The sequence below is a fragment of the Pseudopipra pipra genome, chromosome 5 (assembly GCF_036250125.1).
Source record: "Pseudopipra pipra isolate bDixPip1 chromosome 5, bDixPip1.hap1, whole genome shotgun sequence".
NCBI lineage: Eukaryota > Metazoa > Chordata > Aves > Passeriformes > Pipridae > Pseudopipra > Pseudopipra pipra.
The window spans coordinates 53526179-54089629 of NC_087553.1; the positions used below are offsets into that span (position 1 = coordinate 53526179).

Genomic DNA, 563451 nt, shown 5'->3' on the forward strand with positions numbered 1-563451 from the left:
CCTTTTGTTTTCCAGGTAAGGACTGAACAATTCAGGAGGAACAGCTTCAGACAGCATTTAATATACCTTTTGGACTGCATAATAAAAATGTGACATCCAGAAACAATGGATAGAAACTGTGGTCTATCTAATTAAATGGTTGATTCTAAATGTCTTTCCGGTGTATCATTCTACTATGACATGGATCAAGATCAGAAAAGTTAGAATTTTTCTCATGTGACAAATGTAATTTTGTCAAAATGATATTTTTGGGGTTTTTATCTACTAATTGAACATACACAGTCATAACAAAATGTTCCAGAAGAAAGAATAAATATGTTGTTATTACCATTTCTTACAATTTTACCATTGCTCTTTTACTATTTCCTAGTTCTTTATAGCATTTAGTAACTCACTCCACATTCAGATTGTCCAGTGAGAAAATCCAGTGTCTTTATTAATTGCAGAATAATACAGCATACTGTGAAGGTTTTTGGGTTTCTGGAATCACTGAGATGACCATAACATTCTCAGACTTAAATAGTACATTAGCACAGTACTTCTAGTGACTTTATATAATATTATTTTTCTTTCTTTGTATGAACTTCATAACTACTCCAAAGATACCTGGAAAAGGCGAGGTGCTATGAAAATTACCTTATCTCTGTTAAGATGCTGTCTGCACTGGCACATAGTAGGTTCTGAACTTGAAAAGTTGCATTCATTGCCATAACACCAAGTTTAATTTTGTGATCAGTTTGGACAAGATGAATCTTGCTCCATCAGCTGTCCATGGTTAAAACAAATAGGAGTCAGTGTTACTCAACATAACTCTTACAAGCATAAGACAACATTAGAGGGAAGCTGGGCCTTCATCTGCCCATTCTCCTTTGTGATACCACATCTGAACAAAGTGATGTATTTTTAAAAGATTCTCAAGACCATTTAGTTAGTGACTTTCTAGCTTTATTAGTTCTGTACATTTCTGGATTATTTACAGTTCAGCCTTTTTAAGATGTAGCATCATCATGACATACTCACTGAAGAGACTGTAGAGACACCAGTATTTTCAATATATAGTTTCCCATCAAATAAGTTATTTATCCTTCACAATTATCTCTGTCATGATATCCTTTCTTTGCCAATAATAGTTAATCTGAAGGCAATTTTTAATGATCTTTCTAATAGCCAGAGAGAGTAACAACCTCTACAACCTCACTTCAGAACCTTAACACAGATAGCTGTTAACAAATGATGGCAATAAAAAGTAGATTTATTATTGTTTCCAAGCATAGGGATCATTTTTATATGTAGTTTAATTATCTCTTTCTGCTATGATATCTTTTTAGGTTACACATATTATGAAGTAGAAAGGTTATAAAAATCATAAATATCAGACTGGGAAAAGCCACGGCACCATTGAGTCAGTCCATGGTTATTCTGACTGAGGAACTGACAGAGCCGGACCTTTGGGATCATCGAATCTGCTGTTTGTTGTAAGCTGCATGATCATATGGATTCCGTAAGTCAAGATCCACAGTAAAATTACAGATGTTACCAGGCCCATCCAGATTACAGGGGTGAAGAAACCTGTACAGTCACTTGCATAGGAAAACTGGTTGTTTTCAATGTTGAAGCCTTGAATCTGAAAATGAAAAAGCTAGATTAATGAGTGCAATTAAGCTTGGAGTGTAGTCCCTACTTTCAGGAAGTATGTGGTAATTACAAAACCCCACACCTTTTACTTACCAATCATACCCTGCCCATTAAAAAGAGTGCAAACAAAATCCTCCGCGTAACAATTTTCCAGGTCTCCTTTTCACCCAGGAAATCAAAGATGCAGAATCCATCTCTTTGACAAGAAATAGGTTTCCCGCTTCAGAAACTTAAGTCCCAAAGGGGAAATGTGATCAGTATTCTGCATTCATTGTAGTCAAATCAGTATTCTGTATCCATGTGATCAGTATATCAGTATTTGTTGATCATCAGCTCAATGACCACTTCAGAACCAGGAAACTCAAAGCAATCAAACTCATGAGAGTTAAGGCCTCCTCAGATCATGAGATTTGTTGAAATACCCTGAGAGATTTAATTAATAGCTCCTTCACCAACAAAACTCCTGGAACCTACTTTAAAACACACCTAATGAAGATGACCTTTTATGGTTGAGTTTTAGTGAAAGTTCAAGGAGAAAACAGTTGTGAAACCTTTCTTCCTCCCTTCTTTGACATCAAAGACTCAAAATGGGAGGGAGGACTTGCTTTATTGAGGTATGGGATATGTGTTATCTACTAATATGAAACAAGCTTTTGGGCTGGATAACTGCTTGCACTGCTTTAGGGAATGCAGGTGATGGCAAAAGCCTTTGCTTGTTAAGCCACAGCTTCCAACACAAATGAGAATGTGAACAGGAGTCATGAAATGTAACCTGCAAGACTTATTTACAATAAAAACAGAAAGCAGGTGATGATTTATGTCATTTGTGTTCAAAAAATGGATTGAAATTCTGGAAAACAATACACACTTCTTATCACATTGACAAGGAATCTCTGAATCTCTTACCAGGTATAACTGGTTAAGAAAGGCTTTGCCACTTCAGATTTAGTCAGAAACACTTAATTTTATTATTTAAATCCTATTGTTTTTGTTTGTTTGGGGTTTTTTTGGTTGTTTTTTTTTTTTTTTTTTTTTGTCTGGATTGTGCTTATTGAACCTTTGAGGTGAAAGATTAAATTGTACATTCTTAAAAAGCTATGTCTACTTTTAGACAGGAGATTAAGAAAATGCAGGATTATTTTATTGTTTTTCTGAAGCTTCATCATTTCTGCGGGGGTGCTAGATCACAGGTGGGAGGTAAAAATGTGACTCTGAGCAGCATTTCTACCTATAGAAAAGCTAAAAATATATACATGGGGTTCTGTAAATTTTATGAATGTAAAATCTCTTGGATACAGGCCCCTGTACTGCAGAAGTTTCAAATTTAGTGTTTGGTCTAGCATTATTTGCCTTGGTTATACAAGTCTTTATTTACTGTTAGTTTTAAAAATATTTTTGAATAGAGTTTTCTCATCATTTGACCCTTGAAAAAGCCTTCAAGTAAAATATGTTGTTTTCATGGCTCTTAAGTGTACACTGAACATCTAATTTTTGAACTTAGAAATATTTTAGCCACAAACAATCCTAATATTCTTGATTTTTAATTTTTGGTAGTTTTTCTTGGGTACCAGGTGCTTCTAAACTGCTGTGACACATAGTACAGAAAAACAGTGCTTTTGGTAGCAGAGTCCTCTTTAACTTCATTGACAATTCTGAGAATCCTCAAAAGCCTGTGGTAGAACAGCCAATAAAAACCGAACCAAACCCAGAGAAGTTTTGGTGCTGTGAACAGCTATGAGTGGTGACATCCTAGGCTATGAGAATGCCTAGACAGCATCCCACAGAGGTTCTTTAGATAGAAGTGAATGAGCTAGCTCCAGAACTTAAATGAAAGGCTGCATCAGTTCAGCCTTGCCTTGGAACAAGCTATGCAAGGCTTCCCTGTGCAGCTGCCATGGCTCTCTGTTACTGTGATACTGTTTTCAGGACCCAGCACTGCAAAGTGCTGGGTACCAATTTGATTGGCATTGGATCCTTGTTTCTAATTCATTGCATAACACTGACATGAAAATCATGTTCCTCAGTTTCAGCAACAAGATTTTGTGCTGGCTGCAACCACTGAGCACATCCCACATGCTTTTTTCACCATGCAACAGAGTTTGGGGGTTTCTAAACCTCATTCCAGAACAAACTCTGATATTGAGATCACATTTCACTATGTATCAGGGGAAAATATCTAGAAAAGTATAATCTAGTTCAGACAGAACTTGAAAATGTGCACAGATTGGTGACTTTCTGTTTTCTCACACAACAATAAAAATTAGAACAAGACTTTTCAGATTTTGTTCCATGCTTAGGATTTGGTCAGAGAAAAAGCACTTTCTCAAGAGGAACTGTGAGTTCTGTTGTCTGAACAGTGGAAGCAGCTGCTCCTTCAAATCAATAAGGAAGGTGGGAAACCTACTACTTCTGGTATTGATTAAGACCACAATGAAAGGATGCTTACTAAGGATGGAGTAAGGCCTCTAAGATTTAAGAAGGCATTAGTTTCAAAGCATATAGAAATTCAAGGAAAAGATAAGTGTAAGAGAACACTTGTATTTTCATTGTTCATGTACTTTTATATCCCAGTGATGGAAAAGTCTAACTCCAAAGAGTTGACTAGGCAAAGCAGAGTTGCATGAACTTCGGTATTTTCAGACCTTTCCATAAAACATAACATCAGAAGGAACCTTCATAACAATGGTGTGTAGTGGTACATTTTTTCTCAAAAAATTGTGAGACTTGATATTGGAATTGGTGGAAATCTCAGCACCAACTATGTTCCTTTGAGATTTCCATTATTTAAGCAGAAATGTCAAGTCTGGAGCCAGATTATTGAGATTTGGTTTGTTATCAAAATCATAAATACAATTATATCAGTATTTGAATCTAGTTATCACAGGGTTAGCTCATGTTTGACAAATAGACTACAGTTTCAAATTATTCCTATCTCTTTCATCAGAGATCCCTTAGTGCAATATTGTTTTAAGATATAAACGTTGATATGCTTCTCCTAACTCAAGAACAAAGCTCAAAATAAAACAGATGTAATCATCTACATCTCACATATGTAGTCTGTACTACTGTACTAAATGCACAGAAAACCTATGTCTCATTCAAAAAAAGCCACTTGCTTTCCTTCTCGGCCATGCAGGATCTGGTATTGCTCTTAATTGAAGTCCATGGAAAACTTTCCATTAAATCTAATTGCACTGGGCTTTGTTTCTATCTGTAGGAGTACAGACAGTCTATGTCACTGGAAACAGCAACCACACTAAGCTGTACTTTCCTGGGTAAACGAAGTGCCAAGAAATCAAATATAAACAAAGTAAGCAGCATAAAGCCACCCACCTAAGAGGCCCCTGTTTCCAAGAGCAGCCCAATTCATTAAACAGGCGTAGGGACTTAGTCATTCTTTGCCTGATTAAGTACATTAGGTTAAGTTGGTTTTTCTTTTCTGTGGACAACTTCATAGTTTTGTTTTTCAAAGCTGTGCTTTCATGTTCTCCTTGTTCAGCAGCTGGTGTCTTTTTTACCCTTACTGAAAAGCTCACATAGGGGAACAGCTCTTTTTTTATATTTTCCCTCAGGCTGAAATGAAAGTAAGTGCATTATGAATGTGTGTCATTCAGCATCTACAATAGCAAGTAATAGTTCTTGGAGTTATCTCTGAGATGGCAATGCATACTCACCTGCAACCTGGAAATGAAAACATCCCAATTTTTTGCCTCATTATTGGCTGGAACCAGCCTTGCAGGATAGAGATTGTTTGTTCCCACCAGCTGACAATGAAATGAATACTCTGCAGGAGCAGAGATGACAGAAACATTAAATTTAGCAAACTTTTCTCCATCTTGTATGATCTCCACTGAATCTAAAGTGGACCATTGTCTAGCCGAACCTTCATAGAACTTGTTGGTCATTAAAAACCTAGAAAGACAACAGAAAAAAAGTCAAAAGGTTAGAAGGAAAAAGTTAATATCCACTTGACAAAGTACTAGTGGCAGATAAAAGTTCACTATTGCTGGCTGCAAACATCACAGCTGATGATGACATGGCCGATCACATCATTGGGATTGATTCTGTGAATGTATTTACTACATCTTAGAGTTTCATCTCACAAGCACAGCTTTCCATAGGTGTGGCAAGCAAGGAGCAAATGCAATTTCATTTTTTAAGGGCCTCTGCCAGTGCTGTATTTCATAAGTTACCAACAGTTTATAATCAGTAGAGGAGAAGCTGAGAGACTGTAAGAAAGCCTGCAGTGGCTCTGAATAAACATTTTATGGGATTTTTTTGAAAATTGCTTTTATGATAGGTACAGGCATGATAGCCATTCTAATTTATCAGTGCAATTCGTTCTTGGCTCAAATGGCTAAATGGCATTTTCCTTTGCAAAGGTCTGAGTTTGACATAGAAGACAGTGTTTTCTCTCACTGGAGGGTGGTGAGGGTTTTGTCAGCTCTAGTTTCACAATTTGTAGTAGGTTAGGCACAAATAAATATTCCTCATTTTGAAAACATCTGTGTATGTGTGGTATTGCAGCAGTTTCCAGTAGTTTATAATGATGGAATTTATATGTATGTTATTACCAATACTGTCTGAACAGCTCTCAAATGTTCTGAAACAGAAATAATTGCGAACATCCAGAAGTACATCCTGATCCTTTACAGATCAGGACTATGTCCCAGTCTTTACCACTTTTTATCCAGTTCTAGGCATTCAAGCTATCTCATAAGGAAATGATAAACCTTTCTTCTTATTGTATGTTGCTTAATACTTTATCCCTACTTGGCCTACACATGTATTCCCCTATACAGTTTGCCAATGATTTGTTTTGACTATTGGTAAGCACAAAGGATTTAAAAAAGGAATCTTTTTAGCAATAAATGATACCTGTTACTAAATGAAATATTCTAATATGTCTATCCTCCATGGGTAACATTGTATATTGACTTTTAAATTTCAGGTAATACCCTAGATGCAATAATGATAGGTTTGAAAAAACAAGCATTCATCTATAAAAGGGGCACAATGTAGGCTATTTTATATTGTATAGGGCATCTGCATATATAGGGTATATGTATATACAGAAAGAATATTCTCCATTGTAGAATGTTACTTGTTTGTTCAAATTAATTACTTTCAGTATCATATCATCCACAAAACACAGAGTCTAAACAAAAATCTTGTCAGGTTGGGTTACTACAGTAATTGAACCCTTTCTTTTTTTTTTTTTTTTTTTTATTTTTATTTTATTAATAATCTGTGGCTTTTGATTCATGTAACTTCAAAAATCTCAAGAGTTTCAAAATGCTCAGAAGGAATCCTAGAACTCAAAGTGACATTAAACCGAGAAAAAAATGTTTTTTCTTATGGCATTCCTTACTTTTTAAGTCTAAACAGGTCTATCCAGGCAACACTCAGCTGCAAGCATCAGTGAAAAAGAAAAAAAATTCATCTAGCACACATTCACAAATATTTATGGACAAAATTCTATTGTTATAGAGTTACAAAATTAAAACATGTGTTAGACTTGATATTAATTGCTAGAAGAAAGGAATCTTTTTTTGATATACAGTACAATCTGAACAGAATTTCCATGGTGTCCCTGTAGCAATGCTACAGCACTAGCTGAAAGCCAGTTATAAACACAGTTATAACCTTAAATGTTTATGCTAACCACAGATGCTGGATGTGGTCTGTGCTTTTGCTGAGAGGATGAGAAAAGTGGTAAACAAGGCAATTGCTTATAAACTTACCATATGAACAAACGAGTTTTGTAAGGCCATGCATTCTCCAAGAGAACACTGTCTTCACATTGCATCAAAGACTAAGATGTTATGTTAACTTGCAGATTTATGAGAATTAACATTCTATTTCATAAACTAGTTGAACATGGTTGACTTACTAATACAGGCTTTTATCCTCAGCATTTTTTCAAACAACTGGTAGTGAACAGCCTCCAACAAGCATGCACTTAACTGATAACTGATGTAACTATGAGTCATTAAATTAAAAAAAAAAAGACAAGCAACAAAAATCTATAGATTTGCTTCATTTAGTTTAATATTTTCTCAGATGAGCAGATAACAAATAGTAAGAGCACATTACAGCAAATGAATGACAAGAAAGGGAGAGAGAACAAAGGCTTTATCTTCAGAACTGAAAATACCTTGGCTTTTATAGGATGTTATGTTTGCATTAAACATTAGAGACAATTATGTATATTAGAGACATCATGTACTTTATGTACGGTGGCACAAAATTTCCTGGTCATGGGCCAGGCTCCCTTTGTGCCAGATAACTCTATGAACTCTGCCACCACCTGTTACTGATCACATCTCATATGGCTAATCATTACAAGCAGAGATATTTCTGAAAAGGAAGATAGCTAGAATTACTACTGTTTTAAAGATTCAGAAAGAAACACAACTGTTAGGTAAAAGACTTTAAAATGTGTGGTTTTCATCAATTCTATTCTTTACGTGCTATGAACAAAAATAACAGTCAAGTATGTATCAATGTAAGTGTGGAAAATACTAATGCTCTGCACTTCCATCCACTTCAACACTTTTTTCCGAGAGAAAATGACAGATAAATGATTGAACAGCTGGATATCAGTTTATGAGAGAGCTGAGATGATGCTTCTTCCAGCAAAAAACCTACAGCTCCCACTCCTGCTGCAGCAATAGTTTACTTTTCTAACACTATCATGACACTCTACAACCGCTCCCTAACAGCTCACCTCTCAGTGGCAAGTGCAGGAGGATGAGTGGGACTGTAGTTCTTGCTAAAGAGAGGGAGAGGGAGGTGACAGCTGTTTGCACAGGATGAAGCAGCTATTGCAGCTGCTAGGAGGAGGTAGGATGTGACCAGCTGCTCAGTACATGGGGGTAGGCTGGTGTTGGTAATGGGGGCAGATTCTGGATCTGGCTCATGCTGATGAAGTTAGAGCCTCTTTTATTGAAGAATAAATTGAGCTACTTGAACATGATCCTCTCTGGAGTCACTTTCTGTCTTCAAGGGATGCTCTCCTACACCTAAAAAAATGGCCTTTATAAGTTGAAAAAATGTAGTTATGGCTCTAAGCTCTGTTCCTTTCCACCTCTTTGCCCTGCTTGTGTCCTGTTTATTAAGGCAGACCATAATCTTACTAAGGTATAATCTTGAACAACAAATGTAATCAAAGTTTACCAGAAGGGGAAAGCAGAGGTTGTACAGTATCTCTGTAGATTTTAGAAGCCCTTGACAAGAGACATGCTAAACATGATACACAGAGTGAATAAAGTGTTACTGAATCATGAAAAAAAAATCAATGGCTTGCTTTGGTTCTGTTGAGTATATCTTATTATTCGCATTATATAGCATACAATAGTGTATTATGGTAGCCAATAGAGGCCTAAAATGACACCATTGTCTCATAAATCAAGTGAAAATCCAACAGAAAGCAGCACAAATAGCCAGGTGAGTCTTTAGTACTATTTTTAATTTATAAAGGCTTCTGAGGTGCTGTAGGTTGAGACCAGCCAGTAGTCAAGCACCCATATAGCTTTTCCCTTACTTCTCATCCTCAACTGGATGGTGAGGGGAGATTAGAAACAGCAAAACTGAGGAAATTTGTGGGTAAAGACAAGGACAGCTCAATAAGTTAAGGAAAGAGGGGGAAAAAAACAGTAAAGAAACAATCACATGCAGGTCAATGCACGCTGAATGTCCAAGCAATGGCTACTCTGGAAACTGCTCCAGGAGCAATCCCCTACATTCTTTCTCTATTCCATTTTTTATTGCTAAGCACCTGTGTCACCCATAAAAAATTGTGTCTAAATCCCCTGAGGGCCTATTAAAAACCTGGATCACACATGACTGCATGGAATAAATCAAAATCTTCTGCAAAACTCAGCCAGCCTACGCTAATATTACTTGCTGGGCATGACAACACTCAGGACTTTACCTGAGCTCTCTTTTCAAGTCCTCACCTATTGTGGAGCCTGAATTTTTTATTCCAGTTTCAAGGGCTGTTTTTGCATTTCGGTATGTTCAAGTAGAAGCAAAGGTCAAGAGAAACTTTGTGAGTATTTCACCTTTACTAAAACAGGCTCAAAGAATATAAAAAACGTTCCTCAAAAAGAGAGAAAACATGACTCATTCAGCTTTTGTACTGATATTCTCATTTAAATTACAGTACGTCTGTTTGCAGAATTGCTTTAAATTTCTTCTCTTCTGATACACCTCAGATTCATGACCACATTAAAGTTTTTGTCCAATAATTAATTAAAATTATAAGCTTTTATAATGATGACTAAACATAAATCTGAATAACCCTCATTAAGTCCATATATGTGCACTAACATCACATTTGATCTTCTTACGCCTGCTTCAGAAAACAAAGTCTAAGATAAATGTTTTGACTGCCAAAAGATTCTGGTCTGTAGTACTATTGACTACTTTAAAGAAGACAACACCTTTAAGATCTAGCAGTTAACTAGTTTTGAAGCACAGGGTCATGCTCCATAGGATGCTTTATGATTCATATTATTTTCTTGGAACTGTAATTTTACTGGAAAGCATGATATTATGCTGAGGATGTCACATTCAGGAGAAATGTAGAAAACAACCACATTCATTCATACAGAAATAGATTTTAGGAGAGCAGCTAAGACCTGTACTAGGATGAGCAAAGATGCAGAATGAAAATACAGAGCACTGTTTTGGAGGGTCTGGCTCTATGAGAGTGGGACAGGAACAGCAACGAATAGACAGAAATGCACCAGGGCAGCATCAGAGAGGGTGATATTTTGAGACTTACAGTAAAAGGAAAAATACAACTTGCACAGAGACTTGGGTTTAGAACAGTATTTTTGGAATGAGACCCAAGGAAAATATTTACTTAACTCCCCGGGGTGTTTATGGAAATACATGTCCCTTTGAAAATCTACAGTAGAAGATCTACACCATCACCAAGGACAGTTCTCAAGAATCCTATACGCAGCTAACTACAACAGTCAAAAAAGTAAAAAAAATACTATACTAACAGCAGTCTTATCTGTACACTATGTTCTTTCACAAGGCTGCAGATGCTTGAAGGAGAGATGTTAAATAACAATGCATGTCTGCCATGGTCTCTGATAATGACTATAAGTGTCTCTATGCACTCCAAATACAACTTGAAACAAATCACTGACTCTCCTCAACACAAGTTCTGGAGATTCTTTTACCTAAAGATAGAATGTCCTTCTGTCTCAGTGTAAATAATGGTATTTATTCATTCAATCTTATAATTTTAATGTCATGTGCCTCTTTGGCTCTTTTACCAATACGTTGTTCAAGGTTTTGTTATCTCTCTCATTATTACTTTATTTTCCTCTCTTTGGTTTCCTTGGATTTCAATTTCCCTTATTCAAAATGTGAAAAGCGTTTTAGATGGCAAAAGTCATGTGTCTTGCTGCCCAAGCAAACATCCAGTTCATAATCTGATATACAGAAATTTAATTCAGTGCAAGTTCCCTAGCCAAATCCTTCCCAAATAATTTTAAGCAACTAACTGAGGTACCAAAATGAAAAGAGCAGGCCACATTATCTTTGCCAGAGCTTAAGAAAGTAATCCTTTACGGCTGTTCCTGCTGCTGAGGAAAGAATTTCTTTACCAGCAGCTGAATGACAGCATGCAAACACTAGCAGATGCTTTCCTCATCCATAGAATCCACTAGTGAGAACAACATCTGTGAATTCTCAGAGTGGCGGTGAATGAAGTTAAATCCAGCTGGCAGGCAGTCACAGCTAGTGTTCCCCAGGGCTCAGTGTTGGGGCAAGTTCTGCTTAATATCTTTATCAGTTATTTGGACAAGGGGACTGAGGGCACCCTTAGTAAGATTGCAGATGACACTAAGTTGGGTGGGAGTGTTGATCTGCTGGAGGGTAGGAAGGCTCTGCAGAGGGATCTGGACAGGTTGGATCCATTGGATCCACTGGATGAGTGGATCAGTATGAGGTTCAGTGAGGCCAAGTGCCATGTCCAGCACTTGAGTCACAACAACCCCATGCAGAGCTACAGGCTGGGGACAGAGCACCTGGAAAGCTGCCCAGTGGAAAAGGACTTGGGGGTGCTGGTTGACAGTCAGCTGAACATGAGTCAGCAGAATGTCCAGGTGGCCAAGCAGGCCAAAGGCATCCTGGCTTGTATCAGAAATAGTGTGGCCAGCAGGACCAGGGCAGTGATTGTCCTCCTGTACTCGGCATTGATGAGTTCACATCTCAAATCCACTGTTCAGTTTTGGGCCCCTCACTACAAGAAAGACACTGAGGTGCTGGAGTGAGTCCAGAGAAGGGCAATGAGGTTGGTGAAGGGGCTGGAGCACAAGTCTTTTAAGGAAGGGCTGAGGGAGCCGAGTTGTTTAGCCTGGAGAAAAGGAGGCTGAAGGGAGGCATTATCGCTCTCTACAGTTACCTGACAGGAGGTTGTAGTGAGGTGGGAGTCAGTTTATTTTCCCAAGTAAGCCACAGGACAAGAGGAAATGGCCTCAAATTGCACCAGGGAGGTTTAGGTTGGATATTAGGAAAAATTTTTTCAGCGAAAGGGTTGTCAAGCCTTGGAACAGGTTACCCGGGGAAGTGGCTGAGTCAACATGCCGGGAGGTGTTTAAAATCCGTGTAGATCTGGCACTTAGGGACATGGTTTAGTCGTGGACTTGGCAGCACTGGGTTAAACATTGAACTCAATGATCCTAAAGGTATTTTTCAACCTAAATGATTCTATGATTCTCCCTTTGATTTTTCTTCACAAGTTTTCCCATTCCCTCGCTTTTCTTCCCTCTTCTCATGGTAGGAGAAACATTGTCTTGTGATCACCCATGGAGCAGAAAAATTAAGATTTTTTGCACCTTCATTAACCACAAACTAGCACTAATAGAGTGCACTGGCAATCCACATTAGGACTAAATACAGCCCTGGACATGCAAGTAGACTTCACTCTCTAGAATATTTTACAAATCACAGTTAGATTTATCTGAGACAGGATTATGGACTGATCCTATTAGTAAAACAGGATGCTGCATATACCAGTAACATACAGTATGGATTTTTGCCTACAATATTTTTTCAGAACTTTATCTGAGCATATTAATATATTTTCTATATAAAGACTACAATATTGTTCTCCTGCACCCTAACTCCTCAGAAGAGAAAACAATAAATTCAAAACCATTTTTGTTTAACTCCTCCTCTTTTTTTGCTCCTAATTTACAAACAGGTGTTGTAAAGATCTATTTAAAAAAAATCATAAGTTACCTTATCTCTAGGCTGCTGATTCCATTCACTGGCTTTGTGTATTTTAATGACAGTCTAAGAAAAAGAAACAGATTTTTAATGTTAGAGTAGTCAGCTTTAATTAGATCATTGTGACATTTCAATTGGAGGGAATATTCTAAATCAGTAGGCAATTACAAAAGTCATATAGCAAAGGTTCAGTACACAGAAAAATATGACTAAATATTTCTAGGGTTTCGTTTACCCAAATTTTCAAAGTAAAGGAAAACTGAGATCACGTTTCATTAATGTACTTCCAGCTGAATTACTAACTAGTAACTGGCAATACTCCCCTTCAAGGGAATGAAATTATGATTTCATTAATGCAAGTAGATTTCTGTGATTGTGAGATCAGACACAGGGAAACCTGTTTGGACCAAATATAAACAAGCAAGGAAGTAAGGAGCATAAGAGGGAAAAAATGTGAAAATAATAGGCTGCATCTGAGCAATTTTTGTGGTCTTGATTTATTTCTTTTCTTTTAAGAATATCCACAATTTTTTTAAAATTTTGAATGCTGTAGAAGAAGAAAATTAAACTAGCACTAATTTGACATTGCATTATTTCTGGTTAGTTTTCAGAATCACATGTATTATGAAATTTCTTGTGCTACTCACGTTGTGTTGCTGTCTGAGCACTCAGAGGCAGAAATATCCACATTCTGTGTTACAAATGTTGCATTTGTCAAATCTACAAAAACTGAACTGTTGGCTTTGAGGCTGAAATTACCAGCATAAAAAAGGATGCATGTATTATTTCCAGTGGTCATATTCAGAGGAGGATATGATAAATCATCTTCTTCCTCAGTGGCCATTAATTGACGTCTCAATTCTGCCACCACATTGGTCCTTCTAGAAATCTGGAATAACAGCACATTAACAATTCATCTCCTTTGTAAGAGTTAATACCAGCTGAACACTGATCTTCACCATTCTGTACCATGAGCACCCATTCTTCTTAAATCCTCAGTTAAGACACTGTTTGTTATTGTCTATTTAACTGGCGGTGTGGAGGCTAATGAGGCAGTATTAACCTAGGTTCCCATGGCCAGGTGTCCACATGTGAAAACAACCGCCACTGATACCAGGCAAATGAATGTAAAACCATGCTGGAAGTGTTGTCTTAAGATAGTAGTATGCATTAGTGCTAACAGGTAAAAGAATTAATTTTCCCCCAGAAGGATATACTAAAAGAAATGAATGTTTTTTTCTGCACTAAAATCACAAGAAAATTTCAGCTTACCAGTTCAGAGACCATCACCCCTTAACTACAGTAATAGTTTTTGCACTCCTTATTTTAACAGGCATGAAAGCAGACTACTTCACTACAGCATGATTTTTTTTAGACTCTTCTGATGGTTTCTGGAAAAAGAAGACCTATACCTATTTGGCTGATGTGGTGAACTCCTGCAAGAGACACGTTGGCTTTTAGGAGATTTCCAGGAATTCCTTTTAGTAGGTAATGTTTTAAAAAATGTACCCAGAGCATCCTTGGTAAAACAGCCCCACTGATATCAACAGTTAAAACTAGCTGACCTTATTAGACAATAACTTTATCCTGTTCATGTCATACTCCTTACTTTTTACTCTGTTCATATCTAGGGTATTCCACATATTTTTAAGTCCCATGTCAGCTTTACACCTTTGTATGCTACAAGTGGTCTCTTACCCTTGTATAACTTTGGGGTACAAGAAATGAAAGGCATCACAGGAATTACTAGAACAATAATTACATAGAGCTATTGCCTGGAACTACTTTTAATGGGTTTAGAGACAGTCAAGGACCATTTTCCAAGTCTGGGTATAATATCACTTTATAACCTGCCTGTGGAAAGGAGCCCCAAAAGATTTTGTCACCTTAACCGCTGCTCTGTAAATGCTCTTGGCCATCTGTTATTTGTAACATGTCTTTGCAGATACCTCATTCTATGAATGAAACAGAATAGGCTACATTAAAACCCTTTGACTAAATGCCCCAGTGAAGAGAGCAATCTTCCTCTCCCTTACATGCATACTTTATGAATTTCTTTTTAATTCAGAGTAGTCTCTTTTCAAATACATCAGAACATGCATTATTTTAAATTAATACCATTTTCTTTTAAAAAGAGAGTACAACAAAAGAAAATATTCAAGTTTTGATATAAAACTTTTAATCTTTCCTTAGGCTTTCCTGAAATGTAATCATTTTATTTCAAACTGAGGGGAGAAGCTGAAGTCTAAATTATATCCTGTCTAACTATTGACTTCACTATGTGGGCCCCGTCTATTGCCTAAAGAGGGCTTAAAAAAACACCTACTAGTAGCTGAAAATAATGCTACATTGGATACTGTCATTAGGAGAACTTGGGAGATGAGGTTTAAGTACCTTAAAATAAAAAGAAAGCTATTAAAATACAGTCATAAGACTACGGCTTTATTTCTGTTGCTCTCCTGCCAGTACTTTGTCATGAGGTTCTCACATAGAGATTCCCTTCCGGCTCTGAAAAAGCATATGAACCAAAAGAGTGTTTGTCCAGGAAGAAGGCGTTTCAGGGACAAAGAAATCCACTAGCTTTCCATTATTAAATCTGTTTTAACGAATTTGCCCACGCTGAAGAAGGGAGGCAACACAGCTTCCCAAAAACACTCCTAAAAAGGTTTTTGTTTCCTTCATATTTGTGAATGACAGTATAGGCATCCATGGACTGTGCAGCCCAGAGAGTCTTTACTTGCACAGCTATAGGTGGGTAGGATCACTACACTAAACAGGAGCCCGAAATTATCAGCTCTCTGAAGAAATGTCCCCCAAACACTCACTGGCCTGTATATTCACCCCTTTAGCCTGGAGATGCATTTCACTAACATACCTGTGGGTGAGGTAATTCTTACACTGAGTTATTGTACATCAAATTAGATTATTTAGGAACAATCCACAGTGGAAGTGTTGCTGATCATTAAACCATACTTAATTCTGTTGTTTAGTGTGCCCTACACCTTTACCTAATCTGAGCTGTGGGATGTGTGAGTCACCGTCTTGTTCTCTGGATTTATCAACAGCATTTTTGATCTCAGATGTGCAGTCAACAACCACAAGAACTGATTAAATAAGATACAGAAAAGAAAGGGTGTCATTTACATTTTCCTAAACCAGAACTGAATGCTGTAATTACTTAGCTGAACCTGCAGTAGAGGCAGCTGAACAAAATTCTTCCTTTTGACATGTTTTGTAAGCCTTCTAATTCAGATTAATCTCTCTAGGAAAGGAGAAAGGAAGCTGATCTGGCAACATCCTGATGCACAAACACACACAAACAGACCTTACATCCAAAATTATTCACTTGTTTTGTTGCTGTTGCCACAGTTTTGTTGGCTGTTCCAACATAGGATGGTTAGAGACAAGAAAAAAAGATTTGGGGCCATTTCATGTAATTGAAATTACAATTGAAAACAAATATAAATCCAGTGGTTGTAAACATATAGGAGAAAAATACAAAATGCTGTGAAAATGAAACTTTCATTCACTGAAATGATGAATAGTAACGAACAGCAGGAAAAAGCCACATTTCACATGAATTTTAACATAGGATTTAGTGCAGTATAAGAATGAGATATTGCTTAATAGCACTAATTTTCACAAATGAAGAAAAGAACCTGGAAATATTTCAGGAATGTATGTATAGGCCAAAGCTCAAAATACATCGTGAAAGAGGGGGCCAAAGAATCCTTTTGGGCCACTTGTGATGGTCTGAATCCCGAGGTGAAAGTTCCCACAGGAGAGGGCAGGCACTGCAACTGCTATCACAGCACCTCAAATACCTGTCATCTGAACTGGATTTTGGGTTTAGCAGCTGGAACTGCATCTACATATCATGTACCAACTGCAATTCTATTGACAGGATACCAAATTGACTGTATGCTTGCATTTGCTGTTAAAGCAATTTTTTATAAATTGCTTTAACAGGGACCATTAAAATCTTTTTTTTGCAAGGTATCCTTTAAAAAATGTCACTAGGAAGCTGTTAAGTGCTCAGTACAGGGATACTGCAGAATGGTAGATCATGCTGCTTGCTGGGGTTTGGCTGTGCCACATCAGAAGCCACTCAGCATTCACATCCCAGCCAAGTATCAGCACATTACAAATGCTTTTCCCAAAATTACCATTTCAGATTTCTTCCCACACAAATCGGACAGTTTTCCTCCGTGTTTTCTAACTGATGTAGCATCATGGCCTCACTATGGGTGGTATCACCATGCCCTCTCCTAACATATCCATTTTTCTGAAGGATAGTAGTGTACTAGATATCTGTAGTACAGGCAATGGCTGGTTGTATCTCACTGCTAAAGGTCAACAATTTGAAAGTCAAATATTAGAATTTGGTATAACTGGAAAAATGTTCTTTGCAGTGTCAAGTTTATAAAATCATGCACACAGCAAGTAGAAAGAATGTATTTGATTGCACTTATTTCATTCATCTGTCAGTGCAAGACTGTAGCATAACAGTACTTTAAGCTGTCAAAATCTAGAACATTAAGCAAAGAGTTACCAATTATCTCTATTTTTGAAAGTTTGAACTGTTTACATTTTTATGATTTCTAATCTTTTAGGGGTTTTGGTTTTTAATTCTCCTCTAGGTTGACTTGTGGCTGCTGCATTCTTGGAAGTGTTCAAGCCCAGGTTGGACAGGGTTTAGAGCAACCTGGTCTAGTGGAAAGCGTCCCTGCTCCAGGCATGGGGATTGGAACTGGATGATCTTTAGAGTCCCTTCCAGCCTTATTTCACATATTTGTACAGCAACTGTAAGCCTAACCAAGATATCAGAATAAATGTCAATAGCAGGACATTTTGACCAGAAGAATTCTTCATGTCTATTTTCCATCTTTATTAATATTTTGGTAAAGCAGGAGAAAAAGAATACACAGAAATGAGGTACATCACATCAATAGCAATCATTTACTAACAATGATTAACATCATTTTAGTGCCTTGTATGATATATGACCAACCTTACTATCTCACATTATTATCTGATGTCCTGTCAGACATCATATGCCCTGTCCAAGCACACATACTTCTACCAGAAAGCCAAATGGCTTGGGCACTGTGACACTCAGCTTGTACCTGGTGTTCTGCATCTCCCTGGGTTTTTCAGAAAAGCAAGGCTGGGACATGAATGTTAAAGTCAGAATGTATGCTTTACAGTAAGTGATAATGATCTCACTGTAAAATAAAATATTTTCTTATACTTGATAGAACTTTTATGACTTGTGGAGAGTACCCAAGTCATGACCAAATGCTTCAGGAACTTCTTTTAGAAGGGACAATAAAGCTGCAATATTTTTTATGCTGCTCAGTTCAGCCATGGCGTGCATAAACACGATCTAAAGTGTCAGCTCACATGCTTAGGGGCCAGATGGGCTTCTTCACATGCCTGTCCTTTAGCAGCACTGAGCTATACAAAAGATCTCTTGACTGTGATTTACAGAAAATGTGAGTACTCTGTGACACAAACATTTTGCAGAGACAAGTGAGTTAGCAGTGACCATGAAAGCAACAGAATCCACTGCAGAGGAAGGTGGTGTGATGCAGCACTTGTGAAACCAATCTTCTTAAAAGGCCTTAAAATAAGGCAAGGAATTTTTGCATGTATGGCACAAACATGCACATCCATAAATGCCAGAGTAGTCCCAATTTTCTAAAGAAAATTACATTTCCTGTTATTTTCTTGCTACAATTTTTAGTGGATTTTTATATGAAACTTCTTCATCTAACTTCAGAAAGAGCAGGAGTTAGTCTATAAAAATATCCTGAGTTTAGAAAGTAAAACAGACTGTGTATAAGTGGAGTAGCACTTAATTCTCCAGCATAAATTTAATTTAGGAGAAATAAACCAAACACAATTATTCCAATGAAAACAATGTCTTGGTCATCTTCAAGAGTGTTAAAACTCATTTACACCTTTTTAGTAAATCTGATTTTGCAATGCAATATACAAAAGAGAAAAAAATGTATTAGGAGCTGCACTGTAAAACAGAATTAATTCTGAAAGGAATCTACCAGATGTATGATTCAAGGAATATTTACTGATGCCAATCTCCCCAGTTTTAGCATTAGATTTCTGGTGCTGTTTCAGGCAATTCTGCCATGGAGATTAAAGAAGCTACAGATTTTGCATAATTTTAGACTGCCAGGGGAATACCCACTTCCAACTGGTTGTTTTCCCCACTTTCTTATGTCCATATGTGGAATTCAAGTTGCCATGGGAGATGTGAAAAAGGATGGAGGAGTGTCTGCTGCAATAAAAGGAAACAGATACTTAATGAGAGTTGGACTGAGGTTATATGGGGTCTGATGGGTTACCTAATTGAAAAATGAAGATAGGAGCCAAAATGTGTTACTCACAGTGCTGGGAGAGTTGCCAGCACTGTTTATCTCAGATGTAGGCTAGTCACAGCAAATTAAAAATCTGAAGACCCCTAAAATTCTTCCTTCCTCTACTTCGTATTCTGATCCTGCAGCACTTTGGAGGACTAATCTGCAAAACTGGGGAGCCTGTCTCCCTTTTTTGCTAACTTGAAGAGAGATGTGTGGACAAGAAAATAAAATTACATATTACCTTCAAATTTTTATTGATAATTCAAGGAATTTACTTTTACATCTTTTACTTTAAAAAATTACACTTAATTCCTCCAGTTCCTCAGGTCTGTCCCTAATAAATTAGCTGCATATTTTTCAGATTCTCCCTGTAAAAATACTGTGTCCAGTGTGACACCACCTTTCTTTGCTTTCTGCATCTCTGTGTGTGACAACTCTTTTGGAGAAAACAGAAAAAGACAGACCTACCACTGCAGCAACTTGCCAGGGGAGTCTAGCTCTCTCTTCTGAGTTTTACTGAATCAAAAGGTAAAGACCAATAAATCTAGAAAGATGGATCTTTTTCACAGAAAATCTATAAAGAGGTGCTTCTACTCTGCTTTCTTGTACTCAATCTCCACCTAATTTTTCTGACAGTAGTGTGTGTAAGATAGAAGGTATCCATATAAGTAAAATCCACACCAGAAAGTCTAGACAAAGATAATCTTGGACATAATATCCATGCTTTTTTGAAGGATATTACCATGCTTTCATTTCTCTTGATAAGCCTTTCATTTCTTCCAAGTTTGTCTCAAAATAGATGTGTTTCCACCAACCTAGGGGAAAAGTCTAGTTAAAACTTCCAGTTAACGGCTCTCAACCAATGTCAGCAATCTCAGTTTCATAATTCCCTTCATCTCTACCAGTTTCTCGCCCAACAACCAAACCAAGGCCAAAGCATGCAATCTTTGCCAGCAGTTACATGGAACTGTCACCTCTGTGGCTGCCAGCTACTGATCCTTGCCACGATGCTTTGATATGAGACTTTGGTAAATTGAAATTTATAAGGTGAGGCATTTTAGAAAACAAATACCAACTTTCTTCCTGCATTTCTGTGGGACTGGTTTAGCAACTTGATGCCCATTGCTGTTCCTACACCATAGCCAAGCTTCTACACCACGTAATGGCAAGCCTGGTTGGGAATTTGGCTCAACCACAGTCAGTTGCTCCTGATGGAAGTTTAGATCCTAAGAAAAGCTGTGGATCAGGACCAAGGAATATTGTTACGGTCATAATTACATTTCCTACAAAGGGAAGGAAGACAAGAAGTACTGCAGGTAGATATTTAGGGCAAGGCTGCTCTGACCACATGCAGAAGCTTCCTAGCTGCGCAGCCACACATCTCTCAGCTCCTGGCTTTTCAGCCCTAGGGATGTCTTTGGAGGATACACATACACTGTGATTCTCTGGGTAGATGTGATCATTTCCCATTTCTAACCCTTTGCTTCCCCAAAGTGCCCAAAATGGCAACATATGTCTGCCTCTGAAAAAGATCGTGCCTATGGGCTTTGGTGACTGGAGATGGCACTGAAGACACAAGTCTCTCTGCTCACCATAACAATGAATGGCGAAAAGATTCAGAGGTCCCCCAGGCAATTTGCAGATGCTTAATCACAAGGATCTTGAGAATCCAGCCGGTTTCACTTAAAGTAGGGAAGACTGCATCAAGCTTGAGCTGCCACCTACCCAATTTCCAGCTGACAGTCACTTTTCATTATAGATTTCCTGATTGCCAGCAGAACAATGATTTATGTGCAGCAGGTTTGTTTTTTTTTTTTTGGTATGATGTGGCAATTATTTTCATTTTCAAAGGTGGAAATTCTACGACAACCTAACAGGTGAGCATGAGGAGGAAAGTCCGTGAGATTCTTTAGAATCTCTGTGAGATTCTAAGCTTTGCTTAGTCTGTTGGCTGCCTCTTCCGGCTCTTTGCCTTTAGTTAAATAAGTTACATATTACTTTTCACAGTCCTGTCCCAGAGAAATGCTATGTCAATATCCCAAACTTCCACTGCCAAGACATGAGAACAGCTAAACTGTATGAGAACAAAGGTCCACCTAGCTCACAGCCGGTGATCCTGATTGTAACTGGCAGCTAAAATAAGATAAGGGTAAATACAAAGAATACTTGTCCTGGGATGCCCTCTTTGATTTCTGTAATCTCTGGGTTAGAAACCTTCAGAGCTGAAGGCTGCATTCAAATGAACACATGTATTAGGATCTTCTTTCCATCCATCCTTCCTATTTTTCTTCCATTAGTTTATCTAGTTACTGAAAGCTATGTGCTTTTGTCATCCAAAACTAGTTTACTTTGTTTCTTTAAAGGAACTTGGTGCCTCTGAATTCCTGTGTTATGATCTGTGAGTGATGACAGTCATGAATACTGTCCAGAGACAGTGAGTAATTATTTCATGTTCAGCCCATCCATGGTATTGGTGGTTTTATTATTTTCCTCTTGAATTGTCACTTTTCCTGCCTAAAATATTTTAATCTCATAGCTTTATTGTAACCTTTGGACATGGGAGTCCAGAACCACATGCACTGTTCCACTGGCAGACTTGGACTCACTAAGGGCTTAGTGAATTAATTGATGATTGCTGCTTTGCTCTTCTCCTTTCCAAATGATGGGTAACGCTCTGCTTGCTATTCATCCAACTGCTGACTGCAGGGGTGTTCCAAGAGATCTACCCACATTTGCACTGTGATCCCTCTTCTGAGAAATAGCAGCCACTCACTACAGTGTAATATGAATATTTAAGGTTTTCCTTATGTGTTACTTTTTTTTCAGACAGGATTGCATCTGTATTTTTATCACTCAGTAATGCAGTGCTGTGAGTGGTTTCTACAACTTGTCAGTACATCAGCAAACTCTGGCACCTTTGTATTTCATCCCCCTTTCAATACTAATGACTCTGTTGAACAGCACAGGCATCAGCATCAATCCTCATAGAATCCCACTGGCAAATACTCCCCACTGTGAACATTAATCCTTTATTTTTACCCTTTGTTTCCTACCTTTAATGTTTTTTACTTCGTCTCCAAAATAATTCTACTTTTTTATCTTTTTTACTCTAGCAACACAATTACTTCTACCTGTACATTTTATGCCTCTCAGAGAACACTGAATCCATATTGTATTTTCTTTATATATCCACATATTTATGACTTCAGTTTCAATTAATTTTGTCAGTATGTAAGGTAGGCTTTCTGGTTGTATTTCTCCAGAGATATGGAGCCTCTTTCCAAACGCCATGTCACACTTGAAAATTCCTCATCCTCTGAGATGAAGGCCGAACTATTTCATAATTTTCATATATATTATACGAATTATAATTTAAAAGTTGTACATTAGAAATCACAATGACAGTTTGGCAGTTTCCTATTTTAGTTTAAACTTAGGTGAAAAATATACAACCTTGATGATATGACACTATTAATTTTATTGATTTATTCTGAAATCTCTTCTATTGCCACCTCAGTAGCAGAAAAAGCTCTTGATGCTCAATGATTTTTGAAAAAAGTCTCTGAACTGAGAACTTGTCTATGTTCTACTATAGCAATAATCAACACACAGGTCATTTGGCTTTGCATTGTAACTCATTTTTCTGAGTTCCTCTTTTTTATTAGATCCAGTACTCTCTGAAAGAATTCCTGTCTAATGTGTTTTTATGAATAGTTTTTATGTCTTGTGCATATCATTCCTCTGAATCTCTTTAGGCCTGTCATATAATATGGTACTAAATTTGCAAGAATTTATATTCCTTTTAATTTTCCTTATGCATACAGGAGTGTGCTTTTTGAAGCATGGCTTTATTACTTCTATCTCACTCTGCTAATTATGGCACGGTTTGGTATATTTCCATGTGAGGAGGAGGGTGAGGGGAAAAATGCTTTTTTACATATATTTTGACCTTTTAATATGTTGTGTTAAAACTGTTTTTATTCTAGATAGAAACAGTGTCAGTCAACACAATTAGTAGAGACTACTGGACAATTCATCAAATCACAGATAGATGGATTATTTAGATCTTTAGGTTAAAGTCATATCACTTGGATGCTGTGTTCAGCCTTTGTCTTCAAAGACTGTTCTCAGAATAGGACTCTAGAATTCTCAGAATATTTATCTTTGTCTCCTTGAATCCTAACTTCTTTTAAGATACAACAGCAGTCCTTTACATATCTATTCTCTCACTCTAATACTTTTTTAACCTTGGAATTTTCCTTCCTGAAAGTTTTTAGCATGCCTACCAACATTTCATATCAATATGCTTGTTTACAGTTACACACTCCACATATTCTATCCTATTTTAGCCTTATACTTTAATTTTATTCTAAATTATTAGTTTATGACCTCTGCTCATATATGAATATATGTATGTATCTTTTAGAGTATTCATTGAATTTTTTATACCTGCATTTTACAAATTCCTTTTTTTCTTGGGAGATAATTCATCCTCACCTGTGTCCTTCTCCACCATCCCTCCTCCACTTCAGTTTTCCCAGTCCTTAGTTTTAAATGTAAAATAAACACAAGTTGCTAATTTGATCTGTATGGAACATTTGTACAGGCTTCATCTATGCCTTAAAAAGTTAACAGCAGAAAATAACAAAATGTTCTGATCAGATAAGAATAATATCTTACTTCCATGCTGCCCTTCATTTAGCAGTGAAGTCAATGAGCATATATATATATATATATATATATACATAATGTAAAATGTAAGCTAAAGTTGTAAAAATGTTTAAAGGAAGTGAACTAACTCACCTTAGTGCAAAGTCTAGAGTTAAAGGTTTTCAGTTAAAAGTTTTCAGTTACTTCTCTGAATTCCCCACTAACACATGGCATGAATCATACAGAATTGCTAACAAGCATGTCTCACATCTGTGTCATTCAATTTCAAAGCTAATTTTGCTAAATGTTTTCCTCTTTCTTTCCCCCCCCCAGCATGACAACTAACTGGCTACAACCAGCCTTAAATGATTCTTTGTAATTATTTAAAAATACTCTACTGTATTAGAAAAATATACTCAAAACTGAGTTCTACCTGTATAAGAAAAGAATTCTCAAAACTGAGTTAAATAGGAAATAATCAAGTGTACATTCTTCATCTACAAGTCAAAGCTTATTTTTAATTATAATGGCATTCTTTAAGTGGGGAGAGGAGAGGACTAAAGGATGAGGAAATCCTCTGGTTTCTTCTTTTAGGCTGGAAACATTGATGCTTTATTATACTATGTTAAACAATAATTGCTCAAATGTAAAAATACAACAATAAATGAATAAGGCAATTCCTGTATTCAAGGATGAATGAGGATATTAAACCTTCACCCCTGCAACTCCTGCAAATGGCATTATAAGCATTTTTCTAATGCTTCATTCATGGGAAAGCTCATTTTATATAGTGTTTAAGTATAGTAAATGGTCAAAAGCATTCCATTAACCAGAAGCTGTGAAGTCAATGGGGTGGCTGTTGCAGCATTTAGTCTCCTCAGAGTGGTAAAAGGAATAGTCAACAAAACAGAGAGGAGCTGGATGTAAGTGGAAGATGAAGCAGAGCAAAATGTGATGCATTTTAAAAAATATGTTAGGTAGAAGGTAGAAACAAAGAAAACGTAAGCACAAGAACACTTCTTGCCAAAGAACATAAAAACTTTTCATACTCTTTTCAGCTGGGGTGCACATCAATAGCACCTCAGGATACTATCAAGAGATGTTTTTTAAGAGTCAAAAGCAACCACTTGTGCTGCAGAGTCAAAAGCAACCACTCGTGCTGGAATCTGTGCTGCAGATTCCAATGTTACTTTTGGCTGAATAAAGTTTCTATAACTCATATTGCTTGGATCTGAGTGGAATCAAAGACTTAGCACACAGAAACACCAACTAGAGCAGAAAGCTTGTAAAATGAAGCAGCCCAAAGCTGATGGTAGCTGAAGCTCTCTGAAAATGTGGAGGCAGCAGAGAAGGTTTGCAGTGCATTTCACAGTGCATCTGTAACAAGCGAAATCAACAAAATGAATATCAGCTGGGACATAGCCATAAATCCCCTTCTAGCAATTTGTAGTCCCTTAGCATTCAGTCTAACTGGAAAAAGATGACAACTATAAAACTCTCTTGCAGCTTCAGAAGAAAACTAGTCAAAATGTTACATGGACACCATGAGAATCTGAAGGATGGGAAACATGATGAGATTTATTATTTGAAGCATTAACTTTAAATCACTGCAGCCTTTTTAACCTCTCCAATTACAACAGCAGAGTAAAATTATGCATTACAACCACAAGCAAAAAAACATAACTAGCAGCAAGCACGAGTAGAAGGGTGACCTTGATCAAAGACCCCAAGAACACAGAAATTTATATATTCACGAGAACTACTGACACAAGAGTGGAACAAGGACTGCAGAGGCATTTGGTTCTCCAGAAGAAAAATTAGCAATCAAATGAGTTTTGAAGGAAAGAAAGGTCTTGGCAGGAGACTCCTCAATTCTTGGGACAAGTTTCTGTTTTTTAATGGAAAAAAAATATGAGAAATGTTGAGTGAGAGTTGTCTGACTAAACATATATCAAGATCTGACCTAAGCATGAGGACTGCCTTTATGGTTGTCAGAGACAAAGGAGATTATCATTCTGCAGCAGTCCCCTACAAAACAATCAGAAGGATTATACCCTAGAAGTCCTTGATTGTAAAGAGAACCTTGTTTGATAACTTCAGATGTAGACCTATACACTTCACTTGCTCAGAATTAGGTGTTACAAGTCATTCTCTCAGTGTCACCCCAACTCAGCCACACCTAGAAGGCAAAGCATTTCAGAACAAGAGTCATAAGACTTAGCACTTGCTTTGTTGGAGGAAGGCGGCTCTTTTGTGAGATGATGGGAGGAATCATGAACTGCTTGGTGAAACCGTTTCAAGCAGGTCACAAAGTAGTTTCTCTTTCAGAGTCTTAATTCTGCCTTCCAGCTTCAAATCATAGAATAGCTTGGGTTGAAAGATACCTTAAAGATCATGTAGTTCCAATCCCCTGCTGTGGGCAGGGACACCTTCCACTAGACCAGGTTTCTCAGAGCCCCATCCAACCTGGCCTTGAACACTTCCAGGGATGGGGCATCCATAACTTCTTTGGGCAACCTCTTAAAGTGCCTTACTACCCTCACAGTAAAGAATTTCTTCCTAATATCTAATCTAAACACACCCTCAGTTTAAAGCCATTGTCCTTTGTCCTATCACTACATGCCCTTGTAAAAAGTCCCTCTCCAGATTTCTTTTAGGCTCCCTTCAGGTACTGAAAGGCTGCAATTATTTCACCCTGAAGCTTTCCCTTCTCCAGGCTGAACAATCCCAACTCACTCAGCCTTTCCTCATAGAAGTGGTGCTCTAGTCCTCCGATCATGCTGAAATTGGAACAGAACGAGAGCCAGCCTGAACAAATCTCCATCATGCGCTGGGGTAATGAACTGATAATTATGATAGCCCAAAGGCATCTCTGTCTGCACTGACTAAACCAAGCAGCTCTTTCTCATCAAATCAGAAAAGAGGCTCAATCATAGGGGAGTTTTGCTTCCTGTCTCATTAATTCCCTTTCTGTGAAGCCAATATCAGTCTGGAACCTTTTCCAACATATGCATTTCTCACGTTTGTTTTTCTCTGCTTGAGCCAATGGAAGAACAAATGAATGTAATGTGATGATGCTTTTAAGCCATTAACTGCCCAACAGCAAGGAGGTAGAGCTTCTGGGAGAGAAGCATCTCAAAAATGCCCATTTTTGCGAGCTTCATTATATAAAATTAATTTAAGTGACTAGAAGGAGTTGTCCTTTTATTTTTTTCAAGTGCAATACCTAAAGCTGATCTCCTTAATCACTGAGAATAAGGCAACTTAGTAAATGCAAATCTCTCATACTGAATGACTGCTCTTGATTTACAAATGCACTAAGTAATGTAAACTCTTTCTCAATATGATTAAAGCCTTTTACTTCTCATATGTATTGATTTTGGCTATCACTGGGGAGCTTCTAGATCGTACAATAGAAACTTTATAGATTAAGTTAAGGGAGTTAAGTACTTTTGCTTATGGTTATGAAACAGTTCTTATCTTTCATGGTTCAAGTACAGCCAAAGACATGCAATACATGCTAAGAAGAGTTTACATGCAAATATACAGACTGATGAAGTCTCAAAGGTACATTATGCTGCCTTTTCTAGCTCTGTACAGAAGTACCTTGAGTGCAGTAAAATAACTTAAAGTTGTCATGAGGGGAAAAAAATGTTTCAAATGGCATCTATAAATTCAATATAGCATTGAATTGTATAAATTGTATAAATTCTTAATTGTATAAATTATGAAAAGTTTAAATTGCTAATTTTTAAAAAATGTAGAATATCTTAAAAGACATTGATTTAATTATTTAGAAGTGCTTCAGTTGCTTGAACTGTTACTTTAATTTAGAAAGCCTTTGAAATATGCAGATTTAAAATTCAACAAACTTTTAAAATTGATCAAAAATTCCTTCTCTTAACTCTATTCTTTAATTAATTAAAAATATTTTTCATTCCAGTTGTTCTAAATGCAATTTTCAGCTAAGAATGCCCATGTGCCTTTGGTTTCAAACCGTAAAGAGCCACAATAATTAATTTTTATTTTTATTTTGGATCTTTTTTAAAGAAAAAAAGCAAAACAAACTCAGAGAAAAAACAGTTCACAGCCTTTGCAAGAACAAGCAGGCAACTCAGAAAGAGTACAAGGATGTCATTAGGTCACATAGAGAGAAAACTAGAAAGGCAAAAACTCAGCTAGAACTCAATCTGGCAACTGCTGTGAAAGATAATAAAAAGTGTTTTTATAAATATATTAACAACAAAAGGAATGCCAAGGAAAATCTCTATCCTTTATTGGATGCAGGGGAAAGGGGGGAATGTTGTAACCAAGGATGAGGAAAAGACTGAGGTACTTAATGCCTTCTTTGCCTCAGTCTTTAACAGAAAGACCAGTTATCCTCAGGGCAACCTGCCCCCTGAACTCGTAGACAGGAACTGGGAACAGAATAGAATGCCTGTAATCCAAGAGGTAGTGACCTACTGTGTCACTTAGACACTCACAAGTCTATGGTATCAGATGGGATTCACCTGAGGGTACTGAGGGAGCTGGTGGAAGAACTTGCCAAGCCACTTTCCATCATTTACCAGCAGTCCTGGCAACCCGGGGAGGTCCCAGATGATTGGAGGTTGGCCAGTGTCACATCCATCTAGAAGGGTCAGCAGCAGTATCAAGGGAACTATAGGTCTGTCAGCCTGACCTCAGTGCCAGGGAAGGTTATGGACACAGATTATCTTGAGTGCAGTCACACGGCACGTACAGGACCACAAAGGGGATCAGGCCCAGCCAGCACAGGTTTAGGAAAAGCAGGTCCTGCTTGACCAACCTGATCTCCTTTTATGACCGAGTGACCCACATAGCAGATGAGGGAAAGGTTGTGGATGTTGTCTACCTGGACTTCAGTAAAGCCTTTGATACTGTCTGCCACAGCATTCTCTTGGAGAACCTGACAGCCCATGGCTTGGAGAGGAGCAGTCTTCACTGGCTCAAAACCTGGCTGGACAGCTGGGCCCAGAGAGTCGTGGTGAATGGTGCTACATCTATTGGGGTTCCCCAGGGCTCAGTGTTGGGCCAGTCCTGTTTAACTTCTTTATCAATTATGTGGATGAGGAAATTGACAGCACCATCAGTAAGTTTGCAGGTAGCACCAAGCTGGGCCAGAATGTTGATCTGCTGGAGGGTAGGAAGGGTCTGCAGGTGGATGGGGACAGGCTGGATCGATGGGCCGAGGCCAATTGTAGGAGATTCAACAAGGCAAAGTGCTGAATCCTGCACCTGAGTCAAAACAACCCCACGCACCACTACAGGCTTGGAGCAGAGTGGTTGGAAAGTGGTCCAGCAGAAGAGGACCTCAGAGTGCTGGTTGACAGTCAGAATGAACATGAGCCCAGGTGGCCAAGAAGGCCAAAAGCATCCAGGGCTGTATCAGAAATAGTGTGGCCAGCAGGACCAGGGCAGTGATCGTTCCCCTGTACTCAGCACTATTGAGGTCACACCTCGAGTGCTGTGTCCAGTTCTGGGTCCCTCATGACAAGAAAGACATTGAGGTACTGGAACGAGTCTAGAGAAGGGCAACAAAGCTGGTGAAGGGTCTAGAGAGCAATTCATATGAGAAGCAGATGGGGTTGTTCAGCCTGGAGAGGAGACTTGGGGGAGACTTTATTGCTCTCTAGAACTACCCGAAAGGAGGTTGTGGCCAGGTGGGTGTTGACCTCTTCTCCTTGGCAACTAGTGACAGGATGACAGGAAATGGTCTCAAGCTGCACCAGGGGAGGTTCAGGTTGGACATCAGGAAGAATTTCTTCACTGAAAGGATTGTCAAACACTGAAACAGGCTGCCCAGGGAGGTGGTGGAATCATCATCCCTGGAAGTGTGGAAGAAACTGGATGTGGCGCTTAGTGCTATATAGTTGACATGATGGTGTTCAGTCAAAGGTGATCGGTCAAATGATCTTAGAAATCCTTTCCAACCCTAATGATTCTATGATTGTGTTACCATATCAGGAACTCAGATGTGTTACCACTGGAACAGGTAGACGTGTTTCTTTCAAAGTTGCATTTTTTAGGATTCAGCCCATCTATCCTATGTTTCTCTTTATAATGGCAACTGGATTCTGTTTTCCTCAAGGCAGGACTCTCTTTCATTTAATCACATTAAAATTAAAAATTGAATATTTTTGATTGCAACCTGAATGTCATACAAAAAGATAACTCTTCATAAATAACTATTCTGCATTGCTATTTACTGTTAACATGATATGATGTGATCTATAAATGATGTTCTGATTATTAGCAGACTTTACCTTCCAGCTGTAAATACTAAGTACTGACTAAAAGGAATGAAACCAATTAATTTAAAAATGGATACATTACTAGCCTTCAATTAATTAATAACACTGTTTTTACTGACCAGCCACTCCAGGAAGCTTGATAAGGTTCCATGCAGAACTCACTATGAAACCATTGGACTTAAATGGAGAAAAAATCCATAATTTACAGTTCCTAAAAACAACAATAAGTTCTAAAGACAATGGCAGATTTATGGTCTCCTAAAACAGTAAAACTTCTATAGTTATGTGATATAGCTATCGTACATGAAAATTCGTGTAATATTTTCTGGTCAAAACCTCATATAATACAGACTGCTTTCCTGTGCAATCTTTAAAATCATCTACAGCATTTCTCTGTAAACATTAAGTTGTTGAATGATAAAAATCTGACAGTTCTAGGCACCAAAGATTACTCACCCTTGAAGGTCTCACTGCAGTAAAAATTACTGAAAAATGGATCCCTCGTTCCTGCAGATCCATGGTCACTTTTCTGATTATTTTGTCTGTAAATAGAAATATGTATAATTTAACAAACTCTGTAAGATTAGAAAGCTAAAATCCTACAGTAGTTGGAGAAGTAATGAGCTAGATGTTTAAGCTTATTTGCTCTATTTAAGCAATTTAAGCGCTCATACCATTTATAGGTCAATAGGTAAAAATGGGATGACATGTTCAGTGTCTCGACAAATGCAAAATTTCAGTAAAATAATACCAAAAAAATACATTACAACAGTGCAGAAAAAGGAGTGATTTTGAAACTGAAAGGTAAGTATCATAGAAACAGTACCCAAAAGTTTGAACTTTGGGCAATTGAAAACAAGAGCAGAAGAAATCACTTAAGAGATGAGAGCAGGATGCATATACTGTTAGTCAAGAGACCAATTAATAAATAAATAATAAAGTTTAAGAAGTATTATTCTGTGAATTACAAAGTATACAGAACCTATCACTGAGAAACAATACTCAAAACACAGTGCTTATTGTGGAGTATAATATGCATAATATTGGCAACAATATTTCTTTTGGCTTCAGTGCATTTAAAGCCTGATTCTGCACCCTCAGTGGGATACAGAAAATTTTGCTGTTGACTACAGTGGAGGCCAAAGGAGAAATATGGTGGAATATTTCTGGAAAAGGAAGGAGAAGCCTAGTAAGGAAGAGAGGACCTTTCAAAGAAGTCAATTATGCCTCTACAGAAGATCCTCCTTCAGTTCTGAAACCACAGGCAGTTGCAACAAATACTTAAAACAGATAAGTATTTTCAAGATCTATGCAGAAATATTAACATCTGCTTATAATAAGGAGCATAATAGTTGTGAATCATGAACATTATTAGTCTTGTTATTTGGACTGCTAGAGAAACAAGCAAGCAGACTCACATTTACTGTTTCAGTGCCTTCCCACTTCTCATCCATGTACCAGACTCGTGAATGGATATTTTATAGCCTGGACACACAGATTTCTCAGGTTTTGAGGTTATATTTTACAGAAATTGTGTTTTATTTTCATGTACTGGAAATGGAGCTTTTATTATTATCCTCTTTAATCTCTTCTATTTACCCTAATTATGGTCTCCTGGCTGAGTAAAATGTTTAGCTTCTGTAAGAATGCAAATGCATTGGTTTTTCTGCAGGTTTTAACCAAACTGATTGCCTCATACCAGTCAAGAGTCATAGCTATTTAAATTTTCCTTCTAAAAATTATTGTTAAAAGGATCTCCTATAAGAAATATACTTATTAGTCAGAAAAACAACTGCTTAACTACTACTACTGTAATTATATTGGTTATGGAGATCTAAGGCATTACATAACATAGATTCATAAATTTTGGAAATTTTCATCAGATTCATAGATTTTGGAAATTCTCATCAGTCTCAGCTAAAATTTGCAGAAGAAAAAAATAATACTTATAAAAATGCATAGATTGACTTTGGTTTTTTCTTTCATTAAAGAAATCAATAGCTTTCTGAAATAACATGTTATTTGCATTTCACTTCAGAAAGGAGCTACACGTAACTATAGTTACCAGTAGCATCTATAACTCTTGCCTTTGGGAAGATTCTAGGGGCAATTCCTTCATTCAGAGAAGCTTTTGTGAACAGAGTTGATATAGATTTTTGTCTGTGATCAGAACTCTACCTTGCTCATGAAGTATTTTCAAATTCTCCAAGGAAAAGGGCCCAGGTTGTCCACCATACTTTAAAGGCCCTAAATTATATGCCTACATGAGAGCAGTAGTGCAGATTTTGCACTTGGCCATGCAAAGTGGCACATCTTCCCTGATCCACACATCTTTTTCCCAATTAACAGCTAGCTGACACTAACCCAAGAATTGGCATAGCCTGATCTTCTGTCCTCCCACAGGTCACCCATTAACTTTGCTTTTCCAAAACAAAGTGGCCTGAGACAACAGTGGCCTGAGTAGACAGTGTGCCCTGGCCTCCAAAAGGGCCAGCTGTGTCCTGAGTGCATCAGGCAAAGCATTGCCAGCTAGTTGAGAGAGGTGATTGTCCTGCTCTGCTCTGCACTGAGGTGCCCTCACCTTGAATATTGTGTGCAGTTAAGCTAGACATTAAGCTATTAGAGAGTGTCCAAAAGAGGGCAATGAAGATGGTGAAGGGCCTTGAGCGGAAGCCGCTTGAGAAGTGGCTGAGGGCACTTGGTTTGTTCAGCCTGGAGAAGATGAGACTGCAATCTTCAACATCCTCACGAGGAGAAGTGGAGGGGCAGGCACTGATCTCTTCACTCTTGTGACCAGTGACAGGACTGGAGGAAATGGCATGAAACTGAACCAGGGAAGGTTTAGTTTGGATATCAGGAAAAGGTTTTTCACCCAGAGGGTGGTTGGGTACTTGAACAGGCTCCCCAGGAAAGTTGGTCACAGCACCAAGCCTGACAGAGTTCAAGAAGAGTTTGGACAATGCTTTCAGGCACATGGGGCTGTCCTGTGCAGGGCCGGCAGCTGGACTCAATGATCCTTGTGGGTCCCTTCCAACTCAGCATATTCTATGATTCTATGGTTTGGGAAGCTTATTCTACAGTCTGTGCAGCTGTCCCATAAAGAAAAAGCCAATGTTTAGCCAAGGCCAACATTAAGCCAAGGCTTAATGCTCTGGGGACAAGAAAAGAGAACAAAATAACTCCTCTGCCATTCAGAGATGGAAATTCAACCACTTGAGTATAAAACCCATTCATTTTGGAGTACTGCAAAAACATAGAAAAGGACTCACTAATGATTTCAGTACTAAGGTACTTTTTTCTTAATTTCAAAACTCCTTCTGATTTTACACCCCCAGCTCTGAACAGAAACAGTCATTGGCACTAATAAAACTGTTTAATTATTAGCCCACTACACTACACTGTATACCCCCAAAACTACCACGTCAGTGATTTGCAGACCTTATAACTCAATCCCTAATCTAGAGTTGTAAGTGAAAGCCCTGCAAAAAAATGAGATGCCTCTCAGTGCCTATTTGGTGTATGGCACCTCTTTTTCAACCAGACGTTAGGGAAGAAAAAGGTTTTTTTATAGTGTCATATGGAAAGATTCAACTCTAACAAGTAGTCCTTAATAACCACAATCCCAATAAAAGACTTTGATATCAAAGGCAATGAATTGTTTTACAAAGATTAGAAAAACATTTCCTATTCATGTAGACACCCTCTGTTGAGATCAAGGCCTTGGAATGGCTGGATGAGCCTGGAACCTTCAGCCCCCAGTGTACAAGGTGAGAAACAAGGAGGCAGTCCAAGCTGCATGGAGACACAGGGTTCATACTTGGAGCACGAACAAAGACCCATGCCTGAAGCAGAGATGAATTATCACTACATTTCAGGTCACAGAGCCGTATCCAGTTTGGTGGATTTTGAATCAGACAGTCAGTATTTCAACACTATGATAATCGTCTGCTTATAAGTACTACAGATGGGAGGGAGTAAAATCTTTAAATAGTAAAAAGCAAAGACCAAGAACTAGACTACACAATCAGCTCCAGTGACAACAGAGACTTAAATGATGAAATGTTGCTTATCTTGGTCATATTACTTACCATTTTCAGCAATTGCTTCTAGGGTGGAAATCTCTTTTAAACCACTACAGAAAGAGTGGAAGAAAAATAATTAAAAATTTTTTCTAGGAAAAACAATGAGAACCACAAACGTATGAAGATACTGACTAGTAAAAGCATTACTGTCAGTGTCAGTCCCTCTATCATTCTCTCACCTCCTCCTAATGACCCTTTTCTTCTGCAAAGCCACTAAAAGTACAAGGACCATATCTTCAGCTGATTCCTTAAACCCCTCAAACTTCCTAGGCTACTGATGTTATTTCGATCAATCTTTGGGCAGCTTTCTTTTCATTTGGCATTGGCCCCTTGTCTACCATTAGTACATGAGCTCCTTAAGACAAGTATCAGGCCTCTTTTTGTGCAGTTATGTGACAGCTAGAATTGCACTTCTTTCAGACACAGATATACGCACCTTACATTGACATGCATGTCATGATGTCCAAATGCCCAAGTAAAAGGCTGGGAAGAAGAAAGAGCAGGAGCAGCTGAGCAACTATAACTTATATTTTCTAAATATACATTCACCTGAAGGAACAGTCTCACTCTACCTCTGTTAAATCACAGTCCTCATAGGGCTGGAAACATGAAGAATTATAGCCCACCTCTTCCTTCCAGAGTGATGAAAATCAGTCTCTTTATTCATATTAGCTTCAGGTTTGTCTGTATGATTAGTTGCTTGCTTATTTATTCTGCCAGGTTTTTTTGACCCCTGGTATGCCTTCTAGCAATTAATTCTGCAGGTTAATCATGTGTTGAGTAAAATAATTGAGCCCTTCTGCTAAAAGTGTGTTGCCATTTAGTTTTATCAGCTGTCCCTTTGTTCTCATATAATGAGTCAGACAAAATAGACATGCCCGACTGCCTTGCTCAACGTAATTCATCTATTATACCTGGTAAGCTCATCAGGGGGCTTTGAAAAACACTGAATTCACCCTTGTAAGAGCCCTGTAAGCTTCTATTCTGTTTTTTGAATTTCCTGAATACAACCGATGTTTGCAAAAGCTCTAAAATTCATGCACACATTTGGGTCAGTTCTGTTTGTGATAAGCTCCTACCTGACAAGTGGTTGTAGTTGAACCACCAGTAAGTTTCCTTCGGATGCATTCACTTCCAGCTGAGACACATCGAGATCAGTTACATTTGTTAACTTCCAATCTCCTGACTCCTGAAGAAAGCTCAGAAGATACCTGGTAGCCTCAGAGTCAACAGCTGGCAAAACTAAAGATGAAGGAGAAGACTGAAGAATTTCCTGTAATAAATTTATGAACAGTTTATTTACTTGCTTAATATTTAGTTGCTTAATAATTACACACAAACCTTCTTTTTTTTTTTTTTTTAAGTATCCTTAATTTAATATTCAAGGTGAGGAACCACCATGATAAACATGTGAATTCTCACCAGCCTGATGCTGGCTGCAGCCTGCTTCTGGAAAGGGGCAGTGGAGAGACACTTGTGCTGCTCTTATTCCTGAACATTCTTGCAGCAAGCTTAAAGCGCTCAGTTACACCATCTTCTTACTTGTCCTTTCCACACGTGTGGTGTAAGAGGAGAGACAGATGATGTAGAAGTTCTCAAGCTAAGAGTGTACTGGAGATGAGCACTGCCAAAACCAAAGCTCACACAACCCTCTAACTAGATGCCCTTGTGAGTGACAAGGAACAATGTCAAACACCTCCAGTTCCAGCAGCTTCAGTAAAGAGTCATATTTTGCATCATAAACACTTTGTACATCCTGGTGGTACAGCACATGGTACAGACAAGTGTCTAATTTGTAACTGCTAATTAACAAAAGCTACATATTTCAGGATGTACAGAGCCTCCAGACACAAAAACAAACAAAGCTTATGTCACGTACTTTCTACTTGAAGTAGAAAAGTAGCTTTGTTTGTTTATAAAGCTCAGGCTGAATTGGTTCAGATGATAAAGCATCAGGGTATCCATCAGCTTATTTACAATTCTCATAACTGAGTTTCTGATAAAAATACTTGAGTGAAATGAATTGAAAAACATTCTCATTCTTTAAATTTTAAACCCTCATAGTCAAAAAACATCTTTCCAAAGATTTTTTCTTGATAATAAAATTAAATATTTGGGGAAACGAAATACAAGATGAAGACTTTGAAAATTATCAAAATTAATGTACCCCAACTTTAATGTTGTGGTAGGTTGACTCTGGCCTGATGCCAGCTTTGTCACTGCTCTCTTCAACTATACAAGGAAGAGAAAATAAAACAAAAGGCTCATGGGTCAGGAAGAGGTCACTCACTAACTACTGTCACAAGAAAAACAGACTTGACTTGGAGAAATTAATTACAACTTGTTAACATTGCTTTCCCATTTTCTACATTTAAGTCTAGACTAAGTCTGTCACTTAATCCAACATTCAGATATTCAGGTTGTTACAGACTCTTTCTCTCCCTCTGATGCAAGTGTTAAAGTGTTGCTAACACTTTCCTCCTACTGTTCTTTTTTCCTTTTTGTCTCTGGCTGCCTACCACTTTTTTGACCTGCTTTGGTTCTTTCTAATTGTTCATGTTTTCCTTCCTAGGCAAGGGCTAGTTATTTTCACATTTCTATAGATGCTTATAAGGAAGGATTATGCAGTATTGTCTGACTTGGCAGACTGATAAATAAAAAACTGCAGAAACTGAAATAGAGTAGAAAGCACTGATCTTGTTCACAGGTCTTTGAGTAGCAATTTTAGCACCACCTGGAAGGAAAAGATAAATTTTGTTTTGTTTACAGATGAATTTAGAGCTGAAATTCTGAGCATTTCAATGATTTTGTTTTATTTTCAATATTTTAATCCCTTGTCCCATAGTAGCAGCCAGAATGACAGCAGTCACTTTTTCCAAGGATATATATTAAGTAGATTACTCATATATTGTAGAATAAGATATAAAATGCATCATTACTGAGTAATATCTGAATTGTGCCTCTGCTCCTAACCAATCCTACACTGCCACCTGTCTTAGCATCCAGCCATTGGTATTCAGCTGTTTTCCATCTGAAGAGTAGAAACAGCTGGATATCAATTCCTTAGCCTCAGTCATTCTAATCACACACATCTTGTTAGTCCATCTTGACATTTGGCAACAGTGCACTTTTCTCTTCAATACCTCTATGTTGCTTTACACATTTTAGGATTTCAGTTACTACGCTTGTTCAAAATATGCTAACTCCAAAAGAGGGTGGAGAATGAAGAGGACTATTGAGAAACACCTGATTTTTCATCAAGTTAAAGAAAAGAGGTACAACCACACAGTAGCTAGGAACGGGAGAGGGAGGGGGAGACGGAGAGGGAGAGAGAGAGAGGGGGGAAAAGGAAAGGGAAACGGAAAGGGAAAGGGAAAAGGAAAGGGAAAGGGAAAGGGAAAGGGAAGAAAACCTCCTATTGAACTGTTAGATTGACAGCAGAATTTCCTGCACTAAATGCACTATCTATAACCTGTTTATGGGCAGCTCACTCTGATTATGAGCACGTTTACTTTCTTTAGTGTCCCTTCCAGCAATCTCCCTGGTGAAATAGACAAGAAACCTCATTCTTGGATGCCATGTACCACTGGTCAGAGTTTTTTGAAGGTAGGTTTGGGATGACTGTCCACATTTCTAGCCATCCTGAAGTAGCTGCATTAGGATAAATCTGTGCCCAGACTTACTTGTCCTTACTTCAGTGTTATAACTGCATTGATATTACACCTAAGCCATTTGAAGCTTGAATGGAGTAAATTTAGGTCTATCACTAAAAACTTATTGTTAAAATCTTTGTTAAAAACTTATGCATTTGCCTGTAAAAGATCATGTAGGCCTACTCATGGTTCTGAATTAGTTCATTTGGCATCAAAGTTGATAGACAGTGCTATAATAAAAAATATTAGTTGGGGAAAAGATTCCTGTTTGAGCTGCAGAAATATCTGGAAACCTATGTTTGAAGCAGGCAGGCTCTTCCATGTAAAAGAAATAATTTGATTATTTTTTTTTAACTGTATGCCATTTAAAATGTTAAAGTATTGTATTTATGTTCTACAGCATTGGCCAATGGGTTATCTGTAAAAAAGAAAAATCTATTTAAACAGATTATGAAGGACATCTGTTTCTACACACAGTGATAACTGCAAAGAAAGTTATAATTGTTTAATTTTAACTTTCCAATTACTATCTATCTTATAAACTCTTACACTATAGGTGTATCCTTCAAATGTATGCATAAAGCTACACATTATGATTTTAATGAAAACTGATCTGATGTTCTTCTGCTAATAAAGTGTATTGCAAATACAGGAAGTACTGTTGAACAAACCTCCATACTATTATGCTGTATAGTGGGAAACATGACACGAGATTTTTTTTTTTCCAAGGGTTACAGAACAATCCAAAGAACTAGAGAGAAGAAAACCTGAAGTCCAAGAAAGGGAGGAAGTATTCCAAAGAATTAAATACAGACTATAACAACAAGGAAGGATTATACTGGGGAAAAGCTTGACATGGCTTTTGCGAAAAGTTTTGCCTCACAATTCTGCTGAAAATCTCCAAAGGAGTCAATAGTCATGCACACTAGGAAGCTCTACCTGGTACCGTCCACTTGGATCCACAAAAGGCAATGACTGCTAAAGAAATGAAGCTGCTTTGGTGAGAGAGAGGCAGTCTTCACAGGAATGTAGGTAAAGGATAAGTAAAGATACAGCAAGCAAGGGGTAGAAAAAATATATGTTGCTGCACTCGAGTCTGTTCTGTTCCATACATTCATAAACTATCTGGTAAAATGATATAAATATTGAGCTAATGAAATCTACTCATTATGCTGAATTATTCAAGGTAAGGGCTGACTGATGAATTACAGAAGCAACTTATGGTACAACCTCTTGGGCAACAGAATGATTCATAAGATTCAACGTAAATTGATTTTAGCGGAGCGCAGGGTGAGAAGAAAACAAACCTAATTTTATCTACACAATAGTAGGTAACAGAACTGTTACCCTTCAATAATGAAACCTTGAGAGCTACAACAGCCCTTTGAAAATGGAAATTCAGAGGCTGATAGTGATCCGAATTGGAAAAATAAAATATTAGTAGTGTTTTAGAACAGGCTAGAGAACCAAATATCATGTCACTGAATAAATCTATGATGAATTTTATGTTGATTATTATGCAGTTCTGCATGTTTCCCTGTCAAAAAATAATGTAATAAAACTAAAAGAAATGAAATAAAGAAAATCAAAACTATACTAGGACCTCTGTATCACATGTGACTAAATAGTACTCCTCAGTCTATGACCACTGAGTGAGGATAAGATGGAGTTATAGGACCACGAATGGCAATTACTTACAATCATAATTATGCTGTTGCACAGCTGGCCACTAATTGGAGTTTGTTACCATACATTGCAGTTCTAAGGAGCTGAGCATTGTCTAGGGAAAACCAAAGCTAATATTAAAGAAAAACAGTTTGTAGGGTAGGTGACTGCTTGACAAAGAAATTCCCCAAATGCTAATCTTTGTATTTTATTATTTAATTTAAAAGTTGTTTGGAAGTTCAAGAGAAATGATCTACCTGTAAGATTCCTTTTGTATTAACTGGAAATAGAATTCTCTTATAGCATACAAACCCACTGATACCAAAAACTCAAAACAGCTGCTAATGTAGCTGAACAAATCTAATATCTGAAAATGTCTCTGAGGTTTACAGGCTTATATCTCTTTTACAAATAACACTTTCTTATTGTAGTACACATGCTGCTACATACACATATACATTCTAAGCGAAATCTCCAGTTTAGGTTTATGAATAAATTTAGGTTTATGAATAAATTTTGTAGTTTGAAAGGAGAATACTTGAGAGACATGGAACTTTTGTTGTAGCTTAACAGATCACTTGTATAATATAGACTGTGAAGGTAAAAAAAATTGTGATTATGCAGCATCAAAGATTCTAATTTCCCCAATGAGAAAATTCAAACTCAACCTTCACTTTGTCCTGTGTTGTGTGAATATTATAACAATTTTTCATAGCAAGATTAAGAATGGATTTCTTAGCCAAAGTATCTCAAATGAAGTCCAATTAATACGATAGCAACTGAGCAAATTTTTGTAAATTATGTTACATCCAATATGGAACTGGATGATTATAAAGATCCTTTTCTGGACCTAAAAACTAAACCCTATGCAATAAAAACTAAACTCTATGCAATAGATACTGACAAAACTCTCTGTATGGGCACCTATGTGAAAAAGAAATATGCAATTTATAAATCTCATTTTCTTTCACTCATGTTACAGCACCTCACCTCCCCCAGACTATGCTAGAAAAGCATCAAGATTGCAAAGTCCAACAGAACAAATCTAGGAAGTGCTGGAGTTAAGGTGAGCAATTTGTTGAAAAAAAACTTTACCATTTTAAAGAATGAGAAAAAATTTCTTAGCTCCAAGACAGAGAGGGGACAGAGGCAAGGTTAGAAAGCAAACATTGGCTAACATTTATTCAGACTGTTAAAAATTTGAGTTTAAATCTTTGCTCTGCCAGAGACAGACCAAAGATTTACTTCAACATGACCTTTTGTTTATCTGGGGACCTCCTCACCAGCCCTCAGTAAGTCTCCAATCCACCCAGCATACTGCCTGATTTCTAAACTGTTAGTCTCTGGACTCACCTCTAGCCTTTAGAGCCTCTAATCTCTACAGTACTGATGGAGTCCTGATTACGAGGCAAAAGAAGGAAGTTTTATATACTTTGATACCCCTTCTCTTAAACATCCAAGGCCTACTTAAATAAGACCACCACATCATTAGGAACTTGCAATGCCACGCATTGCAATGCATTTCACACAGCTGCTGAAATTAAACCAGTTTTGCAGTCAGACAGCAACAAAAATTTGCTTCTGACACAGCCTTGCAGAGATGTTAAACCCAGAGAAAATAAGGCATACCAGAGAAGTACCAGTGCATCTGCCTGCAGACACAACCACTGATCCTTACATTGCAACTGATTATGACTCCCATTCATTCCTCAGAAAACCCATGTATGTACTCTGAATAGTTGTTTTTTGTTCCAGCATCAGTGCTAAAATGCTGTTATGTGGCAAAGAGATAAAGATCTCCAGTTTCAGCCATGCAAGGAAGATGTGAGATTCTTAATATAGATGTAGAGATAGGTAATGTGTGAATATTTATGTATTTAATTACACATAGTGCTTGCTGTGTAATGCTTGGGAATTTACACTTCTTTGTGTGCTCTGATATCATTTACATTAGCTCTGTTCATCCTGCACTGCCTCCAGGAATATCTTTATCACTTCCATGTGTGAACATTTTGTCTAATTACACTTTGATAAACTGTCATATGAGTACAATCATAGATGCTGTGCCCAAAATCTGTAAACCTTCTCAGTGAGGACAGAAGTTGAAGTTGCTGACTGACTCAGGAGCACTCCATTTTAAATTCTGTGCCTGCAGTTTATTTAAAATTAATCAAGTAGCATTGTATTTATTATAGTATTTATTGATATCTTAATTCAAATATGAAACAGTTAATTCCCTGCATGAGCTTCAATTGCTATGAAAATAAAATAGGTATTAAATTCTGAAAGGAATAAACAATTGATTCCTATAACTTCTTTTCCTCCTGTGGCTTCAAAATAGAATTCTGGGGTCTCAGTCTTGAAGTTTATATTGTTTTTTTCAATAGAAAATTGCAGCATGTTTAAGAACAATTTTGTCAGTTATGATGAATTCTGGAAACTTTAGAAATAAAAGAGCTACAAAGCACACATCTTTAAACTCAGTTGATTTCCTTTAATATATCTGCTTAAACTGCAAAAATCTCAATAAATAATTTAAATAGAAAAACTTCTGCAATTCAGTACCATTTTCCCAATTATTGTCTGTTTGCATCTTTCTCACTTGTTTTTTTCTTTTAATTTTAAATACTGCATATAAAGAAATAAAAGAGATAAATGCTTGCCTGAACATTTTGAAACGGATTCTTGTTGCCATAGGATTCACTGAGGTATGTGAAATCATCTACACTAAGCTGAAAAACAAAGAAAGTAGGTTGGTGAGAAGGAGCCATGGCATTTCATTTAGGTAGACTTGTACTCAGCATTGGTGAGAGAAAGGAATTGATGTCACATACCCTATCTTGCAGAAACAAGACGAGGTTTCTGGAGTTCTGGGTAAAAAGAGATTGCAAGAGTACTGTCAGCTCCTGTGCTGAGACAACATGCCCTTCATGAATATCAGTGTCTGGATTCCACTGTGATCTGCAAAAGAATAATTTTTTTTCTGTAAAATTTCCTACCAATGATGATACCTCTTCTTTCTTTAAATATGCAGCAGTAGATAACGATATACTCATTTTTAGATTAAGTTTACAGTTCAGTTTACTTTCATTCTACTCAACAGAAAAATAACTTGCCCATTTATTCCTGTATCTAACTGATTGTGTTAAAGCAGGAATGAATTTCATCCAACAGGGTAATGTCTTTCTCTTGTGTGCAACAGCACAGTTGCATCTTTCCAAAAAAAGTTAGTTGCTAAGTGAAATGAAGAAGAACATGTTGAAAACCTTCAGAGAGAATTCTCAGAGGCAATCTGAACTCACAAAACACTTGCCAGCAGGTATGTTGCTGGTCAAGAGGAGTAGAACTCAGACTAGACCATAAGTTGTCATAAACTAGTACTTTTTAATAAAAGCTTTTGTTATGTAGAAATGTCTCTTCAGTGTTATTGTAAACATGTTCTCTCCTAAGGTTGTCATGATGAAGGAACCATTCTGCAGAAGCTGCTCAGAAAAGCCACCTTTCCACCAGCAGAAGCTCTTCTGAACGGAATGGTTCAAGACACCAAGAAAAGCTCACAATCCTTTTGCCACTTTGCTAGTTGGGAAAAGAGACCAACCTCCACCTGCCTACAACCTCCTTTCAGGTAGTTGTAGAGAGCAATAAGGTCTCTCATCAGCCCCCTTTTCTCCAGAATAAACAACCCCAGCTCTGTCAGCCAGTCTTCGTAAGACTTGTGCTCCAGCCTCTTCACCGTTTTTGTTGCCCAGTCAGTATGTTTTCCTGGCTGATTTACTGTGAATTGCAGGGTGAAACGGAGATATGTGACTGCCACGGATTGTGGATACACTGATGGTGTGCCTTACTGAATGCAATCAACCAGTCCATCTCTTTGAACTCTTCACCTCAAGCGATCAGCAAGAGATCAGTAAGCAACGACATGGGGTGAAACGGGCAGTTGGCCAACACACATATCGATTGCTATTATTGATTGCTCACACAAAATTTTATGTCCCAATATACAACAGCCTTGTGCAGTCACCCACATGGCAGGTGCATCAGACTCACCACCACAGAACCATCCAGGGGTCCTCAGCCGTGGAGGCTCACAATGACAAGCATCTTTGCTAATGTATGTGCTTTCCTGCACATAAGTTTAAGGAAACTTAAAACAAAGCATTAATTTTTCTATATAAGCATAGCATAAATGAAGGCAGTAATATATTTTCAATTACTATAGGCAAAAATCATTCCCAAAACAAACACATGAGGGCGCAATTGCAAGACCTAATTTTAATGAATTTATTTCCTCAAACTCCTCCTCTTATCTATGGAGGGAGAGAAATTCTTTTGAATATTGGTTCAAAATGGCTAAATCGAATTTCTTCTGTCTATCATATGCAATAAGAATTTCTCAATCTCTCCTGCTTTGAAAAGCAACCGGGGAATATTAGTTTAAAGGCCAATGTTAGATAAAGGAAAATTTTTCATGCCAAAGTTATTTGGAGAATATCCAGTGATATATTAGTATTTCTTTGTGAAAAGTACAACATTGTGACCTACTGAGTTATTCCCAAGTTGAATGGAGAAAGATTGTTGTTTTTTAAAAATCACTTTTCTCCAAGTAGAGATCTTCATTTTTCTTTATAGAGGAAAGAGGTATTTGATTTACTAATGTCTCTGTAAGGACTGATATCACACTTCCCTTATGCTTTGTGCACTACATGTGTTTGTCAGCTGCAGGTTTCATCCCTAACATTATCTTTAATAACATGATTATAGTACAATAATAATGCATAAGACAGACTTTGAAGTGTTACATTTCATAATACAGCTGGGATATGGCTTTAAAAACTCTGACTATTTCTAAATAAGAACAAAATGTAGTATTCTTCAACTATTCAATATCAAATCCTAACAGATAACGTGGCAAAGGGTGATGGAATAGATCAGTGAATCTTAACTTCTATTGATCAATGAAGCACTAAGCTTTTAAACTGGTGGGACATGTTCCTACAAAGTAAATAGAAATCCACTGATAATTGCTGCACTTCTGTAGTTAACTTTCCTAAAATTCTTAATAGTGGTTTCCAGATTTCGTGGGCCTGTAGATCATGCACTGTAAACCTTGCATCACTGCAAAGTACCAAGATGTAAAGCACAGAGTCAAGGGTTAGCAAACAAAAGTTGCTGTTAGAGTTAATTTATTTTAGAAATAAATAAATATATAAACCTTCTTTTCAGTTGCTTCATTGACCTTCACTAGAACTAATTTCAGCTCCACAAGAACTTCTCCTTTCAAAATGCAAATGTCGTGTCAGGAGGAAGATTTCTTCCAGAAAATTTTCTATTTCTGAAAACATGAAACTGGCTTAACCAGTCCACTATCCTGATTTTCTTACTCTAGATTTGTATAAACCAGAACAATCTGCAGTAGAACAAGCCCATAATTGCATCTTGATGGAAAGTCTGCTTTTATGACCATGAGAGATTAACTGATAAGACTTTTTGTTTATATTGACAATAGGTGTGTTGCTTATATAAACTGGAAAGTAGGACAAAGGAAGCACTGATCTTTTCTTAGATGCTTAGGATCACTTTTATGCTAAGAACAGCTCTTTCCAATACTTACTTGGTTTTTAAATACAAAGGTTTATTACTCGTACATATGCCCATCTTATATAGGGGTGAATCACTAAGTATTTTGAATATCAAAAAACCCCTTGATTTTGAGATATCCATTTATTTTCTTCAGGAAAAAAAAAAGTCAAAGCTACCAAATCAAACTTTTTCAAAATTTTTAGATTTCTATATGCAGTGGTCCCCATAGAGAACAGAGTTTCAGGTTTTGGAAATGCATAATAGATGAGTATACATATGTCAAAGGCAGTAAATAAGTGGCCCATAGTCTTCTGACAACTTTACATATCCAGTATTGACCTGAACTTGCCCAAGTTGCCATATTTCTGGAAATCCCTAGAAATCACACAAAATCCTTAAAGTCTGCATGAATAAAATTCCTGGTTGGAAAAAGAGGGTTCTATATCTGGTTCTTTTAAGACAGGTTCAGTCTTATTTCATAAATTATACACAAACCCCTGAATTTCATGTGTCTCTTTGGATCTGTCAAGACTCTGCAGTTGTTTCTAACAACCGGTACATATACGTTCAGCAGTGTATTTAAAAACCTGTATTAAAGAACATTGAAGTGAAAAGTCAGGGTTCAGGAGTTAGGAAATGCAAGGACTAAGGTTGCCTACACAGTTTTTGGTCAGCTCCTTTTTGTGACACTGCCTTATGGTGTGACTTTGAGTCACGATGTCTCCAACAGTCATGAGACAGACATCTCAAGGATGCCTTAGGGTGAATAAAGCACATCTACTTCAGATTTTTAGACTATGGATTTTATTTACTTCTTTCTGCCTGGTTCAGAACACTAAAATTATAAATAAAAAATGGGTAAAATGATCTATTGGGTTGTTTGATGGCCAAAAGGCAGATTTATTTATTGGAAAATTTTATTGCCATGAGCTCATTTACCAGAATCGATGCTACACAATATATAATTCTGCGCGCACACACACAGAGCAATAGCATAAGCGGGAATACATTCTATTAGATTTCTTACCTCTGAGTTGACCAAAGCAGCATCGGCACATGGTCCACTGACAGAGACATTTTGAACAGCATAGCAAGGGTGCACAGCAGTGGGGCTGGAGCAGTAGAGTAGAGTTGTGCCATGGCTCCAGGCGAGTGCACACGGAACTGGCCAGCCACAAAAGAAAAGTCCGAGCGTGTGCACAGCTGCACTTCCCGGTTGGGTTGCTGTTATCCAGATTCAGCCAGGCTGCTGGGTGACGCAGCTCTCTAACAGCAGGGGGAATTTTCAAAACATGAACTTCCTTCACTTGAACTTGGGAGTTACACATATTTTTAATACTCTTGGGTTTGGGATTTAAGCAGCTCATAAAACTCTCTGCAGTAAAAGCATAGACTGTTTCCTCTAGTGCAAGGGAGAGTCATGAAGTCCAAACTCCTGTCCTACACAGGCTGATAAGAGAGTTGTGCAACTTCAAAATGGAGTTTATAGAAAGTTTTCTCCACTGCACAGAATGTATCCTGCAGAACTTCCATCTTCTTCCCCTGTTACATATTATCATGTCTCTCAGCTTAGTTCTTTCACATGTATTGAGAGCTGGTGTCACACGTTCGGGTGTTGACAGGTTTGAAATCTGCAACAAATCTACCCATTGCAGATTCCAGCAAGAAGCAGGAGAGAGAGAAAATGTTCAGAGTGTATCCACTTAAATATGGAATTGTTAAGCTATCTTTTGCATGGAGGATGCTATCCCAGAAATCAAAAATATCTAAGGGGCAAATTATAATCACTTCAGAAACTGACATGACTTCAGCATTTCACAAGTCTCATGCATGATCAAAATAGTCACGGAGAATTCCTTCATGCCAGGAAGCAAATTCCTCTGGCACACATTTTTGTGCCTGCCAAACACTGAGCTGTTTCTACACCCCGTGACTAGATTAGGCAGCAGCAGTCTTGACACATGTTAGGCACTGGGCACTTCACCATCAGAACAGGATGTTAGAGACCATACACAAAAGAAATTGTGAGGTTTGTTAAAACAAGTTGTGATAAAGGAAAAATATAGAACCACAGTGAAAATTGTACAAGAACTCACAAACAGGTATCAGAAGATATGCACGTCTGGATCTGAGCACACATAACTGGATCACTTAAATCCACTTACCTTAGCCCAAAGCATACTGTTATAGTAAGGTTGTTTAATATAAGGCAATTTGTTCATCAATTCAATCTGAAATCAAATTTCTGGGACAAAAATAAAAATTTTGAGGGAAGCAATAAACCAAACTTCTACATGTTCCTTTTCTTTTCCATATTGATAACATAAAATTTAGCTCTTTAACTGCACTTTTCCCTATTTTTCCTCCTCCGAGATACATTAGAAATCCTACCTCTTCCCTTTAACAAGCTAGTGTTTGTTCCCCAAGAGTCACACCATGTGACTGAGAGTATCATCTAAACAATTCTTGAACTCTGTCAGGCTTTGTACTATGACTACTTCCTTCCACTAGGAGCCTGTTCCAGTACCCAATCACCCTCTGGGGGAAGAACCTCTTTCTAATATCCAACCTAAACCTCCCCTGTCACAACTTCAGGCCACTCCCTCAGGTCCTGTCACTGGTGACCACGGAGAAGAGATCAGTGTCTGCCCCTCCTCCTCCCCTCACAAGGAAGTTGTAACTGCAATGAGGTCTCCCCTCGATCTCCTCCAGGCTGAACAGACCAAGTGACCTCACCCACTCCTCACACGGCTTCCCCTCAAGGCCCTTCGCCATCTTCGTTGCTCTCCTTTGGACACTCTCTAATAGCTTAATATCTTTCTTATACTGCAGAGACCAAAACTGTGAACTGGGTTTGTACAAAACATTTCTGGACAACAAATAGAAGAACAAGACCATGTGGTTTCTACCCTGCTTCCTGTTCCTCCCCAATACCATGGCAACACAAACCACAGGACCTCCATCCAATTTCTGTATATGCTCTAATCATTGTGTGCCTCATCATCACACACTGAACTTTGGATTTTCTTCACTGTTTTATTCTTTCAACATGCACAGTTGGTGGGTATACTTTCCATATTCTACCTTATAAAAACAGTCTTAAAACTTGTTGAAACAAAACTAGATTGTTTACTCTCAGATTACCACATTACTTACGAACAAACTTTTAACCAAAAACAAACTGACTTCCTTTTTAGTATTTCTCCACAAACCACAGTTTAAGAACAACTGAAGTGAATAAAGCTTTGAAAAAAAAACAATGAAGAGTAGGATTTTAATTCGCCTCCCTTGGTAAATTTAGCTCACAAGTGTATCTGCTTATATTTTCTCCTTTTTTTTTCACTCCTAAAGGGTTTTTTTGGCTAAACAATAAGAAAAAATATACCTACTGCAAAGATATTTTAAAAAATATTACTTTCATCCATTTAATTGTAATTAGATGAGATCACAGTGGTTCTTTTATCTGTGAGCAGGAAACTAAACCCACTTTTGATTACTGTAAAAAATCTGGACTCAAAAAGAAGCGTGAATGATGAAGGTAAATCCTGTAAGCCAGACTACTAGGGGTGACTGTAGTAACAAGAACAATTGACAGTACAAGATAAGCCAGGAGAACTGTGCATACACAGGTGACAAAAGTAAGTCCCATCCATTTTGCATGCAAATTTGATCCTTAAGCAATAGATTTGGGGGCTAACATGATACTGCAGTAGCATATTAAAGAACTTCTGGTGAGGTCCCATCTGGAGTACTGTGTCCAGTTCTGGGCCCCTCAGTTCAGGAAGGATATTGAGGCACTGGAGCAGGTCCAGAGAAGAGCAACGAGGCTGGTGAAGGGACTGGAGCACAAGTCCTGTGAGGAGAGGCTGAGGGAGCTGGGACTGTTCAGCCTGGAGAACAGGAGGCTCAGTGGAGACCTCATCACCCTCTACAACTCCCTGAAAGGAGGTTGTAGCCAAGTGGGGGTTGGTCTCTTCTCCCAGGCAACCATCAGTAAGACAAGAGGGCATGGTCTTAAGCTCTGCCAGGGGAGGTTTAGGTTAGATATTAGAAAGAAATTCTTTACAGAGAGAGTAATCAGGCATTGGAATGGGCTGCCCAGGGAAGTGGTGGATTCTCCATCTCTGGAGGTTTTTAAGATGAGACTGGATATGGCACTTGGTGCCATGGTCGAGTAACCATGGCAGTGTTGGATCAAGGGTTGGACTTGATGATCTCAGAGGTCCCTTCCAACCCAGTTGATTCTATGATTCTTCTCTCAGCTCAGATAACACACATATTCAAATTTAGGCTCTTTAAAAAATAAATAATATTTAAAAGAATTCAAGATTTGGATGATTTTTTGTTTTTAATCTTAGTTACTATTAGTATAATTTCCTATTGAAAAAGTATTTTCTATATGCCAAATAGAAGTCGGTAACTTTGTGTTACCCTGACATATTTAATTTATAATCCTGCTTTATCACTGTTTACAATAATTTTATTATCTAAGAAGGCAACTAATATTTTGTTCATTAGGATGTCTTTTTAGGGCAAGGAGCTGGGGGAAACAATTACTCTGAATTCTTCTTCTTTTGAGACATAAATAGAGAGATTTACATCCTGGAAAAAGCATGGATTTTCCTCTTGGAGTGGGAAGGCAAAATGCATGTGTTTCCTTGCAAATTACCATATTACTCACTTGTGCATGTGGGAAGACAGCTAGAATTTTTCCCTCTGAAAATCAGTTGCCAGTGGTGTTGGAGGTGGGTTGAAGGCAAATTTTGCTCCATGTTCCAAAACTCTTGCTCGCAAGAGTCCTGTGAGGAAAGCAGTAGGTGTTGATGGGCCTCATGTCTCTGCTAGTGCAGAAGGAGCAATACAGGCCTTATGGACCAATCCCCTTTACCTGGGAGTGAGAGTCTTTGTCCGGGAAAGAACTGAATCAAACACAGCATCTCTCACCAGCCTTTCAGGAGGGTTTCAGGAGTGTGAATTCCTCCTGAGCTTAACCTCTGAGCTGTGATTTAAGAGACTTAATAAGCTTATCACTTCAGCCACTTATCAGAAGTGAATGAGAAGGTTAGAATTTCACCTCACAGTCTATTCTCCTTTGAAGAGGCACTGACACTTTACAGTCATTTGTTCTCATTATCCTGGAAGTATCTATGCTCCAGAGCAGAGGCCTTATTACCAGCAGATCCTAAAACCATCTTGTGAGTAACTCCCTGAAAATCAAGCAAAGATGATCAGCTGTGCTTGTAAAGAATTTAATCAGTTCTATTAGAAATTGTCAGGTCTGACCTTTTATCTGAATAGTTTTGTTTTCTTGATAAAATGCAATGACTACTCCTAAAAGTCTAGTATCTTTACTCTTCCTCTGATCTTTTCAGTCAGTTTTCCCAGTATTCTCCATTGTCTGATACAGAGAACACTAATTCTTCATACTTCTCCAGTACCATTTTAATATCATATATAAGCTACATAAACGGGGGAAGCAATTCAGTAACTATGAGAGAAAAGTTTTAAATTAATTCCTTTTCAAATGCAATACAATTATAAATGCTATGGACAAAAAGTGGTAAAAAAATCATTGGTTTTAAATACAGTAACAATATCAATAAAGCATTTATAATGATTCAAATTAACAATTAAAGACAACTAACATGAAAGATTTTATAGTGATTTCAAGTATGATACATTTTTTAAAAATAAAAATTACAAATTAAAAATATTGTAATTATGTTGGCTTTACTTGGCTTTGCCCTAGCAAGAGAACTCAGATATCCGAAGTATTGAAAATACTTTTCCATTTTGCAACAGCTCTCTTTCTATACATTGTATCCTCCAAAACTTTCAATTTCTATGCTTTCAAAAGGCATTTTTTGAAACTGATTTGTAGGACGTTAGTATTCACTTTATACAGGCAAACACTTATTTTGCGGACAGCCATGTCCCAAATATTAGTCAAGTATCCAATTCACTATAATTACAAACAAATTTTAACTATTTACACAAGAGCTTTTACAGTGTGATTAAATGGCACTGCCACTGTTAGGAACTACCAAATGCTGGTGATGAATGGAGTTACATCCACTCGGTGGACAGTCACAAGTGCTGCTTCCCAAGCCTCAGCACTGTGGCCAGTCCTGTTTAATGTCTTTACTGATGATCTGGACAAGGAACTGAGGGCACCCTCAGTCAGTTTGCAGACAACATCAAGTTGGATGGGAGTGTTGTTCTGCTGGAGGGTAGGAGCACTCTGAAGACAGATTTGGACAGACTGGATCAATGGGCCAAGGCCAACTGCAGGAGAATTAACAAGACGTAGTGCCAGGTCCTGCACTTGGGTCACAACAACCCCCATGCAAAGCTACAGGCTTGGGGAAGAGTGGCTGGAAAGAAGCCCAGTGGAAAAAGACCTGACAGTTGACAGTGGACTAAACATGAGCCAGCAGTGTGCCCAGGTGGCCAAGGCCAAAGCCATCCTGGCTTGTATCAGAAACAGTGCGGCCAGCAGGACCAGGGCAGTGATCGTTCACCTGTACTTGGCACTGATGAATGTTTCTCAGTATTAAACTGCACCTCAAATACGGTTCTGGGCCTCTGTAGAGGGTTTCTGTGGCTGGGCTTTGGTAGAGGGGGGAGTATGGTGCTACAGGGGTGGCTTCTGTTAAAAGCTGCTAGAAGCTTCCTTTGTCCCATGGAACCAATGCCAGCCGGCTCCAAGACAGACTTCCTGCTGCTGGCCAAGGCCGAGCCAATTAGGAGTGATAGTAACACCTCTGTGATAACATATTTAAGAACAGAAGGTTGTTGCACAGAATAAATTCCAGCCAGGGAAGAGTGGAGTGAGAACATGGGAATAACAACGTAGACACCAAGGTTAGTGCAGAAGGAGGGCAGGAGGTGCTCCAGGTGCCAGAGCTGTGGCCCCTGCAGCCTGTGGTGCAGCCCATGGTGGAGCAGCTGTGCCCCTGCAGCCCATGGAGGACCATCGGGGTGCAGAGACCCACCTGCAGCCCATGGAGGAGCCCATGCTGGAGCAGGTGGATGCATGAAGGAGGCTGTGACCCTGTAAGAGGCCCAGGATGGAGCATGGTTCTGCTGGAGACTTGCAGCCCATGGAGAGGGAAGGCCATGCTGGAGCAGGTTTTTCCCAGGTAGGACCTCTGGCCCCTGTGGGGGACCCATGCCAGTACAGCTCATTCATGAAGGACTGCACCCCATGGAGGAGTGACCCACAGGACAGCAGTTTGGGAAGAACTGCTGCCCGAGGGATGGACTCACGCTGGAGAGGTCCATCAAGGACTATCTCCCGTGGGAGGGACCCCCTGGGAGCAGGAGAAGGACTCCTCTCCCTGAGCAGCATCAGAAACAACAACTGACCGTAATCCCCATTCCCCATCCCCCTGCACCACTGGAGGGGAGGAGGGAGAACATGGAAGGAAGGAGGGGTGGGGGGAAGGTGTTTTTAAGACTGTTTCATTTCTCACTCTTTGGCTCTTATCCTGTTAGTAATAAATATAAGTACTATACTTTGAATGTGTTTTGCCCCTGAAGGTAATCAGTCACTGACCTCTCCCAGCTCTCATCTCTACTCATGAATTCTTAGTTGGCTTTTTTTTCTCTCCTCTGTCCAGTTGCAGAGCCACTACAGCCCCTCACTGCAAGAAAGGGATTGAGGTGATGGAGCTTGTCCAGAGAAGGACAACAAAGCTAGTGAAAGGTGTGGGGGGACAAAAGGAAATGGCCTCAAGTTGCACCAGAGGATAGGTCGGATAATAAGAAAAATTTCTTCACCAAAAGAATTGTCAAGCATTGGAACAGGTTGCCCAGGGAAGTGGTGGAGTCACGATCCCTGAAGATATTTAAAATATGTATAGATGCAGACCTTGGAGACATGGTTTAGTGGTGGACTTGGCAGTGTTAAGTTAATGGTTAAACTTGGTCTTAAAGGTCCTTGCAACCTAAATGATTCCAAAAAACTCCACCACCACATTGCATTGAAATCAATGGACTACTGGCTTTTCGCATTTGTTGGAACTATTTCCTTACTGTTTATTTAAATCATCCTGCTGGGTTTGCAAAGTACATTTTTTATAATCTGTTTGATAAGAAAGGTAACAAATTTACAAAGAGGCAGATTACTATCTATGAGATTCATGTTTTCTTTACTGCCATTCAACCATAATTTACTTCAAAATTCTTTTTATCACTCTGGAGGAAACTCAGTATTAGCAGCCATTCCTATATTAAGGCTCAGATCTTGGAAAGCACACAAGTCCACTGTAATGATCATGTGCTCCAATTCTACAACTAGTGCAGTACTAAACTAAAATTCAGAATCTGAATTTAATAGTAAAATCAATGGAAAGGCTCCACTGATGTTAAAATTCACAGTCAGACCAGTACTGGTTCTACAGTTCATATTCTTTTGAGGGAGTCAATACAGTTTTCAGCTGTTTGCTGCCAAATAATGCTTATATCTGTTTTCAAATGTTACTGCTTTTTCCTAAACACTTTCATTTGTCAGAGCAAAAGACTGGGTCAAAACAATCTCTACAATAGAGGTTTCAAGCAGAACCTTGCAACTTTCTGTAGGACTTTTTGAATTTACAGCATATTATGTTTTTCTCTGTAACTATAATCAAACATACACATAAACTTTTACTTACAGAGGGAATTTAGTTCTGCAAATAACACAAGCTCCTCAAAAATAAGCATGTTCCAGACAGTTTGCATTGTGCACTTCAAATTATAAGTATGATTAACAATCATTTCAAGATCTTGCATAATATAATTACATGCTGGCGGTTCCACTATGACCATCCAGATGAGCTAAAAAATTAAACTTTTCTTTTGCACAAATGTTTGCCAGGCAAAGCAGCTACATTTGCACGAGTATATCTATTCTGTTCTCATGCTGGAATTCAGGGTTCAAGGGGTTTTCTGCCTTACATACTTAAGATGAGAAAAATAAATTTAATACAGTGCTACAGTATTATTTTTCTAATTAAAGGGTGACAAAGAACTAACAGAATTCACCCAACAGGTATATTACACTATAGACAGAATGTTCCAAGCAACGCAAGCACATACAGAAAAAGAATCATTGCTCTAAAAATTTAGAATTTACAAAGCTCATTATAAACATTTCATTTCTTAAATAATGAGGTTACAAAACTTGAAATGCAGTTATATTAACTGATCTAGATCAAATTATTTTATCCTCAAAAGTTTATTTTGATCATTGTAGTATATTTTTTAAGTATTGATGAAAATGTGTATTTCTTTAAAACCTAAGAAATGGTATTAATAATTTAGTGAACTTCTTTAACTTCAGTAGACTTCATCGAAGAATTATGGGTTTTGTAGGAACTTGCATTAGCCTGATTGTCACTCCTTTGCAAGAATGATGACATCGCTGGAATCTGAGCAAAGTAGTTTTTTGCCCGGATATGCTTCTGTTTTATTCTGAAAATAAATGCAGCTTCATAAGCCTGAAAGGAAAAATAAATTCAAATCTCATCAAATACAATTAAAATATCTAGAAATCTGTATGTTGCTTCACATTTTAGACAGTATAAATAGTGATCCTTTAATAAACTAAACCCGATAATTTATTTGTATATGATAAATAATGAATTATTTTGTAGTTCTATACTGCTATCTTATGGCCTAATAGTGACAATTACTAACCACTCCTTGTGCAATATTAGTCACCTTTTAAAACCAGAACAACTTTTTTTATCAATTCAAGATAAAATTCATTTATTTCTCTTTTTCAGGTAAGAACATTTGCACTTACATTTGAAAATTAAATAAGGCAATGCTTAAATATCAACATTTGCAAGGTGATGAGTATAGGGAAACTCTCTGATAAGAATCAAAGTCATTATCCACAAATAATCATGGCAGCAAGCATTTTGTAGCATTTCAGTCAGCGTCTGCATGCAGTGGTGACATTTTCCCAAATTTCTAGTGATTAGCAGTACATCATTTGGACGATGTAATAAATCCAGAATATTTAGTTGAAAAAACTCTTTGCTATTGCAAAAGTCATCATTATCAATAACTGCTATTAATGAAAGTGCTTGAGAGGCCTAAATTTTTGTTTCAGTGAATGAGAAACAATGGTTTGACTTACAGCACTCTAACTTTGCTTCAATTTCCTTATTTCACACTCTGTTGTTTTGGGTTTTATTTGAAACAAAGATTTGGTCATTACCAGTGAAGAAAGCTGCCTCCTCACTATAGCTGGCACGCTTCTGTTTTTGTAACAAGAGCTAAAGAAAATACCTTACGATTTTTAGGTAAGGTTTTGTACCTTACCTGCTGCTGTTCTGTTTTGTACCTTACCTGCACTAAGCTCTGGAACTAATCAAGTTAATGGCATCTCTTTGATTATGATATTCAGACTTGTGGCATTAAACTAGCTAAGTGCTTAATCAGCATCTCTGCCTGCCATAATGCTAGTAACAGAAATTTATGGATGCTGAGGAACATTGATAGATTCAAACTGTCTGAACAGCCTTATTGTCTCAAAGTGAGACAGAGGAGGTAATAAAGGAATTTTCAGCTTCAAATTGGTTTTACCTTCTAAAGCTAAAGCTCACATAAATGTGTCTGCTTGAAGACACAAGTTGGGCACACACACACTCAAAATACCATGGCAGAATTCCCTTTACCTTTAGAATTCCCTAACTGATATATTTCATCCATAAAGCAACTCATTAAGAGAGCAATTGACTTGCTCTGCCAGTTTAGTTATCACATCCTCTTAAGACTTCCAAAAAGAAGGGCAATGCATAACAGCTGAAGCTGCATTTCTGATGCACACATACTGCGTTAGAAATTGAAGAATACCCTGAACAAAAGGACACTAGGCAACAATGACCCCAGATCTCTACATACATAAATCAATAATCTAGAGGTGAAAGCCTTAATAATCCATTGCTAACTGCAGGACAAACACAGCTCACAGGATTCTCCCGTGCCTTATAAAACTAAATACTCTTAACATATATTTTCAATGGAGTGAGATACTTAACGGACTACCATGTTCAGACATGGAATTTGCTGTAAAAATACAGTTTTGATGATGACTAACACATTCTAACACATTGAGTTTTTTTAACTCAAAAGAGAAACTATGCTTTTATTGCCTAATTGCAAACTGTAAGATTGCATTGTCAGGGGTACTGAAGTGACATCTATGTAAGAAAGTAAACTGAGATCAATTTTATGACGACAAATGGTTAAGTTCTAGAAAAAGAGCCATTCTGCTATTTGATGAGAAACTTATAAGGCCAGAAACTAAAGAGGCCACAGCATGTGCAAGAGCTCAGGCACACAACTGTCATAGTATTTATGGTTAGTCTTTATGCTTTTCATCCAGGCCAGCTGTTGTCTGATCTCATCTGAGGAAAGAGCATATGCATGGCACTGTCCTCAGCAGGCAGCATGGATGAAACCACTTCTTGCATTACAGGAGAGAGAATCAGGGCAAGACAGAGTTCATGTGCATGGAGTGAGTGGTACATGCCAGACGCCTTCTGGATTGATGTCCATTTTGTTTAATAGTACAGATGTAATCACTTAAATAGTCACAATAAGCCAATCTAAACATGGACAACTGTAATTACTAAATTTGGTCCAATTAATTAGTCACAAGATTCTATTAAAACATAACATAAATAACATAAAAAATCAAGCCCATCAAGTTTACCTCCTGAAGATTACACAGCTTAAGATGTGCATCTGCCTCTTCTTTAGTGAGGAGAATAGTGTTCCATGGAGACCACTCATGCTGCTTATCCCATCTGACCATAACCAAATCATACAGTTCACCCCAGGCACTGAGAGCTGACTGACAGTTCCATATATTCTCAATCATGTACTGCAGATCTGTAAGCTGAAATGAAAAAGAGGGTTAAGAAGGAAGAAGCCTGTTTCATCTACACATACACATCTACTTTTAGAATGGTGTAGCAACTAACAACTGCATTTTTCTTGTATCATCTCTAAATGATGCTGCACTGCAAAATGAATGAAGCAGTCTCAGCTGCTGCAAAAGAGTTTTAGCTGTGCCCAATTCATTTCTAGGTGCCCCAGAGCTGTTCTGGATATAAGTGCAGAAGGGGATGGGGTTGTTGGGAGGGGAAGGGGAAAAAAGTCAAGTAGCTCAGATGAAAATCTAATAATTTAAGAAAATGTTAGGAAAAAACCTAGGAAATCAGTGATTTCAGTTACAAACCTCTGTTGTTTAGATACTTACAATTCTAGAGAAAATAAGTTAATTTGGAAGAAAATTACACAGTATCTAGAGATGTTGCAATGGTACAGTCACAAATGGAACTGCAAGTGAGGGCTTATGGTCTCAGCAGTTAAGAAGCAGTCATGTTTCAGTGCATCAGTACCCACCAGCCATCACAAGTGACATGAGAGATTTTGAAGGATGTTTACATATTAAGATGAACTAAATTAGACAGAGACAAAAAACTCTTCAGCTTTGGTGAAAACCAGTATGGACGAACAACATCTACGAAATCCATGTTTTTTTGAGACTATTTCTTAACTCAGGCATGATAATTAAGAAATTCCAAGCTTCCTTCTGGCAGCACATTGGCAAAGTGCTAAACCACAGCATGACTTTTTTTGGTAGCAATGGGATATTGATGACTGGCTTTTGATTGCTTGGTTGTTCTTTTGAACATACTGAAAATATAGTTCAAAGATTATTCTATGGATGTTGATACTGTAGAGATTTTTATTGCTAAATCTCAGAAAGTTCAAATAAATCTTGGCTGTTCAATATTTTTAATACTTTGCAAATATCTAATGTTCAAAACTTTCTCAGTGCATATTGGATGTCAAATTCATTTGCTGACCTAATAACAACTAAAATAGAGATTTTGCTGAAGATAGATGCAAGAATTTTTTTTTAAATGGACCTGTTCCAGTAATGATTATTACATATTGAAAGATATTACAGAAGATGGTAAAAAATGCAGAAAATTAAAATATTTACTGAAGCCATCCCCTAATGAAAGCACACAGCAAAACTTCCAGCTACACAGATATTCTACTGACAAAGAACAGGAATGTAAAAAACCTAAGTTCCTTTACTTTTTTTTCCAACAATTCAGTTGTGTTACTAAAACAAACCAAATAATTGGGTTCAGGAGGTGCAATTCAGCTTTCAACTATGCTTCAAGAGCTTAAGGGCTGCTTCTTTATGGTATGGAACATCCCATACCACAGGAAGAAGTTGTAGCTTTTAGCCTATTTCTCAAACTGTCAACAACATACACCAAATAAAGGACAAATAGTCAAAGCCACTGTTTTCCATTATTAGCAATGCTCTTTCCAACAGTACCTGAACTAAGAAAACAATTTGACTATCATCCTGATAATCAGCTTCAGACTTCCTGAGATTTTCTAGAATAAGTCTGTACTTCAAATATGATTCTCTTCGCCGAGCCTCATTATCAAGACTGTAACACAAGCGACATCTGCCAATGGTGTGGGAATTAGCAGGAATAAGAAACTCAGTAGATGGTAAGTAATTTTCACAGCTATGACAGAAGTACACATTTTTATAAAGCTTTAAAGGATCTTGCGGAACCTAAAAATTAAAAAAAAAAAAAAAAGTTAATTTACCACAAAGTATCTTTGTATTACTTGTGTGTCACAGTCTGTCAGAATACACTTTGCATATCTTCATGCAAGTATTCTAATATGTAGCAGCTAGTAATATTTAGTTTTGACAATACCCAACAAGGTGTTGTGATTTTTTCTTAGATAGGATACCAAAAGCCACTGTGTTTTCTTATTGTACATGTTAAAATCGGTTATATAAATCAGTCAATTCATTTTTCAGCTATATGAAGATCCTAAACATCATGCTCCAGTGTTCTTGCTGGCGCTTTTATGTATGCAGATTGCCAGCCATTCTGGAAAGATGACAACACAGAAAAACAGAAACTACATTTTCTGCATTTAATTTTTCATGTACAATCTGCCTTTTATGTCAAAGATAAAACCCTGAGATTATGGGCGTATTAATATTTTTGCATAAGAATACAAAATCATCAGAGCCACATGTCCTAAAACAACATAGGGGAAGATAATAAACTAAGCTTGTTAGTGACCTCCTCATTGTCATATTCCTTCATGGGTTCTGGAAAGAATAATAGTAGTCCGTGAAGAGGGACCAAGCCTGTAACTGGACAGTCTAAGTAGTCTGATAATCTTCAGTCTCTGCTATCACACACGTAGATAGCCCTGCTAATAAACCTAGCATAAAAATAACTGTTAGTTGGTTCTAAATTCTGACTAACGTTTACTGACAGATTCTATGCTCCTAAGATACCATCAACCCCTGCATAAAGAATCCTCTTCTGATAGGTGCAGAACAAGTGTTGCTACATAAAGCAGCAACATATGATAGTGAACCATATTTTTTATTGTAATCTGCAGTCAGAAAAGAAAAACAATCACACAAATCTAGTTACATCTTCTCACACAGTAGCAACTGATTGTACAACAGAAGCCCGCAAGAGTTCTTGCTTAGGTGCAAGTCATTAGATGTCACTTTGATGATGGCTATGTTCCTCCCTCCTGGAAGCATGGTCTGATGCCCCTTGACCAGTGGAAGAAACATGAATTGCTCTATCTATTGGTACCCCTTTGATATTACATTTTACCCATACCATCCCATAACATCTACCATTCATAACTTTCAAGTTTGTTATTTCAGACACAAGAGTTCCTGAGCCTTCCCAGTAGTAGCAGCCACTTGTCAGGTTCTTGTCCATGCCCCATGCTTCCCGTATGACTATTTAAGCTTATTTGTGTGAAGCTTATGTACTTGCTATATCTTAGTTCTTGAGGAATTCCTCCACCAATTCCACAGCAAAATGTGAAATAAAAAAGCTTTTGATGTTTTCCATTCCCCTTCTCCTTATTTCAATGGCCACTATGTCAGACTGCAAAATAGGGATAATACCTTAAGTAACCCAGCAACTTTAGGGTTAACCTTTGGAATTTTAATATACTGAAGAAATAATGTACAAATTCTTTTCCTCAGTCCTTCTAAGTTGCATTCTTTCACCTCTCTTGATATAAGATCAATTTCCCTGTCAATTAGTTCCACTATTTCCTGTGTTAATTTACATTCATGTTCCTGAAAAAAAAAAAAAAACACAAAAAGGAAAACAAATTTCACAATAATAAAGAAGCAAGCAAACAAACAAAATAATTCAATGCATATATGAAAGCAAACTGTGGATTCTATGCCCATTACTATTCATACCTCTGTATGTTCATGCAAGAACATGTTCACAGAAGAACCCATTCATGTCTCAGGGAAACAATCTCCAATCAAACTAATATGAAGAACTACAAAAGCAAGAATGCTTACAGATGCTGTTTTAAGAGGCCTGTATATATATACCAAAGCTGTAAGGAACTGTAAGCATGGAGGCACTAAAAAATGCTTAGCAGAGATATACAATACATGCAAAATTTTTAGTCTCCAAAAGCCCAAAGAAGTATCTCCCTAAGAAGGTTTTTTTATGTGCTTGGAGGTGTAATGAAGATGGTTTAAAAAAAAAAAAAAGCCACAGGAAAAAAAAATCCACCACACGAACGGCATGGAGGACTTTGAGAGGATGCCTGGAAATTAGTTATTTTAATATTTCAAATGCTTGTCAGGAGATTCTTCAGAGAGAGATAAGAGGTAAATGAGTTCAATTTTTCTCAGGTAGAAGAAAGTGCTAATTTACAGAAATTCACTTGTTCACTACAGCAATATTGACTTGTATTAAGATGGGCAAGGGTTCATAAACCAGCAGTGCTCCCAATGCCATATTGACTTTAGATTAAATACTGGCACTACTAAAGCAAACAGCAAGATGTTTGCTTGTTTTAATAAGACCAGGAAGCAGCATTCTATTCTAGTCTGCTGTCAATGGTATCATCCTAAAAGGACCTTAAAACTCATTCTCTTTGTATGTGAATAAATGAATAAAACAAATATGAAAGATTACAAGAAATGCAATCAACTTCTAATTCATTTGGAACGCTGGCAGCACCAGTGAGGGTGGGGGACAAGGGGCAAAGAGAAAAAGACAAAAATCAGTATTTGCCACCCCTAAAACTGATAATTCAAACCAACGGAGAGAAGGTTCTAAACAGACATTTCAAAAAACTTAGAAAAAATAAATGGCAATAGCCACATACATTTCTGCCACGATTCTCATAAGGTTGCTATAAACAATTAAACTAAACTTTGTACTAAAATTGTATTATGGATTAATATACCAAAAAGTCTAAAACCACAGGGTTAAAATTCTAACAGACTTGAAGAAAAATGTGCACATAACAAAGTGAAATATAAATTCTGAGTATATCTGGAATGTAAATTATGCTCTCATGCCAGACAGTACACTAGGGTCTCTTGCTGCCAGCTAATCATCATGGCACCCTTGTGCAGCAACATAATTAAGTGACAGTATCCTTGGGAAGCACAGCTTCAAGCTAAACATAAACAGAAAAATAAAACATACCTTCACTGTACATCTGAGTGTTAACAGCACATCTGTTCTCTCATCTGTTGGGATGTCCTTCGTGCTAATGCTGCGGTAGATTTCAAGTAGTTCTCTGGCACGAAGCGTGTCCTGTGTATCCATTTCAGTGATTTTTCCATCATATGCTTTCCATCTCTTAGGTTGTGCACACTTCAGAAACAATTAGTAGAATACTGAGCTATTACAATCTGACCACCAGGTGAACAAGTGCATTATGTTACATCAAGTTTCATCAGAGCAAATAGGACTTAACCTTAATGCTTGATTAGTGCAAAAGGCTAATTCTAGTGTCGATACTGATACAGTACCTCTGCCACCAGAGCAAGCATTCAATTGCACACTTTATTTGAAGCTGCAGGCCATGAAAATTTCGACTTACAGTATATTAGAAGTAAATAATATTCTTCTACAGGGATATGCTCTACCTCTTTAAAATGAATTTATTGACGGTAGTGTTAGAATGTGTTTGCTCTTATACTTCACCTGGCAGTTATGAATCCCTCCAAACTATCAGTAAAAATCAATGGGTCGGTTGACTGTGTAAAGACTACAAATTTAAGACCTTAGAGTCTACTGCAGTACAAAATATCTCCAGGGAACTGTTCTATTTATGCTAGTTGCAGAGACAGATAGAAGACATAGACTTTGTTAAAGCTAAGACAAGGTATGAGTTTACAGCTTATCAGACACTTCACCTAGCTTCTTGTTTCTGAATGTAACCACATGCCATACACCTTATGCTTCCATTACCTCTTTGCACATCTTTAACTTTTAGAGACAGTGAGAAGTTACATGATGTCAGCTGCCTCAATTTGTTTGAAAAGTCCAACCATTCTCCTCTTTCCAGAAGACTGGGTTTGGTTGCAAATCACACTGTATCCATACTGTATGGAGACAGGTATCCAATTCCAACAGAAAAAGAGTTCTCAAAACCCTCGCCCCATCATTACCTAATTCCATTTCTTTTCCTTAATTGGGACAGGTATTTGAAACCTCATTCTGTGTATTAATTATTCTCTTTCACTATATTTGGAACTTGAATGTTCACAAACACTCATGAACTTCACCTTGCAGTCTCAGTGTGAGTTAACAACAGCAACACTTCATGAAGCATTCACATGACTAGTAGTTTTCTGGATATGACCCCAGCATTGATGTAATCATTATTTTGATCACACAGGCTTGCTATGGTGCTAAATCATAAAAACACCATAAATATTAGATAGTTAGAACAGATATGATTAGTCATCACCACAATCAAAATAGACTTTTCCTCATTTTGAAATAAATAAATTATAAAGTTAGGTAAGCAAATGAAAGACAAAATAATTGAAAAAAGGATTTAACACTGAATAACTGACAAATAATTATTTTATCAGTGGGAGTAGAACTCTAGTTAAAGGGGGTATTGCTAATCAGAGGTCACAATCTAGAGCCAAAACTGACTAAGAAATGCAATAGCAAAACCAGACATTAAAAAGAAAAAACAAAGCAACTCTTAATTCCTTAATGAAATCTTTGAATTTCTGCAAAACTAGAGAGATGCGATTTTCTCTCTGTCATAAGTAGGGAGCATTCTACTGTAACTTCATTACTTTGTTTCACTATCTTTGTGCAGTGCTAGAAATTCTTTAAAAGAAAAAACCCATCCCACACATAGCCAAGCAAACAAGAAAACTCCAACCAACGTAGGTCTATCATGCTGTCACTCCTTTGTATGCTAGACTGGGAAAAAACACTGCTTTCCACATAGCACTTAATTCAGTACCTACATTTAAACCTCTTCAATGAAATCACTTATAGTAAGAGAAAAAGGTCATTTCCTTATGTTAGGGACAATCTAGGGTAGTGTTTACCCTAGAAAATAGTTCCTAAAACTAGATTCTTCTGATAAATTTGCAAGCCCAAATATATGTAAGCAGTCTTGGTCTCCCACTCTGCAAATGATCTTTAACACAGACCAATTATATTATGATAATTAATTCTTCGAAGATATATCTGTAACTTCTGTAATTTTTCTTACTATTTCATTATAGCTGGGTATTATATAAAATAAAATCTATAAAAAAATATGCAGGTTTTTACTGAAAAAAAACTCCAGAGGTCTCATTAATATGAAGATTTCCTATGTTTCAGAAAGAATCACAAGGTCTCTGATCTCAGGACTATTTTTCTGTACTAAGAGTGATGCAAGAAAAACTAAAACTTTGAGATCTGCCAGCTTTTTCTTGTCTTTTAGTCTGCTGGCAGTGCTGTGAAATTTGCAATAATTCTGTTATCCGTATTACTTTAGAAAGCAAGGCTACTATAACTGTACTCTGCTGCCAATGCATGAAAGCAGAAGAAGTGCCTGAGGAGAGAAACACACCACCAGAGACAAAGAGAGAAATAGGTAAGTAAAATAAAAAGAATCCACAGAATGTGTGCAGAAACAGCACAAAACATGAAGGGTATGAACTGAGCGATAGTTAATAATTACACAAATCCCTTTAAGGAAATATGATTGCTGTACAAAAGCTTAATCAAATACTTTCTCTTCAAAGTACAAATCCTGAAGCAGAACGAGCTCAGCATAAAAGCGAAGCCCCTAGAATGTAGTGCACACACAACCAGTAGCAATCTTTGTAAAAGCACACATGCCTGCAGAGATACATGCTTAAAGGAGCAAAGAAGGGAACAAAGGTTTCCATGGAGAAGCAAGTTTCATATCACCTTGGCTATTGCAGCTTGCAGTCTTCAGATGTGAAAGGTGTTATTTCAGTTTTAAACTGGCAAGTGTCCAGATTAACATTATCAGCAAAAAATCAAAGAAATAACTGAATAGTCCACAGTCTAGCACTCCAACAATAAACTTCATACTGCAATTTAAAGTGCTTCAATTGTACTTTCACAGACATAGCAAATGAGCCATTTAATTTTGAGATTTCCAAAACTGTATTTTTTTTTCAAAGCATAAATTATTTTTTCTACTTCTGAGTTAGGCTGCTATCTAGCAGTTTAGAACAACACTGTCATCCTATAGCCGACATGATAAAAAAACATGAAAAGTTGTAGTAGTTCAGAAGCTCATTAGATTTTCAAAATAAAAAAAAATACAGTCTCTTTAATGAAAAACATAATTTTTAAATTTTAAATATGAATAAATAAATTAGTAGTGCTTCAGAAATACGTCCATTGTTTGGAAAGAGGGAGCATCTCTTGTCTCTGAGAATCTGTGTCTCCTGAATCTCCAAACATCAACTGTCACTAAGGATTCTGGTACTGAAAAACATTTTGATTCTGATTCTAGATGTGAGAAAACTGTACAACTTGTCAGAATATATACTAGAAGTAAACTGTATATGGTAGGACATTGGAAAGCAGTCCTTAAGGGAAAAATAATGACAGAGAGTCAGTTAAGAGAAAAACGTATTTGCTTTGACTGTTTCAGGCTTCTTTTTCTTTGAAGAAAACAGAATATATTGTAAGTAGTAGAAACAAGGTTTTGATATCATTCCTAACTATTTAGTTTTCTGGGTTTTTTTGCATTCTTGAAAGCAGTAATACAGAATACAATCACACCACAGCAATAAACTTGGTAACATCCCATCAACTTTTCAGATAAGCAATTTGTTCATAATTAAAAATGTAACAGATTTTATCACATCACTTTTTACAGTACGGTTCCCTGGCATCAGTAATGAAAAGAATGAAAAAAGTTTATTTGGATAAAATTATTACTTTCACTTTTGGTCACTAAATAGTCAAAATTTAAAAAAAAAAAATCAGATAAAACCCATTTCAGCTGCAGTATTTATTTTCATAATCACGTCACAATACTATGGAAACAGATAGAAAATAAACTATTTTTTTTCTGAGGAGATGGATTGCTGAACATCTACCTAAAAAGGACTGGGTTTTTTGTATTTTACATTAAGGTGCCATTGAATCTAATGCCATACTAAACCACTTTGTGACTAAAGGAATTCCTATATTTGTTTTATAGAGTAAAGCCTGAAGAACACTTGCCTCAAATATCATCCCCAAGATAATATAAGAACAAAATCTCAAGTTCTAATGGAACAGAAACTAGTGAATTAATAACTGAGTTCAATATAAGAATTAGTCAAAGTTGTTCTTTGTACATGAAAACAGAATAAATGTTTTCTTTAAAGGCAGACATCATGACCAGAGGCCTGTGTTCAATTGGGAAATTAATGGCAAATTTACTTCCTGAGGGATAAAATTTCCAAGGGAAGAAGAAAAAAAAATATATTAATCCATTTTGCAGGGTTAAAATTTAATTTTACAAGTACTTACTTAAACATTTGCATTTAATTTTAAATGAAATAGCAAACTTTTCATTATAGAGAGCAATGAACAGAACACATCAGTGAGAAAAATACTTGGTCATTACTTTTGATTAGTGAAACTGAATATTTTTGAAAGAGAAGCTGATAGGTTTCCTTCTGCACTATAATGCACACAGTACAGAATATTGAATGGTATGCAAGATCCTGATGGTTTTTAACTTCAAATTAACCATGCTGAATTGTTAGGCTTTGAGCCTTTAATGCTGTTAGCAGTACCATCAGAATCATGTTCTTTATGCAGAATAGTTACATAATATAAAATCCACCCATTCAGGGCTATAGTTTTATATTTATTATTTACATTTTTATAGGTAACAGTTTTAATGATGCACTGTTAATCCCTCAATTAGTCAAAGAGCTACAAAATTCTCAGCTTGGAAAAAGAAATTTACTGAATTGTACTGACATGAATAATTTGGATATTTGTAACATTAGCATTCACATGATTAACCATCAAAACCTACAAAATTTACTTTTGGTGCTTTGCAGTTGTATTTTCTGTTCTTGTACTTTGGTATTCTTTATGTTCAGCCTAAAATTATCAGCCTAATGACAGACCTTATCCAGAAGGTGCAGTATTGCTTTGTGTTGATTCTCCTCATTGGCATTTAGTTTGTGTCTCCCAAAGCAAGCAATGAGCTGTGCCTCTTGTTCCAGAAGTGCACAAAGTGCTGCCTTTCTTTCAGCTCCAGTAAGAGTTCTGTTAATCCGCTCAGTCTCCTCCTGCATCCATACTGCAGACACAAATATTCTAGGTATTTGTTACAAGATACTTTCCAGCGAAACTTCAGCTTTCACATTTAAGAAATAACATAACTGATTTTTTTTTAATATTCACTAAAAGCCAGTTTCTATGCTAGGTAATTGATTCTTATGCATACTTTCAATATATGTAAAATGGCCCAGAAATGAATGTAAATTATACAGATGTTCTATGAGAGTATGTGTACATCAATTCCAGACTGCCAATTCCAAACTCAAGGACGGGTAGGAGAAAAAGAAGCTCTATGTGAGAAAAGGAATTTAGCTCCTGTGGAAATCTGTGATGTAATAATTGCTTCAGATTTTGCATCTAAAAAATAACTGTTTAAGACTCAAACAGCTCCAAAAGGTATGAGCAATATGAACTTTTTAAAAAATTTCTCATCAAAATCACAAGTAAAGGTACTATGGAGATCTCAACAAATTAAAGACTGTATCTTGCTGTGGCACCACTAGTACTCAGTGCCGAGAATATTCCTACTTCTCCCTGCATAAATGAGTAAAATCTAAAGAAGCTTAAAGTCCTTCAAAACTGAGATAAAACTTGACTGACAGTCACATTTAGCACTCCAGGTCTTACACTGAATATTGCAGTGGTATCACCTTTTGCCATCCAATGGATGCGCAATAATTATTAGACAGTCATGGCTTTACTCTCCCTTTCCTCTTCTACAACATAACCCTTCAAGTGTGGCGAGAAGTGGCATGGGAGCCACAGGATGGTCATGACAGCAGCACACGGATCAGTACGTGCTATATAAGAATCTGGCCTTCTGACACTTATGCTGCTGATACACAGACAACACGGCCTTAGAGAAATCTGTTAGTAAAACCAAACCGTGTTTACTGTTCTTGGCTTCTCTGAAGAGCCTGATCCTGTTCAAATATCTCTGGAGTTTTGTGAGGAATTTTCTAAAATCTAAAACATCAACATTTCTGAACAATATCTCAAAGTGTCGCTATCATCCCAGAACAGTTATGCAAAAGCAAAACGTGGCGTGAAACGAAACAAACCAACATGTGGTGCACTGAAGAAGCCTACAACATCCTGGATCGGGTAAGATCAGAGGCAGGATGAGGGAAAGGAGGAAGGCTTATTTTCCGCCTGTGCCTTTCTTGTCTACAATACCTTACATTTTCCAATTTTAAATATTTCAAATCATTTCCTTTAGGCTCTCCAAGTTGTGGTATTAATATGACAGCTGTCTGACAAGTTCTGAGAATGCAAAAATATATTTTTAAATAAAGCCATTTGAGCAAGCAAAAGCATTATATAGAATTAATTTACATGAAGCTTTTTATGCCTGAAGGGGGCAGAAACCTCTAAGGTAGAGGTAATAATACAGTAAGCAATTTTATACTTTCAGAAATGAAGGAGCTCTCAGTTATCATCGATACTCAGCTCGTGATTCCACACATACATGCAACCAAGTTAAAATATTCCTCTTAGATTACGTGTTCTACAGGTAGAGATTTTACTCATTACATTTTACTTATTATTCCAGTTTTTATAAACCAAAGTAGTTCATACTTTTAAAATAATGAATGCCCATATGCAGACAAACTGAATATATAGGTACATCTCATTTGCACCATACAGTCTTCAGGCAACTTTTTGTACCACCAGGAATTGCTTGTACTGGCTGACCCTGTAATAGTACACCTGTTGTGATCAGCGGCAATAACCTTCACAGATCCCCGGAGGACAACAGTCTCATTCTATTACCGTCACAATGATCTAGCTTGTGTAGACCGTTGGCACTATAAGAACATAAAAGCAGTTTCAAATGCAGGTAGGAAAAAAATCCCAACTTCCTAGAACCATTAAGCTCTATTAAAATGAAGAGCATGACTGCAAATCTCCATGTAGAGAAGCAACTAGTCAATGCCAGTAAACAAAAACAAAACAATAAGATTGATACCGGACCATTACTTTTAACAAAATGTTAAAAAGACATTTCAAATACTGGAGTTTGCTCTGTTCTGTTTTGAAGTGGGACATGTTTTTTTCAGGTTGCCTAGATATGAAAATCCTGAGTATGCATTGGTGAAAGTTTTATTATTTGAGAATCCAAAGGCATTACATTAAGCAAGAGACACTTATATAACCATAAGTTTCAAATCTAAAAATTTTGTGAGTATTAGCACTCTTCCATAACTTTAAATCAGCTTTGCTGTTTTTATTACAAATAAAACACTTCACACTTAAAAAAAAAAAAAAAAAGTGGATCATACATCTGATAGCACATTAGCTACAAAGTAGCTTTTCAAAGAAAATATTACAGGAAATTAGATGCCAAATATTAAGTCTTGGTATAAGTGGTACGAAAAAGACTATTATTTGAGTAACTTGTCTTTTGACTATCTAGTCAGTCACACCTTTAAAAGGGCATGATTCTTGTGAAGTGAAAAGCTAACTATCTACAAAGAAAAAGGAGGGGGGGGAACAACCCCAAACAAGACACAAATCTCATTCCTACAATTCTAAAGTTCAAGACAAGCAGTAACTTTTACATTTGTCACAAACAGTGATATTTATAAGTCATTTATTCATTCAGACAAAGCAATTTGTTCAATGCCACACAAAGTATGACAGCATTAAAAGATTAGTGTATAACTTGGGAATTCTTGGATCGTGATCTTAAGCTCTATGAATAACACACGCCATCAAATTTATGCTCAGTGTAACACTGAAGAAATAGCTGAGATGGTTTAAGGTAGGGCAGGTGGCTTTGCAACGAAGTAGGTAATCAGTTCTGCTACAGGGACAACAGTAACCAAACTGTCAAAGAGCTAGAACATAAGCAAGCACTGTAGCCTAGATAATATAAGAGTTGTTACAAGTCACAGTGCAAGACTCTTGCTTTATAAGAGACATTGTAAAAAACAAAAATTTTGCCATTTCATTATAGATTGGTACAAGTCTACTGCTTTAGATTGTTTTTATTTTTCCAAAAGGAGATACTCTCAGTTTTTTGTTCCATTTGCAACACTAGTTTCCTGTAAGGTTTTTATATCAATTATCTGCAGCATTCACATTATTTTTTTCTGGAAAAGTTTAGAGGTACTTGCCTGTATTAGACATCTACTACAGGAACAGGAAAAATATGACTTTTAGGATGTCCTGTAGGACTCCTAAGAGATTTTTAAAATTTTGACAACACAGTTTTGAGAAATGTGGAATGAATTAGAGAGGAGAAAAAGCATCAGTAGAAGATGACTAGGACAAAAGGAATAACTTCTGACATATGTTGTAAAATTCTGTGCAAAAATTCAATCCATTATAAAAACTGTCTATATCAAATGATGAATTATGGACCTTAATACTAATTTCTTCATGGAATTGTTTTTAGCATCTTAAACGTAGAGTAAAAGACCAATGATCTAAAAAAAACAACTTCTGTTCCTCCAGCTGACCTTAGCATTAGACATAAATTAAAAAAAAATTCATAAAACTGCCAAATAGCACTATTCTACAAGCTGATTATTTCCTAAAAAGTTGTACTGGTTTTGGCTGGAATAGAGTTAATTTTCTTCATAGTAGCTTGTAAGGTGCTATGCTCTGGTTGTTAATAACACAAGGATGTTTAGTTATTGCTGAACAGTGCTTACACAGCATCAAGGCCTTTTTTATGTTTCTAGTAAAATATGAAAATAAAATAATTATTTTAAAATTAAAGAAATTTCACTTTAAGTGGAAAAAACATCAAGGAAATATCTATAGAACATGTAAAAACATAAGTTTGCTGTAAACAAACTGTACTATTTTGCTGATTTAACGGTATCTCTTTAAGATAACTTACATTCCAAGTCATGGTACAGTAGCTCAAAGTCTTCCTTTGTTTTAGGGTTCAGTTTTCGCTCGTACTCCCTTCTAAATTTTTCTTCTTTCTCATTTTTTTTCCGTAATTCTTCCTGTGCCTCCCACAGCAGCCTTAACCTCTTCTGTTCCCTCAGATTTTGTACTACATTTATAGCATGCCAACGACGGAAATATTTCTGTAATACTATTACCTGTATGTGATACAATACCAAAGAATCGTGAATTTAAAACAAAACAGCATAGCATTTTGCTCTTAACTGTTCTTTTTTTTGTAGATGCCTAACTATATTTTCTAAGATTTGTCTTGTACTGAAACTAATACAAATGTAACTAAATCAGTCATGTACTACTAGTTTAAGCACCAGCATGCTTATTCATTTAGGTAACTGCCAGAGTTTAACCAGTGAATACAGTGGATAAACTAGGTTCATAAAATCAAGTCAAAATATAAACTACATTTAAATATCCATTTTTCTTTTTCAAATCTTCCCTTAAAAAATGTCTTTTGTCATGTATTGCTTTTATTTTTTTCTCTTCCTCATCTTACTATCAATTTACATAGTGGGAATGTAGACACATATTTGCAAAGTTTCTTTTAGATTCCTAGATACAAAAATCAACACACACACAAATAAAATCAACTGCATTTTATTTGTAAACAAATAATGAAAGTGAAATTACTAATGCTGTTATGACAAAACTTAAGAAAGAAAATTAAATCATCTACCTTCCCAAGCTGTGGGTATTGAAGACTAGGGAAATGTCTACACTATGTCAAGGGAGGATAATGCACAAGCCTCACCCTCTGCCAGCTGAGTTAGCACTTGCACTACAGTCAGTTTAGTCAGATCAATACCATGAGCTATAGCATGAAAGCTAACACGCACAAAATTATACTAATGCAGTTACACTGTCTCTAGTGATATCTTAACCTAACACTTCTCTTGAATATGTCTTCAGATTTGAAAATGGACCTACATTGCACTGTGCAAATCCATCAACTTGAACCAACACCAAGTTGATGTCTCTCTACTGAGCATTATAAATCACTTGAGAGATACATTCCAGATTTCAGTAAGTGTCACTTAAGATCATAGTAAGACATATTGGCAGTCCTGAGGAAATGGTTACCTATTTGAGTTCTACAAGATGCTTATTTGCCATCAGCTGATGCTGACTGATTCAAGAAGTTCTTACAGAAAACTTCTACCCAGAATATTTCAAAGATCTTGTTCAATACAATTATCAATACAACTATCCTACTTAGACACTTGGGGAATCAACTGTTAGTCCATTCAGTTAGATTCAGACTGCCTATTTTAAGCAATCAAATAAATAACTAGAGCATTTACAAAGCAGTGTCACACCTAGCACAATTTAGAGCGTACCTGAGTTACATGTGCAGTCACTGAACACATGGTTTCCAAAAAGCAATTCAGAATGCCTAAATGGCATCCTCTGCACAATGAATATACAGAATCTGTAATCAGAATCACCTGCACGAGGCACCTCAGCACACTAGAAAACCCCATAGACCCACTGCATGTATTTGAACAGCCCAGTTCTACCTTAATGTCAAAGAAGGGACCTTGAACAGAATCCAAAATGGATCAGTTTGCCCAAGGTAACCTACCAAGACTGTTAAACAAACAAACAAAGAAACAAACAGAGGACACAAACCCCAAAATCTGGATGCTGATCTCGTAAATCCTAACCCAATACTCCATCCATTTCAGGCCATACATTAAGCAAGTACCTTAGGTTCTTCCAAAGAGATCGTGAGAATATTGTAGAGATATGCCTGTTTAATCCCTAATATTCTACATGGAAACTTAACTGTCAGTGTAATACAGAAAACAATAAATTCAGAATTCTTAATATTTAAGAAGTGACAAGGTGTCAAATGTCACTAAAACCACTGAGCAAACACAGGCTTTCCCCATACCTAAAATATTTCAAAACATGAAGATGAGACATTTTACAGTTGACTTCACAATCTTTGAACACTCTAAATACTCTTTAAATATTCAGATAACCTTTGTAATACATTGCTTTACAGATAGTTTCAAACAGATAAGGACTTACTGCTTCAAGTCTACGTTTATGATATTCTTCCGCTGTAAAATACTTTCCAGGACTTATTAGTTTGTCAGTCATGTTCGACACATAAAGGCCAATTTTAGTCATCTGTGTTGATGTTGTATTTCTCGTTTGTTGTGGCTTATTTTTTTCCCAAACCGTCTGGGGAAAAAATGCATGTCAGATTATAAGAAAATACACAGAGATTTTTTGCCTCATTACAAAAAGTGGCAAAATTAGCTTTTTTAATAGGAATCACAACACTAATATTTATCCACTAAATACTTCCATTTGCATGCTTATTTCTGATCTGCTTCCTCTTTCCTATCAGAAATAGTGTCAAAACCAACATTCTAAAAAGAAAATACAAAACCATTACCTGTGTTTCCCTACAAAATGACTGAGTTCCTTTGTTAGGTCGTTTTTTGCATCTTGTTTGTGATCCTGCGTTATGAAATTCCACTCCTGTTCTCATGTTCCTAAATCCACCCAGAAAAGGTTTATTATAGGTAGGTCTTTCAATTTTTACAACTACTTCTTGGAATGAATCCGAATCTGTTAAAACGGAAGTTCCAAAATAGAAATACTGTTTCTTTTAGTAACACATTGAGATTAGAGCAGAATTTATACATCAATACATGTGCAAAACCAGCATTTACCTGTTTGTACTCTGACAGTTATGACATCAGGCATGTGGTAATTCTGTTGAACGACTTTCCCAGGAAAATGTTCCTGATTCTCAGACTGCATAGTTTTCTCAAAGTTAGGCCCAGTCCTTCTAATTGTTTCATTATCCTCAGTCATGCTTTCTAAAAACAAAAACCAAAATTAATTCCTGATCAGCTTCTCAAAACAAACACGTAAAATCACTCCTAGTTTACCCCAGGATGATTTTATTGAAACACCACAACACAGAATAATCATAGTTTTTTGAGCTGGAAAGACAGTCTACTTGAAAGCTGAAGCAGTATTATCATACAATTTTAAAAGAGATAAATAATGTAATGCTATCACCACATAAAGTCATTCCAAGCCAACTATTCAGAATGACAGCATCTGAATGGAGCCCAGACAAGAAGAAGACAGTCAACAGGCCCATACTCCGCAAGATTATTCACTGTGCTCACCTGCTGAACGGAATGTGCTGCCTTCTGCTCTGAAGAACTAAGAAAATGGGGTGCTGAATTGGGAAGAGGAAGTGACAAAAGACATCCAGAACACAGAGGAACAGGTGCAGGAAATGACAGAGCATTTAGGGGACTGCAGAAGAAAGGCATGGATAACAGAAGAGTGGCAGGTAAGTTACAGAGGAATCTGAGAGGTAAAATAGTAAGTGATTGCTATGATCTAGTTTAAACTGTTTAAATGCATGTACAAAACATGTAAACACATACACGTTTCTGGAAATAAGGATCATTCTATAAAATGCCATCTATAAATTGCTACTGTAGCTTGATATAAAGAGTACATTCCTTACCTTTGGAGTATGTTTTATATGAGAATTTAAAAAGTCACTTCAGGGCCAAAACCCAGCAAATATGAACAGAATGAGGGTAGGGGGGTGCAAGAAGCCGTAATCAAATTGAAGAAAAAATATCTCTTTAAAGCCCTAATGTCCAACATTTTAATAACTTCTTTACCTGTTACTGTCCCACTTGCTGTATTCTCTGGTAGCGCTGAGTTTTGAGAAGTTTGTTCTTCCCTCTGCACTTCTTCAGGTTGTTCCCACTGTGCTAAACTTGACTGCTCCTGAGGAGACATCTGATCGCAGCCCTCCTCTGACTGTACAGGGCCTGAAGATTCTGGAAGCAGAGGCTTCTCTGCTGCATCCCCATTCTCGGCCTCTCTGACTGCGTTTCCCTGTGAGGATGCAGGTGGTTGCTCTGCACCTGAGCCTTCTGGTGGAACTTCAAAGCAACTATCACTCGCATCTTCCATTTCCTAAAGAATTGGTTGCACAGTTTAACCTTTCTGCAAGAATAATCACAGGATCTATTAAAAATTAGATACTAGCCCATTTCTACTACCAGGTTTACGGGTAACTTAATATCCTGAAAAACTTTTCCTTTATGTATTCCCAAAGAGCCTATTGAGAACAGCATTATGTCTTTGCTTCCACCAAACAGAAAGTGCTTCTGGCAGGTGTTTATCAAACGTAATACTCCGAGGCAGGACATAATACTCCGAACAGCACAGTTCGTTGTGTTTATCTCTCGCTCTCTACCTATATAACAGGACTGTCCAGGGGGGCATTACCCAGAGACAGCACACCTCTAAGGTTTTCCGAGCTGCCACTGAAATGACACAGGCTGGAAGAATCCTAAACCCATATTCTTGAAAAACAAAACCAAAACCAAAACCAAAAAAAACCCAACCAAAAAAACCCCGGCACCAACGGGGACGCAGCTCCCGGCAGGAGATCACCATCGGGTGATGCCCAACCAACCGCCCGGGCGGCCCTTGGCCCGGGGCTCTCGGGGCAGGGGCTGCGGCCGCTGCTCGGCGCACGGGTGGGACTCCCACAAACCCTCCCGACCCCGCTGCCGCCACCGCCCCCCGGCCTCGCAGGACATCCCGCGGCCCCGCAGCACCTCCAGCCCCGGCGGCGCCCCGGGCGGGCGCGGCTCCCGCGGCGGCGGCGCGGTATCCACAGCAACCCGCGCACCGGAGCCTGCGCACAGCGGGGCGGGCCCGGCCCGTGCTGATCGCACACGGCCCGGGACGAGGGTGCCGGAAAGAGAGGGAAAGGGAAGCGGGGCCCGGCGGCCCCGCAGCACCTGCGGCAGCCCTCGCTGGGGGCTGGGAGCGGCTCCAGTGCCGACACACCCACACAGGGGCCCGTGGCTGCGCTGTGACCGAGGGAGGGCAGGGTGGTGATGAGCCTTACCAGCCTATAGCAGCATTAATGTTTGAAAACACGCTTTTTCCTTGCAGCTTATACTGTAGATAGTAGCAGAAGTTGTACTGACCCCCAGAACTGTTTCCTGGATATCATGAAAGGTTGTATTTGAATGTTGCCAGCCCTTCCACTACACCATCGCTTCCCAGCAGCGTGTGGCAGCACCTACACTGTGAGATGGGTTCAGCCTAGGAGTGGTGTTCTATCCTGGAAGGTCTGTGGTGTGAGGACTAAGGCTCTTAACTGGAAATTAAAGACACTTAAAACAGAATCAAAACAATATGAAACTGAATTTCCTAGTGTTTGAGGTGCCATTTCTGACACAACTCTTGCAAATGTTTCAGCATGCTACAGGAAAACTGAGGGGACACAGTCACTTCACACAACTGTTTCAGAGGTGAAATATACAGTTCTGTGTTGCAATTCTGGGAGAATCCTGAAAAAAAGTATTTCAGCAGGCATTGATGTTATATCCATACTCAATACCATGATCACTGTTACCTTGTTTCACATTGTTAGGCACCTGAACATGGGCCTGCTTCCCATCAAAAGGACTACTGAGATCCCATTACTACTGCCTAATTGTCTTTTTTCTAAAACTTGAACTTGAACTCAGGCTAGAATAGGATTAGCATTAATCCTATAGAAAGATACTGTCATTTCTGTCACTTTTTCCCTATTAAATAGTCGACTGCGTTAAACATTCAACCTCATTTTCAAGCTGCAATGATTTTTCATTTTTTCTAATGAAGTATCATGTAAGCTGTAAATAATAAAATAAGCTGTAAATAATAAAATAAACTTTTAAAAAAGCAGCTTTTACTCATCTTCCTTTGAACATTGTCAGAAATTATGCCAAAGATTGGTGTCACGTTCAGAACACAGCCGCTCAGGATAGGTTAAGCAGCACAGATGGCAGGTTAGGAATCACAGAAACCTCAGTACTGCTGCTACCTAGCAGTGGGAAAGTTGTTTTTCTGGTTTAACAGGCTCTGTCTCTATTAGGTCCGATCCTTGGATATAAGGTGATTTTTCACTCACATGACGACTTCAATTAGATGATCTCAAAGTGTTTTAAAGATCTAAAGTTTGTTAACTCTAGAGCTTGCAGTCATTTACCTTACCACATTACAACAGATAATGATAAAATCTTTTGCATCATCGTGTATTTCCAACAGTTAAAGGAGAAAAATCAAGCAAAATCATTAGTCAGTCTTCAAATTATGCCTTGCTAGCATATTCATCTTGGAATAAATCAGGGTCCGTATTGAGGACGTATACGTGCACTTGTGAAAAGGAGAAGATGAGAGAGCACCTTTAGCAGTAAAACTGTTTTAAAAGACCAGATATCAAATTTCAGCAGCAGTGGGCCATGAAGAAAACTTCCTGAAGCAGAATTCATGAGCTTACAGGAGAGCTGTTTTAAGTCACGTGACAAGTATGTCTTTAGAAGTAGAGAAAATAACTGAGCAAGAAAAAACTTCAGCGAATGTCTGAGTTGTGAAAGAGTAAACAAAATTCCAGAAGTTGTCACCATATTTGGGCAACTTTCCTTCCTCCCCACCTCCATCATTTCATGACAATATCATTCATACCAGGCTTCCGGGTTTTTTTTTATTTTGATTCCTCTCAGGTCAGCTCAATACTTATTACCTAAACCCATGTAATTTTCATTACTCATGTGACACCGTTCGCCCTCATTCAAGTCTGTAATCTTTTAATATTTCTCATGTGAAAATTGTGTTTGTTAACCTTAGCAAAGTCCTCTTCTGGAATGCCATCTAGTGGTTTTATCTGGAAGAGACCAACTTCTACCTCTGTCAAGACTGAAAAAGCCTTCAAAATCAATGAAGCAAAAAAAAGTATTTTCCACTTTTTCAATTTTATAAATCTAAAAATTTCTGTAATTATAGTAATAATAGTTGGGGGAAAAAACCAATAATAAAGAATGCGGTGAAAATAGTTGCTGCAGTCAGTACCCTAGGAACACTATTTTTCTCTTCTACTGACCTACTTCCCCAATACCAATTGCATAAAATCCTATATAAATATGTAATTAACCATTTATAATAATGATGTCAGGTAAAATTATAGGCCTAATGACTACGATAAAACTGCTATGATTAAATGCATTGTGTAAGTATTGCATATATATTTAATAAACTGCAGATTTTTATCATATCGCTATATTCTTATTTTTAAACTTGCAGGAACTTTACTAATGGTCCTTAAAAAAGACATGGCTAAAGGCAAACCTGCACAGTACCCTTAGCTCTAGTTTGCATATTTCAATTGGAGCTTATAAGCTTAAATCTCTAAACAAAAGCTTTCCAAAGAATCATAAAATATCCTGTGTTGAAAGGGACCCACAAGGATCACTAAAGTCCAACTCTAGGCAATCCCAAAGAACACACAGAAGTGGGGAAGCAAAAACCCTGAATTTTGATATAAACTGTATCAATCACGCTGCTTCAGTTACAGATTGGAGGTAGTGCATGTTTTATTAAAGGACAGGGTTTCAGGGAGAACTCAATGGTATTCTGAAACTCATTGTGAGAAGTTTGCTTACCAGTTATGGAAAAGAGGAGCTCAACAGCAGGACAAAGGAATTATAAAGAAAAATTTGTCCAGAATATGACAGAACGACAGCATCACAGACTGTGCTGAATTGGAAGGGACTCACAAGGATCATCGAGTCCAACTCCAGGTCCTGCACGGGACCATCCCCAAGAGTCACACCAGGTGCCTGAGAGTGTTGTCCAAACACTTCTTGAACTCTGTCATGGTTGGTGCTGTGACCGCTTCCCTGGGGAGCCTGTTCCAGTGCCCAGAACCTTCCAGTGTTCCAGAACCTCTTTCTAATATCCAACCTAAACCTCCCCTGACACAACTTCAGGCCATTGCTTCGGGTCCCGTTACTGGTCACCACAGAGAAGAAATCAGCACCTGTCCCTCCTCCTCCCCTCATAAGGAAAGTGTGACTGCAATGAGGTCTCCCCTCGATCTCCTCCAGACTGAACAGACCAAGTGCCCTTAGCTGCTCCTCACAAGGCTTCCCCTCAAGGCCCTTCATCATCTTCAATGCCTTCCTTTGGACACTAACAGCTTAATAGCTTTTTTAGAAAGTTACAACACAGTTATTATAAAGAATTACTCCCTATGCAAAACTCACCCTTTAAATTAGCAACTAGGCATAAGAATAAGACTTAATAGGACAATTGGATCTTCAAATGAACATCATGTTCATCTCTACCAATTATTTAACCTGTCTTTTCACTGCTCTTTTTCTCCCATTGTCTCTATATCAACCCCCTTAAAATAAGTTCTCTATTTTGTATCAATGTTTTTTTGCTTTATTAAGTGATCACCCCAGCTGAGAACCACCGGGTAACGGATCCGCCTTTACAGACGCCGCTCCAGGGACGGGCTCCCTCCAGCGCGCACACCCGCGCACGCGCACTGTTCCGGCCCCGCCCACCGGGGCCGCTCCGGCGCGTGCGCAGCCCCGCGCCCTCCGCCGCGTCCTCTGAGGGCCATGGCGGGGGCGCTGCGGAAGGTGAGGCCGTACGGGGGCCTCGGCCGCGTCCTGCCCCGGCTCCAGCGCGGGGTCTTCCTTTCTGGCGGGAGGGCAGGGGGTGCCCGAGCGGCGGGGTGAGAGCGAGCGGGGCACCCCGCGAGGGAAGGGCCGAGAGCAGCGCAGGGCCCGGATGCCGGCGGGCCCGCGGTGTGGGGCGGCGGTGGCGCTGCCCCGGCAGCCGCTTGGTGAGGCGAGCTAGTCCCGCTCGGCACTCGCCCTCCCCGACCCTGGGGTCGCAGGACGCCCGGCTGGTGCCTCGGAATGGCCCCAGTCAGGTGTATGTGGAGTCAAAACAAAATGATCAGCGTGGAAATGGATGCTTAGGTATGCTAAGTATGTTTATGCTCTCTGTGCAGACCACTGGACTTGTAGGATTGGCTGTAGTTGAAAACCCTCATGAGGTATGTCACGCATCTTGTTCTGTCGCTAATGGAAGCTGTCAGTGAGATCTAAGGTTTTTGTAGTGTGTTTTGTAGGTATGCTTTGTACCTTAAACTGACGCCAACTTAATGAAACAGTAAAAATTTTCCACAGCGATAATGGAAGAAGATTAATTCTTAAAAATTTAATGCATATTATTATAAGTTATTTTACACATCTACTTTTAGTGGCATGTGCTGATTTCAGAAACCTCCTTTATGTAACTACTTTTATCAATCAGTATTTGATTTCTTTCATCTGCAATGCCAGAACAGCTCTTTAAATTCAGTTCTTCATAAGTCTTACGTGATAGAGGGTGCAAAGCCACATCAAGGCCCTGTGATGGCAAGCGCTGTTGAGACTGGAATACTTCAGTGGTTCTTGGGAACTGCATTAGGTGGTTTTTGTAGCAATTTGATGCTTGCTTTTTATTTTCTCAGGCTCAATGATGGAAATATCTTTGCCTCATCATGCTTATTCAGGAGGCATGAGCTTTGAGAGAACTTCAGTAGTTCTTTCAGTTCTCCACTTTGAAATTTCTTATTATACAAAAATTTTATTTCAGAAATGCCTTTGGCACCAATATGTAAGAACACTGTTAAAAAGAACCATTGAAAAAATCACTTCTGTTCTACAGAATTGATTCTACTTTAGTCTACAGCCTTGTCAGACACCTTTTAGGTGAACTTACTACATTTTAGTGTTTTCAGCAACTTGAAAGCCAAGAGTAAAGAACTGGACAATGCTTTAGTTGAAGTATAGATTTGGTGCCAGTCTCCTTTTTGTTTCCTGGTTTTTTTCTTTGTATTTTTTCGTATTTTGCTTCTATTTCTTACTGTTCTGTAGGAAATCCATTCCTCATCAATTAGATATAGTTATCCAGTCCAAAAGCTGCAGTTTCTTCACCCCAGTGTGTCCTTTATCCCTGCATTTAAATCCAACAATAAAAGTTTCTGGTTTAATTTAAATCTATTTGTAACTCAGAACTTTCAGAGTATTTAGTATTAGAAACACAGCTTTTATTGTTTCCATTTTGCATCAAGTGTACTTCAGATTGCAACTTTCTTTGTTTTTTCCTTTTTTTCCTTTTTTTCCTTTGAGGAATGTGACCGTGGTAACTTTTCAGTCCTGATAAATCCCAGTTTTACCCAAGATAGAGTTCAGTGGCTCAGACTTAGTTATTAGTTAACCCTACACTTCTGGATTGAATACCATAATGTTCTGTATTTTGTGTATAGATATTAAGTTAATAGGTTAAGTAAGACAAGAAGTTAAATAATTGTAGTTGTGTATTTTAACCATGTTTTGTGATCATTTCAGCGCCTGCGAATTCTGTACTCAAAAATACTTGGTGTCCTGCAAAACATTCCCGAAGATGCAGCATATAGGAAATATACTGAGCAGATCATAAATGAGCGATTTGATTTGGTGAAAAAGGTAAGTACGGTGCTGTTTCATTAATGTTGCACATGAAGAAATTTGTAGGATGAGAAGAATGATTGTCAAAAGGCCTGGCTGTTTTTCAGAAGCACACGTAACTTTCAGGTATTAGTTCAGAAATAACTGAAGTATCAAGGTTTTATTTTTGTGATATTTTTATGACATATTAAAAGCAATTGTTAATTTTCTACTAGTGTTCTGTGAAAATTAGAAGAAAACGTAGGTTTTTTTAAGATTTGTAGAAAAGTGGTAATTTTTACACTTTTGCACTGAAAAATTCATGTGCTCTTACCAGTGTAGTATCTTAGTACAATCGTTGCCTTCAATATTTTAAAACACTTTTTGATACATTAAACTATGCAATACTGGTGTATTTAAGGTGGTAGTTGAAAGTTTGCATATAATTCTATAAAACTCTAAGAACAAGACTTTTTTTTGAGGTGTATACTAAAGCCCTTACCTGCTAATACTTCTTTGGGTGTCACTAAATAGTATTGATTCTTTGTATTTACCATCTAGAGTTTGATGTTTGTTTTTCAATAACAAATGAGTGTGACATTTCTTTGATAATGTAAAATGATAGAAGCCAGTTAATTTGATGGTAGCTCTGAGGAAGAGTGGAAGACTGCTTAAACTACTGTTTTCATGCTTCATATAGGCTTTCTGCTTCTGAGTAAAACATTTGTTTATGTGTATGTTTCTATGTATTTGAATACACAGGAGAGTGATGTGCAGAAACTACAGGACAAACTGAATAGTGGTCGCATAGAAGAAGTCATTGTACAGGTAAAACAGGGAATCTTAAGATGAAGTACAAAGGGAGAAGTGGTTTTCAGTGTTCCTTTGGCTGAATTTCTGTTTAGGAAATTGGCAGTTTTGCATATCTTCCTTTGCTGCAAAACAATCAAACAGAAAAAGAAATTGAAAACGAATTGTCATGTGGTGATTGGGATGACTGTGCTAAAGCCTAACACAGTTAACAGTTGTTTCTTGTATATGCTTACAGGCATACATGTATACCTACATTGCTTCTTGCAGAGTCTAAATCAGTGGAAAGGGCAGAAGAGGATTGATAATATTGGGGCATAATTTAAATAGACTGGAAAATATCATGAAGTCGTCATTGGGAATGTCTAGGTGAACAGACTGTCTGTTTGGGTATTGGGGGGGATTCAATTTTTTTTAAAAAACAAACTCCCAAAACATACAGTTTCTTTTGATATTTATAGGTGAAATTTGTGGTAGTCTATGATCATGATAGATAGTGACATCACTGAGACAATGAACTGAAATGGAGCTAATTTAATACTTTGTCAATTGTATAGAATTTAAGAATTTGTTTATGGTGTTTATTAACAGGCTGAAAATGAGCTTTCCCTGGCAAGAAAAATGATGCAGTGGAAACCGTGGGAGCCTCTAGTTGAAGAACCTCCTTCTGACCAGTGGAGATGGCCAATATAATTTTCAAAATGGTGTAACTTCTGTAAAAACAAAGCTTAATTATTGATCTATTGTTACTGACAGTTGTCTTTAAATTAAAGATAATCACTTCATTAAAATATATTTTGTCCTAAAGTCCACTTTTATTTAGCAGTCTAAACACTGCTTCCAATTTCTTGCAAATACAGTTTTAAGAAAATTCTTTTGGCAGTTCTGCAACCTTTGGTTTATTTACTTTTTTTAGTTTATATTAACAGAGTATTTCTGCCTCGCTCTTGAGTTATTTTTATAATTCCTGTCCTGAACTGGCTGATTTTGCTGCCTACATAGCTAAACACTATTTCTGACTTCTGGGAAGTGCTGGAAAGAACCAAGATTGGAGAGGTGAGGGGGAGAAAGAAGATGACTCCGCGCAGCAACAGGTTTCTTGGCTAGCAGGTAGGTTACCATACTTGGCATAACACCTGTGGCATAAGCTTTAGTATTGGAATCTTACAACGGCTTTGTGCAGACATGTATATTTGTATTTTATTGATTCAGATCTTGAGTGTTAAGTGTTAGAGTAAATGGGGAAACATGAGGCTGGCGACGTGTCACTAGTGGGGTTCTGCAGGGCTCTGTCTTAGGCCCTGTGCTCTTCAACATCTTCATGAATGACTTGGATAGAGGATTTGAAGGGATACTAAGTAAGTTTGCCGATGATGCTAAATTGGAAGGATCTGTTGACTCCCTCGAAGGCAGGGAGGCCCTGCAGAGAGACCTCGACAAATTAGAGGACTGGGCAACCACCAACCGTATGAAATTCAACAAGGAAAAGTGCTGGATTCTGCACCTGGGATGGGGCAACCTTGGATGTACATACAGACTGGGGAATGAGATGCTGGAAAGCAGTGTCAGGAAAGGGACCCAGGGATCCTGGTAAATGGCAAGTTGAATATGAGTCAGCAGTGCCCTGGCAGCCAGGAGGGCCAATCATGTCCTGGGGAACATCAGGCAAAGCATCGCCAGCTGGTCGAGGGAGGGGATTGTCCTGCTCTGCTCTGCACTGGTGAGGCCTCATCTTGAATATTGTGTGCAGTTTTGGGCACAGCAATGTAAGAAAGATATTAAGGTATTAGAGAGTGTCCAAAGGAGGGTAACAAAGATGGTGAAGGAAAGGCCTTGAGGGGAAGCCATATGAGGAGCAGCTAAGGTCACTTGGTCTGTTCAGTCTGGAGAAGAGGAGACTGAGGGGAGACCTCATTGCAGTTACAACTTCCTTGTGAGGGAAGGAGGGGCAGACACTGCTCTCTTTGTGGTGACCAGTGACAGGACCCGAAGCAATGGCCTGAAGTTGTGTCAGGGGAGGTTTAGGTTTGACATTAGAAAGAGGTTCTGGAACACAGGAAGGTTCTGGGCACTGGAACAGGCTCCCCAGGGAAGTGGTCACAGCACCAACCATGACAGAGTTCAAGAAGTGTTTGGACGACACTCTCAGGCACCTGGTGTGACTCTTGGGGATGATCCCGTGCAGGACCTGGAGTTGGACTCGATGATCCTTGTGAGTCCCTTCCAATTCAGCACAGTCTGTGATGCTGTCGTTCTGTCATATTCTGGACAAATTTTTCTTTATAATTCCTTTGTCCTGCTGTTGAGCTCCTCTTTTCCATAACTGGTAAGCAAACTGCTCACACTGAGTTTCAGAATACCTTTGAGTTCTCCCTGAAACCTTTAATAAAACATGCACTACTGCCAATCTGTAACTAAAGCAAAGTGATTGATACAGTTTATGTCAAAATTCAGGGTTTTTGCTTCCCCACTTCTGTGTGTTCTTTGGGATTACATCAGAAAGACCTGGGGTTTCTTTCCAAGGCACAGAGACTATTATCAAAATGATGGTTTTTGAAAGTTTCTGCATTTTTTTTATTAGATAATTCCTGCATTTCCCCCCTTTCTCTGATGGTCCAACCAGATGATCTCTCTTCTGATTACACTAGTCAACCACAGCACAAATTTTTCCATGTCAGGCAATATTTTAGCTCAGTTACTATAGTTCAAACAATAGTTCTGATTATCTGTTTAAACAGGCCAAGCATTGGGTATCCTTGCCACATCCTAATATAAAGAGTATAAAAGAGTAGGCATTGTTGATGAATATGTTCATAAAATCATTCCTGAAGTGATACTGTAGGAAGTTCCTGGAATTGTCAAACCCTGTTTCAATGCATAATTTATTTTAAAATATAACGAAGCCAAGAACTAAGAAGTATTATCAGTGTACATTCAATAAGTACATGGTTTTGAAAACAAACCAAAAAAACCCCCAAACCACCCACATGGCGTTTCACGGTTTATTTGTTATCTGTTTAAGACTGGGGACTCTGTTAAAACAGTATTAACAGAGTGTGTTAATATACAGTATGTAGGCGCTCTAAGAAGGCCTTGCTATTGCTGTGACTCCTTATCCCTTGTTTGTCTTACCAATGAGTTTATCTCACAGTGAAGCCTTACAAATTACCAAATGATTTGGTATCTGGAAAAAGTTTGGTGATGTGTTATGGTGGAATCTGCAACTAGTTAAAGGCTAAATTGTCTCAGATTTGTTGTGATTTATGTAAATATGCTGCCGGATTTCGTTAACGTAGCCCTTGAGAATAATTGGCAAATAATTTATTTTCTTAATGGGAGTTGTTTAACCAATGGGAACACAGATAATCTTCTTATACCCCCCAGACCTCGTGTTACATTTGATGAGATTTTAGAGAAGTCATGTGTAATACTTTCCTGTGGGTCGAGTCAGCTTATGTTACAGTTGTACAAGGTCAGACCTTAATTTATCTAGCAACTGTGTATTTAATTTTAGAAGTATCACAGGACACCTCAGCTTGCAGGGCACCATTCCTGGCTGTTCAAAATGCAAGCCTCAGAGTAACAGTGGGAAGATAATGGTTTGAAAAGGTGAGAATATGGTATGCTCGCCAATTAGACTAACAGAGGAATAGTTTATAACTGTAATATTTAATTCACTGAGTCCAAATTTAGATTGCTATTAATTATTTTATTGCTGTGAATAACCTCTTTGCATGCCTAAAGGCCTTCTATTTATAGAGCGAAGCTAAGGTTGTCTAGTTTATTTTAAGGATAAGAAATTAGAATAACATTAACTCTCACAAAACTTCACGTGTTTAAAGGAATGAACACTTGATACACTTCTTTCCAAGGAAGGATGCAACTTCCATGATTAGCAAGTAGTTAATATTTTTTCCAATGAAAAAACAGTAATTTAGAGAGCAACATCAAGAAGTTATATCTAGTTTTTCAGTCATGAATGTAAAAAAAAATGAGAAAAATATCAGGCTACTCAAAATTTTGTTTAAGGAAAATATTCTTGGTAATACAAAAAGTAAAACTCCTTTAGAGTAAGCATTTGCAGTTGTTTCCAGTGATCTATTGTATGGGTCTAGCAATTGATAAACAGACAATGGAAGAAAATTTTGCTGCTACTTGGCCTTTTCATTGCCATGTAGCGTAGCAGGGATGTCTCTGCTGCTGCTCAGTGTACCAGCCATGCTGTTATGTTCCCCTGTGATCCATGCAGAACATCCACACTTCAGTCAGACCGTGTCACCTCAACACAGTGTATTATCAGCAATGATATAGCAAATCAGGCTCTCGAAGCGCGTATAGACCCCTGACAATGTGTCCAGCACTTGTGCTGTGCTGCGCTGTTTGACTTTCACTCTACCCTGTCACAGTCACTTGCTGCCTTACTGACTTTCTCATTTTATAATATGTTTGTGGGATAAGATAATTTGAAAACAGTACACACAACTATTCTGAAACACTGCTCGTCTGAGACCTTACTGGTTAAATCTGTGTTCAAGAAGATCTTTGTGTTGCCCGTGACATAATCAGTCAGAGGGGTATAGCAAAGCAGGAGATAGCTGCCACATGGGTATGGAAATTATATGACCAGAGAAAAGTTTCTGTGATGGCCTCTAAACTAATTTATTCCTCTTATCTTTTGGAGAGAAAGGGGTGATAGAAAGGCAATACATTTTTTCTGAAAATAAATGGATTTTATCACTAGACAACTATAATGCTCAGTGCTCTTAACTGTTCTTGGAATCATGGATGTTGGAGGGTATTGATCATCTCACAGGACTAAACCATATGCGAACAGTGTTATAGGGATACTGTAATATACTAAAACAGACTTATTTTCAGAGAGTTTGCAATGTGAGGCTCTGATCTAAGGCCTGTATAAGTCTTCAGGAGCCTTTTTGCTTCAGGCTCTAGGGTAAATGTAATGTTACAATTTTTTCCTTAATAAATTATCCTAGTAATAATAACCATTATCTTTTTAATAAATTAACTGTTCGTTTTCATTAGGAGCACCTCTTAGCTGCCAATGAAATGTTAATGAATTCTAAAATATACTTTCCTTTTAGTTGATGGGAGGCTGAGGTTGTAGGTATGTTTATTGAGATATACTTCTAAAACTGCTAGTCCAAGAGAGATTTTTATCTTTGCTGTCTAAAGGGTTTGTGAGTCTTCAGAACAGTGTGTATTTGTGGATTAAATGATGGAAGCTTTCAAGTATCATCACAATTAGAAAAGTGCCTATGAAAATGAGAGGATAAATACATAAAAAAACCTTGACTCAGAATTCTCCTGCCTGTCAATAGAGCACATAGCCCACGAGAGATGAGGGAGAGCGGTATGAATGTCCACGTTGGGATGGCCAGTTCGTCAGTCTAACTTACATGTTAAATCTTTTGGACTGTTATGCTGCAGCCTTGATTAGAGACACAATAGGAAGGAAAAGAGAACCTTTCAGAAAAGCATTGTCTCTTATGAATAATATAAATCTCTGTTCTTCTAAGTCCCAAATGAAAATGCTTCTGTGAACATCCCTTTGTTCATGGACTCTTTTTTTGTGTTCGGAGATGACACTCAAGACCAAAGGTGTATATTTTTTCCTTCAGAGAAAATGGGATTGAAGTGCACTTTTTTTTCTACTTTCCTTCAGATTTCCTTCCTTGCAGTTAAAAATCAGACCATGGTTCCAGTACATATTGAAAGAGGTGGGAAACCGTATTATGTGGGAATCGGAATCCAAGAGTTTCTGAGTCAATCTGACTGTAAGCCCTTACTAATTTAATTTTGGTTTGCAAGCTTTATTATAATATACTAAGTAATAAAGTATTTGTGAATGGGATTAAAATACTGGCTGTGGTACTTTGATTGACTTACTGCTTACGAGAGCAATGTAGAAATTAATCTAAAAGCTGATTAATACTTTCCCTTGAGAATAATTTTCAGAAAATGTCCTCCAAATAACTTTTCCAATGTTCCTTCTCTCTTTGCAGAATGACTAGAATGCACTATGATGATTGTTCTGTGAAAAACATGCAACAGCTGCTTAGTATAATTGTTCAGTATTTGTGCAACACTCTAATGAGAATTGTTCAGTGTGGTAGATACAGCACATGACTGCACAAACTGTGGGAGTAGTAGTTTAAAATTAAAAAATAAAAAAATATTCAACATCTGGTGTCCTCAGTCTGATTAAAGGACAAATGTGTTAAGCCACTAAGATTGAATCAAACAGAGAAACTGTCAAAACCCAAAGCTCACTTGGAAAAACCTAGGTAGGTACAGCTAGACATATATTAACTTAAGGGTTTTTTCCTTAAGTGTCTTTTACCATAGATAAAGACTACATTTTACACTTCAAAAACCTAGAAGGTTTTGTAGAGAGCAACATTCCTGACCTTCCAGTTAGAGTCAGAATTTGCTAGCAAGATGGTCAGTTGATGTGATATCACTAGTAAAAAGCATAGTGAACATAAGCCATGGTTAAAGTTGGTGATATGAGCAGACTGAATTTAAGTTGATGACTATAGTTAAAAGGTTTGATGTACTCTGTTACTAATCCACTGAGTGTTCCAATGAGTCTCACACCTTGAAAATAATAGCTGGCATGGCTTGACCATCGCCCGAGCTTTTGTACCCAGTACCTGTGAATGTCCTTTGAACTGCATGACTGCAGAAGCAGTGCAGAGACTGCAAAGTTCTTCATGTTTTTTGATAGGCCATGCCTTGGAAGTATAAAGATAAAGCTATATTTGTGAGTGTTTGTGGTTTGTTCAGGGGTATTTTTTTACATATTAAGGATCATTAAAAGTGATAATTAATGACACACGATGAGACCATTTTAGTGTACCACCTCGTGAGGAAAATAGGAAAATTGTAATGTTCATGAAGCAAGGTAAAACCCCTGAAATAAAATAGTCCTTTTGCAAATATGAGCTTTCAGTATATTATTTTTTCTACTACATTTTGTTTATGTGTTGGAATTTTTAAGGTCAAGTGTTTGAGCTTCAAGAACCTGTGAACCTGACATGTGCTTTGGAGGAAACTGATCACAGAGGGTGGTTTCCACTGCACAAGGCTGCAGCTTGGCCAATTCCACAGATACTTGTAGTCATTTTAGATGGCAAGTAAGGTAAAAATATCCCACAAGGTAAGGAGAGTAGCAAAGAAACATAGAGCAATAAACACAACAAGAGGCTAGAACTGTTTACTAAAAAAAGTATGATCAAGTCCTCCAAGGAGCATCTTGCTTATGTTATTTAAACGTTCAGGCAAATTTTCTGGTTTTGGAAAAGCTGCATCAATTTACACCAGCAAATAAGTTGGACCATTTTTAACGTTTTGTTCAGAAACCAACAAAAAACACAAAAATTACTATGTAATATTCAGTGTGTTTGGCAATACTTGCTAGGTTAACATAATTACAGGTGCTTTTCATAGACTTAGTGTTTAAGGATTTCTGATTTATCTGTGTTAACAGCCTTGTGCTTTAATTTTGTCTTATTTTTTTTCCCTTTATTACCTCTTATGAAACAATGTTGGAATACAAAACATGCAATGGAGAAACAGCATTAAGCTTGACAGCAAAAGCTGGCTTTGTGGAAAATGTGTGAATGTTACTGGAAAACAGTGTTTATCCCAATACCTCAAATTACAAAGGAGAAGCTCCACTTCTTATTGGTAATTGCCTCCTCTCTCTGGGTTTAAGCAACGTGAATGGCAGCGCTTCCTCTTTGTTACGTACTCATCCCAGTACTCCCCTTGGCTTGCATGGTTTAGATGCTGGTCATCTTTTTAGATGAAACTAAGTGCCCAGCACCTGGTGAAATGTACCCAGTGTTCAGTTCAGCACTCATCATACTTTAGGTGATCACCAGGCTGATCTTAAACATGCTTCTTCTGTTTTAGGTGATTGCTGAACTGCTGAGAAAACGGGACCTATTTTTTGTTTAAGGTGCTTTCTCTGTATCTTCAGATGCTATAAGACCTTTACCAACATGGTCCTATTTAACCATCTTAAGGTACAAGAACAGTACAAGAATAAGCCATTGTTTTAACTGGAGTATACTTTTTTTGCAGATCTGATGGTCAGTGGAGATCTTTAGTTTTATCAGATGATTTGTTCAGGAGTAGGCAGATAGTTTTAAAAACGTCTCATCTCATTTCCCTCCCCTCTTGTGCTGAAAACAAGCTTCAACTGCATTTCTAAGTAATACCACAATCTAAAGAAAGATGATTCCTTTGGAAGATATTATGCTATTGGTAGACTTAAATGAGCTTTACTATTCATGAATAATTTAGCTATACTAACTTCCAGTTTCTGTTAAATGTCAAAGCATCTTCATGCTTCTAAAGAGAATCAATCTGTGAAATTAATATGAGAAAATACAATATATAATAGAATTATCAGTATTAATATATTCAGTTATCTGAATTTTTATTAACTCTCATCAGATGCTGTTACCATATTACCATTCTGAGGTGCTGAGACATTTGTAAGGGGTTCTTCTGCAATACCCTGCTTTTTGTTGCTTCAGTTCTTTTTGATGACTGTAGGTCTGTGAAACTTCAGCTATTTTTCAGCCATTGCTTTTAATGAATCCTGTGAAGAGTTAACTAGTGCTGACGAAAAAGGTCTTTCCCATTATAATGACAATTTAGTTTCCTAAATATTTCTGTATACAAACTCCTGAAAGTGAGGTCTGTCAGGTATGTATTGTTTCTGTGATGCTTTTTATTTTTTATGTTTTTCTGTCACTTAGCGCTGACAGTTGGATGTAGACAGCTGTGCATCATACATTTCAATCTTAGTTTCAGTGAAATAGAGGATCGGGTGCTTAACACCACTTAGTAGATTATTCTTATGACTTATTTGCTCCTTTTAATTTTAAAACTGATTGGAGGTCTCTGTAGTAGAAAGGTAAATGCTGAAGACGTATTTATCTAGTGGGATGATCTGGGCTTTCAGGTACATTTGGTAATACTGTACTTCAAAGCAATTGTGGATAATTATGAAGACTGTTGACTCTTAAAAACCTTCTTGTGTAATGGGACATTCACAAAAGTTAAATTTGCTAACTCTATGATGCTTATCTCCCTCAACTGCCCCACCAGTCCATGGAGGTATCTTCTATTTCAGAGGATAGTTTAAAAGTAAAATTAGATTCTTACTTAGCATCAATCTTTTACATGTAAATAGTATGAAGGTGTAGTTATCCATTAAAACCATGGAACCTCAAAACTATGGAACATGGCCTTTAAGTATGACAGATGTCAGCTGTACTTTGGTTGACAACCACCACTGTGTAGACACTAGGATTAGAGCTACCAGGTGGAAAAGAAAGTCAGAGGTGGAATTTTCCAGGGACACTGTAATGTTTGCAACAACTTTAGACACAATTTTAATATTGTGTTATTTTAATTGTTCTTTTCCTTGTGATACACTTGCTTCTGTTTTCTCAGAATCAAAGTATTGCTGCTTTTGCCTTCCACGCCCCAAACTGACAGTTTTGAACTTGCGTTCATGTACCTTGATTTCCGAAGCAGCCGAAATATTTATTTATTTTCCAAATATTGGATTCCCAGATTTCTAGGACTGGAAATATTTTAAAATTCTTTATATTGGAACACAGAGGAAAACTTTTCTAAACTTATTAGATGTCTTTAACTTTCAAGACAATACTTGAAAATGTAATTATATTTTTAACTACAAGAAGGGGCTCTTTTGAAATGGTATCCACTCTGATTAAATACAACTGTACTATCTACCAGCTGTGCATGAAATGTTGGTCAGGAATGCATGAAGATGCCAAACAGAGATGCAAAGACATTGTTGATCTTCTGAAGAATGGTGGAAATGTGAACATAAAGGGTGAATATTGAGTAACACCATTAGATGTTGCTGATGAATATGGTCAATGTGATGTGCTGGAGCATCTTAATTGTAAAGGTATGTAGTCAGGAAAAGAGAAATACACCTCTGCCTGGCTGCTCAGGTGTTTCAGGGTGATCATGGAAAAGGGAAGAGTGATAAATGAGAAGATTTGGTTTCTTAGAAGGAAAGGAAGCACAGATGAGCATTCCTGCTAGACTGGGGTGATGCTTACAAGTTTCCATAGTGCATGTGAAAAGAGTGACTCAGTCAAGGAGAGACTTACTGCTATATATGCCCTTTTTGCCCTTCTATATTTCTCTTTACTCCCTTCCCTCCCTCCTTCCCTTCCTTCTTCCCTCCTTCTGTCTCTCCCTGCCTTCTATCTTTCCTTCCACGAATAGAATTATATTGGTATTAATTAATGAAATGAATTATTTTTGAAATATGCCAGTTTGAAAGTCCTCAGTTATAACACTTAGAGTCAAAGCAGACCACAGTCAGGTGAGCACTTGAGCTTGTATCTGTACACCTCTTGTTTTGCCTTTGAGTTTTAAATTTACCACAAGAAATATTTCTTGTTTTAGTAAAGTTTTAACTTAAATACACCTGCAAATGAAGAGGAAAGTACTCTGGGTTTGCTTTTATGATGATCTACAAATCACTTTGGATATAGGTTCTGTATCCTCCTTCAGTGTGGAGATGTCCAGGCCTTAGCAGATGATCATGCATCAGTACTGTTTAAAGTAGCTGGAGGAGGTCATCCAGACTGCATAGCCCTTCTTTTGGAATATGGAGGAAGGGGTAATGTGCATAATGAGGCCAGACTGCTTCCCATACACAAAGTGGCTTATTAGAGATTTAGCAAGGAAGTTTTAAGAAATCATGAGGCAGGATTCTGGAATTTCTCTTTCTTTCCTAACTAATGGAGTAGATATGTTTCCAGAGAAATATCTCTACTGAACAAAACAGTGACAAAAATTGCAGCAATATTTTAATTTTTATTTTTTTTCGTTCAGGCCTGTTTGCATAAATTAAGTGTTCACAAAGATTACAAGTCAAAGAAAATGGCTTTTAAAGTAACATTCCTAGGCATCATTTTATGACTGTTGAAGGTCACTGCTAAAACTTTGTTTAAATTATCTTGTCTAATTGCTTTGAAATGTATTATTTTGGCATTTTTCTGCACAGATTTTGAAATTACGACTTGATATGTTGTCTCTTTCAGTTCTGTTAGTCTATTGTTGTTCCTTGATTGAAACATTTAGCAGAAAAAGTGGTTTGTGTTTTTATAGATTACATGGATTATGTTCCTTCATGCGTAAGAATGAAGTTTTTTCTAGAAACACGGGAAGAAGGGACAGAGATACATCCGATTGGGTAAATGTCTAACTTCCTGTTAATAATGTTATGATTAATTATAGGAAACTTAAATTGCTTATGTCAGCTCACATTCATCCAAAGTGTTTTAGCAGTCCAAATATGTAGTAGCTAAGAACCAGGTTGTGCCTGTCATCCAGTCCTTAGATTGAGATGATCTTTGCCTATTACCACTGGTCGTAAATTAGTTAATTGGACTGCAATATGGCAAATGTGCACCTGGTGCATATTAATCTTGTAAGGAATTTAGGGTCATGATTTAGTGGTAGACTTGTCAGTGTTATGTTAATGGTGGGACTTGATCTTAAAGGTCTTTTCCAACCTAAATGATTCTATGAGTCTATGAATGTCACTGTTGTATGGGAAGCCTTTTTAGTTAAGCAGGGCCACTGAGGTACTTATCAAACTCCTTATTAACTGACATAACACTACTCATTGCACAGCTACAGGGCACAAAGTTTTTTTATTGAGGAATATTGCTCCCACTTCCATCCTTCTTTTTGCTCTTTTGATCTCTCAAGTCTGTTAATTGTTCAAGGATTATCATAAGGCATGTTTTAGATCCCTTATGTTCAAGGTGGTACATGGTGTGCAATCACCATGTGTAGCATAATTTCCTTACTTTGATTTACACAGTAGACAATCTAGAGTTGCCATTATTAATACTATAATTGACTATTTCTACTGGGTGCTTTAATTTTGAATCGTCTACCATTGGTTGCATCAGAGATAGATTTCACCAAACTTAACTTAAAAAAATAAGTTGGGGAATGTACTAAATGTTCTCTTTACACACATCGATTTTATTTGACTTTTAAAATAATTTTAAATAGAACTTGATTTAACATCAGCTGTTAAAAAGCATATTTAGGTTCAAAACTGGTACTCTGTATTTAGTTTTTGCTTCAGTATTTTTCATTGGCATGCCAAGGAACTGTTTTTTGTCAGTGTCACAGGAACATCCAAAGAATTTGGTACTCTTCACTGCTGATATTTCAAGTATGGTGCAAGTTTTTTTGACATTCAGGAAGGCTAAGTTAAATGAAATCTTTGACTGATATCAGTAGCAGAAGTATTTGTTCAGCATACTCAGCAGGCCCAAGGATGGTAAGGTCTGGTCCTGCTGCCTTATTGATACAGCAGAAGTAGAAAATGCTGTGGCTGTCCTCAACATGCAACTTTTAAAAGGTGCATCTAGGGAAAGGAGAGATTGTTCATCAGTGTCCATATATCCAAAAGGGAGACAATAATGTTGAGCAGATATCTGACAGATGTTTGATTAATATGGGCATTGTGTGTCACCACAATTCTGAAGTTGAGTGGTATTTTATTCAGAAGTAACAAAATAATAATGCCTCAAGGTAATAGATTTTTATGTTAATTTTATTAGAGCATATTTTGAGATTGTGAGCTAGCTTACAATCATTGTCAATGGCATTGATTTTTCCACCATTTTTCTCTGACTTCTTTAGATAATCCTTTCTTTTTGAAACATCCGTGTCGTCTGAAAATATGTAAACTCATGGGGTTAAAGAGACTCCAGAAACTGTCATCCATGAAGAAATTTCCACTTCCACCAGTTCTCAAGAACGTAATTCTATATAAAAAAATATGATCTGTATGGAGAAGGGATGTATTTAGAATAGTTTTTAAAAATAACTATATATAGTCTGTAATTTGACTAATTTCTTCATTTTTTTTATGAACTGAAGAACGGTTTGATGTTTCATATACCTTCCCAACATTCTGATTTTTTTGTTAGTTGTTCTTTTATGGGAACAAATTTCTTTTCAAAATTAAAATGTTAAAAGTCGTGTTTTAACACAATATTGTTCTATCCAAATATAGGCTAAATCAGAATATAGGTATTGTAGTAATTATGTATAACAGTATATTCTAAATGGGAATTCAGATGAATAAATGATAAAAGAAAAATTTTCATGATGGACTTCCAAATGAAGATGAGAAATATGGTTGCTGCTCTCCGTTAGTGGCATTCATTTATCTGTAACAGAAAATAAATGTCTAATTTAGCTTGGCAAAAAAAAAAATCACTACATGCACATTTCTGTCGTGTAATTGGCCTGAAATATAGCACATTTTGTACTTTGAAGATCATAGTCCTGTAAAAAATTCATTAAACACTTAAAAGGTCTTTTTGCCAAGTGTTAGCTCCTGGCTACAACTGCTGTGTGTGCATGATTCAAGGCTTGGCAAAATTTGAAGAACTTTAAGTAGGCTCTTTTAAAGAAAAAGTAGATTTTGATGGGCAATTGAACCAGGAAATCAAGTAGCATATCCCCTTGGTTGAGAAATACTGTAACTTTAATAATGTTTCCTTCAGAGTTTTGGCAGATCACTTCTTTATTGACCACACTAAACAACACTCTCAGTGATGCTGTGGTACACTTCAAAGTATTCTTCTGCACATTAGAAAAAAATCTAATAGAATAAATTTAAAGAATATTTAATTAAAAATTGATTGCAGTTACTCCCTTTGTTCTACCACCCCTTTCATCTTGGGGAAAGGAAAAAGAATCCAAACCCTCTAAACTAAGAAAATATTACAGTTGGCAGATGTTAAGATTACATAGAACATAGTCACTTTAGCTAAACACAGCATCAAGTGTTTTGGTTGGAAGGGACCTTAAGGATTATCTAGTTCCAACCACCCTACCATGGCCAGAGACACCTTTCACTAGACCAGCTTTCTCAAAGCCCTGTCTAACCTGGCCTTGAACACTTCCAGGGATGGGGCAGCCATAATTTCTCTGGGCAACCTGTTGCTTAAGAGATATGCTGGTTATCACACACATACATACATTCGCACAACCCAAAGGTCAGCTTCAGTATGCTTCTGCCCTGCTCCCTACACTGGCTCTCCCTGTTCTTCAGAACTTGTCCCTGTTTGCTGGATGTCATTGTCATATAAAACTTATTAACTTCTGAGTCAGAGATGTAAATTCCATTTCCAAAGGCAGCTATATCAGTCCTTTGTGTGTCTGTCCCTCCTCACAACAGATTTACTGGACCAGATGGAAGGAGTGAAAATTACTGGTCTAGAACATGTAGGAGTTTGAACAGAAATCTTAATTCCTCCTTGTGCTCTCAGAAGGGCTACTATTCAGCTGGCTTTCGAAGTCATATCCTCTGGTTTTTTGCCAGAAATTTTGACCAGGATGAAAAAGAATAACTTGGTCATTTGTGAAAAACTTCTAGGTATCTGGAGTGTGGGCCCAGCCTCTGACAGGAGGATGCCCCGGGTGACTGGTGACTGCAGGCATAGCCTGAGCATAGAGAGCCCAGTGGACCCAACACGGCTGGCTCCAAGTCAAGGATCGACTGACCAATACATCCTGGACATACCAGGCTAAATGTGTGTGTGCTTCATAACCTATGAACTGATATTTCTGTGTGGGAACTTCTAAACAGAAATATGGGCTTAATGACAATTGTGGTCATTTTAATGAATACAGTGACCACAGTGCAAGAGTCTGGGTAATTGCCTATTTGATATAGTGTACTGCAACCAGCAAAGGAAACATGATCAAATAGGGCTTTAGACAGGAGATTTTAAACCCTTTCTGTGACTAGAGCCAAATTCCACTAGTAATTTTAGTCCACAGGCAAAGGTTTATATTTAGGACTTTATACACACCTCAGGCCCTAGTTACATTGCCTGCAGCATCAAAGCATTCAGATCTAGGACTGAACATTACCCTAAGTGTTTAAAATACCATGAACTAGTCTTTTGAATATCATTAGGTAAGGTAAAAAGACGTGGTATTGTTGTGTTTATCTTTTTATCAATACATCTGGGCCCTTTTTGTTATTTAGGAGCCTGATATAGAAGGTGGCCTAATCCTGGTTTAGAGCTTCTCTGTCATTCACAGTTGAAGCTCTGTCATTCAAAGTTGAAAACTATTCTAAATACATCCCTTCTCCATACAGATCATATTTTTTATATAGGATTAAGTTCTTGAGAACTGGTGGAAGTGGAAATTTCTTCATGGATGACAGTTTCTGGAGTCTCTTTAACCCCAGGAGTTTACATATTTTCAGACGACACAGATATTGAAGTTAAGTTGAAGCTTAATTTATTGAAAACTTCCCCCAGCCCTCCCTCCCCTCACCCCAGATGCTAAAGGAATTACAGCATTATGAGAAAGTGTCTTTCGTGTTTTCGAGGCATCTGTGAACTCACATGTTATCAAGGCATCTGTGAATGGAGGTAGGAGAAGCAAGACTTTGTTTTAAGTGGCATATGAGGTGAGAAAGTCATGGAAAGGGAGCTGTTTTCCCCAGGTCGTGTTTATGGTACAGCTAGGAATTGAACACGGGTCTTTTGACTCCCATATTTTTCAGCCAGACCACTGAATAATACTTTTATGTACTTGAGTATGTGGTGGTAGGAGCAAGAAATGTAACTGGACCAGAACTGGTGATTGTGCAAAAAGAGGCAAAGGCATCAGCCCCAGCTGGAAGAATAAATTGGTAGGAAAAAACTACTTTTTATTTACCCTGCTTAGACTGTGATTGAACCCTTGCAACACTGGAATTTAATTTTCTCTGCTATTTGGGTGTGTCTCACAGGGTGTTCCACGGCAACCCAATTCCATGGCATGCCCCCCCCCCGGGTGATGTTGTCTAGAAGTAATTAAATGCTCTGGCACCGATTCAGGCGTGCTCAGGGGCAGGGACTCCTATGGATTTGAGGACAATGTTTGAAATCAGAGGTATCATTTGGTCTCTGTTTCTCATAAAATCTGACACAAGCAGCTGCAGGAGACAGATGAGCTCTCCAAGAAGCCAGACATTCAACAGTGGTTACATCAGCCTTTGCAGCACCCATGGGATGGACTTTGTAGCTGTCAGTGTTTTCATAGCTCTGTGAAGGAAGAACCAAACCATAGCCATGAGTCCTGTATATGACCAGCTGTTCACTGTAGGGGCCATAATGTCTTGCAGGTTATCCATAAAACTCCATGCACTGGCTAACCATCAAATTTTGGCATCTGGCATGGCAGAGCCTGTTCTGGGTATCAAGGTGGTGGGAGTATGGTGAAGGGGTGGGCAGCAATTTTACTGTTTAGCTGCAGCAGTCTGTGTTCTGGCACAGGCTCTTAGTGCCTGAGCTGCACTTTCTCAGACTATTGCCATTAGTACAAGAGTCACACATGAAAGAACAGTCACAAAGTCACAAACTCTTTTGTGTCTTCTGTGAGGTAGAGCAAAGGGATTTTTTCTGACCCTTACTTGGGATAGAAAAAAAAACCTTCTAAAATATCCAGCTGTTTGGCTATGATTTGCAAGGAGAAAAGTGACATAAATTCATGATCATTTATCTCTTGTAGAATAAATCTTATCTCTTACTTTCCTTTCACTCCCAGGGGCTAGAGCACAAGTCTTATGAGGAGCAGCTGAGGGAGCTGGGGTTGTTTAGCCTGGACAAAAGGAGGCTCAAGGAAGGCCTTAATGCTCTCTACAGCTGTCTAGAAGGAGGTTGTAGCAAAGTGGGGGTTGGCCTCTTCTCGCAGGTAACAAGTGACAGGACAAGAGGAAATGGCCTCAAGTTGTCCTGGAGGAGGTTTAGATTGGGTATGATGAAAAAATTTTTCATAGAAGGCATTGTAAAGCTTTGGAACAGGCTGCCCAGGGAAGTGGTGGAGTTACCATCCCTGGAAGTGTTCAAAAAACATGTAGATATGGCACATGAGGACATGGTTTAATGGTGAACATGATAGTGGTGCTCGGCTGATGGTTGGACTTGATGATCTTAAAGGTCTTTTCCAACCTTAACAAGTCTATGGTTCTGTAATTTAATATGCATCTAATCAACAGCTTCTTACCCTCACCTGTGTCTTCTGTGGAACCAGCTTTGCCTGTCTGGTATACTCTTCCACTGCTATCATCTCCTGCTAAATCAGTCCTTTTAAAGCCTTCCCCCTACTTTTTTATTTCATGTTAGCCTTAGGACCTCTGCTCAGGAAAATCGTATCAAGAAAATTAATTTCAGACAAAGATTCAGATTTTAAGCCTTAATGGTGCTATTATGCTTTTTTTCCCCCTGTCCTTTCTACTGGAAGTTGTTTGTTTAGGCTGCAGTAATTAAAAATGGCACCTTGCCACTCAAGATGTCTGTCCTTCAGCGTCCACTTCTGTGCTCTACAGATAAAGATCTTAGCTCAAAAATACACCATCTGTTTCTAAATGCATGGAGCAACTTCAAAGAAATCCAACCCTACTCATTACCAGGACAAAAGCTGCATCTGGAAGAAGTGCATGGGAAAATGCACAAAATTGCTGTATAAATATTTAAAGATATATATTGCAATGGGAATAATTTTCTGTCCCTTAAGTGTCACTCACACCAGCAAAAGAGGTACTTGGATCAGGAGAAATATTCCTCAAGGAACTCGTGTTTTGTGGTTCTGAAAAGCTATAAAAATATATTAATGAATGTTTAGTAATCATAGGACTGCTATAACAGTGTAGCTCTGGTGACATGTACAATGTGTTTACATTTAATTTTAAAAATTAAAATTTTTTGTAGAAATCTTTACATTTGATTGGGCAAACCCATTGCCTTTTGCCCACATATTCTGTATATGGTAGATATAGTGCCCAGAACTCCCACTGTCATTAATATGGACTAATAATAAAAAAAAAAGACATAATTAAAGACAGTAAAGTAGAGAATTTACCTGGTTAGTACTGCTTCTTGTATTTAATTCCCTATGAAGTACATCACTTGTTTCTATTACTGGCATCTCCTTTTAAAAGAAAATCTTCATAAACACATACACAAGGAAATGTTAAATATGGAAGTAAGTAACTGTCTTGCTCTCTGTGTATAAACGAACAGAGTGATTTTTTAATCTGAGTGACAAACCATGGGTTTGGCTAAGCTACATGGGAGAACTGTCTGGGACTAAGACATTAACAAAGGATGAAATCCATGTGCTTTTTATAATCACTTATAGTTTAATAATTACCTGACCTGCACATGCAAATTACAGTGTATTTGCAAATACCACTGCAAATAATATAGTGGTTACATTGGCATATGCTTTTTTTTTGAAAGAACAGGCTAACTGCAGATGCCAAAAGAGAATCCCATTGCAATTGCACTTCCAAAACTCACGTGTTTTGTGCACAGAGCAGTTCCTCTACTACTTTCTTTGCAATACAGCAGCTTCTACTTCCTGTCTGAACCTGTTGAGCAATATCACGATGTAATTCCAAACAGCTGCTGTGGTCACCCTATGTCTGTACATCAGTAGCGAGTGAAATGATTTCTATATATAGTTTGTAAATCTGTTGGCAGCGTTTGTAAAGCACACTGAGATTCTTCCTGAGGAATAAGAGCAGCTATATGAAAGCAAGAGCATTAAGACCATTATTGCGTACAAAGCAATTTTATCTTTCTGGTGTGGCAGAAATGAGGAAATGGCCAGTCTGCAGAGATGTGGAGAAGCACTTGCTTTGGGCAAAACCCTGGCAGGAATACTTTGTGCTGTCAAAGATAAGCAGGTTCATCTCACGCTGTTATTACAGAACTTGACATTGTACTGACACAAGATGATTAAAAAGTATTGGCTCTGTAGGAAGGAAAGAAAACTGGGAATGGAAATGACATCTATTCAATAAGATTTATTTGTCCCCCTTGCCTTCCCAATTTTAGTGTTCTTCAGGTACACGAAAGGAGCAATAAATCCCAACTCTACTGCACCTTTGGCACCCAGCTGCATGACTCTTTGTATAATAAAATAAACCTTCAGGATCCATGCACAAAGGACACTAGGTACCTTTGCAATGTGAGCAGTGAGTTTTCCTTCTTTTAATTAAAGGCTGAGGAATTTTTTAGTCCAGAAATGTTCTTAGTTTCACCTAGAGTAATTTTTCCCTCCAGTGCTTCCCTGCAGGCAGGTTGACCTCTTCATTCCCCTTCCAAGATACATCCTTACTCTCTTCTCATCAACAGCACTAAAAGAGCCCATTCACTTCTTCACTTGCCATGACTTTTCTATGTTGCTAAGTAAGGCAACCCAAATACACCCGTCAGCGAAATACATCAGATTAGTGGTTGCCCCATGGCTTGTTGGTATATAGTGTATATTTATGCCCCCAGCAACTGTTGAGAAAGCTGTTTTCAAAACTAATCTGAGCAATAGGGCAGCCCACATGCACATGTTTTTGAGTGAAAGCTGATCACTGTTTGTGATGGTCTGAGTTGTTAAACTGCAATCTAGACCTGGAATCTTTCCTCCTGGTAGCCTGGGGTGTATTGTAGGGGATCTGTGGGAAAAATTCATATTTGAACTAGCATGCTGGGTCTGATTTCCAATCAAAGAATGGTTTTGATTCAGGGTCATCTTTACACTTACCCCACTTTTTATTTCTCCAACAGGGATGAAAAGAAAGATCTTTTTCTTCTGTGTGACTTCATGTTTACAGCATCACCAGGAATCACTGGACAACGGAATCATCTGGCATAGAGAAAAGCAGCTGAAAAATTGTTCCTTCAAATGCCTTCAGTGCATGCTTCATCCCATTTGCTCTGCTGATACCACTGTTAAATGGAGGTGATGACACATCCTTTTCAGGCACAGTACTGTGTGCACAATTTTGACAAGTTATGTGAGTCTCCCAGGGGAAAGAGAAGCAGCTTGTCCCATCAGTCTGCCTTGCGGTCCTGTGTACTTGCCAGGCCGCCTGACCCTGTGTCTCTCCAGGATGGTTTGAATGATGCATTCAACCTGGGCCTATACAAGCAGCATACAGAAATTGAGACCTGGGGATAGATAGATAGATAGATAGATAGATAGATAGATACATAGATACATACATAGATACATACATAGATACATACATAGATACATAGATATAAATTGCTATCGAGGGGAGGGGGAGGGCAGGGAATGAGGAACACAGGGTCAGGACAGAGGGGACACGCAAGAAGGGGAAGGAAGGACAGGTCAGCAAACAGGCTGTGGAAGTGGGTGAGAACAGCAAGGGGCTATTCATGGAGGGCAGACAAGGATGGCCTGCAGGGCCAGGTACAGAGAAGGCAGTGTAGCAGCACAAGGCACAAGAGGGGGAGGTGGGAGAGCTTGAGGGCTGGTGCCTCAGCGTCTGCATGAGTGGACAGCAGGAGTGAAGGAGCTGTTCAGTGCAATGAGGGATGCAAAAGCTGCAGGGGGAGGTGGGAGCAAGCAGCACTGGAGAAGGACAGCAGGAGAGATGGGGAAAGCCCAGCCGTGCTCTGATGCATTGTTTTTAATGTGCTCTATGGCAATTGGACCTGTTCCTGCAGCGTGGGACTGAGCTCTGTATGAGCCAATGCATCTGTCTGACAAGCTGTTCTCAGGAGCCATGACTGAAATAGCCACCGTCCCATGCCTGAGGACAAGGTTGTGCAGCCCTCTTTTTGCTTGTCTGTAGTTTTGCCTGCAACTCATCCAAGTGGAAATAAACGTTAAACTATGAGCTTTGTCCTGCAGGGGAGCAAGCACCACCTGCCACGGTTTGCTCATGTCCTTTCAGCAATTGTGACAGTGTGCCCCAAGTGCGGAAATGTGAGAAGCAGAACAAAGTCCTCTAGGCTGCTACTTGAAATAGTTAATTGCTTGGAAAGGCAAAAAGGACGCTTAGAAGAGTTTCCTCTTTTCAAACCAAGAAAATAGGCCTCCCAAGTTAGGGAAGATTGAAAGTCTTGTCTGCAATCTAGCTGCTGCTGAGTAGGCTCTATCCCTCTCAAAGCCAGGAACCTGGGTGCCAAGATATACAATGACAGAGTGAATCCTGCTCCTATGAAATGGGCACTTCCAGTTCTCATTTTCTCTCATTACCCCAGATCCTGATTGAGTGATGAGATTTCATGGCCTATTGGTGAAATAGTTTATTTCCTGCATACAGGATTTCAGCAGGGCTTTAGGGAAGAGAGTTTGGGTCTTCTGTTAGAAGGTGCCAGAGCATGTCAGCAAGTCGTGGGATCATAGAATAATTTAGGTTGGAAAAGACCTCTTAGATCATCAAGTCCAAATGTTAACCTAACACTGCCAAGACCACAACTAAATCATGTCCCTAAGTGCCATATCTACCTATCTTTTAAATACCTCCAGGGATGGTGACTCAACCACTTCCCTGGGCTGCCTGTTTCAATATTTGACAACCCCTTCCATGAAGAAAGATTTCCTAATATCCAATTGGAAGATTCATCCTAAACAGCGGGGAACAAAGTCAGTGTAAACCTGCCCTCCTGCACTACATATGGTTCACGCTCTACTCTCCTGCCTTCTGTGATGGAAGGATGTCCACTGTGCCACCTTGCTAGCACAAGGTCTCTTCCTAAGCTGTTTATAGTGGTGTTCTTGAGAACATAGCCTGGGGCATATAACAGGATGCTCAGACTCCTATTTTTTTTTTCATTTTTTTTAAAGAGAACGTTACAGAAATCTGAACGTGTAAAGTGCCTGAGAAAGGGGACTGTGGAATGGGAACTAAATGTTTCAGGCAAGAATGCTAATAACAGGAAAACACAATCACTCCTGTCTTTGCTGCAACAGTTCCTTTTGGCAGTTGAAACCTGTGGTCTGAAAAGTTGCTGTGGTGGGAAGCTTCAGCTGTGGCTAATGGACCACAGGAACTGAGCCCTGACCAGTTGAAGTGCTTACATAATGCAAAATACTGCCAGAAAGGGAATTCGAAACTCCAAATTAGTGAATACTTTCAGCCTTAAGGTGTCTGTACCTCTGTTCTTTTTCCTCACAAAGGTAGTCAGAACTTCATTTCAGTCCCCTGAAATGGCCACTGGATAATTAAAGACATTGATAGTCTTATTATGCTGAAGAACAGGGGCAAAACAAAATGTTGAAAGGCTGTTAAATGTGTATGATGTCTCCCATGCACTGAAAGAGTAAAGGTTCTGGGTGCTTATGGGTCTAGGATCAAAGTATATGACTACAGAACCATGGAATTAAGGACTGTGTTTCAGTGCTCATCAGCAGGAAAGAACAAATACTATTCCCACATTTTCTGATCTGTGAGTACTTAGCTTAGTCTTAGCATCTTCTTTGTGTGTGTAATTGGCCATGTGCTACAGCCTTATTGCTTTTATTAAAATTGTCCTAGAGAGGGATTATGGGTCTTCACCCTTGGCCATTCCCTTGTAAAGAATGAGTACTAAATTACCATGAGTGGCGTATAAGATCAAGAAAGGACATCAACCACTCATAACCTCACCTAATTGTGCCAGTTTCCCCCCTACTTCAGGGGACACATGTACAAGAAAATACCTAATCCATGTTTAGTAACATCTTTAAATTATGTCATGGCTAAAATGGACATCACTGACATTTTATGTGTAGAAAAACAGCACCACCAGCTCAGTGTTGTATCCTTGCCTCAGCAAGGAGAAGCATTGAAAGTAATATTCATGCTGTTAAATCTTCCTTTGGAATATTATTTTAGAAGTGAGCAATGCATGTTGCTTCTTCAAGTTCCTTTGAGTTTGGAAAATTTGATTTATACGTAGAAAATTTCACATAGATAATTCAGATATCAGTACATTTGTACTTTGTATTACAGACTCTTAGCCCAGGAAAATTCGGAGACTTACAGATTTTGTTGTATCTGAGAAAACAGAAAAAGCAGAAAGCTCAGAATTTTTTGTGAAACACTGTATTTCAATAAATTTCATTTTTAACATAATCTTTTTGCTTTTAATATTGTACATGTCAGTGTTGTACATATCAATATTGAACTAATAAAATATAGTGTATTTCTAAAAGCATTTTGGTTTCAATCAGGATTTTCCTACAGAAAACCTGCCAAGTGCAAATTTCCTAACCACCTCCATCAAAAAATGTGTACAACAAAATGTTGTCTGCAAAAACACACCCCAGAAAGATAGTTTTGTTGTGCTGCTTCTCTGGCTAACTCCAATGAAAACGATGTGAACCTTTGTCCTAGACATACTGAAGAAATAAAAATGCTTGGAGTGCTGTTATATACAATATCAGCTCTATCTAAAAACACTGGTGATGCAACGCTAAAATTAAAAAGGTACTTATTTTTTCTGCTCTTTCATGCTTTACAGAATTTGGCCCAGGCTTCATTCTGCAGGTGCAGATGAAAGAGCAAGCAGAACTTCTACTGACCCACTGACTTGTCTATACACAGTTGGTGCGTCATTGTATCTTATACTGTCAAGGTAACTCTCTTAGCTCAGTAAGCCAAGCATCTTCCTCCTTTTTATTTAATCCAAAGATTTGGCTAATATAAATGACCTGCAAATATTTATTTGTTTCAAGATGTACAATATTCCTCAATCTGCTTAATTAATGTATTTTGTGTGTTAGAGAAGACCAAGCTTATGAGCTTTCATCCCAATTCTTGAGCAAGATAACTGCATGATATTCATACAGACAGATAATCAAAGGAAAAATATAATTTCTTTCTCAAATCTATGTGAAAACCAAGCTTTATCTCCTTTCTCCATTGTCAGTAAAGCAGTATGCACAATAATAAAGCTAAGTAAGCAGTTTGGCTAAACATCATACATCAGTTCACGTGTCCAATCCATATTAATCAAAAAAAGATGATGGACAAGAGCAGTACTTAAATTATTTTCAGTTACATTTTCATTAAATATTGGTTTGACTGTCTAGAATGCAGTGTGTAATCATTTAAGAAGGTTGATATATGTTGTTATAAATGCGTTCCTACTTCTCTGTACCAAAACCAACTTTCTCTCTGTCCTTCTCCCTTCTCTCTTTCTCTCAACATGGGTTTGCAGATATTGCTGACCTTCATATTTCAGAAAACTTTTCTAGTTCGCCATCATTCACTGATAATAGAGAAAAATCAGAAACAGTGCAAAGTTTAACCTTTTTTTCTGTAGTTTCTTACACAAGAACACACCTGTCTATAAAACTAATATAATCATAATATATCATGTGTTAACAGAAATGATAATGTGATAGAAATGTAGAATAAAGAAATGAAGGGCACACTCCAGCTGGACACCAGTCAGTGACAGCAGGCAATAGCCATTAATAGAATAACCACTAGAGGCCTTCAGTTGCTTGGGCTGTCAGAAATGATGAAGGCAGAGCCCTGCTGCCCACCCAGGGCTTGTTCCCCCTAAAGTTCTGGGGGACTCTGCTCACTCCTCCCAGCAGAGTGCAATTTTCTGCATGAAAAAAAATTTCACAGGAGCTCCAAATGGGCAAACCAAGCTGATTCTCCCTCTGATCATCCTAGAAAAAAATAAGGGAATTAATAAATAATCCAGTGATTTGTTACAGGCACAATGTGACATTATGGGAACAGTGCTCCCCACAGGTGCTGGCAGGCCGACCTCCTCCCCTCGGCTGCCTCTCCAACGATCCCAACCGCCTGCAAACACCTTGGCGAGATAACAGCATGGTTCCACTAGAAAACCGTGAAAGCAAGAGGAAGTCTGCTGAACAATGGCAAGGGTGTTTTACTTCCAGCCCCTGGGACAGCTCAGGATTAAATGGATTTTCATTGTTCTTTCCCTCCTGCAATTTGGACACAACATTGGTGTAAGTGCACCCGGGGTTTTATTTGCTGCTGCCCCCCCGTCTGCGAGGTTGGTATTCTCCCACTAGCTGCCTGCTCTAAATATGGCCATGGCCAGTGTGTCAATAATCCCCCTCTTTAAGGGACCCGCAAACACTAGTGTTGGGACATTCTTGCTGTTCAGATGTCTAGCTGACGTCTGATGCTTAAAACAGAGCATGCTTTCATCCCTTCGTGCATTGTCGTAAGCCCCTGATGATTACTCTTAAAAGGGTGCCTCTGCTATGCAGGGAAACAGTTGCTGACCACATGAGACACAGCTTGCTCACTTGCTTCAGCCTTCTTGAATGCCTGGTCACTTCAACTTTGTACCAGCCTGACCAAGCAGGACCATGTCTACCTTTGGCTACAGAAGAGAGCTCAGTAAATATGAAGACATTGATGAAGATGAGCTCCTTGCTTCTCTCACTGAAGAGGAGCTGAAGGAGCTGGAGCGGGAGCTAGAGGACATAGAGCCCGACCGTAACCTTCCAGTGGGGCAACGACAGAAAAGCCTGACGGAGAAAACACCGACAGGGACTTTCAGCAGGGAAGCACTGATGGCCTATTGGGAGAGGGAGACCAAGAAACTCTTAGAAAAAGAGAGGTTGGGTGCATGCGACAAGGTAAGATGCCAAGGCATTTGCTGTTTCCTATAAATATTTGGGGTTATTCTTCATTGGCATGATCTTGCTGACTGATTTAATTTCCTTTCAGTCTCTTGTAGCATTTTTAAGAACACTGTTAGCCATACTTCTGTGCCTGCTAAATCTCTGTGTAGTTGCTTAGACAGTTTTTGCTCTTTCTGGAGGTACCTTAAATGCTCTGTTCAGAACAGAAGAAAGTGCCATAAAAACTATCATTAGTGATAAAAATAGGAAAAAAATTAAAGGGCATGTTAAAAATTATCAATAGGTAGCAATATGGGCTTTGGATAGCATTTGATTTTTTAAAAAAACTACAGAAAGTGCCTTTTCCTTTTCTTAAAAAACAATCAGTACTGGCTGTGCAGAAGCACATCAGGAAGATAATTTTGAATACATGTTATGTCAGAAGTTTAGTAAGTGGACACCAGACTTTGTGCTCACTGGAAGGAAGCTGCGTTGCAGTCAGGAGCTTGTATTGCTTTGTCCCTGCTGAGGAGCCTTGGCACAGCTTGGGAGTCTTCTAGCAACTGTTGTCGGAGGGTTACATTATTTTAAAAGTGGCCTGATCAGCTGAACCATTTAACTGTATTCCCAAAAAAACTGCCAATAGTGTTTGTTAGGCAACTCATTCCCCAAAATAAAAAAGTTAATAATAAAACCCGGTCCCTGAACTAGAAAGGAACATTACAGCTGCTCAGGAGTGAAGGGCTCAGTCTTGGCAAGCAACAAGCACTCTGTCTCAGCTAATGTCCATATTGGCACCACCGGGTCCTTGCTAAAAGTATTTGTGAGACTGAGCTCAGTCAAAAAGCAACTTCTGTTTTCACAATGGCTCTGTGTGGGGACATGGGAATTTTTAAGTGCTGCTTCATACCAAGGTCTGACTCTGTTTATAGGGACATGTTTTCTTATGTTTAAATAGAAAATAATGCAACAAAGGCAAAGTCAGCAAAAGCGGACTCAGAACCTCTAACAGCCCTATTCAGGAGTTTGGTTCATTTGCAAGGAAATAATTGCAGTCCATACCTTAGCTAAAATATCCTTCTAGAGAAATGTCAGGTGGATTAAAATACCCTGCAGTATCCAGGACGTTTTTACATATGTTTTCTCCTGCTTGTGAATGGTGGTATAATGTCTTTGCAGGCAAGCGCACAGACCAGTAGCTGTCATCAGACCATTAGTGTCAGCTTGCAGTCGTTGACTTCACTCCCTGTTTGTCAAGTCCTAGGGAGGCAATGGCAAGATTAATGTTTATTTCCAGCTAAGCCTGGAACTCGAAACCTGGGCACTTCCCAAAAACCTTCTGAACAGGTCTAGTTCTGTGTCTTATATAACGGCAGGATCTTTCTTTCCCCCCTCCCCCATATTTATACAGCATTAACGATGGGTTATGGCTAAACCTTGAAGTGCTGGCAAGCACGTCTATACTTTTTGATCTAAGAAGAAACTTCCTAAATGCATCCTTAAATAAGAAAATGTTGACATGCTAAAATAGAGGGCACAAAGGGTCTCTTCACTGAAGGCAGTAAGAAAGCTCCTTGAAAGCAATTTTCTTCTTGCTTTCAACTGCCTGGAAGTTAGACACCTTATCTAAGATGGTTATTTGTGCCCCTTCTATAGTTAGTGGTGAGAGATCAGCTGCTCCAGAAAGCAAACAAGCTGCAGATAGCCTTTTAGGGGGAATAACTTGTCCTCCAGAGATATTTACCTCTGCATTGACTATCTTAGCCCTAAATTTTCATCGAATTATTACTACAATATAAGGTGAAGCCCTGCAGGCTGCCTGCAGCAGTCCTGTACTGCAAGGCTGCCATAGTAACAGAGTACATCTCTGTGGATCTGCAAAGAGAAGAATATTCGATTTTAAAATTATTGTGCAGATTGCTGTGACACCAGACAATGTGTGTGACAGGAAACTAAACTGCTCCTTTGGCCCCAGAAATGCCAGTCAAAAAAAGCCCAAAAAATCAAACCCAAGTATTTTTTTATTAGTCTAGTGACATCAAACATATTAACAGTGCATTTAGAGGCACCACCTTCTGCTCATCTGCAGCTGTGTTGAAGGCTGTAGTATATATTCCTAGAGAGAGAAAAGCAAAGCCATGAAGATAGATTCCTGGATACCTGGTGTTTTCAGGTTTTAAAACTCTACACATATATAGAAGCTACAGATATAAATCTTAGTCCCAATAATAAACCTATAGGTAGCACAGTATGTCTCAGTCTCTCTGCATAAGGGACCTTCCTGGAAAAGGAGGCCCCTTCTCCACAGGAGAAGTAATGGGGCTGGATCCTGAAGAACTCAATGTGCAGGTCAATGTGATGGGACCCTGCAAGCCCCCCAGGTGCTGAATGCTCAGCTCAGGAACATCAGGTGGGAATAACTCAATGTCCTGTTTCATTAAGAGTCACAGTTCTACGAACATTACAATTAACATCTGTTTTACATGTGTCCCAACACAGAATTCTGCTTAAGACTGTGAAACAGTACAATGCAATCTGTCACTACTGTTATTTTAACCTTTCCCCGTATTTTCAGAGCTAGATAATTAAGCAAACCTAAAACTACACAGGTTGTCTAAAAATAGGCTGTCCTGTTGGTAACACTTCTGTTTTTCAGAAACTGAATTGGTGTTTCTCTGCAGAGTATATTTACTTTGGAAAATACCCTCTAGTATTTTACAAACATTAAAAACCCCATTAAATCCCATGAACATTGCTGCCGTAATGCATACCGAACAATTATATTCCATCCAAAATTTTATAAACATTTACAATGGTAAATAAAAAGGCATAAGCTATGGCTTGTCCAGTAGACAAAATATGACATGGGAGATCTTTTAGGGCAAAAGGTGAGTGGTACACAGATCAGTCTACAGCACATAGATCAGTCATGGCCCATAGATCCCTGCTGCACTATTCGAGTCTTCCAGGTGGAGAGTGAGGCTTTCCTGGAGCAAAGACTTTTCCCCGTTCCTGTGCAGAGAATTCTCTTTTGCCACCATAACTGCTAAGGGCACCAGGCAGAGCTTTAAGACATGGTTCCAAGTCTGCCTTCCTGGTACCCACCAAACACACTAAAATAACTTTACATTTCAGAAAAAAATCCATTTACTGTAGACAATGAATTATAATGATTCACAGTATGGCAGCTGGCCTGCAACAGCTGTTGGTGAGCACAGACTTAGCTCTTGGCAAACATGAAGAAATTTGGGGCTTCTTGACATGTTACCTTACATTCCTTATTTTCTGTGGAAATGCATCTGAATCCTTTCTTCGCAAATAGTTTCTAAGTACGTACAGTCCATGCAGTGCATCCAGAGTCTTTTTGACATGACTCCTGTAATTCTGAATTGTTTTGCATGCTGGTATACATGATTACACATGCAGACACTATTTATATATTAAATCATGGCAATCTTTAACTTTTTTAGATGTACTAACATATGCAAGGGAGTCTGAGCATTGACAGAGATGTCTAATCCTCATGAAATGAAGAAGCTTGTTACTCATATCCATTCTGAAATTGTTGTCTTGTGTTTCTGCTGGCAAGGGTACAAATTATATCTCCTTGCAGACATGCCAACACAGAAAATGTGAAGTATGTCCACGTTGTAATATCTTGTATCAAGTTTTCTCTTGGTAGAAATTACTGCCATTGGTTAAATGGTTGCAATTTATGCTGAACATTTTCTAAAGAATATGAAAGAAGTAATGTTAAAAAGGTCTTAGGCGCTGCAGCATTTTCTGTTCTCCTAACTGTATCCGTTTCTGGGGATTTATTTTTAGGTTTCAATATTAACATATAGTCTCAATATAATTGTTATTATGCTGAAAGGCAGTAGCTATGTTATTTCAATCATGTTTAAGACTCATACCTACATTCCTGTTCAGGATTCTGAGCAAGAAGAAGACAATTCAGAAGAGCTGCAAGAAGAATGTTTCACAGAAAGCAATAGTGAAGTGTCTGAGGAAGCATATACTGAAGAGGATGATGAAGAAGAAGATGATGAGAAGGAAGATGAAGATGAGAGTGATGATGAGAATGAGCAAGAGCAAAATGCTGCAGGTGGTGAAAGACCTGAGAATGGCAGGAGTTCTGACCACATCAGGCGCAAAAAGTGTAATGGCGCAAAAGACAATGAAAACTTACTCAATGGCCATGATGGAAAAGATGATAGTCAGAGCTTAAAAAGCAGTGCCATTCACCCTTGTGGAAATCCAACAGTTATTGAGGATGCTTTGGAAAAAGTTAGGAGCAATGACCCTGACACCACAGAGGTCAATCTGAACAACATTGAAAACATCACTTCACAGATGCTTATACAATTTTCTCAAGCCCTGAGGGACAACACAGTGGTTAAGTCATTCAGCTTGGCTAACACCCATGCTGATGACAACGTGGCAATAGCTATTGCTGGTATGTTAAAGGTAAATCAGCATATAACTAGTTTGAATATCGAGTCAAATTTTATCACAGGCAAAGGCGTGCTGGCCATCATGAGAGCTTTGCAGAGTAACAAAGTTCTAACAGAACTGCGGTTCCACAATCAAAGGCACATCATGGGCAGCCAGGTGGAAATGGACATAGTTAAACTGTTGAAAGAGAACACCACTCTGGTCAAGCTGGGGTACCACTTTGACCTTGCTGGCCCAAGAATGAGCATGACAAGTATCCTGACAAGAAATATGGATAAACAAAGGCAAAAGCGTATGCAGGAGCAGAGGCAACAAGAGTCAGGTTGTGATGGAGCCATCAATCCAAAGACCAAAGTCTTGCAGAAGGGAACACCTCGATCCTCACCTTATGTGTCACCTAAGAGCTCACCATGGTCTTCTCCAAAGCTCCCTAAGAAAGCACCTCCAGTGAAAAGTCAGCCTCCAGCTCCTGCACCTCCCCCTCCCCCACCCCCCCCACCCCCACCGCCTCCTCCCCCAGTTATTCCAGAGAAGAAGGCACCAACCAGGAATATAGCTGAAGTCATCAAACAGCAAGAAAGCGCAAAAAAAGACTTACATAATGGACAGAAAAAGAAAAAAGGCAAAAAAAGTAGAAAACATGAGAACAACATATTGAAAGAAATTAAAGATTCTCTAAAATCCATCTCAGACAGAAAATCAGAGGAAGGTTCACAACCCTCCACCCGTCCATCCACCCCACAAAGGTCTCTCCATGACAACCTTATGGAAGCAATTCGGGCAAGCAGCATAAAGCAATTAAGGAGGGTAAGTGAGAGATCCTTGTTCAGTAACTGATTGTGGCCCAAAAATAGCACAAGCTCAGGTAATTTTAGTACATATATTTAATAAATGAAAATTCTTAGAAATGTGAGCATAATAAAGCACTTGAGAGGAGGCTTTCCCCTGATCAGGCTTTTCTCAGCACACTGATTTCTCTCCAACTGTGAAAGTGGGGCACTTTCCCAGGTTCTGTCTTGTTATGGGGGAGGGTGGATAGCACACGGATCTTGGGAGTGTATGTCTGGTAGGAATGTTGCCATCCAGACTGTACAACAAATGTAGTGAACACCCTTCCCATCCCTGTTTCATAGGTGGAGGTACCAGAAGCCCTTCGGTGAAAGACTGGATGACAGAAGAAGTAGAACCCTACAGTGACTGAGGGGAGGCTTCTTGTCCTTTCATTGGCGGTAACATAGACTGTCTAGCAAGCTGCTTCCAAAGTGCACTCTTAGATTCAAGCCATTTCCCTTTTATTTCAAAGAAATAAAACCGCTAAATACAAAATAATGCTTTAAGGATCCATTTACCTTGTAATCTGTAAATATGGAAATAATTTTCTTTTTTATTTAATGAGATTTCTACTGAGAAATTGCTTCTTATTTAGATATTCTTGTCAATATCTGATTGCACATCACTTGGCAAGTTCTTCACACTGAGATGTAATAGTTTAACAGCCTGTGGTTTCTTCTGGTTTTTCCATGAATTTACAATAAATGTGGTTTGAAGCTTTCAAGCAGACACATAGTCCTTTATTTCTGTGAGTTAAAACCCACCAGACATTTGCATCACATTCATAAGCATTCAGGAAGTCTCCTGGGAAAGAACCTGAGATCCTTCTCCGCTGCACCTGTGCCTGTGTGGAGTATAGTACCTGAGCCCACATATTAGTGCAATCCCATACTGACATGGGAAAAAATGATTCATAAGGCTATGTACAACTAAAACTAAGATATGGGCTGTGTCAGGTCATTGGTGTTGCATTATGGGTCCTAAACCTTGGTCTAAGAGAAGAAGTGGGAGATGAATAGATCCGTGGTTCGTGTTGACTTATGGGTTAAATATTAATGCCGATATTTTATGGTTGCAGAAGAATTATTCAATTGAGATCCATTCAGTCCAAGTGCTGTATTTAGGCAGAACTAACCTCAGCTGAGATATCCAGTCAGACAGAGAAACTTGAAAAGCAGTCTGCCATTCAGGTGGAAAAAGGCTTTCCTATGGTATCAGTTGAACAACAAGCAGGGTGTGAACTGTCAATATGATACAGTGGAAGCAGAGCCAACATCATTTGGAGATGCATGGCTGGAGGTATCACATCACAGGCAATGGCATGAATAGCCCTTCCTCATGTAGCACTAGACATCTCCCTGGTCAGATTAGTTATGGTTCTGGGTGCTTCAGCTAGTGTGAAGGTAGTGATAACATGAAGAAAACTGAGTAGTGGCCAAAATGTTGAAAGGTGAGAGAAGAGATATGTTCAGAAGCACTACTAAGTATTAATTAGTTTGCTCATTGCAACTATAAAAAACAGAATTAGTATTTCTTTTACATAATACCACATCAATGAAAGTAATTACTTAAAGTTACTCAACACTGCAAAAAACAGTGGTACTGAAAAAAACACATGTAAGCTTGCTCCTAGAAATATTAATTAGACAGATTTCCCCAGAAATAGGAACAAATTGCTGGAGGAAAATGAAGCATAAGGGAGAGGGGATCCTTTAATGAATTGTCAGGAATGCAACTGTCATAGCAAGAAAATGGTGAAAATACCTTTTTGCATTTGTATTTATTGACTAAAACATACCAAAAGCAATATATAACTAACTGAAACACATTCCAACATTTTTTTTCTTGCCTCAGGATCACAACAACTCATGAGTATTTCTAGACCCAGTGTCACAGGAAATATGGTACGTACAATTAGTCTTTAGCTACCTTTATAATTGGATAGGCTCCCATAGCATAAAAATCAACCTATGGTCAGTTATCCATGACCAAATGGAAGCTGGGGCTTGGGATCTTCTGAGGATGGAAGCAATACTGGAATGCAGACAACAGTCAGGAGTAGACCTGTGGGCCCAGACCTTGTCTCCAGAAACTTTGTGAAGGATGAGAAACATCCTGGATGTTTAATCGAATGGCAAAAGCGGATAAGCAAGGGAAAATAAAAGATAGGGAGGGAAAGCAGGAAAAGCAAAATGGAGAGGATTTAATGGAACACAAGAAAATGTTTTTAAAAACTGAAATCATACTTTTAAGGAAAAAGGGAGAGTGAGAAGTGAGGAAACTATCTGTATGGGAGGTGAAAAATTATATAGAAAAAGAAGATAGAAAAGAAAATGAATGCTGAAAAGTGACAGATGAGAGAAGAGAAAAATGTGGAAGAAGAAAAAAGCCTAGAAAAAAGGAAAAGGGAAGGTAGAATTCATCTTTCAGGTTGGTAAGAGTTACTCTTTTGCAGAAGGGGAGGCTGATGGGCAGAGTCCTTAAGAAAATTTGGCCAGAGCTCCTGACTGTGGAGGCTGTGAAGTGGCCATCAGCCCTCTCAGGTGGGAGCCCTGCTCTGATGTATTGTAAAGCAATGGAGATGGTGACCACGTGTGGATACTGAAGCTCCTGGAGCACACTTGCTCAGGAAGGGTCAGTCCTGTGCCTTAGCAATGCACAGCCAGTGCTATGCCCCCATCAGAATTGGACACAGGAGCCCCAGGATGCAGGTATGCTCCTCATTTGGACTTGTAAGGCTCTGGCAGTGGGTGGCCATCCATTTTCCCTCAATCAGAGAAACAAACACACCAAAATCTGTCATCCATGCCGTGTAAAATGGAACAACCTGGCACCTCGAATCCTCTGCCCTTCACTACAAGAAGGATATTGACATGCTGGAGCATGTCCAAGGAAGGACAACACAGCTGGTGAAAAGTCTGGAGCAAAAGTCCTCTTAGGAACGGCTGAGCGAGCTGGGGTTGTTTAGCCTGGAGACATGGAGGCTGAGTGGAGACCTTATTGCTCTTTACAACTGGCTAACAGGAGGTTGTAGCAAGGCGGGGTTGGTGTCTTCTCCCAGGTAGCAAGTGATAGAACAAGAAGAAATGGCCTCAAGTTGCACCAGGGGAGGAAAGAAAACTTTCTTCACCAAAAGGGTGGTCAAGCATTGAAATAGGCTGCCTAGGGAAGTGGCAGAGTACCATCCCTGGAAGTGTTCAAAAAATGTGTAGATATGGTGCTTAGAGACATGGTTTAGAGGTGGACCTGGCAGTGCTGGGTAAAGGGTTAGACTCAATGATCTTAGAGGCCTTTTCCAACCTTAATCATTCTGTGATTCCATAAAAGAGCTGACCTACCAAGCACCAGAAATATCAGAGCCTGACTGCTACCTGTAATTCCAGTATGTGGCCCTTTAATTCGTGCCTCATCACCTAGGGAAGTATCCAAGTATATAGAAAGAAAAGGAGCTCATGAAAGTCCAAGAAATTTTGTTTCCACATCTTCTGGAAGTTTCCTGCCTCCTGCTGAGTCCCCTGTTGATGTTCTGGATAGTGACCCACTTTGCTGGTATTTAGCTGAGGGCAGAGGCACGGGTCTGACTGCCCTGCAGATGTGCTTCCTTCCCACCAAACAGGGCAGGTGGCCCTGGAGGCTCCTGCCAGGTGAAGCCACATCCATTTCTGGAGGCTGAGTCTGGGAGAGCCTGAGAGCTGGTCCAGGACAGCCCCTCCATGGTATGATGGGAGAATGGATATCCTGGGAAGCTCCAGGCAGAGGGAAGCAGGAAGGTATGGCTAAGGCCTCTCCTTTGCCCACATGCTAGGACAACACAGTTACAACCCTTACACAACAGAGCAGAAGCTCTGAGTATTCCAGACTTCCACACCACCACTCATGTTTTCCTCAGAAGTCCATCAGGTCTATGGAAGTAATGATTAAGGCAGAGCAGCCTCACAGCCCAAATAGAGAGGACTTGTCTGTAGGTTGTTTTGAGAGTGACATATAACTACCACAAGTTAGCCATGAAGAGGGGATTTGCAATGCCTGGATGTAAGGCAAGGGGTAGCTCCAAACACTATTCCCAGGTGCAGGCCCAAGTGAAACAGCACCGGGAAGAGTGTGTATAATTCCAGTAACTGACAGCCAGGAAAAATTGTTTTCAATTGGAAGAGGGACAGAAAATGGCTAGGATAATTGGGGAACTGGAGAAGCTGTCCTGTAAGAGAGATGAGAACAGGTGGTGGGATCAGTCTAGCCAAACAAAGGCTCAAAGGGATTTCAGCTCGTGTCTATAAATACAGCAAAGGAGAAAGAGCTACAGGACACAGTTAGCAGTAGGGAAAAAAAAAAAAGAAACCGTGCGTGACTGAGTTTTGATCAGAAATTAGAAGATGTCCTAGCTCTCAGAGCAAGAAGGTTCTTGGAGCAGCCTTCTCATTTAGAAAGAATGGGCAAATTCGTAAACTTATTGTTAAAAGAATGCCAGAAGCTTATGAAAAGGATAGTATGGTGTGGTGCTTTCTGCAGCAGAATTCTTAAACCAGTAACACAGAAGCTCTGCCATTATTAAATTAATGTTCTTAGATGTGATAACTACACAGGATCTGGAACCACCCAAAGCAAATGGGTGACTGGTGCAGATTAGCTACAGTGGGGACCTCCCAGCATGCACTGACTGTTTCCCCCAGGTCTACACTACTCCCTGCCTTGCCAGGGCTGTCCTGTGAGACCGGGATGGGTTGAAGGTCTGTCGCAGTTTTGGGTTTGCTGGGTGGATGCAACTTTGTGCTGAAACTGGAAGGTGAAGGAGCAAACTGCAGCTCATGCACAGCACTAAGCAGGGGCTTTACTTTCTTTCTGTGTAGATAATGGAAAAATAGAGCAATTGTCACACGCTGGCTGTGGGGTAGATGGTGCACTATCAGACCCAGATGCAACTGTTCTGTGTGAAAAGGTTGGATCAGTCCAAAAGAAAAATGGAGATATGAAAAAAATTGTTGAAAGCAGGGCTGTTGCCTGTCTGCCAGGTGTATTTATTTCTGTCTCTAATCTTTGACTATTTTCAGGTTCAAATGAATATGAATTTTATAAAGCCTTGAATTATTGAATTATTTGCTACAGAACTATAACACAAGGAAAGATTTTTTTCTTTCCTTTAAATATAGTCATGGTAAAAATTCTCATTGGGTGTCTGGTAAGAGCCCAAACATGTATCTCAAAGCCAAGACTAAGGGTTATGTCCTGGGCTGTGCTGCTGCTATTTATGCACTCTGCGGTGTATTGCTTAATTTCTTGTGCCTCCATTTTGCCTTGTAGAGATCAATACTGATCCATTTCACAGTAGTGCAAGACTATGTTCACACAGACTCAAATGTGCTCCAAGATCCTCAAATATCAAGGACTATTGGATGCATTATTATTTTATTTTTATTTTTATTTTTGCTAACAGGAATGCTTTGACTTGATGAATATTAGTGAATATGATGATTGTCAGTGTATTTCTGAGTGTAAGAGAAGCACAGCCCATGATCCAGTGCAGGAAATTTTGTAAATGCAGATGAGGCAAGCCATGAGGATGGGAATCCCAAGGCTGACTTGGCCATGAAAAAATGTCATTGAAAGGGAGACATGCCATTTCTGTCATTTTGTCACCTAAGAAACAAGCATATGAAGAACTGAAAGGACAGTCAGAAATGCTTATGCACCCTGTGGAGGATAAATTGGGTCTGATTCCCAGGACTGGCCTAGGAGACATTTCACCAGACTACCCAAGTATAGCCTCTATGCATGAGACTATTTTCTTGTGTGGGAGATACTTGAAGTTTAAATTCCATAGATAAGAAATCAATTCCTTCTGTAACCTGTCATGCCTTTCTGCTGAGAGCATTAGGTCAATCCACCCATAAAGGAATATGTATTTCCTTGGCTTTTCTTTCCAGGTTTTTTTTTTCTGAGAAACATTTGAAGCTATAGCTGTATTTTTTAATTAACATAGTCATGAATGTTCTTGAAGGCTGTCAATCAGCTACAGTTAAAGCAGTAAATTTTGCAGGCACCTGAAGGAAGTGTTTATGTATACACAGAGAGGGGTCACCCCTGTTGCTCAGTCTCAGCTTACTGCTCTCTAAATCTGTGACACATGCATGTGTTGCTGTGTTTCACAAACAAGTTGGAAGGCAACGGTGCTCAGGTTTCATGTGCTCTTGAACACTTCTGCCAAATTCCAGCTCTTTGTTTTCCCATGCACCAAGCATGCCCTGAGCGTGGCAGTTGTGTAGGGTGGGCAGGTACAGGCAAACTCTGCCTGCACTGCGAGAGGTGACACACGCACCAGCACCAGCCCAGAAAGTGTATGACTGCACAGGAAGCACTCAGACAGGGCAGATATTCCTGTCTTTCATCCCACTTTAGCATGGGTTTGGGTGTGCCACTAGCCCTTGTTACAAGACTTATGTCATCCCATGCCAGGATTATCTTCTGTCTAGCCAGTCATGAGCTAAACTTTTCAGTCTCTGCTACAGTTTAAAGTGACCAAAAACAGTTTTAGAACTGATCACTCCAAAGATCCCAATAGCTGGATTTTAGGTGCAGCTGTAGGACAAATTTGCAGCTCTGAATGAGCACTGCTGTGGTCCCAGTTGCCCCTTCATGTCTGCCTGTCCGTGCCTTGCCTGCCTCCTCTCTCACGCCACATCTGCATTCAGTCAGTTCAGGGAGGTAGCACCCAAAAAAGAGAAAAGAAAAAGAAAACCAACCAAAAAAAGGGAAGATTGTTCTGGTTTGCTTCCCTAGACCTCCTACTGCAGGTTTCAGAGCTATGTTGCTGGTGCAAAGGAGAGGGTGGGAACCTCTGGCCAGGAACAGAGGGAGGACAGCATTAGACAGCATGGCTTTAGCTTAGTTTAAATTATTCTGGATTGGTACCCTAAAATCTTTGTGACAACAGAACCACAGATGTTGATATTGACAGCCCAGCACAGCTGAGCAGCCTGCAAAACCCCACCATGCCACTGGCTCCCACTCTCAAATTCCCACTGCAAAGAATCCCACAGGTCACATGGAGAACTAAGCTCACAGCTGGGTGTCAGACAATCCTGAGCTCTAATCCTGCTCTGCCAGCTCCATGCTATGAGACATCCTGTTACCTCAAGGGCACTGAGCAAGTTTTGTCAGCTTCCTATCTCTGTAGAGCATAAAAATTAGTTATAGAAAGCTCCTCTTATTTGGTGCTCTGTCATCTTCTCATGTGAAAAGTAAGGCCATTACTTTTTCTATCAACCATGCCGGATGCGGAGGACCATTCATGCTGGATTCTCATCATTTGGCTACATCAGAGTGGCAATGCATGGCCTTATCTCTGGATGACTGCACACCATGTCAATATTACAGTCATCCATTGGAAAGCTAATAGGGCCCTCAGCTCCTTGTCCACGTTAGCTGGCTGTGATCCCACCAATCCCATGATTAATTCTGAAGCAGTCAACTATCCCCCCTGCAGTGTGCTGCTCTGCAGCTCCCCAGCTATATTCCCCACCAGAGGAGACACAGTGGTGAGTAACAGAGAGCATAGGATCCTTACCACATTTGGGGGTCTGCAAGATTGCCTATTGGTTTTCTGATACTATCTCACAGTTATGTTGACACTAGCAGTGCCAGCTGGGATAAAGTGGCAATGGGGTGATGGGTGCAGAGGTTCTTTCATCAGAGATGGGTCAATTACTCACTTCCAGGGTGGAATTTCTGTGTCTCCAGTGCTACTGTTGTGGTGGGACTCATGTGCCTGAGATGGCTCAAAGCAAAGACCCAAACTTCACTCTGTCATATTTCAATGAACATTTAAATACCTGCTTTCCAAATCAGCCTCTTTCCAAGCTGCTCCAAATGGAGCAGTGGTCGTTTCAATAGATTTTCAATTTGACTACAGTTTTCTTTATAAGCTATTTTCTTCTTTGAAATTCAAGGTTAATGCATCTCTTGGGCAGATTCATTTGCTTTTCATTAAGAAGTCTGGAGAGTTCATTACTTCTGGGGCAAATAGTGAAACCGTTCAGTTCTTTAACAAGCCATGGGATGGAAAACCTCTGTAGGGCCATTCAGTTCTGTTGCTGGAGCTGGGAGAGCTGCAATGATCTGTGAAAAGAAAGATTCAAATGTATCCACCTTGTTCCAGTCTTTGTCAGCAAAAGATGCTGCCTGCTGCCCTGATGTCACCGGAGGTCTCCAGGGCCATTGCTGGCATTTAAAAGCAAGCAGTGGCCTTAAGTCGTTATTTATGACACAGAATATCATACTTTAAAAGCAGCACATATGTTTTAGTTGAAATCAGCTGGGAATGACCTGAAGGCAGATCAGGAGTTAGCTTTTAAGTGAAATCAGGGATCTAGTCTGGAAATGCTGTTGAAGCTGTAGTTCTGCTCTGATCTCCTGCCTCTTGCACCAGATATACTATAATTCTTCAAAATGCAAATGCTGAGCTAACCAGTGCAGGCACAATTTCTTTTACAGTACCTATATGGCTTCTTTTGAGCAGGACCCACACTATGGTGCAGAGGGGAAGGATGCATTAAAATATATGGGGAATATATGCTACACCCCAGCACAGGAAGGACATCTACCTTGTAGTGAGTCCAGAGGAGGACCACCAAGTTGATTAGAGGGATGGAACACCTCTCCTATGAGAAAAGTTTCTCTCCTATGAGAATTGCCACGGTCTGAAGGGGGATGGGGCCGTGACACAGCATGGATGGGTCCAGAGACAAGGGAGAGGTGCAGATGGAATACTTTATTGAGGTGTCCAGAGGTTTTATGGGTTTAGGTGGGGAAAGAACACGGGGTGGAGCATGAGACAGACAAACGGGGGAACAAATTGGGGTAGGAACACAGGCAAAGGGGGAGGAACGTGGGAGGAACCGGGAAAGGAGAGGGCGAATGGTAACTGTCTCCCCTCTGCAGCTTCTGCAGCCTATCAGAGAGGGGAGCGGGGAAGCAGGGAGCAGGCAAACTCATGGCAAGCCCGAGCGTGCCCAGGCCGTGCACTGTGTAGTGCGGATACAATGAAACCACATAATAACAGTAAAGTCCATACAATAACTGTAAGGTCCATATAATAAAGTCTTGTCAATTGCTGTATGTTTTTCTCCACGCCTGGAACCTCTCCCATCCTGAATCTTGTTCCTTCACAGAGAATTGTGATTATTCAGCCTGGAAAAGGTTTTGGGGTGACCTAATTGCAGCCTTCTGGTACCTGAAGGGAGCCTACAAGAAGGTTGGAGAGGGACTTTTGTAGAGCATGTAGTGACAGGACAAGGGAGAATTGGCTTCAAACTGAAAGAGAGGAGGTTTAGGTTAGATATTAGGAAGAGATTCTTTACTGTGAGGGTAGTAAGGCACTGGAACAGGTTGTCCAGAGAAGCTGTGGACACCTCCATCCCTGGAAGTGTTTAAGGCCAGGTTGGATGGGACTCTGAGCAACCTTCTCGTGGAAGGTGTCCCTGTCCATGGTAGAAGGGCTGAGATTAGGTGATTTTTAAGGTTCTTTCCAACTCAGGCCATTTTATGAGTATGTGATTCCATTTGCCTTTCCACCAAGCTGTGTGTGAGGATCACCTTGCTGTGAGATGGAGGTGAGCACCATGCTGCCAGTGAGCAGACCTCTCACTTGAAGGGCTTTTTCACCAGCTTGGCCTCCACGCTGCACAGCACCAAGAAAAGCTTAACTATGATCAGGTTTTCATTTTTCTTTCCATATTTCTTCCCATTCCTCCAATGACCACTTCCAAAATTATGGAGGAAGCATGCTCCATCACTTCCATTTTCTCTTTCCTTCATTTCAGTGTTCTGCATAGAAGAGGCTTGCTTTTTTCCATGTTTGCTTTGAGACATTTATTTGTTTAGTAACTCTCTCAGAGGAATAATCAGTATGATCCAAGTGTTATCAGCTTGGGCTCAGGGAGATTTCATCAGTGTCAATCCTTTCCTCACATGTCTCTCTCTGCTGGGGTCCAAGTTGGTACGTCAAAAGACACCCTGTAACCTTTTCTTTCTTCTTTAATCCTCATCTGGCATTGCTCAGGTAATGGGAGATGTAAGTACAGGAGGTAAGGAAAAGCCAAGCCTAACCCATGAAGACAGTCTAAATCAAAGCTTTATCAAGCTGCTTTTTCTTTCCCACTGGTTCTGAACCAAAACAAAGAATAAGACATCTTTTCATCTTATGTTTCAATACTGATGAAGAATGTACACTTCTAGAAGACATCACATAGGTTTTTAAATCCCTCAAAGTGTTTCAGGTAAAGAGTCCTGTCCTGGTGGTTGTGATATCAAGCCCCTCAGGATCTGAGCCCCTCAAGATTTCAATAAACTTTGCATTTTTTTTGTTGTTAATCAGTAAGTATAGCTGGACAGTTATGATTTAGTGATTGCATTGTGAACATTTTAGGCTTGGCTTATCTTTTGTTTTAAGGAAAAGGGAAAACAATCCCAAGATGAATGGGCAGTCTGGGTGACAGCCACCAGGAGTGAAGTCAGCAGGACTGAGCAGTAACTGGGGGAAAGGTAATTCTGACAGTGGGAGATTGTGACCACTGACTTACTGACCACCTACTCAAAACGGACCCCAGACACAGAGGGAAGAGCTGCACACGTGGCCTATTTAGCATGAGGAGCAAGAGATATAAGTAGCAAATAGGGGTTTGAGTACTAGTTAATGGAAAAGTTATGTCATCTATAACCAATGAATGCTGATGCCTTTAATAAAATGTATAAATAGTGTCAAGTTTTGATGATGGAGAGCTTTTTGTGGGTTACCAGCTGGCTCCCTACTTTGCACAAACTAGAATAAAAAATAGAAATATCTGGCCTTGGTGTGTGAATTGGTGCTGCACACCGGGTAAGGAGCCCATGGTCTGGACAGCAGTTGGAAATGTGATCAACATAAAAGAGAGGGTCTTTGATACACAAAGGTAAAACTGAAACTTCCATTATGAATCTAAATAAATGTTCTTCAGCATTAATTTCTCAAAAGCAAAAAATCCAGAAAGTATTTTTAATATAGATTTGCTGCTGTTCTGTATTCTAAAAATCTTTTAAACACATTTTATAGGAAGGAAGTTACATAATCACCTGCACCGCATATAAAATATGTAATTGCAACTTGGAGGAGAAAATAGGTTTGTTCTGGTATTAAAAATTCTCTGTCAGAAGAATTTGATAAATACAGTGCAGTATACAGAATCAGCCTCTTTTTTTAAATGCCTTTATGCAGTACCACAAGGGTATGTCCTTTATGCAGATCCAGCCTCTGCTCAGCCAAACAATGACCCCCATTAAAAAAGCCAAATGTTTTGCCAGTTTGCAAGAATCACCAAAACTGTAAAATGAATCTGTAGATCTCTTGATATAACCTTGTACAAACGGATATATTTCTGTGTCATGGGGCACTGCATCAGAGAGCCTAACACATCCCTTCTGAACTCTGTAATTCCATCTTTGTTTCTGCTCTGTGAATTCTGCCAAACCCTCATGTGCTCCAGAGAGAGAAGGGGGCTTCGATTGTACATACTGTGCAGATTGTTTCAGATGTTCCCATCTGCTGTGTAACCTTATATTTTGTATATCAGCTACGTGCTTCTCTGAACTAGAATACACTTCTGAGTAAACAGTGATAAAATGCAGAGACGACCTCATGGCCCATGTCCCCAGCAGGTAGCTGTGGTACACGAGAGCTGCTCAGTGATCATTATGAAAACTAATCATACAGGGACTCACTCTCTACAAACCAATAACTCTGTTCCTGTGGATGAAGTGTCATACCGATTAAGTACATACTCTTCTCTAGGACTGAGACTATTGCTAGTGAAGTACCCCTTTTACTTCTGCACTTGCTGCTGCAGAGCTCCCATCCCATGTTTTCAGAACATCCCAACAGCATGGACATGCATGCAGAGAACAGCCAATATTTGAGTGAAAAAAATTGGGGTTAGTACATCTATGAGCTTCTGCTCAGCAAGACCTTAAGAAGTTGCGTGGGGCAGAAACATTTTGCCAGTTTCAATCAAATTAGCAACACAAACCACAAAGGTTTTCTTTCTTTTTTCCTTTAATGCAACAAAATAGATGCTGCTAAATAAGCACCCAACTGTCTTCCTAGCAATAAAACAGGAGGTCAGATTTAAAGTGCTACACTTGCCCTTGTGTTTCTTGGAAGACCTCTAAGCTGACAGTGCAGCTGTTCAATGAAAATTATGCAGAAATATTAATAAAATCTTAGTCGGATCTTAAAATATACAGCGAGTCCAACAGTTTTTTAGGTAAGCATGGATCGCATCATTCAGACGAAACAGCTGACACATTTTTGGCCTGTTGCTGGAGTATTTATCAAGTTCAAATAGTAAAAAGAGAAATTTATTAGAGGTTTAAAGTAAATCAACCTGATTTCAGCCACATCCAATCACAAGTTATCCTAATGTCCCATGATGATCCAAGAAGCTGGGGAATATACTGTGACTGTCATCCAGCAGCAAAAATATTATCACACGCTTCAAAGATATTGGCTGCCTTTCCTCTGACAAAGTCAGAGCTCTAATGTGCACTCTGATGAAAACAGGATGGCCCCTTTCAAACTGAGATGATAGAGACAGATGAGGCAGTAAGATGAAACCAGCAGGAGCCAGCACACACAGAGCTGCAGTAAATCCAAGCCATAAACAGAATGCCTCCTGTACTCAAAACCTTCCACGGCCCCTGCGCTTTCTGAAAGTGTGGCAGCAGCACTGCTGCGCCTTTGGCCTTGCAGACCTACAGGGCATCAGAGAAGCAGCAATTTCAGCAATTTTATAATGACTTACACCCATGAAACAAATGTTCTTTATATATGTTCAGGGAGGACTGCGTGACTGCAGTGGGCAGCCAGCGAGGCAGCCGGTACCTCGAACAGGCCATTCGATAGGGCCGCCCACACGTGGCTGCTGCCCCTCGTCCCAACACTGCTGCAGTGACCAGCACTGGGGCTCTGGACAGGACTCCCTGTTCAGGATCAGTTAAGCTTCTGACAACATCAAACACAGCGCAGTGCTCCTGATGGGCACTGTCATGAGAAGCTGTGCTGCAAACCTGGCATGTAAACCAGGGGATTAGGAACTACTCAGTAGGTCCCAAAACTCATGTCTTTCACATAGTGTATTAAAACATTTTTAGTTTATTAAAGCTAAATCCATGGGGAACTAAATGCTGTGTCTGGGTTTCCAGAGTTCTGATCACACAGGAGATATTAAATCCAAAATCACAGTTTAAGGCACACTAGAGCATGACCCAGTATTTTCACACACAGGTAATTAAATGCTCAGATTAGCTCTGCTCTTCAGATAGGTTTCAAGTGTTGTTTTCTTTTTTGAGAGCTTAAAAATGATTCTAAAAACCAGGCCTAGGAGAAATAAAGAAGCCTTCCCTAGTGGTTTTTTTCTGAGAACTAAGGTAACTAAATCTGAACAAGGAAAATGGCATTTAAAAGTTTTTTAAGTGTCACATGTCTAGACTGCAGTACCATGGACTAGATGTATTTATATGCATTACTTTTGATGTGCTGTTACCACCATTACAAAAATGAGCAACTGAGACACAAGGCAATACAGATTTGGTTTCAGTTAAAACACCTGCATCTAAGTGTCTGAAGTGTAGATGGCAACTGCTCAGTGTCTACACTCTCATTACAGCCAATGGAGATAAATAGGGGTCTGAAGAACAACTGAGTTGGACAAATGTAGGATCCTACTTTGTGCTGCATTCCTCCCTGATTGCTCAGTAACACTTCATCTGTTCCTGAGAGAGAACACAACTAAATCTCTTGAATGCTGACCTATGGGGCCTGTTGCACAGGACATGATCCCCACAATGTTCTCTACTGGTTTCTGTACACACTGCCATGATACCCCCTGCTGACAATCTGCCCTGATTGTCACCTCCATAAGAGCACCAAGAGATAATCTGCTTCAGGTTAGACAAGATGCTTCTGTCACACACAGCAGCAGCTTCATTCAGGGCTCTCTCCTCCTGCTAACAAACTGAATTCATTTTATGGCAAAGAATGGACAAGATGGTAAATGTTCAAAGAGCTTGATTTTTTACTGTCTTTTAGAAGGCACTAGTTCTGTCAAGGCAGAGAGGGAACATCTGAAGAATGGGCCAGAGGTAAGAGGCTTAGTGCTGAAAATGGCTTGGGGAAGGACAGAAGGAAATATATAACCTAGTTTTGTTGCAAAATCAGGAACCATGAAGATCTGTAATGATTTCATATTGCATCACACTTCTGGAGGATTTCAGACCAAGAGAAAGGCTGTTCTGACAGTGAAAACACAAGGAATGCAGGTAACAACTTCAACTACCACAGTACTTGATTTCAATCAGGAGGTTGCAACTACAGCCTTTCAAGAAACAGAGACACCTTGTGTCTACAGGTAACAGAGCGTGACAATTAATTTCTACTTGGCAGAATACACAGGTCTCACTCAATTCCCAACATGGCAGTGTAGCTGATGGTAACTCAGTTAGAAGCTAGCATCCACAGCAAAAGTACAAGGAATGCTGCTCTAAACTCATTCCAGGTATCCTCTCCAGACTGCACAGGCAGCTTGACTGAATACGCATATTCTGTATTTAAAATGTTGGGATGATGATGATCAGCCTGACTGGTCACTGTCCCTGGTGTGCATGATTTCCTGAGGTCCACAGCCATGATGATCCAGGCAATGTGCCAAGCAGCAAAGAAAGATTCCAGTCTTTTTTGTTTCCTATGCCCGCAGTGATCAATGCTGGGTTGATTCCTTGAAGAATGCATCTAGGATTACAGCTACCATTTGACCAACCAGCCCACCTCTCACATTGCTCATGAGAGCAACCAGCAGTTTTCTCTACTGGTCATTTGGTATCTCCAGGTGTTCTTCAGCTTAGTATGCAAGCAAGACCATTTTTTTCTTTAAAGAGGAATCCACATCAGGATGACTTCTGTTCCCTTTGAAATGTCTCATATGCTACACAACAGCTGCTTGCTGTCAGCTGCTGAAGGTTATTTGTTATGCAATTGTGCTAACTGTATTTCTATCATGAGGTTTGGAGAGCTGTCCAGAATTGGGACATTGTTAGTGAAGACCAGAATGGCTTAGTAAGGGCTGAGATTTGGTAATGTATCTGTGAGAAAGTCAGTTATCTGGGCAGGATACTAGTTTAGTATGATTCAGAAGATTATCCCAGCTCCTGTAAAGCAAGCACAAAGGATGTCACAGCTCTAAAGGGACCCTTTAAACATTACAGAATCATTTCATACTCTTTTTCTTTTACCAGTTGCAGGCCTGAGCACTGTGCTTGCTCTCCAAATCACTACTCTTCTTACCGGTCTTGGAGGCAGCAGGTGAGTTTCAGTAACATATTCTCTAAAGATTAGGTACTGAAAGCTACTACATCTGAAAACTTGTAATTCCTGATGTCCTTGAAAAAGAATACTACTGGCTAGCAGATTTCAGCTTTAGCCACGGGCCTTTCTCATTCACACACATTACCCTCAGGAGACAAACCACAGAAAACATGTTTTGCGTTAACTGGGTCTAGACTGGTTTTTCCGTTTCATTTTAAAAATAAACCAAATTATCTGCTGACAGTTGAACAGGCATAACGCTGAAGGACTATATGCTGAGGATTTCTTCTCTTGATTATTAAATAAGCACTGTTTTGGTCCAAAAGACTATCCAAACCATAAAATTCCTGCAGTACTATCTAGAAAAAAAAAACAAACGTGCAAGCTTCTCAAGTTTGTCAGTCTGTGTTCCTTATATCCTGAGCATCTGGGAAAGACCTATACACCAATAAAGCCCTCCAAATCCAGCTCAGCTGCTCCAGCACTTGCCTCGTTTTTGGCATCAACACCCAGAAGAGCCAATTTCCAATTCTGTGTGCCTGCCCATGTCATTTAAGCAAATATTCAGTGTCGGATACATGATACAAGAATTATAAAATTTCTTAAGCTTTAAACATGAGATTTCATTGTGTTCCCCAAGTGGTACATACAAAAATATAATGCTGGTGATAGCTGTGTTTTAAGCTAACCTTGGACTCCCTCATCTAGTCCTCAAGCAACAAATTTAAAATTCATACTGCTCAAGTCACCACACTCAGAAAAGATGATTAAGCTTCAGGGAGGAAGAAACACACACATGAAGTAATGGCTCAAGAATTTCACTCCAGAGTGACTCCAAAAACCCTTCAGAGCACAAGAAAAAGGCCTTTAAATACCTTTGTCGATACCAATAGATTAAAAAAACCACAACAGGTGTAACATATCAAGCTTCCTAATTCCAGGTGTGTATTAAGTTGCTTATAGATGGGTAAGTCTGCAGTTATTACCCAAAACTATATTAGAGAAAAAATTTGAGTAACTGATAACTCATTTTAGCAAGTTACTTCTGCAAATACCGCAAAATTCAGCATGAAATAAAATTTGTCAGAAAAAAATCCCACTGATTATATTTGGACAATGATTCTACTTCTCAACGTTTATCTGAATTATTTTCAAATCTGTAATTTCAAACTTCTAATGCTTTATTTTTTCCAAATGCAAAATAGCAGACATATCAAAGCAGTTTGGCAATTAAAAAAACTAAAAAGACTCCTTCACAACTGTATAAACATCCTCAAATTTTTTGAGTATCATAAAGAGAAATGTCAGGCTAGAGTCACTGACAAGCCAGTTAAAACATGGGCATTAAACCTCCCCAAGCTCACATTCTAGTTCATACTATCCCATCCTTTCCATCTTCTCACTCACAAGAAAACTCCAGGCAGTAAACAAATACATAGCAACAGGAGTCCTTACTGCAGTGCTAGAGGATAACACGGGTCTTTTGAGAGACAAAGGTTAGTATCTTCTAAGCTTCCCTAAACCATTTTCACTTTTCTATAAATAAAGCTGCTTATCACTGTACTTAAGCTTCAGGAACTTTAATTAGACCAAGAATTCCTCTAATGATTAGATAAAGGCTATTGCAGCTAACAATCTTAAAAATGGTCTTAAAACCAAAAGGATCTTTCCTCCTTTTTCCTCTTTTCATACATCTTACTTGGGAAAATAACCACTGCCAAATGAAAAAAAAAAAAAAAAAAAAAAAAAAAGGCATCCTTTTAAAAGCATTTTTAACATTCTGCTTACTAAGTGGATAGGAAATAATTATACACCTCAGCTCATCCTGTAAGTAACAACTTTGCCTTGTAGTTAAGGCCTAAAAATCAGATAAGCACTAAACTTCAAAAGAAAATGTATACCAGATAACAGTTTGAAATGCTGGACTCTCCAGATGCTTTAGAGGAGAGAAGCAGACTTCTGAAGTGTCCTGAGCTCAAACTCTACCACGTGCAAGACAAAGATTTACATCTGTAAAAACCTGGAAAGTTAGAGCATTCACTGACAAGAGTTAACTACTTGGTACTCCTAGAATGTTTATTAATGAACTCATGTTTGTTTGACCTTGAAATGTTGGTAGTTTATTGCACTTGCCCAGAGCAGTAGCTGTTTCCAAGGAAGCTGCTCAGCAGCCACGAGATCTGCCAGGAGGACCGGGTGTCACATTCTTACTCATTGTGTTTACTCAATAGCACAGTCCAACTTTCCAGCGACACGAAACTACTGTGATTCAACAGCAACCATTTACTGCTTTGTGAACTTGGCCAGGTGACCAAAGTTACTTTTAAAGTGTGTAATCAATCTGCACATCTATTTAAAACCTGTGCCACAATTAGCACTTAAAAACCACACAGTTTTACGCTATTTGGGTCAAATTAATTTTATTATGCTCCATGATGAATTGCCACCAGTGCAACATCCTATTCACTGTACATTTCAAAAATTCACATACTAAAAATTTCATTTTGATAAATGGAAAATTGAATGATTGAGAAATTCTTACGGATTTCATACGTACAAGTGGCTAGCTGATATTGTCTATGCACACAGAGTGTTGAGATACAAAAGCCTCATGCTAGTTCATTAATTGCTAAGGCTATCTGGACAGTCATTTAACCAGAATATATAAGAGGCCTTCATTACAATGTTTAGCAACAATGCACCAGTATCATGAAATGCTATCTTCTGCTTGGAGTGCAAGTGGCAGAGTGCTGAAGCATGCAGTTATGACTAACTTAACTGCCATCGCAGTCTTTATGCCTGAAATTTATCATGAACAAACACTACTTTAAAGTAAATATTAACCTGGTCACCACAGATCGTGAGTGTACTTTTTGTATGAAGAAGCAGAAAAACCAAAAACTTTCTTTGGTCAGTATCTACAAAACAAAGTTTTATTCAATAATGTAACTTCAGAGCTCCCAAAACCTGGAATAGAAGTTTGATTAATGAATTGTGATGCTTAATTATTAACTATATTACAGAAATTCCAATTCTGGGAACATAACAGCTAAACATATCTAGTAAGTAGCATGTTAGGAAAACCTCTAGGTCTCATCTGCTTCATTTTAAAATGCCCTATATGCAATAAAAATAAGGGAGCAGTGCCAGAAGTTATATGAAAGCCATACAAATATTTTCCTTATACACAAGTTGTTAACTCCACTGCCATTAGCTATCCCAGGCTGCACTTGCACTTGATACAAAGCTCAAGCCATTACAACAGCAAAGCTAGCAGGAAGTGTTTCCAGCAGCAGAGGCCAATGAGAAAGTTACCGCAAGAAAGTGAGACCACTTGGCAATTTTTTTCCTCAAGTTATGTGCTTAAATTACTCTTCGAAGGAAGTTAGCATCCTCTGAATAATTTAACTACAACCTTACCTCTCCCACTACTTTTCAGCAACTTTCTTTTCTTCTCATACGACTAAATTAATTTGCTAAAGACTAGGATATAACTGGGTTAGAAATCCAAGCCGTATCATGCAGGTCCAGCCTGTCAAGATCAGGTCAACACTGGGTTTCAGTCAACACAATTCTGATAACTTAAATTTCCTTTGACACTCTGACTACAGTCAAAGACCCAGGACGCTATGCATTAACTACACTCCAAATATGACTTAACTAAACGTTCTGTGTCAGATAACGTGGTTTTTAAAAAGATTTTCTACCTGAAAATTACAGTAAGTACAGTAATTAACTCTGCAGATATTAAATACCCACGTAGCATAGATTAGTATTTCGTAATAGGCAGATGTGCCAATGTTTACTGCACTACAAAGTACACATTATATAAATGTGCAAGCTGTGAAATGAAAATCCCATTTTCTGTCCACTTATTCAAATACTATTCTTGTGAATCAGGTTCTTGATCTTCATCACAACCCTTGGTCTTAAAGCCAACATATGAAGACAGAATACTGCCATAAAATTCAGTACTTATTCGAAGTGTATAATTCTGAGTTAATGACTTTCCAACCTAAAGAATGTAGGACTGGTGCTTCAGCATCTGTTGTGTACCATAATGCAAAGACTGCAAAGTAATACCACTTGTGTTTATTAGTACACCAATGTCCTACAAATTTTACGAAGTAATTAAACACTATTGAAGCAAGCCTTAAATGCAGCCCTTCAGTCTGAAAACCATAAAAAAACTGATTTTAAAAATATATCAAACTGTAGCGATTGCCAGCCTCCAGTACAGCCCCCAGTAATTTAGATGTCTTCATTCTGAAAGTAAGAGCTGGGAAGGAAGAAAAAAAAATAAAAACCAACCAAAAAAAACCCCAAATCCCCAAACAAACAAAAAAAAACCCCAAACCAAAACCAAAACCACCCTCCCCCAAAAAAACCCAAAGAAAAGATGGAACTTCTCTGCATTCAAAGTTGTCTTTACTGCTATGACAATGTAAAGCCACCCTGTTTAACTTCAGATACAGGTCCCTAATTGAAGAATTTAATTACTCCTGCTATTCAACAGCAGTCAGTACTGTTACAGTTAGGGCAAGGTAATTTTCACAACTAGCTGTGCATTTCTGAAGTGCTTTTGTGTTATGTAAAGCATACTGCTAAGATTTGAACTGCAATGTTGTGATGTATTTGAAACCATGCAATAGTATAAACCAGCCTCAACATTCATATAGCATTGCATTTGAAATGAAGGGGCTAAATAAACTAAGAGCTGCATCACTTAAAGAACATAGTGCTATACTAGGTTTTAATAAGAAAATTTAGATACAGAAAAAGTAGGGTATGAAAATAGTGTTTTCCTTCTTGCATTATAACTAAATTACATTAAGGTTTTTGTCAGTCTCACATATTACATTTAAACTCCCTTATTGATGGAATGGAAAGTATTCACATGTACATGATCATCCAGGTGTAAACTTGCACACATTAACAGGGAGTAGCTTTGTCGAGGATTATGACAAACCTTTACAGATTAAATGAGGTATTGCACAGATTAATAAAAAAGCAAAAGGCAACAAAAATATACAGCAAATTGGTAGAACATTTACATGATAATTTTACAGAATCCATAGACAGAAAGTAGTGTTTAGTATATCATTCACCTTAAAAAATATATATATAATAATATATGATCAATCATCCCATTCGTCATCATCCTCAAAGTCTTCTTCATCATCTTCATCCTCATCTTCATCTGTAAGACAAGAAAAGCGAGTCACTTGAATGCACAGAATTACCACGACAAAAGTGTTACTGACTTCTCTCACAACTTTCTGAAAACAGAACAATCAGTTCAAGGTTGTCATGACAATCCATTTGGTAATACTCTATTTTAAGATTGCTAGACATGACATTCAGTTTAGATAGTTACTAGCTGGAAGTTAAATCTAATTTGTTTCTCTTCTCACTTCTTCCCCCAGGTGGGAAAAATGTATCTTGTTTTGTGCTAGGAGAAAAAGAATCAGAAACTCTCGATTAACAGTTACTACTTATTACTCTTTCTTAGAGTAATGTGGCCAGCTTGTTTCAGACTGCACTTTAAACTTCAAGGACAGATTAATTTCTGAAATGTAAGAACTGCCTCCCCAGGTTTTCTACGTAATGGAATTTCTGTTTACTTTACAACAGATTAAAAAAAAATGTTGTGAGCTAAACATCATTGTGGATACTGGAATAACTGGAATATTCTAAGCTGTGTAATACACATCAACTTCAAAATCAATGTTTAACTTTATTCACCCTTCTATTTTTTTATATACATCATACAGTTAAAAAACTGTAGCCTGCTTAACTTAAACTACTTATTTGTTAGGCAAAAGCATTTTCTTTCCCAGGAAAACACTGCATTTAGCTCCCTTCTGGTATTTAATTTATGTAAAGTACCAAGACTGAAGATTATTACATAGGGCAGCAAATCAACAAACTGTACTGCACTTGGTCAAATGCTCTGTAGACTGCATACTCAGTTCTGGTATCAAGGGAAGCTATGGAAGAAGAATATATCAAAGCCTCGATGGAAGAGATGTACCCAGACAGCTGCATTGCAGCTACAGAACTACATTTATTACAAGCTGGTATTTGAGAAATGCAAATCCTCTTGCAGCCCTAATTTTTCCAAGCACTCAAGTTGATTCAGTACTGGTAGGGGACTAGTCAACTAACACTAGATATCCAATCCTTATCCAGTAGGTGGCAGCCAAAGCCCACTGGGAGCTACAGCACAATAGCTGAATCTCTGCCTTCAAGAAACAAAGTGCTAAAAACCTTCCTTCCAAAATATTTTGACAACTTATTTCATCAGACAGCTAGTGGATAAAAATAAGTCAGTTGTAAAAGAAAAAAGAAATCTTTCTTGTAAAAGAAAAAAGAAATATTAACCTAATATTACCTAACGGTAACTTTTAATCCAGGATTCCTGCAAATTACTACACTCCAGTAATTCAAAGCATGAAGGAACCATTCAGAAGCCCCTCCCCAAGGGTATGCTGAGAGCATTCTGTACTGGACTGTATGCTGAAATCCCTGCTTTTCTCCAACAGTATTTTATGATGAATAGAAATGGTAATGCTTGAAAACCTGACACCGTGAGGTCAGAAAAATGCCATCAGACGCACCTGAAGAATGAATGGCTTTGCTCCTTTTCTGCATAACTTCCATTAATGCACCCACAATTCCTGAGGTGGGTGCAGGTGTAGGTGGTGCACTCTCCTGACCATCAGATACCTTGGAAAAAAGGTTAGAATAGAAAGATGCAATTAGCAGAGAGAAACCTCCTTATAAGATTAATGAGTTTATTTTCTGCCAGAAGAAAGTGTAAAACAGCTTGTTCCTTTAGCTCTAACTTCAAAGTCTTTATTTATAAAAAAACCCCAACTTTTTCTTTTTTACCATATAACACAACTATAGTTAGCCATGCTCAAGGTTTAATATCTCAGCTCTGACTATCACAAAGTGAGTGCTCATCTTAAACTCATCCCCTGCAGCTGTTTAGATGACTGTACTGAAGTATTCAGAAGAGCAGCTATCGTTCATAATTCTTGCAAAAGTTCTGTACAGCTGTGATACTGTGGCATCACTGTTTTAGAATTTATGTTTGAAGCTTTACACAAAAGTGAGAAATGAGTTTGAAACAAGGATAACTTCATGTACTAATGCTCATCTACAGGAACTGTGAGTTCTCTGCATTTTGTCAGTACTCCTGCTTAAGTCATCATTTCAGAAACTCTACAATGTACAATCCACCTCAAAGCAGAACCACAATTTACTGTTTACACTGCAGTACTGCAGCCATTTGCAAGTCCCAAAGGGACCTGGATGATAAACAGTTTTTACTCACAGATTTCAGCTGTATACCCTGTCGTATCTGGTCTAGCAGTGCATCTCTTCCTGAGCAGGACACTGGTCGACTGTTCTGTTCTACCTTCTTTAACTGAGCTCCTTCTCTGATTTGATCCAAGAGTGCTGCTTTGTTTCCTGCAGGAACTGGAAGCTGGTGATCAACCTCTGAAGGAAGGCCTGGTGGTGGTGGAGGGCCGGGAGGGGGAGGAGGAGGCGGAGGGGGTGGAGGAACAGATGACCCACTTGCTGGTGGTGGCGGTGGAGGAGGAGGGCCAGACGGTGCAGATGATGAATGCACTGGCGGTGGTGGAGGATACATCCGGTTTGGAGGAGGTGGGGGCACTGTTGCACCAGGTCTAGATGGAGGCGGAGGTGGAGGTGCTGCTGTGGGAGCTCTTGAAGGAGGTGGAGGTGGTGCCCCTCTGCCCCTGGCAGGGGGAGGAGGAGGGCCGGAGCTATGGGGAGGTGGTGGTGGAGGTGGAGGGGGTCCTCCTCTGCACGGTGGTGGTGGAGGTGGAGCTGAAATGAAACAAAGCAACTTCAAATTACCTGCTACTCAAGACCCATGAGTCTTTCAGAGACTAGCAGAAAAAGAAAACAGGCTGTGCCTTGCCTTTTGCAAGGATCTCTGTGCCTGTGCAAATTTCACCAATTCTGGATTAAACTGAATACAGCTGAATAAAAGATATGCCTCTATGGCAAACCAAGCTGTATATAGTTTCTAGGTCTGCTGTGAATTTTGTAAGAGTCAAACACTGCAGGAAGCAAGTCTAATACATAAAAAGACTGATTAAAATTCAAAAGAAACCTGTAAAGTTTTGTTCAGCTAGAAGAGAATGAAAAAGGTTTTAGACAATAAAGTAAAAGACACAATTTCCACTTTATAATCTATCCATTATTTTATTAGGTAGCTACAAAAGCAAATATTTTTTGAAGCAGTATCTTCTAGTAACAAAAAAACCCCTACTAATGCATTTCAATGCAGCATAAGCTGAGTCTTAGTCCCTTTTACTGAAAATTACTTCCAACAATATCTTTATGGCAGGGACTATAGAAAGGAAACAACTTCAGAGCTACACATAGGATCATTTCTCTGTGAAGTGGCCTTGAAATGTACTTGCTTTGATAATGGTATTTTAAATAGCACTGTTTCATTTCCTCTTTCATTAGGCATCTAATGACTTATGGTACTTTAGGTCATGTGGTTGTTACATGTAACTACTTAATAATCCAGGTGCTGTCATATAACTAAGAAAATTCACATTTTATATCATATGCTTTTATAACAGAAAGGGTGTTACACTGAAGAAGATACTTTTTTACTCTTCTATTATCCCCTTCATTTTACTTGCAGAGAAAGCAGGCTGGCTACACTGGAATAGAGAGGGAACATCCCTAAAAATGGGATTTTGAGGAAGCAGGAGACACTAGCACCTCAGTGCCTCCATCCCTGCTCATCTTTAAAGAAAGATATTGCTTCTAAAATCACGTGCTATGTTCTAAAGTTCCACAAACTGCTCTGTTTTTTTCTATCCCTTCATAAGAAGAATCATCTCCTTATTCACAAGGAGAATCATCTCAAACTTCATCTATTTTCCAAGAGACATACTGCCAACATTCTTGATTTTAAAAACTCCCACCACTTTTTGGCTGGCATGGCTGTAGTTTCCTTTCCGGCCACTGGAGGCCGGTATTATCAAATGTAACAACTCGGCAAGCGCTACAGACAGTTGGGTTTTTTGCATTACTGAGAAGATATTCAATACTGTCGTGCCCCAAAGTCTGTACTGTCTGTAGATTTTAAAAACAAAGCTTAAGTTTTCCTGCGGGGAAGGGGTTTATTTGCATCATATCTAGAGAGATATTCCACGTCCAATCCATGGAAACAGAGTTCAGCCTGTCTGCACTCAACTGAAGTGCAATGAAGGAGGAGCAGCAGAGGAAGGGAGCATCATTACCTCATCCTCTCTCCCTTCCCCCTCAAACAGATGGTACAAGCAAAGCAAGCAAATAATTTGGTTTTTTATAAATGCACATTAATCTGTGCAGTATATTAACAAAAAAGTTTGTACAATCTTTTATTGATAGTACTGTCACCAAAAAAAACCAACCACCAGTACCAGAACTAGGGAAAGGGTAGGGGAAACAGGATCTCAGAAGAATGACTTGCCTGCAACTCTCTAGTCAGCAGCCTAGCAGAAATGTAAGCACAGAAATTCTTGCAATAAACACAAAAATATGTTTCAGTTGAGAAAGAACACTTCAAACAGCAGTCAAGCCTACACATTAAATAACATAATTGTGGATAAGTGCACTGAAATACTGCAGTATTTTATCTACCTCTATCAAAAAGCGCAGAGGTAGATTATCATCATGCATGTCAAAGAAGAGGCAGTTTTCCTTTTAATTGCATACATGCAAGTGGCCATAATGTGAAGTTAACACATATGAAATAGAAAAATAGGCATTTTTTAAAGATTTTAAGCTAGTCATAAGACTCCAAGGCAAGTATTCTCAATCCAATTTTATGGTTAGCAGTCTGGGATCAACAACTCTGTAAACATTTATAGAGTTAATATTATATAAAGAAGCTGAGAGATTTACTACGGAGAAAAAAATCAAAATTGAAGTTTTGTTTGCAATTCAACTAAGAAGTTTGACTGCAATACTAAAAATTATAGTCAAACAGATGCAGACTAAGGTTTCTCATCTAGGAAAGAAATCACACAACAGCATGAATACTTTGAAGCATATGCTTAGATGCCAGCTCAAATACATACCGCTCCACCGTGGGGGACCTAAGGAATAAATGTAACAAGTCATTGTATCCTGAATCTGTATCTCTTCAGTCTATTGAGCAATTTACTCACTGGTTTCAAACTGCTATAATTTCAATGGTATCTACATTAGATTTCTCTTGAGAAGTATTCTAAGCAAATTTTTGAAAGTTTGACACTAGCAGTGTAACGTAACACTGACTTGCTGTGTTCCACTAGATAATGCATTGGCTGAGATCATATTTAAAGGTTAGGCAGGCAACAGCTTATTTGAGAATTTTCCTGCAGCAAAAGCATGCTCAAAACTAGTATTTTTAACTTTAAATTAGGAAAAAAAAACCCTTTAAAAAATAATACAGGATTTTCAAGTCTGAACTGTTGCAAGGCCCACTACATAGTCCTGCCAGGGTAAATGGGCACCACACATACAACCTGCCAGCCAGGTAACTACTGCTATAGCTGACAACAGCATTATGGTGTCCAAGATTTTAATTTATTTGTAAGATTGAAATTACAAATAAATATGTAACATATACATTCTGAAAAATCTATATCAAACATACTGTGTAGCTTTGCAGTCAGACTAAGTGCTACGAGAAATTACTTAACTGACATAAATACCCTTATTCCTGAGGGACAAGTACTCTCATGGGTGATGCATGAACATTTTTACATAGTGTATAGTGTAAGGAAACATGAAATCCAGTGCAACTGCAGTGACATGAAGTCCAGAGAAGAGGATCAAAAACTGCTCACCATCAACAGTTTCTACTTTAATCCATAAGGCAAAAAATGCCCTGCTAATTTTTATGTGGAAATAAGAGGAATCCCACCTTGTCTGCGCAGTTCATTTTTAACAGCTTCCACACCTCCTGTTTTTTCAATGAAATCATATATGACCTTTGAAGTTTCTTTGTCTTTTAGTTGAGCCTCTGAAATTCCACATAGATCAAACAGATTTTTCAGTTCTGGGTCTAAGTTGTTCACCTGCAAGTCAGATACATTAGTTTTAAGTAACTTGAAATGTGAGGATATTTTTAAAATATCATTTGTATTGGGGGGGGAAAAAAACCCACAAACCACAGAGCTGAATAGCAAAGCCAAGTACATGCCTCTGGGTTTTTGACTTTTCAAGTCAAAAAGTACTATTGTAGGAGACGTAAGTACCCTGCACAAAAACCAAAGTTTTGTATCTTTTCCCTCTTAGTCCCAGATCCCTCCTACTCCCTTCTACTTGAACATCTGTTTACATCGCATTATAAATCACAATTTATAACTACTTTGATGTACAGTTAACTGTTGATTTAATGCCAATCTTTATAATTTACATTAAAAATCTCTAAAGTTTAATCACTCAGTGTCTTGAATAAACTTATTCAATTACTTACATCAAAACCTGTGTTTGGATCCCAACCAACATGTCCAATGTGTCTAAAAAAGCAGAAAAGCCCATTTAATCAGCATAAAAAGGACCTTGTTAGCCAAAATAACAGGAAACCAAGATAACTGGAGATTACTACCAGCTTCTACCTCCAGTCTCATTGAGACATTAAGCAATTCTTACTCCTTAATGCCTCACTTGAGAATGGAATAGTAAAACATCCTTTACTCCTGCTTTTTGTCTTGTGTCCAGAAGACCAAGGGGAGAATTCATTTCTCCCCTTAGGTTATGGTCTGTAGCAAAACATGAAGGCTCCATGCACCCTGTGATGCATACAGACAATGATGGAAGGACTGCACAGAGATCAATGATAAGTTTAGCCTTTATACAGCAACTGGACTTTGAGCTACTGTCAGTCTTCAGTGCTATGTAGCTGGAAAATCTCCTCCTCCCTGTCATCACTGTATGTTCTCTTATCACCTTTCTCCCACTCACTTCTTTCAAAGAGAAGTCTGGACTGTTTTCAATTGCCATGTTGTGTGGCAAATAAGGTATTACTTTATGTGATGCTATAATCAACTAAAAAGGCAGACCAGTTTTGTGCCCCTCCAAGTTACTTCATGCTACTGCTACTGGAAGACAGAAACATAATGTTACCAGAACTCCACATTTTGTGTTTCTTTTTGTCTACGGTTCTGTGTAACCGAAGGCATTAAATATCAATCAATAGATAAAATTTTTAATCTATTGATAAACAGTGACTGTTGGTCTTCACCAGCATCACAGCCCAAGTTATATACCAGTTATAAGTTATCCTACTGGCATATTTGCCTAACAATAGCAAATGCCAGTTTCCGTATGTCTGTACAAACCCAGCAATTACAGTATCTTACATAGTAAGATGACACAGTCGCACTCATCAGGAAAATTAAGTAGACCTTTAACCAAACAAAACAAAGTTTTAATAGACTTCTTTTGGAAAGGTTCACTATTTCCAGCTTAACATTACATTTAATGATATCGGAACCTATCTTTTGTTTGAACTTCATTAAATATTTTATCACCTTACTCTCAGCTTTTCTACATCAGAACCTGATAGACATCATAAACAAAGCCTCAAAGTCATTTTATATCTATGCTGCTGCACAACTCCCTCCACAAATTCCTAACAGAGGTATGACACACCAATGCAAATTTTGGCCATGAATGCTGAAGTCGGCATCAGTAGAGCCACAAGAGTGACCAGCTACCAAGCACTCCTCACTCTTTGTTTCACTTTTCTTTCTTTTTCTGTATTTTTCAGTTTAAGTGACACTAACAGATGCAGCACTTCACTGATACTCAGATCAGTAGCAACAAGGTTGATGCCTGAATTGTCCAAGCACAGTCTGGATGGAGAAGTGTTTTAGCCTGCCTCCTGTTCTGTCCTTCTGTCCACTATCCCATTCTACAGAGCACTCTCTCAAAACACTGTGCAGTAACATTACTGTAACTGTAATGTCAGCATTACTTCTACAAAGTTTTATTCTGGGAAAGTACATCAGTCCAAGTGATGCAATATAATGGTTCAAAAGAACAAGACATAGACTTGGCATGTAAACCTCACACTGGTTTTCTAATGCTTCACAGAAACCAATCTTTCCTGTAATTAACTCAAGCTCTTTAAATTGCTGTTGCTTTAGCAAATAAAGTACGCTTATTTTAAAAGGCAGAAGATTATGACATCAATTATTTTTCAGGAATACAACAATTAGTTCAGTAAAGTGACCAAAACCAAGTTTCATGAAAGTGAAGTTTAAAATGATATATCATTACTCCAAAAGATTAAAGATACATATGAAATGACATTAGGAAAAATCCAACCCATTCCTCAAAGATGTATACATGCATGCTGTACTTCCATCACAAGATACGGGTCCTAGACCACACATCAGAATAAGCTTGTAAACCGAAAGCCAAAGATAAAAATATGGCAAGTTATTTCTGCTGTTATGACAAGTCAGGATCTGCATGTGCATTCTGCATGACAAAACACAGCTAAAGCAAGCACAGCTGTAAGAATAACAGTGTTAGAGTTGACCATTGAGGCTGAATATGAGTCTCCACTGAGCTGACAACTTCAATATGGCATCTCTATGCAGCTAAATTGTTTCCTAAATTAATTTTGGATAGCAAGTTACTTTTTGTTTACAGCTGCAGTAAACTCCTCACCTGGGTATAAGCTAACCTGCTTTTAAACACCACTCCAGCTAGCATTCGCTGCAGTTCAGGTTACGCAGAACAGTCACGCATTCAAGCCTTGAGCATTTGCAATGTAATTGACACCAAAAAAAAACAAGACCAAAAGCCAAAACTCCCCTAAAGAAGAAAAAATCCATCAATCAAAAACCCAACTCAAACTCAGAGAAGTACTTACTGAAAATTAGATGGTGTTCCAATATCTGCCTTTGTCAATCTTCTCTTTTTAGTTTTTCCTTTCTTCTTTTCTTTGGTATATGAAATATTGTTGACTTGTGGAGTATAAAATCTGTTAGTTGTAATTTCTGGGTTTTTGATATCAACAGTTGCCATTGGTAGATTTGGGCCTGTGAAGGTAAAGTACAGGATTTTTACTATTGTGTTTCAACAAAGCCATATTTAATCTACAAACTTTGGGAGGTTTTTCTAAGCTGTAGAGTACTTGAAATGGAGTCATAGATCTACAAACATGCATCCAGCTGTTTTCAAGATGTCAGATGCAGAAACTAAGTTATCTGATGAAGAAAAGTGTTGCTAGAATAGAGCAACAGAAAAATTTTCTAAACTAGAATTTTTTTTTTTGCCATCTGCACAGAATACATGAAATGAGACACACTAAGATACAACACAGCTACAATCCTAGACAAGATCAAAGAAGTGACTTGCATAATCAGTAACATTGAAACACCCAGACAGCCATTACCTGGGCAGCACACTAACCTGACCCTAAAGGAGACAGAACCTTCGCTTAATAAGCCCCAAGTGAAAGTGCCTTCTGCCATCACATACAGAAACTGAACATCACAACAGCTTCAGAATGCTGCGCTGGACACAGTACTGCCTTCAAATATAGGCCAATATCTACAGAACTATTTAGGATTTCTTATGTCTTACTCTTTGACAGGTTTTCAAAATAATGAAGTCCCAGAAAAGAAACAGCTTGAAGAGATAGTAAAAAAAGCACCAGAAATACAATTCATAATCAGCATGCTTAATTTATGTTCCCAAACCTTGTTCATTATAAACAATTCTGAATTATTACTCTAGTTATTTAAGATGCATATGAATGATACTCCTGCCAATTTCAGCATTTTAATATTACGTTATTTATGCAGTACTAGCAAATAAACATACCTAGCACATGTTCCACTCAGGTTTTTTAGCTTTGACAGAAGATAACTCTTAACATAAGCAACTAAAAGCAGTATTTAAATACTAAGAGATAATTATGCATTTATCATATACATTGAGGGCAGAGCAGAATCACAGAATATTCAGAGTTGGAAGGAACCCACAAGGATCATTGAGTCCAACTCTTAAATATGTATATGTACACATAGGCATATTTTTAAAGAAATCTGCAAAAAGGGTAAGTAATTTCAGTTTTGGAAGAATGAGATTAAACAGTTAATTTAAGACTAGTTTGGCCAGAAATAGTTTGAAAATGTTCTCTACTTTCCTGTAAGTTAAGACCCAGTGGTTTGAAAATTAACTAAATTAAGACTCATGCATCCAGTCTTATTGGGAAGATGATAAAAAAAGTCTAATTAGACTTCAATAAATCTGAACCTTATTTTGACACTATTTTTTCATAACTGCATTTTGTATGGATAATTCAAAAGCTCTCTAAGCATTTTGAAAGGACCAACAAGCCTTATGATCACAGTCTAAAGTAAAAATCAGAAAGGAGAAGTAAACAATACAATGGATAACATATTTGTAGTTAAATACCTCAGTGGAAAGCATCTACTACTAGCCAGGACAAGAAACATAAACACGACATTGGGCTAGACAAAACTCATCTAAAACATATGACAACTCCTTCATCCCTGTAGGAGTCTTAAGGGACAAGATTTAAAACTGCATTGAAACTGCAGAAAAAAGAATTTCTAAAATGTTTTCTGCTAAGCACAAATGCTTTGATCTAGAAATGTTATGATATAGAAAACTGTCCTTTGAGAATACCACAACATAAACTGACCCCATATCATTATGCAAAACAATTTGCATTGTTAAAATTAGTACTGAATTGACTAATCATCAAATATTATTAAATCAACAAATGAAGTTCAGTAAAATCTTCAGGATGAGTTGAAAACTATAGTTGTAATTTCATTAGGTACAAAACTAAAAACAGTAGGAGTTAATTTTCACTTTAATCACCTATTATATTTTCTCTGTTATATGTTCTGTTTTCACCTATTATATTGATATTTACAGTTTCAATAGCTGTACTTACATTCAAAAAGAAACCGGTACCTTTACAATGCTAGTAAATTTGTCATATTCTTACATGCAAAAAGGTGCATTTTTAAAATCCTGAACTAACCACACATGGTTTTAACCATGTAAAGCAGCAGCCATCTGCAAACTGATGTTTTAATCAGTGGAGCTCAAATCAAGGATTAATAGCCTGATTCCTTGATACTGATAATATTCATACAAGAGGTCACAGTAAACTTAAGGATGAAAATTTTTCTTACCGTCAGGCTTAGACCTTAGATGTCCACGAGGGATAAAAGAATCTTGCAAAGAATTGCACTCTTCTAGAACTGCCATATTTATATCCAGTAAAATTTTTCCCATCATAAGACATGCACCTTCCCCATCAGGTGCAGACAGCTCAATAAGTGAAGATGAGAGAGGCATATAGAGCTCATCATTAGGAAGCACCTGACAGTACAGTGGCGTTAAGCATCCACTGTTATCAACATCTGTGACATCTTCAGAAGGGGCTCCAGAAAATGTTGTACAGAACATTATGAAATGTTAACTCTAGGAAATTCTCTGTATTTTATGTAGAACCTCTCTAGGCATCTGTCCCAGACTACAGACAGCCCTACAAAATATGCAAACTGTTCTAGTTAACAGCTGAAACAAAATTCTGCCACACGGTTCTTCAATATTCTCTCAAAACCTAATACTCTGACAAATCCTTATTTCATCCAGAATTTCACCGAGGTCAGTTCAATCACAATAACTCTTCTTTATTTGCATAAAGAGACCTAGCTATTACACATGAGTAGAACATAAATCCCAGGAAATTACAGACTAATACATTTTACATAACTGTTAATGCCAATTTGAGTTTAATCCTGCAATTCTACAAAAAAAATCTTAAATCCGTATCATTGAAAACGTCACAAAAAAAGACAGCAAGCTTTTTCCATGCAGCTTCAATGTATGCAGAAAATCCAGACTAACAAGCCCCACTAAAACAAAATTCCCCACAGTATTTCAAGCAAGAATCATGTGACTACAGAAATGTGACTGTTCTCGTTTTTCGTTTTAGAGGTAATCATGCATTAATACCCAGCACAAAAAAAAAGCAGGTGTTACATCTTTTTTTCCCCAATAGGATTTCACTGCATATAGAGTAAAACAAAATCTAACTGATACTACAACAGGTATGGGAGGTTTTTTTCCAGTTACACGCTGATAGTACATATCTGTTCTAGTATTAATTCCAAATACTGAAATGCAAAGTCTGTATAGAATATAACCACCTGAGGCCTGTGACTACTGAGGCCATGGCCACACAACTCCTTGCCAGCAGAGAAGTCAGGCATTACAGAATTTGACAGAATCAGAAAAGGCAAATGGACTATGTGGATGTCCCAGGGGAAGTTTATTAAAAAGCAGATATACTGAAATCTTTGAAGTGACTGAGCATAAACCCTATGCCTTCCACAGAACGTTCAGGATAAAGGCATAGGGACAATGACTTCAAGTTTTCACAAACAAATTGTTTGTGTTACAATAGAGACAAAGGCTTAATTTTTTGTGGTAGGTAGTACTACACGGTCACCACTGCTGTTTTAATTCTCATCTGCTCTGCAGACGCTGCTATCAGGGATGAGCAAAACTAGTTAAAACTTTCCGAAAGCTCAGAAAAGCTGGCAAGACAATCACAGATTGTATTATTACAAGTGTTTCAAAACTCACCAACCCAGTCACAGTTGAAGGAATCCACACTAAACTGCCTGGCCTAAACTGATGATTGCCGGAACATTGTCAAAACTTAATGTTTATGAAAAAGAAAAAGCAATTTTTTGAGATGTATGAGGGAGGCCTTATTTGGGTATATAAAAGGTAATCAGTAGTTCCCATAATGCAGGATTAGTTTAGCATTATGTATTTTGGTGACCTACAGGGATGCTTGAATGACTTGGCTAGTACAAATGTTAAGACTACTACTTCAGGCCTTAAGAGGACCTCAGAAGATCAGCTGACTGCACCCTTGCTCAAGCAGCAAACTCACAGTGATATGACCTATGATCTGGATCACAAACAGAAATGACAGGAGAAATCACTTTTTAACTTCAGTGTGAATTCAGAAATCAAAGACACCAAACTTATTCATTGATGTGCATTTTTCACTTGATTTTAGAACAGACGGTAAAAAAATTCTGGATGAAACTGATACATAATTTGACTCCTTCCATTAATTTAATGAGAGGATCTTCTGAGGAACCTTTATCTTCATGCTAGGGAGACATAAGCCTGAAGGCAAATAGATTCGAATAATTCTTCATTCAAAAAAAGTTTAATATTGACAAGCATATGACATACAACCAAATTACTGTGGTTAGCCAGATACACTGAAATTGAAATTTTATGTATGTTCTATGAAATCCATTATCATTATGCCTGCCTTTAAGACAAAAAGACTAACTTTGTGTATAGTGATCCTATACATATATATTCTGGAGACCAAGCAGCAAATGCAAGGTACAAAGATTCTTCTTGGTTTAAGGTGAAGGACCCTCTATCCTATTTGCAACAAAACATGCTCCTCCAAAAACATTCTTTACAAAAGCCAGCTAAGCCACAAATCTTTCAAGCCACAACTAAATACCAAAGAACAGAAACAAAAGAAATAAAGTAACGTGCAGAACAAGAGTTTACTGCTTTTCCCACTACATGACTGTCCTAATCAAGCCTGAAACAAAGCTATACATAACAGTAAATGACAGCAGTAAGAAAAAATAAAATGCAGTGATTCATGCAAAAAGCTTACCATTTGGTGGGTCTCGTCTTTTTTCTGTTGAAAAAGGAAAAAGAGCTATTTAATCATAGGTATCACAGAAAAAATTAATTCTAAATTTTACTTTCTAGTGAAGCTTTCAATGACCTTAACCACAAACTTAGGAATCTATTAATATCCCTAAAGTGTACTTTTGCAGTTGAAAAAAAGCATTACAGAACAATAAAAACCCAATTTTAGATAATAAGCACTGATTTCAAGTGTGTAAACTGAGCAGAAGCATAAGGTAATAGCTACGGAGCTATTTCAGGCATTCCAACTATGAACTAAAGTGAAATATTCAAAGAGCATCTGTTTTAGTACAACCTATTGAAGTAAGTTTTTTTAAGCATTATTCTTTCCAATGTCCACTGAATGAAACTGTTCTTACATTTTTACTTGAAATATAATTAGCACTTTATATTACAGAGTACTGTTCTCCCACAGAAACTAAAATTTAATTACTTTTTGCTGTATGCAAAGAAAACAGGACACAGAGGGGCAAGACACTTTACCTATGTTATCCAACAGGTATAACAACAGGAACAATATGGAAAAGAACTAGAATCTCCTTAGTCCTAATATGATATTTTATTCACAGCACCGCACTTTCACAGACCATGAATAATCTGGCTTGATGATTTAAAATGTAAACATCTCACACCTCAATATTCTCAGCGTATAATGGTAAATTTGCCTTTAAAGGAGATTTCTTTCACTTACTATTAATTCCTACACCCCCAGTACACATTTACACCATTTTTGTATCTAGACCACACTCTTAAGAATTTTGGATTTAGCAGTGCCCATAAAGGTAATCAGTTTATCATGTCACCACATCAAAAACCACATGTACATCCCTCCCTTTAAGATGTGGAGTATCCATAAGCTAACAGGGGCTCCCAAAAGTTCTGTAATAAGAACTTGTAACAGGCATTTCACTTTTCAGCAAGGCCCAGAAAAACTGTTAACTTCTATTTTTCCAGACTCATAAACATAATAAAAGAGAGAAGATGCCTCCACAGATGGTGCTGACCTTGTCCTAGGAATACTTAAAAAACTCAAAAAATATACAATCCTAAGTGTGCAAGGCAAGTCAGCCTCATATGAATCTGCTGATCTTCAGGGAATAAAAGAATCTGTCAGGATCATCAAACTTTCATGGGAAGGAGATCAAAATCCACAGGGAATCAGCTTTTAATGAAAAAGCCCTTCTAAAGACAGACAGTTTATTCTTAGGTCACAGCAGGTAAGTTTCAGACATAGATAGGGAGAACCTCTGTAAGGATGTCTCAGCATAAGGTATCAGGTCTGAGGGGAAGAAAAGAAAAAAGAAAAAAAAAAAGAGAAGAAAAAAAAGGAAAGAGAGAAAAAAAAGGTCTTTTGGACAAATAATGTGCTTTCTCTTCCTAGAATATTCAGTTTAAGAAACCACATCTCATACTGTCTCAAAAACAAGCAAAGAACAAACCACCCAAACTCAACCTTTAGACCATAATTAGAGTTTTATTCAACAATTCAGAGACAGCAAAGAAGAGTGCAGAACTCATTGCAAGTCATCTGGCACAGGATGGGAAGCTGGCAAAAGCAGGAGATATTCCTAGGAAGCACTAAGTGTCTTGTGTCAAATCATGGGAATCCACTGCAATTTTCATTAGAAGAAATAGTTCAAGAGAAAAAAACAGTGGGAAACAGAGTAAGACATTTTAAAGACTTCCTGTAATTTTTTGCTGGACAGATTAATTTGTGGCCCCAGAGAGATCAGATCTCTTCTTATGTGGTTCCTACTGCTGACAAGAAAGTATGAACTCTTGTTCCTGAAGTGCAGATGACCACCCTGTTAAATAGTGGATTTCTCTGTTTTGAAAAATCAAGATGCCTAATGATTGAAAATAGATCAACATCAGCAGATGCTTATGTCCAAAAAACACAGCTCCCTTCCACAAGTGTTCCTGGAAATGAGAATAATCTCTGCTGAGACTTCAATCCAATGCAAGCTGAGCACTTTAGAGATGCCCTTGTCACCCAGGCAGCAAAACCAAAAGTTGTAGACAAAGATGAAAGAAAAAACCGAACCCAAACCAATAAATCCCTGTCCATATTAAGTATGCAGCCTGAAACTTATGAAGTGTCTTATGAAGGGACTCAGGAGCTAAAGCTTGTGGAGGAAAAAGGCAGCTTCAGAGAGGGTTAACAGAGCTTCCACACATGAGCTACAAGCAGTCCATAAAAATTAGTTAAGAAGTCCCCCTACTTTAGAAAGAACTACTTGCAGTTAAGAACAAGTGTCTTTTAGAGCTGAGTGCTCAGCATGCGGAGAAGGCACTTGTGTGTGTGTCCACATATTAACATTTCTTAGGCAAGATAACAAAAAGACAAACTAATGGTATCTATGTGCAAGAATACCCAAAGTGAGACTACTACAGTGATACGCACTGAGAAGAGAAACACTGTTCACCCTGCTTACTGGGGGAACTATTTGGTTTTGGTTTAATAAGTAAATGGAGAGATTATTTAGGTAAATCTACCACAGAAATTAACTAATTATAGTAATTTTTTCCTAACTTAAGGCTAAGAATTTGACTAAAAAAACCCCAAAACCAGAAAAAAACCCACTACCCCCAAAACAAAAACCTCAATCCACACCAGAATTTAGCTAGATGAAAACCAGCATAATATTACAAAGATTAGGAAAACAGATCAAGAATTCTTTCTCTGCCTTTCTCCCTCATTCTGTTCTCTACTCAATATTTTGTACATTTGCAAGCTTTTGTAAATTGTCTACTTGAAGCCAAACTTTCACCTCTCTGGAACTCCAGACACACTTACTCAGGGGTTGTCTGTATACTGGAGTGCATTTCATGCAGAGTGTGGAAGAGCAGAACCCTGTTGCCTTGTCTCTCAGCTGTTAGTATTTTTGTCTACTAGCCTCAGCACCAAGTCATAGCTCTGTGAGTGAGAACTGCTGTTCCTGCTACCTTCCAACAACATAATCTTTCCATAAGACTCCTGGAAAAGTCTCTTAGCAAGCCCTGAATGGTTTAACAGGCAGCTAAATGATCACGTGGAGTACTCATTTGAGCTGAAAGCATCTCAGGTGCACTGCTATGAAATGAAACATATTTTGGAAGGCATGGGACTAAAAATCCCATTAAAATAGAAAAGCAGCAAAACTACCACACTATTACCTTGGTGATTGAGAAGGTAAGATGCATTAGAATATATACACAATGTATATATACCCATTATAAATAATATACAACTTTTATACCATTTGTATTATATATAAATCTATATAAAAATGTTTTATATAAGCATTTATATATAAACAAATAAAAACATAAACACCGAGAACAAATCAGCTTTGATGTGAGCAAGTGCAAAGCCTGTTATCTTAAAAGCACAATTAAACAGTCACAATGACAAATACAGAACTCCATCTGGTGGTTTGACTAAGGAATCTCATGAGTATTTTAAATTCTTGAAGTGTTTTGTTTCGAGGGTTTTTTGTTTGTTTTTGTTTTTAAATAAAGTTGTCTTGAAATTGTAAGTATTTGGGGAGGGGGAGTTGTTTGTTTGTTATGACAATAGATGGAGTAAACTCATCCTGTAACGTGAGCTTGAGCACAGAAACCAAGATATTAGTTCAAAGAGTAAATGAGAAAAATGTATGTGGTCCTATGGAAAAAAAATCTCTATGTGGAAGGAAAACTGTGAACAGGAGGTTTGACTGAACCACTATTTTCAAAAAAAGTTTGCTGTGGCCAATAATATAAACATTCTTCCTCCCAAATCATGTCTGTGCACTGTAGCACTGTGTTTTAGACACATAACAAAACTTCGGGAACAGTAGATGCAAAATTACTTCTACACCATGAATATGAGAAATATTATTAATGATCCCACCTCTCCTCATGAAACCTTATGAACTTATTCTGAGCAGAGGGAATCTTAAAGAAGTCATTTAAGCTCCTGGAACAAGTGCTCTGCTACTGAGTCACCATACCTTAATGAAAGCCAAGTGAATACATACAGATGATGCATGTTCCCAAGAACACTTTGCAAGGATGGCTCTCCCCGACGAGGGCTTCCTCCTTTTACAGTACACTGCATTGTTATTGCAATTGAATTCCAGAATGGACTAAAAAAACACATCCTGTAGCTCGAACACAAGTCCACACTACAGCTTACAGAAAGCCTGAACACATCCATGTGTTCCCAGCCTATGTTTTGTACCACTTTATCCTTCATGGACATATGGCTGTCAGACAGATAAGTTGTTTATGGGCTCCCTGGAAAATGACCAAGACAAGATCTGTAGGAAGCCTGAGCTCCCTTTAAAAGCACTGACCACATTCCCAAGGCATCTTGCAGCTGGCAAAAAGCATGCTGTGCTTCACCGTCCTGAGCTGCTAAGGACAGTATAGGCATATTATGTCTTCCGTTCGTGGCCTGAGCCAAGATCACTAGTTCTGAATAAAAGATATTTCTCTACTAACTGCTGGATCAGTGCCAAACATTCATTCACATGAACTACTGAACATACCAGATGGTAAAATCTTTGTTACAACCCACTCTGGTTGAATTTAAACAAATCAGTTATAAACAGCCCAGAGCTAAAAGAGGGTTTAGTTGAATGTGAAAACAGCTTAGAGAAATATTCTAGTTTTCCCACTGTCATTTTTGTTTCCCCTTGATCTATATTTTCAGTCACCACAACCTTGGGGTCTCAGTTTACATGGAAACTCATAGCACAGAACACCAAGTTTAGTTATTTCAGCAAAATACTAATTTTCGCACAATAGAGAAAGCGGTACATTTAATAGTACAATCAGTTCAAAATATAAATATGGGATACTGCCTCCAGTAGCTTTCAGACATAGCAGTAGCTTTCTGCCTCCCCCCAAGATCAACATAAACAAGCCTAAATTTAAGATTAATTTGAATATTTACCAGATTTTCTCTGCCGTCGTCCAAGTAAATCTGTTACTGTTTTGCGGAATAGTTTAGCTTCTTCTTCATTAGCAAAATTAAGACCAACTTGACAAGTCTGAAAAACATTAATATTCCCCCACCCATCACTAAGAAAATGTTTCAAAGGCTTTCTTAAATGTTGTCTTACACCTTCTAAAGGTGTAACAAGAAAACAGTATCACTGCAAATTTGGAACCAAGTCTTTGTGAAACATTCCATCTTGGGAACATCTGACTACTACTCAAGTTTCTAGAAATCATGGCTAACAGATTTGAACAAAATTTTGTAGCTTGAAATCAAAGGGGGGGAGAGGAAAATTTGTGTTCTAAGAATATACGATACTCCACAAACATCATCTGCAAGTCAAAATGTAATTTCATTAAAGAAAGTTGAAAATAAAGAACCACATTTTATGCTTCTGTACTATGAATTGAATTTTCTAGTTGAGGTACCAAAAAAAATTCCTTTTATAAATAAGCTTAAAAAGCTTCAAGGAGCACAGGTAATATTGTACTTTTATAAATAATTTACAGAATGAATTAATAACCTCAGTTACATTAAAAAAAGGTACTGTTAAAACCAAAGGCATTTTAAAGTAGGTATTCAAAGACATTCAGACTCACATCTCCAGCAAAGGTATGAAAATATCCTCTAGGACTATTATATACAAAGTTATTGTACAGCTCCTGCTCCCACAATAATTTCCCATCCTGAAAAGAAGAAGAAGAAAAAAAAAAAACTGAAAACCTTCAGATGAAATTGCAGAGTTTAACTTCTTTCACAATAGAACCTATTATGAATTGGATGCAGCACGGTGTTAATCATCTTCCTTGCTATTAACTCAAAGAATGAGCTCAATCAAAATCAAAATGCAATAGAGTTTGTGGAAAAGCTGTGAAAGCTTATTCCATTGGGTCAAAGTATTCTGTTGAAATTCCTGGATGTTTTCAAAAACATCCTTCAAATTCTATAATCCTGCAATAGTGATACTGGGAGCAGTAAAAGCAACCAGTCATAGGAAGCTCAGTTGGTTAGAGAATGGTGCTAGTAACACCAAGGTCATGGTTTTGATCCCCATATGGGCCATTCACTTAAGAGTTGCGGGTCTCTCCCAACTCAGAATATTCTGCGATTCTGTGAACACAGGGACAAAACAGCAGCAGCAATAAAGGAGGCTTCCAGTTTCCTGTTCTTATCTGAGGCTTGACTTGAAGACAGTTAACTTAAAAATCTCACCTTTCTAAGAAGTTTCATGTATTTAAATGACATTATAGTTCAGCACCCAAGGAAGAGGCTTCTAACTAAGTCTTAACAGTCAAGTGACCAAATCACAAAGTCAAATGCAAGTAGCAACTGGCAATCCTGAACAAATCTGAGACTTCAAGCACTGAAGGTTGACAGATAATGAGCTGTTCCTGGCTGTAGAGATAATGGGAATCTTTTCAAAGTCTCAATACTGTCACTAGGACTTATGTTTCTCAGCACCATTTTTATGATGAAAACACTTTTTGGACACTTCATCTCTCAGTTCCCACTGTCTTGCGTGAAACATTATAATGGGACAATGACCTTTGATTGTATGACTGTATATATCATGAAAGGGGGAACAAAAAAAAAAAAGCCACCAAAAACCCCCAAAAAAGTCAAAACATGTAACTTGTTTGTACTGCAGTTTTCACATGCACCAACACACTGATCAAAAAGATTGTTTCCACCCATACAGAAGACAGCATATCCTTTGTTAAAGCATTTAAAGTAGTGACACCTGCTAGAATTGTGACAGCTATCCATCAGTGACACTATACAAACTTTCACTAATTTGACTAATCAGATTTGTAGAGGACAGCTTCTGAGAGCTGAAAGAAAATTGAGTCTGATATTTATTTCATCCATAGAAGATGACACCTAGGAAATTGTTTGAATTTCGAATACCTGAACATTGCACTTCCCTATTAATAAGGACTGTAATTGCACTGCTTAAAGCACAACTATTTAGTTGAGAATTTCTATGAGTTTGTAGCTACGATAACCTACACTCATTGAATTCAAAACAAGCTTAAGGAGTCTGGGAAAAAAAAAGGATGCTTACCTTAATGTCAAATATTCTGATAAAATACGACCTCTGCGGATTGTCCTTTACAAGGCAAGCTACGCCACAGCACTTCTTTGACCACATGGCATTGCGATCTGCTGCATATATTTGAACAACTGCTGAAGACATCGTCTAGAAAAAAAAGGTAGCTATTACTTTTAAGGTAAAAATCATAAATTTTACAATTGATCCTTTACCAAAACATCTCTTAATTTTGTTCCTTGTTGTAGGCAGCAACTTTGCTGACTTCCCATGTGATGAGATAGTAAAGTTCAAATGACTCCCATGCTTTAGATTTTCACTTCTATGAAAGAACCTAATTGAACTTTTTGTTCTTGTTTTTGAAATCAGCAAAGGGATTTTGCCTGTAAGAAGCAAATCAGTAACTATGGCGGTCACATAGAGAATGGAAGGAAATTTCTTTCTGTTCAGTACTTCAGACTGGATAGAAACACAATACTCAAGCTGGAACTGCAAATGACATGGTGCCTGGAGACACTCCTGGGTACTGGAATGCAACTGCCTACATTGCTTAATTGTTCAAATGGTCTCTGGCACAATTTTAACCTATGCCAACTAGCAAACTCCTAAAATTCTCGGGCATGGTTTGAGAATTCACAGGAGCTAGGATCATTCCCAGCTGGCAACTTGAAATTGTCCTGTTTTCAAACTGAGAGATTTTAATAAGAGATGAAGATTATTCCACACCAGATTGCTGCAGTCACTGGGAATATTCCTCAGCATATTTTCTATGTGTCCTACCTTAAGAGTCCTATGAGAGAAGGAAAAGCGAAGTCCTTGAAGAATATTTATTTAGCAGCCAAGTCACATGAACAAAGCTTAGATACTCTGTAGTATCTAAGAAGATACTACAGATCAGAAGCTATATAGCCTAGGATCTACTCTCCAGCAGCACAAGATGCCCAGGTAGGAATAAAAGAGTAGACCATTACAACTATGGAAGCATATCCCTAGCAACTGCCAGGTTGGAGCTCAAAGCTCCCTGAGCCAGCATGTGTTTTACAGCACATTCCTTTGTGAATTTGTCTAATCACTCTTCAAACTCATGAGAACTTCTGAGCATCACAACACTGGACAGGACTATATTTCACAGTTCATAATAATAATAATAATGGCCAGTCTTCGCGAGCGAAGATTTTTTGGGAAAGGTCATTAACCCTTCCAGCCTGCGCAGTGGATTTTTTAGGTGAGACACAGCGTGCGCTGAACTGAGCCCACCCTTTAGTCCTGAGGTTCATCTGCCGGGGCCGAGCAAAGCTTGGACAGTGGCAGTGAGGTCCCCAGGATGTAGGTTTGTTTAGAGTGACCTTCTCTTAGGTGGATTGCCTACCAAGGCTGACGAGCTCCACCTGCCCAGGGGGCCGGGAATCGAACCCGGGTCGCGGTGGTGAGAGTCAGGCACTCTAACCACTAGACCACCAGAGGCCCCATTTCACAGTTCACTTATGCACTATATGAATAGTTAACCACTTTTATCTAGACATTTGCCACCTGCTAATTCCAGCTGACTGTCCCGTTGTATTCTTGCACTAGGAGATGGTGTTCATGGCTTCACAGTTCCTTCTACTTGTTGCACATGCTTTTACAGATGTTTGTCACACATCTTTGCCCTGTTATCTACTGTTTAGGAAGTGACACTAGTTTTAAGTCATTCTTGTAGCAAGAAAAAAAAAATCTACTCTTTAATTACCCTTGTCACTCTTACATGGATCTTAACTAGTCCTACTACATCTTCCTTTGATTGGGGATGAGACTTATCCTATATGAATGCAGTTTGTTAGCCTTTTGAACATAGGGTCACAATAACAGTTTTCTGTTTTGTTCTTTATTTATTTCACTGTCAGTCAAAGAGAGTTTTATTTCCTTTTTCACTATGAAATATTAAACAGATGTTTTCATAGATCTGCTATAGTTCCATGACCTTTTCGGATGAATCATACCTAATCTGAGTAATGGTCTCCACATTAGGTTTTCCCCACCTGCTCAGCAAGGATTACTTCACCTTCATGAATTCGACTACTTGCCAAAACAGTAGACATCCATAACGCAGGCATGCCTAGTTGCATTATAAGATTATCTACTAAATATCATTATCACCATGGTCACACTTTTCTTGGTTTAAGAAACCAAAAGAATAATCTAAGTTTCATTGGATTCTTTTACTTTAACAGAACTGGAAGTTTTTTGATAAGAGTCAAAGTAATGTAGGCAGACTGTAGCTACGCCTTGGGAAAGCTCTATAAACTTTGCCCGAGAACTGTGATGTTAACTTTCACAAGTCAAGATATAATTCTGTTCCTCTTTGCAGCCTCCTCTTCAGAAGTTGTCAGACTGACTACTAATCTTTCTGGTAACCTACAGAAAAAGTTAAAGCATGTTTGTCTGACAAAAAGAGTGCTTGTAACTGTAGAGTACTTGACGAGGCAACTAAGGGTAGAGTAAAATTTCTCTCCCTATAACCTACAGAGTAATATGAACAATTTAATCATAACTGCACTTGTCAGATGAGTAAAAAGGGACTTGGGAATTAGCCATGCTACCATCACAAAACAGGTATACTTGCAACTTTATGTCAGCTAAGAGACGCCATTTTCCCCTCTACGTTGCAACAGGAAATTACTTAATTTTGGGCACAGCTGGCCAGATTTTGATGAAAATTTCTGCTTCTCTAACACTTTTTTTCCCCGCTCATTTCTCCAATATCATCTTCATTGCTAAAGCAATAATGTTGTAGACACAAGACAACACAAAGGAGCAAAGATGGGCCATTCTACAGTTTGCATTCAATTACAGCAACTATCTCGCCACCCGTGCAAGAAACCTTCTCAACCCTCCAAAACAAATCCAGCTCCACTAACCTCCACCCAACAGGACTACCCACAGACATGGGTGGTCTTGGCAGGAATCATGCAACTTAAATATAAGGCACAGGAGACAGTGATTTGTGTTGAGACAGGGCTCCCTATGCCTTGCTTCCTATTATATCTAACAGCAAAAGCACCAACTGGATTACCTGGGTAAACCAGTAACTGTTGTAACTCAATGACGCCTGCATATAAAATCTTGGGCCAACACCTATCCCAGGAGTAGAAAGAAGAATATTAAACAAAAAGAGTGTGTCCTCATTCTGCATAATCATAATACTTGTTTAATGTACACTTGGTTACCCTATGAGCAGAGCTTGATTTAAAGTTAGAGACAATTTCACTGAATCTGAAGTAGGTGTTGTTTTGAGGTCTTCTGAGTTTAGAGTTCAATTACATTTTAACTTACTCATTAGCATTGTACAAATTCCTAGTGTTGACAAACTGCAATGCAGCTTTTGCATGTTAGAACATATAATTCACAAATTCTGCTGTTATATGACTTATGTTTTTTTAATAAAAGGACAATACAGGAAAAAATACAAGGTGTATTTTTGTCAGGAGAGGAGGACAATTAAATCCAACTCCTTTTACTTCATCCACTGTTCATTTTCGTTATGTAGAGCAGTGGTGCCATGCTTTCTGCTATTCAGCTTCTGGAAGACAGGTGGCAAAAATAATTAATCATCCACGCCCTTTGGAAATTTACAGACCTATAAGCAAAATTTAAAACTTGAGAAAATATATGAACCATAAACTTCATCTACTGCTATTCATTATGAATCCAAGCCACACAAATTCCAATAAAAAAATTCAACTTCATTGCACAATTGCAGTGTCTGAGAACATTTACACAAATATCATAATTTGAGTATTCTACTGCATTTTCTGAGTGAGCATTCACTGTCAGCTCAGTTTCTCATAGCATTCTCAGAAGAGAATACTGCATTTTAAAGTATGGGTTCTTTAAAACTATATGTAAATACTTCTTCAGAGTAGATCACACCACTGATTCAATATCCTGAGTGCATTTTTTCTGAGATAAAGTTATTTTGTTACTTAATACCTAAAGTTATTACTGTATTTTCAGGAGGAGGATTTTGAAGTTGTCACTACTGCTTTCTTAACAGTTTAGTGAGGACCTTGTCCTTTTTATATAGCTGTATATTTGAAAAAGATGCATAGAAGAAAGAAATAAGGTAGCCCACCAAAAATGGATGGGCCATGGAGACGAAAAACAACCTCTCTTTAGTTCCCTTTACTTTTTCCACACCAGCCTCCAGCTGGAGGACATGCCATTGATTCCAGGGACTTGTCACACCCCTCAAGCTGATGAGCTATGAAGCAGTAAGTATGGTGTTGTCAGCTGTACACTGGCTGTTTCACTGGCAGATCTAGTCTTACCCTTCAACACACATACTGCAGGAAATGTGGTATCAACAAAACATGAAAACACCTACTGCCTGCAAAACTTAGGCACACCTAGTCATCACACATTTGGAGAATGTGATTACAGCAGCCACGGACAGTTTCCAACTGGGCAGCAGATAGCTGTGTACTTTGATCAGCTTCTGGTGTGAACATTTGCTGTGGTGGCCTCTCAATAACTTGCTGTAACTCAGTGTTTCTCAAAAAAACAGTGAAGCAAGCCAACACAGATAGTTGCACAAGAAAGAGTCATCATAATAGATGACTTACGGCTGACAGACATTAAAACATAGTGGGCCAAAAGTCACAATAGAGAGTGGCAGCAAGATTAAGGCTGTAAGATGATGTTCAGTCACCTCAATATACACTAGAACAGAAAGATCCATTGGGATGGTTTTTGTAGTACAGCTGACAACAAGCTTGTGGTGCAAAGATCAAAGAATTATAAAATTACTTTGGTTGGATGTGACCTCTGTATGTCTTCCAGGTCAACCTCCTACTCACAGCAAGGGTAATTAAAAGCCTACAGTTCAAGTTGCTCAAGGTCCTGTCCAGTTAAGTTTAAAGGCTGCAAAATCACTTCTAGGGAATCTGTTCTAGTGCTTAATCACTCCCATTTTAAAGCTTGTAAAAATGCAACTCAGTTTCACGTATTCCTCTAATGGTTCAGTATTGCTATGTGTTAGATGTTGACAGTACTACTACTACAAGTACACACTAGCGGTACCTTTCAATCCTTTTCCAATTTTAAGAGTAACGGTTTTTTCCCCATACAGGTGCAGAACCCTGCATACATACATAAGTTAATCGCACATGACATCTTGCTTTTCTTAAGTTATCCTTCCCAGCCCTTGGAAGTGTCTCACAAACAAAACTGTGGAAAAAAGATGACTTCACCTGGTAATGTAAGAACACAAGTAGAATCAGTTGTTTCTAACAAGTTACTCTGTTCTAAACAGAGTAACCTCTTGAAAAAAAACTTACACAATGCCTGTAGCTTCTTCACAAAGTCAGTTTGAGGACTTTGCCCAGAAAGTCATAGTGAACACAATAGCTACTTTAACATTTTGGGGGGAGGAGGGGGGAAGCTATGGTGAGTAGTTGTGTGCAATTCAAACCCTGTAAGAATAGAAATCAATACTTCTATTGTCTTTTTTATAAAGCAGGTATCTGGAAATGTTGTCCTAATCAATATGAGAACTGATGAGAAGGTACCCATGGTAGGTCTTTATAAGACATGCTATGGTGAAAATCCTTATTATGGCTAAGGTAATATGTTGAAGCCTGAGCAGGTGATGCTGGGTGCTCCTGGGTCACACATTCTTTGGTACAAGACTGGCAAGAGAGCTCACAGTTTGCTTCTAGGGTGACTGTTCAAGAATAAAGGGCTGTTGCCCCTTTCTTGACATTAAAACAGTGGTAATAGTTTTCATCAGAGAGCAGGGTTCAGGAACACAGGCATACTGACATCAAGTACCACGTCACTGTGGAAAACGCTTAGTGAGGTTCTAACTCTAATCTTGACCACAAGAAGGACAGGAAGGTTCAGTACCAAGGCAATCCCTAATAGCCTAGCATTATCTGAGTCATGGAAGAAGATATGGAAACTCATTAAGATTCATGAATGAGAAAGACAAAAACCAGAAATGAGAATGAGCTCTACAGAAAATAAAGCCTACTTCACAGAAAATCAGGCAAGTAGATAGAAATCAGTGGCTCACATTTCTTTCTCTGATTACAAAAATTCTGAAGAAAACAAAACCAACTAAAATGTAGCACTGACCAATCAGAGACATTAATTGAAATCTTGTTTTTCTCAAAAAAAGCTTATGTTCAAGCAATTATACTTTTAAATGTCAGTACATTAATAAATTTGTATTATTCAAAGCAAACAAAATTGGAATTAGACAGTGATAAGACCTTCCTCTTGTTCTGGAATTGACTTATCTTCAGGCATTAATGTCTTACATCATAAATATATTGAGTTTCCAAAAATGTTTCTGCAGTGATCAACACAATTATGCATTTTATCTCATCACTCAATACAGAAACACAAAACCTGCTGCAGGGACCAGGTACTGGAACTTTCACCCCCTTCTCAAGGGAAGGCTTTGGCATCCTACACAATCAAGCTCTACTTGCTCTTTCTGGCAGTTTAATTTCCCTTCTACACAGTGGTCCTGTTTTAAGAGAAAATGTAGCTTTTTTCTTGGCATTGAGGAGTCTCCTACCATGTGGGAACAGTGTGTTCCTTTCCTGCTAGGAAGGGCTGATAACCCACTTCCAGGGTGAATGTTCTCTCCACCACGCAATCCTACAGAAGGCATGCAATGCAATCTCCTCCAATGGTGATTTTAAATGAACTGACTAAGCCTGCCACTACTGAAATGATCCCTAACTAATTAGGCCACATAAACAACATGCAAATATGCTTCCCTAACAATTTCAACATTATAAGTAGCAGAGGCATTTGCTAGAGTAGACAAAAAAATTTCCTAGCACTTTCACAGAACTTAGAAGAGTTAGTTTAATTAGGTTCAGAATCCTACAATATTTATTAGCCCTGGATACTAGGTAATTCAACCTTCTTAAGCATGGATGTCTAGTATGATGGTTTGGATGCCATTCAGGTCTAGCAACAAGATATATGAACACAAATCAACACTTCTACCAAATTTTAAAGGTCTCAATAAGCATCCACAAGTGTCTAATTACTTACTTTCCAGTTATAGACAGGAAGGGATTGAGATAGGAAGAAAGAGCACCAGGAGAGAGAAAAGACTGGTGATGCTGAAGGCAGACTGCTTTTGCTTACTGCTGACACCATCTGAAGGCCCATAAAGAGTATGGCCCCAGACAACAGAGTAAGTACAACAGATTCACCTAACCTGCCTTTTTTGGCTTCCCCCCCCTTAAGAACAGTGTATCAGGCTTTTTATGGTTACTGAATCTTGTACAAAGGAAGTGTGATGATACTGTGTGATAGCATACATGCACATACTTTTGTTGCTAAAAATACTCTACAAGGACTCCACAATATTGTGACTACGAAACTAGATTTTCATCAGTTAGATTTTGCAACTCTCAGATTGGTTTATGTTTTCACACCAGGTTGCCTCCAGAATCTTCACAAATTAGTAACATGTGACAGCATTCATCCACTGGGGATTTGGATACTACTTTATTTGCAATTAGGATAAACTGTGATTACTTCAATTTTTAAAGCTATTACAGCTTCTGAAGATTTATTTAACACATTACTAATAATCTTATCTTTAAAGACAATTGTGTATTGCAAAAAAGCTATCTTCAAATGTTACCAACATGACTTTAAACTAGATTCCCATAGAAAGAAGACATACAGAACTTAAGTTTACTGGCAGATTTCATCAAGTTAAGCAGCTGGAAACAATCTTCTAATTTTAATGCTATTTACAGGACATTATTTTCAAAGACAGACTGACTGTTCCACAGACAGGAAAACTAAAGCAAGATTTCACATTATTTGACAGAACTGACATAAGGGAGCCTTTTGTAAATACTCAAACACATCAGTAAAGCTTTATTTGGTGTAAGCTGAAAAATCACTCAGCTTAAGACACTGAGGCCTCACCACTTCTACTGCTTATGAAATTATTTGCTACAGTTGCCAACAGTGTCCAAGTTTAAGATTAAAGCTTCTGTTTCATTTCTTAATTTCTCATGATTTAAAAATGCAGTATGTACAGATGTTAAGGAGTTAGAGGGTTTTTCCCACCTCTACACAAAGTTAGGCTGTTAAGAATAAAGCCACTGTATAAGAGACGCTGCCTGTTCTTATTTGAAGGGAGAAGGAAGAAAGGAGGTTTTTCAGAAACAGCAAAAAGCCATATTGGGTATTTCCTATCATTTCTGAAACATTAAGTTAAAAGACAGTTCCACACAACACAGATCAAAACATTTAAGGAATCAAGAGAACAAACCAATTAAAAAAAAACCCCATAGTTAATATCCAAGAACAGACTCCCTGCCTTGCATGTGCCCTGATGAGCACACAAGTCAGCTGCAACATCCTCACTGAAGATCTTTCACTGATGTGGAGAAAGTACCAGTGGATCATTAAGTGATGTTACAACAAAGAAGGGACTGCTGTTTAACAAACCTAAGCCATAAAAGTGCTTGTTTGGACTTAAGTCTGCAGTTGTCCAATAAAAAGATCCTTCACTCCTAATCAACAGTCATTCACTTGCAGATAGCTCACATTTTTTTTAATATCTTCAGATACAAGTTCATTTACATTTCCAGCACCTCCCAGAACCCCCCACTTCAGTTAGAGCTGGCCAACTCCTATTCAAAACACTCATTGCTCAACAGTGGATCACAGAAGACCAACAATTAAAATGTGGGTAAACAGCATAGCATATAAACCCAAATCAAACAGCACATGATTAGGAGAGACATGCTTTTAGCAGACACAGCATAAAGATATTTTCAAATCCTACAACCTCAGTTCAGGACAACACATGGAAGACTTCAGCCTTCCTGAGATATGACATAACCATAACCACAAGCACGCTGCAGATTACAACATTCCAAGCTATCTCAGCTTATCAGATCATTTACAAGCTGACATGCACAAACTGGGGTTTCCACTGACGAGCAAGCTGAACATCGTCACTTCCTGTTTACCTGCACAGCATCACTGCACCTCACTGTGCTGCACCTCACAGCTCAATGCTGCTGAAGCCCTGGCTGGTCAGAAGGCAGCAGATACACGGCAAGGCAGTTATTTGTGTTCTGCAGAGAGTGTGCTGCACACAGGCTGTCCATAAATTTGTCACTGTCCTACTGCCATGGAGCAAAAATTCTCACTACAGAAGAAAGACATTTTGTCTTGCAGTTCCACTCCCATCTGCAGCCTCCCAGGAGACACTCAGATTCAAGACTGTTCCTTTCCAAAGCTCAGAGAATTTTCAGATGAAATGTTCAGGTCTACTTTTTGATTTTAATCCATTTTAAATTTATCAAGACTCCTAAGCCTAGGATGATCCTTACACAACTAGAGCATTGTACAGATATGTAGATTAAACAGTTCTCAAAACTGTGTTTCATGGTCATACACAGAAACTGCAGACTGGGATTTCAAACCATACAGATTCAAGTCAAGAATCAGTTTCATGCAACACATGGGATAAAACTGGAGCTTGCATCTGTTTTGTCCTGTTCCACTGCCTATTCAGCTATAAGGAAAACCACCTCCCTTCCCTCAACATCTCCTCTACCAGCAACACACTGTCTTCTGGTACTAAGGTCCTCTCTCTTCAGCCTTCATCAATCATTCCATTCTCTACACAGTAACACTTTTCTAGATGTTCCATATTTAATGCAAGTCCTTATGAGCAGATCCTCATATCCACTTTGAACATATGAGTGAGCTTTTAGAAAAAAAAACACATTAGAATTCAGAGTCATTTTTTAAGAGTTAGATCAACTGTAGTTCCCTATCAACCCACTTAATAGTATACGTATCATGAAGTTTACAAGTAAAAATCTTTAGAACAATGGTTAAATTGATTAAAGAAAGGATGTGAAGCATAAACCTCAGGAATTCATGAATTATCCCAGCTCTGGAACACTCGTTAATGAGCCCCTGAAAACGCTATTCAGCATCTACTAGTACTCCCAGGTCCAGATTTAAAAAAAAATTTAAAAAATGAGTATTTGCTTTGCAGAGATGATGTTTAGGTGAACTTTACTTATGATCTTTACACTTAAAGACAGAAAATAATAAGGAATTTTGACTTCTGATACTTAGAGAGTACTGAAGTAAAACAGCTAAATTGTTTTAAAAGAACTCTTTTATAAGAACACATTAATTTCATGCCAACATAAAACAAAGAACTCCCTTCAAAATATTAACAAATATGAGTAAAGGCTATTAGAAGTAAAACCTCTTTGAATAATAGCCAGTAACTGGTCTCGCAATGGTGTATACAACTTGTGTCCTGCCCTGTAAAGCAGACTCAATCCACTTACATAAAGGTACTTAGAGATGCAACCCCCCCTCACACTTTCACTGTGCCACAATTCAACGTGTATTAATTCCTCCTTCAGCAGTTTGCATTTGAGCAGAACAGTTATGGGAATTCAAGTCAGATACAAGGAAACATAACTGTACATAAGATTATTTTTTTTATATATACCAGCAACTGAGTCTGCTATGAATAAAGTTACTCCTAGTGACATGTCTTAAAAAATAGATAACATATGGGAAAAAAAAGAAGGCACAAAGATGTGTTAGTTCTATGATCCCTGGCCATATTCAAAGCTTACTACAGGGGTAAAACACTAGACATTAGTTGAATGCCTGGGAGACTGTTGCTTTTTATTTAGTTCTGGCAATAGGCAATTGCATGATGCTTGCATTTATTTCTCTCCCATGCCTCAGCTTCTTCATCTGCAGCATGTTGATATAGACCTCTACCTCTACAAAGTGCTTTGAGAACTACTGATGAAGAAAAAAATATTATGCTGCCACAGACAGAAACAAATTATTTTTTGGGGGGTGGGATGTGCGTGCCTACATTATCTTCTCTGCTAATAGCAAAGGTTAAGACAGGTTAATTTCCACATCGCTAGGGTTATTTTTCTCCCCAGTGAATGAACATTAATTACTATCTGATAACCTGGTCACTGTTCGCTGTTTTAGACAAGGAAATGGGAGATATTCTTTTACCACGGGGTATGTATGCCCCTTGAGTAAAGTGACATTTATTACAGCTAAAAAAGTTTCAAAGGTCTCTGCCTGTTGGCAGCTCCGTCTTTGCAAGTACCTGCACTGCATATACCAATGTGCTGTGGAGGCCAAAAGCCACTTAAATTCACCCGTGTGCAAACAAACTTTAGCAGTTTGGAAGCAGTGGCACAGAATGGCGGTCTTATACGGCCAATTCTAATCAGATCTCAGGCTTAAGAGTTATCACACATTTCCATTTTAGACAAATCATGGCTTCAAGTTCTTTGTACCAAACTTACTAATGCTTTTATAAGTCACCATCACACTTAATTTTTACACACTATATTTAACACTTGATTCTTAAGATGGAAGAATAAAGAGTACAAAGCACATGACTCAAAACTTCCCACCTACCTGGCATTTCTTGGTGGTCTATTCCATGATAATCCTTGAGCAACAACAACCCCTGAAGTCTCAGTATGTAAAGATTGAAAAAAACATGAGATTACACCTTCCTTCCCTCCTGCCCCCCCCCCCTCAAAAAAGTAGTTTTGAAAACTAGGCACACTACTCTAGTTCTGACAGAGCCCTTCAATAAGGCAATCTCATCATCCCATACATCTAGATTGCTTTACAAAGGACTCCTTCTGAATTTACTACCCACTATCTGCATATAAATGCACAGAGGGCTGCTGAATGGGAAAGCTCCTTCCTCAGAGCCAAAATTCTTCTTCTGTAACTCCTTAAGGTACCAGAATGTTACTTATCATGAGGTTGCCGACTCTGCTGGACACAACCAGAAAAGCAAAAACTGTAAAGAATCTACTTATCTACAGTTAAAGTGTGTGCTTATACAACAAAAACATTGTAGAAAGAGGGCAGCAGGATGTATTTTTCCACTGCACTCAATACTTTGGTGTCTATGTCCAGTCACCAGTTTCCAGTTAAAGAAAAAAAAAATAAAAATCACACAATACTTCCTTTTTCCTTCAGTGCAGCTCTGGCAGTTCTAATGAGCAACCATAGGCAGAAGTAAGGAACAAAGGGGCAGTGATATTGTTCTCAATCTTTTATTCTTTAAAATTGGTATGTTTGGATGGATCAGAACAAAAGCATCCTCATTTGAAGATAATTACCTCTCCATAACTGCTGTGTTCCTGTTTGTAACTTGTTAACATTGCTCAGCAGGTATAACGTAGGTACCCACCTGAATTTACAGGTAACATAAAAATTATTTCACTCACAACAGAACCAAAGTAATACTATATCTCATGTGAGAAGAAGTTTACACTAAGGAAAATCAATATTTATTAGATCAATATAAGAGCTTAGAACCATAGAGTCACACCAATATTATTAACATGAACACAGTATTTTAAGATATTTTAAAAACTCTTAGGACAAAAAATACTTGTTTCAAAAAACATTTAAAAGAAACATTAGGTCTGAAACTGAACTTTATTCTTGTCTAAAGTAATTAAATACAACAAGTTGAGCCAAAATATAAACTTTTAATGAAAAACATTTTAAGATAGCTTTGTGAAAAACTGACAACAATCAATCTATATTGCACTGGCAGTCCAATTAGCCAATATCATTGCCCTAATCAAGCACCAGATTTGAAAAATTACATGCTTCAGTTTCTGAACTACTGCTCTGCAAGTCTCCAAGTCTATTCAGGAGCTGACAGCAGCTAACATGCTCAGTGTGAATGGTTCTTGGTGCTTGGGAGAACTGGCAACAGCTTTCCTGTCAGGTCAAGTGTGTGTCACTTTTCTGAAAACCTCCACTGCTACGATAAGTTACAGTGCTTTATGACAGTAAAATCAGCAGGTATGTTGTTACACCATACCAGCATAATAAAAATGTGCATTAATACTACTTATAACCATTAAAATGGGGGAAAAAGTTATTAATGACATACTGATTATTTTTTTCAGATGTATAACACCTTTGGAAACAAGATATTTCTTATAAGGGCACTGATGCAACTTAAATCCCAATGACTCAAAGCAGACATTGGGTTTCTAGTTTTTGTATGGATATTTGCTTCCTTTGTGATCAACTAACCATACCAACTGCTCTGAGCACCTGAACAGCCTCAATCTGTTAGCATAGAAACAGAAAGCTCTAAATGTTGAGTGTATAAAAGATAACACCAGTCCCAGGAGTATATAGTTTAGAAAAAACAAGCTGATTATCCAATTTAGACAGAGTTCAAGAAAAATCACATCCTACTCAAAAGACTTTGCATGAATATAGAAATACCCCCAATCTCGGAAGAAATTATCACAGGAGTGGGACCTACATAATAGCAATGCATTAATGAATGGCTTGCTAGAAGTCTAGTATGGTGGTTTTTATGAACATCAGATTAAAGGCTGTATAACTGGGTCCTTGAAAGACCTAGAAGTTAAATTGCCAGAAGCTTCAACACTGTGGTACAAACGCTTCCTATAGGAAAATGGTGCTGGAGTGTGCCTGTAACTCACCCGGACCTTGAGGAAGCCTGGGCGGGAGGGGTGGGTGTGGATCTTGATTTCCTGTTAGTCCAGTATCCACTCCTGGGCATATGGACTATTTACAGAAGATGAAGCAGATTTATAGGATAAATTGAAGGCTAGCCAACCTCCCTGATGGAAGTATCCCACTGAACATTTGTTATTCAAAACTGCATCCTTAGAAGGCCACTGCCATCCACTATGCGGTGTGCAATATGATACACAAAGAGTTTTATACTAGCTGATGTGGAACTAAGAGCTCTAAATCTGCCAATCCCTATGTAAAAGCTTCAGTTCTGCAACAAACACTACAGTCCTCCGAAGAATTCCAAAGTCAAGGAAGTGACACGTCTGTCAGTCCACTTCAGGACTACGTTACTCTGACAAATGAGGGCACCATGCTGCACTGAAGTGAAAAAACAACCTTGATGATGCATGGCAGACTTCCTTATTGATGGCTAGTTTGTTTATTTGGAATAAGCCAACTATGTAACATCCTTTGCTAATTCAAACTTGCATCATAGTGATACTGTTTGCATGCGGTGACCTTGAAGAAATTATTTCCAGCCATATGGATACTGGTACTGCATCATTTCATTGCTGGAACCATTACTGCAGCCAGAACTGATACGCAGGCTGCCATCCTGAAATAAAGACTAAAAGCACTCAGCTTCTAAATGCACGATGGATTGTTATCTCCCTTCTGCTCTGAAGCAAATGCTACCTGCTGTGGGAGAGAACTTCTTGTACAGCATTAAGCATCACCAGGGGACCAGTTCCTGCTAGTGCTGACTTATAAAAGTGACACTGGGAAAAAATATGGCTTGAGGGGAAAAAGGGAATCACCAGACACTAGAGGGAACAAAAATAATAAAATAAAAACTTCAGGGAAGTGTCTACAGAACTGAGGCATGCAAACACTGTCTAACAGACCTAGCGGGCATAGAAGACAGAACTGAAAAGGTTCCTGAGCTCGTACCTCTACATCCCAGACAGAACCAATGATCAAGGTGAGATATCAGAACAGAGTATGTGACGATTAAACTATCATTAATTACACTACACACCTTAAAACTGTCTCTAGAGCTCAAGTGGGAAACAAATTGTTGCATTTGAACTGACAAAAAACTGCTAAAATGCTACAAAATGCAGCTTCAAGTAAGATTCCTAGAGAACTCAGGACATCCCTGGAGTCTCTGAAAATGGACAGAACTTTGCTTAAATTATTTACAAACTACTCATCAGAAAAGAAAGCTCTAGACAGGAATACATTTTCTTGGTAGGCCAGTGGTCTGAAACCAAGAAGTAAAGTGAAGGAAATGCAGCAGCTTTTAAGGTCATCCTTGCTGTACCTAATGCAGTCTGTAGAAGCACAGCTACGAGTTAGCTACATCTCCTCAAAAATTTTTTTCCTCTGAAATCAGAGGAGATCAGAAACATGATGATATCCGTATCTGAAAATCAGTGACAGATACACTTAATATTGTCCACTGCAGCAGGTTGTTACATGCAGAGGAACACTTTCATTTGCTGGAAAATTCTAGACACCTGCATTTTCTCAGGTTTCCAAGAGCAACTTCTAGGAGCAGAAAGACAATACTGAATTTTGTTGCTGTCAGGAAAGCTAGATCTGACTTTGACTTAATGTCAAAGCAGACAGTTATGAGCACAGCAGCAGGTCTGACCCTTAATCTGTGATGTATATGCTACTAACAACGCTAGAACAGACAGCTCACATCTCCCCATCCCCAGCACCACAGTCTCCCGGTAGCTTCCACTGGTTGTGCAAATATCAGTTACTAAGAGCAGGGCCACTTTCTGGATACGGTGGCAAGTGGTACAGCAGAAAACACATCTGCGCAGAGGAACAAACTCTCTTACTAATACAACACAAATCAGGTAACAATGGCCCTATCCATACCATGTATCAGGAACTGTGTTTACACCAAACCCCCGCTCATTATTACTTTGGTGACTACTTGTTAGCAGCACTCAGACCTGTGCCAGGAAGTGTGCCAACCAACTGAACACCATGGACAGTCACAGGACTGTGCCTGAGTTCATGCTACTGCCCTACTTCAGTTTGTTAGCATCAATGTGTTAGCACAGCTGGCTCACAGATCAGAGGTGAGAAAGTGGACAAGGTGCATCCTTCTGCCACCAAACTTAAATGTGTGCTGTGTACCTCCCATTTTCAGCCTGTTGGTTCTGGTTATCTGGGACATAAAGGGATGATCCAGACAGGTATGGCTACTGTGAGGGATGGACTCCTCCATTATACAGTATGAAGCACAGAGCAGCAGCATGAATACTTTTTCAACAAACAAATTTCATCTAAATGATATGAAGAGGGCAAACAAACAGACAGGATTTGTTGTGTACAAGTAGAAAAGCTCAGAAATGTTCAAAGAGGCTATTAAGGAAAAGTCTCAATGAAGAACTGAAGCATTCAAAGAATGACACAAAAAGATGAAGTGAAAACCATGACATGGAGATCTACATGCCCCAGCAAAATATTCAGCACCAAATCCATCTCCATGCATCCTAGCAAACAAAACTGTAACACAATTACAGGTTTATTGCATCTAGATGCTTGAACTAAGGCAAGGAAGGGCATGCTCTGTGCAGAGACAGAGATTTATGATTAGTCTCTCGAGTACAGAAATACTGGCACCTGAAACTGGTATGGACAAACCTCTTAAAGACAAAACTAAAATATTTTTAAAGAGATAAATGGTTTGTTGAATCGCTACTGAGTTCTAGAGATCAAGTGCAACCAGCACTTTCTGCTGCAATCACACTTTAAAACCTTGCATAGTTTTAAATTTAAATTTCAAGCTACACAAACTGAGCACAGTGCTAACAGTACAGTGTAACACAAAGAGGCAAACATTGTTTAAGAAAGGTCAAAATGACAATATCTATTGTAGGGCTAAAAAATACTGGCTGATATAACATTGCAAAAAATTAAGCCCAAAACCTGTATTTTTTTTTAACTGTTAATTTTCAGGTTACTAAAAATACAAACACCAATAAATGCACGCTCAAGTATAAAATGAATTTCATATCTGAAATACTCTCAACTACAAACTAAAGCAAATAAAGAAAAAAACAGTACTGAGTTTTATTTATTAGAAAATACTGCTTCCTTCTTTGCAAATGCAAGGGGAAGCTTTTGCCTGTGGTATTACACAGAACATACACCACTACAGGATGTTCATAGTTTTCTTCCTCTTTCCAGTTAACCACAAAAATCAAGCACAGTTTTACAGAATGCAGGCTATTTGGATGCCTTTGTGTATATTTAGTGTCATAAGCCAAGTGATGTTTCTGTTTGCTTTGGCTGACTGAGGGGGAGTAAAGGGAAAAATGTCTACTTACAAAGAATGACCACATCTTAGCTGTGCTCAGAGAGAACTGTCACATGGTTAGAGGAGCAGGAAATAACTTACAGTTCACTCAAAGCAGGACTAAGCAATTCTGTGGTTTCAGATCTGAGCCTGTAGAGTTGATGAAGCTGTATCTTCCAGTATACAGCTTCCTAACAGAGCAGCTTATGAAGTGGACAGTCTGGTCCTCCCTGGAGAATCAGCAGCGGAGGTGGAGCAGTGCAAGAAGCCTGAGGAATACCATACTCTGGGTTTTGCTTCCCCTTCTCATATCCACCAAAAGCTCTCTCGCCTATAGTAATATTAGCAATGACTTTGGGCAGTGAAGATGAAATAAGTGACAAATGTGTAATGGCCAGGCCTTGGGCTAGAGCACAGTAGGTCCGCAGCAGCAAACAGCTGGCTGGCAGAGACTCCTCTCCTGTGTCTTTCCTAGTGCAGCACACACTGCTGAGTAGAAGAGTACATGCCCTGTCTATCCCAGCACTGGGTATGGGTAGGACTACATGTCTGATGAGACACAGAGTTCATCAGCAAGAACAAAGCAGTGGTGAGACTGTTAAGTAGAGAGAGTAAAGGAGTGGAGGGAAGAACAGTGAGGAGGAAAGTCAGTCCTACCTGGAGATCCTTGTGCAGATTATGGATGCAGGGGCTGAAAGAAGAAAGCAAGATCCTGGAAGCACTTCAGGTGTAAGGGGGAAAGAGGAAGTAAACAGAGGAAACCCTTTTGCTGGGACAGGACAGGAAACTTGCCAAAAAAAAAGAAAAAAGAGAATGTGTGATAAGAGAGGGCAAGGAGACCCTGATGAAAATGGAGACGAGATTTGGAGGACAGAGGTCACTACGCAGGACTTCAAAGCACATCAGCAGGACAGGACTTACAAAAGAAGTAGTGGTTAAATGGATTCCTAAAACATAATTGCCAACTTTACAGTAATTGGCTGCATAAAAATATTAAAGATACTAAAGCATTATTTTCTACATAGAAACTAAAATTCTTTTTAAGTCAATAAATTACTGCTTGTTAGAAAATGCACTAAGGAGATCGTAAAATACCTCTTACTTTTCTTTATCCCTAACACAGAAAAGTATTAATACAACAAATTAATACTAATTTCTTTTCTTATCCACAAATCACATACAGATAGATAAATCTCTAGACTATCACCTTGAGAGGGGAGAAAGCATTTACAATTTACTACTAAAGTCCCATTTTCAAATATTCTTGTTCTCCAACAAGAGACAGCAAGACAAGTATTAGACCTTATTAATTAACCTCAGCAAGTACTGTCTAAGTTTTGGGAAAGCCATCATCAATAACACTTGAAGTAAACACAAAGGGTTTGCAATCTCAGAGGCGAGACTTATCTTTGCATAATTAAAAGTTCAAATAATTAAATACAGTTTTCTTAGCTGTTCAAAAAGGCAAAAGTCACATTTTTTTTAGTTAGGTTGGTGTTTCTCAAACTGCAGGTACACAGGACCTTCACATACAAAATATGCTTATACAGGACCATATCTGCACTCACTAAATACACTAATGCTGCAGTGGCTAATTAACAAAGGAGATAAAGGCAAAATAACGCATTTGTATTGAAGGAAAAGGAGATGAATGCAGGGGAATTCTGAATAACACATAAGATTCTGAAGGGAAAAATGGTGTGTGAAACCATCTCACAGAAACGGAAACACAACCTTGATTAGCAAGCCTTAGGGTGATCTTTAAGCTAGACACACTGGAGAACTGGAAAACATAGTAACACAGTTTCTCAGAAAATGTAAAAAGAAAAAAAGCTGCCTTAAGAGTGAGGATTTAAAGAACAGCCAAATAGTAGAGGGAAAACTGCCTCACCAAGGTGGCGATGCATGTATGAAAGCAAGTGCCTAAGGTGAGCTGCAATCTGCAGATCTGTCAGTATGTCGTGGAGCTTCGCAGCAACAGTTTCCTTGCCAGCAATGATTATCTCCACAGAACATTATGTCTACAGGAACTGAGTAATTCATTTAATGAACTCATTCCAGAACCATATACTCTTAACACAAGCATTCCAATTTGAGATACCTGAAGTGTCATTCTCTGCACAAAGAGGTATCAGCAAAATTGTCTACCTTTAACTCATGGCTATCTGAGAAAACACTACCGAATTTGAAGAATTAATCAAGTGAGCAGCTTTCTAAGAAAGTGTACCCATGATTGTTTGCATTGCATCTTTTTTTTTTCCATTTGGCCCTTCTAGAACACTGCTCCTGTCATGTGATGATCACAGCACACTTCAGGATCTTCAAATTGAACTGCAACTGTCCCTGAATGTAACTGTGCACCTACTGTTCCCATTTTATTGCTTATCCAACCATAAACAACACATCTGGAAGTCACAGAAGTTAGTGTGCCAACATACCCAAGCAAATACCTTGAGAAACTAAACTGTCTTCTACAGTAACCGAGTCATGTCCCAGTATACATGCTGTTTAAAACCTCCCATGAAGATACACTTCTAGTTCCACTAAATCCACTTTGTGTGATTTACTGTTACAAGGAAAACAAACCGTCCAATAAAAAAAAAACAACAACCCTCTGGGCCCAAGTAAGACTTAACGTCAGCTTTTCTTGAGAAAATTGTACCCTAACCTACCATAAGTAACTCTCTCTAGTGCCTATGACACATTTTCGTTACTTCCTGTATTTTATTATCTAGGTATTAGGTCATGAAACCATAAGTCTCCTGCACTATACTAAGTTTTATTTCTGTACTACAAAGATTCCTCAAGAGACAAGCCTACAAAACACGCTCAGTGGAGGACACCATAAATCTTACCACACAGCTTTAATTCAAGAGCCAACTTTCTCAGCAAACCGAGCATTCCACAAACCCCATCTACTCTGCAGACAGTTCTGTCTACAAAAGGTCGATGACAGAATCAGGTCTTTTGTCACGCTGGTTAATGAACTACTGCCAAGTTCCTAGGTGGCACTCACTCATCATATACAAATGACTTCAATGCTTCACTCCACCCATTCCAGCACTAAGCAATTGCTGCCATTGCTGTCACCTGTAGCCACTACTAATGACGGCAGCAGATGAATTCTTAATGCTGGCGCTACTAGAGACACTAACAGTGGAACAATAAGCATCATAAGAAGTCCCAAAGAAAAAATGGGTGAGTTTTTTCAGGGGGTAGTACCAGAACTCCTTCAAAAGAAGAAATTTGAGATCTAAAACTAGAACACTCTCCATTATCATGTTTTTACTCTGAAATTGCATGGTCTAAGATGGATCTTACACATTTTACTTGCTACAAATTTGGCTTATACTACATCTTTGAGAACCCCAGAAGAAATAATCACAGAGAAAAACGTTCTAATGATAACAAATTCAAACCAGTATTTACAAGCAGATAATGCCAAGAAATCACATCAATCTTCCATTAAAGGAAGAACAAAGTAGTCTTTATATTGACATATTTGCATAAAATAGCAAAGTCTTTATCTTCTAACAAGAAACCTTTTCCTTGCATGTTCTCTTAAGCAAGGGGTATCTGGACATCTTGATGGAAATCTTGCATTCAAAACATGACTGCTCATCTGAATCCTACATTAAACCTTTGCCCTCCTCTAAATTTCTTAATATGATTCTTAGTTGTGAAGAATAAGTAAGTTACAATATAACAGCTTGTGACTATAAATTGGTTTCGTACTGTTGTGTATGTACACCATAGGATTCCAGAGCACTTATCAGGAGCATGAGTGGTACGCTCGACCAGCTGATTAACCACAGAGATGCTGAGAGACTTTTGGCACTTGATTACCTCAAAACCAGAGAAAAGATCTACAAAGATGCTCAGAAAAGAATGTAAGAGCACTGAAGACTTAATAGCGTGAGACACTTGTTCCAGGTCTATCTCAATAGATCACCTCCCGTTTAGCAACACATAATGCTTCACAACAGAGATACAAACTGACTGTAAAAGGACTTATCCTGCATGTCAAGATACAAATTTATGTGTCTAGCATATGAGGTACAAGCACGGTCAGGAGAGATGGTACCACTACAGCCACTAAAGCAAAGATAGAAATTCAGCTGATGATCTGAAGTTTTTATCTTAAAGTAAATTGAATAGGAGATTTAGATAACTGACAGGGAGGTTTACTGACAATGTTGGGATTTTAACATCTAAATTTCTGTCTCTTACTCCTGAATCAAATCTCTTTGTGAATTGTTGCTTTGTCTCAAATACATACAGCTATGAGATGCAACAGTGTTCACAAGTGGTCTCAAAACATTTCTCATTCATGGGTAAATAATGTGTTTACAGCATAGTTCACTGCCTTAGCTTAATAGCAAGCTGTGAGGAAAACAAGCACGAGAAACACTTTATGATAAGGATGGTGGTTGAGCCACTTGCTGAAGGGTCTGATAGGACCTGTTACTGTGAAAATCAGTTTTGTAAGCACAGGTTTGGTTCAAAGAAACTGTCAAAACCCAGTGTCATTCCCTCTAGAATGGAAGATTATTGCTGACAAGTTGTTTAGGGAACTGACTAGTGGACACCAGTGAGGCATCTGAAGACATTACATGTCTTTTGTAGAACAGGATAGACCTCAAAAGAAATCCAGGCATAACTCTCAATGCTCTTCTGTTCCACAAGACTCTGTCCGTTACACTTTTGTCTTCTTACTCCAAATTTCATTTAAAAATAAACGCAAAGATGAGAGAATCACCACTGAACTGATAACTCAGTTCTCCTTATCTATATAGGAGATAACTCTTTTTTAAACTGCAATGTGAACTTTCTCTGGATGCACAGACTGCAGCTTAAACTCAAACTGAGAAGTCCCAACACTTCTCAGGAACATAAAGTTGCCCATTATCTGTAGTTGCCCAAACCTGCAGTCCACTTTCAAGTCTTAGTTCATGCTGTTTTCATGCGCACAAGTAATCTTACAAGTCCTCTCCTGATAAAACCTTTAAATCTTATCAATTAAGAACTATAACTGCCATTCAGGTTTTTATTTTGTTTTATCTCAGCTATTACTGTAATTTGTCCTTTGGCTCCGATACACAAACTTATTCTGGTCACATGCACTTTAAAAGCAGCCAAAACAGTTTTCTTAGTTTACTGCTGTGTCACTTCTCTTTTTGCATTCTTCACCAGTTCCTGTTTACCATATCGACCATAGCAAGATCTTAGAAATAACAACATATTCCCAGCCTTACTCACTACACCTTATCCAAGTGTTGAGACCCACTTCTAAGTGGTATAAAGTATCCATACTCCATATGACCTAATTTTAATGCTACTTCTAATGCAATCTAGTACATACTTCTCTTGTTTTCTTTCCTAAGGCTTCTCAAAAAATTAATTCTGCAGAATAAACTAGTTTTTCATCAGTGACATTTCTCAACAATATTAATCATGTAAATTATAGAAGTTACTTCCCTATTACAAATTAATGGGACATCTAGCACTTGTTTTTTCTTACAAAACTCATTCCTCAGAACAAATTTAAAGTAACTGATTTGTAACTAACCAGATTTAAGCAAAAACTTCCAAGTCTGGCATAATCACAAAAATATTTCATTAAAATGCATAAAAGTAATCTCATAGCTCACCTTACTATAACTTTACATAAAATTTTATTTCCACATTATGATAAAAAAATAGTTACTGTAAACTTTCTACAGATAGCAAATTTTACACCTGACCTAGATAACAAATGTCACAAACCTGAATGAAAATTAGTGACTTGCCTAAACAACAATGGAAGTCCTAAAGGGCTACATTACACTGCATACCTGCTGCAAGTAGGTTTGGATGCTGTTACATTTGGATTCATAATACAAATTAACTATAGCTGCAGCTTTGACTATCAGTGAGTGGCTTGATTTTAGAAGCCTGATCTGTCATGGGCAAAGGTATTTTAATTACTTATAGATTCAGATAAACATTTTACAGCTCAGCAAGTTGGGGGGGGCAGAGAGTAAAAAGGCAAAAAAAAAAAATCAATTACCCTCTGTATGTACACTGGTCTACTAGTCAATGAGATTCCCAAAGTATCAGTCATAGTCTGGAAAATGGTATCAACCTCAGCAAGACACAGAGTAATGGCTCTTCACCACTTCACCCACTCCCAGGTAATTTCTGTATTTATCAGTCATCATTACCTAAGACGCCATTGAAACTATGTCAGTTTTGGAGTTCATCCATTCTAAGTGCTCAATCAAAATTATACTACTTGATAAATTCCTTTGCTTTTCTATAGAACAAAAATCAGGTAGCTGAATCCTTAACGTTATTTCAAAGTAGCTGCCTTGTTATCAGTCAGAAACAGAGTCAAAAGAAAGACTGAAATAAATCAGGTCCAGAGCGCCACTTTCTTAACCAAGCCCTTCAGGCCTGAGAGCAGCACTATGCCCTCCATAAGAGCTCTATAAATTATTACTATAAAGAGCATCTAGGATCACAGTTTAGTGTCTCAACTGTTTGTCTGGTGTCATTACAGCAGTGATCTAAACATGAGGTCTAGTCAAACAAAACCTAAAATTATGTTGATGGGGCAGATGCACATCCCATCCAGCAGCCTCTCCATGCCCCACAGTGACAGAAACACCACCTGTGGCAGCCAGGCAGCCCAGACATTTCAGCTGATGTGAAAGCAAGCATGTAGCATCCTACAAAACTTGCAAAATCTTCCTTCCTTAAAAAGCAGCATTTACAGTCTGAAGCTTAACTAATGAGTAATTCAAACACGGATATTAAGAGATCAAATATCCTGTACATTACGGCAAAAAGATATTTATCAGCATAGCATGTTACCCTTGAGTCAGGCTAGAGGGTCAAGAATACCAAGCTGGGTTTTGACAGACACTGTGGATTCAACTTAGACAGCTGAGGCTGTTACCATCTCCAGGTGCTCATCCCACTTCTCTGACAGACACTGCCCTCCAAGGGACAGAGATATTCAATCTGTTCATGAATTTCTCTCTGAATTTCTGTCTCATGCCACACAGGAAGCCAAAAAGCCTGCTAAACATTTCTAGAGCTTCAATGCTCAAGTCCTCACGATTGAGCCTATGCTTAACTTAGAGAGCACATAGGGCTGGGGAAAAGAACAGACCACTGTTAGAAGAACCTCACTGGAAAGTCATCCAACATTCAGAGTAAATCATAAGAATGTGTAGTTTCAAGCAAGCCACATCTAGAAAGCTGCAACCTGTCACAAATCACACAACTACCAGATCGCGTGAAGCTATTTACCTCCAGTCTGCTTTCAACACAGTGTTCGTGCAGAAAAGTTGAGAACTTGAGTAGGTGAGTGTTATAGCTCAGTATAACAAAAATTCAAAGTGTGTTCACTTGATGTGGAAATCCAAGTTGTAGAAAAACAAACTGGAAATCAATTTACACATACAAATTCATGCACTATTTTTTATATTTAGAGAAAAATTGGCACTTTTTTTCTTTTTTAGCAAAAAGCTGAGGATATAAAATGTGTGCCAGTTCAATCAACTGAAGGTGGGTTTTAGGAATCTATACTTTTCAAAACATATGCTTTACAGTCGCACCTTCTGACATATTTAACTTACAGCATCTTATTTAACCCACCCCAATGTAAATATTCTCTACTTCCTGTTCAGTTACTGCATCTTACACTTTCCTTGCAACAGTCAGTTTGATCAACAATACCATTTCAAAGTCCAAAGAGTTATGTAGAATCACTATGACTACACAGATATCCTGTTTTAAGTCACAGTTTTAAGTTCATGAAACACTCTTCATGGCTTTACAGCAAGTGCCTAACAGTATTTTAGGTACTGGACACAGAACATCAGAAGACATAATTTTCAATGGATTCCAAAAAGCAGCATTTTTTTCAAAAATATTATTTTTTTAAAAGCCGAATCTTTTCTAATTTAAGTGGTTAACTTTTGAAGCCTTCAAGTACTTCTTTAATACAGATATATACAGCTTTGGCACAGTTTTATATCAACATGCAAGAAGGTATTCTGAATACAAACTTACTGATACAGAAACAAGAAAAAAATGCAGTATTTGAGTCGCATCTGAATACACGAACCTGTTGTTTAGGCTAAGAAAAGTACAGACTAAACCCAAGGCAGGCCTAGCTCTGATACGAGCCTTCCTACAACTTCGTCAACACTGCTTTGTTGTACCGCTGGTGCACCTGGGGCCCGTCCCAGCCTCGTCGAGCAATGGGACTTATGGGAACCCCGAGGCCCGCGGCTGCTCCCTCGCCAGTTCCCCCCGGCAGCGCCCGGCTCGGCTGCAGGGCGCGGGGAGCTCCATGTCCGAGGGACAGCGAGGCGCGGAAGGACGGTGCCCGCAGCGGCATCCGAGGCGGTCCCGGAGCCGCCCGGCCGGGGCGAGGCCGGGCCCGGCGCTCAGGGCCGGCCGAGGGGCCGCCGCCGCCCATCGCCCCCCACCCCGCGCGGGCCGGGCGGGCAGCGGGGCCTGGGACGGGGCAGCGGAGCGGGACGAAACTTCCGCAGCCCCAACTTCCCGGCGCCCGGCCGGGCTGTCCTCACACGCCCCCGCCCGCCCCGGGCCCCGGCCCGCCGCGCCCGGCTGGGTACGGCCCGGCGCGCCCCCCGCCCCTCGGGCCGGGACTCACCACGCATTTCTTGCCGAGGAAGCCGAAGAGGCTCTCGTTCTCCTGCGGGGTGAGCAGCAGCGAGCCCACGTTGGTGACCCGCCGCGGGGGCTGCTGCTGCGGGGCGCCGCTCATGGCCGGGGCCGGCCCGGCGCTGCCCTCGCCACCCTGCGACCGATGGCGCCCGCGGTCCCTTCCTCCTCCTCCTCCGCCGCCGCCGCCGCCGCCGCGGCCTCACAGCAGCCGCATCGCGGAGCCTCCCTCGCGGAGTCGGGGAAGGAGGGAGGCGGAGAGGGGCGGCGGGGCCTCGGCCGGCTGCCGGCCTGCGGGGAGGGCGCCGGGAAGAGTGTTCCGGGGAGCCGGGAGCGGTGCAGCCGCGCCAGAGCCGCTCCGCGCCGAGCCCGATCCCGATCGCTCCCGCCCCTAAACTTCCAACTCCGGCCCGGCCCCGGCGGCCGCGCGATCCAACATGGCAGCGGGGGCGGGCGAGACCACAGCGCGCCGCAGCCGGGGGGGGAGCGCGGCGAGCGCGCGACTGCCGCGACCATGCGCCGCGCGGGGGAAGAGAGGGGCGTCGCTTTCAGTTCCCGCCCCCGCGGTACCTGCCGGGCCGGGATAGGGACAGGGCGGGGAGGAGGGACAAGGGGAGGGGGAGGATGAAGAAGAAGTTGACGAAGAGGAGGAGGAAGAAGAGGAGCGGTCCCCGCCCCGTGTCCCGGGTGGGACCCGCCGGGATGCTGGAGCTGTGCCGGGGGCCGTGGGAGCGGCCGGGGCACCCTGAGGGGCAGCGCGGCCCGGACGCCGCCGCGGGCGGGGGGCGTGGGGAGCCCGGGCCCGTGCGGGGATCACCCGGAGCGCGAAGGGTCCCGGCAGGGGTTAAATGTCCTCTGAGCGTGGGGGTCCGGGCCTCCCGCGGGTGCGGGAATCGGCGTGTGCTGGAAGCCTTTCCATTGTCAGTGGAACCCCACATAATTTGTAACTAAAAAAATCTTTCCTCCTCTTGCAGCGGAAAGGAAGCTGTTTCCCCGTGATTGGCGGCGCGATTGCCCAGCCGGGGGTGTCACCCGCCCCCCGCCTCACGCTGCCTGCCACAGTCTGAGGTGAAACACCTCAAAATAGGGGTAGGCACTTCAGGCTCTCCGGGAGTCAGCTACTGAGGACAAATCAGGTACACAATCAGCAGCCTTTGTCAGACGGATTTCCCCCTGCTTTGCTTCACAGCAAGTAGCTGCGATGGAGATTGAAGACCTTTCAAAGCCCAAAGATCCAGAGCACAGCTGTCTTATGCCCAATGTGGCTTTCAGCTGCACAAAAGGAATGTTCACAGAAGGTGAAAACCAGATACCAGAGTGATCACCATGCTAGTTTTCTGTGGTTTTAGGTGAATGTGTTGGCTTCTCATCCTCTGGTAAATTAATTGTCCATCTGGCAGGTGCTAAAGCAATCCCCCCATTGCAATTTACTTTGTACTGTAGGAAAGAACTGAAGAAGCACAGGAGGAAAACCTGGGGACCCAAGTCTTTATACAAAGCTGTCCTGGCTTCTCTTCATATCTTCCAAAAGATCCGGCTGGAACAGATGGCAGCCCCTTCTGCTCTACTTATAGGCCCTTTTGCCTGTACTTAAGTGCCTGTAACTGTGTCCAAAAAGTGTAAGGAAGGGAAAATATGGCAGAAAATCCTGATATTGCAGCATTAAAATAATTTGAAATGCATGCATATACATGTACCTCCTCAGTTCGGAGGTGTCACAGAAGGGAGTTGGGTGTTATTGTAAAGCAAAAATAATAGGAACCAATGCTTCCAAAGTACTTCTCAGCAATTCTAAATTCTTCAGTTTTACACACGTCTTTGTATAAGTATTCCATATTTTAGTGGAATGGGAAATATTTTAGCTATAGAATATTGGCTGCATTTTGTTCATTGCAAATGTACATAATGAGATAAAACAGATGGAAGTACTTTACAAGATACTTGATATTTTGTGGGATTTTGGGGAGGGTTGTTTGGTTTTGGTTTGGGTTTTTGGCCGGTTTTTTTTGGAGTGGGTGTGTGTGCATGTTTTGTTTCATAAAACAAACAATTATTGTATAGCCAAAGCCATTTTGAGGAAATTTACACACCTCCCTTGTATGGTCACAGTGTAAATATCTAAAAATATAGTATACTTTTGATGGATACCTGCTGGTACTGTCTTCACCTTCTAAGCACTTGTGTTTCTTAATTATTCTTTTTTCTCATTTCTGTTAGCTTTTGCTGTTCTTGTACAGATCTTGCCATTCAAACAGAGTTCTGGGTGTTACGGGTGATACATTTTGCTTCATACTGTTCTTTTCAGACCAGCTGGCTGGTAGCTGTTCCTAAGGGCCTTGTAACCAGGCTCTTTTGTTAGGATTTTATTTGCTTTTTAATAGGGGTATGCAGGAAAGGGAAGGAAAAAGGTCTATTTTCAGACCCTGTGTTTCATTAAATATGCAAAAGCTGTTTCTGTTTTTATATCATGGCTAAGCATCGAGTCCTGAAGGGAAGTGGAAATATCCATATCTGGTGGTACATCCAAGGGATCCACTGAAAAATAGATTTTTCTCTTTGATATTTCTGTTTACAGCAATATCACTGAAGAGCTGCTATTTCTGCATAAAACTTAAAATTTAAGCAAAGTTCTCTCAAAGAAAGCCACCAGGTAGAACTACCTATCTGTATTTTGAAGAAATCACAGTTGTTTATTCGAGACTGTCCTCTGAATTTCTCACTGTAATCTTTAGGGTTCAAGCTGTGTTACCCATTGCTGATGTCTGTGAGCTTCATGGGAAGATGCTCTTTCATATTTTTCCATTTCAGGATACCAGCTCATAGCACCAAGGTACTGAAATACATTGGAAATTGCATAATGTGTATCAATATAAGCAACTGTCATGACTTTAAAGATCTGTATTATAAATACCTATTTAATAAACAGATTTTATTATCCTTGTCAGACTTACCTTTGACAGAAAATTGAATTTTGTCTTAAAATGTGAATCTCTACAGCAATTGAGTTTCACAGTTTAAATATTCACACAATTTCAGAACTAACATTCTACAATCAAAAATGAAGTAAAAAGGTGAGGAAAACTTTCTACTTAATTTTTCTAATGCTGTGAATCATACATTAAAGGTTTTATTAAAGACTGAACTATATAAAGGAAAGAAAAAGTTAGTTCTCCAAGGATTATTTTTTTTAATAGTGTTTCCCAAATCTTGATCCTGTCCCAGTCCTGAATTAGGTCACAATTTAGTTTTCTTATTTTCGATAAGATGAAGAGAAAGTTGATTACACCAAAAAACAAGCAGGTGTAATGGAGAATGCATCTCTCCACAGGAAAAAAAATTTCCACTGTCTCTTCCATCTCGTGTTATTCTCAGTGACAAGTAGAACTGTCTGGGACAAGTGCAGACCTCGCTGTAGTGACCACATCAGCATGGCTGGGGGAGATCAGGAGTGGGAGCTGTGATTACTGTCACCACATGGGAGGGACATGTCAACAGGGCAGCCCGGGAGTGAACAAAACGGAGGAAGATCTTCTTTCCCTCAATACCCTTCTTGGTTGGGCCTGAAGAAAACATCAGCCCACTCACTGCATAACCGCTTGGTAATTGAAAAAGACGAACCGTCTTTGTGGTTGGAAGTGGGTTTGGAGCTATGAAGACACAAGTTCTCTTTTTTTGAGTAAACCACATTGTTTTTCTCTACAGGGAGCTCACCGAAGAGGACTGAGTTTGCATTGTTACTGGATCGACGTCAAATAACGTATTAGTTATTTTACTGATAAAAGGCTCATTCACTTCTTCTCTCTGTGTACTGAACCTCTAAAAGTTTAGGAATCCTAGCTCGCTCTGGAGGTAACTGAATCATCTATTAAGTTACAGCTCATTTCAGATTCAGTCACTGCATTTCCTTTCTCAGAGATTTTACATTATCTGTTTCAGACGAGTAATAGTCTGGAAGAAAGAGGATCTGAAGCCTATAGTGGTTTTTTTCCTCTCTATATTGAGTTTGTATGCTGTAGATTTCAATTACAGAAGGACATGAATTAGCAACAAAAGTTGGAAAAAATGACAAGTTTTAATTTAATTGGTCAGTAAGGCCTCTGCTGATTCCATATGGATGTGGAAGTGTAGTGTCAGTAGGAAGAATCCTCTCCTTTGGTGGGCAGGCAGTGCAGCAGAGCTGTGAGAGTGAGCGGGCTAGAGCCTGAGAACCAATGCCGTGGGACAATAAGTTCTTTCATTTCTTGCACGAATGCTGTCTTGGGTGCCAGCTAGAACTTTTTCTTTCCCTGTAGTGCCCATTATACATATCATTTTGTTTGCCGTATCTTTTCTAGCCCTCATTTTTTACATCAGATTGTTTACTTCAAGAAAAGTAATTTGTGCCCTTCCATTTTGCTCATCGAAGGATAATATTGATTTTGCTTTGGATGTACAATCCTACTTTCAAGTTATGGGAAAATCTAGCTTTTTCAAGAGCTCCTCAGCAGTTCCTTTGAGGTCTGAAGAATAAGACTACATCACTCTCCTTTTAAAGACTGTGGGGAAGACGGACCAAGCAACATAGTGGGATTTGAGATCTCTCTCATTTATTGATAGTTGCCTACAGCAACTGTGGAACAGTTCTGTAGCTGCTCTGCAAATTAGAGGAAAACATTTTTCTTTCCCCAGCCCAACTGGCATCTAACCTTGCATCAGAGTTTGTCTTCAAAATTGTATGGTGCAGGTTTTGTTGAAACACATTTTATTCTTTGCTTGGTTTATACCTCAGCAGATGTATGACTTCTTCAGTTTTACACTCAACAGTAGCCATGAGTGGAGTAAATAATTTAATCTTGATTTATTCACCGGTATTAAAAGGAAGAGTTATTCCTTCCTGTAAGTTTCCTGACAGGTTTTGAATTCAATGTAGTGAAATTCCCCCTTCAGGCATTAGTCAGCCACCATGGAGCTCAAGAATCTCACTAGTAAAAAAAAGCAAAAGAAAAACATGTTCTTTCCTTACTGCGATCTGCAGATCTGTTGTTAGAGCACATTTCCTTAACAACAGAAATCTTGCTCTGGCTTTGAAACGTCAGTTCTTGTTTGCAGCGTGACTGACCCCCCACCCTGCTCAGCATGGTTCTGACCAGGAAGCCTCGTCATTACTGAGTGGAGGAGAGCACAGGCAAGTGCATTCAAAATCCACCCTTTTTGCTGTAAGTGCTAAGCACAAAGTACGTACTTGCCCTCTAAAATCTGGCTTGAGGTTGATAGTTTACTCCCAATAGGTCAAATATGTGATGCAACTCAGCAACAACTGCCATTTGGATCCTGACGGATGACTTAATAACTGTAATGTAGTTTTTATTTCTTTTTTATTTTCTTTTTTTTCTTTTAATTCTCTATCTGGCATATAACCACCCTAAGTAATAGGCATGAACCACACCTTGGGTGTGCTGGAGCTCACACTACCAGATCCTTACTGCAGCCACATGGTGTGTCAGGGCTGGCCCTGTCCTGCCAGTCCTGCTCTGCTGCTCCTGCTGTCCTACAGGAGGTCAAAGGCTAAGATCCATGCCATCAAAGGTCAGACTTGGGTCTAGACCTGAGGCTTCTCTGTTGCATCAGATTGTCTCTGGTACTTTAATTGTCTTGCTTCTGTGTGGATTTTGCCAGTTGATGGAAATATTGAGGGGGGGGGGAAAGAGAGTAGTCTTTATGCATCAGTGTTCTTGCAGGTGTATGGCTCCACCTCATAAAGTAAGACTGAGAACATGCATATCTTGATCAGCCTGATTTTTATGTTCAGGGAGTTCACTTATATCCGCTCCAGGCCAACTAGAGCCGCTGGTGCAGTGAAGTATATTGTTTTTATAGTTAAAAGAGAATATGCTTAACAAATCTAAAAGCTTAACAAATATATGCTGTAGGATTTTAACATATAACATATATGTTATATATATATATATTTTAACATATAACTAAATGAAATTGAACAGGCTGCAAACTGGTTTGAGAAGATGGATGAAAACTATCAATTTTTTTTTCCATAACTATTATGTGCAGTCAATGTCTGTTGCTTAATGCTTATGATCCATCAATAAGAAAATCTCCAGTCAGTCCACTTGTTTCACCTCGGAGAGAATTATCTAAAAGTACATCTTTGTTTCTGATTGCATTCTACTAAGTAAAGACACTGAAATTTCCTTAGGACCTTAGGAATATCTGGAATTTAGCACAGACAACCAAGTTATTTTAATTGGTACATTCCTGGCTATCCTATTATTACTTTCAATTAAGGACTCTTCCCATGGTATGTTAGGATGGCACATACAAATTATGTCAGTGCTTTATGTGGATATCTACTTTGCTCATGCTCATCAGCTCAACCTGAAGAAGTTGCCCAGTAAGAACTAACCTAGCTGATTTTTTCTTTTTATAACTAAAATACTGCTGTGTGTGTAGCACAGCAGTGCCTGAAGCTCTGTTCAGATTTAGTGCCCAACTGCCTTTTAACACATGAGAACGCAGTGGCTAATCTGGAGAGAGGAAATGTTAAACTCAGAAAACACCCACAGCAGTTCATCTCATAAAACTAACCATCCTTTAATAAATATTGATTCTGTGTGCTACAGCCTGAAGTAGTGAAATTTAGTTCAGTTTCTTTAATCAATTTACTTTCTGTATTTCTTTGTGATAAATACATTTGGGAAGATGTGTAACTTTTTTTTTGTCGATGTCATGGTTCTTCAAGCCTGTCATTCCATGCATTAAAATTACATATAATTATATTTATACATATTATATATATATATATATATATATATATCACAGCTTCAGACCTACCATTTTTTTTGTGGATTTTAAGAGGGCCAGATCTGGTTTTATTTGAAATGTGGACTTGGTTTTGCAGAGTTTGCAACAGTGTAACATGTAATGCTGACTTGTTTGCTCCAGTTAGGTTTCTTGACCTTGAATTTTCTCATATCAAAAGATGAAACCAAGCATTTTGATTTAAAATGCTCTCAGAGTAATTACAGTAGGACAAGTTGCTGTTCAATTACTAGAAACCTGCAGCACAGCTAATAAGGCTTTCTGAGCTTTACTTGCTACTGCTATAGCTGCTCTTTCACAGAGGTCATGGCGGGGAGCCAGAGGAGGTTGGTAGACAGCTAGGCAACCAGAAAAGAACAAGTTTGTCAGCATGTACAGCTGATTACCATGAGAATAATTTTCCATAAGCATTGCCTGCAGTGTTTGCTTAAGGGGGGGGAGTAATTTTTCACTGTAAACTTCCTAAAAGCTAAGCCATTTTTAACTGTGGTAGAAAGTAATTTGTTCAATTCAAATGGAATAAGGCTCAGTAAGATATTTATATATTATTTTAACTCTGCCTACACGCATAGAATGAGGTATAATATTTCAGCATATACAGGCAATATAGAATTATTCCCATGATGATACATGACAATTATTTTTGGTAGGTATTTTTATTTCTACTAGTTACAATGATCGATTCAGAACAAGAAAACATGAGAAACATTTAGTGGCAGAAGAGACAGCCTTTGGTTATTGTGTTCTTCTGCTTGTGAATGTCATCTAGACTGCCATCAGGAAACAAATTAACTTGCTTTTCTAGGTTGCTCATGGTTATAACTGTAGCATAACTCTGTGGGAATATGGATGGTCTTGTAAGTTTTGTGATGCTCTGTAACCCAAATCTCTCTTCAAGTATAGTTCCAATTGCCAAAGCAGGTTTATGCATGTTCAAGTGCTGCACTGTATCTATGCTTCTTTCTCTGGCTCTCTCTGTGTGCAAGCTCGAGGCTGAAAGGAGAATATTGCATGGGCTGTGTGATACAGAGGCTTCCTTCACACTGAAATAACCTTGTGTTTGGTGATTGCCTGAGGACTGGTGTAAAGCAGATGGACTGAAATAAATGCATGAACTCTAAACATTCAAAAGAGAAGACAAAATTCATATTTACAAAGGGGGTTTTTTGATAAAATAATAATTCTTACAATTGTTCTTGAATATACTGAACGTTTGCCAAAGTCCATGTGTGGTTTATTTCAAACTCAATGCTATCCATAACCTGCAGTCTGCTTAATTTTGCAATATGAGCTGTCTTTATCCATTATTTATTGTGTTCAAATATGAAGAGGATCAGAATATCAGACAGAAAGAGCACAGTGGCTTTGAGGATGAGCCATAGGAATGAGAAGAAATTAAGTAGTAAAAAGAACTGTGCTTAAGTCTCTGGGTTGAGAATGATTGAGGGGGAGACCCAAGAGTGGTTGGAAGCTGCCCTGGCAATGGGGCCTTGGAAAGGTAAATGCAAGACCCAGTGGCTTCTGGGGGAGAGATTCCCACTAAAGCCAGGGAGGTATTAGTGCCATAGTGCAAAGCCTTAAGGCACCTACCAGAAATAATGTGTATGATTCTCTCTGCCCATGTTCTATAAGATGAGTTTTGCTTGGAACAGGTTCAGAGGAAAGATAACGTGTCTGGGAGAACAGGAAAGGGGAGGTGATTTATCATGGCAAAACAGAATGACAGAATATTTAAGAAAATATTAAACTGTGTAAATACAGTATATTTACTGATCACTGAACAGATACAATTTCTGTTGACTGGACATAATTTCTGTGCATACATGGAATTTCTTAACAGTTAGCAGTGACTGCATCCTCAGTTATCAGGTGATGAGGGACTTCATGATGAGCACATCAGGGAGAAAATTTATTTTTTTAAAGGAAAGGATGATGTTGGTTCAAGAAAAATGTTTAGAAATTAATAATGGATACATTTATACAGAAATTTACAGACTCCTAATTATGAGGATAGTCTGTAACATGTCTCCAGCAGGATTAAGTGGGGACAAAAAAATTACACTGTTTTAAAGCTGGAGCTCAAGACATTTATCAAAGTGATTCTGTAAAGTGTTGCTTTTAACACCAAAGGACAGGACTAAATGATTCAGAAAACTCTCTTTAGTTTTTCTGTTTGTCTTTGCCTTTTAGATATCTTACCATCTAAAAAGTCTAATAAACCCAGTCATTGGTATGGAAGGAATTCAGAATCCTTCTGTCTGAAGCTGTGTGAAACTAATAAAGGATTTGGGGTCTGTTGAAGCACAGTAGCTTCTAAACAAGTCGTTCAAATTTTAATTTAAATCTCTGTTTAGTCTACAGCAGTGAAATTGCTCTGAATAGAAAATACATGATAAAATATGTGTAACGGGTCTTGTCAAAAAGCTTTTTCATTCTATTTAGCATTTTCCAATAATAGACAATCTACACTGCATTTAACAAAAAGTACTGAAACTGCTGAAGCCAGAACTGATTGTTCGTTGATTTAAAACAAAGAAAAGTTTGTAACCTCTCTTTGCAGTGTACTGCTCACTCTCCATATCTAGAATTCAGTGGTTAAATAAAGTCTCTCTGGGAGGAATTTTCCATTGTGAGTCATAAACGTTGGATTGACAACCTTTATAGAAATTTAAATGCAATCCTATTAAACAATACACTTCTATAAATGCTGAGGGATAAATTTCTTTCACTGAGTGTGGGGGCATTAAGCTGCAGTATCTCAGAATGGCTTGTAGAGAGTTTGTGTAGCTATGAAAAGCAGTAAGGTTTGGAACTGCCTGGCTAGAGCACCTCTAGCATCCCATCAGGAGGACAGAATATCTAACGGTACAGGACCCATCAGCCAGCAGCAATTATCTAAATGACATTTGCCCACAGGAATAAAGCAATGGCCGCAAAAATAAAAAATTATTGGGTTTTCTTTCAATATCCCATTAGAGCTGAATATTGTCCTTGCAAATATCACTTGAAACAAGTATGTCAATAAAATGCAAATAGCTATCACAATACTTCCTGGCCTGTATTTTGAATGTATAAAATTTAGAAAAGTAATGTCCTCTAAACTTATTTTGTGGTTTCACCAACATTTGCTCTATCTCCCACAACTATCAGTTTGGCTTCATTTTGATCTCGCAGTCATGCAACTGCTTCATTTGGTCGTAGGTTTTGCCCCTATGACCTCTGGGTAACCTGTAAGTGAAAAATGTAAATGTGTAAAAAATGCTTAAAAATTTTAAACACCACTCTTGTCAATATTAAAAATAATTGGCAAATGTGATGCCAATCAACCCTCTCAGGATGCTGAGCATACACACCAAGGAGAAAACTAGAGAGATCACAGGTGATGTTGTAATGATGCAAAGGAAGAATGCTGAAAAGAGGGCATACGAAAATGTTGAACAGCTTTCTGGAACGACAGAGAGGACATCACCAGCAGGTGTTGTGGGAGTGTAATATTCCTGTTCTGATTGAATCTGAGCACTCAGAAATGCCAGTGCGTGGTCACACTTCTGTGAAGCTGCCCCTGATATCTGGGCTGGGCCCTCAGTGAAATTTTTGGACACAGATGCTCCTTGGTAGTGGCAATTCTCAGAGCAGTTCTCAAAACCTACACAGTTACATGAGCATAAGAACCACCACTCCCAACATAATCCCTTCTGCTGATCAGGTCAGGCACATGGTGCCATGCAAGTAAATTCTTGTTTTCACCCCTCTGCTGTCACAAGCTCTATATCACTTAAGATCTGGCACTGGTATTAGCTTCCTGGGGAAGAGCATCTCAAGGTGATTGCAAGCTACACGTGTGGACACAAATCATGTACACCTTGGCACTGTGCTTATCAGGAGAGAGGACTGCCAAAAGAGAACTGCTGCTGTTCAAGAGTACTACTATCAACATTTTCTGTCTTGTAGCAATAATTTTTATCACCATCTCCAGTTCTACGTGTCATTTCTTGTTTGTTAATTTAAAGCAAATTGTTGTTTACTGCTAGTGGTCAGCTGCTCTAACTTTCCCTTCTCTCTCAAAAGCAGGTACTAATAAAAGATCAAAGCTTTGCTTTGCTGTACTTGTTTTTCTCTTGATGAAACTGAATAGCTAAAGTTATGCCAAAAGTTTGAACAAGTAAATTAACAAAATCTAGAAAACAATCTACACAAGTGAGTTGTGTTTCAACACTATCAGAGATTTAAAGTATTTGGAAAAAAACCTGCCCATTAACCAATGCAGTCCATAAATTTAATCAGCCACAATATACTTTCCAAGATTAGCAGAATTTTCCCACAAGGGGTAACCCATCTCCCCCAGCAAAACAGACACTTCACGAGTCTGTACCACATCACTATGCCATGTCTCATGACAGCCCACAATCCAGAAACAGCAGAGTTATTTACAGTTGGTTTCATTAAAATTCCCATGCATTGCAGAGGTGGAACCATTCGTGCATGTGTATGTATGTATGTTCAATGCAGAAAGAACTGTGCCTGGCAGAATATACCTCCTAAGGAGTCTTTCTGCTGTGCCTTTTGCAATCAGATGTGTCTATCTCGCATTGGCCTTATTAGCCACCAGCGTGCTTGTACGAAATATGGATACAGCCTTTCCCAAATCTTCGTTTGCGAAGCCCAGCCATGATGATGTATGTATGTATTATGTGTATATATGTATGTATTATTTGTACAAATATCGTAACTGATTTTTCTCACCCTGCACTTCTATTCCAACAAGGATGCATCCTGGCCACTTGAGTAAAGAAGAATTCTCACCAGAAAAGGGGCATTTACCTTCAACAATCTTGTAGAGCATCATTTGTCTTTGGTCTTTCCAATGCATATTATACTGGAACTTTTACACCAGCTAAAGCTATAACTGAACATTTAATGTGGCTTTACTGTCTGGATGAGATTTTATCACCCAGGGCCTGAGGGCAGGCAGGATTTCCAAGAAGCGTTTTATTGGAAGGTTTTGAATAGCTCTGCTTCTTCACATGGATTTTTTTAAGTTGCTGCTGGTCATGCAAGACAATTTGAATCCAAAGTCATGTGGAAAACCTCCCACTCTCAAAGTGCTGAGGTATTTGCAGGTTTTGTAAGTGGTTGGCCTATAGATTTAAACCTCCTCCTATGGTAAACATTTACAATGAATCAAAGAGATCTGTAGTGGGTGCAAGTTTAGTTCAACAGATGTACGAGAATTTAAATGCACTGCAGACCTGACTAGTTCTCCAATTCTCTCTCTGCAGTGAGGTAGATGAAATTGTTACTAAGGAAAGACATAGGAATAATCCTATACCCCGAAACAATCATAGCTCAGTCCTCAACTCTTGTGTATTGCCTTTTCCAGCCACTGCCTGTTTCAAGAGTTAAATCCTAAACTATAATATGAAATACATTTTTGATATATTAGCAAAAAGACTTCTGCACATCTTGAACTTAATGGCAGACAGTGATAGAGACTTGATAATAAGTATTAGGATTTTTTAAATGTATGATTATTGAATGAAGAAATTTCAAATTTTTCTGCTTTGGTTTTATCTTGTGTTATTATTGGAATGTTAAATAAATCTTTTTTGATTGATAAATCTTGATGACAATAAATCTGGATAAATAAATTTATTTCCAGTGTTTCTAATGATCTCTCACTTTGTCCCATCAAAAATACTGAAAAAGAGAAACTATATTAAGGTGATGCCCATTCTAGCATGGGCACATCAAGAAAGTGCAGAGAATATGACAAATAACATGAGAATCAATATACCAACTGATGGTGACCACACTTTCTGCAATTATAAACCTGTTTCTGGGTTCTCTCAGTTCAATTTGATGAGGTAAAGTTTAACATTCAGAGGATTTTCCACTGAAATTATGCCTTTTTCTTTGTTCTGTGAGGATGGGCTGCAAATGGCAGGAGCAGAGATCTGTGATTCCAGCTGCATCACATTTGCCATCAGGCCTGGGACAATGTAGGAGAAGGTTCTACTCTTAGTAGATATTTTCAACCCAAGAAGCACAGTAGGAGATGAAAAGGTGGGTGGAGTGGCTGGCATTTAGATGAGCCAGACTGCTTCTAACATCAAGAGAGTTTCAGTTCAATAATTGGCCAAAGGGTCAACCAGATTCTTGCCTTGCCTGAGGCAGTATTTCCATGAGGGTTTTGGCCTGTACAAATGCTTCCTATGAAGCCAGGGAACCTAGGCAAACCCCTTAATTTTCAAAGGGCTTTGCGATGTGCTGGGAATTATCCTTTCCTTAAACATTGGACATAAAACCTTTAGACAGTTTATCTTCCCAAATTATGTCTGTACTGTGTCTCTGTAATTTTTCATTGTCCTAATATATGTTCTCAGTTTATTGTACAAGGTTCTGATAAACTCTCCTTATCAGTCAAATAACTGAGCTGGTTTGCAATGTGCACTTTTAATCTGTTCTGCTTAATTTCTAGAAATGCACAGGTAGGTAATTATGGTCTTGCTAAAAAGTTTTTATGGAAGCATTTTCTTATGATTTGCCTTCACAAATATATATATATACACATATATACGCATACACATTTCCTTTTGCTGCTTCATGTTTAAAAACTTCCATTATTTTACAATATGCATCCACATAGTGCCCTGGAATATCTCTTCTCAAGAAAAGACTAGATCATTGTAAGGAGATCTCAGAGAGGATATATCCCATCTGAAATCGCTGTAGGTATTTCCACAGTTGACAATTTTTCAACTCCTTGAAGATAAGATACAGCAAAAAGCCCACATGAATAGTCCTCTATCAGCTTACCCTTCAAGAACTGAAAACACTGAAAGCTGTGTCCAGAAACATGAGGGTACCAGGTACGTCCAGCCAGGCCTGAAACATGGTCCTGGCAGGGAAGCAGGGCTGGTGTGACAAGGACGAGGGACAGAGAAAAGTCCTGGTTCTGGGGAGCTGAAGGTGGAAGACTTGGATGTTGTCCATTTTCCTCTGTGAGTTTTGGGCAGCAGATGGCTCTGAACTGCTGTCCTGTGTTACACAAGGAGGATGGACAAGACCTGTCCCACCTCTTCCTCTCTCCACACCTTGCAAGTGTAGGGGAACTGTTGGGCACAAAACTGATCAGCCATTCCATTTTGTCCCCAGCCTTCTGGGAGCAGCTAGTCCTGTGACATGGTCAAGGGAAAGAACTGTATCCAGGTGCTATGGAGATCAGCCTTCTGTTCAGCAGCAGGGAAACAGCCTCTGAGCTTTGCTTACCAATGCAGATGCCAATGCAGAACTATATTCTTTGCATGAGTATCTGATTTTTGGAAGGAAAATACTCTTGGGCTAGGTTTTGCTTTACAGCCCAGCTCATACTCTGGCACTGATCGTGGCAAACAGTTGTAAATAACAACAAATATCTTAGGGTTAACTTGTCTTTCAGTGATCAAAAAAGAGCAGTTATTGTTACTTTGCACATTAACTTTTGTTAAAATGCCGCTTTGTACATACACTTATGCAAAGGCAAAATGAACTGAAAACACCTCTAAATATAAAGTAACTGGTGCTATAATATATAGTTCCCCCAGTAGGTTCACCACAAGGATCATGCCAACCTCCTGACACAGTGTGTGCAGTCCTATATTAAGCTATTTTAATATCTCTTAATTCAGATTTGATCTTTAGAGCTTATTCTTGAAATCCATAATTAAGACTGTCTGTTTAAAGTTGTTTGGAGTTCTGAATTAAATATCATCCGTAGGGCTCAAAAAAATCTTGATAATGTCATTTCTATGAGGTACATGGGGTACCTTTCATTTGACTGTGTGCAGATCGCTGCAGGAGTTATCTGTGTCTATGCTAATTACGTCATTTTCCCTTTATAACCAAAGAAGAGAAATAAGCACTTTAAGGGTATGAGTCAGCTGATCTACTTCAGATATCTGGTACAGGATGAGATGAACTGCACCTTAAAATCAACTCTTACTCCCTAGAAACTTTAAAACAAACCTTGCTGACCAGTTCAGGTATAGACATTTGCACTGGTGATATCAAAAGAGAAGTGAATTGCACTGAGATACTGACAGTAATTACGAGCATGCCTCTAAACAAACAAGCTCAAGCACTGCACATTTACTCTTAGCACTACAGCTGTTTGCATATTAAACAAACTGGTAATATTCATCATCAACAACATCCTTACTCTTCTTTTTTTCTGTCTCCACAGTAGATTGCTGAGAATTCTGACTAGTCCTATAAAGGAAGAAGAAACTGAGGTATTAAAAAAAAAAAAAGAGAGACTGCATCTTGATTATTCTCAGAGTGAAGGCACATGCATCAGTTTTTATGTAAATTGCTACAGAGCTATATTCTTATTTTTAAACTTGCAGGAACTTTATTAGTGGCCCTGAAAATACATGAGTGAAGACAAACTCTTACAGTATGCTTAGATCTAATTTGGATAATTTCATTGAGGCTTATAGACTTAAATGTGTAAATAAATCTTCTATATGTGTATTTGAAGAATTTTGATTCACTCCTGGGAATAACAGTTGGCCACTGCAAATGTAGACATTATTTTCTTGATAAACAGATTTTAGTTAGCTTTTTTTTCTTAAATTTTATGGGCCTGACCACAAAAGGGCTTTTCAAAAATCTTTCTATGATATTAGCCAATCTGTCAGAAATCTGTATAGTACATGGTAGATAATCAAAATATTGTGCACTTTTTGCATAATAGACCTCAGCTCTGCGCTAAAGTCTTCTGAAACAATAATTATTTTTTAGATTCAATAGGCTACTCTTTAGAATTATAAGAACATTAAAAAAAAGAGAGGAAGGGAAATGAAAGAAAACTAAAAACCAACTAAATTTACTAAAGAAAAAAAACACTTTCATTATCACCCACAAGATGGTGCCACTTCCTCAATTTAAAGCACAATTTTCCTTTGAAACCGGTATAAAAATGACACATCAAATTAAACCCGATAGAAAGGGTGATGGAGCACAGAAGTCCTACTAGTGCCTTTAAAATAATGTTTAAATGGGATTTAAATGACATATGGTCCTTGTGCTGGCCCTCTGCACAAGTCTAAAATACATCCTGCCTGAATTCAGGGACATATTTGCTGATCTATGAGACAGAAATAGCCTTTTAGTGCATATGGTCACTTCCAGCTCTTCAGCTAGTCATGGTGCTTGATTTGAGTGGATTTCTGCTTCTTTCTGTGTACCATAAAAACAATTATTTGGCAAATGTTGAAGCGTTATATCTAAGGAAGTGTGCTGAAGATGGGTGATCTGCACAGATATAACTTCAATTTAAGAAGAATGGGGCTCCCAGTGTGTGGCTGAGAACCCATCTGAGAGCCTTCATTGACAGGAATGATTAATTGGGTGGAAGCCTACCAGCTCCCAGCTTTCCTTTAGGTTGCTGCTGGGTTTACAAAAATAACAGTTAGAAAAAGAAGGCAAAACACTTCTAACTTTTAAAGTGAATGCATAGAAAGAGTAGAAACAAGTTTATGGTTTTGTGTAGCACTTCACCTGTAAAATTATCTTGAAGTCAGATATTGAAAGAGTAGGAGATGGCAAAAGAGGCAGCCCCTTGGCATCTGTCTGTCCCCATCCTTGGCTCCCCTTTCCTCATCCCCTCTGGTCCCTCTGGAAGTCCTGGTTCTGACCTTCTCCAGAAATTTCTTACCTACTTCCCCAGTTTGCCCTGCCTGCTTCCCCTCACATTCATTTGGTAGCTGCTTCCTCTGTGATCATTCAAAAAAGTGCAGGGGTGCAAAACAGCATGGAGGGTCTCCCTGATTTTATTTGCATTTCAAGTACCCCCAAAATACTGTGTAATGATGCAAAAACATTGAGCAAACTTGACCATGGTCATCATTACCAGTCCAATACATGATGAGACTATGTTTAAGTTCGCTAACAATAGAGGCATATATTTGTGTTTTATCGTGGAAATCCTAATCTGTATTTAAGGTAGAAAAATCAACCTTTTATTCAAATGAATTATGTGAGTGATTCCTACTGAAGGTCAAAATATGTAGGCTCCTACATCTCTAACGCAGTCTTGTGAGGCTTATTTGAGAGTATAACCCGAAATTGCTTCCATTCACAAGGTAACGAACAGCAGTGTGAATAAATGAAATGCTTTCAAGTACTTTTATTGCCCATCAAACTCTTCTGAAATGTAGAAACCCTAATATGAGCAACCTGGTGACAGAGCATGAACTCACCTCCGATCCAGGAAGCAAGTCATTGTCTCAAGGTAGTTCCTCACACCCTGGCTTCTGCCTGGACCAGGTGATATGGTGTTATCTGTGTGGTAACCCTGAATTCTGGAGGGAACAAGTTATTCACCACCTGAGTGAGGCATGTCACCATCCCAATGGGTGTCAAAAGAGATCCTTTACTTCAAATTGCATAAGTATGGGTAGTATGACTCAGGGTAGTATGATGGCTCCACACCTTTTTTGTTTAGGCAAACTGCAAGTCTAAGAATGTGTCCCAGCCTAAGTCACACAGGTTGTTTCTCCATTTCCTTATTGGAGTTCTCACATGCATATGCAGCCTGTGCTTGAAAAACAAGAATTAGTTCAAAGATGAGACAAAAACTCTTATGGAAAATGACTGTAGTACTTCCTTGATCTGCACAGAAATATAGATTTAAGCTTATGTGACAAGGTCTTCGGATTTTACAACTTATGCAAGAAGCAAAACTGTATTTAATTTTTACTAAATGGCAAAAAAAAGGAAGATTAATAGAATGAAGAGAGAAAGAAAACAGAAAAAGCTTAAAAACTAAGAATTTTAAAGAAGTGGATAAAATGTGGATGAAATCTTATAAAAAAACTCAGTACACCAGATTTCTAAATAGTTCCACATTATAATACCATATTTTTTATATTATACAATATTCTAGAGGAAAAAACCCTCTCATTTACTATTCTTTAAAGTCATAATTAATGCCTCTTCTGTTAAAAAAAAAAGTGTTGATTTCAGACAGTGGCTTTTGTGTTTCACAGTTGAAATTGAATCATACTTCCTTGTAAATCAAAACAAAGGCCTCTGTTAGGAATGGGAAGGAGGAAGGAATAGCAAAGGCAGGAAAATATAGCTGCTGTATCTGGGTAGCTTTTTGAGCACATGATTCAAACTGTGTTCTTCGGGCCAGGAAAAACATTCACCTTTTTGCTCTTATTTTCCTCTCTACAATTCATGGAAAAGTTATGTTGGGTTTTTTTTGTTTGTTTGGTTGGTTGGTTTGGTTTGGTTTGGTTTTGGTTTTTTTGTTTGTTTTTTTTGTGGGTTTTTGTTTGTTTGTTTGTTTGTTGTTTTTTTTTAAGAGATAGATCTGATTGTTTGGGACAAGTTTTTATCTTGCTGTGCTAAGTTAGTGTAGCAGGGTTAAGATGATCTAGCTGGTGAAGATGGATTCTCAATCAGACTAGAAAGCAGGAATAGAGTAAAAATATTGCAAAGAAGGAAAAGAAGCTGGAAAGGAAGTTCATGCATTAGAAGGATGGTTATGAGAAAGGGGTTGTGTCAGAGGCGTGAGTTGGTTTTCTCCCCACCACTCATTGCTGCTGCCTTTTTGGAGCAAAGGGCTCTGAGCATTCATTGCACCCTGCATATGCAGCAGCCCCCAGGGTACCATGAACATCACCTGTTTGCTCTTTGTTGTAGGGTGGTGTAACCAAAGGTGTGCAGTGCCAGTGGAGTCTCGGTTCCCCCCTCCCTGTTTCATCTTCAACAATTTTTAGAGTCTTTCCTCTTTCACTTCTCCTACACAGAGGACTTTTAAAATGCCAAGGGGCATGATCAAAGTGAACACTTCCGCAAATATCTATATTTATCATATCAGCTGACAAACAAGTTTTTGACAGGATTTCATGAACTTGAAAAACCAGAAAAACAAATCTCTTGGTTTTATTGGTAGCTTACTGTTACCTTCACCACTTATCCCAGTTTTAGTTAACAGCACAGTCTTTAGAAAATGAGTCTAAAGTGTGAAGTGCATTTCGTGAGCAGTGTGTTTCTGATTGTGACTTCTGTATACACACCCATACAGTGAGAGAGATAAGCAATGACTCATTTTTTACAAAATTTTTTTCTCAAGTGCTGTCCAATTATTTTTCTATTAGCATCCGAAAGTACTTATTGTTGAAGTGAAAGATCTTAATTTTCAATATGAAGGAATAGCCTGATCTCTTGAGGTGTTTTTATGATTCTGCTTGTTTCATGTGAGGAAATCTGCAAAAATTGTGGAGATATGACAGCCACAGGCTCAGCTTCTGCTTTCTGGCTATACCAGAGAAACATAGAAGAAAGTTGCCTTGCAGAAATATGTGGGAAGTCATGGCTGTTCTTTAGTTTCCCCTTTAGTCAACATAAATTTGACATTTTTTTCTACTTATTCATTTATCTCCTGCTGTTGCCTGAAAGTACCATCAGCCACACAGGCCTGTGAGTCAGCCACCTCTCTGCATGAAGCTGAACAATAAATTCCATTTCTCCCTCCTTGCTCTTTAAATATAACTTCATTCCTCTGTTCCATTGGGGTCAAGATCTGTTTCTTTCTGTGTGACTGGATTACCAACTCCCTTTGGTGTGGCAACGAAAATTAGTCTACATTCAGAAAAAAACTGAATGCACACATCTTTTTGAGTGCCAAAATAATGACAATATCACAGAAAAAAAAGTGAGGTAAAGTTCTTAAAGTAAAGTTTCTCTTCAGACATCAGCATCCCAGACCTGGTAATTCTTATCTTCAGGCCCGACTTTTCTCTCTCTGATAGATGTCTCAAGAGCTGGGAAGCCACAGATCTGATTTTGTAAGAGTGGTTAATAAAGCGTTTATCTCTCCAAAACTATGTTCTGAGTCTGATAAGCTTATAAATGTTTGCAGGCTTTGAGCTTTAAATGCATCTTCTATCTTTGTATTGTAAACAACCACCATCAGAGAAAGATCCCAGATACCTGAGTGCAAAGGCCCAGTATGCCAAATGTGTTCTCAGGAGCTTCTTGCAAGAATAATAAGATTGACCAAGCCACTGGATACATCCAGACAGTGTTACTGAAGTGCACACTCCTTGCATTTACTTACAGAATTAAATATTTGTGGAAATGCAGGTGCATTGTTGTAAGAGGCTCAGGAAAGCAAAGGGGGGGGGGTCATCTTGAATTTATTATGTTTTGCTTTAGATTAAGAGGAAACATCAGATATTCCTTGGTCAGAAGGTCTAACCTTATTGCAATATTTCCTTGTAATACTGTTAAATCCCTGATCTTTTTCCTGATGAAATCAGATCACTAGCTCAAACTTCACATCAATGTTCACTGGTTTGTAACTGCCCTGGTATTCAGAGGTGTGAACTTTTTTTCGCCCTAAAGCTGTGCATACCCACTGTCCTTTCCTGTGTGGCAAAAGTGCCATTCACACTCAGGTTGTGCCTACATATGTTTTTCAGAGACACTCCTACTTTAAACAGTTTATATATATGGTTTGGCAGCTGTGGGTTATTTTTACCTCACAAAAAAGAAAAAGTGGAGTATGTTGGATTTGGTCCTGCAGGTTGAGGAAGGTGGATATGACACTGGGTTGGAGGCTGAATGCCAGAAATGGGGATGAAGCGCTTTTCTGGCAGAGGTGACCTCAGCATCCTTAACTTCAGTCAGACTTCACCAAAAACCTGTCACAACAGGGTTCCTCAGACCCCCAAAAAGGTATTGGTGAAAAGTGTTGACAAAAAGGCAGCTAACAATAGGTACCAACATCCTTGTCCATACAGAAAACTGGGAGATGCAGCTTATTCTGTCTCATGGTTAGCTAGGTGGTTTTAGAGTATGTTTTAGTTGTAGTTCATCTAGCCACAAAGTCAAATGTCCAGTATTTATGATTGAAAGCATTCAGAAAGGCAAAAGAGGGACCTAATCCTTTAATCCCTGAAGGTATAGTTTTATAAAAGTACATAACTACCTAAAGTGCAGATAACTATCTAATGATATTTTCAAAAGCAGCAAACCTGGTTCAGTGCAATCAGTCTTACACCCAATGATAATTACAAGCCTGACTGCACTGAAATCACCAATAAATAAGAATTAAATATTTGCAAAATTTACAGATATGAAACTTTTGTCCTATGAGGCCAAATCAATTCAATTGCTTTTAACAGCATCAATAAGTTTCTCTTTGCACTTTTAGGCTATGAAGGGACTTGGAAATCTGACCACAGGGGTATGAGCCTGCTTACTTCACATGAACTTCAAATAAAGTGGATCCTTAGGAGTGAAATTCAGTTCTAGGTACATGTATGGCTTGAAATTAAACCCATAATCCAAAGGTCAAATCAACCTGACAACATTTATTTTAAAAATGGGTATTAAAACTCAGACTAATAGTGGATTATTTCCACTCTCCTTCTCAGACATTTCTTCCTAGCTATGTAGCATAAGAAGTTATTCTGTAGGCAGTGTTGAATTTAATTTTTTCTAAAATTCTTAAAAGTAATTTTGTTAAATGCATGTTCTTGATAGAATTGCTGTGTTAGCCCAGTTGTCAAACAAGATGGCAGGTTTTTAGTAGCATTTATCGTCCCGAATGCATTTGTGACATGGCATGGAACCTGGATTTTAATATATATCAGGACTTTTTCTTAGAGTCTTTAAGCACTGATGTTAATAACTACTTGGTAATTAATTTGGAAACTTACATTCTAATTATTTTGGCAAAAAAAAATCAAATCAGACCAGTTCTGTGTTTGAGAACATACTAAATTTTATTCAAGTGGCAACCCACATATCTATTGTGATTTCCTGAGTTCTTGTGATTTCCTCTTAATACATAGGAAGCTGAATTATATTTGTCAGTAATAAAACTTTGAAATAATAACATTATTTTTAGATGGATAATAAGAAGCTGGGGACAGCTGAGCTTCCACTCCAGCTCTAAACAAATGCTGCTTTACATAAAATACAGCTTTCTTCCTCAAATTCCTTCCATTAATGATCTTGGTTTCAATTGTAATTCAAATAAAACCAAAGCATAAGTCTCTCTCCGAATTATTTCCCCAAATGTCTCTCCTTATAGTTCCCTCTCTTCTGCTGCAACCTGTTATTCCTTCTGTCCCCCAGAACATTTTCTGCGTGGTTGGGGATGAGGTCCAGCTGTCAAGAGGGAGCAGAACCTCAGAAGGCTCGTGATGTAGATGCCCACCGCCTGAGTTCAGGGAGACAGAGCAAGGGCTTTTGGATTTAGCAGAAGCTTTTTACAGCACAGGTGGAGGTTGGCAGGAGCTAGACTGCAAATCCTGATGACATTCTCCTCCTCTCTGTCAGAATTATATTCATACATATGCACAGACATCCCTTTTTCAGATGGTGGGAATCAATAGCTGTTGACTCATGGCAATTGTCACACATCCCTCGTTATCTTCATTTCTCAAATATTAAGTGAAGCTGCAATATCAAGTAAAATTAACAACAGCAATGAAACACCCAGAGATCCTAGTGCCCACAGAGGTGCAGGTGGAAAGGTGAAAACCGAAATATTTTTTGGCTTGGGGTATTACACTGACTTTTATTAAGCATTGGTATTGTCATTGAGTAGTGTTGCAAAACAGAAAGTACTTACTCTCAAAGCTGCTTCTTCTATCCTGGGGAGTTTGGGGCTGTTTCATTATTCTGAACACAGATTTGCTATTGCCATCTTTTTTTCCCCAGTGGTTGGAAGGGTTTCTCTTGCTCCAGCAGCTCAGAGTGCTGCCTGAATGACTAGTGATTCCTTGAAGAAGCAAATTCTTGAGTTGTCCTTGTCTGCTGTTTATACTGCAGGATTTCCTTTTCTTCGTTGTTCTGAGTAAAACTCAGGAGTGGGTGGCATTTTGGGACGAACTGGGCATTTATTTCAAATTTGTTATTTTTCCCTTTTTAATCAGGGAAATGTAGTATTTTCTACTAGTTTATTTGAGCTGCTTCTTCCACTCTATTACTCTATTTTAAGCGTGTTCAGGTGTATTTTTTGACTATATCAAAGACTTTACCTACATATGTATATAAACCAAACACATGTGAACAGTGTGTTCCTACATACTGTTATTTTTATTAGCATTTAATTGGAAAGTTATTCTTTGTGTATTTGAACAGATAGAACAAAGAGATTAGTTGAAGTAAATTCCTTACTAATTATTCACCAGTTTGTTTCATATTCTTAGTGCAGGATAAAAAAAAGAAAATGAAAATGTTAAAGTGAAGTGAAATGAGACCCAGAACAAGAATGAAAGTAAAGTAGTGGGGTTATTGTTGCAGGGGTGGCAAGGCTGAGCTCCACAGAGCTGAGGCTTCAAGAGGATGCTAGGCTTTACAAGTAGAATAAGGCTGTAGTAAGGAGGAGGTGGGCAGCACCTGCATTAGCAGCCCCCCTCCAAGGGAAAAATGCAGCTAGAAACACATCGAGAAAGAGGCATTTCAAACACATGTCAGATTGATCTCCACTCCTGAGCCTACAGGCTGAGATAATTGGACTTAAAAGAAAGGTAGATTTAAGGCCAAATATGAAAATCTGTCTGTTTAATTTTACCCTTTGTCCTATAGTCTGTTTTAGGCAAATAGATTGTCCTTTGTTTTGAATAAACTGTTGCTGAGATTTGGCAGGTGCTCAGGAAAAGCAGTGCTGGCTTGGTGGTCCTGCTGGCTTCAATCTGGGGTGGGAATCCTGAGCGCAGGGCTGTGGCACAAGTCTGCCAGGCTGTGGATGGGTGATGAGGGGCACCTCAGCAGTGCTGCAGGGATGCACTGTCTGACCCATTGCATGGCTGGGACAGCTGTTAAATGCACCCTCTAGCATATCTACTGGTGGTATTGGGTAATATTTAGTAGTCAGAAGTTATTTCAGCCTTTCCCATCATAGAAATGATGCTCAAGTCCTCACTGACCATACAGACATGGTCAAAACTCTGTTTGTTTGTGTAGTTGCACGTCCGTCCGTGACAGCAAACATCAGCCAGGTACTCAGGAGTGGCTCAGGTCTCAAAGACTATCTCATCTCTATTCATTGATGGAAACAACCTGCTGAGTAAAAGGCAAGAAAAAAAGGAGTCAAGCTGCAAGCTGAAGAACCAATACAGGAGAGATCATCTGTACATGCCTCAGCCTTGGGGAACCTTAGTTTGGAGCTCAGTCAAGGATGAGACACAGGCCCATAGGAAACTTGACTTTATTATTTCCAGGGCTCAGGGAGCTACTTGTTTCCTATTTAATTCAAATAGCTGTGCAGATTCAGAGACAAATGTGGCAACAACAACAACTAAAATGTCTGTAGTTGTTCCAATAATTCTCTGTACTTGTTTCCTGTATTTGTTTCAAATTTAATACTTACATGGCAACACTCATGCTTGACAAGATGCGGAAACCCAGAGTTTCCTCCTTTTACACTTCACAGTTCCCACATGGGATATGGACGTTTCTGACCTCTTTGTCTGCATTGTTATGATACACATGCCTTTGACTGTCATATTTCAGTAGGCAGGGACTTCTTCTATCCATCCCTATACATCTGAGGGGGTTTTGACTGGTAGTTGAGGTAGGACGTAGCTGTTAAAGCTGTTGTAATGCTGAATCAAGACTCTTGAAAGAGCTCACAAGGATGCTGTGATATGTTGGTCCCTTCTGCCCTGCTTTGGTCACTCACGCCATCCCACGGTGTGTAGACACTGCTGGTCCCTGAGGTCCGCTTGCAGGTGTCCTGTTCAAGGAATAGCAAAGACTGAGCGCTTCATATTTAGTTTTAGGGAGGCTTATGCACAAATGACAGAATCATAAAACAGTTTGGAAGAAACCCTTAAGGTCCTTGAGTCCAACTATTAACCCAGCACTGCCAAGTCCACTACTAAACCATGTCCCTAAGTGCCACATCTACACATATTATAAATATCTCCAGGGATGGTGACTCAACCACTTCCCTAAGCAGCCTATTCCAATGCTGGATAACCCTTTCTGTGAAGAAATTTTTCATGTAGCTGCAGAGGGCAATAAGATCCCCCCTCAATCTCCTTTTCTCCAGGCTAAACAACCCCAGCTCCCTCAGCTGCTCCTCACAAGACTTGTGCTCCAGATCTTTCACCAAATTTGTTTCCCTTCTTTGGACACTCTCCAGCACCTCAATGTCTGTCTTGTAGGGAGGGACCCAAAACTAAACACAGGATTTGAGGTATGGCCTCACCAGTGCCAAGTATAGGGGGATGACCCCTTCCCTGGTCCTGCTGGCCACTTTATTTCTGATACAGGCCAGGATGCCTTTGGCCTTTTTGGCCACCCAAGCACACTGCTGGCTCATAGTCACCTGTACTTTACCAGCACCCCTAGGTCCTTTTCTGCCAGGCAGCTTTCCAGATACTCTTCCCTCATCCTGTAGCTCTGCATGGAGTTGTTGTGGCCCAAGTGCAGGACTCAGCACTTCACCTTGCTGAAGCATGTACCTTTGGCCTTGGCCCATCGATCCAGCCTGTCCAGATCCCTCTGCAGGACCATTCCTACCCTCTGCCCAGCTTGGTGTTATCTGCAAACTGACTGATCATGCCCTCGATTACCTTGTCCAGGTTGTTGATAAAGGTGTTAAAGAGGACTAGCCCCAGTACTGAGCCCTGAGGAACACCACTAGGGGCTGGCCACTAAGTGGATTTAATTCCATTCACTGAGTCCACTCCTTGGACTCAGCCATCCAGCCAGTTTTTAAAATAGGTCTTCCTGAACTATTTCATTTGCTTGGGTTTGCCAGCATTCCTGCTTCTCCCTACACAGTGACCTAGCTGTCCCTTCTGTTAATGTCTGTTACCACAATCCAGAGTGTGTAGATCTCAAAACACAATTTAATTCCTCTCAAACACCAGTCTGGTTGATCCCTTTTTGGGACATAAAAATGATACAAAATTATTACAGCAAGAGCCCAGCTGCTTACAAATAGTACGTCTATGCTTTTAATGAATTAATTTACTTATTTTGCAACGACATGATGAGCGTTTAGGTAAAATTCTGCCCTTATCTTCAGATGCCCTCAGTTTCTCATTAGTTAAAAGCCCACTCATTAGGAGGAGCACATTTCTGGGACAAACACATCAGCTGTTGTAAATTGTTTCAGCAAAGTTTTCTGCTGTTCTCTGGTTTTATAGAGGTAAGTGCCATGTTATTTACTCAATTAACAATCAGTAAACACAAAGTTTTGACTTCTGCCTATAGTCTACCAGTTAAGAAGGCTTTCTGTGTTATTTTCTGTATTATGTCTATTCTGGACTATAATTTATTTCTTGTGGGTTTTTTTCTGTCATCTAGCTATTTGGTGCTTAACACTCCAATATGTAACAGCAATTTTAAGTTAGATAACTGATATTGAAATGGTGTGTCTGTGAACAAAATTCACATTTGAAAAACAAGAGTAATGTTTTCACTTTAAGGATATTTCAGAATTTGATTAATCAATTTAGTACTTAAATGTACCGGGCTGTGCGCGCAACACCACTCGCCTAGAAGGGAGCTAATCATATGCTGCTCACCTATTTAATTTGATATGAAAAATAAAAAAGTACTTCCTTCATTTGAGGCAAAACATTGAGGGGAATTGTTTCAAAATGGCAGTTACACCTACAAATGGAGTATTTCAAAATAATCTTAAAAGGAACCCAAATGAGGATGCAGTTTGTTGTTTGGCAATAAGTTCTGTTCATTAATGATTTGTGTCAATCTATTGTGCTGGGGTTCTGTAGAACTGGAGGTATTTTAAATTCATTTATTTGAAACAATATACACACCAGACTAATCTGTGTATTGGCATGCAAATAAAGTCTGAAGTTAATTTCACCTCAAATGCTTTATGCATATTTTCCAAATTGTCCCGAGTTTCTGTTCAGCAAAGTGTAATATTCTCTTTTGTACTATCCAAAGAATAGGAATTATATACTACAAGCAGAGATTTACAGTGGAAATACACAAATGTTTTAACATTTGCCAACATATTAGGGTTTTCTAACTGACTAAAGGACACATTTTCCTCTCACAAGATTATAAATCCTTAATAACTCCATGAATTCAACTGGAATCTTTCCAGATTTACACCCTTCAATTAATTTCAATTGAATTTTCTTGAATTACACTGTCTGAAAGAATAATTTATCTTTGTGTGAGCTAGAGTTAATTTAGCTTACAGCATTTTCTCAGGAATAAGCCTAAGCCTGATTGTAGGCATTCTCTGTGTTATCAGTTTGACTTAATTTTCTCTGTTATAAGTGCCTCTAATAACAATAAACCTTTCAGAAAGTGAATGTGTGAATTAAGCAGATGGTATGAAAGAAGCTAAATTATTTTACATGCTTTGCAAGAATGTAAACTCATGTATTATTTATTGCACAGTATTACCCATTCCTACATTCTTATAAGCTATTAAAATTACATGCCTGAAGGTAGGATGTATTCTATTAGTGCCAATTAATGACCATGGTCTTCAGTTAAGAGTATTTAGTGATAAATTAGAAAGAAAATCTATAAAAAATAAGAACTTCTTTACAGAATAGTGTTGGTAGGCACTTTTATTTTTACCTATCAAAGGTCAGAACCAGAAGAGTGTACTGAACACTGCTGAGGACATTAGTCTTAATTATTTAGGGAAGGAAGGCTTTAACAGCTATGACAATCAATACAGTTCCTCCAAAAGGCAAAAAAATGCAATTTATTTTTTCCCCTTTATTCTTTGCATATGAGGAAGAAATAAACATTTAAATTACACTTGTACAAAGTCCCTCTCTAGCTCTCTTGTAGGCCCTTATCAGGTACTGGAAGGCTACTTTAAGGTCTCCTTCTCTTCTCCAGACTGAACAACCCCAACTCTATCAGTCTGTCTTCATAGGAGAGGTGCTCCAGCCCTCTGAACATATTCATGACCCTCTTCTGGACTCACTCCACAGGTCCACATCTTTCTTATACTGAGGACCCTGGAGCTGGATGCAGTACTCCAGGTGGGCTCTCACAAGGGCAGAGTAGAGGGGCAGAAACACCGGCCCCAGATTGCTGCTCACTCTTCTCTTGATGGAGTCCGGAACAGGGTTGGCTTTCTGGGCTGTGAGCACACGTTGCTGGGTCATGGTCTCATCAACTATCAACCAACAGCCCCAGGTCCTTCTCCTCAGGTTGTTATTTTCCCTCTGTTCACTGTTTAACTTGATATCTAATCTGAGAAATATTTCTGGAGAATTATGAAGACATGAGTCAAGAGACTGAAAACTGGTAGTTGTGATTGTACATTTCTTGGTGAAATGAAAACAATCCTGTTCCATTATTTTCCTTTGTAAGTGTCTTCACACTTTATTTGTTTTTCAAGCAAAATGCCTTCCTACAAATATGAGAAATAGTAGTTAAAATTAATATGTTTATGATGAAAACAAGTGCAGAGCTATACTCAGCAAAGCAGGAGTCAATACCACATATGAGAGGCTGAAAGCAAAATTGGAAAAATGCTGTAAATCCAATTTAGATCCCAAGGCATGACTCTTGTCTGTTGCAACTCTGTGATTTAACTGTACCTCTTTCCTACTCTGGATTTTAGATTATGTTTGTCAGATACAGGTTAATGAGGGAATCTGAAGTGGCTGTTACCGTAAAAACTCCGGATTTATTTATTTTTGTCAGTGTGTTTCTGAATTCTGAATCAATTATGGAGTTCAATGACAGATGTGCAGTCTAACTCATACCTCAGAGATAAAACAAACTGTGTTATAGCTAATTGTATGGACTATACTTCAAGTCAGCATACAGATGAGTATAGAATGAAAGCATTAATTTGTTGGCTATTATGAAGCTGTGTTGCCTGGTTATAAGACCAGCATAAAAATCATAACCAAAAGCAGCAGCTGTAACATCATGTTACAGTGCAAAGAATGCCAGGATAATACCTAAAAAACATCAAAGAAGAACTGGCCATCTAGAGAACACCATTGGTCTGTATTGGAACATATTGGTGTGCAAATAATAATACTGTCACACTTTTTTAGTGTGACAGTATATATTTTTATGAATTTTAAGTGGTATATTTTCAAATCAAATGTGCAATTAAGATGTCTGGTTCAGTTGTTTTCAAATATGTGGAAAAGAAAATACAGCGGAATTCTGACTAATAAACACAGTTGAATACAGGTTGGACTAACCTAACAACAGTTTCTTGGGAAAAGCAAATACTTTCTTGTTACTTTTTACAATAATTATGAAAAGAATATGCAGAAATGAACTTATTTTTTCTATTCAAGAAAGGGGATATGGAAATCCAGCCATAACCTGCTTCATCCTAAACTGCATAGCAGAAACTGAAGCAAATAGAAAACTACATGTCATTTTGTGCAGTGAAAACATGATCCAAAATTTCCTGAATACAATAAAAAAACTTCATTCTCATCAACTTCAATGGATTTGTGATCGGGCCCCACTTCTTTCACTTACGAAGAACTCATTTTTGTTTTTAGAATATAGAGCAGAAATACTGAAAACACTGCAATGCCTCAGAAAGCTATCTGCTTCTTTGAGAAGTTAAATTGACCATGATAATATGTCACTGAATACAATTTGAATCAAAGTTGATAATGAGCTTCATGGAGGAATCATTACTTTCTCTGCTCATTAAAAAACAGGATTAAAGTAGTCCAATTAGTACCCATGCATAAGAGTAAAAAGGAGAAAATCCAAAGATACAGCAGAGGAAAACGTAATAAAAGATTTTTTGTTCTTGTTTAGAGGTTCCTTCATGCATTTGTGAAACAACACATAATTAATCCTCTGCTCTTTCTGAACTATAGGCTTACCTGTTTTTTTTAAAACTTGTTTCACTTGGCTTCAGGTGACTTTTTAAAGAAAAAATAAGTATCTGTAATTAAATTCCCATCTGCAAATAACATCAGAATTAATTGCAGATTAATGCAATTAGATTGGAACTTTTTCAAAGGACTTTTTGTTTTTTAATTATATGCTCTTTAAGGAATTGGTAATGTTTCTTGTCTAGAATAGACAGTAGCAGGAAAAGTGAGATGCTTTGCAATGAAATGCAGTGCTTTATTGCCGTGATTTGCTTTAGCCATGAAAAAGGTAGGCATGTTATTGTGGCACTTACCACCTTATTCTCAGATTAATAGAGATAGTTGGGTGACTAATTCCATATAGCTTTAAATAAGGAACTTACAATAACTTTTGGAGGTGTCAAGTATTCACTGCAGGATCCTGAATGACTGTCCTTGACCAGACTCCTAAATTCTAAACAACTTGAACAGCATTAGACATATTCCTGCCTTTTTTTTTTTTTGTGGGATTCATCTTGCAGATGCAAAAATTTGCATGTCTACAATTCAGCAAGGTGACTAGCCTTCACAATTTCAAAGATTTGGTCAATCCAGTTGAAAGACCCTCAAGAATTATTTGACATGTCCTGAGATAAATATTTTCATTTTGTCACTTTTGGTATTTTTTACGTGGTCCTAAGTGATCAGTTTTGGCATGGGCCAGGTAACCTACAGAGGTCTCTTCCAACCTCAGCCATTCTGTGATTTAAAGTCTTGTCAGGGATAGGAACAAGAATTGCCCAAGAATTAAAAATACAACTTAAAATTACCCTGCAATATTATTTCCTGGCCTAACTGTTCTGATTTACTATCTGCAATGTTCTAATGCCTAAAGCTGTCAGACCTAGACAAGAACAGAACTGTATTAGTCATTACTATCTGACAAAATGATCTAATTATATATGCATAATAACACAAGGCTAAACAATCCAGCATTTGGATTGTGGGAATAGGAAGCTAGGATCTTTTCCCAGATTTACTTACACAGAAATTCACTAATGGTCTTTAATTTTCTCTTGGTGCTCCTCCCATTTCATTTGAGCTATCATTTGCTGAGAAAAACTCTGTTTTATTATGGATTTTTTTCTCATGTACTGCAAAGCAATCCAGTCCAAATAATGAAAAATCACTTAACAATCTACTAAGATAGTTTGCTACATCAGAGGAATGCAGATTATTGTGGTGCACTGCTCAGTTTGTATAAAACAGGAAAGTCACTTTTTGTGGCTTGTATGTTTGTTTGTTTGTTTTTCTCAGCCAATGGCATTACTTGAAGGATTATGTAAGACTGCAGGAAAATGGAGAAAAATATACCAGTTGCAAGCATAAGACTTTCTTCCAGCAGATCAGTAGAGTGAAAATAACCTGGCAGCCTTTTCCAACAGGGAGGCTTGTACACAGCACCAGCTTGATGGCCTGTAGCAATGGCCCATTTCATTCAAGGATATTACCTTAATAGGATCTAAAGGATTGTGAACGAAGTTATAAAACTTGGGTGCTAAATCTATATTTAGGGATGCAAAACAAGCATTCAGAGAGTGGCTGAGGAAACAGCATGAGCATACATCTGTAGCTTGCTAACGAGTGCATGCTCCTGGGAAGTCCAGCATTGTGGCTTCTTTCAGTCCTGCTCTCCGCTCCCTGCCCCCAGCCACTGCCTTCTTCCTACCTTGGGAAGGGGCTCTCATACCGAACCACAGGTTGGGGGAACTCAATGCTTTTCTGAGACTGAGGATGGAAAAATGCAAGACCGAGGATAGAGGAGAAAAAGGCTATTCTGCAGGAGACATTAGGACAAAGTAGAGACTTAAGGGAAAGGCAGAAGATAAGAAGGAAAGCAGTGGCAGACAGGAAAAGATACATCAAACTCAGAGAATGGAAGAATGGCAAGGAAGGACAAATGACAGAGGGGAGAAATCCTGGATTATGTTACTTATTAGAGCCAACATATTTTCAAAGATTGGAAATTTTTTTCTTTAATAAATCTGCTGGTATATTTGGATTGGGGTACCTGCAGCCTTCCTGTAGATTTGGCACCCCATTATAGATTAAAAGATAATATCCAGGGAGTACTACAAAATCTAGTATTTGGAGCAGCAGTTGGTTATACTGGTTTGGACAGCAAGAAATGTAAAGATCCAGGTTGTGAGCTGCATGAGAAGGTGTGAGGAGCCCTCCTTGTTCAGGAAGGAGTTAAGTGATTAACTGATGTTTACTGAGAAAATACCAGGGACAAGTGAAGCTAGACTAATTATGATAGGACAACTTGGGTTTGACTTTATAGGCAAGGAAAGAAATCATTAAAATGGATGTAAAAATAGGGAAACATCCAGTTTCAGGACATTTCAAATTCACATGTCTGGTGCATGAATAGGCAGTGATTGCAGTGATTTAACATGTGACTAAAGTGGAGAATCTAGACAGCTGAATGATAGAAGACAAAAACTGAGCTGATAAACCATGTCATACTACATATATTCATAGAGAAACCATTTTTATGATCTCTGAATTGTAAAAAGTTCAGCAAAGAGACCTTAATGACAAACCAAGGACAGAGTTGAGTCGTGCTTCTTGGTGCTCCAGAGATTCTGGAGCAGCTGCCTGCAGGCAGTGACTGAACAGCTACCCCATTGGGTGCAAAGTAGGGATGTGGGTGTCTGGGGTGCCAGCAGCCTGCCAGCTCTGGCAGCTCCCAGAGTACTAGCAGTCCCCAAACCAGTGTGATTGTCAGGGAAAACAACAGACCCTGAAGGAAAAAATTAATACTAATACCCCCCACTTTTACAGACTAGGTCCCTTTTTTTAAGATACAGTATGTTCTTCCAGCCAGCTCAGATCTGCTTTACACAATTCATTTTCTTTAACATATTGTTATTTAATTTGCTTTCAGTATAATAAGTAGCTTAAACCACTAAGACATTAACACTATCACCCTTCTAGCCTGTAGATTGATTATTGTTCTTGCATCTATTCATTTAGAAAATGAAATTCAGGAATATTTCATATACTGAAAATTGCAGCATTTCTGAGTTCTCTTCATTAATCTGTGTGAGGTAGAAGTGTCTGCCTTTTTTTAAATTCTATTTCCTATTGTGACATTAGTATATACAGATAGTAAAGAAGGCCATAGTCCCACTGTGATGATCTTCTAGGCAAGTCAAGGCTGACCATAGCAGAGCGTGCTTGGAAGCTGAAATTTCAAATAAGAAGCACATTCTTTTTTTATACTGTTGTTTTAGGTTATTACTTGATTAACTAAGTTTTCTGCAGACATCAAGGAACAAATAAATGTTAGAGAAGGTCTGAATCAGCTGTGGGAGGTGTCTGAATGAAAGGGAAAGCAAAAAAAAAGCTGAGCATCAGAACACACTTCTAGACAACAAAGTCTATCAAAGAGTTTTTCAAAGCATTTGAAATTAGGCTTAACTGCTACAAGATTGGTTTTGTACCTTTCTCTGTTTGTGCTGACTATAATGTCGCCAAAAGCAAATCAAACCAAAAGACGTCCCCTTGTCATCGTATCTGCCTTCATGCTGCCCTTCTAACATGTCTTGTCTTGATTTTGTTTTCAAGGGCACATCATAGCAATTTCCCAGAATAAAACATACCATGGATGTCCGGGTCAGACAGTTAGCAGTGATGTCTCTGCTCGCTATGGTTGATGCTCATCTGCCGAAGCCGGCACGGGCCCCTCTGGTTCTGCACAGGCCCTTCATGGTTGTTTGGAATGCACCAACGGAGCAGTGCAGGCTGCGGTACAAGGTGGACCTGGATCTCAGTGTTTTTGACATTGCATCCAACATCAATGAGACTTTGAGTGGATCCAATGTGACAATCTTCTACCACACTCATTTGGGATACTATCCTTACTACTCAGATAGCGGAGATCCTGTTAACGGAGGGGTGCCCCAGAATCAAAGTCTTATCAAACACCTTAGTAAAGCAAAGTCTGACATTGACTACTGCATACCCATGAAGAAATTTCAGGGACTTGCAGTCATTGACTGGGAAAACTGGAGGCCCCAGTGGGACAGGAACTGGGGCAATAAAAGCATTTATAGAAATAAGTCTCTTGAGATTGTTTGGAGACGGCATCCTCGGTGGTCAGAAGAGAAAATTAGAAAAGTGGCAAAAGAAGAATTTGAAAATGCTGGCAGGAGTTTTATGAACAACACCATCCTTCTGGCTGAGCATATGAGACCAAATGGTTTGTGGGGTTACTATCTTTACCCAGACTGCTACAATTATGATTACAAAGAACATCCCCACACATACACGGGGAAGTGCCCACCCATCGAGTCTTTCCGCAATGACCTCCTGCTTTGGCTGTGGAAGCAAAGCACTGCTCTCTACCCTTCTATATACCTGGATTATATACTGAAATCAAGTCCAAATGCACTAAAATTTGTTCACTATCGGGTTAAAGAGGCAATACGTGTTGCCTCAATTGCTCGAAAAGACTACGTTTTGCCTGTGTTTGTTTACTCCAGACCATTTTATGCCTATACTTTTCATGTTTTAACAGAGGTAAGCAGACAGACTTCTTTAGAAATTGAGAGATTTGAAACTGCTTTTAAGAAAAAATACTTTCTAAAAGCTTTTCCTGTATAAAAGCACTTATGCATTTGTTTTTCATATTAAGGCAGCCCCTCTGAAAGGAAGTACTGTAGTCACAGTACAAAACTCTATACCTTTAAAGCATTAATATTGCAGTGGTTTGGTCTACTTCTGTAGGATAGCATTGTATATTTTTAATGAGGGTAATTTAGAAAGAAAGTACAAGGAAATAATTTCCTGAAGGAAGTAATTCATTCTGATATTTTAATTCTTCAGGACAGCTTGTGAAATGAACTTGACAAATTTTGTGAAGTTTAAAACTAATTAGTGTAAAGGAAAGACAAACTTTCATGAGAAAGGACCCTCAGGGTTTTTTGTTTCTTTATGCAAACGTAAATTCATTCAGTATAGAAATAAACCAGTCAAGTAAAATAGTCTGGCTTGCAGTTCCTAACTCCTGCATGATGACCATTGACCATCTATCTCACTTTTCAGAGGAACAACATCTTCATGCCCAACATTTAGTGATAAACTGTGGAGTCCTTTTATTAAAGAAACCAAGTTTTTGAGTCATGCAATATTTCTTCAACCAAAGATCACATGCAATAAATATATAGTGTCCACAACATTGATGGTAAATTATATACATTCAAATCCCAGACTTTGTGGATATGTCATGACAAGTGTTGCTGTGACTTTGGTTATGCACGTAATTTCTCTAGTAGTTGTCCCGAGTGCCAGAAGTTTTTCTTCATTTGCTATCAATTCCCTGAGAGGGAAGAAAACCTGGGGCAGAGAACTCATGGAAACAACTCCTTGATGACTAAGAGCATCTGGGGGTATTCCCTCCCTTTGTTTTGTGGACAGCTGCAAGAGAGGTCGCTTCTGCTGCTGCCAGAGACAAGTTCTTACTCAAACCAGAACAGAAGACTGCAGAGAAGTGTCAAGAGAAAAGGTAAAAGTTGGTCCAGTGAACCACAAGCTGCATGTGGCTGCATGGAGCTGGAACTGAAGACGTGCGGCAGAGCCCTGAGAGCCTGAGAAATGTTTCAGGCTGACCCCAGGAAGAAAATGGTAATTTCAGGCTGCCTCTGGGAAGCAAATTATACACAGAAGTAATCATGAATTTCCTCTGTTCATTTTCAGCGACCAGGGACTCCCTGGAGATGTTTTCTGTGTGGAAATCACAGGTCCTAGCTGGCTCAGAAACCATGGGCAGATAGGCAAGGCTGGGTCCCACTGAAGGCGAGGAGTCACTGGGGTCAGTACAGGCAGGATTTCACCCAGAACACCTTCACTGAAGAACTCAGACTAGGAAACACGTGAGCATTCTTCAAATGCAGTCTGTAATAATACTTTTTATAAAATTAACTAGTCTCTTGATTGATATAAAAATACCATGAATGTTACTGAAAGCTATGAAAACTAACATGCTGTTACCAGCTATGTGTGAATTCACAATCTGTGGTGGTATAAAGTTATTGTTTTACCTCAAGATATTTTCTGAACAGTACAGTGGTAATTTGGAGTGAAGCTTCTTTCAAGTTACACTCTTTAACTCACCATCCTGTTTTCCAGTTGCATGTAGCCATTTACTTTTGGATGCTTTAAAGTTCACTTTACAACTCTGCAACCAGGGAAGATCTTTGCATAGCCAGAGAAACATATTTGGATTTTGCTCGCTACATATTTTCTAATACAGACAGTACCCAGCACCACAGGCAGCCATTGGACAGGGCTTGACATATCTCCAGACTACACACACCATCTGTGAGAACAGCTTGGGGTCTGACAGGAACTTGCAGGGTTGCATTTAATAACATTTTAAATAGGAATGATCCAGAAAATAATGTTCTTGTTTTCTTTCCTAGCCCTGGAGCCACCAGGATATTTTCAATGCGGGTTTGTGTGTTCAGATTTTAGATTAGATTGGAGGTTCTCATTTGATCCATGTCGTGCACCTATGTGATGCTCACGAAGTTACAAACAAGGTATGAAACCTTCCAGCAACAATGTGCATGAAGATGACAAGGAAAGATGCTTGTGTAGCACAATGACATCCAGACTGAAAGACCATAGAAAAATTGGGATAGCAGGCTATATAGTTACCTGAGTTCTGTCAGGGACTGGGCCAAGAAAACCACTGCCCTGCTCCATCAAGCTATGCAAGAACTGTGCATTCTATTCCAGTAGAAACACTGCTGGCACTTTCAAGACTTGTGTGTAAGCTCTTCTGTACATAGTATGAAATACACAGTAAATAGCACAATGGAATCAAATGGAAAGAATTGTTATGAACTGAAGTTACTGAGGGAGAGACACAGGTCTAGCAGATCTTCAGAAAGATGAAAGGCCCAGGTCCCAAACAGATGCTGTAGTTGTGTGTACTGTACTTTTCACCCCAACTGCATCTTGAAATCAGGTGAGTTGTGCATAAGGTGTCTGAGAAATTAAACTCACTTTTTATCTTAGAAACAATTTATAATTTCTGAATTGAGATTCAAATCATTATGAAAGATTTCTGTATTTTCTAGAAATGCAGTTTGCCATCTGTAGGGTATTTAGAAACTTTCTGTGTTGACAATTCACTACTAAGTGTGTGGGAGAGGGAAGTCACACAGTAGCATCTGTGCTTCCTGACTAGATGGCTGAAGTCATTAATAAAGCTGGATGACAACTGACAAATGATGAATAATGGGTAAAAATTCTCTTGTTCACCTACAGATAGTCTTCTGTGATGACCAGGTGTGCATGTGTACAGAGACCTGCAACCATGCCAGGCTTGCAGTACCATTCCTGAATACAGAAAATACATGTCTGTAACTAAGACTGTTCAAAATTTGAAGGAAAGATTACAGATGTGCTTGTTTTTCTTTCCTCAACTTGTATCTAGAACTGACTCTCCTGTTTCCTCTTGAGCTCCAAAACAGAAACAGTTTGTCTCACCTCCTAATTTTTTTAGTGTCCAATGCAGTAACTTGGCTCATCTAAATAGGGGAAAATATTGACAGAAACTAAATCCTCCTCCTCCCTGCCAAATCAGCTGTCTGTTTGGAGACAGCCCTACATAGTCTTGAGGACCTTTGGTTGATGAACACTGTCCCCGAAAGCTCAAACAAGAATGAACATCAGAAGGGAAAAGGCTTTGTCGACTTGTTAATAATTTGGAGAAATACCAGTTGCCTATGTCTGATACAAGGAAAGAATTAGGATTCTCCACCTAGACAAATGCAAAGATGTTCATATTTAAAATAGCTAATTTTTTAAAAAACTGTATGTTTTCCTCTTATGCTTACACAGAAGAACCATGACAGTGAGCCCCCACCAATGCCAAGCTGTGCTGCGTGAGGACGGTCACTTGGTTCAGTCCCAAAAACAAGACTGCTGTGTCCACCAGAGGCTGCTGGTGGAGCTTGTATGCCTCACTCAGGTCTTCATGGAGGCACCGACCTATCTCTAGTCCTAGTTTGCTACTCTCAGCCATTTGGAGAGGCATATATCTTTCCTTTTCTGAAAATGCCCAAATGGGTGGTGAAACCTTTATTTTATAACCCTGTCTGTGGCAGGGGAGGGGTGGTGGTGGTGACTCCTTCTTTGTGTGACTATCCACTGATCACAGCACCTACCTCTGGTGCAGAAGCTCTTGGCTCTGTTCTCTTCTGAGCCCACTCAGGATGGACCCAGCACCCTGTGTTAGGCACCAGAAAAGAGTTAAGGAATCATCAGACCAAAAAGAACAAGTGATGAGAGAGGAAAAATAAAAGTAAGGGCACAACCTCCTGTCCATAGGTATTTGGGGAAAAGCCCTTCTGTGCTGATGGCTTTTGGGGTACTGAACATGACACAGTCATTCAGTAAAAGACGTAACTATGAGAGTCAGAAACCTTAATTCTTTCCTTGTGGGCAGGTTACTTAATTATTAAAATGAATTTGTCATAAGCTGTAGTCAGGTTCCCACTTGTTTCTTTCTCTTCCTTTGAATCTTCATTGAGCTGGTGCAAAGTAAAATGGCATCAGAAAGAAATATCATCTGTAACTGCACAGTGAAGGTAACACTCTCTGGAGGGTTAGCTGGAAATTATGTATCTTTTAAGTGTGGGGAAAGAGAGAAAAATTCAGAACATGTCTTTCTAATTCTTTTTCTTCCTGGGAAGGACTCTTAGCACTCGAACTTTGTTTTAAAGAACACAAAAAAAGGAAATGTAAGATGTAAGGAGAGTTTTTAAATGAAGTCCCATACAAATTTTTTGCAGTGAACTGCTGTTTTCACCAGCATCCAGCACCTGTGCAGGTGCTATAAGAGTCCTTTAAGCATCCCTAGGGAAACATACTTTCCAATAAAATGCCACATTTTGGCCTTAGCCTGAGAAAAGTGCTGAATTGCTCAGTTGATTAATGATTATTTATTCTGGCTGTCTGATAAGTTTTCATTAATTTGTTAATGAGATCTGAAATGTGTTAGTGCTAAATCACTCAACCATCATGCGACTAATGTAGAATTACAGTTAAGCTTTTGTATCTTGGTAAACTTCATAAAATACTTTACAGTTGAGGAAAGCCTGGGAACCCCAAATGTCAAGATGTCATACTGTATTTCACTTTCTTTTAACATCTGATATTTTGATCTTTAATTAACATACTTTTTGGTATTGATTAATTAATTTGCGTAGGAAACAACACCCCCCTTTCCCACTTTAAAATAACCCCTGCAGCTCACACAACTATCCTTTTAAAAACTAGCACTGGACTGTACACTGTTAAGAGTAGAAAACTCTAAAAGACTGCTTGGATGATCAGTGGCAACATGAACTTCAGGAAAGACCAATTATACTCTGTATCACTCTGAACCCTGCACTAAAAGCCAGTAGGCAGGCTCTGCTCTTCCAAACTTCTGCAGGTTTTCTGCACTGTTTTGTCCAACCTTTACTTAAGGGTCAAAGCCTCTGCTCACTCTGTCATCTCTGTAATTGTCTTCAGCTCTTCAGGGAATTCTCCCTTTCCCAGAGCATTTATTTGTACCTTCTTTTATATCTCTGACCATAACTGTTTCAGGAACAGGGACTCTATTACTGTGCATTGACAAATAAACAGGCCCTCTTACACAGAGAAATAAATTATTTAGTGGTAATTAACAATAATAACCTGGTTCTTCCACTCTATAATTTCGCCTTTCTAAGATGTCACCACTGTACCAAGACAATTTGGCTGGTCTTTTGGATTGTTTTTTCATAAAAGAGGTGCAAAGAATTTGCTCTTTCTTCATCAACCCAAGAAATATTGTAATGTCTGTCATTACAAATACTGATCAGAAATTACTTTTTAATCAATTACTGCAGACAGAAATGGTTTTAGGTGGTTTGATCATGCCTTGAAATTTGGGGAAAGAAGAAGTTCCTCCCTTTGTATTTTCTAAGATTGAATTGCATTTCTCTGGACAAAATATTCACAGACTCAGGGAATGGCTTTAAGACACTTGCAAGATATGTTGCTATGCTGTTGGCAAGGCACCAGTGCCTCCTTTTCTACACTCAGGCTGCTCTGGTAGATTTGCTACTGCTATTGCTACAGCTTGGCTGCTTATTGGTTCAATACTAAAAGTGAACATGGTTAAATCAGTATGCAAATATATGTGCTTTTCTTACTTCCATTTGACACTATGTAGCAGAGAGAGAGACTTATTTTTCAAAGCTATGTTTCCTGGACTAATGGCATTCATGCTGATAGAAACAGCAGTCCTGTAACTGTGTTGGTATGGCTGAAGAAGCATGAGTTAGACTCCTGCCTAAAGCCTATCAACAGTAATTAGACACTGTAAGGGTGATTTAACGATGTGTGATCATACTTATAATCACTTGCCAAAAATTGTGCCTACGTAGGTTTGGTAATCATTCAAAGACTGGTAGACAAAACTGATCACTCAATTCTTACTCCACCAGTTTGGGTGGAGGAACTCTTGTGAATAAACTATAAGGATCTCAATTACTATTATTTAGTAGTCAGACTCTTGAATGCCACCTATGCAAACCTTTGGAGAGATGCAGAAGAGCTTTCTAAGCTAAACATGGATTTTATTGTGAAGAATATACCACAGGACCAATATTGCCTCTGGGGAAAAAAAAAGTGATGCCCATATCCCAGTGCTTTTTTACTTTCACTTTTGTGTCTTTGTTTTTCTGATGTGTGGTTTTGGCCTCCTTTTTCAGACAGATCTGGTCAATACCATTGGGGAAAGTGCAGCTTTGGGAGCAGCAGGAGTTGTCCTCTGGGGCAGTATGAAATATGCCAGCTCAAAGGTAGGTCTTATCAGTTTATCAACATTTAGGAGTCAGCTCAATATCTCTTCTCTGCCACCCCACCCTCCATAACACCTATCTATCTTTATCAATGTCGTCGGCCAGCAACTGAGGAGGCTGGCTCAGTATTGCTTTCAGGTCTTGTTAGTTCTATACTTTTGTTAGGTTGAGAAGTCCCATTGCTCCAGAGCACATTGCTTTGGGCAGGTCATTTGTAGCTCTGTGTAATAATGAGTCCAGGTGAGAAGAAAGACATGTTTCGAAACAGTGCCACACCAATATATGTGCTGGTTGTTTTACTCTATTCTACTTTGTAGCTATGGCAGTTGTATAGATCCACTGAGAAGGAATGGAGTCTGGAGGCAGAGTATTTTCTCTGATTGTTAGTGTTGAAATCACACATAGGAAATAACACTGCCACAAGAAAAGTCCTAGTTTCTGCTACCAGGTTCTTCAGGCTTTCTCAAATAATCCCTCTTGAAGTGATGGAGGAGATGGGAGCCTGCACTAGAGTTTCCTAGGAAGCATGGCAGTCTAGCCCCCACTCACTCCTAAACCTTGGCTAGACTTTAGTGCCCACTCTGCTTTTCATGCAGTCTGCTCTTCTCCTAAGTCTCTGGCAAAGCACTGCTGATTTGGGCAGAGGAAGCAGGAAGTCTGAACTGGAACTTTCTAGCTGCAGCTACAACAACTTTTCTGCTCGTCGATGAAAATTATGTGGCTCCTGGTAAACTGAAGGGGTTGGAGAGATCAGGGCCAGAGTAGTAATCCAATATGTGCTTGAAAACCTGTTAGTCCCATGCACTGCTCCTAGTTGGTAGTTACTAGGAATATCTACTTAAGGAACTAGTTAGTCTCAGATTAACACATAAACTCTGCTTCCTGGGACTCATCCCTAGCCTAGTACTGTATGTTTCTACCAGGCACTCAAATAGACAGTATAGTAAAAGTCAATTTTTTTCTAATCTTACACTGGAAGTAAGATCATTAAGCCAAATAGATCACTCCAGTATGTAAATCCAACAAGATTTATCTCAACTGGTTACTTTAGCCAAGAACAGTTTAGTACTATCATCTTAGATATGATAACTTGGGTATAGTGCTAGCTACTGAGAAATATGTCATGGTTTTTTATTATTTACAGGAGAGCTGTTTAACTGTGAAACAGTACGTTGATGGACCCTTAGGACATTACATCATTAACGTGACCTCAGCAGCCAAACTCTGTAGTAAAGTCCTGTGCCAGAAGAATGGAAGGTGTATCCGCAAAATCAGCAACTCTTCTGCTTACCTCCATTTGTCACCCACTGATTTTAAGATCCGAAGCCATCACTCAGAGAAGGGCCACAGGTTCCAGGTGACTGGTGAACCCAGCCTGGAGAGTATTGAAGCCATGAGGCAGAGATTCGTTTGTCAGTGTTACCAGGGCTGGACGGGAATATTTTGTGAATTGCCTGACCAAAGGCTCTTGGAGCACTGGATTCATGTAGTGTTCAGTAGATCAAGAAAACAAAAGCTTTTTATCTTCCTCTTAGGAGCCATACAGCTTCTTCTGCTTTGTTCCACACACTAAAGTCTTCTGAGGCAGTGCAAGGAAGTAAGAAATGGTGCCTCTAGGAGTTCCGTTCCTTGGCAAATTTTTATTGTACAGGGAAAAGGCATTGTGGATTAAATGATTTTATCCTGTTTTATTCTTCTCCCACTCCTGGAATTGCTTCAGACACTAAACATTTTGAAAGCAGATCCCTTTTTTTTTTAACAGCTCCTTTACTCCTAACTCATGTTTTACTCATACATTCAACAGATGCTTCTGCAGCAGCAGTGAAACTTTTTTACCAGAGTAAAAAAGTTGGACGAAATTGTACAAAGATTCAACCATGTAGAAACTTTTAAAAAAAAGAACATAGAACCTCTTTATTTCAGGGCTGGGTGATTTTCATGGTGATGAGGAAAGTCTTCATGTAGACCAGGGATCACAAACTGTTCACTGCAGCTCTTGCTGAAGTCAGGTGGCACTTCGTGTGAGCAGCAGCACTGTGCCCAGAGCCACATCCACCACAGCTCACTGATCCTACTGCTTCTGCATGGGCAGTGTGAAGAGTATGGAGTCATACATCAGCACACACTTTTGAAATTGTATATTTCAGTATTTTGAGGCCTAATTTGACGTGTTACTTCTAGAGGTATTTACAATGCCATAAGTTTCAAAGGTACCTTTGACTGAACATCTCTGCAATTCCTTTTAGGTGAGGGGCTCCTGAGCTCTGAGAGCAGCGCTGGCAGCTGGCACCCCACGGTGCTTCTGCCTGGGCAGGGAATGGTGGAGTGCTTCTCTGCTCATTCCGAGCCCTCGGGAAGGAGGTAGCCTTGCCGCTTGGTACCCCTGCTGCCTTTGGAGCTGCTGCAGGTCTATGCTTTCCACTGTCTGGTCAGTGACTGGGAAACAGGAACAGGCTGACAGATCCCACTCTCACTGTGCATCTCCCTGATGCAGGGCAGGAGAAAATGAAGAACTCTATTCATTGGAATATTTTGGCTTCAGCCTTCAGCTGCAGATGGGAACCTCTTTGAAGGTGGTATAGCTTAATGAACTACTGATTACTGGTTAATTTAGCATCCATAACACGTCATACTGTCAGACTGTGGCACGTCCATTTGCAGTTATTCGTTGGTTCACGTTCATGTGTGAACAAATGTGTTTTCATCAAAGACCTCTCTGTCTTTTGATATAACAATGGATGCTTTCACTGAATCGAAGACAAAGCCAAAACATTCCCTACATCTCTCTGACTTATGGAAGATACTAAAATGATTTCCTTTTGAGGCTTTTGTATGATGCATTGAACTGAATATTGTTCCAGATCACAGACGCAGACATTAATAAGAAACCCACATATGGGTCTAAAACTTTTTTTGGCTCTTACCAGTGGCTGTATTGATCATCTGTGGCCTGACTGCATTGCTTACAGTACATAGAACCCTATTGCTGTAGCAGTTTGATTAAGATCAGCAAGGCTATACGGAGAGAATACTCAACTGAGTAAAGAGGTCTGAATCTGGCCCTCAGCCAGGCTCCCTTCTTGATACTGCCCTAAATTACTTTAAACATTAACATGTCACTATTGATGTGAAATGTAAAGCTTTGGTTCACTCAACCAAATACCCAGCTCACAAAATATCTGCAGTGGATATGTTAATGCTGCAAACCTAGACACTGAAATGGGACTGACTTCAGTCAAACAGAGACTTAGTGCTAGCTATAGTGAGTCACTCTGTAATGATATGTGCTGAGAAGCTACAGGAGAACTTTTGCTTTGCAATGTGTAATGACAACAGATGACAGCACACTTGAAGATAAAAAACTTCATTACTTTGGTGTGGGAGAGAAAGGATTAAAATTAAAGCTTAGAAAAATGGATAGCTATTAAGGGGCCTACACCTTTAGACAGAAGTTATAGTGTTTACACTTTAAAATATTTTTAATTGATTTTATATATATTCTGCTTTAGCTCCTTCATTTGGTTCAGAGTTTGCTAAAATTCAAGGGAACTTACACATACTTCAGTATCTTGAGAGCATAGAAACAATTAGCCCAGTTTTGCTAAATACCTATCACCAATGTAGGTCTGTATTTAAACTGGATGCTTCTGTTTTGTGTAATGCTGTCCTGTGTTCTGAAACCAGAACTGATGTGAAAACGGTGTAATGCTCATGCAGTGTGTCAGTGAAATGTGTTTATAAAATGTTCTGTGCCACTTTGTAATGTGTTTTCATTATATCTGTAGGCTTATAAAAATAAACAGTATAGTGACATATACACAATTTATTTGGGTAGCATAAATTCAATTAAACTGACATAAGGTCTTCATCAACTAAAGTTCTGCTACTTTGTGTGAAGTTTATGCAAACTATACAAATGCTGTGGGTGAAGTATCAGTGTTCCTGATTCAATCTGTTGTGTATATTCTCTATTAGGGAATAGCAGTAGAGCCCTGTGCAAGTCTATAAGGCTCTGTCAGTTTATGTCAGGTGTAAATTTGCCCAATGGCCCTTCTTTACTCATTAGGTTACTGCTTTGCACAGAATAGTGCATGAGTGTCTGTGGTAGTACATTTACCTGGACCCAAAGGTGTTTTAATTCTGCTCATGGATTTCTGTGAAGAACTGCAAGCCCAGTTCTGTATCCTCATCACTAGATTGTCTTAGGTAGAAGACAAAAATCTGAATTTGGTCTGGGCTTCTTAATGAAGGAACTTAAACTTCTTAAAGAAGTACCTAAGAGAATGTAATTTCATGTTTGGTTTTTTTTTTTTTCTATTTCACCTGGTTAGAGCCCTTTATTTTGTAAAAAAAGTAAGATTTACCATAAGACAATATCCCTGGAAGAAGCGTATTTGGAGGTAGCCCTGCTACATACTGAGGCCAGGCAGAGGTTGCACAAATGCATGTAAGTGCTCCCACAACTTAAGTGCTCCCGTGTGGGACCACTAACTACACCAGCCAGTACCAAAGTCAGCATGCTTTTGATTCCTTAGCTCCACGGGTGACTATACACTGGGTCACTATACACTACCAGCACACTGTGGTGCTGCATCAGTGCCCTGTACCAGGGAGAGTGCAGGATAGGATCATGCAAGGTTGGCTGGAACCTAATGCTCAGCAGGAACATAAAGCATGCACCACTTTGCATGTACCACTGTTGTGGAGAAATGTGAAATATAGTCCAAACCTCGGTAATAAATTTTAACTTCCTGTTGCCATTAAATTAATACAAGTCTTCAAAATAAACTATGGACTAATCAATTCACTTAATCATGTCTGAATACTGAAATAAAATTCAAGTGAATAGGCTTTCTTGTAAAGCCCAGCAACCTCGAAGGTAGGGAAAATCCTTTTATTTTCTTCTTTTTTTTTTTTTTTTCTCTGGTTCATTGGTCACCCCAAACAGGTTATATGGTTCACTCTTTGGAGACACATGATCCAGCTTGTACCTGTGGTAGAACTCTTTGGAGATGGGAGAGTTTGAAGCAGCAGAGAACCTTCATGATGATGTCTATCATCTAGAACCAGCTCTTAAACCATAGTTGATCCTGGGAAGTAAACATTGGTTTCCAGAGACAACAGGAATAAGGGGTTATGTTATTTATTTATTTATTTAGGACCACTTCTGCTTCAAGATGATCATGGACTCAGACCCCAGTTCTTCCTAAATGCTGAGCTGAAGAGTCTTCTAATTAGTTGAGGATAAACAATACCAAAAGACTGGCAGGCTTTCAGCTTTTCTCAAATTCCCTGATTTATTATTCAAAAATTTTGAAATATGGAGAAATGTTATGCTCATTTCTTTTTTCTCTCTCACCACAACTGCATGTTGCCCTTAATAAAATGCTGTATGTTCTGAGCAACTCATAAATGTATGGAAAGGCTGGGATTCATTTTGTTCCACTTCAGTCTTACTGGTAGATGTGTGGGGCTGTGGTTCCCACTTGACCAGTTTTAGGTGTTCTGGGCATCTCCTTCCTGCTCTCAACCTTTCCTCTCACTCCCATCCCTGTATCATAGTGTGTTGTCCTCTGCTTGTGCTGGCACAGTTGTTCACAGGCCCTTGCCCTGATCTGAGTTGAGAAACCATCCAAGTCAAAAGTTCCCTTGTTAAAGAAAAGGTGCTTCCCCACAATGCTTTTTTTTCTGAAAGTCAGAATAATTCCTCTATCTGACTCACATTATGATACTTATACAGTTGAGCCATGGCTAAGGAAGTGGACAAAACCCACAAGGAAGTGGTAGCAAAGCCATAAGCTGAGTATTGTCACTCAAGACAATAAAGTGAGTAAGTAGCCTTGGTATGTAGTTGGCAGCATCAGTCATGGCTCATCCAACCTATACCCTGGGGTCTGTGTGGCAGAGGAAGGGTAGGGCCTGGCAGCCTCTGCCCTCCTCCCATCCTCCATGGGGGACAGTGAGCAGCTCATCATTCCAAGGGGTATTGCCATGTCAGGGCATCTGCTGGACTCCCTCAAAACTGAGAGCTCCTTGCAGTGATCAGCCCAGACCTCAGTGCCTCACCAGATGCACTGGGGTAGATAAAACTCTCCTGCTGCTGCCCACCTCAGGAACGTGGGTATTTAATGTTTTCTGAAGTACCCTTTTGCCACTGAGTCTTTAAGTTGAAAAAGGACAAGAAAGGCTTGCTGGCTGAACATAATCACAGGGCATTTTTGTGTTTCATCAGCTTTTTCCAAATGCAATGTTCTCTGTTAGGGTCAGTGGCTTTGTAAAAATGGGAATAATATTGTTGTTTAAAAAGGAGCTAACAGCTCTCACAGACAAAACCAACAGAATGAAATCTCAGACCAGTTTGGATTTGTAATGCTGCATATAAATAAATATGTGTGGACATTTCTTCCTTTAAAACTCCCTGCTTAAATAAAAAAAATGTTGCTTAAACTAAAACTTACACCAGTTTTGCACTGAAAGAATTTGTTGTAGATAGTGAATTAAACTTGCACACCGTGCATAATAAGAATACATAGGAAAGGTTTTGCCGAAGAAACTCTGATATGCTTAAGATGCTGTGGCAGCCACAACTCCACTTTTGTTTACCTTTCAGGAAAAGTAATTTCCTGTCAATCTGGGCTAGAGTCAGAGGGTGGGAGTGGTTGTAAACACAGGTTACTCTAAAAATTGAATGTAGTAGTCCTGTACACTTTGAAGAACCATGCTGGCTGGTAACAGTACAGTTTCTCAGATATAAAAGTCTGATCCTTCTAAGAACCTAAGGGAAAACAATGCTGTTTCATACTGCTTAATGAATTTAAAGCCCCTGAGCTGTTCTTATTCAGCAATGGCACCGTGTGCCTTCCACAGACCACAGCACAAAGCAGTAAGGAGCAGTTAGAGGTCCCATCAGGAAAGAGGGAAAAAGTCTTTTGGTGGCTTCCCCAAGTAAGTGTGTGCTTGAGGGTTAACTTTGATGCTTTTAATAGTTACAACATACCAGTTTATCCCTCACTGAATGTCAGTAGAATAATTCCATGGTAGTATTTTTCTGATTCAACAAGTACCTTGTTTAAGATGTAATAAGAAAACAAGGGGATATGTGTATGCATGTTGATATCCATACATATTTACGTGCACATGTGTATATCAATGAGAGTATGCATGTTCATATTGTAATGCATGTGTCTGAGTTTGACTCAGAAGCAGCAGAACAGTTCCGAGGGACGTGAGGCGCTGTTTTCTGCCTGGCAGGCGTGAACTCGGAGGCAGTTGCGTAACCTTGTAGCTTGGCACGTCTGGCCTGTGCTGCTGCGTGGATTATGTCTATTATGTAACTCCTTTTATACAGGAAGCTAACAGCATCTAACAAGCTAAAAATAAACAGACTCCTATAATTTCAAAGAACAGTATTTTAAACTTCACTTATGTGGCTGCTCTTATTTCAACAATATGTAGTCTCTTCAAAAATTTTATTTCTTTTTTTACTAGGGTGATATTTTAACACAGTGGCAGCCTGTTTTCTCAGAGAAAGTCAGAGCTCCTTTCTCATTTTTCCATTACAGCAAGAACTCTCCCAGCTTTTATTTAAGGTGCTTTCCAGTATCTGTGAGAAGCAAAACAGACCATATAATCAGTCTGCTTTTTCTCCTCAGACAGTCAAGAAGTTTGATATTTGAGGGCAGTTTTTTGAAAAATAATGTTTGTTTCTGTGGTGGTAATAACCTTCTCAGTCAACTGGGCAGCAGATTATTTAAGAGCATTTTTTGTATTGCTCCTTCCGATGCTGAGTTTCCAGGGTAGAACTAAAAGCATTTAGTTTTTCCCTTTACTGACGGTGCTCCTTACCCTGGGTTTTTTCCACCTGACCTATGTGCTATGGAAACCCTACAGGGATAACACCTCCCTCCTCAACTGCGGTACAGGCAGCAAGTCATGTACACAGAGGACAGCTGGGTTTTCTTCAGCTGGCACTTGCATTCACCTTTGTGTTGTTACCCTTGCCCTCTGTGTATAGTTGCTCATGCCTGTCCCCATTGTGAAGGAAAGTGAACATTTTAATGCCCAGGGAATCTGCCTCTCCATTTCTGCACATAGCTGCTGATGGGAATGTTAAAACAAGCTTATGCCAGGTATTGTCCCCCCCTATGTTGGGCTGCCTTGGCTTCATGGGTACAGGGAATGCCCAAAGCACTGGCAGGGCAGTTTGACACGGGATTTCCCCACATGGGAGACCACAGGCCGTGGTAACGATGCTGATTTTCCACCAGGGGGATGCGGGGATGGGGGAGCACTGCTCCAGGCAAGACGCAATCTGGCTTTGGTAGGGACAGGACCGAGGCAGGGCCAGTGCGTACCACTCAGTGCTCTATCAAAGGTGCTTCTTCAAGCCTGGTAAAACTGAGTCAGGCTTAAAGAGCCCACAAAGCCCTTGAGTACCTATAATAGAAAGTGATGCTGATTGCATAAGATTAATTAATATAAGCATGCACTGAAGCCCTTCAGAATCTTTGGACTGCTCCATGGACAAGTATTATTTTCTTAAGTCTCAGCATCGAACTTTATGGTGTGGAATTTGGACATTTTTTCTAAACCTAGAAGTAGGGAGGAACAAGACAAGCTCTCCCTGGACCTCCACAGGAATTCAAGTACTGTTACACCTTGTTTTAGAAGGAGTAGTGATGTGTAAGCACCACTGTTGTATTTGTATCTCAGCAGCAATACTCAGCTCTGAGCATGTTTGGATTAAAATCCAATAATAAATCAATCTGATTGCATTGAAGATGCTAATTTGAGGGGTAGACTTACCTCACTTTTCACATTAACCTCACTAGAATGTGATCTCCTATTTTAATTTTGTTTTGATTTCTCCACTCTTAAAGGGGCACACACTCATCTCCTGTAAGATAGTATATCTTCATCTTTGTTCACCCGTGGAATTTCCTTTTCAGACTGTCATTAGTCCATTAGTTCCCAGCACCCACCAGCTGTTGCAAGGACAGTCAGTAGCAGTTCCTCAAAATATCCCCTCTGTTCTCCTTGCAGTGAAGCAGCAGTTCCTGTGACAGCTGAGGAGAGCATGGCCACTGAGAAAGGCTCATTATGTTTGTTCGAAGTCTCTGTCCATACATGAGGCTTAACGAGGTTTACATGACCCCCAGCTTAAAATAATTGCAGTAATCCCTTAGACTGACAACGCTGAACTGTTGTATTTTCTCCAACACTAACATTTAGCTTTAATGTAAAGCTCAGCTGGTGGGGGTGAAAAAATCAAATTTCTTTTTTATTTTTTGTTGACTTACCCGTTCTGTAGGAGTAGGAATAAAGGAATGTCACCCATATCTGCTGGTGCTGGGTGTGAGCTCTAATCACTCCAGTGAGTGTGTGGGTGCTTGTTCTGCTCAGTTTGGGGGCATGATCTTACCCTAGTGCAAATACAGAGTAACTATGCTGGACTCCTAGGAAAGCTGCTCGGAGGAGAGTCAGCTCCTTTCTATTGTGCAGGGCTAGCCCCCTGTTTAATTTCTATGAGAAGAACATGCTCAGATCATTAAGGACCACTTGCTTCGTTTTCAGTTAGCATTTGCCTTACAATTGAATCGGAAAAGTGGACCGAGAGGAAAGCTGCTTCCCAATTTAAAATGCTGTGGGGAGTAAGAGTTAGGCAGCAGTAATCTCTTGGTGTTTGCTCCTTCATCTCAGCCTCAGAAATTCAGATGGTGAGAAAAGGGTGGTGAGGACATGCCATGAAGCCCATTTCTGGTCCAGAAATGGCCTACATCCATCTTGAATGAATGCACTGTGAGCTCAGAAACTCCATGGATGTGGACAGCCCAAGCAGTTCTGAGCTTTAAAATGGGCTCCAACTTTTTTTCTGACTCAGCCTGAAGTCAGGCAGCTGGCTGTGCTGGACTGTGGTCCTCTAAGCACATGGATCTTTGCACTGGGGTATTTTGAGCTGCAGGTAAATGAACCGTGTGACAGAAAACCTGGTCATACTGGGAGCCAGTTGAAGCCCACTCCTGAACACAGTCTTCATGTCTTGAGGCTGACATACCCTCAAAGAATATGAAACTTCTTGCTTTGTACATGGTGTAATCCATATAATTTCTTAATATTCTATACCCCATGAAGACAATGTCATAACAATGCAGCCTCCTCAGACTGTTCTAGGACTCAGGCCATTGTGTTGATTCTTTAGTACAAGCATACAAAATATAGCTCCTAGTGTAAAGGTTACTATCTTTGGAAAAGACGGGTACTGAAAAACCTTTGGCTTTAAAACAGGGGGAAAATTGTGGAGCACTGAGAACCTTGCCAGGCTGGACACAGGACAAAAGAGCTTCACGATTATTTCGGTGTATGCCAGAAAATAACACAGTCACTGGCATCAAGAGCATCGGGAAAGTACAATCTAAACATAAAGACTGCCATGGATGCCAGTGGGCCCTTAAATTAATTCATCAAACTATCTACCTTTTGCTAGGACTACGCATGAATCAAATCTCCCAGGCTGGACCACTGTCAGGTATAATTATATACATATAAGAGACATCTATGCAGCATGAAGTGGAGAACAAGTAAATAGCATAAGGTCACTTGATCAATTTTCTTCATTTTATTAGATTAAAAAATCCTGCTACCTAGTAAGTGACTGGAATACATGTGTTCCCACGTAAATAAGAAAAGTCCAGTTTGGCAGCAAAAGGAGCTGAGATGGTAAAGGCCAGATGACTGTCCTGATGAATCCAACACACACTTGTAGCTTGTCTTCTGAAATCTGATCTCCTCTGTCCAGAAGTCCTACAAAAGTCAGAGTAAGTTAAATTTTACTAAAAAATTGCCTTCCAATAATTCAGGATTTTAACTTTTGATTCTTTATTCAACTCATTCCTTACAGGTGCTAGGGAAATAGCTCTGCTGCATCAGATTGATACTTTAATTTGTAGGATTTTGAGAGTGCTCAGCCCTGAACTTGAAACATTCCTCAGCAGTAAATGCTGCTCAGGTTTCCTAGCACCTTCACGGGGATCAGTGAAGGACTGTGCTAAAGGGTTTTGAATCTTGTCTATAATCAGCCATCAATGTCACTGGGTCAGGCAGATCATTATGAGGTGAGGTCCTGCTCCATTTTCATTGTCCATTATGCTGCATATTCAGTCCCCTGCATTCACTAACATAACAGAGATACTCTGCAGAATCTGAATGAGACAAATCACTAAAGGATACCTTGGTCTAATAAGTCCCCATCCACATGAGGAAAGGCAGAGACAGATGGCAGCAATGCATCCACACATACCATCCTCTCTGAGGCTGCTGCAACTCTGCGGCTCTCAGGGTCATCTCCTGTGTCACAAGCCCCTGAGCATATTGCCACCAAATTCAGGTCCAGCACGAAGTGCACAATTCACAGCTGACAGCATGACTTCAACTGGAAAAAAACTTGTTCCATCATCAGACTTCTGAGTGTATCAGCTGTAGCTTTGCTGATAAAAAGTCAATAAAAGGATTATTCTGTAAAAATCCAGGGATTTTACTGGGTCTTTGTGGATGTGAAAATTCTTGTTTCAAAAACCATGCACATCTTTTATCAAAGAGTATTTTGCAACTGGCTTGCCTGTTTAAGCCCATCAGGCTTGTGCTGCATCAATTTCATATTGTTGTAGAGAGGAGAAAATATCACTGCCTTTATTAATAATTCGTAATTTTTCTAATTCCTTGATATGAATAGTGTAACCTCACTAGAGGAGGCTATTTGTTACAAGACAAATACCAAAGCTTGAAAGTGCATTCCTCAGTTCTATATTAATTGGGGGAGAGGAATACAGGGTTTATATCACCGGACGAACATTTATCAATTAGCCAGCTATTTTTTTTTCAGCAGTATCCTGTGATCTGGTTCAATTACTTCTCTCTGTCTCAGAACTGCCTGTTTTAGGCTGATTTTGCTTAGTCTTAGCTAGAGCTGCTTGCTGCCCAGTAAAGATGTTTCTACTTTCTCTCTGTTGGAGATTGCTGTCCACTCTGCATTTTCACTGCCAGTTGGATACCAAGATGGGATGCCTCTGTGTTGCCTTAGTTTACAGAGAAAAATATAGTTAGCAGAAGGGTTATAACTGGATATATTCAATCTGGATTTTGTTGACTTTGACAGATACAAGTGAAAGAAATACCTAGCCAAAAGAGAGGTACAACTTAGCAATCCTGCACAACAGGAAGCAAATATGAAAAGTCTGGGGAAAAGGAAAAATACTGAGCAGAGCTTGGGCACAGGATATCCTTTCTGCATGCTGCAAACACGTGACTTCAGATGGAGCATGTATGTGTTTGTGTGGTGGCTAAATGGATCAAGTGGAATAAAGTCAGAAGTCAGTAATTTGCTATCACACCAAGTATAAAACAGCAACTTTTTCCTCCTTAACAATAGAGCAACTACAAATATCTTTCTATGCTGAGTCAGAATTACAGAATATTCTGGGCTGGAAGGGTCCCACAAGGATCATTGAGTCTAACTTTTAAATATTAAGTCTTTCATTACAAGTTTGTCTCAGGGGGCAGAGTAGTCTGCCACTTCCTTGCAGTCTTCAAAAAACTACAGTAATATTATAGTTGTTGTTATGCTGTTGCTGATGATTTTTATTACTACTATTTTCTTTAGCTTGCAGACACTGCCTTCGCCATGTGCCAGCTCAGAGGGCTTTGAGGCAGCAAATCAGTACATCCAGCATACAGTAAAGCGTAGGGTTAATTACACCCCAGCCCTGCCTGAGGAGAGGTGTGTGGACCATGGTGCAGGAGTGCTGTGCCTCCCACTTCCCATTGGAAGATAGACCCCAGCAAGAGCAGTCTCTTGTGAGCCCCATGGGTTTTGGTGTGATGCCATGGCGTGGCCCAGGGCATGGATGGCTGCCAATGCATGCCACTGGCATACTTGTGACATAGGTCCTGCATTGGAAGTGCTCCCTGAAATCGGGGGTGAATCACCCGAGGATGTGCCCAGCCCAGCTAGTGACACCTCCCTAAACCAGGCTGTGACAAGCATGAGAGCAGAGGGGCAGGATGGTAGTACAGCTCTCACAGGGGAAACTCGACATGCTGCAGTTTAGAATCACATTCAGCAATATGAAAAACAAGTAATTGTAGGGATTTGCTGCCCTCTGGCAGGATTTTGTTACAGGTCTGATTCTCTGTGAACTGCGAGAACAGTGCTCAGCAATAGCTCTGCAGCAGGGCAAGGTCCGCATGTTCCAGCTTGTTGTCGGCAAAGCTGCTGGGTAGCAGTGCTGCAGCCTCCCTGGAGACCTCTTAGAAAGCCAGAAACACATGCTGATCCCAGGCACGGACTGGTGTAAGGGGTAGAGATGCTGGGCTGGCAGGAGCTCCCTGTCCCTTTTCTTCATCCCTGTGGGGTAATGGAGCAGCAAGCCTGACTCTCTAAAGGTGGTCCTTTTGTTGGTTGTCTCCTCAAAAGAGCAAGCCCACCATCTTCCAGCTTTAGCTGTGCATCCTTTTGGTGAGAAAATTCAGTTTGATCTCCTTTTAAACCTGACAAGCCTTAAGTGGCTTTGCCAAGTTTGCTTTCTTAGTATGATATAAGCTTTCAGAGAGAAACTCAGCAAATCAGGCTAATTTTCTTTAACATAAAATTCTAAATGGCTCATTAATGCCAATGTGGCACTTGTGAATATGTGAATACTGATTTTGAAAATCTGGGCTTGGTCTTCACTAAATGCAAGGTATTGTGGGTCTCATGGGGTGAGATTTCTCTGACAAAACATTGAGTTCTGTGATGTCTACTCTGTACTGCATTGGTCCTGTGGATGGCCTGCCTGGTCAGCAGGAGGAACAGGCACATCTTGGATGCTTCAAAGCACTCTGATGCCTCTAACTGTCAAAAACCTATATGTTAAAAGAATCAATGGCTCATTGAAAGTACCTAGGTTGGTTACCTTGAATGATGACATTTTTGATGTGGGTACCTGATATTAGATTATGCTAGTCCTACCCTAAAACAGCAGAGAAATGAGGGAGTGAGGAGGCCCATAAAAGTACCTCAGGTGCATAGGTATTCATTATTGTTATTCTGTTTCGAGAGAAATGAAGAATAGCATAGATATGCTATTTCCAGTCCAGCTGCCTGTATAACACCCATGATCCTTGCCTCAAGCAGGTCACAATCCCAGGAGAAACAAATAGGTAGGCAAGAACTAAGGAAGAAGAACAACAGTAGAACCCAAATGAAAATCCATAATGATTAATTGTACAGCTATGTGGGATTTTCCCAGGGTTTTGAATGCAAGGGAAATCTTGGAGTTGGAGAATGGATAAGACTTTCTCATTCTTGCATGTAAGTAATGTAGGTTTTGATGTATATCTGTTTTCTTCTCTGCTTAATACACACACAATTGGCCAGGACCTTGTGTCTAATAATGCTGCTTGTAGCAGTGGCCACAGGGCTTAGCTTCAAAGTCTACATTGCACAATGCAGTGTTATGCAGAGCTATCAGAGCCAGTCTGGAAGGTGTTAGCTCCATGTGATAGTGCAGCCAGGCTAATCAATATCTCAGAGGAAGCTTTCATGGATCTGCTTTATTGCTATCAAGGGTTTGAACTTGGATCCCTTTATGGTACTGCACAATGACAATGAAATATGTGTGTTTGTTTAGAGTTATCTGGAGTATCTCTGGCAGACACTGCACTAGACAGGTCAAGGATGCTCATGAAGCTGTGAAGATGGTGGTAAAAGCCAAGGTTTGATATTACGGTTACCTTTGTTGTTATTGAGAAAGCTTGAAGAATAAGAAAAACATTTATTCATCAACCTTTCCAATGGCAACAGCCACAGCCACTAAAACATCCTGGGGCCCACTGAAGCGATGGCAACATCCTTGGTGATTTCAGTAAGACCCACATCTATGAGACAAGTAACTGAGGTATGCTGACTTCCACAGAATTACACTGATTAACTTTGGTGATATTTTTCCTCCTTTCTTTGGGTTACATTGTGTTCACTTTGTTTCTTCAGTGTTAGCATGGTAGATGTCTTAAGAGTGACTGATACCCATCCATATATCTATATATGAAATAAATACCTATACTTCTATTATGTTCCACAGACAGACTGGGAGATCTGCCTCTTGCTGTCTTTTAAGTCATGAAAGGACTGCCTGAAAATGAAACGCTGTTGTGCATTGTTCACCTTTTAGCCCCTGGCATGGCTGCACATAGCTCTCATCTGGAATTCCCTTGCTATGAAACCATCCCAACCACCATTTTGGGAGAGCAAACCTTTTAAGACTGCCTGCAATGACTGACAGAACTGCGATCCCTGAGGTACGATGTACTGAACCTGAAAATATTCTATATGATTTGAAGCCCACTAGCTAAAGCAAGAGGGCAGACACATCACAGGAAATCCCTGTTAATGGTGAAACACTAGAACTTCAGTTTTCAAATTCATGCAGAAAGAAAAGGCATGGCATTAACTATTACATCACAGCTAAGGACTTCACTAGGTTAGCTTCACAGACTGGATGCATTGGAGACCTCAGCGGGCCAATTGTGGTGCAAAAGGTGTCTACAGAAGAAAGTCTAGGAAACTCACAACTGAAGGGAATATTTCAGCAAAAAAATGTTGAATATTAGCCATTTCCTTTGAAGAAAGTGCAAAAGCTTTTATGAAGGAAACACTTGCATTAGGAATGAAAAAAACTCAAAGGACCTGTGCAAATACTGCTTATACCCTGACTGTCATAATTTTCTCCATGATTAGAACCACCCTGGTTTCTGCCCAAAGAGTGAAGAGAAACAGTGCATTTTCCTGGCTCTGTGATAGCATTACAGACCTGTGTCCTTCCACTGACATTAAGAAACCCCCTTCAAAACACTCATAAACATTTTGCACTTTTCTCAGTTTAAGTTGAATAAATCCATAAGGATTTCTTCTATGACATCCCAAGATTATGCTTTGTCTGTATTTGTGTATACCTGACTAGGTTATAGAGATGAACCTTTATTAGTTCTCTCTATGGGGAGTTTTTGCTGGAACAATGTAGCCTGCATTTATCCTTTAACCATTCTTGCAGATGGTGTATTGGAATGAAACACCTCCTACTTGGGCCAGGTCTGCTGGTTCATGGTAATTATCCACATGCTTTAAGGAGCTCCATGTTCTAAATAAAAATTGCAGCCCAGAATACCTTGGTTTTTTTTCTTTAATTCATTGCTATGCATTTGAATGGATTAAAAGTATTCCAGAAATATAATATAGTACATAGGAGGCTGTTAAAACATTAATCCTCCCTGATGTGCTCAGGTATGCAATCACTAATTAATTTCCAGATACCTCCTTTTTTTATAAAAGGGACCGAGACAGAGATGTTACCAACTTGTTCAGTGTACATAAGAAAGGGAAATGCAGTCTTTCTGCATGCCTCCAACTCAAAACCATTTAATTTAGTCTCATAATACCTACCTCAGGACAGGCCAAGGTGCACCAGAACCAAGGAGTACTGAACACATACAAACATACACATAAAAGTGTTTTCAAGATAAGTGCATTACCCTAGTCATTTTTTACTTCATCCTGGACATCCTCCCAGGACCTGGATGAGGACAGTAGGCTTCCTGTGAAAAAGCAGTATAACCTGTCTGCCACTGCCCTGGCTCTGTTCTCACCTGTAGACAGTGACCACACTACCAGCAGGCCACAATTTCTCTGTTTCAGAGTACAGCGAGTTGTATTCACTTTCTAAAGGCTATGTTCAAATTTTCTGTCCAGGTGGAGAGTCTAAAGCTGGCACCCTGTCTGGGAAAGAGTATTAGCTCCCTCTTCTATCAGGTGTCACTACTCCCCTATCACTGCCATCCATCACACACTACACTTCCCAGCAAGGGGCTTCACTTCTCTTGGTCTTGAAGACATTAAAGGAAGTGCTGGCACCTGCTTCGGTGGTTTTATCCAGTTTGCCCTTCCTTAGCTTTGCAAGGAGAGAATAGACAGACATCAGTAACTGCTGTGGGCTGCTGTGCATCCCCTTTGTCCTTTTATGTCCAGTTCCTGCCTCTTTTTCCCTTCGGGCAACTAATTCATGTGAAGCTTTTCTATTTTGATTTCTTGATGTGCTGTGGCTCTCAAACTCCTCTAAGTTGGTGACAACGTCTAGGAAGTCACTTGCATATCAGTGGCCTTTCAAATTCTGTGCTTGTGGCATAGCAATTTGGTTTTTGTTGATTTCTTGATCACCATTCAAATTAAGGATAAACATGCAAGCACCAGATATCCTCTCCTTACAGCCTGCTATATGAGGAAAAGGTACAGTAAAAGACAAAACTAGAAAGATTAAAAAAATTGAAACTGAAATTCTTAAGATTCATCAAGTGTTGCATTTTCTCTTTCATTTAAGGTTGCACAATGCCCATATTTTCCTCCTATAGTGTGTGCCTATTTTCAAGTACTTCTTCTAGGTTTTTATAAGAATCTGAATGAGATTCTTTTATGGGAAAGCATCAACAACAATGGGTGCTTTTAGAATCACAGCTTTCACATTGGAGAAGAACTGAAAAACAGCTGATTGACATAGCAAAATAACTCTCTCCTTCCCCTTATTAGCAAAAACAGAACTGACAGAATGCTTTGGGGAATTCTCGCATTAAGAATACCACTTCAATGAAAGGATTTCAGTTGCTTCTAGCAATTGATAATCAAATGTCCTAGTTAGAACAACTGGGACCAGTTCATCACTGTATGGGTGTAGCCCAAAACTGTGTATTCTATAGCCTTCCATGCCATTTCCCAGAAACTGTTATCAATGAACCATTTACACCATCTGCCCATAGAGCCTGACTCCTCAGGCTATAAACTAGGTGTTAAGAGGCCTGTGAGATAGGAGGTTGCTCTCGTCCTCACGCCCATTGAGGAACCCCCCCCCCCCCGCCCTGAGGGAGGTACTGAGCATTCCTGCCTGAACTGGAGGATATATAATCTTGGAGTCTTGGGACTTTTTTAACCACTTGTGGGATCCAGAGGAAGACTGCAGATCATCGCTCTCAACCAAACTGCAACCACCATTCTTGACTGGACTGCAACCACCACTTTTCAACCACACTGCAACCATCACTCTCAGCCGGACTGCAATCACCACTCTTGACCAGACTGCAACAGCACTCTCGCCAACAGGTTTTCCCCTCTCCTTTTACTTTGGACTCAGGGGGGCCAAAGAACACCACTCTGTTCATGCCCCAGGGTGCTGGGTTATACATTTGGGTTTTGTGGGTTAAAACCAGTTGTTTGTCTGTATAATAGCACTTATTGTATTGCTTTATTAAATTGTTATTCTGATTTATAATCTCTCTTTTGAGTTGAGTTCATTTCCCCAGCTGGTTTACCTTTAAACCAGCACATCAAATAACTATGATTAAATTTTTTATCAAAGTGAATTAAAATGCTTTTATCCCCCCATGTTTATTCACTTGCTTATTACCAACATCTCAGGCAGTACCTAAGTTTGCAACTTTTGTTTCATAATCATTGTAGTCTAGACAGCAAATATTTAGCCAGAATAAAATACAGTTCATAGGGACCAGAATGAAAAGAAAACATAGTCCAAGAGACAGTCACATAACATACCATTGCATTACTTTAGAAAGGCTATGAAATGCTGAATTAACCTGACAGTGATGTCTTTACTCTTTTCACTGTAGTGAGATCTTATTAACATTGTTGGAGAAAGTGCCCTGGGAGCTGCAGGCATTGTTCTTTGGTGAGATATGAATTTAACTTCTTTAGAGGTAAGCTTGAGCCTGATTTAGATGCAATGTGTAAGATCCTAATTTTATCCTATTAATAGACACTGTCTGACTGCACCAGTCCTGAGCATTCAGTACCAGCAGAGCTGGTTGCTTAACCAGTCTTTGCTGTCCTCCATTCAGGACAACCGTGAAATATGGTCAGTTTTTCCTGGTTTAACAAGGTCTTGTGAGGTTCATAGGCAACCAGTGGTAGGGAATGAAGCCAACGGCTAATACCAGGCATTTTGGAAGACAGTTCTGTAATAGTTATACCATCCTGGTCAAATTCCTTTCCAGCTGGGTAAAACACTAGGAAGTTATCTAGAGCCTGATTAGCACATCAATCAGATTAGATGAGGCGTACCAGTGGTTCTCAGCAATTTGTCAGATTATGAGAACTCTCCTTGTGCTTGTGTGCAGGTAAGTAAAATGAAGCAGGCTGATAAGATCAGATGGAAAGGTTTTGTATTATATATAAGACCTAGCCCCATTAAAATCAAAGATTGATTTCTAAGGCTCTGTCATGTCCTGGAGTTTTCGGAAAGCCGTACATTAAACCTTGTAATGAGAAAAGACTTTTTCCTTAAAGTTGTGTGAAATGGGTGTTCTGGGTTGATTTGCTCACAACAGATAGTATAGAAAACCCAGCCAGCATGTGAATAAATGGTTGAAAATAAGTGTTCGGTTGTCCTCAGCAAATTCAATTACTTCAGTCAATTTTTTAAACATTTGGATGTGATTTCTGTCAGAATCAACGTGAACAGGAGGGTGAACTTCCTTCCACCGGAGTCAAATGAGAAAGGCAATCCTCTGAAGCATCTTCATCAGCTCCAGACCCGTACAGTCTTGACATACAGCCCTGCTGACATCACCTGCATTTCTAGCATATAACATGGCTTCTTTGCAGATCTACACACTGTGGTGTTTGCTTGGGAGTGCAAGTTGCTGAAGCCCTTTGCACCTCAATTGGGTTATGTTTTCTGTATAAAATTTATCAATCATTCAAACTAGCCAAATTTAAGTTATCCTGAGTTAATTTATTAACACAGGCTGCCTATGTATTACATATTTCTTAGAATGTACAAGGAAAAAATAAAGTGAATAGTTTCACATTAGCTAAAATTTCTTTTCTACCATTTGCAGAACAACCACACAAGAATCAGATCTATGCTGAGTTCTCTGCTTTTTTTTTCCCATTTGATCTAGTCAAACATTTGAAACATACCATCCAGCTCTCACTTGGCCCCGTTATTCCTTTTTGTGTCAGAACCTTAAAGATCCCATCAGGCTTAGACCTCTGTGATTTTGCACCTCTTAGAAGTTTTTCATTTTTCAAATATGTGTTATTACCCTCATATCTAACTTAAGTGAGTTATTGCCATAATAACTGTGTTAGAAAAGCAATTGTGCAGTGAACAAACATTATGTTAATAGAGCTCTTGAAGGCTAGTGAGAAAAAATTTCATTATTTTTTGACAGAATTCCACTGCAGAAAGACATATTTTAAATTCCATTTAAGTTAGGGGAGACTGTGACTAAACCACAACTAATCAATAAGAAATAAATTGAATTTAGAATGATCCTTCTTTAAAAGAAAAAAGTATAAACTAAATATAGGCTATTTCTTTCAAAAATAAATTCAGGAGAGCTACTAAAATTTTTCTGAACCATATTTTTTATAGTGACGAAAACTATATAGAGATATTTTGCTTGTTTGTTTTCGTTTGGGTTTTTTTATGGAATGTCTTTCTCAGAAAAATGCAGTGTGTTAAAATCAGAGTGCTGATTGTGGCAGATTTTTCAAGGGAAGGGTGTAAAAATGATTCATTTCACATTCTGCTTGTGCTGTAGGACCAAAGTACACGCTAATAAGAAACAAAATGTCTCTTAATGTTTTCTGAGCAGCATTGGATTAGTTTCGACTGTTAATTTCGACTCTTCTTAATGTCTTCGTTAAAGTCACATCTTATAATGAGGTAGTCACGCTCAGAGTAACTAAACAGTGGGGTAGTGAACCAGTATTTCATAAAATCAAATTTCAAAATCTTCTGTGAATGAGTTAAATTTGCAACTGTCTGTAAGACATGAATGCATCCTGTATAAATCTTATGATATTCCTTGGTATCCAGGAATGCAGGCCCAGATTTCTACCACCCAATATATCCATTGAAGTGGGACAACTAAATTAGAAGTGTACTCATCAGGGGGAGGGCACCTCCTGAGGAGCACTTCAGGTGCAGTGGAGTTTAGCTGGTTTGTACCTCTCAACAGCCTTGGCAGGCCAGATGACTTTGTGAGGGCCAAGTAGTAGAGATTTGCAGTGTGAGAAGATGTGCAGGACGGCACAGTGAGGAGTTGCCTCCCAAATTGCAGCAGGGTGCCCCCCACAGCAGGGTACACCACATACAGAGTCTGTTCTCATGGGAAAGCTGACCCAGGGGGTCCTTCTGACTCCTTTCTTTCCTTTTGAGGCTGGACACTCAGGCTATGTGAGCTGTGGTATAAATCTGTGTCAGCTGCACCTCTAAGATCAAACAACCTCTCTTCTGTTCTCCTGTGAGGAGCACTTCTGATTTCTAATTTTATAACTTTTTTTACTTCTGTTTTCTTCTGTTTGTGTTTCCTGTTTGCTGTGTTTTGCCATCCTCAGCTGATGTGCTGGCATTTGCACATTTCATTCCTGGGATTTAACCATCACAGAGCATCCTGTAAAGATGGCTTAAACTTCAGATCATGGATTCCTCTTGCATCTATATTAGACATGCCAAAAATTACCATTACAGTGGCTAAATTATTTTACAGATTTCAGTAGGAGTTAAAAACCTAAACAGGCCTGAATATCTGCACCTGGGCTCTCAGCAGCCACATGGTTAAAACTCTTGTACGTGGTATATGGAATTAACATAACACGTCATAATAAAGTCAATGGTGGAAAAAATTAATCTAGCAGTAGGCTTTTTCCCTGAAGAGGATTAAAGTTCAGTTTATGTTATTATACCTGATGAATGGAAGTGATAGAATTAAAAAATCTCTGTACATCCATGAGAATGGATGCTTTTAAGTATAATAAACATACCTTCTCTTACTGTAGTACAAATTGGGATTCTTACTTTCACGTTTTAGAACAGTTCTTAGAAATATCATGTGGAAATCATTATATACGAAACTAAAAATCAGAGGACAGATGATAAGCACAGGACTCTCTGAGTGTTTTCGATAGTCTGACCCAAAGTCATATGAAGTTAATGGCAAGCTCTCTTTGTTTCAATAGGCCTAGCATCAAGCTGGGGTGCCTCCCAGAGAGTTACACACAAGGGTCTTGAGACCTTGATAGGTGCCTCTTCCATGCTAGAACATTCCTAAAATAGATCAGAAGGCATGTGTTACAAGCAAACACAAGTTTTCAAGAAGCTTGTGTAGACATCTAAACATAGAAATATCTGAAAGAGCTTGTTATCCAAGTTGCTAAAGGTTTTGATAAGCTACTAAGCATTTAGATAACCAATAAATACCCTATGTGATTTTTTTAAACAATATTTATTGGTATAAGGTATAAGAATAAGCTTAAATGTTCTTTCACCTAACCAAAACATTAACAAACAGATAAAAATCTGCATGTATCTCACTAATAATTGAAACCATGTACAATTTTCAGTACATCTAGTCTTTTAGCAGAGGCAACCAAGGTTATTGAAATGGTTTTGTAGTTGTGAATGAGAACAGGACAGAAGGAAAACTGCTCTGACATCATTACCTGCTGATCAGCCTCCTAGGCTCTTCTATGAGTTCATTTTGCAATGGGAACGATACTAATTCTGAATTTCAGGTTATTTGGAACATCCATTTTTAGTAATTCTCTGTCATTGACATCGTGTATCACATTTCCCACTGGCTTTATGTTGACAAAGGTATCTTCTTGTTTCGCTTCCATTTCCTGTCATCCTGGCAAAGGACAGATGTTTGAAGCTGGTGCCTGGTTGCTGTCATACTGTGAAATGGCTATAAAATTCATGGCCTTGTTTCTTCATTTAGATCCAACCAGGCAAACCCCATCTGCATGTGCAGCCAGCTAGGAAGTACAGATCCAAGTGACAACAAGGTTCAGTTAGTGTTTTGAATTAAATCAGAAAATCTGATCCAGTGTAGGCAGCCCTTTTCCCAACGATCTTAACTTATTCAGTATTAAATTATTTTTTCTCATTAGCCTCGAGGCAGCTGAAGGGTAATGCTGCACCTTCTTGCCCATTTCTACTGCTTGATCTTACAGTCAGGATTTTTCTTTATCACTCAACCCATTCCAGATGTCTGGATGAGGATCTTAATCCCAGGCTGGGGCTTTGTTGCAAATCAGTCTGACAGTCAAGTGCAAAATAGATTTGCCTTGGCATAATTCAGGTGCTTAACTCCCTGAAATGATGCTTAAACTCAGCAATAACACTATTAAATACAGCATTTTAAACACTGTACAGATTGCATTGCACATTCATTTTTAATTGTGTTCTACACTGAAGTTGATGGGAATAGGGCTCCTAAGTACACATAATGAGTCAGATTAATAGTTAGGAGTTCGTTTCTGTTGTTCTCATTTTTATGTAGAGGGGATTAAAGAGGAACTACCTATCTGATCCCTAGTACTCTCAGTTATGACAGATTATTTTATGCTTATATTGAATAATTTAATCACCGTGTCATTGTATTGAGAATAGTGGAACAAATTACAGATCTCTTGTATTTTTTTTACACGTATTTCTACCTTGGGCTCCACTGGTGAAAGTCTGAGGAAGGTTACATTCTGAAAATTACAGAATTATATTTAAGTCTTAATATATCTTGAACCCTAACCTGCTGAATTAGTACCTGAATTTTCTACTGGGCTCCCCGTTTAAAGCAGGATTTTCTGGCTTAGCCAATGGGGTTGCTTACTCAGATTACTTTTCACGGTCTGGTATACCCTATAGACTCCCTGCAGAAAGTCTCAACTAAATGTGACTTCCTTGGTGTTTAGAAGTGGCTCTTCTTTTAACCCTCATTGGATGTGGTTGGTAAAGGCTTGAGCATTGATTCTCTGAAGATTTGTTTAGGGCTTGGGCAACTCTGCAGTTTCCTGCTGCATGTGGAATATGCTCTTCAGCAAGGAAAAGCCTAGCCTTTTTCCAAGTCTTCAGACACAGGTCATGGAAATGGGCTCCGTGCCGAAGGTGAAGGCTTTCCTAGCTTTTCACTGTATCTGTCAGAGCCATCTGTGTTAAACAAATGGTACACTAGCTAGTTTCTCCCAGAGAGTGGGAGGAAGGATGGCAGCTGAGCATTTAGGGAAAATTCCTTAGTCTAAAAGATTGGATTTCTGAAATAAAGACTAATGCATGCCTCTGCATCACTCTTTACATAGAACACAGTACAGACTTAACTAGCATTCAGTTAAGGCAACATGAGTACAAAAGATTTACAAGTAACTCCTGGGAGAGAAGAAGTGGGTGTTTCTACGCGTGGTAAAATCCTTTTCTCCACTTCCTGAGTATATATAGCTTTTATTTCAATAACACATATTTTCTTACATTTCTTTTTATTCTGCATTGTGACTTATTGTATACTAAAGTCAGAAACAGTTTTGGTTATATTTTAAATGAATACAGGATTAAAGAAAATGTGTAATTTACAGTTTGGGCTTGCCTTTATCTAAATTATTATTAGTGTTCCTGGCCTGTAAAATGACATATTTCATTCTATATCACATATATCGTCTTACCTTGATACAATATAGACTTCAGTAGTAGTGACTTTCTTGCCCAGCAGTGTGGAGCAGACAGGGAAAACAGTGTGGCTGTAATTATGTCAGGAAGTAAGATGCGTACACTGAAGAGGAAGAGCCCCAAACCAGCTCTGTTTTGTCTGGCAACTGAAGAAAACAGGAAGAATTGCAGTCAGAATTACCAGGTTTACAAAAGTCTCCTAATACATACAAGTGTTAGAGGCAGACCTGATATTAGAGTTCCCAGAAGTTATAAAACAAGTTCGGACAATGTTTGTTTATCTCCTAAGACAAAGTCTTTGTCCGTTACAGGAGAAAAGGCAGATTCTGGAGTTTCCCTCATCTTCCTTTGTCACCCTAATTCCCTCAAGGCCTGTTCAGCTCTAGGGCCTTTAATTTCATTAGAAATTATTATAAATATTCCAGAATATTTGTCTGGAACAGCAATATGTTGAATGTTTTGAAAAGCAGAACTGAAAAGAGAAAGGAAACAAAAATGCAACAACTGTGCTGTGTACACAGGTGGTATTCACACCTGCTAGGGAATTGTGCTTCACAAGGGATGCAGTCCACTCCCACTGAGAGCTAGCAAAATCCTTCCAGTCACTTTGACAGGAATGTCAATCTTCCATCCAAGAAAACAGCGGAACTCTTAAAACTTAAATTTGATTCATTAGGGTAACTAACACACATCTGTAGAGACCACAAATTTGATTCTGCATTCTTAAAATTTATGTTTATCAGTTGCATGTTTTTTTGGGGTTTTGTTTTGGTTTTTTTTTAAACCTTCAGGATGTTTGCTTTAGCACCTCTATTGATTATATCTGGTCCATGAAGAATACTTAATGTCAAATATCATTACAGAAAATGTACTATCTTTCTGAATTTTAGCCAGCTGTTTGATGGATAACATTGGCAGTTTAAAGCTGCTGCTGAATTTTTAATCATTTGGAAAATGAATCTGAGAGTTCACTAGAATTTCTCTAATTTACACCAGCTGGGAGTTTGACCCTGAGTTTTTTAGAACAAGCTAATTGTCAATCAATTAGAAAAACTTTCAGTTGGTATGTGAAAAATAGCATTGAACTGCCAGTTCAGTCCTTGGCTTTTCTGGTGGAATTTTTGCAAAGAAAATGGTCTCAATCTTTTTTTAGTGGCTGTTCAGGTAGCAGTTACAGGTTCTGCTCAAAACAGCTGCTATGGCCTCTCATGTTTTTGGGGCAGCAGGGGAAGAAGCCCAGAAGTATATGAAAGGGGGAGAAATGGGAATACAGCCATATGGGACTTGTGTGCTGGGATCATTTCACTTGGCAGATGAGTAAGAAAAAGAAAAGGATTGACCATGGAGCCAAAGGAAGGAGCCCAGGTGACTGTGCCAAACTGATATGCCACACATATCCCGGGAGCTGCTGTGAGTCATGACAGTACTGACTTAGCATAACAGTGTGCCTGAAATTAGTACCAGCTCTCTGATGCTAACCACAATCCTCAATAGGCACAGAAAGAAGGGCAGTGCCAGTAAAAGATAATCCATGTAGGATGTCAAAGTATTGATGCTCAGTGTGCAGATCAAGTATACAACAAATAGCAAAAGCAAAATACCCAACCTGAACTAGTGCTCAGCACAAGTCTGGCCAACATCTGCTCCCACTGAGGGACCACAGAATCACCCAAGTGCAGGCTCCTATTGGAGGTGCTGACAACTATCTTTTGAGTAATAGCTTTAATATCATTTACAGCAGTTGCTATCAATGGTTACAACATTTGCCCATTGGCTGGGACATATCTGAGGCTGCTGGTTGAGCTGCTTTCACCAGACACTCCAAAACTGATATCATAACCCAGTAATATTATTTGTTTCATCTGTTCTTACTATTCATTTTTTAGTCATATGGAGGATGGATGGAAAAGGCTGTTCAAAAGATGGCACATTGGCATCTCCCCATCTTGGATTCCTACCTCTCGGCAGCTTGGCTTGAGCAGCAGGTCTGTCGCTCTTGGCTGAGTCTGGAGCAGCAGGCACACAAACGGCCCAGGTGGAATTATCTACTTTTAAACTGATTTCTGCATCAGCAGGAATTGGAAGCTGATCTATAACTCCAAAAGGGCATTACCTCACACTCACACCCAGCTCACATCCCATTTCCCTGAATTTAAAGCTTTACTCAGAGAAATCAGCTCCAGGTGGATGAATTTCCTGGAATGTGCTTTCATTGGTTACTGCTGGCATAGCATAGTGTTACACAAGCAAGTAATAATGCTACTAATATGTCCTATTATTAAGGCTTTTAAAATACCAACTGGCACTGCAAAAAAATTGCTGTCATTAAACACCTATTAGGGCTTTATAATGAACAATCGGTATTACTGTCCCCATGCAATCTTGGCAGACAGAGTTTGAGAGGAACATATTCACTTGGCAGCTTTTTAGCATCAGGACTGTAGTCTGTGGTGGGATGTGAAGTTAGAGCAGCCAGGGCAGTGGCAAGTATTGCCGTGGAGCCAGGCCTGGGGTGCAGCACTGCAGGCAGGCTGATTTGTGACACTGCTTCTCCTTACGCCACTGAGCTCCTGGGCAGGGAAAGGAATGGCCATGACATGCACCTGAGTTGTGGCCAGGCAAAGTGTCTGAACATTGCAAAGCTTTGAAGGAAAGGGGAAGGTGAATGTGAGCTGAGACCTCTGGGAGATGTGACCCATCTGCTCTGCAATGGGTTGAATCACTGTTAGGTGAGTTACTGGGCTACTTGCTGGTTGCCATCAGACAACTTCTTGGCTGGTGTATTGGCAACAGCTTTGCTAGCTACTACACATTTACTATTGCTTTTCAATACCTGGAGGATTTCCTCCAGCTCTGGCTGGCAAACTATAAAGTACAGAAGAAATAATAATTTTCATTTATGAAAGAATGCATTTGGCTGGGGTTAGCTTGTAGATGGGTTTCTTCTAGCATGACCATTTTTTCTGACTGAAAATTTAGTCTGGCCTTTCTATTCACGTTTGTGGCTACAGATGAGACCAGGTAAGTGACATCTGAGCATAGAATCTGACCCTTTCAAGAAATGCCATGTCTATTCCATGCATGCTTAAGATCCAATCTGTCTCAGACACAGTAAATATTCTCTGCAGATCAGCTATAAAACTTCTGCCTCAGAAAGCCAACACTTCCCAAAGGTGCTGGACCACTGCTCAAAGGCACACTAGGTTTAACCTGTGAGGTGTGGAGAAACGACTGAAAACTCCTAAACCCAAATGTCAGAAAGTGCTTAATGTCTATTGTTTTCAATAGTTGGTGGCTTTTAAGTCACTGGCATAATGACTCCAATGAATACTTGCTCTCTTACAGCATGTCCAGCCCATGAAGCTTGAAATGCTTTACGAAGGGCATAAACAATAATTTTACAGATAGTCAAACTGTAGTACAAAGAGACAGTCTTGCAGATGGCTGAGCCAAGAACAGGGTAAGAGCCCTTGGGCCTTGTGGTGCGCCTGGTTAATGGCTATTTAGTTCACAGTGTTAATACCTGAGCTATAGATATATAAGCACTGTGAGAACTATCTAGTCTACTTGTTGAAAATGTTATTGCATACACATAATTCAACATAAAGGAACTACAGTCTATGAAAAGCTATTTCTTTGTGTTGTGACCAAACCTATGAAATAGAAATTTGCTTTAGTTGTAGCAGATTAGCTTTATTTACATGGTTTGTCTACTTATGGAATAGAATGCTGTACCTGAATTTTACATTAAAATCTTTATACTTTTTATGTTCTGTCATTTTTAGGAATAGGTTACTTACCCACAATTTTATTGTGTTATCTGAGTGACTCAATCTTTCTGAGCAGATCAATCAAATTCTTTCAATCAGGCTTCAAGGCAAGTGTTAATGGAGAAAAATGGAAAAACTACTTTTTTAGAAATTTTTTCTCCTTTCAAATAAAATTCACTGTTTCCTCGAGAGGTTCTTCGAAGAAAATTTGCTCATTAAAATATTAATTGGAAACAGAGAGAAAAGTGTTATGAAGAGTGTCTCATATCTATTGAAATCTGCCTAGAGGAATGTGATTACCTAGTTTCTCAAACAGATTTTTTAGCACTGATCAACTCACTGCACTGCAAAACATGACAAGATAGCCTTTCTAATTTTGTGTTGCTCCATGCAAGATTTGGTGGTGTAAAAATGAACAAATATGACTTATTCATATTATTTCATATTTCCTGGAAATGGACCACTTCCAAAACAAGGTAAACCTGTCTCTGATTGAAGAGCAACATTGCCTGTCCAGACTTCTTTATCAAGTATATGTTTTTACACAGTCCAAATCTTTTTCCGGGATTCCTTGAGATAGGAAAAAACCTGGATGTTTTGTGACTCAGTTTGCCTTGGCAACCCTGTGTCCCATGCTGGCTTCCAGGGCTCTGCTTTCTGAGTGATTCCGCGTCCCTTCCTGTGCCATGGTGCTGCGAGCAGGAGCCAGGGCAGCTGGTAAAGCAGCACAGCAACAGAGTCAACAAACCAAACTCCTCCAGGCGATTAGCCCAGCCACACAGGGAGAGAGAATCAGGAATACAGCCTGTTTATACTGGCAGAGGTGGGCACCTGTTAGGTTTGCTCCTGCTCATGAGGAGCAGGATTTGTACAGCTCCTTTGCAGCGCTGCCTTTTAGACCTTCTGGCTCTGAAGCAGTGCACTGGCATATGGAAAGAGCTTTCATAAATGTGGTGGGGCTGCCTGAGCATCCCCATGGCCTGCTGTTATGTAGCATTGCTGGCCAGTGAATTTTGTCTAGCTTGACTAAGGAGGCCTGGTGTACTAGCTCAAGAGGAGTCAGTAAAAAGGACAAGCACGCTCACTTCAAGTATCCATCTGTCTATCACATTTCTGACTTGTGCTGTTTCAGAAGCTTGCAGATTTTCCAATGACTGGTTTTCATTCTCTTGATATCTCTGATCAGAGACTTCAATTTTTACACAGCAGCAAATGTTTCTGTCTGCATACCAAGGGCCCTCACCCCTCCTGATCTCCACTTCTGGGAGGAGGTTGGGATCACTTTGTTTGCTGTGCCAAAGAGTACATGCTGTAACAAGTGAATGTGGGCATAAGTGGTGTGCCACAAACTTCACTCTGTGCCACTTAGGGAAGGACTGGAAGAACTGAATGCCTGCCAGCCAGTATAAAGGTAAGGTAACCTGGGAACAGACAGTTCTGGTAGCTCTCTCCTGCAGAGCCTTGTAAGCAACAGATCTCATCAGAACCAGGTAAAAAACCTCTGTATGAATTTGCTTATTTTGGTTTAAGCCTGCTGCTGTTTGAGCTGGGTCATTCCTAAGCAAAGGGTGGGTTTCAGGTATATCCCACCCGGCCTTCAGCTGCTGTCCCAGATGGATGTGGGACTCCTATGCACACTATGTCATACCTGCCAACCCTATGGAGATACCTGGGATAGAACACAGTAGTTATAATATAATGTATATAGACAAGTAAATCATCACCAAGTGTTTTTAAAACTGCTTGCATTGGGGCTTTGGGGTTTTAGTCTGCATAAATTTGTGTTTAGAAAAAAATGTCTGTGTCCTAATATATGGGGACACTTACAGAGATGGTTTGTTTTTCTATGCTTACTAATAGATGCAGAATGGTAGCAACCACAATGAGACAGGATGCTTACACCTAGTATGTAGATGTTACCAAACCCCTAAAATCTTCTGCTCAGATATTTTCTAGTGCTGTAGACTGCTACATTCCTTCAACACACCAGGTTTTCCTAGTAATGTCTCATCAGCACTTGACCCCTCTTGCCACCTGGCTACTTGGAGACCTATTTCACATTTACTGTTTGGTGCAATTCTCTGGAATTCTCATCTGCGTGACCAGCAGAGAGGGATTTGCTAAGTGTCCTTAGAACATATCTTCTGCATATCTGAGGGAGAGCCAGCTGATGCTGATAAACCCAAACTCTATCTCATTTTATTTGATAGCCTAGTACTCACAAAATGCATTTGAGAGACCTGTTTGCTGATCTTGTTTGGGAGCAGAGACTGAAACCCAGGCCTCCTACACTTCTAACTCAGCCTGAGAATTTTGCTGAAACATTAGAGTGGAAAAAGTAGGGAGCAGTTGTTATTTGTACACATAATATGATTATTTTCTCAGAACAGTAAGCCAAAGACAAGGGTGTTGGACTGTGAGAGTCAGCTGCTCCAGGAGGGATGGGCAGCCCGGGGTGACCCCAGCATGGGCCATGCCCCCTGTCCGATGGAGGCTGGACATGGTGGACAGGGCCAGCTGCTGGTAATGGAGACCATTGACAGCCCCGGAAGAGGCAAATGGTGAGCCAGGTCCAGGTAGTATCCAGAGACCCCAGTTAGGAGCAGCAGGACATGGGGCTGGAGACAAACTGACAGCATGGTTCCAAGAGATCTACACAGAGACAGGGGTAGAGATGGGCACCAGTAGCCCCAAGCCAAACCAAAATGGGGCTCCTGGGATATGGGCTGGGGTGGAGGGAGGCCCCAGGAGAGACTGGGCAGGGACAGAAAGGCTATCAGGGCCCTCAGGGCTGCATGCAGCAGAGAAGTGTTTGATCCTCTTTTGTCAAAGTCACCAAGAACACATCAAAGGTAAGGCCTCCAGGCATGGGATGGGCCATATCTGTGAGAAGCTTTGGAAGCTGTGACATAGGTACCTCTCCTAACACCTTGGCGAAGCAGGAAGTCAAGTTCCCTAAACCCTCAGCAGTGTGCTCTAGTTGTTTAGTCTGAGAAAGGCATAGCAAGTGAGTTTTCTGAAGCTTATAAGTAACACAGTTAAAACAAAACCACTCCCTGTAAGATGAGGACTCTGCAGGCTGTGGGCGAAGTGTTGAGTCAAGATATCTCAGAACTGCCCTGCCTTCTGTCCTCAACATATTTTGTGGCCATATGAAAGTCTGTAATTGTTTTTCACCATCAAAAAGTTTCTTAATTCATCTTCATGAGATCTGTTGTGGAAATATCAACACTAATTACTCCTAATACATTTTCTTTTTCTGACTGGAATTTACATATTTATTAAAGCATTTATTGTCTGTCTCATTTAACCTTAGAATTGAATAGAGACAGGCCAGGAATGCAGAGAACTAGAAATACAAGGAAAATTATGACAGATATGAGGGAACCTCCTTTAGTAAAAAGCTAAGAGTAACAAAAGAGTAGCTCTACCACACAGATTCTCCACTGACAATCTTGGAAACCCCTTCAAATCACTTAGCATCTAAAGTGCACAGTCTGCCCAGTTTTTTAGCACATAGCTTCTAATATCCTAATGAGCCAGAAGAAAAAAAATCAAGAGTTTTATGCACAAAAATAGCAAGTAACTTAAAATACACAGTACTTCCTTTGCAAAAAAAAATTGCTGAAATCTGTGAAGAGTATCTACTAAAAACTATTCTTCGAGGATGCTGAGCATCATTTCATTAATATATTGCACAATCTGTCAAATTTATTTACATGTACACAGACAGACCTGCTATAAACATTATAGTGTTGGTTACTGCTCTTAACACTGCTAGTGTTGATAGCAAGACTGTGTGTTTGAGTTTTAGTGTGTACATTAATTCCCACAGTCTGGCACTGTATACAGTAAAATATCTACTTAACAGGCATAAAACAGAGCTGCAATATCAAAAATAACTCTCAGAATTGACACATAATCAAGATGTTTTCCTACCAAGTTAATGACAACAGTAATGGCAGAAAGATTCCAAAAAGTCACCTTCCTCTCTTAGAGAGACCCAGTTAGGGAAGAAATGCGATGCAGGCAGGTAGACAAACTCCATCAGCACAAAATGGTAGAGCTTATTGATCTTTGCCAGCTCACTGTGTTTGCACACACTAATGGCAATAAAAGAAGTGTTGTCACTTGGAACTCTTTCTATCAAGGTACTATAATTAGCTTTTAGGCAGTTGAGCAATATACTAAATAAAATAATTTTTTGACTGTTATTCAACCACCCATTTTTCATGTAAGAGAACACCTTACAGCCTGAGCAGGGTCTGCTGTATCCCTGTTTATCTGCACATCAAGGGGCCATACCTTATGATAAATTTGTTTTTACTATTAGTTAAACTAATAAGCCCATAAAGCAGCCCAAAAGACAAATCAGTAAAGGGAGATTTTAGAAATGAGAATGCAAAGGGCTTCTTTTTATTGAAGTTTCACCTGTCAAAATATACCTTCTCCTTTTCCTTCTCTTAAAGAGCGTCAAAGAGCCAAAAGTGCAACAGGTAGGGTAGAAATGCAGGCAATGGGTTAGGAATTCTGTTGCTTTTCCCCCAGATTAATGCCCTGCAAGGAAGGTTCCAGCCATGGCATGACCCCAGCTTTTTGCAAGCTGAATAAAGTTTCTGAGTATTCAGGTCTCTAAAATTCCTCTTATTGATAAAAACATTGGTTTTAATATTCATACTTCTGTATATAAAACCAGATTTTATACTTTAAGCAGCAATTTAGGAAAAACAGAAAGTATAGCATGCAAAAAGGTCACTAAACCAGACACTGAATTTACTGGCTTTGGGCAGAATTGAAGGTTCTTCCCTTTGGGGCTTGAATGTTGTCATTTTTCCACACTGCAAAGAGCAAATACCTCAAAAAACTCCTCTAAGCGTCACAAGCCAGCTGTTCCTTTCTACCCCATATAAAATGCAAAACTCAAATAATGCATTTCCCTGCTACTGTTGCATTTTCTACTGCTTCAGTGAAACTACTTTTCCCCCTCAATTTTCTGCTTTCTTTCTGCAAGAATTCTCTATATCCCCTATCAAAAGGTTGTATCCAGCCAAGTTCAATGACAGACATTCACCCATTGGCAAACACAGCGGCGCTGAAATATATCCCTCTGAGGTGGGCGAGATAATAAGGTTTTCTTTCTTGTAGCAAAAGCTTTGTGTGAAGCTGTTCCACACTGTCCTGCAGAACTAAGCTAGTTAAGAATACCAACAACAGCTGCAATAGCTAATGGGCTTGTAAGCTGATTTGCATAATGAAAAATCTATATAATGTCAAGTAATTAACTTGGAAAAATGCCTTTTGAAAGAAAATACATTCTTCCCTTTGGAAAACAGCAAAATATGTGGAAAGTTCATATGATCACTTTATTGCCAAAAAGGCTGAGCATCAGGCTAAGGGAAGGGCAACAGTTAATATTGTTTTGTTATAAAATATGGTGATCTAAAAAAAATGTAGGTCAAATGAGAAAATTTTACATAGGACCCAGTAGTACTGTGAATTTGTGCAGAAATCTTTAAACTATTATTTTCCAAACAGACACTGACTTTGTTATCAACTGTGCAGGGAATTCAGTTTACCCAGGACCACAGGCTGGTACAGCCAGATTCCCCAAGATGGAGATAGCACAGAGAGAGCACCAAGGACAGGACAACGAGGTTAATCCCTTGCACCAGGACACATGCCAGCCTCTCAGTATCTGAGCCCACCTGTATTTGAAGGATTTTATACACCAGTGTCCTATTACTTCCCTCCATAAGTGTAAATCACACACTGGATTATTAATCTACACCCATGGATTAATACTTGCTATTACTATTGCAATTGTCCACAAGGACAATGATGTAATTATGACAAAATTAGAGAAGTGGAACCAGAAAGGAGGAGTTCGAGCAGGCTTGGAGTGATTTCCCTTCAAAGTGTCTTACACCTTGGACCCTGGAAGAGAAGAAAACAGAGATCCTTTTTTCAGCTCTTTTGTACGTGAACATGAGAAAAGGTGTGGGTTCACCCCCTCTGCCTGCCAGTTCCTCTGAAGGGACATGAAGGAGTGCAATTACAGGCTAGGTCACACTATATACCCTGGCTATCCTGACCTGAGCAATTGGGCCACTAAAGTATGGCAGCCAAAAAGGAGTGTGAGGGGGTCTTTGCCTACTGCCTACATGAGTTATCTCTGAAATCAGTACTCATGGGCCCTGAGTAGTCTCCTCCTTATGGTGAAGAAACTTGAGAGCATCCTGTCTGCCCACCCAGGGTCTGTGAAAGATGCTTGAATGTTTGTGGCTTTGGGCATTTTACTGCTTGACACATCTCATCTTTTTGTGAAAAAAATTCACATTTTTTTGCAGTTGCTTCAGGGCATTCACAGAAGGCTGATTCCACTTTAAAGAAATGGAAATGTTATAAATGCCAAGCAACTCTGTGATTATTTACATGCAAATTTACATTGTATCAGTCATTTACATTATAACAATCAAAAAGATAAGGTCAGAATAAAGCAAAAGGTAAAAAGTCAGCATTTTCTGCCTGAAAATAAGGTGCCATTGAAAAATATTCGACCAACTCTAAGCTGAGTTCAGGTAGAACAATTGACAGATATCACATGTCCTTTCTTCAGATATTGGACATGAAACTTTGAAAACTATGATAAAGTTGTTAGATACTGCCTTCCTGTGGCTTCTGGAAATATTTTCACTCCAAGTTTCACCATAAAAATGCACCATGGCAGAGCAGTAGTTCCTGTGTTCCATTCACAAATAATCCTCCCCCTCAGCTCATGCAAATATAACAGCCCTATTCCACTAAATTCTTCACATTCTAAATCTTTAGGTAACTCTAGATGTTGGTCTTACTCATAGCACAGTCAATAAAAACATAAGTACTTTAATTTTGATGGTACAGGATCCGATCCTTGGGCAAGGCATTTTATCTGCAATTTTTAAAAAATTTGGAATGAATGCAGTAAATAAATATATTTACTTGCCCCTCCTCAGTCAATATACATTTATTCTCTTTTCTTTATTATTTTCTTTATATTAGCAACTTATAATTTTTTAGCCTTTGGTTACCTTTTTTACCCTCCCATCTTATTTTTTAATTGCCCTTTAGCTCTCCTATGCAAGACTAAGTTCTCTTCCTTTCTCCCCTTTATTAAAAAAAATTGTTTTATAAGAGGATGCTAATTCTTTTCAACCTATATTTCCATTCTGCAGTGTTTTAGTTTTACCTTGCATAAGCAAACTCAGAGTTGTTCACAAGTAAAAGTAAGAAAAGATCTATGTCTGCTTGATTTTCCCTCAGGAACAAGAAGAGCCAGTGAATAAGTAAATTGTATTCACTGGGTACCAAAATATATATTCTGAGTTAGTAGCAGTTCTCAGAGAATTTGTTGTAGGAAATTGCTCAAGTTTCACAAGCTAGTGGGCATAGGGTAAACTTAGCGGTAACAAACCGAGCAGGAAAGATTTTTCTCCCTCAAGGGAAGAGAGATAGTTGAAGAAAAATAATATAAAGCATTTGTTCAGTGAAAGAGTTGTACCCAGAAAAAGAAATGCTGAAAGAGAATAACAAATACGAGTAGCTAGCAAACTAGTGGCTTCATCTAACTGCAAAAAAAACCACCAAAAAAATTTGAATTGCACACTGATCTGAGCAGAACCTGACCTCAAAAATACATTAAGCATTATAAGCAATTTAGGGAAAAAGAACATGAATGAGAACTGAAGACACCACTATACACAAACACACACACAAATAATTGACGGAGTGTACAATGATTCCTAGTAAAGGGACAAAATTCATAGGCTATAATAAAAATTGCAACGGATACCAGAAAAAGAAAGTATTTGAAAAGAATGTGTGAATTGGGAATATACATACGTTTTCAAAGAACAGACCAAGTGACCTATTAAACTTTATCTCACTTGGAAGATTCTGACAAATATACTCAGGGGATGAAATGTCATTAACTTCAATATCATTGATGCTTTCAATAAAAGAAAGTTTCAATAAAAGTATACTTGTTCCTGTATAAAAAAATTATAAAATATTTTATTTAATATGTACATTATCATTGAACTAAAAGAACTGAAGTATTTGAGGCCAATGCAACTCATTCTGCAGCGCTCTATTCCCTGCAGTGTGATGCAGACATTCACTTGCAACTGTAGCACTGCAATCTGCAAAAATATGCCAGGTTGTTCCATACCACCCATCTGAATTCTCCCATCCTCCTTTTGCAGAACTGATGGGGAGAATAATGCTCACTGTCAAACACATTTTGTAATGCAGGGTCAAAGTTAATTACACAGGACTTGGGCTGGCTTGGACCTACTCAGGATCCAGCACAGGACAACACTCGCTGTGTTGGGAAATAAATGACGAGCGCTATCCTGCTAATGCATGATGTAACCACTAACTCAAGGGTAGTCACAGAGAAAGCTATAAAACAGGTAAAATCACTAGGCATAGGCACTATTTGCTAAATGCCAGCTGTTAATCCAGGGTAGTGAGATAATATCCAAAGGAAGAATTTGTTCCCATGTTTCCGAGACAGATTGCGCCTTACCGGGATATATGGAACAGAGCCTGGTATATCACAGCAAAAGTGTATTGTGGTTTTGAGTGCTGCTTGAAAGGTATAGGCACTACAGTACAGTGACTTTTCCCAAGCACACTTTTCCCTATGGTGGTACAGAGAAGAGACTAAGAGACTAAAACAATGCCAAGTCTTTTCTTCCTCATCCTGTTGGGGATGCTGGGGACTGGCTGATACAACATGACTTGTACTTTCTCATGTCATGTGGAAGAGCAGCCACCCTGTGTGAAACAGAATGCTGTCTGTTACTGGGTTTCTACAGAGCAGTCCCTTTATTTTGATTTGCTTTAGCAGCTGTTCTGGAAAGTAAATGAATCTAAGAAAGTGATTCCTTTGCTTGCAAAGTGTTTTCAGCCAATCTTTGAGTAATCAATCTGTAACACAAACTAATTTGAGCTAGTTTATTCATTTATATTAGGGAAAGATGAAGGAGCGTTTGGTGATGGCACTCACAAAGCACTCAGGATGTGTTACCATTTCTGATTTTCTAAAACTGTGTTTCTAGCCTCACTACTGCAACTCACAAAGCCAAAGGGTTTGAATGTGCGTGTGCTTGTACATATGAACTCCTTAAGCTACTGGTGTCTGCATTCGTGGGTTTTTTTTGTCACCATTATTGAACCTGCCCCAGCTGGTGCTCAGACTGTAACATGATGATGTCCTATATTTGTTCTTTATGAAAATAATTTGCCCAATTTATTACTGCAGGAATTTGATAATAATTGTTTATATAGTGGGCATCTTTTGGAGCTAACTTGGTACAGGCAATGCTTTTATTTAACTGTCTAATGCAGTGTGCTCTTTGGAAAAGTCATCAACATACATGTTTTCATTTTACATTTTGTCTTTTTTTCTTTTAAGTAGGTAATTCTTACAATTTATCTTTATATAATTTTATTGAAAATTAGACTAAACATCAAGCATTTGGTTATATGGTATCTTGGAGAAAAAAATAGATGAGCCACTAAGGCAGATAGTTACTGCCCCAGTGGGTCACTAGCATATCTTCAGACTGTGCACTGACTCTCAAATTGAGCAATTTTGTGTGATGATATTCACATTGCTCTTTATAACATCCTGAGTAGTGTAATATAGTGCAGAAAGTGCTTCCATCTCCTAGGGAGAGAAATTCCTTTTCATTTTCTGTGTAAATAACTGACTATTTAGGTCTTGAATTCATCTACATACCTTACCTTTTCTGCACTAATTAAAGGCCTGCTCTCGCTAGGTGTCATCTGCAGGCAACTGAGAGAGACAGGCACTTCTGCAGGGTGATTCATCCCCCCTCACCCACTGCTGAGGATTAGACATGAACTCAAGAGGTTCCTTCAGAGAGAGTCTATGACAACTGCATTCCTAAAGCAGGCACCTCAGCTAAATGCCTGAAGTTCCCTGAGTAAAGTGCTCTGTGGTATCCAATTAGCACAACCTTAACCATTTATGTGTTAGGTCTGTGCACTCAGCTATGTGTCCATGATTTACTGAGTCATTATTAGAGGGAGAAGTTATCTCCTGGCAAGGATAAATCTACTAGATAGATGTTGTACATAGATGGAATGAGTCATGCTCTAGGTGTTTCTGTCTTTTTCTGTCAATGATAGAGTGTGTCTGTAATAACTACCTCAGAGCAAGGACATAACTTTTAGATGGATGAGAGAAATCCCATCCTAAGCGATAAAGGAAAGTATCAATTTGGCAGCTTAATAGTCATCTTACAGCTTATCCAGTAGGATAAAATAGACAGCAGGATGCAAACTTCACTGTAGTGTTATGTGAGTATCATTTGAGGTTATTAGGTTCCAATTTGCCTGAAGAGTGGGAAAATAGCTCAGTCTTCATTGCCATTAACTCAATTGCTTTCAGCTGTACCACAGATTTTATGACATAGCACTGATCTGTCGCTACACCAATTTTATGCGATGAAACAGGTAGATTAGATACTAACTAGATAGATTGGAATTGAGCTTTCAACTCAATTTTGATACCACGATAAAAGAAAAAAAATAAATTCAACTGTAGATTCTTTGGATCCACTAAGAGTGGAGATGGAGAAAGGACCAGTATTGTTCAAGTATGGGATAAAGGCTATAGATTAATGAAGATTTTAATGTTCTCAAGTCTTGATCATATTTTTGATAAAAATGCCTGCAATTAATTTTTAGCATTTGAGGGTTTTATATATATATTAGATTGATAGATTTAAAATCCTTTAAATGTCCTAATAATTCTGTAATCACATTGCATGCAAGAGGGAACAACTGGCTTTTACACTGAAAAGTTCCTTGCAAGGCTACACAGATCAGCCTTGGACAATTTTCTTAGTATTGGCTTGTGTGGTCTTTGATGAGTTCTGAGTGCAGAAGCAAGATCAAGCGTGAGTTTAAAGTTCAAGTTATACTAGTGTTACTGGGGGCAGTGTGCATAAAGTCAAAGTCTGGTTTTGTTCAAGGAGGCAATAAATGAGCCTAAACCAAAAGTTTTCACCTCAGAAGTTGGAAAACAAGGTCTATATTTTTAAACATAGCTATTAATTCTCACTGGTGCAATGTCTAAGTACCTAGTTTGAGATTACTAGTTAAAATTTCTGAATTAGCCTTACACTGGCTGAGGCAGTGTAAGGAGTTTTTAATGCTTCTGGATATCAAATATATGGCACCAGAGACTGGAAGGAGTTCTCAAAATTAGTTTGTTTCTCATATTTCTACATTGGTTTGCAATGAAAACGTGAGCAGTCTTTAAAGGCTTTATCTAGCAAACAATCCTACAACATGCAGGTCCCAGAAAGGGACCTGGGGGTCCTGGTCTATGGCAGTGCCCTGGCAGCCAGGAGGGCCAACCGTGTCCTGGGGGGCATCAGGCAAAGCATCACCAACCAGTCGAGGAAGGGGACTGTCCCACTCTGCTCTGCACTGGGGGAGCCTCACCTTGAATATTGTGTGCAGTTTTGGGCATCGCAATTTAGGAAAGATATTAAACTCTTTGAGAGTGTCCAAAGGAGGGCAACAAAGATGGTGAAAGGTCTTGAGGGGAAGATGTATGAGGAGCAGCTGAGGTCACTTGGTCTGTTCAGCCTGGAGGAGACTGAGGGGAGACCTCATTGCAGTCTAAAACTTCCTTGTGAGGTGAAGAGGAGGGGCAGGCACTGATCTCTTCTCTGTGGTGGTTAGTGACAGGACCTGGGGGAATAGCCTGAAGCATGTGTAGGCAACGCTCTCAGGCACAAGGTGTAATTCTCGGGGCTGTCCTGTGCAGGCCTAGGAGCTGGACTTTGATGATCCTTGTGGGTCTCTTCCAGCTCAGGAAAGTCTATGATTCTATGCCTCATCTCTTGAATCAATATGTTGCCTGACACATTTGCAGCCAGAAGGTATTATGTATTTCACATCAACCAAATTAAAGAAAATAATTCTAAGTCAAAGAGATGTTTGAGTAATGTAGAATTCAAAGAATACAATCCTAAAAGGGTCCTCTGGACATCATCTGATTTCTAAAGTTAGGGATTAGTTATACCTACAACTTGCTTGAAAGATTTCCCAGTTCTCCTAGACAAAGTATTCTACTGTACTCTTACTGCTACAAGGCTTTCTAATATTCAAGTTCAGATTTTTTTTAATGTGATTGAGATTCATTAGTCCTTGTCTAACCCCTAGTGGACATGGAGAGCATAAATGTTCCTTCATCCCTTTTAATCCTTTTTCCATTTCATGCCAGTAAATACTATTACCATGTTTTCCTAATAATATTTTAAGAAATGTCCTTCCTTTTTTCCATCTAAGCTAAAAATCTTAAAAATTCTAAGGCATCAATACAATGCTGTATTTTCTAGACTTCTACAGATTTCCATGTTCTGCTGCATCTTTGTTGTTCTACTCGGTTATAACTTCTGCCTTAGTATAAATTTTTGCATATCTCTCTGCTCAGTTGAATCTAACTTTTTCCTGGTCATTCCTTCCATGTGAGAATTAGGTTTTTTTGCATCCTAGGCCAGAGCTCTGGCATAACTGTTGGTTATCTGTGTTGTGAGCCACACTATGCAAAAAATAACACTGGTCTGAAGATACAGGTAAGCCTCTAGTAGGATCTTGAAGAGGCTGTGCATGCTGAGCTGACATATAAATTTAGTGCTGATCAATACACACAGAGGAATGTATTTACCCTTCTGGAGTTTTAGCTCTGACTGCATATATGTACATGTCACACTAATGAACAGACTTATTGCTACGTGCCTCTAGCAAACAAGAGTTACCCACTGGGCAACCAGGCATTCCCTTTTGGTGGGGTTTTTTTGCATTTTTTTTATACTCATGTATTTTCCTGATTATTTTTCTATATTTCCTTGGAAGCAAATTACTTCAGCATAATCTTTCTGCTCATTTATAACCAGTATGGAAATATTTACAAGCAAGAAGAGGCTGTTTTATGCCAAAGGAAAATTGTAAATTATTAATGTAATTCAAATGAGTGGCACATTTTGGATTAATGGCAATTAAAATTAGAGAGACAAAGGCACAATTTGAACTCAGTCTAGCCACTTCTGTTAGGGATAACAAGAAATGCTTCTACAATTACATCAATAGCAAAAGGAGGGGGCAAGGAAAACCTCCATTCTTCATTGGACATGGGGGGGAACATAGTCACCAAAGATGAGGAAAAGGCTGAGGTGCTTAACACCTTCTTTGCCTCAGTTTTCAACAGTAAGACAGGTTGTCCTCAGGACAGGTGGCCTCCGGAGCTGGTAGACAGAGACGGGAAGCCCAATAGCCTCCCTGTAATCCAGGAGGAAACAGTGACCTGCTGAGCCAATTGGATCCTCACAAGTCTATGGGACCAGATGGGATCCATCCTAGGGGGATGAGGGAGCTGGTGGAAGAGCTTGCCAAGCCACTCTTCATCATTTACCAACAGTCCTGGCTCACTGGGGAGGTTCCAGATGATTGGAAGTTGGCAAATGTCACACCCATCCACAAAAAGCGCTGCAAGGAGGACCTGGGAAACTACAGGCCCATCAGCCTGACCTCAATACCTGGCAAGGTTATGGAGCAGATCATCCTATGTGCCATCCCACAACACCTACAGGATGGACAAGGGATCAGACCCAGCCAGCACACGTTTAGGAAGGGCAGGTCCTGTCAGAGCAACCTGATCTCCTTTTATGATCTGGTGACCTGCCTGGTGGATGAGGGGAAGGCTGTGGATGTGTCTACTGGACTTCAGCAAAGCCTTTGACACTGTCTCCCACAGCATATTCCTGGAAAAGCTGGCAGCCCATGCCTTGGACAGGGGCACTCTGTGCTGGGTTAGGAACTGGCTGGAGGGCCGGGCCCAGAGAGTGGTGGTGAACGGTGCCACATCCAGGTGGCAGCTGGTCACTAGTGGTGTCCTCCAGGGATCAATGTTGGGCCCAATTCTGTTTAATATCTTTATTGATGATCAGGGGATTGAGTGTACCATTAGCAAATTTGCAGATGACACCGAATTGGGGGGAAGTGTCGATCAGCTGGAAGGCAGGAGGGCTCTGCCGAGGGACCTGGACAAGCTGGAGAGTTGGGCTGATTCCAATAGGATGAGGTTCAACAAGGCCAAGTGCCGGGTCCTGCACTTTGGCCACAACAATCCCATGCAGCACTTCAGGCTGGGGACAGAGTGTCTGGAGAGCAGCCAGGCAGAGAGGGAGCTGGGAGTTTGGATTGACAGGAAGCTGAACATGAGCCAGCAGTGTGCCCAGGTGGCCAAGAAGGCCAATGGCATCCTGGCCTGGATCAGGAACAGTGTGGCCAACAGGTCCAGGGAAGTGATTCTTCCCCTGTACTCAGCACTGGTGAGGCCACACCTGGAGTGCTGTGTCCAGTTCTGGGCCCCTCAGTTCAGGAAGGATATTGAGGTGCTGGAGCAGGTCCAGAGAAGAGCAACGAGGCTGGTGAAGGGATTGGAGCACAAGTCCTATGAGGAGAAGCTGAGAGAGCTGGGGTTGTTCAGCTTGAAGAAGAGGAGGCTCAGGGGAGACCTCATCACTCTCTACAACTCCCAGAAAGGAGGTTGTAGCCAGGTGGGGGTCAGTCTCTTCCCCCAGGCAACCAGCAGTAGGACAAGAGTGCACAGTCTTAACTTGTGCCAGGGGAGATTTAGGTTGGATATTAGGAAGAAATTTTTTACAGAGAGAGTAATCAGACATTGGAATGGGCTGCCCAGAGAAGTGGTGGATTCACCATCCCTGGAGGATTTTAAGATGAGACTGGATGTGGCACTTAGTGCCACAGTCTAGTAACCACGGCAGTGTTGGATCAAGGGTTGGACTTGATCTTGGAGGTCTTTTCCAATTCAGTTGATTCTATGATTCTATGATTCTACTCTGGCCCACAGAAGATGACATAGATTGAGTCTACAGAAAGTGAATCAGTAACCGGCCAAATTCTTATAAAATGGTCACAATGAAAGACTGCTTTTCCTCTCTACTCTAGATGGATGCTAAATGCTTTAGCATGTGAACACTTCTTTCTGTGTAGAGCTTCAGCAGGTTTTTAGGGCAGGATCAGAGCAAGATATATCTTCATTAACTGTAAATCTATTCCTGAGATACCCCAGAGTAGTTTATAGACAATTATGGATTATAAAACTGTTTGAAGTAGCAAATAAAAGATGATCCATCAAATATGGTTGCAAAATGGTTGTGTATCCTGTGGTAATTGGAAGTGATTTACTTCTTTGAAAATTAATTATTATTTCCCTAAGCTTTCTTTAAAAATTAGTATGATAAAATCCCACTTTGTTAAATAGAAGACTCCAACTATTGTCTAATCCACTATTAAGTTCTTCTTTTATCTAGGGGCATGTGATTTTGGAAGTAATATAACAGCAGAGAAAGAGATACTTCTTAATATGTTTCATTGCTGATATAATATTCAGAGTGGGATTCCTACATTTGCATGATTTCACCAGTTGCAAGGTCTTTCCCCTTTCCTCAGTAAAGTGATAATTTCCTTTATATTCAGAGTGTCTGTCCTAGATGATTTACTCTGTTTGCTCAATGCAGAAGCAAGAAATAGAAAAAAACCACCATCTAAAACAATCCTACATAAAGCTTTTGAACTTTTTAATCTCTATATTACTCTTATATTATATTTGTTTCATAATGATCTGATTACAGGTGGTTTTATTAGCAAATTCAAATATCTGTATGGTCTGAAAAGTGGAACTGGAAATAAGTAGTTCATTCTGTTTTATACAGGCATTCCTGAAGTTCATATATCATCTTTATATAGACAGTTTCCAAGTAGAATCAAGTGTAGAAGAAACTGTAATAGTTCTCAAATGACTAGTTGAAGAGTATAAAAAATACCCTCCAGAAATTCTATTTCTATATTGCAAAGAATTAAACTATTGGAAATCAAATGTAGTCTAGACATGAAATTCTCATGGAAATTGCTATTTCCTAAAGCTATTCCTCTAGGGCCTAAAAATATTGGATATTGCTATCTTGAAGTGTAGTGCAATTTCTATAGCATACAACAACATTTTAAGACTATGCAAGATAAATAGCCTGTGAACGCTGACACTGCTGCCTAGATTCACCATTTCACTTACCACGGGTCTTCCTGAATGTATTTTGGCACTAGCCTTTATGACTCCAAGTAGTTCTTTTCATGTCTTTAACATGTAGATTGCTAGCCTGGGAAAACACCTTTTCTACACTGCTTTGCAATCCAAATGAACTGCTACCTCTGTAGCTTTCAGAAGTCATTTAAATTAGTTTCCCAAGCAGGTGAAGCAGTTCCAAGGAAGTTTATTATGCAGATTTTCTTTAAGGCTGCATTCCAGCTGTGTTAGGTGTGGAAACTCACTGGTATGGGAGCTAGCAGGTAAGCAACCTCCTACCCAGTCCCTGTGAAAAGTCTTGACTTTTTATTTTTAATTCAAATTCAGGTAATCATTTTCACACAGAACATTTATAGTCTACTTTAATTGGCACTTTTCTCAGCAGGTTTAGTAAATTGGACTCTTAGATTTTGAAAGTAAAAGACCATAGGATCTGTTGCCTCAAGCATTCCTATAAACTGAGATTCCTATTTACTTAAATAATCCATTTTTTCAAAGTTATTTTAGAAGCGCATAAAGACTTTGTCAGACTGGACTTACAATTACTTTTATTGTTGTTCTTAATATGGAAATCACAAGCAAATCTATGTCTGATGTCTCACTGGTGGAAACAAGGAGCATCTTCTAGCAATTTGTGCAAGATGGACAAACTATTTCTAGGCAGACCTAGTTAGAAATAGGTAGTAATCTATTTTTGATTTCTGCAGAAGGGATATGTAAGCCAGCAATAGGTAAAGAAAATAAATAAAAGAGGCTTCTGGAGCCCTTGAATTTCTTGTAATACAGGGCAAACATGGATCATGACCTTTTGGTAACTACATCTCAAAACTTCTTTCCAGCACACAAATAGTTATAGCAAAGCTGTAATGAGTTTTAACTGCCCTTGAATTCACAAACAGGGTAGAGGGAAAAAAAAGCAAACTCAGCAGACAAGTTTTGAATGCTCAAGAGATAGAGCAGATTTAGCTCCAAGAAGGTCTTGGAATAAAATCCTTGAGATCAAAGTCTGAATCAAGTTAATACATGCAAAGGTGAGGAGAACGAAAAACCTATCAATCAAATACACTGTGAAGTACTACTGCATGAGAACTGTTTGATCAAACTATATTTGACAGAAAATGCCAATCTACTTAAAAAAAATCATAAAAAAAGACAAAAAACACCTGACAAAAGCTAGTAGGGAGTGTAACAGTCTTACAGAAATTAATCTAAGTCCATATTGACTAACAAAGTAGACTTTCTCGGAGTTGGAAATGGGCGTAGCAGCAGAAGATGCACTGATGTGCCTGCTCCAGTAAGATACAGCCGAGGGTGATTTTGGCTGAAGAATGCTGCCTACATCTGTGTGTCTCTGCTGCACAAGTGAGAGATAGGAGGGGACTGTAACTCCTTCAGTCAGCCCAGACAGAGATGGGAGACCTTATTTCCAGGTACTCCCCTTCCTCCTCTCCTGCCTCCTTTTACACAACCTGTTGCGAAGGAATAACCAAGAAACAAAGCTTCCTGCCTTGTAAGCCTTGCATGTATCTTTGCTTGGGGCAGTGATCTGTCTCTTGGAGTGAAAGCCAATATTATTTATCAAAGATAGTTTATTGCTGGTCAGTATCATCTGTCATGTTTTCTACCCTGTATTATTCTCAGTAACTATGGTTAATAAAAACATTAGTATTTTAGAAAAAAGTGAGTGGAGAGCATTAGCATGGATTTTGCATGTCTACCACATGAATAGCACCCAGGTGGATTACATTTCCATAACAGAAATGTTCTGGCCCTAAGACACATTCTGGTACAAAAAAGTAAAGTCTGCCAGCTGAGAACAAGAAGCTGGATTTGCTGAAATCCAGTGATCCTGGTATCCTACAGAACAAGAATTTAGGAGTATAGGGAACACTGCTAAGTGCCTCTTGTACTCTCCACTATTTACAATGGCAAGGTTGGTTAAGTTCCCATTCTATGCTGTTGTGGCGAGGACATCTGCTTCTCCCTGTCCCTCGAAGTGTGCTCTGAATCTGTCCATGTGGAAAGGATCCTTTCCTAGATGACCACATCAGTGCATGTGAATAGTCCAGTGGGCTTACTCTTGCTAAAGGCGCGATCTGAAATATCCACTAATGAATGTGGGCTCATTGTATAAATTTGCAGAGATGCACCAGAGCTACCTGTGTTGTCTGGATTTTCCTTGGTGAGACTTTGGGATGAGATAAACTTCAGAAGCATCCTGTACTGTTGGTTTAAGATGGAGTTTAGGTTTCCAAACTTTTTTTCACTTGGGCTGCATGAGGAAGAGTGTCTCTTTCTTTATTCTATTAAAGCTACTGCTTTCAATATGTACACATGACACACAGGAATCTATCTTTCTTGACATAAACCAGTTTCACTCAGATTGCTTTTAGCTTTCACATTGGAAGATATAATTTAAAAGTGCGTTGGCATAGAACGACATAAAAGACAATGAGATATGAATGTCAATCAGGTAAATAGGAAAATTCTTATTTACTAATTTTACAATGCCTATTGTCATGGCAGCTTGGCAAGGGATTAGAAAGATTTAAATATAAATTAGATCTGTCATTCTCAAAATGAAAATGAGTTAGTTATTAAAAAATTGTAGGGAAAAAAAAAAGGCAAAAAAGCTTTCTGTTTTGCCTTTAAAAGCTTGGATCTGAACCCTGGAAGGCACTGAGTGCAAGCCACATTGTAGGAGGCCTCCCAGAGGAGAGCTGTGCTGCTCCTCTCCTGTGCTGCACAGAGAAGCACAAGTCAGAGATAGCCTTGCATATGCAAATGTGCCAGAATAGGGAAAAATTGCAACTGCAGGAACTGCAACTAAAAGCTCTGCAGAGACAGCAACAGCAGAGCTGCTCTGCAAACCAAGTATGGGACTGAAACCTGCCAGTTCAGTCCATGGTGGCTTTTAGACTTAGAAGGTGCAGTGCAGAACTATCCCACATGGAGACCATCTCAGCCCTAAAAATAGTCCAGACAAACTAAAGATGTCCTATGCTGAATAAATACACTGCAATTTTCCATGCTTTACCATTTTCAAAATCCAGGCTGGTGTCTCTGTATTTCATTGTAAACTATTTTATTTGGAAATAAGGGGAAACTCTTTTTTGGTCTCCATTGCACGATACAGACACACCCCAAAGCTCCAAGTGTGCAGTGGACAGTGGGAGCTGTCAAAGTGTCTTGAACTGCTATAATACAGAAGAGGTCTCTGGTGCACACAGGACATACTTCCACCTGGAAAGTTTACGTGCACATAAGAAGGAAAATATTCTCTGAAGGTTGAACAACAGTATGCTCCCAAGCTTCCTGGTTTTGTTATATGCTTGATGTACATCCTGGAGTGACTGCACTGATTTCCATATCTCTTCCTCAGTGCCCTGGTTGAACCCTGCACCAGATGGTGGGGCTCAGTGGAGTCAAGACATAGTTCTTAAAAAAAGTTTGAATTCTTTAGGCTGGAGCTGACAATGAACTGTGGAAGATATCTAGGAAATCTCGACTAAAGAGAAAGAACAGGTAAATCAAGATAAAGGCAAGTGACAAAGTTATTCCTACATGGGGAAAGCAAATCTTAGATGTGCACAGGACATGCCAAATGCACATGGTGCTAACTAGAACTTCTGGAGCAATCTGAGCTCCCATAGCTTACCTGCAAGGGATACAACCTGCCCGTGTCTGACTGCATGTGAGGGCAATGCTCACCAATGCCAAGAACTCTGGGAGCAAGTTATGGGAGCCAGACCCACGTTGTGACGGGTTGAAGGAAAAGAGTGTCCTAAGGGATGTAAATTCGAGGATAGGCTCTGTCCCATGGCCATGATGGGTGAGCATGATACAGAGTGGGTCATTCTGCCTACGGTTTGTGGAATTTAGGATGGGCACTTTGGAGAAATGAAGGTTGGATTTGGGGGTGTCCCAAGCCGTTCCAGAATAGAGAATGAGAAGAGGATCTCAGTGAAGGGTGGGAGAAGGGGGTGTGGTGTGTGTAGGATAGGATTTGACATGTGTGACAGAGGCTCAGAGGACAGCTGCTGAGAAACATGTTACAGGTGCCTTAATGACTTGTTCTCCTGAGAGATGAAGTGGTGCCAGGGTTGTAGGATTCATCTCAGTGGAATCAGATTGGCAGGAGAGCAGATGATGTGTGGAGAGAAGGGAAGGGAGATACTACATCTTCAGCTCAGTCCCCTGCCTCCCTTCACTCCACCATGTGCCCTTAGCCTTGCAATCCATTTTAGCAAAATCACAATGCTGATTTTTTGCCACTCATTAATAATGAGATCAATTATTATCATGCTTCAGTCTTGAGTCAGCCAAGTTCAATTTTTGTTTACACTGCCTAGAAGTTTTGGTCCACCTCTGCCTTTGCACATTAGGCATCCTATTTTTTTTATTTATGGTGTTCAGTGATATAGACTGTGTGGTATTTGTAGATATTCAGCTTCTCTTCCCATCTGGGAAGACATCTCCTCTATTAGTAGCTGCCAGCTGTGGCTCTTCTATTATTTCATCTTCTCCTGCTGCCCCACTGCCAGCAGGAACACATTCCAATTTGTGTTATATCAAAGTGAAATCAGGAGCCACCCAACAGTCATACTCATGATTTGGAGGAGCACAGAAATGTTTAGGACCAGGTTATTGGGTTGAATCCAGCTCATTCAGTAGCAACTGGAAATAGTTAGTGCCTGCTGATGGGCTGGCAGCTGTGGGGCGTGATACTGGTGGCTCTACTCCAGTTGCTAATGGACAGATGTCCATATCATAAAACTCCAAACAAAAATTAATGCTGTTGCTGGCAGCCTCAGCAGGCAGTGAGGCTGTTCTTACACTGAGTAGTACCCACAGAGAAGCTCAAGAGTACTGGAATGAATAATTTGCAGACCATCCCTCTGTGGAGCTTGTTATGGGGATGAGAACCATCTACACCAGTAACTGTAGGTCTTGTTTTGAAAGAAATAGTTTGATGATAGAAGCCAGAGGGTATATTGCTGGAAGTAGGAGACAAATTGGTGGGTTAATGGGGTGTGAAGAATGGTTTGATCATTGTTCTCTGCACCTCTTTTCTTTTTGTTTCTCGTACTTCTGCAGACCCATTTCTGTACCTCCTCAGCCTTCCTTGGCTTTATTCTATTCCCCATCACTTCCACCATGTACAGTAATGCTTCATTCAAATGTTGAGAATTATTTCACTTCTTTATTTAATACTGCAGCCAGAAAGAGCTGGTGTATTCTGGGAGGAAATCCCTATTTGACTGAGGAAGTGAATGCTAGACAGAAAATGAGTCCTAAAGATGCCAGATGGGATTCTGTCTGTAAGAATTCTGTGGAGTGGATCCTGCATTATAAAGACGCAATGTTACAGTAAAGAAAGCTGCTGCTACACATGAAGTGGAAAAGTCTTGTAGTCCACAACTTGGACTGAAACAGCAACGGCAACCCTGAGTCCCTATGCAGTAATTTGACCTACATAGTCTAATTACTGTTTATCTTATTTTCCTTGTTCTTCTGACACATGAAGCTGGCTGCCTATTTGCTATGAAAAAAAAGCAGGCAGAAGAATCCAACCTAGACAAAAACATATTTTAGCATTGGCACTGAAAATTTCAAAACTTTATTTTCATTTTTTCTAGACCTTTACCAAACAATATTGTTTTAAAATTATTATGTAAAATAAGTGTAACACATAGTAGGATGTTACTGAGGAATGAAAATATGTGTTTTGAAAAGTTCTATTCCATCTTCTTTCTTCAGCGTAGCAAATAGCTTTAGAGTATTTTTCTTATAATTTTAGAATAGTCTTATAAACTGATATTTTTAATTTTTTTTCCTGAATCATTATCAAAAATAATTTTTCTATAGCTGACCTTAAAAAATTAGATAACTGAATATTTTTACTATTTTCTAATTTTGGAGGTTTATCACTATATACATTTAAGCAGGATATGTCAAGAAGTACCAAAAACTTAGTAAAAATATTTCACAAACATAATATATGACTTCTAAAATGACAAAACCCTTTCAATATAGAAATTAATATCTTGACACTGAAATTGATTCCAAAGACAAAATTGTTTTTATGCTGGGGAAGAAGAAAAATACTTTTTAAATTGCCATATTGCAAGTATAACAGAGTCCACAGCTCAAAACTGCTCTAACCCATGGCACCGCTGCCATTCCATTGCTGTGCGAAGCGCTCAATCCAAAGTGCTGTATGAGCATAATCAGAGCTAGCAGTTTTAAAACAAATAGTGAAAGGTTTTTTAATTATCTATATGTGGGTGTTAACGAAGGATCTCTTCCGTCGACCTTGTTTTCCACTCTGCATGGATCCACCGCCTGGGGGTACTCTACACTCTGGCAAAGCAGAACACGGTTTTGCTTCCCCCACCCCACCTCTGTATAGCCATGAAAAAAAAATTTACCTCCATTGAACAAGTCACTATTACATCAAAAAACAAAATTAAGTCAAACTGTATTTCTTATTGTAGAAAAAAAGTCTTTCAAAGAATTTGTTCAGTAAAGGATGGAACATGGTGCAAGACCTCTAACAGGTAATGTGTTATTATACTACTTACTGCAGTCAGCTGTGTCAGGAGACACCTTTAATCAACTACCCTATAATTATGCTAAGGCTTTCACAAATGACAAATCCCAATTGGCTGGGCCAGAGCCCTGCCTTTCTAGTCAAAGATAATTGTTTTGTCCGCTCACCTGTTCATTCACTCCAGCAAGACCTGGCCTGTCTAGAGGTGAGTATTTACTGATTATTTTTATGCTGTTTAAATTTTTATTATTTTTAAATTCAAATCTCAGAGAGAGAAGGTAAAGTTTGGTGGGACTTTCCAGAAAGATTGTCAGGAATCCTAAAGTGTAACAACCACTTTGTGCATTATTTTTATGCTGTTTAAATTTTTATTATTTTTAAATTCAAATCTCAGACAGGGAAGTTAAATTTTAGTAGGACTTTCCAGAAAGATTGTCAGGTATCATGAGGTGTAACAACCGCTTTACCTGTGTGTTACACACAGAGCTGCATTTGACACTATCACCTGTTTCTCTCTCAGCATAGTTTTTTTTTTTTTCAATGCAAATGATTCATTGAACTATTACACACACACAAAATTACTTATTAACTGCACATATGTAGCTGTCAGAAGTATTGAGTAAGACCTATCTCTCCCGATAAACAAAATTGTTAAAACAATCTTGCTTTAAGTAAATCTTGTTTCAAACTATTTAGGTTGTTAGTCTAGGCAATTTTTCTTAGTGGGTGGGAATATGTTTCCTTTACAGGTAAGAGTAGGCTAATAGGGATTTTTGTTTCTTTAGGAGTCTACTGGAATACACTTATACCTGTGAAAGCTTAATAAAAAGTTACTTGTCCCTAGCGAATACTTCTAATCAGGGGTGAAAGAAAAGACACCTGCATGTTTTCAGTCTTTCAACTCTGGCAAATGATATGTTGCAGTGTAATAGCTACTTTTTACATGAAGTCACAGGCCAGCAAGACAATCCACAAAATATCTGAGGCAAGAGGTTTGAGTCAGAGTTGCTTGTAAGCATTGGAGCACGTGCTGGGCAGTCCCACACAGGTGTGGGCTGGCAATGGGTATCCACTGAAGCCTCCCAGGAGGGGAGTGAGGATATGGGCAGCGAGAACCAGGCCTGAATGGCCCATGCTGTCCAAGTCCTAGCTCCCATGCAAGTGGTGCAAATTCACTCTCTCAACATGACAGATGTTAAGGTCTTTTAACCTTAAAAACAGTAGACATCATTGTGTTTCTCAGCTTTGCTGTTTAGCCAAAGTTTGTGAGGTTTGCAGGTTGTTTCAGTTAGAAGCAGACATGGTGATGGGTCAGATGTCCCAGCTGTATGTCCATAGCGACAGCACTAGCTTTGCGCCCTAAGCAGTGGCCGGTCCAAATAAACAGAACTCACTGTTTGCTCAGCTCAGAGCCAGAGCTCAGAGACCCTGCTTTTAACTCCCGCCTCTAAATCCTTTTCCTCAGGCTTTCTCCATGCTAATGTGCTTGCTCAGGCAGGCCCAGCTGTGCTCCTTTTTTCTTTTCCGTTGAAACTGTTAATTCTCTGCACACTGGCTTCCCAAAACAATGCTCGATAATGTTAATGTCTCCTTCATAAATCACTGGTGTTCTGCATAGCTTTGTACTCGCTTTTGTTTCGAGACTTCTACATCTGCTTTCCCATCTCTCCCACTTATCTCCAGGGATGGGTGGCAATTAGACCAGCTCCTCGGTATTAGTAGGTTTATCAAAATAACAAAAGGCTGTGTGAGGACTGTGAAGAATCAGCAGGTGAAAAGAGACACTGTAGGAAAGAGAAATTACTCTTGAGGCAAGGTTTATTTCTTTACTGTAGTATCATATTTTCCTCAGATTGTATTTATTTATATATAATCATGTGGGAGAAAGGAATATGGAATGAATTAAAGTCCCAGGAGAGGAAGATTAAAAAGAGAGAGCATTCAGGTATTGCAAAAGAGAACTTGAAACTGCAACTGTGAAGACATATGTTAATGTACAAGCTGGTACTGAGGTTAATAATACATATTTATTTCCAAGGATAATTTGCTTTGAGGACTCTCATCCACCTCCAGCTTCTGTTGCTCTAGCAACACACTCCATGGAGAGTGGCTACTGAAAATCCAGGAACAATTTCATCCATTCAGGTTTCATTTACCCCAGAAGCGTATCTGCTCCCTTACTTTTGAAAGGGAACATCACTACCGTCTTTCTTGAAGATTCTGTTTTTTCTAAAAAAGAGGGCATAATTTTGTGACTGAAACAGTTTCACATGCAGAACTGACTGCTGTGTTAATTTTAATACTGCAGTACTTTCAAGGATTAATCAAAAGCCTATTCTGGTCTCTTCCCCAGGCATTCTCGAGAGCAATCTCCCTTTTCCAAAGGCACAGCTACTTTTGCTGCAGTGTAAATAATTTATTAATTATCTAGATTAATGTAATGATTAATGCAATGATTTCTTGCTATAGAGAATATGTTTGGACTTGTTTTGTCACAAAATTCTAGAGATTCAGCAGATGGTGAACATTTTGCAGAATAACCTTAGTAAGATAGAATACTTTGCAAAGTCACACGTGACAGATTCTTTATCTTGTCCCCAATTCCTCTGCAATGGAAATTGTCATTACAGAATCTGAGTTCTGCCAAACCTAGTTACACATAACACAGGAAAGGAAATTTTTCCAAATACTCTTGGAAATGTATTTAGACAGTTTATTTGGCTAACTTGCTAAAAACCAAATTACAACATCAATAAACAGGCTGTTAGGATATTAAGAATTTTTATAAAATTGAGAATTTTTATAAAATTGAGAATTAGAACTTGCAAGAGAAAAGAGAATGAGGAGGATAGAGATTTTCCTAATTCAAGAAACTAGTCATGAACACCACAGTAGTCATCATAAGACTATGAAAATAATTGGGGCATATTAGCAAAAACATATATTCTAACTCATTTAAATAAAACGAGTTAAAAACATATATTTAACTCATTTAAATAATTAAAAAGTACTGTGACTAAATCTTTTGCATACACATTTTTATGGGGGGCTGTCTACAACCTGGATCCTCAGTTCTTGACCTCTACCTCATTGGCACATTTTGAGTTCTTCCACAGTCAGAAATGCTGGCAATGAAATTTCTTTGGAGTTTTTTTCAGGCTTCAGGTCCTCATGCACTCATTGCCCTGTGCTCAGAAATAAAGAATGGGAGTAAGCAATGATGAAAGTGATGGTTTGGCAGTTCCTGATGATAAGAACAGCCCACAGGAGTGGGGTGTAGTTTGACAAGCAGTCTTAAATCAGACATGCTGGCTAAACTAGCCAGTTTTGCTGGTTCATGTACTCAGTCATAAAAAACTCCTTTCTCACATATTTTGACTGACATGTTTTCAACCTAAACAATTCATTACATGGCCTCATTAACAGTTGCCTTAGCCCAACTGAGAAGATTAGACTGAAATGAGGGTGGACTTTTAAAACCACTGTCAAGATTGGTGCTTACCAAATTCTGACTTTACAGACAAGTGCAGCTTAACGCATTTGTAACAATGAGGCTACATCCTATATGCAAAGACCACCCTTCACAGGTCAAATCTGCCATCAGCTGTGCAGCACAAACAGTTCATACCTCTAGAAGTGGATGTTCTTTCTGTGCAGCTTCCTATTCCTCACAAATGTTAATGTTATGATCACAACACCCATGTGTGTTTCTGTTAATTGAGAATCATTGCCTTCTCCTTAAGAAATGCCAAAATTATACGAGTGGGGATTACAATATAACTACAATGTTACTCTTCCCTTTCTTCTGTGGCTCCTTCATGACTCCGACACCTGTTTATCACAAACAGTCCCTAGTCCAGAACATGTACCTCTAAAATAGCAGGAAGTTTTAATTCGAAGTTCCAACAGTGATACTGTTCCCTTCAACCAGAAGAAAGACCCCTCCAGAACAGAATGGAAGTGAATAGGGTAATTTCTCACAATAGCACCACCTGGGGCACCCAAGGACAGAGCAGGAGGGATTTATCAGTCACCTTAAATATTTTGCACTGATTTACGAAAAACACAAATGTTGACCTTAGGCAGCTCTTCCCTAGCAGTGTGTGCTGCTTTGATACTATATAGAGAAACTAAGTTTATGGCTGTATCAATATTGCTGGTACCTTTTTCTTTTTTTTAAAAAAAGCTTTGGATTCTGCTTTGGGTTCCAAGTTTAAATATGTTAACATTTAATTTCATGTATCCTTAGTCTGTTCCTCTGCTCCTTAGGAGTCTGTTCTACTTCTCCTTAGGAATTAATCAGTGCTGATATCTTCACAGAAGGAGTTGAGTCTTTAGACTTTTTACATGTTTACATTTTTCTAACCTTCAGATAAACGAAGACAGAAAGCAATTTGTCCCAAGAACTTATAAAGGTACATTGTCTAGTACTGTATTTTGTCTGTAATGTCAGATATTTCTGACAGGAGATATTTCTACACTAAGATAGCTAGTGCTTATATGAAAACAAAAGAATAGGGACTAAATCCTCAATATTCTGGTCCCACCTGCATATTTGACTACACATCTTACATCACAGCTTCACAGGGATTTAAAAACTTACATGAAAGACCTAGATTCTTCTGCCCCATCAAAAACTGCAGTTCTACATGCAGACTTCTGTATCTATAGTTTCTTTGGCACAGGGAAAAGACCAGCCAATTTTCACATCACTATTGTTTTGTTATTATGTCACTATAATGGCCAGTCTTCGCGAGCGAAGATTTTGGGAAAGGTCATTAACCCTTCCAGCCTGCGCAGTGGATTTTTTAGGTGAGACACAGCGTGCGCTGAACTGAGCCCACCCTTTAGTCCTGAGGTTCATCTGCCGGGGCCGAGCAAAGCTTGGACAGTGGCAGTGAGGTCCCCAGGATGTAGGTTTGTTTAGAGTGACCTTCTCTTAGGTGGATTGCCTACCAAGGCTGACGAGCTCCACCTGCCCAGGGGGCCGGGAATCGAACCCGGGTCGCAGTGGTGAGAGTCAGGCACTCTAACCACTAGACCACCAGAGGCCCCTTATTATGTCACTAATTAACAGATAATAGCACACACATTGTTTGAAATGCAAGAAACATCACTAATTAACAGATAATAGCACACACATTGTTTGAAATGCAAGAAACAGTTAATAAACACTTGAGAACTATCACCTAAAGTGATAATTACATTGATGATCTCAGCCTTAGAAGTGTTCTAACATGCTGTTGTTCATATGTTCATATGAACCTTTGCTTTCATATGTTCAAGTTAAAACAGGCAAAGTGCAAGATTTTATGTACTTTTGCTTGAAATTTGGTAGGTGTAATTAAGACTGTTAACACAAGAATGTCAGATACTGGTTGTGCTTATTGGCTTAAGTTTAAGGTTAGCAGATCTGACCTGACTAAGCAATGTCTAATTATTTCAAGGCTAAACGCGGACTTTCACGTCTAATTTTCATTAAAAATTCAAAGCTGGATTCCTGTAATGTTTACTGGCACCTTTTGAACTGAAACTTTTTGAACAGCCCAACAGCATAATAAATGACTTTTGATGAGATACACCATCCAGTTGTGGTGGAACACACAACATCCATTTGTGTGACATTAAAGGGGATGTAGAGTACTCCTCTCCCTTTTATTTTCTAGCTGTCTTTGGTCAAGTGAAGCTTTTTTTTTTTTTCAGGGATACATGGCATGGCCCAGATCTATGATTCTGTGGTTACCAAAACACAGGAGCATACTTGAATTTCAATTGTATGTTTCTGTGGTTCTGTTTATGCTGTGAAAAATGATGGAATAATTAAACCAAGAAAATGAATATGATTTCCTCTAATACACAACCTTTACAAATGCCAGATTTGGGAAAATCTAAAGCAGAAGCTATTTTCATAGACTAAGGGCATGTAGATCCATCAGTATCTACTTCTAGTCAGGTAGCCCCTGAGCAATTAGTGTTAATATATTGTAAAGATATTGACTTTGTGACAAAGACAAGGGCAGCTTTATGACTCAGCTCACTTAGACATTCGAGGAGGCTGAAGAGAGTAACGTTTATCAGAGCTGTCATCATTAGGCTGGGTCAAAGGCAATCCTCTTAACCAGAAACTATCACATAAAATAACCTATTAACTCATACCCAGTAGAGCACATTAGAGCAAGATTTGGAGGAAAACCATTTCCCAACAATCAGTTAAATCAAACTTTGCAAGATTAGCCAATAATAAATGAATTTATTTAAACTAGTAAATATAGTATTTAAAACAATGCTTTCCCCTTTTCCTTTACATCAAATCAGTCTTTTACTGAAATCCACTTAATAAAAAAAAAAAAACTTACAGGAACTAATAATACAATTTGTGTCCTGGTCCTGTAGTTTTCTGATTTCAACGGGGGCAAAAAGTCTTTTATAATCAAAGCCAGAGGCACGGTAAAAGCTGAACTACTCCTACAGGTCCTCTCTGAGGTGATCTTGCTTTGTAATGACAAAATCAATTACCTAAAGGATCATTGTCCCGGCAAATGTCAGTTCGTATAAGCTGTTTATGTATGATAATTTTATTTCATTTGAATAAGTTGTATTTGCATAAATGTAAAATATATTTCTTCAGAATTACTGTATGGAATTCTTTAAGTCCTCGAAGTCTCAGTCTGTACCATCTCAGGAAATTTCACATGGGATAATGCAGGAATCAGCAAGGGGAGATACTCTGTTGGACCTCACATTTACAAACAGGGAAGGTAGAGGCTGGGGACAGTCATGGCTGTAGTGACTATGAGATAGAGTTCAGGATCTTATAAAGAGGGAACAAGGCAAATGGCAGGATCATAACCACTCCTTCAGGAAAGTGCACTTTGGCATCTTGAGCCATCAGCTTGGAAGAATTCCATGGGAGACAGCCCTGGAGAGAAGTGTCCAGGATCTGATTGATTCTCAAGAGTCAGCTTTTCCAAGCTCAAAAATCTCCACATCTCAAGCAATGGCAAGAGGAGCTCCTGACAAAACTTTGCCACAAAAAGGAAGCTCACATGAGGCGGAAGCAGGGACAAGTGAACAAGAGACACTGTCTGAGGTGCTGGGTTGGGGTTTAAGAAAGCCAAAGCCAATCTGGAGTTGATTCTGGCAAGATATGTGAAGGGCAACATAAAGGGCTTCTACAGGTCTATGAACAGCAGAAGACAAGGGAAAACAGCGGCCTAACGCTGAATGGGGCAGGCAGGAGATCCAGTGCAAAGGACAAGGAAGAGGCAGAGGTACTCAATGGCTTTTCCATCTCAATCTTTAGTGGAAAGACTGGCCTTTAGGAATCTAGACCCATGGGAAAGACTTACATGGGAGGAAGGAAGATGTACCTTCCATTTAGGAGGCCCAGGTTAGGGAACATTTAAACAAACTGGACATACAAGTCTATGGGACACAACAGTATGTACCCACAAGGAGCAGTATGTGGTGAAGAAGCTGCTGATGTCATTGTAAGGTCACTCTTGATAATTTTGGAAAGGTCACAGTGATTGGGGGAGGTTCCAAGGACTGAAAGAAAGTAAATATCTTAAAGGTCAAAAAAGGAGGTCCAAGGAACTATAGGCTGGTCAGACCAGCCTCACCTCAATCCCTGGGAGGTTGAGAGAGCAAATAATTCTGGAAAACATCTACAGATGTTAGGGACAAGAATGTGATTGGAAGTAGTCAGCATGTATTAATAAAGAGGAGATTATGCCTGCCAAACCTGACAGCCTCCTACAAAGAGATGACTGGCTTGGTGGACAAGGGGAGAGCACTGGCAGACAGCACAAGAGAGAATTTATTGATCTTGGTTTTGGCAGGTCTTTCAACACTGTCTCCTGTAACATTCTTACTGATTAAGTACAAGCTACATAAATGGACAGTGAAACTGAAAACTGGCTGAACTGTCAGGCTCACAGGTTGTGATCAGTGCTAGGAAGTCCAGCTGGAGGCCTATCCAAGTCCAGCTGGAAGCCTGTTCCCTGTAATGTACATTAAGGGTTCATACTGGCTCCAATACTATTTAAGGTCTTGATTAATTAGCTGAACAATGGGTTAGAGTGCTTCCTTGGCAATTTTACAAACAATCCAAACTTGGGAGGAATGTTTGATATACCAGAGAATCATGCTGCCATTTAGAGGGTGAGCAATGCATCTTTGCAGCAATGAAGACCAAGAGCCTCCTGGATGACATTAATAAGAGTATCTGCCACCAACAGGTCAAGTAATGTAGTAACGTGTTTATTCCCATCTATTTAAAACTGGTAATGCCACACCTGCAGTGTTATGTGCACCCCTGGGCTTCTCAGTACAATAAAGCAATGGGCATACTGGAGCAAGTCCAGCAAATTGCTACACAGATGAATAAGGGATTATAGTATTTGTCATAGGAGGAGAGGCTGAGAGAGACAAAATTGGTTAGCTCAAAGGAAAGATGTATTTCTTCTGCTGTCACCTCTGAGTAGTACATGCAGCCCTGTTTTCTACAAGTCTCGTCAAGCTGATCCCACGCAAATGAGGTATTGCTCTTGGAGTAATTTAAATGAACAGAGCCATACCTTCTTTCCTGGTGATCGGATCTATGATCTAAGTCTAGCTTATGAAACTGATTCTTGGCAGGGTTTCTTTAGTTATCACATCAGCAGCTGTGGAATGATAAAATATCTGTATGAATTTTTAGATTTCAGTCCACTCACTGCTTCTATATCAAAGTTTGCAGTTTCTGCTCCTAGCTGAATTCAATAAATACAGAGCAAAATCTTCTTTGCTTTGTTTTTAATTTGTCCTCAGAGATTTTTGCACTGTCAGCCACCCTGGGGCCCTCTTCATGGTGACTCCTATATTTTCACGCACACTCACATAATCCTTACATACTTTACAGCCTCATCATGAGGCCTCTACAGAAAGTGACAGATTCAGGTTTGACCAATTTCAAAATCAAAAGGTAAGTGGATTCAGGAGTTACTGCACAGAGGAATGCTTTAGCTTCTGGGCTACTATGTAAAAGTTGATGACTGTACCATGGCTACCACCACTAATATGTTTTTGAATGAAACTAAATGTGACTGCTCACTGTGGGTGTACTGATAGCCTCAGCTTTCCTAATGAACTGGGCAGACTTTGACTCGGGGGCACTTAATCTATACATCTCAAATGGCCTGAACACAGAGATGACTATATACCAAGACTTACCATAGGTTTTTGAGCCTGTTTAAAAGAGCTCTAGACAGAAGATAGAGTGCCTACAATATTTCAGTTACCTCATTGATTTAAATGAGTATATATGGATTTGTTTTTAGCAAGTGTAAAACAGTCCAGGTTTCAATTTTGTGTTATCTTATATCTTTCCTTAAGCACTCTGTAAAATTAACAAATTTAAGAGCTAGAATTTTATTTTGAGGTAGGTGAGAAATACTACATATACATTACTGCTGATTAAGAGAAGCCATTGTGAAACTGCTCATGTTTACAGATATCAGTAATTGGCACAATCAGGACTACTTCCAAGCACACTCACTCTGATGCGTGAATCACTGAATTCCACTGTTAGTTTTATATCTACAGTTTTATATATATACAGTTTATATGTATATGATTGTACATTGTTCTTTTCCTTCAAAAGGTAATTATATTCAAACATTACAATATATTCAAAATCACAAATGGTATTTGTTTCATGGTTAGAAACGAAATATTTATAATTTCTTACTTTATTTACATTTGCCCCCTTTTCTGCATTAGGTCTCAGAAATTGTTGAGAAGCTTCCTGCAGCCTGAAATGACAGAGAACACTGTAAAAAGGACACCCCTATTTTATGCCTAAAGAATATTGCTTAATAGGTATTAATCTGAAGAAATATATTGTACGGTAAGGCTTTTGACAGAATACCAACCTTCTGAACACCCAGAGAGCATTTAATTTTTGTCTAATCACAAGAACCTAATGTCACTGCACATGCTACAATGGAAACTCTAAGACAAATACAAAGCTTTGGCATCTGTGTTACCCGTACGTATCCCGTAGTATCTGGTGTGGTGTTCACCGCTCTCCTAGTTTCTTGCTGCTCATCTCTGACCATAAGAGCTCGTCCACTTGTTCCTAATTCACCTTTTGTTTCTATCTGGAATGCTCCTACAGAACTTTGTACTGAAAGGACTGGAGTGCAGGTGGACATGAATTTTTTTCCTCTCATTGGAAGCACACTGAAGACATCCATTGGGCAAAACATCACACTCTTCTATCCAGACAGGCTTGGCTACTACCCTTACAAAAATGAAGTCACAGGAGAGGCATTCAATGGAGGACTTCCTCAACTCTCACTGCTGGAGAATCATTTAAGAAAAGCCAAAGAGGACATCCAGTTCTACATTCCTTCAGATGAACAGCTTGGATTGGCTGTGATTGACTGGGAAAACTGGAGACCCGTGTGGATAAGGAACTGGGGATCAAAAGACATTTATAGACAGGAATCCATTGAACTGGTTCAGCAGAGAGACCTCAGTCTATCTGAGGCCGAAGCCAGAACTATAGCTAAAATGGAATTTGAAGCTGCAGCAAAATCCTTCATGTTGGAAACTTTGAAGCTGGGCATAGAAATGAAGCCAAATCGTCTGTGGGGATATTACCTTTATCCAGACTGTTATAACTATGATTACAAACAAAACCCACATAATTATACAGGAGCCTGTTTAGATATTGAAATAGAAAGAAATAATGAGCTTAATTGGTTATGGAAGAAAAGTACAGCACTTTATCCATCTGTCTATCTAGAGACAGCTTTAAGATCCTCCAGAAATGCCCAGCTTTTTGTTCGCAACAGAGTTCAAGAAGCCATTAGAACTTCCTATGTCTCTAATTCCACTCATCCCCTTCCAGTTTTTGTATATACACGTCCAGTATTCACAGATGTCTATGAAGAATATCTCTCTGAGGTGAGTGAAGCTAGACCCTAAATATTTCAAATTTATGTGGAAAGAAATTACCAGGTGACACTTATTTAGCAAATGTGCTAACTTGTATCAGAAAAAGGTGTGCAATTTTATATAAAAAATTAAATTCATCCATCAAAGAAATTTGATCAATCAGAACACTGAGGTTTATTTTCAAACCTGTCTCATTATATTTATCAAATAGTGTTTTATTCTCTGAGTTGTCCTCACATGTAACAAAATATTACAAAGCTAGAAAGCATATTTAGTACATTAAGTCAGAGGAAAGAAATATGGGTAACCTCTTCCAAAGAGAATTATTAAAACTGGGCTGATCTAATGCCTAGATTTTAGGTTATAAGAAAAAAAATACAATAAAATGGAGTCTTTCTTTCCCTAAAAAGTGTTAAAAGCTAGTTAGAAAATTCTGTCCTTAGTTGTACTTGGGTAGCTTTCTAAATGGTATTTCAGCATCTCATGGGTTAGTTAAGGTTAGGCTCTGATTAAGACCCAATCATCTTATTGCAGTTCTGGCTATACTTTTTCCTTCACATTTTTATAGACACTCACCCCATCAGAGATACCATCGATCTGGGGAATCTCTTCCTGGTGTTCCAGGACATGAGGAAGGGGAAGTTAGAGGCTGTGGTCCTGCTGATGGCATTGTAGCTTGTGTTGTTTCATATTCTCGATAGAACATCAGCAGGCATTCTCCCCAGGCTGTGTATACTATCAGGGAGCAAGGTAATGTCAGAGGCTCTGCTGGGATCCTACTTAATAATTTAATTCCTATAATCTTTACATTAATCCTTTTCTAGTGTTGTCCTCCCATAGTAAGTTGTTTTTATATTATTCTTTTCATTACCATAGTCCTCTCCCATCCAGATAGGCTTCAACATTTTGCTAGGACTGTGTTAATAGCTGACCCTAAAAGGAGAACTGAACAGAAACAAATTTCCCCAATCAATATCTGTAAAAGGCCAGAGCCATTCTCTGGAGAAGAGAGATTCTTGCTGGTGAAAGCTCTTTCTCTTGCTACTTTTCTGTTTTAGCACTTCCTGGTAACTGGAATTAAGTTTAAAAAAACCAAAAAAGCTGTGCTTTCCACATCTTCTTCCCACAACATTACTGAAACCCGTTGCTACCAACTCTGAGCAGTAAGGAGGCAATGCAGCAAAATAAACCTTAGAATGGTTGGAGGAGTGTATGTCATATGCCTAACCACTGGCTCAGTTTTACAGCCTTGTTTTTCTAACAGATGACATATATAAATTGGATATAGTTGGCAACATTTTCTGGCATCACCTGTGCAATTGAATCCCAGAATAAAATTGTGCAGTTGAGAGTAAAACATTTACACCATGTATAATTGCTTGCTATCTTCAAAATAGTTATTCTGGATATGCAATTTCTATATGCATTATACCTTTTGCCCTTGTGTTAGTATGATTCTTTGCACATTTTCCCTCAGGATGACCTGGTAAATACCATTGGAGAATCTGCTGCACTGGGTGCTTCTGGAGTTGTGATCTGGGGTGATATGAATTTAACACAAAATAAGGTATGCCAGATCAATTATTATATGAAAATTTTAAGAAGCAATAAAGTGGAGAGGATATAAAGCATTTTGATTACTTACATCATATCTTCTACTTTTAAAATGATGATTCCATATTGCCAGCAGCTTTCTATAGTCAAAACCCAAGCACATCTGAGGCTTATGAAGATCATCATTGACTTCACAGAACAAGAGTTCAATCTTTTAAAGTATCAGTGCTGTTGGCCCTGAGTAACTGGACAAACTATCATAACTGTAGGCAAGTTAGCACTTGTTTAATTAATGTAAGTAAAGAATTGCTATATCTTCTTTACATTCCAGTCATGAGATAAAGAAAAAATTACTTGGCTTTGCCCAGAACAATTTTTAGAAGACCCTTCTGCTTTTTGAATGCACTTGGTAATAACATTTAGAGCTCTAGGAGGAGTCAGTCTGTAAAATTTCAGCTCTAGCCTGTTCTGTGTGTTGTTAAGTACTACTTCATTTAATTGTATGAAAGATCTGAGTCAGAAGAGGAAAAAACCTCTAGGTTATTTTAGGAAGGGTAAATACATAGTTTGAGAAACACTATTACAAGGATATTTCAAAAAATCTTTCTAGCTAGTTCATTCATAACCAGGCAAGTTAGATATAATGAACTGGGAAGACTCTAGTGAAGTCCTTTGTGTTCAAAGAACTGAAACTCTTCAGCCCTGCCACACCTCCTGTTACAGAAAGCATGGCCAAATAAACCTCCACAGCTCTGTAAGAGTCTTATTCACCAAGGCATTCCACTTTGACTTTTTTGTATGTGCCTGCCCCTGAGAAAGGATATCAGGTTGCACCTAGAACTTTTTTACCCATTATTCCAATATTATAACATAGATGAGCAGCAAGTTTTATTACCTGAATCTTGAAATTCCTGTTAAATGAACTTTCCACAGCCCAGTCAAACTATGCATTTGTGCACTAATTGCACCTGTTTTTTTTACAGCTTTCACATTAACTAGCCCTTCAGAAATGAAATATCATTGTACTTCTGCATCAACCAAAATTTCTTGTGTTTTTATATATACCTAAAAGAAAAACAAAAAACCCTACATATACCTCAGCTATCTCCATGGATAGAGACATTATCTGAATCTATATGTGGCATTGGGCGAATGCTCTAAGGAGGCACAGTGTCAGAAACAAAGAAAGAGTTCCCAAAACCTCTCGTTATTAAACTGTGCTAAGCATACACAGAATATATGCCAATTTTATAATCAGTTAGAATGATCTCTTAGTATTCTCTCAGTATACTTCCAGTTTGATCATCCAACCAAAATTCTTTCAATTCCAAAATGCCATGAAAGCTCCCTGCCCTGCAGCCTAGCTATTCAGGCCAGGGGAAATCTGAAGAGTCCCACAGAGATGACTTGAGAGAAAAAATATTTGTTCAGGCTGAAGAAGTGAGTTTTTTTCACTGGATCCCTTTGAACTATTCAAGACATTAAAAGGAACTTCAATCCTTCATGAAACTTCTTTAAATGCATCTGATTCAAAAAACTACATGAAATATAGAGATAGAATGAAAGCTTAAAGTTGTCTGCTTTTTGTAACATCTCCAGCAACTACACAACATAAATTTGCTGTGATCCTTGAATTTTATAACAGCTTCTCAGATAAACTTGTTTCCAACAACCAGTTATAGCTATTATCAAAACCTCAGGAGAAACAATTATAAATATACACTATGGTACTGTTATTGGAATGATAGCATTTTAATGGTTTCCATACTAAACTACAGAGGTATGATGCTCTTTTCACAGAATACCTGCAGAATTCTGGACAACTACCTCAGAAGGACTTTGACCCCATACCTCATCAACGTCACAATGGCAGCCAGAATCTGTAGCCAAGTGTTATGCCAAGACTCTGGTGCTTGTGCACGGAAAGAATGGAATTCCAGTGACTATCTTCACTTGAACCCTGAGAATATTGTAATTCAAATGACAAAGGATGGGAAATACAGTCTGCAAGGGCAACCATCATTTCAGGATCTGCAAACATTGATAGAAAAATTTGATTGCCAGTGTTATGCAGGGCACAGCTGTGAACCTAGAGCTGATATCAATGACATCCATTACCTCCATGCTTGCATTTCAGAAGATACTTGCATTCAGATATCCCCAAATTCCTTTTCTAACATAGAAGCCTCTGAAGAAAAGATCCTGTCTAACAGAACTGCATTTTCATTTGCCTCTGAGAGTAAGGTGACATTATCTACACATCCTGAAATAGAAGATTTCCAATCTACCTTTGGAAATAATACACTTAATATAACAACTGCAGAATATAACACTGTCACAGCTGCCAGTAGATATGATTTAGAAGCAAATGATACTCGTACTTTCAGTAGCTCTTCATCCTATAAGATAAAGATGTTTAATCTGTTTTGCTTAATTGTACTTTTGAGAACCTTAATACAAATGACCCATGACAGTGAGAATATTCTTTTCCCTGGCTATGTTTGAAATTCTAAAGGTTTTATTTACAAAACAAACAAACAATTTCCTAAAGGCTTATGGTCTTATCTGTATCAGGTAACTTTTCATAATTCATAGATGACACTTCAGCTTGAATGTATTTCTTCAGTTTAGTTCTATAAACTACTATTTGTGCCAAAGACATACTGGTCTGTTATACTGACTATACTATATGAGAGGATAATCCAGAATACAAAACATTTTCTACAGTTTACATTTTTTACTGTTATATTTAAAAAAAAAATTGTGACAATGCTGTTTTGTGTACTTCCAGTCAAGACAGTTAAATATATAATACATAAAATAATTCATCAGGTTTGATGCTCTATGCAAGAATTAATTTCATTCCATATGAATGGAATTAGCTCTTAAAAATATTTGGTTTAACTTTAGATCTGTGGGACTTTGTAGCATAAAATTTATCTTATGTAATATTTCTCCACTTTTCACAATATCTATAGGGACACTGTTGTTTTTCTTGTAATTAAATATATTTCTAATTCTTCAAAAGGTTCTAACTTTAATGTAATTGTTGACTTCAAATATTACAGCTTCATTAGTTAAAATTTGAGCTGTAATGGTTTATCCTTTCTTCTCATGAACTCTCCCCCTTATTTCAGATGTCCCTTCCTTGGCTTCCAGTTGTTTTATCTGGCCAATGCTGACAACTCATCTGCTCTGCTTCTGCACTCCCTGCCAGCACTGGTCACTAGTCCCAGTTTCCCCATCCAGCCATCCCTAGCAATTGGATAGGGCTGTATTTGGACAAAAGTCTGTGAACATGGGACTTTATGCTTCATTATTTCCTGAGGATATTTTCTTTGGTGGAAACCAACTTGCTCCTCAGGAAAACCCAGCAGTGGAGGCAGCAAGATGAGTGACTCTGAGGACCTGGGACTCCCTTTATTCACTTCCCATGGTTCTCAATCTCAGAACCACCTTTTTTGATCCAGTCTGCTGACAGAACTGAGAGTATTAATACTATTAATACTTAATACTATTCCATTGCCAAAAGCAGTGTGAAAGTAGCAGAGATACCTCAGAAGAAAAGTACTCCCAATATCATATCAGGAATCTGGTTATAATTTACATATAGTCAGTTTAAGCATTTAGAAGCAATTAACAGCAGTTTATTTGATAAAATAACCTTTTCAAATTATTATGTCAGGTGCTCAATAGACAGTTTGACTTCTGATGAGTGAAGAGTGGCTGCTGGCATGGATACATTAAAAAATCTCCCTTGAGCTAGGCATGATCTGCATAAATAATTCACCCCCTTGCACAGATAGAGCCTGCCTCACTAGTGAAAATAACAAGGATTTCATAGTAGCCATTTGTTTATAAAAAGTTCATTCCTTAATCCAGCAGAAAACACAAATTATATTCATTCTCTTTGAATTTTCAGGTTGTTGGTCATAACAGAGGCGCAGAAAAATAGATGAAGCCTTTAGACTTAACATGGAGAAATAGTGTTTTATGGCTTTTGAACAGCAAGTTATCAAGAGGATGTGACAATTTTCTCATCCCAGTTACGGTGATAAGTCCACGAGTCAAAGCTATTTCTGCCATTAATGTTTCAAGTGGAATCACAAATATAAATATATATATATGTAACAGACTGCTCAGCAGAAAAGAATCCAGCTGGTTTTGATCACCTTTGTCAAAACATGCTTTTTCACTGGAAACATGACTGGTAATATCTTAGCAAAACTTTCATGACTTATATGAAGTTTGATTTTTTTCAGAATGCCTTAACATGGCCAAGATTTTATGCTGGCACACAGAGTTCTAGTTTAAAGGCTGTGTAATTTTGTTAAATGTCTGGCAAAGCTTCCTGAGGTCAGGCTTGTTTCTAACCAGAGCTCTGAAAGACACTGGATCTATAGCACTTTGTGCTAAGACCACTTGCAGGTTCGCAAAATCTACAAGTCTTGCCGTAAATATTTTCACTATCAGCCAAGTAATAGCAAGCAAAACACTTGTGATGGAGAAAGCAGGAAATCACCAGAAAAGAAAGAATGAGAAGTTAAAATCACAGAAGAGATGAAACAGAGCACCCAGGACCACCTAGTGGACGCAGAGGAAGTTAACTGCAAAAGCGAGAGTGAAGCTGTGGAGATAGACCAGTCTCTTCCCATTCAACAGTTTTTATCTACCAAGTAATTAATGTTAAAAACCTTTCCCCAAGGCTCACTGTAAAGATAACAGAACACAATAACTGATATGTTAGACCTATACATCTGATCCCATCTCTTTTTTTTTTTTGAGAGTAGCCAGGACCAGAAAAGTTAAAGGAAGGTGAGAGGAAAGCAGACTATTGCAATAAACTGTGTCTTCCTAAGATGGATTTATAAGTAGCTATATATCTTGTGCTCTGATGCATACTTTACCAACCCCCTTTTAAATGTTCATTCAGGATTGTTTTTGTTACCTACACGTATCTGCAATTCATACTTGAAATCTTACAAACTTCAGGAATTAGGTCTGATATGTGTTAAATTACAACATTTTCCAAATATATTATTTTCTTCTGTATTACATTTGTCTTACCTATACTCTATGATTAAGAGTCACCTTGGAATCAATGAGTCTCCATGGAGTAAAAGCAGAACAGAAGGAAAGGGGTGCTATGCCTTGCATTGCTGGTGACCATCTTATGTTCAAAGCCAAACTTGTATTCTCCTAAAGTGGACCCCCTTCCAAAAATATTTCCTTCCCTTCACTGTATTTCCTGTAATCATTAGTTAGCCTTACAATTTTAATTTCTTATGTTCTTGTATTTTTCAAAAGATTAAATTCTAGAGGAACAGTTCACTTTGATTGCCATTCATTATTTCGTACTTCTGTTCTAGGCTGAACTCAGACTGGCAATACTTAAGGACAGGGAAATGCTAAAGTGGGTTTGATGAAAGAGTCTAAGTGAAAGCAGTTTAACTACCTGGAATGCCCTCCTTCAATGTCTAGACATTTTGCTAAAATTTTAACTGAAATTCTGCTTTTCTGTCTGAAGAATCTGAGTCTGATTTATTGTGTTGCTTATCCTGGGACACTTAAAGATATTGGCACTTCAAAGAGAGATGGTAGTTGACACTCAGAGAAACTGAACAGAAGTGAAACATAGTCCCTGCCTTACATTTTTTTTGCTTTTCTGTATTAAAAATAGCAACATGGAGAGATATTTTGAGAGGCCAGTAAGACCACTTTGTAGACAGCATAGGATGTGACTAGCATCTCAAGGAATTCAGCAAAATTTGCTTTAGTCCCTGCATCACACTAAGATACCATGTTGTATATATATCAGCAAAGAATTGTGTGGAAGATTTCAGACCTGTGCAATAGGTACTAGACAACTCCCAGACAAATTAGATTTGTACATGTACCTATCCATCACTTTTCAATACCAACAACAAGACAGCAAAGACAGTTATATAATTTTAAAACATATTCAGTTATGGAGCACTGATGACCTTTTTAAGATGACAACTAAATTCCATCCTTCAAACATGCATACCTAAAACTTGGAAGATTTTTCACAATGTGCTTGTGTCAGCTCCTTTGCACTGGCAGATGCCCATTCTGCCAAAGCAGAACAGCCTGCAAAACTAGGGTCTGAGATTTCAAGTTGGAGTAATGAGTTTCTTTCCAAAAAATAACATTGATAGAAAAAAAGTTTATTGCATGCCTTAAAAAAAAAAGAAAATAATAATTACTGCTTTATTTAACAACAACTTCTTCTTCCTTAACGTTTTGTTGTTGTTCTTTCTTGGTATTTTTTTCTTCTGTGCTACTGAAAACCATTGTATAGGTGGCTGGAAAGAGATTCAAAAAGCTTCCTAGTCTAACTTCATTCCTTACCACTGCTAAGTGATTCCCAATGTATGGCTATCCCAGATCCTTCTGTGTGTTTTTCTGAAAAGAATCCATTGAAAATTAACCCTGCCTCATGATATTTTTCATTATGATGATGGTCATGTAAACAGGCCATATTCAAGATCAATCCTGAGCTGTATACCAGATCCTGTCTGTATACCAGACAAGGATCTGGGTTTTTATAGAACCATTCTTTTGTGTAGCTGTTCTGAACCTTTTGCAGCTACCTTTCACTGTCAGTACTACTCAGGACTGCAAAGGCTTCCATTTATTGTCCCCTTGTTATATACAAGAAAGTAAAGGGCAAGGAGGTAAAGGGCGCCTATCAATATTAGCATCCTTAAGGGAATAACTTTGGATTTCATTATGCTCACTAATGTGTTATCAGCATCATGGTATATTGATTATAGTTCCCCTTGGTCAGTAGTAATTAGATGACATTTTTCAGTGTATGCTTGTATAACCCTTAGTTTATAACTGATAAGGTATTTATTGATTAGCAATCAGACACAAACAGACAGTATGAAAATTAATGTGAATCACTACTTTATATATTCAGCCAACATTCTGGCTCTGTGCACACAATTCCAGATGGTCATGTTCAGTGGTATATACACGTGGGCACTAGACAACATGCAGTCACCTGTTTCTGCCTTTGTTTTCATATCAGGAAATATATTTATTCAACAGAACTTCAAAATCCGGCAGAAGAAATATACTATATTTTGGCAGTCTCATGGAGGACACTGCTCCCTCAGGCTAATAGCAGGTTGAGACAAGATGACAGCTTGCCGGTGTCAAGTGGTGATTTCCTGAGGCAGGGACATAACAACCACCCATTTAAAGGGAGGTTAAGGGCATCCTGCAGTCCCAAAACGATAAAATGGTTAATGGCACAACAAAGCACAAAGTACTTTACTTTTTCGGCAGCCAGTAATTAAGGGTGCTGGACTAATAACAGACTTAGGCTGTCTGTAAATCCTATGCATTGTTTCAGCATGAACTGCAGGGACCAAGTCTAGGTATTCAAACCACAGCATTTTTGAGTTGAAAACCTTAATCTGCCCCGCTCTACCAGCATAACAATCCTTACAGGAATCCTTTTTCACCTCTTCCCTCACTGGAGTGTGACTAGAATTTAAGGTACATACTAAAGAGCCTCTGAGGCTCCAGCCAGCAGAGGACATGGATGATGCATGCAGACACCAGTGGGTACATCACAAGGCGCTCACTGAAAAGTTCAACACAGTCTTTCTGTTCCCTTCAGCAATACAGCTGCTTGACTCTGGCCTACAAACAGAAAAGAGGACTAGTCACTTCCTAACACTCAATGGCAGAAACACTCAATGGCAGAAAAGATGCACGACTTATTCAACAGGTTTTTTTCACAAACATTTGGTATATCAGGACAAACGTGCAAATATGAGCGAGATATTACCTCTTCTCATGCTCTCCTCTCTGGAGATCTCATTCAGCTGAAGTTTTCTTCTCCTTAAGATCTGCCCAGGGAGGTTGTGGACTTACCATCCCTGGAAGTGTTCAAGAAACGACTTGACATGGACTTAGTGTTATGGTCTAGTTGAAAAAGTCAGAGGTTGGACTTGATGATCGTGGAAGTATTTTCCAACTGTAATGATTCTATGATCTTCGACTGTCACTAAAATGCATGCTTAAACTACAGAGAATGTGATCTGATCTCTGCTAGTGCTCTGAAATACAGATCTGAGTCTCAAATACTTCGTTCCTCCCCAAATGTGAAACATCTGGATATGCAGTGTGAATTCAGGTCAAGTTCTGCTAACCATGTGTTTATAGCATCACCACAATTTCACCAGAAACATAAGATACATTGTTATATAGCACAAATAAGTCTTTGCAATGGAGTGAGCTGCTTTAGCACCCCTTCAGAGACAGAAGACCCAGTAAGTTAGGTACTGCCTGGTCCCGTAACACTGCTAAACTGGTCCTGTATTGTGTAAATCTCAATAGACAAGACAGAAAAGTGAAATTCTTTATCAGTAGTAAAATGTTTCCCAGAAGGATTAAGTGACTTTTCTACAGTCACACAGGATAACGAATTGTGGCCCCAGGTCAGGCTTTTAGCGACGAGAACAAATGTCCTCTGAGCTGGTAATTTTAGCAAGGCAGCAATATTTTTACATACAATATTCTATTACCAAACTGCCTGTAAAATAAAGAATTGCCTTTCATAATCATATAGCTTTGCAAAAGATGTAACAGATTTTAGAACAATGTAACAGACCTTTGAACTGGGACAAACCCTCCAAGACTTTTTCATGTATTTTTTTGACCCCTGGATACTGTAAAAGACTTCAGTCATTGTACAATTAAATTAATATTTTAAAATTTATCTGTACATCCTCTGCCAGCCTTTTATGAGGATATGCCCGAAATGTACTTTTTGAGACTATGTTACTGTATCTGCAATATATTGCTTATTAAACTTCCATCACTATGAGCCTTAAGTACTATTGAAAAATCTAATATTTCTTGCAAAAATTCTAGAGACTGCTCAATTTTATGTGAGTTTTCACCCATGCAGTAATCAGAACCACTTCATTCCCAGAAACCACTCTCACAAACGGATGGTCTTTATTCCACACATTACCAGATGAGTGATATATGGAGATGGTGGAAATTCTTATATTTATCAGCTTTAAGGCAGACAGAAACACTTCACCTATTCACACAAAATTTGGTAATTGCTTTGGCCAAAGCAAACTTTTAAAAATAAAAAGATACATAGCAGAAAAATGAAAAAAAAAAAAAAAAGCCTTCTTTTGTTTGAGACTTGCCACTGAACACAAAATCAGGAGGACAGCTGACATATTTAAGAGAAGCAATGAAAAATAATCCCATTGGGTAGCAGGGCCAGCTCCAGTGTCCAATTTCCTTTTGGAAATGTACAATTAAATTTACAAGGGAAAATAAATGAGTATCTGTAAAAAAAAAAAATTTGTTAGAATTACACTATGAGTAATTTTGACTATATCTAATACCGAGGCATGAAAAAACATGAAGATTTTCACCTCTACAGCTAGCCCAGAACCAACTGCTCTTCAGAGCAGTCTCAAGACCTTTCAGATATTGTGGCCTGACTGACGTAACCGGTGAGGTTTTGTCACAAACCTCATTCTCTAAATTGCTGAATTATGTCTCTAAAATGACCACAAAAACCAATTTCAAAATGTTTTGATGAATTTGCTATGTTTCAATAGTAGAGGTATCCACATTCAGTGTGTGCCTTGTTTATACTTGCATGAATGTCCTTCATCAACCAATACAACCAGCACTGTAACCTTTACAGAGCATCACATATAATTTCAGTTACAACTTCAGAGACTGGCAGATGGATCCAGGTGAAGTGTTAGCTCTGTGCTTAAGGATAAAAAAAGCCTTTCCCTAACGGTGTGTGGCAATACTGTATGCTAAATGTTGCTTATCCAATGCGGGCAGAAGATTCCTGGTGAAGTGGAATGTCCTGTCATTGGCCACAATACAAAACTACTGTCACAAGCATCTCTCGAGGCAAGGAATCATATTAAGCATGACTCTCCAAAAATTGTCACAGGAGAACAGAAATAAAAACATGGTAAGCCCTGGACCTGAAAGCCTCTCACTAGACGACGAACAATTCAACAAGAGTTTCATGGGAAGAGTGGAGGTCCTAACCCAGGGGTGTGAGAACTGCCATCGCTGGAGGTGAAGGACCTAGGAAATCGATCCTGTCAAGCAGCCTAAGCCCGACAACTCTTGCAAGCCAGTGCAGCAAGCGCGGCCCTCGGCCACCTTTGCTGGATGCGGGATGCTGTACAGTCCACCCATGGCGCAGGTCTGTCCCATCCTGCCGCACTCCTCAGGGATCCGCTGCTCACCCCCCGGGATCCCCGCGGTGCCCGGGGCCGCCCCGCCGCTCGCTGGGGCTCGCAGTGTCTCCGTGCGCCGCCTCAGGCCCTCAGGGCCGCTCACACTCCCCCCGCCCGCCATTCCGTGAGGGAACCGCGCCCCAGCCGCTCCATCACCGCCCCCGGCCAGCGCCGGCCCCTCGCAGGGCGCTGCCGCCGCTCCCCGCCCGCCCCGGCCGGGCCGGAGCGGCCCAGACCCCTCCCCTGTCTGCGGCGAGTGGCAGCGGAAAAGGGCGGCGGCGCCGTCACGTGAGGGCCCTGCCTGGCGCTCCGCTCTCCGCGGAGCCCCGCCGCTGCTGCCGCTGCCTCCGCCGGGCCCGTCCCGAGCCCCGTCGCCTCGCCTCGCCTCGCCTCGCCTGGCGCTCCCATGCCCAGCAGCGAGGCGGTGCCGCTAGGGCTGGGCGCCTGCCGCAGGTCGGGGGCGCTGGGCGGCATGCTGTCGCTGGTGGCGCGGCTGCTGGAGTGGCTGCGCTCGCTGTTCTGGAAGGAGGAGATGGAGCTCACCCTGGTGGGGCTGCAGTACTCGGGCAAGACCACGCTGCTCACCGTGCTGGCGGTACGCGGTCCCCGGCCCGGGGCAGGGCAGGGGCAGGGCAGGGCGGTGCGGGGCCCGCCGGAGGGGCGGCCGGCGCGGGAGCGGTGCGGGCGTGGCCGCCCGGCTGAGCTGGAGGGGCCTCGCCCGGAGCCGCCGCTCTGCGCCCATTCTCCGGCAACAAGTGCGGGCTGTGCCGCCGCTTGTCATGGGGTACCGGGGCGATGCGGTGGGATGCCGTGGGAGGGGGGCGGGCGGCGGCATGGGGCAGCTCTTGCGTCGTTTGCAACCTCGAGAATTTCACAGCAGGCTCAGGTGGGTGTGGAAGTGTTTTCAGAGAGAGAAAGACGATATCTCCTATGTATGACCGCAAAGCATGCCTATCTCGGAGCAGATTCACGGGCATGGGCTCTTGCTGTGATCCAGAGTTGGCTTTTCGTGGCCAGTGTATCCCTAAATAAAACATTTTGTGTCCCCCAAGGCCACAACTTGCCTGCCACTGAATTTTCTCCTCCCATCAGTTGCATCAATATTAATGCCTCCCACAACTCCCCCATAGCTCTTTTCCAGCATTCAAGCCTGATTCCAGCATTCCCTGTGGTGATGGCCCTGCAGCCTATAATACCAACACCTACCATGATATTTTCTGTTTTGTCATCATGCTGAAATACGTTCTTCATCTTTGTATGCTGTGCCCTCCAACCCGCATTTGGGTCCATCCCAAAGATTTCCATCGGAAGATGAAAGCAAATATGTATATGTTACATGTGCTTACTGCTAATCAGGAAGCTTAGTGCATACCCTTTTCTGCAAGGTGGTCTCTCTTGTGAGGTGGATTGCATCTTCACGTGCCATGAGATAAAAGTTCCCAGATGTTCTTCAGTCCTTATCTTGAAAAGCTACCAGATCATGAATCAAGAGCAGACCAGGAGGTGTATGGCCTAAAGTCAAAGAGGTTGAGACAATGAAAACATGAGTATATGGTATTCGTTACTTGCTTTTGTATATGATTATAGATTAAGGGAAAAATAGGAGATTATGCATTAGCATGAGGGAAGAAGTGGAGAGAGCAGGAGAAAAAGCAATGCGGTAGTGCAAGTGCTCAATGAAAATATGTTTTGGGTGACATCAGCAATCAGTGAACAGAATATACCTGTAGCTGGTATTTTAGTTGGTTTGTTAGGCACTTGGGTGGTCGTAGTACCACAGGCCTTAGTGCTTCTCATACCCACTGGAAGTGTGCATCTCCCAAAGCTGGGCCTTGCTGAGGAAAGGGAAAAAGGCATGAGAGATAACATTGCTTCTTGGATTGTTTTCTTGAACAGAGCAAGGAAGAATAGAGCAGTTCAGAGACTTCAGAAGTGTGTGCTGTCAGAGTTTATGCATGTTCATCCACTCCCTTGTACTATACCATCTGTGGTGTCATAGGTGTTTGTCTCTCATGCTAATACCTTGAACACCAGAGCACTCCTGTTACTGCAGGTCTGATTTTCCCAGCAGATGTATTTGCTTAAGAATATTCTACAAGGCATTCATGTTTTCTGACTTGGGGAGGGCCACAGATTGCAGGTTTTGAATCTTTCAGTCTGGAGATGACATGCCATGATAATGACCAAAGAAAAGTGGTTGGAGAATTTGGAAAAAATTATTCAGGATAAGGCAATGGATGATAGCTTACTCTTGAGTACTGTTGATACAGGAATGGTAAATAGGTTGGGAACTCTATGTGTGTTTGTATATATGTGACTAGAATATAACAAGATGAAAATAACTATTGTGAAATAGTGGCTACTTAAAATGCAAGCTGCAGTGGATCAAGAAAAAAATTTATGAGAAATGACTACTTTTTTCCACTTCGCAGTAGCATTCAAAGATCCTATCATGCTAACATTGAATAAATACCCTTTGAGACAGTCTCTCCCCTCAAGAGTTTGAGCCATATTTAGTCCTCTGTTACAAGTGAAAACCTTGGATAATGTCACTGCCTTTTACTGTGGACATGCACTGATGTGATGGAGTAGAATGTGGCCCATGGTTGTTGATATGGTAGGGGGTAATGACTGTGCTCGTTATCAGTTCAATATTCAGCAACTTTTAGAGGACATCACAAACTTTTTAGCATCAGATGTTATTCATCTGCATCAGGATGTAATCTTTTTTTTGCTGAGATATGACAATAAACATTTTTGCACATTTTATATATTCACAAAAATAGGTAATTTGTCATGTAAAACCTCCTTAGCAAGCAAAATGGAACAGGTTTTTTTACTTTATGGTGCTTACAGCACTCAAACACTGTAATGAGAGCTGTTAGACTAATGTGGGCAAAAGCTTCAACCTGTTACTTTCTTTTCTTCATTGTGTGGGAAAATAAAGAACTGAAATATAATACTTTCTTTGTAGCTGGTTCCATTCAACCAGAATGGGAAATTTTTACAGGAAAAGTCTGAAGTCCAGTGAATGGGTTGCTAATTCTTTACATTCTGTCCTCAACACCAGAGCAGTTATGATGGTTTGGGGGTTTTATTTATTTATTTTTACCTTCAACTTTAGCATATTACATATGATGTATAATTTGCTGACAAAAGCAGAATCCTGACTTTCTGTGAGTTTGTTTAAACAATAGTCTTCTGAGTCAGCTGTCTGATTTTCCTGTCCTTGAGTAATGATTCTACATTTTCAGGCTGTATGTGTTCACACGTGTTTATATGTCAGTCCTCTGCAAATAAATGTACTTCATAGCCTGCATCCCTCCTTGCCCATATACCCATATTTTCTTCCAGAAAAAAACCCTAGGGCACATGGAATGAAGAGGTGAATATGGGCAGATAGATACAGAAGGGCAGTGGCAAGTCAAGAAGGTCCTGCTTTCCTTGCTGGATGACTCGAAAACCAGGACAGCTGCATAGGTTGCAGAGAGTGCCTGGGCCTCTATGTAGATGTACCTTAAGTAACTAACTGCATATCTTATTGTACCATGCTTGGGAGACACAGTAACCTGTTAATGATACATTTTCAAGATGAAGAATGAATAATGAGTTATCTACTTAGATTTGAGTTTGTCTTTCTCCTCAAAAGCTGTCTTCTGTAGTGGGTGGAAGTCTGTAAGATTCGTGTTGGCATGATGGCAAGTCTCTCTGTTGTGAAGATATTTCTCTGTACTGGGGAAGGAGGCAGCACTTTGGTTTTATGGTTGGGGGTTTATGATGTGCTGAGTTAGTATGTTGTATTCTTCTGTCTTAATGTCATTCTCAGCTTTTATCGGGGGACTCCTCTCACCTACTCAGGAAGAAAGGATTACATAGTACTCTGTATAAGTAAATTTGCTATTTTTTATCTTTGAAGTTAAACCATTGGTAACAGTAGTGAGAAACTGCAGGAAAATATCTTGGTATAGTAATTCTTATAATGTTTTATCATATTGTGGGTTGAACTAGATGACCTTTTACAGTTTCTTTCAACTCAAGGCATCCTATAATTCTATATTTTGGCCATGCTTTTTCTGGTTTGCTGAAAGATCAGATGAAGAATTATCTGAAGTCTCGTGGTTTGTGGGGTGATCTTTGTTGCTGAAGAGAATAAAAGATCATTTAAAGGAGCTGAAATGAGCAGTCTTCCTTGGCGTGACAATGCAGTAATTGAAGTGCTGGCCAGTGGTCTTGCTGAAAATTAATGTGATATTTTACAGTATTGTAAAATAAAAATTTTTAGATTGCAAATGTGAACTTTTCTTGCTTGTATCAACTGTTTTATAATAAATATAATTTTGGTTTTGTATTCTAGTCGGGGCAGTTCACAGAAGATATGATTCCTACAGTAGGCTTCAATATGAGAAAAATAACAAAAGGAAATGTTACCATAAAGGTAGGTTTGCATGTTCAAATTAATACAGAGTGAATAAATAATGGAGTAATTTCAACTGGAAATATGAAAGCATAGGACATTTCATTTAAGATTATGGGATCATTTCTCCGTTTTTGTAGCTCCAGAGTAACTTCTTTTAAAGCAAATGGTCATGTATTTTTCTGTTACGTTAATCTGTTTTATTTCATTATATTCCAAGGCAGAAGCTTTGTTGCACTCTTTTGGGCTAGAAAGGTCATACAATTTTGAGATACTAAGGTAGTTGAGTTGACTTCTGAGGGGGAATCTCTGCTCTCTCTCTCTCTCTCTCTCCCCCTCCCTCAGAACTCTAAGTAAAATCTGAAGCAACTTGACTCCTAACGTTCGTATCTCAGTGGAGAGTGCGGTTTAGCTCACAAGTTAGCTATGCTGAAATAGAACATCTGATGTAAGTCAGTTGTCAGGGAACCATCTCTTAGGGCTATAGAGAAATAGAGATGATGCCACTTTGGTTGAGATACATGCCATGGGCATCAAAGTAGAGATAAGTCACTCCAGTAGCATTAAGGCACTGTGTTGTTTCATTATGAAGGGAACTTGATTGATTAGTCTCAATCAAATTCACAACTTCCAGCTAAAATTAGGTCAAGGGAATATAGAATTTTGTCTTTACCTTGACTTTTCCCTCCTTTTCCAACATGTTTTTTCTTTTCTCCCTCAGTTCTATAAATACTCTTCCTCTTGTTTGGTATGACTCCTAAACCTGTGAGGATTTTCTGAAATTACCTGTAATGTGAATATGAGCAGTAGTTCACTGTCTACCCATTCTCTCTAAGCAGAGAGGAGGTAAAGGGTGGCAAAAGGTGATTATTGATTTCTGTTGGTTGGAGGATGTTAAAGCTGAACTAAAAAACCCTAAACCAAAATTGACGATAGTAGTAGAAGTATTGTGACTACCTGTCTGTTTCTGGTCTTAGTATCTTGCTATACTTTTTCAAGATTTCACATGATTTTAGGACCTTCAGCTGTACATTTCACTTGTGTATCTCCTTCTGTGTTACAAACTTGCAGAGTAATCAACAGGTTCCTCTCTACAGCTGCCTGTATATCATAGTGCCTAATAAGGTAGTCTTTCAAAATCTATTGAAATGGAAAGTCTGATGCCACCCAACTGCTTCCTCTCATCACCCCAGCCCTCCTTCCCATAGACCCTCTTGAAATTCATGTCATGTTTGGCTGAAATAAGAACTCTTAACATTACCCATGATTTGGTCTGCAGTAGAGCAGTATTCATGCTGTACAATAAGAAGGTGTACTGATCAGCAGTGAGCTGTTTCCTCTTCTTTCCTTGCTGTGAAGTTTCCATCCAACTCTCCTCATGCCCATTAGCTTCTTGTCATCAAACATGTTTCCCTCTTCCACCGCCTGGTTTCCTTGTGTTGCATCTGCTTCCATATGGACACGAACGCCAAACTACCTGCTCCTGTCCCTTAAAGAGGAAGCAACAATTGTCATTGCTTGATTCAGGAGTGAGTTTGTCAGAGAAGGAGGACAAAAAAAGAAATTTCAGCTCTGGATCCTTCTTGTTGAATGTGTCTCAACAACCATCCATGTGTTGTTGAGGAAAGAGCTGAACTCTCCTATAGAAAGAACATACTTCAGCCTAACAGTATTGTGGTGCATTTCTGTTTGTCTTCTCCACAAAGAGTGCCTTTTTAATCAAAAACCAGAACTTGAACTTTTTTTCATTTGGCGACCAAATTCTGCTTTCCAAACAAAGCCTTTCTTGAAAGGGAAGTAAAACCAGGACCTCTTAAAAAAAAAAAAAATCACAAAATAGCCTTTTAATACACATGCCCATGATAGGACTTCTGAACCTCAGTATGATATTTTTCATGCTAGAGACAAACTAGACTTATCTTCTGGGAAACCTTAGAGAGAATCGGACCAGCCTAGTAAGGTGGCAGAGATTAAAGGTCATCTTTTACAAGCATCTTAAGTAAATCATAATGTGTGGTTTTACCTTCTACTTTAGGCCTGGCCCTGCACCCTTACACCCCTTTTTCATCAGCATTAGTGATCACATGGCAAAGCAGTAGTCAGATCAGATAACTGGTCTAGGTGAAAGCAGCCTCTATAAAACTGCCACCTGACCAAACCAAACACACATCCATGTTGGCTTCTCCTCAGTCAGATTGCCTGAGAAGTGTCCTCCTTAAACAGCCATGTGATTGCTGCTACCACCACAGTGTGGGAAAGTAGGATACAGACACAGGCAAAATGGTGCATTTCGGGGGCAGCCTGGACAGATTGACTTAGCTGTAAAACACCATATTTAGAGCACAAAATCTGAACCAGGAGAAAGCAGTCTCTCTGTTTGGTGAGAAAAACAGTTTTCCTTCATCCTTCCACACTGGTAGCTGCAAACTTGAGTACAACTACCACCACCTGTTGCCAGTGGGCTGCCAGATTTAGGTGTTTGGTACCCACACACAGACTGCTCTTGGATTCAGATAGATCAGGGGTAATATTTAAAAAAAAAGTTTAATGCTATGTTGTTAGGATTTATAACTTTGGATAGTGTTAAGTTTTCTAGTCCTCATGATGAATTCATGATTCATATTACTTATGAAAGAGAATTTATGGAGGAGTGTCGTGGTCACTGATACCAGAACAGTCTGATTGATGTGCTAATTGTATAGATTTTCTCCCCCAATATTCTGTTTATTACACACAAATTATCATGTACACTAGCTATGACAGCAAATCGAATAATGTATTTACAATGGAAACATCAGAAATACCACCTTAAAAGTGCAAATGTGTCCTGTGGCCATCCCATGCTCTTATATGTCAATGGCAGATGTGCAGGAGACCAGGACCAGTAACGAAATTATGATTAGCCTTGTGATACAAAGCAACAAATGCAGACTCACAAGCAAAAGCTGTTTGTTTGAGCTTAAATAGTCAAACTGTCTTAAGTTTTCACTTACTCAGAGGTATTTTTTTCTTACTGTTTTTTCAGGCATGCAGGTGTTACTGTCCATCTGCCTGAGCCTTCCACTTTCTTTCAGAAGGGTACATTTGTACCAAAGCACTACCTTCCACCTGCGCTTTAGCAATGCTTCTTAATTCATCCAGGAGAGAATTCTGTTTTGAATATTCCTAAATGTCAGTTTCATACCCTTTTTATCTCAGCTGCCTTGGTTTACCACTGATCAAAGAAGTCCATGGATGCCACAGTCACTAAAAAAGTTAGTGAATTCAACCATAGTTCATAAATAATTCACAGGAATAGGAATTTCCTTTCAGTTCTTTTGTTTTCTGTCTTTTGCCTAAAAACAGCGAGGCCATGATTTATATACAGAAATCATAAGGACAGTTTGAGTGCTGTACCGATCCTGCTGCAGAATTGTCAGATATGTAAGAAAATTAAGAAGTTGTTGGTCATTATTAAACTAGACAAAAGTCCTTTATAAGTAGGCAGAGTCTTCAAAATAAATTATTTTTTGAGCCACGATTAGCTCAAGAATGAAATGACTAATGGTTCGTACTGGAGATTTCTACACAAAGGATATTAGAAGATTAAGTTTGTGCAGGGAGGGGAGGGTGTGAGTTTCTGTGGAACTTGTTTTATACCATGATCTCAAAAGTAATTTTATATATAGTTGTTATAATACAATTTTAAAAATAAGGAGATAATGCTAACATTATTAATGTATTTGTTGGTTTCAAGAACGATAATTGGTTTGGAAGCCAGTCTGCACACAAAAATATCTTAACAAGTTCTCTCAGTCTCTCTTCTACAACACTATACAGTGAAAGTAAGAGGTGGAGGGGAATATGGCTCTTATGTATAGATGCATATTTCCTTAAAAGCCTGTCAAGATGAAGTACTTGTATGTTACTATTCCTGTATCTGGGTTAAAATATTGCAGCCTAATTGCTAGATAAAATTTCCAAAATTATTTTACTGTGAGAAGAATGACATCATTTGCTGATAAGTTGATGTCTGTGGAATGGTGAGGGGGTGCTCCTTGCTGGAATCCTCTTATGAGCTATTTGGAACCCAGTAACAAGGATTCAAAGTGAAATTTTCTTTATCCTTTTTATCTCAACAAAATAGGTTACCTTTCTCATAGAAATATTACAATATCCAAATGTCAGCTATTGAAATTCCTGGATAAAGTGTTATTTTACTAAACCTGTGAAGTTCTTTAGACATGAAAGGAATGATCTCAATGCTAAGCAGAGATTCAACATTGTGTCTGACCTTTTTCAAAGGTTTCAGGGGACACTGCAAAACATAATCAATTAAATTTACTATAAAAGTGAGGCTGAGAAACCATCTGGGTCAAAAAGTCATCAAATGAAAAATTGGCATTCCAGAAGTGAAAGATTAATCACCTTAGGCAAAGTAAGTTGCAACACCAGCAAGTAGGTGATCGTAATGCTTTATCTGTTTTTTCTTGTGTTTTGGGGTAGGCCACTAACAAGGAAGTACTGTGCTAGTGCAGTGTCGCCGCCTGGTTTTTCTACTACAGTTCCATCTGCAGATTCCATACAATTCCAGAATGTAGTCTGATTTTGGCAGTCGTTTCCAGAAGCCAGTAGATTTATTCTCATTTTTAGTCTGTAGTCTTAGTGTGTAAAAGTATGGTCACTGGCATGCCTCTGTGTATGAGAATTTATCTGAAGCACGCTAAAAGAAAAACACTGATGTATGAAAGCTGAAATGTTTCGTAGGAAGATGTCAGTGTCATGTACTCTTAATTGAAGTTGAGCATGATCAGAAATGTAAAGCTGTCAGCTTTAACCATGAATTGTCAAATTTTTAGCTTGTCAATATATTTAGTAACCTATCACCTGTTATTTCTGAAACAAAGAGGCAGAAAGGAAAGATTTTACCACACGATATTTGAAATCTAAGCAGGAAGCTTTATGGGTTTTGACGTTGTGGTAGATGTATTAGAATACAGGATGATTTCTAGCATCAAAATATCTAATGTACTATAACTTAGGAATCTATTAGAACTATTTTGATGAAGTCCATTACAAAACTGATGGCTATCTTCTTTTTTTCCCAACAAAAAACTCTAACTGAATTACTTTGAGATTTTAATTCCAAACAAGTTTTTTTTGCTGAGTAATTTGATTTTGATGGATTTTCTGTATTTTTGGATTTTCTCAGTATTAGTCGTCCTTTTGCTTTGGTGAGATTTACTGTTCAACAAGGTAGACAGCAATTAAAAAAACTTATTTTAACAAACCAGGCTTCCAGGGCCTCAGAAGATGTGCATCATGTTTTAAGTGATTGTGAAACTCCAACTAACCAACTTTAGTAATGGTCTTAGAGTAGGTTTAAAAAGGAAATAGAGCAGCACAAGGTATGCATACGCACAGATAATGCCGCAGCTTCATTTTCCTTGCTCTTGCACTTGTTTTTCTTAAAATTGCACTGCTAGGCAGATTCTGCACAACCCGGTTTTTGTGGTACCGAGGAAGTGGAGAGTAGATGCTCAGGGGACCGAGCTGCCGGGACTGGATGGTCACCCCGGCTGTCACCACTAGGTGCCAGCGTCCCTCCACTGCATTCAGCGCGGGCCCGGCTGCAGGAGGGCGATGCTGGGCTTCTTGCTACTTGCTGTTTGCTCTGGTGTGGCAGAGGGGAGGGGAAGGATACTGGCTCTGTGCGTTCCTCCTCTCGCTTTCTTCATTGCAGCACTCCTCCTCTGGACAGTGGCGTTTTCAGGTCTCCACACATCCTCATACAGACAGAATCTTCCTGCTTTGTAATGCTTCATCTCACTATTCAGGCTGTCTTACCTGTCATGCCATCATCTTGCATGTCATGCAGTAATACAAGCCTCTGTGTGTACTCCCTGTATAGCTCAGCAGTGTTGCAGCACATACTACCTCTGTATGACTTGGGTCACTCTGAAAAGGCCATACCATATCTGGGCTGATTTCAAGTCAAAGTGGCTATTTCTGCAAAGAGGAGTTTTTGCTGAATGTCCCAGTGATTATCATAGTTGTGTGTAAGAAGAACTGTATTGGTGGCTTCAAAAAGGACTGTGATCCACAGCAGGAAGTCCAGTTACTAGTGATAAATCCCAGGGATTGTTTAGTTCATTAATGACCTGGATGATGGGACAGGGTGCACCCTCAACAAGTTTGCTGGTAATACAAAACTGGGAGGAGTGCCTGGTACAGCAGAGCGTTGTGCTGCCATCCAGAGGGACCTCAACAGACTAGAGAAATGGACTGATGAGACCCTTAGGAAGGTAAAAAGATGGAAAGTACAAGGTCCTGCGGCTGAAAAGGATCAACCCCAGGCACCACTACAGTCTGGCTGGCTGGGAACCAGCTTTGCAGAAAGGGACTTGGGGGTGCTCATGGACACCAAGTTGGTCATTGGCAAGCAGTGTATCTTTGCAGCAGAGAGATGAGACCAACAACATCCTGGGGTGCATTAGGAAGAGCTCTGACAGCAGGTCAAGGGAGGTGGTCTCTCCCTTTTATTCAGCACTGGTAAGGCCATACCTGACATACTATCCAGTTTTGGGCTTCCCAGTAGAAAAGAGATGTGGAGCTACTGGAGAGAGTCCAGCAAAGAGCCATGAAGATGATAAAAGAACTGGAGCATCTCTCATATGAGGAGATGATGAGATATCTGAGACTGTTTAGCCTAGAGAAGAGAAGGCTCAGGGAGATCTCATCAGTGTAGCCAGAAGATGTAGCCAAACTTTTCTTGTGGTGTCCAGTGGGCACAGACTGAAATATGAGAAGTTCCATTTAAACCACAAGAAGAAGCATTCTCAGTGTGAAGAGGATTGAACATTGAAACCAGGCAGGTTCTGGAGATTCCATCCTTGGAGGAGTCTGCTCTAGGTGACCTTGCTTTGACCAGGAAAAGTTGTATTTTGCAATCTTATGGATTATGCCTCAGTGGTTCTGTGAGGAGGAGTTAAATGAGGGTTAGAGAGTGGCTCAAAAGAATAAATATGGAGCGTACTTGGAATTACTCAAGGATCAACTAAGAAGGAAAAGTATGAAAGTACTTTCCCCTCTGATAGTTTGAGAAAAGCCTTGGAGACTGTATCTGTGCTGGGAGTTGTGTGCTACAGAGTATAAGACAGGATGACACATTGTATAGGAACCTCTACAGTGGTCCAGACGCTTGTGGTCAGAAGGCAGTGTCATCAGGCAGAACAGGCAATGTTGAACGTTTCACCAGTCATTCAGAATAACTGTTAGGACTCCTAAAAATGAGAACTGAGAGTTGATCTCAAGGGTGAATCAGATATTTACCAAATATCTTAGGTAATTGCCTCTTAAAATTTGTTCTTCCGTGAAGAAGGTTCTGTAACAACCCTTGTTTTGCACAATGTTCTTTCATTCGTGTTAGAAAGCTCTTGTCCTAGTATCTGACATGAGTTGCTGTCATCACAAGCTGAGCTGCTTCTTTCTTCTCTTATAAACCTAGCAACCATTTCCTGGGAAACATTATGGTTGTGCTCCCCCCTCCTCCCCTCTGTATATGTCATATTGTCAAAATCTCACCCTCTCTTATCTCATCAGGAGAATCTGAAATTTGTCTGTGTTTGTTCTATAGACTGATTCTCAAAACCAGCATAGAAGCCTCCCTGACACTGAGGACGGGGCAGTACATACTTCCAAAATTGTACATATGTTGCTTCTGATAGTCCATGCTGATTTAACATCTGCAGCACTGTTGCAATCTATATTTAGTTTGTGAACTACTTAGGCTTTTTGTCCTGCACCTCTACCTGGTAATTATCCATTTTGTGTGGGTGCATTTGGTTCCATTGGTGCTTTGTGTGAAATTTCAGCTGCTTTATTTCAGACCATTCCTCTGTCTGGTCCAGATACTTTAGGATTCTGATCTCTTTTGTTTATGCACTCTCAGTGCAGTTATCTGCAGCTTATATAAACACATGGTGTGTTCCAACATCCTCTTGGGACACCTGGGAACCATAAATGCTGTCCCTGCTTAGCTCTGTCTTCAGCATCTTTGCCTCATTGCTAAATACTGTGAATCTGCCAGGATTGCTCAGACTTGAGAGGTGAAGGATAAGGAGAAGAGTGCCAGAGAGCCGTGGGGTTAAATCTGTCATGGGAGAATGTCCTTTTCTTGTACTATCTACCAATATTAGATTACCTTTTCCCAGCACATCTCTTGGATTTTCTCTGATGCTGAGCAAATACTAATTTTTGCTTTCATGATTATATATGTTCTTCAAAGACAAGCAAAAATAATAATCACTGCAGTAGTTATTGATTAGCTGTTTCGAGCTACCTATGTCCTTGCCTCTGGTCTCCTTGCTCTCAGTCTTCTAAGTGCAAGTTCTGCCTACAACTTAGAACTTCTACATGCCTGCTTTCATCAGAACCTTTTGGACTATGATGTCTAGAGACTGATTCAAGATCATGTAAAAGGGGGTACAGAGGGTGGCATGTGGTCATGTAGAATCAAGGCTTTCTGCTACGCGGAGGACACAATATTGAGGGTGGGATGGTTTTGCTCCTTGTGTGTGTTATGTCTTGATCAAGAGGTTTGCAGTCTTATCTTTAAAGCTGAGTTCCCTGGTACTCTCCTGCCTGAGAACCCAGAGTGGAGGTAAGCACCACGAGGTTCAGAAAACAGTTTCTAAGAACAGACTTTACTTTTGTGTCCTGTTTAAAATCTGCCTGTTGATCCTTCCAACGTTTTATCTTGTGTCTGTGATAAAATGGCAGATCATTGAGAAATACTGTCTCATGTTAAAATGCCTCTGTGCTTGTTGTCAGGAGTTGAAGATACTCAGCCATTTTGTGTTGCAAGTCTATTTCCAGTTCTTCAGTGAACGTATGATGATTAAATTAAATAATGATTAACATTGAAGTGTGCATATAGATCTTTTTTTTGTCTGATGTGACTAAAATAAAATACCCATTGGTATGTTTAAAAGTTGGACTTTATTGCCAGTGAGGAGTGACAATAGGGTTCTTTAAAGGGCCAAGACTGATTTCAAAGACCATAGTGTTCTGGAAAGCATTTCCTGCAGAAAATGTAGCCATGTAGCATACTTTTGTCAGCTTTAAGAGCTGTAAATGTAAAGGCATTTCCAAAATATAGGATAATAGGTAGTAAGTATTCTAAAGTAGTAAGGTATTCTAACTTCCCTAATAAATTACGTGGCTGGTACTACAAGTAAGGTTCTGTAGTTTTGTATACATTGGGCAATTTATTAAAAAATTTTTAGGTTTTTTATTTTTCTGTTTATTAGATGAAGAAGATGATCACTGTTAGTTGAAGATTCCATCTAGAATAGGTGACTATTTAGGATTTGTCTCCACTGAGCTTAACCAGGTGATAAATAAGCCAGCCTGAGCCAGTTGTCTGAACTCAGTGGAGAGCAGCCTGTGCTTTGCAGGAATGGTTCACCTGGTAGGCAGGGTGGGTGAGACAGATAATCTCCTGCTCTTCGTGGCCTCTGAGCTCTTCAGTAGACACAGAGGAATTTTGGTCACTTGGATTAGATGCCTACATTTTAGGTGTTTTAAGTCCCTGTTATTACACATTGAGTTGGCTATCAATGCAATGACTGCAGTGTGTGCTTGAGCTCGTTGGTCACATCTTAGCACCTGGAGCCTTGCGTGTGTACAACATGGTGGTGTTGGATGTTACTGGTGCCACCTTATTCTACCTAAATACTCTTCTGTGTTTACGATTTCCTTACTTGTTTGTTCAGGTTTGTTTTTGTGGCTGATACTTTCTGAATACTTCCAAGAAGAAAGATACATTTATGAGTTCAAGTATTTGTAGTGTTGGATTCATCTTGCAAGTTAAGATGTCTGAATGTAAACAGTTATATATCTGCAATGAGGTTTAAGCTCCTTTAATGATAGTCAGAGGAGCTGTAGTGAGTACTGTCAAGCCTAGAGCATAATTCTGTCATCTTGAAGATGTTACATCTGATCAGCTGAATGGCTGTCTAGACTTTGCTGACTACTGTGAGATTGTAGGTACTGAACCCACGCATTGACATCAAAATACAAATGTGTCATTGTACAAGTCCCTGTCCACAAGAAATATCCTACCCAGCATGTCTGAAAAAAGCCATGTAAACTGACATCTAGAAAATACTTTTCCTGCAACTTTCTCATGAACCATCAAGCCTTCCCACAATATAAGCTAATTAAAAGAAACACAGCTAGAGTGTTAATGAGCCTTCCTGTAACTGAGAACTTTCAAAAATCTTCAAACCTGTTCCTCAGCTGCATTTTTGCTCAACTGTCATGATAAAACTGTGCAAAAGAAAAGGATCTGCTCCTTAAACATAGCTAGTTAATAAATACTATGGTCAACAACGATTCCGTGATGTTGATCTAGTTTACAGATTAAAACATTGCACTTTTTAATGAGATTGTAGACCTGCAAGCACAATAAGAATTACTATGCTATAGGAGTAGACAGGAACAAATAAAATAGTGATTTATAAAATGCAGTACCAACAAGATATGTATCTTTGAGATTGAGCCTGAACAACTCCTTGAGATTTTGATCCTGTGAGGAAACGATACCGGCTATCAAAGACACGTTTTCCTGATTTGGTCATTCTGTAGGCCTTTTATGATTCTTAAAATCAGCTGGTCTTCTAAGGATAAAATTACCTCTTAAATATTATGAAACTTTTATTCCTGAGAGACCAGTGAAAACCATGGGAGAAATTTGGAGTCCAGTCTCTTTTTAAAAAAAAACACCCAGTCAAAACAAATTTCTTTTTAAAACTAGCTGTATGTTCAGCTGTTAAAGTGTAGTCTCCTGCCTCTCCCTGTTCACACCCAGAATATACTTTTTACCTGTGTATTAAATATTGGGATACAAAAATAGTTGATATGGAAAACACACAAGGCTCATGCAAGAAAACTTGTTGAATGCTGCGACCTCTCATCTTTCCTTTCTGGGTGCCTCTTGTATTCTCACAGTGCTGTCTGTTCAGTCATGTACTGTGAAAATGCTTTGGGGCAGCAATTTGTGTTTCTAATAAAGTAGTTAAACTCTCTCATTGGCTATTCAGTATAATAAAGAGTATTAGAAAGTTACTACTAGAACCGTTTTGGTTTCGTAGGCAGAAAGGTGAAGATTTTTTTTCATTTTATGCATTTATTTTCTTACCCTATTTTAGATAATTATAGATTAATATATTACATAAACTGAGTTCCCAAGCACTATGTAAAACACCTAGTCTATCTTGTGTCCTTCATGTTATATTTTAATGAATAGCTGAAAGCCTGATTAGAGAAACTGACTGGAAATTACTTATCTTTCCATTGTTTCAAGGTGACTTTTTCTCCACATGAGAGTAATCTTGTTCTGCAATGCAGTTTAATACAGTAAGATACAGTATATCATCAAACAAGGACAAAACTAATATTTTTTTATCTTGTATTATTTATTTTCTGAATAGTCCAGGCTACATAATCTTGTAGATTTTCATGGCTACCAGTGTTGCAAAAATCTAATCTGACTACTGGCCTGCCCTGTCCTCTTTCCCTTTCTTTTTTCTCTGATCTACCAAGAAAATAATTTAGTTTCTTTTTCCAGAGACACAGATGTGCACCAGATGGCTACAGATAGTTTCAAGGTCCTGATGAGTTATTGGAATAATTAGTGTTGGTATAAGGTTTGTCATCTAACCATAATGCTGAACCGTGTACTCATCATGTTCAAGCTTTTATAATATAAGGGTTAATTTTATTAAGACTTTTGAAACTATGTGTCAAATGTCAGTGCAGATAATAATTGATACCCACTTCATGGTCAGAAGTGCCCTCAACTCTCTCATATGTAAAATTCTTGATCTTACACAGGGGATTAAAGGCAATCTACATTTAAGTGAAATACTAATTTTATGTCAGAAGGAACAGTAAGATATCAATCAGGGATTGATTTTAATGGTGAATTGGCAAATATTTCTTTCTAAAGTATGAACATATGATATTGAAAATTATACAGAAATTGATACATAAACACCATTTATGAGCCGTGAATTTAAAAAAATAGTGGACATTAATTGCAAAAGGCCTTATCCCAAGGGTCTGTTAAGTCTAACTCTTTTGTGCAAGTCTTTGTTGCCACAGCAGGTTTATGACATTTGAATTTATAGTGTAAACGTGAAGACAAGTCCTAAAATTTTGCTTCTCTGTATATTATTTCCAAATTCAGTTTCTTCTGTAATGTATATGCCTCCTAGATCTGGTATATGGTACCTATTGTTTTGATAGCTAAATCTGATTGAAATAAGAAATAATTACGTCTGATTGTCCTTGACAGAGGAACAAATCCATTACTTATTTTTCAGTGTTCATCACTATTTTAATAGGTGTGTCACTTGTAACACAACTGTCTTTGGATGTAGCTGCAATACCTACATTGTCACACAGCCCTTGCCTGCATGGTTTAGATATATTCCCTGGTATTTTGATCTGGAAAACAGTTTTGAAACAAGATTATTGTCATCCACCAAAAAAACTGAATTTTTTGCAAGCGAGACAGAATAAGTAACTTCTGTACAGAAAAATAATGTGTTAGCCTTTTAACAATAAGGAATTTTGTGGGATTGCTGGACACTAATAGCATGAATAAGTATTTGCAGGATTGGAGCTTTATAAAATCCCAAGCAGAATTTGAGCTTTTTTTCCTTAAGGGTCACACTGCTTAATCACTTGAGGCCTACCCTATACTGCTGTTTCCTTTCTGATTCTGATCAGTTAATCCATTTGTCTTTTAAAGCATATTTGATGAACAAATGGGAGAGCTGTGAAGGTATTGGTGCTCCCTAGAGTGTATCATCCCTTATGTGGACTCAATCTGCTCTCCAGCCAACTGTATTTAATATCTGTTTTTAGTCTGCTGAAGGTCTGATATATTCTTAACTCAGGTCTCCATAGCCACATTAAAAAGTGAGTTGGAAAGGATAAGATTCTTCAAATGGATATTTGGAGCTTTTGATGTCACAGGACTGACTTGCTCTGTGAATGTGCCTGTCCCTTTCCATTAACTGGAAGGAGATGAGAAGACCAGTTTCTTGAGGAAAGTTGCTTAAAAAATTTTGGCATTGGCAATACAACCTGCATGCTGCATGTAAGAGTTCATTTAATGTGTTGTGTAACTACTTTGTAGTTGAAAATGTTTTGGGGCTGTGGTGTTCTTACCTTTTCCAGGTATGGGACATTGGAGGACAGCCAAGGTTTCGAAGCATGTGGGAGCGTTATTGCAGAGGAGTCAATGCAGTTGTGTAAGTTTTCTTTTGTATGCCTACAGAAAATGTACTCTGCAATATATATTATTATAGTATTATATATTATGTATAAAAATAATATAGATAAGGTTTTCTTTCTGTCCACCTCCATTACATAAGAAGACCCAATACAATGAAAGTAGTGTGTTTTACACATCCAGCAACCCAGACATATGAGTAATTGCATATTCCAGGCCATTTTTTCCCCACAGGCTGTATTTAATTCTGTTTTTTCCTGTATCAATAAATGCAGGGTTTATACAACTCAGGACTTTTCTAATGCTGTTGTCAATATGAACACATTTGTAACATTTCAGAGGTTTTAATGCAACTTTCTGCAAGTAGTGGGCAATACTACGAATAACTACATTCTCGTTGCAGTTACATGGTGGATGCAGCAGACTTAGAAAAAGTAGAAGCTTCAAAGAATGAGCTACACAGTTTGATAGATAAGCCACAATTGCATGGAATTCCAGTAAGTATTTTGATTATTCTTACTGGAATGTAGACAGTACATTTTCATGAATTAGTTCCTCTGGACTCTTGAAAATATTAAGTTAAATATGATGCAGCCTTGATACATTGAGCACTATTAGAAAAATTATTGTGTGTTTGTATGTTTTCTTGTCTAAAGGTCAGAATAGATTTGGAAAAAATCTGTTTTTGTGTGTAGTATTATCAGACAGTAATTACTTTGAGTCAGCCCCCTTGTTGGCTGGGTTTGAACCAGTGACCCAGATATGTTCCTGAGGCATGTTTCTTAAGGCATGTGAGATTTGTCTTTCTGCAGGTTGGCAGACACTAACATCAGGTAGTGTCCTGTGTTTCCAGAGATTGTGTAGGAGCTTGGCTTTTTGTGTGTCCTGACTTTTTCTTGACTAAGTTTTTCAAACTAAATTGTGTGGGAAAAAAATGCAAATATGCATCTTTTCTTCAGTAGGAAGCATCAAAGAATAGTGTATTCAGCTGAAATTCTAATGAGGAATTATGGAGGTGGAGACTAATGTTTAATTAAACGTAATCTGCCAGTTTAGAAATCCATCCAATTAATATTGGTCTTTATGTTGACATCACCAAGCAAGAGCTCATACCTGTGATTGTAAAAAAGAAAACAGTAGTACATACAAATGAGGAAGAAGTTGCTCACAACTTGGTGGCTCTTTCTTGGCCCCTGTTTTGTAAGCAATTATTTGGACGCTTGGCCACTGGAAGTAATTGAAGTCATCTGAGGATGAGTAGACAACCTGCCAACATAAAAACATTCTGAGAATCAAGATCTCACACATCCATTCTCAAAGAAGAATTTTTCAAGTGACTATCTTTTTTTATAAGGTTTGCTATTATTGTTGTGATTTTATATAGTAATTACCTATTGAACAAATCCTACAGAAATCTCTAGTCATGCTGTTCGTAGTGAGTGACATTGCCTGTCCTTTGTGCTCTCTTCACATGCTGTTTTACTTCTCACTTTTCCTTCCAGAAATGATAGGTCTCTCGTATCTTCAGAAGTATTTAATTAAGTTCCTTGCCTTTTATATGTTATAATACCACATTCCACATGCCCAGCCTGACCAGCATGGTAATTTCCAAGGTGCAGTGATGTATTTTTTACTTACTTTTATTTCATAGGTAGTAACTAGTATTGAACTTCCTTCAATTTATTGTGCTCAGGCTTTGGCATTATAGATTTTGAAGTTACTTTATTAATTTGAGACTGCAGGTAATGAGTTTAATATATTCTAGGTTCATGGGAAATAACGGGACAATCTTGACCTAGAAAATTGTAGCACATCTGGAAAACATTAATGCAATCATAATTAGAAAAACCTTCAATTGCTTACTTTATCATAGAATGTGCTGAACCCATTTATCTAATCTTCATTTATACTTGAAGCCTTAAGTATTACATAGGAACTCTGAAGTTCCAGCATCTATTCAGTACATTATCTCCATTTCTCCGACTTCTTTCCTAATGGCTTCCTTTCAGATTTCTACCATGGATGCTGAAAGTGGAGGGAGAAGGATTGGTCATTTGGCTGGTGCTTGTGTGATATGTGGTTCGGATGCCAGGCTGTTTAGTATTTCAGTGTTAAAAAGCAGGGAAGCAAAACTGTAAAGAGAATCATGTGTGGGTCTTTAGGATCTAGCCTCTGCTGCTGGGGACCTGCTTTTGATTCACATTAGTCTGGTCCTGTGAAATGATTGTCCATTGGTGCTTAAGTGCACCTGGTGCATGCTCTCTTCCACATTTAGTTGCATGCAATCTGTTGCCATCCTGCAATGCAATCCAGAATGGAGGGATTCACTTCCAAAGGAGACTTCTGACAGTAATACACTCAGAAATAATTGGATCCAGTTTTCAGAGGTTGTGCATTTAGCATCTGGCCCTGACTAAGAGTGGGATTTCCATGATGCTGCCATAGTCATTGGTCATTTTGAATATGTCCTCTATTGGATTCTAAATACTTAGCTGCAAGAACCAGAATAGTTCTTCATATTGGTAGAATAACCAACAAATGGTTAAAAACAAAAATAAACTTTTATCGCTTGTGGATTTAATATGCATATGAATTATTTCTTTCAGGTGTTAGTTCTTGGAAATAAAAGAGACCTCCCAGGTGCACTGGATGAGAAGCAGCTAATTGAGAAATTGTAAGTAAGTGACTTGTGTAAAAAGCTGAGGCACTGTGAAATTTGATATGTAAGAGAAGATCATTGGAAGTCTGTGGCAATAACCGGCTATAAAAGATTCCATTTTACATTCTCACTTGAAGCTCTGGTGGCACTTGACATAGTGATCTACACTGATAACTGACTGCAGTAGATTTGAACCTTTCCTGATTGTTGTTTCAGTTGTGTAAAGTTGTTTCAGACAATTCTGTTTTTCCATCACTGTAGCTACAACTGCTATGGATGGTAATAGGGTCGCTTAGACTTTTCAGAGTACATTGTAGTGGCAGTTTAATGCTCAAATGGCATTAGAACAGAACCATTTCAAACTACTGTCTGTAAATTTGAGCAATTCAGATATTTTTGGTGTATATCCAAAACATACACTTATTTTCTTATTATTAGTTTCAGGATTACTGAAACTAATAAACTGATGGATTTTAAGGGTAAATGGAAAGGAAATACACAATTTTGTAAAAATGTCCAGTATAGCACTAATTTTGTAGAATAAGATTCTGTGTCACATGTCACATAATTTTAATTAGTAGGAGTGAAGTTTTGGTATAGTAAGGATGGTCTGAAGTGTAGACAGCTAAACTGGGACTCACAGAATAGCTGAGGTTGGAAGGAATCTTGAGATCATCTTGTCTACCCACCTGCTCAAGCAGAGCTGTTTGCATCTTAGAGCTGATTGCCCTGGACCACGTCCAGGCATTTTTGAATATCTCCGAGGATGGAGACTGCAGCCTCTCTGGGCAACCTTTGCCAGTGCTTGGTCACCCTCAAAGGTAAAAAGTGTTTCTGTGCGTTCAGAGAGAGCCTCCTGTGTTTCAGTTTGTGACCATTGCCTCTTGTCCCATCACTGGGCTCCATCTTGTTTACAACCTCCCTTCAGATTTTTGTACACATTGATAAGATGTGGCTCTCTAAGCTTTTCTTCTGTAGGCTAAACAGTCCCAGCTCTCTCAGCCTTTCCTAATATGTGAGTTGCTCCAGTTCCTTAATGATTTTAGTGGTCCTTTATTGAACTCTCTCCAGTAGCTTCACATCCCTCTTGTACTGAGGGGCCCACAAGTGGACATGGATATAGCCTTATCAGTGCTGAGTAAGAGGGGAAGGATCATCTTCAGCCTGCTGGCAGCACTCTTCATGCACCCCAGAATACCATTAACCTTTTTTGCCACACTGCTAGATCATTTTCGACTTGGTGTCCTTTTCTGCAAAACTGCTTTCCCAGACAGTCAGCCTCTGACATGTCCTGGTGCCTGGGGTTGTTCCTCCCCGAGGGCAGAACTTTACACTTCCCCTTGTTGAGCTGCATGAGGTCCCTGTCAGCCCATTTTTCCAGCCTGTGGAGATCCCTCTGAGTGGCAGCGCGACCCTGTAGTGTATCAGCCACTTCTCCAGTTTTGTGTCATCAGCAAACTTGCATTCTGCCCCATCATTCATGACAAGCGAAGATGTAGAACAGGATTGGACACAGTATTGATTCCTGGTGTACACTGCTAATCACTGGACTCCAGCTGACCTTCGTGCCACTGATCACCTGAATGTTCAGCCAGTCTTCAGTGCACCATCTGCTCATCCAACCTGTGCTTCCTCAGCTTGTCTATGAAGATACTATGGAAGACATTGTCAAAAGATGTACTGAAGTCAAGGTGCACAGTATCCATTGCTCCCCTATCACCTACCAGGCTGTAGATTTCATTGTCGAAGGTTATTGTGTTGGTCAAGCATGCTTTCCCTTTTGTGAATCCATGCTGACTACTCCTAATGACCTTCTGGTCTGTCACATGCCTGGGAATAGTTCCAGAATTATTTGCATCATCACCTTCCCAGGAATCAAGGTGAGACTGACTGTCATGTACTTCCCTGGGTCCTGATTCCTGCATTTTCTGAAGAGTGACATTTGCTTTCCTCCACTCTTGGGCACCTCTCCCAGTTGACATGATTTTTCAGAGATTATCAAGAGTGGCCCACAATTACGTTAGCCAGCTCCTTTATCACTTGTAGGTGCATCCCACTAGGGCTGACAGACTTCTCTATATCCAGTTTGCTTATTTATTCCTGGACCTGAGCCTCTTCCATCAAGGGTACAACTTCCTTGCTTCTGATTTACCCTTGGTCTCTGTGGCTTGGGATCTGAAGGCTAATCTTGCTAGCAAGGGTAGCATTTTAATGTCCTGTGTAAACAGGTACTTGTCTTATTTGTAAACAGGTACTTGTCTTATTGAGCAGTGGGCCCACATTTTCTTCTGTCTTCCATTTGTCACTTATGTACTTAGAGAAGCCCTTCTAGTTTCCTTTGGCATCCCTCATGAGGTCCAACTTCAGTTAGGCTTTGGCTGTCCTAACTGTGTCTCTGCATGCTTGGACAATGTTTCTGTATTCCTCCCAGGTTGCCTGTTTCTAGTTCCACCTTCTGTATACTTCCTTTTTATTACTGGGTCTTGCCATGAGCTTAATTCATTCACTTAGTACTTTCTGACTTTTTTTTTGGACTTGTAAGGATGGATTACTCTTAAGCTTGGAGATGATCTTTGAATATTAATCAGCTTTCTCAAACACTTCTTTGCTATAGGGCCTTACTCCATGGATCTGCTTTTCCAGGCAGATCCCTGAAGAGGCCAAGTCTACTTTACTGAAGTTCAGGGAAGTCACTATTTAGTTGTCTTCTTGATTAGAGTCTCTTGTGATCTCAAGACTCTTTCCTTCTCAGTGCCTCCACTCCCTATCTGCTTCAGGGGCATAGTCTTTTTTATGCAAATGTGTCGCTTGTGTGAGGATAAATAAATGAAAAAATAACAAAGTGCTCAGAAACTCTGAGAGGGGAAATTCCCAGAAAGAAATTAATTAAGAAATCAGTTTCTTCCTGAATGTAGAGGCATCCTTTCAATAGGAATCAGATCTGATATATTAAGTATGATATAGTAAACATCCTGAAGATAAATGGTGTAATCAGTTGAGTACTGTTACTTGATTATGAGTTACTGGAGATAAGAACTCTGAATTCTAAGTGAAAAGAGTAAAAGGTGAATGATAAGACATGGATAATACTTGGTTGCCACTACAAAATGTTATTTTTAGCTCATGGATTTCTGTGCTTTTATTACACACTATTACAGTGACTTAATGAGAGATTTGAATTTTTGTGAAATGACTTTATAACCTTTTAGTCTTTATAGTTTTAAGAAATGTGTGGTTTTCTGTGTGGCATATTTTAAGAGTTTAACATCTGAGAACAAAACTGAACCCACTGAGTAAAATGCAGAAAACTTACATTTAATGGAAATTTGTTGTCAGTTTTTGTGGCATTGTAACAGTACTTATTATTTTTGTTTCTGTAGAAACCTTTCAGCTATTCAAGACAGAGAAATCTGTTGCTATTCTATTTCCTGTAAAGAGAAGGATAACATCGGTAAGGTTTTTCCAGCATCATCAATATATGCTTTGTACTTTGGATCAAATCTTAAAAATGTTGATGAGATCTGAGCATCTACCTTTAATATCATTTTACATTGAAAGATATTCTGCAAATACTGTATGCAACTGTATTTGTTTCAACCTAGAATTATGTGTAATTTAAAAGTAATTTGTAGAATTATCTAGTTCCATGAGAAGTTAATTTGACAGGGACCTTGGAAAAGCATATTTAAAGCCCATAGTAATTGAATCCCTTACAAGAAATCTGTGTTACTTTTGAAAAAACAGTGGCTGCGTACGAAGACCTTGCAATTATTAGGTGATCCTAAAAAAAATTACGTATTTTACTCCATACAAGATTTTACTTGGTAAGCAGGTTTTACATGCATGTGGCTCTATGGTGGTGTTTGTCGAACTGAGGGCATAGTGCTTTTGTCCCATTGGAGATGAAAAGGATGTATCCTGTAGTGAGGACCTATAAAAGCCCCATGAATTTGTCCTCCATTTGCCTTTGGTTTTTGCATTTTCCTGTCTCTCCTGTCTTCCACTTTCCTGTTCCCTTCCCTCCACAGGGCAGGAGAAGGGAATGAAGCACAGACTGAGCCAGCAGCAGCAGCAGTTGCCTGGGAGCAGCGCTGCCTCTGTGCCACCCTCCTTCTCTGCATGCTGCTAAAACAAGTGGTGCTGAATGGGAGGGATGCAGCCTGGGTTTATATTTATAGCTGCTACTTGGGGAAGCCAGACTTGCTAGAAGAGCTGGGCAGCTCTGTAGGGCTCAGCTGAATGAGAGATTGTGAGAGTAGGAGTGGGAGGAAAGCCAGTTTCTCTCAGCAGCAGGGGAAATTTCCATCCTACACAGAGAGAACCAGGTAGTGGAGATGGTGAGAAGACTATGCCATTATACCTTGGTTCAGTGAGCTGTGGAAGATTTCAGCTCTGTGCAGAGACGTGTTAGGGAGTGAGGGCTTCTCCTGGAAGTGGTGTATGTGATTGGGATGTGTTAGTTTGAAGGAGACCAGCCCCAGGTCTGCTGCAGCTTGGGATGCAACTGTTATCTGAGATCAAGGGGAAACACATACTTTTACACTGGGGAAGATTAGGCTTCAGGATATAAGGACTGCGGAAGACAACGTAGGATAATCTCAATAGGTGAAAGGCAGTGAAGATGGTTGAGGTTTTTGAAATGCTGTGCTTGATCCTCATCAAATTGGCAAGACTGCAGAGAAGGTTCTGAGAAGTGGTATTGTGACTGGAAACTGGCAAAACCAGCTTAAATTCTGAATGAGTCCTGGAGAAAATAGGTTTTGATCCTGGTTCATTTATATGGATGTCCTGGAGGAGAAAAGCATGCAAAAAAAAGGATGCTAAAATGTGCAAACAAGGAAATAATGAAAAGAACGATCACGAATGCAGAACTGTGTAGATCACTTACTTGTGGAAGTTCTGGGAGTAGTGATGAAAAAGACTCAAATCCTAACTGAGAATCGGTCAAGCACCTTCCAGTGTAACATTATGCCTAGAAACACTAGCCTGGTTCCTGAATATTTGCCCAAAGAAGTAATAAATGGGAGCAAACTGTGTATATCATTTGTGTTTGGAACTGTGCGGGCATTGCTGGAGCAGTCTGTGACGTATTTTGAGGAAGCCCTTGAGAAACTGAAAAGAGATTGAACAAGAACCTAGGGAGATCAAAGGGCTGGAAAGTATCATTTATAATGAAAGACTATAATGAAAATATATTTAGCTTATTAAAGTGATGAAACTACTAGTCTGTTAAGGAGAAGACTGGGAGCTGTCTTCTTCCTATGCATTTTTGATTAATGTCAGTGCAGTTGAATGAGATGATACTTGTTTTTCAGTGCATACTGCAGCCTAGCTAACTGGTCTCATCAGGAGGTGTAGGTGTAAGGCTGCCAGAGAGACTGTGGAGGATTATTATATAGTTATTATTATATAGTTATTAGCTTTGCTTTAGATGCTGTGGGATGCTTTTGTTTGCAGTCACGGTGTCTAAGCTGTTCTGCAAGGATATTCATGGAGTGCTGTCTTCAACTAAGTACATATATGGCAACAAATTTCAATTTGAGGGCTAGAGCTGTTGCTGCCCCCTGACATCCTTCCTGACAGATGTTACTGCCTTGAGGCAAAAACATCTAATCTGCTCATGAATCAGTTTGTGAACTGCTGCAGATTTCAGCCCAATGCATTAGATTGCATCAGGAGGGGTACCAATTTCAGCTATCAAATTTTAGTCCAGTGTTGCACGTCTTTCAGAGACCTTGGAGTCCAACAACCTACCTAAATAGCTTTCTAATATATTGTGTTTAATATATTGTCACGTTTGCCCTTCTCATTCCTTCTGTTTGTGTATTTCTGCCTTTGTTCTCACATTGCATTTCATTCTAGTCTGGATTTTACAGTTCATTTTATGGTCATCTTAAATCTTTGCTTTTTTAACAGTCCCTCATCTGTGGCTTAGAGAACTGGATGTCAGTCATCATATTTCAAGAATACAAAATGCACATAATTTAAAAACATTTAGAAAACTAAGAAAAAACCCATCTAGAGGTTTAAGTGCTGAGCTTTAATTATGTATAAATGAGAGCCTGTGTTTTCTAGGTTTTGTTTGGTTGGGGTTTTTGTATTCGTATTAACCTGCTGATGTTCTGTAGTGCTTCTACACTCTGCAAACAGGCTGTTGAGTTTTTCATTTTGTTTCATCTGTCCTGGCAGACATAACATTACAATGGCTTATTCAGCACTCTAAATCAAGACACTGTTGAAGAAAACTTTGGCTGAAGATAACTCTTCCTCAGTCACTTTGACTCCTCTCAGCTGTACACAACTGAAAAGAGAAAGAATGCAACTGTGTACTACCAGGACTCACTGTGGTCGTATTTGTTAACAGAAGTAAATCTGAATTGTAGCTTGTCTCTCTATTTTGATTGTTTTTTGTTTTTAAATCAAGATATTTGTCTGCCTTGGTGAAATTCCTGAACGCCTTAATACAAGCCTGGAAGAAATCAGTACTTTTTTGGGCTGAAATGTTTGAGTTTATGCATGCAAATTGTCAAAAACATAGTAATTTTTTTCTAATCTGAAACTGAATAAACTGCACAATGGAAACAGAAATTACTGAAGTTTTTTTAATGTAGCGTATAATTATTCATACAGAATGTTTTCCCTGAAAACACATGTAGTTAAGTATCAATAGTCAATTAAAACTATAATTAAGAGCTTCTTATTTGAACAAAATGCTGATACTCAGAACACTTTCAAATACTCTGGAGAGAAGTTATTTCCAAAGTCATGTATCTGTAGTTATTTAGTTTTTCCAGTCACTAATGTTAATTATTTATTGTTTTGGAATTGAAAAATAAATCAAATTCTAGACAATCCTATCCTTCTTTATTGAGAGAGGAAAGAGTCTAGAATTGCAGTGGATATTTTTCTTTCTTAAACAGAGAATTAAATAGAGATGGCAAGTGAGATCATGTGCATCCTCTCTGACATTATTAACCCCAAATTAATAGATTTCTTAAGCACTTATACTGTAAATGAAATAGTTTTCATGGTGTTTCTGGAGTACTCTTTCCATTCCTGAACCTGTAGAATTTTCAAGTGTACGACCTAAAATAGCTGGGCTCTGAAGTAGGATTAGTCCTTTTGAAACAGATTAAAGAGGAAATTCACTTTTTAAATTTTGATGCTTTGCTAACATCTTACACATACCTGCTTCCAAGTGCTTCACTTTAAAGGCACTCTGATGGGAACTTTTCTGTGAGTTTGTAAATTCTATTAAATATGGAAAGTTCATGTCAAGAAACAGTAGATAGGTGCTCAGTGGCCAAGTGTTTCAAGGACACTTGCAGATCTAGGAGGGAGAATTTCCAGCATGGTGTTCTAAGATGTGGTAAATTGATGGATTGCTGTAGTATTGAAAGGGTTATAAGTCATTTATGCAGTTCTTGCACTTTAGTACATGAACTATAAAAATAGCAACATTTTTTTGTCACGTCTGTTTGAGGATGCTTTTGGGCTGGTGGCTCTGATAAGCTGCTAAAAACATACGGCACAGACTTGATAAAAATCTTTCTTGAGTGTCACTCAAGAATACTACTACAAACATGATAAGTCAGCTTATAGCACTTATTCATAATGTTTGCAGTCTTAACTTGCAGAATTGTGGCCAGAGGAGCTCATTGTTCTATGGTAACGTGAAAACAATTTGACTAAGTGCTGAGTACTCAATAAATAAGTAAATGGTGGATGCTCCTGAAATGGGATGTTGCAAATGACCTTCCAAAATCTGACATGTAATCCATCTAGTGACATTTTGTATGCTGAAAAAACAGCACTAGATGTCAAAGGTGATGAATTTTCAATACTGTTGTTGTTCATGGATTTGAGAAGGAGTAGAGCCATTGCAAAATATACTAGAATTGCACTCATTATGCACATAACACATGAGAAGAGCCACTTCTGTGCCAGTGGTTGTGCTTTTTCATGGTAGTGCCTCATAATTCCAAATTACCATCATGGCATGGAAGGTCTTGCTTCTGGCATGAGTTCCACATAAAGTCTCTTTGCATCACTCCTTAATCTGGACCAGTCTTGCCCTTTGCTGCAGGAGGTTTGTGGGTGTGGACACAACCTTTTTGCAGATTGATTGAAACCAGGCAGTTTTCCAGGCCAGCACTGATGAGAAAAGTGGTGTTGGCTCCTATGCTTCCCTTGCTTTGCTCAGTGTAGCATTTCCTTGGGAGATGACCAGAGAAGTTAACTTCCTATATGTGGTATACACACCACTAAGTACCAGTGCAAGCTAAGGAAAACCTTCGGAGGGAGGAGGTTAGTTCCAGGTTGGCTGAATGAATCTCTGCGAAAATGAGATGAAAATTAGCAATTTTTGTTATTAAAATTATCCCATTATACAGCATATGCTGATTCTTTTTCTCTTTTCTCCTATTATGTGACCTTGTATCCAAACCTAAGGCAAATCAGCACAGGCACTGGTCTCACTGTTCCCATTTGAAACAGCCTGTCTGTTTCTCAACAATTTGCCTTCAGGTAATTTTTCTGAATGAGTTCAGCTGAAGGTGAGTGTTTACTGTCATACTCAATAGCTTTCTGAGAAAGATGAATTGTAGATGACTGACAAATCTGACATCTTATTTTTAAGACTCTGTATGGCCAGAAAGGGTTACAGAGATGTAGACCACTATAGACAGCATTGCAGCGCAGTTGTTTGGAGAGGTCACAAACATCTGTGCCCAGGAGCCTCTGTGCAGGGGGTGTCCCATTGCTTAGACAGTAACACATAATGCAGTGCCTTGCATAGATCCACATAAGGGAGTTTCAGAAGCAGGGGGGGGGCATGGAGAGACATGGAGTGACCACACTGCTTTCTGCTTCTTGGCTCTCCTGAGAAGCTGACTGCGACAGAGCAGTAGAAGCTGCTGTTGTGCTCTGGCTTTGCTTGGGAGGTGGGAAGTGCCCTGCTGTGCTCAGAGCTCCTGATTCCTAGGTCTGCGTGGTGTTGATATGGTCTACATGCACAACATCCTCCAGGCTGTGGGAAAAGAGCAGTGTTGGGGGATGTGGACAGCTGAGGAGCTAGGAATAACCTTCAGTTTAGGCACATCTAGTAACCCCAGACCCTACAGTGTTGAGAGCCCTAGAGCAGCACAAATGCAACAGTAATACAGACATGTTTCAATTCCCTTTTTTCCTTCTCCAAGTGTAGGAAGAGCTTAACTGTCTCCCAGGGCTATAAAGGACCACCAGGTGCCAACCATCTGTTTTACTTCCAGCACGTTTTATTTATTAATTTTTTTCCTTCTGTTTGCATTGTGTATTGTAGAAAGCAATCACGAACATAAAATTTTGGTTAAGTGATCTTAAAAAAACCCCCCAAAGACAAGTTTTTTATCAAATGCACTATAAAACTTCCCACATTTATTGCAGAGAGCAGTGATATATACATAATTTGTTCCTGAATAAGCTATTTTGTAAAATGCTGGTACTTCAGTCACCTGAGCAGCATATTAAATTGAATGCCTCTGTTCTGTGCTTTAGGGCAGAATGTACATACAAGAGTCACAAGACTTTTGAACAGGCCAATGGAACATATACAAGAATTGTGTATAGTGATCCCAAAATTTTAAAGCTTGTGAAACCGAACAGGCTGGCTGATATCTCTCCCAAGGCTCTTCTGCCTCTTGCTGTGCCTCAGCCTGGTCTGTAGCATGCACACTGATCAGCAAACTCCACCTAGCTCAGGCCATAACCCCATGGCTTGAAAGCCATGTAAGGAAACGGGGTTTGGGGTGGTGGGATGGCTTCTGGCTATTTGTTTTCTGCACCGTGGTTTCCGGTCCAGTTCATACCTTGCAGTCAATAGGTATCTATACAGTTGTGCAGCACTTGTTTCCATGGACCTGTCTTACCGAAATGCCATCAAAGAGCAGGACACATTAGTACTTTTTCCTTCAAAGGAAGGAACCTGGCAGGAGCCTTAGTATCTCTCCATTATGTTTTTGTGCTTGGGACCTAAGACTCAGAGACTCTCCTTTAGGAGAGTGCCTGCAAACCTGATCTAGAGCTGCACGTCATTGGCACAGAGTGATGCAAGACAAGATACCGAAAGCAAGTTAGTATGAGGAGAGATGTCCTTTCATCGTCCTTACTTATGGGGAAGGATGCTTTTGCGATCTGTGGGGCAATGAATGAGAACAACATCATGTGGCATCAAATATGATCAAATTTTATCCCTGGCAAGAGATGGTGTTGCATTATGGTCCCAATCAAATGATTCATGTCATCATGCAGTCAGGCTACAGGTATAGACCAACCATCACTAGTAAACTAAAGGAAAACAGTATTCCAGGTTCTCAGAAGATATGGTCATACAAAAGTCTCAGGGCATGGGACAGGGTGGAACTACTTTCTTCCTCCACTGCAGAAGAAATTGGACATCTGTGAGGAGTCACAGTCCACTCCCTCAGCACAGACACAAGGGCTCCATGACAGACTGCAGGCTGGATGCTGCTCTGTTGTCAGCTTTCAGCAGAAGCCTTTCCAGATTACTTGTTACCTACTGGCAATGGTATTACCCTCAAAAATGGTGAGCTCTGCCTTTCTCGATTGGCCCCCTGCCAAGACAGCCATTTTCTCCTGCAATTCAGGCAAATGACCTGATAATTGTGCATCCTGGCTTTAACCCTTTTCAGGAACTGTTTGCAGCATTTCACATAGCTTGGGTTGTGCGAGAGCCAAATTCAGACTTAGACAATTCCAAGGTAGGTCTGGGAAAGTTTTGGTCTCACTTTTGTGTGCTTTTGCACAAAATGAACACTCTCTTCTATTGTTTCCATTCTCTCTGCACTTAACTGCTTCCTGGCAAAATGGGCATAATCTGAAGAGTTTCTCAGTGCCCCAGTCATCTTGAAAGAAAACATCATATCCCAGTTCTTGAGGACACTGTCTTCATTGTGGCATCACATACAGGATCCCAAGAATAAAAGGGAGTTTGGAATTGGGCTAAGAAGAAATGCTGAAGAGGAAATGCAGTCCAAGTGGTGTGGGCATGGGAGAAAAAATGAGCTTGTGGTGTATCACAAGAATGGTGAAGATTCCCTTCACCAGTCTCCAGCTCTGCAAAGAGCCAGGGCAAAGCCAAGCAGCAGGCAATGGCAGTGCCTGTGTGCTGCATACAGTGTCCAAGCCCCTCGCTTTTCTTAACCTTTCTTCTACCTGTGTGGTTGTGTTTTCCTGGCTCTGGCAATGCTGCCTCTCTTGCCTTTCAAGGTGCAGCTGCTGAGCAGGTCTCCACTGGTTGGCTGGGAAGGGAAGAAAGCTGATGCCACCACAGCCACATGGCAGCAAAGGGGGTTGGAGCCAGTAGCCCCATCAAGGCTCAAAGCTTGCTGAGCCTTGAAGGCCTGGTGGCTTGAAAAGGAAAAAGGTCAGGAAATGGACAGCTCACAGCAGCCATCTCTTGGGTCTCTGATCTCCACTTGGAAGGAAGGGAGCAGGATGAAGGCTATTACCCTGCAGTACAGTTTCCCCAGGATGAGCTGGGTGCCAGGCTCTTTGTGACATGGTTTGGTAATCCTCCTTGTAGGCACCAGGGAGTGCACTCAATCTGATGAAGGATAGGGCTGGGATCACTTCTTGTATCTGAGAAAATTTGAAGAAGAACAGCTTTTGAGAGAGTGGACAGGCAGTCCTGTGACATCCCATGGTACGCACTCTGCCCAGCTGCTACTGGGATGCACTGGTGGCCCCTCTGGAGGGGACTGTGTCAGCAGGAGCATTTGGATTTACACTGAAAAGACATTCAGAAGGGTTAGCTACCTCTGCATAGATTTTGCCAATGCATCTCCAAGGCCATGATAGTGTGGACAAGGTGTGGGACCTCGTAATAATTTAGTTTGAGAGCTGCTGCTCTGGATGAGTCTGCTTTTCATGTGTCCAGCACACCCTAGGATGGAGTTAAAACTCCACTGACATGAAGAAATAGGGAGGTAATTTCTCTGTCATCTCTTAGTACCTAATCCTTGCTACTAGAGGCAATTTATCCCTAGGACTCATAGGCATTTAGAAAATGCTTTTGTTTTTTGACTGAGAGGACCAGATTGCACCTAGTGCACATAATTTTGTAAAATTGTCCCCAAGGAGGGTAGCTCATCTGCCTTCTAGTGCTTTCAAAGACTGAAGCAGTATGATGCATCTATGTAGACAGTATACTTTGTCAGGAGTAAGGTGTTTACAGATAAGTGCACTTGAAGTAAGTGGGTTTGTTAAGCAGCATTGCCTGACTCTTTCCTCATTGCTATCTATAGATTTCATGGAAAGTGTTTTCACTCAAGTGGAAAACAAGTCAATATATTTCCCTAATCCATCCTTCAATGTAAAACCAGGCACATGCACTGCTGGTATGTAAAGTTATTTACCAATTAAAGGACAAGGAATCCAAGTTTGCAGCATGTTACTTGATTTGGAGGCTGCACAATACAGCCATATGGGACCAAGAACCTTGTTACAGAGATTCAAGCATAAAAGAGCTTCCATGCTTTGGACAGCCTGTCCTCTCTAATGATGATAGCATTACCTATGGAAGGTTCTCCCCCATGTATGCTATGGAGAGGTTGTCCTCTAATCTGAAAAAGAGACTGGAGTAGATCTCAAGGCAGTCAAGACCATTTATGCAGTGTCTTGCACCTACCTTCATCTGTCTTCTTCCCCAGGTTTATGGCATTAGGACTTGAATGGAGTGTTTTAAAACAACCAAATAGCTGTATCTTTTTTGGGTTTTTTTTGGCAGGTGTGGTGAATCCTAGTGGTGAGATACTATGTGTCAGCTTTTCTTCCCCTTTCTAGTCACATATGAACACAGAAGTTGTAGGGATGAGTAGATCTCACAGAGTAAACAGCTGCTTCTGTACCCAGAAATGCAACTTTCTGGCTAAGAAATTAATCTGATGTCTCTATAGTTCAGAAGACAGCATAGAAATATGTATGTCTATAAATGCATAAAGTGGCTGAATGTTTATAAATCATAGACAAAGGCAATTTCTTAACATCTGTTGCACAATATGTAAGTATATTCTTCAAGAAATGGCTAAAATGAGACCTTTAGCAAAACAGTAGTTCCTTTTCAGTCTCTAGAGAGGAGTAAATTGTGTTTTGAAAGGTTAGACTTTACCTTTATTTTCAAACACACTAGGTCTTGATCCATTCACAACCCCCAAATACCCATGTGGGGACTTTGACTGGATATAAAAACGTACGTCTGTGTACTTTTAGTAGTGTAGTTGTACATGCAGAGGGGTAGTTGGCTACCTGCCTACTTGAATAAGGTCAAAATTAATCAGATTTTTGTAAGGAGAGGTCATCAGTCACAAGGAAGAAAGAGCCCAGTGTCCTCTCTTCAGTAGAAATTAATGTGGATTATATGTAAACATTTCTGCTGTACTCATGCTGTATGGAGGTCTGTAAGTGCTCTAGAAAAAATTATCAAGATGGTCCATGTTAATTTCAATATTTCTTATACACTGTGCCTTTCAGCTTCCAGATAAGATGAATGAAGAACCTGTAATACCACTCCACATCTGACAGCCTTAAGTATATGGTATCTTGGGACAAAGTCTCATTCCTCAGCATCCCAGAGTTCAGCTCTTGAACTGTCACTCTGATAATTTCCTTGGTGCTTGGTATGCAGCAGATGAAAGATGCCTTGAGCATCCTGAGTCTTAGTGTCAATCTGAAAGCTGGCATATTAAGACATCTTTTATCTTTTTACAACTTCAGCTTCCATAGTGAGTGAAGGAAACCAGATTTATCATGCACCTGCTTATCAGCCAGTTTATTCCCTTGCGTCACATGGAAAACCACCGGTTTGCTGTAGGACCTCCTTAGGAGTGGAGAAATGGCTTGGTCAAAAAGTATGTTTCATTTGCCTTTCAAAACTCCATCATCTTTGACAAAGGTGAATTCCTGTCACTGTAAAGCAAGTCTGCTGTGAAATGAAATGGAAGAAAATATGGTTTTACTATAAAATGCTCAGGAGGGCTATCTTCTATTTTCAGGACCTGAGAGCTTTATTTTGTTAGTTTTGCTTGTGAGGAAGTCAGATAATCCAGGCAGCGAGCCTTTTAAGCTTTTTGTAACCTCAGATCCTAGCTCCTAGCTCTGACTCTGCACAGTCTTCCCTGCACTCTGAGATTTTCTCAATGCTTATGACCCAACCTGTATTGAACTTCTGAAACCCTACGAATCATGAGTTTCAACCTTTGGGTTTAGCAGCTGTCTCTTTTCTAAATGCACTAAATGACAAAAAAATGGATAGAACATAAAATATCTATGTTTGGGAGTACTTTTTAGTTAGTATAGTGATGCTTTATTAAGTGCCTAACATTTAGAAATACTTTGTGTTTTGCCCACAACCATCAGCAAACGCACATGGCCTATTCTAGATATCATTCATATCGCTGCAAGTGTCCTTGGTCTGTTCGTTGCGTGGTCTAGGAACTAAAGGTGTTTTAGCTGCCAAAACTTAAACTTAGTATATCACACAGAAGGGGTAAGGTTGGAAGGGACCACGGTGGGTCACCTGGTCCAACCACTCTGGTCAAGCAGAGTCACCCTAGAGCACATAGCAATCTGGGCAATCTGTTCCAGTGCTTGATCACCCACACAGTAAAGAAGTTCTTCCTCATATTTAGGTGGAACTTCCTGTGCATCAGTTTCTGCCTGTTGCCTCTTTCCTATTGTTTGCAACCACTGAGAAGAGCCTGGCTCCATCCTCTTGACACTCTTCCTTCAGATACTTATATACATTGATGCAGTCCTCTCTCAGTTGTCTCTTCTTGAGGTTGAATAGGCCCAGTGCCCTCATCTTTTGTTGTAAGAGAAATGCTACAGTCCCCTAATCATCTCTGTAGCCCTCTGCAGGACCAGCTCCAGGAGCTCTGTGTCTCTCTGGTACTGAGGAGCCCAGAACTGGACATAGCACTCCAGGTGAGGCCTCACTAGGGCTGAGTAGAGGGGCAAGATCACTTCTTTCAACCTACTGGCAATGGTTTTCCTAAGGCACTCCAGGATACCATTGGCCTTTTTGGCCACAAGGGCACACTGCTGGATCATGGACAGGTTGTTTTTCACCAGGACCCCCAAGTCCTTCTCTGCAGAGCTGCTTTCCAGCAGGTCAGCCCCCAGCCTGTACTGGTAATGGGGTCATTCTTTCACAGGTGCAGGACCCATTCGGGCTTGGAGGCAGACAAGTATATGAAGGGCATTTTGATCACTGGAAGAGTGAAATCATCTAACATGTTCTTAACCTTCTTTAACTTCTTAAATTCATTTTCATTTCTTCTGTAACTGGGAAGCACTAAAGCCATTTTTCATGCGTTTGAGAAAACACTATTACATGCTTCATTTGCATCAATTACACAAAAATCAGACCTGAATGGCCTGAAAGTGGGGGTAGAATGCCCCACTTTCTTTAGTGCCTAAGGAAAGCAATATTTAATAGACTACTTAGATCTATAGTGCTAGAACCAACCATTCTTTCTGAAGACATTGTGTTTTGAAAATATAAGAGCGGAGAAAGATAATGGAATGCGTTTATGACTTACATTTTAAATATATTGCTGAAGAGATTAGCAATTAATGCTATACACATTTGCTATTTCATTGCTTAAAAACTCTTTAGACTGTTTGTTTTAAATCACATTATAGTAAGGTCACTGAAGCCCTTTTTGCCTTTATGTTTATATGATGATCTTAGAAACATTTTACAAGTGGGTTTATAAGTCTTGGCAAAACAGACAAAGGACTTGGGGAACAAGGCAGCTTCATTGAAGGGAGTGACTATCATTCAAAAGGACTTTGTTTATCTAATAATTTTCTGACTTGTGTGTATTTATTGTTTTTCACTGAGAATAACATCAAGCTGTCATACTGCCTTACATATACCAAAACAAAGTTCAAAGTTGTAGTTCAGTCTATGTTGAGCTGAACATAAAAGAGGGAAACACTAACAAAATAATGCTGCAGTAGTTGAACTGTTGGAAAACTGATTCCTAATTAAATCTAGCATAACTGTCAAATTAACTGTGCAGCACATTTGAGAAATGAGACTCAGAAGTCACATGTAAGAAGTCTGAGCATCAGGATTTCTCAATTTACTGGAGCTGTAAACTAATAAATCAATGTCTTTAAAACAAGAGATGAAAGATGAGGGAACAGCAAGAGATATTTTCACATTGTACAGAACAAAATGTATTAATAATTTTAGTGGGTAGTTTTAATGACATTTAATTGTTATACTCTAAGTCTTAAACAGAGAATTTTAATGGGCACAGTAAAACCTTTGTCATTAGTTTTTAATGCAATAAAATTCAATGCCTGATGCCAAGGTGCTATAAATCAGTGAAATGCCACTGAAGTCAGTGGAGTCACAGATACACTGAGGCTCAAGACCCTTATTTTGCATGAGGTGCAGCCAATCTGCACTATCAAATGTTGCAAACAATGAAACATGCTGTGTAAAACCTGGAGTGTGAGAATGGCACCTTTCAGGGAGGAGAACTGGAGGTCATCATTGGTGGTTGAGTTTTGCTGGTCCAGGGCCTAATGAAAACTGACAGATTACTCCTCAGGAAAAAAAAAAAACTCCTCACAAAAATAACAACCATGCAAATTAATATGATACACAAAGGGGGTGAAGATTTATGTGACTGTTTCCCTCATCCCTTTCATCTGGCTTCCTTTTTATGTGCTGCTCCCTAATGATGCTCATTTGTCTGCTTCACTTTCCTCTGCCTGCCCTTCCTTTCATGCCACTCCTGTATGCAGGGCTCCTCCACTAATGCTGGGGCACTTGGGGCTGCCTCTTCCTGGCCTCTCATTCTTGATTCCCACTGAGGTTTTTCTGATGGCAGTGGAGCTGTTGCAGCTGAGGAAGCTTTTTTACCTGTCTCTTTATGACGCTTCCCTGGCAGAGTTGATCTCCTTGCAGCACAGGTGCTCGGATGGGCAACAGCCCTACACTGCAGCCACAGCAGGTCAGAGCTTTGGTGTTGCATTCAGCAGATGCAGGTGGCAATTTAAGTTAATATAACAATCTGTGAGTTGCTGAGGCAGATGTGAGTTGTTTTACTGCTTCCTTGGCTGGACTCTGGCTGCCAGGCTTCAACCTGACAGAAACAGTGAAGCAGAGTTGGGATGCTGATGCTGCAGCCCAAGTCCATGGAGATCAGCAGGAAGATTCCTACTGCTTTTAATGACAATAGGACACTGGCTTTAGGTTACCCACAAGACTCAATTCTGCTGTGACATTTACAAAGAATAAGGAGATCCACTTGAGCAAAACATGAGTCAAGCTCTCATTTCTGTCCAACCATATTGCACCAAAACTCAGCTGAGAAATAATGCAGTTACCTCTCTCTACATCCAGTTCCCTTCTTATGGTCCCTCCCTATTGTCTCTGCTCTGGTGCATCTGAAATGAGATTCTGGTTTCTTAGAACACAGTCCCTGTGTTTCCATTTAGAGTGTGAGATGTTAGCCTTTTTGGAATGTTGTGAGATGATAAATGTGTAATGGAAAATGTGTTTTCTGCACTTAACTGGAGAGTAATTTATTGTAGGGCTTTTTCCTTCCTTCTGGGAATGGTACTATCAGCTACTTCCTGAGGATGAGAGGCAATTGGCAGGAGGCAGCCTGCTTGATGAAGTGAGATGCATTGTGGATTTCTCTGAAGATATTGATATTGAACAGGGTCTATTTACTAAAAGAATGAAGCAAAAGGGAGGTAAAGGGATGAGAATGGAGCAAAACCTCACCATTGGCCCCTTGTCCCTCAAAGACAGGGACAGCACACCTCAAAGGTTGTTGCAAGGTGGTTGGTTAGCTCTTGTATTTGCTCTCAATCTAAAGTAGCAGAACATATGTAAAAACTACATGTACACAAACACACACGTGTACACATGCCTATATATTATGATAGCTGATACACTTTTTATTTAAATATATGATATCATGTATTAATGAGCTAAGGTTTGAAGTTCGAGCTTTTCACAGCACAACATGAAGGGTTGTTGTGGTAAAAAATATTAGCATTAGATAACTTGCTAAATTCCTTACTCAACTATGGGAGAATTATTACAAATAAGTGCTCATTTACTTTCACTTCTGCACATCTGTGACTTTGCATTTTGCAAATGTGTTTTCTGCTTTGTCTTTAGCAAATAAGAACTTTATTTACTTTCAGCCTAAGAGACACGAGATCACCTTATAAGATAAAGCGATTTTTAAAGATTTCACCTTATGAGATAAAACTATTTTTAAGGTCACAGTCAAATGTAAAGGCATCCCTTTCCTGCATACATTGTCATCTTTTGTAATAGGAGGTTGGGAAAACCAGCAACTCCTTGACTCCCTAGAGTATTTCTCCAAGTTGGGAAGTGTTTAAGAGTGATGGACATGTTTTTATATTAGCTGCACATGTTGGTTTGCAGACCACTGGTGTGGGAGTCCAAGAGGTCGATGGGTCTTCCTGTCACCAGCAGAGTGCAGGGAATCTCACTGACCCATGGCAGGGTATGATTCATGCATGTAAAGTGCAAGAGTTTTGAAGGTGTTACGGTAGTCACAGTACTAGATGTTTGAGGAGGCTTGCAAAATCTGCTATTAAATATACTTGAAGAGATTTTTTCATGTTCACAAAAGATTTGTGAATGTGGAAAATATTTTAAGCAAATATTGCCATAGTCTACAGCAGAGAACTCCAAACTCTTCCATGGACTTGTATCCATTGTTTTTGCAAAGTCTTCTGTTAAATACTGAGTGTGTGATATCTACCTCAAGGTAAAAGACTTCAGAACCTTCAGACTGCAAAAGAATAAAAAAAGTGCATAAATTGCAGTTGAACCATGCAACTGAACCGTCATTTGGTTTTGGAAGTTTCAGCAACTCAGCCTAAGCTGTTATTTATACCTTTGGGATTGTATCTGAGAGTCCCTTGAGTATTATCCACTTGATTCAGTCTCTTCTGCAACGAGTGATGATCCTTTTAACATGCGTATAACATGGAGTTGATATAGCCAAGAACTCCTTTCTGTCTCTGGGAGAAACCTCTTTTCTTTACTACCTGGAGACATTTGTGTCCTGCTGTGTTTGTTAAACTGCTGGCCTAGGTATTGCTGAAATGGATAGCTTTGGGTAATAGGGGGATATGTATGTACAAAAAATATTTTTTATCACTTGTTTGCTCTAGCTGACTTTACATATAGAGACAATGAATCAAAGAAAACTCAGCATATATTCTTTTGCAGTCACAGGGAAATGAAATTTGCTTTCTAAGTCAATGGACTGCTAGTTTTATTGCTTGTTTTTCTTTTCTACTCTATATTAGAAGCTGAATATTTAACAAATATAATGCAAAACTTAATCTGATAAAATTATCTTCTGCAATGTGCTATACCAAAACCAGTAAGCAGTGCAATGTGTGTGTCCTGTTCTCCTTTCAGGAGGGGAAAAATAAACTAAGATGCTTTCAGATATAGACATACTGGCATCAAAACACAGTAGTTACACAAAGCAAACCTCATCCTGCTTTTGATAATGGAGTAAGCATTGGATGGATACTACAGCTCTGTATTTGCAGCCTAGGAGGGTTAAGTGGCAGAAAGATAAATTGGTTATCCAGAATAATTCACATGTTCTGTTTGTACCTTCATCATTCTCTCCTGAGACTAATAGTGATATTTTCCAATGTCTTTGGTCTTGTGAAAGACCCTGAGCTGAATTCAGATATTGCAGCAAGATGAATTTATTTAAACCAACATAAATCACTGGTAAGACTTGGGGCTATTTCTTTTTCTTCTTTTTTTTTCTGTAGACTTTCCTGGGCCCTGCTTCGCAGTTAGTTAGAGTAAATGCTATGTCCATTATTGGTCAGACCAGTAAGTTTGCTGAAATGCTGCCTTTTCACTGAAAAGAACAGCAACCATCACTCCATAGTTTGGGAGAAACAGAAAAATAGTTGCACTGTAATTAGTCTATGGAAAGTCTGTTCCTATCTTAACTGAACTGGATAAAAGCAGTGAAAACAGGGACTTTCTTAGTTCTTCACGGTTCCTTGAAAATATTAGATAATTTTTTATATATATTAGCTTTTAGCTAATACCTTTAGGAAATGTAAGTTGTCCCTTGCAACATGAACTAGGATCATGCCATACTTGAAGAAGGGGAATAATTTTCAGTAGAGCCGAATTTGTTTGCGATGTGACAGTGACACACAAGTTTGGTGTAGGATGTCACTGACTGTGAGCCAGACTTCACAGAGCAAGTACCAGGCAGATCCTGCTGGCACTTCAGGCATAATAGGATGAAAGAGCTCACAGGTTTGGGATGGATCAGTACTGTCTCTGCTCACTCTGCTTCAGACAGAGCTGTTAATTTAGCGTACCTTTAGTACATGTTGGATAAAAACAAATAAAAAGTGTTGGGTATCTTCTTTATTGCTGTTTTGCAGACTACAATCACTGATGTATTCAAGCTACAACCTTCCCTCTGCCTATTGTATCATGATAAAATTGAATAGGAAACTCGACAAAGACTCATTTTTCTGTTAAATTCCATTGCTTTTTTAAAATTTCAGCTTCCTAACCCAGAAAGCTGTAAATTCTCTGATGAGCTGCCAGGACTACAATCAGGATTTTGGAGGACATGGGCACAATACTTCTGGAGAGGTCTCCATCATCCCAGACAGGTACTCTATATATGCACAGGATGGTTATATGACACACACAGTAAAATCCAGTCAGTGCCTTTGAACATATGGCACAGCAACAACTGCACAGATGGAGCGAGTGGGGTGATTTATCTGTTCGTGTGCAGCAGCAGCTTCTGAGACATACCACAGACAGTATGGCCATGGAATTACATGGAAGATGCTAGCTGGGATGAACAGCCGTTCTGGTACTGATTAATGTGTCCTGGTGGACATTCCAAGCAGGCTTTCATCCTTATACTGAAAGATGACAGTAGCACTCTGTTATCTGCATATATGATGTCAAGCATAGTAGGCATCCTGAGCCAGGCTCACAGGTGTTAACAAGACAGAGGGAAATACTAACTTGTATTTAGTCTTGAAAGTTACCTGGCTGTGGGAACCTGGTCTCAGTGTCTCTTTCAGCAAGTTTTCTCCTGGGGATCGTTGTTTTATTAAGAGACTGAAGAAGAGAGGGCACTCAGCTGTCTCAGGAATAATTTCTTTTGTTGTTTTAGTCAACCATTTTCCAACTGCCTCTACTTGGTGATTTCCCTTACAGACCAAGAGCTTTTGCATATAGTTATGTTTTTATCAGGATAGAAGTGCAAAAATATATTATTAGGAATAATAATGGCAACCATATCATAATCATGGCATTATACTGTGATCAAATAATCCTTGCCAATATTCTTTGTAATCTACAGCCTGAAAGCTTAGAATCTTCCAAACTTTTCTTATTGAACTAAAATTATTATGTTTCAAGTAACTCTTTAATTATTCAGTAATTTTTTTAAGTTCAGCAAAGCCACATAAGGTTAAGTTCCAGAAACTACTGGTGTGTTGTCTGAGGGCCCTCAAAAACCTGTACATATCTCTTCTGTCATGAGTGGAATTATCTCAAAAGCTACTGTATGCTTCAAACCCCAGACTGTTGAGTGGGGCAGCAGATTTATCTCTGGTGGAGAAATGAACAACTTTAGTTTTACTGTAAGGCTCCAGGCATTATAGACAGCCAGGTAATATCCTGACTCTGCTTAAATCACTGGCAAAATGTCTGCTGACTTCAATAAAGCCAGAATTTCATCCATGACATCTTTAATAATCTGTGTCAAAATGAGATCAATGCTTTACTGTGGGTGGGAAGACGTGAAATTGTTCTAAAATGGAAAATGGACAACTTGCCAATAACTAAGAGACATCAGGGAATTTGAGAAGCTTCCATCTGGGAAACATCTTTGGTTTGTCTTTCATATATATAAAAAATATGTTTCCTGTTTTCTACAGCTAATTAACTAGGAAAAAATATATTCTTCTGGTGGGTGTATCCAGTGATCAAAGTATGATATAAAATCAGTTAGTCTCTCATTACCAGAAATACTGCTGGAATTGTGAATTGTATTGAAGTATCACTGTGCCCCCTTTTTCATTAATCTGTACATCAGTCTGTGTTGAAGCGAAACCTAACCTGCTCTTTACAATTAATTCATATAATCTAATATTATGGCAAGATATTTTATAGAATAATTAGGGTCAGCAGATAGAACTTGAGTCTTCCTAGGTTTCCAATAACATGAGCTCCAATTCAGAAAATACAGTATATACCACTGTTAATTTTGGCTGAGATGTGCAACTTCAGTGGCAGAAAAATACTGACAGGCCTAGTATGACATTTTCAAGTCACGTGAGTGAGGAATTAACTCTTTGCTGTCTTTGAGATGTCAGTAACACTAAGGTTATGTTGCAAGAGGGGAAAAATCTATTTTCAAAAATATACACACCAAAGTTCACAGGTTTGCCATTAATTATGTAAACTAATATAATTAAAGAACTACAAGGGTAAATTGAGTTTTCTAATCTTATTACAATATTAAAGTAGTTATTAAGTTATCAATCTATTTTTATATCAATAGGTCAGTCAGGCTCTCTAGTAAGTTTTTGCCATTCTGTAGACTTCTAAACATATATATATATAAACCCCCAAATTAAAATATACTGATGTTGTTGTGAAAAGCAAACAGATTCCTTTTCAACTGATGTTCAAGATTTGTCCGGGAAATTTTACCTTGTATCTTTACTTTTTAAGCAATGGCTGGTTATCCATCTGTGCTCCTCTCTGATAATCACAGCTGGATTTTTTTTTTTTCTCTGTTTAATGGCAGCAATCATAAGAAAGTAACTGTTTGCTTAATTGAAGAGGCTTTCTTTTCAATTCCCTCTTCAGTGAAGCTTCTAAAAAGCCAAGTCAAATGCTCTGTTGCATGTGGGAAATATTTCCAGAGAGGCATTATATCTACAAGTTAAACAGAGAGCATTCTCTGCTAAAACTTGAGTTCCTCTGTGGCAATAAGGTGTGTAAAAAAGAAAACAAAGCTAATATAGCCTCTGAAAGAGCTGAATTGTTCTCTGCTGTGTGGTAAAGGGAAGAAAACAATGCTACAGTCATCTGAAAAACAGGAACAAAGTGTTGGTTTCCTTTATTGGGTTAATTGCTTCAGCAGTAGAACCATAATATTTGGATAGAAAAAGCAGTGTCTCCATCCACTAGTTTGATAATAGCTGCTGATACAGTAAAATTTAAAGTCTTGCAAGAGTGGGCCTGTACCTCATCTACTGTTGCTTGCAATGGCAAGGTTTCTGTAGTACCAGCGGCTTTTGTGTGTCCTTACTGGTCTTGCTGTACCCCAGCAGAGACAAACGAAGAACTTATTTAGACACACACTCCCAGCTACTGCAAATATACATCCAATGAAGTCATGTTGTATGTTGAGGAAGATCATGTTACCGAATGATCAGGCAGAAACAAGAGGATGTGAAAGTATTCTTCATGCGTACGCTTGCCAGTCAGTCATACCCACCTGTGGGTCCCTTCCAACTCAGAATATTTTATGATTCTATAAGAGTGTTTATGCCTCTGACAAATGTATGACAAAAGCAGAAATAACCCAAAGACATTGCATGATTTTGCCATCGTCTAATAAAAGCATAATCATCTAGGTTAAAATCAGATTTTCCCAAGCTACCATTTTCCCAGTCCAGATTTAATATTCCCCAGCTTTATAGTGGTCTGGACTGAGCAGGCAAATGGAGGAGTGTTCCCACCGTGAATTCCTCCTATTCTGATGTGTGGGTACCCTCCCTGGACCAGGGAGCTTGGGCTAAAACCCTTCCAGGCTGTGGACAGCCCAGATTCAGGGCTTGCTGTTGCTTGGTAGGGGTCCCTGGAAAGCAAGCTGCCATGCAGGAAGACAGACAGTGGCACTGCTGTGTTTCATATGATAAAAGCAGGGTTGAGAGCCTGTGCTAAGTGTTGGCTATTGATTGTCTCTAGCTGGCTGGCCTGCTCAGCCGTGCAGGGACAAGCGGCCCTTTGAGCCTCTGTGTACACTGAGAAGTTGAGACATGCAAGGTCCTAATTTAGGCTCTCTAAATAGCTCTCTGGAGGTGTTCAGAGCTGTCTTGTCCTGTCTGTTGTGCATTTAAAGCAGTTGGACACGTTTCCTGCACAGCTTGCATTACATTTAAAAGGACGGTTGCCTGATTTTAAGATGAGCTTAGTTTGGACATAAGCTCAGGGTGGGGTGGAATCCAACTAAGGTTCACTGTGCCTGTGTTCTCCATCTGTGAAATGGAAATGACAACACTCTGCATGGAAGTTGTGTAGTTTTATATACCTTAAGAAACTGATATGCCTCTGATTATGCTGATGCCTACATTTGAGAGACTGAATCCCTTCACACTCCCCTGCTCATTTGGGCTGTATCTTTCTGTTAATCTTAATGCTCAAACTACATCTTTTCAGTACCTTTAATGAAATATAGTATCAATATATGATTGAAAATCTATGGCTACTGGTGGAATGTAAAATTTGTGGAAAGGAACCACTCTGTTCAGGCTGTATTTCCTTGAATCTTTTACATAAGAAGCATCACGTGTGCCATTTAGCAATTGTTAATAGGAATCAGGAATCTAATTGGGAGCTCACCAGATGAACAAAGGATATAAAAGGATACCAGTTTCCCAAGGATATGCCTACATACCTAGGAATAAGAACACGCATTCTGCAACTCAGTTTTTGTAAATACTGAATTTGTAGCTGAATTCAGCAGTTTCATGTGGTCAGTTGCTCTGCAATGCAGGACCTAACCAGTAATGTATATAAAAGTTACAGCACATACTCTTGCATTTTAGTCTAGCACTAGGTTGCACTGTGCCACACTTCAAGGATGAACACAACATAACCACGCAAAACCCCTCTCATGCAATAATGCTCAGCGTTCCGGTTTTGCTTTTTTCTGCTTCTTTTTGGTTAAGAATGTCTTCTGAGACAGAGACAAATCAGCTACAAGTATTCAAGAATCACGGTATTGTTACAGGTAATTAGCACTCCAGATGGATAATAAAAGACTAACAAAAGACTAAGGGTCAAGCATTATAATTGTTAAGAAATGCTCTTTGTTAAAATACATCACAGTCTCTTGAATTATGTTTTCTCTCTCTCCTGGCACTGATGCCAGAATGGGGTGTTCCATCCCTTCTCTGTGTATTTGGCTTTGGCTTTTATTAGTCTGTATATGCTTTCAAAACCATATGACAAACTTTTCAATGTCTGAATATATGGTGTATTTGAGTTTACAAAAATTAATTTTTGTTGTTGCTTTGTTTTGTTAGGAAAGGCAGTCCAGGATGATGGGCAGTTGAGTAAAGTCTGAAAGCGTTTGGGATAGAGTGGCTGTTTTTCAGAAGAGAAGAAAGCATTGATGATAAGTAAATTCACTGTCTTAGGAAGAAAGGAACTGCTGAAAAGTAATCAGACTTCAAGAAGGGCCTTGCTTTGTCTTAATGAATGCAGGAATGCAATGCTGAGTCTAGACAACTTTCTCTCAGATTTAGCATAACAGGAAAGATTTGGTGTGCCTAGCAAATAGATGTCTCCTGGAAAATGTATACCTACTACTTGTGTCACCTTGTACTTGTTAAATACACCTACCAAAAGCTGCAGTTGTTTTTATTACCAAAGTAAACTTTGAAACCCTTGTGTCACTAGTGGTTTCTTAGCATCTGAGACAAAAACCTGCAAGATTCCAGATAGGTCCGGGTTTATGCTTTTCTTCCCTGAAGAAGTTGTGAGTGCTATTATTATAGAACAGTAGGACTCAGAGACCTCAGTCTGCAAGCCCTGCTGTGATAATGTGCAATGTAGATCACAACAGGCACCAAGGTGAGCACCTGCAGCCTCCTGATATGTAAACTGACTTTGTCTCAGATATGTAAACTTAGGGAAAATCTCACTGAAGTATTTGTGCCTCAGAATTAATGACCTGCAGTGGCTGGCTTTACATTTTGGAGATGATTTAAAGCAGTCAGTCAAAAAGTATTATTGCATGAAAGAATGTAAAAAAAAAATAAATATTGAAAACAGGTTGCTTTTGGCACAGCTTAAAACAACCCCATCATACGTGGCAGGTGGCTATGTGTGCATAGTATGGCAGTCAGTGGTACTGGCACACAGCCTATCCTTCTCATGTGCCACCACTTCATTTGTTCAAACATATAATTCAAAATTATCCTATGCTTTAGCAGGTGCCCATGTTAAAATTCAAGTAGGTCCACAACAGATGTCCACAATGGTTTTTTTGTTAGCATATATCTGCATCTTCTTTTATTTGCCATGAAGATATTTCTAGTGGATGATGAATGGTGGATGGGCTTCCTGCCTTAGCTGATTGATGCTGATACGTGGACAGTCTCTTGGAATAGTTTTTAACATGGGGTATCAGAAATTTGTTACTGGAAACAGTCAGTGTGGATCTAAGAGCAGAGATCTGATCCTTCATTGTAACTCTGAGAAATAAGTGACCACATGAATCGTCTTCAGAGAACAGAGGTAATACTCAGCTCACAGGGGAGTGGAGTCAGGCTTCCTTTATCTGCTTTAGCTGACAGAGCACCATCTCTTCCAGATGCTGTTTGCTGACAGATTGTATTTGCAACAAGATGTGCCATTTCAGTATTCTATTTATGAATACATTTAATTAAAATCCATTCATGCAGATGTAAAAACATTTACCATCTAAAGAGACTATGACAAGGACACAGAGAGGACTTCTATTCCTGTAACTTCTTCGCCCTGTACTTTGGGCTTTTTAGTCTCTATCTGAATTTTCCAGGATATTCTTAGATTACCTGTTTTACTAAAGTGGCTTTCAAATATAGATGCTACAAATGAAAACGCTTACAGAAAAACCATTCAATAATCAAAGTCTTTTATTTCCCATCTCTCAACTATCTGCAGTTTTTGAAATGCAGCCTCATGACTCTGACAAGGGCTCCATGCTTAATTGCCAAGATTGAAAATGGTGCACCTGCTGCAAAAAAATAAACCACCACTTCACGAAAGATTTAAAGATATTTAAATCTACAGCATCTCATAATAAAAACCCCTCAAGAGTCTCATCCACATCAGACCTAATCATACAAGACAAAGAAATACTCTGCTAGTGTTAAGCTACGGAACTAAGCACTCCAAAGTGACTCTTGTGAAGAATACCCCTACACCCCAAACTGTTCAGGGATATCATGGTTCAGTCTTTGATTACAGAAGCACATCCTATTTTTAGACAATCTTTATGTATACTGCACTGGGAATGGCCTGTGATGCTTGGATCCGTAAATCTTTCTCATGCCAGTCTGATATCCTCATGATATTAATGGTGTGGAAGGCCAGGAGGATGGAAAGGGATATCTGCACAATATCTAGAGATGGACAGCAGATTTGTGATATATAGGAAGGATTCCCAAATGTGCATCAGAATTTCAGCAAATTAAGAAGAAGTCTAGAACTGCAAAGCATTTTAAGGACTCAGAATTAATGCAGTGGTTTACCATGCCAAGTAGCTTCACTGTTGGTGCAGGGTGGCTTCAGTGGGTGGCTATAAAGAGAACATTTTTTAATGTTAAAGACTGAGATCTGATCTGGTAGTAAACAGAGATTTAACAAAAAACCCACCCACCATCTGACTCATCTGACCAAATGTGCAGAGCAAGTCATTATTTTGTTGTATACATAACCACCTGTCTTTGAATACCTACTAGTGAGCATACATAGGCAGGCATGGGAAAAAGGTGAAGTCCTTTAAACTGCAAGAAAGATATGGCATCTGGCTTTTCTGATGCCACAGTTATGAAAACACACACACAAAGTCAAAAGAGGGTCAAAAAAGTTCTTGAAACAAAAATGAAAAGCATTTGAGATTCTGGAAGCAAAAGAAATAATGGCATTAAAGAAATGTAAAACTGTCTGGAATAACAGCAATTTGCTACTGCTGCTGTTGAGTAAACACAGCAGATTCTTCTGCCTGTGATAGTTCTGCCATTAGCACAAGAGAATCATTCATACCACAGCATCGAAGAAAACAAACAGAGATCTGTAGTTAATTTGCAGTGAAACCCTGAGAGAGCAGCCTCAAGAAGATGAGGACAAAGGACCTTGACAATACCCTCCACAAGCTGCACCTATGAGTGAAAAGAATGTGTGTGATCAGAAAGCCAATGAAACAAACCAAGGAACTGCCAACGAGAAGGAAGAGGTATGTGTGTGTGCTGGGTGGGCTTACAGTGGACCCAGGGCAAATGGGATAAATCACTTTTAGAACTGAGGAAAAGTTGCAAGAGACATGCTATGATACAGAGGATGGAGTACATGGAGGTAGAATAATCTGAAGAATCAACAGAGAAAATCAGATTGAACAGGAACTAGAGAAGTCACTAAATTCACCTACTAGCCCAAGGCACAATCAAGCTTTCCTCCCACCGTCCTCCAAAAAAAGCAAAGAAGTCCGCATTGTAGTGAGTGTGAGGATGCTGAAAGCCCAGGAAATCCCCTTCACTGAACCACGTATTATCATTTTGAATTAGTGTGGTGGAGGCTAGTTGGTATTTTAAAATGTCAAACAGCCACGTCAGTCCCTCTCTTCATTAAGACCTTTCACTTTGTGAATTACCAATTCACCTCCAGCCTTGAGGTCAAACAAAATAACTCCTCATTAGACAGATGTCTATTCCTAATATGGGCGAGCCCATGTGTAAAGCCCCACTGTGACTGACACGAGCTGAGTCATTCTTCCAGAGGACCTTGCAAGCAGTCAGAGGACAAACCATTCATCTTGGGTAAGCTCTCCACCAACGCATAAAGCAGGCTGAAAGGGCAGAGCAGGAAAAACAGCCTGTGTCACATCTGGTCAAATAAGACTCTACTTTCCAGAGCTGGCAAGCTGGCACTTTTGACAACCACTTGAATTCACTTCTGAAAATGTGAGATATGAGTGATGTAACTGATGTGTTACATCAGTGAGTGCCACTGTGGCTGTCTTTTCTCATGGACTAGCTGGTTGCTAATGAGCAGTGGATATTTTGCATCTTGTCTGGGATTATTTGCTTCATCTACAGTTACTCTAGCATGTAAGGGCTGTGTAATGGTAACAGCTACAAAATACAGAGGAAAGCTGGGCTTTGGGATGGAAGATGATGAAAACTCAATCAGTGACACCCCCACTTTTCAAGAAAAGTGAATACTGGTACTGAGTAATGGTAATGATTTTTACCTGAGTAATGCTGGGTGGAGATTAATTTTATTTAAAAAATTCTGCTTTTGATTGATTTGTTTCCAGCTATGCATAATGAAAGGCAATAAATTAACCATTTCAGTATAAACAAAATGTAAGAATCACAATGAAAATTCAAGTGCAAGAAAAGTCCTTTGCCAGTAAATAAAATTTTATAGCATGTGTAAATAACAGTTCAAGTGGCTCAATTTAGCAGTGACAAAAGCTGTTTTCACTGCAAAGTAATTGTTCAAATTGCCCCCTTACACAAAAAAAAGCAGTTAAAATGAGCCAATTTATGTAGCATTGACAAGAATTGTTTTCAACTGTAGGCATTCTCTTAAAGCTGTTTAAAATTAAGTAGATGGTTGCCAAATTGATGCAATTACTTAGACATCATAAAAACGGTTTTCAAACTATAAATGCATTTGCTAACAGTATTAAATTGAGGCAATTAGCCAACAGGAGTTTTAACCTTCCTCTAGACACCAGGAATCTCTTTGGACATGAGAAGTACTTTCATATCTGTCTTATTGTGCTTTATACTGGTGATTAAGAAGGGGAATTACCTGGAGATACATCAGCAACAACAGCTTCCAGAGGTGTGCCTATCTGCAGCCAACGCTAAGCCTTGCATTGCGGACACTCTGTTCACGTTAATTGGTGCTGCATGAACTGTGCTGATATTACTTACCTTTATGTTTCATGTATGTACATTTTGTTATTCAGTCAATAAGTCTTTTATTGGAAAGCGTCTGGAAGCAAATCAACCCCTTTAACAGAGAGCAATTGTAAGAAATGAGGCCTGTGAAATTCCTCCTGTTTTCTCCATCTCTGGAATCCAGCTTGGTGCCGTACACCCCAGGACCCTGCCTCTTACACTGCTGACTTGGGAGGTGCTGTGTGTGTGTCATTGGTCTTACAGTCTTCCCAGAAAGGGCTATCTGGTATTAACTGATGTCAGTCAGGATGGTGGACTCTTGCTGATCTTAGAACACTCACTTCAATCCATTCTAGGTCATTCTGTGTGGCATTGGGCCAGCCACAGACACTCAGAAACACCAAGTCATATTAGAGCCACTGACACTTACACAAGGTTCTTTAATGCTCAATATAAGTTTAAGAGTGTGAACCACAAAACTTTTAAGTAAGTCCTCAGGAGTGCAGATTTAGGTTGCTAGGTTTCTCAAGCCACTACAGTCCTGCTCTTGTGGGTGGGCGTTCGTCCCAAACCACTGAAGTCCCTTGGTTGAGGAGGGCATCAAATCCGTCTCCCTGTTCTTATCTGCAGGAGAAAATTGTCTCTTGAGAGTTCCAGATGCAAAATGTTTTTCTGACATGCATACTTTAGTTTGGAGGGACTTTGTGCCCTTATCCTGAGCCTTGATAAAGAAAGTTGGAGTTGGAGTTTATCTGAACCATTCTCTTTAGCATTTCCTAATGGCTACCTTAGGCAGCTCCTAAGATACACTATTCAATTTAATGGGTCTTATCAACCCTATTTGGAGATCCTTGACTTCCCCACACACTGCTCAGGCACTTCTAGGCAGCAAATTTCTGTCCAAGATTCAGGTATGTTGCAAGAGCCTTGCAGCTTTCAGCATTGCAACACCTAATTTCGTTTCCAGATAGTTATCTCAGTTCCCATCTGTTAGTAGGAACAACAGTACTCACATATCTTGGAGGAGTAGTGCCAGAGGGTTAAAAAAGGATATCTGGTTGTCAGATGCTGTAGCAAAGAAAACCATATGAAGGAAAAGAAGGAGCAGTTCTGTAGGACTTGTAATAGATTAGCCTGAATCCTGATCAGTTTTGTTCAGCCATGCTCTCTCCTAGGGGGAACAAAAACCTCACAGAAGAATAATACATTCTCAAAAAAAAAAAAAAAAAAAAAAAAAAAAGAAAAGAAAAAAAATCAGTTGTCCGAGTTGCATTTCCCTGTGGGCCTTTTTGGAGCATCTTGATAAAAGCTTTGAAGATTCAAATTCAGACACTCTTAGTGGGCTGTTATATTGGGGAGGACAAGGGGTACTTAGCAACACTCAACTTTGGGAGTCACAGAAAATGCTGCCTTCTGGGCTGAATATTCTCTACTGACACTGAGGGACTTTCAGGCAGGCTTTTTTATATCCATCATTTTTGTGTCCTTTCATTTTTTTGTGTCCATTCCTTTTGTGTCTTCCAGTTAGTCAAACTGTAACAAGGTAGAGAGATTTCCAGAGAGCCAGGTAAGAATTGTGGCTATGTAGAGATTACAGTGTCCAAAAACTGATGTTCCTACTGCAAAAATTTGCTACAATCTTCTAAATGACTTGTGAGAGGTGCTGAGTACAGGTCTGATAGAGAGGAAAGTAACAGGAGAGCCACTGACCATTGTTCTCAGCAGATTTGCACCCACCAAAGAAAAGGTTAATAATCAAAAAAGTCTGGTTATCATATATACCTCGTGTATATGCATAAAAAAATAAGATGGCTTAATGGCATTTTAGATATTGTATTTCAAAGTGCTATTTATTAGCCGTAATGCAAATAATACACCTTAGAGAAGTAAAATGAGAATTACAAAACATTATAAATAACAATTCCTGTTCCCTGTTAAAACTTTTTTCCCATATCTTTAAATTTTTGGGCAGGTATCTTCCTCACAGAATCTGCTCAATAATTCTTCATGTGCTGATCAGACTCTGATAATTTGTCTAAAATAAAATAATTTATGTCATCAGAGAGCAGCTGTCAATATTTAACTGTCAGACTGGAAAGTTTCACACCAAGTAGAGTTCTGTGAAGCTCTGTTGTGAGTCCATCCAATATTTTCATTGAAATCCTGGATGTAGGAATTGAGAGTTTGCTATTAAATCTTCAGATAAACAAAGGCTGGAAAGGACCACAGGCATTTGTTATGATCTGATTATTAAGAGATGCCTCTGCTAGAATTAATGTGCAAACAAGACCATATGCTGAAGTCAATAGTATGGATTTTATTTAACAGTAAACGTGAGGTAGAGAGATAGAAAGAAATAAGAAAGGGGGGGGGGACGGAGAGAGAGAGAGAGGAAGCATAAGATAGTCACCACCTTGTGGATCCCGTTGCCCAGTTGGTCCTTCTTTACCCTGGTCTCCCATTGGTGGGGGTCCTGGAGTCGTTCTTCTGGGGTATCACCTTCACACAGTCCAAGTTCCAGGTATTCATGGAGCGTAGATGTGTTCCCATAATTTGGGATGGCATGTGTATAAGTAGTTGCTTCCTTTACCACAGTCTGCCACTGTTGGAAATTTTGTCTGGTATGCTAGCCAAACCTCATCTCCATTAGGCCTGGAATTAGTGCCTTCTCCTTGCAAATTCCCCTCTCCTGTGCTTATCTCAAGTTCCTGCTTTGGTGGCTTATCTTATGGTAAGTTCCTTCTGTGGCTTTGACAGTGATTTGAGACAGTCAATTGCATTCTTTAAGTCCTTACAGCACTTTGGAGGAGAGGTCTAGAATTCCAAATTGCCTCAACAAATTTAAAAAGTGTTCTTAAAAAGTAAGAGGCTGTTCAACAAGGAAAAGTGGAAAATATTAAATATGCCTAGGAATAACCAGTGGCACAAAATCAAGACAAGAAAAGAATCATAGACCTCTCAGGAAAAAAAAAAAAAAAAGAGAATTTTAGCAAGATACATAAGAAGTAGTGTAGATACTATTTAACATTTATTTTGTTACAGACAGCAGTTAATAACACCTCAGCTGAAGTTGTCCATGTGGGGCATTGCACATCAAGACAAACATGGACAAGGTAGATCAAATTTTAAAGCCAGTCATCAGAAAAAATCAGGAAAACAAAACTTGAGGGCAAAGAATGAAGGAGGTAGATTTGTTTAATATGGAAGAGGGACTAACTCAGGAGACATAGCTATAATCTGAAAAATTTTTAAAGGATTTTGCAAAGGGCAAGCAAAGAAACTCTTCTCATACATACTGGAGACAGGGTACAGTCTGAGAAACTTGAACTGGAGCAAAGAAAATTTAGGATAAATACTCAGCAAAATCTTCTAACAGGCAGGAGAGTTAAGAACTCAATAGACTGTGTAAGGAAGCTGTGAAATCCCTGTTTGTTGAGGGTTTTAAAGAACAAATTAAACCAATCTCTCTGAGGAATGAGATTCTGTGAAACCTGCTATTGGGCATGACAGAGGGAAAATTAAATGACCACCCAAGGTCTCTTCCAGCATTGTTTCTTGTAATTCTTCACCCAAGAACATCCTCAGCAAAATATTCAGGCAAGAAGTCTTTCAGCCTCGCATGCCACTGCCCAGTTTCTAGACTGTTCATACTTTGCTTGTATTGACTGCTTTCTATTTCAAAAGGAACTTAAATTTCCAAACAACTGAATTACTTTGCTGCATTTGTACTATTGATCAATTATTTCTGTCTGATTCAGCATAAGATATCCGCAATTCTGCAGGGAATATACAGACTTTCAATTTACCAGAGCATGCTCTCATCAATGAACAGCATGCAAGAAAACCTTTTTTGTCTATCAGCCTCTGCTTTTTAATCTTTTTTCCACTTTCGCTTCTTGTGGTATCACAGTTCAATGCATTTTTTATGAAGGTTTATTCTGGCTTCTTGTCTCCAGAGCCTCCTCCTGCATTTCTCAGGCAGGCAAGCTGAGCCACTAGGAGTTCACAACATAATATTTGCCTATTTCTTCTCTGCTGGAAAGAAACAGCTTGCTGCTTTCCTGCCTTCCTTGCCTCCTCTTCTGTGCATTCATTTTGTTGTACTTTCTCAGTCTGGGGAGGTCATTATATGAGCCATGGTATGTTAACTGCTGTGTAATTCACAAAGGAATTTCTTGTGTCTTGACATTACAAATGTTTATCAGTGTAAATTTAAATAATCAGCTTTACCAAAAGCATTTTCTGGACATTTTTTTTTCACTCTGACTGCTCATAACTGGACTCTCAGTGGTCTGTGGCTTCATTCTGCCAGGAATGGTGAGTTCACACTGGTCAGAGTGCTTCTACTTCTAGCTGATGTATCTTTCCACATTTCTTTTTCTAAAAAAGAACATAGTATGGGCTGTGGTATTGTTTATTCATGTGTTTTGGAGCTTTCTTTTGTTTGTTTGTTTGGTTGGTTTTGAGTAAAGTTTCTAGGCATTGAAGTTTTAAGGTTCTTAATTCTGGAATTTCTGATTATTGACATTTTTTTCTAAGATAGGAAATCAAAATCGAAACTACTGCTGTTCAGTAGAATGCAGAACTCAAAAGTTGATGTCTCCATGGTTTTATGCTGCCTGAGTTTCTAAGAGTCTTTGTTATTTCATTTTGCCAAGCCTGATTGTAGCATACTTTGCAGAGGATTTTTTTACAATTACATTCCTCTTTATATTGTAAGCTCTATAGTGAAACAATTGACTTCTGTTTCTGTGCTATGCCTTACACCCTAGGATCATGCTGTATTCCAAGCCTTGAGAACTTACTGTACTAGAGATAATGAATGAAAACAGATCATGCTAGTTGCATGACCCAGATGCAACATAACAAATAACCATGGAAATGCAAATGGCTCTTTCTTGAGGTCTTAGTTTTCTCCTACTGGAATTGAAGAAAAGTAATCAGTAGAATTTTGACAGAAGAAGAATGGTATTCTATAACTGGTATTTTCATTTATAGCATTCACTGATCTGAAAAGATCGCAAAAGTAGGAGAATTGTCCAAGCAGAGTAACACTCCCTAGATATGTCAAAAAGATGTTTTCCCTAAGAAGCAGGCGAGACTGCAGTTTTCTGATAATACCTGCTGCCCTAAGTTTGTGGCTTTTTGTGGGGTCATGTGGTCCTTTGTGCATAAATATCACTGTGACTAGATTCTATTGTGTGCAAATGTCTGTGAATCGCTCAAACATTTCAGTGTTATTTTTCTGCTGGTGATTAAAATCTTGGACTTGTGCCTGTCATTCATTATTCATTATTCAACATGAAAAAAGTTTGGTCACAGGCAGAAAACAAGAACAATACCAACAGGCTTGGGTAACATAATGTATAATTAAAATGAATAATTTCAGTCAACAAATTAAAAATCTAGTCCCTTAGTAATGTTTTCAAATAAGGCATAGGTGCTGAGAAGAAATTGAATTGCAAATTTTTAGCTAAAAGAAAATAAAAGGTGAAATAAAATCCAACAATATTTAGTAAGTAAGTCAGTTAACCACTTGTTTTTTCCATTGGCCTGAGCTTTTAAGAATTAGTATTGCTGAAGCTATTGCAAGCTTTAGGAACAGATTCAACAGCTGGGGACATTATATTTCCTTTTCCAACACCCATATGAGTCTACATTAATGAATATTAAACTACTCAAATTACCTAACAATTCTACTTCTGACAGGTTGTGCAGAGATACTTAAATTTATCATTTTTAACTCTTTGATATTGTAGACATAGCACCATTCAGTACAATGCCAATCTGCAAGAAAGAAGAAATAAAGCATTTTAGTGGTTCCACTAACTCTGAACTTTTAAGACAGATATTACCTAGAACTGAAATTTGCATGGACAGATTTAAATGAAGAGAACTTACTCTTCTGAATGCTAAAGGATCATATACTAATTTCATATCTTTACTTGAAAATTCAATATTAAAATTCAAAAGACAAGTAGCCTGGGATGTTCTACTGCTTTAAAACTGTCGCTGAGAGGATGTCTTTGGATATTGACCTTCTTTTGTACCCTGTTACTCAGATGCATCCCTTACTTTTAGTGTACTAATATATTAAGCAAAATGCAGCTGCAGACATGATCTGAACAAGCTTGATAAAAACAAACTGACATCTAGCTTCTCAGAACTTCTCCTGAATGCAATTAAAAAAAAAAAAAAGATAAAAAGAAATCAGCTTTTCTGAGATGCATTAAACGTATTTTGGAGTTTTGATGATCTCAATTATGTGCAGCAGTTCAAAAATTATAAATTCAGAGTACATCACATAAAACCCAGGCAGTTACAGTAAAGGCCAAAACTTTCATGGTTAACTGGAAAAGATGATCTGCAACAACTCTGAGTAGTAATTGTATTAACAGGGCAATGTTCTCTGCTTCTCAGTTTGGATGAAGAGAAAAGACAATTGTATTATAAACTTTCCAACTCACATCACAAGTAGAGTATTGTGTAAAGATCTTTGCTGTCTTTGTTTCCATTCAAACTCATTTTTAGATTTTTTGAAAAAACTAGTTTATCCTCTTCTCCCAAAACCCACTTGCAAAAACCAGCAAGTTTTCCTCAGAAGTTAACTTTAATAATCAAAAAACACCTTGTCATTTTATTTATTTATTTGTTCATTTATTTGGGAGTTATGAGGTCTATTGTGACTTAACTCCCTGGCTAAACTGACCATGGTAGCACAAACTCATTGGTGCATCCTAAGGAAGAGATACTACCTTTCTGAGTAGTCTCTCCTCTGCCTAGGACAGCCACTGCAACTGCTGAGTTAATGCAAGGATTCATCTGCCCTAAATTAGTCATCTAAGCAGTTAGACTTGTGTATCTAAGTTTGTTACCCTTGAGTATTTTTACATTCAGTGGAGAGAAATACTAATCTCCAGAAAGTAATTTTAGCCAACCCTCATAAGGAAGACAAGACACAAGAATCTTCTCCTGGAAGCCCTTCCCCTCTGTTAACTACACAGAACCAAGGATGATTAGCAAGGCTCTGATACATAACTGCTACAGGACTTTAGTTAATATAGATGAATTCCACACAAATTGTTTTTTGATTAATTACTAAACTTCTTAAAATTAGAGACTTCAACTCGGCTGGAGAATTACCAGTGGGAGTTTTCTTGGCAGACTGTTAATGTGCATATGCAGTGGGTCACTAAGTTTGGCTTTGGGTCGTATTGCTGAGCATTTTATTCTAAGTGATGCCATTCTGAAGATAATTACACAAGGAGCAAAATGCCAAACAATTTGCATAAGGAGAGAAAACTATGAAACGACAACAGCATTTTTAGACATCATTCATAAAAGTGGCTGAGGAGGGAACATCTTGTTCCTCCAGCTGATAAAACTGAATCCCTTAGTCAACTAGTTCCTTTTCACTTTCATGTATAAATATGCATATAAAAGTATAAATGCCTCTTACGAATCTTACTAGTTCTGCCCTCTTTCTCTAAGGTGCATTCTGCAATTCCGGAATTCAAGAGAATTTTCTATTTTATAACTCACAGAAACAAAAAATGCAAATTACCTGTTTGGAGATACCAGAGGAAGTCTACAAGGCCACATGAAAGGAATAAAGTAAGAAACAGGAGGAGCGTGTAGTTACAGCTCTGGATTGTGTTTTGGATTTGAGATAAAAGAAAAACCCAGAAAAGTGAAAAGTGACAGGGAGATAAGAAGGTTTCAGCTCTTAGCTTTTTTGTTTTTTTTTTTTTTTTTAAGGAATCCAGCCGTGACACATGCTGTTCACAGAATCACAGAACACTCCTTGATGTCAATATGTTTAACTGAGGAATTCTTAAAAACAAATATTTCAACTCCCTTCCCTCATTTTTATGACCAAAATTATTTTCTAATTGAATCCTAGTAGATTCAGCGTCTCAAAATTAATTATTTTCAACAACTTAGCAGTCCAAGAAAGGTTACCCAGTCTTCTTCAGAAGGTCCAGATTTAGCAGTTGTCTATTTCAGCTTTTTGAGAGGTAAATCATATAAACTTAGGACCTAATCCTGTGTATTTCATTGGCCAGTTGGAACTGTGAAGCAAATAAATGGTATGTGTGTGACCTCTCAAAATCCTAAAGTTGTAACAAGTGCGTCGTTCAGGGAGAATTGCAGGGCAATGGCCTTATGCATTAAACGAATCCCAGAAGACTTTTGCTGTGACAGAGTTAGTCACCTGTTGTCTTCAGGTTTCTGAATATATCATAGCGCAGCCCTGTGAATAGGGAAGCTAAATCTCTTGTGGTTTTGGCCTTCTTTGTATGTTTACACTATATGAGGTAGGTAGAGCAAGCACTAGCCAATCAGAATAGTAACAGTTTACGTTCATTTGCATCAGCACGTTTGTCTGCAGGGATGCAAGACAATAGGGAATGCAAATAGGAGCTGAAAAGATTAATTAGAAAGAAGCAGGATTCTGCTTCTTTCGCATTGACCTTATTGTGGCAAATTTCAGGGACCTTCATATTGCTTAAAAATGGATGCTTTTTTAAGGGTTTAACGAGAACTTTTTTTAAATTAACACATAAAAAGGTAGGACAAGCTGCATAAAGATAGTGTTTAGAGTAGCTAAGGTGATGCCTTTCTCATGTTAGTTAATTGAAATATGCTTCCCAAGCAGAAATGGCTTCAGGAAGTGACCAGCCAAAACACCCCCACTGGTTCAGGCACAAAGATTATTTTTTTTGTATATTGAGAATGTTTTGGTCTTGTTGAATGAATTTGCTAGCCCACTAGAAGATTTGGCTGCTTTCAGATATGTGCTCTTTTAGCTTAAGTGCTCTATTCTTAGTATTCAAATTTCTCTAAAAGTGCAGTTTAGTTAGCAAGAACTTTTCACTTCGTGTTTATAGGTTACCATGAATATCTTACAGTATTTCAAATTTTAAGCCAATGCATGACTTAATAAACTCAGTGACCTCTTTGACAATGGCTAGAATAAGATACTTGCAAAATATGCCCTATAAATCTGGCTTGCCAAGGTTATTATACTTGTCAATATGTCCTTGCATACATCCAGACAAGAACATATTCTGCTTTGGAATATTCCTAATATAAGCAGTGCTGTCTTAGGTAATGATTGAATGTCAGGTCCAGTATTAGCACACAGCTGTAGTACACAAATGCCTGACAGAATTTAATGAATATGTTATGGCTCTGAATCTTTTACCTTGACTTTGTGCTTCTTCTCATGACTTGCAATATCTCTGGCATGACAGTAAATGATAGGACCTTATTTTTTTCCCTCCTGTGATACTTAAGGCACTATTTATTTTGATGTTATTTCACTACAGAGAGAAATGTGATGTTCACACTAATTGTGACAATCAAAGGCAAGCTAATAGCTCCAGGGATGGTGTTGAGTTGCTCCCTTTTAACACTAGAGGGAAGTGTATGTAAAGGCACTAAGGGACCGTGCAGCATGCACTTTGGTAATTTTTTAGATGAACAACATTTTTTTTTTAAATGTTAAGGATTTGGGACCATTAATGATGAAAGGCAAAGCAGTACAATGTATCAGGCAGTGGTGTAGGGTTGAGACAACCTGAATCCTATGACCAGCCTTCCAGTGATTTCCGTTTATCTGTTTATACTGCTCATTCTTTAAGAGCATCTGTTTGGACTAATTTTAGAGTTGACAGAGAGCAGCACACACTCACAGAAGCAGAAGCATACAACTGTCTTGAGAATAAGGAACAACTTAAAACCAAGAAAGAATAGAAACATTTATGGCTTATCAAATGCTGTTCCTATAGTTGTCGTCCTGTGGCCTCTTTTATGCACAGTTACTGTAGGCAGCCCACCAGTCCACTCCAGAGCCTTTCCAGTACCATTAAGAACTTCAGGGATTTTCTAGCTTCACTTTGGTATAGGGACACAGAACAAACCTTTACAATAGAGGGGAAAGACTGTTAACTAAATGTTATAAGGACATTTGCTCCATGTTATTTATGATGGATTAGATGTGCTCTCTCCATTAACAACAAATAGAAGTATTAATCTCATTTGCAGGAAAAGCTTTACCCCATAAGTGCTATTCTTCACTGCTGTTGGCAGATCATGAGGTAGGAGTCTGAATGTAAGTAAAGAATTCCTTGGTGATGTTATGCTGACCCATGCAAATCCTGATCCAATAGCCACTTCATCTAGAGGAGAGAGTCTCATGACATCAGTGAGCTCTAAGTATGTACATAGGTATACATAATCATACTGCTCAAGTGTCAGGTAAAGCTGAAGAATTAAAGGAAATCAGAAGAGACTTAGGAAGAGGAATTGCACTCAGAGGGTAAAAGACTAACTGATAATTATTTTCTAACTGTAGTCATCTGTGTGTTCATCTGTTTCATACCAGTATCTCAGCAGAGAAACTTGTTCTTTCTGAATATTTTGCATGGAAGTACTATGACAGTCAATAGATAGGTATGGCTTTTGGGGTACCCAATTAAACAGTGGTACTTCAGAAGAAGTTCTTACAGTTTGTGATGAAGGATAAAATAAATTACTTACATTGTATGTATTTTAAAAAATCAAAGAACTTGCCTTTTGTGTTAAATTAGCAAATAGCAATGCATAACATGAAGAAAGTAGCCATTTGTCATATAGCTAAAGTGTTATAAGATTATATTATAATACATCTTCACACACATTGAAAACATTGAAAATGGTTATTCTAACAAAACACAAATTAATGTCCATAATAAAGTCATCAGCCCAGGGAAAACACTTATTTCTTAGTCTTGGTTCTTCCTTATCTCTGTACTGCTTTTGGAACTACGCCTTTTACGTATCTCATGTCATTCATGGCCTTTCTCAGACTATTTACGCGATGCTCAGGAATTTACACAATCCTACAACACAATGCCTTACCTCACTCTTATGCCACATATGGCTTCTTCAAATCTTCACAGACCATGTTCCCCCAAATGTGCTTGTACTGGACATCACTGGACTTATACCTGCCAGTGTTTCTGGTCCCTCTGTAATTTAAAAAAAAAATCCTATTGTATTAAAGCTATAATTCTATTCAAGAATACTTTCTGTGTGATTTTTTGAATTTAAATGGAGAAGAGACAGTGAAGACTTCAATTATAATTGAATGCAAAAAAGAAATTATTCTTTTTTCCTTGCCAAAATAGTAAAAATTACAGTAATCTACTAATTTAGATTGGATGAAATACTCTATTCAGTCAGATCTCCCCCTCAATGTTTTGTTTCCAAGCACTTCTCACATAAGCAATGGAGACAAAGCTGGACTTGTCATTACTGAGGGAACATTAGTATTTTATTCAGCTACTGGCAAACTGGTCTTACCCAGCTACTGATTTACTCAGCTTCTGGTTGGAACACTTGTTTCCAACCAATAAACTGAAATTCAGCTCTACCCGAAGAAGCTCAAAGGTTCATCTTCTAGAACTTCAAGCAGCTTCTAGGTATAAGCTGCTTGATACTTCAAATATCTCACTTGCTCAATATTATTCAGTGAAGAAAAGTCACCCACATCTATTAAGAATACTTACTGCATGATATTAATAAAATAGTTTAGTTAAAAATCTGCAGTTATATTAAGACATTTGCAGACTGGCAGATAAAAGAACAGAGCACAATATCAGAGAACAGTTCTTTTTTATGAGTCAACAACAAAATCACTGGATTTGGGGTATAGTAGTTAAGCTATAATCTAAGTGGCAGAAGAAACCTTTTTGAGGACACTGCATCATCATATTAAAGAAGCAAGAAAGGGTGATGACACTCTGCTGGATTTGGTTTACCAGGATAGGAGTGACCAGTATTATCACAGGAAGGAAAAGCAGATCTCAAAGTTTTCTCAGAAAAAAACATATCGCCTAAGGGACACTTTTTTTCCACAATATCCAAGAGCATGGGACTGTAGAGTTTGGGAAAGTTTGGAGGAGCATTCAAACTTGGAATTTCTTGAGACATTCTTGTCACTTGATTTTCTTTTTCATTTAACCTGAAACCAATGTGGATTCATGTGTGCCTTTGCTGTCTTCAGCCTGGAATATTAACACATTCTGCACAATTTTAATTCATTGGCTTGACTTTACTATTTAGGTATCATATAACGTTCACATTTTCCATAGGAAACAAATGAACATCTCTCCATAACACCACTGTGATTTATTTTCATACCTCTCAATTTTAATTCTTTTCAGCTGCCATCATATCCATATAATTCCCTCCCTCCTCCCCCCGGGTAACTAGACCCTAAGGAGAAAGCAGAGGGTAGGGGGACAAACATTCAGTATGGAGCATTTTAGGCATATAGATTAGGCTTCAGAAATCATTTAGGCACAAGTGATTGAATCAACATTTTTAAGCCTACTGGCATAAGACTACCACATTTTCTTGCATGACAGCAGAGCCAGGGGCTGTGATTCAAGGGCAGTTGAAACTTACAGTTCTCTACTGTCTTGTCATGTTGAATAAAAGCAGCTCAAAAGCTTATTCTATAGGAAATACTTTTTAGTTACCTTGAAGGCCATTTAGACTCTTTTTGCTTTTTTTTTCTTCCCACAAAGAGAGTTTTTTTACAGTTTCCATTAGTCTGCATGTCTCCCTTAACATTGTAGTGGCGAATAGCTGTGGTGGACATCAGGATTATTATTTTTCTGAACAAAAAAGCTGAGTGGGTGATAATTTCAGCTAGTTAAAGGAGAGATAAAGCTGAATATCATATTAATGATAAGACTTTTTGCTTCTGTATTGTGGGCACTAAGTACTTGCACATATTTAAAAAATTATTACTTTAATTGTTCATTAATGGTTGTTTAGTCAGAAAGTATGAAGTGCTATCATTTCCCACTCTGTAAGTTCTAAAAAATTTTAGATGTCAGAGCAAATTTTGCTGCCAAGAGTTATGACAACCATAAACATATTGGTTTCAAATAACTAGTCAAGAAGCCTAGAGTGGAAAATGAAAAGGAATCTAAACATGAACATCCATTTATAACCAAAAATACATGCAGCTGCATACTCAAAATGAAAAGATGAGTAACCTGCTAAAAGAGAAGAGATCCCCCTTCAGATCTATTTTGTCCAGAAGTGTCAGCACTAGTGTGGAACAAACCATTAACAACTTCTTTCCTCTGTCCTAGCCCTGATGTACCACAGGTGCTCTTCTACTTTCCTGAAGTTTGTCTCAGGGCTGTTTCTGCCAGGCAGATTTTATAGACTGAAGTTTCTTTCTCTTACAGCTTACATATTTTTCTCATCTTTTTATTACACTGAAAAGCATGACGATGTCAGGGCAAGAGAGAGGTCAGCTAAGAGGTAAAATAGTGCTAGTTTAACACCCAACTAGAAAGAGGCAGGAAAGCCGAAAGGGAGGATTTTCCTTCCTCTGCCCAAGATTATTCTTACTTTTAAAAAATTTATTTATTTTTGTCATGTTCCCCCCTCCCCCCCAAATGTGAAGGTTCCTGTAACCATGTACACTTCTCTTGGGAAAGTTTGGCTCCTTCCTCTCTCTGGCACTTTGAATGCAATGCTGGCTAGAGGAAGATATCTAACATTTCTATTTGAATTACTTGTACTCTCAGTGAGAGTAATAGTTTGCAAATATAAGCAAAAGGACTTACTCTCTTCAGTCATGTAACTCACTGGAGAAGAGATATCTTTTTTGATAGAATCACAGAATCCTTTAGGTTGGAAATTACCTTTAAGATAATCGAGTCCAACCACAAACCTAACATTGTTAATTCCACCATTAAACCATGTCCCTTGGCACCATGTCTACAAGGCAGAACGGACCTTCTGCAGCCAATTTTTTTCTCCATTAACTAGGCAAGAATTTGGACAGTTATATGAGGAGGATTGGAAAATAACTCCTCTGCTTTCCTTCATTCAGACTAAAATGAAGCCATTTTGAAAGTCAAGACATGAACTGTTCAAATGGAATCCTATCCCTGATTTTCCCTTCATGTCTTAAAGATCTAAGAGAGAAACGGCACTGCAGGCAATAGGGCATCTTCTGCTGGCTCCCACCCTGTCAGAGGATGCCAGCTAGTGCTAAGTTCAGTGCACCAAATCTGTCACAGAGGTGTGGAGAGAGGTGGATATGTTGCATGAACTGTGCCATGATTTCATGAAATAAAGTATCTTCCTCAAACAAAAGGAAAATAGTACATTATGGAATGTTTTTTGTTGTTCTAGCGTCAAGGAAAAGTCTTTAACATAGGGAGATCAAAGAAACTTGTTTTGGCTGGACTTCTAGCAAAACAACGCAATGTCCCCCCATCCCAAAGCAACAAAAAAGGAAAAAGGAGTTCCTGTTTCCTTCTACTAGCTAGTATTCAGTTGCAGTCTTATTTAGCACAGCTGGTAGAATTTTTTTCCAGCCAGAATAACCTGACAATCTATTGCTGAGCACTCGGATTTCAATGCACAGCTTTCGATACAGCCATGTTTAAGTAATGAGATAGCTCCTGGGAAACACATGCAGTTCTGGTGTCAGAGGGAACATCTGTAGATAATCCCTTCAAGGAAAAACTTGGTTTTTAGCTACTTTAGCAAGCAAATAAATGATATGAACTGTATAACAGTCTTCCAGATGTGAGCAGTTGTGATGAATTGGTGCCACAGCTGATTCAGCTGTAGAACATAACCCAGCACTTGCTATACTTCAGATTTGTCAAGAAGAAAATCCCTTGGAGACAAAGCAAAAATTGATTGTATGAAGCACATAGCGCCAAGAGAAGTTTATTTTTATCATAATTTCTGTCATTTAGGTATGTTGTTCCATTTTTTTCCTAGTCCCCTGTAGTGATTAGTAGCAATACTGAATTCTGATAAATGTTTATATCTTGTATAGGTTGAATTATTTTAAGAGATTAATTCCTAACCTGCTTATTATGGATGCAAGTAGATGAAATTTTTTGATCATCCATATTTTTAGCTGTGCTGGAGCATGCTTGATCAGAAATTATATTAGGGTACAACAGTTGATGGAGGATAGACTGGCATATTGCTGAGTTTTATGCTTTAAATGCTGAAACAACTTAAGAAAATGAAAAGAAATAAATTTAAGAAGTAAACCCCTCAGATGGCCTCTGCTATTTGGAATGCAATAATCAGCTAGGATTCCTTGATGTCCAAGCTCTGATATATCATTCTAATGTAAATGCTACAGCTAACTGAAGTTAAAAATTTGCATTAGGAAATATTCCGTCAGTCAACCTATTCTATATTCCTGTACTGTGCTTAGAGCAGGTCTGATCCGAACATTGCTGCTGTTTTTCCAAAAACTGATTTTGGTTTTATCTGTAGACCAGATCTGCAAATTACTTACATTTGATCAGAATCCTTTTTTCTATATTATCTTCCTCATTAACCAAAATAGAACTAATTAGATAAAAATCAAAGAAATTAGATTTAAACTCCCTAAACCTCTGTTCAGCTTTGCATTTACCTTGAGTGTATTTTGGTTGATGAGAGTACATTTACTCAGGCTAACGTGAGACCTTCAGAGTCAGCTTTCTGCAGAAATGGAGAGGGTGGTGTGGGCTTTGTGCAGGGAATCACCAGGATTAGCAGAGAGTCTTTGGTGATAGTGAGTGGCTAACTCAAGCCACTATTCTCTCTCAGGTGGATGGTGCTGAAGAACAAACCCACCAAGATAGTCTGTGGGTGATGGAAGGGGAAAAGGGGAGAATGAGAATATAAGAGCTAAAAGGAACAAGTCAAAATTTTGGAAGGATGGAGCAAAAGGGTAAAAGACCTGGAGGTGAAGTAATATCAAGAGTAAGTGATATTGCTGGTTCCAAGAACACAGGCAAAAGGAGCCTTGATGAGTAAAAGATGAGAGGAAGGCCAGAAATATTAATCATGGTGACAGTTTGGATCATATTATCAGATTATGTCCCTGCACTTTCTCACAGGCTGATTTCTTTCTACGCTGTCTTTTCTCTTTCCTCCTCTCTTTTCAAATAAGCTCAGCTGCAAGAGCTGAGAATGAAAAGTCAGTGAGATGAAACTGGAAAAAATGTGAAGTTACAGCCAGTAAAAGTACAAATGAAAAACTATATGCCAGTACAGTGTATATAATATCCTCAAAGAAGTTGTCTGTTATTACAGAAAGATCAGCATCTGCAGAATAGTTTTCTGCACATTTATGTCAATTCTTTGTATTTTTTTTTTCTCTTCTGCTGCTCACAAGAAATGAACCTCAGTAACTACAACTTTTGCTGTGGAAGAGTTTTTAGGTAGTTATTCCTTGAAAAAGGAAAATAGTACTGACAAGGAATGAATCTTAATGATTGTGGTTCATAGTGGGACTGACTTCTCTAACACTTCAAAGCTCCACAAAACTTTTAATGGGACTTTGCATTTTTCTCCTTCTCAAAGTATTCTTTATAGTGCAATGAAGATAAGATGATTATTCCTCACTGAGACTCTGAAGCCAAAGTGACCTTTGGTCTATTTTTGTCTTTCAACAGATCTTATCTGTTTATTTGATAAAGAATAAAGGTGACTGTTATAAAATCGGAAACAGAGTTTTCCCAGTATGGAAAAATTAAACATCCTTTAGTTTATTCTATCATTTATTTGTTCATTCCTGCAAAGTAATCCACTGCATAGAAAGAATAAGTTATGACATTTGGAATTGTTTAAATTTTTATTCTCCATATACTCAAATGTTTTGTGCAGCATACTATTACTTTAAACGCAACCATGCCAGGTACTAGTGAAATATTTTCATTAATACATAGGAATATAAAAATGGCCAGATCATGGAGCCTAATAAACAGCAAAACTTTCCAAATCATAATGCTGATTACAGATAGGCTTAATTCATTTAAATGCCATATGTAATTCAGCTCAACTAGTGTTAGTTATTTAAAAGTCTAAGCAAATCTTTACGATCATAGCCTAGAGAATGTGCCCAAGTGGAAAGACTTTCTTTTTAACTGCTATTCTCCCTCATTAACTACACTGGGAACAGTAAAACCTGCTCAGATTAAATGAATTGGTTGGTAGGTCGAAATGCTACATGATCTTAAGAAAAATGAACATGTCAAATAGCTACCAGAAATCAGCTTAGACAGAAGATTTGGATATATTATTTCAATACAGTGAGATAGTATCCCAGAAGGAGTTAGTTGTGTGATCTTTCAATCTTGGTTTAGCTGAGGATTACAAAAGTTGGGAATTTAAGCAAGAATGGTCACACTGAACTCAGCTATGTATTTGTGAAAGTGGTTGCAGAATAGGGGGATGACAGGATGAATGGCAGCAAGAGTGTGACAGAGGGAATGAGTTGGGTTGTCTTAGGGTCTCATTTAAGCCTAATTTACAGCAGAGTGACTTGAAGTAGGACTGAAAAAAATCAGACTTTTTTCACTTCACATTTGCTTTACAATCAAACAGCACATATCACTTTGTCAAAGAGGTTTTTGACGACTTCCAGCCTTCCCATCCTTTTCCTGTCGACTAACTGGTAAGGGGGATAAGCTTCTCAGAATCTAAAAATGGAAAAAAAATTATCTCTTCATCTCCCCCTGCCCAGATAGGCCACAGTAAACAACTTCCTTTTGATATTAGACTATTTAGTTTCAAAAATCAACTATGCAACAAACCACTCAAACAACAAACCTGCTTGCTCAAAACAAAGCTTTGAACAAGCAAATACAGAGCTATTGCTAAATGTTATTCCCCAAACTGATATTGGATAATGCACTGCTCTTACATACTCTCCCTGTTTATGTAAGGCAAATTGAAGTAAATGCTAAAATGAAATACATGTACTTTTACAAGTAGGGGAAAAACTGTAGCCAGTCAATTTTCCTTTACCCAAAAAAGAAAATGAGGGAAATGGGCACTAAATAGAACTTTGCACAATGGTAGCTACAGGGAACACAGATTGATTGCCCTCTCAGTAATTAAAATCACCTAATAAGTTTTCAGTCACCACCAATGCAATTATTCAGACATCACTAAGTGCACATTAAAGGCTTGATAAAGTTTTTAGGTGACAATTGAATACTGTGCTAAGGATCTTACCCACTAAAATGGATCCAACTAAAGATCACTGAGCAGTTATTTTCTCTTCACCAGCTGAATAAAGTAATAAATGAAAATTCATTTAGTTCTAACAAATTTTTTATTTTGGTTTGTTTTGTCTCTGCCAAATTAGAAAACAAATGAAAAATAGTCATGTGTTTACTGAAGCATTAAATTGAGCATGAACAGAATATTTGATTTTCAGATACTTTAGGACAAGTAATAAAATGAAGAGGTAGAATTAATGATAATTTAGTTATTGATTTCTTTTATTCAAAGGCTTATGTTCATTTCTGTGTTATACTTGAGCAGATTTGAACCGATATATCTCAGGAAGTTTCCCTAAATATACGCCGTGCTGGTATGTGATGGTTTCACTCTAGGCCTTCCTGGAGACCAGCTTGTAACCAGGAAGGAACTAGGAAAGTGATCACGAAAGTATTCCATGCTATTCCTTTACATAAGTTGAGGTATAAATAAAGCCAGCAGGAGGGACCTCGCTCTCTTCCTTTCCGGCGACGTTCGAGAACGGTGGGTCCTGTCTCGGTCTGGCTTATCTGGAGCTGAGGCCTACAGCGACTGTTGTTATCTGCCACGTGTGAGGGGAGAGCCCTGGGCCGTGTCTGGCCATCCTGCCTGTTCAAAAGGAAGTGGTGAGATTTTGCTAATTTACCTTCAGTTGGCTGGTTGACTTGCTCGGTCTTTGTCCCTTTTTGTCCTTCTCCCTTCTCCCTCCCCCTCTTCCCTTTTTGGGGAACTGTTTGGGATTTCTGGAGTTGTGGTGTATAGTATTCTCATTGTATATATCTGTCTCATATGTAAAATATATATATATATATATACATTTGCTATAGCTTTGGCTGCTTAAGTCGTTTCTTTTCTCTTCCCTCTCTGGGAAGCAGGTCCTTGTTGTCGAGTTTCGGGGACTTGGCGGGAAGCCAGCTCGAAACCTGCACATGGTATAAATAGCATCATCCTACTCTGAGGTGTCCTTCCTCTGTATTGTTGGTCATATGCTGTTTCATGTTAATACTGAAAGACTCTCTGGAGCAGGGACTGGAATGAAAATGTCCAACATCCTCTGAGAGTGCCCAGCAGATCAAGCTAGATAGTGAAATAATTCACTCCTTCACATGATAGTTCAATGAATTTTAAATAGTCTACACTGAGCACAGCAGCTCTAAGAGACTGATAGTACTTTACTGGTGTGTGGCAGTTGTGAGTTCAGATCCCTTCAGGCAGAAAGGCTTGATCCCTGGTGTCTCAAACAGTGAATAAGTGTCTAAGCCAGTGGATAAAAAGGAATGGTAATAACACCATTCCCTCAAATACATTTGTTAGGCTACAAATATCTGGAGAGACTGGACCAAGTTCATGAACAATTTCTTTTGAAAGAAGACAATTTTTATATGCAAAATTAGTCACATTAAAAGCAAACAAGAAACAGTTGCATACAGGATGTCCAATTATTTGTGTTTAGTTTCAGGGGTATATCTCGCTAAATGATTCACATCATTCCATATGAGTATTCCTTTCCTCATCATTAAAGATCTCTTCTCAAGTGTTATGCAGCATCTGTACACTGTATCAGCAATTATTTTCTGTATGACTCCAAACCAGCTATGAAAATATCGAACAGTGCAGAACCAATTACTGTCCTGTTCAGAACTCCTGGACAGATATGTCTTGGATAAAAAGCCCTGTGAACTTTTCACTTCAGCATCCTGTAGATTCCTGTACCTGAATACTGAGTAAAATCTTCTGGTGGCCTTAAAATTGCCTTCCAAGCAGATGGACTCCCATAAGACTGGTTTTTCTCATTGGGACTTGATCAGCAGGGTTTTTGAGACATCTAAACATAGAGGAAAAAGACAGAATAGACTCAACTATGTTAGGAAAGTGGTTACTGCATTTCACCTCTGAACCATATGGATGACGCAGTAGGGGAGAAGTCTTGCTGCTGTTAGCTATGCCATGGCAGTTTTTCTCTTCTGTCTCCATTATGGTCACTTTGGCTTCACTCATCATAAAATTATGTGGAGGATGGAGGAAATTAACACCTAAAACTCCACACACTTGTTATTCTAATGAGTTAGTTCTGCTGTCGTCAATCTGCCAAAGTGCGGAAGTGAGGCAGTAGAGACCATATAAATTCTCTGTTCTGGTACATATGCAGTGCCCCTCTAACATTACTCAAATTTCATGTAAGGGGACTTTTCTGATGCTGGGCAGAAGAAGGTTCATCCAAAGTCTCATGTGTCTGCTTGGTGTCACTGAAAATCAAAAAGTCCTACACAAGAGACATCGTTGTTCTTAAGTCGAAGACACAATGAGATTTCTCTATTTTCTTTTTTCTTTTTTTTCTATTTGCCTTGGGGCATGGAGTTTAAAATCCCAGAGACTCACAAGATCTGTGAGAACTTATCCAAACTGACAGGAGATATGGTGTTGCCCTCTGGGACTTTCTAGCTTTGTCACAAATGTTACAATGTAAACAGGAGGTAAATGAGAGAGTTTTTCACTTTTAAATTAAAGTATGGTAGGCCCGGTGGGAACTCTCGCTGTATTCTGTGGTGTGATAAAAAGCAAGTTATCTGGTTACTTTGGGAGTTTTACTATTTGATGATGAAGAAGAAAAGCCAGGTTCCAAGATAGAAATTATTCTGAAAGAGGGAAAAGCTCATTTCCACTGATTTTCTGAATCACATTCACTAAATGACAATGACGACATGAGTGAGGTATGTGTTGGGGATCTGTCCAAAGTACAGTGGTACATGTTCTATATGTTTTTGCTGAGGTTATCATGAGAACTTTTTATTTTTTATAATTTGTATGAACTGTAATTACTAACAATCAAACTAAAAAAACACCATTCATGGCAAAGTTTCTTCCATGGGCAGGTTAATTTTTGCAAAACATTTCCTCAAACTGTAGAAGATGACAGTTTTCATTGTTTAAGGAACAGGTGTTAATATAAGAAATGGAAAAGGAAAATATGTTTATGCTGGTTTTAACCACTGTTTGACATGTACACCCTAACTGATTATGTCCTGTGGGATATATGTCCCTCCTTCACACTTTTCAGCCTCAGAACTGGCAGGTAAGAGATTTTGGATGTTACTGCCTCTATTTTATATCCGGACTGCATCCTGTTTCTCTTATTCTGTGCAGCTACTTAATCCACAGGACAGCAGAAAGGAATGCTACCACCCTCCTCTTGAGGTCTCCGTGCTGACGGTCTGCAGATGTCATCCATCTGTCTGTCCCACCAGCACAGCAGACGGGGAGGCTGCAGCCCAAAGTGTCCTGATGTGGGCAGGACTGCTGCCCTCAGCAGGGAACTGAATGCAGAAATAAAATGTATGGTGGGCTCCACTCTCCAGAATTGGTCCCAAAAGGAATTTACTTTAGACAAAAGATTTGGTGCAAAGATGTACTGAATGGTTCAGATCAGTGTCTCAAATGAAAACAAGAGGAGATAAGGGACTGTACATGAATCATATACCAGTGCAGATCAGTGCAATAGAAGGTCTAAGTTTGCATGCAACAAAATCAAGAAAAGCGATTGTTCTGTTCTGGAGTCATATATTACAAAATACAGCCAGTCCATGGTGCTAATACTCACTGCTGGTTTTTAAAGACAGGAACAGACAGAGTAACATAATATTTTCAAACACAAACACAGAAATTTCTAATGTATCGCCTGAGAAGTCTGTTGGCCAGTACATAACTTATTAACTGTATTCCCTGACAATAGCAATGTTACTGTTCGCATAATTTGAAAAAAAAAAAAAAAAGAAAGAAAAAGAAATCACAAACAGTCAGATACAAATTTGTACTAATTATTGTGTTTCATGTGAAGGTAAATTCTGTCTGTTCTGATCAATAAAGTCCCATTTTCTGTTGAATTATAGTATTTTACAAATGCCATAAATGTGAATATGCTGAAAGCGGAGAAGTTTAAAGTACTTTTGTGGATAGAAGTGATAAACAATTGTGGCAAACCTGCCAGGGTCCAGCACTTCAAGGTACTTAGATAACATTGAAGAAAGCCAAAGCAATAAAGCCAAATGCTCCATACTGATACTTCAAACTTTATACGCATTTATGACAATACACAGAGAGCAGTATCTCATCCGTAATAATGAATTTATACAAAGCAAGTGTTTGGAGAGCCTACACTAAATGCAAGTGATGCTTTAAAAATAGTCATAAAAATAAAAATTTAACCAAATCCTATCTGTGCACTGATTCAGAAAAGATGACAGTTTTTATAGAATTGCTAAATTAATAAGCCATTCCAATTTTTTCATTGTTGTTTTATTCTCACTTGCTGTCCCTCTCACCTTTACTATCAGCAGGGCAGTCAGACCAGGAAGGAAAACTGTTCTTCACAAGATATAGATCTGGTCTGTGATAGCATCATGTAAATCTGCATACTTGTTTCTTTCAAAGAATCAAAAAATAGTTAGGGTTGGAAGGGACTTCTGGAGATCATCTAGTCCTGATGAGGGTTCCTACATTGAGAGAGCTAGTAATTTTCCCTTGTTTGAAAAAAAGTGGGATTTTTTTCCTCTCTGGCTACCTTTACAAAGAATAAAATAAATTGTATTTTATTAGGGGTTTGGTATTGGTTTTTTTGTTTGTTTGTTTGTTTGTTTGTTTTTAAATAAACTTACTGTTCATACAACTCATTGGGGAAAGTCTCTGAAGCCATGCATTGGTAATAATAACAGGGCATAGCACAACATTGTCCTCTTCCACACAAAGCTGTACAAGTCTCAACTTGGTAGAAGCCAGGAGAGTGAAAGCAATATTTCTTGAGCCAAATAGCTGAAAACATGCAGCTGAGTACAGCTTCCCAAGCGCAGGCAGGCTGTGTTCTTTGGCAGCCCACTGGTGCAGTTGTGTCAGCTTCAACATACCACTATTTGAGCAGACAGGTAAAACTTGGATGGCACACTTGCTTAGGATTGATCAACCCTATTGGTAAAGCACAAGTTTGTTTTGGATGAGGAAATGATAGGGTTGATGGATTAACTGAAGGCAGGCTTCAGGCAGCGTATCCTCTAAAGGACTACAGATCAGCCTACAGGTGTTTCCAAACACTTTGCTCGGTGAGATCCATTTTGAAAGGTCCCACAGGGGTTGCTATGGAAGCTAAATAATATGAGAAAGTCCAGTTACAGCACAGGTAGAACCCCTCACTGTCAGTGCTATTACAGCGTCATTGCTAATCACCTATTTTATGGGCTGCTATGGGACACAACAGGATACATAGACTATACCCACTCTACCTGCTGCTCATCACACAGTCTTCAGCAAGCTGGAGCTCAATTTTTCCCATGTTATCTATCAAATGGCAGTAGATGGATTTGCCATCTTGTCTGCTAGGTGTTATGAAGACTAACAGGTGTCTATGAAGTGCTTTAACATACGAGACTGTCAGGAGTTATTATTGTTGCCCATTTTGAATGTCTTATGTACAGTATACTGATTCTAGGTAACGGGGACATTTTTATTTTTATTCATGATGTTATTTTCTTCCTTCCAGATGTTCTGAAACTTTGATCATGAAGCAATATAGAAAACCTTATATGTTACTGGCTGATCAATAAACTTGAAGGTATTCCTTTGTTCAGTAGTCAAAGGTATGCAAGGGATTTTCATACTGTAGCTAAAACTGCCTTTATTTATTTCCTAAGGAGTTCAGAGATTTTTTTCAAACTCTTATTAAAATTTTACATGAAGAACCAAACATTTGATTGCCTTTTCTCCATTGTAATTCAAGAATATTTTAAAGTATAAAATGAAACTGATAATTCCTATGAAGAAATACTGAGAAGTGACTGCTCTTAGGACTGTTAATTACCTGTGGTCATCTTCTCTAAGAAGATAATAAAGAAAACAAAAAGGCATTAACCATGAGGCTCATGTGACACAGAAAAGTGTCTTTCAGTGAGAGATGACCAGTCTAAGAACAGCTTTTAACAGGGCTAATGTAGTAAAGCACAATGGACAAAAAAGCAAAAAATATTAGCCTAGAAGGTTTTCACTTTCACATTTGATTAGCCCCTAAAGTATTGCATCTGTATAGTAACGGAAGTGATCAGTGGGCAGCTGCTTATCGTAACCTTTTACAAGGGCAAGTGTCTGATTGTGCACCTGGGATGGGGCAACCCTTCTTGTGTGTATAGACTGGGGGTCCTGGTCAACAGCAAGTTGAATATGAGTCAGCAGTGCCCTGGCAGCCAGGAGGGCCAACCATGTCCTGAGGGGCATCAGGCAAAGCATCGCCAGCTGGTTGAGGGAGGGGATTGTCCCGCTCTGCTCTGCACTGGCACGGCCTCACCTTGAATATTGTGTGCGGTTTTGGGCACTGCAATATAAGAAAGATGTGAACTATTGGAGAGTTTACAAAGGAGGACAATGAATATGGTGCAGGGACTGGAGGGGAAGATGTACAAGGAGTGGCTGAAGTCATTTTGTTTGTTCAGCCTGAAGAAGAGACTGAGTGGAGACATTGCAGTCTACAACTTCCTCATGAGGGGAAGACGAGGGGCAAGTACCAATCTCTTCACTCTTGTGACCAGTGACAGGACTTGAGGAAACAGCATGAAGCTGAGTCATGGGAGGTTTAGGTTGGATATTAGAAAAAGGTTTTTCACCCAGAGGGTGGTTGAACACTGGAACAAACTCCTCAGGGAGGTGATCACAGCACCAAGCCTGTCTGACTTCACGGATTTGGACAATACTTTCAGGCACATGGTGGGATTCTGGGGGATAGTCCTGTGCAAGGCCAGGAGTTGAACTCGATGATCCTGATGGCTCCCTTTCAGCTCAGCATATTCTATGATTCTATGAACTTTTAGTGCCTAGAACAGAAGAGATATTAAAGCAGATCCTGTAATTGCATAGGTGATTGTGGTAGGTTGAGTTCTCTGTTTGACAAGGAACATCCTTGGGAAAGTCCTTGCCATTGAATCCGCTCTTTTTCAGCATCACAACCTCTGGCTTATATAATATTTAATTTACTCACTGGCTTTGTAAAAGTGCTGTCTTGAAAACTTAGATCAAAGTCAATATCTAATTAAAAAATTCAGAAGTGTTGCCCTTTTATTCTGTGTCTCCATAACCCTTTGGATCCTCTGTCTTTACAATGTAGTAAAAATAGAAATTCAGGAGTCAACATTAACAACAGAACGTCGTTCTCTTTCATTTTTTGTATTAATTTCTTCATGAAGGATTTGGTGCTTTTTCTGCTGCAAAAACAGCAGGATTGGTCCCCAAAGATGTCATCTACTTTTTCGTCCTTTGTTATTCAGTTTTGTGATCCAAGTACAACTCTGAAGATGGAACTACTGAAGAAAACAAATATTAGGATTTAGATAAATTTATTCTCTATCCAGTACATGTAAATCTAAACTGCCGAGAATAAGTAAATTGCAAACAATCTATGTCCTTGGTAATGGACATAAAATGCTATTTATCAGTCTCTGTGGTGCCAAAATGAGGTATAATGCCAAAAAAGCTGTAAATATTGCCATTTGTAGTGCCATTAAAATGGAAATTAAGGAATCAATCATGGCTTGTTTTACAATTCGTAATTTAGGTGAAGCTTGTGCCACTGTTTGATGCTGCAGATTCAGGTTTGACAGTCCAAAGATGGTAACACACCATTTTTTATCAAATATTTTTAGACCATGATGCTTTATGTGGAATTTACAAGGCATATTTTCAAGTGCAATGAAATGCAGATGCACCCAAGATAGTAACTAATCACTTATTTAGGCATTAAATAGCAGTCCTGGCCATTTGGGATAATTTCTTCTATATTTTTATCTTCATAATATCTCAGGTCTTTGTAGTAATTGACTAAGCAGCTTGACAACCGTCTGTTTCATGTGGTAAATTCTCTTCTTCATCCTCTCATGCATACAGTACAAGCACTGATTTTTGATAACAGAGTTATTTTTTTTTAAGTATAGTTCCAACTGCCAGCCAAAACCCAGCTAAGGAATGTGCCTTTCCTTTGGAGGACGGGAATATGGAAATGTTCTGCTGATAAAGAATGTGAGAATGAAGTAAGTGGCAAAGTACAGAACTTTATCGCTTCACCTGATATTAGATCTGGTACCTAATAGACTTGGTAATGGATAATGTTTCTCATTAAAGCAAAAACACTTTGCAAAATACCTGAGAAAAGAGAGGTATGAAAATTTAACTGTATTTTTTTCCAAGTCATCATTTTCATTGGCACTACGGTCTTTTAATTTACTTTCATTTTTTTTCAGTAGTGCTGATATTTTGTAAAAATAACCATCAACCCAAGACACTTTTGCTTCCTCAGACCGTCGTGTAGATATAATTTAGCACCTGCTGCATAATTCCATGTTATGTCCTACAGTAAGATGGGGAAGATGTTGAAACAGCTTAAGAGAAGACAAGTTACATATTTTGCTCCTCTAGAAACCTTCTAATTTCCATAAATGTGTTTGTGGGAACACTCTGGACATAACTCTCACTTCTGGCTTGCACTTATCCCCTTGCTGATTTTTTTCTTTTCAATGCTTATCATTTGCTTAACTTGTGTATTTATAGAAAGCAATAAGTTGCCCTCTCAGGCTTCAATTTGCCATGCTTACTTAGATTCTTCTCACAAAATATAGAAATTCAACCCTATATCCTTTTTCCTTGTCTTCTGTTGTTTGACCTCAAATTATCTTTGCAAGGCCAGGTTGGATGGGGCATTGAGAAACCTGGTCTAATGGTAGCTGTCTCTGCCCATGGTAGGGGGATTGGAACTAGGTAGTTTTTCAGGTCCCTTTCAACTCAAACTGCTCTGTGATTTTATGGTTGTTTACTGTAGAGGGTCAGACAAATTCTATGCATTGTTGGCAAGTGTTTAGAAATGCCTTGTACAATGAGACAAATATCAGTAGTTTTACTGTTCTAAAACATCATAGAGTCACTTTTACATTACTCTGATCACACCACAGGGGTTCCTGAATTAATTTTGAGTTAAAAACCACATCATCCACCTCTGCTGTTTCTACATGAAGAGTTCCTAACTTAATGTTGCTTTTCCTATGAGTTCAGAACTGATATTGCTAGTTAATTTTACACTATTTCATTACTTTTCTACTTCTTTAATCATGTCTTTCTATGATACATTAACTTTCCCTGTGTTGATGCTACTTTCAGTGTTGTGCCAAGGATGAATTTCATGAGCTTGGATTGCAGTCCTTTATAGTCACTAATGTAAACAGTGGCTCCTGACGAACTTCACTGGTTACATCTTTTCTCCCAAATATCACTCCCTTCATCCCTACCATTTTCATTTATCTTTTATGTCATTCTCTTCCCTGGCATGACAGGACCCTGAGTCAGCTACAGCTTTAAGTAAGATAGGCAAGAACTTCTTGTTGCAAACTGCCACAAAATTTTGAACTAAAAAAAATCAACTTTAATTAGAATATCAATAATTAACTTCCAAAACAGAAAAAATGCAGTGTACATAGGAAGGAGAGAGTAGTAATAAAGTGCCAACTGATGTTTTCCTGGTGCCCGCTTGTCCCTTGTGGAAAGCCCATGCCTTCTGTATTTACTCTCACGTAGCTCAATGACTTCCAAGATGTAACAAATTTCCCAGTCATCTCTGGTTGACTGGAAACTCTTTCTGTCCCCTCTGAGACATGCCTGTCCTCTCCTGTCCTTACAGGAACATCTGAGTTTCTTTGCTTGAGCTCCAGCTCCCAGCCCTGTCTGTTGTCTCTTTCCTTCCTTGGCCTATCACTCACAGCAGTCCCTCAAAGCTGCTGACTTCAGGCATATTTGTTTGCCTCCAAGAGAAGGGACAAGCCTCTGCTCTTCCCAGGTGTTGCGCCTCACCTACTCACTATTTTAAAAGACTGTAGCATAAATGAAGAAAAACAATTAAAACAATTACATACAGTTTAGAATTTTTTCCTTAAGGTTCCTTTATTAATCTCTACATTTGCCAGCTTAACTAATATTTGCATATTTACAGGAGAACGTTAAATATTTACTAAAATACAGATAAATGAGGTATGCTTCATTTAGTTTGGCCAAAGACCATCAAAGAAGAATTCCAGGTCAATCTGTCAGGAAGGCTCTTTAGCAAACTATGTTACATTTCATCTCAGCTACCTCTAAGTTTTCAGTTATCCCTTCCTTCCAAGTCTGTTTTCCAGCTTGTTATGTTAGAGTTTAGACTGAAATTGCTCACATCACTCTCCTAAATATAGTTACCTCATTTGCTATCTTCAATTATCCAGAAGAACTTGCTAAAATACTTGCTGTGGGATTTACAAACTCAGTACCAATTCTCACTACCTGCCCTATGTTCTGTAAGCTTTTTCTCCTCTGCCGTTGTGACAATTTCTAGTTTTACATATACATTCTCATTATCCAGTTTCACTTTTCATTAGTTTTCTATGTCATCAGTCTTGGAAGCTAACTAAAATATATTTAGCTTTGGACTACACCAACATTGTATCCCACTTTACCTCTTTAGTATTCTTGTGTCCTTGTTCTAGAATAATTTATTTATGTAGCTGGACAAATTTTCTCTCTGCTCTCTTTCAGGAAGCTGAATTCAGCTTGGTGTTTTTTGGTTTTGTTTGTTTTTTTTTTTTTTTTTTTTTTGTCATTACCGTAGTAAACTTTGACATCCAACATATCTGTTTTCTTTTTCTATTCTCTTCTTATTCTTAGTACCCTTCCTGTTCTCAGACTTCTTTTCCCTAAATATTCCAGCGAATCAGATAGTTCTTTGTCCAAGGTTTTCATTCATTGAGGAATACAAACTCTGGATCGTGTTACTTCCTTTGATATGAAGAAAGTCCATTTTCAAGGTTTTCTGTGTGCCTTCATCTGTCAATTTTACTATGAAGTTTCTTTAATTTTTAACACTTTGTTCAAAACAATCTTAGCTGTAGACTTACATTTTTATTTTTTGAGTTTTCTTGAATAGAAATGATCTAACTTCACAATCCAAGATTGTTTTCTACAACAAGTTTCTGAATTGTCTCATTTCTTGATAAAATCAAGTCTAAACAGCATCCTTTTCCTTATTCCAGTGACTATGTAATGAAGAAATCTTACAACTATCATACCCAAGAAAATGTTTTCCAAGCTGTTTCTACTAACACCCGCTGTGGACATTTCTGGGTAATAATTCTCTCTCTAATAACATTAAAGATTTCCTATCCATATCCAAAACACACCAAGAGATTCTCTGCCAGCCTGCTGGCATCAGTCCAGGGGAAGCTGTTTTACCATCTTTGTTTTATGTCCTTGTAAAAAATATGCTGTAGCAGATAAAATGTGAAATAATTTTGTTCCTACTTAAGAAATTTTGCTTGAGTGAAATTTATCATTTGTTTTTGGGACACTATATGGATCTTTGACTAACTCTAGACTCTGCATCCCCAGGCAGAATGATTAATTTTACAAACATCTTAGGTATTTCATATCTGAAATAGGCTGCTACAGTAGGAGCAGAGAATGCATCCTGCATCTCAAGAATAATGATGGCAGATACCTGCTTTCTTTCACAGTACTGGAGTAACATGCCAGCTTGAGGCTCAATGAAGTGATGATGAATAACAGTATTGAGGGATACCAAATAACACTGGGTCAGGCAAATCTTAAAATTTTAATAGGTGTTTGTGTAAAGGATAGAGGCAGAAATTTCCTTTGTATTTTAATAAACCAAGAACAATTCTGTGTCTGACTCTTTAATGAGTGGGAAGACCAGAACACATTTGGGAGTGAGGGAGAGACAAAACAAATATAAATAACATTGAACTTTATATTGCTGATTGCACAGTATTAAGCCCTAACAGCATGTGATGCATTATTTGTTTCTAATCTAATTAAAGATGAATCAAAACAAAAAAAAATTTTCTTAGTCATCCAAAACCACTCATTTTACACCCAATTAATCTCATTTGGAGTGGAGTTTTGCCATTATTTTTTCTTGTGATGTAGTTACACCAGAAGTTTAAGTTGATCTAAGTTCACAACACTAACACAGAGCTGATCCCTGCCCATACCTGCTAAAACCCAACCACACACTGTCATCCCTTACCTTATGGCCTCATGAGTGCCCATACATTCTGTGAGGACCTTATCCAACTGAAATATCATTCAGTAAGTTATGATTAATTCTCAAGTCCCAGAGTGAGTACCCACTTGCACACTAGAGCCCCCAACTCCCAGCTGGCACCTTGGAAAAGGGGTGGATTACATTAATTTGGTTTTGCAAATGATTTTTCAGAAAATAATTGCACCTCTGCTATAGTCCTATGTCTAGCCATTAGGTCCAATCTAATATGCTATAAACGTGTACAATGTATGGTGAAGGTTACATTTGCCTAACTGTGATTATGTTGCTTTAAAGGGAGATTCTCTACCACTCAACTTTGTGAGCACACAGATAGTTTAAATACTATAACATCTGAGATGCATGAGGATATTTCTAGGCGTTGGTTAAAAAAAAAGAATCAAACAAAAAACCAACCCCACAACTGAAACATTTAGAAAAGACACTCTGGGTTGCTTTTATCTTCATACTATCTCAGGCCATCTAAATTCATAAACCAAAATAATCTGAGGTGTATAACCATCACTTCCTGCTAAAATATGTTTTGCAGGATGTATATCCTCTGCACTAAGAACAAAATCAAGTAAAAAGATATGGACAGGACTAGATAAGGCTTTTTTTGACTTTTGTTGCCTAAGGAGATTGCAGGCAGAAATTTGTTTTCTGGTCTTTTAGAGAGCATTGCAAATTTAGGATATGTTTCTGGAACTGCTACTGACTCCTACAAGAGGTTGATCTTTTCCTTGAACTCTTCATGTTTTTTCCATATCAGTTTTTTTCTCTGTCTGTTAGATTCTGGGAAGAAGAATGTCTCCAGAGGCAGGGACAGTTTTCTTTCTTGACTGTTTCTGTTTGGAAAAGTTTTCCTGCAGCAAAGAAAAGAAGAGATTTAGGAGTCAGACATTGCAATATAAAGGATAGAATAAGTCTAGATCTTATATGATCTATCTTTTTTTTTTTTTTTTGGTACTGAAATATTTCAAACCTGGGAAAGTTTGTTGCTTGCCATAGTTCTGCTACCTTGAAGCAACATTATAAACACTGTGTGGGTTTGCTCTCTGTTTAAATACTGGGTGAAGGGAAAGCTCTTGCCACTTCTAAAGAAGGTCACACCAACTGTTCATAACAATTGAGGGCACCTATATGCAAGGAAGGACTTTCCTGCAATGCATATATATGCAAAGTTCTTGTATGAACAGCATTTGTGCTTGAATGACTTCCTGCCTCTCCCTTATTTTAAATGACCTTGTGAAGCATTTTCACTTGCTAAGAAGCTTTACAAACTCTCTGTCAAGGAGCACAGTCAGCACTGACACAGCATGGAGAGCTGTGCTGCAACTGTGTGTGTAGATGTTACCTGAGATTTGTGCAGTAAAGGTGTGTGGCCACTACAACACAGTGCCCATGGCTCCTCAGTAACTGTTGTTTTGTAAACAGCCACCAAATGAGCTTTCTCTTCCTGCTCTCTGCATTTCTTTAGGTGAATGTAGCTGGCACAGACAGTTTCTTTTTGACTGTGCTTTTGAATGGAGGTATCATAGATATTTGATTTAGGGCAGCATACCTGTGAGTAAATGTTATTTTCATGAATGCCTTGGGACAGTGTAGTACACAAATTGAGTGGACATGCCCTATTTTGGGTGGAATGGCCTCAGTGCTGTAAGAACTGGGACAGATCTGAGCAAGACATTCTAGTTTTGAGCGGTTTTCAGTTCACTTTGGATGTGAGCGGTTTGCTATTTGAAATTTCACTCCCTTTAATACATTGTGAGATTTTTTTACACATGCATAAAAACCTCCTTGTTGTTCTGGAATTACTGGTGCTTGAAATACAGGGAGAGATGTGCCTTCCTGTTACTGCAAAAGAACTGACAGACTTTATTATAGGAATCTGAGGCATTTCAGAGTTAATTACTGTCAAGAATGTACATGGATCAATAAAGTCTTTTTGTTAGAACCATCTTTTTTTTTTTTCACCTACATGAGCAAGCCAGAAGTCTGCATTTTCTTATTGATATCCTAGCTGATGCAGTCACCACTATAATATAACACCTGAGAGTCTGTGAGGATGTTCACGCCTTGAGCATTTGTCATTTTGAGAATAGTTTCTGTTTGGTGGGGCTGGAGGTTCCCTCTGTCTGACCCTACAAGCAACAAGGGGATGTGGAAAGAAATGAACTAAAGATTTACTGTTGCTCTAGCAAGTCAAAACTCCAGTGGAAAATATGCAGAAGGGGTAGCTGGAGCTGTCTGATAACTCATACAGATTCATGGGGAGACTGAAGCCAATGAATTTAATCTCTTGGTTCGTGGGTGGTGAGGATCAGGGCCAGGGCAGCATGCAATGGCACGCAGTGTGGCAAGAGGAAGAAGAAAAGGAATATTAATGTAGAAGCTATTTTTATCTGAAAATAAGCTGGTTTGGTTTTGTTTTGTTTTGTTTGTTTTTGTTTTTTGTGGGGTTTTAGGGTTTTTTTGTGGTTTTTTTGGGGGTTTGTTTTTTTTTCTCTTTTGTTTTGTTTTGTTTTCTTTTTTTAACCTAGGGTTTACACCTAGTGAGTGCTCAGACAGGCTGAGAGGATGCAAATGCACAAATTCAGTTTGGATGGGTTAAAATAATTTCATAAGTCATATTGCCATGTTGCTCTCAGCTCTGTGTACCTCTGTATTTGCCTGTGTTTTGGAAGCACTGTCTTCAATTACGTGCACACACACACACTCACACACATGCAAACACTGCAGAGAGAAAAGCTGATTAACTGGAAGAAGGGAAGAAAACAAATAGCTGCCAGTCTTAAATTTGCTAGTCACTGCATTCCTCTTTCTTTCCTGGATGAAGGTCAGGTGAAAGTTATTCTCTAGGAGCAAGGGAAGGTGCAAAACTCCAGGCTGCCAAGATTCAAATGTTTGGTGTCATCCTGAGTATATATAGATGCTCAGAGGAGGCAAGCCCCCAGGTCTCCTCTGTTAAATTTCAAGAACTCAGCTCAATTCCATCTCCTTCATTGCAACCAGAATCACAAAGTAGCCAACCCCAGGGGCAAGATTTATGTCAAAGACTCTCAAGGGGACCTAAAGTGGTCCCCTTAGAAAGATACAGAGGTGAGTTGTGTGAACAAAGCCTGACTGGCTTATTGACCCCTGTTGCAGTGATACCACTCGGTTGACAAGGAGTAATCCCATAATTTTTGCACCTAGGAAAGAGGAATGCTGTAAAGCATTTAAGCAGGTAGTCCAAAAAAGGCTGTAGGTATTGTGGTCCTGAACTTAGAGTTGAAGGAGAGATTTTGATGTTTGAGTGGATGACTGACATATACTTCCCTGAGCGAGCAATAAGTAAAAGGGTATGTTCATGAAGAAGGTGGCTACCAACCATGAAATTCTCAACACCTCCCCTTGCTAAGGACTGCTAGGAATAATTACTATCTAATACCAAGGACACTCTAGAGGTGACATCAGAACGAGGAAGACACTGAAATTTGCTTTCCCTATTTCTTTCTTGTACCGTGAAATCATTATGTCCAAAGATGTGTCTGCACCTCTGGCCTGACTGTGAAGAAAACAGTAGCCATGATTCCACTCTGTGCTGAGACTAAGACTACCTGCAGGTCTTTCAAAAATTGGAGTGGAATAAGCCATGCAGGGAAGTTAGGTGGAAGCACTTCGATTTTGCCTTCTCACCCTGAAGCAGGTGCTTGGCTGCCCAGCTGTGCCCACGCTGATATACTTGTAATTCTGTAGAGGTGAACACTGCTAAAAAACACAGTGTATCTCAGTCACCGTAGGCTTCCTTCAGAAGTACAGGGAAGAGTCCTTTGCAGGCAGCAACTTATCCAAACTATTTTTTACATCTCCTTTAGACACAAAATTCCCGTGTGAGGCACTTGGTTTTTTCCTGAATAGCGCTCCTTGACTATCATTCTGGATGGTGTTCTTGAGAACTAGAGACCTGGAAAAAAGCATGACCAATTTTTGCCTGCTGCATTTCTATGACAAATAACTCTAGGGATGAAACAGAACATTTTGCCAGAAATTCATCCTTGTAATCTAAATATTTGGGGCTTTAAAATAAAGGATATATTTCAAAGAAAATGTATTTTCAATTTTTAAGAAGATTTTTCTTCTAAATTAAACTATTCTTAACTAAAATTCAATAAGGTGCTTATGAAAACATAAAGGTGATTTTCTATATGTTCTTCACCCAGGAAATGAATCTACTTTCCAAACTTCCCATCATGGGATAGATTTTATTCTTATCTACATCCACACAGATCTGTTGGTTCATTACTACAAGCATAGCTGCAGATATAGTTTAGCCCTCAGATTTAGAGTTAAGTCAGAGTCAGTTGCAAAGCCAGGGTCAAAATCTCCCTTCAGTTACCTTCACACAAGTCTTCCCCTTCACAGAATAAATGATTTTTATTGCTTTGTGGGTTTTGCCAAGCCCAAAGCATTATTGTGCTGTGGGTTTTATGCTTTGAAATAGGTTACAGGATAAGAAATCATACATATTCATTTTTTTTTTAGCAACATCTTCTGAACAGCTTTCTCACCACTCCTATCTGGGGTCTGCCCATAATCACATGCTGTCAGGCTCCCTGCCCTTTGCCCTTCTCACTCAATCAGGGCAGGAAATAAGGTAAAATAATGAAGTAGGGAATTTTAAATATTGATTTCTGTGCATGGGCTACAGATTGTGGTATTGCTTTCAAGAGAAAAAAAATCTCTAAAAGAGGCATTTTCAGCTGATGAAATGGCACAGATATACTATGGAAAAGAGTTGCTTGCCATGGGTTCCTAGACCAAGGAATATGCTGAAATGCACACTGATGGGAAAAACACAGAATATACAATTGCTCTATATTAAAAGACTTTTCTCAGGAAGAATTTAAAGATTTCCTGATAGAATGCAACAATTAACCTCTAGCCGTGCTTTGTATTCAAATATAGATGCAATAGTCTGAAGGACAAGGGAATGGTATTTGAATATACAGAGAAATCTCCCATTGATATTCTAACCTTTTGGGGATATTTTTTATACATAAGCTCAGAGAAAGTTGCTTTTGAAAGGGAATTGAAAACTCTTGGCTATAATGAAAGGCTTTTTAAACTGCTTTGCTGAAGCCCCCCTTCTGGTTAGTTGAGGGTTAACTGTCCATCAGTCATTCTCAAAAGGAGGACTGCAAGGCACATATCCCATTTACAACACATCCCTGTGAAGTACTGCATAGAAAATGCAAGTCCCACCACAGCAGTCCTCTCTGCTGCTTGCAATATTTTTGTTTGCTGTGATCTGGACTGTTTAAAGCATTCTGCCTAGCTGTGCCCTGCCTTAGTCTCTATCTAACTGACAAGATAAGAGATGGTCATTATTGAGCTGCTGCAGAGCTACAGAAAGGAGAAAAAGTAGAAACTGTTGCAAACCCCAGAAATAGCTAAAGTATCTTTAAAATCAGAGAACTTGAGGGAATTTTCCCCTGAATCTTGAAATGTGACTTTTGCTGTATCACAGGCAGAAAGGGAAACCCAGAGGCCTGTGCAGAATTAGATGGAATTGCCTTCAAAAGAGAGGAGTGCATAGAGTTACTTCTTCTTCCTCTTGATATGCTGTGAGCTATGGACAGATTTTCTGTCTTTTTCAGCTTTTGTAAATTCAGACTGATCTTCAAATCTTTTCTTTTTCTTTTGAACTTCCAAAATATCTCCTAACACTGTCTTCTTCCAGACAGCGCAAAAATTATTATAATCCTGCCAAGTCACAGTTAGTTCATGTAGAAGAGTACTGTCTTGTCCTCTGTCTCTTCATGCTCCTCATTAATTTCCCAAGAATTTTATATGTATTTAAAATTGTATTAACAAAACCCCCAAAGAGTTTCCAACTATGAGAGCGCTCTGGGCTTGACTGATGTGGTTTCAGACTTAATAGCAGAGCAAGTTTCTTCTGAACTCACTTTTGTATCATTTGAAGTTTCACACAATCCTTTGAAGTCTCCAAAGACAACTCACACACTAGCATACTCCAAGGCTACGTCTCACGTCAGTGAAATGTATGGAGTGTCCATTTCAAAGAAGTTATCAGTTTCTAAGAACCCATACTGAGTCACAATGACTACTGTTCTAGATAAATCAAGGCTTCAATAAATGGTAAAGCAGTAATAGAGTCTGTTAAAGAAAACACAGACTAATGCATTTGCTGCATAGATTGTAATACTGTTACAACAAATTGCAAAACCATATAGTGGTAACAATAGTCCTTATGAGAGCAGTCTCCTTGGATTCAATGCAATGATTCACATGAGGAGGAAGAAGAAGGAGGCAGAAGAAGGTAGCTGCTAGAGTTGTTGCTAGATACATATTCCTGAGTATTCTTTCTGTTAGCTCTGCATGCAAAATCACACTGCAGATGCACTGTAAACTGCCTATAGAAACTAGAAAATAGAAATATATATTTAATTGAGTGACAGTATGTTACTGCTTTAGGTTTCCTTTTTTCTAGTATGCTAACAGAATGCATGAGCTGTCTGAAGTTGTTAGCAGTGGTTGGTATACAGTCCTCACTCCTCAGGCATAATTGTATGAATCCTAAATCAGAAACTGAGTGTACCATGTTAACAGGTATATGGTGTGATGTACAATAGCATTTTTGTCTTAGGAAGTAGTGATAGGTTGAGCAGCATCTCAATCGGCAGTGCTTTGCTGTTAAAACCTTACTCTGAAGACAAGAGATTTTCCGTGTTTTGTTTTTTTTTTTTTTTTAATTACAATGAATACACGTTAATGAGGCCCTGCTGTTTGTGCTTTCCAGTGTGTTGTCAAAAGCAAATGCCAGCAAGAAGACTAATCTCTGGAAAAGTTTCAAAAGTTAATGCTTTCATTTGGCCACAGTTTTCTACAGACTTAGCATGACTAGTCTTCCCCACCCGTGGGCTGAACTCACAAAATTTTAACCTCCTATAAAGCCTGTTTTATGCTACTGCAGGCATTGACACTTTCTCTATAGCACATTGTAATTTGCCCTGCATTGCCTAAGGACTATATATTCTCTAATTATCCTATGTTGTGTCTTTATCTCTCTCTGTAGCCTTGACACTTGCATGGTTTCAGAGTAATACACTGCAGAATTTCTCATTTCACTACACCTAGAATCCCCTTTCTCCTCTAAAAGTAGTAATAATAATAAAGCAATAATGATATTATTTATAAATGACAGACTATTTACGACTAATTATTTAATCAAGTGAATGACTAACATACTAAAAATCCTTCCCAATAATTTTTGAGAAGGAAAAAAGCCAGTAATATATCTTCAAAAATGTCTAGAAAAATGAAATATGAAAGTAGTTGCTCTCAGGGCTGAGATGAATTAAACAAAAGAGATTTCACATCAGAATCAGCAATCAATAAACTACTCTAATCATTAAGAAACATATACATGTATGGTTGTGTCAGATCATTTTAGAAGTGCAGTAAAAATAAGTAAATGACGCTGGGTTTTTGCACAAAGCTTATTTCAGAGGATTTGTGTTTTGAGAGTCTTTATTAAGACTGATTAAAGCATTGAAGTTCAAATTTGAAGCCCCACTAACATTTGGATGTAAAATATGTGTAATTTATGCTTTTCAGATTTTAGTTTTACATTAATCATTGTTAACTTAAATAGTAAAATCTCTTTCTTCCTTAAATGATTGTTACCCTACTTCTACGAATATGATGGGGAAAGTAAAAAAAAAAAATAATCATTAGAAAAAGACTATGTAGTTCCACTCTCTGCATTACTGTTATCATTAAAGATGAGGCAGTGCTGTAAAGCAGCTCTGGCACTGCTAAATTACCCACAGGGTGACAGAATAAATGGGGCCCTATCTAGCAAAAATTAGCAGAAAAAGTCACAGTAAACTGCTTTCCATATGGAAGGTTATCTTGGGAGTGCTTATTCTCTGCTCTTTTGTGCCAGTTTGGTGCATAAGATCTCCTCTAATGCATTCTTTATTCAGTTTTTGCTGTGTGGATTTGTAGCAAATCAATACTGATTTAAGAAAAAGACCCTGAATTTTTCGTCAGTGAAACCTCTGGTGTGCATCAAATGAGTGTAGATAGTGTCAAAACCTTTGACTCTGGGAAGTCTTACAGACAGGCAAGAAAGCATTACCTAATACTTTTAAAATAAATCCCTCTGATACTTATTTTTATGCTGGTGATCCTTATGTTGAAGGCAAATCGAGGTTGCTCAGCATGAAAAATGGACATAGATGAGTAGCAGAGTTATAATGGCTACTACTCTTATTGTTTCTATTTTCTTGTATCCCGGATGAAAAAGTTGAGATTCATCTCAATAAGATGTAGACAATGTGTCTTTCAATAGCTAAGCTAGTTATCAATAAATTCCTGTATATACCTTTTCTCCACTGAGAAAGAAAAAGACATTTTATGGTGAAATTTAGCTCCTCAAAAGTAGATGTTCTACTTAGGCCGGGTTAGGTCAGATAATTTGCGTAGAAAGTGTCTATTTCTCTACACTGGTTATGAAAAGGAAGGCATCTTGGTCCTTGACATCTGAGAGGTGTGTCATCAAGGGACCAAAGGTTTAATGGAGCCACATCAGCTGCTAGACAGAAAGCACCTACAGCATCAATTCAGACACTTGGAGTGAATATTGTGTCGATATAAACCACACAAAGAGCTCTTACAATCTCAGCAGCAGTTTCTTTGCCTTTCAGCATGATTTTATTAACAGAATAAAAAGTGTTGGCTTACTCAGTCATTCCCTTCCCTTGCAAGAGAGTTCACCACTGTAATCAGAGATGGCTTATATACAGGTAAGGCAGCATAAATGTCTTGGTAAACTCAACAGAACATGCAAGACCATGGTGTTTTTCACCAGTGCAACCTTTTACCAATGCTATTGTAGCAGGGTGATGGTGGCTTCCAAAAAATGGGGGAAGACTAGAGCAGTAGAGAGTTTCAAAATTATTTAAGAGGGATTTCTCTGTCTTTATGCCATCCTGTGTTGTAAAAGGACATGAAAAACTACAGGTATGTCATCACCATTTGTAGTCAGTTGTAGTTGGCTTCCTGCCAAATCCCAACAGACTACAGTGAAAAACCTTCCAAAAGAAAAAAAAAATGGAATAGCAAAAGCTATAGCAAATATATATATATATTTTACATATACCACAGATATATACAGTTAAAATACTATGTACGTATAAACACAGGAACCCTGAACAGCTCCCAAAAAGCGGAAGGGAAAAGGAAAAAAAAAGACAAAAAGGGACAAAACCAAAACAGATATCCACAATCAAAACCCGGGAACTAGCAAAATAAAGAACTAGCAAAATGAAATCTCACCACTTCCCTAGAGGAAAAGTCGGATCGCGCCAGACATGGCCAGCACCCTCCACCTCCCGTGTGGCAAACAACAAACCTGAGCAGGCCTCAACTCCCAGGTAAGTGAGACCAACTGTAGGGACCTGCTGGCTCCCAAGTTTGCTGGAGAGAAGAGAGGAAGAGATCTCTCCGTCTTATTTATATCTCTGTTTACGTAAAGGGACAGGGTGGAATACTTCCGTGGTTACCAGGAAGGAAGGCCTAAGACTCAAAACCATTACACCATTACAAACATGTTTCAAATCTTTTACAAATCATATATCAAAGCAGCAGAACTCTGTGCTCAAAATGATTATTCTGCCATGGTTGGCTTCTCTGCTGGCTGCCTTGTCCCAGCCTAAAACAAGTTGACTGTGTCCTATCCAGTCCCATGCTGTGTGGTTACACCTTGTTTGTGACAGGTTAAGTAAAAGTATGGAGTTGCATTTATGGACAGTGGAATATTCTATGCCTTTGATTGTATAAAAAATTAATTTACTTTGTCAATACATATTAATTTTAGTCTGTATGAATTCTACCAAGACATTTGTCCCCAGTAAAACATTTTATCAAAGTATGAATTATCCAAAGAAATTCTAGTGATTTTTTTTTCTCAGCAAGACGTTTTTATATCAATGAAAGCTTTAACAAGTCACTTTTGTCAGTACAAACCTAGTAATAAAACTACTTTGCAGCAAAGAGGCATCCCTGTATAATGAGCATTCTTAACTATTGTCACCACTGTTTTAACTTCAAATATGCCTGAAATTCATTAATGGCAGAGCAAATGTACAGTGAGTATAAAACAGAATTTAAGGTACATATTATGGTCCAGGAAAGCTCTCACATTGCAAAGCAGGACTTCTTTGTCCATGTTTATGAACAAGTGGCAATGTTTTTCTGGCCCAATAAGCATCAGAAAATGTTGCTTCAATGATAACAGGGCTTGGAGACTATATGAAGTAGGATGTGTGTCTTGTTCTGCAGTGGAACATTTTCATAATGCATAAGGCCCAGAGGAATGGAGACACCTGCCTCAAATCCTAACTCACTGAAGAATATTTCTAATGAAGAAGCTATGAATTACAGTGAAGTAAAAGCCAGCTTTTTATTTGGATGAAGCTACTTTCTGCTATTCAGTGTGAAGTTATTATATGAGGTATCTCTGTTAATATTATTTTCTGATGCCTTTTTCTCTCCACATTTTAATCTTGTAGACAAGTCCTAATTATTATTAGGAACATTTTGTAAAGCAGGTCCATAACTGGCTCAAAAACTGCAGATGAGAATATTATCATTAACACTGGTTTGTTATATTTAAATAAGCATTTGGGTCAGCGTGTACACTTTGTTTATCATGTTTACCACAAACTAATGAGGGAAATGCATCCTCTGTTCTTGGTAGAGGTCACTGATTTGCAGGCAATTCTGGGTTACTGTGAACTTTAAAACCACAGCCACAAATAAATTCAGTTCTTGTAAATGGTAACTGCAGTGGTTAAATTCACTTTGGTTTACCTCAGACATAATTTGATGCCTAGATGTTGTTTCAGTTCCAATTTTCCCTTTGAACACAACATAGAAAGTAATAATGGTGGTTTTCAAGATGTGTGTATCACTTTTTTCCTGAGTTTCAGCATCGAAACTGTTATGAAGACCAGAGAATTTAATTATTCAGTTCCAATCTACCAAACTTTGACCTCAAACTCTGCCACACTGATGCCATTCTGGAAGAACATTAATTTCTCTCTCTAAAGGTTCGTATAATTTTGTAATGGTACCAAATTCCATCCAAGTGCTGAAGGCAATCTGGTGTCCCATGGACTCTAGCTAGTCCTACTTCTGCTGGATCTTTCCCGTGAAAAGTGCACACTACTTCTGCAATAGGATATACAGAAGAAAAGAATTCTTGCCCTATTTGTGTTGAACTTGTTCCTGAGACTTCCAGCAGCAAATAGTGACATGTAAGAGCACATAAACTTAGAAGAAAACTCTACTTAAAGATGAAAATTCTCAAGGGTAGGAGAGAAGAAATGAACCACATTTGGCAAATGAGCATCCCCTAGTAAATGCATTGCAGAGAGGCACTTAGCTGGCATACAGCAATTAGTGCAGGGCAAAGAAAGACCTAGAGTCACAGAGGTATTTATCACTGGCTTTTGGGATGAAGGTTTCTGTGAAATCTCCGCAGTCCTGACATTTATTTTATGGCTTCAAAGAGATTGTTAAGCTAAACAAATTATTCGCTTTTGAAGATATCCCTGATAAACTGCCTTATTTTTCTACCTTTGTATGCTATTTTTCTAATTTTTTGGTTTAGCTGAGCTTGTGCTCTGCTGGGTTTTTGAATGAGTCCTCTCAGTCCTCCCTTCTCTGAGCCCAGACATCCTTAACGATGTTTAACACCAGGAGGCTATTCAAAAAACCTAACAGCAGCATGCTTTATTTTCTTTTATTTTCAGTACATCTCAGATTCCCTTTCAGACTTCATAGCAGTTCAGAGTTATCTCTCGTTTCTTTTCTATGTCATGAAAGAAACACAGAATTAAAATTGGACTCAGAATAATCCTATTACTTAAGTAAATGCAAATTGTAAAACCTGCATTTATATGCTGCTTCTCCAGCAGCTTTTATATCTAAAATACAGAAGACAATGGGGTCAGTAGAGTGCTCATAAATATCTAAATGCTTACTACTTACAATGATTTGAAAAATCTTCAGCTAGAAAATTCTCTTAGCTGTCATTTGGGACCCTTTCCATATCACTGTTAAACTACAAGCTTCATTTTGAACAGAGGCCTATCTTCCCACTACCTGGATTTTTCTGATTAGTAGCAGGATAAAGTCCAGAGTGAAGAAAGCAGTGATTGTCTTTGGGCACCCAAAATTGGAATGAGGTTGAGGCAACCTCAGAGTAAAAACACTTATGGTGATGATCAGGTGATGACAATGAGCAAAAGGAGATATAACTGAGGATTATAAAAAGACAAAGGAGTTAGCCTAGAGAAAGAGATAAAAAGCAGAAACATGGCTGATGCAAGGTGGGGTGGGGACATGGCAATCCTCCATGCTTTTGAAAAAGAATGTGCTGCGAAGAAAGAAAATCTTCCAAACAAAAAGCTGTGAATATTTCTGCCTCTATTCCCTCCCCCTCTAGTATCTTTTGACTGGGTTCAAAACAGTCTGTATAGGCAATTATTGCTGTATGTAGTTCTTGATATATTGTGTCATTCCTGCATTATTCACTCCATATAGGTCTCAAAATAATTAAAATTCAAAATAATCCTCAAAATAACGCATTTGTGTCAGAACTTCTGAAGTGCTTATATGTCCTTTTACTTCAGCTACTTTTCTTCCTAAACCATGGCAAGTCAGTCTGTCTGGAAGGTGGCATTTTCGGAAGGGGGGTTGTTTGAACAATGAGAGCTGGATGTGGTCAGTATGGTTTTGTGGTTCCTGCTCCCATAGGAGAAAAAGAAAATGCTATATTGACCCTTATTTCCTCTGCAGAACTTGAAGATGCCAGGTCCCAGACAAACAAGAGATGACAGAGTTCAAGAACCGTTTGGACAATACTCTCAGGCACATGATGTGACTCTTGGGGATGGTCCTGTGCAGGGCCAGGAGGTGGACTTGATGATCTTTGTGGATTCCTTCCAGCCTGACATATTCTGCGATTCTGTGAATACAACTTCATGCTGGTTAATTGTTGAACAACTTTCCAATTGATGTTGTAGATAAAGCAATTAGACCAATTCATGGTGGAAAAACACACATCAGGAACAATTACATATTTTGGCTCAGAAATTTCTTAAGTCATAAATCACTGGACAAGGGGAAAATCCACCGAAGAGGAGTTACTTTATTTTTTTTGTGTTCCTGTATTCCTCTTCTGGCATCAACTATTGGCACCAGGGAGATAAGATGGGCTGTTGAGCTATATGGTACAGCTCTTTTCATGTACTGGTGTGCATAAGAGTACTGTCTTGCCTTTGGGTAAAGTCACAGCTTCTGTTGAATTGGGAACTCGGTGGGAAATGTCAGTAATGGTGACATTTTGAGAGAAGCATCATTTCCCATTTCACATGTCCCAGTGGGAGTAAAAAACGTAAGATTTCCTACAAATATTTTCTTTCTGATTTTGGAAGGAAAAATGCCCTTCAGCAATAACCCTCTAAATATTTACATCCTTTCCCTGTGAAAGAATATTTTGTATTCTTCATTTTCATTGCCTCTGTGTTCCTTCAGATCAACTCCACACCAAAGTAGGTATTTTTATTTTGCTAGGGCAGCTGGTGGCCCAGCCAGTCTTGTATACTGGCTCTTGTTGCTCTATGTCACAGAGGAATTTGAAAGAATCCCATCAGCAGGCACTGACAGAAGTACATACTCTGGAAAAGCATCTGTCTAGCTTCTCCCCTTTGTTATAAATAAGGCCATCTTTGAAAGAAGAGGATTTAAGCCTCCTTCAAAATATTTAGAGATAGTTTATAACTTTTGTGTTGTAAGCTGTGCATCTTTGTTAACTGTATATTCAGACCAGCTTTCAGATTTTACTAAGAGCTTAACTTTCTGTTGTTTTCTCTTCACTTCTTGTCTCTTTTAATCTCTTCTGGAATGTTTACTTCCTTTGAATGTCAATATCTACGTCTTTTTTTTTCGTTCTCATTTGCTTTATCCCTCCTAAGAAATTGCTTGCATGAACAAAATAGAGACAGCAGATATTAGAAATGATACTTAATGGAAAATCTTCCAAATGAGGAAGTATAGTACCAATTTAAACCCAAAGTGTCCTCAAGTAAAGAACCGTAGGGATACTTGGAAGCAGGAAATATTATTCAAGCAAAAGACAGTTTACAGCATCTGGGGAATTATTATTTAAAACATAAGTGAATTTCTTTAATGCTTATAATAAAGGGTCTACATTATATATATATTTTATCTGTTAAACTGAAAACAAAAATTTATTTAAATTTGTTATAATTATTTCTGAGATTAAATAGCTTTCTTGTACACTGCATTTTTTTTTTATTAAACAGAGATGAGTCTTCTGAACAAGCTCTGTGTTAGATACATTTTTGAATAGTGACGTCATTCCATACGATGTGTAACTCACATTAGAATTCATAAGTATTATCCATGCAAATACTCATTTCAGGGGAAAGACACACACTGCTCCTATTTTTCTTTTCTGAAAAAAAAAAACCTAGAAGGAAAGGAATTAGATGAGCTTATTCATTGGTCAATGCTACTACATTTCATAGTATAAATGCTAGAGGGGCATATCAGAGAGGCAATAAATTTATTCATAGTCCTGAAGCTTTTTAGAAAGCATAAAAAGGGAGGAAATTGAGCACAGAGATTGATTTATTCAGAAAAAGGATCAAAGTTAAACCTTATTAACTTAATAATACTCTTGCTCAGAATGCTCCGAAGAAACAGAAAGAGCCAGGACTAGATAGACATAGGATTCACTATCTAAGATGATAAAGAGATAGGAAGAAGAGAAAATATTCAGAATGAACTCAAAAGAAAAAAACTTTTGTTGATGAGTTTATATGTGATCAAAGCATGTGTTCAGAAGGACAGAAAAATGCCTTCTCTCAAGGGAGAACTCACTCATGTGTCTCAGTGCCAACAACCATCCTAAACCACCCTAAATACAGAAGCCATCTAATTATGCGTATGAATAATATAATCTTCCATTTGGGTGCTTATGTTTTAAAATCAAAATCTGAGTTGGGGTATATATCGACTGTGACATAGAAATCATTTTACTCCATGCAGTACAATCATTGACTCTTCTAAATATAGCAAATACAGATTTTATTATGTAAAGGAATAACATTTCCTAGCTGGGTGCTTATGTCTTAAAACTGAAATCTACATTTTCATGTTTGAAGGCTGACAGCTGCAGAGGCTCTAGGAACTCAGGCTCATGCACTTGATACTGAGGCTTTGCACTAAATACTAGTACTGACAAGCTTTCGTGCTTGCACACTGTCTCTAATGCTGTCAGTTCAATCAGCTGCCACGACAAAGCAGCAGTGGCAGGCTGCTGCAAAGCTTCTTTAAAGCCACTACAGATTCCTGGGATGCAGGTGTGGGGGTGGTAGGAAAATGCTGTATGCATGTCTATATCTATATCTGTATACATGGAGTGCATAGTGAAGAATTTTGAAAGAAGCCTGCTGAACAGCTGGTGTGAACTGTTTGTGTGAGCTTCTTCCATAGAATTGATGCATCTCAAATTTTGCAAGGAAAGGAGCTTAATGAGTCAATACATAATTCTGTCTCCCATTTGCAGCTGAAATAAACATGATACTAAGGATATTTGCAGTTCTGGTGGTTCAGAATTTGAAAATGCCAGGAGAACTATTTCTTATTTGCCTTAAAGGCTTAGGAGGCCCTGTAAGAGGTTGGGAGTGAAATGCAATACTCCCTGGAACATTCTGGTTTGAACCTGTTGTTGTTTATCATTTTGGCTGGCAGCCTGCTGAGAGAGAAACAAAGAGGCTTCCCTGCCTCTTGCATTAGCCTTCTCCTCCCATGTTCATTAATTTACCTTGGCCATAAAGACTCATTCCCAGGCCTCTGTTGTCCTTTATTGCCATCAAAGAGCACTAAAAGGTCCTTCAGCTTTCTTGTTATTTTACCTTTTCCTTCTCTTCTCTGCCCACTTCATCCTACTCAACCAGACACTTTCAAATTGGAGGACATGAGAAGTGAAATAAATGCCTCCCCATTTTTTCCTCTGTAAAGCAACATGGCATTTTAGCAGCCCTACTGAAAAGCTCACGACAATGTGTTGCCTGGATTTGCTGCAGATACTCTTTTGCTCCAGTTGATAGAAGTCAATCCAAGCAGGACAGTTCTGCAGAAACCGTAGTAACTAAGAGGTACTGGCCTTTCTTTATGTCCAGTCAAATACAAATCCATTTAAAAGATATCAGCCCTGAAGCTGTGAATTGTATCTCTGCCAACCTGGAGGGCAGCATTCATATTGTCTCCCAGGGAGCCCACAGAATGCAAAGAAGAAACTTTTAAACTGTAAACTTTTACCTTCACCTCCAGTTTATCTCTTGTTCTTTGGCATGTACAGGAAAAGTGGAAACATCTCAAAATCATGGAAAGTGATGTTCAGGCTACTGATAAGCTTTCTTTAATTATTTCTGTCATATTTTTCTCACGTTCTCAATGATAGGTTTTGACCCACATTTGGGCTTCAGCAGGTTGAAAGACGTATAACTAATGGACCATGAAACTGTTGTAGGTGTAATTAAAAAGACATTAAATCAGTAAAAATAGATTCATGCAATGACATTTGATACCTTTGCCTGTCAACCTGCAAAAGAGGAAACATTCCTGTTTCCTTAACATCTCTTTCCTTCAAACCTTGAATACATAAGTCCAGACTTACATATCTCATCCTCATCACTTCTACAGCTGGACAACAAGAGTTTGTTTGACAAATATTCCCTACTCCTTTGTTTGTATGTGTGAATTGTTTGTAACACACTATTATTTCTATAAACATGCTTCCTGTTTGTATTTAGAAGGCAAATCCCATGTGCAAACCATTTTAAGCTTTATCAGTTCATCACAAGTTATTTTTTGTGGTTTTCTTCTGAGCATCCTGAGTTTGCTGATGGGATTATGTGAGTAGTAATATGGCATAATTTATCCTGCTAGTTTGAATGGCTGATGATTATATAAAGAACATTACTCAGACTATCAGTTTTGTTTAATATCTTCTGCTATGTTAACAATGAATTTGAGAGAGCTAGAAAAGGGTTGCCTCTCTTACTCATACCTGCAGCAAGGTCCCTGAGCCCTAGTATAAAGGAAGTGGAAGGATCTTTCCGAGAAAGAAAGCAGTTTTTCTTCTATTTCCCATTAATCTTTCTTTTCACTATTTTTTTTATGCAACAATTTTTATGCTTTTGGTTTTTTTCTGAAGTTTCATATTTATTATCATATCTTTGAACCAGCAGTTCTGGACTTTTTTTTTTTTTTTGTCATTCACTTGTATTTCTTAGATCAAAACCAGCCAAATGTAAATTCTAAATGATGTTTTTAAAGGAAGTCAGCTATAGTCTTCTGAACAGCTGTTTGTATCACCACATATTCAGTAACATATTTGGAAGTAATGAGCTGCTATTTTGCTGAAATTCTCATAGGAAATGATTCTTAAATGAACAGAGACCTATCACTTGAAATATTGTGTAAGATAAACATTTCCTTCAGATGGATTATCTAAATTTGTGGCTATTTCATTAACTGAAGTAAAAGGTTGAGTAGCAAAATTTGAGTTTTGTAATATGATGCCCATATATACTTTTATACTGAAAAAAACCCCAAACAGTGTTTTGTGATTTATTGTGCACAGATGAGCCTGAGCAGCTGAAGTGTTTGTCATAGGTGCCCTCTCTTGCCACCTGACATAAATATCTGTGACAACTAAGTACATGCTTCTATAATGTTTTTGAAAGTGAAAATGACTGTGGATTTTATTGGTATGTTCTGCAGTCTTGAACTTCTTGGCTTAACAGGATAGTTATTTTGTGACTCATTGCTTTCCCTGACTGGAAATTTTCAGAGCTGTCAATTCCATCTTCCATCAGGACTCATTTACTCCTTCCAAGACTTGATCCCCTCGTTTTACCTTGAATGTGTTCCCCTCATGAGGACCCATGTTCATTCTGCATGCACTTCCAAAGACTAAGTGTCACTCCTGGGGCTGTTTGTGAGAGACACTCCTATGCCATGAGGTTGCTATTCTGGAGGAGGAGACATCACACTGTCATACCTCTGCGGCTGCCAGTGCATTTTTCTCTTTATTGAGGATTTGGGTTTGGGTAAGTGTCTTCCTCTGCATTTGTACATCATCCCACAAAATAAGAGTCTTTAGAAAATAGTTCCGAAGGAGATTTTGAACACTAACCAAAGCATCCGACCAGTGAGAAGGATGGCTAAGTCTGCGTGATTTCTGGAAGTGGTATGTCTAACTTGTCCTTAAGTTCGCCTTTTGGAAGAAAAGCAGTGGTATTTGATGTTGTAATCTGTTGCCTGGACTGTTGTCCTGGTATGCAGCAGCAGTCAAGTGAACAGCGGTGCTTACCCGACCTGAGTAATTTTTCCTTTGTGATTTCAATTAGCAGTTCTCTAGCTACAGCTCCTTCTCTTTTGGTATACACAACCATTAGCTACATCTCACTTAAAGCCCAATTTTTCAAAATATTATTAAGTCCAAAACTTATCCATACCTAACGGCAATACTTCTCTCCTATTTCAGTCATGGATGCTTTAATTTGAATGAGGACTACATGTGCACTAATAGCATAGAGGAAATATGTCTTGTCTGTGACCTGTCAGGAAGTCAAGGAGAGAGATAGTAAGTGGACTCTCTGCCATGGTGACTCTTACATGGTCACATGAATAACCAACTGAAATATCCATATTACTCATTTATTTCCTCACCTCATTCACTGTAATGAACTGAACTTTAACTGACTTTAAATGCTGATGTTGGACATTTCATCCTTTACCAGCAGTCACTCTTCTCAGAGAAACTCTTTTTTTTCAAATGCAAGTTTGGATTTCTTGTGGAACCACAGACAGTAATAGTTCCTCCTCCTTCTCTCAAGCAGTAACTTTTTGGCCTTTTAGCCCTCCTCTTTGGAGAAGGCTGGGGGATGAATATCACAAAGAAACATATAGAAAGACTCTTTGAAATTAAGTCTTCAGGTTTGCTCTGTAATTTTTCGTACATATATTATCAGTTTCCAAGATTGTTTGTAGTATGGGACAGGGTCCAGGAGGTGTGTATAAATAATGATTTGCAAAGATTTTCCAGTTAGAAGTGCTCACCTAATAACACTGAATGTGTTTAATGACTTGAGATCAGAGCAAGGTAGAGAAATTGAGCAAAAGCAGGAATAGATACGTCCACAAACCAAAGAGGAGGGCTAAAAGAACAAAAAGCTACTGATCGGGAGAGGAAGGAGAAAGCTGGAGTTCAGGGGGTGGACTTTGATGATCTTAGTGGGTTGCTTCCAACTCAGAATATCCTGTGACTCTCTGAGAAGGACTTGGGGATGCTAGTGGGTGAAAAGTCAGATAAGAGCTGGCAATGTGTGCTCGCAGACCAGAAAACCGAACGTATCCAGGGCTACTTCAAAAGAAGCATGGCCAGCAGGTCCAGGAAGGTGATTCTGCCTCTTTACTCTGCTCTGGTGAGTGGAGACCCCACCTGGAGTGCTGTATACAGCTCTGGAGTCCCCAGCACAGGACGGACATGAACCTATTTGAGTGGGTCCAGAGGCAGGTCAGAAAAGTGATCAGAGGTCTTGAGCACGTCTCCTACAAAAATAGGCTGAGAGAGCTGGGGTTGTTCAGTATAGGGAATAAAAGGCTCCAGGAAAATTGTGGCCTTTCAATACTTAAATGGAGCTTAAAATATGGGGACAAATTTTTTAGCAGAGCTTTTTGCAACAGGACAACTGATAGTAGTTCTAAATTACAGGACAGTAGGTTCAGACCAGATATAAGAAAGAAATTTTTGACAGTGAGGGTGGTGGAACACTGCCACAGGTTGCCCAGAGATGTCTTGGAAACATTCAAGGTCAGGCTGGGTTGGGCTCTGAGCAACCTAAGGTAGTTGAAGATGGATCTGCCCATGACAGGGAGGTTGTTCTAGATCATCTTTAAAGGTCACTTCCAACCCAAACCTTTCTATGATTCTATAATTTAAAAAGCATTATTGGAGCCTGAAGATAGGACAAACTCAAGGAAACTCAAACTGTTGTTTTCATGACTGCTATACTGTTTCCCACTTTGAAATTGCACTATATAGTTTCTTTTCCTTTTTTTTGTACAGAAGGTATAGTTATCTCAGTATCTCCAACTACATGTTTAGTTTTGAAAATTCACAATGAATTTGACAAAGTTTAAGCACTAAGCACATCAGAGGATGCCTCCTTCAAATTCAATACCAGCTGCTGTATACTTGCTGTTTGATATTCTGAAACCAACATAATTCATTATTTTTACTGGATTATTACTTTAGAAGATCTACATTTTTCATTAATCAGTGTTCAAGCAAGACACTAATCATAAAAGCATCTGATACCAATATAAAAAAAATGGAAAAAAGCACCTCTGCAATAAAGACCTCAAAATGTTTTGGAATGCAAACAAAACAAACATAGGAAGAATATACCTGATCTCCTACAAGCATTATCCAGGCAGAGAAATCCAACTGTTCTCACACACTCTGACATGATGAGTTTTAAAACAGACTACAGGATAGCTGGACATTTACAGAACACAGTTCTGCAGTCTATGAATAATCATGTTTATTTTATATCAGTGCTTGTCAAGCAATTGAATTAAAACATCATTAGCTTTAATAGAAGGTAAAAGAAATTTTAATTAACAAGAAAATTTGCTATGTGTATTAGAAGAAGACCTGTTGACAGAACCACTGCCAGTTGGACTATAAAAATTGAATCAGGGCTATCCTCTGGACACAGGCAGTAAAAATCTTCTCGAGCAATTCCCAGACAGTTTTAGCCAATGTCATGGATGACACCTCCTTAAACCTGTTCTCATTTGTCACTACTCTTGTGAGCAGTCTGAAGCTCACATTCCTTTAATTTATATTTATACACTCAGTATTTTAATTAGTATTGCAACCACAGGGACAGATAATTCCTGCAGCTATAGATACAAGAAGTCTGATGTGGGGGTGTCTGTCACTCTCCATGGGCTATAGATCACATCTAACTCCTGGTTTCACTGGTATAATGGCCACCTCAGCTGTTTCTTGCTCTTTGAGTCTGATACTGAAAATTTCTGCATTCTAAAACTGGTGGAAGCATATTAAATAAGATACTGAGTAATGAGTTTTTAATTTATGTTTCATGGATGATAGAATGCTACAGCTCATGTCTAATTATATCTTTATCAACTTTAGCTAAGTCATTAGGTTAACTGTTGCCCCCAGGTGATCAGTGCATATAACCAACCACATTGTGTGTAAATAAAGGAGAAAAAAGCAGTATGTTTGTTTTTACAAAAATATTTCAAATATTACATGGCCTCTGATGACGCAATGACAAAAGGTTGTCTACCTGGATAGACTTCCAGAGTCTAGTTTCGGAATTTTGACAACTTATTCTGCAAAATTTTACTGTCTGCACAGGCCTACTTTTTCATTCCTAGTCCTGATGCCCTTCCAGGATACCCTTCTTTCCTGGATCTCAGAATGCCTCTAGTTTCCTTAATTTCATGGTATTGAATGTGGCTTTGGAGCATGCTTCTGCCTCGTTCTTCAGTGTGACTTCTGTTCTTTCTTCTTTCTTTAGCTCATAAGTTCACCTATGATCCAGACCTCATACCGGAAGGATCTTTGGCTACTCCAGTTCTTCAACATGTCCTCTCCCAGCTTTGGCTCTACCCCATCTCCAGACCAGCCAGGACCATGGCTGGACACCACTGTTGTGCTCCAGTTAAAATTTTGTGACATGCTAAAGGTGGTTAATGGTCATATAACCGATCTTATATTGAAAAGTATTGGGAGATGTTATTGGCGAAGTTCGAATGGGACTGCACGCACATGGTTTGGTTTTCGGGATTTCTCCACAGTTTCCCTTTTATTAGTGATATTTGGTAAACAGCACCTGGTGTTGTCATTCAGTTGATCAGAATTCCCAGGATTCTTGCTGACCCAATGTCTTGACTCGACACAATCACACCATCATTCTGTGACTGTTTTCAGCCAGGGTAAACCACGCACACTAAATCGCAGGTGCGGCTGAGTCAGCTTGTTCCCACAAGATGTCACATTGAATCTAGAAGTTACCGGAGCTGCTGTTCCTCTGAGATTCCTAAATTCTGTCTTCAGTTGAAATCATTACCAGATTGTAACAGCTTGTATTAAAGTCTAATATGTCAGTGTGAATGAAACTTTGGTGTGCAAAAAGGCATTTTGAGCTGCCTAGACATGACAGGAAACTAATGCAAGAGCAAGCAAATATAAGTTGAGTACCTGTTGAAATTCAATCAAGAAGTATATTTCAATCACATTTTGAGCAACACATATAAACTTTGTGGTTAAAAGTAAAAACAAACTCCTATTATTAGCTAAACCCATTATTTTAAAATAATTATTAGGATCTATTTTAAATAGCTTAGTTCTATTAAAAAAAAAGAAAGTAAGCCCTTCCACCCCAAGCAACAATATATTTTTTTCAGGAAAGCTCGGTTTGCAGTCTGAGATTTGCAAAGTGGTGGGTAGAGGAACACCATTTACAATAATGGAAAACTAAAATAATCATTCCTTGGCTAAAGAAGTTATTACTGTAACTTCAGATATTCAGCCGTGTAAACTGAGATAGCAAGGGTACAAATAACAATCTCCTCAGGATTTTCTGAAAATGCATATATTGTGTAGAGGATTCTACCATTAGCTTTATCCAGACATTCATCTGGATCTTTATCACAAAACTTCAGGTTGATAAAATTGCTTATGCACTAATGATTCAGCCCTAAGCTGCAATCTCAGCATGTACTGTAAGTGAAGAATAGCTGGGTTTGTGATGTGACTGGAAGAAGTCCAAAGAAATCTGCGGTTCCTCAGGATGTGGTGTCTGGCATTCAGCATACCTTGTGTCTCTAGTGAACAAATAATACCCCAGCAAGGTAGAAGGTAAAGCTCCACTCCTGGAGATAACTCTTTCTTAATAAATACTAAACTCTGCTGTATTATTAAGTGATGATTTATGAGAAGTTTTAATGTCAGAACAGGTAAATTCCTACCAAAGAGAAACAGAATCCTTCCAAAGGGGAGATAGTCCTGCATGGAAGGGCAGTTGAACTGATCTGAACCACTGGGCTGCAGGCTGGGTCTGGTTGGGAGAAGAGACAATAACTGGAGTGATGAGTAAGAGGGAAAAGCATGAAGATGGTTGTACAGGAATGAGTTGAAAGGACGATGGAAGAGGACTCTGCTGGGAACAGCCTGGGAGGAGCCTACGGTCACTGAAGAGCATGGTCTCCCAGAGCCTGGAAAAGGACCTGTAGTTCCACAAACCCACAGAATCACAGAATTATTAGTGTTGGAAGGGATCTCTGGAGATCATCCAGTCCAACTCCCCTGGCAAGGCAGGGACACCTAAAGTAGGTGACACAGGAATGCCTCCAGGTGGGTTTTGAATGTCTGCAGAGAGGGAGGCTCTATGACAACTCTGGACATCCTGTCCCAGGGCTCTGCCATCCTCAATGTAAAGAAGTTTTTCCTCATGTTGAGGTGAAACTTCCTGTGTTTTAGTTTATGGCTATTCCTTCTCATCTTGCTGCTGGGCACCACCGAAAAGAGTCTGATACCATCCTTTTGGGACCTGCCTTTGAGATATTTATATGCATTAATGAGATCCCCTCTCAGTCATCTCTAGAGTAAACAGGCCCAGCTCCTGCAGTGTCTCCTCACAAGAGAGATGCTCCAGTCCCTTAATCATCTTTGTGGCCCTCTGCTGGACCCTCTCCAGTAGCTCTTTGTCTTTCTTGAACTGAGAAACCCAGAACTGGACACAATACTCCAGATGTGGCCCCACTGGGGCCGAGTAGAGAGGGAAAATCACCTCCCTTGACCTGCTGGTAACCCAGGTTACCACTGGTCCTCCTGGATGCAAAGGCACACTTTTGACTCATAATCAGTTTATCATGCAAGATTCCCAGGTCCTTCTCCACAGAGCTGTTCTCTAGCGGGTCAGCCCCAACCTCTAATAGTACTTGGGATTATTCCTCCCCAGGTGCACTACTCTACATTCACCTCTGTTGAACCTCATTAGGTATCTCTCTGCCCAATTCTCCAGCCTATCATGGTCTGTGCCCTATGTTATGCTTTTGGTTTTGTTTTTTTGTTAATTCCTGGTTTTTATTTGTTTTATTTGTGTTGTGGGGGCCTTTTTTTTTTTTACTTCATTGGATTTTTTCCCTTTTTTTAAAGGAAACTAGAAGCACACAAAAAAATTCTAAAGTCACTCTAAAAGTTCATCAAAATTAAGTGATAAAGAGTGATTTTTTTATTATGTAAACATTTAATAGTTGATACCAGCATGGCCATTTCCTGGCTTTCATGTGCTTTGCTTCCTAATCCTTTCTTAAACTATCTAGTGCATGTGCTTCAGAATCCAAGTGTAGATTAGATGCATTCATCATGCTTTGAAAAATTTCATTAGAGAAGACTATTCAGCATAAAATAATAAACCACCTAAAATTTATGGTAAACTTTCTACTACATAAGTATAGATCAAATAGTGTTAAAAATCAGAATATTTTCAAGCAAAAGAAAACACAAGTGCTAACTGGGCGCAGAATATACCTACATTGTACAAACCAGTCCCCCAATAGACATTATAAAAGGTTTAGGCATTTTCCTTTTCTCCTTTTTGTCCCCTTCACTGTACTGTAGAAAGCAAACTGGCTTTAAGGTCCAGGAGGGCCAGCCCATAACTCAAAAGCTGATATAACTCTACTGAGATTGATTTACATCTCTGTGTAGAGGCACTGTTAGGTACTGTATCTTAAAAGGAAAGTGATTGTCCTTGAAGGAACTTTCTACACAGCAATGCAACAGGAAGCAGACACATAAAAAGACCTTTACAACCAAATAGACTTGAAACAATGATCATCCATTAAAAGAATTTTATTATTTTTTAATGTTGGGTTTTTTTGTTTTTCTTTTTTTTTTTTTTTTTGGTGGGAGGGGCTTTTTAGTAACTTGGTTGTTTGTTTGGTTTTTGTTTGGTTTTTCCTCAGACTCTCAAATGGGCAGACTGTGCCTATAGATACCCAAATTGTGGACCTACACCTCAATGTCTTGTTTTCAGATATGATGAAATCTGCTACTGTCACTGGCTTCTTATTTCAGCACTACTGAAGTTCAGCATCCCTCTGATGCAGTCATCTGTGTCTTCCGATTCATCTTTGTGTTATGTGGGAGGTAAGAATGGCTGCCTATATGCATTCAGCCATTCTACTCTTGCGACTACTAGTTAGTTCCTGTACCTGTTCTCCAGTGTGATTATTTTCTTGCTTTTATTTCTAAACTATGGCTGTAACTTTTAGATAAAAAAGTAATTACTTCAGCATGATAATCCTGTTTTTAGCAGTTTTTAGAATATTAGAATGAATTATTTTTTTAGTACAGCCCTTTATATGTATACATTTACTTACTGCAGCATACAAATTAGTTAACTGAAAGAATCTGAGTGTTTGAAGTCAAAAACTGATCTCTGTATATGATTAGTTCACATTTTTCTCCTCTGTATGTTATTTGCATTCATCTTCACTAAGATTCTTTTGCTAATGTTTCTCATTAAGTTGAGTTAAATCTTTCTGATATACTTCTTTTTCCCTGTTAGACTTGCCTCGTTAGACTCAGCCTCAATAATTTTGCATTCTCTTTCTCTCTTCCACTTCTTTATTCACCTGCTCTTCCAGGTCAGCGGTAAACATTCCTCCAAGACCCACAGGGCATCTGCATTTTAACCTCTTGCTTTCTCCTGACCTACCATTGATCTTTTTGTGTCACCTTGTATCTGCAGCATCTTTCCTGCTATGTCCCAAGTAGCACGTTCGTTAAGCTACATAGGCTACTGAACATGCAATGTGCTTTGCAGTGTATAACCCTAGAGACCATGACATCCAGATTTGGAAGAAGCAGATCTCCAAGGCCCATATGTTTCTGAATTTAAGAGAGGATAAAGTGAGGGCAAACACAGTGCAAAAAGGAGTTACACAGTTCTCTGCAAAAGCAAATAAACACACACACACACACACACACATACACACTCTCTCATGCAAAACCACTTCAGTTCCTGACTGACATGATTCTCCTTAAGCTAAGCAGCTTCTAAGACTGTCAGGAATTCATTAAAATCCAGGAACTGTGACAGTGAGAAGTAATAGAGGTGAGCACAGCAAGGGGTAAGAGCTCAGAGAAATGAGCTCACAGGTGGCTGAAGTATGGACTATAATAGGCCTCTGAGAAAGTGACCTCTGAAATAAACTCTTGTAGTAAAAAAGGAGAGGCAAGGTTGGTATAAATATATGTATAACATTTGACTTGAAATAATGTTTTGTCAGCACTGCATTTTAATCTCTGTTTCAGCTATTCAGTGTTTCTTTGGAATTTTTTTGACACTAGATGGTCTGTTTTAAATTTCTGAATTTTTTTTCTTATAAAACTTTTGCACTTTCAATTAAGGAGAGAATTTAAATTGCTGACAATTAGCTTAATTGAAGTGAAAACCTGAGAAGATCCTAGGAGGAGAGAATTTCCCTGGTGAGCCTTGTGAAACACAGCTGGGTTTAAAAGACAGGATTAGAAGCAAATACTCAAAACATCCAGGAAATGTGACTGACAAGGAAACTTTGGCAGCCCAGCAGGACAAAATTTTGTAGAGGTTACAGCTCACATTTTAAAGTGCTGCAAATCTTTGAAACCTGTTTAAATTAGGCTTATCAAAACTAAAGAAGTCTTCATTAGGAGGAAGCAGTGAGTCTTCCCTGAAAGGGAACCTGTGAAGGGAAGAATAGTGTGGAAAAATGCCAGATCTCTAAGTTTTGCAGACCTAAATATGATCACATTTTTATTTTTGCATTCACATTCTCCCTTAAAGAAAGGTGACGTTACAGAAAGCAGACTAAATGGCTGAATGGACAAAGAAATTTTCAAAAGGATTTCAGCTTAGGTGATCATAAAAAAATGAAACCAGCAAATGGTTTGGGGTGAAAAGGAGTCAAAATAGGCTCAGGAGGCACATGAAAGTGCTTGTCACAAAGGCATTTATTGAACAGCAAAAGTTGTGTTCTCACTGCTGCTGTACAGCCAGCCAGACTTTGCAGAGTGGTTGAAAAAACCAGAAAATTGGGTGTCTAGAAGCAGTCTATAAGCAGAAACCACTTCATGGGTTCTTTGAGGAAGCAACACTTTTGTGTTGCTGACATGTGATGGCAGCTATACCAAGATCAGAAAGTACACTGAAATCAAAAATCTGCCCACAACGGTGGGCAGTAGAGACTGACCATGAGGAAGCAACTAAATATTTTCTATTTCTCGGGATATTCATTCTTTTCTCCACTATTTGAGATATAGAAGAAGGCATTTGCTGAGTTGAAATTCAGCTTTTTAACACTCCTAGAGATTTTCAAGTGAGTGAGTAGAGCATGCATTTTTTCATTGTGTTTTTTCGGGTTGTTTCAGTCTCAGAGTGACTTACAGGAGAAGTATTCTTCCTTGCTCTAGAGTTAAAACAAAGCAATTGTGAATTGTTGGCTTGACTTTTCCTTTAAAAGCACTTGAGAATGCTGTTCAAGCCAGGCTCATCAAGAACTTGGATAGCAAGATGTAAGTAGATTTTCTGCAGCTAACCTTTGGCAGAAAACGAAATTAATGTTGAGGGCCAACACTTAGAAGGTGAGCTGGGCTGTAACTTAAGAATGCAGCAATTTCTCCTCACCTTCACTGGTTCATCTACCAAGAAGTAAAACTACTGAAATGTAAAAGAGAGGACTCTGGCTGATGTGGTGTTGCAGATGGATTTGGGACATACAGACAATCGTACTTAGCCTTACAATTCAAAATAAAATCTCTTTGGAGTTGAAGGTTTAGAAATAAATGAGAGCAGTTTCAGGCAGGGGAGGGGATGCAAGTTAACGTATGAAAAGTGAGGCAAGGCAAACCAAATTCATTATTTCCGTAAGAGCTGGAGGTATGGTGGGTCTACACAATCCCTGTATGTCCTTTTGGTCAGGAACTGGAGTTACCTAGTATTGTCAAGCACACACTTAACAAGGAAGTGGTACATGGCAGACAATGAGAGTGACAAGGAACACAACTTTTCCTGCTTATAGTGTATGTTAATCTCCTTTATGTTGGAGTGATTATGAAACAGTGTTATATGAATCGGCTAGATTTGCTAAGTTTGATGAGGTTTTTCTTTTTGCTCCCCATGGTGCTGTTTGTGCCTTAACAGAGTATGAGATGCAGGGCACCAGAGTGGCTGTGGTACAGAACAAGGCTAATGTGTCACATAGTTGTTAATTTATAATCTGGCTTTGAACAAATTTAAGAATATTCTCTACAGAAGTAGATTTTTCAGATTTCAGTAATATTTCTGTAGCTGAAAAATAATCTATGTTTGAAAAAAGGGAGGTCATCTCTCCAGAACAGAGAAGGAATGAAAAAAACCCTGACCCATGATCATCTCCTACTCCCAAGTATGATGTCATTCAAGTTGATTAATGCAAGCATTGTAGTTCACTGCGTAGAGCTTTGACATTCAGGCAAGCTGCCTTGTATTGTTGTTGATTGTGCTATTTTGTTTTGCTTATTTTAACTTGATGCCAAGGCTAGTAGGCAGATGGTCAAATGACAATACTAACATACCACTGCTCTGAAAAGTCAGTGAGAATTAATTACAGAAGTTTTCTTTGGTTAGACTATACAAATATAGACTATGTTTCTTGATATGTCTGGTGCAAGACTTGTGTATCTGCATGAATTATTATATTTTGTATTGATCTTCCCTAGGTACAAACCTACAGATGCTCTTTTTATAAAGTGTTTTTGTTTTTGACAGACATTTCATACAAAAAGCAATGAGAATGGCCTCCCTAGAAAAATCCTGATGTACAAAGACACTTTTTGATCTCTGCATGAGACTATATAAGCTGTTCAGACTTTTCTAAAGGCTCTTGTGTCTAACCATTATGTCATCTTTTGTCTTCTATAAACTCTTTATCCCATCTATTTTTCTTGCTCTGTTTTGTGGGCTCTGAAGACATGATAGTTTTCAGAAGAGAAGCAATACTAATGGAAAGCAATTTGTGGCTCTATAATGTCCATCTGTATCTATTGCATTAACCTTCATATGTGCCACAGCATGCCCTAAAATTAATGTCACCTGCAATGTATTTCTAAACATTAGAGTCGGTGAATTTTTGTGTGTAGGCACAGTGTGATCAATCTGGAACACCTCCAAGGGAATTGGTGTTTCTTGGTGTGAGGAATTCTCTATTTCAGAGACAAGATGGATTAGCTAAACTTGCACAGGTTTGGCTCATTCCATGAAAAAAAAGTGAGTGGACAGTAGATATCAACTATGCTATATTTAGTGACAGGGTTTCATGTACCAACTTCTGTTTATGCAAAATTTTGTAAATGGTTTACCTTTCACCTCAACTGTAGGTATGAAAGGAAATCAACAAAACCAATAAAAAATTATAAATTGCGAAAAAATAAAAATCAGAGGGATACTTGTTACCAAGGTATATGAAATATTACCTCAAGTCAGCAACTGTCAACCTTTCTCAATATCAGAGAAGTAAGACAAGATGTCATGAAGGCTGCTTCCAATCTTAGCAAGAAAAGTTTTATACCTTACAATGTCTTAAAATGGAACTGAGGTTTAAAGACACTGAAAGGAGTAGGAAATAAGAATTAATTAAAATTTGGTCCTTTTAGTTTTCCTTTTTTTCCCCAATATTTTACTTGTAGTAGTATTTCTTGTCTCACACTGGGATTGTAATACATATGCTGAGCATAACATTATGGACTTCATATTATTTAATGTGTCAGAGTGCTGCATCAAAGCATAATATGTCACTTAAATGCCTACATGTCCAACTCCTTTATTTATTAATTCTGTTAACTGCAGTGTGGAAGTGTTATGTATATTTTACCAGCACCTTTTCACCACGGAGCATCTGAAGACTGTGCATACTCACATACATAATATCAGTTACCCAGTGGCAGAGTACAGACTACATAGTGTAGCAGAAAACATTCAGGTGAAACTTTCTCATTGTATTTATACTAGGTTTATGTGTCAGGTTGGCTTTTGTTACAAGAAAAATAATTCATGTAATCATCAGTTCCTGCTGAAAAAAAAAGTTAAAAGATATTTTACAGGGACAGGGTGCTAGGTCTTGAGAATTTTGGTGGAAGAGAATGGATTTTACAACAATAGACCAGGCAGGATGTGTGCAGTTGTACTGGGCTTACATGGCAGGGAGCAGGGAGGCTGCAGGGGTGGCCAGAAACTGCCTCCCTGTCAGACAGAGACAGTTCCAGCTGGCTCCAAGATGGACCCTCCACTGGCCAAGACCAAGCCCATCAGACACGGTGGTAGTGTCTCTGTAATGTATTTAAAAAAGGATAAAAAAGGCTACTCCCTGTGGGAGAAAGGAGTGAGAATATGTGAGAGACACCAAAGTCAGTGTGTCTGCTGTCTGCAGGCACTAAGGTCAGTGGAGAAGGAGGGGTTAGAAGTGCTCCAGGCATTGGATCAGAGATTCCCCTGCAGCCTGTGGTGGAGACCATGGTGAGTCAGCTGTGCCTCTGCAGCCCGTGGAGGTCCATTCGGGAGCAGAGATCCAACTGCAGCCTGGGGAGGACCCCATGGCAGAGCAGGTGGATGAGCTCTGAAGGAAACTGCAGCACAGGAGAGCCTGCGCTAGACCAGGCTCCTGACAGGACCTGTGGCCCCATGGAGAGAGGAGCCCACCCTGGAGCAGGTTTGCTGGCAGGATTTGAGAGCCCACAGGGGATACCCTGCAGGCTGGTGCAGCCTGTTCCTGAAGAACTGCACCCCATGCTTGAACAGTTTGTGAAGGACTGAATCCTGTGGGAGGGAACCCACATTAGAGCAGGGGAATGAGGAGAAATGAGTTGCAGAAACAAAGTGTTATGAACTGACTACAACCCGCATTCCCTGTCCTCCTCTGTGGTTCAAAGGGTGAAGGAAACAGAGGAGTTGGGAGTGACGATGCTCTTAGATTTGTTCTTATTTCTCATTACCCTACTCTGATTCTTTGGCAATAAACTAAATTAATTTTCCTAAGTCAAGTCTATTTTGACCATGATGATAATTGCTGAATGATCTCTCCCTGTCTTACCTTGACTCATGAGCTTTTTGTCATGTTTTCCTCACTTTGTCCTGTTGAGAAGCAGAAGTGATAGAGTGGCTCAGTGGGCACCTAGGGCCTGCCAAAGTCAACCCAACACAGCAGTCAGGTGTTTTATAGTGCCGCATGCTGTCTTCAGTGTACCTAATGGTAGGAGCAGCTCTACCCTCTGAGCAAAACTGAGCACTACAGTGCCTGGAAGTGTCTCGGTTGGTGCAGAATGCACTGCACTGTCTCACTCTCTGATGAAGAGTTTGCTAGACATACTTTATCTGTTGTAAAATGAGTGGAATTTAGAACATATTACACAGTTATACTTCAGTGAAACTATTTGCTTCATTGCCTCCTGGATGAATATATTTTCCCTGTAGTAGTTTCCAGAGCCCTGATTCTGACTAAGAGACTGTTGTATTACTCTGTGTTATGTAGGGTGACATTTTCCACTGAAAGAAGGTGACATTTAAAGATCCCAGTCCTGCAGAAATTTACACTTGTGCTTGTTTTTTAGACCACTTAAGTGAGACTAACTTTGTAAAGTTAAAAAGGTGGAGCAGGCCCTGAGGAACAGAGTCTACTTCAGTAATTATTGAATAAAAGTTCAAAAGATGCAATAGCGAGTAACTGAGAGCAACAGATTGTGGGTTATGGTGACATAATTGTGCTGTGCCTGACTAGTTGAAGAAGTGTTTGGATGATACTCTCAAGCACATGGTATGACTCTTAGGGATGGTCCTGTGCATGGCTAAGGGTTGGACTCAGTAATCCATGTAGGTCCCTTCCAACTCAGCATATTCTGTGATTCTGTGACTGATCTCAAAGTTTCAGAAACCCATACAAAGTGCTACTACTGAGAGAGGGCTCCAGTTGTGGGCTGGTAAGCAGTGTTGTAACTGTAGCAGGGCAGTACTTGAGAATCACCGCAAGAAATGCAAGCAATTCTGATGATACAAAAGTTCAAAATTACAAAAGTTGCCTAATGCTGCTGAGACCTTGGGAATGATACAGATTTTCCTGCGAAGATGCCACCAAGACCTTTTCTGCAACATCATTTTATAATGGATTTTCCATAATTAGAAAAAGCTGCCACAGAAAAGTTTTTAAAGCTTTTTCAAAATACTTGAATATGTACTGTTTATCCTGCACCTCTGTCAGTGTTCCTTACAATTTTAATCAGTCACACTAGACACGAGAAAGAGGCAGAAACTTTATCTACTAATACATTTTGACAGCCTGAAATATGTCATTTTTCTTCATATATGTAGGTGCTAACATCTGATGTCTGTTACCTTAGTATCTACTAAGCCCAGAAAAGAGAAGGATTTTCAGATTTGCAAAGGTTTGATACATCTGTGATTAACCCTGATAGTTCATGGTATACCAGATGTGAAGTCTATCCTCCCTCCAAATCTTTCCTATTGCCTATGTTGCAATGTCTGCTAGTAATCTGTAATTAAAGGAGTTACTATTAGTAACTATTAGTTACTATTAGTATTTGGGTAGTAGTTTCAAAACCAGAGAGTGACTTGAAAAGTGTCATCACAGTGCTTCTGTGCTCTCTATCCAGGATTAAGAAACTGAAGCAAACAATTGAGTCTTAATTTCTTCCTGAGATGTCTTCTGAACTGTAAAATTGATGCAGCTATCAGCTCTATATGTTACACTAGACATGCTGAGGCTAATCCATCTTCCAGCAAGTCTTGGTTTAGGGTACACAAGTGTGACTGTAAGTCAGCTTCTTCCCATTGTTTAGAGGGAGGGTAGGATCTCACTCCAAATGGGTAGTGATCATGTCAGGAAGTTACACCATTTACCTGTGGCCTGAACAGAATGGAGATAGTGTCACCCATCCTAGATCTAGAGGATATCCCAGGCAGATATGTCAGAGAAGCCATTTAACCATGTCGAAGCTATTCAAAACACTCTAGTACTTCCAATGAATATGTTGAAACAGCACTTCACAGAACTGGCATTGCCAAATATGTGGACAAGCAAGTATTTTGAGAAGCATGCAGCAGCTTAATATAGTTCCAGAATCAATAACTATTCCTATATTTACAGCCAGTTCCAGCACCTCTACTGTTGAGGAGGTAAATATCAATCAGGTAAAAACGCAATTCTCTTTCATTTGATAGAGAGCCCTACATTATGTATACCTTAAACCAATGCCTCCTTGGGCTGCTCAGGGTGAAATCATAAACAGTATGACTTTTCTATGGATTTAGTGTGTACATGAAAGCTAACACACCTGATTCATGTGGAATCACACTTGAGACTTCTGCAAGCAAAAGCTTTCACATGGTGCCCTATTAATAATATTACTGTTAATCTAATGTAACTGCAGTGGCAAGTAGGTACATCAAAAATGTTCCTGGGTATTTGTTTAGGGAAATACAATTAATGCAAGATCAGCTTAAATACTTTGGGGGAAGACTAGTAGCATTCAGACTGCTACTAGGTAGCAGGTAAATGTGTAATCAGTTTGTATTGCATCTGTACTCATACAAAGACTTTATAGTAGTGACAGGGATGTCAAGACAAAATAAAAACCTTAAAACTGGATGATGAAGGCAAACACATTTATAGACCTCTCTGTTCTTACCTGCTTTAGGAATTAAGGGAGTTTCACTAAGAGATATTTACTATTTAAAATCAGTATTCCACTTAACTATAACATCACAATATCCCTGTTTTATATTACCCACACCTGTTATTTGTTCTCTAATTTTGCATATGTTGAATATAGCTTCATGGAACTTTCCTCCAGGAACTTTTCCTTAAAGAGTTAACAAGCTTTCTTTCTTTTTTCTTTTTTCTTTTTTTTTTTTTTTTTTAATTATCTTTAATATTTGTTATGCAGTGCTTTTGTAGAAAGGATTATTGGAAAGAGAATTCTAAGGGAGCAACTGCCAAGCTTGGTCTCTGTCATGCTTCCTGGAGTTGATTATTGGCCCCTCAGTATCCAATATTTGTGTTAATTGGTGAGATTCTGGAAGAAATAAATACTAATTGGCTTTCTTTTCTCATTCTAGGATGTGTATTAGGACATAAAGAAAAGACATTTCATTAATTATATTTTGACTTCATCCTCATCAGTGCATGCTGGCACTCCGAAATTCCATGAAAGTTCTGATTATGCAAAAAAGTTGACCATACAAGTAAGAAATTTTTGCATGTCCTTGGCGTGTAATGGATCATACGAATCACATCTGGTTACCTATATGGCACTGAAAATTACTTGGTGATTTATTTTAGTAATATTTACTCTTTTTTTACTGTGAGGTTATATATTTGCAGGAAAAAAGACTTCCCTCATGCAGCAGATAGTAAAATACCAGCTGAAATCATGGGTAAAAGCTTGTGAAATTTGTGTTGGATTAACTTCTTATCAAGAGCAGTATAAGAAGGATTTTCTTAGGTTGGGTAACCATTCCTTCTGACCCAGTGATTATTCACTGTTTATGACTCTTCTCTGAGCAAAGAACTAACAGGAGTTTGAAAAAACATGTTAAACCTCAAATAGAAGTGGGTTCAAACATCACAATTCTGAAATATATCAAAGGAAATACCACTGACACATCACTTCCTAAGTCATTGTTTAATTTAACACAGTGTGAAGACAGATACCTAAAAAGCACTAGTGTGGACACTGTTCCTAGAAAGCGTCCAGTGAATAAGTTTTGATAAGGATTGTCTGCCTAGTGACTTACCAATGAGACATGGCACTTTTCTGTGTCTTATTTTAAGAACTTACGAAGAACCAAGGCTTTAGTTTATTCCACGCTAAAATAAGCATCCTATCTGCATGGCATTTGCAATTCTTTCTGAAGCTTTTGCTGAGCTCTTATATATGCTGCTTTTTACAACTCTGTTAGGCCTTTTGAAGGTACATAATATAGAATGAACTATAGCAGTAGCATGAGTCAGCTGTAGTGATGTATTTGAAGCAAAGATTTGTTGACAACCAGAACAAATGGCCACATCAGTCTTGCCATTTTATATAAGCCCAACAGCATTTAGTTCCAAAGCCTTAGAAATTGGGCAAGGACAAGTATACTGGTTGTCGTGACCACCATTTCAGACAATGTTTGTTTTTTCCTGACAGATATTGGTAAAGCATCAGAAGACCATCTTATTAACATTAATTTTAATAGCTGTGCACGTCTTAGCACACCTTATGCAGTGTTGTAGAGACCAGGGATTGTGTGCTGAGTTCAATCCTGCTCTTGTCAAAACCCGTGTAAGAAATGGATGGCTTTGGAGATTGACACACAATTGAAGATCAAATGGAATATGCAGGAATACCCCTAAAATACCATAACAGGAAATGGAGGAGGGAAGGAAAGGAAGAAACAATGGTTTAGCTTCCCAACTAATTCTAGTCAGTGGTCACAACAGCAGGAGTTTGGCTTCAGACATGAATAAGTGGCTTATTGACATCTGAATGGTTTATTTTTCTTGCTTCTGGACTTGTAGAGAGAAAGAAGGAAAAAAGTGAGACAGGAAAAAAAAATTGCCAGAGGAATTACTTGCTAAAGGGAAGGAGGAAGCAAATTTAGATTTTACAGATAAACAAGGACAGAGAGAGAGAGGGAGAGGGAGAGAGAGGGAGGTGTTCATTTGGTGCATCAGCTCATCAGCTGCTTGAACCAAAGCAGGAAAAGGTACTTGGAGACTGCCGACTGGAGGCAAAGATTTAGAATTAATTCTGTGCCCTCCTTACCAATAAATATAAACACCTTTCTCTCAGAAAAGAGAGCATTTGTAAGGTATATTCTTCTACTTTGCTCATTGTTTAATAAGTCACTGGCATGTACTTACATCATGATGATGTGACTTGAAATTGCCACAGGAGATCATCATGTTTGCTTCCTCTGAAGGGTATTTTGAATGTAGAATTCTATTATTATTATTTGTCTTGTATTTGTAATGATGCTTGCATTTTGAAAACTTTCCTAGGATCTTCCTCCTATACCAGTTGTGGTGCTTTTGTTTGTTTGATGGATTGTTAATTTTATATATATTTCTTCCTTTATACTGTTAAAGAAGAGGTAAGCTTTAAAGCCAGGTGGATATCTGAGGACTAATTATTTGGAAGAAGTTCCCCTTCTTGGTGGCATTTATAAGAATGTTTAGAAGTTGTATTTTCTGAATTATTCTTACTTGAAAAATTCTGTAAGTACAGTAGAGCTTACAACATTATCCCTATACTTAGGTGGTAACTCAGCAGTTCTCCAGATGAAATTCTTAATTCCTAATGAGCTGAAGTCTTTCTCCTCTCTTGTTCTTCTAGATGGAATGGTTTTACATTCCAACAGTAGTCCAGTTTCAACAGAAAACAGGTGGTGTCCTACATGGGTTTGAATCCCTTCAGGCAGGGGATTCACCTACTCATATGGTGAGTGCTCCAGCCAGCCAGCTCTTATGGGAAAGGTGAGCAGTACCAGTATGATCTACAGCTTCTGTCTTGTGAAAATCAAGGTATCAAATCATTAGGTATCTTGACATTCTGCACCACACATACACACCTTAGAGACTGAGGGACCTGGGCTCTAGGTACAGAGGCTTTTTAAGCCTGTGCTTGGTGTTGCCTGCTGGCTAACAGTGCAGAAGTGTCCGATTTTCTACACTGGCTGAAAGGAAGAATTCTTGTAGGAATGGCAATTTCTCTTAAAACATGAGATGTCTCTTCTCTCACATACTCACGAGTCATGCCCTTCTGTTGATGGATGAAGTTTGTGTTTCTGCCTTTAGATTTTGTAGTGTATAAAGTATTAAAAAAGAATCAATGGAAAGAGAGAATCTTTAAATTTCATTTTAATGAAATCTACTGGTTTTCCCATCTCTTCCAACTGCCAGTGGCATCTATGGCCTCTTATAACCTTGTTTACCTCTTATTCTGACAAGTGCTCTCTGCTTTGCCAATCAGCTCCTTTGTAACTGTCTGCTTTTTCATTTCTAATGAAACATCAGCTTGTTATGCAGAGATCATTAAATCTGTGCTTTCTTATGTTTCTTCTTTTTTCTCCCTATTTCTTTGACATGAAGAGAACTTTGCAGAAGTCTCTGGCAAATGTGTCAAAACTTCAATCAACTTATTTACTTGTTTATAAAAATTCAAATAAAAAGAATACATTATTTACAATAACTTAAAATTATCTTAATGATAAAGAAATGTATGCAGACATCTCCCCCTCCCGACTTTCTTTCAAGACTGTAATCTGTGAACTTGATGGTTGAAAGGTGAATGTTTGTCACCTTCTATGTAATTTTTTCCCCTCTTTGATTTTATATGTTTTTTTGCAGCTGTTAAATTTCTGCACCTTCTCTATCACAGACATCTTAGGAATCAACATAGCACTTTAATGGCTTTCTGCCTGCTCTTAAAACTTTGGAGCTACATGACTTTTTTTCTTGTTTGTTTTTTTATTAACGATAACTTTTTAAGTGACTCTGAATATTAAGTCCTATAACAAGCCACCTTTAAGAACAGCTGCATTAATCCAAAATTATGTCTTTGTTTACTTTTTAAGGTTGTTTGTTTTTTTTTGCGTCCTTCACTAAAGTCTATTTCTAGTACTCTGAACTCTGTAATAAAATGGCATGTGCAGGGAAAGGCAGACTTAATTATCTTAACTAGACTGCTGTGGGCTCAACTGAGAGAGCTCTGGCATCTCAGCTCCACCATAAGCTGAGAGCACAAGCTGTCATTTAAGACTGCAGTCCAACATGCCAGGCAGGCATAGCTCTACTGGCTGTTCATGTTATTTGAGACACATTTAAAACCTGATCTTACATACACCAGGGAGTTGATGGGAAACTTTAATGAAACACGAGTGCACAGAGATATAGAAGTAAACATATATAGAAGGATATGCAGGCTTAGAGCGTTGCAAGTGCACAAGGGAGATTTTTGAGTTTCTATTAAATTCTGATTTGCTTGCTATTTTTGTTTGCTCTTTTCCCACGATTTATGTAAAATGTTGTCTTTATAGCATACATATGTACAAGCTGAAAGTTCTCTGAGAAAGTAATTTAGTTGAAATTTCAGTTCCCTAAATTCAAAATCTTTAATTTTAATATGTTTATATATGCCTTTGTATATCATAGGAAATTTAATCAGGAGGCTTGGTTGATTGAAATGTTATAATTTCTCATATTAAACCTAAATGACTCATTTTGGGACAGGTGTCTGCCTCATGAATTTTGGATCTATTTCTTGAAATATGTTTTCCTGATTGATTTGTTTGAGACACTTTTTCATGTCTAAGTTAAGTATTCCTGACTCTGAAGCTCTTGCCTGCTTCAGGCCAAGAGATTGATTGTGTCTTTCTTTTCTCCATGTTGAACAACATTTCTTACTCTGCTGAAGACTGAGCATGTGTTTCCAAAGTGAATTTAGGTTTGGATTAACTGACATTATCCATTTGTCAGGAGTTTTTTGACAAGCACCACGTGTTTCTCACATACTCGAACTCTTTATGCAATTCACTGATGGCTTAAATTACTACTACACAAGGAATGCAACACAAAGTGAAGTCTTTGAATTTTTTCAGGGAACTTTAGTATTCAGTTTCAGCCTGACTATGCTACCTTTTGGTCTTGAGTCATCAACACCTATAAAAGTCTTGGGCAATATTTATTTACCACAAACCTTTATTCCTTCTTTCTCTGTCTTCCACTAGCAATATGAATATAAATGAATACATTGCTTTTTTTTTTTTTTTTTTTTTTAGAAACAAATCTGTACAATGAAGAAGAAATTCACTAACAACTTATGGTGGTTTTTTTGTTTATTGAGGAGTTTGTTCCATGCTTTTGCTTTTCTGACTATGAGAAACAGTCGGGTACTGGGACAGTGCAGATTAAGTTTCTCAAGACAGCACAAGCAGTAATGAAGTTTTAACTTGATTTTGTTCTTATTGTGCTTGTACATCTCCAGTGTGCTTGCAGCGTTCCTACAGCATTTTCAAGCAAGCTTATACCTACACCCCTTTTCACCTGTAGTGCAAGGGCATGAAACAGGGACTTAATATTGTCTTACAATATTTTGGACCCCACATCCCTTACCTCGAAGTTTTCAAGGGAAGGGAAAGGATTCAATGGACAGTGGCAGAGTTTTACATACTATAAATCATCCCTTGATATCTGACATATTCTGGTTAGCTGAATCCTTTTCTGCTATCTTTTAGTCTATGGGAGGTTAAACAGCAAAGGATTATTTCTCTCTTTATCACCTGAAGGCCTGCCACACTTCCTTTTTCATTGCTTTCTGGAGCAGATGGGAAAATAGTGTTTTCTTGTTTTTTTCTTCTTCTTTTTTTTTTTTTTTCTTCTTTTTCTCTCTTGAAATGTTTTTCCTGTTCTTTTAAAATTTGATTTCTGGGGATAAATGATAAATGAAGAAATCACTACTAATTTTTTCAGAAATAAATTGAGGTGCATGTAAAGAACTTTTAAATGTCAGGTTCCTGCCTATATAAACATGTGTTATACCTCCTAAAAGCCCATCTCTTCAAATTAGAGAAGGTTGAACACAGTTACTTAGGAGCTATTGTGAGATATGAAGGCACAGTTTATTTTGGGAAAAGTGACTGCGCTGATCTGGGCTAAAGTGTGGCCCAGGAGGCTAAACAGATAAGTGACTTTGTGCCAAGATAGATGGTGCTGAGTTCTTTGTACCTTACATTAAGCAAACTCATTGCTAATAGGAAATAATTGTAGAGATCATTTCAAACTATGCAAGGAGAAAGAAGGGAGAAGCTGGCGTGGGAATTTCACCGAACCGATTGTCTACAGCCAATCTTTTGTCATCATCCCTTTACAAAGAATGTGTACTCATGTACACAGGAACCGTGACCCCTGTGGTGGGAGGCTCAAAGAATAGGGTGCCAACAATTCTCACTCCTGAACAAAAATTTCAAAAAAACTCTGTGGTTACTAGACATGGCTTGAGAAACAGCACAAAATAAACAGGCAAGTCTGTGTATGCAGCCATCAGTGCTTACAGGCATAAATTAAAATTTCAGTGCGGGTTACTAATAGTCTTTTTTTATTATTTTTAATTGGGAATGCATTTGGCATTTCTTCAAGTCTGCAGATGATAAGATTTGTTCTTCTCCCGTTCATTATTTAATTAGTAACGTGTTCATGCCAGTTTGTTTCTCAGACTCCTACATAGTATTGAAGTATTTGAGATACAGCTCTGGAAGAAAATTGCATGCATGTTTTTTAAATGTCCCACTGCAACTGGAAATAAAGCCTGATCTTTCCATCTAAAAGAGGAATTAACTGAGTTTAATTGGGAGTGACATTCACTTAGTCCACTGAAAATCCTTATGATTTCAAAGCCCAAGAAAGGCCAAAAATAGGAGAAAGAATATTCCTGAAATGTCATTTGTACTTCCATCATTAACTAGGTCTGCAGTTGCTTTTCTGACCTGTATATTTAATGTAATTCATTACAGCTACTCTAAAGGTTGTTTGCTATGAAACCGTCTTGGTGGATCAGTTCTCCCCTTAACAAGTGAATTTCTAGGAGCAGAAATGAACTGAACAAGGAGGGAGATGGTCTAAGAGAACTGAATCTTCTTCCCCATTTACACAACCTGATATGGAGCATGTTTTGTCTGATGAGAAGAGGGAAGAGAAGCTATCCAAATTAGCAAGGATTATGCATCATTCAACACAAAATATGAGCTGTCAGGACATATGCACTCCAACATAGTGACTGTTTCAGATGTTCTCATCACAGGCTTTGAGAAAGTACTATGAATCCTGGTTTAGTCTGAGCAACTCTGTGGTTTGAGGAGAAAAGCCTAAAAAGCTTGTATTTTGTAGTCACAGTTATTTCCTACCACAATTTTGAAGGTGATAATAAGGTAAACAATTCAGAACTATTTAAAATCTTAAGTCATACCCTAAGAAATAATCCAATTAGGTTTTAATAGTAATGTATGGTTGGGTTCTTTTTTATTATTTTATGGTTTTGAGTCTTCAGAATTAATTCTTGTAATATATTCTATTTTTTACACTTGAGACTGTATATTAAAAATTCCTCTTTATTTTCAATTGAGCTTAAGATTTCTGTTAATAGCCTACCTCTTGACATAATGTAAGAAGCATTTTCAAATGTCATATGACTTAAAATGAACGTGAGAAAAAATTCAAGACAAACTACTTGAAAGAAAGTCTAGTCAGCTGCAGGAATTCTAGCTCTATGTTCCAGTAGGAATAAGGGGAAAAGAAGAGCTCCCTCATTACTTTAAAAATGGAATTTGTTTAGTTTATGAATATGATTGGGTTGTGTAAGATGCAAGTTTGGTTATTTCTTGTTCCAAGCATTACTAGACTTACATGGAATAGTGTAGGAGGATTGTGAATTTTCTGCAGAAAATTTGAAAAAGGAAAAATGCTGCTAAGTTCCTGCCCTGGAGTTCTGGTGTACCTGCTTATGGAAGGGAGCAGCTGGGAAGGAAGCATTCTCTGTCTTGAAGCTGGGGAAGAGATTTGTTTTCGAGAAGAGTTTGAGGATCTGCAGGTTTTTATGATTTATACACCACTGATAACTGGCAAGTATGAAAACATGCCTTAAATACCTTTATCCTCAGCTGAGTGGTCTGGTTGAGAAGTGCTTATTGTAAGACTAAAAAGCAATTGACCTACTCATATGAATAAGTGCTTCTCAGAGAGAGAGTTTTTGAATTGAGCCCTTTGGGAGGCAGAAGTCACAGACTGAAAATTAATGGTGCTCTGAGCATTATTTGTTTTCTTGATGTTGCCACAAAAATATTCCATATGTTTTCCAGGAAACGTGCTACCAGTGGTGACTGACTCCTGGCTTCAGATGATCCAGCTGTCTAGTCACTGTTACCATGCTGAAAGGCAAAGATACTGAGCACAAAAAGGCTCCCATCATGCAGGAAGCACTGTAAATCCACAGAGAAAGATTAGTCATGCGGGTTCTGTATTCCAGTTACCTTACCAAAAAGAAAAAAAACTACAAAAACCCACACCAAGAGCCCAGTACTTTTCTGTGTGTTTTGCTTGAATCAGAAATGAAACTGTAATTTGAAAACAAATCTATTTCTCAAGCTAATATTCTACTGAAACTTCATAGCTAGAATTTGGAGGCAAGCTATTTGTCTATATTTAAATGTCTTCAGTATTTGCATATCTAAACATCTGTACATAACATGGAAAACCCCTGTTCTGTTCTTGAGACAAAAAGACCCAAGCTGCCTTATTTCAGCTGTAGACTTCAAACTGATGTTAAAAGTAGGCCCTCAGGTTTCATCAGTCAGCACTGACCAATTGTTACTGTCAAGTTCCCAATGCAATCAGAAACCAGACTGGGTGTTTTTAGCATGGGGCTTGAAGATTAACTATCTGGGTGCTTCAAACTCTGGCTTAAAGTTAAGGTGTAAACCAAAGTGCTTGTTTGTCCACCCCCATCCTACAGGTGAAGGAGGGAATTTTGGAGAGACAGCCTTGATGCTGTGCCAGCCCTGCTCAGCAACAGCTGAAACACTGGGGTGTTACCAAGACTTTTATAGCTACCAATAGAAAGCACATCACAATGAGAGCTGCTATGGGGAAAATGAACTCCATCTCAGCCAAACTCAAAGCAGTGCTATATGTTCTTAACACATGTGATTATATTCTAGCAATATATGTGACTGTGTTCTCATTTTCTATCTAATACATCACTGAATATTATCCTAACACTTAGTAACAAAGCAACAAAAAAAACCAGGAACAAAAGAACTAAGTATTAGCTAATCTATTCCGCACCTGCATCTCATTTGGAGCACTTGCTCACAAATATTTTCGCAAAAAAAACCAACCCCGGGTTTCTTGAAATCAAAAAAACCCATCAATTCTCAGTTTAAGAATTAAAAACTGATCTAGAATCAATCAGTGGAAGCTGAATGAAATTCTCTCTGGATATCCACTTCTGATGAGGACTTTATTGTAGTTTTATGATTGAGGTTAAAGAAACTGTATGAATCACTTCCCATTATGTTCACACTATGTCACTGCAAAACTGGAGTTTTCATAACAGAAAAAAATGTTAAGAATTTGCTTTGAATTTCACATTTTGGAGTAACCTGACCTTCAGTATAAATTATCCTTTCATTTCTAAGATATGTAAATGTCATGCAGGGAAGGAACCTACACTTGGACAACTGTTTTGGAGTATACATTTTCACTATTCAGAGAACAATGTGTCTTGCCTTTAAATATTTCTTGAAATGTTAAAATTATGAGTTTTTCACTCTTCATTGAAAATATTTTATTACTATCTAATATATTATATGATTATATTAGACTACTTATTTTATTACTATATAGTCTTTCAGTGGTCATGTGAAGGTTTGATTTATAAGGTTTTGTTTATATTTTTATAAATGTATAGATTCCCAGATAAAACATCCTGCATTAATACATTTCATTATTTTAGGAACTACTTTGCTCCCATGGGAGTGGAGATGAATTAGAATTTATCCCAAATATTAGATTTTAAAGAAAGTTTATCCAGTTATTTACTTTGCACCTGTTTGTTTCTACATACAGACAATAGTAGCTAGGTATAGAACTGCAGTAGCCACTGGTGTTATCTGATTTTTTTCTCTTGTAATTCAATTTTTCATACATATACATCTAGTGTTCTCTTAAATTCATTAATTTTAGGACTTCATATAGATTAATGTATATAGATCATAAAGATTTTTTGAAAGTCTTGCTGTACATTTGTACAAGGAGGCACTTTTCTAAGTTCAATCACATGGACATGACCTTTCACTTCCTTTTTTAGGTGGAATCAAAACTGATGTCTGCCTGATTTCAGAAATCTATCAAAGTAGGATTTTTTTCCTACATTGCCAGCATAGATTTACAGGATGCAGGAAAAAAATGGGTGGAACTTCTGATAGGACCTTACTTGTTCTTTAATTACTGTGTCTGTTGCTCCTTGGAAAATAATTTATAGTATGCTTGGGACTGTAAGCTGGAAAAATGCATTACCACTATTTGGTGCATTCTTTAGGGTCTGGCAAATGAGCAGCAGATTCACTGTTGAACAGAAATTGGAGTTGTCAGAGCAATGCACTTGGGAATTGGTTATGGAAAGTAAGACAATTTTATCTTTAATGAATATTATGTGATCATTGGCTTTGTGGTTCACATGGGACAGAGAAATCACCTTTAGTAGATTACACAGCTAAACCAATTTACATAATAACATCATATGCATTAAAAATACATTGCCCTTGTGGAGGCAGGGTTCAACTGTTGGAGAGATAAAAATAACTGCTACAAACTGGCATTTCCCAGCTACACAGATCAGTAGGGATCACAGAATTCTCTTGGACATCAGCTTTAGTAGATTTCAGCCCTAAGCCAATTTACTGAAGCACATTATGGACTTTGAAAGAGTGTGGTTTTTGGATCATACATGGTCCTCTCAGGAGGCGAGTTAAAATATATTTAATGGTATTAAAACTTTTCCTACTAACTCAGATCACAAGGGATCATGTAATCCTATGAAAATGATCATTATGGAGGAAACCTTATCAGTAAACTAATATTCCTAAATATGCAGGTACATTTGGGGCATACATATGCATTATATTAATATTTCTTCTCAGTAGTCAGTTGTGACTTGTTTCCAGTGTTTAATTAAGTTATCAGAATGTACACTACCACAGCCTCGTATTAGACAATTTGAAGACATGTTTTGGTTTATAAGCATCCTTCTTAAAGAAGAATGATCGTTTGTGGATTATTGTTATGCCTATGCCAAGAGGAACAAGAGTTCATTAAGGACCGGATTAACGAAATTATTTGGAATTCTTTATGTTATATGATTTAGTTCCTCCAAGAAAGCTCAAGAACAGAATTAGAAGTGATCTGCCCAGTTACCAGCAGAGGGGCTAGGGCAGCAATCACATACAGGGATTTTTTAAGCCAACTGCTGACACCGAAGAAAGGGTTGTATAAATTATCTGTTTTACTCCTCCTTTTACTGAACAAAGTCTTAAGAGAATTTACCCATAAGCATCCCCCCCTGCCCCAGTCTACTTCATGAGTAGACTTCAGTAGCCCATGGCTACACTTCTGCAGAGATCTTTATAATGAAAAATTATGAGTTAGGCTAAAATAGGAAATAGGAGTCTACAGGACTGGGGTTGTGTTACATATGCCCCAAAAAGTTGAGCAGGAAAGAATTTAGAAAATTTTGCAAGAGTTACTGAGAGATATAAGCCAACAAATGTGCTACTTGGAACTGATATTATCCACATGCTCTTACTGAGTCAATATTGAGATTGTTGCTTACTGAAGTCAGGCTGACAATAGTTACCATGGTCCAGGCTTTCTCACAGAGGCAGCAAGGGAGCCTCTCATCCAGAGGGGAATATGAAGATGTTCCATAATTTCTCAGGCTCTTCTGAAATAAAGTTTGTACATCCAGCAATAGATTTCAATAAATTTCTTCTTAGAAAGGTACCCCTTGGTGTACCTTTGCCAGTCCTGGATTCTTGGGGCCTTACATTATCACAGATCTGACTTGCTTTGGTTAAGCCACACTCAGTCTTGGAATTTTCCCATTTTCCCCAGCAGGGTGGTGATATTCCCTTTGTGGGGTCCCCATCCCTCCAGTATTTTGGTACACATTTACTTTAAACCAATTCACCAGTCTGTGAATGTGAGGCAGAAATATACATTCTGACCTGCCCTAGGAATGGTGAGCTCTGGCACAGGGATGCTGTAGAAGGGAATGAACGAACTCCCCATTTGGAGCAGAATCAGTCAAAAATAACTCACATGAGAGGCACAGAAATGTTATGGGCACTGGCTGGCAAGTTTTCTTGGACCTTGCTGAGGTGCAAAGGAAAATAACATTCTTTAATATCATCTAGTATATCAAGACAACACTGTTAATTAATGAAGTTCAGGTCAGTTTACCGACCTCTTTAATATGGATCAATTACAGAAAATAACATCTAAAATGTAAGTGTAAGAATACACATTAAAACATTGGGAAAAAAAAATGCTCAATCCTGTAATGAATTGTTTCAAATATTATTTTAATTTAAAAAATAATTTAGTAAAAATTATGTTCAAGTGGTGGTTATTTTTTCAAGACAAGAAGTCTTTTATGAAATTTTTAAAAAATCGTGCCATGTACAAGTGACTGTACACTGTTCATTTCTTTAAAAATTTATAAACTAGAATTTCCTTCTTGTTGCTTGTCAACAATCACACTGCATACCTAGAATATTTTATAGCTTTCATTGGAAATGGCAAATAGCAAATACAAGCTTCCATTTAGTTTTAAAAAAGTAAATCAGAATGGAAAGAAATTGGCTAGTTTAACTGCATATCAAGGTCAGACATAATTTCTTAATTTTGACTATAGTGTCTCCCAACTACACAACACTATGAACATGTGTATGTTTATGTCAGTATTTGCATTTAGTTATCTTTTTTTTTCCTAGTCGTGTCACAGGTGCAAAACTCTTCATATGTGAATTCTAAGGGAAATATTACTTCAAGATTTTTACATAGTGTTTGTTCTAGTCTACCTATCGATGTATGTGGGTTTGGGGATTTAGCTTAATCAAATTCATCAGCAGTTTTATTTTTTTTACCATGATGATTGAACAAGCTAGTCAGTTGTCATTTCTACACTATCAATACAAGTGTAATCAAACCTTGAATGCTTTTACCACTTTTTTACAAGAGAAGGAAAGAATTTTGAATTAAATATGCAGTCAGTAGTAAATTCATAATATGATTTTCTACTGCTCATTCCCAGTCTATCTTGCAAAATGCTGTTGTGAAAGAAATGTTATCTGAAGTCAATGCATTATTTCCTTCAGATTTATCCCAGCTATGAAGTTTGAAACAGTTTGGAGATATTCCTTTGAAATAGTATTCTATCTAACTATTTATACATGTCCTAGATTTTTCTAGCAGTGTTCATGGTACATAAATAAATGACTGGGGTTTGTATGCTAGCAAGCAAGAGAGCTGAATGTTCATTAATCAAAGAAATCTGACAAAACTCTTTATCTTTCAAATCAGAGAAATGAAATGTGAACTCCAGAAAGTAAATTAGGAAATAAAAGACTATACAAAAAGAACAGCGGTGAAAGATTTTGTTGTTTGCTTAATGTTGCATTTGAAAGGAGCCTGGTCATATAAAGTGTGATGGATTACTGGACTCAGTCTCTACTTTAATGTCTTCCTGTTTGATAACTGTGATCTGTGACCAGTACTGAGCAACTAAGGAGGTTATTGATCAGATAAAAAAACTCATACACTGTGATAAATACCTACAATATTATAGTTTGCAGGGAACCATAAAAGGATTTTTTTATCCTTTTCTGAAATTAGACTTCCCCAGAGTTTGTTTGTGTTTCGGTTCGGGCTCTGGAGAATTGCATAATCTTCTTCGGCTTCAGTCAACTGCTGTGTGATTCTTTTCTTGCAACACGTCATAGCCTATTCTAGCTTTCCTGTCTTTGAAAATGTGGTGACCCATGTTCAATGGACAATATTTGGTTAAATATTTTAAGTATATTTTAATAAATAAATACTTCAAGGGTGATTTTCCATAAAGGCAAAGACAGGTATTCTCTCCCTAACAAGCCTGCCCTAGATTTTCTACCTGCTATATCAGTCTAAGATGTGACTTCTTTTATGTTCCTTGAGCTCCCCGACTGAAAAGGGGTCTGTGCCAAGACCCCCCCTTGCCTCAAAGCTCAGTTAGAGGATTGAGGAAAATAATTGGCTCAAAGATATGGGCAAGAAGAATTAACACATCAGCTGGCAAGCCCATTAAAATGTCAGGCATTATCTCCCCTAAGTGTCAGGAGAAGGCTGAAATGCAGTCTTTAATGTGTTAATCATTAATTTCAGAAAACGTGTCCACAGTTCGCTCTCTAGCAGGTCTGAGTGGAAGTGTTCCTACTCGACTGGGCAAACAATTTTGGTGCAGCACGTATCACCCACATGATGTGGTTCTGGGCCAACTCAACAGTGCTCACACCACCCTCCAGCTCCTTCAATCAGCAGCACAAACACCACTTGGCCGGCGTTAACTGGTCGCTTCCATCCAGGCTCTGCAGCAGCTGCCTGTGTCTCCCTCGCATCCTAAACCAGGTTGCTATAGAAAGAACAGTTTCTGAGAGGCATGTTTGTTTCAACAGCAGGGATGCAAATTAATCATTGAATGTGACTTATGAAAGACCAGAAGAGGTATTTGTGGCAGCTGGAAGAAATTGTGTGAGGTAGGAAGGAGCAGCACAGGCACACGGACAGGAATCCTTAATCGGGAGAAAGTTTATAACAGAGAGAAAGAGAGAGAGGAGAGAGTGGAGGAAGCCCAGGACTATGTGAACTGAAGATTTAAGAAACTACAGAAAGGAAATAAAAATGGGTAGGAAAATATAGCAAAGGAGTGTGAAAAGTAAAGTCAGAATTTACTAAGAAAAAGAAAATGGAAGAATCAGGAAATAGAAAAATCAGCCTTAGTGAGCCAGCTGCCAGCTTTTGGCCACATAAACCCACCACACCAACCCCAGTATTCTTCCTCCTCACTCCAGAATTTCTATGCCCATTTGCAGTCCTCTTTTCGCTCTCCTTTCTTTTCCTGCTCCAGAGCCCCTCAACTCACAGCCCCCATGTCTCCATGCAATTCTCCATAGTGTTTCAGCCTGCACTGCTTTATTCCATATTTTACACTGCACTATTCCTGCTGGCTCCTTGCTCTCATGGGAGGAAGACGGTGTTGGTAGATGCTGTGATGCTGCTGTTGCGTGGCAGGAGCCATGAAGTCAGAGGGAGAGGGTCACGAAAAGGGCAGGAGGTGCTTTCTGGGGACATGGGAACTGGTGATGTACCAGTCTTGTGGGGCTGATTAAGGAGGTGTGTGCAGATCAGGGATAGGAGAGATCAGAGTGGGGGTCTAAGGAGTGCTGTGGCATGCAGAGGGTGGGATGGAGTGCTGTGCAGGGGTGGCAGTGAGGATATGATGTATATGTTGGGAGGGACCCTCTGTGGGATACAAGGAGAGGCAGCAGTGCAGGGCCCTTGGGAAGCCTGGCATGTTGCTGAAGTTCTGCCAATGGCCAAGCAGGGAGAGGCTCTGGCTGCTGAACATCTTATGCCAAACATAATTAAAAGCCTAATTTGATAAGTGATAAAGATCTGTTCTCCTGTAGAGCAAAGGAATGGAAATAGTGACATGTGAAAAACTTTCTAGTAGGAAGAGAAGAATATTGTATGTGTGAGCTACATATAATACACAAGCTTTCAAGTTAAGTGACAGGAGATTTTGATGCAGTGCCCAGTTCGGCCAACTGTGCGACCTTAAACATTTTGCTCTCTGCATAATGGCTTACATCACTTAGCTATGGGGAAATTTTCACATTAAAACCCCTTTTTAACTACAGTGATCCACTCAGACAGTACCACAATGAAAGCTATACATTTGTAAAGGTAAACAAGTAAGAGTTCAGGTTCCAGTCTTGTTGAGGGAAAGATGGTGGTAATATTTAATGCCTTTAGCTAACATCTTATCTTTTTTTTGTGTATGGAAGTCAGTGAAGAAATGGTTGGATGCTCTCAGTCATTGTGCCATGTACCCAAATGAATAAGGACGAGGTTATTAATTTAGGGGCAATATTTAAAGAAAAAAATAAAATAAGGAATGGTTAAGCATTTGCCTCCTATGACAATCTAACGCTTTGGATATGTAATTCCCATTTGTGTACCTGAAAATCTCTTTCTTTATTGCTATAGAGAGGGAAGTACAGTACAAAACAGGATTTCTTTACTAGTTTCCATGTTGTTGTTTTCTGATGTTGTTTGAAGACTTAATGCCCATATTTCCCATATTAGTCAGGTGATACAATTAGATTAGCCATCAAGACCAGACTTGGAATCAACCATGCTGCATCTAATGGACCAGGGAGTAATTCCTTTGACTTGAGGAATAGGAAACACTTTAAAAGGCAGGGACACTCCTTCTGATGCAGGAAGATATGATAGTGACCTCTCAGTCATCCAGAGGCTTTCTCTGACTAGAACAAGTGACTAGAATGGCTTCTTGAATTTTCCCCAAACAGTTCAAACAGCTGTCTGTAACACTGTGAATACCACAGTGTGCATCCATATTTCATATTTCAAGCTCAGGTTGTGTTTCCAAAATCTATTCCATTCTAAATTTGGAATCTGGTTTCAAGTCTGGGAGTTTTACTCTACCCTAAAACTCTGCCACACCCCTCCTCATCATTTCATTCCCCCTCCCCCTTAACACTTCTGTTCCTCCATTGTTTCAGTTTGCACCAGAACAGGAAAAAAACAAAACAAAACAAAACTGATATTTGCTACTATTGGGAGATTAAGAGCCATTGCCCTTAGCAAATCTAGGAGAATCTGCCTGTGGTGAGTAGCTGGGACTAGATGTGAGCAATGAAAATCAATGTATTGCAGTGCTTGAAGACACAGTATTTAAATGCCATTCTCCAGTGCAGTGAGGCTTTAATAAACTCCAAACATTGTTAACAGGCTTGGGAAATTCAGGATCCCAAATGCTAAATAGGAAGGAGGACAAGAAGACAACAGATGTTAGTGCGTGTAGGAATGTCACATGAAACCTCCAAAGTCTTGGCAGCTATAGTATTTATCAGTGTTGATATGGCAAAAATTATACCTGTTCTGCAGGCTTTCTTTCACTGTCACTTCAAAAAGAAAAAAAGTATTGTTTCACTGGCAAGGTTTTACACTAAACTCTATTCAAAGGTTGACATAGTATTCTAAGACAAATATACACTACAATATTTTTCTGGTAACGGTTCACTTTTACAGGAGATATTTGTTATTATATTCAGCCACATTATGGTTGAAATGGGACAAAAGGTTGACATCTTTTGTCTTCTGTGATTATAATGATGTTGCTGTGTTGTGAATGCTTTTTGGGCAGGTTTCCAAAGCTTAAATGATAATTTTGACCATGTTTGTTTATGTTGTACAAAAAAAGAGAAACATTTGTTTTGGAAAAAAAATAGCCATAGAAATATACTACACATACAAATACCAGCAAGCAGTAATTTGCAGAAAAGCAGTATTCAAAAAAAGATTTATTCTATGCATATATGAATTTCAATTGATCATGTACCCTTCTTACACTTCACCTAGTTTCTCAATGAAATGCATGAAATTATTTCCATTCTATGGAAGATGGCATCCTTTCAGTGTGGAAGATTGTAAAAAATGCCAGTGTCTTGACCTCCACCCTGATACAAACACCATTTTGGAAAAGAGAACTCATTTTTGCAGGTTAAAGTCTGTGGAGGTCAAAGGCACTTTAGAACTATTACTGATTATTGGTATGTTTCCAGTGCTTGTGAGCACTTGTCACAGGCGTGTAATCAAAAGTGGGAATGTGAGCTAAGTCAGAATAAGAGAGACTAACTCTCCTCAAAAAATTTCTATTTGATCATTTCACCTGGTGGTGATGAAGTATTTTATTCTCTATATTTTCTCAATTACCTCTCTGATCTGGAACCTACTAGAAACCTAGGAACCTAGTCCTAGAAAAGGACTAAACTATGTGAGGTCTACAAAATCTTTGAAACAAAGATTTAAGCAATTTCTCCCTTCAGCCCATAATGTAGTAGGGTTCTTGTGGTTTTGAGACATGTACACTTGGACCTTACTTGTATTGTTTTCTGTATCAAACAAGTCTGGCCAAGCCCTGTACATTTACCCTCTAAAGATTAATCCCCTGAGACATTCAAGACTACTCTCAAACTGTCATTTCCAAATACTGTCTATGCATCTCAGCAGTTCCTTGACTGCTTGCACTTTTCTAGCTATGTGCCAAAACCCCTGGAAGACTTCTTCCTTTGAACAAGGGCTGACAGCATATTTCTAAGAGATTTGTGGTGCAGGAATTAGACCTATAGGTGTGGAAATGTGAACATCACACTGATAAATCAGAGAAATTTTTTTTTAAATTATAATTTCATTATTCCATTTTTTGTAGTGTTTAGCATTGGGATAGTCAGTGAATGACAATCAATGCCTACTAAGCCCCTGTAGAGATGTTAAGCCTAAATCAGACTAAATAACCTGTCTGGCTAGTAAAAAGCAGGAACTCAAAAACACCGTGGTAGTTACATTAGTAAAACATAGTGAAGCAGTTAATCACTCAAAACAGTTAAAGATTCAAAATATAGAAAACATGCATTTTGGGAAAGTTAACTAGGAAGAAAAGAGAAAAAGTCATCTCTCATGTTCAATATATCACTGTCGTGTTAAGCAAGAATAACAAGACCATGACCATAAACATCTTAATTGCTCCCCAAGTACACATTACAGTGATGACCTGCATCCATACTCTCATAAGAATACGATGGTATATTGTTGTCTCTTGGGAAGACACAGTTTTGTTTTTGGTAGATGGGTTGCTATAGCTACCCATCACAATTAATGAAGTTTTCTGAAGACGGACAGTCTTACCTGTTGAAGTTGTAAGAGGAAACAAAACCTTGTTTCTGACTTTAGCTCCTGCCCACACCCCCACCCTGCAAGAAAACTGCCCCATTTTGTTCCCTATTGCATTCATTTTCGTGAGGGAAGACATACAGTTGTGACTCATGGAATCCCTTTCCAAACAGAACAATAGATAAAAAATATCAATAAAGCCATTATTCTTCAGATACGTAATAGCAGTAATAAAACAGTTGTTTTGTCCTCTACCTCCACCCTTCCAATTCTCTAGGGTTTCTTCCAATTCTCTAGGGTCCTTCTGCTGGAAGGACCCATAGATCTGCAGTTTCAGCAATGACCTTTCTCCTAATATAGTCTATATGGGCAGAGCAGGAGTATCTTCTCTCACAGCATCCCAAAGTGGGAGAGCAGTAACCATGCTTGCTAGCACTGTCAATGATATAACTTCTTGGGCAGGATAACTGCAGTGATTAGTGATAGGCATTTCTGTCCTGTAGCCTTATGTAGTGGGGTAAAATTTACCCAAACAAGGTGTCGCAACTGAAATTGCAAAATTTTTTTGCTTCATTTTGTTCTTCATTTGCCAGGAAGTGAAAACACTTCCCCTTGTTAAATAATTAGTGTTTTGCTGCCAAAATTCTGCAGTTCCCTTGGACTATACAAGACAGGAGAGAGAATCCAAGGCAGTGTTTCATGCACTCTTTCACATCATTTAACATCCCTCAGGCACGTGCCCCAGTCCACTGTACAAGGGCACTAACAATGCAGCGAGGTGGTTGCCAGGGTTACCACAACCTGTCAAAAAAACTGGAAAACAAAAGTGAAGGAGCCACACTACCCAGCGAATTCCTGTCAGGCATGTTGCCTCACATGCTGCCTTAAGCTGCAGTAGAAGAAAAGGCAAGTCTTTGACAGGCATGTGAAAAAGAGAGCTGTGTTGTAGCTTACAGCTTAGTGTAAGAGGCTGCTGATCTGCTGATTGGAAAGACAACAAATACCCATCCTTACAAGTGAGATCATAACTATTGGATACCTGAACAGAACTAACTCAGCTAGAGAAATAATTCTTAAAAAAAAAAAAAGTGCTAAAAAATAAATATATTAAAGTCCAGAAATCAATAACTGGAAAAGTTAGGATTGCAATCTTCTCTTTTTTTTCTTTCTTTCTTTTTTTTTTTTTATTTTCTTGAACAGCATTAAATGTGTTTCTTATATTACTTAATATTAAACCATAATAGCTTTTGCTGTACTTTGGCTGCATTGTAAGGTTAATACAGAGATGTACTCTAGACAGGCAGTCAGAAGGATAATAAGCCTTCATAAAAAGAAGACTCTCTTTATTCATCTTGCCACTGTATCACATACGAGTAGGGGAAAGACATCTTAATTCCTTCCTGGCAACAATTCCCTAATACTGACTTCAAAAGTTAATAAAATCTCCAACCAAATCCAAACTGTTGAATCATCAGTTACCTTGCAAAACATTGAATTAGACCAGTGATTCCAATTCTCTCCACTGATTTTAAGGGGACCTCAGTGACTCATTTGAAAGCATACAGAACAGACATCCTAGGTAACTTGAACTCCATGCTGGTAATTTGATATCTGTGAGGCCATGACATTATACCTATTTGCTTACCTAACAGAAAAATAAAAAGTTTCTGTTCTAAACATAAATTTTGGTCTCTGGCCAAAGTTCAAATTATTTGTTTTTCAGGACTCAGAAGGGAAAAGATAACGATGTGTTAATAGCTTTGTATTTTTTGTCATCTTTAGAAATCTTGGACCTTTCCTTCTTCTGTGTACTATCTTAAACTAAACTAAACAGACTTTTTTTCCACCTGTTTCTAGAACAAATGCAAATATTGTGTAACCGAAGGGAAAAGTGCCATTCACTGACTACAGATGTCTTCTTAACTGACAGAAAAGAAGACATCAATATCTGATTTTTTCCTTAAATTAATGATATCCAAGAGTGACACTGAAATCTCCTTTTATTTCTAAGGCTTCATAAAAGAATTTTGCCTCTCAGCAGTAACTGATCTTGACTAGTATAATGTTTTTATTTATGTTTCTCCAAGCAGCAGTAAGCATGATAGATGAACGCAGGAAAAAGGAGAGTAAATTATGCTCCCAGGAAATCTGTTGAACAATGCAATTGCTCCATATCTGCAGGAAAAGAAAGTCTATGAAGTTCCTTTTCTATTGTATGTGTATTTACTGACAGCAGATTCAGTGGCTTTATTTTATCTTTATTTTTCATTTTGAACTTGGGAATATTTGAAGCTGAGAACATGACTGAGAGATAGTGCTGCACAAAATACAGAGGCATGCAAAACTTTCTGCATCTGAAATTCCCCAGAGATCTTTGTCAGAGGCCTCTATCTGGGTAAAAAGCAGAAGAGACCATATCCACATTACATTCAAGGTCAAACTGGTCATAGACTGGTAGATTTTCAAAGGATTTTGATATGTTTCTTCCCTGCATGATAATGTGTTCTGGATCCCTTTCCCCCCCATGGCGTGGGGCAGCCCAGTTCTAGTTCCATTTCCATCTGAGGAACCATTCCGACGTCTTGAAGGATGGGGAAAGGGAACTCCAGCATCAGGGGTTTCTTCAGGCCCTGAGCCTGGAGGGGAGAGGTGCCCTCCCCTCCTCCCCCACCCCCATGGCCCCATGGCAGGCACGGAGACAGCACACCGGGCGTGGAGAGGAGGCAAGAGAGAGTTTATTGTTGGGGGATGTCACATTTATAGGGTTTAGGAGGATTCACAGAGTAACCAATTAGAAGTCTCAAGGGGCTTACAGGAACACCCAATCACAGGAAGGGGTTAACAAGGTCCAATGAGAACACCTTAGGACATCTTCTCAGGACATTCCTGCATGGGAGATAACAGTTGCTGTGGGGGGTGTTGGGAAGAAGAAACATGTGTTTGCAAAGAGACCACAAAAGCCATTTTAAGACATGTTTAAACAACAGTTTTCCCATATAATGCAGATTTAGTGCCACAATGTGTGAGATAGTTTCCTGAGATGGTGTTGCTAATGTGTATCTCAAAGCCCAGCCAGTATCTCTGAACAGAGCTGTGCAGCACTGTTGTACGTGTATATGAATTCTTTGGACTAAGATCACATGTGCTCGACATAGTTCAACAGTCTGTCACTCACCTTGAATCTTAAGACTTTCAGTAGGAAACTGCTGCTCAGGTACCATAGTTTAAGTTTTCACAGCTACCAGTAGATGTTGATGCTTGTCCTACAGTATGATCCTACAGTACTCCTGAACTGTGGTCACCTCATCTGACTGAAATAGTGCCTGCTGAGTATCTCACACAGTTGTTACCATCATGGTTCTCATTTACTAAGCAAATATGAATGCTCTTTTTTTTTTTCTTTTTGCATTTCACTCCTTGATTGCTTGCTTGTGTAAGAAGATTGCTTTTTCTTTTCTGTTTTCATGACCCATTTTCCGATACCTCCTGAGCCCTTGAGTCATCCTGGAGATGGATTTATTTAGAGCACTGTAAAGAAAATGTATTGATACGGTGTTCCTTGTGATGCTTCAAAAAATGGCTACCAGTTTTTTATTGAAGATGCACAGGAGACTGAGCCTTCTGTTTTGTTCTGTGTTTGTATCATGTCGTGATGGTAGAGCACTTAGGTGCTATCCAATGATTCTATGATTCTGCGACTCTTTCTCAAAGCAAATATAATACACTTTTCTCATGATGCTACTTTCCATTTTGCTACAAAGTAGCTTCAGAAGCAGATCAGTTAAAAAGCTACTTCTACTTATAGAGGGATCTCAGTGTAGCATATTTTGGATTAAAAGAATAATTAGAAACATATCAAAGAGGAAAAAAATTACCATGGCATTGCTTGGAGTATTGAACTTCAAAGGTCCATCTATGCTAGTAAATTAATCATAGACAAAGAACACCTCCACACATTGGCCTGCCACTATCTCTAAGTGTTTGGATAGGTGATATGGTTTTGGCTTATCCGCTCACATTTTCTCAGACGTCTCAAGGAGTTGGAGCAGGCCAGGAACCATGCACCACAGACTTGTTGCATGAAGCCATCCAGTTTTGGAGAATAGAATTCAATAGAATGAAACTGTGACAATCCCTGCCTCATATTGGTGCCAGAGATGTGTTTCAGGCATATCTGTTTACCAACAGAGACAAAGTCAATGTGCAGGAAATATTTATACCTTTGATTGCTTCAGGAATGTGTGATCTACTTATATGTATTAAAAAAAAAAAAAGCTATATTTACTGGACAGGAACATATGGCCCTATTGAGGACCAAGAACTATGGAAAAATCATGTCATAGATCCCACACAGTGAGGAAAAAGGCCACTGGCTCTTGAAAACTTGAAGTCTTCTTTTCACTGCATGAACATTTAAGGACAATTTTCAAGAGACAGACAACAAGGCTGAAATGTTTTTTTGAAAGTGCCTACAAATGTTTATTCATGGATGCTGTGCACTCTCCACAGCTATGCAGGGAAAGCAACTTATACATATGCAAATAGCACTGAACTCTGCATTTGTATGTGAAATTACCTGATTGACATTTCAAATCACTGTGTCTTGTGCAGTTATGAGAGTTACTCAATTGCCTCTATTTAAAAATTCAGCCTTAAGGCACAATTTTGTTGAGAATAAGAGTATATCGAAGCATCCTCTGTCAAACTCTGCTTTCTTTCAAGATTCTTTGCAATACCCTATATGCTATTGATTGAGATTGTCCCTGCAGAGAGGTAATTGTGTTACAATTGTAAGGCATGCATTTCTTTTGACATAGGAGCCCTTTACTATGAAAGACATTAAACATAAATGACAGTATGATTCATCCTTGGTTGCAATAAATTATTCATTTTTTCTTGAGTACCTGGAGTCTAACAATTGAAGAACTTTCCCTCTTCCAGCAGAAATCTCTGTGGTTTCCCAGCCTTTTTGGCATATTTTCTTGGTGTTAACCTTATAATAAGAAAGACAGTTTATTTCTCAACAGAATCAATATTACCCTGCCAGTTCATGCCTTTCTCTGGTCAGTTTATAAAATGCAGAGTTTAGAGTACATTTCATTTGAGATGGGGTTCATCTTATGGTGTCACACATCTAAGCCTAGGTGCCCTAACTCCGTGGAGAACTTTGCCCACACTCAAGTCTGTAGAGCAGTGGAAGGTATGTTTCCTCCTGTAGAACCAGCTGGATTTCAGGCATGATACCCTATCCCAGAATCCTATCTGCAGGTATCTGAATCAAGTTTATCCACAAAAGACAATGAAATCTGTGAAAGGACTTAGTCAGCCAAAGATGGTATCTAGTTTCTCTGAGTGAACAGTCATTTCTCTGCTCACCACAGCTATGTTGACCAGATCTCCAGGGATTGGAGTGGCAACTTAAGCATCCTCACACAACTCTAAGCAAGAAGATGCTTCTTCCTCTAGTAGCTGAAACCCACCCTTGATGTCTTTGCAAAAAATCTCCAAAATGAGCTGTCAGATAAGAAATGCAGACAAAGAAATACATATTAATGACCATCCACATAGATGCTTTCCTCTTCTTAGCTGTATTCCAACTATCTTTACTTGTAGCTCAACAAACTTCAGCAGAAAAACACAAAGGATAAAGTGAGCATCGATTTTCTAGACACTGTGTCTATATATATACCCATTCTCAGTTTTTCATAGGAATAAGGCATGACTTTTACCTTAGTGCTGTTATATGTGGCTACAGACCAGCTGAAAACTGATCCAGAGAGTATCCATAGCCCAAGTTCTTCATATCCAGCCTTTTCTTGAAAGTCAATTAGAAAGAGCACTCAAACTGCTCCTAGAGACATTGTCATGGAAATATCTCTTATTCAGCTTAATTGCTCAGTGAGTTATTGTTGTTACTATTGTCAAGTATTCTATGCAAAATATTTTTATTCACAAATGTCAAAGTAGAATAAGAAGGTAGACAACCTTTATCATGGAATGAGTAATTTAAAAATATTTATTTAATGATTTGCACCTCTCTTTCTTCAGTAAAGGAGTCTGCAAAATCCTGTAGCTTCTAAGTTATTTTATCATCTTCACATTCAAACACTCACACACAGAGCTCTTTTTTAAATTAGTTATAGGAGTCCAAGAAGATGACGCCTTTTTTCTTAAAGGTCTTGTTCCAACAACTTAATCCTCATAGATTAAGATGCAGACTTTGGTGAGGATTTATTTTTATGTGCAAAACTCATAGCTTCTGAACTTTTCACTCATACTGTGTTGCATGAAAATTATTTCCTAGAAGATGTCAGGGGGAATTTTGCCTTTTAAAAACAGCTCCTGACCAAGATCTTTATTTAGGGGACTTGAGCAAAAAGAGCATACATTAGGATGAGACTCAAAAATTCGCAATGTTTAATAAGCAACTTTCCTTCAGTAGAAAAGCATTAGGGGAGAGAGGAGCTGAAGGCAGATAGTTATGTCCAAGAAGCCAAACAGTAATCAGTAGTTGGTTGCAAAATCAGATTGAGTATAGATCTATGTAAACTAAAAGTATTCTTAAGCTGTCCTCGTTACCTCGTTACCTTTGTACTTTTGTTATATAACATTCATTAGAGATCAGCATTAAGGTGCAGTCCACATGAGTTAATTCAATCAGCAGAAGTCCCTTTTAGGAGGTCACAGAAGTGCCATGATCACATCTATCACTGCTTCATACACCCCAGTGTCTGTCCAACTGACTTTAGCTGGTTTTGGATTGGAGATTATTGTTTCTTTTGGTACATTTATGGTTTTTTATTAATATATTACTTGTGGCATTGGTATAGTTCAGACCTACTTGCCAATATTTATAAAAAACATCCTTCTGTATTCAGTACTGGAATGCTAAAAAAATTGTCTTTTCTGGGACACCTGTATTCCTAGTTTTTCTACAGACTATACATTATCTTCAGACTTTTAAATGATCCTATGTTTTATATGTTACACTGGAATACACTGAAAACTACCATCTGAAAAACAACAGTGGGAGCATTCGAATATACTTATTTTTGTTGTCTACATATGGGGGAGATTTTTCTGGTAGTGAATCCCAAGTTAGGGTCAATACTGTTTTGCTGCTTCCAGAAGACAGTATCACACTTGTAACTCTATACATGTCAAAGGAAAGAAAGGTTTCCAGGTATTTCAAAATATTCTATTACCTTGGAGTGTAACTAAATTGAGTATTTAGCAGAATAAGGGATAGGTGTGAGGCTCATAATAGTCCATTATTAGTTAAAAAGTCTTCCCAGAAATTATAGATACTGACTTTATCAATGTGTGTATTTATATGAGTTGCACAAACTACCATTGTTAAATACAGTCTAAAAGTGAGAATTTGGCTTTGTATTTAGGAGAGATCAGTCAGTACACTATTGTAACAAGGCAGATTTAAATTCTTACCATCACAATGTTTTGTTAAAGCCTTTATTTAAAGAAAATTCATTATTCTGATATTCTTTCTCATCTTCCTGTTCTTGCACTTATCTTTGTCACAAGAACAAGACATCTGAATTTCAGTGCCCAACATGGGCTTGCAAGCTATCACAGCATAACTAAGCTGTGCTGTTTTCACCTTTTCAAAATTCAGTAATTTGACTGTCTGAGTCTGTGGTTCTTCCTGGCAGCTGCCGACATTGCAAGAAGAGAGATTAGTCAATCAAAGTCTAGAATAAGTAAAAGGTCAGAGGAGTCAATATATTGCTGCCTTTCACAGGCTGTGTGAGGTTCTAAAAATCCATTCATGTGACTTGGAAGGGAGAAAATATCTGTGTGATTCATTCACACAACATGGAACATAATAGAAACAGGAAATAGTGCCAGCTAACTAGTTACATTTTGCTTTTACCTTGGCAATATTATCCCCCTCTAAGACTCTAACAGGCTACTAAAAAGACAAGTAGTTTTTCCCATAATCATAAAAATGGGTTGGTTTCTAGTCATGAATTTTTTTTTGTTTCCCATTGTTGCTATCAAATTTGACTATTGCCTTTAGAAATACAACTTTGCGCTTGAAGTTGTACAGATGTTAGTATGACAAGGCTTGGGCTAGTATCTACACTTATCAAATTTCACAATGATTGGAAATATTTTAAAGTGCTTGTTAAGGCCATCCATATTTTCCTGTCTAAGACCTTTTTCTTTAACAAAAACAAACAAAGAAATCTTTAATTTTCTCACTCCACCACTAAATGTGATTCAGTGGTATCCCCAGGTGCTCGAGAACTCAGAAGTCATTTCATAGAGAGCTTTTAAGACTTGACTGCCCTCCCCAGCACATTTGACTTCCATCAGCTGAAAGGCCCTGGGTATATGAATACATTGTCACTATTGATGAGGAAAGATAAAAACAGGAGCCTTAAACATGGACATATTTTTGGTGGCAAGGGCAAACTTCTCAACCTTTCTGCTACCTTCTCCAGACCCTACGTTGTTGTAAACTCTGAAGTATTTAAAATCACCCATAAATGGGGCAAAGTCATCAACTTTGCTCCTAGGACAAAGTGGATAAAAAAGTGGGGGGAGTGGCTGATAGACCGGAAGGCTGTGCTGGCATTCAGCAAGACCTGTCCAGGACAGAGAATTGGGTAGAGAGGAACCTAAGTTCAACAAAGGCAAGTGTAGGATCCTGTACCCAGGGAGGAATAAACCCATGCACCAGTACAGGTCAGGGGTGGACCTGCTGAAAAGCACCTCTGCAGGGGCTTTGGACAAGTTAATCTCCAGGTATTCCTTCCAATTCGAGATATTCTGTGATTCTGTGATACTTTTTTTATACCTGTTGGAAGGGGAGATTTGTCTCTATGAAAGAAGTAACCTACCCACAATGGAGGAAGCTAGCAGGCTGTGTAAAGGGCATCAGAGGTACTGCTACCAGAGTCGAAAGACTGGGTAAATCAAAATAAAAGGCAGTAAGTATTACCTACTACACATAGAGATGAAGGAATTACTTCAAGGTTTTATAGAAATTACAAATGATTGCCCTCATTTCTCCATGGTGGAGCCATGGCAGTATTACCTTCTCTGCTCTTAGTCTATTATATTTTTAATTCTGAACTCCTGTTCAGGGTCTCTTCAGATGGCAAAGCATCTGCTACTTGACTACATGATAAATGAAGCACCTCATCTTAAAACAAGCTGAGCTCATTTGATGAGATTTGCTGGGCAAATGCAATGAGTCCTTCATTGTAAAATCTTCTGAAGTTTAATTTTCATTAGTTATCTTTATTCAGCGGCATGAATATGAGATCAACATTTATAAGTTGGTAGCTTTTGAAAAAGTATCCATATGGTTGCTTCTCTTCACACTTGCACACAAAAGTGCACACAAGTGCTTTAGGAGAAAAATCTGTTAATGAGACAGTGCCATCACATTGCTGAGTTTATCCTGGAGTTTGGGGATACCTTGTTGCTGATTTAGAAACTTTCGTAATCTGGATGGTGGATCTGCGGGATATACTGATGAATTATTCAGGGATTTATTGGATCCTGTATTGGCTTTTGCCATAAACAAGTTATTTTAATGTAGGTAAGCATGAGACTTCTACAGAATTTTATATGAATTTACATGGATAATCATTGACACTCATTTATACAAGACTGAAGAAAATTGTCCATAAATTTAAACCTGGAAACAAAGCCTTTAAATAGAGCTAGGATGTCCTTTTTATGCTGCTATATGCTTAGTAGCCACTGTCATAACTGGGACAGTGAAGTAAGTGAATCATTGTATTGTTCTACAATGGCAAATACATATATTTTTATTATTTTTTCCCCCATTTTGAAGCTGCTGTGCAGGCCAATCCTAAAAAAAACCAAAAAAGCTGAGGTAATGCTTTCAGTGTAACAGCCACTGATGACAGAATGGTGTGGTTCCAGTTCTCATGATATTGCTGAGCAAATACTTATTAGAATGATAATCTCTATTTCTAGAATTATAGATAAAAACTGGGTTGGAAAGGACCTCTGGAGATCATTTATTCCAATATTCTGCTCAAAGGATGCCTAAATTTGAGCTTAGGTGAGGTTGCTCAAGAGTCATAAAACTTTTGAAAATGGGCATTCCAGATTGAGGGAATGATCAGATTTTTTCACATATATCATTTGCACCTCAGGTAACTTGCAGAGGAACAGGGTAGGGTGTTCAAAGGTAGACAGGTGCCAAAAGATCCTGAGGAAGAAGGTGCAGATGAGGGCAGGGCAGGCAGGAAAATGAGGAAACTCCCAGGGAACAGAAGCATGAGAAGTAAAATTTTCTCTTTATTGTCTGTTCATCCCTATAACTTGCACTGCTGCTGAATCACTAGATTTTTTAAATGGGCAGACTTCCAGAGATATATATCGAAATACAGTTTTCTAAATTATCAAGGCAGATCTTTTTGTGTTGAACTGTGCCACATGCTTAGACTATATAAAGATGACTGTGGTCAAGAACACCTCTCACTTTAGTTCCTGTCCACATCTCCTTTCCCATTTTCTCTTTCATCATGCATTTACATAGCACAGCGACTCTGAGAGTTACTGAGGCATGTTTGGGTCTCCACTGAAGAAGAAATAAAAAGAGTACATGTATGCATGATTCAAACACAGAGAGTGTTGTGATCTGCCAGCACAGGGAGCAGCTGTCATTGCTGTAACTCACGGAGGGAGAAGGGATGTAGTGACTGCAGCAAAGGCAGGGTATAGTTACATATAAAGCCTGCCTGTCCAGAATATGGAGCTGGGAACCATGGCTGTGAAGGATATAATCATTTCAACTAGAGATGTTACAAGCCTTAATAGAAACATTTACAGACTCCTCTTTAATCAAAAAAATTTTTTGAAGCTGAGAGAGAGTGAGCTGGTACGGTATTTCAGACAGGAGTCAAATGAGATTGCACATGGGAGGATAGAATTATTATCCATTTGTTTAAGCAGACTCTGGGGGCTGACCCTAACTGAACTTCTGAGTGCTTCCATGTCTGATCATCATTTGGCCACTCTGTATAAATAATCATATTTAAATTTACAAAAGGCAGAAAATTCAGTCTGTAACTCCATCCATAACAGCCACCTCCTGCTGAGCCTTTTTATTTCCTCCCGCATGGTACTTTGGATCAAAACGCTTTGGAAAAGATGAGCAATAATATCTGGGCACGATGATAAAGAAAGGGAGGCCTGTTCACAAAATAACAATCAGAACTGTGTTTTTGTTCAAACAAAAGACATATTGGCTACTGTGAAACACAAGAAGGCTCTTAATGTTCTGCAGGGGCTTTTGAAGACTGTATAAACATGAAAAAAACAGGGACTGTTTAGTGGGCTAGAAATAATTCAACATTACAGATGAATCATGTTTCTTTGGCTGTAAAGAGGAGCAGAGGATGTCTTACTAAGGAATAATCCAGTAAAAAGTCTTCTGCAGTGGATTTTACTAAGCTGAAGCAAAAATATTATTTCAAAACAGGTAGAAAATTTTATAACCCACTTTTGCCATAGTATTGTATGCTCGTCTGCCCAGAAAACCCCACAGTAGTGTTTGCTTGCACATTTGGGTAATTTAGAGCTCAGTTTGGCAGTAGTCAATAATTCTACGTTCAAGACGATGACTTTTACCCCAAAAGGTTACCTAGTAAATATTAGATACACTTATGGAATGATCTCAATTTAACATTTTATTTAGTACAACAAACTTTCTTATTTTCTCATTTCTGTTCTTGTAAATGTAGTGATTGTTTCCAGTCCTCCACCTTTACAGTATTTATACAGAGAACTAGTGCATTACCATTTCTGTGGAAAGAAGAAAATAATGTATATGAGTTAATAATTAGTTCTCAGAAATGTACCATAGCTTTTAACACTCGGTTGACCCTCAGGACAATCTCACAAAATTTTATCCTTTTAAAATTAGTTGTTTAGTGTATTCTCCCCCTGGAGTCACTGGATAAAAATGGGCAGTTCCTGGAGACAATTTATCTAAATTAATCTAATCAATTTTAAACTGTATCCTATGATGAAATTATTGTCTATGGTGGTACCTCTGAGAATAGTGGGATTTGATATTTCAGCCTCTCAGACATCAAAATTTAAGTAAGGTAAATGCCTTCTTAGGGCCTAATAGGGTTTTTATTTTCTTTTTCTACATGCTTCTGCATTTTATACCTCAAATTTTCCACTTATAATAATTTAAATTGTAAAAAAACATGGATCCATGATAACATGTTTTTTTTACAGGTATAGTCATAATTATCCAGTGTATCTATGCTCTCCTTTCAAGAGTTATTTAGGTAATACAATAATCTGTAAGTGAACATGAGACCAACGGTGTCAGAACTTGCCACTAAAAATATTTGTATTAATAAAGTGTACGTTTTGGTATGCACTAACTGTTTGACACTTGCCTTGAAGGAGCTAATTCTTTATTTTTCTTTAACTTTGCACATATTTTTCAGTGTTTTTTCAGTCCTCACATTCAGTAGCTAAGGCAGGAGAGATGGAAGAGGTAATTACTGTTTTTCTTGCTGCTGCTATTACATTTTTGAACATCTGTGAACACTTCTGTACCAGTTTTACTGTCTGATGGCAGGGTCAGTGTTAGCTGTTGCCGGCCCATCCATCTTGCTCCCTTGCTCTTGCATAACAATGGGGATTTCATACTATTTTCCCTTTTCCTGACTCTGACTATTCATTATGAAGGTGGAAATAATGGCTCTAATGGCTATCAAGTCCCTCCCCTGCTTCCCCTCCATGTTACTCAATGTGACTCTTTCATTCTTTTGACCATGCAGACACAGAAATGTCCCAACGGCAAGGAGCTGTCTGCTCCTAAGCACACTTGAATCTGATTCTCTTCCTTTTCTTCCATCCTTGCCTTAGAGCTGGAAAACCACAATGAAAAAAGCAGCAACCAAGTCCAGTGAGTTTCCATTGTCCAGGATGTTCTTGACCGAGGCAATTCCCCTCCCCCACCCTCATTATTCATTTCATTTAGATGATTAAATTAAGCAGAAAAGGTTATTTTATTGGAAAAGAGCCTGCATTAGTTGCATAAAAGCTGTCACTGTTCCGTTTTGGCTTAGTCTCCTCTCTGGCTCCCAGCAGCTTGCTGCCGTTCTCCTTTCATTGAATTTTTAGCTTCAGGCACCTCTCTAGTCCCCAAGATCTGTATTTTTTTTTTTCCAAAAGTGAGCATGACATCGCTGAATCTGGAGCCATTCCCCTTGCTGTAGAGCCTTCACAGTTGTTTTGATATTGCCAGCTTGATGAATACTGCTTGCTTTCTGTTGTTTCCCCTCTGGTCTGCCATGGCATTGGAGGTGCCTGTTGCTGGAGGGAGCTTGGAGAGAGCACACCTCACACCAGTACTTTGTCCATGTGAAAGAAGTAATGGTCCTTCTCCAAGGAAATGGATTTTCTTGGCCTCAAGAAGTGAGAGACCATATGAATTGCTTGGCTGACTACCACTCTCTCCCCACATTCTTGCTCTTGGTTTGTGGCTGTCCATGCCTGCTCCATCAGCTGTGTAGAGCACAGACAGACTTTTTGTGTAGACTGTTATTGATTAAATCCTGAGCTCTTTAAAATAAATGCATCAGTGAATGTAAAGACAATAACTGAGAAACTTTTTTTTTTTTTTAAATACAGAACCTTTTTAACCTTCAAAATATCAAAACAAAAGACTTTAGATAGTTACACAGTGCTTTCATTCTCTTAAAGCAGAGCAGAGCTCATAGGGCAAAAGAACCTGATGTTTTCTAGTTTTTCAAAGCTTTTGAAATTACATTTTGGAGAAGTAAAACTGATCTGGCTCTTTTGTTCCACTCAAGTGGCAGTGATATCATTAGAAATTAATAACAAAAAAAATTTTTCACAGGTATTTTAACAAAATAATAAATACTTCCTGTTTTGGATATTGGCTGATATTGTCTATCTCATTGTATTTTTTTCAATTTAAAATCACAGGCTATTTAAGAAATAGGTAGGATGGAAAAAAATGTGCTCTTTTATCCCCAGAATTTTGTTGCAAGAAGCAGACCATAAATGGCATAGTAGAAACAACAAGAACATGGATAAATGTATCATTTAATTGTTCCAGGATACTAGTTTTACTTGCTTTCTTTGTTTGCTAGTTTCATGGTGAAGAAAAGCTGCATTGTCTTGACTAAACTGGAAAACATCCTCCTTCATTAGAGTAGAATGATGAGTTGCTCCTAAGAAGTGCAGCTCTATGGAAGAACATCACTGTGGTTGGTTTTTTCTGTTACTTTGCAGCATACTCTTTGTTTTGTTCAGCATATAATGCCCCTTTTACACGACATGTTGATATGTGACATTCTTTTGACGTATCAGATTTTAAAAACATTAATGTTGACATTCATGGGTTCACTGGTATATTTAATGGATAGTACATATTGCCTTATTATATTAATGAAGGCAAAGACCCACAGCTTTCTCAAGTGGTTGATCTATTGCCTCTGGCCATGCAGTTGTTTGCAGTGCCAACATACAACCTATAGATGGATCAATCAAGCACGTTAATATGCAGTGTTATCACACAGAGCAGCTGCACTTAGCTAGAGAATAATAGGTTTTGACGATGCTGTACATTTGACCCCTTGTCAGAGAGAAATGCCTGCTCGGCTGCTGTATGGCAGTGCCTCTCCAGTGTGATGGGGTGGAGTGTGTTCTGAGGTGTGACATGACCTGTGAGGACAGAGAGGAGGAGCAGCTGAGACACTCTTCTGTTCAAACCCTTCCCTGCTGTCAGAGAGGAGGGCAAGGGCATATGACCGGAGAGCAGAACCTAGTGGACCCACAAACCTCTTTTTCTTTTGGAGGTAGCAGTGAACCAAAACACGGCCTGCAGTTTTTTGAACAACAGCAGATCTGTCCTGAGGAGGAAACTGAGCAAATTGAGTTCACTGATGCCTTGCCACGTGTTTGTGGTTTAATTTTATGTATTTGTAAAGGAAAAATTGAAACATTCTCCAAAACTTTGGACAGTGTAAAAAGCAAGTGATGAAAATGTAATTTTTATCTTGCTCAAAACGTTCAATACTGAGGATTTAAATATTCGTTTCTCAAATAAAATGGTATTGCTATAAAATTCCAAACAGTCTATTCAAAATATTTTAATCTAGTTTTCTGATGGCAAGTTAGGGACAATGAATACAAATTTCAATTAATTCAATTATGTAATTTTGAAAACATTTTTTAATCACCATATTTTGTTTTCTATATTGAGGACTCAGTTAATCAGGCAAACAAAAATTATGGCTTATTGACTCTTATATTTTATTTTTTCTGTTAATTAAATTTATATGACAAGATTACTTGGATAAATTCAACATAGCCAAGATGAAGCATTCTTAGTTCCCTTAATCTGGTCTGGAAATAAAAAGATTTGATGTTTGCTTTTGATATTTTTAAATTTAATTTATCTGAAATTGATAGTCTGAATAAATAAAATTGGCTGCTCAAAGGAGTTTGCTTGCACCTTCCAGTAGCTGAGTTTTGAAATTTTCTCTTTTTTTTTTTTTTTTTCAGTTTTCATAGTTTTCACAGTCTGAATTTGAGCTGTAGTGCAATGTGGGATTTCATTTATTAAGGACATGACAGAGATTAATAAAATGCTGGACAAGCTACAAGTGATAAGAATTTTGAAAGCTTCACTGTAAAATTGAATGAAGTGGAGATAGAAATTGAAGACATGGAGATAACAATTGATGGACAGAGTCTATTCCAACTGAGAATACCAAAGAAGACTGTAGAACACTGTGAAATTGAATTGATCACCTGGAAAATAAGGTTAGAGTAAGAAATATCAGGTGTGAGGGCTGGAGAACCTGAGCTAATCTTTTCTGAGAGGATTATGAGGGCCAGAAATAGGATATTTTTCAGCTCTTTAAATGTATGGCATACATGACCTCTCATAGCTCTCGTGCCATCAATTAGACAACACACAAACATGGTATTTGAAAAGTGTGAGTCTTCGGCCTCCAGTAGAAAACCTAAGCATTAAAATACATGTTGGAAGCTGAAATTAGGAATGAAATACTTTAAAACAATTCAAAATGATGAAATTGCAAATTAAGTGAGGCCTATTAGCTGAACCAGAATTTGGGCAACAGAGTTCTAACAGAGCATTTAATACCCATTTGTCAGGAAAAGTCCATACCTGACTCTAAGAAATTCAGAATGAGAATAATTCCCTATCTTACATTTTTGATGCTGTTTCAAAGTTTAACTTCTTAAGGTTAACTTGCCAAGGCCTTAGGTTCAGGTATTTCTGCCACCTCAACGTACACAGAGCATATAGATAAGAAGATGGACTGTATATAGACTGTGAAAAATGGCTTTGATTCAGCTGCTGAAGGTTTAATTTTCAATAATGTAGATTGTCATTGCCTTTTATCCCAATTCTTAACTACTGTTACCACAGAGCTCATTTAGTTGAATTTATATGATGTGATAAGTTAGTATTACATTTATTATCATAATTATCATGTCTGATTAATCTTGCTTAGTCTGAAAAGTCATGCAAGTTTCTTACTGGAGGGCATACTATTAAGTTTTAATATTCATGTATAAGGAGCTGACCTGAAGATTGAAAATAATTAATCTGGACTAAAGGTACTGGTGGCAAATTAAAGACAGGTATGATGGGATGGTTTCAATATCCAGTGTTGTCTGAAGCTGGATGAAGATGTGTGAAATCAGAGGGCATGGTGATTACTAGAGCTATACCCAACACCACACAATGAGGTTTTAAGCAGTTTATTTTCAAATTTGTCTGAGATGATATAACACTTCTTTTAGGTCTATGCCCAAACTCACCTAGATACCCCTGCAGATGTCATTTGTTCTGGCCATGCACGGGATACCTGGATAAAAACCTGCTCAAATGAGCTCAGAGCAGGATTTGACTGTATTCAGTCATTTGCTAAAATTTGGTAATACAGGCAATGGAATTTCCACTAGGTGATCCAAATGATTTCCTCTGGCCATCCCAACCTAATTTGTGTATGAAAATAATTATTAATTTGTCAACATTATCTGGTGTTGATATTTCTAATTTTTTTTCCATTTGGTGCTTCTTTGCATAAATGAACAGAAAGATAGTATCTTACTCTTCTCTTGGTATGGTTATTTATGAAGTAGGGAATTATTAACTGTGCAGGCTAATTTTAATTTTATTTTCACTGACAGAAGGGGCAAAAAAAAAAAAAAAAAAGAGAGAAAGAGTTGTGGTCTAGGCTCTCCAAAGCACTGGAGCATTCTTCAGTGGAAGTAGCACCACTTGTAATATAAAACATGGATTAAATATTAGATGATTTTTGCATTTCGTTTTAGTAACCTTATCCATCTGGACAACACTGGCTTCTGAACTCTTGGTAAGCATACTCTAAGCCTACATGTAGACTTTCCTGGCTAAAATTTACTCAGAAAAATCCAAACAGCCACCAATTTGACCAGAAAGAAGGAACTAGGACAGAATTGCTCTGTAGCTATGTCTGTTTGGCCTCCTTATAAGTGCATTGCTTACAAACAAGCCTACCTAGACTAGCAGAGGAGAGAAAAAAGAAGATAACTAGCAAAAAGAAGTAAAGCAAAACCAAGAGGTTTTGGCATGTTTTCTTCATTACCATGCTTGTATGAAGAATGAGTTACCTGAGTATTGCTACATGTTGTCATCTAACTTTACACTGGTTCTACTCTGTATATTTTGAATGTATTTCATTCCTTTTTGTGGGTTTCTCTAGGCAAACAGAAAGAAACTGCTTACCATGTCATTGGTATTTATTTTATTTTTATGTTGGGAATTGTTTGACAGTAGCTATTACTCTGTTTAGGTTTGATTAATTTCTTTTACTCTTTGCTTGTGAAAATTACACAAATGGTTGACTTACAAAATTTGCTCAAATTGCAAAATGCACCAGTACCAAAACAGGAAAACATCTGGAACTCTTATGCCCCAGAGAATGGTTTCTATGTTTTTTCTGCCCTTCTGAAGTATCTACTTATACAGGTTTGCTAAATTCCTTTAGTGATGGTTTTATCTGTATTTGTTTTCTGTGGCTATTAAAGATTGAAAATATCTCCAGGTGATGATCTTACGGGCTAAGACTTTCAGATTGAATGTACTAGTACATTTCAAGATCCTCGCTCAGATAACTTACTCTTTTGCTACCTCTTTTCTGAGGTTATAGCTGTAGATGTCATACATCTAATATCACAGACAAAACATAAGGTGCTAACTGGGGACAAAATTCTCACTAAAGAGCTCTAAAACCTTGCTGCTTGTGCCCAGTGGAGAACTGTCTCCAAGGACATTATACATCCTTCCCATCTGCTCAGTACAGGAGTATTTAAGATGGTTACTCTGTAAGACTTTCTGTAAAGGGAAGATACTGTGTAAACAGGGGTAAAATCTTTGTTCACAGAGATAGGACAGTAGAGAACAGCTCAAGAACTGCTTGTTAGCCTGGCTTCTTGAACGCATCTTGAACTTGGAGATTTCACTGACATTTACAAAAGCTAGTAATGAAAGCTCATCCAAGATATATACGTGCAGTATTTTATGAATATTTTACACAGCAACAGGGTTGAACTAAATCTCACAAAATTAAACTGGGGTTAGAGATCTGTCATTTTAAAAAATACAGTTATTTTAACCTTAGTTCCCAAAATTTGCATGTCTGCTTTTGGATGGGATCTGAAGCAGAAATGCAGAGCATTAAATGACACCTTTTTTCTTAAAATCATGAAATACTGGCAAAATTCTTCAAGGCCAATTTCTAGACAGTGGAAATATGAATACCAGTTCGGACAGCTATCCCCCTGTCTCTCATCTGAACTCCTAAACCCTTGGCGATTAAGCTATTACTAGCTTAAACCAGCCATAGTAAGTCAGTCCTGAAGGCTGACAGAAGTTGAAGTCACCATTTCAAGGCAAGAAGGGACACTACAAAACGAAAATGAATATATCAAACTCACTGTACATCACATATATTCTTAGTATTCATTATTATACCTTTCCCTCAAAGGCCAAAGAGAAAGAGCTAATAAAAGTAGCAAAAGTTGCAGAACAAAATTATAATGCACCAAATTAGTTCATAACAGTCCATTTACCTTCAGATTTTATTGCAAGATGGCAGTAATTTAGCAGAATGCTTTTAACTGAATGCTGGAATTCTGTGCTATGAACTGTGAAACATTTATTTTAAATATTTATTGCTCCTCTGAAAAAAAAAGTTGGTAAATGTGTTTTAGAAATTGTCAGTTTAAATAATCAACTTTACTTCTTTACTGAGGAATGCACTTTTGTAAAAGTGAAAAAATCTGTGTGGCTGCCATGATGCTGAATGTAGTGTTTGTGAGGGGTGGAAGCCTGTAGTCGCGCTCGTGCACTGTCAGGTCCTAAACTCTTAATTCAGTTTGATTTGGCACTGTGAGGGATTTGCCACTGCATTTTCTGAATGAGAAAGCAGACACTATTATTGGGTCACATCCTACTCCTTCTTATATTTGTGTCAGCACTTTGTTCAACTGAGAGGAAAACAGTATTAGATCCAAGATACGCCTTGCATTGTGCCAGGGGTTATGCCAAATTCTTCATTCAAACTCAGCTTTTAATGGAAGAGCCTTTGGCAGTAACGTTAACTTTCCAGAAAATTCAGATCTCTAGCAGTGACCCTAGTAAGACTCCAGGCACTGGGGTCTCTCCTCTGGCACTGAGGATGGCACTGTGTCTCTGAGGGATGTCATGAGCTGTGAGGAGACCGCGAGTACGGGAGGAGACAAACTCTGAGGTTGCCACTGTTGTGCAAGTGTGCTAGTTTTGGCTGGGGTAGAGCTAATTTTCTTCGCAGTGGCTAGTATGAGGCTGTGCTTTGGATTTGTGCTGAAAATAGCATTGATAATATAGTGATGTTTTTGCTATTGCTGAGCAGTGATAACACAGAGTCAAGGCCTTTCCTGTCACACTGGCAAGGCAGTTGGAGGTGCTTGGGAAGTTGGGAGAAGACTCAGCTAGGACAGCTGACCCCAGCTGACCCAAGGGATACTCACAGGATCACAGAATATGCTGAATTGGAAGGGACCCACAAGTATCCTGCACAGGACTATCCCCAGGAGTACCATACCATATGACATTATGGTGGGGGAAGAAGTAAGAAAGGGAGGGGATGTTTAGAGTGATGGCATTTGTCTTTCCAAGTCACCATTACATGTAATGGGGCCTTCATCTACTGAAGATGGCTGAACATCTGCCTGCTCATGAGAAGTAATGAAAGAATTCATATTTTGCTTTGTTTCTGTGCTTTTGCTTTACCTATAAAACTGTCTTAACCCATGACTTTTGTAACTTCTACTCTTACAATTTTCTTCCCTATCCTGCTGGTGGGGGGAGTGAGTGAGCAGCTGTGTGGCACCTGGAGGCTGGTTGGGATTAAACTAGAACAGTAGGAAACCCTGTCTGTCCCAGTTAATCTTTGCTCATACTCTGGGTCTGTGGACTGGGAAAGAGTGTGGTTAGACATCGGTATGCTCTGACAAACCCCACTAATGTAATAGCCTTCTGGCAAGACAGTGCAGGCTGCCACCTCTGAGACTATGCCTCAGGTAAACTTCTGTGGTTGCTTCTCAGCTGAAAAGCCGAGAGAAAACCACATTTAGAACTCACTACCAGTAGTAACGGCCTGAGCTATTAGGGCCCTTCTTGTGCCGATTATCCTATATGTAGTTTCTTGTCTCCTACTGAAACCAAAAGTTGTTCTTCTGTTTGGGATGTAATACATTTGTAAGGCAAATAAATAATAAACATTAGCTATGAATGAGGTTTTCACAGTTATTTAGTGCATTTTTGACAGCGTTTTATTTGTGATATCCCTCTTTTAGTCTATATGGGCTAGGAGCTACAACAACTTGTAGTTAAAGAGCATAAACCAAATGACCTATAGTTAAAAAACATTTTCTAAGCCATTCCTGATGAAAAGAATAACAATAAAAATCTCAGTGAGTGAATTATAAAGTCTCTTGTGTGTGTAATGGGTTCTTGGTTTGATAAGCAGCAAATGAATCTAATTAAACATAAAGGAAATACATGTTATACCCCTGGAACTCTGTTGGTCAATAGGTGAGAAATTTGTGAAGCCAATAAGGACAGTAGCTAAGGAAAAAGACAGAAACAAAACTATTAATAAAATAAATGGAGTTTATAAAATCCAGTAGCTCTGCATAACCCATCCTAAAGGTTTACTGAGTTCATGTGCTTTCACCTTCCTTCCTTCCTTCCTCCCTTCCTCCCTCCCTCCCTCCTTCCTTCCTTCCTTTCCTTCCTTCCTTCCTTCCTTCCTTCCTTCCTTCCTTCCTTCCATCCCAAATGTTGCAAGTTATTTAAAAAATTGTCATCAATAATGAATAAGTAATTTTCATGGTGGAGGACTTCAAATCTGTTTTTAGGCCTAAAACTTAAATATAAGAAATTCAGATAAAATCACAAGGGCCAAGGTTCATTTCACAGAATCACAGAAACATAGAACAACAGAATTGTTGGGATTGGAAGGGACCTCTGGAGATCCTCTAGTCCAATCAAGACAAGGCTGTGTCACCCAGAACAGATGTAAGTCCAGGTGAGTTTTGAATGTCTCCAGAGAGGGAGACTCTATGACCTCCCAGGCAGCCTGTTCTAGTGCTCTGCTACCCTCAGTATACAGAGGTTCTTCTTCGTGTTGAGATGGAACTTGTGATTAAATTTATGGCCATTACTCATTACTTCTTTGCCACAGAATAAAGTTCTTAGGGTATACAGGAAGAGCTTATAGACATACTCTTACTTTAGGCACTAACACAGTCGACACAGACTCCAGAACATCTAACATTAGCTAAACTGAGTGGAGAAAGAAGGTTATTTGCAGAGAGTTATCTAGACCTTAGTTACAGGATTACAGGATATATCTAGCTCTTTCCATAGACTCTATGAGAAGCCTGAAGTCCTAATGGGCATGCTTTGCTTAAGCATTTGATATAAGGTAAGCCAAGGACTCTGGTCTAACCTCATTATGGTCTGTGTGCATGCCTCTATTATCTCAGTAGTCATATCCTGATACTCCTTAAAATAGTATTTCTTCATAGAATACAATGCATTTAGAGCCATTCTCTGCTTACAGAGAAGTGACTTGATTATAAAATAAATTCAAAATTAAGAGAATAGACAAGATATGATGGGGACAAAGTGATTGCATGGAAGATGAGATTGATACCATAATGCTCTATTTTACATCATTCCCCCATTAGTAGCAAGTAAAATCTATAGGGTATCTGTGCAAGGTTTGAAAATAAATGTTTATGCCACTAAAGCTTCATCTTCTTGAAAATTTTTCCATTTCTTTTATCATGAAGATGCTTTTCTGAATGAAGTGACAAATCCAGCTGCTCAGGTCTCCTGAGGTTACCAATACCAAGTCCTTCACAGCAAGATACAATAAAATTTTAGTGGGTCATTACATACTATTGTGCCTGTGGAAGAACCTTTCTCCTAGCTGAGTGACATATTGTTTTATATTTTCATGCAGTTCTAAGCTGTGTGGGGTTTTTTTGCTTATGTTAAGGAAGAGTATCCTAGAAAATTCAAACAGTTAATGTAATTTCCTATCAGAGGAGGGCTTCAAGTTGAAAAAACGTGAGAACATGTGAGGAGTTTTAACTTCCTATCTTATTCTGAAGAATAGGAGAATGTCAGATGTGAAGTAGAATGCATCTCTCCTGTAAATCTAGCAGACTTTCTCAAAAAATTAAGAGACAAGCCTTTCCACAAGGAAATTTTAAACCGGAGTGATCCATGGACAAAGTCAGCAACTGTCACGGTTGATTTCAACAACAGGTTGTCTGGTCACTTCAGTATGTCTAATGTCCACAACAATCTTATACATCAAAAGTAGTTTCCATTTTTAATTTATAATTTGCTTATTTTTATTTGCAATGCAAATACACACTTTCCAATTTTTGTCTATGTATTTACAGATTACTTTTGCTTTTAATCTAAACACCTCATAAAAATTTTTCCCTTTTCCTTATGTCTAAATGAGGTAGAATGCACATGTACAGGTGGTATTAAAAAGAGATGTGTGTTTGTCAATTTTGTCCATTTTAGGCACATAGTTTTGTTTGGGATAAATCATTATGTCATTATAGACTTTACTGTTGATGAAGCTATTTACTTTACCTGGGGTTGTTGCTTTGTGCTTTTGGGTTTTTTCGGGGGTTTTTCATTTGTTTGGCTGATTGGTTTGTTTTTACTTTTCTTCCAATGAGCTGTTGGCTAAAGCTGAAGTATCCATTGTAATTTCACTTGGTGTATATATATATACATAAGTAAACAAGAAAAATGTCACCAGCCACTCAGAATTGCAAAGTCAGAACACTCAATCTGAAATTTATGGTAATATAGAAAACATTTCTTTACAGTCCTGGATTGTGATATTAATCGTCAATACTTTTTATTTTCTTCTTCTGAAAAGCAGAAGGTTCTGCCTTCAACTACACCACAAATGAAGAAAAAATGCATGTTAAAAGCTGGGCACAAAAGTGGAGAATTTACTGAGCATAATCAAGTAATTATTTTGGTGAAAAAAAAAAAAGCTACAAATAATCAAAAGACCATCCACTGAGAAATTAGTATATTGTGTCTCTTGCAGGGATTATTAGTATCTCCCCTGGCTAAAATCTTATTGAGATTCATATAGATCACAGGAGAAAAAAAATCTTATACATTCACAAGTTTTGGCAAGTGAGTGAGACAATTGGGATCAATAATCCCTACAGCACTGAAATGGATGGTGAAGAGCTTCTCCTGGTTACTTTTGTATAATTAGAAAAGGATCAGAATAACCTGTGCCTTTTGGTGGCTTCTGTGAAAACAGACAATAAAAATGGTTCTTGTACAGTTGTCATGTTTGGCTTTGATCTGAAGACTAAGATAACTTCTTCCATGGAGCCCCTGGAGTACTATAGGTATCTTTACCATTGAATTTTTTTGAAAGTAAATCTGAAAAGTGACAGAACTGTCTTACAGAGAATTTGTGTATTAACTCTTATAAAGTGAAATTCCTGTAAGGTGTAAAGTGCTGTAAGGTGATGAAAAACTCTTAAGACATTTAGCCTGGTTCTGCAGCTTTAAAAGACATTAAAAGATTCTAAAGCTGGATAAACCTTGTGATGGACTTTATACAGCACCAATAAATTAAGTGTTATATGGATTAAAATTTAGTCCATTTTTTTCCGTAAGGACCTTTGTAGAAACTATCAGGTGGAGAAAAGTTCAGTGTGCTTCCATCACCAAAACCAGGTATCAACTTGGGTAGCTGGTACTGTGGGAAAAAAATCACAGGATGGATATACAATAAAGAGAAAACATACAAAATTTTTCTCCTCAAATAGGCCTATGAATAGTCTTTTGTGTCACTTGAAATAAAATCATAAAAGAACAGCAACAACAAAAGCTCTAAAGAAATCTGGATGCCAAAAATAAAAAAAAAAAAACCTGATAATGTGAAACTGGATGGACTCTGTGTGTATGTAAATAGGTAAACTCGAATTAGACTGAGACATTTCTCACTAACCTTAAACTTTAGCCAGATTTTCTTAGAGTAGTTTTCCTGATAGTGAATTTCCATATCACTAGAGCCTACCTTAGTTTCAACGCATAGAAAAGGCTTCCTTGTTCATAGTGGATCATATTTCTGGCAATAAGTTGCAGCATACTTGTTACAAATAATAGAAATAATTTTCTCATGGAAAACATTACCCTAAGGAGTACAGATTACTGCAGTTAGATTTATCTGTAAAATCTGTCCTCCCTGCGAACTAAGAACTTGACTTCCTGCAAAAATCTGAAATTTACCATTTTGTAAGGAAAGAACTTGATCAAGAAGACCATAGACAATATATTAAAATGATAAAAAAAAGCTTTCCAAACAGCAGGGTTGTTATATTCTGAGTCTGTTACAAGTTATTTCAGCCTCTAGGAAATGAGATCCAGTTTTAGCAGGGCTACTGCAGCACACAAAAAGGAAAGTCCCGAGGAAACCAGGGCTGTAGGCTGTCACACAGAATGACAGTTGTGGAGCAGAGTCAGCTCCTTCAAACAGGCAGCATGAGTAGGGAAGAAGCTGCAGTACAAACAAACATGACTGCTAGATCCTTTTGCTTCTGAGGGGAAAAAAATAAAATAAACTATGTAAGAAAGCTCTCATTTCAAGCCTAACAAATCAGTAACTGAATATTGCAATTGAACATTTCGTTGTCAAGAATCTACTATGATCCTTTGTGGTGGTTTAAAAGTAAATCAGTGGGAGAAATTAACCCAACTCAAGACAGATTACAAGTCAGAGTTACAATTTACTAAAAAGATTACAATAAATGCAACGATACAGAGAAAATTGGTTTTAACCCCCCAAAACAGGTGTATAACCCAGCACCCTGGGACAAGAACAGAATGGTGTTCATTAGCCCCTGTGCTGAGAACCACCTGCCCCCCCGGGTGTAAAGTAAAAGGAAAGGAAACCTGTTGGTCTGGGTGATGGTTGCAGTTCTGTCAAAGTAATGGTCATAGTCTTGTTGAGAGTGGCAGTCACAGTCCTGTAACTGCTACGGCCTTAGAAGAGATTTTAAGAAATTAAAAATAAGGAAGCAGCTCTGGCTAGCAACAGTTACTTCCTTTTAGCTGCAGTCATAGATTTGCTTCTACTTGGCATTCAAACTCTGCTCACCACTTTGCTGTGCTGCAGTAGTTCTTTGCCCACTAGCTGAAGAAATCTATGCAATGAGAGGGATTCAGAGTGATTTGATTTTCCCCAAAGAGTTCATGAATCCTTTAAAAGTGTATGAATCTTCTTCCATCTTTCTTATAGGAACAAAGTTGGATAGAAATGATCCTACAATACCTACTCCAATGGCTGAAGTGCTCCAAAGAGCATAGTACTGAAGTATCTTCACAGTAATCTTCAATTTTGCTCTGTTTCATTGCTGAAGGAGTCTGATCCACTGTCTTTTGAGATCATCTAACTCCAGGTCATAAATTTAGACTAACTTCATGGAAATGAATTGATTCCACTAGAGATTTTCAGCAGAAAAAGGAAGAGCAATATGTGCCATTGTATATTTGCTGAATCAGGCTACCAGATATATTTGTGAATTGTAAATACAAAACTGTCATTTATGAGCATCCACATAACAAAACAACAAATTACATATTTTTTCTCTCAGCCACAGCTGGTGGGGTTTTTTTGGTTGTTGTTGGGTTTTTTCCAACATGTTCTTTGTCTGCAAGACACTAAGTAAATACTGAATCCAACAGCCTTGAGTTCAGCATTTGTGGTGTTATGCCCTTCTGTTCCCCCTCTTATTCTCTAGCTATTCAGTTATTGGTGGCAATGCTACTGAGCAAGGAGGAAACATGTAATGCACCTTACATAAATATCATACTTGGTGGAGGAGTGGAAAATTAAACATGATTGAGATTAGGATGTTTTTCATTCATAGGTAGAAACAAGTAGGAAACCACTTGTACTCCAACACACTCTTATTTTATTAGCTTTTGCCCTGTGTGATATACTTTAAATGAAAACTATTTCTTAACATGATATTATAACATTCCAAGCTGTGTCTATAGCTCATACAAAGCAGTTATTGAAAAACACTGCCTGAATATTGATTATTACCATCATTTTTGAAGCTATGTCGTTGTGCAGTCATGAAATTAAATGTTTCAAGTATACGCATGTAAAAGTGCTGTGACTATCAACAAGAAAGAGAGTTTTTGTAATTTAAAAAAGCCCTTTACTGCAGGGAAGTCTCTTGAAGTTTTTTGACAGAAAGCAACAGAAGTTACAAAATATTTCAGCTTACAAGTATGAGGCCCGTATGACAAGGCGTATATATGTATTTACATATACATACACAATGTATATATGTATAAAGATATGCTTATATAATACATAAAATAGGCATATATCCATATATTCATATATAGATATACATTGTATATCCATATATCCATATATAAGATTCTCACAAAAAATATTTCTATTTCCAACAATGACAAAAAGACTTGTAGAAAAGCAGCATCCACCAAGCCCTAGCAGTAACAGATGCACCACCTGTTTATTGAGGTTTTCTTCCTCACTTGAATCTTATTTTGTACGCAGGCTCAGGCTGTACTTCCTTTCTGTCATGTGTTTTCCTGCCGAGTAATTAACATGGTCTAACAAGACATGAGTCAGATTCATAGTCTAAAGGGCAGATTTATCCTTATCCATTCCACAGTTTATCTGGAAGTTTCCATTTATGTCTTTCTGTTTATGTTCACTCAAAACTAGGCAGTATTCAGAAAGAAAGGAGAGATGCTTTTGCCATCTCTTCATGGGCAGGATGAGAAGAGGATTCAGCAAGGGCAGAAACCAGAACTTCCAACAGGCACAAGGGCAGCAGCAGGAGATGCAGCTGGGGTGTGAGCAGACTGGAGTGGGGCTGCTGAATGATGGTACTTGGCTATGTGGGATGGAACAGCGCAAGGAGCAGACTTTAACCTCAGGGGAGTGTGAGGAGGAAGGTTATCCTTCCAAATAAAGCTGGAGAATTAAATTGCACCTTAAAATGTACTTGGCGTACTCATATACAGGGAAGTAGGGGAATGCAGACAGAGCCCTTGCCAGTGCTCACTACTGTATTCCAGCATCTGCCTTGTGTGATATATATATATATGATATGTCATGCTATCACAGAATCACAGATTATGCTGAGTTGGAAGAAACCCACAGGGATCATCGAGTACAACTCTTGGTCCTTGTTAGACACCAGGTCAGTAATTATTTGGTTAGAACCACCTCGTGGGGTTTGTGTGTCTTTGTGTGTGTGTAGGGGGAAGGGATGGGTCAAACATCATGGAGGTGAGGTGACATTATGTCCCTTATGGCAGCCCCTGGAACCCACACAGGGAAGCCTCCGAATAGCTGTCAGTCACAAACAACCCAGGAAAACTTCAACATACCACATGACCTAACCCAGCTCAGATTGGCAGGGACAGTGAGGACAGTGCCCCTCACCCTGGTCCGGAACCCCAGAGTGGCTGGTGGGTCAGAGGCCCCATCTGAGGGATTGGCCATAGGGACCAGAGCTGATAGAACCAAAGGCGTATGTTTGCCACGTGTCATGGCCCTGCCATCTGGACGTGTGAGAGCTGGTCTTCCACGACATTTGAGTGGTAGCTGTATGATCTGTCTCTCCTTCTTTCTCGTTCTCTCTTCTTGCTCTCTCTGCTTCTCTTTCTTTGCTCCTTTCTTAAAGCTTTGAGTGGCTTGGATCTGGAGGGATTGGATTTTGAGTTAAGTGTTGTGGATAGATTGGATTTTGACTTAAGTGTTGTGGATTAATATGTGCTGAGTTGATATTGTAGTGGAACATTTTCTCTAGCTTGTGTAGTGCCCTTTTTGAATTTTGCCAAGTTCCCTTATTTTCTCCCCTAAATTATCAATAAAAATACTTCTTGAGAACAGGTCCATGGCTTATTCTCTTAATGCTATCTTGAGGTATTAAAAAATCCTATATATATATATTAGAGTAAAACTCCTACCTAAGTCTGTGAGCCTGCAGTTCTGGGGCTGGAGTCTTACAGCCCTGCACAGGACCATTCCCAAGACTCACACCATGTGCCCGAGTGTATCATCCAAACACTTCTTGAACTCTGTCAGACTTTGTGCTGTCACCACTTCCCCGAGGAGCCTGTTCCAGTGTCCAACCACCCTCTGGGTGAAGAACCTTTTTCTAATATCCAAACTAAACCTCCCCTGACAAAACTTCAGGCCATTCCCTCGGGTCCTGTCACTGGTCACCAGAGATCAGTGCCTGCCCCTCCTCTTCCCCTCCCAAGGAAGTTGTAACTGCAGCGAGGTCTCCCCTGAAGTCTCCTCTTCTCCAAGCTGAACAGACCAAGTGATCTCAGCCATTCCCTGGGTAAAGATGAGCTGAACAAAGCAGACACAATGCTTGCCTGCTGATGAAGTACTCCTTTGTAGGTGTGTGCTATTTTTCTTCGAAGCTCTCTTAGCTTTTTCACACTGCTTTTATCCTTTCAGATGCTTTAACTTAAGTAACTGAAACTCAGATTTGGCGTTTTTCATGAAAATGCATCTTCATGTTTCAAAAAATTTACTTTAGCAAGACAAAATAAATTTTAGTGAGTTTCCTAGGATTCATTTCTTTACATAGGCTGGAAATTTTTTTTTCAACAAAAGCAGTTTCATTTTGCCATTTTTCTGGAAGGTTGGGTTGAATCAGCATAAAGTGAATATTAAACATTAACCAAGCAAAGATCTAAATGCCCACATTTAAAACACAAAAATTTATAATCTGATAATTAAAATTTGCAGGGAGTGTGTGTCTGTGGGTTTGGCCCTGTTGCAATTAGGTTTTCACTCCTTTCCAGCCTTAGTTTCACAAATATATTATCTTTTTAGACATCTTAGCCTAAAAAAATAACTCAACGTGGTTATAAGTGCAGTGTCTCCCCAAGGCAATTTTTCAGACAAAAATGGACAGAGGAAGCTTCTAAAAATGTGATCTCGTCTCAGGCCATCCAGTCAACCACGGCAGAGTACTACTGAAAATATTTATTGGTAAGATACTTATTCAATAATGAAAGACTTCACATGACAACAAACCAGCAAGAGATCAAAAGTGTGCAACAGCAGTGACACAATATGCATTTTAAAAAGGGAGAGACAAGTCTCACTGCTAACTTGCATTTCCTTTGTGTTGAATGAATGAATTATTTTGGAGATCAGAAATCAACAATAACATTTCTAGTCTGTAAAGAGATGAGAATATTTTTCATAACATATTTATGTATCTTTGGTAGCTAGTGCCTATTTAGTCTTCTGAAATGTCCATTATTATGACCGTAGACCAATAAAATGCTATAAAAAGACAGCTTTTTTTACTATTAAAACTAATTTAGGACTTTTTGTTTATGAATTTTATGACTAACATGAGGGAAAGGTTTATGTATATCTCAAGGTTACTTTTAATTGTAGATTTTCTCTTTTGCATATACAGTAATTTGTGTCTGTTTCCTTAGTGATGTTCTTATTTTGTCAATATTTCATAAAAAGTGTATTGTCCAGCCCCAGCATGGCCTTTGCCAGAATTTGGCAGTCTCATGCCAACAGCCAAAAACATTTAGTTCACTTAGAATATAAAATCAAGATTGTTGTGCATCATCCCATTTAGGAAGAGCTTTTTAAAAGACTATGACAGATAATATCGGACTTAAGCAGACAGCTGCAAGAAGAGGAGGAGCTAGTTTCAGAGGAGCAAAGAGTAACTTGTCCTTTTTAAAAAAAACAATTTTGTAGTGTGATTGCTTTAAAGTCTGCATTTCACATGTTAGAATTATTGGATATTTCAAAACTCCAAACTGCTGTTGTTCTACTTTCACTCCTGTTCCCCATGCAATTCCTTAATTCTTCAGTCTCATAGCAAGTGGATGCCTCTTACCAAGATGAAATGGTGACATCATGGGCAAGTTTCTTGGTGATTTGGACAGCAATGTGACATTAGCAAAATGGCTCAGCAAACCCCTCAAAAAGCAATATGGGGAAATGAAACCTCTTTTCCATAAAACTGTATTATAATTTTTATTAAATTCAAGAATTTGCACGACAACCTGCTCTGCAGGACCAATCCTGAGCATCCAACATTGATGTGATGGTTTCTGTAAAAAAGGCAACACTTACAGAGTGTAAAGTCCCAGTATGTAGCAGTGAATTTAAATGAGCATGCAGCAACTTGAAAGAAGTTAATATTTTAAGATTTTCTGCATGATGAGACTGGATAGCATTCATTCAGTATGTGCTCCTACTCCTTAGCACCAAATCTTACAAATTCTATTACTCATACCTAGCAGATGCTAAAAGACTATGGTCATATTTCTACAGCTGAAATATTGTAAGTTAGGTACATTTCAGTGTGATTCAATTCCAGCTTCAGGCTTCTTAGATTCAGGAGTGACAAAGCACATATCACTTTCAAAACATATATAATCCATCTACCCTGTTTTCTTCTGAAGAATTGTGTTGGAATGGCGGGCATCTCATCTGAGTGCACGGGGAGTGAAACTGCAGTAAACAGTACAGATATAAGCACCTACAACTCCTTAACATAAGCTATTAATATTTTTTTCATTTTCTTAATATTTTAAATGAAAATTAGGCATTCTCCCAATTTGATGTCATCCACCTTCTATCTGAAACATGTAAATTATATTTGTACAGTCGTTATCGTGATAAGTTAGAAGACAACATCATGCTTTTCTCCTGCTCATAAATTATTCTAAACACTTAAAGTGATGTCCATAAAAAATTTAAATTTTTACTAGAAACTGCTAGAAGAATAATAGGCTTTTGTTATCCCTGCCGATAAAAAACCCCACAAACTAAACCTAACCAAATTTTAGCCTAACTGTAAATCTCTGGTAACTATAACTTACTCATGCTTAAAAGTGGTTTTTTTATGCCTGACAGGAGCATGCAATATACAATACTGCATGTATTTTGTCTTCTTATAATGCTTAGGTATTATTTCAGACAAGCTTATTCCATTTCACAAAAGCAAGGACTGAGCTATTTTCCAGTGATTTGCCCTTCTTTCAGTTGTTTGCTACTGTGATGTCCTGTACCAGATATTCTTTCTAGGTAGAGGATGTCCTACAAAAGCAAAGTTAACCTCCTTTGGCTTCCAGTCACTGCTAACTCAAGCAATAAAATTCTGTGCTATACATCTGAAAGAATCACTCATAATAATTACTGATAAGAAGCTTAAAACATTTAAGTTTTATTACTTTTAAAGGGCTAATTTAAAAAAGAATAATAAAAAATTCTTTTCAAGAGCAATAAGGTGGCACAGTTCACAAATTTTTAGTTTCATTTATGAGGAAATATAGAGTCAATGCAGAAAATAAAGAGGGAGGAGTTGTCTAAAGAGAAACCATGGTCTTTTAGGTAGAACATCAAAACACTGCCCTGAAGAACTAGTGTCTGTGTCTATCCCTATGATGTTGAGAGGCAACATCATAATTCAAAGTCACAGAAGGGTGGGATTATGGTTGTATGGGAAACTTCATTCCTATGTGCCTGTATTACTGATCATCTACAGGGCACAACTATAAAAAAAATTCTCTAAGGTAGACATAGTATGTCTTGTCAAATGCTTTTTTTTTTTCTGCTGACATGACCACACTGCTTTTATGGCATATAAACTAAAGCAGGTGTAAGTCAATGAGGTATCTGTAGAAGGTGAGTCTGGAGGAGTTATCTGAGGAAATGCTACTTTATTTGCAACAGTGGAAGCTTACACAACCATTTTTGTCAGAAGATAGAATCCAGTTTAGAGATTAAGTCATTTGAACGCAGATGTCTCCATGCCAATTAGGTGTCTAGTCTCTTGTCAAAATTAATGTAACTTTCAGTTAACACAGTCACACAGAATCACAGGATAGGTAAGGTTAGAAGGGACCACAGTGGGTCATCTTGAATATCTCCACTGAGGTAGAATCCAGAACCTCTCTGGGCAACCTGTTTCAGTGCACCAGTTACATGCACAGTAAAGAAGTTCTTCCTCATATTCAGGTGGTACTTCCTGTCATTAGTTTCTGCTGTTGCCTCTTTCCTATTGCCTGGCATCACTGAGAATAGCCTGGCTGAGTCCTCTTGACACCCTCCTTTTGGACACTTACAGACATTGATGAAGTCCCCTCTCAGTTGTCTCTCTTTGAGGCTGAACAGGCCCAACTCCCTTGGCCTTTCCTCATAAGAAAGATTCTCCAGTCCCCTAATCATCTTTGTAGCCCTCTGCTGGACCCACTAGGGCCAAGTAAAATGTCCTGAGTTATACCTGTCAGATTTGGGTATGTTATACTCTTTAGTGATGTGGAGTACTTCAATTATTCAAACAGTATCTCAAAATCTTGCTCTTAACAGCTATTTCTTACAATGTTTTCCACAAAAATCTACTGAAGTGTAACAAATTCTGAACTTTTAGCTACAAATTCATTTTATCTTGGGATAGTTTGGATAAAAGTAATTCTTTCATTTCCTTTATCAAGACATATTGTCACCAAAAATTAGAAAATATTATTTTTTCTCTGTAAAATAGAATAATATAATGGTCTAGAATGGTAGACTTAGAGTATACCATAAGAAATTACATAGACAAAGAAGGAAGAAATACTATCATAAAACACCATTTAATCCATGCCTTAGGGTGAAATAGCTGTTGAAGAGCATAATGAACTAAAACAAATAATCTGGTGGTTTCAATCCATGCTTATGATATCTTTAATACAATAAAAATCCCTGAAAATAAGTTATTTTTAAATAAATGAAATGGAAGAATGTAAATCATCCTTCATACTTGAACTTATTAAAATATTTCAAGTATTTTTAAGGTATCCCAATTATTACTTCACAATATAGCCCTTCTTTGCATGGAACAAAGCAATAATTCTCTTGTGATATGCAAGACAAACAGGGTTTAATTGTAATGGAAACAAGATGCTTGTATGGCACAATGAGTGCGAGTTACAGCTTTTTACCTTTTTGTTTCCAAGTCAGATCCTGCCCAAACATCTGATCTTCTAATTCCTTTATGTACAGACAAGTCCTGGGGAAGCCAGGAGGAATTCTCTTCACAGAATTTACTCAGTCTGCAATCTCAACTCTTACTTTATTGACAATTAAGAGCGTTATTACTGTACAGTGAGTTCTCAGTCAACAATTAGCACTATTTACCTATTTATTCACCCCAATAAATGTAGAGGCCCAGGAGGAAAGTCCCAGTGCTTTAGACACTTGTGTATTGACAAACTAACCCTGTTTCCAGACTTTACAGTGAGAGGCAAAAGCTCAGAAGGTAAATACATGATTGTTTTTTTCAGAGACTTCCATAGGGCAATGATGTAGTTCAGAAGTTTAGTAGTTTGTTGGTTGAATGGCCACATCCAAAGAGTTACAGGCCAATGGCTCAGAGTCTGAGTGGAAACCAGTAACAAGTCCTGTCCCTCAAGGGTCAGTACTGGTTCCAATACTATTTATTGTTTTGATCAATGACATAGACAGTAGGATCAACTGCACCTTCAGCAAGTATGCAAATTGCATCAAGCTGAGTGTTATAGTCCACATGCTGGAGGGAAGGGACGTCATCCAGAAGGACAGGTTTGAGAGGTGGGCCCATGCAAACCTCATGAAGATCAGCAAGGCCAAGTGCAAGCTACAGAACGTGGGGCAGGGTCATCTCCAGTATCAATACAGAGTTGGAGTTGAACGGATTGAGAGCAGTCCTGAGGAGAAAGGCTTGGGGATACTGGTGGATAAAAATTTGGACATGACCCATCAATGTGTGCTTGCAGCTCAGAATGCAAACTGTATCCTGGGCTGCATCAAAAGAGATGGGACAAGCAGGTCAAGATACGTGATTCTGCCTCTCTACTCTGCTCTGGTGTGACCCCACCTGGAGTACTGTGTCCAGCGCTGGAGTCCCCAGCACAGGAAATTCATGGACCTGTTGGATCAGGTCCAGAGGAGGGTCACAAAAATGATCAGAAGGCTGGAACACCTCTCCTATGAGAAAGGCTGAGACAGTTGGGGTTGTTCAGCCTGAAGGAGTCTCAAAGGAGACCTTATTGTGGCCTCTCAGTTCTTAGAGGGATCTTACAGACTTTTACTAAGGCCTGTAGTGACAGAACAAGGGACAACGGTTTTAATCTGAAAGAAGTAGGTTTAAAATGGACTTGAAGAACAAATTTTTTACAATGAGATTGATGAGACACTGGAAAAGGTTGCTGAGGGTGAAGTAGTGTGGTGTAGTGTAGTGAAGTGTAGTGTAAATACCCCTCCCTGGAGTTGTTCAAGGTCAGGTTGGATGGGGAGCAACCTGGTCTAGTGGAAGGTGTCCCTGCCCATGGCAGGGGAGTTGGAACTAGATGATATTTATAAGTCTCTTCCAACATAAACCATTCTTTGACTCTATGGGAAAGTCACAAATTTCCTGACTCACCATCCAAACATCTTTAGATCAAAATTAGAGTGGACAAAACCTCTTCTAAGGATAAATCTTTTAATTCTTGTGAGTCAGGAAACTGAGACTTCTGTGAAGCAGAAATGCTATGTCCACGTGTAGGAAGCAAAACACTCTGATAGTGGGAAAAAGCAGCAAAAATAAGACAAAGAAAATACTGTGCCCATCAACCATTCAGGTGCAACTTATACGTGTCTTTACAATTTTCAATGATGCATAAACTTATTTTCCTGCCTTCACATTTTCATTTTTGTTGAGATTTGAATATAAAATACAAGTCCCATATTAATTTAATCATTTAATCTCTGTTTAGCCTGAATGAATCTATTAAGATTCAGGGCTGGACATAAAAAAAAAAATCAAAGATAGAAGCTCTCATGGGTGGATGAGTCATCATTTTTCCCTTGGAATATGTTTTCCTTTTATACAAAGGCAAAAAGTTGTTGTCAGTATAATACAAAAAAAAAAAAGAAAAATATTTAGAAAATGTATATTTCCAGTCCAATAACTGATTCAGACTGCTGGTTTCTTGCAGAGGAATTAATCCCACCAACCTTTCAATATCTACAGTGTTGGTCTACTTTTGAGTTGTTATCATGGCTCCATTGGTAGTCAATAAAAAGAAGTCAGCACTTTTAGAGTGTGGTTTGTCCACCATATTTGAGGTACTCAAGATGAAATGCAATGCTCCCTAAGTCTGATAACATAAATCTTAATACATTACTATAAAGGGTTAAAAGACTTGTTGGAAATTAATTGCAGTGACACCGAAAGTAAATAATGAGGTCACATGTTTAGAAGGGATGCTGAAAACCAGTAAGAGACAAAAAAAACCCCTAAGGATTAAGTGTACAGAAAAACCACTCTATGGTGAAATTCTAGAGAACCTCTGTCTATCCTGTTTTCCAGGAAGAAGTTAAAAATTTGTCTTGTTTACAAAAGAGAAATAAAGACAATTGCAAGAATTGCTCATCAGACAGGCTTTTATATAAAAAATAAGGTCCTCTTCTGAAATCAATTTGGCTCAAGTCAGCCTGGATTTTAAGACAGTTTAATTTTGAGGGTAGTTAATTTAATTGCTAGAACAAATAAGAGTATGAAATATGTCTTTTTAATACCTATATTTTTTGACTGGATGAAGTATCCAAATTCAAATTTCTTAATAAAGAAAGTTTCAGGAATTTGGAATGCTTTTATTTTGCTTTGTTATAGTGCAATATAACATCATAATTTCTAGTGAAACCAGTTCAAAGCATGAAGACTTTAAATATGTTTACCTGAAGCTCTTCTCTTACCTGAATCAAAACCACACCACTCTACAGTGCTCAGTGAAGCAGTTTGGTTTCATCAGGGAGCTCTTTGTCTGGGGGAATGATTCTGTCAACATTTTTTGCAAATCATGTTTAATAATTGACCACAGGAAGAGCTTACTAATGATACAACTGATTCTTCATCACTAATTCTTTAAATCTGTTTAGGATGTGTTTCTGAAATATCCATCATATGTAATCAAAAGTTATGGGTTTGGTGTAGGGATGATTAGGTGAAACTGCAGGATCTGAGTTATTCAAAAGGTCAGACTAGATAATCATAGCTGTTCTCTGTGACCTCATAGGCTATTCATTTTATGCATTAGGCCTTCTGCATTTGATTTTAAATATGCTTGGCTCCCCTATACAGCAATGGAGATTATTAAACATATATGGCCAGAATTTAAAATTCCATTCCCTGTGCTATTGCTATTGCTGATAATTTCAGACAGTGTAACTTCATTTGAAATTTCCCCAGAGAGGTTAGCTTAGAAGTAAAGGGTTGGAAAAGGGAAGATACAAAACAAAAATCAAGGTTTGTATAGATTGGTCATCAACAATGAAGGTCTGCCCTGGTAGCGTTAAGGATTCCTATGCAACTCAGTCTCAAGAATGGGGATTCCCACTGATTGATCTTTCTCTTACCTGTCCCTTATCTGTCATTGGTAAATGACGTCAACTCCAGTAGTTGTTAGAAGAGAGGAACCAAACTAGGCTTAGGATGTAAAGACATCCTTTAAGCTAAAATTACAAATGTTAGCTTGCCTATGGGTCAGACATACCCCACACGAACAAAGACCTCATTTTCTCCTACCTACCACTCACAGTTTTTGGCTCTCAGTCAATAGCATTTCAAATAAAGAACTGACAAACAGGGAAAACTGATTCAGGATCCAACTTGAGCAAGCAGAGGGAAATAAGTATGAATGTGAGCTGCAGGCTAATTTGGCCTATTATCCTCTCTTGCATACTTCTTGTTATTCACCTTTCACATATTTATCCTGAATCTCCTTACAAAAAGCAGCCTCTTGCAGTTTTGATTTCAATTTACTCTCCCTAACATTTGGTTAACATTGTCCATGTTGTACTATGATTGCACTCCAGTTCCTTCCCCCACATGCTACTCATCAACCCAATTTATTGACTCATAGAGTTACTAAGGAGATGCTTATCAAGCAGAATAAACACCCCTCTGCTTGCCAACTGGTACTGTGTAAATTGGCTTTGCTTCAGTGTCCAGTCATATTTTAACAAACCCTTGACAGTGCCTCAAAATGCTTTGCTTTGTGTTCTGCTTTGCCAGCAGAGAACATTTCTAGTGGCACAAAGGAGGTCTGTATTTTAAAACCTTTCTTTTTCAATCCTGATTTCAATACTTGCGTGTTTTCATGCTTTATCTCCAGCCTAACTCATTGCAGTCTCTAGGAAAACATTTCGCATAACTTCTTATTGCCATGCTATCCAACATCATTAAATTTGTTCACTGGTGCACATATGTAAATGTATTTTGGCTCAATGACTATTACTGAATTGACCTGGCAACCAAATGTTGCAATAGCACTGAGCAATTCTGAGTTACTGAAGTATACAAGCAACTTAGGAAACCTTTTTACTCTAGTATGTTGATGACCTGTTGCTGCGAAGTTTCAATAGAAGCATTGTGTGCATTGATTGTATTGATGCATATTTCATTATCGAACTTGTAAACTCTGACTACTAAAAGGACAATTGAGTTATTCCAATGAGCAGTGTGCTCTGCCATAGTCTATATGTATTCTGGGGATTCAGCAAGGTTTTTGTAAGTTTTTCAGTGCCCAAGCTCTGCCATGCATCAAGAAATCATATCATAATATTGAGAGTCATGTAATGCTTTCATTGTTCCAATACTTTCATGTTCTTCTAAAACACAATCACTGAATTCTTCACAAATCAGAGGACACAAAGTTCACTGGCACCATGGGGCTGTAGCAAGCCCTTTCCTTTCTCCCTTTTTCTTTCGTTCTTGTAACACAGCTGTTTATACAGAAGGGAAACAATGTTGAGTTTGTTAACAGCTGGCAGTTAGTAGTAATTTATTATGGAATGGGTCTTGAAATGTCCCGATCTCCTTGACGATGAAAAACCAAAAGGCTGTGTTGCTTTCAAAATCTTGCTTTGGGACTAGAAGTGGAGTTTGAGGCTGTGCCAATTCCAGACTCATGAAAGCTGCATAGAGAAAAGGGGGCCAATTCCTCAGCTTCTACTTAAAGCAAAATGAGCTTCGTAAGACAGGATTTGTTTCCACCTTTTGACATCAAGACCCATCAAAATATCAGTCTTACTGGGACTTGGCATATCTCTTTTCCTGTTTTTTGAGATAATGGAATTTACTTGATTTCACCTACCACTCTGGGCACGCACACTTTTCATTCCATGAAAAGTTTTTGTTATTTTGATACAGGAGGAAACATACTCCTCATATTAAATGGTGGCATATAGTAGGTTACTGGAAATCAGCTCAAACATTCCAGGGAGAAAAGATGGAAAAAGCTCTATAGAGATGTTCCAGAACAAAGATTCATGAAGAAAAGGGGAATAAGGATAGCAGAAAACAGGGGTAAAACTATTCAAGCACAGACGTATTGAGCAGGAGCGTTACCCTACTGAGAAATGACCCCTCCAAACCGACTTGATGAATGGATAAAATTCTGACTATCGTTTACTGCAAATGCTCTTCTGGAAATATTTTCTTCCCTTAAACAATTTCCTAGTGCTATGGGGGAGACGCTGGTGGTGTAAAATTAGCAAGGTGCTTTGCCAGCATGGAACACTCAGTTGGATTCTCCGCTTCCCAGCCATGGAGCTGAGAAATGCTGTGGGGCTTGAGACAGCACTCCTGACACAGCAACCAGAGTGGGGGGACCACACAGATCCCTCAGTCACGGCACAGGCAGCACAGAGACAGCAGCTCCACGCTGTTTGCACAAACGGTAGGGGACAGATGCATTTTCTGCCTGAATAAAGGACTATACAGAGGGAAGAGCCTGAACAGGTTTCAGAGGAAACTGCTGTTAGTCACAGAGATGATAGGAAGAGTCCATTTGAGCAACTGAAATTGCAAGATAATAACAGTCAGGGCTAATATAGAGGTTATTCATGTTATAACCTGTATTTTAAGTGGATACTTTTTAAGCAAATAAGGTTACTGCAATTGTAAAAAGATATAAAAAGAGGCAAACTTGGGAAATTTCCTTAAAAATATATTCTACACATTGAGACCTCAGAGTATCATTCAAATAATGATAAAAAATGTCAGGAATATACATACTAATAATGATGTATTTAAAGTCCTTTGGTAACAATTTGATACTTATTTGTGTTTTGCCCAGTAAGTTGTTAGTGAGAAATGCAGGTTTCTACAGGTAGAGATAACTTTATTGAATCAGACCCCTAGTCCTTCTGCATCCTGACCGCCCCATACAGCAGAAATAACACATTGCTCTGGGTAATCTTAATATTCATTCTGGCAGCTAAGAGCTTCCAGTGAAGAACACTTATGAGGAAGGCCAAGGGAGTCTTCTGTCATCCCATTAATTCTCACACTCTTCCCTTCTCCATCTCCTCTTCCGTTCCCTCAGAGGCAAGGACTAGGAGGCTGCTCAAGTTACTTAACAGGTGTGCTGTGGTACCATGATGCAGTCATGGCCCACAAATCACCCAATGCAAAGACCCTACTTCATCACGTGCTAATCTTGATGGCACTCTCTGTAGGAGCTGCCAGAGCTGCATCTGCCCAAGTCCCAGATTTTTGGGAGTTCTTTTCTTTGAGATCCGAAACCCCCAGACACCAAAGGGAGCTCTCAAAGCATTCATTCGCTTCTCTTTGTGCTCTCTGTTCTTGTTTACCACAGTTCCTGTAAACTGCTACTGTACCTGTGTGTTTAACATTTAAACTGACCTCTTCCAGCCTGAACAACTCTCCACAACTCCCTTTGCTATTAGGTACCATTTATCAATCAATCAATCAATCAATCATTTTTATTAATCTCATAAGTAAGTGTGGTGCTTTATCTAGACCTCTAAGTACTTATTTGTCCTCCAATGCAGTGGAATAAAAAAGGTAAATTAGACTCAAACAGTCAAAGAACCTCTTGCCAGAGTACAAACCTACTCTTGTTGAGGCCAGCAGGAATTTCAATGATGGAAAAGAGGTGGGGGCTCTGTAATGTTGACATCCAGTAACAACAGTGGGATTTTGCAGTCGTGTTCTCCAGTATCTTATGCAGGACCATACCCTTACTGAATAATTTCAGTGGTGGACAGGCTAGTATCTCTTTAGTCCACCAAACAAATCCACATGTGGCTTTTTGTCCTTTGTCATGTCATGACTCCTCGAAGTTTATTCTCCAAATCACTTATCACCTTTCAAAAACATAGCTTAAGATCTTGTTCTGTTTACAAAGGTGCTGGTTTTACCCACGTGGCTATCAGTGGCACATGAATTCAGTGATGCTAGCTTTACACTGGGATGAACAGAGACTCAGGCCTGGAGGCCACAAAATGTCTGGCAAAGTATCAGCTCATGAAAGCAATTTGTTGTAATATCATACAGAATAAATTATGGCTGACATATCTGCTGGAGCGATTTTTAAAGGAAATAATTCATAAAGCTGAGAGGTGTGAAGCAGTGAACATAATCTACATTGACTGGGAAAAAAAAAGCTGTACCTCAGAGGAAACAAGGGGTTAGCAATAAGCTCAGAGAGCATTGTTCTGGTCGTGATAAAGATCTGTCTGAAGGGCTTTGTGCTGGTGATATCACTGCTGTGGGAGGAAATAGCTTAGCGAGATAATAAATGGAGAATTATACAGCTTTATTTTTCTCCCCACTTACAAATGACTTAATCGTGCTGACAGGATCTCCACTAATTTCCACTGTATATAGAGTACCTTATACGGGAGCCAAGCAAGTGTCAGTCTAATAACTTAGCTTTTCCCATCCATTATATTCTCATGTGTCATTGGTATAGATTTCTGTTTGAAGCATCTGGCAATTTGGGATTATTGTATTTAGAAAAAAAAAAAAAAAATTAAAAAGAAACAAAGAAAATTACTAATTTTGAAAGTGAGGTAAGTCTTAGGCCTCAAGGCCAAAGGCAGCAGGTAGGACTTGGTGTTCTCTATAAATACAGAAGGAAGATGTGGTAGATTGGAGGAGTAGTTAGAATTCAGATGGTAAAAGAGTAGTTTCAGCTGTCATTTAAATCAACATGAGCAGCACCTAGGTAGGTGAGCGTGGAAATGGATCACTGAGCCAGAATCTCTTCTCATCCCACTGCTAGAGATCAGGAAAAATCTGTTTTTATTTTATACAAAATTGATAAGGGAAGAAATACACTCAATGAGAAATTTGAGTGTCACAGAAATCAAAGACAAACTGGAGCACAGTGTAGCTCATATGACAAGAGGAAGAACATAAATGAGAAGAAATTACTTTATTTCTCAGCAAAGGATGTAAGGCCACATTCTGGCTTATATGAACCTCTAGGGAAAAAAGCCAGGACTCAGACAGACACATTGTTGTGCCTAGCTAGGGCCAACTGAGTGTCACAGGGACTCCACAAAGGCAGAAGAGGGCACAAATAAATATGCAAAAATGATGACAGAGCTCAAAGGGATGAATCACAAACGGAAGCTGGAACAACTATCCCTACAACATATTAATGCATTGTGTCATGGCTTAATGTCAGAAAGTAATAAGGAAAAATTATAAAATACCAATTAAACGCTGCAAATGAGCTAAACATTTCAGAAAAGGGTTTTAAAAGCTCTTACACTACTAGTAAAAATACCTTAACAGATGCATAAATACACCTTGGGATGAATGCATTATGCATTATGGATTCAGGACTGCCATTATAACCCTCATAATCACTTTTTCCCTTGGTCATGCGTTGTACTGTGACTTGTTGGCAAGATATTTCAGTGAGAGGAACTTGCAATTTTAGCTAGTCATTTCTCTTTGGAGAGCTTGGCTGTTGGCTTTGCTCTTTCCATGCTTCTGAATTTCTGCATTGCAACCTTTTGAAAGCATATGGTGCAAAGTGCTTTTTAAAAAGCCTTTCAGTATCTATAAATAGAAAAATGAGACCATAACCAACAAAAGAAGTCAGCTCTATGATCTCATTTCAAACAGCATAAACCCTAGCACTACTAATGGCATAAATATCAGAATATGATGAACCACAGAACATAAAAAAAACTTCAGCAGTTTTGAGAAGATTTCTCTGCTTTTAAATTTGCCTGATAGTCCAGAGTACAAACTGGCATCTTTCTCTGGCAACATCACTAGTCCTTTCCAGTGAGGAAACAGCACAACACAAGTGATAACTAGAATACATAGAGCAAGCCTCCACTTTCCATTGAAAGTTGAGCTCTGAGATGTCACCAGAGGTGAACAAAAGCACACAGCCATTAGTGAAAAACATACTTCTGCAGACATGTGACCATGAGTCCTGCACTGCAGCCAAAAGCATTGCTAACAACCCCCAGCTGTATGTTGTGACAGCATGAGGAGAAAAGACTAGAGAATAAGATGACTTATCTGTCCACAATCTGTTTCCCTCTCCAGCAATGGGAGACCTGATAGTTTTGAAAGTACCTTCTCACAGTCAGCATTGTCAACATCCTGGCAATATGCACTATGATTTTGAACACTGCAGTGTATGAACCTCTCTCCTGGATACGGTTTGGACATAATGATGCAGCACTTTTCATCGATCCATTTTGCTAGTGTCCAATCAAGCTAAAGAAGAAATAAAACACACTTTTTTTTTATCAACAGCCTTTCCATATTACTTCTGATGTCTAAATAATCCATCATTACCTGGGTTTAGGGATAAGAAAATATGTAGAAATCTATCACAGCGGACAACCTAATATATCTGTATGGGAGTTAGAGAGAATATGTTGGTCACATAATTAAACAATTTTCAAAAGGCAAACATAGCTCAAAAGGCAAATAGTGTTGAACTTTAAAATGGTTGAGATGAACAACTACCCATCTTCACCCAGCATTTTTTTGGAGAAAATTAAGGAGTTAATAGAGTGGGTAGCAAAATTTTCCTGGAAAATACATTAATTCTGGTGCTATGTGAACTGTCTGTTTCTTGACATGCTTGGTAAATTTAATTCAGAGGGTGGGATTCATTTCACCTAACGTGCAATGTCAGCCGTAAGCTGGTCATTCTAGGTGCTCTTTGTAGTCAATGGAAGAAAAAAAGCAATTTTAGAACATGACTGATGTGATGGTTTTAAGGCATCTGCTTTCAGAGAAGATGAATTGAACCACAGAAGTCTTCATTATCTGTAAAAGGAACCCAGAAGTAAACACCCCCTTTAGAAACAGGATAGCCTTTAAAAAGAATCTCATAAAGTTACAAAGGAAAACCCTCTCTGAATACCAACATCCATAAAATAACAAATCAATAATAATATTAGATGATCTCAAACTGTTTTCAGAGTAGGCAAATATACCCATTCCAGTTTTTCTGAGAGAAGTGTGAAAAAATTCATCTATGGTGGTCACGGAGAAGGTCAGTACCAGAAGCAGAAACAAAAGCCATGTCTCCTGCCTTCCTGTGTGCTCTTTCAGCTCAACAAACCTGCCCTTAATTTCTGTGTTCTAGTTATGAGATTTAACTTTATAGCTCTAGTTAATCTTTCTGAACTTTTCTGAATGTCTCCACAGACAGTCTCTGAGGGAACATTATTGGCCTTTCCCACTGACATTTAGAGCTGAGAATACAGTTGTGTCACATCTCCTTTTCACCTTGTAAGGCATCACCGTCTCCCACATGTCTGCTTTTGGGGCAATTTTGAGAGTTGTCCCGCCTACTCTTTTCTGCAGCAGAAGCTCAACTAGAGGTTGCCAAGAACATCGACATCTACAGGGCTGGTTACATCATCAGTCTCTCTAGCCCTCTTTTGAAACACAAAACTGGTCACCAGAGACCAGATACTAAGGAAAAAAAAAAAAGAAAGAAAGTCAGAATGACTGATTGAAGTTCTTGCTGGCCAAGTCTTAGTTTCAAAAAACTTCTAAAGGCTTATCAAGGTTACTGACTTGTAAAGTTGTATCCACAAACATGGGATTTAGGCAAAAAACCCTCCAGAAACAGAATACATTATTTTATCTGAAATTTATAGAGTTTTGTTATTATATGAGGGTTTCTTAGTCAGAAGCCTTGACATAGATCTGAAGCAATTCTCTGAGACATACAGCTTCATGAGCTGTGCCAAAGAGATTCTGGGGATTTACAGTGTACACCAATTTTAATGCAGTGTAACAAATTCTCTTCTGCTGCATAGATATGTAAACTCCCCTAAATTCAGCAGTCTTCCAACAAAGATGTGCAGGAGAAACACATACAGAGCAAAAGGTATTTAAATTCTGCCCCCCAAAGCCTTTTACTGATCGGGGAGTGAGGTCAGTAGTGTACAGACAGGCCAATAGTGTCAGCCTCACTGCCCAAAAAGGGGGATTGTAGTAGAACAATGAATCCACCGAAGACTTCTACCCTCCTGAGGCAGTGGCTGCAGGCTGGCAGGGCACCCTACAGCATCTCACCTGGCACAAGGGGTCTGTGCCTGGGCAACTGCATCTCCTGTGACAGGCATCCCACTGATTTCAGTGGTATTGCTTGACATCTGTCACACCCATAGTGCCTGCATGCAAAGTAGGTAAAGAGATTGTAAGCATCAGATGAAGACAAGATGAATGCATTTTTTTAGAAATATATAGTTGGGGTGAAGTGCAGGACCTGATCTTTGTGAGAAAAGGGATTATTCAGAGATTTCTAAAGACAAGAAAAGGTTTTGCTTAGTGTCATTCCCAATTACTGAGACAGAGGAAAACCAAACATGTTCCCAATCTTTACTGTTGCGTTTATAAACAGAAGGTAATTCCATTTATGAGTATGTGAATTTTTCTCTTCAGATTTGTCAACAAAATTATTACATCTGGATCTGGACACAGTCTGTTAGAGTGGTTTTGTAAAACAAATAAGAAGCAAACCGAGTTCAGCATCATGTCTGTTTGATACACATAAATCCCAGTTCCAGCAGGGCTTAATTACGGTTAGATGATATGATGCAGAATCTAACTGATCCTTTCTTAAACCAGCTAATCGATCCTGTCAATGGTTTCCATCTTTAAAATCGTGTTCGATTGCTGTGAAAGGAACACAAATCTCTGTTACTCTCTTCCTATAAATGAATGTTACAGCTAGCATGGTAAGCAGGCAGCCTGAATTTCTGCACTACCAGATCTTTCAGAGAAGCTTCAGACATTAAAGACCTAAAAGGACGCTGTTGTTAGATCTTATATCCTGCATAAACAATCTGAGGAGTTTGAACCACTGATTTGAGCAAGCTGAGCCACAACATTCTGTTGAAAAAGTTTTTCTTAATTCATAGGTTTGATTCTCTCCCTTCCTCTTCAAAAGATAATGAAACCTGTGAAATAACACTACTTTTAAGAAAAACAAGAAAGCAAAAGAAAACAACATTTTCAGAATTACTTTCTTGAGACCATACATATAATACTACAACTGTTTGAGCATTTATTCTTTTATATCTGTCTCCCTAAATAAAATTGTTGAGAAACAGAGGATTAGAGCACAGGATGACACTTAATCTCAATTTAAAGAGTGAAAGAGATGACAAAGCTCCAATATCCCTTTTAGCTTTTTCCAATTATCTATTAAGCCACTGTTTTAAAGTATTACATCTAACGAGATATGCAAATAAGTCTCTTCTGTGGAACTTCATGTTCTAAACCAATATAAAATGGATAAATTAAATCTAAAAAAAAACTTGCTGTGAGGATGTATAGATTTTGAAGGCCCTGTTTTACAAAATGGCAGTCTTGTTTGCCGAGATGGAAAATACATTTTGCTAATTTTAATGCCCACAGCAAATCACAAGATTGTTAATTCATCACAACAGACTCTCAAGTGTGTCTGACATAATTCTCCCTTTAAAAAGTTAGGATGATGAATTAAAAAAATGCAATAGTAATGGCAAACCTCACCATTCTAAAATTCGGGGTGACATCTTAGATCCTGAGCGTGGATTAGACATTGACTTCCCTACACATCTGTTTCAACAGTGTTACAAAGAAAGGATCACAATCTGGCTTCACTAACAATCATAGTAAGAAATCAAAATGTACATTTTACATGCATTGCAAATATTTCACAAACTGTTTAGCACACAAGTCAAGTAGTTCCCACGGACACTCTGATTCTCTGTGTAGTTCATCTCTGAAAATAACTTTTCCTGTAAAAATGACCTTGTGAATTAATTGTTACTTACTGCTTACTTGTTGCTTTTAACAAACAGTCAAAATTTAAAATTATTCAAGGGCCATTCAAAGTTCTTTGAATAACAGCATTTTTTGTTGTTGTGTAGCATTAATCCCAGAAGAGTCACAGGGATGCATGAGGAACATGGTTGAAATTAAATGTTCTATCATGCAGCTAGACAAGAGCGTGAAACACACAGTGACCTTGAATCTTCTCTGTTTTTTTTCTAGAATTTATCAGTTTATTCCTTTTCCAAGATAAAAAAAAAATAAAATCTGTGTCTAAAAGTGTTTCTCCAGAACTTTTAACTTCCTAGCCCCCATATTAAACAAACCTCCTTTCTTAGTTATTTCAGTTTGGACCATAGCTCTTTGTAACAGCACTTTTACATCCTGCAATTTAGATGAACCTAAAGTAACAGTATTCATATGAACTTCCATATTAGAAATGTCATGATAAAATTTCCAAACAGAATCCATTGCATTTTAATATTAAAAATCAGTTGAAGCATTACTAGTGTGATACCCGGACTGAGGTCAAGGATGCTGTCTGGTGGGGTGCTACTCCTAAGCAAGTTTATTTGAAATTTCTGAACACTACATTGGATTACCTTGATTCCTAAATATAAGTGATCAAACATACAAGAGGAAAATGACTCAATATATCGTGATTTCTTCCCAGCTGGGACCCATGCCCCATGCAGCCACTTACTCTCCCACCAGCAGGATCACCGAGAGAACTGGAAGGATAAAAGCTCATGGGTTGAGACAAAGACAATTTAATAGGGAAAGCAAAAGCCGTGCACACAAGCAAAGAAAAACAAAGAATTATTCACTGCTTCCTGTGGGCAGGCAGGTATTCAGCCATCTCCAGGACAGCAAGGCCTCATCAAGCATAATGGTTACTTGGGAAGACAAACACCATCCCTCCAAAACCTCTCCCCTTCCTCCTTCTTCCCTCCGCTTTATATACTGAGCATGATATCATATGGTGTGGAACGGTGACCTTTGGTCAGTTGAGGTCATCTGTCCCAGCTGTGTCTCCTCCCAACCTCCCATGCATCCTCAGCTTCCTTGCCACTGTGGCTGTGCAAAAAGCAGAAAAGCCCTTGGCTCTGTGTAAGCACTGCACAGCAATAGCAAAAGCATCTCTATATTAGCAACCCCGTGTTCAGCACAAATTCAAAACCTAGCCCCATACTAATTACTGTGAAGAAAATTAACTCTACCCCAGCTGAAACCAGCACAAATGGGTTTTTACAAAACAGCAAACTGTCAGAAGAAAAGCAGACAAAGTAGTAAGAGTTAAAGATGACTGTTTACATAATCCATATTATGCATTTTATTATTAAACTCATATTTGACTTTCTGAAAAGTAATGGGATGTGTAAAAAATATACAAGAAATAAAAAGTAAGTTTGGAAAAGGTGATGGACCTACCCATGTATTTCCTAATAAACTGGTGATAGAGACAAATATGTAGAGTGTGAAAGACTGGGAATTTATATCCATGTCAGCCAAAGGGATTTGAACTAAACTCTTTTCAGAAGAATACTCTAGCCACCTGCTGGAATCTGAAGTATGTTAAGGAATCACTCTACTTTTTCTTGGAGATGAATTACAGCACAGAAGTTACATGGCCACAGAGATAAGCAATGAGCAGTAGCAGTGCATAGTAGCGTTGTGATATCTGTAGGCCTTTATAGAAGGGAGGTCTAGAATCTGCTGTCAAAATATTCAGGCAAGTTATATTCAATAGTTGCTCAAGCACAGAAGCAGTCCTGGAAGCAGAATCCAGACTCCTGCAGAATCCAGACTCCTGCTGAGGGCTTCTGCTTGCTGTCTGGCTCCTTGAGTCTTGCATTTATAGCAGAATCTGTGAGCTGCATCTCGTTACAGGTCATAGACCTGCAATATGAGGAAATGTCTGAAGTGTGGTTTTCCTTTTTCAGTGAGGCATTGTCTCTAGTCAGATAGTATTACATGAAAACTGGGGACAGAGAGGTAAAGCTTCCAAATGGAAATATGACTGTTTACAGCTCTGATTTGTGGGTACAGATCCTGGAGAGAAGCTTTAGTTCAGAAACAGAAGTTCAAGGATGTTTCTCCATCACTCCACAAACTGGCTTCTGAATCCTGCTCCACAACTGATACTTAACTGTATAAATGTGTATATCACGCATATATAAATCCTGTGTTTTCTCAACCCCAATGCATTAATAACCAAAATTACCATGAAGAAATAAGTTAGGGCTGATTCTACACTCTTCTGGTTCTTACTATGGTCATTTTGTTTTATAGAAGACAGAGGGAAAAAGCAAAGGAAGACAAGGAAATGCTGCTACTGGTACAAGTGGCATTTTAGAGTTAATTTGGTTTAAGAGTGTTTTATATTCACAGGCACAAAAGATGATCTAAGGAGCACGCAGTGTACAGTCAGTCTGGGATGTCTGTGGAAAGAAACCCTAAAGGGCAGGCAACAAATGCAACGGTGACCTAAGGAAGCATGAGGACACGGCCAAGCAGCTGCCCCGGGGCAGCCCTCATTTTTGAGCAGGACAGCTTGGTCACTGCCTCATTAGCAAGGCAATTGGAAACAGAAAAACAAAACCAACACACACACAATGATTGCTGTTTACTAACTATATATCTTCGGCTTAGCTCCAGTGAGTCACTTTGGCAGTCATGGAAGTGGCAAAGCAAAGGGACATGACAGTAATAAGAACATAACAAGAGAGGAAGCAGATGCCACTCCCTCCTTTGCAGTTTATGACCAATTACAGGATTTCCATAGTCTCCATGAGGCAATTAAAGCATTATGCTTCAGTGCCCAATTAATATTCACTTGACATCATCAGTTTACCAACATCTCAGAGAAATAGCCCTGTTGTCTCTAGTCTGAACTAATTGTATTAAAGCACAATAGCCCCAAAAAATCATCCTAACGACAAACAACAAAACCGAAAAATCCCAAACAGAACTGAAAATGAAAGCTTCCTTGATTTGGAAGGATATTTTTCCCCAGTATCTTTAAAAATGCTGAAACACTGGAAAACAAAAAGACTGCTTAGTAGAGTACAGTAGGAATATTTCTATGATGTAAACATTATTTGGAAAACAAAACAAAACAAAATGACTCACTTTAGCTTAACTAGTCAAAGCTTTCAGATATATTCTAGAGGGGAGGGGAAGAGCAGATCTTACATAATTCACACTATAATTCATTTAAAGACTTTATTAACTTGCACTTGATTAAGAGAAGTTCATGAGACCAAACGTATTAGTCCATACTCAACAAATGTCCTATTAAGTCACATGGTAAGTTTTCCTCCCGATACTGGGAAATGAGACAAAAGAAGCAATGGTTGTGGCTTAATTAGACTGTAACTCTTACTTGTTTCCCATTTGGAAGTGCCCCCCTGGCCCACCTGATTGTGTCCATCTCTCTCTGCTGAGCCTGGAGTAGCTAAGCTTGAGCAAGGCTGCTGCTATAGGCACCTCCATCAGACATCGAATGGTGGGCAAAACCAGTCAGGGATGCAGAGCTCACTGAGAGCATTTACAGGGCATCTTAGTATAGGCAAACCAGAACAGCAACTATTCCCATCCTGTCTCACTGTGGATGAGACTCCTAACAGAAGAGCCCTAAATCCCACGTTCACCAAAACTTGCAATTTAACACCCAGTATATGAAGTTTTCATGTATGAAAGCCCTGATTAACCACTCTGAAAGGCTAGAGCTGCTTATTATTTACTAATTAGTGGGCTACTGATGTTCTCAGGTTGCCTGGGTTACGGTTAGGTTATTGTTATTGTTATTGTAGGGTATTGCCAAGTTGCTCTTATTGCCAAGAACAGTCCCCGGTTTGAAAAAGCAGAGCCTCTCAGTGCCTAACTCCCATTTAACCATGCAAGGTTGTACCAGCGAGTCATCCCTGTGTCAATAAAAGAGGCAAAAAACATTGATAGGTCTAACTCAGTACAAAACTCAGACAACTTCAGGTTCTTTCTTTAGCATTTCTTTAGAAGGGTTGACTTAGGGTATCTTTCAGCTCACAAACACTGGTGCAGAGGCAGGGCTGGGTTGTGTTCCTTATCAAGGCCTGTTGAAATAGGGCATCAGAAAACATAAAAAAGGCAGAGGGTCACAGTGAGGGAACATGAGAACGGTCCAACTGGGAGAACAAAACCTGCAGACAAAGGAAGTCCCTGGCAGAGGTGACTACAGATCATTCCTTTGGTTGATTTACATTTCATCCAATGAATGTCTAACAAAAAATGCATAAGGCATCCAAGACAAATGGGATTCTGGGATTCAATGGGTTTTGAGAGGGAGTTAGTGATTAAGACACAGATATATGCCTTTTCTTCTTCTTGAGCTATTTTTCTGACCCCAAAAATCTTTTATTCTCTGCTGTGAAGCGTCAGGGGGTTTACATGAGTTGTGGAAGTCAGCTCTTCTCTCTCCCATTCCTTCCTCTCTCTCTCTCTCACACTTCCATGTGGTTTAAAAGCCTGTTGCTCTAAGACGCTGTTCTGGGAAAGGAGGGACACTGGTGACAGTATGGGCATTTAAATAAAAACTGAGTCCTACTTCTGTTGAAAAATTTATGAGGAAAAAATGAAGCAGTCATCTCTACCCAAAGGCTGAAGGAGAAATTTTTATGAAAGCTCCCATTAAGATCACATTTAGGGACATTCCTAAATCCTTGAGAGAGGTGAGATTTCAGTTCAGCATTTCTTATACCCAATATATTTGAATAATCTGTGAGGAGTCTGATCCTGGTAGAGAAAAGGAAGACTAGAGAGAATACTTTTTCTCCGCAAAGTATTTCCAAAAGGAAAAAAGACCATATTCTTGTCCCTCTCCCTGTGAATTTGTGTGTAAAGCACAGGAATTATAGAGGAAAACGAAAAAATTAACTTCACCTGGCTGCATTGCTTCCTTTCTAGTGAGGCATTGAACCATTGTGTGTTGGATGCCATGTTGTACACAAAAATGTTGCACAGTTGCAGATTTTTTTTTATGTGGTTTAAAGAAAACAAACAATTAAACAACTCCAGAAACCATAAGAAAACAGCATAGAAAATGGAGAAGCAGAGGACCTGGCCTAGCAAGCAACCTGGTGCAAAATCATCACCATGTCTCCTCAGTGTTTACAGGTTTCCAAAGTAAGTCAACAAGTTAGCCTCTGAAGGACCAGGGGAAAGATATTAACCCTCCTCCCTTATAAAGAAGGAAGCTAAGGAGAATTCAGAGAGAACACTTAAGACATATTTTTTTTCCAGTTTTTGGAATTGTAAGAAAAAGTGTCTGTGTGTATGTGTGTGTAGGGGAGTGAGAGATCAGACAAAAATTGTTCAAATAGAATGCCTCCTCTGGTAATAGGAGAAGGAAAAAATTCTTGGGAGCTTTAGCTAATTTAAATTGTGTGCTGGTTTTGAGTGGGATAGAGTTCATTTTCTTTATAGCAGCTAGTATGGGGCCTGTGTTTGGATTTGTGCTGAAAACAGAGTTGATAACACAAGGATGCTTTAGTGCATGGCTTTTGCTTTTCCTGTTTAAGTGTCTTTATCTCAATCCATAAGTTTTCTCACTTTCACTCTTCCAATTGTGTCCCCCATCCCACCGGTGCAGGACTGAGCAAGCAGCTGCGTGGGACTTGGTTGTTGGTTGGGGTTAAACCATGACAACTGTCATTGGATGAAAGGGAAGTAGATTGTTTAACAGTGGTTCAGAATTTCCCTCACTCATATTTATTTGAAGAGACTGATATTCAAGTAAGTGTTTAGATAATGTTGTGGGTTTGGGTTTTTTCCCACCCCAACTGGGTTTCCAGTTTGTTTCCTTGTTTTCTTCATCACAGAGGAAAAATTTGTTTTCTTGGTTGTTATTCCTCTTTGAAGAATAGCAGTGAGGAGCAAGAGGAGGAACAGACTGGTAACATTTGTCAGTGCTCATCTGCCTTTATTTATCTCTTGTGGCCCTGTTTTTTGTGTTATCTTCCATTTTGCTTTTTGGGGAATGCTCTGAGTTTTCAAAAGAGGCTTTAATTATGACTACACTACCACAGTTTGGTCAGAAAAGCCATACATGTCTGAGTTTTGAATTTATTCTGAACTTCCTAATATTTTGTGAGGTAGTTTTGGGTCCTGTTAATGCAGCAACTCATATAAAGTTCTTCAGCTTCCCCATCTTCCATTTTTAAGAAAAAAAATTAAAAAAGATTGAATGTTAGTGAACTCCTAAGCAGTTGTTCCCGTCAGAAAGTATTGGCACCATGCAACAGACACTTTACTGTGCTGAAACATGAAGCGGAGTCCTACATAATTCTTTAAAGGAATTACAACTTTTAAAGATTTTAGTATTTAACACTTCAAAAAGACTATTGACCTCAAATAATCACTTTAAGAAGTGCACACATCATAACTTTGCATTCATTTGAGCTCCTTTTCAGCAGATTTTCAGGAAAAAAAATAAATTATGAAATCCATTAGCTGAGCTTTGGTCTATGCTTTTTTTTGTCAATCTGAGTATGAATGCACTGACAGATTCTGTTCTCTTGATCCAAGAGAAAATCAGTATTACACAAGTCACAATGCAATGTGCCAATGTTTATATCTTCTTAAAAACTGTAAACTGCTTGTCCACTTAGGTTTAAAAAGTTGGCTGGCCATGTATAGCGGATGTAATGAATGTATAGGGTGTGTTGCATGGAGTAACCACTTAAAATAAATCAAAATTCAAGCTAAATCTGAAAGAGGATCACTAAATATTAGTATAGTTATATTAAATGTATAGTGTAAAAATCTACAGCTATAGAGAGTGACTCACTGACAGCTCACTTGTGTACTTGACCAAACTGAAAAATCAAAGGTAAAAGAATGCAACAAAATGCACAGTAAGATGTTAATAGTTTATGTTGCTGCAAAACCATATACGAGCACATGAGCATGCAAAAGCATTTCTTTACACTTAAACCCCATTTCTCCCTGTGTGTCTGAAAACACTAACATTCTTTATGGATCTTTTCATTGTGTAGAAAGATACTGATAGAAAGGTTAATGCCAGAATGAGGAAACACAGAGAAGGAACTACTGAATTGCTTGAGATACCCAGCTGTTACTGAAGGTGGGAAGCATCTCAGCTACTTTCCAGCATGTACTGGTAAGTCACTAGTTTAAGTCAGGATCCCTCCATAATCAACAGGGTCACAGTGGTGCTTCCTGAGGGCAGTTCATGCTTCCTACAGCTAGTGTCACCTTTTGATGCAGGGAAAGAAGAAAAGCTAGTGGAAATGCTAGGCAATGAAGATGCATGACATCTCACAAGGATGCTTGGAGAAAAAGGTTTGCTTGTCCTGAGAACTGCATCAGCAAAAGGTGTGCAAAAGACAATATATCAGAGGATGTGTGGCAGATTATGGATGTCAGAAGAATGTGATTGGATGAGGGGAAGAATGAGATCAAAGGATATAAAAGAAGATGGCAGAGGGGGATTTCTTGATGGGGAGAATATGAGAACCTTTTACACCAAAGAGAAAGGAGGAGTCAAAGACAAGATGTTGTACAGAAAGACAAGGACTAGATGATATTATTTTATATACATACATGTATATATATATATATATATATATATTTATATTTATATATATATATACTTACTTTCTTGGAATATTCTCAGTTCTCTTAAGAAAAGCCTTTGTCACAAAATGGTGTGAATATAAAAAGTAAAATCTGATAGAAAAGTCCAAAGCACACATTTGCAAGGTTCCCTTCCTGCTGCTTAAATGGAGGAATAAAATGTGGATGAGTAAAGGTTAGGGAATTTGGAATAAAATCAGGATGCAGACTAACCTAAGTGACTCTGTTTTCACTCATTACCAGGATAAATCTTTGATCTTTTTTCCACAAAATTTACAATTATGACCACACTGCCTTCAGTAGTGTATTAAAGTACTTTTATAAGTGTATTATGTTGCCTTCAGTGATGCTTTTCATGTCATAGACCTCTTCTTTCTATACTACTTTTCTCATTCTTTTCTGGTGCTGACTGGTGATGAAACAGTAATAAGTATGACCCCCAACAGTCATTTTGTAACTACTGTCTCACTCAGAGGGGTCATATGTTTAAGTCCTGGTGCATTATTTCTGTTTTAAACATGATAATAGACATATCATCTGGTTTTTAGCACTTCTAGCTTGGAGGAAGTAGGCCAGAAACATGGGAGTATTAAAGAATAACAAAGGAATCCATGTTAAGTTGCTAATTACCTGGCACTGTATTTTTTTTCAGCTTATATAAAAATGTGGTGGTATTCCCAAATAATTCATAATGCCTTAGGCAAACAAGATAGTCCTGTAATACTTTGAATAATTGAAAGTGATGAAGTGGAAGATTGGAGAAGTTTATTTTGAAATAACAATGTTCAAGTAAAATGCCAAAAGACAGAGAGAAATACTAGAGATCTTGAAAGGAGTGAAGAGAAGAAAGCACCATGGTCCAGAATAAGAAGAACCCTAAACACTGCAGCAAACAATTTAATTTTATTTTAAATTACTCTTCGGAAGCAAATTAAACAACCAAGGAACCTGTGATTGTTAGGTTTCTTAGCCTAGAATGTTCAGATGTTATAAATGCCTTTAAACAGCACATTGTGCTTTGCACTGGAAGGAATTAATTTGCTAGATCTAAGTCAGCCCCAAAACATTAAAACTCAGCAGGGTAAATTCTGTCCTCAGGTATATGCCTAAACATCTTTTCAACAGAGCTTGCATTGTAATAAAAATCTTCAGAGTGATAAATGTTTTCTTATTCCTTTCCCAGTGAGTCTGAGTAAAATGCATCTTCCTTTTAAAATGCTGTAGTGATGCTGATGGAGACATATAATACACATTACAAGACTGAATTTTGTTCCTTGCCAAAATGTTCATGTTATTAATAAGAGATAATTTTTGAAAAGATATTTTCTTTCCCAAGCATGTGGAACTCTGTGCATGCAAGATTCATTGAACACGACCCTTCTCTCCTTCAGCATCTTGGTAGAATCAGGACAACTGCATACCACTGATGTTCCTTTGCAACACCTTAGTTTATCTTTTTTTCTTTTTAGTTGTGATGACAATCCCCTGGGGAAAGGTCAGTCTAGGTCAGGAATAAGGACAGAGACAGCATCATGAAGGGGCTTGAATGTTAACCTACAGCTGCAGCATGGGTTGGCTGGCAGGCACCAGGTAATTGGCTACTGTTAAAGACGAAGCAATCAGCTTGTGGATGCTGCATAGATTGATGTAGATCAGTGTTTCATTTAATTTCCTTCTCCATTCTGTCTCTCAGTCAGTGACCTAGGTGCACAGGGTTTGGATAGCATCCCTTACAAAACTTTTCACTGACCAATATTCTACAGGAAGTCCCACTAAAAGTGTCACAGCTCCAGCACTGGCATTCCAAGTCACTTGTCTGCAAAGTTGTTTTCTGCTACTCTGCATCATACAAAGTCAAGTTTCCCCTAACAATGTAGCTTGGAAAAGGACAAACAGTACTCTACATATCCCTTTTGGATATCTTATGGCAAAGAAGAACAAAGGAAGGAGGACAGGATAGACCTTCCTTGTGAGGGAGTACTATACTGAGGCAAGAGAAAGGAGGGAAACAATCTCTCTCCCCTTTGTCCCTGCATTTATTGGATGAGAAAAACTATCTACAGGCTGCACTTCCGATCCCATAGCTTACCTCTGCATGAATCACTATTGGAAGCAAACACTGAATATTTCATAGTTCTCCTTAAAATGGTCCCTGTATCCAAAATTAAAATGGGGCCAGAGGACCAGAGGAGGGAAAGGGTAAGGTCTCCTGTCACATCCTCTGAAGGGGTGTAGGAGAAACTCTCCTAATCAGATAACTTTCTATCTCTGTATCTGATTTCTTTTACAAGAAGAGAAGTCCAAACTTCTTTGTGTTGTGTATTACTATCTTGTTGTAAGAGGGATGACATTCAGAAAAACTAGGATAGCTTCTAACCTCAAATATTTATGGGTTTATATATTTGACTTAAATTATTAGGGTTAAGCAAACACATAAAAGGAGCATTGGCCAAACCACTGGCTCAATTCAACAATACCAGTATTTCAGTATTTGAATGGGAGTTTCATGCATGACTTAATGAACACTCTAATCTTAAGATTTAATAAAGGAGAAATTCTTCAGTAATCTGCTCACATGGGAAATGGTGAGAAGCAATTTGCTGGATCAGCATTGAAAGCCACAAATTTTCTAGCACAGAACAGAATCCTTTCCATTTTTTTCTGGCAGTGATGTGTGGTTAGTAAATAATACATAAAGAAGAATCAGGGTTATGTTTAAAATTGCACCCTGTTATAAAAATAGAGCTGTCAAGCTGGATTGCTGAGGCTGGCAGGGGGAGGGCATAGGCAGAACAGAAGTAAAGGATTTTTGAACAGCTGGAAGATGTTTGTGACAAAAAGGTGAACTTAACAGTTGTGTAAAAGAGCAACAATGGTGTGAAATTAATTGGTCAGATTCACTACAGTTACAAGCTCCAGTATAAGCATTACTTTCAGCTGTGAATGAGGATAATGCTGCAGTTGAAACCTTGGTGTTTTCTTGCAGCTTAAACTGTGTATTGGCATGAATTATTGGCCCCAAAAGTGCACTTTTTGTATGCAATTTGCTGAACAGTAGTCAAAACCTCAACAATAAGTAAATAACTATTCCATCAGAATAATGGCAAGTGACATTGTTAATATACTCCAAGACCATTCACCTCTATGTCTCTTTTAGTACTACTAAAGTTGATATTAACTGGAAAAAAGAATAAGAGCAATTCTATCCGTGGTGTATAACACTGTGCTTTTAGTGAAATGGGCATGCTGACAGACACCTAGCATGCTGCTGGCAGAGGAATTAGAGGTCTGTCTAATACTTAGCTGTGGCAATATTCTTCTTCTGAAGATACTCTGTTTTGGTGAGCATTGAGAAAGCTGCAAGTACCTGTTACTCTTGCATTACATATCGTGTAACTAAAGAAAGCAATTCATACTCAAGGGCTCCAAACTGTTGATATCCATAGTTAGTTCACCCTTGGTTGGGGGGGACTGTTGCAAAGTCAGACAGTACTGCAACTGCTGGAGCAGAGCTTCAAGCTTCCTTCTTCCCCAAAGTAATACTCAGACAGTGTTTTTTCAAGAGGGAAGACCTGTGCGATTGATAGTTCTCATCCACCCTCTTGGCTGTGTGAAGTTCTTTGAGGTATTATCCTTCATCAAAGCTCAAAAGTAATAAGATAAACTGAAAGTTCTCAAGTATTTTGTTCATGCTTCTTAAACAAATGGAAAAGAGACTGCTTATTTGAAACTTATGTTGAAAGACAAAATATTCTAAAGTGTCCTTGAGGCAGATAGAGTCCTGACTTGCCCACTGGTGAGAATTTATGGGCTTTTGAGGGGGTGTGGTGGTTTGAAAAACCAGCAAACCAGCAAATTTCTTTTGCCCACAATTTCACACTTTTCCTGCATATTCCTAAACTAAAAAGAAAGAGACTAGTGTCTCAATTCATGGAAAAATATTCTGTCCAATAAAATTTCCATTAACAGAATCACAGTTTCTCTTTAAAGCTGAACTATCTCAGGTGGATTTGAGACCAAGAAAGAAAGCTGTCTGGCTTCTTTTATGTCAAACTTCAAGTTTTCCACAGAAATGCTAGTCTGCATTTACCTATAAAAGAAATTATAGTAAATTTCTGAGTAAAGTAAACAAGCGGATGTAGAATATAGCTACTTTTTTTGGTGGTTATGAGTAGAAAAGCACAAGGATTAGTCTGAACACAACAATGATTGAATGACATTGTATGACCTGAAGTGAATTACAGCTTCCATTCCCTACCCTGTGACAGTGTGGAGCAAGATTTCTCCAAGGAATTTTTGGAGTGGTCAGTGAATCAGAGCTTGCAGATAACACTCCAAATTCATTTGTGTCCCAGTGTTTACTAAACTGACAATTTCTAAGCTGCTAAAAAAACACAGATAGTGTATTACACTGAAATGAGAATCTCCTCCTGAGACGATCTCTTTTCACATTTGATTATTCATGCTGCAAAACAAACTTCAAGAGAAATGAATAAACAAAAAGTTGAGGTCACTTTACGTCAGTTGTAAATATCTGTTTCCTGAGAGAAATAAAATGTGGAGCTCCATGGTTTGAAAACACAATCAGCTATTCTTTCAAAAGGCCTTCATTCTTGTCTAATTTGTCAAGAAAACATTGCTTGTCTCATATGCAATGGCACTGTAAGAGAACTTAACTACTTTAGAACCCATTTGCATAATTGTTACCTTATTTAAAAGAAATATGTTATGGAATTTAGTATTTTCAGGGATGGCGTGCAATTTTCTTATTTCCAAGCCTATTTTTCTAATATTTCCCAAATTATAAACATCTGAACATTGCTATTTGACACTACAGAGAATTTAAGCTGAGCTCATTATTCCTTCAAAATAGGAAGGCAGCTTTATTCATTTTCAGTTCAGATTCAATGAGTAATATTAGCATGACACTGAATGGAATGAAATGATGTTGTATATAACACTATATTTTATTAAAGGACAGAAAAAACCATTGACATTCTATGAAACACCAAGTTGAAAAGGAGCTTGGGAACACTGGTGTCTGACAGCTTATGCATCCAATTACTGATATGTCACCAAAAATACATGGGAATAAAGTAATGAGATGGCAGTTTCTGTAACAAAGGGTAACATTGTCTTTTTACATCTAGATCACCAGTTTCATGCTATGTATAAATATAAATTTCCCTGTTAACTCTTTTCGGTCACACAGATCAGATCAAAATGCAAAGTACAGATAATATAGGTGCAATGAAATTAATACGCACCTTTGACTAGTTTTATGGCTACTAATAGGATCTTATTACAGTATTAATATCACCTTCACAGAAATACATTTTACTTTAAAGAATATAGCCAACATATGCTGATCTGAAACTGAGACCATAATCTGACACAAAAATTACATTGAGAGTTTTCTCTCTTTGATGCTTTAGAAACCTCATTTCTTCCAGTCACATCAACCATTTGTGAATAATTTTCTCACAAAATTTACTTAATTTTCACTTGCTCTTGTCAAATTTAAATAGGACAGATGAAACATTTAAAAGCAGCATGACAGGAGCAATCCAATTCAAATACAAACAGTGTTTTCATAAGAAAATGAGTTTGAAGCTGCCCAGTTCCGGTCAGATTTTCAAATTCAAAGGCCTATTCCCTGCAAAAAAAGATGTCTTCATGAGCCAATTCTTTTTTTTTGGCTTGCGGGACACCTCAAGGCTTAAGTATATTTAGATACATAACCAGTTAAGGTGCCTGACAGTAAAGAGAAGGGTCCTAAAGCAGATCAGCTCCCTTTATGGCTTTAAATTTTATGCATTCAAACTCCAGGCCATCAGCTGTATTGTAGCATTCATACAGAAATGCCAGAAAAGCAGCCAACAGGAGGTGAGGGTGCACTAAATGGCTGGGGGTGTGGCACCACACTGAAGACCTCTGGGCTAAGAAGACCACAAACACAGCACTGTAATGGCAGGCCAGAAAGAAACAGCTATAGTGATGATAGTCTTTCTTTTTAACAGGAGGATGATGGTCTAGTGAAAAAAAGATGTTTGTATTTTTGCAAGTTTATACATCTTCTGAAAGACAATGTGTGTGATGAGGCTGGCAGTGCTCTCTGTACCCATCCTAGTCAAGGTGTTGTACATACTATGGCACCAAGCATTTCTGAACAGCCCCTCTCCAGTTCAGCATGCTGGGGAGGGACTGTTTGCATGTACCTCTGGTCTGTATTCTGCCCCTCAACTTTTCTCCTTCCTGTGGAGAAATAGCCCTTTCTGAGCTGACTGTGCTCTCAGCAGCTCCCACAGCTTCCTTGGACCTCTCTTGCAAGACCTCTCCCTCTCTGACTCCTGAGCAGCACACATGGAGTGTGTTATCCCGTCGGGATTTTAAGAGCATTTCAGAACACACTTTATGACTAATGTGGTAATGGAAGAGCCTTTTGCAGAGATTATGGTGTGAGGCTTCTCAGATAAAGTTGTGGTTTAGTATTTCTAAAGAAGTAAACTGTTCCTCCTCAACCTGGTCCTCAACCTGCTTCCCTTCCCTACTGCCTCCACTGCGGGTCGGAGCATCCTCCAAACACATTTATTTCTGCTTTGAAATCAAGCAAACTTAATATGTCTTCGAATTAACAGAACCGTGTATATAAAGAAATCATGGGGTGGAATTTAGCATGCAAAGAGTTGTATCAACAGTAAAATCAGAGTTCCTTATGGATAACAGGAGTTTTGGAGAAGTAAGAAGTGACGTTAAGAAATCCTAATGCAGAATTCACCTGTGTTTGCTTGTGTTATATTAAAGATCTGAGGATGTAAGAAGGTGAATATTTATTCCCAAAGTGTGTTTGTATACTATGTTTCCATCATGTCCATACTACTATAATCAAACATTCTGCATATATAAACTATGTCCTAGTATGTCGCTTGGGGTTTTTTAGAGGAATTATTTCAGATTGTACTTTTGGTGAAATCTTACAATATTTGAAGCAGTAATTACAGAATGCCAAAATTAATTTTTCTCCAGTAATTATTTGTCTGACAATCCCAAGCAGCTAACTTATTCATAAAATTGAATAAGAATTTCTCCTATGGCTTTCACTAGTAGTAATGACATACATTTTTATGCATCACTAATTTCCATGAAGAACAACGGGGCACTATTTTATTGGCATCTAGAATTACTCCACTGTACTTTGATGCATTCTTTTCAAGAGATGATAAAAGGGAAAGTTGAACAGTCTGGATTAAGTTTCCTCCTTTTCAGGCCTTACAATGTTTTACTACATCAGCAGAGTGTTAAATAGACACTTTGGAATACTCTTAAACTAAATTAATCATTACATCCTGTTTGGGAGAAGTGTCAAAGCCCATAGTACATGTAACTCCTTGGGAATTTTTGCATTATAAATAAAATGTAGAAGTGATTTGATCTTCTGTTCAAAATTAGATAGATTGACTGAAGTGTTAGAAGGGGTTTTTTTGCCTTTTAAAGCTGATTTTGCTATTCAGCTTTTACTACTTCTTTCATTACTTTCTAGGGCATCCTATGAACAAACAAAACTTCAGCAACTGCACTGTATTTTTAGAACTCCCCTAGGACAGCTCAGGCATTCTCAGGAGTGTTACAAAATTGAATTTTCTATGCTAGGTGTAGAGGGGTCAGGCCACTAGGTTACTCCTGATGGGTGAAAAGGTGCAGTACAGGAATGGAGCAGAATGGGATCAGAGAGAATGAGCCAGCCCTGGTGAGCCAGTATTGCAAGCTCAGTGCAGTGCTTTACATAGCCATGATACAGAGGGCAACCATGTAAGTAACAGATTAATCCCCTTCATATTCTTTTCACCTCCACCAGCAGCTGCAGTATTCCCATACCACAATCAGTGTGAGACACACAGGCACTTTTTTTACACGCTGCTGTCCAGTGTGAGCAGTTGCCTTCATCTTGTACTTAGGCTAGATTGGATATTTCTGTCTGTTTTGGTTGAGGTTTTTTGTTCATTTGATTGTTTGTTTGTTTGTTTTGTCATTGCTTTTATTTTTTTAATTTGATTTTTCTGTCCTTGCACAGTACACAAGCATTAGTTTGAATTAATGAACTATTATTTCTGCTCCTGCTTACAGTGGTGAAAAGCTTTGCCAATGGGCAGCACACAGCCTGTGTGAAAGCACAAACTCTATCCCACACATACCACAGTATGCAAACCCAGGATACTAATCTATTGCTACAACTATATCAATGTAACCAAGACCATAAATAGTTTACTGGCCTATTTGCTGTCATAACTTATGCAGGATTTGGCACACAGTACATTTAATAATTTAGCTAATAGATAATTCCCTAATGGAATCACAAAGCAAGAGCATTATGAATGTTCAGAATTCTTTTCCTTTTCTGCCTAGTCGAGACACATCAACTCATCCTTTTAAGTGTATTCTGCTTCTGTTAGGCATTTAGGTCAAAACAATTGTTTCCTTTATGTGCCTGTAATTATTATGAAATATGCTGAATTGCTAGTCACATTTCTCACAGTCAGGAACTGAGGGCCAAGTTCACTGCCCTTGCCTGCAAAGATGTCACCCCAGAGTAGATGTTACCTATTGCAATTATTTAAACTGAGTAATAATGACAACCTTATAGCTTCAGATACAGATGTATATTCCTTGGGGGATGGATGCACCAGTAGTCTGGATTCCCAATTCAGAAGTGAAAGCACCCAAATTATCATTCTATAAAAGTTGTGTCTGAACTATCTACAGCAGATTGCTCACTGGGATCAGGGCAGGTTAACAGATGTTTCATGAATTGCTGAGATCTACTTTCCTCGTTTGGCAGTAGGGAACTTTTTAATTGAAAATATCATATTAGATCAGGAAACTCAAAAATAAACTATACATTTTGGGCTACGTTTCTGTTCTCTGACAATAGAAACAGAATTTTGAATATTGCTGTTCTGGATTGAAATAATCCCATTTACATCCTGAGGTTGTCCATTTCCACAGTGTTCAATTGGAAGCTAGGGTACTTAACTAAAGAAAATTCTTCCTGCAGGTGTAAGACTGTAAGTACCCATATGACTGAATCAAAAATCAATAACAACTTTTTTTCTATACAGTTTTCATTGTTATCCATATCTGCAGTTCCACTTTTGTTACTAAAGTCAGAATATTCGGTCTCTTCATTTCTTATTAATTGCATACTCCATGTAAAAATAAGTTGTTTCAAAGGCAGTCTTTGTCACTGCCATTTATCCAGCTCTTTTTGCTACAAGTCTAAGAAAGAGTAAGTTTATAAGTGGTTCATTATAATGTCATTTAAACAGAAAAAAAAAGACTTTACATATTTCTAGACAAAAAAACCAATTTTTGACTTATTGTCCATTGCATATATAAATATAGAAGGAGATACAACAAGCTATCAAAAACTCTTTGTTAAAGATTAGCTCACTGCTGTGTCACAGATCAGCCTAGTCTTAGTCATTCTTGGCTGAATTCAGGATGCATAATGATTAATGGCTGTAGCAGTCTTTCCAGAAGTGACTCTTTCTGTGTAACTACCAGCAGCAGAACACCTAATCACCTTTCTGGTTCTGGAGTGCTACTGCAATACAACTGGTATGCTGACTGCCATTATAAACACCATCGAGGCAATAAAGTTCCACGTACTTGTGTGGTGGGGGGAAACAGTTTTCCCCCTGAAGTTATAAAATGGTAAATCCCCAGGGGGTGGTGACCCCCTTGGAAGTTTGAGCCAATGAGCGCTTTTGCAAAATATAAACATATCACAAGCAGATCGGAAGATAAAGTAGTTGTTAGTTGTTGTAGGAGAGGTGGCCATGTTGTAGAGCCACGAGGAAGGGGCTCAGAGCGCCACAGGGGAGCTCTGCCCCCCCCCCCCAGCCCCCGTCTGGGGCTGCAGGGACGTGGAACAGTGTTAGACTGGGCTAAGTGCCTGTAGCTAGAAAACTGAAGGAGTTTTCTCCACCTTGAGTGGGCAGCAGGAGCAGCAGCAGAGACAGCAGTGAACAGAGGCTATGGCTGAAAGCCAACAGATAAGAACTGAATGGGAGAAGTAGCAGAAACAAGCATGCAGCCGAGCAGAGAGACACAGAGTTGTCTGAGAGACGAGAGCCAGCAGCAGAGAGAAAGAACTAGCTCAGAGACAAAGTTGGGGTAAGAACTGAACCAGAAACTCCCAAACTCCTTGGAGACCCCTCCTAGAGAGAGGAGGATGATGGACTCTTACTTGCAAGAGTCTTAGAGTGCTACAGCACTGCAGAAAGGAGCTGAAAAGCTCAGAGAAGGAATGCAGAGGGGGTGACCTTGGCCCCCCTCGCTGTCGCTGCTAAGCTAAGCTAGCAGCCTGAGATCAGAGCCCAAGAGCTCTGTAGGGGAACTTGAATCCCCTGAAGATAAGGACTGTCATGAAGACCCCTGGGCTTCGTGGTATGACGTGGTGAAGCGCCCTTGTCCTGGGAAACGCAGTCCACGGAAGAGAAGACCCTCGCTTTAGACGATGGGCCACGAGGGCTTGGATACCCCCTCGTGTGGACTGGCAGAGATCCAGCTACAGCTGCTGCATGGAAGAGAGAGATAGACTGCTACTCTGATGAGAATGCTGCTCTGAGAAGTGAAAGGATCTTTCCTTCTTCCCTCCTGGACTTTTATTTGGAGGGGAGAAGAGATTTGATCCATTGTAAATACTTTTATGTGATGGTAGAGATAATTAAGATTGTATATAGTGTATTGTATTATTTATTTGTACAATCATTGTAATATATAATCCCTTCCCTCCATTCTGAGTCTCACGTGGTGTCTGGAAAATCCATCTCACACTGGGTTGAGATGTGGGAGGGGGGCTTGGACTAGGGAATTGGATTCTGGGGTTCTCAAACCATGACAACTTGTCTACTTTCAACAGGATAGCGCAAAAAGATAAACAGAAAGGATCACTTTTGAAACCCTAAGACTTTGGGTATATATCTGAAGTGCTGAAGAAGGCATGAAATAAATTCAGAATAGTCTGAGTAACACTTCTGTTGATACACTGCTGTCTGGTTGCTCGATAGGATGATTTCATCAGGATAAATTCCCAAGCACATTTTCTGAGTGAGAGTAAATAACACTGCTGGTCAGATTACATTTTCCCCTATGAAATAATTCTGTAATTTGGCTGGGGAGTTGAGGAAGGAATATGGAGTGGGGTTTTTTTTACAATTGAAATTAAAATCTAATTAAAATTAAAGAAACCCAAACTATCAGTAAGCAGTCACTTCTCAGGATTTATTTTTTAAAAATGAAATATCTTGAAAAATTATTTCAAGAGTAAGTTTCCAACTAAAGTTACCATGGAGGTCAATCAGCATAAGTGAATGTAGGCAGCTGCAGGGGTGATCAAAGGGGTTCCATTTCTTCATTTATGAGTGTAGCTGTGTCTGAGATAATCAGAAGGAAATGAAGGTGCCAGAATTTACACAATGTGGCACAGAACAGCAGTAGGATAATTTAAACCAAATTCCTATAATACTTTCTGTACTGAGCTCCGAATTCAGCCAATAGGTGGCCAAATGTATTTTTTATTTAACAAAAGATATATTCCACTTCTACTTCAACACAAACCAATTCTTTCAAATAATATAAGCCTTTTCATCATTCTTCTTCATAGACTCCGAGAAAGTAAACTGCCATCTGGCCTATGGAGATTTTAAAATACAGGAGAGGAATTTACCAACAGGGGAATTGCACAAGGCACTCTCCTCAAGTATTCTGAAATCTATTGACCTGAGTCTCTGGTGAACCAGGTCACCTTGAGTTTCAGTGACTTTGAAAATTCTAAAGAATCAATATTTGCAAAGACATGAGTTTGCTCTCAAGCAATGACTTGGATGCAAGCACATCTACAAAATCTAGGGATGCTTCACTGATTTTTCATCTAGCAATCACATTCTTTGGCCAAAGTTCTTTAAAATTAAAAATTTAATTGAATAGGAAATTATTTGAAATGTATGAAATGCCACACAAGGGAAAAATATTGCTTCTGTGTGAGGTAAGGAAAAACAGGATATGAAAGGTGATGAAAGCGATAGCAGATATAGACAGATCTATTTAATGCCTGAAAAACAGTAGATGAAAAAAACTGCAATAAATACTCAGTTTTGCACTGAACATTCTGGATCCCTTTCCCCACCCTCGACGTGGGGGAGCCCAGTTGTGGTTCCTTCTCCATCTGAAGAACCATTCCGACGTCTTGAAAGGACGGGGAAAGGGGACTCCAGCGACAGGGTTTTTCAGGCCCCGAGCCTGGAGGGGAGAGGTGCTCCCCCCTCCCCCCAGCACCCACGTGGCTCCATGGCAGGCACAGAGACAGCACACCGGGCATGGAGAGGAGGCAAGAGGAGGTTTATTGTTGGGGATGTCACATTTATAGGGTTAGGGAGAATCACAGGTTAACCAATTAGAAGTCTCAAGGGGCTTACAGGAACACCCAATCACAGGAAGGGGTTAACAAGGACCAATGGGACACCTCAGGACACCTTTCTCAGGACATTCCTGCATGGGAGATAACAGTTGCTGTGGGGGGTGTTGGGAAGAAGAAACACGTGTTTACAAAGAGACCACAAAGAGCCATCCTAAGACATGTTCAAACAAGTTTCTCATCAGACTTAGTGCTACAGAACATGGTGGATTTATTTTGCTTTTATAGCTTTCTATAATGCCATGTTCTTGATAATGTAACTTTCTGAATTTTCTAGTGGTTTTTGCAGCTTTATTGAATGAGGAAGGCAGCAAGACACGTTTTGTGACAGTACCAATTAAAGCTTCTCCCTGAAAACTTTTGCAGGGAAAGATGTTGATCAACAGGCTGATGTGGTATACAAAAGGCACACGTCACTTGTCTGCAGCCTCATTCGTTGATGCAAAACGACGGCAAATGGAGGCTCTTCCATTACCACGTTAGTCATGAAGTGTGTTCTGAAATACTCTTAAAATCCCGACAGGATAACACACTTGTATATCAGCTTCCAGGTTTGTCTTCATTGTTAAAAGAGCTGTGAATTCCTGTCTCAGGGCTCTTCAGCAGTGTTATGTATCCCAGGATGAAAGCGCTGGGTGAAGACAGGCACTCCTATTTTATTGTGAGACAAACATATAGAGGTCTGCTCTATTTTCTCACCTGATGCAAAGTTTATCTGACAGAAAAACAAAAAGTAGCTAATCTCCATTATGCATTTTGGCTTCACTATGTTAATAGAGGCTCAGATCTAAATCCCACTGCTTAGATTTGTGGACTTCTAATTCTGGGTTTAAGAGCATGTCCTGACACATACTTTTGATATTTCCCCCAGTCTAAGTTAGTCTAAGGGTTAGAAGCAAGAACTGACAAGGCTAATCATGAAACTGTCTAACTCGCTTCGGTTTTTGCAGGAGGTTCAGACAAGTATAGGTGTCCCAAAGTGGCACAAGTCAGACACATAAATCTTGATGACCTCCTGATCTTCTCCAGTGCAAAAGAGGAGCAAAGTAATTTCATTCCCAGATATGTTTATGACATATAAAGAAAAGAAAGAATGAAAATTATTAAATACTACCTATGTCTGAGCTGTATAGAGGCTGGACAACCAGAGGAACTCTCCAGATAGTACAGCTTGCATTTACAGGGAGCTCGCAACCAGTTTGAGATCTGTTGACTTTAAATCCCATCTGCCTTTGTGGCAGGTAGAATTGGTGCACTTTCAGGCAAAATATCAGGAGTGCTTCTGCACAGCCGTCCACGGCCACCTTCTCTGCACAGCACCACAGCAGCAGTCTCCAAAGCTGTTCCAAATCTCTGTATGGGAAAGAAAATTGCTGTACTGCATGCTCTAAAGCTCCTGATTTATCTCCGTTTTTCTTCCAGGGACACTCCAGCTGGGTCAGCTTAAAGCCAGCCCTGCAGTCTACTGTGCAGATAGATAATGCAGAGGGGAAACAAATATGACTTCGAGCCCATCCTCAAGATGATTTCCTCATTGTATGAATGCAGCCATAGCCTAGCTGACACTGTGGATAAAATGGAAGCTGTGATGGTTGAAAAGATCTACGCAAAACAAAAGCCAATGTATTGGCTACAAAATCTGTATTATGAAGCTAATTTGTAATTACGTGGTAACATCTTTGTTGTGCTGTAGACTATGAGGTGTGCCTAGAGGAATGTTTCTGTAACGCTGGCAGCATTGGACTGTGAGCTATTTCAATTTCACCAACACTGGCAAAGGCCTATTTCCAAGGACACAGGTAGCAATTAGAACTGGGACTCATTTTTCTTGAATCTAAGCTGAATTTCAATCTAATTTTGTAACTTTGGACTCCTTCTAAAGAAAATGGTGTGTAGTAGACAGAGGTCTAAAATAGGCCAGTTGATTCTCCAGAGCTGCTTATCTCTCCTTGTCTAGCTTACTTGGCTAACTGTAACAGGTGGACAGGAAGCATAGCTGTGATGTAGATACTTAAATTTTTTAAGGTCTAAAGTTGAGGAAAAATGACTCAGTAAATACTGCCATAAATCAGTAAATATTGCCACCACACCATAAAAGACAAACACAGCACTTAGAATAATTATTTTGTTGCTATTCTATTAATAAGTAACATAAATGTAGAAAAGACCTACTGATTCTTTGCTGGAGTGCCTGTGTTATGTATTATAAGCCCATTGAAAAAAAAGCATTTCAGTAGAAACCTATTTCATTGATAAGTTCTTACATGCAAGAAGACTCTTGTCTTTTTCCATGGTGAGGAGGCATTATACATGTAAAGCTTGTGGTACAAGGCAAGAAGTTAGCAAAAAACAGTAATTAGGTTGAAAGAAAGAAAAAGAATTATATAATTTATCAGTTATAGAGTACAGGACTCAAATTCTGGGGCATGAGATTATACCTAGGAGTGTTTTAAATTTGAATCACATCTAAAATTTGCAAGGGTACCTCTGAAGCAAACTTTTTGCTACATAAATTCACAGAGACTTTCTTTTACCAGCATGTGTGCACAAACACACACAGGCACCATATCACTTGCCACAAAGATTTCAAAGCACCACCATCATAACTCCTGTGATCTTTGGACCAAGCTCCAGATAATCTGGATTTAACAGCTGAAAGAAAAATAATTCATGCTTTCCACTTATTTCCTTAAAGATAAACAATATGGTATATATTTTTAAATGTTTAAAATGCACCACCATGTAAGTTCTTATATCACTTTTGTGACACCAGTCATAGCGTACACTTCAGTCTCCAACAGGAGTGGGTGATCACAAAATGAAAGCTGTACACAGATACTCAGGATGGATTAGTACTTTCAAGACAAATTCCATTCAGCATCCATTCTGTCTTAAGATGAAGATCAAGTGTAGATTTTTAATATAGTTTGTTCCAGGCTATGATCTATGAGGTCAAGTCGTAATTTATGACATTCGTAGTCTGCCTTCTGGAGCAGAGAGATAGTTGTATAGATAGTTATAGTGGTGATCCTGGGGTAAAGTGGAGTATTTCTAGTTTCAGTCCAACACAAGAATACACATGAAGTATTCCATCTGGACACCTGCACCAAAACCAAGGACTTCTATCTCCTCTGTGCACATTATCCCCCTTCCCAATCATACTATTTCTCTCAGCATTTGTCTTAAAACAAAAAAACCAGAGACCTGAGGCCTCAGACAACCTTGAAAAACCCGAAGGAAGACAAGACAACAAAGGATAATCTTTAGCATTCACAGTACTGAACTTGCATGAACGTTGATCTCCCACATGGCTCTGCTTCCTGCCTAGGATTCTGACTCAGAGAGATTACTGGAAATCTGTATCTGAATTTTGAATGTAGGGAACACGGTTGCACCATTTTCTTCCTCTGTTCACTACTGGGGAAAGTGGGAAATAAGGGCATAAAGATCTTATTTCACCTCCCCAGAATTGTATCATGTGTAGAAACTGTGAAAATAAGGGAGATTTTTATTTCCAACTTCAGTGACTCCTTGTAAAGCTAACCCAGATAGGCAACTGAAAACAAAGTGAATTGTTCCCTTTAACTGAAAAATCATTAGTGTCAACGCATGAACCAAAGCCCAAGCCAAACTGCATCCTCTTTTTCTAACATGTTCTCTGCACAAGATGTCAATGAGACTTGTGCCCAGAGAGTAAATGTGGCTAAAAAGCTGTGGGGTTTGGTGATCCCTGTCATTCTAACTGACCATTAAATTCTGTTACTGGTGGGCATACATTACAAAGCCAGTTGTAAGGTATTATGAGGTTAATAGTAGTTTCTAAAGGGCTAGACATTTACTTAGATAATAAAACCACCTCATTTTACAATAGTAAAGGTTAAATAAATAAAATACAAAAATTAGTTTGAAAGCAGTATAAATACAAATAGCTTCAAGGCAGAAGCTAATCCATAACTGACGAAAATTCCCTTTGTGTTGTTCTTTCATAATTCCTCTCTACTGGAGAATTTATTGTACCTTTATTTTAAAGGTTTGGTCCCAGCTCTACCACTGATAGCATATTGGCATATAGAGGTAGAGAAGGACTCTTTCAGGAGATGATTTATAGATTTCTAATGGAGTGTAGGAAAACGTGATTTTCAATAGCCTGCAATCAAGAGACATTCAAGAAAAGCTATGCAGACTATGAAAGTATAAGCAAAACATGATCATCCATATTCATGAAAACACATTAACCTACTTACCTGGAGTATTCAATTATTTCCCTATTTATGGATAATATGTGGGCTATACGTGTGCTGTAAGTGTCAAGATCAATTTACAAAGTGAGTAAATTGCCTTTTTATGTCCTGATATTAAACAATGTCCTGTATGAATGGCTGTCACTCTAAAATTGTTTAGTTTTCTCCTATCATAAAAGCTCCAGCTATTCTATTACAGGATGTGAATAGGAAAATGGAATGCACAGGATACTATTGAGCAGTTAATGGCACAAATACTTTATGTGAATCATTCAGAATAATGAACAAATGTTTGGAGATATCACAAGAGACTGGTACAGTCACAGTCAGTTTGACAGCGATGGAGAGAAGTAGGAATTGTACATATTGTGTGCAATAGTATAGGGAGAGCATCGACAGAGGTAAATACTTCTGTAGTGTTCTTTAATTCAAATGAGCAAGTCATATTTATATTGCTTTCTATCGTAGGTCCGGGATCCTGGTTAAATATTGCATTCATACTTTCTCATGAAATACCTTTTGGTAAAATATTTTGCATAAAAAACTTTGAAAGATGAAGAAAAGCATGAAAACACCTGAAGCATGCAACCTAAAGAAAGTTGGGTTTGGCTGAATACCTTCACCACTGGAAAATTTCAATTTTTAAGATATCTTTCAAATTACTCAAATACCACATTTACAAACATCTATACAATCCTGTGACACATCTGTGTAGCCAGTACACAGAAAACTGAGTGCCAGTTATAGACTATGTTTTGCTTTAATAAGTGAGAAAATAATTTTGGCAGCTACATTATTGATCCAGAAAACATTACCTCTCCATGTGTTTGGTGAAATATCCATGGAGGACTACACTGAACAATAGCAATGAAACGAGCTAATCTTCCGCATAAATCGAGATGATTGGAGAGAGCTCTGCCAAAATTGTGTTAATCAGAATATATACTTTTTTATATTATATGGAAGTTTTAACTTCATTTGATTCTTTACCTCCATATTTTTCAAACAAATGAGAAAAGTATGGGAATATGTTTGTTTTGTTTGGTTGTGAGTGTTTCGTTTTGTTTTGCTTTGTCTTGTTTTTCTAAAAAATGAACATTTCAATTTCAGATTATCATAAAGAAATGCTGAAAAACTTATAATGAGTTTTTTTACAAGAAGTCCTATGAAAATACTGTTTGTATTATTCTTGCATCTGCACAACTCACTACAACCCCAAGAAACTTGCAACAGATTCTTTCTAATTTTTTTTTGTATGAGAATTATTTTTTCTTTCAATAGATAACTAGCCAACAGAAGCAGATGACCTTTTCAAGGCAGGTTATAATGTTAGTAGAGTACTAGTTGAATATTATGGTTTGGTAGCTTATTTATATGCTTAGTTTTCAGGGGTAAATTATTGATTTTGCAAACTGTTTGTTTTTTAAGAATCAATCCCATGCTTTGCAAATCATACATAATAAGAAACATTAACCACATCCCTTTGGGTTTCATTTTGAAGTTTCTGAGTGAGACTGCCTTTAATGCTTCATGAGATAGTTTAAAAATGCTAATATTTTTGATGGAAACTCAGAAGGGCTTGGCAATTATTTTATGCAAGTTAATATAAACTAGTTCTGCCACACTTTCTTCCAGCATATGGAGAGAAGGTAATGCATGATAAAACTCAGAATAAGGCTTTTTATGGCAGCAGATTCTTTCTTTAATGGTACAACATTTCTGGGCAATTTGTGAAGGCTTAAACACAAACACTTCTTAGAATAACAAGTCATATGCTGACAGAACGTGCCTTTCCTCTCATAACAGTTTTGTACTAGTATACCCTACAAGTAACATTTAACCATTTCTACAACAGATCGAGACCTTAATTTTTCAAATACAACCATGTAGAAAAATTCAATTCATATTTCACATATTGTGAATATAGAAATAGATTCTTACTTACATTATACATGTAAAAACACTGATACTTAAGGGAAAGTCTGAATAATTGTCAATGAAGCAAAGAGCTCAGACTGTCCTTCAATTGTCTAAATCTATTTTCCTTCATTGGTGAAGACACCTACATTTGGATAAACTAGCTCTGAGGTTAAGATTGAGTTTGTCTTACTGGAGGCTTTTAACTGATCTACCTCAATTTGCTTAGGCTTCCATTACCTCTCTGAAAAACAGGAATGACAATGAGTATCTTTAAAGATAGTGCTTGTGAGATTATTCTCATTACATAACATTCAGATTTTGTAATAATTATTAATGGTTCTATAATATTGACTTTGTAAGCATTGTATATTTTTTTCTGAGCTGGAACTCTTCTGTGACCATGATGAATTTATCTTAGAAACTCCTATGATCAAACGTTCATTGACATGAACATGTCCCTTGATAACCATTAAGGGGAGTAGATGTTTCTTCACAGCTCATAATAAAATAATCTTTTCCCTCCTATGTCCCATTGCTGTACTTTTGATGGCATTGTCTTGAGCATAGACATTTAAAGGATATTGTACTAGGACAATAGAGAACATATAAAAAGAAATGGATATACTGTGATTGGGGTATGGGGTACTAGTAGCCACTTTGGCTTTAACCACTTGCAGCAGCTAGCCATAGTTGTGCACAAGTCAGACTGAACATTCAAACATTTACAGTAATTTTGAATACCCTTTCAGATCTGTTCTGCTTTGGGGCTGACCAGCACTGACAACTGAAGTGGCCAAGAAGGCCAATGGCATCCTAGCTTGTGTCAAAAATAGTGTGGCTGACAAGACTAGGGGAGTGATTGTACCTCTGTGCTCAGTACTGTGTCCAATTCAGGGCCCTCACAACAAGAAAGACATTGAGGGACTGGAGTGTATCCAGAGAGGAGCAACAGGGCTGGTGAAGGGTCTGAAGCACAAGTCTTATGAGGAACAGCCAAGGGATTTGGGGTTGTTTAGCCTGGAGAAAAAGAGGCTCAGGGGAGACCTTACTGCTCTCTACAACTACCCGAAAAGAGGTTGTGGCAAGGTGGGGTTTGGCTTCTTCTCCCATGCAATCAGTAATAGGACAAGAGGAAGTGGACTCAAGCTGCACGAGGTGTGGTTTAGATTGGACATCAGGAAGAATTTCTTCAAGGAAAGGGTGTTTAAGCATTAAACAGGCTGCCCAGGGAAGTGGTGGAATCATCATCCCTGGAAGTGTTTAAGAAACAACTTGATGTGGCACTTCACACTATGGTTTCATTGGTATGGTGGCATTTGGTCAAAGGTTGGACTCGAAGATTTAAGAGATCTTTTCCAATCTCGGTGATTCTGTGATTCTCCCTTATTCATGATCAGGATACCCTGGGAAAAAGAAGCCCCATATGATATGATTATTACTATTTCCCAACGCCCACTGATTGTCCTAAATCAGCATAGATGTCTCAGCAATATCACCCCAGTTCCACAAACACCGAGAAACTTAACTCAGTGACAGCCCTGTGGGGCTGTGATGGAGCAGGCTGAGATCAGGAAATGGTGTAGGAACATTAGAACAACACAGTGTCTGAGCAAATAAGTTATGCCAGAAAAATCATTCTCTTCATCCTTTTTTATTTACCAATCAAGTAAGCTATCTACAAATAATCAAAAGCTCACTACACTGTCAAGTTATTCAGGTGCATCTACATCAGAGTCAGTTTCAGCAGGGATTTCATGTAGCTTAGCATAAGGCAGTTGCCTGGTGGAGCAGTCTTACGTGAATTTGCTCTCAAATAGCATAAACCTTTCAAACTCAGTTCTCATTCTGTACCTCCAGTGACATTTCTGTGACCACTCTTCCATTATTTCAGTGGGCAATGCATTCATTCTCCCTGGCCCTTTTCCACATTTTTCATACTTAAATCATTTAAGTTTAAAGGCATAAGAAAAAGGTTTACAGCTTTGGTAGGAGAAGTCCAGAGCCTGACATGTGACCAATGGCTTTCTCTGTGCTTAAATTCTAGACAGTAGATTAAAATAGATGAACTGATATCTAGTAAATATACGGAAAATAGTAACTTTGACAGGCCCTTACATATCTATTAGCCAAAGGGAGTTATGACGGTGTCCCAAATAAACATTTTGTTTTCCCTCACGAACACAGCTTCAGAATTTTCCCTTTCATGGTCTGGACTTTTATGTAATATAGATAGAGAATGTAGATTATTTTGCACTGTAAAGCAATGGACAAGTTACAAACTTGGTGAAAGCAATTCAGTGAATCACAGCTTGGATCCATTGCACACTAAAAAACCTGCAATCTCCCCACAGAGTTTTATGGATAGAAGCATTGGATAAAGCATCAGTGCATGCCAGACTTTCAAGACTTGTGTCAGGAAGAGTTCCTAGGTTTCAGAATTCATGTTTTTTGTTGATTTAAGTTAACAGATGGTTTTAAAGGCTTACTCGTGATGCTTAAAATGTTGCAACCACCAACACAGCTACTAGGGATTTACCCACTGAGCAGACGAGAGTGACCCTGACCCTGTAGTAACAAAGTGGAAATCTCAGTAAAAAATTCTATTATGTCCACATCTCTATAGGACTTTTTCTTGACACTGAAAATTATATCCAACTTCTCCTTTAATTTGTACTTAATTCTGACTTAGTCTGCTGTCATGAAAAAGGCAATCCTCCAAAAATAATAATAAAATATTTAAATAGCAGTCAGAACATCTCAGCCTAGAATTTCCTGGCCAGTAATAATGACATGGGTAACTAACCTAAAGTTAAACCTGGAACTGTAAACCCTACCTATACAGTTATTTATTTCCAGGAGTTGTCTGACACCTTGATACTTATTGTTCTAACAAATTACCCTATTAAATATTTCTCTCCTGCTCCTGTGTTTATTAAGCTAAACATATAGGTTTCTGAAATCTACAATTGCTTCTATTATACAATTATTCAAAGTCAGGACACTTCATTTCATGTTCACGTTCACCAATTATGATATCTTTCTTCATAGTGCAGCTATTTCAGATCAAAAGTGTTCCAACATGGGGAATAGAAATAGCAACTGAAAATAAGGTATAACCCATTGTTACCAAAGAGTTGATGAGATTTTACATGGCAATTGTAATGTAGTGTTATGTTTATGAACTGCTTTTCAAAACCACGCTCCTATTTTTAATCACAAAATGCACTTGTTTTTTTTTATTTCTTTTGTCTTATTTTAGGAATAGAGAAGAAAATGTAGAAAATTACAGTATATAGAAAAGACATTAAGTTATCTTCCCTAAAGCTTTTGAGATTTCAGATCTTCAGCTTTGTTAAGTCCAGTCCAGAATGAGATTTTATCTCTCAGAGGTAAAAAAACTGGGAGACAGTTCTGGTTTTCTATATATCTTTCTGTTTCAAAGCAGAATGACGCAGCTATGCTAGGTGAAAATGTAACGAGAAGGTGTTGGAATCTGACAGTCTTCTCTGGTGCCCTTAGCCAAAGAAAACTACTCCAAGTGGCTAGTAGACTGAGACAAGAGTTTTGTAGTGAACAGAGAAGGTTAGAATGTTTGCTTACAGTTATCTTGGGATCAGATTTCACCCCATGCTAATGCAGTTTAGTTCATCTACAGACAAGACATCACTCTGAGGAGGTGCATCTGCACAACAAAAAATTGACACCTTATCAGAACATAAGAATATAATAGACCAGAAAGAATGACAGATTAGTTGGACTGGGAGATCAACTGCAATAGTTTTGATTGACTTATATTCCAGGTGGCAGTATTTATAAAGGTCACTTCTCAGCACAAAGCACTCAGCCATGCCTTAATTGTCTGATTATTCCTGTGACATATATATTTCTTGTTTATAGATGTTGCAGCAAGAAAAAGACCTGATACTATCATCTAACACCATTTTTTTGCAAAATGCCATACAGAAAATGACATCATCCATTTGTGATGTGATCTTTGGCATCAAACACCAACCAATCTATTAGGAAGTATCTTTTAAAAATACACTAATTGACAAAGACAATCACATAATCATAGAATTATAGAATCATCTAGTCTAGAAAAGACTCTGAAGGTCATTGAGTCCACCCATTAACCCAACACTGCCAAATCCACCACTAAACCATGTCTTTAAACACCACATCTACATGTCTTTTAAATACCTCCAGGGATGGTGACTCAACCACTTCCCTGGACAGCTGGTTCCGATGCTTGACAACCCTGTTAGTGAAAAAATATTTCCTAATAATGAATCTCAACCTGCTCTGGTGCAACTTGAAGCTGTTTCTTCTCATCTTATCTCTTGTTTCCTGGAAGAAGAGACTAGCCTCCACCTCACTACAACCTCCTTTCAGGCAGTTGTCTGAAAGAATAAGGTCTCCCCTCAGCTTCCTTTTCTCCAGGCTTAATACCCCCAGTTCCCTCAGCTGCTCCTCATATGACTCCAGACCCTTCACCAGCTTTGTTGTCCCTTCACTGAGTGGACACACTCCAGTACCTCAATGTCTGTCTTGTAGTGAGGGGCCCAGAACTGAACACAATATTCAAGGTGCAATCTTACTTGTAATTCTGTAGACCAATAAAAAATCAATCAATCAATCAATAGATAAATTAATAAAAAACTAAAAAAATCAAGAATTTAAATACCCTTTTGTGCAGTCTATTCATAGGAACACCACAAAATTTTCCAAGGAAGAAAGAGCAACCCGTAGAAAGGGTGTTGGAAGGGTTTTTTATTTCCAGGCCTTTGGATTTTCCTTCGTAACTTTTCGTAAGTAATTTATTTTGCCTGATCCCTTACTTTTTAAGGATATTATTTTCCTATCCACAGGGCAGTTGTGAGGAAAAATGCCATTAGCAATGATAAGGGATTTGAAAATTTGAATGTAGTCGTACAAGTATCTAAGTCCATAGTTATCTATCACTTCAGAAGGAAATTAGATTTGGGAGATGGCTTTGTCTCTACCTCAAACCTATAATTTAGTAAAAATAATGAAGTACTGGAACTTGGCTGACTAAATTGGAGAATTACATTATTATCAACTCAGTTTCAGTGGCAGAGTTGGTGCTTACACACCTGACTACTAAAAAATATTTTGAAGACCATAAAAACACTCACTAAGATGAAAGAAGACACTACTTTTGTGCTATCTTAATGAAACAAATATTTTGAGAAAAACAATAAATTTAGTCCTTTGTCTATGGAATAGCTTTGATATTCAAATTCCCTTCTTCTTACATCTTGACTCTTACACCCAAATACACATCAACCTTCCGTCAGTTTGACACTAAAGGTAATTAATACTTTTGGCTTGAAATATTTTACTGTGTTACTCTTTTTAAATAACTCATTGACACATTTTATCGGAAGTGAACTTTGTTATTATTTAATATTAACACCAATTTTCATTAATTCTGAAATGTCATCATTATTTTTAAAATTAGAACGAAATTTATACCCCAAATTTTTATTCATTAGACAACTTTTTAAATAGGCAAATATTTCACCCATTTTCTCACACATGCTGCAAATGACAAATTAGCTGATCTCTTCTAAAAACCTTAGAAGTACAAAAAGCCATAAAATCTCATGCTTTTAATTAAAATTCTTAATTTTGAGCAGTACTTACTAGGACCTCTATTCAGTGATATTCAAATATTTTAAAAATCCAAAGAGAAAATTATTTTAGTCTATCAACACGTAGAATGAAAGGATTGTTCCTTGCAGGGTCTTTGGAGAAATATTTTCATTTATCAGAATATTCCAGAATTAATTCAGAACATATGCCTGATAGTTATAAAGAAACACTCAAATAGATCAGTGCAATAAAATCTTGTGCACCTGAAAATTAGGAACTACTACATTGTCATTTAGGTACAAACCAAAACCACACAGTCCCTTAGCTCACATTTATATTCCTTGCATAGAAAAATAAAAAGGACTTAGAAAATAAAAATCTTAAATGTTGTTGGAGCTGGGCCTTTCAATTGAGCCTTTCTTCATGGAGCAGAGAAGGAATTGGACAGCACTCCAGGAGAATGGCAAATCAGAGTATGGTCTGGATTCAGGTTACATGTGACAATCTTCCTTTTGGGTAGGTGCTTTTCATCCATCAGTGATTCTTTTGTAAGGACAGCAAAGACAGTCATCTATGCAGGCACAGCCCAGTCTCCTCCTGAAGCAGAGCCAAAATGCAGGAAGAGTTTGTGGAGGACCAGAATGATGACCAGCATTCCTGAACACTTCTACCCCATGTAGGCTTGGCTACTGAAAACTTTGAGGGGAATTAAAACAAGAAACACAAGGACTTGGGTACTTTCAGCTTTTCTTTAGATTAGGCAAACCAAAAAGTGAGTCTAAAGATGTACAGAAAGATAACTGTATATTCGGAACACATAACTCCGACTTTCTCCATGTGCATACAAACTTTCTTCACTGAAGAGGGTTTGGCTGGTTTTTGCTGTTTGGCTTTCTTTTTAGAATTTTTGCTAGCAATGCATTTCCTGTCCGAGACCCTAGAAACCCAATACTGCTCACATCTGAAAGGATTCAAAACCATATCTGCACTTTATAAGACTGCCCTAACAATTCACTCTTTAAGTTATGGTTCCAGCCTTGGAAATGTTACTTTATATCCTAGGAAAAGAACCCATGAGCACGTAAAACTCCATAGTCTAACAAAGCACTAAGGTGAAGGAGAAAAGCCCTAACCATTTTTCTAATAGTGATTTAGGTTTTTTTCCAAAAGTTGTTTTACCCAAGAATGTGAACAGAATTTGCAGGGCAACAGAAACACGTGTCTCTTAGTCAAATGCTTTACATTTGTATACTAAATCATGCTCTATAACACTAATTCTCCATGACACCTGCCTTCCACTTTGATTTCTTCTTTAGCTTCAAGAGGATAAATAGAAAAAGACTCTCTAATGTAGCCTGATATCTAAACAACTGTTCTGGAAGGAATATGAATGAATTCTCGGTGGAAACATTCTCCAATGCTTTAATAATGCTGAATTTTATAATGCAATGGAGAAGGTGCATGCTCTTCCAAGGGCATTTTGAAAGCAAACAGAGACAACCTGTGCAGCTCTGGGGTGTGTTTACCTAGCACCCAAAATGAGCGTTAGGTAGCTCTTAGCTGTGTATAGTCATAAGACAGTTGCAGTGCTTTTCAGTTTAGTAAAAGTTAGGATTCCAAAAGTACAATTTCTATTCCAATTCAAACTCAAAATCTGTAGTGTCTCAACACTTGCAATATCTCCAAGACAGTCAAAAAAAGGAGTTGGAACACCTACACTCTGGATAAAGATGACTAAATTATGCCTGATTCCTACATTTGGTGCTTAAGATAATTTCTGAGTCTAACCCTATTCACACAATTTTATGGCTATACTTCTTAAAATTATTGCCTAATGAGTAGTAAGAGAGACTAACCTTAAATAAGTAGTCGTGTCTTTTCTTCAGGATTCCTCTCTCAATGGGAAAGAACTGAACATATTTGGTATACTGCCCCATGAATTAATAAATTAACAGATTGATTTTAAGAGATTTGCCCTACCTCTTGATTTGCTATTAACTTCCTGAATGATTTTAGACTCTCACCTCTTCATCTGGATTTTTCATTCACATTAAGCTCAAACTCATTTTGGTGCAATTCTGTTCTTTCTGATAACTTCTATATCCTAGATAATAAAGTGTCACAGATGCCAGTCTAGAAATTTATTAAATCATGTAAAAAGTAATCTGTACAAAAATACTACACCTAGTATGATTCCACAATAATCTGGTTTGTGTTGGAATTTGAAACAGGCATTGTGTTCCATTGTAGGGGAAAATATGGCTAGTGGGGAGTGGAGTAAAAAACCATGATTCTTTACCATTACCATCTGCTTTCTAAAACCTTGATGTATATTGGTTTGGTCCTTAAGAATTTTAAATAATGTAAGTTGATAGAGTTTACACTTTCAATACTCTGAAGATCTTGAGGCATAGGTTGGTACTTTCAGTCTAGTATTTTTGTGTAAATAGGTAAATATTCTGGAATAAGTTTCTGTGAATTATGAGGGTGGGAAGACTCAAGTGAGTCATTTATAGTAGCTCATCCTTCTGAGTCATGGTAGAACTGATGTAAATATTACTTCACAGTCCCAGGATTAATAGTGAACATTTCAAGTGAGTTTACTTTAGTCAGCTTCCTTGTGATTGATTCTTCTGCCAGAAATAATTATTAGGCATCCTCTAATACTTAATTACATTATTCCTTGCCAGGGCACAACTCCCTTTCTTCTCATCTTCTAACAAAAGAGAATGTCTTGTGACATAAGACTTCCTCCTTCTAAAATTATATTTTTTGTGTTGTGGTGTTTTTGCAACTTATTTCTTAGGGTATTCACATTTTCTCATTTCTTTGTTCTGTCGTTCCACCCTCATGGATCAAAATTTTAAGTATCTTAGGAAGCTTTCTGCTCTTCTCAGTTTGATCACTGACGGCCCCTGCAGGACTGCTTTACATGGAAAAGATTGCACTATTTAGAGCTTATCCCTTCAGAGAGATTCCTAATGTGACCATCACAACTAAAATCCTCAGGGCACTCCAAGAGGTAACAAGGCAGTTTAGTGATGGATATGATGTTAGATATGGGACATCTAAGACAAGCATAAGATTTTCCAAAGAACAAAGGATTTCCCAAAGCAGAACAGAAGAATGGTTTGTTTTAATCCATATTGACAATCTGGCTGTCAGCAGAACAAGCAATACCAGAGAATAACAGAAGAAACCACACACAGAAAAATCACCTAGTAGTATGCCAGCTGATGGTTGTCTTATCTCCTGAAGCCCAAAATTTTATATTTCAGAGTCTTTACCCCATGAACTTCAGGAAATATGTTTTCTTAGTTGTGGAAGCAGCTGTTGCTTAGGCAATATATTTCGTAATGTATGCATAATATATTAAAATTATGAGAATGTATAATTTTATAATGATTATATTTTATATTTATTCAGATGCATCTCTGAAACTGTAATCTTTGGTTTTGAATTATCTTTAACATGAAGAAGTTCCTTAATATTGTTATTAAATAGTAACAGAAATGGGAAAACATCAACAATGTGTAGCTCATTTGTTGAATGTTCTCTCAGGATAGAAGGTGTTGAAAGCTAAAAAAATGCAACACTAAATTTAATTCAGACATGGGCATTTATTTACCACTAAATTTGTACAGCTGAGTCCCAGATGCCAATGTTAGAATAGCAGTATTTATTAAATAATGGACTTTTTTTCCTCAACAATAATGTCTAAAAATAGCAACATACCAAAAGGTCTTTTGTAAAAAAAATTTATAGAGATTCTTGAATTTAAGGTTCAGAATAAAAAGATTCACTGATGCATGGTTCTAAGGCTCAACTGAAATGCTTATATTTGCAGTCACAGTTAATTGTACCTTACTTTTAAAACAAGTGCCAATGCATCTATTCTCTTCACTGTATATAAGGACATGAGGATCTAGGCCCCTGTGACATTTTGCTGATATAAAGATATTGCAACACTAAACCTAATTATATTAAACACAGGGGGAAAATTCAGCAGTAAATATTATAGCACAAATTGTACCTTGACATATACCTATGGTAACCTTACCAAAGTCAAAGCACAGAGATTTCCCAGAAAAGTTTGGCCTTATGAATAAATGCTATATAATGTGACATACAGCTACTTTTATCATAATGTGAACATGAAAGACGGGAAAAGCTGTTTTCATTCTTTGCAGAGAACTTTGACATGATCTAATCCTCTTTGTTTTCAATGATCCTCTTGAAATCCTATTCAAAATCTGTTGGGCTTTTGTCCAATAAATAATATACTTGTGATTCATGAAGTGCATATTTGAGATCAAAATTGCACTGCAAAGAAGAGTACCAAGTCTTCTTTGAAAGCAATGGGACTCTGGGAAATTATTCTTCATCTAAAACAATCTATTATTTTATAGAATTTTTAATTAGATTGAGTGATTAAAGGTAGAAAGAACGATGGTCAATAGCTATTCAGGTTTGAGTAAAAAGTGATTGAGAATATTGATGTATTTTTCTTCTCTAAGTTCTTGCCAGATGAAGAACTGCACTTCTGCTGTTACTTGCAGTGCTAGAAAAAGAAATGATATTTTGAAGTGACCTATCTCCTCATGCTTTCCTGAATTCCCAGGAAAATCACTGTCACTGATTGATAAAACTCAAGTTACTTGATAGATCTAAGCTTGGATGAGTTGTATTACTTTGTTGTTTACTTTGTGGAGCCCTTATCCAATTTTCACTGTTTCTGTGGTGCCTGTTCTCCTTGGAGATAGAGTGAAGGTGCCTCAGGCCTGCAATACCATCTCCTCCCAGGTCTGAACCAGACTTTTCAGTTCACATATGAAGGCTGAGCATGAAGGAAGGCATGGCTAGATAAAGTAGCCGTGCTACTGACCAAGCTGTGCCTGTGGAAAGTAACTGGCTTCTTGGGCTCACTCGTAGTGGCAGCCTCTTAGCATGTAAAACACTGCCAAATCCTGTGTAAAAATTGGCTTGAGCTCATGCACGGATTTTAATGTGTCCTCTTCTCTGTGACTCCCAGTAAACAAATGCCATTGCTGATGCCTCTATTATCTGCTAACTATTGTTTAATACCATCTGCTGAATAAAATTTCACCTACAATTTCTGTACAAGAGCAAAAAACATCACATAGTAGATATTTTTGCAAAGCACTTTTCTGTACTATTGCTCTAATTTGTAGGGTCTGGCTGTGCAACCTGTTACTCATTTATAACAGTACTCATTCAGACCCCACAGAGGAGCTTGTATGAAGAAGTGCTCACAAGGATGACTAAGAGTCAGGTTCACAGACTGTGAAACTTCATTTGTATGGATATTCCCAGAAACAAACCCAGAAGGCTCTTGAATGACATGGAGCACAGAATTTCACTCAGAAAAAATGTCATCATACCCATAACCTCTGTTTGAGCTGAAGCAATTTGCCCAGCATAACAGCCTAAAGAGTGTTGAAGTAGCTGATAATACACCAGTATGGGCAATGCCATAAAAGAGATTTAGAGTCCTTTAGCCTCCATAATGACACTGAAAGTAACCCTGCTGTACTAATGGTGGGGAAAGAAGGGGGAACCTGGTGAGACTGGGCAGGCACATGCACAGAATAATTAGCAGAGGTCTGAGCTGAAGAGAGTTCCCACTGTTAGGTATTTATTGCTTGCATCTCAGACAGTGCTGTGGATATTAGCTTTAACCACTAATATTTGTCTGGAGGCAAAGTGATTCAAACCTGACAGCAGATGTTACTAGGTGAACAATGAACCAGTGTCCTAATAATTATTTGCTCCTGGAGTAGTTCTCTGGCTTTTCAGTGGCAGGCAAACGCAGCATGCTACAACTAAATTATTATATGCTAATGACTAGAGTAATTTTAGATTAGGCAAGAGATGGAGAATGGTACTCAAGCAGGATGAAAATCTATTCAAATGAGCAAACTATTCAACATCTCTGCTGATAGATTGTGTTTCTGTTATCAATTGTATGCCTGAAGGAAATATTTATCTGTTTTCCTATTTCAAGGATATGTTATCTTAGTATCTTTAAATGGCCTCATGCAAATATGCGTGAGTTTCAGATGATCAAGTGTGGCATTTTTATATCACTGCCTGTGAATTTATGTGCACAGTTTTATTTGACATATACACAGAGAGGAATTAAAGCAATATTTTGCTTGACTTTGTTATTTAGAAATTATGGGAGAACTGGGGATCTGATAGTCACTCTTTAGGACCGGACAAAGTCTACTGAACTGCACTTCATTTCTAACACACAACAGACCCAATTAATTAATTTCCCTTCCTCTTCAGAATGAATCACCAGTAATTCTTAATAGGTAAAACCACAAGATAGAAGAAGAGGTACACACAACAATTTACTGTGCCAATACAATCTATTTGGACTATCTTTTCTGCTACACTTTTTGCTTCAATCATTTAAAGATGGACTTTTTTAAACAAAGCTGGTAAGTCAGTGAGAACTTGTTAAACAAGTTAGGCCAAATTATATCTTTCATCAACGCTATACATCTGCTGTATCCTTTTAAGTCTGTGGATTAAGATAAATAAACTGATTCTTACTGAAAAGTCCTAAGAACATTTTTTAAAATCTATTCAAGTCTTTAATAAGTTATTTCCAAAGACTTTTATTTTCATCCTATATTCTTCCTTCACTTTTATTCCTCGAAATCTTTCAGATATCTTAGGTGACATGTAATTTGTCTGTATCATATTAGCACCTGGCAAAATAACGTGTGGCATATGGCCGAACGCTTATGAACACACAGAGGAATTTGGCATTGCATGGAAAAATTAATTTTAAATTCCTATGTAAATTAGTGGCAAGGGGGTGTGATTTTCAAGTTCACATACACATCTCCAATAACAAATTGCAATTGAAGGCCAATGAAGTGTCAGCTGTAAAAGAAAACTATCCTGCTCATTGTGTCTGCATCTGCTGACAATTTCTTAACAATTTCACTAATGTAGGTAATTTTTCTATATGGAAATTAAAAAAAATCTGGCATCATATTAAAGCGTATTAGTGATAATCATCAGGGATAAATATTTTTTCAACCAATTTTCATTTTTAGATGATATAGTTGCTGTGTGAAATAGTAGTGTTTAATCAGTATGTGATCTAGTCTAGTACAGTTAGATTTAATCCAAGAGTTTGTATTCATGAAGGGAAATAAAAAGAAAAAGAATTAATTCTTTCTGTCCCAATTGCTTAGCTAGGACTTTTGAAAGAACTTTGTGCATAGTCATTGTTTTCCTTTTAAAGACTTCAGGTCACCCTTATTATGCAAATTTTTAACATAAGATGCCCATTTGATGCCAGGACAAATTATTTTCTGTTTTGAAAAGGCCATGGGAAAACAATATTGTACATTTTGTTTTATTTAACTTTTAAAATATTCATACTGAAAACAGTTAATTATTTGCTAACTTTAGACACTTTGAATTTGATTCAAAGTGGACATCATCTCTTTAACAAGCTAAATACCACTGGCCTGATTATCAGGGATATAATGCTTCACCTCCTTAGCATTTCTGAAAAAAAGAACCTAACTTCTTATTTAGGCACTACTTTGAGTCTCCCAAGTTGGAAATGCTGCTGTGTTCAAAATCCCCTTACAAGATGATTTTTTAACCTGTACTCACCTCTGCCAGTGAGATCACATGAGGTTTGGATGAAAGGCTGACCCAGGACTCAGGCTTCTTCTCATTTTCTAGTTTGGCTTTAAAATCCTCTGAAGAAGTTACCTCACCACAGGTAGGAGATGAGAAATTTGAAGGGTTGTTACACACTGCCAATACTGATGTAAAGCTGGTGGAAAGCTATTTGGCACAGCAGGGCATAACGAGAAATTCGCTCTCAGCTCGGTGATCTCTTCCATGCAGGCCACTGAGCTGCTGCAACCTCACAGGCAGGGTCACATTTTCGAGACTTTCTCTTTTTGGTTTTGAAATAGAAGAGCCAACAAGACACATGCTCTTTTTCAAATCATACAGTGACACATCATTACATGAAGAATATAGCATTAAAAAGGAAAGCACAAGAATTTGTATGCCTGCAGTTCTTCCAGCTTCCTCACAATTCTTTGGGGCTTTTTCTTTTCAGCATTTACTGTGAAATTATTTTCAGTTGTTTCCTCCTTTCGCACCCAGCTATTAGTCCACTGAAAAGATTTTGTTTTCACCTGACACACTTGTAGTTTTCTGTCTGTCTTTTGCTTTGGATTTTCTGTGTTTCTTCCCTGCTTTAATGCTTATCTTCACAAATTTAATTTTCCCACTCAAATCTAGCCTTTAACTGCAGCTCAGACCACCACAATGTTTCAAGATTACATGTATTCTGCTACTAGCCTAGTAGGTCACCTTTTGTTATTAGCTTGAATACATCCATTAGGACTAGACATTTGCTAGTGACACCAAATTTGTGCCACTCAGCTGGCAGGAGATGGCAGCCCTGGAGGCATAGGAGCCAATGTGTTAATTGGGGAGGTGAAGAAAGTTCACGAACCATAGAGGAAAGACTGAGGTTGTCAAGGGAACAGGACAGCTCTACTGGTGTGTTCTTTTAAATTGGAGAAATTATCCTTTTCCTTGTTTTGGTGGCAGATGTTTAACATTTTTTATTTTCTTTTTACCATCTATTATCCAGATATTTCACTAAGAAAGATGTATTTCAAAGATCAACTGGGCATCTTCACCCGTACAGTGGCTTGGAAAAGGGAACACTGGCTAACATTTTCATCTTTCTTGCTCTTAATTTATGTCATATTTTCAGTTTCTGATGATTACTGAAATGTGTATTGCTAATGGAATAATCATTAGACCTACAATTCCTTGCTTCCTGCTGTGGCATGAAAATCCCATAGGAGCAGTCAAGCCCATTTTAGTACCAGTCAGTACCAAGAGAGGCTGAGCCCTAGCCAGTTGCCTTGAGCTGTCTAGTCCAGTCAGTAGTCAATATAGTCAGTGATTCTCTGGAAACAGTTTGCTCATTGCTCATTTGTCTAAGTCCAAAGACTTAGACAAAACCTGTCCCTCTTGCCCAGGGCTCTTTGACCACTTCCTTGGTAAAAATCTCTTTTATGAATTGCCCAGATTCACATTTTTATCCTTCTTTCGTAATTTCTGTCTCATTAGCAGTCTTGTTTCTCTGAGCCTTTGAAAAATAGAATACTTCATGGTTCAAATTAAGCCTGTTTTTAAAATAATACAGCTGTGGACAGTTGCTTGAGAAGCTTCCTAAGCCGTTTTCAGGAGGGCTGGGAATATCAGCCCAAATTGTGCCTGACAGCAAAAGAGAAGAGAGAGTGTTTCCCTTGGATTTTTAACTGCTCCATCCAGGTTGTTTTCACTTTAAAAAAAACCACTTGTTGATATGAAACTGTTTTCATAATTATATGAAAAATAAAGAAGACTGACTGATTTTTAATTAAGATACAACTTCAAAGGCCTGAGAAACTTCTTATGGTATCGAAATGTCATTTTCCTCATGATATAGGAGCTGTTGTCTCCTGCATTGCTGCAGACTGCCATTCTTATACCCCCAAAGGTATACTAATCAATTCTTAAACAGTCCTACTTCATCCGTGTTTTAGATGTCTGAACTACTGAGTGATCTTTGTAGCAGACACATCTGAAAGAGTAGCATTCACAATGCTTATGCATAATTTACAGTATAATTCTTTACATTTATCTAGCACCTTTCAGCTTAAGATTCCAAAGCTCTTTGCAAATATTAATTAATTTATCCTTCCCATGCTGCTTGCAGATAGGGGATATTACTATTCCTCAGGAGAGGTGATGGCAAAACAAGGGAAAAAAAGGATGTAACTTTCAGGAAATCACTGTTGCTCTATAGCTCTATTTTTTCATAAGCAAAATGGAGATAAAATTATAAAGTAATTTGCAAAAATGTTATTAGGAATGTTAGCTTCCAAGAGAAGTGTGAATAATTTTAGTGCAAAATATTATTTTTTAATGTGGATAAGTAGAGCCATAAACTTGTGAAGGCCCAAACTCTTGCATTCAGCCTTATGAATACTGAAAAAAGCAGGAGCTTGACACCCAGCCCCTATTTACTTTTTAGAGTCTTGACCAAAGACTCAACAGTACAAATGGGTGTATATCAATCCCTCCCAGTCCTGTGGTTTTTACAACAGGAATTCAAGGATCTTATTGTGTATCTTTATTTTTAAATATAAGTATTACAACTTGTTTCTTGTCCATTTTTCTTTTGTCCTGTAAGAATACTGTCTACTTTGAAAACCAAAGCACTGTCATTAAAACTGATTTTTTTGAGTTTCTAAGAGCATTTTGACACTTAATCAAGTCTTGCTGGTCCCAGCTCCCTTTATTATGATAATGTACTACACCAAATCGAAGATGGCAAGAAGAAAATTACTTGGATGTTGTCTTAACACATTAAATGAAGGCCTGTTCTCACTGAAGCCCATAGCAACACTCCCATTATTTGCTTAACGCTGATGTTGTATTCTCAGCCACGACACCCAGCACAGAAAAGCCAGTCACACAGTGCTGAATACATTAAGATGTTAGCAGTCTCAGGAACTTGAATTCCTTGGTGCTGTGGTATTCTAATATTATATTTGATGCCTTGTTAAAATGGAGTTTCCTTGTTTATTCCTAAACAGAATTATTCCTATGTTGCCTTCCATTGACTTCAGTATTTAGTCAAGACTTTTGATTTTAAAAGGATTCAATTTTCACACTTCTCTTTCACAGGACTGGTTTATACAGGACAACATTTTGAACTTAAATAATTCTTCCTCCAGCAATGAAGTGTTTCTATAATAGCCCCAGAGGGCAATATTTATTCCAGTGCTGATGCACATTGGTTGAACCTTCTTCTGAACTTGTGAGTTTTTATTTCCAACTGAATGTTTGTCTTCAAAGATACCATTTTTGTTTTAACAGATAAGTAAAACAACAGGGAATCCAGCTCTTGTTACCTCACACGGAAGTAAATTTTAAGAAATCTTTCTAAGACTATACAGACTTTTATTACTTATAATTGAAATTACCCATCTCCTAGTACATTAACCAATGACAGCTTTTGTAGTCATAATTTAAACCAATTCTGGACTGGAATACATAGCTATGTTTTCACTGATTCTAACTGGCAACATCACTATAATAAAGCAAGGAAGGGGGAAATAAGCAAGATCTCTGACTTGTTTCTGGAGACAAGCATTCATTTATTATTAGTGTCAAACAATTATATAAAAATTATTATAATATTGAAATGCTATATAAGATTCTTGCATCATCAGTGTGATAATCAATATGACATAAAATACATATAGGGCTATTCAGTATGCTGGCCTTAAATCTTAGCAGTGTTAGTTAATTTCTTTGTATTCAATACATATAATATATATTTGAATGTAAGTTACATACATTCATATATGTTAACATCTAAACAAAAAAACAAACACCATGTCTGTGACTTGGATGTTTTTGCTGTTTTGTAATTTTAGCATGTCAAACTGTAGGCAGTCAGCATTTACAGTTTTCCCCCAGACACATTACTTTTGAGAGATACTACCTTCATGCAAATAGGCTTCAAACCATACAATAAAAATAGGACCCATGGCCAACTGGGGCTTTCACCTTGTTCTCTTACACTCATTTTTGACTCATTACACTCAGTAGTGAGTCATGAAAGTCTGTTATGCTTGATTGAGTACTTCACTGAAATCCAAGTGGATGACTTGCTACTCATATAGACATACCAGGCTCTCTCTATACCAGCTCACCCTGTTACAGAAAATCATACAGATTCAGAATGGAAAAAGATATATTATAGGCCTGGAACATACACCAGAGCAGACAGAAATCTTGCTAATCTGCTATTGGTATTCAAGCTGGTTTCTTTGAAGCTAATTCAGGTTTGTGCTCACAAGAAACTGTGGAAAAGCACATGAAAAAGGAGGTGATTGGTGACAACCAACGACTTCACTAAAGTCAAATCATGCCTGACAAATCTGGTAGCCTTTTATGATGGGGTTACAACATTGGTGGATAAGGGAAGACCAGCTGATGTCACCTACCTGGACTTGTGCTAAACATTTGTCACTGTCCTGCACAACATCCTTGTCTCTAAACTGGAGAGGCACGGATTTCATGTATGGACCACTTGTTGGGTAAGGAATTGGCTGGATGGCCACCATCATAGAATTGTGGTTAATGGCTCAGTATCCAAGTGAGGAGAAATGATGAATGGTGTTCCTCAGGCGTTGGTATTGGGTCTGGTGCAGTTTAACATCTTTGTCAGCAACATGGACAGGGGGATCAAGTGCATCCTCAGCGGCTTTGCTGAAGACACTGAGCTGTGTGTTGCAGTTGACGCACTGGAGGGAAGGGATGCCATCCACAGGGACTTTGACAGACTTGAGACGTGAGCCTGGGTGAACTTCATGAAGTTCAACAAGACCAAGTTCAAGGTCCTGTGATGATTCTGTGATGAGATATACAGTTTGAATTACAGAAGTCCCTGACTTACCATGACACAAAGTGTCACAAAACTTCGGTAAGAAAGATGTTACGTGTAGGTTGGGCCCTGGAGGTAAAAGTCTCTTTCCACAGACTCTTTGGGGCTTTCTTGGCTCCCTGGTCTCTGCTGAAGTCCTTCAGTGATAACGGCTGTAACTTGTGGTGACTACCATACGGCATGAGTCAGGCCGTGGTCCTACGTGTGTTAGAACTGGATCTTACTGCACACAGCAGCACACCTTTGTTTTGGGTGATGCATGGGCAAATGTTATCTGTGTATAGCATTTGTGCTGGCTACATGCTTTTATGCTGGTTTTATGCCAGTTGGGAGAGCAGAGAAAAAGCCTGAACTGGCATAAGTTAGAGAGATGCAGACAGATAATACTTGATCTGGCAGGCAGCCTGGCAATATGGAGTTAGCTTGTTAATATTTTAAAATAAACTTGAGTCAGCAAAGTAAGTATATACCACATCAGTGCCTTTCATCCTATGCCTATCATGATTTTGATTCCACAGCAGGATAGATATGTCATTATGGTGGATATAAGGGGCAGCAAGGACCACATGCATGCAGTTCAGAGGTAAGTCAGAGCCTATAAGTTCTCCATAATGGTTTTTTCCCAAATCTGTCAGTAATATATGTCTTTCTAGGAGGCAGAACCCCGAAACGCCTTTCCAGAGACTTTCATGGACACATGCTGGAATTGCTAAACTCAGTAGAATTGCTTTGTCCTTCTAGTTGGACCAAAGAAAATTTCCCATTATTTTCTTTTTCATTACTGTAGTACAATGAGTGAAAGTTATTTTAAAATTCCTAATCTCTTCTAAAATGCTATTTTCTTCCTGCAAGGACAAAACTTGTTACAGAAACTACTGTTTCACATCAAATGAGAAACATGTGATTTTTTATTTATGTCTTTATCCTCAAACATTATTATCACCCTCCTGAATTCTAATACTGATAATTCTTAATACATAACATTTACACACAGAAACAGATAAGAAGACACAGACGTATGCATGTTTTCAAATTATTTAATCATAATGTGACTGTTGACTTTGTTGTCTGTTTACTTAGCTTTCAAAGAATTAAAGTCTATTCCAAGATGCAGAGCTTTGCCAAAAGTGGGTGTAACTTTCCCAACAGGGAGAATCTGCAATCTGCAATTGTGTTCAGAATATTTTCTAACTCCTTACTATTACAGTATCTTTCTGTGAACCTTAATGCAACCTCTATTCCCCATCCTTTAGCTTACAACACTAGATGAAGTAGTATTGAATTCCCAGTGTTTTTAAGGTAGGTGCTAAAGTACCTGACCTGAATTTTTCAGGTAATTAATGTTTAAAGTCACTTGCTAGGAGAGGGTAATCTAATAGAGGTAAGGTATGTCCATATATAAAACAAGCAAGAAAAGGGAGTGTGCAAATTAATTACCAATATTTTGAACTTTTCTGAATAGCTATTTTTACTGTGCTGTTAAAATTTACGTGGTTATCTTACTTTTCCACATGTAAGATCTTTATTAGACAAATGGGAGGGAAGAGAAAAAAATACTGAAGCGTGTGTTGTCCAGCAATTCAAGTCTCACTGGCTTTGTTGATACCACAAAATGTAAATATGTTCTAAAAATGGTCTGCTATTAATATATTGTGTGATGCATATAAAAATTTATTAGGCTCTGTTTGAATTCTGGAATGAAGGAGAAAGGGGTGTCTTTTCAGACTTTAGTCAGGGTCTTGTTCTTTTCATGTTCCTATATTCATAGAAACTTAGAACAACAGGGCTGAAACAGACCTCAAGTTATGAGCTGTCCAGTCTGCCCAAGGCAGACTCTGTTACACCTAGGTCAGTCCTAAACATGTGTTTTGTATAAGCTGTGGCGAAGACCTCCAATGACTAAGACTCCTAAGCCTCCCCAAGCTATTTGTTCAGGCTGCTAAAATGAATCCAAATGAATTTCAAACCAATCCAGATGTTGTGAAATTAGCTCTGGACTGAAATCTCCAGAGTGCTTCAGTCTGGAAGAACAACCAGCTGTGTCAGGGCTCTGAGGAACCTCTTCTCTTCTGCTCTTGGACTATGTATGTGCAAGGTTGAGAGACGTTCACATTCCCAGTGGTGAAAGCATTCTCATTCTCCCACACTTTTACAAACACAGATTCTCTTGTTTCTACCATAAACTGCATAATGCCACTCCTCCTCTATCTAATGATTTTCCCTTTAGATTCATCACAAATAGCTAGGGGGAGAAAATACAATTACATCCCATAATCTCATGTCAGGCTGCCAGGCATTGCTTTATATGTGGAACACAGAATGACTCATTAGAGAAGGAAAAACCACAGAGAATACAATAGACCTTTCATTTTCATCTGTACTTTTGTAAAAACTTTGAAAGCTGGAGGCAAAGGTGTTCCTCATTCAGCTACAGTTCTGTACGTCATGAGCTGTGAGCACAAAGCTGCATGCACATTGACAACCAAGAGCCTGGTTCCTACCAAACCTCTATTGACATAGTTGCCTCCTGAACAGCTCAACTAGCAAACCTTCTTCAATAAAATATGAATAAAAACACCAAAGATGAGCACACCCTGACAATGAGGCCCACTGACACAAACAGCCTGTGTCTATGCTATTAACTATCTTAATTTTCAGAGTAAAACCTGTGCAAGGCATCTGGGAATGATCAGTGAACAGTATTCCTTAGACATCTCAAGGAGACATTTGGAAGATAATTGTGACCAGGACTGTTCTGAAAACATAACAGCAAAACATAAGGTTAAGAATGCCTAGAGTGCTCCTGGAGAAGGCATACAGTATTCCCAGAGGTATGAAAATGTTTACCCTGCTTCTTCTGAGCCCATATTTCTAAGCTTTACCTTATGGTTGCCTTAATCAGCTGGTATAGGCACAAAAAAAGATAGATAGATAGATAGATAGATAGATAGATAGATAGATAGATAGATAGATAGATAGATAGATAGATAGATAGATCATGAGAGCACATTTTCTCTCCTACAACTGAGGCTGAGTTGTAACCAACCTAATTTAGAAATTCTCGTGGTGTGCCTGAGTTAGAGTTGACTGTCCTGGCTGACATACAAATGATAGCTGGTAGCTCTTATTCACATCGGTGCTGTGGGCTAAAAAAACCTGCAGCCCCAAGTCTTGTGATCCAGGGATAAAATTTACCTAGATTTTTGGACAATTAAGATTTGGAGTTGTGGCTTAGAATTATCTATTGGCCTGATTTATTAGGGAAGTGAGATAATTCAGCTTTAACGTTGTTCTCTTGGGGGTCCTCTGCAGGTCATCAGCACAACACATGGCCCCAGTAACCAAGTGTACATTCTGGCTTTTTCCTCTCTCTGAAGGGCAGCACTCTTCCAGCAGGACATCCTGTGCCTAATGATACCTGTGCATATCGTTTATTCCCAGTATTCCCACAGGAGCTGACTGTAAAGTCAATTCTTTTTTAGTTGAGCTCTGATTGAGGTGAAGTAGAGAGCAGCTAATGACCTGGGACAAATACACCACCTCTTTCCCCTCCTTCTCCTCATTCAGCCACTGTAATGAGCTATACCAGGGAAAAGGGATCCTCCTCATATACTGAGCACATAAGAAACATTAAATAGCAGAGTCAAAAGTCAAGCAGGCCCATACATCCACAATGCCATCAGCCATTATCAGTGGTTTGGATATTTGATATCTTCTACTCCATAGAATTATTTAAAAAAAAATAGAAAAGGGAAGATAATATTTAAATTATTAAAGCCCTTAACTGAGGTTTTCAAAGGAATGTATTCTGAGACAGGACAAACCCAGGAGCTGTATTCACTTCAAATAATTCTAGTATTCCAATTAGGAAAGCTGTGAGCTTTTTTATTTCTTAGCTGCCTGAAGACATAGAAAGGTTTGTGAGGCTTTTTAAAAATCCCTATAATTCTGATTAAAGGCTTTTTCATTTACTTCTAAGGTGACATCTATGTAATATAGTTGTTTGCAGTTATCTTCGGTAGCAAGAGATGGTAAGAAAGCAACCAGAATGTTTCAGTAAGTCCAACAGGCTACGTGGGAGAGAGAAACTGTATGAAACAGTCAGCAGAGGCTGCACAGGAGAAACAAATGCTCCAGAAAGGCCCTGAGGACCAATTCCCCTGTGGTGTGCTGCTTCAGCCTCAGAGAAGGATTAATGCCGTTTCTTGGGAAAACCAAGCTACATAAGGATGAGAAAAGCAACAATAGGCATCACATCAGAGATATTTTTTTCCTCAACAAGACTATGATTGAAAAAATTTACATTTTGCACTGATCAGAAATTCTATACATTGGCATGTTTTTCCCTGTTTTAGGAGGATTTACATAAATATTTTGTGGGAGAAAGACTGTGGGTTTCTAAGAGCTTCTAGAAGCTGAAAAGACTTCACTCTGATTGGAGGCTTTGAGTATTATAAAAATGCTATTAATTATTTATCAGTTATCCTTGTTACTATTGCTGTTGGTTTATTATATGACTGCATATCACCATACATTATTGAATATTATGCTTATAATGTATCATTATAGCATAAGTATCAACAATATTATATAGTAATAATATGGAGAAAATTAACACTAACATTAACATTAGTAATATGCTTCAAGGGTAAAATAACAATCAGATTATCATCAATAAAAAAATGCTTTCTGTGCCAGAGTGGTGAATCAGAATCATAAGATTTCTAATGCTGACAAACTTCAAGCCAGTTTTTCAGAAATACAATTTTAAATGTACAGAACTTAAATTGAAATAATCTGATCTGACATAATATAGCAGAAAATGTGCAGATGTCAGCCTACAACTCACTGTTAAGAAAAAAATGAGCCTATGCGTTCAGTTATAAGACATTTTTTTCCTTCAGTTCTCTTTTCAGAGTCAGAATTATTAAAGAAAAATTTGTTCTTTGAAATTGCTCTTGGAGCTTAAGTGTAAAATTTTTTCCCATTTATAGTAAAATCACCAATAGAAGGAAATTTTATATTTTCAGTTATTTTCCTATTCAAAGGTTTTCTTAAGGGAATTATATAAATTTGCAGTCTATGAATAATTTTAAAAAAATTCAAAAATTTGTGTATTGATATTTTTTGTTGTTGTTGTGATTGTCTACACACCTACAGCCATTTTTGTCTGAAAATAATAGGCAATTTGAATAAGTAAATTGAACTAGTAAAGTCGTCAGTATTCAGAACTTTGAGAGTAAAGGATAGGTAGAAACAAATTCTGATATGCAAACATATGCTCATACATGATCCCTTTGTACCACAGCTGATTGCTATAATTTTTGACTTATTGTCTTGGGTGGGTTGCTTCCTGGTCTGGAAATCCACATGGACTTCTGGCAGCTCCCATGGAATGGAAGAAATCTTCCATCTGCATCTTCATTCTTCACATAACAGTTGCTAAATATCAATGGGTTTAATAATTTAAACTGCTATAATTTTTTGTGTGGTGGGCAAGGAAGGTGAACTCGTAAGGAATGTGCTCATCCTGGTGAAGATGATGGCCTTGATTTGCCTCATTAAGGTGATTTACAGTTCTGCTCCTGGTTGTGCGAGGAACAGATTCAGTCAATCGACAATCAGGAGAGGAACAAACATTCATACCACTGAGAGGTTAATGTTTTGATTTTCTGTCAAAGGAATATTTTTGGATGGCTTTACTTGAGAAAAACACTTAAGCATATTTAACTAATTTTTAATGGCATTCAAACTTGCCCTTAAACAGTTTGGGAATGACAGTCTATAATAGGAATTATAAATGCAAAAATTGAACATGTAAAAATAAATAAATAGTTCCACCTGAATGAGGTAAAACGAAATAGTTCTCTTACCTGAATTTATGTCCTTCCAGTATTATCAGCCATTGCTTACCTAAGTGTGGTTTGGTTTTTATCTCATTAAAAAATTAATTTTATTGAGGCAAGAAATTTAAGAAAGAGTGTTTTTCATTAGATACAGCTCTTCTGCATGGTTGGATCAACATCTGATATGTTTAGATACTACATGCCTTTGAACAAAAGGCCTAATACATGAAAATACCTGTTATTTTGTTGCATGATGAAACATTTCATTTATTAAAATATGATTTTTTGGGGATGTTGAATTTAATATATGCTTTAGTAAATAATGGGAATGGGCAAAGTTGTGGAGTGGTTGCAGTGGTGAAAGCATGCACGTGCTACAAAGTCATATCTGCTATCCAAACTACCAGCTTTTAATGTATCAAAATAAGTATAACAGCATAATTATTGCTGCTTATTTCAGTTTTAATGAGGAAACAAACATAATAATAACTTAGAAGAAAGAAGGCTGACAGGTGTATTAACAAATGGACTTATAAAAGAAACAGATGTAATTTTGTTTTTAGCAGAGAGAATAACAAAAATAACTTAAAATTAAGAAAGTTGTAGTTAAGATCAAACATTTTTAAGCAATATTCAAATATATTAAAACATGCCCTTCATCCGCCTGAGACCATTAGAAATATCTGCAGTACAAAATATTTTATGGGTGTTTTTATGTCACTCTGAATGATTATTAAATATGCTATTTAAAAGAAAAACATTTTCTGTAGCACAATAGCCAAACACTGTTGAAAAGCAGGTGAGAGCAGTTCCTCTCTGTGACATGGTATGTGATTTTTCCTGTGCAACAACCAATTTATGATAAACCAAAGCATCAGTGTATAACCGGGACATGGAATATTCCATCTCTTAGTGGTAGAGGAACTGCAGAAGACACCTATGTGGCTGTATTTCAAGACTACGGGACAGATTTGGATTGAACATGCAAGCTCTCCAATGCTGGAGACAAGCTGAAAATATAAAGGCAATGTATTGCAGTTTTAGCTCACGGGACAGGAGGCTGTTATCACCTAGGTATGTCCCTGGGCTATCCTGCAAATAAGGATTGAGTGTGACAGCTATGAAATCTCTCAAATTTTTACCTCCTCCCGTGGTTAGACATGCATTTAAGAGGCATTTGATCTCTGTTTATTTCATAAAATAGTTCAGCATAGATCTTCTAAGATAACTTAACCAGAGTCATAGTGTTAAATTGGCTATAATCAGAAATTAAGCCCAGTTGCACCCAGTCCCTCTGATCCCTGGGGACCAGCTGGAATGCAAGGGGGCTTATTTTCTGCTGAATTCCTGTACCCTTCATGCAACAATCTGCTACTTGATCAGTGCCATCCGGTAAAAAAACTGAGCCTCAGTTTTTCATTTTCCGCAATAATATCCTTGTCATCAGGGTTTGAAATTATCCACTTTAGGCTCATTGGGTATATCTACAGGTCTTTGTAGACTGTGAAGGAATGAACCTTGGTTCCTAGGCCAGGTGGTGTGGATGTGTCTACATTCTTACTGCTCAAAGCTAATAGCTCCCACAGAAAGCTGACTTCAGACATGCTCTCTGTGGACCCAGAAGAAAATTAGCCTCTATCAGGAGGGAACTGATTCACTTCAGAGGAGATACCATGAATAGCATAGTACAAACACAGCATGGATGACCAGGAAACTAGCAGTTATGAGCAAACAGACATAAAAGTGAAATGACAGAGGAGAGGCATTTAGTGAATTTTTATACGAACAAACACCTTCAACAAGTGAGAATGTGAGGAGCTCCTCAAATTCCCCTAGTTTTTTGTTTAAATTAGTAGCCTGATGTTTTGGGGCAAGTCTCTTCCTTGAAAGGGGACAAGCAGCAAACACAAATCCAAATCTCAAGCATCAGTCATTAATGTATACTATGGAGTAACATTTTGGTTTTTTGCCGCAACACATACCCCAGGATTTGCACCCTTAGCTCTTGAGATGCTTTTAAATGGTATGTCTGTTGCATAAAAAGGCACCTGCCTGATCGGGTACAAGTATTTTTAAACAGAAAGACAGGAGCTGTAATATTCAGTGATGCAAAAAACCTGTGTGGACTTTGCCTGAGGCAATATCTTTGACCTAGATTTGTCGTCTTTGGTTTTTAGAGAAATTATAATTTAGTATTCATAATCTCTTGCATGCTGAGCTGTTAGCTGAGGACAGTATCACCCATAAATAACTTCAAATAAATAAGCAAAACCACATAGGAAAAATGGCAAAATGGAAATGGGATATGTTTAAACTGCAGAAATAAATAAAATGAGGTACCTACCTAGTAGCTCTGCTTCAGAAATTTAATAGCGTGCAATGACTGATACCATGACAGAACTGAGCTGACAATTTTATGTCAGGGAGATATTAGTCTGTCTTGAATTATTCCAGACTAATAAGCACATTAGTATTGTGTTGCTCATTTATCTATGTCTACAGTTTAACACAAAAAGGAAAGTAAAAAGAAAATTATTAAAAGGTGAAGACAAAATACTCACACAAGTAGGTCCATTTGGCCATAAGAACACTGTCTCTTGTCCCTTTTTACTTTAGAAAATAATTCTTATAATTAGTAATTTAAAAGACAGCCTCCCTTTCATTACACTGGCACCATACCTTTGTAGCTTTAAGGTCAAAGAAATAAACAGCTGTGGCAAATGAATCCAACCAACTAGCCTGGTAGCTCCTCATGAGGAAGAAATGGATTGTGGCAAGACATCTGTAGAATTTTTCTAAGGCCACTGTGATACAGTAGCTTAAAAAATGACATACAGATTTGCAGCCTTCAAGTGATCACTTAGATTAGTTTAACAGAAAGATGCATCTTTATAAGGAGAACAACAAATGGCAATAAAAAATGTTGGTACTTCAGCAGAAACATACTTACTCAAATTGCATTTGCTCACCCCCCACAGAGAGGAGAGAAAACCTTTTAGCACTCTTAAAAGTGAGAGACAACAGCACTGTCTAGAGCCAAGTGTTTCAGAGATGGGGGCAATGTGTGAACCATCCCTCGGCAGCGCAGCCAGTGCTCGCGATCCCCACCCTGTGCCGTGCTCATCGCTGTGGGGCCGAGCAGGCTGTCAGCCCTGCCGTTCCTTTGTGCTAGTGAAGATGATGGTTTTATAATGCAAATAAAGGTCGACTGAAAACCTCTGCACCTATCTCCCTCCTGGTGACCTTCACCACGCTTCTCTCCTCTGAGACCTGGGATCTCCTCGATGAAAAAAGTATTCACTTTTACTATGGCTGCTCTTGGTGACTGTGACAAGGCACCTGCTTCTCTGTAGACATCTCCTGTCTGATTCAGCATAGACCAAGAAAATTACTGGAATCAAAGAAAAAAGGATTGAGTGCCTATTTCCACTAAGGCCACAGCATTTCTGAAGTATAGCAACTGCAGAATTACTCATCTTGTTCAGTCAGGAATGTTCTCCTTCTCCAAAATAAATCTCCCATCTTTGGGGGCTGGAATTTCCCCTAACCAGAAGACCGTAACAGTCATGCAGACCGAAGGGCACAATCTAGTATTTTGCCCTTGCTGTGGTTTATCATGTTGTCACCACAGAAATACAGTATTTTCTGGTCTTGACAGAAGTGCTTTGCTGTATCTGCAAGAAGCATTGCCATCACCAGGAGCCATAACCTTGTGCTGCCTGGAAAGGCTGTGCAGTGCAACACACAGTACTGCCACGGTAATGCAGCAGAGGTTTTGTCATTCTGCAACGGCTTTTGCTGCTGATCCCTCGGTACATGAAGGCTCTCCTACATTAGAAGAATCGTGGAATAATACCCCTACAGTGTACTTTTATATCAGAACATTCTTGGAGCAATACCCCCTACAGCATACACCCATACAATTGAGATTAGCCTCTGCTTCTAAGCTCTAGTATTAGCATAAATGATAGCTGAAATGTAGCAAACTTTATCTTTAAGAGAGCAGGCTATAGATTATGTAATGTTCCAAAATGACTAAATGCCCCTGATGAATTTATACTAACTTGCTTATTGACAGCTAGAGCTTTTTTGCTACTTAACAATGTGTCTTTCAGCAAACAATTTCCTATAACAGACTGAAGGAAACTTACCAATGAACTTCACTGTAAAAATAAACATTGGAAGTAGAAAAAAAAGCTATACACAGAAAATGGATGAAGAAAAAAATCAGGACTATCGTCAGCTGATAAAGTCAGAAGGAGTACTTTGCCTAAATGACGATGTGCTGTCCTGAGAGCACATACGAAGCACATACTAAATGAAGCAATGCGCACAAGATACTTTTCATGAGGATTGACTACGTGGGAGGAGGAGGAAACACTAAAAGAGCTTCAGCTGAGAAAGAAACTACTGGTAATTATCTTGTATTGTCACCAAACCCCATATGTAAACATCCAGTAACGAGCTTATGGATCCTGAGGTTAGAAATTGTTCAGCTTCAGAAATTGAGTGTGAAGAAGATCTAATCTTGTGTTCAGCTATTCCAGAGCCAATTCCATTTAAATGACTAGATGTATTTGAACATGAACTATCAAAACTATGAAAACTCTGTAGAAGTCACAGGGTTGCTGTTTTCTTCATGAGCACAATTAGCACTAGAAGCAAATGGAATTTCAGGAGTCTCCATCTTGACTGAACAATTAGATCTGCTTCTGGTATACAAAACTGAACCAGGATTTCTGCACTGGCGTAACTGGATGAAATTGTAAGGGTTCTTTAAGCAAGAGTTAGACTAGTTTATTGCCTTACTCTCCTTACATTTTTATGAAAAATAAAATATTTTATCTCTAATAATAATGACTATTTATCTCTAATGTAAAGCGAGAAGCATGCCTGTTTCCTATATAACATATTAAATTAGTTAGCATATATATTATGGATATAAGTTCAAACCTTGATTAATTTTTCTTAATTTGAGTAAAGAAGCTTTCTCTAGAGGCAAACATAAATCTGACCACACAATGTCCTTCCAGACCCAGTGATTCTTAGGAATGTGTCAAGATGAAATTACTTTTGCCCATAAGGAATCTCATCTTTTAATACTTTTAGGTTGACACGAATATTTGGTTTGGATGCCAGAATCAAAAGAATAGATTTTCTGCCCCACCAGGGCCAAAAGCTTGACAGCCTGACAGTGGCTTGGAGATAGAGCAGATAAGGTCTACTCTGATGGAATAGACCGTGGTCTTTCAAATGCTACTTTGCTGAGCACAGTATATTTCATTTAAAATACCTCATATTTTAATTTTCACTGTATTCAAGATTAGTTTCAAGGGACGCCCATCTGTGACTTGGCAGGTCCATCCCAAGGCAGACTCCTGCAGCTGGCTGCTGAACAGCTGCAGAGAAGCCCACAAGTAATGCTTGTTTTACCAGCCTCCAGGTTCTGATAGCTTTTGGTTTACTGGGAGGTTGATTTAAATTTGAGCTTTCATATTCAGTTATTTTCATTTAAGACCCAAAACACATAGGTACATGATAATGTAGTGAGCTAGAAGTGTTTTTTGTCTTCTTTAACTCATGTTTTACTCCCTGAATTCAAGTTCGGATTAAACAGTGGTCACCGTGAGGTATACAGAGGACAAATTCTCCAGCTAAAAAGAAAAACAAAGATGGAGAATAGAATGTAAGAAGATAATAAATGAAAATAAAATAAACAAAAAGGAGGAATAAGAAATTTTAAGAATTCTTAAGCAGTAATATTGTTATTGACAGTAAAGAAATATTATTATATAATTGGGGAGTGGTGGATTCAAAGTAGAAAAAGGTAAATATTTTGTGTATTTTCCACTTGTCGGACTACTTTCTGTCAGATTCAATGTAAATCCACAATTTTGCATTATTTTATATGATTTGTAGTGCTCAGGTCTCTATAGTTGCTTCTGAGTGTAGTTGCTAGGCATAGACATACTTGCAAATTCTGATTTATGCTGCAGTGGTACTCTAGGAGTAAAAAGTTATCCAAAGAAAAGTCTTCAAACCTCAAAGAATTAACAATTACTTTATTTTTTTCTTTTTATTTACAAAAAAAATGCTTAAAAAGTCAAGTCCTGCAGGCGGTGGAACCTTCAGGATAACACAGGGTGCTGCCTTGTGCAGGATGAGGACAGACAGAAACAGGCACTGAGAAGGCACAAACTGCCCCTATTCATCTGAAACTAGGCTCTGCTAGACTAAAGACTAACACTGTTAACCCTTTCAACACCAAGGGGCAACATCAGGAAAAGCAGGCTGATTCCCATGCTCTCCATGATCTGCTTTTCTGAATGGATTTACCACTCAAACAGGCCTACAAGTTTTGGGGGAAAAAAGTCAGGTATTTTCTCTGGGGTTTTGGTTTTACCAGGGTCACTTGCTCCATCCTCAGCAGCAGCATGGGGGTCTACATTAGAGTTGAGGATTCAGTGTTCAATCTGCTTTAACCTTGAGAAGCTAAGAAACAGTTACAGTTACAGAATTCTATCCCAAAAGACAGAAGGCAAGCTTATCTGAGCAGAATTCTCTTACCTATTTTCTTGCTCTTCTATTGTCAAAAGCCAAAGGCAAGTCTTCCTCCCTATGCAACAAGAATGTCTTGAGGGCCAATTATTGGCTTAAGGAATTGTTTAGCCCTTAAAACTTCTCAAAAGCAGTGCTATGCAGACCTCTCAAAACTAATTCCAGCTTTTGGCAGACTTGCCGTCAAATTGTGATCGACCACCAGGAGGCAGGAGGCAGATGTACTGCATTGCCTATGGGGGATCCCTGTCCTTTCACCTTCCAGATGCAGCTTCCAACAGTGCTGTCCACACATAAGCATATCTTATATCAAAGGTAGGTCTACAACTAACGTTAACCCCCAGCTTAATCGTACAAGACTTAATTTAAGCTCATGAGTGATATCTGTTAAACGAGGGCCTAAATTAGAAATAGTTTACTGAGAGGTAACAAAGGCATCTAACAATCTACAAGAGGATTTTTTATAGATAAAAAGAGACTCAGTAGAGCATCACCATACGAAATAAAAATACCGGAGCAAGTTTCATGTAGAAACCTCCCATGTTTTGGCAAGGAGACACTGTTGTTGTCTGTTGTCTCATGATTTGCATGTAGGTAAGCCCACTTTAAGTCAGAAATTCATGCTGTAGTGTTGATATTCTGGCTACAGGTCTTGCACAGATTGATGAGGCATTTTTAGTTCTGCTAGCTTAGAAAAAGATAGACTGCAGCTTCCTTATTTGCAAACACTTCCCACAGGGAGAAGGACTGTTCACCTTCAAGTTTTCCAGTAGATAGATTGTGAAAAATGAATGAGACTTACTTACAAGCTCAATTTAAAAGAATTGATCATCAGAAAAACAAAAGAGGATTTTCCTTTGCTCAGGGGAGAGTTAGCAAATGGAATAAGACACAGAAAGGACTGATAAGAACAGTCAGCAGAAATTGCTTCAAAAGAGACGAAGGAAAGAATTTAGAAGAAAAAATGTGAAGTATAACTGCTGGCTACAAATACAGATGGGATACCTTCTTTCTTAAGCTTTTGTGTTCTCTGTACAACACTAAAAACACTAAAAAGATTCCTCTAGCTCACACACATATATATATTAAATCAAATTGGAAGCACATTCAAGGGAAAAATTAGTTTTCTGGTATAATAGCTAACAGACTGAAATTTATTTGTTCACTTAAATACTTGTATTGTCTTCAGTAGGGACTATTACATGCATATCCAGCTGCTATTAGATCATTTTATTCCAGACTATATGTATTCTGGAGTCCCTAGTGACAATTACAAAATTCAACCACAAGCTATTGTTGAACTGTATGTATCTCCCATTTCTTTAAAAAGCTTAGGCTGGCATGACCATAATTATTAAAAAAACCTTTACATTACCATCACAGGCTTAAAAGTTTATTCAAATCTAATCTCTTCAAGATCAAGTTAGTCATGACCATGTTTCTAATTGAGTATTTTGATTTCTTTTCTCAAAGAACAATGGGCTAAATTCACTGTGGATACAAAGGAAGATGTCTGATGTAAGCTAATGATGGCTTGAAAAAGGAATAAGTTCTTGTGCGATTTTTGCATTTTGTTTGAAAAAAAAATAATTACTTTGTAATCACACAAAAATAATGGATAAAATATATTTTTTTTAAAAAGAAGAAAAATAAAAGCTTTCTATTTACCTAAAAATGACCTACTACCTTGAATAATAATGCTGCCACTAACACTTACATTAAATGGTCTAAACTGAGTATTTTGTAACTCTGACGGGCCTGATTTCTACTTGAAGAAAAATCCCACACATATTTTAGTAAGGATAATATCTTCTACTTTTCAGTAATAAGAAGCTGCGATGCACAACTAAAGCTACAATGCACCAGGACATAAATGTTTGATTTCTTTCTTGAAAGAGACTGGGACATCCACGCATATGGATCCTGGCACGCCAGGTGACACTACATAGGGAATGTGATATCAGTAGGAGACAAAGCACTGGCTCTCTGTGTTGTCATGTTGAAAATGGCAGGGAGTCTTTGTCCCAAATTTTACTGCCTGAAAAACAGAAACTGAACCTGCCAAATACGGAAAGCAAGCAGCCTGGATTTCAGGGGTTAAATGCAGTACATGATTAAACACAGCTCTCCTCCTGATTCTTTGGTGAACCTTCAGCTCTCAACAGGAGTCAGTGTTTCTATAGCAGAGATGGCTGGGTGTCCTGGAGTGTCTCAGTCTGTGTCTTTTTCATTGTTTCTTATTCACTACAAAACATATCCAGCATTTGAAAAATTTACATCTGCCAAAGATAGGTGTTAAACGACTCAATCAAATACACAATAGTAGTGAAAAAATACAGTTCCTGAAGCATGAGACAGTGCATGTAGGATACCGTTAAGTTTTAATGATTCACATCATCTGCTCACATTGACTTTGGCTGAGCATTTCATGGAAAAAAAAAAAGTTGGAAAGAAGAAAAGGAACACAGAAGAGACATGGAAGATCTACTTCAAGGTTCCAGTTTGCCTTTGTAATCTGGGCAAATCATTAAGTCTAGGTTCTTATGGAACTGAGGTGAGCCAGCTTCCTGCAGGCAGTTTGCTTCATATAGGTTCTCCCCTCCAGAATATGGTCAGCAGTTACTTCAGCAGTTATGCCTTATGCCTTTCTGATGGGATGTTGAGCCACCAGATTTCAAGTCTCATCTATAAATTAAGCAGAGCAGGACTTTAAATCTAGCTTTTCCATCCTAGAAATATTTGAACCTAAATTTTTGGTTCATCAGAATGTGCATAAACCTATATATGCTCTGCTAAGCCTGTATCTACTGAAAGTCAGCAACCACCTTAGAGGTGCTCTCCATGCACAAAAAAGACAGGGCCCAGCTAAGGAGACAGACTAATTTTGGGCAGGTTTTGTCTTCAGTCTTAATTCCAGCCCAATGACAAGGGGATGATTTAAGTGGTTTTGGAGTTCTGTTAATGTCACCTGGCAAAAAAAGACCAGAAGCAGCTCAGCGATGTATCTGAGCACATCTACAACAGTTAGGCACCCACAGGGCAAAGCTGCATGTATTTGCACTGTTCCCAATACAATGGCTCACAGATACTAGAGAGACTTTGAATATGAATGTTCAATGAATTTGGAGAAGCTACTCAGTTTCAACAGCAATTCACATTTCTTAGAATCTAGTTTGCTTCTGCGTGGCACAAACATAATAAGAGAGTCTCATCATGTAGCCTAATATCACAGAACCTTTTATAAAGAGACGTAGGACAACATGCTTGGAAACCTCTGCAGTGTCTTTAGGAGCCATTCCCAGAGCTGCTGGAGCTCTGTGAAAGCTTGCATCAGAGTCCCAGTGACAGAACAGGAGCTGAGCAAGTCACTGTGGTCATTTAAAGGCAGGAGTTAAGTTTGAATGTAGGAATTTATCTTGCAAGGGGTAAAATAAGAGATTTCTTCTAACTCAGCAATATTACTCAATAATTTACCATTTTTACTTTGGCCTACACAAACATCGTATTTTTGATACAGGTCACAAAACGTGATTTCATTGGAGATACTGGAACTTATACTATAATTTTATGGTTTTTAATTTCTTAATGGGACCAGGGCAGAGATGACAAGTTTTAATGTATTAAAGGTTTACATAACTGAGAGGTATAAGGTTTTCCTGCCTCACAATCTGATTTTCCATTCCATCACTCTCCTATGTTGATCACTATGCTCTGCAAGTTTCTCTGGTTTAGGTTAAAAAATTAAATCTTTGTAATAAGCATTTCCAAAACTCCAGTAATCAAGTGTCCTCTTGTTAACAGACAAATGTCTTACAGAACTGGATTCAAAACAGACAGAAATGGCTTCTAATAATATTAAATAAAGTAAGAAAAGCAAACACCAAGAAAAATTCAATCCCAAAAGCTGGAAGAAAAGCAATGCAGCACTCCCTCTCTAACATAAGGAATCATTTAGCATGACACTTGAACGGCTGTGACAATACAAATCTGCTAATGTGGTATTAGTTGAACCAATTTAGAGAGCAAATTAGAATAAAAGGGTGTCTTGCATGTCAAATTGCTATGGACATCCAAGGCAAGGCAGAGAAACAGCTGTGAAAAAATGCTCTTTTAGCAGCAGAAAAGGCAAGGTTACAGAGGGTACAAAGAAACACCATTGAATACCAGGCTGGACAATGCTCTGTCACACAAGCAGGAAGATGTATTTCCAAACATAGCATTATTGACTTTCAAATTCTACCTTCTCCAATGGCCTCATTAAACCTTTTCGGGGGGGGGGGGGGAGGTGCCTTGTTTGTTTGTTTGTTTGTTTGTTTTGGGGGGGTAATTTTTTTTGTTGTTGGGCTTTTTTTGCTTGTTTGTTTGTTTGTTTTCCCCAGTAGGATTACCATAAACATACTGTGGAAATGTTTAAATGGAGACACAAACTGCAGCTCTCTGGGACACACAACATATAACCTGGGAGCTAGAAACAGTCCTTAGCAGAGCTGACACATACCCACTGCAGACTGGAAAGCTGGAAGCATCTTATATCCAAAGCAATGGGGACTTTCCCTGTCCTGGTGCAGTCTTGTATCTAAAATAGCAAAACGTGATGATTTAATATTCCCAAGTAAATTTTCTATTTGTTTTGTTTGTTTCTTTAAAAGTGCTTCCTCCCACTCTGCTCTTCTTTTCCCAGATCCTCGAGTCCCTGCTCATGCTATAACAGAAAAGGTAGCTGAGAGAAACAATTCTCTCAGCAAGGAACAAAAACGGAGGTTTTATTCCCATTCTTTATAAAAATTGGCATGTAAAAAAGAATAGTACAAATCAAAATGCAGACACAGGAATATGTATTTGAGGAAACACAAGCATGACAGTGAGGAGGATTTCGTTTTCATCTTTTCTCTTTAATCCCTTTCATAGTTTATTGAATGTAATCAAGCAAAGTCAGTGAAGGGTTTTATAAGGAAGAGACAGTTCCCTTGTCGTCGTAAGAGACTATGTTACAACAGGATTTTAGAAATTTAGGTAATTTAGCAAGTCCTAAACAGAAAAAAATGCCTGTAGTTAAAGCAGATTGCTTTGCTAGGGCCCAATGTCTGATTCAAAAGTCAGAAAAAGAACTCAAGTGCATGTATGTTTGTATTCATATTCATATTAATTAATTTAAACTGGGGGTTTTTTTCAGGTGAAATGACCATAAGTTAAAATGGTAAAGAAAAAGAAGAAATAGTGCTTGCCCAAGCAGATACAAAGATTAAACATAATAAATTCACAGTCTACAAACAAAAATTAGACTCCTTTCCAGAAGTTACAGTAAGTTCTTTAACATAGTTAGAGGCAGGTATCAGGAGGTAAGACTACATCAGTTACATTTACTGTTAATTTCAAAGTACGAATGCATGTGATTTTACTTCTGCTCATACTATTGCAATTGCACTATTTATTTAATTAGTATTAAAATATAAGCTAACTATAACAAATTCAGTTCCTTAGTGTTCAGTAAGTTCACTTCAGCCTGCTGCCCAGTGTAAGTATGAGCCAGCTTGCCTGCCAAGAATAGCCTGTCTACTTCAGCCAAGAAGTGGGGCAAAAAAGCTCTGCTGGTAAGGATAGGCACTTTTCAGTCTCTAACCTGGCTTGCTTATAACAACTTTAAATTTTATTATATCACACTGTTGCTGGCAGTATTGACATACCCGCATTTTAACGACTCTGTGAACAGCAAGAAGCCATCAGCAAAACACACTGTGGCTCTCAAAAACAGCTCCAGAGCTGTGAGCTGCTCATGAATAGCCGTCTCTGTGAGGGCAGCATGATTTATAATCAGTATAGAGAGTCCCTGTGATTAATATTCATGCTACACATCCCAGAATAAATAGGAGATGCCAGTCTGATTCAAAGCCCTCTGAAACTGATGGAAACCTTTCCATTGACTGCCATGGGCTCTGGGTCAAGCCCCAAGCATCCAAGTGTGTTTACACCTTTTAAAAAAGAAGAAATTCACTCTCCACATGTTTCAGTCCCTCACATTTATTGTCAGCAACCTCTGGCAAAAAATGCCTTCCTCTGCAATGAGACTCACTGAAGCTAGTAGGAGCTATATATACAGAGACTGAGGACAAAATTCCAATGTAAAACCAATAGCAAACTGGAAAGAAACTTGATTTTGAAACCACACAAGACAAAATGCAATGATAAAATGAATGTTTCTTTGTAAGTATAAAATAACTCAGATTTTGTATACCTGCAGGTTAAAAAAATTTTCAATGAGGCATACTGGACCTTCATAATATAACATTAAAAAAACCCACTCATATAAATCTAATACCATTATAACCATCTTCCTTGAACACTGTAATTATATCCTCCAAGGGTAAGTACCCAAATGTTAATTAAATATGGCCATCTATATTATTTTATGCAAAGATTTTTTTTACTTATTAAAGGAATTTAATAGTACTCATAGATGTCTTTGTTAAATGCAGATTGACAAGGAAGTTAAAGAATAAAGCCTCATTTATTTTTATGCTACTTATAAATTTTCTGAAGTCCAAGTCCTCTCACAATAGTGTACAGTAATTGGATTAAAACTACCTTCAAATACTTTCCACCACAACTTTTACGTGAACCATCTTGCAAAGCCCACAATGTCTACAAATCATTTTGCAGTGATTATCAAAAAAAATACTATGGAATTAAATAAAAGTGGATCGATATGGACCTTCCTCCCCAAGCAATGAAATCTTAGCACCATACAAAATATCATGACTTAAAACTGAGTGCTGACTCTCCTTGTCTCTCTTTCCTTTTAATAACCAAACAAATTATTTTCCAAAGCATGACTGTTAATACACAGATTGGTTTTGAGAGTAGTGTTCAACAGTAATTTTTTTCCTGCATTTTGTTTCAAGAAGAAAAATATAAAGTAAAAAAAAAAAAAAAAAAAGAAAAAGGAAAAAGATACAGGAAATAAAAAGTCCTAAGGTAAATTAACAGTGAGTCCCCACGGAGGCAAAAGTGGACATTTCGCGACGGATGGTACTGAAAGGAGAGAGCTCCAGTTCCGTGGTGTACTCATTGTCATTGTCATCACTTGTCACTGTGGAAGACTTCTGGATGCATTCATCACAGCAGCAACAGCAACACTCCATAAAGGCCCGGCTGAAAGGTTTACAGAGGCAGAAGAGGAGAACTGGGGTAACACAGGACTTAAAGAACAAAAGGAACTGGCTAATGAGATGGAGGAGGTCCATAGTTTGTTGAGAGACCCCTGTGGACATGTAGGCAGTCACGATGTTGCAAATGTTTTCGGGAATGATGCAAAACCCATATAAAATGGTCAGAGCCACCACTGTGCAGTTCATCTGACTTTCCAGCTGAATTTGTCGCTTGTTCCCCCTTGTGCAAGCCTTTTCAGCCCTCCTGATTTTCCTCGCTGTCACCAGGGAGCAGGTAATAGTGAACAGGGTAGGCAAACAAAAATAGCAGCCGAAGTACCACCAGAGTCGTGCCCCATCGTAGGTGAGAGCTAACACGTAGATGGTGTCGGGCAGTGCGGTGGATATCTTCACCACGCAGCGCTCACCCGGGGGGCTGCCACTGTACTCGGGGTCCTCCTTGGCCAGCTGGCGCAGCACCACCTCTGGCAGTGCCAGCAGCAGGGCACCTACCCAGATGACAGCCAGCTTGGCCGTCGTCGAGGTGCAGTTTTCGATCATCTCATAATACATCTGCACGTTGGTGGCAGCACGAAACCGGTCAATGCAGAGGGCACACAGTGTGAATGTGGTGACTCCAAGAGAGGCCACCTGAGAAGGAGGAAAGGAAACACAAGTTAATACAGGTGCTATCTGGGAAAAAAAAAAAAAAGGAAGGAAAAAGGGGGAAAAGGGGGAAATGAGAAAAGACAGCTACGTGGGTACAGTCCATTAATCAGTGGAGAGTGGAAAAACATCATATCCTTCAAAAGTCCCCTGTTTCCCTGTTGATGGCAGTCTTCTTAGAGACAGAAGATGAAGGCCTGAACTCATTCAGGATGAAGAGGGAATTAATATATTGTACTTTGGATGAAGGCTCTTACCATTGAGCTGTTCTCTGGAAGAGGTTTATACTCTTCCATAGAGATAGCTCAATTTGTACTCTGGAACACCAGTCAAGTCTAGCCCCTTGACCAGCAAAGGCAAAGGCAAACATAGTTTAAGGGTATCAGTGTAGGAGACAGTTAAGCACCATGGTGCTGAGCACCACCAAAAGAAACATCACAAATAGAACTTAGCTTCCAGCGTTCGCTCAGCTATCATCCAGCATGCATTCCGAAAGAGTACATCCTTCTGCTTTTCTGCCTAAAAATACTTGTTCCAGCTTGGTGTCATCCTCTCCTGGAGACCCAAGCAAGCACCTGTGCAACTCTGAGTGGAAAATAAAATAGAAGAACTGAGCAAAACTTAAAACTAAACCCTTTCCTTCCCCACTTTTTTCTAAGGGATGTTTTTCATAAAGATTGGTTCTACCACAGGGGTTGGAATCTTAAATCAAAAAGGGAGATAGGAGCGTCTTCCTTCATCAGAAGGACGAACTTACCAACACAAGTTATCAACCATGCAGGGGATCATAACATTGAAACCTTTCACATCTACAAAACTTAGAAACCCTGGGGACTGGATTAGGCACCTACTGAATTGAGTAGGGTCCAACAACTAATTTTGTGGACTTAGACTTTTAAATGAAATTTTGATGGGATGGGATGTAGGCACATAAAGCCACCTCATATTGTCAGTTCAAAGAAATCATACCTGAAATCCTCAGACTTCCCAAGTCTAACTTTGGAACCTTCACTATAATAGTTGAGCTCTAATAATCTATATTCAACATTTTATTTAGAAAAAAAATTACAGGAAAATCCAGGCTCAATTTAGTAGGAAACATCCTGTGGGAGAGTGTACTGCAGGCCAGGAGAAATGGACAAAGTTTCATTCTTTAAATGATTTAAAGACAGATTGGACAGAGCTCTCAATTATATACTGTGAGAAAAAAGTGCAGAGCAATGCTTATGTTCTCTAGCTTTAATAACCATTATTCTATGTATGAGTAGATATCTTGTACTGTCATGTCATCATTTCCTATAATTTTTTCCTGTTTATAATTCAATTTTCTAAAAACGAAATTTGCAAAATGACTATATACATTTTGGCCTAATTCTATTAACAATAAATTCAACTTCAGTTCAAATTCAAAGCAGAATGCCCATTAACTTCAATTGGAGAAAGATTAAGTGCCCTGTTGCATTTTAATTCACTTATTTTCTTGGGTTTGTATGCTTGTGTTATGCTGCAAATGTGTTGATGCAGAAGAAAAGAAACTGTTAACTAACATTCCTAATAAATGTAAAGAATATTTACTTTTATCATGAATAAACCATGTGTCTGTGCAATTAACTGGGAAATCTAAGGTAATACTGGGCAGTTCACTATAATTTTGTTTATCAAAATTTGATGTGTAATGATAGATTTCAATTTCATACAGGCAGACATAAAAAACACTTTCTGATTTCCACCATAATATTGAAATATTACTATTTATGCATCTCTTGTAAAACGTTCTGCAAAGATAGATAGCACAATTATGCACATTTATATAAATGTATCATTAATTTTGGCCTTCCATATTTAATGGCCATATCAGATTGCTAAAATTGAATATCACTGGAAATTATTAGGCATTTGGGATTAGAACTGACAGACATTGGCTTGGTTGGAGAATTCTTTGAAACAGCTTCCTAAAAGATTGAACAAGTAAGATGCAATCTCTTACTAATTAACTTTCAGGAATATTTAATGATGACAAGGCAGTACTGTAAACATTTTTAATAGGCAAACATATTGATTTAGGAAGTTAAACTGTCTGACAAGATTCAAAGAAAGCTTGGTAAATACAGCAAAAAATAAAAACAATCTAAGAAAAATTACAGTTACAGGGAAATCTTAATGAACAGTGATAAACCTAGCTAATGAAATATGATTTTTCCGCATCACAGCTGAGAGTGACATTTGTAAATTCAAGATTAGTGACTTTGTTTCCAAAACATTCAAATGTGTGAGCAGTATTCAAATTTCTTAGTGACAGCAAAACCTTTAGCCTGAATATGCAAGATGAATAACAAAAGTGTCAGGACAGCTTGCTACAATTACAGGAGACAGGAAAATAACTGAAATTCAGAAATAAATAGGGATGGAAATAAAGATCAGCAGAACAGAAGAAAGCCTGAGTTTTTGTAAATTAACAGTTTCCCTCTCAGCTCTTACATAAGCCTCTCCTCTGCCCCCAACACACACACTTCTTTTGCTTTAGCATTTCATTGGAGACTGTTACACAGCAGCTAAGACATTAAAACTCTACAGCTGTTAGGGCTGGACTAATGAAAGAAGACATGCCTACCGTGAACAAACATAACCTACGGGGCTCCTGTCACATTAATTGACCAGCAACTTGGAGGTTTAAGACAGTGAAATAGAGCAAGAGGAAACAACTAAGAATACTGGAAGATGGCTTTGAAAACTCTCCTATAGATTTACTGATGAAACGAGCTAAACAAAGCCTGTGTTTCTCCGGAACAGGCAATGGTTTCCTATTTTCTATAGATCAGTGGAGTTACTGAAGCAATGGAAAAGCTTGCAAAAACCATACAATCACACAAGCAGATGAACACAGATTCACTCCGGCTGACTTGTTTAAACGCAGTACAGCAATTTAAGGGTTAGATTACTTACCCACAATGCAGACTATAAGTAATAGCCAGCAAAATCAATGGGTGCTGCTCAAAACCTATGTGGGTGAGAACTGAACATGCATTCTGCATGTTCACACAATTTCAGTTTAGGGTTATTTCTTCATACCAGTCATACTAATAATTAGAGTTAAGCTGAAAGTGTGGAAGAAGTCAGAGAAGTTTCCTTTTTAATATGATACACGGCCTTGAAATAACCACTGAATGAAGATAATTCACTTGACAGGGAGTAGGTAAAGCACAAATTAACAAGTCGTAAAGTGGTACAAAGCTGCATGGAGTTTAATGGTGCTCTTCTTGTTGTAACAGCTGAGTGTCCGATGTGCTGTTGCAGTCTTAATTCCAACAACATGGCAGGAAATGAGGCAAGGCAAGGGCAACTCAGGCTCAGTAGTTTTTGATCATCACTTAGTTGTCTGATTTATTACCATATGGTCCCTATGAAGATTCTCCTGCAGTCTCTAGACATTCAGGATGACATCAGTTTACAACTTTCCCTTTTTACATGAAATCAGAGAAGTCCCCAAGTTTCCAACTGAAGGACCACCAATCTGCTTTGAGAAGGTGGTGAAGGAACCCCTGCCTTGAGGAAATACCCACACTATTTGAGCAGAGAATCACTGTAGAAGGGATTACCAGCTACAGCATACACAGGATGACATTATCGTTACAAGGAGAGTCTCTTGCATTGCAAAGGATGTTAGTGGGCACTGTGATGCTCATTCCAGACACTGCATAAACCTTTGGTCATTAGCTCACCACGCTGTTAGTCAACTGTGTCCAAACTGATTTGTGCAACTGAGCCCAGAGAAAACCACCAGTAAATACTCGTGAAATGCTCAGGTTATTGTACCATTTCTCCTGCCCATCCCTCCAACATATTCATTCCCCTTTTACAAACTTTAACAATTATTGAAATGTTTTCAGGCTTTTCCTGGCTTGTCCTACTTCTCCTCACTGTGGTCCCATGGCTCTTGGCCCTGGCCTCTAGGAGCAGTGTCTCTGGCTGACCAGTGAAGATGTAGTACAGTGAGCAAGGGCTGTGGAAATGAGACTCAATTCTCTCTCGCTAATTTCTGCTTGATCAGATAAAGGTGATGAAAACCAGAAAGGAAATCAGAAAAGGTGACTTGGGTGAAAAGGTCAACAAAGACCAAATTCTGTAAGTGAATATAAAACAGAGGTTGGGTCATTCCATCCAGTGAGACGAAAACCAAGAAGTGATATTGCTGCTATCTACAGATAAATCTATCTTGAGATACAAAAGTTACTTAAGCCAAAGGACAGTGAATGTAACAAAATGCAAATCAACTGGCCATGAGCAACTCAAGGCTGGAAATGAGAGGGACCATTAATCATCTCAGGTATCATCTTCTCAAGCACACCTGATGGAGAAGTGAAGGGAAACAATGCAGACTAAATTTATACGGAACAAGATAAATTAGAAGTGTTACAAGAAGTGGCTGCTTCTACCAGCTGAAACTGGATTTTCTAAGATGGAATATACTTGATATGGATAACACAGAGTTTCTTAAACTACAAGGCACTCTTCCTTTGTTACAAGGCAAGATGGGTATTTGAAACATTTTGCTGTTGTAATGGGAAAGCTGAAACTACAGAGAAGGTTGATAACTACTAGCCAGGCCATCTCTGAGCATTCAGTAACACCCTGTAGACTCTTTATATCCATTCCTATTATATCATATAAACGACTAATTTCTCCCTGAAGCCATTATAGCCTATCATTTTATTATGGCTGTTCTATAGGCACATCAAACTTCATAGCTTTAGAGCATGTTAATGCAACATACCATGGGGGCTCCTCCAAATTTGTCAGTTTTGCCTAAGATAAATAAACAAATCACAATACATTTTTTTTTTGTGCAACTCTACACTTACAGTAGAGAGTCCAGTAACAAGACTGGACTATTGCAAAATAAGATCATTTTACTGCAAATAATTATTTAACATTTATCTAAATTTATGGTTTCTGTTCTTCAAATAAAAAAGTCCCACCCCCTCACAAAAAACCCAAAACAAAACAAAACAAAACAACAAAACAAAAGCAAGAAAAACAGTCATTACTATGCAAGAAAAAAAATAAGTCTCACAGTATTTCTTCCAAGAAGTGTTATTAAACATTAATGGCTTTATGTTTTAAAATAGGGAAGGGTCACTCAGTTAAAACACTACTGTGGTGTGGCAAAAGTAATTCAGTAGCTAAGGAGAACTGGTGCCAGTGTACCCCTCTGACATCAATTCACTTATGCATCCTGGATAAAAATCAACATCACTTTAACTATCTAAAAGATAAGATGGTAATTCTGGAAACTACTATCACAGAGATGTTCTACACACATTGAACAATGGGTACAATGCTGTAGTTTCCTCTGTAGTACTATCAACATTTGCATCAAGGAGACACAGAGCACACATGCTTTGTGTGATATTTATCCTTTTCTATATCCTAAGACCCAAATCTTCGTTCGCCAAGCCTAGCCATGATGATATCCTAAGAGTAATACTGTTCAGAATTGGAATCCAATTCCATGAGCTGCTCTTGAATTCTGCTGGAAGCGAAAGCCAACCAGACCATCAGGGCACTGGAAATACTCATTATTACACTACATGCTTATCTGGGGGTTGGAAAAATCACAAAACACAAAAGGATTTAATTTTTGTTCATTTTCCTGTTTGCACTCTACCATGCTACCATATCGGTAAATTTATTTTACTTTTTTTTTTTTTAATACAGAAACAAGTGTCATCTCCACTGAGGATCTAATTCTCATCATGCTACATAAGGGACTCCTGGACTAATTCTTAATAATAACAACATGAACTACTGCTAAAAATCTGCTTCTTCCTGCTTTGCAGGAAAAAATCCTGTCATATGGAGAAATGACATCCCAATGCTCAGAGCAGTCATTGGTGCTGGGATAGCAGATGCTGCCTTTTCCTCTCCACACATATGTAACTTAAATATTACTGACCCAATTTTAGACCTACTCTGACACAAATTCATTTCCATGCTGAAATGCCATATGCAAAGTTTAGCCAAAGGCAAATTTTTATGGACAACTTAGAAGACCCTGCAGACAGGGTTTGCAGAGGAAAGAAAGACTAACAGAACAACCAACATGCCAGACACTATCATTGTGCCATTAATACCTAAAGGGCAGAGATATGTTAACACTTCTGCTTTAAATAATTATTTATTGTGTGATAAGTGCTGAAGTTATTCCGCTCAGTAAAAGACACATGTAGCCATTGCCCTAGAAAACTCTCATGAAGAAGCTTTGAAACTGCAAACATCTCTGAGTATCTTTGCCTATGACCCAGAGGACTCACTGGAGGTTCAGGAACATAGCTCTGACTAGAGTCAAAGCAGAGACACAAAGAAGATGCCGCACATCAAAAGACACAGAAAAGACAGAAAATACACAGCTTTTATATACTCCCATAAAAAACATACTTGCTTCCCCAAAGTAAAACTTAAAATAGGGATCTCTTCTGACAGCTTTGGAACAGGCAGAGAATGGCCACTTCTTCTGTGCTTCTAACTTACCTCTGTCAAGTAAAACAGAGAAAGAGGAAAAAGCCTCACCTCAAATTGCCTTGGAGAGTCAGCTCCAGGGAAAGAAAGTAATTCATATTCCAGGCCAAATCAATCCCTATGCTTTCCACTAAGAATACTAATTGTGATAGCTTTCCTGAGCTGGAAGTTACCCATCAGAAACAGGAGTGATGCCACAAATTGATTGCCAAAAGCACATGCAGAGACTGAGCATCCTTTTTCAGAGGCTTTCCCTGTCAGCCTGCTCCAGAGCCATGCCCATCTCATATGCATGATATGGTCCATATGAGGACACCACAAACTTTGTCTTTCTCTTCTTTGTGAGGTGTATGAGAAAGGCAGAGGGGCTCATATTTACCAGAACTGAGCAGAGAGCTGTGTACCATTACTGGCCTCAGCAACTTCTTGGTCTGTGCTGGACTGCACAGGGCAGTAAATCAGCCTCTCCAAACCCTCACTCTAGACTATTCCCCAGTTCTAAATCTTTACTCCACTATAAGCAGCTGGATGCAATTTGTTGGCATAGAATGGGATGCCTACTTCCAATGACCCCCCCAAACTCACTGAGCTTCCAGTGTAATCTCCAAGAGCAGAATGCACACAAATTAAGCAAGCTTCCAAAAGATACTTTCTAGTCCTAGCTGACATTTGTCATATCAAGCAAGCTGTTCTGGGCCTTAAACAACTTATTTAATCTCTTCATTACCACCTTCCAGAATTAAAATAAAAAAAAATAGCAATTCTACTTCACAGTACTAACAGTTGTAAAATATTCAGAAGCACAGTACCAGTACAGATTTTGTCTACATCCACTACATAAGGCCTAGAATAAATCTGTAAGTAGGGAACTACATTGCTCAAAAGACTGTGTGTGCTTAAACAAAATGAAAAGGGTCCCACATCAGCAGATATCAGCCAAAGTCATTGTATTGTGATTTACCCCATATCTCCTGATTCTGAGTGATGCTGAGAAAATTATATGAAAGACAAAATAAGCACAGTGTGCACGTAAACACTTCAGACATGCACAAAAACTAAACTTCTGAGCCATCTGCAGAAAAGTGGCAAAATTTTAAGAACAGTTCAGCAGAGGATTAAAACTGTAGAGGAAAAGCACATCTCCACACATCCTTATGGGCAGAGTAGCTGCATTAGTTATTCTAATACTCTTTTCAGTTCCCTCTGAGTACACTCACACCTGCGGGTTAGAATGAACACACTGTGATACAATATATGGCTGAAATGACTACTTAATGCACTTGTCACAGATCTTTATTAGGTATAGGAAAACTGCGCTTTAAATTAAATATTGTGGAGACCATCCACTGCTGGAAATTCAACTTTTACCTATACAAATGTACATGAAGAATACCATAAAACATTTTCCCCAGACTGTGTGTGCATATGTGTTATCACTGGCAACAGATGCTTTGTTGAAATTCTGCACAGTACCCATTAAACAGCACAAATAAAAACCAATTGGCCTCAAGAGGTTTAAACAAAGAAAACTCAAGGTATCTCACCGGAATCACTTGAAACCTTTGACATAAAACAAAGCATGCCTGAATTATGTTAAAATGCTGTGATCACTGCATCACTTGATCTGGATAATCAGACATCCCCTGTTCCCTAGTTCTGAAAGTACAAGCTGGTATGACAGAGGGCTCAAGCCAATAAGGGTCTTTGATGCTTGAAAGTAAGATATTTCTGGATATACAAATCTGGGTGAGACATACAGCTCACTAAACAGTGGATGAGGCAAACTGATGTGTAACAAAAAGAGATGCAAATCACGGAACTAAGAGACACTTAAAAGAACCAAACACTAGGCAAACTTAGAGAAAACACAGACAGCTTAAAATTCGTCCATCTGCAGGAATATGCTTCTATTTGTATTTCACGAAGGTCTGGAAACCTCTCCTGAAGATAGCTGTCTACAGCTTTCCTTTCATCCTTCTCCCATTGTGTGAGAAGGGGATGAGCCTGCCCAGGTGAGTTACAAGGGAAAAGACAGTGTTGTTCAGCTGCCAGATGAGTGTACTCCTGTGAACAATCCAGAGCAAGGAACAGCAGCTGCTCATATACATGGGTGGATTTCATGACATGCTCCCCATCTACATTGCTCCTGGTGGTGTCAGTGTCACTGTGTAATGCGTGTGAGGTTAGAAAACACTTGGAAAGCGGTGAACCTTTGCTCTAACTGCCTCCTCTGCCTCAGCAGGGTCAAATTCTGATTTACAGGATAGTTTCCTTCTTGCCAAGCTCAAGGCAAACCATGAAGAGTCATGATCCACTAGTAGCATTCAGTATCTGCCACTCATTCTTACAATTTATAGAAGGGGAAATCCAGCCTTTTACGTACACTTTCTCAGGTGATGAATATACTTTACATACATATTATATTTAATGACCACTGTATAAAAAATATACAATTCTGGGAGCAAAGCAGAACCCCAAGGCTGTATCTTTTTATATCTGCACCTTAGATCTACATTAATTATACTACCTTAGGGACAAGGAAAATGCTTCACTTATAGACACCAGTAATAATTAAGCCTAAAACAGAGACCAAGCTACTGGTCCATCCCAACTGGACTGGTGCCAGTTCATGAATAAGACTTTTAACTCTAGACATCTACAGAACTTTTAAGTGAAAAAATAAGGTTATATTGAAGTATAAAGGGACACAGTAGCAGATGAACATTTTTCAGGATTACAGTTTTGAATTTCAGTAACTACATTTCAGCTAAACTGCTTTCAGTTTGCCAAACTCTCTACTGCCCAAAGCCAGGCACAGCATAAGCAACTAAGTTTGAAGAACAGTGTGGCCATGCAAATCATTTAAATTACTGATCTTTAATTAGAATGGATATTACAAAGAATTACTTCTATTTTGCATGTGGATGCACCAAAAAATGTTAGGAAGCGTGAAATGTGGCTGTAGGAAAGTCCTTGAAATGCAAACTACTGTATCTACTGTAATTGAAATGGTTACTCTTGAAACACCACTAATCCAATTCAGAAATTTTAGAAGCTCCTTTCAGTTTCTCAATAAACTCATATTTACTGCATCATGTCTTCTTAAATGCAAATCAAGTGTACTCTGAGTTTTTCAAACTCAGTGGTATACTACCAGCCTAGAATTCATCTAAGCGTAGCACAGCTCCACCCTTTGTTCAATATCACCAGTAATAAACTGTATCACATACGAAAGAAGCAATGACAATTTAGTGGCTACACAGGTCATCTTTCTCAACACTTTCTTAAAAATACCACTTGAAAGTTAACTGTGTAACAATGTTCTGCTGAAACTGATACTCTGTATTAATACTAGGTTGTGTTATTCATTTTTTGGAGGATGGGGTTTTTGTCTTTTTGTCTAGGTTTTTGTTTGTTTTTTCTCTAATATCTCATTTTTAGGACAAGAGGATCAACAGTTATTTCATCAGCTTTCAGTTACAGAATAATGTTGAACATAAGGTTTTGGGAATACAGCAGAGCCAGTCAGAACTACAGGCTACCATCCTACCAACAAGCCTTAGTGTTCAGTTCCAGTAAATAAAGCAGACAACCTGAGCGCTGCCGGCAGGACTCCGGCCAGCTGTCTGGGAGCTTCTCTGACAGAGCCTTTGAATAACTGCCAAGAAGCTGCAGTTTAAATGGAGCTGAGGTATTTTTTTTTAAAGGGAAGAGGAAAAAAAAAAGAAAAAGAAAAAGCTAAATAAATGTGCGATTTGAACGCTGAAATATAAATTAAGAGCCCATACATCCTGCTGATGGTGCTTTTTACAATCACTTTCTTACAAGCTACTCCACTCATTCCCTCCATCCGCTTTCCTGATTCAGTCGACTTTAGGAAAACAGCAAAGCAAAAAAGTTGAAATTCCTCCTAATTCTGAGAGGATGCCTTACAGGATCATTGGGAGCAAGGAAAGTTTGGCAGAACTCTCGCGAGTGTCAGGAAGCGCTGGACGCGCTCAGCTTGAGCCACAGAAATCCCGGTGCCGCTGGACCGCGGCGGCCACTGCCGCCTCCGATGACTGCGGGGCCGTGCCGGGGCCCCGCTCTGCCGCAGGAACGCCCGTGAAACCCAGACCACGCCGCACTGAGACGTCCCTGGGCCGACAGCAATGACCGACAGGTCAGGCTTGCGGCGAGGGAGCAGCGGAGAGAGGAGCTCGGGACTCGCGTTCCCTCGTGCGGGCGAGTGCGGCCAGTCTGCCCGGGGACTGCGCGAAAACGCCCGGGGCCGCGCATCCCCACCCACAGCCATTACCTCGATGTACGGGACGATTTTGCAGGAGAAGTCTTCTAGGAGCCACTTCTTGGTGAGCTCCTGGAAGATGACCAGCGGCAGGCAGAAGAAGACGATGAGGAAGTCCCAGAAGGCCAGGTTGGCCAGCAGAGAGTTGGAGATGCTCCGCATGTAGTAGTTGTGGCAGACGATGCACATCACTGCCATGTTGCCCATGATGCCGATGCCGAAGATCACTATGGAGAGGCACATGACGGCGTAGGCGCCGTAGGACTCCTCGGTCAGCGGGTAGAAGGGGTTGCGGAGGCGGGCGCGGCGCCCCGTGGCGTTCCCGCGGCCCCCGGCGCTGCCCTCGCCGCCTGCCGAACCGTTCAGGGGCAGCCAGCGGGGCCCGCCCGCCCCGCCCCTCCCCGCCGCCGCGCCGGCTCCGGGATCGCTGCTCCGCGCCCGCCGCCGCCCGGCCCCCGCCGCCCCGTGGGGAGCGCAGCTGCCGCCCGGTCCCGCCGCTCCCCCGGCCCCGGTAGGGAGCGCTCCGCGCCCCGGGAGCGCCGCGGCCGCCCGCCGGCCCGGGGCGAAGGGCGTCGGGGGTGGCTGCGAGCGGGCGCGCTGCGGGGGCGCCGGCGGCCCGGCGGCCGCGACGGGAGCCGGGGCGAGGGCGCAGGCAGCCCAGGCGCTCAGCACCTGGCAGAGCAAGGCGAGGGGAGCGCGGAGGGGCCGCATGGCCGGGAGGCGGCGGGGCTCACACGCTCCCCTTCAGAGGCGGCGTGCGCCCCGCTCAGCGGGGCTGGAAGCGAAAGACATGCCCGCTCAGCTCCCGGGGACAGCCCTCCTCGCCGGGGCCAGAGCGGGAGCAACCGCGACTCTGCTGCCGCCGGAGCGCGGCTCCCGCTGCCGCCGGGGTCCGCTGGGGGTGCGGCGAGCAGAGCGGCGAAGAGGCTCTTCTCGCCGCCACCCGGGGCAGACCCAGAAAGTTGTGTCGCCGTCTCCGACGCGCCGAGTTAATGTGGCAAGTGCAGCGCCGGGAGGAACCCCCCCCGGCGCTCCGCCCTTTCCCGGGACCGCTGCCTCCTCGCCAGCAGCCACACCGGCCTCGTTCTGCCCATTTGCGTCCTCCCGCCGTCGCGGGCAGCCGGCAGCTCTATGGGTGAGGAAAGGTCCCTTGAGGAAGACACCTCCCCTCGCCGGGCGGTCGCGAACACATAATTCCTTCTCTCCAGCACCTCGGAGAACACAGGTTGTTGCGCGCAGCTCAGGGTGTATCAGAGCTTTGCAAAACTCTTGCTGGGATCGGTCACTGCACCCTCCGAACGCTCGCACGGCGGCAGGGAGCAGCGAGAGCGGCCGGAGCGGCAAAGTTGCTGCCAGCGCCGGGAAGGCGCAGCATCGGGACCGACCCCTCGGGGCTGCTCCTGCCTCCCAGTCGTGCGGGCAACAGGAGAAGCGGGGCGGCAGCCACGGCCGCCCGGGCAGGCAGAGGCTTGTCTGCAGCAGGCTCTGCTCCGGCTCCCCGCGGCCGCGGCCCCGCTCAGCCCGCTGAGGCTCCGCTGCGCTCAGCCCGGCTCCGCCGCGGCTCCCGGGGCGCGCCGGGGAGGCGGGCAGGCAGGGCGGCCTCCGCAGTGCGCAAGCGCCGCCCAGCGGCGCCGCGGGGCCGAGGCACCGCCCGCCCGCCGGGGGAGCCGGGGCGAGGGGAGGGGCCGGGGCCGGGCCAGCCGTGCCCTTCCCGCCCCGCCCGCCCCCAGAGCCGGTCCGTCAGACCCTGCTGTCGGCCCGCTGTGTCTCTGCCGGCTCGCCCCGGTGTCAGGGTCTCGCTGCCCACCTCGGCCCGCGGGTGCCAGCGGGGCCGAGGAGAGCGATAGGAGAGCGGAGCGCCCTGCGACGGTACCGGGAGTCTGGGCCCTGCACAAATCGCGGGGGGTGGGTGGGTGGATGGGTGGGAGGCAGTGTGGGAAGCAGTGTGGGAAGCTGTCGGCGTCGGGGCGGCACAGGAGCCGCGCTGCAGGGGCAGAGGCCACGACGAGCGAGGGAGGAAGGCGGCGGGTGAGAGCGCAACATGAAGCACCAGGCTGAGCTGAAGGAAACATCGGCCCGCAGCAGAACAGCATCAGAAGCGTCTCCACGGATTTCTCTCCTGCTTTGGACGTTTGTGTGTGGTTTTGTTTCTTGGCTTTATGCAGTCAGATAAACTTCCTGTTGTTCCTCTGATTTTTACTTCATTCAGGTGACATCTTGCCGAATATGCAAGTAAATATTATAGAAGTACCCTTAAGGATTCTCCATCGCCTTTGTTTCCATTTTTAAGAATTTTCTTGCAACTTATGCCCAACGAGTTGAAAAGTTTAAAACGTTTCCCATAAAGCAGTTTGAGAAGCATTCTTTTCCCCCTCAAGCTTAACCCATTTGATGTAAAGATCAGAAATTTAGTAAAAGATGCCAGAGCTCCCTGGTTTAGGGACTGAAATCAGGACTGTGGATCTAATAGTCCTGTAAATTCTTGTGGGCCAGTTTCTAAAATCTTGAGATCCCAAGGACCTGAGATGTGCTTGCAGGTTGGGGCCCTATCTTTTTTGTATTAATGATCAACAAAGAAAATTATGGAAATCAACAGTAACAGAAAATACATGTCTCATATACACATAAACCCAGTCTCTTGGCTGCAACAACAGAGGCAAGATTAGTACCATTTTTTCTTAGTGAGATTGAATCAAACTGTAGTGTCAGAAGGATTCTTTTGTATGAATTGTTAATTCTTGATGATATTAAAAATATAGCTGTACAGGTTCACCTAGCTGTCGGAGAGGTAGGCTGTACATGAAGGTACTCACTGGGCTGACCTTGCTGTCAACAGAGAGAGAAAAGTGTCTTCTGAGGCCATTTATCTGATAGTGATGTCCAGTGTGTGGTATAAAATCCTAACTGCAGATGCTACTCAGACATGTCTATGCTAGGAGGAGCTTAGAAAATTATTTTGGATGAAAAATGTGATCTTTCAATGGCTAAAGCTGGTGAGTCCTGTCCCGTTCAACTCCAAGTGTCATTCCCGGCCATGACAGTAACCCAGAAAACACAAACAGGACAAACCAAAAGTTTTTCATTTTCCTCAGACTGTTCTCTCACACATGTAGGTGAGGTGTACCTGTGGGAACCTTAAGTCTTAGGAGAATGTGTAATAAGTTAGGCACTGCTGTGTTGCATGCCCCTTAACATAAGCCAAGCCATTTTCTTCTTCTTCTTTAGCAACGTAAGTGTCATCTCATGGAAGCAAATAATCAAGCTAATTTTAAAACTTCCTAATAAATAAGTTTCATCTAATAAAGGTATCTATGAATGTTAAAAACTAACAATACCTACCAGGAAGAGAATGGCAAATATATTTAACCTTTTTTGCCCTTATATTTTTTCTCCCATTTGTTCCTTCTGAGCTCAGCTGGTGTATAAAAGGAGTTAATGATGCTAATGAGCTTACATTTACTGTGCCTTTCTTCCTGAAGAGTCCCAAAGGGCATTACAAGCAGATATGATAAATTCACTGCTTGTTCTTAAAGGGTACTGAGGAATATTGCTGCTGGCTTTTATATAGAAGGAGTGTACAGGAGTTAGCAGATATATTGCCCTTCTGCATAGTGCAAGAAATATGGATCATGAAGAAGAAGGTTAAGCAGTATTTGGTTTACATCACTGATCCTTTAATGGTGAGATAAGAGCTGAGTTGTGCATAGATTTTCCACTGTCAGCGTTCCACCTTCTTTAAAATGGAGAAAAATTCTTTCTAAACACAAAGAAAATTCTTAAAAGCTATTATTTTATGCTTACATTTTGTCACATTTCTTTTACTTCATTAGGTATTTTGTTTGTTGCAAAGAAGAGCACTTGAAAAAAAATTGAATTTTTTTAGATTGTAGCCATATAACCACCCTGCCTGAATTTGAGAAGTTTTATGTATTTATATAGGCATGATTGGTGTTTTCTTCAGGGCTTTTGTCTTGCTAGAACATTTACATCAAAGGAAATCAGAGGAATGATGTTCTTGTATCATAATTATCTATTTCAGCCAGTCTAAGAAGGTCCTCTTTTTCTGGCTTTAAAAACAGTTAATTTACCCCTATTTACTATTGCTGCCCTGTTAGATACTGAAAGTTAGTGTCTGAAAATTGCATTTTCCCGATTTCTTTTGTCTCAAATATTTAATTGAAATTTTGCTGTAGTCCATATAATTTCTGACTTTTAGGGTTTGGGTTTTTTTTTTGTTGGTTTGGGTTTTTTTGAGGGGGGAAGGGGAGTTTGTTGTGGGTTTTTTTAGGGTGTGATGGTGCACATGTCCTGTGCCTTTCAAATATTTCTATTACTTCTTTTGATAAGATCTTCCTTTAGGATAAAGCTTCCACTCTATCGTATTCTGATACAGCCTACAGTTCATTCAGGCTTTCACAGCTTGTAGTGTGTTTCTCTGCTAAAGAAATTGTACATGTTTTGACAGTCTTTCTACCATGCATCAGCCTAGAAATGGTCTCAAAAAGCAAAAGCAGACTTTTATATTTATAACACATTAAAAAGAAAACCAGAAAACACTCAAAGCATTTTACTCTGTTAGATGAGGGAACTAAAATTCACAGATGTTTTTGCAGTGAAAATCTATAAAAGGAACAGCAATAAACATGTTCCTACGTGAAAAATAAATAAAAATGAAAGGTTTCCAAATACATTTATTCTGCTTTGTTGGTGTTCTACAATGTTTCAACTATGATAAAAAAATCAATAGGCTTTCAATGCCTGCAGTGCTGGTTTTTCTGACATCTCCAATATTCATTACCTGAATAAGGAATACTGAACATGTTACTGTGTTTCAGCAAGAAGGGATTATTGCTGTCCTTTTAAACTGTGCTCGGGGTTTATAGAATCATATAATGGTTTGTGTGGGAAGGGACCTTAAAGATCACCTAGTTCCAACCCTCCTGCCATGTACCTTGGATACATGCACCTGCCACGTATGTTGAGCATAGACCAGGATGCTAAAAGTCCCATCCAACCTGGCCTTGAACACTTCCAGGGATGGGGCATCCACAACTTCTCTGGGCAACCTGTTTCTTACCACCCTCACAGCAAAGAATTTCTTCCTCATATCTAATCTAAACTTCTCCTCTTTCAATTTGAAGCCATTCCCCCTTGTCCCTTGTGTGTGAAAAGTCTCTCTTTTGAGGTACTGGAAGGCTGCTCTAAGGTCTCCCCAGAGCCTTCTCTTCTCCAGCCTGTCTTGGTAGGAGAGGTGCTCCAGCCCTCTGATTATATCTGTGGCCTCCTCTGGACCCACCTCAACAGGTCCTTATGTTGGGGGTGCCAGAGCTGGACACAGTACTCCAGGTAGGGTCTCGTGAGGGTGGAGCAGAGAGGCAGAAATCACCTACCCCAACCTGCTGGCCAGGCTTCTTTTGATACAGCCCAGGATATGGTTAGCAATATTCAACAATTTATCAATGCAGAAGAAAAAGAGTATATTGCCCAAAATAACTGTCCTTTTTTTGGTTTTAAAATATGGTGTCCTTATCTATTTTACACTCGATTCTTCTCTCTTGTTTAGGTAAATTTCATAGGATAACTTTTTTTTCTTATAAAAAACACAGATTTTTTTACACTATCGTCTTACATCCCACTGGATTTTGATGTCTATTACTTTGTCATAGAAGTCTGAGTTCAGAGAGAATATAATTACTGTCATGTGATATTGTTGGGTTTTTTATTTCAGTCAGACAAACATACTCTAATCAGTGGAAGGACTTTTGTTGTTGAATTCAGTTTTTTATTTGGTTGGACCAGGCTCTGTAACAATAAATAATAATAAGTAAATGTTGAAAAGTTTGAAATTTAAATTAAAGAAGGAATCTAAAGTTTAATGATAATATTGAGAATTTCTTGTAATTAGTATTCTGATTGTGCATTTATTGACATCCATTAGGAAAGCTTCTGATGGCTCCTGAGTATGGATTTCTATTCCTGTCTAGTTTCACATTTTAAATTATAATGCTTTTCCCTTTAACCTTTCTCATTTGCTGAAGTTTGTGTTCTGTTTTAAAGGGTAAGCATCAGTGCTCATATCACACAGTCCAAATAGATTTGGTTTTGAAGTTATCCTTGTTTTTAAAGATAAATTCCACCAACTCTTCTGTTATTAGTAGTAATAAAAAGACGAGTATCTATGTTACAGGGAAAACTAAAATGTGATTGATACTTGCCTTGCTGCTTTTCTGTCCTATTTTATCCAAAAGGCAGAATGATATATAGACTATTTAAAAACATTGATCATTGGAGAGAGAAGTCATCAATTTTTTTCGCAAGTGAATTACTTGAGAAATAAGTTATATTTATATAGTGTGGAACTGTGGGAAAGAGTATCTATTATTGTTGGATATCCTTGATAGACCATAGATTAAGATAATGAAGGTGAAGCTGCATGAGTGATATCCATCCCCATAAATTCATTCTATTCTCTCATATTAACATTATCCCTTTTACTTGTGATCATCTTCACAAGTTTCTCTGCAGAAACCTCAAACAAATAAAGGTCTCAATAATCTACAATACTAGATGTGAGATACAAAAATTTTTATTTTTCTTTGCCTGGCTATGAAATTCAGATCAGTAAAACAAAAACAAACAAACAGACAAACAAACAAAAACAACAAACCAAAACCAAACCTTTCCTTCTTAAGAGTTTATCTAAGTTTTTCACTCTGTAATTGGTAAGAAGTTTAGAAGGGCAGTAAGAATCATATGGTCACAGGTTAAACCTTTACAGACTTTGAAAATGTTAGTTAGTGTTCAGCATAACAGTGATTTTTCTTAGAGCATCCACCATGGTGAAATTCTTTTGATCATTGCATTTCAGAGAATTCTTAGATATTTACCCATTTGGTTATTTTTTTGTTTGTTTGTGTGGGGTTTCGTTGGGTTTTGCTAGCTGCTTTATACAAAATATTTTTTTCCTATATTTACTGGAGTTTGACTATTTCAACTCATTTGAATTGGAGGCATAAACCCTAAAAAGCACAAACTAGCATCCAGAGCTTCAAGTCAGATTGCCATTGTGATACAGATAATCAGCAGGAACACTGCTCCAGCGAGTCACTACTTGCCCTAGTTTGTTATTTAATGCAGAACTGAAGTGCGAGGGAAATTAGGATCTGAACTGTAGTGACTTCTTAGTTGTGCTCCATGAACTATGGAAAATCTCAGGCCATAACAAAGGTTTCACAGCTGGTGTGGAGAGACTGAGGAAAGAATGGAAGCTCCACCATTTCCACTTTCAACTGTGCTGAGAAATTCCAAAGAATTTCAAAATGTTTTGACGGCATTTCTGTCCTTGAGATGGCCAAAATTCCCTAGCATATGAGCACTTCCTCTAACCCTACCTGCAGCCCAGTCCAGATAACATATATCTCAGAGTGGCAGAGACAGTTGAATGACATCTCAGTAGTTGGTTTTAAGCAGCCTTATCCAGCTATAAAAAGAAATTAAGAAAATGAGAGGAAGGAAAGCTGAGAAACACTGTGAAAGACAAAAGAATGAGAGGAGCCAAAAAGGCTGTCAGAAAAAAAAAAAAAGTCACAAGTGAGGAAGAACAGATTCTCTTGAGAGAATATGAGGAAAAGAACAGCTAAAGGAATAAAATGTAGCATGAAGAGACTGTGGTGTAGGGGCTGCCTCCTCCCTTGAAATCTTGGATTATTTGTCCCTAACCCCTGTTGTTACCTCCTGGTGTTGTGGTCTCTGTCTCTCCCTTCTATGTGCATCTCAAGATTTTTCTCCACTTTGCTATGCTAAAATGTATTTAATGATAAACTATTAAAACCTTATGTTTTCTCTGTGCAGATGATTTTCTCCTTTCTTGTGCCACATTAAACTATTAAATATACAGCTCAAATATGCATTAGCTTTTGTGTCCAGTGAAGTGCATTCCAAACAGTCATATGTATCATAAGTAACATATATTACCTTCATTCTTAGGGTTAGTGGAGGCCATTGCTTTGCCTGTAGAAGATGCTTGGGTTTTTTCTGCTGTGGACTGTCCCTTCTCCAAAGCAGTAGCTTGATGCTTAACTTTTACTTTTTTTTTTCTTTTCTTAAGTTAGACCTTAATTTGTTATCTTCCACCAGTTTAACATTACTCTCAGTAGTTTTGTCTGCCACGGTAGTTTACATACTGTTTACCTTTTCTTCAAGCTTATTAATGAAGTTATTAAAACAAGAGACAACTTCATACCTTGCAGTAGACCCACTGCCCACCTCCCCACAACTTAGTGCAATGTGCTGCCATTTCTCATCAGCCAGTGTTTGTGATCCTTCAACTTGCTTTCAATTTACATGACAGTGCTTACATCTAAAGCAATTTGAATTAATTTTGGGAGACTTAGTAAGACACTGTATTAAATCCTTTATTAAAATCATGCTGTGTATCTTTCATCCAGGATTTTTGCAGTTCTATCAAAAAAGCAATCATATTTCCTTTGGCACGACGTGCTCCTTATGAACCCAGGCTGCTTATTGCTTATCGTACCATTATGCTTTAAATGTTTAGAGGTGTGTTTTGGAGTTGTGGTTGTTTTGGGTTTTTTTCTGTTTATTTTCTCTTTTCCCTCAGCAATTGTTCTGTTCTTTCTCGTTACAGAATACGCTTGAAATTAAACTCCTTGTTTAATAAACCACACTTCTTCCCTTTATTGATGTTTAAGGCTATATTTGCTATGCTGTATGACTTTTCAGAAATAATTTTTGAGGACTTAGTATTTTCATTGTGTACTCAAGGATGCCTATAACCTGAGCTAACTGACTGGATACAACTGTTGTTCTTACTTGTGTGCTATCAACAGCAATTTTTTTGGTTTTGTTGTGCTGATTTTGGCTGGGATAGAGTTAATTTTCTTTCTAGTAGCTGGTATATTGCTGTGTTTTGGATTTAGTAGCAGAAGAATGTTTTTAACACATTGATGTTTTAATTGTTGCTGAGTAGTGCTTACCCTAAGTCAAGGACTTTTCATTGTCTCGTGCTCTGCCAGTGAGGAGCTGCACAAGAAGCTGGGAGGGAGCATGGTCAGGACAGCTGACTCAAACTGCCCAAAGGGATATTCCATACCAAAGAACATCATGCCCCGTGTATAAACTGGGAAAAGTTGCCAGGGAGCCACCAATTGCTGCTTGAGGATGGGCTGGGCATTGGTCAGTGCGTGGTGAGCAATTGTCTTGTGCATAACTTCTTTCTCTTGGGTTCTTAACCCACAGGTTTTACCTCTTTCTGATTCTCTTTCCCATCCCACAAGGGAAACTGGGTTGGGAAGTGAGTGAGGAGCTGCACAGTACTTAGTTGCTAGCTGGGGTTAAACTGTGAAACTTGTTTTCTGTCAAACCTACTTTCAATAGGAACAAATAATAAATACATGTATGTGGGAATCATGAGTTTTGCCCACCTCTCTCCCACTAAAGTAGCCATACGTTTGGAAGATGTTTGTATTTATTTTATATCTTTTAACAATTCCCTTTGGTATCATGTTCTTGGCTTTATCTTGAAAGCCACTGAACATTTCAGCTGTGGTCTAATGAAATGCTAAGAATATATTTACTTTTCATTCCTGAAGTCATCATGCAGCATTTTTGGGAATATTCATACATTCAGGTTGAGCGCAAGTTTTTATACTTTGCTTTTGCTCATACAAGTTGCCTTCTACAGTTAATCCTTTTCCTAAATACTAGCCCAGTCTGTATATTTTGTCTTCACAAGTAAACACAACACTCTGGGGAGAAGATTTACTTAAAACTGCATTAAAAATATCATAAACATTCTCCCTTTCATGTCTTCTTCTCAGTTAAGGACAGATCCAGAGTATGTTAAAGTTGGTTGCAATATTATATTCACTGCAGTGAATTTGACTCACACCATTACTTATCAAATATCATATTTTGTTTCAGTTGGGGTCTCCTTTTCTGTTTTTTATTTTGTTTTGGGGGGGTTGTTTGTTGGGGTTTGTTTGGGATTTTGTTTGGGTTTTTTGTTTATTTGTTTCAGTTTTCTTTCTATTTTATTTCTTTTTCCTCTCTCCCATGTCTGTATCCCCTGATAAATTGATAGTTTCTGAAGGATAACAATGAATAGGGAGATCAGCTAACTGCATCTTAGCAGCTGGTGGGTTATTTTTTGTGCATTTTTATGTTATGACCTTGTGCGGGACATATCTGTTACCCCTTTTAGATTTCCAGATTAGCATAATTTCCATATTTGTTTTAAAGACTGAAATCCTTGCCTTCTATAGCACTGTTCCAATTTGCCAGTATTTCTTAATGAGGACACAGTATAAAGTCACTAGCAGTGTCAGCAGGTCATCGAGAAGAAGAAGCAGACAGGAATGCCAGCTCTTCTGTCTCTGGTCTTACGAATCACAGATGTCCTGGACCACACAAGTCTTCTGAGGGTGTTGGTAAAAGCTGCCTGTGGTGATGTTAAATTAGGCTGTGCTTTTTCTACCTAAATAGCATCAGCACTTATGCCTGTTTCGGTGGAAACCTTCAGTGTGCTGCATGAGCTAGTATATTCTTCCCTTGAAATCATTGGTGAACACCCATTTAAGCAAGGACCATTGTTAACAGAATGTGTCTGTCAAATAAAATATCATCAGGAGGCACTTGTTATCCATGCCCACTAATAAATTCCAGGATGCTGAAAATATCTTGACATTGAGAGTGTGGTCATTTCCTGCAGCAGAAATGTCTTCACTTGAATGGTAAGTGAATGACTTGTACAGTGGGACACATTTTTGGCTGTGGGTGTTCTTTGCTAATCAGGCCAGCAAAGATACAGGGATGGAGTTAAAGTAAGTTGCCTTTTAGCTAGTTTGATTCTAAAGCTTCTAAAAACTGCTTTGAGATTCAGGAATGCTCACAGAAATAGTGCTCTGTACTGTTATCTGCAGCCCTCTTTCCTCCTGAAGGATGTCACAAAGCCATTCTAGATGGTATTTGGCAATCAGCAACTTTCTTAAATCAGGAAAATCTCACTTGCCTTGTTTTAGCTGCTTTTTAATATGTGTAGTTCATAGCACAAGGACACCAGAAAAAAAAGGTCAAGGATTCAGTTTGATCACTGTAAAGAGCTTTAGAAATGTGTTACTGACCTCCCAAAGAACTTAATTCCGTGGAAGCCTGAAAGCAGAGAAAGCCATATGTCTTCTGGAAGAAAAATATATTACTGGCTGGAAGAGATTATTAAAATTGTTTAAAAAATAATAATTCAAATTCCCAAATAAAATAATCTCAAATCCCCTTTGAAATATTTATGGTTTGAAAGAAAGGTAATGGCAATTATTTTTCTCTGTACTTTTACTTCCAGTCTCAAAGTTAAGAGTTATTATAGTCTAATTATGAAATTAATGATATCTGTTTTGATAATGCCTTTTTTTTTTTTCTTAACAGCTACCGTGAAACTGTATTTCATTTGCATGCTGGCAAAATGTTAGCTTACTGTAGAGTGAAACACATATTCATTTCATGTGAAATGTGTATGGTATAGCCTGAGCCTGGTTGAATTGTACCTTGAATTGTACTGTGGCTTCTGTCACGTCCCTGCCAACATTACAAAGGTAAGGGACAGCAGGAGTGATTTAATTTTAAAATTTAATTTTAAAAATTTATTTAATTAATATTTTAAATACAAAAGGACCGTGCTATTATGTTTGTGAAGATCCTTCCTTATGTTTTGAGACTGAGCTGCTCTGAAAAGCGCTTGTCGTTCAGCTCAAGTCACTCACTGGAACATTGCTTGAAATGAAGGGCTGCTCTTTCTAACCTCTTGCAAGTAAGGCTTTAGCTGGAGCCAGGAAACAGAGCACAACCCAAGCTGCCAGCTTGTTAGCGTGAGAGTCCCGCCTTCATGGAAGTCTTTGGATTAATGACTTCAGACAGACAGATGTGAGACTCGGAGGCCATATGTGGGGGAAGGGGCTTCCTGTCAGAGGGCCCTGGAGTGTTCTTGGTGACGAGAGTAGCTTTATTCCCTGAAAAATACAGCGTGGCGGCTGAGCAACTTTGAAGGAAAGCTGGCAAATGGAAGGAAAAATATAAATATTGCAGCTATCTTTTTGCCAGGAAGTAATGCACAGCAGCTGCTCTAAGTCCGTCCAAGAAAACACCCTGCTTTCTCTATGTTCACTGTATAAATCTTAAGCTAAAATGAGTTCCCAACATCTGAATACAGTATTGTTACCAATGCATCGTTGCTAATGGAAGTGATCCGAATTTCCCATGAGCCGTCACTGCAGGAGAACTGATTTCTTTGGGGTAGAAGATTTGTAAGCACCAGATCTGTCATAGCAAATCCATCAAGGTTATCCCCTGTACACTAGCCTTCCTGCTATGCTATCAAAAATAAATAATACCAAATGAAATCTAAACATCTTCATCAAGCACTTATAAATTAGGGGATACCCTGTAGGGCACAAGTCTCCATGTGTGCATTGTACAATAAAATATTTACATATTATGTGACATCTGTAGAGTACAAGAGTGTATAGTCTTGAATACCATTTGGAATGCAACTGTGCTCATAAAAGAGCAAATAGAAAAGTTCCACAGTATTTTATGTTGTGCTTATAAAATTGTAATGGGAATATAAAAATGTAAAACACTGATATCCTGAAATAGATTTCTGTACGTATTGCATAGTCCAATTTAATATTAGTTACATTTTTATAACACTGTATGTTGTTAATGGACATATGTACTTGTACTGTTCCACACAAACACGTGCTTTGTCATACACTTACTAAAGTGTGTATGTCACACTTTCTATTTTGCATTGAATGTTAATGTTAAAACCAAGAAAATAGAGGTATATTTTCAGTCTAAATTCACAAGACTGGAAATGGGTAAATGAGAATAGATGTGATGTAGAAGGAATTTTAGTCTGGAGGGCTGTCATAACAGAATTAAGCTACCCAGCTGACTTCATATTCAATGGTAGATACTTTCAGCAGTGGGTGGTGTATGAGCAGAGTCACACCATTTTAGAGCTCAGCAAGTATTTCTTAAATATAGCCAAAGTAAAGCCTGGTGAAAGATTTAAAAATAATTAGCGGCAGCTGAACCAAAAAGAAAAAAAATACAACTTACTGGATGTGTCACAATAACCCATCACACTGAGATAATGTACAGCTGCAATGATGTCAGCTGCCCTGTTGAGAGTCCTATGATGGGGTCTTGGAATGATGCAACCGAATAAAATAATAAAAAGGGCTCTGTTAGTATATGCAGTGTGGCAATAGGCTGGAGACTTCTGAGTACATTCTTGAGGTGTGTGACCTCTGCCAAGGACACAGATCTTCTCAGGTCTGGGGATGCATACTTCTGATGCATTCATTTAACTGTGTCTTTCAGAAGTACCCATGGACCAGGCCCTGCAGCTACAAGGCCGGGGTAACGTATCTTGCATCTTCAGCATAGTGGTAAGACTCTGTCCTGTGTTCGGTAATGATTTCACCAAGAGACTTTGTATTTACAGCTGGGAGATGGGAAAGAAAAAGAGCCTTGAAGCACACCACATTTCAAATTCCTTTACTCTGACATATAATTACCCAGCAGAGCCAGTTACCTCCCATTTTTTAGACAGTTGGAACAGGAAGGATGCTCTTACGAAGAAGACCTTGGGAGATAAAAGCCCAATAGCTGGCTCTGAGAGAGCTCTTTTAGTGTGCCCTTGAGTAAGTGCTTCAACTGGTCGCTATTTGGTACTCCTTATTTACAAGAGGATCACTCTTTCTGGTCTTCTAATTGTCTTATATTTATAGGCCCACGGGTTGCAGCAAAATACCTATAAAGTATCAAACACATGATCTTCCAATGCTATTTGAACCTGCATGCACTTCCAAGCTGCAAATAATGAACAGTGAATAAGAGTGCTGGAGAACAGCTTTAGAAACACCAGTCAATTCCTCTGTCTGCTAAAAGGAAATATTACAAATTGCAAATATTTTTTTATTTAAGAATCTCAGGAAAAACTAAGCAATACTAAACTTCTTTAGGG

General features: G+C 38.8%; 9 protein-coding genes, 3 long non-coding RNA genes and 1 pseudogene across 24 annotated transcripts; 6 read left to right on the forward strand and 7 right to left on the reverse strand.

Annotated features, from left to right (window-relative positions):
• Window positions 1–407: 407 nt before the first annotated feature.
• Window positions 408–47808, reverse strand: ATP6AP1 (ATPase H+ transporting accessory protein 1). The gene is made up of 10 exons (XM_064656143.1): window positions 46201–47808; window positions 42428–42554; window positions 42257–42325; window positions 35355–35548; window positions 34282–34325; window positions 30650–30735; window positions 13539–13780; window positions 12904–12957; window positions 5310–5547; window positions 408–1624 (listed from the first exon to the last, which is right to left on the reverse strand). Exons 1-10 carry the CDS (start codon window positions 46311–46313, stop codon window positions 1415–1417), a joined length of 1377 nt encoding a protein of 458 aa, XP_064512213.1. The 5' UTR covers window positions 46314–47808; the 3' UTR covers window positions 408–1414.
• Window positions 47809–54117: 6309 nt separating this feature from the next.
• Window positions 54118–75498, reverse strand: IQUB (IQ motif and ubiquitin domain containing). 6 transcript variants are annotated; one of them, XM_064656139.1, is made up of 12 exons: window positions 75355–75498; window positions 74404–74734; window positions 73423–73572; window positions 73143–73318; window positions 72770–72925; window positions 70665–70875; window positions 66658–66833; window positions 61727–61897; window positions 60166–60342; window positions 58534–58782; window positions 56884–57069; window positions 54118–54655 (listed from the first exon to the last, which is right to left on the reverse strand). In XM_064656139.1, the coding sequence occupies exons 2-12, from the start codon at window positions 74699–74701 to the stop codon at window positions 54476–54478; spliced, it is 2130 nt and encodes a 709-aa protein (XP_064512209.1). In that variant the 5' UTR covers window positions 74702–74734; window positions 75355–75498; the 3' UTR covers window positions 54118–54475. The 6 variants fall into 6 exon arrangements, with proteins under 6 accessions (XP_064512209.1, XP_064512208.1, XP_064512207.1 ...); XM_064656138.1 differs by having other exon boundaries at window positions 74404–74704; window positions 75355–75488; XM_064656137.1 differs by lacking the exon at window positions 75355–75498 and adding an exon at window positions 74791–75110 and having other exon boundaries at window positions 74404–74704.
• Window positions 75499–78144: 2646 nt separating this feature from the next.
• Window positions 78145–456134, reverse strand: LOC135414873 (uncharacterized). The gene is made up of 2 exons (XR_010430873.1): window positions 456039–456134; window positions 78145–78552 (listed from the first exon to the last, which is right to left on the reverse strand). It is a non-coding gene; the product is annotated as an uncharacterized LOC135414873 (long non-coding RNA).
• Window positions 79113–82660, forward strand: NDUFA5 (NADH:ubiquinone oxidoreductase subunit A5). The gene is made up of 5 exons (XM_064656154.1): window positions 79113–79218; window positions 79596–79640; window positions 80980–81096; window positions 81820–81885; window positions 82459–82660. Exons 1-5 carry the CDS (start codon window positions 79198–79200, stop codon window positions 82558–82560), a joined length of 351 nt encoding a protein of 116 aa, XP_064512224.1. The 5' UTR covers window positions 79113–79197; the 3' UTR covers window positions 82561–82660.
• Window positions 84283–113356, forward strand: LMOD2 (leiomodin 2). Of its 2 annotated transcripts, XM_064656153.1 has the most exons (7): window positions 84283–87662; window positions 101559–101733; window positions 105249–105362; window positions 106459–106719; window positions 107109–107361; window positions 111277–112608; window positions 112935–113356. In XM_064656153.1, exons 1-7 carry the CDS (start codon window positions 87443–87445, stop codon window positions 112959–112961), a joined length of 2382 nt encoding a protein of 793 aa, XP_064512223.1. In that variant the 5' UTR covers window positions 84283–87442; the 3' UTR covers window positions 112962–113356. The 2 variants fall into 2 exon arrangements, with proteins under 2 accessions (XP_064512223.1, XP_064512222.1); XM_064656152.1 differs by lacking the exons at window positions 84283–87662; window positions 101559–101733; window positions 105249–105362 and having other exon boundaries at window positions 106614–106719; window positions 106987–107361.
• Window positions 121377–179535, reverse strand: WASL (WASP like actin nucleation promoting factor). 4 transcript variants are annotated; one of them, XM_064656150.1, is made up of 13 exons: window positions 179400–179535; window positions 153847–153981; window positions 152381–152467; window positions 151737–151833; window positions 146778–146801; window positions 141936–142104; window positions 139527–139569; window positions 138972–139125; window positions 138142–138159; window positions 135360–135880; window positions 134638–134746; window positions 133126–133217; window positions 121377–127860 (listed from the first exon to the last, which is right to left on the reverse strand). In XM_064656150.1, the coding sequence occupies exons 1-12, from the start codon at window positions 179511–179513 to the stop codon at window positions 133156–133158; spliced, it is 1533 nt and encodes a 510-aa protein (XP_064512220.1). In that variant the 5' UTR covers window positions 179514–179535; the 3' UTR covers window positions 121377–127860; window positions 133126–133155. The 4 variants fall into 4 exon arrangements, with proteins under 4 accessions (XP_064512220.1, XP_064512219.1, XP_064512218.1 ...); XM_064656149.1 differs by lacking the exon at window positions 121377–127860 and adding an exon at window positions 130421–132296; XM_064656148.1 differs by lacking the exon at window positions 121377–127860 and having other exon boundaries at window positions 130421–133217.
• LOC135415300 (hyaluronidase-1-like) lies at window positions 212701–221677 on the forward strand. The gene is made up of 3 exons (XM_064656927.1): window positions 212701–213618; window positions 219852–219941; window positions 221086–221677. Exons 1-3 carry the CDS (start codon window positions 212701–212703, stop codon window positions 221512–221514), a joined length of 1437 nt encoding a protein of 478 aa, XP_064512997.1. The 3' UTR covers window positions 221515–221677.
• On the forward strand, window positions 234815–239524 carry LOC135415095 (hyaluronidase-4-like; annotated as a pseudogene).
• SPAM1 (sperm adhesion molecule 1) lies at window positions 249606–288818 on the forward strand. Of its 3 annotated transcripts, XM_064656146.1 has the most exons (5): window positions 249672–249737; window positions 280752–281942; window positions 283411–283500; window positions 285288–285726; window positions 287410–288818. In XM_064656146.1, the coding sequence occupies exons 2-5, from the start codon at window positions 280974–280976 to the stop codon at window positions 287421–287423; spliced, it is 1512 nt and encodes a 503-aa protein (XP_064512216.1). In that variant the 5' UTR covers window positions 249672–249737; window positions 280752–280973; the 3' UTR covers window positions 287424–288818. The 3 variants fall into 3 exon arrangements, with proteins under 3 accessions (XP_064512215.1, XP_064512216.1, XP_064512214.1); XM_064656145.1 differs by lacking the exon at window positions 249672–249737 and adding an exon at window positions 249606–249658 and having other exon boundaries at window positions 285288–288818; XM_064656144.1 differs by having other exon boundaries at window positions 285288–288818.
• LOC135414867 (uncharacterized) lies at window positions 270740–280802 on the reverse strand. Of its 2 annotated transcripts, XR_010430870.1 has the most exons (3): window positions 280720–280802; window positions 274023–274174; window positions 270740–272773 (listed from the first exon to the last, which is right to left on the reverse strand). It is a non-coding gene; the product is annotated as an uncharacterized LOC135414867 (long non-coding RNA). The 2 variants fall into 2 exon arrangements; XR_010430869.1 differs by lacking the exon at window positions 270740–272773 and having other exon boundaries at window positions 272998–274174.
• On the reverse strand, window positions 290398–294126 carry LOC135414868 (uncharacterized). Its single transcript, XR_010430871.1, has 2 exons — window positions 291313–294126; window positions 290398–291164 (listed from the first exon to the last, which is right to left on the reverse strand). It is a non-coding gene; the product is annotated as an uncharacterized LOC135414868 (long non-coding RNA).
• On the forward strand, window positions 294054–320707 carry LOC135414866 (ADP-ribosylation factor-like protein 8B). The gene is made up of 7 exons (XM_064656147.1): window positions 294054–294356; window positions 298116–298196; window positions 311406–311479; window positions 311864–311957; window positions 314067–314134; window positions 317500–317570; window positions 320309–320707. The coding sequence occupies exons 1-7, from the start codon at window positions 294168–294170 to the stop codon at window positions 320356–320358; spliced, it is 627 nt and encodes a 208-aa protein (XP_064512217.1). The 5' UTR covers window positions 294054–294167; the 3' UTR covers window positions 320359–320707.
• Window positions 456135–536795: 80661 nt separating the features above from the next.
• On the reverse strand, window positions 536796–550210 carry GPR37 (G protein-coupled receptor 37). Its single transcript, XM_064656155.1, has 2 exons — window positions 549420–550210; window positions 536796–538591 (listed from the first exon to the last, which is right to left on the reverse strand). The coding sequence occupies exons 1-2, from the start codon at window positions 550116–550118 to the stop codon at window positions 537773–537775; spliced, it is 1518 nt and encodes a 505-aa protein (XP_064512225.1). The 5' UTR covers window positions 550119–550210; the 3' UTR covers window positions 536796–537772.
• Window positions 550211–563451: the final 13241 nt, after the last annotated feature.

Coding starts and splice junctions, on each gene's coding strand:
- ATP6AP1 (XM_064656143.1), bottom strand. CDS start 46,313: ATGGCACAACTCTACTCTACTGCTCCAGCCCCACTGCTGTGCACCCTT. Junction 42,555..46,200: donor CTGCTTTGGTCAACTCAGAG/GTAAGAAATCTA, acceptor ATTCTTTTGCAG/ATCACAGTGGAATCCAGACA. Junction 30,736..34,281: donor AGAAGCAATTGCTGAAAATG/GTAAGTAATATG, acceptor TTCTATTTACAG/ACAAAATAATCAGAAAAGTG.
- IQUB (XM_064656137.1), bottom strand. CDS start 74,940: ATGTCCTGCCTCGGAGTATTACGTTTGATAAACACCTGCCAGAAGCAC. Junction 74,705..74,790: donor TTAAGTTACCCGTAAACCTG/GTAGTAGAAATG, acceptor CCAATTCTTTAG/GAAATGGAAGATGCGAGTGA. Junction 60,343..61,726: donor CACTCAGATGTACAGTGAAG/GTATGTTTTATT, acceptor TTTTTTTTTCAG/GAACATGAATGTAAATTAAC.
- NDUFA5 (XM_064656154.1), top strand. CDS start 79,198: ATGGCGGGGGCGCTGCGGAAG. Junction 81,097..81,819: donor GATTTGATTTGGTGAAAAAG/GTAAGTACGGTG, acceptor TTGAATACACAG/GAGAGTGATGTGCAGAAACT. Junction 81,886..82,458: donor TAGAAGAAGTCATTGTACAG/GTAAAACAGGGA, acceptor GTTTATTAACAG/GCTGAAAATGAGCTTTCCCT.
- LMOD2 (XM_064656153.1), top strand. CDS start 87,443: ATGGACTCTTTTTTTGTGTTCGGAGATGACACTCAAGACCAAAGGTGT. Junction 101,734..105,248: donor GATACCACTGTTAAATGGAG/GTGATGACACAT, acceptor CATGCTTTACAG/AATTTGGCCCAGGCTTCATT. Junction 112,609..112,934: donor GCATAAAGCAATTAAGGAGG/GTAAGTGAGAGA, acceptor CCTGTTTCATAG/GTGGAGGTACCAGAAGCCCT.
- WASL (XM_064656150.1), bottom strand. CDS start 179,513: ATGAGCGGCGCCCCGCAGCAGCAGCCCCCGCGGCGGGTCACCAACGTG. Junction 146,802..151,736: donor ACGACGGCAGAGAAAATCTG/GTAAATATTCAA, acceptor CTTTTTCAACAG/AAAAAAGACGAGACCCACCA. Junction 139,126..139,526: donor ATCCAAACACAGGTTTTGAT/GTAAGTAATTGA, acceptor TCTGACTTGCAG/GTGAACAACTTAGACCCAGA.
- LOC135415300 (XM_064656927.1), top strand. CDS start 212,701: ATGGATGTCCGGGTCAGACAGTTAGCAGTGATGTCTCTGCTCGCTATG. Junction 213,619..219,851: donor CTTTTCATGTTTTAACAGAG/GTAAGCAGACAG, acceptor CTCCTTTTTCAG/ACAGATCTGGTCAATACCAT. Junction 219,942..221,085: donor TGAAATATGCCAGCTCAAAG/GTAGGTCTTATC, acceptor TATTATTTACAG/GAGAGCTGTTTAACTGTGAA.
- SPAM1 (XM_064656145.1), top strand. CDS start 280,974: ATGGAAACTCTAAGACAAATACAAAGCTTTGGCATCTGTGTTACCCGT. Junction 281,943..283,410: donor ATGAAGAATATCTCTCTGAG/GTGAGTGAAGCT, acceptor ATTTTCCCTCAG/GATGACCTGGTAAATACCAT. Junction 283,501..285,287: donor TGAATTTAACACAAAATAAG/GTATGCCAGATC, acceptor CTCTTTTCACAG/AATACCTGCAGAATTCTGGA.
- LOC135414866 (XM_064656147.1), top strand. CDS start 294,168: ATGCCCAGCAGCGAGGCGGTGCCGCTAGGGCTGGGCGCCTGCCGCAGG. Junction 294,357..298,115: donor CGCTGCTCACCGTGCTGGCG/GTACGCGGTCCC, acceptor TTTGTATTCTAG/TCGGGGCAGTTCACAGAAGA. Junction 311,480..311,863: donor AGAGGAGTCAATGCAGTTGT/GTAAGTTTTCTT, acceptor TTCTCGTTGCAG/TTACATGGTGGATGCAGCAG.
- GPR37 (XM_064656155.1), bottom strand. CDS start 550,118: ATGCGGCCCCTCCGCGCTCCCCTCGCCTTGCTCTGCCAGGTGCTGAGC. Junction 538,592..549,419: donor AAATCGTCCCGTACATCGAG/GTAATGGCTGTG, acceptor CCTCCTTCTCAG/GTGGCCTCTCTTGGAGTCAC.